At 46.3% G+C, this 576,716-nt stretch overlaps 3 protein-coding genes across 14 annotated transcripts; 1 reads left to right on the forward strand and 2 right to left on the reverse strand.

Annotated features, from left to right (window-relative positions):
* Positions 1-21,207: 21,207 nt before the first annotated feature.
* VPS28 (VPS28 subunit of ESCRT-I) lies at positions 21,208-76,890 on the reverse strand. The gene is made up of 11 exons (XM_073563107.1): positions 76,885-76,890; positions 76,651-76,706; positions 74,949-75,154; positions 48,689-48,717; positions 47,250-47,287; positions 31,308-31,397; positions 29,558-29,663; positions 26,200-26,301; positions 24,230-24,283; positions 23,262-23,353; positions 21,208-23,152 (listed from the first exon to the last, which is right to left on the reverse strand). Exons 1-11 carry the CDS (start codon positions 76,888-76,890, stop codon positions 23,035-23,037), a joined length of 897 nt encoding a protein of 298 aa, XP_073419208.1. The 3' UTR covers positions 21,208-23,034.
* A 32,850-nt stretch (positions 76,891-109,740) lies between these two features.
* RECQL4 (RecQ like helicase 4) lies at positions 109,741-378,723 on the forward strand. 5 transcript variants are annotated; one of them, XM_073563093.1, is made up of 25 exons: positions 109,742-109,892; positions 111,967-112,058; positions 123,898-123,931; positions 129,768-129,829; positions 157,776-157,913; positions 179,838-180,721; positions 180,792-180,891; positions 181,060-181,189; positions 181,288-181,398; positions 189,564-189,701; positions 196,700-196,792; positions 205,328-205,464; positions 205,959-206,042; positions 206,509-206,697; positions 218,186-218,368; positions 238,239-238,422; positions 238,537-238,814; positions 250,990-251,127; positions 254,407-254,581; positions 268,877-269,006; positions 269,111-269,283; positions 314,990-315,206; positions 315,873-316,020; positions 354,644-354,752; positions 378,454-378,723. In XM_073563093.1, exons 2-25 carry the CDS (start codon positions 111,975-111,977, stop codon positions 378,573-378,575), a joined length of 4,041 nt encoding a protein of 1,346 aa, XP_073419194.1. In that variant the 5' UTR covers positions 109,742-109,892; positions 111,967-111,974; the 3' UTR covers positions 378,576-378,723. The 5 variants fall into 5 exon arrangements, with proteins under 5 accessions (XP_073419199.1, XP_073419194.1, XP_073419196.1 ...); XM_073563095.1 differs by having other exon boundaries at positions 315,873-316,014; XM_073563096.1 differs by having other exon boundaries at positions 314,990-315,176.
* Positions 378,724-384,755: 6,032 nt separating this feature from the next.
* LOC141075898 (uncharacterized) lies at positions 384,756-471,881 on the reverse strand. 8 transcript variants are annotated; one of them, XM_073563105.1, is made up of 7 exons: positions 471,696-471,854; positions 430,073-430,206; positions 429,457-429,558; positions 427,801-427,924; positions 423,480-423,875; positions 404,889-404,960; positions 384,756-385,482 (listed from the first exon to the last, which is right to left on the reverse strand). In XM_073563105.1, exons 1-7 carry the CDS (start codon positions 471,844-471,846, stop codon positions 384,845-384,847), a joined length of 1,617 nt encoding a protein of 538 aa, XP_073419206.1. In that variant the 5' UTR covers positions 471,847-471,854; the 3' UTR covers positions 384,756-384,844. The 8 variants fall into 8 exon arrangements, with proteins under 8 accessions (XP_073419206.1, XP_073419207.1, XP_073419202.1 ...); XM_073563101.1 differs by lacking the exon at positions 384,756-385,482 and adding an exon at positions 386,706-395,250 and having other exon boundaries at positions 423,480-423,872; positions 471,696-471,881; XM_073563100.1 differs by lacking the exon at positions 384,756-385,482 and adding an exon at positions 386,706-395,247 and having other exon boundaries at positions 471,696-471,878.
* Positions 471,882-576,716: the final 104,835 nt, after the last annotated feature.

A 576,716-nucleotide genomic window follows, 5' to 3' on the forward strand; every position in this document is an offset into this window, starting at 1 on the left:
GCCAGAGTCACCGGACTACTACCCCTAATATCCCACATCATCCCGTCAGCCAGAGCCACCGGACTACTACCCCTAATATCCCACATCATCCCGTCAGCCAGCACCACCGGACTACTACCCCCAATATCCCACATCGTCCCGTCAGCCAGAGCCACCGGACTACTACCCCCAATATCCCACATCATCCCGTCAGCCAGAGCCACCGGACTACTACCCCCAATATCCCACATCGTCCCGTCAGCCAGAGCCACCGGACTACTACCACTAATATCCCATCAACCGGAGCCACCGGACTACTACCCCTAATATCCCACATCATCCCGTCAACCAGAGCCACCGGACTACTACCACTAATATCCCATCAACCGGAGCCACCGGACTACTACCCCTAATATCCCACATCATCCTGTCAGCCAGAGATACCGGACTACTACCCCTAATATCCCACATCATCCCGTCAGCCAGAGCCACCGGACTACTACCCCTAATATCCCACATCATCCCATCAGCCAGAGCCATCGGACTACTACAAATAATATCCCACATCATCCCGTCAGCCAGAGCCACCGTACTACTACCCCTAATATCCCACATCATCCCGTCAGCCAGAGCCACCAGACTACTACCCCTAATATCCCACATCATCCCGTCAGCCAGAGCCACCGGACTACTACCCCTAATATCCCACATCATCCCATCAGCCAGAGCCATCGGACTACTACAAATAATATCCCACATCATCCCGTCAGCCAGAGCCACCGGACTACTACCCCTAATATCCCACATCATCCCGTCAGCCAGAGCCACCAGACTACTACCCCTAATATCCCACATCATCCCGTCAGCCAGAGCCACCAGACTACTACCCCTAATATCCCACATCATCCCGTCAGCCAGAGCCACCAGACTACTACCCCTAATATCCCACATCATCCCGTCAGCCAGAGCCACCGGACTACTACCCCTAATATCCCACATCATCCCGTCAGCCAGAGCCACCGGACTACTACCCCTAATATCCCACATCATCCCGTCAGCCAGAGCCACCGGACTACTATCCCTAATATCCCACATCATCCCATCAGTCAGAGCCACCAGACTACTACCCCTAATATCCCACATCATCCCGTCAGCCAGAGCCACCGGACTACTACCCCTAATATCCCACATCATCCCGTCAGCCAGAGCCACCGGACTACTACCCCTAATATCCCACATCATCCCGTCAGCCAGAGCCACCGGACTACTATCCCTAATATCCCACATCATCCCATCAGTCAGAGCCACCAGACTACTACCCCTAATATCCCACATCATCCCGTCAGCCAGAGCCACCGGACTACTACCCCTAATATCCCACATCATCCCGTCAGCCAGAGCCACCAGACTACTACCCCTAATATCCCACATCATCCCGTCAGCCAGAGCCACCGGACTACTACCCCTATTATCCCACATCATCCCGTCAACCAGAACCACCGGACTACTACCCCTAATATCCCACATCATCCCGTCAGCCAGAGCCACCGGACTACTACCCCTAATATCCCACATCATCCCGTCAGCCAGCACCACCGGACTACTACCCCTAATATCCCACATCATCCCTTCAGCCAGAGCCACCGGACTACTACCCCTAATATCCCACATCATCCCATCAGCCAGAGCCACCGGACTACTACCACTAATATCCCACATCATCCCGTCAGAGCCACCGGACTGCTACCACTAATATCCCACATCATCCCGTCAGCCAGAGCCACCGGACTACTACCACTAATATCCCACATCATCCCATCAACCGGAGCTACCGGACTACTACCACTAATATCCCATATCATCCCATCAACCGGAGCCACCGGACTACTACCACTAATATCCCACATCATCCCGTCTGCCAGAGCCACCGGACTACTACCACTAATATCCCACATCATCCCATCAACCGGAGCCACCGGACTACTACCACTAATATCCCACATCATCCCGTCAGCCAGAGCCACCGGACTACTACCCCTAATATCCCACATCATCCCGTCAACCAGAACCACCGGACTACTACCCCTAATATCCCACATCATCCCGTCAGCCAGAGCCACCGGACTACTACCCCTAATATCCCACATCATCCCGTCAGCCAGCACCACCGGACTACTACCCCTAATATCCCACATCATCCCTTCAGCCAGAGCCACCGGACTACTACCCCTAATATCCCACATCATCCCATCAGCCAGAGCCACCGGACTACTACCACTAATATCCCACATCATCCCGTCAGAGCCACCGGACTGCTACCACTAATATCCCACATCATCCCGTCAGCCAGAGCCACCGGACTACTACCACTAATATCCCACATCATCCCATCAACCGGAGATACCGGACTACTACCACTAATATCCCATATCATCCCATCAACCGGAGCCACCGGACTACTACCACTAATATCCCACATCATTCCGTCTGCCAGAGCCACCGGACTACTACCACTAATATCCCACATCATCCCATCAACCGGAGCCACCGGACTACTACCACTAATATCCCACATCATCCCGTCAGCCAGAGCCACCGGACTACTACCACTAATATCCCATATCATCCCGTCAACCGGAGCCACCGGACTACTACCACTAATATCCCACATCATCCCGTCAGCCAGAGCCACCGGACTACTACCCCTAATATCCCACATCATCCCATCAGCCAGAGCCACCGGACTACTACCACTAATATCCCACATCATCCCGTCAGCCAGAGCCACCGGACTACTACCACTAATATCCCACATCATCCCGTCAGAGCCACCGGACTGCTACCACTAATATCCCACATCATCCCGTCAGAGCCACCGGACTACTACCACTAATATCCCACATCATCCCATCAACCGGAGCCACCGGACTACTACCACTAATATCCCACATCATCCCGTCAGCCAGAGCCACCGGACTACTACCACTAATATCCCATATCATCCCATCAACCGGAGCCACCGGACTACTACCACTAATATCCCACATCATCCCGTCAGCCAGAGCCACCGGACTACTACCACTAATATCCCACATCATCCCGTCAGAGCCACCGGACTGCTACCACTAATATCCCACATCATCCCGTCAGCCAGAGCCACCGGACTACTACCACTAATATCCCACATCATCCCGTCAGCCAGAGCTACCGGACTACTACCCCTAATATCTCACATCATCCCGTCAGTCAGAGCCACCGGACTACTACCCCTAATATCCCACATCATCCCATCAGCCAGATAAACCGGACTACTACCACTAATATCCCACATCATCCCATCAGCCAGAGCCACCGTACTACTACCCCTAATATCCCACATCATCCCGTCAGCCAGAGTCGCCGGACTACTACCCCTAATATCACACATCATCCCATCAGCCAGAGCCACCGGACTACTACCCCTAATATCCCACATCATCCCGTCAGCCAGATAAACCGGACTACTACCACTAATATCCCACATCATCCCATCAGCCAGAGCCACCGGACTACTACCCCTAATATCCCACATCATCCCGTCAGCCAGAGCTACCAGACTACTACCCCTAGTATCCCACATCATCCCGTCAGCCAGAGCCACCGGACTACTACCACTAATATCCCACATCATCCCGTCAGCCAGAGCTACCAGACTACTACCCCTAATATCCCACATCATCCTGTCAGCCAGAGCCACCGGACTACTACCCCTAATATCCCACATCGCCCTGTCAAAGCCAGTAAAAGTAGAATAGTGAAATTGCACAGAAACATAGTTCACTAAGATCCAAGGTTTTCTACTGATCAGGCTGATATTCTCACTTATCTGCCACCATAAATATCACAGTCATGCTTTTCACCAATGGACAGGCACAAACCTTACGCATTAGTACAGTAGAGAAACCTTCACACATTTTCATGCACCATCAACTTGCAATTTGTCCGGCTGAGTTGCTCATGGATGTACAGCATCTGTATGCAGTATAGTATCATATTTAGTGGGTTGTTATGGGAAAAGCATTACGTGTTATATAGGTATATTCAGGTGAATTATGGGGAAAGTAGCACTTTTAAAAAAACTCACAGCATCAGAGCACAGTAACATCAATAATGCATAAAAGTGTCTGTGAGAAAATATTAAATCCACATGACATTTAATATGTGCACTTTCCTACATTCATGTGTGTCACTTAATGATACTACACGGGAGGGGGGATTCATTTCTGTCATGTATTTACTGCTCCTTTCTGGGGGACAGACGATGGCTGGAGCTTATGTTCCTGGGGATGCCAGATTTCTTCCACCAGGGGAAGAGTCTTGAGGAGATCATTTGCATATTCCCAGTGCCTTCTGGGATAAGTGAAGAGTCTCCGCGAGCTCAACGATCACTGGGTTTTGGCCGTTGCAGCTGAAAAGAGGAAATCGGAAAACCAGGGGAAGAGTCTTGAGGAGATCATTTGCATATTCCCAGTGCCTTCTGGGATAAGTGAAGAGTCTCCGCGAGCTCAACGATCACTGGGTTTTGGCCGTTGCAGCTGAAAAGAGGAAATGGGAAAAACCAGGGGAAGAGTCTTGAGGAGATCATTTGCATATTCCCAGTGCCTTCTGGGATAAGTGAAGAGTCTCCGCGAGCTCAACGATCACTGGGTTTTGGCCGTTGCAGCTGAAAAGAGGAAATCGGAAAAACCAGGGGAAGAGTCTTGAGGAGATCATTTGCATATTCCCAGTGCCTTCTGGGATAAGTGAAGAGTCTCCGCGAGCTCAACGATCACTGGGTTTTCCCTGTTGAGAGGAACAGAGGCCGCTATCTGCAGACCGTATGTAACTTCAAGAGAAATGTGTTGTCTTCCAGGTGCAAAAATTAAAGATGTGTCTGACAGGATATCAGGACTCTTCAGACCTACAGATGACTACCCATTCCTGCTACTACATGTGGGGACAAATGACACCGCAAGAAACGACCTGGAAACCATCTGCAGAGACTATGAAGACTTAGGTAAGAAAGTGAAAGAACTGGGAGCGCAGGTGGTCTTCTCTTCCATCCTCCCAGTGGATGGCCATGGAACAAGGAGGTGGAATAAGATTCTGCAGGTGAACAACTGGCTACGTCGATGGTGCCGTCAGCAACGATTTGGATTTCTGGATCACGGAGTGAACTACTTATACGATGGACTACTTGCTAGAGATGGGGTGCACCTTACGAAGACTGGAAAGCAGGTATTTGGAAGTCGCCTTGCTACACTTGTAAGGAGAGCTTTAAACTAGAACAACATGGGAAGGGAAGCAAAAGACCAGAAAAAGCCATACACCTGACAAATGCTATTGAGAACTCTGCTATTAGAAGTGGAAAGGAAGAACAAAGACAAAAGAATCTAATTAATAAAAATATTGGAGAAAGAGAAACCAATCACAAACTAAAGTGTTTCTATACTAATGCACAAAGCATGAGCAACAAACAAGGAGAATTGGAACTACTAACACAGGAAAAGAAATATGATGTCATTGGAATCACTGAAACTTGGTGGGACAATACACATGATTGGAATACAAGACTAGAAGGATACAACTTATTTGCAAGAAACAGACTTGATAAACGAGGAGGGGGTGTCGCATTGTATGTTCGAAACGCGTATATCTGCACAGAGATTGAAGCTTCAGAGACTGGGAGTTCTGTGGAAACTGTTTGGGTAAGAATAAAAGGACAGAACAATGGAAAGGACACCATTGTAGGCATTTACTACAGGCCGCCTGTGCAAGCCGAATATATAGATGAACTCTTTATGCATCAGATGGCCAAGTTCTCCAAAAAATATGACATAGTTGTCATGGGAGATTTCAACTATCCAGACATTTGTTGGGAATCTCTCTCAGGCAAAACTAACAGGTCAAGGAAATTCTTATCCTCTCTTGCTGACAACTTTATCTTCCAAAAGGTAAGGGAGAAAACAAGGGGAACTGCTACCTTGGATCTAATCCTTATAAACAGGGAGGAAATGGTTGAGGAGGTAAAAGTGGCTGGGACCTTAGGAGGTAGCGACCATGCTATTTTAGAATTTTGGATAACTAGAGGCGGAAGACCTGTGAAGACTCAGACGTCAAGGTTAGATTTCAGAAAGGCAGATTTTAAGGGATTCAGAAAGAGAATTGGAGGGATCCAATGGCTGGATATCCTTAAAGACAAAAATGTCCAGGAAGGATGGGAAATCTTGAAAAATGAAATTCTCAAAGCACAGTTGTTAACAATTCCGAAAAGAGGGAAGAATAGGAAGCATTTAAGGAAACCAGGATGGATGAACACAGAACTTAAGCACATGCTAAAAAGAAAAAAATGTTTATAAAATGGAAAGAGGGAGGCATATCTAAAGAAGAATATAATGCTGTCTGCAGAACCTGCAGGGCACAAATCAGATTATCTAAAGCTGAAAATGAATTGAGGCTTGCAAGAGATGTCAAAAGCAATAATAAAGGATTTTGGGGATATGTCAAAAGTAAAAGAAAAGTCAAAGATGCTATAGGATTTTTACAGGATGAAAATGATGAAATGGTAAGACAGGATGTTGAGAAGGCTGAACTTTTAAATTCCTATTTTGCATCTGTTTTCTCTCAGAAAGGAAATGTAACATCAACTGTTATTCACTGTCCTATTAAGGGAATAGAAGAATTCAGGATATCTATAAACAGAAAGATAGTGAGGAAACACTTAGCTAACCTAAATGAATTCAAGTCTCCAGGTCCAGATGAATTACACCCCAGAGTACTGAAGGAGATAGCAGAAGAAATTTTTGAACCCCTCTCCATAATCTATGAAAATTCTTGGAGAACAGGAGAAGTGCCAGAAGACTGGAGAAGAGCAAATGTTCCTATCTTCAAAAAGGGGAAGAAGGTGGACCCAGGCAACTATAGGCCGGTGAGTCTGACTTCTATACCAGGAAAGATCTTTGAACAAGTTATTAAACAACATGTATGTCAATACCTGGATAAGAATGAAGTGATTAAACAGAGTCAGCATGGGTTTGTAACTAATAAGTCATGTCAGACTAACTTAATTTCCTTCTATGACGGTATCACTGATTGGGTGGATCAAGGAAATGCTGTAGATATAGTATATCTTGACTTCAGCAAAGCATTTGACTAAGTCTCTCATACAATCCTTATTGAAAAAATGACTAAGTATGGAATGGACAAGGCAACTGTTAGGTGGATTCATAACTGGCTTAGTGATCGGACCCAAAGAGTGGTCGTAAATGGCTGCACATCCAGTTGGAAGAATGTCTCAAGTGGGGTACCACAGGGCTCTGTCCTGGGCCCTGTATTGTTCAACATCTTTATCAACGATTTAGATGAAGGAATTGAGGGTAAACTGATTAAATTTGCTGATGACACAAAGCTAGGAGGGACAGCTAATACTAGAGAAGAGAGAGAGGATTCAAAAAGATTTAAATAAACTGGAGAAGTGGGCAGCAACTAACAGAATGGTTTTTAACAGGGAGAAATGCAAAGTACTACATCTGGGCAATAAAAATGAAAAAAGCATATATAGAATGGGAGGAATAGGGCTAAGTGACAGCACATGTGAAAAAGACTTGGGTATACTAATAGATCACAGACTGAATATGAGTCAACAGTGTGATGCAGCAGCAAAAAAGGCAAATGCAATTCTAGGATGTATTAACAGAAGCATACAGTCTAGATCACGTGAAGTCATTATTTCCCTCTACTCCTCTTGTCTGCTGAGGTGTTGTCAAGTGGGAAAACTTGTGCATAGCAACCTATCACAGCTCAGCTACTTTTAACCAGCTCTGGTGAAATGAGAGATGCTTAGTGATTGGTTGCAAGGAAAACTGTTGGTCATAGCAACCAATCACAGCTCAGATTCTTTTGAACAGCTCTGGTGAAATGAAAGATGCTTCGTGGTTGGTTGGTGATACACACACATTGATTTTTATATATAGAGATGGGATATAATAACATCCATATCAGTTATATCAGGTCTCTGTATTGGCAGGTATAGCAGCAAATTAGAAGAGTAAGAAAGAAAAAGGGTATTACCTTAGTGCACAAAACTGAAAGGTGATGACTGTAAAATAAGAGAGATCATAAGTACAACGTTCAATAAAGAAGTGGTAGTATAGACTGCTATACAAGACATATAAGAACAATATATGCCCGAGTCACGAGAATGTGTGTATGGACGTCCGTCGCCAGCGTTTCAGGAGTGTAGTAAGAGGGGGCAGAACTATGCATAGTGTCCAGTTCATACTGCGCATGTGCGGCAAAAATACCAAACGTATTATACAAGTAAAGAAACCAAGACTAAGACAATAACAACCGCATCTGTATAAGAAAGACAGGTCTCGCGTGCGCTGTAAATGACACAATCGGTCATGAATATCAAACGTGTTGTGATGACAACTGAGCGCACTTTGAATCCTCATATCTATACCAATGTACTTTTCCAGAAGCAGGTTTTGCTCTTGAAGAGATACATTGATGACATTTTCATTGTATGGAAAGGAGACTTAGGAGCTTTACAGCTATTTCACACTACTATTAATCATCTTGTTCCTAATCTCAAGTTTACAATGCAGTTTGATTTTAACAAAATTAGTTTTTTGGATACTAATGTTATCATTCAAAAGGTAGTCACACTTAGAGACGCACCAGCGATCCCGACCAGCGATATGACGTGGTCAGGATCGCTGGTGCATCGCTAAGTGGTCGCTAGTGAGCTGCCACTCAGGCAGATCTCACCAGCGACATAGCAGGGGTCGCTACTTGCCTGTCAGACGAGGCGATCCTGACGTCCTCCCGCCCGTGTCCACACGTCGCTCGTCTCCACAGCAGGAAGCCCCAGCAGGAAGCTGACAGCGAGAAACGGCCCATGACGTCCTTGCGCGATCAGCGATAACCAGCGGGGGAACCGTCGGAGGTAAGTATCAGACATAGCGTTATTGCTAGCCATATCGCTGCTACAAAAACCAGTGACGTTATAGCGATATCGCTTAGTGTGACAGGCCCTTAAGTGAGGCACCCTGTCCACTGATCTATTTGTCAAAAATACGGACAGGAACAGCCGTCTTCATTTTTCAAGCTGTTATCCCCTACATGTCAAAAGATCTCTTCCCAAATCTTAATTTTGCCGTGTAAGTAGAAGTTTCTGATACTTCTACTCGCACTATCCGTCTCAATGAGATGAAAAAATTCAAAGATCGAGGTCACCCTGACTCAGTATTGAGACCAACCGTATCTCCCAATCCGAGAAATATTACACCTAGAACGGATTTTGTTAGCACCTTTCACCCATTCTCTAAATGTTTTAATGGTGTAATCATGAAACATTGGCCTGTTTTAAAAGGCTCCTATCCTAATATTCCTGAATCCCCCTCTCATGTTATAGAAAACCTAATAATCTACATAATTTATTGGTTCGAGCTGATATTGGATCAACATCACACAGGGATGCACAAACCTTTCTGAGTACACCTCGTAAGGGAACATACCCATGCCTACATTGTCTTCAGTGTTCCGATCTAATAAAAGGAGAATCATTCTTTCATCCCAGAACTGGGAAAAGGTTTCTCATTAATGGATTTCATACATGCGATGCGTCATATGTTGTGTACTTAAGTGCCCATGCGGTCTCGGGTATGTTGGGGAGACCACCCAGCATATCTGTGACCGCATTTCCCAACACAAATCTACAATCCGTTGATAAAGATTAATGTTGCCAATTGCTGCACATTTTTCTGCTGCCAATCATAATGCGGCTCCAAGTTATAGAATCTGTACCTATATCAAGAAGAGGGGGCAATAGAATTCTGAAATTAAAACGAGAGGCATTCTGGATTTACATGCTTGATACTATGGAGCCTCCTGGCCTCAATCGGGAATAGGAGATATCCTATAAATAAGATTGGCTATGTACTAACCTCCAGGTTTTCATTATAATTTCCAGATATTAATTTCTTACTACATTGATATTTCTGGTTACTAACATATATATATATTTTTCTATTTTGCAGGTCAATTAACTGGTTGACAGGTATACATGGCAGCATTCCACTGCCCTTATTTCTGGTAGCTTTGGTTCTATCTGTATACTGTACCTTATGATTGCATGTAAATTCTCCTTCCCTTTATTATATAGGTTTATACTTCATATCCTATTTTATTTCATACATGTAGATAATCATAATGCATTAGGACTTATTAGAGGACCTTTTACTATTTCATACATGGTTGGCTTACCTGTATTTCATGGTTCATAATGTCAATAGTGTCTCTTTATGAAAGTACACCTTTTTTGTCTACATCTCGACACTAAGTGCACTTTCTGTCTGCGCACGCGCAGCTGTTATGACAACGCGCCTGAGACTGACGGTCTAAACAAGACATTCATAGCACATGTGTGGCTTCTCTATGCACGCGTGGTGCAGCCGTTCGGCTGCTGTGAAAACGCGCTTGAGATTAATACTATGAAAAATGAGGAATAATGAACTCATGGAGATCAACATCCAACACTGCGGAGACACCATCACGTTTCTCAACGCAGTGATTCTAGAGCAATGCATTGAGAAACATGTGATGGTGTCTCCGCAGTGTTGGATGTTGATCTCCATGAGTTCATTCATCCTCATTTTTCACAGTCTTTTACTAGGCATTGCTCCTACTGGCCAGTTTCCTACTCCACACTGATGAGGGGCAATACCCCAAAACAGCTGTCTGTGGATGGATACCATGTTTTGGCATAGGTGGTTTCCTTCATTGGAGACTGCCCTTCCCGTGGTTGTTCCTTCCCGGAGAAAGACCTGACTAGTCATTGCTTGCGTTGAGAAACATGTGATGGTGTCTCCGCAGTGTTGGATGTTGATCTCCATGAGTTCATTCATCCTCATTTTCGCAGTCTTTTTACTAGGCATTGCTCCTACTGGCCAGTTTCCTACTCCACACTGATGAGGGGCAATACCCCAAAACAGCTGTCTGTGGATGGATACCATGTTTTGGCATAGGTGGTTTCCTTCATTGGAGACTGCCCTTCCCGTGGTTGTTCCTTCCCGGGGAAAGACCTGGCTAGTCATTGCTTGCGTTGAGAAACGTGATGGTGTCTCCGCGGCTTGTGTTTTGCATGAGATTACTACTATGACCACGGCACTCACAGCGCATGCGGGTGTTTCGCTTTTCAAGCACGCTCAGTTGTCATATTCATGACCGATTGTGTCATTTACAGCACACGCGAGACCTGTCTTTCTTATACAGATGCGGTTTTTATTGTCTTAGTCTTGGTTACTTTACTTGTATAATACGTTTGGTATCTTTGCCGCACATGCGCAGTATGAACTGGACACTATGCATAGTTCTGCCCCCTCTTACTACACACTCTCCTGAAACGCTGGCGACAGATGTCCATACACACATTCTCGTGACTCGGGCATATATTGTTCTTATATGTCTTGTATAGCGGTCTATACTACCACTTCTTTATTGCACGTTGTACTTATGATCTCTTATTTTACAGTCTTCACCTTTCAGTTTTGTGCACTAAGGTAATACCCTTTTTCTTTCTTCCTCTTTCTAATTTGCTGCTATACCTGCCAATACAGAGACCTGATATAACTGATATGGATGTTATTATATCCCATATATTATACATTTCACTATTTATATAATATTTATCACGAGATTATAAAGGTGGCCGTTGATATCGAGTCTATTAACATTAATATGTATTATGATACAGTTGTGGCCAAAAGTATTGACACCCCTGCAATTCTGTCAGATAATACTCCGTTTCTTCCTGAAAATGATTGCAATCACAAATTCTTTGGTATTATTATCTTCATTTAATTTGTCTTAGGCCGGTTTCACACTAGCGCATTTTCAGCGCGCGCACGGCCGGGGGTAGCTCCGCCCCCGATCCGGCTCTCTGCCCGGCGTGCCCGCCCCTTCCTTGTAGCGCCGCCTCCTAGCGGACAGCGGCGCCTGCGATCGGCGCACCCTATCTTTAGCATAGGGTGCGCCGATCGTGCGCAGGTCGTGCGCTAGTTGCGCTTTGACCTGCGCTGCGCACTTTTGACGGTGCGCCGTGCGCGCCAAAATCGAACTTTTCGGATTTTGGCGCGCACGGCGCACCGTCATAAGTGCGCAGCGCAGGTCAAAGCGCAACTAGCGCACGACCTGCGCACGATCGGCGCACCCTATGCTAAAGATAGGGTGCGCCGATCGCAGGCGCCGCTGTCCGCTAGGAGGCGGCGCTACAAGGAAGGGGCGGGCACGCCGGGCAGAGAGCCGGATCGGGGGAGGAGCTACCCCCGGCCGTGCGCGCGTTGAAAATGCGCTAGTGTGAAACCGGCCTTAAATGAAAAAACACAAAAGAGAATGAAGCAAAACATTGATCATTTCACACAAAACTCCAAAAATGGGCCGGACAAAAGTATTGACACCCTCAGCCTAATACTTGGTTGCACAACCTTTAGCCAAAAAAACTGCGACCAACCGCTTCCGGTAACCATCAATGAGTTTCTTAGGCTGTGTTCACACACAGCGTTTTTTTTTGCGGTTTTCACTCTAAAACCGCTATAGAACGGCTAAAAATAAGCTGCACAGTCATTTCTATGCATTTTGCACTTTGTGTGCACATTGATGCGTTTTTTACCGCGAAAAAACCGCATCGCGGTAAAAAACGCAGCATGCACATTAATTTTGCGTTTTTTTCTGCGGTTTAGGCTTCTCCCATGCTTTTAGAAACCGCTGCGGTAAAAAACGCATCAAAAACGCATCAAAACCGCGCAAAAACCGCCACGGAAAAATAGGTGCGGTTTCTGGGAAGGGATTCAGGTTTTAGTGCAGAAATTTTCTGCAACGTGTGCACATACCCTTACAATGCTCTGCTGGAATTTTAGACCATTCTTCTATGGCAAACTGCTCCAGGTCCCTGATATTAGAAGGGTGCCTTCTCCAAACTGCCATTTTTAGATCTCTCCACAGGTGTTCTATGGGATTCAGGTCTGGACTCATTGCTGGCCACCTTAGAAGTCTCCAGTGCTTTCTCTCAAACCATTTTCTAGTGCTTTTTGAAGTGTGTTTTGGGTCATTGTCCTGCTGGAAGACCCATGACCTCTGAGGGAGACCCAGCTTTCTCACACTGGGCCCTACATTATGCTGCAAAATTTTTTGGTAGTCTTCAGACTTCATAATGCCATGAACACGGTCAAGCAGTCCAGTGCCAGAGGCAGCAAAGCAACCCCAAAACATCAGGGAACCTCCGCCATGTTTGACTGTAGGGACCGTGCTTTTTTCTTTGAATGCCTCTTTTTTTCTCCTGTAAACTCTATGTTGATGCCAAAAAGCTCTACTTTTGTCTCATCTGACCAGAGAACATTTTTCCAAAACGTTTTAGGCTTTTTCAGGTAAGTTTTGGCAAGCTCCAGCCTGGCTTTTTTATGTCTCGGGGTAAGAAGTGGGGTCTTCATGGGTCTCCTACCATACAGTCCCTTTTCATTCAGACGCCGATGGATAGTACGGGTTGACACTGTTGTACCCTCGGACTGCAGGGCAGCTTGAACTTGTTTGGATGTTAGTCGAGGTTCTTTATCCAACATCCACACAATCTTGCGTTGAAATCATCTCTTGTCAATTTTTCTTTTCCGTCCACATCTAGGGAGGTTAGCCACAGTGCCATGGGCTTTACACTTCTTGATGACACTGTGCACGGTAGACACAGGAACATTCAGGTCTTTGGAGATGGACTTGTAGCCTGGAGATTGCTCATGCTTCCTCACAATTTGGTTTCTCAAGTCCTCAGACAGTTCTTTGGTCTTCTTTCTTTTCTCCATGCTCAATGTGGTACACACAAGGACACAGGACAGAGGTTGAGTCAACTTTAATCCATGTCAGCTGGCTGCAAGTGTGATTTAGTTATTGCCAACACCTGTTAGGTGCCACAGGTAAGTTATAGGTGCTGTTAATTACACAAATTAGAGAAGCATCAGATGATTTTTCGAACAGTGCCAATACTTTTGTCCACCCTCTTTTTTATGTTAGGTGTGGAATTATGTTGAATCTATTTTATTGAAAGGAATTGAAAAGATTTTAACATATAACATACAAGACATAAGGTACAAGATACAGTATTATACACGGTTATACACCAAGCCATACCGGATTCGCCAACATTTTGCCCATAACCTGTGAGGGTGTATTACGAATATCAAAGAGAGAGGAATCAGAAAGAAAAGGATAACTCACAAGGAGGGGGGGGGACAGAGGGATGGGTTTCAGACCTCCGAGCCGGCCTCTAAGAAACATTTTCGGTCAATCGAAGTAGTCCAGGCGTCTCCCTGAACACGATCCAGGGCTGCCATGTTCGAATCAAACGGGAATTATCTCCCTCCAATTCAGCCATCAACTCCTCCATACGAAAAATGTCTATAAACTCTGATAACCACTCTGCTATAGTTGGCTTTGTCGTTGTACGCCAGTAGCGTGGGATCACCATCCTTGCTGCAGTAATACAAAACCGGAGAAGGCTCTTCTTTTGTATGGATATGGAACCCGGGAGAATTGATAAAATGGCAATTTGTGGGGAGGGAAGGACACATTTCCCAGAGATCTCCTGGTAGGCCCGAAACACCCCTTCCCAGAAGGGTCGTATAGCAGGGCATTGCCACCATATGTGGTATAGCGTGCCTCTCTCCATTGCACAGCGCCAGCATGTATCATCCAATGTCGGGAAGATGGACTTCAATCTAACGGGGGACAGATACCACCTAGTCAGTATCTTATAATTTTTCTCTTGAGCGCCCCTGGCCGGAGACATTTTATGTGTATAAAGAAAAGCTTTATCAAGGTCCTCCTTCGAGAACTTGCAACCCATCTCATCCTCCCATGCGCAGATGTAACTTGGAACCCCTTCCGATTCCCAAGTGAAGTTCCTTATATAAAAAGGTAATCAAATGTGAGGGTCTTGCATTTGTAAGAGAGCTTCCAACTGCGTCATGGGAGGGCGAGAAGCACGATCGGCCAAACGTCCCCGTATAAACGATCTCAACTGGTTATATTCCAACCAGGAGAGTGACCTACTAGGGAACTTTTCCCGTAAGGCATCCCATGTCGGAAAATTTCCGTCTACTAGTATCTGTCCCAATCGTAAGTCAGAACTCCTATGCCAACCTAAAAATTGGTCTCTGTGACACCCTGGGGGGGGAAGTCCGGATTACCGGTTCAAATTACAGTGGGTTCAAATTACTGATCAGTTTCTGTTTATGTTTAACACGACTCCAGACCCGTAGAACTTCTCGAGTCAAGAAACCTGTTGGTCCCTTATAGTCATTTGCAACCTGCTCAGTACGTCTGATCCACGGGAGATGACGCAATGGGACGCCGAAAGATACCTGTTCCAATTGAACCCATTGTTTAGAATGATGACCGAACTGCCAGTCAAACAGACGTGCAAGTAGGGAAGCTCTGTGATAGAGTTCCAGGTCAGGGAGGCCCGCTCCACCTCTGGGTTTCGGGGCGGTTAGAATAGAATATTTAAGACGAGGTTTAGATGTCTGCCAGGTAAAGCGGATTAACGCAGATCTAATGGTCTGAAAGAATGTCTTCGGCGGCACTATCGGGACCGCCTGGAATAGATATAAAAACCTAGGAAGAATGTCCATTTTAAATGAATTCATCCTGCCAAACCATGAGATGTTCTTCCGTCCGTATTCCCTCAACCGTTTCAGAGTCGACTCCAACAAAGGCACATAATTTAATTTATATAAGTCGGTCGTATCAGTAGGGATTTGAATGCCTAAATATTGAATGGCCCCAGTCTTCCACCGAAAGGGGAAATTTCCCATAAGTCTTGTAAGTTCAGTCTGTCCTAGGGATATATTTAGGGCTTCAGTTTTCTGAAAGTTAATCTTGAAATTACTGACCTCTCCGTATTTTTGGAACTCTTCCATCAATGATGGGAGGGTTATGTGTGGCTGGGATATATACACTAAGAGGTCATCCGCAAAAAGAGAGACTTTATAATGAATATCGTCCACCCATAGACCGTGTACACTAGGGTTCTTCCTGATCGCCACTGCCAAGTGCTCCATAACTATCGCGTATAGAAGGGGCGACAAAGGGCACCCCTGCCTGGTCCCGTTCCCAATGGTCATAGAGCCCGACATTGCTCCATTTACCTTGACCCTGGCCGACGGGCCAGAGTATAGGGCTGCGACCCTATGCAGGAAACGGTTTCCCAGGCCCAGCTGTCGTAGGGCCGAAAACATGAAGCCCCAGTGCACACGGTCGAAGGCCTTCTCCGCATCCATCGACAGTACAACCAACGGTTTACATTTCGATTTAGCATAGACAGTCAAGTTGAGGGTCTTACTTATGCCGTCCCTCGCCTCCCTTCCTCGCACAAACCCCACCTGATCTGAATGTATTACTGAGGGTAAGAGGAGCCAGACGATTTGCCAGTATTTTGGCGTATAATTTTACATCAACATTGATGAGAGATATTGGGCGGTAATTTGTTACTAATTTAGGGTCCCTGCCCGGCTTCGGCAACACCGTAATAAAAGCCTCTAAAGACTGTGGGGCGAACGGGGACTCAGCTGTGATGGAGTTAAATACCCCCGTCATAATAGGGCTAAGTTGTTCCTTAAACAACTTATAGAAATGAGGGGAAAACCCATCCGGTCCCGGGCTTTTACCAGCCGGAGTGTTTTGGATGACTTCAACAATCTCCTCTATCGTAAAGTCCGAATCCAACAGGATAGTTAAATCCGTGGCCAGTGTGGGAAGGGCGGTGTCGTGAATATAAGATTCTATGCATGGATGAGGATCCAAAGGTGACTGAGGGGGACAATCTCCACCAATATTATATAATGTATGATAGTAACGCCTCATTATGTCCAAAATTTCTGTCGGGTTTGACGTCGCTCGACCCCCTTTTTGCTGGAGAGAAGAGATGTATGTAGTCTGGTTACGTGGATGCAAGAACCTGGCCAGTAGACGTCCACATTTGTTAGCTTGACCGTATAATATACTTTTAAAGCGATTTCTGTGGTGTCGGTATTTTTCACTCAGTAGGGACTTCAGATCGTCTCTGTATTTGATCAAGTCAATCAGCGTTTCCGTGTCCTTGTCTGTTTTATGCTTCGTCTCTAACGTCAATACCTTTTCTGTCAAGTCTGTAATCTCTTTACTTTTTATTCGTTTCAAGCGAGATCCATGCTTAATGAGGACCCCTCTAAGAACACATTTAAGGGCCTCCCATTTAACAGGGATGGCAGTGGTGTCATGTGCATGGTCTTGTAAGAAGTCCGCTATGGTAGACTTGATGTCGGCCACGCAAGTATTAACTTTTAAAAGATTATCGTTCAATCTCCACGTCCACTGCCGCAGCCCCGAGTCAGGAGGGCTAATGTCCAGAAACACTGGAGCATGATCCGACCATAGAAAACTCCCGATAGAAGGTCTCGGGTTCCAGGCCAATGCACAGTGGCTAAGGAGAAAGAAATCAATCCTCCCATAAGAGTTGTGCAGTGTGGAAAAGAACGTATAGTCTCTTTCATTGGGATTACAAAGTCTCCAGACGTCAGTGAGTCGCAAATCCTGGAGATCCCTTTTCAGTGAGGATAGCTGACGATATGAAAGATATGACTTCGCTGCCGTGGAGTCTAGAGTCGGGTTAAGAGTCATGTTAAAGTCACCTCCCAGTATGACCACCCCCTCAGCAAACTCAGCCACGATCTTCAGGAAAGATCTAGCAGCTCGTATTTGGTCCCGGCCGGGAGCGTACCAACCCGCTATAGTATATGTGGTTGAAAAAATTTGAATTTTCAAAAGCACGTATCTGCCCTCCGTATCAACCAAGGTGTCCAATATGTTATGCTGGAGAGATTTATGGAGCGCTATAGATACCCCGCGGGAGCGTGAATCCGGGTTAGCACTATGAAACCAGGTAGTGTAGTGTCTGTCGTGAATATTAGGGGTGTCCGACTTTAAAATGTGTCTCTTGCAGGATTACTATATTTACTCTTTTCTTATGCATACCATGTAAAATATGTGACCGCTTCTGCGGAGTATTAAAGCCTCTAGTATTCAAAGAGCCCAATGTTATCTTTTGTACAGTGGTCTTACCCGACATTGTATCTGCAGCGTGAGGTCAAGGATGCAGGCTACGGCTAACAAGATGGATCGGCTTCGGAGTCCTACGCCCGTTGTTGATGAGGGAGGGAGAGCTAGTGAAGGGAGTGGGTATTAACGAAGAAAGTAGACGAGAAGTTAGAAAAAGGAAAAAGAAGACAAAGAAATAGGATTTTTAACTATACGAGTGTAAGTAAGCACACTCCAGGAAAACCTGTTGGAGGTAAAATATAACAGCTGCGTGCCTCGATGGCAACCCAGCGCCTCCGGGGGTTAAGTGTACAGCAAAAAGAGGAGTTGGAGACACCTACTCCCCCGGTTCCCGACCCCGTAATGATTTAACCATCGTATTCCCTTTATAACAGGGACTGAACAGATAGAGAATATACGTATAATATCTAATTATAGGCTAGTGAAGCATACCCCAATTCTTGACTGTTTTCGATATCGACAACACTGATAGTATTATGAATACTTCGCCTTTAAACTCAGAAGCAATATAACCTTCTAGACTGTAAGTTATCCCTCAAAACATAACACCGCAGGGCCATCTGCAATTTAGGACAAGGCATACTATCCAGCCTCGTTGTCTACCGGATGCATGTGCCCTGGACCATTGGGCCGGCCCCTGCGACGACGTTGCTGCTGAGGGTTCTGGCCTCTTTGGAGACCTTCAAGTCTATAGTATGAAGGCAGGGGTGGCCAGTCAGGTATATCCACCTCCGTTAGATCCAAGGCAGCTGAGAACGCCGGAACTCCGCCAGGATGGCTCAAACAATGCACTCTACCTCCCTTCCGAACCCGAAGACAGAATGGAAATCCCCAAGTATAGGGAAGGCCGCGTCGTTGTAGTTCGTCTAAGAGAGGGCGGAGAGCTCTGCATCTCTGTAGTGTCCATCTGGACAAGGCTGCGAAGAGCTGTATACGAGATCCCAAGTGGTTTATGGATTTTGCTTTCCTGGCTGCTCCCATGACCGCATCTTTAAGTTGGTACTTGTGAACCCGGCATATCACATCTCTCGGTGGATCTTGGTCGCCGGGACGCGGGCCCAGGGACCTGTGGGCACGATCCAGTTCCAGTGAGGCATCCTGAGGCCTATCTAGTACCGAGTTAAAAATAACTCTCAAAGTGGTGTTCAACTCTTGGGGGGGTATAGATTCGATTCAGGCAATCCCCTTACTCTTATATTATTTCTGCGTCCCCTATTCTCTGAATCATCCAGCATTTCTGCTAGTTTGCAACTGTCTTGCTTGTACGGCTGTGGCGGCTTCCTGAGCCTCCATTCTTTCGGTTAGGGAGGCTATAAGCTGGTCATGAGATTCCACTTTCTCACCACATTGTTGAATATCATCTCTTAGTACGGAAAGTTCAGCCTTATAGGAGCATTCCAAATGAGCAATGTACTGCTCCATATCTTGCTTCGTCGGGATATCTTTTATCTTATTGTATAATAGACTGAAATCAGCTCCCATGGGTGTCATGGAGCACCCTGTCGTGGAAGAGGATGATCTCCCGTGTTGCAGTGTCAGGAGTGCGTCTGGTCGGCGGGTTGCATTATTTTGTATATCTGATGCTGCGGTGTCCATCATCATGGGGTCTGCTGCTCCTAGTGCTGCAGGGACAGCTGTAGTGGCCATGTCGACGTCTGGGGGGACACTGCCGCCTCTCTGTGACACGGGGGGTTATGCATTCATCCCCCCGGGGTTCTTATCTGATCCGCCGACCTGTGTCTGCGCGGGACCGTCCGCGTGGTGCCCCTGTGATTGACGGGTCTCCTGGGTCCCAGAGGATTTATTTGGAGGAGAGAGCCTCGCTGCCTGCTGGGCCCCCGTGGATGCGCCCCCGTTCCTCCAGGGGGTCCCCTTCCGTCTGCCGTCTCACCAGTTCTCTCTCCTCCCGCCTGCACCTTACTTCCTGGTGGCGGCGGGGCCTGCTGCGCTCCGGTCTCCACACCTGTCATGGCGCCCGCAGCCTTCCTTCTTTCCGCTCCTATAAGGTAGCGGGAGATGCCTCTGGGAGTGCTGTCGGGTGCTGAGGGGCCCGCGGACGTATTCCCCCTGGTCCTCCTAGCCGACATCGGAAGGTGGGGTGAGTATGCTGGGCTCTGTTCGGGTCGGTCACCGGTGCTGGAGCGGGAGCTCTCTTACATGCGTCCTCGCTCGCCATGCCACGCCCCCCAGGTGTGGAATTATATCCAATTTGGCTTTAGGACAATTCTTTTTGTGCTTTTTCATTTAAGACAAATTAAATGAAGATAATAATACTAAAGAATTTGTGTTTGCAATCATTTTCAGGAAGAAACTGAGTATTATCTGACAGAATTGCAGGGGTGTCAATACTTTTGGCCACAACTGTATTCTTATCTTTTAGATATTGATCCTTGGTGATACTTTTCATATATGATGATATCGGATATATTTTGATTTTTGACATATTATCCTGACAATGTTTATTGTCCACGTTTCATGTCTGTTTCATGTGGATAGTTACAGAATCTTTTTTATGTTTAGGTAAATTGTGAACAAGGCCATTAAGGCCGAAACGTTGCCTTTTCTGTCATATAAGCCAAGCGTATGTTTCTGACAGATGAAGTTTAATACATGAACATTTCAATAAACTATTGGCAGGAAATTAGCTCGTCATGGTTTTCCTCTGGATTATTGGATATTTTTCCTTGAAGGCTCTATATGTTGGTCAGCAATCCCCTTTATTGTATTGTTCTGAATATATTTGTCACACTGCACAAAACCTGCGGCATTACACTGGGTAGGACTCCAGACCTGCCAGCCTGAGCGCCAACCACTGAGCCACCATGTTACCAACGCTTTGATAATGATGTATATGTCTGCGCTCCACACTACAGTTCCCTTGGATAACCAGAGAATTTGGGGACTTCTCATGCTGTGGAGTCACCCACAGCTGTCTTACAGACCATGGCACTGAGCGCACATTAAAAAACACTGCATATGATAAGATGGCAGGGACAAGTAAGCTAAACTGCAAAGACCACATATAGGACTGACAAGCCCCGAACAGGAGTCAGTGTAACCTGAGGGTGACGACAAAGAGCAACATATTTATTATATCAACACAGAAGACGAGAGCGGTCATGTGACGTCCGGAGAAGACACAGAGATAGAGACATCAGGTAGGATAGGCTGCTGGTGAGGGGCTGAACGGGTCATGCAGGTGGCAGGTTAACGAGGTCAGACACCACTCTGGCCCATCACCAGGAGAGATGTTGTGAGATCGACCAATGCACCAGCTGTCAGTATGTCAGGCGGCGGGGAGGGGAAGAACACAGTTTAGTATGACTGGTGGCAGAGAGTGAAGGATGACTGGTGTCAGAGTCGAGCTCACATGGGGAGGAGAGGGAAGGGTGACTGGTGATGGACTCGAGCTCACATGGGGAGGAGAGGGAAGGATTACTGGTGATGGACTCGAGCTCACATGGGGAGGAGAGGGAAGGATGAATGGTGACGGACTCGAGGTTGCATGGGAGATGAGGAACAGATGCCATGTGACAGACTTTAGGTCACATGGGAGGAGAGGGAAGGACGACTGGTGACGGACTCGAGGTTGCATGCGCGATAAGGAACGGATACCATGTGACAGATTCTATCGTGAGATCCGACATTACTCGGAGTTAAGAGTGCAGGCAACGGATGAATGCATTATAAGCAGATTCAAGGTCAAACAACATCTGGTGAACTTGGGAAGGATGACTGGTGATGGACTAAAGGTCACAGGGGTGGAGAGAAAGGATGACTACTGAAGGACTCGAGGAGACATGGGAGGAGAGGGAAGAATGACTGGTGACAGACTCAAGGTCATATGGGGAGGAGAGGGAAGGGTGACGAACTCAAGCTCACATGGGGAGGAGAGGGAAGGGTGACTGGTGACGGACTCGAGGTTGCATGGGAGATGAGGAACGGATGCCATGTGACAGACTCTAGGTCACATGGGAGGAGAGGGAAGGGTGACTGGTGACGGACTCGAGGTTGCATGGGAGATGAGGAACGGATGCCAGGTGACAGACTCTAGGTCACATGGGAGGAGAGGGAAGGATGACTGGTGACATTCTCGAGCTCACATGGGGAGAGGGAAGAATGACTGATGACTGACTCGAGGTCACATGGGGAAAGGGAATGATGATCGGTGCCAGACTTGAGGTCACATGGGGAGGAGAGGGAAGGATGACCGATGCCAGACTTGAAGTCACATGGACCTCTTGAGGTTGCATGGGAGATGAGGAACAGATGCCATGTGACAGACTCTAGGTCACATGGGAGGAGAGGAAGGATGACTGGTGATGGTCTCGAGGTTATATTAGGAGTAGAGGGAAGGATGACTGGTGATGGTCTCGAGGTTGCATGGAGAGGAGAGGAAGGATGACTGGTGATTGAGTCAAGGCCACAGGGGAGGAGAAAGAAGGATGACTGGTGATCAATTCGAGGCCACTGTGAGGAGAGGGAAGGGTGACAGGTGATGGACTCAAGGTCGCATTGGGAGAAGAGGGAAGAATTACTGGTGACTGACTCAAGGTCAAAGGGGAGGAGAGGAAAGGATGACTGGTGAGGATGGACTCAAGGTCACAGGTGAAGAGGGGGGAAGGATGACTGAGGATGCTCTCGAGGTCACATTGGAGGAGAGGGAAGGGTGACCAGTGATGAACTTGAGGTCACAGGGAAGGGAAGAAGGCCAGTGCTGTCCCTTTTGGGTCAGGTAGAAAGATGTGATGGGTGAGCTGGCAGGAAGGATGTCTCTTCTCATTCTTGATGGATGCTGGACAGCAGTTTTCTCCATAGTTTGTGTTCGGATAGGCAGTCTCTGTAATCCACATGATGAACATCAGCTATTGGGGGATCCGACATTACTCGGAGTTAAGAGTGCAGGAAACGGTTGAATGCATTATATGCAGATTCGAGGTCAAACAACATCTGGCGAACTTGGGAATCGTCAAGCTCATCTGATGCCGACATGCTGCTTAACTTCTGTAACCTGTAGATGAGAATGTGTCAGAAGAATGGTGGAAGTCCTTAACTGTTAAGTCTGAATACTATGTGCCTCCTTAAGGGATTCACAAGAATACAAATGGCACACAGCTCACCATTGGCTGACTTTTTCTCTGCCCTCAAAGTCTGGTGGCAAGTGGCTCATCCTGTTCATGGTCTCCATAAGCTCTCGGAGGTCGGGCTGGATCTGTCAGGACAGAGAAACTTGTATTCAGCAGATTAGTAGTGCAGCCACAGTTGGCTGTAGATCACAGTATTTCAGTCCTCACATGTATAGTACAGTCTCCCCTGCAGTGGAGTATGGGGGATTATAATCAGGGGTACCTCTCATGGAAGCACACTGTACAGCTGCTATGAAGGTCAGTGTATCAGGTCTGAACCCTCCATAACCAGTGTAAACTGTATCTGTGTCCTCCAATATCGTTGAGTACGATGGGAGTGAGGAGCCACCAGTTCCCTGCTCCACCATCTACCCTGTGATCTTGTCGCTGAGGTGCAATAACATAATGGCATCTCTGAGCCGCTAGCTGTACAAGCACGAAGCAGACTGCCGCATGCTCCTCACCTCATCATGGCTAGGCGAGCACAATATTATTGTTATTTAACAGTTATTCCCAAAATAATAGGTTTCCCCTATGCATGGGTGATCTCCGGGGGAACCAACCGCTAAGCCCCAGTAATCGCCGCGACTCTGGAACACTGACAACAGGGTTTGAGAGCCCCTCCTGAATGCTCGACCTTGCTCCATTCACTGTGTATGGGACTGCAGGACAGAGGTGTGTACAGCACTCCGCTCGCTCCTGAAATCCCTTAGACAATCAATGTCATGACGTACCTGGTGTGGCACGCTTCATACCTGGTGGGGGAGACGAGTCATGTATAGTGAACCAATTACTATGAGAGGCACCACTGGTTACCACAAGGAGCGCACTATGCACTATCACTGCACTAATGGTGTTTGCGAGTGCAACCTGGCAGGAAAGTGTGGTGAGAGGACACTGAAAAGCGAGCCCTCGACCACGACGGGCTGGGCCCTACAATTGGGAGGAGGCTGGGAACATACCTCGTCCATCGCTCGGATCTCTAAACGAAGCTTGTCCATCACAGTTATGAAGAGCTGAAAGAGAAAAGTCAAGCGTCACCACAAAGGAAAGCAGTCCCTCTTTATACCACACACACATATAAATGTGACTATTCTTGACTGGCCCAGCCAGAGCCCTGACCTAAACCAAATGAACTTTTTTGAATTTGCCAAATGGCTGCAATGAAACAAAAAGTGAAAAATTTAAAGGGGTCTGAATACTTTCTATAACCACTGTATACCAAGAGGGGTATATACTGTGTACATCACTATATACCTACAGTGCCTTGAGAAAGTATTTGGCCCCCTGGAACTTTTCAGCCTTTTCCTACATGTCATGCTTCAAACAAAGATACCAAATGTAAATTTTTGGTGAAGAATCAACAACAAGTGGGACACAATTGTGAAGATGAACGAAATTTATTGGTTATTTTAAATTTTTGTGGAAATTCAAAAACTGAAAAGTGGGGCGTGCAATATTATTCAGTCCCTTTACTTTCAGTGCAGCAGACTCACTCCAGAAGTTCATTGTGGATCTCTGAATGATCCAATGTTGTCCTCAATGACTAATGATGATAAATATAATCCACCTGTGTGTAATCAAGTCTCTGTATAAATGCACCTGCTCTGTGATAGTCTCAGGGTTCTGTTTGAAGCACAGAGAGCATCATGAAGACCAAGGAACACCACAGGCAGGTCCGTGATACTGTTGTGGAGAAGTTTAAAGCCGGATTTGGATACAAAATGATTTCCAAAACTTAAACATCCCAAGAAGCAATTTGTAAAAGATCATATTGAAATGGAAGGAGTATCGTACCACTGCAAATCTACCAAGACCCGGCCGTCCCTCTAAACTTTCATCTTAAACAAGGAGAAGACTGATCAGAGATGCAGCCAAGAGGCCCATGATCACTCTGGATGAACTGCAGAGATCTACAGCTGAGGTGGGACAGTCTGTCCACAGGACAACAATCAGTCGTACACTGCACAAATCTGGCCTTTATGGAAGAGTGGCAAGAAGAAAGCCATTTCTCAAAGATATCCATAAAAAGGGTTGTTTAAAGTTTGCAACAAGCCACCTGGGAGACACACCAAACATGTGGAAGAAGGTGTGCTGGTCAGATGAAACCAAAATCGAACTTTTTGGCAACAATGCCAAACGATATGTTTGGCGTAAAAGCAACACAGCTCATCACCCTGAACACACCATCCCCACTGTCAAACATGGTGGTGGCAGCATCATGGTTTGGGCCTGCTTTTCTCCAGCTGGGACAGGAAAGATGGTTAAAACTGATGGGAAGATGGATGGAGCCAAATACAAGACCATTCTGGAAGAAAACCTGTTGGAGTCTGCAAAAGACCTGAGACTGGGACGGAGATGTGTCTTCCAACAAGACAATGATCCCAAACATAAAGCAAAACCTACAATGGAATGGTTCACAAATAAACGTATCCAGGTGTTAGAAAGGCCAAGTCACAGTCCAGACCTGAATCCAATCGAGAATCTGTGGAAAGAGCTGAAAATTGCTGTTCACAAACGATCTCCATCCAAGGAAGAATGGGCAAGGATTTCAGTCACTCGATGTACAAAACTGATAGAGACATAGCCCAAGCGACTGCAGCTGTAATCGCAGCTAAAGGAGGCGCAACAAAGAATTAAAGGGGCCGAATAATATTGCACGCCCCACTTTTCAGTTTTTGAATTTCCACAGAAATGTAAAATAACCAATAAATTTCGTTCAACTTCACAATTGTGTCCCATTTGTTGTTGATTCTTCACCAAAAATTTACATTTGGTATCTTTATGTTTGAAGCATCATATGTGGGAAAAGGCTGAAAAGTTCCAGGGGTTCGAATACTTTCGTGAGGCACTGTATATACTGTACAGGTAGTGACCCCTCTGTATTATTCATGCTCTCGTGGAGGGGCATCAGACCTTGCTGGTCACTCACCGATACGATGTCCGCAATGCAGCGGTTCAGGTTCCCCTTGTCGTCCTTGATAGTGATGGGTCGATCCTCCTTAATTCGCTCCATGGCCAGAGGACAGTCGAGCTGCGGAGAGCAGGACCCTCATAAGGTTATAATAATCTGCCTGTGCCCGACCCCCAGTTCCCTCTGTAAGGATGCCATGATATTATGCACATGCGGATCAACCCATCTGGCCTCGCCTACTGTGTAGGGGGAGGACTTTGTGGGACGAGCTGTAATTTATACAGAACAGTAGAATTCTGGGATTTTATTTTTCCAGGACGGGATGCAATGACAGCAGACATGGTTGCCAGCATTATCTGCATCATGGGGGGGCAATAGGAGCACCAAGGATAGCAGTCCGATTAACTCCTCATAGGCATCGAAGGGGTTAAACGGTAGGAAGCAGAGTCACCTCCGACCCCTGGTGTTACAGTAGGCGGAGAGTCTAATACTGCCCCATTACTCTGCTGTAGGGGGCACTGTACCCACCCCACGGCCTAGTACATCTACTGAAAAGTCACCTAAGCCCCGTGGTGTAACAGCAGGTGGAGATCCTGACACTGCCCCATTACTCTGCTGTAGGGGCACTGTACCTACCCCACGGCCTAGTACCTCTACTGAAGAGTCACCTACGACCCCCAGTGTAACAGCAGGTGGAGATCCTGACACTGCCCCATTACTCTGCTGTAGGGTGCACTGTACCCACGCCACGGTCTAGTACCTCTACTGAAGAGTCACCTACGACACCCGGTGTAACAGCAGGTGGAGATCCTGACACTGCCCCATTACTCTGCTGTAGGGTGCACTGTACCCACGCCACGGTCTAGTACCTCTACTGAAGAGTCACCTACGACACCCGGTGTAACAGCAGGTGGAGATCCTGACACTGCCCCATTACTCTGCTGTAGGGTGCACTGTACCCACCCCACGGCCTAGTACCTCTACTGAAGAGTCACCTACTACCCCCAGTGTAACAGCAGGTGGAGATCCTGACACTGCGCCATTACTCTGCTGTAGGGGCACTGTACCCACCCCACGGCCTAGTACCTCTACTGAAGAGTCACCTACTACCCCCAGTGTAACAGCAGGTGGAGATCCTGACACTGCCCCATTACTCTGCTGTAGGGTGCACTGTACCCACCCCACGGCCTAGTACCTCTACTGAAGAGTCACCTACTACCCCCAGTGTAACAGCAGGTGGAGATCCGGACACTGCCCCATTACTCTGCTGTAGGGTGCACTGTACCCACCCCACGGCCTAGTACCTCTACTGAAGAGTCACCTACTACCCCCAGTGTAACAGCAGGTGGAGATCCTGACACTGCCCCATTACTCTGCTGTAGGGGCACTGTACCCACCCCACGGCCTAGTACCTCTACTGAAGAGTCACCTAAGCCCCCCCGGTGTAACAGCAGGTGGAGATCCTGACACTGCCCCATTACTCTGCTGTAGGGGCACTGTACCTACCCCACGGCCTAGTACCTCTACTGAAGAGTCACCTACGACCCCCAGTGTAACAGCAGGTGGAGATCCTGACACTGCCCCATTACTCTGCTGTAGGGTGCACTGTACCCACGCCACGGTCTAGTACCTCTACTGAAGAGTCACCTACGACACCCGGTGTAACAGCAGGTGGAGATCCTGACACTGCCCCATTACTCTGCTGTAGGGTGCACTGTACCCACGCCACGGTCTAGTACCTCTACTGAAGAGTCACCTACGACACCCGGTGTAACAGCAGGTGGAGATCCTGACACTGCCCCATTACTCCGCTGTAGGGTGCACTGTACCCACCCCACGGCCTAGTACCTCTACTGAAGAGTCACCTACTACCCCCAGTGTAACAGCAGGTGGAGATCCTGACACTGCGCCATTACTCTGCTGTAGGGGCACTGTACCCACCCCACGGCCTAGTACCTGTACTGAAGAGTCACCTACTACCCCCAGTGTAACAGCAGGTGGAGATCCTGACACTGCCCCATTACTCTGCTGTAGGGTGCACTGTACCCACCCCACGGCCTAGTACCTCTACTGAAGAGTCACCTACTACCCCCAGTGTAACAGCAGGTGGAGATCCGGACACTGCCCCATTACTCTGCTGTAGGGTGCACTGTACCCACCCCACGGCCTAGTACCTCTACTGAAGAGTCACCTACTACCCCCAGTGTAACAGCAGGTGGAGATCCTGACACTGTGCCATTACTCTGCTGTAGGGGCACTGTACCCACCCCACAGCCTAGTACATCTACTGAAAAGTCACCTAAGCCCCGTGGTGTAACAGCAGGTGGAGATCCTGACACTGCGCCATTACTCTGCTGTAGGGGCACTGTACCCACCCCACGGCCTAGTACCTCTACTGAAGAGTCACCTACTACCCCCAGTGTAACAGCAGGTGGAGATCCTGACACTGCGCCATTACTCTGCTGTAGGGTGCACTGTACCCACGCCACGGCCTAGTACATCTACTGAAGAGTCACCTACGACACCCGGTGTAACAGCAGGTGGAGATCCTGACACTGCCCCATTACTCTGCTGTAGGGTGCACTGTACCCACCCCACGGCCTAGTACCTCTACTGAAGAGTCACCTACTACCCCCAGTGTAACAGCAGGTGGAGATCCTGACACTGCGCCATTACTCTGCTGTAGGGGCACTGTACCCACCCCACGGCCTAGTACCTCTACTGAAGAGTCACCTACTACCCCCAGTGTAACAGCAGGTGGAGATCCTGACACTGCCCCATTACTCCGCTGTAGGGTGCACTGTACCCACCCCACGGCCTAGTACCTCTACTGAAGAGTCACCTACTACCCCCAGTGTAACAGCAGGTGGAGATCCTGACACTGCACCATTACTCTGCTGTAGGGGCACTGTACCCACCCCACGGCCTAGTACCTCTACTGAAGAGTCACCTACGACCCCCGGTGTAACAGCAGGTGGAGATCCTGACACTGCCCCAGTACTCTGCTGTAGGGGCACTGTACCCACCCCACGGCCTAGTACCTCTACTGAAGAATCACCTACGACCCCCGGTGTAACAGCAGGTGAAGATCCTGACACTGCCCCATTACTCTACTGTAGGGGCACCGTACCCACCCCACGGCCTAGTATCTCTACTGAAGAGTCACCTACGACCCCCGATGTAACAGCAGGTGGAGATCCTGACACTGTGCCATTACTCTGCTGTAGGGGCACTGTACCCACCCCACGGCCTAGTACCAACTACTGAAAAGTCAAATCTATGCTCCAGGAAGAGGTCTACGCATATCCCCAGAGCAAGGCGCACAGGGTTATATGTGTGACCCTCATCAGGTATATGTGTCGTATGTCAGCCTCACCCGGTACTTTCTGCAGAAGTCATCAATGGAGCCGACCTCAGCTCCTTGCACCTGCTTGAAAGCGGCTTTATACTGGACCAAGAGCCGGGAACACGCGGCAGTGTACCTGAAACACACAGGCAGCGTTAGAGAGACCAGGAGGCGACACACATATACGAAAGTATCATGGATGGTTTAATACAGTAAGCGATGACGTATAGAGGACTGGCACTATGGAGGAGGGTGGTGTATAGAGGACAGGTACTATGGAGGAGGGGGATGTATAGATAACAGGTACTATGGAGGAGGGTGAACAACATAGAGGACAGGCACTATGGAGGAAGGTGAACTATATAGAGGACAGGCACTATGGAGAAGGGGGATGTATAGAGGACAGGTACCATGGAGGAGAGGGATGTATAGAGGACAGGTACTATGGAGGAGGGTGGTGTATAGAGGACAGGCAATATGGAGGAGAGTGGTGTATAGAGGAGTTATCATAGAGGAGAGGGATGTATAGAGGACAGGTACTATGGAGGAGGGTGATGTATAGACTACAGGCACTATGGAGGAGGGTGGTGTATAGAGCACAGGCAATATCGAGGAGGGGATGTATAGAGGACAGGTACTATGGAGGAGGGTGAACTATACAGAGGACAGGCAATATAAAGGAGGGGATGTATAGAGGACATGTACTGTGGAGGAGGGTGAACTATATAGAGGACAGGCAATATAGAGGAGGGGATGTATAGAGGACAGGTACTATGGAGGAGGGTGAACTATATATAGGACAGGTACTACGTAGGAAGGTGAACTATAGAGGACAGGCACTATGGAGGAGGGGATGTATAGAGGACAGGTACTATGGAGGAGGGTGAACTATATAGAGGACAGGCACTATAAAGGAGGGGATGTATAGAGGAAAGGTACTATGGAGGAGGGTGAACTATATATAGGACAGGTACTATGGAAGAGGGTGAACTATATAGAGGACACGCAATATAGAGGCGGGGATGTATAGAAGACAGGTACTATGGAGGAAGGTGAACTATACAGAGGACAGGCACTATGGAGGAGGGGATGTATAGAGGACAGGTACTATGGAGGAGGGTGAACTATATAGAGGACAGGCACTATAAAGGAGGGGATGTATAGAGGAAAGGTACTATGGAGGAGGGTGAACTATAGAGGACAGGCACTATGGAAGAGGGTGAACTATATAGAGGACACGCAATATAGAGGCGGGGATGTATAGAAGACAGGTACTATGGAGGAAGGTGAACTATAGAGGACAGGCACTATGGAAGAGGGTGAACTATATAGAGGACAGGTACAATGGAGGAGGGTGATGTATGGAAGACCGGTAACCATGGTGGAAGGGGATGCATAAAGGACAGATATTAGAGGAAGGGGATGTATACAGGACAGGCACTATGAAGGAGGGTGGTGTATAGGGGACAGGTACTATAGAGGAGGGTGATGTATAGAGGACAGGCACTATGGAGGAGGGTGATGTATAGAGGACAGGCACTATGGAGGATAGGTACTATGGAGCAGGGTCAAGTATAGAGGACAGTTACTATAGAGTAGGATCATGTATAGAGAACAGACTGTAGATGAGGATGTGTAGAGGAAAGGTACTATAGAGAAGAATGTCAGGTACAGAGGACATGTACTATGGAGGAGGACCATGTAAAGAGGACAGGTGCTAGAGAGAGATTCACATATGGGTGACAGGTTTTATTGGGACGGGAATATCTTGGATTCTTACTCGCTGGGGGAAACACAGTCTTTGATATATGCCTTCTCCAGTGCCTGCAGAGTCTTCACCACAGCAAATAGTTCGGCCATGTTGTCATACCTGTGGATATACATGTACTGGATGTAGTAGGATAATGCAACTACTCTGCCATGTAATGACTCTAGAGAAACAATCCAGTCTGTTATCCCATAACGTGGATCCAGAGGAATAAAGGACTCCTGAGTAATCAGAGGAGCCTCCTTCTCTTTGGTCTGTCTCATTTCCACGGCTCCAGCTCTGCTAGTTCTTCTACACGGGTGCGTAAACCAATTTATTATCTAGACGCATGCAACATGTAAGATGTGGGCATACAGATGTATCTGAGAGTGCACTTACATATTAGGTGTGCTGTGCCTGTGACAGTACAATCAAGCACAGAACTGCATGCACTGAGGGTATTTACACCGTTGTTGAGGGCAGAGCAAAGTACTGCAGTGCGCAGGGCCTCTCTCACCTTTCCCGGCGCCTGCGCACTGCAGTACTTTGCTATGCCCTCAACAGGGCAGAGAAGTACGCTTGCGCAGGAGTGCGACACAAAGCAAGCAGGAGGACGACACTGCATGAACATGGGAGGCGCTGGACCCAGACATGCGACACCCATCGGACCGGACCGCCCCCCCAGGTGAGTATAATAAAAGTTATTTTTCTCATCTTTCAGGTCAGGGTTGGGGCCTATCATATTATAGAATGCTGTAGATAAGCCCTGAAAGGCAGTGGCCGCATCTTATAGCGGCAAAAAGAGTAGACAGGTTCCCTTTAACCATTTGCTTTTAGCTCAAAGAATTAAAAATATTCCATAAGTCCATCACCTGGGACTGTATGTGAGGCCCCGTGTAGTGACGACTCCATTGGGTCTACAATGCACATCCACACAATGGAGCTATTGGTTGGAAGAACAATGGAATGATAGAGTTCCTTGATTACCAATTTTGGGTTTGGCCTTATGCATAAGATCTAGCCTGCATGTCTTCCTCTGCTTACGGTCACTGAATGGAAGCATTGATTTCGGAGGCTGAACGGACCAGCAAACAAATCTCTAATAAAACACAACAATAATATCGACACAACTGGTGCTTCATGCTCCTCATAGAAGCTAATTTGTCTAGGAGACTTATTGAAAGGAATAACAGACCAGACAGATCTGTGGTTCTCGCCGCTGAACTTACAACCAATTATGGGCGTGTGTGATAATCAGCGTAACCTTATGGTGGCTGTAAAGCTTGGCAAGCTCACACATGAACCATGCGTGGCACATGTACTCAACTTGGCAGTTCAATGGTTTCTGAAAACCTGCCCAGATTTGCCAAAGCTTCTGGTCAAGGTCCTCACGTTGGCTACAGTTGCCGCCGCTATGGCAGTGCTGAAGAAGACAATAAAGCGCTAGATCACCAACTGTTGTGCGATGTGACCACGCACTGGAGCTGGTGCAAGGCCTTGTGAGCAGCACAAGCCAGTGGTTGAGTACCAGCTCCAACACGCCCATCGCTATTCTGGTGAGCATGCGCATATAACAACTGAAGAGTGGGCATGGAAGTCAGACATTTGAGCTGCTCATCAAGACTTTGAGGACTCCACTAAGGTGGTAAGCAGCGATGACACTACAGTCAGCGCAACAATCCCGCTTCTGTGCCTACTTAACAGTCGCTGCTCACAATTAAACATGAAGACTTGCTTGCGGAGCAGGTGGAGATGGAGAAACATGAGACAGGGAGATACTTCCCACCCTAGCCTCATCTCATCTGCTCAGCGCCAACTGGGTAACAATGAAGAAGAGGAATAACAACAGCTGTTGGCAACAGAGGATCGTACCCACACAAACTTCGTCCCGTCTCTCCTACGTGGATGGGCTGAGGAAGAAGAGCGGGAGGAGGAGAGCGATAGAGCCGTCATCATGATGAAGTCAGGGAAATGTTGCCTCTAGAGAGCCTGGCACATATTGCCGACTTTATGGACCGCGGCCTTTCCATTAACCCTTGCGCTATATTTATCTTGGCCAAAAAAAAAGAAAAAAAAAAAAAAGAAGAAAAGCGTATTGGTTGTTCACCCTGATAGACCCATGCTACAAAGAGAACTTTGCATCTCTCCTTCTTAAGGTGGAGAGGTCTACTAAAATGGTGCTATACCAGAAGGCCACTGTGGAAAATATGCTGTAAAAATTCCCATCAGACAATGCTAGCGGCGGGGGGCAAGCTTCCTTGCCCAACGAAGGAGGAGAGGTGAGGGAGACACACAGCAGAGGTAGGGGTACACTGTAAAAGGCCTGGGCCAGTTTCATGACATCCTCCCAGCATCCAGGACCAGATGTTTGGGTATTTTTGACAAGGTGGGAAAAGTTTTTAAAGATCAAGCAATACTTGGCCAAAAAAAATAGTATACTCCCTAATTCGTCTGCGACCGTCAGCTATTAGATTTCAAAGCTGGACTAGCTGACATGAGCTGTCCTTTTATGCCTTCGAGGTGTTGTGCTGCCCTGCCGCTAGCATCTTGTCAGAGCGGATTATTAGAGCCGCCAGGAGGTAGGTGGGAGGTCATAACAGACAGGAACTTTCACCTGTCAACAGAAAATGCAGACAGGCTCACTCTGATAACAATGAACAAAGCCTGGCTTAGACTCGACTTTTCCACACCACCAGATGGAAGTACTTCATAAAGTGGTTTTCATGTTCAATATTTGAATGTGGCCCTCCAGTTGTTGCCTTCAAAAGGTGTAAGTATTATAAGGATGGCCCTCCTTATAATTTTTTTCCCCGGATTTGCACTTTATGCAACAACTTTATGAGTCCACGAGTGCCACACCTATACTTTCTTAATAATTTGAATGAGGCAATACAGATGAAGCCTTCAAGGCTGTATGGATGACCCTGCTTATTATTATTGGTAGGCTTTGCACGGTATTCAAAACTTTTATGAGTTAAGGAGTACCACAACTACACTTTGTTCACAATATTTGAATGAGGTACTACAGTTGGTGCCTTCAAGGGTGAATGGATGACCCTGCTCATATTTTTTGGCAGATTTTGCAGTTAATAAAGACCTTTATCAGTACAGGAGTACCACTACATGACCATTTGAACACAATGTGTCCTCCCTTATGTCTAATACAGGGTGTATCCGAGTCCATTACTTTTGGCAGTTCTTGCTTTCTTTATAAATTACATTTATTTTTTAAATCCTTTTTTTATATTCGTTTATTAAACTCGAAACAAGAAAAGGATGTAATTTACAGCATACATATTTGCTTGTGGTTATGAACATTGTACAGAGCATAAACACTTATTAATATACGGAGAGTACATGCGTAATTCCCCAAGCATATACAAAGAACAACGGCCAATATATTATAAACATGTACATCAATTATATCTCACAGGCCTTTATCATGTCGCTTAGATAATGCAGATCGATTAGAAATTCCTAAACTAAACTACAACTACGTCAACTATTTACCAATTCGCAGCCTACTGTCTTTCACCATAGTGTCTCACATGCAATGTCTCCATTCTACACTGTAAGATGAGAAGAATTCCACTTCTCCCAGATCTTTTCAAATTTACCCGGGCATCCCCTGTTCTGATATAGTGAGCGCTCGTATGGAACAATCGTGTTTACTAGGTCAATCCAGGTTCTGAGAGAGGGACATGAATTACCCATCCACCGTAGTGCCAATACTTTCCGTGCCAGAAACAGTGTCTCACGTAGAAATATCCCAACATGGTGACCCCAAATTTCCTCCTCCCACACCCCGAATAAGCAGACCAGTGGATCAAGAGGGACAGGAGTTTGCACCAGTGATGACAAGAATAGCGTCACCTGTTTCCAGTACTGTAGGGTAGTGGGACATTGCCATATCATGTGAATAAAGTCTGCATCTGGTGAGTGACATCGCAAGCATTCTGATGATTGGAATCGACCCATCTTAAAAAGTCGTATCGGAGTCCAGTATGATTGGTTTATTATATACAACTGTATCATTCTATTATTAACAGATGGTGATGCTCTGATTGGAGACTCCAGGATCTCTTCCCACTCCTCTCCCTGAGTATTAGGGATGAGTCTTTCCCACTTCCCTTTAACAGAACTTATGGCAGACTCCGCTCCCACCGACAGCATGTACGTATATAAAGAGGAGATGAGGCCCTGGGGACCCTGTGAATTAAGTATTCCTATCAAAGGTAGGGATGAAATGGCACGGCCCCCACCTGTACTCCTTATGTGCGACTGAAGAACAGATCTTAGTTGTAAACAGCGGAAAAATTGAGATCTCGGGACATCATGTTTAGCCTGTATCTGCTCAAAAGACATTAAGGTCCCATGATCATACAAGTCTCCTATCAGGGAGACATTATGTTGAATCCAAAAATCAGTGGACGGGTGACTTAGTAATATCAGAAAATAGGCGTTTTTCCATAGGGGCATTTCAGCTATGATATCCCGAAATCCAATCACTTTCTTAATTTGCCTCCATACTAATCGTGCCAGACGGAGCAGGGGCAGTAAACGAGGGACACCAGGCCCCTCCAACTCCAGGAAACCCAGTGGGCAATCAGTTCTTGCAGCGTGAAGCAAGTGACTTTCAGAATTAGGGAAATCATTACCCAACATCCATTTACTGAGAGCTTTAGCCTGTCCTGCCAAATAATATAAGAAGAAATCTGGCAGCGCCGCCCCACCTCCCTTTTTAAGCCTTTGCAGAGTGGACAATTTACGTTTGGGTCTGATTTTCCCACATATAAAAGATATGACCTGGGAATTAAGATTCACAAAAAATACTTGGGTACCATTACGGCACTGTGCTGAAGGGAATAGCTAAGTCTGGGAAGTAATATTTTAATCAGGCTGATGCGTCCGGCCACAGACAGCGGTAATTTGCTCCAGGTTGCAAATTTAACTTTAACCAGTTCCAGCAGTGGGCAGATATTAAGTTGTAAGTCGAGCGTGCTGTTATGGGATATATGGACACCCAGGTATTTAAAGCTAGATACAATAGACAACGAGGAGAGAGCCTCTAGTCGGGGCATGGGAGAGGGGTAACAGGGCAGACTTTTCCCAATTTATATATAAGCCCGAATATTTACAGAATCCATCTATGGCGGCAATCAATTGAGGCAAAGTTTCCTCTGCCTCGTCCATAAATATCACCATATCATCTGCGTATAAACCTATGGTATCTACCCGACCCGCTATATCTATACCCCTAATGCCAGGGAAAGACCTTATACGTATTGCCAATGCCTCAATCGCAATGGTGAAGAGGGCACCCCTGACGGGGCCCCCTGTGTAATGAAAAGGACTCAGATATAGAATTGTTGACAATAATACGAGCTTTAGGTTTCATATATAGTGTTTTAACCCATTTTATAAACTTATCACCGAAGCCATACCTCTGTAGGCATGCGGAGAGGAAAGGCCACTCAAGAGAGTCAATAGCCTTGGCGGCATCTAACAACGCCAGTGCCCATTTGTTGTCTGGCATTAGAGAACTATATTGGACTATTGACTGGACTCTTCTGATATTAATTGAAGTGCTCTTACCAGGCATAAAGCCTGTCTGGTCAGGATGTATAAGGTTCAGTATAATCAACTTTAATCTGGTGGCGAGAATCTTAGTAAAGATTTTATAGTCCACATTTACTAACGATATGGGACGATAGGAGCCACATTCCAAAGGGTCCTTCCCCTCCTTCCTAAGCACTATGATATTGGCCTCGTAAAAGGATTCAGGCATAGATTCCCCCTCCCATATTCCCCGAAATACCTTTTTCAGAAGTGGCGTTAATATGTCTCGGTACTTCCTATACAATTCAATAGGGAACCTGCCCGGCCCAGGGGCCTTCCCAGAGGCCATGTCCGCTATAGCATTCTCTATCTCCTGCACAGTGAATTCAGCGTCCATAAAGGCTCGCTGATCAGGATCTAAGGTAGGGAATGTTACATCCGACAAGTAATCCAAACACTCCAGATTATCAGAGCCACTTTAAGATTCATATAATGACTTATAATAATTACAAAAGCAGCCAAGAATCTCCTCAGTTGAAGACACCAACGAATCATCCGACTTACGAATCTGCAATATTGTATTAGAAGTATTATGTTGGCGCACCAGATAGGCCAAAAGTTTACTTGCTTGGTTTCCCAGTTCAAAATAGGATTGGCGAGCAAAAAATAATTTGCGCTTAGACTTAGTGTCTATGTGCTGGGTGTATAATCGCTGGGCAGCCAACCATTCAATCCTATTGCCATTAGTTTGGTTAGATATGTATGCAGCCTCTGAATCCTTCAATCGCTGTTCCACCACCCCATCCTTTCTTGAGGTTACCCGCTTAATATAAGAGATTGTGGAGGACAAGCAGCCCCTCAGATATGCCTTAAGGGCATCCCAAAATAAATTAATATCCTGAGGTTCCTGATGGGACAAAATGAAACAATGCAATTGATCAAATTTTGTTCTATCGGGAGTTACTATCAATTTCAGCCAGAAAGGGTCCAACTTCCAAGCCATCCTGTTATTTAATTGCCCGTACTTGAGTCGGAGGATGACCGCGCTATGGTCTGAGATCCCTCTACTACCATGCTCCACACTATCCACCCACATCGCCAGACTGCTGGTTCCGAATATGTAATCTATATGCGTTAGGGAGCGCTTAGTGGATGAGTGGCAGTTATACTCTCTCAACTCAGGGTGCCGCACTCTCCACAAATCTAACCACCCACTACCCTCCATAAACAACGACATTTGGGTTGTTGTCGGCGAAGGAGCCCCCCCAGCTACTCAATCATCCAATCTCAATTTATCAAGACAATTGTTCATAACCATATTAAAGTCCCCCATACAGATTAACATCTGCGTGCGGATAATTTAGGGCGAAGCTCATCGCCTTCTGAAGAATGGACATATTAGCCGGGGGTGGATTATAAACACATACAATTACATATTCCCTGGTATTTATCAATGCATATACGAAGACAAAACGACCCTCAGGATCCCTCTGGGTCACCCTGGCTTCCCATCTAACATGTCTGTGTACCAGCAGCGAGACCCCCTTGAGTAACTTGTATGGAATGCGTGAACAGACCATTGTACCCAGGGCTTCTGCACGCACTGGGCTGTATCCCTGGTCAGATGCGTCTCCACCAAGGCCACAATATGAGGGCGGTAATGTCTAATCTGCGAGAAAACTTTGATCTTTTTCCGGGGGGGTTTTTATACCTCTCACATTCCATGTCATAAATATAATTTCAGACCCCATATTTACTCCGCTGGACATGGCCTACATCAATATCCGAGTAAAATTTAGAGACACCACACATAAACTGAAATTGCTGTTGGCTGCGAATTATATCTAGAGAACAAATAAAACCACTACAAAAAAAACATCAAAGTGGAAAAGTAAACAGTACGGGAGCAAAGTCCTGCTCTCCCATCACGAAATAAACATGGAGATACCATCACTGGGCTCAGTGTCCGGTGTTGTTGGTATTCCGGACGCCCGTGGAAAAAGCTCCAATCAGACCGTCAATAATAAAGAAAAAGAAAAAAAGGATTCTGATTAACAGTAAAAAACATTAGGATTCCTTCGCAGCAGACCCTTTGTGGGACCGCAACCACTCAGCTGCCTCCGCCGGATCTGTAAAAATTATAGAAGAACCCTCGTGGACCACCCAAAGCCTGGCCGGATAGATCATTGAGTACACAACATTCCTCTCCTGGAGCCGCTACTTGATTTCCATGAATTGTGCTCGTTGTTTCTGGAGATCCATGGAAAAATCCGGAAAAATTGAGACCGTGGCATTGTTGAACTTGATGGGACTTTTCTGTCGAGCCAGACGTAGGATCACATCTCTGTCCCTGCAGTTGAGGAGACGCGCCAAAAAAGGTCTAGGTGGGGCTTCAGGAGGAAGAGGTCTTGTAGGAATCCTATGAGCCCTTTCCACAGCAAATGTTTGGGAGAATTCGTCTCCCAGAGAAGTTTTGAGCCAATCTTCTAGAAACTGTTCCAGATGTTGACCTTCCGAGCGTTCCGGCAGACCAATAACTCGGTCGTCTGCTTTTTGCCTCCATGCGTTCAACGAGCCCGCCGCTTTCGCAAGCTTGGCTTCCATGGGTGCAATGGTGTCTTCTACCTTGGACACCCTTGTCTCCACCTCCGTAATACACCCTCTCATGGCCTGCATATCTTGCAGAAGACTCCCCACCTTGGTATACACGTCCTCTATTTTCCCCGTCAGTGACGTCCTAGTTAAGGAGATGGCCTGCATCAGTTGCTCAGATGCCTGCTTGAGGGTTAATTCCTCCTGCTTCACCCTCAGAAGGACGGTTTTTACGCTGAGTCTGTGAGGGGTTATTTCTGAGGGACCGGTTAGTATCAGAGTGGTCAGGTCTAGTGAATTCTTTAAATTTTTCCGCTGCTCCTGCCCCCTTGGAGCGGTTCATTCTCAATAGCAATATGACACAGCCGGGTAGCAGAAATGGTGTGTCCAGGGGACCCCCAGGTCCAAGTTATGCACAGCAGTACTATAATATGATAAGCGTCCCAAGGGCGGCACAAAGCAGAAGGGCCACACAGGAGAATGAAACTCGGCTCTGAGGAGTAACCGAGAGGCCCTATGGCTGGGGAGGGATCTGCAGTGCGCTCAGAGACAGCAGCCAGGGATGAGTCTAAAGGACCCTGCAGTAATAACACTGACTAGCTGGGCAATTTAGCAGAGGGGAATGCGGGGCCCAATCTTGCAGAGCACTCACCGCTACTCCCCTTCAAATCCACAGGATATGTGCTCACCGTCCTGTCAGCGCTGCGAGGAGGGAGCCAGTGCCGTGTCTCTCACAGCCAGAGCGCGAACTTCTGAAAATGGCCGCTGCCTCGTGCAGGCACCGCCGGCTGCCCCGGCTTTCACCGCCGTCAGCCCACCGAAATTCGGCCTCCCGCGGGGGTCCCGAGGTGCACCACAGGTCAGGGGGTCCGATACCGGCAAGTCTGCCTCGGTACCACGGGTCCGCTAACAGGATTGATGTCAGAATGTGAGGAGCTCTCCTTGAACGCGTCCTCTCTCCGCCGCTACATAGCCACGCCCCCTTTTTAAATCCTTTTTCAATTTTGCCTTATATACAAGCCACTATCGAGGAAACACCAAGGTTACTTACCGGTAGCCGGTTTTTCCGGAGCCCATGACGGCACACATGAGAGAGGGGATCCGCCCAGTCAGGACAGGAACCCTACTGAAGATAAAAGGGCGGTACCCCTCCCTCGCTTCAGTTGGTTTACAGAGCATGAGAGGCCCCCCGGGTTAGTACACATGGTAAAACTATCACCACATTATATCTAACTAAAGAAACACCCAAACTATAGTGCACACCAAACGAGTGAAAAGGGGGGGGGAATATACAGGTGCCGTCATGGGCTCCGGAAAAACCGGCTACCGGTAAGTAACCTTGGTGTTTTCCCGTCTCCCATGACGGCACACATGAGAGACTTTTGTAGAATAAGACACCTTAGGGAGGGACCACCGCTTGCAGCACCCTTCTACCAAAGGTTAGGTCAGTAGAGGAAGACAGATCAAGTCGGTAGTGTTTAAAAAAGGTGGAAGGTGAGGACCAAGTAGCGGCTTTACAAATTTGCTCAATCGATACCTCAGCCTTCTCTGCCCAGGAGGTAGCCACGGCTCTGGTGGAGTGAGCCTTGATGCCTTCTGGAACCGGAGCGCCACTTGCGGAGTAGGATAACATAATGGCCTCCCTGATCCATCTGGCAATGGTACTTTTAGCTACCCCGTGCCCCTTTCTACTACCCTGAAAGGCTACAAAAAGGGACTGATCTTTCCTCCACTGACTAGTTATTGACATATATTGTATTATGGCTCTTCTTACATCTAATGTATGGAACTTTTGCTCCCCCGGGTTTCTGGGATTGTTACAGAACAACGGCAAGGAGATCTCCTGAGTCCTATGAAACTTTTGGACTACCTTGGGGAGATAGGCCGGGTCTGGTCTTAGAACCACTCGGTCATCCAAGATCTGTGTATAAGGAGGACATATAGACAGAGCTTGTAGGTCGCTGACTCTTCGGGCTGACGTTAAGGCTACCAGTAAGACCGTTTTAAGTTTAAGTAGCTTTGGTGACAGCTCTAGTAGTGGTTCGAAGGGATCTTTGGTTAAAGCTTCCAAAACTAGGTTCAGGTCCCAGGGTGGTATCTTTGGGATAATGACCGGCCTTGACCTGCCACAGGACTTAATGAACCGGGACACCCACCTATTGGCTGCTAAATTGCAGTTATATAGGGCCCCCAAAGCTGAGACTTGGACTTTGAGTGTGTTAGTGGCTAACCCTAGTTGCAGCCTCGACTGTAAGAACTCTAGGATAGGTCCCACTGGAGCTACATCCCCTAAAGGTTCCCCCAGGAAGTCTAGGAACTTTTTCCACGTTCTACCGTAGATTTGGGATGTTATTGGTTTCCTACTTTTCAACAGGGTGGAGACTAACCCTGGAGAGAAACCCTGGCGACTCAGTAGCGCCCTCTCAAATTCCAGGCTGCTAGATGGAAGCCCTTCACCTGAGAGTGGACCACTGGTCCCTGGGAAAGCAGGTCTGGAATCTCTGGTAGTATCCATGGATCTGTCACTGACATGAGCCTCAGAAGGGAGAACCAAGGCCTTCTCGGCCAAAAGGGAGCTATAAGAATTATTCTTGCCCGATCCTCCCTGATTTTCCTGACTACTACTGGGATCATTGTTATCGGGGGGAATGCATAGGCCAGGATGAACTTCCAGGGTATTTGTAGGGCATCTACTGCGAAGGGGTTTTCCCTTGGATTTAGCGAGCAGAACTTCCTGACCTTCCGGTTGTGTGCGGTAGCGAACAGGTCTATTTCTGGTCTGCCCCAGGCCTGAACTATTTGTTGGAAGACTCGGGAGTTTAGGGACCATTCCCCTTGTCTTAGATGCCTGCGACTCAGGAAGTCTGCTTGTATATTTTCTGCCCCCTTTATGTGCAATGCTGTGATGGATAACAGATGTTGTTCTGCTAGCTGGAAGAGTAGATCTGATATTTGCATGAGGCCCCGAGATCTCGTTCCCCCCTGATGATTGATGTAGGCTACTACTGCCTGATTGTCCGTCATGACCCGGGTGTGGCGGCCCTGAAGTAAGGGAAGGAAATGTTTCACGGCTTTTTCCACTGCCCATAGTTCTTTTACATTTGAATTCTGATCGCTTTCTAGTGAGGACCAGGTCCCCTGTATTGTATGGGATCTCAGGTGTGCTCCCCACCCTGTGGCACTCGCGTCTGTCGTAATGATGTCCTCGACTGGTTTTTGCCACGGGACACCAGCTGTTAGATTCTTTTCTACAGTCCACCAGAGCAGGGAATCTCTTACAGCCACTGAGAGACATAGTTTGCCTTCTAAATGCCCTTTTAATTGTTTCTGCGCAGACAGGACTTCCCACTGTAGTTGCCTTAAGTGGTACTGCGCCCATGTTACTGCGGGTATACATGATGTCAGTGAGCCTAAAAGGGACATTGCGTTCCTCAGTGTCATATTTGGCCTTTGTATTGCTGTGCGAGCTAGGCCTCTTATCTTGGTCACTTTCCTCTCTGGTAGGAGGCAGCGTTGTTGCTCGGAGTCCAATATCAACCCTAGGAAGGATTGCTCTTTTACTGGGGTTATCCTTGACTTGGGGATGTTTACTATCCATCCTAGTCCTACTAGAATTGCTATTACTTCCTTCACTTCAAGTGTACAGTGGGATTCCGACCTCCCTATTACCAGAAAGTCGTCTAAGTATGGGACGATCACTATGTCCCTGGATCGCAGAAAGGACATTACTTCGGCCATCACTTTGGTGAATACCCTGGGGGCTGTAGACAGGCCAAACGGAAGGGCTGCGTACTGGTAGTGTCTCACCTGCCCCTGGATATAGAGCGCTACTCTCAAATATCTCTGATACTCCCGATGGATTGGGATGTGATAGTAGGCATCTTTTAAGTCTATCACTGCCATGAGGCAATGCTGGAACAGGATCTTTGTGGCCGTGTTGATTGACTCCATTTTGAAGGAGCAATTGTCTATCCACTGATTGAGTCTCCTCAGGTTGACAATGGTTCCCCAAGAGCCGTCTGGTTTTTGTATTAAGAAGAGGGGGGAGTAGAACCCCCTTCCTTCTTCTTGCGCTGGGACATCCTGTAGGACTTGTTTTTCCACTAGTCCCAAGACTTCCGTCTCCAGGGCCAGCTGTTGCTCTTGGGCTTTCCTTCTGGGTGTTATTATGAAGGTATGCCTGGGCGGTCGGATGAATTTTATTTTTAAGCCGTCCTTGATTATATTTAGGACCCATGTACTGGGGGAGATAATTGCCCAGGCGGAAAGGAAGAGAGAAAGCCTTCCCCCTACCTCCGGCCCAATGTCATTGGGGAGATTTTTTGGAGGAAGTGGAGGGCCCTTTAAACATATAGCCCGATCCTCTTTTTTCTTTAAAGTCCCAGCTTTTTCTATCTCCCGGGGGACGACCCCTGTTAAATCTCCTCCTCCGAAAGGGCTGCTTCTTAGGTTCTCCCGGAAATCGGGGAAAGTTTTTCTTCCTATCCCCCGCATGCTCCAAAATCTATTCTAGTTTTTTCCCGAAGAGGAATTGGCCATCGCATGGAATGGAACATAACTTGTGCTTAGAGGGTAAATCTCCGGGACACCCTTTAAGCCACAGGGCTCGTCTTGCCGCATTTGACAGGCTTGCTGCTCTAGCTGTCAATCTTGCGGAGTCTGCAGAGGAATCGGCCAGGAAAGCTGCTGCTCCGTGCACCAGTGTCAGATTAGCTAGAATTTCGTCTCTAGGAACTCTATCCTTGATCTGGTCCTCTATTTGTTGCAGCCAGACCATGAGGGCACGAGCGGTACAGGTACCGGCTATTGCTGGCTTCAATCCCCCTGCTGAAGCTTCCCAGATGTGCTTCAGAAACCCATCTGCCTTCTTATCAAGCGGGTCTTTCAACACGCCAGAATCTTCTAATGGTAGGGATACCTGCTACAGCCCCATCAATTTTTGGGACTTTTTCCCAGTTTTCTGAGTCCTTCTGGTCAAAGGGGTACCTCCTCTTTGATGTGGAAGGTAAGCCCCCTGACCGCTCTGTCTTTTTCCATTCCCTGTCAATTAGCGCTTTTATTTTATCATTTACAGGGAAGGTACGCTTTCGCTTTTCCTCCAGTCCTCCAAACATTACATCCTCTAATGATTTGGGAGTTTTTTCTTCTTTAAGGCCCATTGTAGCTCTAATGGCCTTGACCAGTTTTTCTACGTCCTCCGTTGGAAAACATGGACGGCCGCCTATATCGCTGTCCGAGGATTCTGAGGACTGCATGGAGGAAGAGGAGGTGGAGGGGGACAAAGATCTATCCCGCCCCTTCTGCTTTGGCGAGGCCTCTGAATCGGAGCTCCTTCTACGGTTTCTTTTCTTTTTAAGGGCCGCCTTTAGGGAACCTTTCACCTCCTGATGTATTAACTCCTTCAGACTAGTCACCAAATCAGGGGTCTCCTCCTGTATAGTCCTGGTAATACAGTCAGCGCAGAGATCTTTCTGCCACTGATCTGCCAGCGGGTTTTTACATAGGGCGCATTCTCTATTTTTGGTTTTGCTGCTGGCCTTCCTCGCCCCCTAGTGATCAAACAGAAAAAATGGAACCCCATTACCATAAGGGTGACATTCACGTAGATCACTCACCACCGCTGTCAATCAGGGGTACCGATCTCGGAGGCTCCTCAGATGCACTCGTGACGTTTCTCCTGGACGTCCCAGAGTCATGCCGATTGCGCTTATGACTGCCGCTCCCACCACTTGAGCGACTGCTTCTGGTATGTTGGCGGCTCGGCCTGGCATCTGGCGAGAGGTCTTGCTGCTGACACTGCTGCTGTCGCTGCTGCTGACGCTGCTCGTCTTGCCCCACTTCCATTCTGAAGCCTTGGGCATGAGTGCGTCTTCTGTGGTCATCCCCCTTATGTAAGGGGGATCCACTGCACTCTCCGCCTCCTCCGGTTACCCCCACAGCCCCTCCCGCCATACCGCCGGGATCTCTCTCCACCGATCGGCGTTCTTCACCATGGGCGCCGCCATCTTGGACTGTCGGCGCCGCCTCCGACGTCACGCGGGCACGCCCCTTCCCCAGCGTGCCCTGCGCGTGACGTCAGAGGAGCGCGACCCGGAAGCGGCTGCTCCCTCAGCGCTCCTGAGCTGCTCCAGAGTAGGGATCACCGGCAGAGGGGGAGAGGGCGGCGCGGCAGCCACGGCAGAGCCCCAGGACCCCCGCCGTGCTGTTCCTGCGCCCGCTCGGACGCGGAGCCCCGGAGGACCCGCGGATGGAGCTTCCTCCATCCCGACGCCCAGCGCTCAGGAGCCCAGCCTGATCTTCTACGCCGGCACGGGAGAGGGGAAGGTAAGTGTGACCTGCTGTCTTCAGCACGGGTCCCTGTCAGGACAGGAAACCCAATTGAAGCGAGGGAGAGGTACCGCCCTTTTATCTTCAGTAGGGTTCCTGTCCTGACTGGGTGGATCCCCTCTCTCATGTGTGCCGTCATGGGAGACGGGAAAAGAATGTTTCTTAACATTTTTTTTTCCTGTAAACTCCCAATTTCTCATGGATTTGGAATGTGTTCTTGTCAGTCCTTAAAGTGGAGTAAAAGTGTTACCCCATTGCAATCATCAGCGATCTGGGGGTCAGAGATGCTTCCAGGTGTCTTCCCCATGTTGTTCTCCTTCCATTCGTCACTTTTCCCATCCATCGGAACATTTTTACTCCCCTCCAGACCACTTTGTAGAGTCTACCGGAAAAAAGCTTGGCTTTACCATTGACTCCCATTATACTTGTTACTCAAAACGAGCATCTGAGTATTCCGAATTGCTCGGTTCAAGCAACAAGCACCTGAGCATTTTAGTGTTGGCTCATTCCTAGTTCTAGCCAGCAATAAGCCCTTTTATGACAATTTTATGGTATGATGCTCCCAAAAATACCCACACACTCTTAGTATGGTATCCCCCCCGTGAATCCTTCCCCCCTATACAGACAGCCTTACCACATAAAATGGGGACATCACAGCACACCACTCAGTATGGGGGCATTCACAGCCTCCCATAACGCCTGCCACTTTGTAAGATGGCCCACATAATTAGTGACCTAAAGAAAAGCACTCCTTCCCTTGCTCCGGTGCGCTGCTGTGCAGTGTCGTTAGTGAGAATCCACGCCACAGGTGTAATGTAGGGTCCATGCCAGTGTCTCACACTCACCAGCGCTCTCGGCTCCCTGAGCCCCAAAACGCTCTGCAAGAGGACAGTGGCCGAGACTCAGAACCCACACAACACGCTCAGGGTACAAGGGCCGAGACTCAGAACCCCTACAACACCTCACAGGGGATAATAGCTGAGACTCAGAACCACCACACCACAACACCTCACAGGGCGATAGGGGCCAAGGCTCAGAACCCCCACACCACAACACTTCACAGGGCGATAGGGGCCAAGACTCAGAACAGGCGCTCATCACCCAGCAGGGGCCACCACCATTCCTATTCATCGGTGTCGGCATCCTGAGGATGTGGACGCAGCTGAAATTGTGAAGACAAGGTAAGGTTTGGCCCAGAACTGAGCGGCTCTGTGCCCCCTATGACTCCTGGGTCCCAGAGCAGCTGCGCAGGTTGCAACCATTGACAGTACATCCTTACGTCTTATTATGCAGTATACCGAAGTATTTGTGCTTGCACCTGCTGCCTGACACAGAGAACTCTTACTAGTGATCAGCGCAGGGTCGTCGGCTAATGCTCGCCCCACTTATTTACACTTCGTGACAATTCACATTACAAGCTCATCATCATCTGGGCTCGGGCCCATCATAAGCCTCATACTGAGGTGCAGAGGGCCACACAGTCTCACATGGTCTTACTTCTCTCTCTCCCGGGCGTTCTTGTACAGCTTCACCTCCTGCAAGAGATCCAGAGAAGAGCATTATACACATCCTGCAGAGGAAAGTGGCCAACACTCAGAACCCCCCACAACACCCACAGGGTACAAGGGCCGAGACTCAGAACCTCTGCAACACCCCGAAGGGGCCACCACATCACTTCACAGGGAGACAGGGGCCGAGACTCAGAACCCCCCTGTGAGGTGTTGTTGTAGGGGTTCTGAGTCTCGGCCCCTGTCCCCCTGTGAGGTTATGTGGCGGCCCCTATGGGGTGTTGAGTCTCGGCCCCTGTCCCTCTGTGATGTGTTGTGGAGGTTCGGAGTCTCGGCCCCTGTCAGGTGATGTGGCAGCCCCTGTGGGGTGCTGTAGGGGTTCTGAGTCTCGGCCCCTGTCCCCCTGTCAGGAGATGTGGCAGCCCCTGTGGGGTGTTGTAGGGGTTCTGAGTCTCGGCCCCTGTCCCCCTGTCAGGTGATGTGGCAGCCCCTGTGGGGTGCTGTAGGGGTTCTGAGTCTTGGCTCCTGTCCCCCTGTGAGGTGTTGTTGTGGGGACAGGGGTCGAGACTCAGAACCCCTACAGCACCCCAGAGGGGCCGCCACATATCCTCACAGGGGCCAAGACTCAGAACCTCCACAACACCTCAGAGGGATAGGGGCCGAGAGACTCAGAACCTCTAAAGCACCCCAGAGTGGCCACAACACCTCACAGGAAGACAGGGGACGAGACTCAGAAACCCTAAAACATCCAGAGGGTGCAAGGACCGAAACTCAGAACCCCTGCAACACCCCACGGGGGGACAGGGGCTGAGACTCAGAACCCCCACAAAAAACACAGGGTACAAGGGCAGAGGCTCAGAACCCTCACAACACCCCACAGGGACCACCACAACACCTCACAAGGGGACAGGGGTCCGAGACTTGGAACCCCCACAACATCCAGCAGGGTACAAGGGCCGAGATTCAGAACCCCTACAACATCCCGCAGGGGCCACCACAACATCTCACAGTGGGACAGGGGTCCGAGACTCAGAACGCCCACAACACCTCACAGGGGGACAGGGGTCCGAGACTTGGAACCCCCACAACACCCTCGCAAGCGCCACCACAACACACACAGGGTATAAGGGCCAAGACTCTTAACCCCCACATCTCACAGGGGGACGGAGGCAGAGAGCCACCGAAGCAATGAATAGGATATTGTGGCAGAGATCCAGAGCCCACATAATACACTGCAGACTACAGAGGCCTAGACCAGCTCACGGCAGTATTCAGCAAGGATATACTCATTAGATCTCTCTCCATGACTCCCTGCCCACAGTAGTTCTGCACTTTACAGATAATAGGCCGCCACCCCAAGTATGGATGCAATTACTAACAAGGCCTCCCAAGTGCAGGACAGGGGCCTGGTATAAGCAGCAAACTTACCTCATATAATTCAGGTTTATTTCCAGGTGCTGAAATGAGAGACACGTCGTTATCAACCCTTAATCACTCAGCAGAATCACCCCACCCAGGAGGGGGGTGGTCACAAGATAAACCTTGCGACAAGTACAAGAGCGCCTTTTCGCAGTTTTGAGAAGCAGGTTATGTCTGAAGTAATGTAAATCCCAAAAGGTATCTGTTGACCTCCCTTATCAGTGTCTGGTGACCTTTCGTAGCCTCCCTCATCAGTGTCTGATGACTGCTCGTAGCCTTCCTCATCAGTATCTGGTGACCACCCATCACCTCGCTCATCAGTATCTGGTGACCACCCATCACCTCGCTCATCAGTATCTGGTGACCGCCCATCACCTCGCTCATCAGTATCTGGTGACCGCCCGTCGCCTCCCTCATGAGTATCCCATTACTGCCCGTCTTCTCCCTCAATATGAATACTACATATCCGGGACATTCGACGAGATTATTTAGCCTGTGTTTTTCCAAAGTCTAACTTTAGAGTAATCCGAGAAGTGGATTCCTGCGCAGCTGGGGCAGCCCGATGCTTTGTGTTTGGTTTTGAATGAACGCCAGCGACAAGCTGAATAAGATACTATGTGCATTTCTATACGAGGTACCCTCTGCGAGATATTATTATTATAGTTTTCTCAGCCAGATGGTAACTCTGAAAGCAGGGGGAGGACTGCCACTAGCCAGACCCTTTAGTCATGTCACAAGCCCAGGGGTATAAGGTACAGTCCCTCAGTCTGCAGTCTCTTCATGCCTGGGAAACTGCTGCAGCCAGACCCCTCAATGCATTGTGATGTCTGGCTCCTCCCACCAGCATGGTTTTGCTTACGATGATCTAAGCAATACGCGAGTTTATTTCTTCTCTTAATCCCCTTTTATTTGTATTCGCTTTGTACATATTTTAATTGTCTCATATTGTAAAATATTTTTATACCTTCTGTAAACACTGCCTATCTTTTGGGAGTAAAATATAAAATTATTAGTTCCGTGTCCATGTTCTATACCGAACTTTTACGTGCCTGAAGTAATTACGCTACTAATTTGGGTTGGCTTCGTACCCCTTTATTAATTTAAATATTGAGAGAGAAATCGGAAGCTGGTGGCAGCGAAGTGTGCTCTGGGCTAGCTGGCAGTGACGGAAGGGGTTTTATAAGCCGATTGTCTGGCTGCGGCCAGAGCCTTTATAATTCACTCGCTGCGGCCTGCCTAATAGCCAGTGGACAACAAGTGGCCCGTCCAGCGACTAAATATCCTAGGTGCAGTTCCCTGACTGACCTGAGGGTAAAGGGGGCGCCGGAGAGCTGCAAGTTCCAAAGCGGAATCGAAAATCCCTGCATAAATCCTAACCCTAAATCCCTGCAGTTCGTGACATATTGTGGCAGCAGTGGGATAACTGCAATAAACGCCTGCGGTAAATTGTTAGGGCAAGACTAGCTTGCTGCTTTTATCACATAGTTGGCAGAGGTGGGATAACTAAGATAAGCCCCCTGCACATGTGATAGCCGTGTGCCGGCCAAAGGTCATACCCCTGATCGCGACAGTCCGGGTCTGCTGGGATTTCTCAGCACTGAGGACACCATTAATCCTGATCGATACCAATCTCCATTTGCTGAAGTGCAGCCCTGAACTTGTAGGACCCTCCACCCTGTGTCACTGCTCTTGCAGACCCTCACTGTACAGCTCTCTAGCCCTTCAGGAACAATCTGCTTCTGTTACAGCTGAAAATTGCACATTTTCCTCCTCAGTCCAGAGACAAGCTGACATTACCTGCCCCTAGTATCCAAGTAGACCAGAGCTGGGAAGAGTGTGGTCTTGGGCCACATCTAGCTCTCTGGTTGTTACAGTTTGGTCCACGGAGCAATATAGCTGGAGGGTTGAAAACAGTGGTCCACGGGCTGCACCATGCCCCTGCCTGTTTCCTGATGTCACCGCTGTCCACATCCTCAGGATGCACACGGCAGTGAATACATCTGTATAGGGGGCCACCAGCTCCTTCTTCCACCAATCAGTGGGAGACAGTAGATATGATGATGGGGTGAACGGGAACAAGGGTTTTTATTTCTTTTATATGTGAATGGGATGTTTGCATGTATATAGGGAGGCTGTGTGAGGGACCACGGCGTATTCAGGAGGCTGTGTAAGGGACCACGGCATATTCAGGAGGCTGTGTGAGGGACCACGGCGTATGCAGGAGGCTGGGTGAGGGACCACGGCGTATGCAGGAGGCTGGGTGAGGGACCACGGCGTATGCAGGAGGCTGGGTGAGGGACCACGGCGTATTCAGGAGGCTGGGTGAGGGACCACGGCGTATTCAGGAGGCTGGGTGAGGGACCACGGCGTATTCAGGAGGCTGGGTGAGGGACCACGGCGTATTCAGGAGGCTGGGTGAGGGACCACGGCGTATTCAGGAGGCTGGGTGAGGGACCACGGCGTATTAAGGAGGCTGGGTGAGGGACCACGGCGTATGCAGGAGGCTGGGTGAGGGACCACGGCGTATGCAGGAGGCTGGGTGAGGGACCACGGCGTATGCAGGAGGCTGGGTGAGGGACCACGGCGTATGCAGGAGGCTGGGTGAGGGACCACGGCGTATGCAGGAGGCTGGGTGAGGGACCACGGCGTATGCAGGAGGCTGGGTGAGGGACCACGGCGTATGCAGGAGGCTGGGTGAGGGACCACGGCGTATTCAGGAGGCTGGGTGAGGGACCACGGCGTATTCAGGAGGCTGGGTGAGGGACCACGGCGTATTCAGGAGGCTGGGTGAGGGACCACGACGTATTCAGGAGGCTGGGTCAGGGACCACATATAGTATACAGAGGGTGTCAGAATACTTAAACGGGTATTTCCAGCTCCAAAATCCTATACCAATATCAGTCCATTGGTTCGGCCTCCACAACAGTAATGTTCTCTCAAGTGGCCCCTCGAGAAAATTAATTACTCATACACACCTGGTGAAGAAGGTCTGTTTTCTTGGCCGCGATTCTTCCGTCAAGACGACTTCTGCACAGACTTCTCCACACGGAAGATGGTTTAGCCGGTGACCAGAAAATGCCCACAGGGAAAATTGCCAATTGCAGCATCACAAAGTTTCAGAGCCATGATATTTGAGGTGCAAGGTGAGGATGTTCACATAATAAGGGAAAAATGTCCACAGACATGAATACCCACAGGTAAACAGTAGAAAGTTATAGGTGAGATGCTCTGCTGGGCAGGGGGATTCTATACAGGTATAGGTGAGATGCTCTGCTGGACAGGGGGATAGTATAGAGTTATAGGTGAGATGCTCTGCAGGGCAGGGGGATAGTATAGAGTTATAGGTGAGATGCTCTGCAGGACAGGGGGATAGTATAGAGCTATAGGTGAGATGCTCTGCGAGGCAGGGGGATAGTATAGAGTTATAGGTGAGATGCTCTGCAGGACCGGGGGATAGTATAGAGTTAAAGGTGAGATGCTCTGCTGGACAGGGGGATAGTATAGAGTTATAGGTGAGATGCTCTGCAGGGCAGGGGGATAGTATAGAGTTATAGGTGAGATGCTCTGCAGGACAGGGGGATAGTATAGAGTTATAGGTGAGATGCTCTGCGAGGCAGGGGGATAGTATAGAGTTATAGGTGAGATGCTCTGCAGGACCGGGGGATAGTATAGAGTTAAAGGTGAGAAGCTCTGCAGGACCGGGGGATAGGATAGAGTTATAGGTGAGATGCTCTGCGGGGCAGGGGGATAGTATAGAGTTATAGGTGAGATGCTCTGCAGGACCGGGGGATAGTATAGAGTTATAGGTGAGATGCTCTGCGGGGCAGGGGGATAGTATAGAGTTATAGGTGAGAAGCTCTACTGCACCGGGGGATAGTATAGAGTTATAGGTGAGATGCTTTGCTGCATCGGGGGATAGTATAGTTATAGGTGAGATGCTCTTATAGGTAGATGTAGAAAAGCCGGTGGCCTGGATGGAATCCTACCAGAAATGCTGAAGTACAGCCCACCAGAAATACAGGCAGCAATGGTTAAACTCTTCAATATTGTGCCGGCTACTTCCACCGTACCTAGAACCAAGGACTCATCACACCCATCCACAAGAATGGGGATAGGTACGACCCTGCCAACTACAGAGGAATATGTGTCAGCAGCAACCTGGGAAAACTGTTCAACAGCATCCTGAACAAGAGGATCCTCAGTTTCCTCACTGAGCACAACGTCAGAAAGAGCCAAGCAGGGTTCATGCCAAACCACCGCACTACCGACCACATCTACACCCTGCACAGCCTCATTCAGAGCCACGTCCACAATACAAAGAAGGGGAAGATATACGTCTGTTTCGTGGACTTTAAAAAGGCCTTTGATTCAGTGTGGCACCCAGGCTTATTCCTGAAACTGCTGGAGAGCGGAATAGGAGGAAAGACCTACACCGAGAACCTCTGCAGTGTGAGTGTGAACGGCAGAAGAACGGCTTATTTCCAGCAGAGCCGGGGAGTCAGACAAGGCTGCAGCCTAAGCCCAACGCTCTTCAACATTTACATCAACGCTACCGCTCTGGAATCTTCCACAGCACCAGGTCTCACCATCCACGACGTGCAGGTGAAATTCCTGCTGCATGCAGATGACCTGCTGCTTCTGTCACCAACCGAGAAAGGCCTCCAAGACAACCTTAAAATCTTAGAGAAATTCAGCTCCACCTGGGCACTTCCGGTCAACCTAAAGAAAACCAACATCATGGTGTTCCAGAAGAGAAAGAGAAAATCAGATCAGCACCCTTCATTTGTCCTCAACAACTGCGCCCTTACAGGAACAGACAAATATACCTACCTGGGTGTCTAGAGATTCACTGGTCAGGGAGCTTCAAACAAGCCATAGAGACCCTGAAAGACAAGGCATGCAAAACCTTCTATGGCATCCGAAGGAAATTCTACCATCTAAAGCCACCAGTGAGGGTCTGGTTAAAAATCTTTGACTATCATCGCCCCAATTCTCCTGTATGGCAGTGAAGTCTGGGGCCCTCACACCTACCCAGACTGGTTAAGGTGGGATTCAAGCCCAACAGAAATATTCCACCTGGAATTCTGCAAGCACCTTCTCCAAGTCCAACGGAGCACCTCCAACAGTGCTTGCCGGGCCGAGCTGGGCAGATTCCCTCTACACCTAACGGTTCTAAAGAGGCCACTGTCATTCCGGGCTCACCTATGTAGGAGCAATCCAAGCTCCCATCACCATAAAGCCCTGACACATGTAGGGGAAACAAAAAAACCAGGATCCTCGGAACAGCCCATTCTAACCCAACCTGACCAGAACACCAATCACAACAACCTGCCGTAATCAGGAAGATGGTGGACGAAGGCCAGGAGAGGTATGTAAGTGACTGGAAGAACGACATCATCAGCTCACAGAAACTGACCATGACCGGAGTCTACAGAGAGACTACAGACTGGCCCCGTATCTGGAGAAACTCCCGGACCCCAGAGACCGCAAGATCCAGAGCCGGTATAGACTCAGTGCCCACAGTCTGGCCATCGAATCCGGCCGACACAGGCAGAGCTACAAGCCCAGGGAGGAAAGACTGTGCCAACACCGTGACCAGGAGGCCCTGAAGGATGAGACCCACTTCCTGCTACACTGCTCCAAATACTCAGCAGTGAGGGACACTCACTTCAGGAGTCTCTCACATCTCTTCCCGGATTTCATCAACATGAAGGAGGAAGAGAAAACATATTTATTCAGTCGCAATGACAGCACCACGAGAGAGGGGATCAGCCCTTCGGGGACAGGAAACCTACAGACATAAAAAGGGCGGCCCTCTCTCCCTCCTCAGTTGGTTTCCTGTCCCTGACAGGGGATCCCTTCAGACATACCTTTAGATCACGGAAGAAGGCCCAGGCCTGGCGGCTGACTCAGGCAGCGGGGGTCCCCTGCCTCGGCCTGACCAGAGCTGTGGAAGCGCTGCACGGCAGGGGAACTGTTGGTGCAGGCGGTGCCAGGTGGAAGTAGCCTCCAGGGGGAGAGCCTACTTCAAGACGCCCAAGAGCCGGTACCGGGTGAGTAGGCCCTGTTTCCTTTCCCCCTCGCCCGGCCCGGGGGGGGGGGGGCGCTGTCCTTTCCCTTGGTGGAGTTGGGGGGTGGGGATGCGCGGGCCTGGGTATGTCCGCACTATTGCCAGGCGTCTACTTCTGCTTCGCGACCCTGACGTCAGGTGTGCGCCTCCGGAGGAACTGGGAGTAGCGCATGTGCATGCGCGTCTCGCCAGCTCCGGTCGGGGATGCGGTCGGGGGGGGGGGGGGGGGGGGGGGGTGCCGGGCGCAGGGAAAGAGGTACTCAGCGGGCCTGATGGACGACACCTGAGAGCCCCAGAGGGGGCGGTACCGTGGCTACATAAGGGCTCAGGTCACAGTGAGAGCTGCTTCTGGCCCTGTGTCATTCCATAATGGCATCGCAGGAGCAGCCAGAGCCTCTGGAGGAGACGCAGCCTCAGTCTTCAGAGAAACCGGAGCAGCGATTTAGTAGCAGCAGCCGCTCTGAGAAACATAGGTCCACCCAGAAAGCGAGACCTGAGAAGCCCACGAGCCGTAAGGGGTTGGCGGCTCCGATGGACCCCCCACAGAACCCGGTAATGCGCTGTTATAAGCCAGGGTAAGTGAGCTACGAGAAAGTTCACCGGGGTGATTATCTGTTCCCCTTATGTTCCCTCTCTCCCATTCTACCAGGGGAAAAAGTGCTCGGGGAAAAACAAGCACAGAGAGTGTGCCGAATGCGGAGTCCCCCTCCTGGATAGTCAGGGAAGGAAGCTCTGTAGACCCTGCTTTCATCGCCTGGTCTCGGAAGAGACAGCTGACTTTACCTCCAGTATAAGGGAGATAGTCAGACAAGAAGTCAGGGGTTCGGTTAGATCCCTTTCTCCGGCAGGGTCTAGAGAAAAATCCCCTAAATCCCCGGTTCTAGTCTCCAATAGTGATTCGCAGGAGCTAAAATCGGATTCATCACCTTTCTCGTCTTCTGAAGCCAGATCGGGCAAGTCCTGTTTTCCACTGGAGCAGGTTAATCATCTGGTAAAGGCGGTAAATACTACAATGGGGATTGAGGTGACCCCAACCGAGAAGTCTGTACAGGACTCTATGTTTCGGGGTTTGGACTGGAAAAATCGAAGGTCATTCCCTCTGATAGATAAAGTCAGTGCCCTTATCACAAGGGAATGGAAAAAACCCGAGAGGAAGGGCTCCCTACCTCAGGCTTTTAAAAGTATCCATTTGATGAAGCAGCTTCATCCTCATGGGACAAAGCACCAAGATTGGACGCGGCTATAGCGAAGGCATGTAAAAAAAGACTTCCCTACCCTTCGAGGATCTTGGTAGCCTAAGGGACCCTCTGGATAGGAAGGCTGATGTGTTCCTTAAATGAACTTGGGAAACAGCAGCTGGAGCCCTACGGCCAACAATTGCGGTCACATGCACTGCCAGGTCCTTAACGGTTTGGTTGGACCAGCTGGAAGAACAGATCAGGGATAAAGTCCCAAGGCAGGACATCCTTTCCTCCCTCTCTACAGCTCAGGGGGCAGCGGCCTTCCTCTCTGATGCGTCGGTGGACTCAGTGAAGTTAGTAGCCAGATCCGCGGCCCTCTCCAATGCCGCTCGCTGGGCCTTGTGGCTTAAATGTTGGCCAGGGGATATGCAGGCCAGATCTAAATTATGTGGTATCCCATGTGAAGGGGTCTACTTGTTTGGCAAAGTTCTGGATGAGCTGTTAGAAAAGGCAGGCGACAGCAAGAAGCGCTTTCCATATTTAGGAAGACCGCCTTACAGAAGACTCCTACAGAAGGTGGTTTGATCGTAGGAGAACATTCAGAGAAAGACCCAGATATGACACCAGAAGAAGAGGTAGGGGGTATATGTTTAATACCCCTCGAGACCGTACTGATCCCAAATGACTGACGGACCAGGTGGGAGGGAGGTTGTTAACCTTCTACCCAGCCTGGTCGCGTATTTCAAACAGTCCTTGGATACGGAGCATCATCAGAGCAGGACTGAGGATCGAGTTCCAGCAGACTCCGTGTGAGAAGTTTATTCTAACTCCCATTCGTTCTTCGTCCACAGAACAGATGGCGTTGGAGGCGGAGATCTAACATCTTCTACAGAAAGGTGTTTTGGTCGAAGTTCCTGAACTACGAAGAGGTAAGGGGTTTTACTCCCCCCCCCTTTCTAGTCAAAAAGCCAGATGGCTCTTATCGTACCATTATTAATCTCAGAAGCCTTAATAAATTCATTAAAATCTACTCTTTCAAAATGGAGTCTGTAAAAACGGCGATTAAACTGCTATTCGGCGGGTGCTTTATGGTAGTCCTAGACCTTAAAAGACGCCTATTATCATGTCCCAATACATGCAGATCATCAGCAATTTTTAAGGGTGGCCATCTCACTGGGTGGAAAAATAAGCCATTTTCAGTATAGAGCACTTCCCTTCGGGGTGGCGGTGGCACCCCGGGTCTTCACAAAGTTAATGGCGGAGGTTATGGCCCATCTGCACGAACAGGACATTCTCGTAATTCCTTATCTGGACGATCTCCTAATTGTGGGGAATTCGGAGCCTCACTGTGCCTCCCAATTAGCGAAGGTAATTTCCAGCCTTCAGAATCTAGGTTGCATCATTAACTTTAAAAAGTCACGACTGCAGCCCCTGAAGGTGCAACAGTTCCTCGGCCTTCCCCTGAAGGTGCAACAGTTCCTCGGCCTTACCCTAGATTCGGATATACAGGAATGTCGGTTACCAGAATCTAAGGTCTTAAAAACCCAACATCAGATACGTAGGGTAATAGATAATCCATCGATTTCCCTTAGAGGGGCTATGTCACTTTTGGGCTCACTTACGGCGTGCATTCCAGCAGTACTCTGGGCCCAACTCCACACAAGAACCCTGCAGTGGGACATCTTACACAACACCCGTCGGTTAGTGGGTTGCTTCGAGAGTAGAGTCACCTTGTCTAACACTACCATTCAGTCCCTACACTGGTGGTCCCCGAGTTCGAATCTGCGTAGAGGTGTTCCTTGGGTAAACCAGATCTCCCGAATTCTAACTACGGATGCTAGCCCCAGGGGCTGGGGGGCTCACATGGGGGATAACTGGGTCCAGGGAGTGTGGTCTCCGTCCGAACAGAGATTCTCCTCTATCCGTAAAGAACTGCTAGCAGTAGATCAGGCGGTAAATGCTTTCCTTATGTCCCTACAGGGTGAACACGTCAGACTATTCTCAGACAACCAGGTAACGGTAGCCTACATTAACCACCAGGGGGAACACGGTCCAGGCCCTTAATGGATGTAGCGAATTGTATTTTCCAGATCGTCGAGCTTCACCTCCTATCCCTCACAGCTCTACATATAAAAGGGAAACAAAATCTAACAGCCAATTTCCTAAGCCGCAACAAGCTCAAACAAGGAGAGTGGACACTAAAAAAGGCAGTTTTAGAGCAGATCGCACACAGGTGGGGCCTTCCAGAGATAGACTTGTTCGCCAGCAGAAGGAACAGTCAACTCCCCTTATTCTGTTCTCTGGATCCCAGAGAAGACCCATTTGCAGTGGACGCTTTCCTGATTCCGTGGAGCTTCGGCCAAGCATATGCCTTTCCCCCGCTGAATCTGATTCCAATGGTGCTAAGGAAGATCAGAGAGGACAGGGCCCACGTTATCTTAGTAGCCCTATTCTGGCCCAGAAGGCCATGGTTTCCTTGGCTGAGGAAGATGTCGGTATCTCAGCCATGGATTCTCCCCGAGCTCCCGGACCTTCTATCCCAGGGTCCAGTTTATCACCCACGAGTTTCCAACTTAAATCTAGCGGTATGGAGTTTGAGGGGGTGCTGCTAAAGAAGAGGGGGTTTTCCCAGGGTCTAGTCAACACCCTCTTAAAAAGTAGGAAAGCCTCCAAAACAAATATCGACGCCAGGGTTTGGAAGAGGTTTTTGGCAGTGTCGGGGGCGGAGGTTGGTCAGAAAATCTGCGTTGATCAGATACTGGAATTCCTTCAGAGGGGGTTGGAGATGGGCCTAGCCACAAATACTCTTAGAGTCCAGGTTTCGGCGCTAGGGGCCTTTTACAACTGCAACTTAGCAAGCAATTACTGGGTGGCGAGATTCATTAAAGCAGCAGCAAGATCCAGACCCATTATTAAAGACAGACTGGTCCCATGGGAACTCAACTTAGTCAGCACTCACAGAGCCTTCCTTTGAGCCTATTGACTCCGCTCCCATAAAAATACTGTAATTTAAAACTGCCCTGTTGGTTGCCCTAACGTCAGCCAGGAGAGTTAGTTATCTGCAAGCCCTCTCTAGGATACCTCCATACACCCAGTCCGCAGAAGATAGGGTCATCTTAAAGCCAGACCCCTTATATCTACCCAAAGTCGCCTCGAAATTCCACAGGCTTCAAGAAACAGTCCTCCCATACTTCTACCCGAACCCCTCTAACCTGACCGAGAAGTTCCATTCCCTTGATGTGAGACGGTGCCTTCATAGTTACATTTCGGCCACGGAGCCATGGAAAAGGGACAATGCCCTGTTTGTATCTTTTCAGGGAGCTAGGAAAGGACTAAAGGGCATGTCACACTAAGAGATATCGCTAGCAATATTGCTATAACTAGTGACGTTATAGCGATATTGCTAGCGATATCTCTGTGTCTGATACTTACCAGCGACCGGCTCCCCCGCTGGTTATCGCTGATCGCGCGAGATCGTTCAGGACTGTTTCTCGTCGGTCACTTCCTGCGGCGCTTCCTGTGGAGAGACGAGCGTCGCGTGGAGCCGGGCGGGAGGACGCAGGATCGCCTGGTGTGACAGGTAAGTAGCGACCCCCGTCCCCAGCGATGTCGCTGGTGAGATCTGCCTATGTGGCAGCTCACTAGCGACCACTTAACGATGTACCAGCGATCCTGACCGCGTCATATCGCTGGTCGGGATCGCTGGTACATCGCTAAGTGTGACAGTACCTTTAGAGTGTCCAAGAACACTCCAGCTAGGTGGATTAGGGAGGCTCTCTCTTTTGCTTACACAGCAGGTGGGCTGGAGATTCCGGAAGGCATAAGAGCGCACTCTACTCGGGCCATGGCAACATCCTGGGCAGAGAGATCGGAAGTATCCATCGAGAACATATGTAAGGCAGCTACATGGTCCTCTCCATCCACGTTTTTTAACCACTATAGATTAGATTTAGGTAGGTCCGCCGACCTCACGTTCGGGAGAAAGGTGCTTGAGGCAGCTATCCCTCCCTAGAGCTCTCCTCATCTCTGTAATTCTCTCGTGGTGCTGTCATGGCGACTGAATAAATGCTCAGCTACTTACCGGTAGCGGTTTTTCAGGAGCCCATGACAGCACCTTCACATTCCCTCCCTCTGCTTTCACGTCTTGGATCAGCACCTTTACTTCTGGTTTAAAATTTGGCACGGGAATAAAGTATACTTAGTTTGACAGTGCATATATGAATTGCTACTAACCAGGGAGGTCCTCTCATGCTCTGTAATCCAACTGAGGCGGGAGAGATGGCCGCCCTTTTTATGTCTGTAGGTTTCCTGTCCCCGAAGGGCGGATCCCCTCTCTCGCGGTGCTGTCATGGGCTCCTGAAAAACACAGCTACCGGTAAGTAGCTGAGCATATCCTGCTGGAGGAAGAAGAGAGAGCAGTGGCGATAGCAGCGCAATATGTGAGTGAATGTCAGACTGCGATTAAGAGAACTATGATATGCCATGGACTTCTATGGCCCCCACCCTGGATCTGCCCCATCCCCCCATCCACTTTGCCTATGCCATGGACTTCTATAGCCCCATCCTGGATCTGCCCCCACCCACCTTTCCTACAGCCCCTACCCAACATCCCTACAGTCCCTATTCCCTTCTGTACACTTGCTTTGGCAAAACTAATGTGTATTTAGTCCTGCCAATAAAGATTCTTTGAATTTGAATATAGGTGAGATGCTCTGCAGGGCAGGGGGATAGTATAGTAATAGGTGAAATGCTCTGCAGGACAGGGGCATAGTAAAGAGTTATAGGTGAGATGCTCTGCTGGGCAGGGGGATAGTATAGAGTTATAGGTGAGATGCTCTGCAGGACCGGGGGATAGTATAGAGTTATAGGTGAGATGCTCTGCTGGGCAGGGGGATAGTATAGAGTTATAGGTGAGATGCTCTGCGGGGCAGGGGGATAGTATAGAGTTATAGGTGAGATGCTCTGCTGGGCAGGGGGATAGTATAGAGTTATTGGTGAGATGCTCTGCAGCACATTGGCTTCGGCTTTTGAGGGCAGGAGTCCTGACAAAGTTCTGTTGGGTCTTGATCTACATTGTCACCCTTTGCTTTGAGAATTGTCTCTGAAGAGCAATGCAGTCTGTGTCTCCAAGTCACCGCTGCGCTGATAGTATGAGATGTAAGACATTCAGACACCAGTAAATCCTCCCTGTGCTGTTCCTCTGGTAGAATACTAGATGAACTCACAATACACGTTTATTGAAAAGAAATTAACACATCTGGGTGTGAAGGGTTAATAGTAAAATCAGAGCTGAAGTTTCACTTCTCCATTTTTCCTGAAGGTTTCATTTCTCCATTTTTGTTGCTGTAAGATACATTTTTGTAATTGGGATGGGCTGTCATGAAACCAGACTGTTTCCATCAGGTGCAAGCTAAGGGAGGTACTACTCTGAAGAATATGCCACTAGGGGGCGGGGTCTGCTCACTGAAGATGGTAGGAGTGTGATTCCAGAGCTCCAGTGACTCCAGACTTACATCGGCTCATATCGGCATTCAGCGGCTTCCTCGACCGCCGTGCAGTGCACCGCCGGCTTCCTAACACCCCCGGGCACATGATGACCCGTGGTAGAACACAGAGAAAGGCTTCTCCTCCGCACCTGCCTGACTTCTTTCTGAAAACTCAGACTGCACATGCAGCAGGGAAAATGGCAGCAGCTTCCCCTCCCCCAGGATCATCTCGTTCCTCCCACGGCTCCCAGGGCTCAGAGAGGTGAGACCTCAGCAGATACACATCACAGTAACTCTGCACCTATGACTAGGGGGGACATGAGGGATTTCCTGGCATCTATACGCACTTCTTTAAGGGAGGACATGCAGGACATGTTAAAGGAGATAAGAGAAGTTAACTCTTTAGGAGTACGTACAGACCACTTAGAAAACAAGATGTCTGAGTATGTTTCTGTTATCAACGCTCTTGTGGATGAGAATCAAGCCATGAAAGGTAGATTGGCAGGGGCATTTGATAAAATACACGATCTGGAGGACAGATCTAGAAGAAATAATCTTTGTACAAGAGGCATCCCAGAGACTATAGGAGATAAAGATCTGGCCCCCTTCCTCCAAAACTATATGCAAGCTGTCCTGCCATCTTTATCCCCAAGGGACCTGTTAGTTGACAGGGTCCACAAGACGCCCAAACCCAAGCACTTGGATTCGTCTCTCCCCAGGGACACTATTCCAAGGATACACCTGTATACTACTAAAGAGACCTGTCTGAGACAAATAAGAAATCCTCCTGAGCTTCCTTCTGAGTTTCAGGCACTGCAAGTTTTCCCAGATCTGTCGGCTGCTACGCTGTCTAAGAGGCGAGAATATGCCCACGTCTGCAGAGCCTTGAGGGAGGTCTCCGTGAAATATCGGTGGGGTTTCAATCCTGTGAGGCTCTTCATCACTCATGACGGAAGTACAGTCGTCTGTTCCTCTCCTAAGCAAGCGGAGAAGCTCACGAGCTGGAAGATCCTTTTTTCACCTTGACAAGCTGACACGGGTCGGAAGGTGGCTTCGGAATAGTCTATGGCTTGACTGTACTGCATGGCATGAGTCTGGATAACTGGGCTCTCCTGCTACGCTTCCTAGTGGGCCTTGGTTCGTGAACTTTTCACTTCCACCCCCCTCGTAGATCCTTGATCTGCGGATCGTCCGAACTGTTCTGGATGTTTATACGAGTGGCTCTCGTATATTTGACTATGTTTTGGTTTCTTATCTTTTTCTTTTTTACTTTTCCTTTCTTTTTTTGTCTGTTCTCTTTTTTATTTTCTTTTTGGCATCCTTTCGGGTCAATACTCTGGCCCGACTGTAAGTATATCTGCTCCCATTTTTTCTTCCAGGTTTTTTCCTCCCAAATACCCAGGCATCTATGTGCTACAATGGACTCTCAGCGTATTTGTAGACGCGTTGGTTCTAACATGATATATGTGACTATATTAAGTGTGCAGTTCCATTCTGCCGGCAGCACTGTGAACTTCTCGTATCAGTATTATGAGTATACAAATCTTATCCTTGAATGTTAGGTGCCTAAATTCCCCTGAAAAACGCTCTATGATGTGGAGGGAGGTGGGAATGTCACGGGCGGATATTGTCTGCCTTCAAGAAACACATCTATTGGAAGCCGATAATTTCAGGCTTCGACACCCTCACTTCCCCCACATGTTTTTAGCTAATGGTCAGACCAAAAAGGCTGGTGTGTGCATTATGGTGAAACGTACAATAGCATTTCAATTGTTATCACAATATGCTGACTCCGTAGGTAGATGCTTGACAGTCACTTCCCGGCTAAATGGAGAGGTGCACACGTTGACAAATGTATATGCTCCCAATGAAGGCCAACACAAATTTTTGAGAACTACCTTTAATGATATCTCTTTAAAAGCAAAGGGTAGCAAGATCATATGTGGTGATTTCAATCTCCCCATGAATGCAGACCTTGACTGCTCTTCAGGAAGGAAGAGAACTAGGAGGGGTTTGAACCTCCTATCCCATGAATTTCACCTGCATGATTTTTGGAGATACTCAAACGCATCGGAAAGAGATTATACGTTTTATTCTCCTAGGCACTCCACATACTCCCGTATCGACTATTTCTTAATAGATAGTGCGACCCTAAGCAGGTGTCTAAATGCCACTATTGGCCTAATCGCCTGGTCTGACCACGCTCCTGTCTCTCTGACCCTTGCTCTTGCCCACCAGGCTGACCCTGCGTTCAGGTGGCGTCTTCATTGCTGCTGAGGGGGGAGGTGGTTGATAAGGTTTCCTCGGAGCTGGAGGGCTACTTTCAAATAAACGATAACGGGGAGGTCTCTGATGAGACCCTTTGGTCTGCTCACAAAGTGGTGGTTAGGGGGTTTCTCCTACAACAAGCTTCATATTTAAAGAAGAAAAGAGAAGCCAGTAGAGAGGCTCTGCTCTCCCGTTTACATTATTTAGATGCTATTAATAAGGCTGCACATACGCCCTCCGTCTCTGAGGAGATCTCCCAAATTAGATTTAAATTAAGGGAAAATTTCCTATACAAATATGCATACAATATGAGGAAACTTAAAACTAACTTATATGCTACCGGGGACAGGGCGGGAGCGCTTCTAGCTCGCAGAGTTCGTAAACGTGAGGTCATGTCACGAATTGACCACATATTGGATGAGCAAGGTAGAGCCCTTAGGAACCCACGACACATAGTGCAAGCCTTTGCTCAATATTACACTGCCCTCTATAATTTAAAAGATGATGCCTCCACCCCTCAACCTGACCAAACATCTATTGATGCATACTTAGATTCTGTTAATTTGCCATGTATTACCACTGACCAATTAAATTATTTAAACGCCCCCTTCGCGGCTGCAGAAATTCAGCAGGCGATTAAACAGACTAAACTTCATAAAGCCCCAGATGGCTTAACGAATGATTATTATAGGACCTTTTCTCAGCAATTAACACAATATCTACAGCGTCTGTTCACACACTGGAGAGGCGCTGGTACTGTGATGGCCCCTAATTTAGAGGCCACTATTTCCACTATACCAAAACCGGGGAAATCACTCACACATCCCGGAGATTTCAGACCCATTGCTTTGTTAAATTCAGATGTCAAACTGTTCACTAAAATCATAGCATCTAGACTGAAACTAATTATACCGACTATAGTGTCACCAGATCAGGTGGGCTTTGTTGCAGGACGGGAGACGAAGGATGGCATACGACGTATGTTGAATTTGATTAAAATATCTGAGCTGTCTGGCCAACCCAGTGCATTCCTGTCACTTGATGCTGAAAAAGCTTTTGACAGGGTGCACTGGGGATATTTAAGAGCAGTCCTGAAGAAATTTGGACAGTCGGGCCCTATATTATCCACAATCTGTGCCATGTACTCGACCCCCTGCGCCAGGGTTTTGACGCCTGGCTTCTTGTCCGGCCCGTTCCAGATCACGAACGGTACGAGACAGGGGTGCCCGCTCTCGTCTGTTATTTTTGCGCTGTGCATGGAGCCGCTTGCCGAGCGCATTAGAATGTCGGCGGGCATTTCTGGGATTAAGGTTGGACAGGTGGAGCACAAAGTCGATCTATACGCCGATGATGTCATTCTATCCTGTGTAAATTTAGAATCTTCGTTTTCTGCGATTATTTGTGAACTTGCGGAATTTAGCAAGGTCTCATACTATAAACTGAACCCCATAAAATCCCTGCTGTTTTCGGTGGCGGCTCCTTGTTCCGTTTAAGTGGATGAGAGATTGTATTCCATATTTGGGTTCTAAGCAGATTGTGGATAGGAACTTTACTAATTTGGAAATACAGCTTAAGAAACAATTGGAGCAGCTTCATGCTGTCCAGACCACCTGGATTGCAAGGATTAATGCCTTTAAGATGATTGTCCTACCTAAAATATTGTACCTACTCCGGTGCATATCAATGATAATCCCTAAAAAAAGAATTCTAAGATTACAAACTATGGCATATAGTTATATTTGGTCATATAAAAAGTCTATGCTCTCCAGGGCCCTAATGTATTTCCCGTATAAAAAAGGGGGACTGGGGGTACCAAACTTGTTAAAGTATCATAAAGCCGCTATAATGACGGGACTGAGAGATTGGTGGCAAGCGGACAGAGACCATAAATGGCTTCAAATAGAAAATTATTATGCTACCGCCAAGTCTACCCGATATATTTTCGAGGCTGAAGCTATTAAAACTACTAAATATTCCCCACTTTTGCCAACTATGAAAGCTGCGCTACATCATTGGAGGACAGTGGTCCCATCTCTTATTAAACTATCACGCCACTCCATATCGTTAAAGGCCCTTGAGATGCATATTCCATACCTTAATCTTCAGTCATGGGTTGCTTCCGGAATTGTGAGTCTGGGAGACCTAGTGGGGAGTGGTGGGTTAATCCCGTTTGACCAACTGGCTGCCGAGTTTCCGGCCACCCGGAGGTGTTTTTACCAATACCTACAAATACGTCATATGTTGCATAATTCACCGGACTCGTTTTTTTTCAATTCACAACTAAATAACACAGTTAACGGTTATTTTCTGCTGCCTGATTCTGGCCCGAGAGGTATCTCATTATTATATAGAGCCCTGAATGACCCGACGGATAATACAAAACTGCCCTATATGATCAGGTGAGAGCGGGACCTGGGATTTCTCTCCGAACCTGTTGACTGGGAGGAAGGATTGTGTGAAGATGTACGGGTCTCTTCATGTGTGAGCCATCTGGAGCAATTGAAAAAGACGCACCTGAGATGGTACCAGTTCCCGGTCCGAACGGCACATTTTGGAGCTGGTGGGTCTGGTGAATGCTGGAGAGGGTGTGGGATGAGGGGTACTCTTGTCATGATCACGTGTGTCTGGTCGCAGATGATGCCGCAAGGCGAACCCATAACACACGTGACCCTGGATACACCGCCTCCAGTGGGGCGAATTTAAATAATAGAACGTGCCGGTGGATACGCCGCCTCCACCTGGCGAATTTAGGAATTACACGTTAACATATACATTTCTGGAAACACCGCCTCCAGTACGGCGAATTTAAATAAGGGGGGAACCTGGGAATCTTTAACAATGGTGGGCCCTGCGATAGGGAATGGGGACATGGAGACCTCCTGCACTCCCCTGAGCCAGTGTCCCTGCACTCCTCACATTCCCTAAACAGGCTCCGCACCTGTCGCCGCTCGCGTGCCTCAAAACCCTGGCTCGCCCTGCGCCTAAACCCTCACTAGGGAATAGGTCGGTGCGGAGACTAATCCCACCACTGCACTAACAACACACATGAGGAAAGAGACAATACAGGGAAAACACCACTTAGCTTTGCTCTGTTGGGTACGCTCCTAGCAACAGAGCCCACCACCTGTGTGCATCTTCTCCTCCACCCTGATCCATCACCATAACTGGATCCGTCACTATCGTGCAGCCTGGGAGCAGAGTCCATCACCACTTGCAGCAGTCCAGTACACAGAGTCCCAAGATGAGTCCAGCCTCTGCCAAGAATCCAAGCATGCTCGAGTCCAGTTCTCAGCAACCAAGTCGAGCATGCTGAGTGCAACTCTCTTCCTAGTCGCCACTCCTCTAAGCCATGCCCGCACTTCCCACCGACACCATAAACTGCGACTCCACCAGGCCATGCCAGTCCTTCCTGCAGACACCATTAGCTGGCACTCGTTCTCTCTGGCTGACTGCGCAGGACTCCTATCCAGCTCCATCCTTCCACCAGGCTCTCCAACAACTCAGCAAGAAATATCACCAGCAGTGAGTGAACACCCTGAGACCCATTTATAGAGTGTCACACCTGAACCATAATTAAGTGCAACCTAACCTAAGGTGCAATACCACTAACCACCACCGGGGACAGTCAAAACACCTTTGAACTTAACCAAAGTAAAAAAAAGTTCACTTTGTGCTTTTAATACTGCCAGATCCAACACTGGATCATGACAACTCTTGAGCATACTTGGTGGTCCTGTCCGGTGCTCCAGCCTTGGTGGAGGGGTGTTGATTTATTGATCTCACAAGTCTTGGGTATCCAGATGACTCTGACCCCAAGCCAGGCCATTTTACACATTGGCCTGAACGAAATTCCTCATATTCTTAGAGGTATGCTGTCACATATTTTGATAGCTGCTAGATGGAAAGATCCCACCCCCCAGAGGTTGCAGGACTAATTGATAGAATTAACACTCACTGCCAGCTTGAACTAGCACTAGCTCACTCGATGACTGCCATAATAAAAAGACAGAGCATTTGGCACGCCTGGATACATAGTAGACACTCCACGGTTGCCCCGCTCCAGCCTGCTTAGCCGTATATAATTAAGATGCCGGATATTAGATATTGGATGTTGTTTGTTTTCTTTCCTTGTTGGAATATATTACTGTACTGCAGAACACTGAGACTTATTATGTGTACTTGCTGTTACACATAGTTCTATTGATGCCACTAATGCCTGTTCCTCCCCTCACCCCTTCCCCTCCCCCCCCTTCCTTTCCTGTTTTTCATTTGTCGTTTCCCACTTTTTGCTCCTTATTTTCTCCTCTCGTTCCCCTAGTTTCATATATATGGTGGTTGTAACTATGGTTGTCATTGTTTTGACTTGTTTTCTTGTTCAACCTCAATAAAAATAATTGAGAAAAAAAAAAAAAAAAAAAAAAGAATATGCCACTATACTACTTTCTATGATTGACATATATGTAGTTTCCGGTTTTCTTGCAATATTATTGGCTTATAAAGTGAAATGATGTTATTGGTAGTTGAGAACTTGGCATAATTAAGCGAAATGTTATAAAAGAAGTGACTAAAATAAAGGGGCTTAGTGATCTGTCTCGATCCTCCCGTACAGAGACCCTGGTCTCCGTGTGGTCATTTGAGTTGCTAGCAACACTCTGTGAAATAATTTGGACATCACTGGCTCAACCGTGAAGGGTTAATTTAGCCCTCTCTAAATAGCTACCCCGACAGCTGGCACCCAACGTGGGGCCCCCAAATAGGGACGCCTCTGCCCCCGGAGGACAGCAAGACAAAGGACCCTCGGAGTGGACACAGGTGCTAGAAAATTGGGACTGATCATCCCCCACAACAACCACGGTAAGGTGGCAGTTATACTGTTCAGACTGACCGTTTTGGTGTGGTTTTCCTGTGCTTGTTGCTGCAAAGAGGATCTGAGGTTTGTCCCCGTGGTGGGGTGATTCTTGGGTGGAATCATATAGAGGTGTAGTCCCGTTGGGGGCCCAGTGCTCGAACCGTACCTCATAAGGGACGGACACCCCGGATTGACCAGTGATTGTGACTCTCTTTATAGTCAAAATATCCTGAAATCCTGATCATTATTAGTATTGGGCGTGGTCATGTGATCGAAGACTGGGTAGGATACGTAACTCAGGTATATATAGATATATATATATATATATATATATATATATATATATAGATATATATATATATATATATATATATATATATATATATATATATAACCAGAGGTGTCCGGAGGGATAGTCTGAGACGCCCTCCTCCTTTCACCGAGTACCGCGAATTTTGGGCAATCCCAGAGGGGGATTATTGACCCTGTGGAACAGACTGATACGGCCGCTACAGATCTGTGCACAACTGAAGTAAGGATATTTAGCTCTAAATTAGAGAATCCGTGGAAGGAAAAGAAGAATTTTGTGGCTTGGCGCATGAATTGTGTGACGAAGGTGTTAGGAAGAACAGAGGAAGTGAATTCTGATTGTTTCTGTTACTGCTATGTTGAAGAAGGAAAAATTGTCTATTGTTATGGCAAGGACTGGATGTTTTGTGGTTCAAGAAAGTGACTGTGGTGTGAGGAAGTGATTGATTAAGAAGGAACTAAGATTGATACTAATGTGTCAGGCAGACAAATAGTTAAAAGTGATGATTTGAAAGAAGAGGTGTCCCTGGCTAGATGACAATTGTACAAGGAGACCGAGAGTCGCAGCCCCCACGTTTTCTTTGTTAAACGCTCACGGTATCTATTATCAGCCACTGCCGCCAGCCTTAGTCCCCGTTATGCCTAATATTGCTAGTGGTTATGAGTATCCACCCCCTTCCATTTACCAGATCCAGAGAAAAAAAAATAAAAAGTTTTCAGAAGACATTAACCCGCTCTGTTCAGCACAGAGAGAGAGAGAAAACACAACAAAAAAAACAAGCTAGCAGCCGTAGCTGCTCCAGCCCCCTCCCATCACCCCCACTGCAGCTGTGAACACACAGCTCCCCCTCAAACTCCAGCTCCCGCGCTCCAATATCTCTTCCAATCATATGACTGGGAACCCTGCTAATTCTCGTCAGCAATTCTGCTTTCAGAGAGATTGTCATTCCCCTGCTGCTTTAATCGGAGTAGATGGCAGACACAATTAATATACTTTTATAAACCCCACAAAACCCTTCCCCGAGGTTTTCAGTTCGTAATCTCTCCCACATGTCCTGTAAATTTACTAGGGGCAGATTGATTATCACAGTTCTGCTCCAGAATACAATTCCAAGATAATGGTCAGATGGTTCTTACGTTATATAATCCCTATGTAGATGAAGACAGAGAGGAAATCTGTATTTTGCATGCCTTTCCCATAGATGCCACAAGGGGCCCAAAACAGTCTCAACCAGTTTGCAAAAAAAACAAATATAAGCAGGTGTCTAGCCATTGTTAGCCTCCTTAAGCATCTGGCAGCACTGAACTGTCGGATTTCGGCCTCGAGACTTCGGTTCCGCCTTGGTCAAGAGATATTCTTGGGTCACTGTCTCCTTCAGGGTGCCAGACACCTCGCAGAAGAAAGAAAAATAGCTGTCAGCTCCCTTCCTTTCCCAAAAAATGAAACTGAACTCCAGCGCTTTCTAGGACTATGCACTTATTGTTGTCAGTGGATACCGGATGCATCCCGCATAATGCAACCCCTTTACAACGCCTTGAAAGACGGTATAATGAACTATAAGGGAAGATGGCAGTGATGAGGATTACCTCCAATATGACTGTTCCCAACTTCTGACTGAAGAAACAGCTACTCCACCAAATGTCAGTGAGAATCCACTCCCAAATCCTGATCTGGTGTTATACACGGATGGTTCAAGATATGCTGATGGGTTTGGTAGATTCCACACCGGATACGCTTTTACCACAGAGGACACTGTAGTGCACGCAGCTGCACTCCCGCCGTCACAGTCAGCACAAGAAGCAGAACTGCATGTACTTTGGCCAAGAACCGACGGGCTAATATATACACAGACTCACGGTATGCATTTGGTATTGCTCACGATTTGGGGGCTCTATGGGCCAATCAAGGGTTTATTACTACTGCCGGAACCCCAGTGAAAAATGCTAAAGCTGTTAAAACCCTCATGGACTCGATCAAATTACCTACTCAGGTGGCTATTATCAAACTTAACGTGCACGGTCCTAGGAACAGTCCACAGAATGTTGGCAATGCATATGCGGATATGCAAGCAAAAGCCGCCGCTCTTTACCCGTTGAACCAACCATACCAACTATGGTGACCACACGCTCTCAGCGTAAACAGTTACAAGAACCTGATGAGAACCTGATGATCTACAAAAGACTGAAGTTTTCTGTCGGACCCCGCGAGACCGCTGAATGACGATGCAGAGAATGTCTCCAAAGGAAGAGGTGAAGCAATGGAAGACTGATGGGACACGTATGGATAATGGTCTCTGGAAAAAGGACCGACTTGTGTGTCTCCCTACCCGGATGTACCCTGCTATTGCCACATGGGCACATGGACCTACACATCGAGGAAAGAATCAGGCCCTTGCACTGGTACAAAAATTCTACTGGGCCCCGGTTCTCCAGTTGGCCAGAAGCATTCGCTGTTACCAACATGACTGCAAAGACCACAGCGAAGAAACTGGTGATGGAAGTTATATGCAGATATGGGGTTCCAGAAGTTGTTGAAAGTGACCAAGGCCCGGCCTTTTCTTCTCATGTGTACCAAGAAGTTCTGACAATGCTTGGATCCACTGTAGCCCTCCAAACTCCGTACCACCCACAAACCAGTGGGAAAGTTGAGAGGTTGAATGGCACACTGAAGGAACAACTGACCAAAATGATGCAGGAGACTACGGCTCCATGGCCAGAGCTCCTACCCATTGTACTATACCACATTCGTACTACCCCTATTGTAAAATATGGCCTGTCCCCATATGAGATATTGTTTGGTGCTAGGCCCCCAGTTGCAAATTTCCAGCCTCAGCAGTTATCAGAAGAAACTGACCGTGCTGTTCAATGTGTTATTCAGCTTAGTAAAAATCTTGCTAACATCCATGTTCTAGTTTTCTTTTCTTTTCCAGATTCAGCAGAAACCGACACCTGTTATAACCTGAAGCCTGGTGATTTGGTAGTCGTGAAAAGGCATGTCAGAAAGCACGGACTAGAACCCTTGTATGACGGTCCCTATCAAGTCCTCCTCATCACCCAACAAGCCAATAGCAAATGAAGGGGGCATAATGTTTTGGTTTTCCGCATTTTTCATATTATTATTCGTAGAAGTTAAAAGTTAAAGTTAGAAGATATTCAAAGACGCAGAGATCAATACGATAAAGACAATGATCGTAATAAGGACAGTTGGTGGTCAGACACCACCTCCTTTCTCAATCCAGCCAATTGATTTAAGGGAATTGGGGGCTGGATAGCTTGCATCTTACAGAGCTTGTTACATATTGCTGCCTGTATCCTTGTTGTATACGTGATACTAAAACTTGTTCTTTGGTGTATTTCTGTATGTATTAGGAAATTCTGCACTAAGACAGCTAATGATGATATCAAAGGCGTCGTTGCCCCTGCTCTTCTCTGCACCGATCTCAAAAGGCTACTTGATGAAGATGTTGAAGCCAAGCACATGGCTACCTACAAAAGATCCCCACCACCGTTATCAAAAATTGTTATTCGTGAACTGCGGTATACAGGGGGGACGGGTGCGCCGCGACAGCCATGACTGGTAACACGGCATTGGTCATGTGAAGACCAGTACCCCCTCAAGCTGTTAGCTTGGGATAGCACCTCTGATGCTGCAAATGTGTTAACAAAATTTATCTAGGGGGGAATGTGAAGGGTTAATACTAAAATCAGAGCTGAAGTTTCACTTCTCCATTTTTCCTGAAGGTTTCGTTTCTCCATTTTTGTTGCTGTAAGATAAATTTTTGTAATTGGCATGGGCTGTCATGAAACCAGACTGTTTCCACCAGGTGCAAGATAAGGGAGGCGGGGGGTGTACTACTCTGAAGAATATGCCACTAGACTACTTTCTATGATGGACATATATGTAGTTTCCGGTTTTCTTGCAATATTATTGGCTTATAAAGTGAAATTATGTTATTGGTAGTTGAGAACTTGGCATAATTAAGCGAAATGTTATAAAAGAAGTGACTAAAATAAAGGGGCTTAGTGATCTGTCTCGATCCTCCCGTACAGAGACCCCCGTCTCCGTGTGGTCATTTGAGTTGCTAGCAACACTCTGTGGAATAATTTGGACATCACTGGCTCAACCGTGAAGGGTTAATTTAGCCCTCCCTAAATAGCTAACCCGACATGGGGAGAGATCTATTAAAGAACATTCTCTAACCAAAGCCCAATTGTCCGGCACCGCAGGAACGCCATTGTCACGGCAGGAACGCCATTGTCACTGGGTTTGTACCAAAAGGAATGACACGATTGCCAACTGGAAACAATGGGGGGGGGGGGGAGCGCTGGACGGCCCATGTGAGATGTCAGCAAGGAGAGCCCGGTGACTTCCATGGGCTCCAGTGACATACAGCACAGCACAGGCAGCAAAGAACTTGCAGAATGGATTTCACCACAGGTCTCTGGGCCCGGCTCACTGCTCCGGGCTCTACAGGTCCGGGTCACAAGTACCTCGTCCCAGAGGACAGATACTGTTCTTACGAGCTGTCAGTCCACGCTCAGTGTGGGGTGTATGGGCTAGAGACCCTGATTCCAATCCATTCTGCGTTTTCTTTCATCCCCTGCCTGCCTACACCTGCAGTATATGTGTATGATACATAACTATGTAGGATCTGGCCACTCTTATTCTCTTGGTAGTCATAAGTGGACAGGAAAGAAAGTGCAGGAGCCAGATTCACTGCCACTGAATCAATAGAAGAGGTGCTGCTCTGGCCCTTCCGGCTCCTCTGCTGGTCAGTGATATCACTATGGAGGCACACCGGTCAGTGGGGGCTCATCTGCTGACCTGGCTGTCTTTCGAGAGCCTGCAAGAACCAGGGCTCATCCCACTGAACGCCCGCACTCGATCCCCACGGGTAGAACACAGGGTGAGGGGAACACACATTGGTAAGACTATCGGTTCACCAACAGAAAAAAAACACAAAGGTGTAACGACTGTGATTGTAGGGATCAGGGCCACGACCAGGCACGGGGGTTTACAGGTGCCGGCTTCTGCTGGATCTCCGTCCTCACTGAAGGAGCAAATCCAGATGATCTTTTTACTCTTAGACCTGTGACGGGGACAAGGGGGCATCCTCTTCGTCTGGAGGAAGGAAGGTTTAAGCATACTCACAGACGCGGATTATTTACTGTAAGAGCAGTGAGACTATGGAACTCTCTGCCATATGATGTTGTACTGAGTGATTCCCTACTAAAATTTAAGAAGGGACTGGATGCCTTTCTTGAAAAGTATAATATTACAGGGTATATACACTAGTTTCCTTAATATTGCGTTGATCCAGGGAGCTAGTCTGATTGCCGTATGTGGAGTCGGGAAGGAGTTTTTTTCCCCAGTGTGAAGCTTACTGATTGCCACATGGGTTTTTTTTTACCTTCCTCTGGATCAACATGTTAGGGCAAGTTAGGATAGGATATGGGTTGAACTAGATGGACTTAAAGTCTTCCTTCAATCTTAATTACTATGTTACTATGTGTTGCAGAGACCCGTCGGGTTCCTGCACTGCGATACATGCTGCATTGCGATACATGCAGTGGCTGTGAGCTGACGTCGGAGGTGCAGCTACAGGGAGCAGCGCATGACAATGGCGCACACTCCGATGTCAGCTGCCGGGCTGTGCGGTGGCTACAAAAGACACTGGGCGACGTGGGAGCAGAGGAAGGGTGAGTAGAATGTTTTTGTTTTTAATTATGCATTAGGGGCAGAATGGGGACACATACACTAGGATTGGGGGCCATGTAAACCAGGATGGGGACATATATCCCATCATTGGGACATATACTGTATACCATGATGCGGACACATTCACCAGGATGATGGGCATACACACCAGGATTGGGGACATTTCACTACATAATGAAGGCGGAAACTCATAAGTCTTTATAAAATTTAGAACACTACTACAGGGGCCCATACTTCTGACCAACGTGTGTGTGTGTGTGTGTGTGTGTGTGGGGGGGGGGGGCAGGTCCAAATTTCACACTGGGGCCCAACGGACTCCAATTACACCACTGCAAAAACATACATTCTCAGCAAGAACACGCGGTGGTACAAGTGGCAGAATCTCACCTCTCTGCTGTGCCTTCTGGGCTTCCAGGACCAACGCTCTCTGCCAGCAGCTCTCTGCGTTTGGTGGGCTCCCACTGAGATGATAATGTATCAGATGTGACCTGCAGTCCCATGTAACTCCACAGATAATCCAGTGATACTTCTGTGAGTACTGATAGCAGTGATGGCTCCTCTGGATCACACTGCTGCTGGTTCTGCATGTGCTGCTGGGAGGCGTAAGGCAGAATCAGTAGAGATGAGAGCAGACTAGATCTATCTATTGCTGAAAATGACAGACTGCTACAAACACAGATCTACATTTTTGCAGTTTTGCACTGGGTCAGCTGTAAATCACAAGTTGATCACATGTAATGTGAACGTCCTCACCGTGCACCTCAAATATCATAGATCTTAAACTTTGTGATGCTGCAATTGGCAATTTTCCGAGAGGCCAATTTTCCGCGTGGGCAATTTTCCTGGGAACCGGTTTAGCTGGACCCACTGGTTCCTGCCAGTTCTAAGCAGATGGCACTGCTGGACATCTTCATGATGTGGCTCATCTGCTGCACTAAGTTTCCTTAGCCAAACACTTCATCTTCATTCCTCACAGTGGCAATTTCTTGGGGTCCTCAATGATGAGAAATTCAGGAAGATACGTACCCGTCATATAATCACATCAGGATGCGTCTGATCGGCTGCAGAATAAATTTGGAGCCCAACAACCGCCTGCAATATCCAGCCAAGATAAGAAGGAGGAGTCCTGGAGGGCGTGATGATCTGATCCCGAAGGCCCTATTTCACACCATCCAGTCTGTCTGGAATCACATGAAGGCACAAAAGGATGTGCACAAACCTCATACACAGAAGATCTGGGGTCAGTTCTCAAGGATGTTTGAAACCACTGCCTGCCGAGAACCTCAATAACCTCTGTACAAGTGACGAGAATTGATTGAAGTGATGGGCGGTCACCAGATAGTGATGGGTGAAGTCACTCCACCACCGTTGCATGACGACCTCCGGCACAGGCTCCCTCCCCCAGCTCCGTTGCCTGACGACCTCCAGCCCAGGATCTCCATCTTGCATGATGACCTACAGCTTAAATTACCCCTTCTCTCGTTGCATGACAACCTCCAGCCCACGGTCCCCCTCGTTGTAGGATGAACACCGGCCAGGCTCCCCCTCCCCCCGTTGTATTACAACCTCCGGCCCAGGCTCTCCCTTCCCCCTGTTGCATGACGACCTCCGGCCCAGGCTCAAACTCTTGAACCCCCCCTTGTTGCATGATGACCTCCGGCCCAGGCTCCACCTTCCATGATGACCTCTGGCCCAGGCCCCCTCTTGTATTACGACCTCCATACCAGGCTCCCCCCCACACTGCATGACGATCTCCAGGAGTCTGTGTATAACCCTTAACCTATACACATTCTCTTCCAGAACCCCTTCTGCACAAAGCTCAGGGTTCTTCATTTTTGGCCAGTAGGTATGGAAGAAATTAACCCAGGAGCTCACCCCACACTCCCCTGCACACAGGTAATGCTGCCCCTGTAACTATGACCTCTGCCCTAAATAGTGACTTATATCCTGAAAACACCCAACATCAGGTCAGGCATCATGGGTGCTCATAAAGAAGTGACAGTTGTAGTCACTGGCTGCAGGCTCCACACGCGAGGGATACTGCCCCCCCCCCACTAGACTGATAATACTATAATTACAAGCAGCTCACCTCCAACTGCCGGCTGAGCTGGAATTCCATGGAACATGATGGGAGAAGTGAAGAATCTGCAAAAAAAAAAAAAAAAAGGGAGAGAAGGTGGAAAAATGATAGTTAGTAATCAGTAATTTGATGTTTCCAAAAAACTCATGAGAACAGCTGGGAGAGAGCGGGATCTGAGACATCACTAGACAAGAAGCAAAGTGCAAAACATTTCCACCAGTAGGAGTCACCTAGATTTATTACCATCATTCTTGTCATACAATGATTCAATGAGAGAACCCAAAACCTAAAGACGGAGGGAATAACTAGGGCTGTTGGTAAGGGTTTAGGAAAAATCAACCAGTAATAATCATTTTATCCCCATGATAGCCCCTGAGAGACGAGAAAAAAGTCCCCTGGTAGAGAGGGAGCACCCCGTAAGATCTTCTATCTGAAGGAAAGATCCCAAGAATATCCCGCTTTATCGGATAGTGAAAGTTCTAGATGTCATTCAATCAAGACAATAGCATCTTTGATTCAGAGCGCCGACAAATAAAGTGTCCAGAAAGTAACTGGAGACACCAGCCCTGATGAGGAAGAGTAGGTAGAGGCTTGGATCTAGTTATCGGCTTCCAGGCCATGAAGGCTTGGTCTTCTTATGTACTCTGCACGTGCTAAACCAACTACTGAAGTATGTAGGAACCGCTACTAAAACACAACAAGTTACCAAAAGCAGAAGTGATCCAAGGAAGCTGGAGGGCCAAACGAGGCCTGGAGTTCAGGAGAGGTCCCAAGGACTACGCTAAGTCAAAATGATCTCACATTAAAACAGGGCCGTGGAGTCGGTAAGCCAAACTCCTACTCCTCAATTTCCATGACTCCCTCATACATGGCTCGAGTTTAAGCGATAAATATACTGTAGTAAAATGGTAACATCACGCTTTTATCCCCTTCATAACTCAGTCTATTTTGACCTTAATGACCTGGCCATTTTTGGCAATTCTGACCAGTGTCCCTTTATGAGGTAATAACTATGGAACGCTTCAACGGATCCCAGCGATTCGGAGTGTGGTTTTTTCGTGACATATTGGGCTTCATGTTAGTGGTAAATTTAGGTCGATAATTTTTGCGTTTGTGAAAAAAACGTAAATTTGGCAAAAATTTCGCAATTTTCATTCTGTTAAACCAGAGACTTATGTGACACAACATAGTTAATACATAACATTTCCCACATGTCTACTTTACATCAGCACAATTTTGGAAACAAAATTTTTTTTTGTTAGGAAGTTATAAGGGTTAAAATTTGACCAGCGATTTCTCATTTTTACAACAAAATTTACAAAACCATTTTTTTAGGGACCACCTCACATTTGAAGTCACTTTGAGGGGTCTATATGGCAGAAAATACCCAAAAGTGACACCATTCTAAAAACTGCACCCCTCAAGGTGTTCAAAACCACATTCAAGAAGATTATTAACCCTTCAGGTGCTTCACAGGAACTAAAGCAAGGTGGAAGGAAGAAATGAATCCTAAAATTTGTTGGGCAATTTCTCCTGAGTACACAGATACCTCATATAAGGTCATAAACCACTGTTTGGGCGCACGGCAGGGCCCGGAAGGGAAGGAGCACCATTTGACTTTTTGAATGGAAAATATGCTGGAATATTTAGCAGTTGCCATGTCGTGTTTCTAGAGCCCCTGTGTGCCTGAACATTGGAGCTCCCCCACAAGTGACCCCATTTTGGAAACTAGACCCCCTAAGGAACTTATCTAGATGCATAGTGAGCTTTGAACCCCCAGGTGCTTCAAAAAGTTTATAACGCAGAGCCGTAAAAATAAAAAAAACATTTTTTTCCCTCAAAAAAAGATCTTTTAGCCCGCTATTTTTTATATTCACAATGGTAACAGGAGAAATTGGACCCCAAACGTTGTTGTCCAGTTTGTCCTGAGTACGCTGGTACCCCATATGTGGGGGGGGGGGGAAAGCACTGTTTGGGCACACATCAGGGCTCGGAAGGGAAGTAGTGACGTTTTGAAATGCCGACTTGATGAAATGGTCTGCGGGCGTCATGTTACGTTTGCAGTGCACCTGATGTGCCTAAACAGTAGAAACCCCCCACAAGTGACCCCATTTTGGAAACTAGACCCACCCAAGGAACTTATCTAGATGTGTGGTGAGCACTTTGAACCCCCAAGTGCTTCACAGAACTTTATAACGCAGAGCCGTGAAAATAAAAAATAATTTTTTCCCCTCAAAAAATGATTATTTAGCCCGCAAATTTTTATTTTCCCAAGGGTAACAGGAGAAATTAGACCCCCAAAGTCGTTGTGAAATTTTTCCTGAGTACGCTGATACCCCATATGATGGGGTAAACCACTTCTTGGGCACACGCTGGGGCTTGGAAGGGAGGGAGCATCGTTTGACTTTTTGAACGCAAAATTGGCTGGATTCAATGATGGCGCAATGTCGCATTTGGAGACCCCCTGATGTGCCTAAACAGTGGAAATCCCCCAATTCTAACTCCAATCCTAACCCCAACACACCCCTATCCCTAGTCACAACCCTAACCCCTACACACCCTTAACCCTAATCCCAACCCTAACCACAGGCCTAACCCCAATCCCAACCCAAACCTTAAACCTAATTCCAACCCTAACCCTAAATCAAACTCTAACCCTAACCGAAAAATAAAAAGTATTTTATTATTTGTCCCTACCTATGGGGGGTGATAAGGGGGAGGGTGATTTACTATTTTGACCTCTGTGATAGATCCTATCACAGTGATCAAAATGAATGAATGGAATCTGCCGTTTGGAAGATGGCGGCGCCAATGATCCAGGACGGCGGGACACCAGGAGCCACAGCGGGACTCGGAGGGTACCGGGGGGTGGGGAGCGGAGGGAAGGGGAGCAGATGATAATGGTGGTGGCAAATTGCCGCCGTCAGTCGGTGTGTATGTGGGGGGTCGTATCGGTGTCTCCAGCCATGCCTGATGCTGTTTCAGCATCGGCCATGGCTGGATTGTAATATTTCAAATTTCATTGATGAAATATTACTATCGCTCTGATTGGCTGTTGAAAGTGAAACAGCCAATCAGAGCGATCGTAGCCACGGGGGTGGGGGGTGAAGCACAAAGTGACCCCGGTCACCCGACCCGCAGAAATGTTATTTACACCATGGCAGAGATTTTCATGACGCCTACATTGGCGTCATGGGTCGGGAAGGGGTTAATGAGCTGCTGCTGGAGGGTAGTCTCCATGTGCTGCATTACCACCATATGTCCAGCCATAAGGCTCTGGACCGACATGGCCTGCAACTAACTGAAGTTACATTGTGAGATGTAGCCTGGACATATGGCCTTACTATGGCCTGGGGTCCAAGGCCTAGCTGCTTATATGTGAAAACACATCTCAGCACACGAGGCTCTACGCCTGGCTTTGGCACAAAGGCATGAGACTAGCATCAGCCCAGAGGCCTAGGCCATCAACACAACATTCCAACGTGCATTCACTTGTGCTGGCTCCATACCGGCTAGAAAAACAGGGGGAGCTGGTAACACCGAGAGCCTACCATGGAGGGAAGCGGCGTCCGGTCAGGAATGTTGCATTACTGCCAATGTTTTCCTCTCCTGTGCCCCACGAGATCCAGGAAAGTCTTAGTTACTCACCGGTTAACGGTATTTTTCGGAGTCCATGACAGCACCACCTGAGAGAGGGGATCCGCCCTTTAGGAACAGGAAACCTACAGATACAAAAAGGGTGGCACCTCTCCCACGCATCAGTTGGATTACAGAGCACAAGAGGACTTCCAAGGTTAATGCATGATTTATGTACAGTATTCTTTACAATTATAACTTTTATCACAAGTGAGCATATACAAGAAAAAAGACGTGCACACCCCAATTAAACTATAAGGGAGGGAATATACGGGTGCTGTCATGGACTCCGAAAAATACCGTTAACCGGTGAGTAACTAAGACTTTATTCGGTCGTCCATGACAGCACCACCTGAGAGATTTACAGAGAGTAATATCAGCTTTAGGGAGGGACTACAGCCTGCAGCACCCTTATACCAAAAGAGAGGTCTGTGGAAGCACCCAGGTCTAGCCTATAATGACTATAAAAGGTGCTCGGAGAGGACCAAGTGGCCGCCTTACATATCTGGTCGATGGAGACTTCTGATCTTTCGGCCCATGAGGTTGCCATTGCCCTGGTGGAATGCGCCCTCAGCTTTCCGGGTGGCGACCTGCCCTTTGATGTGTATGCTATTGCAATCGCCTCTCTAATCCATCTGGCTAGTGTATTTTTTGATGCTCTACAACCTTTTCTGGGGCCTTGATGAGAGATAAATAGGGCATTATCTTTCTTCCAGGGATCGGTGACTGACAGATATTCTATGAGGCCTCTCCTGAGATCCAGGGTGTGTAGTTTCCTTTCTTTTTCGTTAGTTGGATTAGGGAGGAAGGATGGCAGAACTATCTCCTGTGTCCTATGGAAACTAGAAACTACCTTTGGCAAGTACGCTGGATCAGGTCTAAGTATTACCCTATCCTCTTTAAACTGTAAATAAGGAGGACACCTAGATAAGGCCTGAATATCGCTTATTCTGCGAGCTGATGTTAGAGCTACCAGGAAGGCTACCTTGAGGGACAGGTTTTTTAGGGAAGCCGACGAGATAGGTTCGAATGGAGTCTCTGTCATAGCAGTGAGGACTAGGTTCAAGTCCCACGGCATAAACCTATCCTTCATTATTGGCCTGGATCTACCTGCTGCCTTAATGAATCTGCTTATCCAATAATTACCAGCAATGTTACAGCTAAACAGAGCCCCCAAGGCTGACACTTGTACTTTAAGGGTACTGGTAGAGAGCCCCATGTCCAGACCTTTTTGTAGGAACTCTAATATCTGCATTATAGGTGCTGAATCCCCAGCGATTACTTCTGAGTTTTGAAGGAATTTTTTCCAAATTCTAACGTAAATTTTCGTGGTAATGATTTTCCTACTCTTAAGTAGGGTGTTAATTAGGTCTGCGGAGAAACCCTTCTCTTCTAATAATGACCGTTCAAACTCCACGCCGTCAGATGAAGGCCAGCCACCTGAGGATGGAAGACTGGGCCCTGGGACAGGAGATGCGGGATGTCCGGCAGAACCCAAGGATCGGACACCGACATGGTCCTGAGGCATGAGAACCATGCTCTCCTGGGCCAAAATGGAGCGATGACTATAACCCTTGCTCTGTCTTTCCTGATTTTCCTCATCACCAGGGGTAGAAGAGATAGGGGAGGGAAGGCGTAGGCTAGTTTGAAGTCCCAGTTTATCAGGAAGGCATCTACCGCCAGAGGATTTTCTCTGGGATTCAGGGAGCAGAATTGTTTCAATTGCGTGTTGTCTCTGGTGGCGAATAGGTCTACCTCTGGATATCCCCACTTTTGAACAATCAGATTGAATATGGAGGTGTTTAAAGACCATTCCCCTTGCTTTAGCCGATTGCGGCTTAAAAAGTCTGCCGTGATGTTGTCTTTTCCTTTTATATGCAATGCTGTTAAAGATAGGAAGTATTGTTCTGCTAGATGGAACAACCGCTCTGCTACAAACATCAGGGGTCTGGAACGGGTCCCGCCTTGGTGATTGATATATGCCACGGTGACCCGATTGTCGGAGAACACTCGCACGTGATGGCCCTGTAGGTACACAAGGAGCTTTTTAGCTGCCTGTTCTACCGCTGTCAATTCTTTTAGGTTAGATGACATTCTTAACTGATGATGTTGCCATTGGTCCTGGACTAAAATTTCACCCATATGAGCTCCCCAACCGTAAGGACTAGCATCCGTGGCGACTATGCGGGTTACGTTATACTCCCAGGGCACCCCTTTTGATAAGTTATTTTTTTAAAATATTTTTACAATCATTTAATTTTTTTTAAATTAATTCTTACTTTTACCCTGTGTCCCACTATGGGACATCATTTTGTGTAGACTGATCGCTTCTATAGCATGCAGATCTGCATGCTATAGGAGCTGTCATCGCTGCAGCTTCTATACCACTAACCTGAGAGACTTCCTGACATGCACTGCGCATGACAGGAAGTCTCTCAGGCCTGGAGACCTGGATGTCATCATGATGACATCGAGTCTCCATGGCAGCGATCGAGACCCTGTGTCATGACGTGGGGTTTCTGACCCAAAGGCAGAGGAGCTGTCAGAGCTGACATCCCCTCTGCCTGCTTCCGGAATGCTGCGATCATGTTTGATCACAGTGTTTCGGGAGTTAAAGTGCTGGGAGCAGTCCATGACCGCTCCTGTCACTTAGTTCCGGGTATCAGCTGTGAGAATCAGCTGACACCCGGCCGCAATTAGCCGTGCTCCCCCTGTGAGCGCGGCTGATCGTACATGACATACTATACCATCCATGGGCATTAAGGCCCAGGTCACAGTGATGGTATAGTACGTCAAATGTTGTGAAGGGGTTAAAGAGGATGTGTCAAAAATCACAATTCAGTATGTGTGCAATATTAAGTAGAATATCATTAAGTAGAATCATTTTTTAAACTTTAAACTCAATGCCCACACAACCTGTTACATCTCCTCAGTGTCCCTCTTCCTGCTGCCTAAATCCCATATTGCCTAGTACAAGCTGCAGCTGTCAGTCAGGCTGTGGGGGGTGGGGACTGACTGCACTTAAGGTACTGTCACACTTAGCGATGTACATAAAAATCCCCTTAAAACACAATTTTATTAATGATCATAAAAACACACCTTCCCAGTGACGTTGAAAAAATGTCAAAAAATAAACCTAGTATAAGGTGCTGCATAGCCCTACATTAAGGCCTAACTGATACCTTCCTATCCGTGGAGGTTGGCACCCTAATAGTACGATATTGGCGCCCCCACTCAACGAGGACTATCCCTCACTTCCCTAGTGATCCCTAGTATCACAGAGAGGAAAACAATTTCAAGATAGAACAGTAATGAAAAGATCAGAATGCCCTAGGACTTATGCAGACCAAACAGATAATACAACAATAAAACATAACCCACATCATGATATCATGTGACCCACAAAAATAGCAGCTATTCTCACTTGGAGAGATAAACATCCTCAAATACAATCAACAATAAATGAAAAGGTCACTTATGTCTCATGGGGGACCCTCAACGCGTTTCCCCGCCGTAGCGGTTCATCAGGAGGAATAGTCCTATCAAAAATATTGTTGCTGCTTCATGCCTGATACCTTCAATAATAGTGGCACCAGAAGTCTAGGAAACCGGATTTAAATAACCGGTGTGATTGTTTTGCATACCACCCACTATCCGGCAGTCCAATCGGTGTGAAGATGCAAATAACTGAGAGCCAGGTGTGCAGCAAAAAATATCATATACCTGAGAGCCCGCCGCTGCATTCAAAATTCAAAGCGGAAGAAGGGGTCATTAGCGTGCGTTCCACCGTGGGGCGTATCCAATATGGCGCCCATACTTCCGGTCGCGCAACCCCCTCAGCGGGTTGTAGCCTCCGGAACCATCCTGTGCGGGCAGAGCGGAGGGGAATCAAAGATGGCGCCGGCACTTCCGGTCACATGTTTCCCCTTAGCTCCCGGACACGCCCATAGATACCAGCAATGGGCGCATCACCAATGTGGGCCGGACCTTTCGATCACATGCTTTCTCCCTGCTCAATAATGTAAACAAACAGAGCGCATCATATGAAATCGCCAGGAGATCAAGAGTCTGCCCGCAATACAGTGTCCCACAGATTTATCGCAGTAAGGATGACCCCAATAAATCTAGTAGTACCAATGTCCTCATATTCGGCATAATGCTGCACATCAGAAATTCAAGAAATGTAGAAAAATAAAAATGCATATTGCTATGCGATAAATCAAATCAACCATCCAATGTGGTCCATGCCATACAGGCATCATCCAATATGCCAGACATATAGAACCCCTTATCATAACCCCCTATAACAGAAAAAAGGGGGGCAAGTTCAACCAACCAGAGACTCAAAAGATCATAAAAAACAGGCATATGAGATGCATTCATTCATCCCATTAGGGAAAACCGATTGCAGTCTGAACATCCATTCACACTCCCGTCTCAAAATTAAATTGTCCAGATTACCTCCCCTAGCCCTTGGTTTGATTAATTCTATCATATTAAAGGTGATGTCACCCATTCGACCCTGATGTATACCATTGATGTGTCTGGCGACAGGAGTATCACGTTTATTTCTGATATCCCCCAGGTGTTCACCCACCCTCACCCTTAATTCTCTAGTGGTTTTTCCCACATAATCCAATGGGCAGGTACACGTGGCCTTATAGACCAGACCTGTTGATTTACAGTTTCCAAAATCCCTCAGATAAAAGGTCTTACCATTGTGTGAACTCATAAAGGTCTTACATTGAAGCATATATTTGCATTTAGTACAGTCCCCACACTTGAAGAAGCCCAAAGGTTTTCTATCTAACCATGTACCCGTTCCCTTGGGTCTTTGGTAGAGGCTGTGCACAAGCCGATCCCCTATAGATCTCCCTTTTCTATATGTAATAGAGGGTTTAGGTGGTATCAGCCCCTTCAAGTTCGGGTCAGCTAAGAGTATCCCCCAGTGCTTTTTAAGAACATGGTACACCCTGTCTGACTGACCATCATACGTGCCAATAAGTCTGACAACAGTGTCCCTGACAGTATCTTCTTTTTTTGACTGGAGGAGAGAGGGCCTATCCGCTATGAATGCTTCATGCCATGGCCCATTCAGGAAACGTGGGGGATAACCCCTGTTTCTAAATCTATTATATAGGTCATTGGCTTGTTTTCTATAGACACTCAACTCCGTGCAGTTCCTTCGAACCCTAAGGAACTGTCCTTTGGGTATCCCCCTCCTCAAAGGTTCCGGGTGATGGCTTGTCCATCTCAACAGACTATTTGTTGCAGTAGGCTTCCGATAGGTACACGTACTAATCCTTCCATCACCATTCTTTGAAATCGTCAAATCCAGGAAGTTAATACTTGTGGTGTGACACTCTGAGGTAAATCTAAGTCCCACTATATTCCCATTGATATATTCAATGAAACGAAGAAAATCTGACTCAGGGCCAGACCAAAATATCAGAATGTCATCGATATATCTGGCCCATAGATTGATAAACGGAGTCCACCACTCCTCTTCCCCCCAAAAAATATGGGTTTCCTCCCACCAGCCCAGGAAGATATTAGCATACGTGGGGGCACAGGGGCTCCCCATCGCAGTCCCCCTGAGCTGGTGGAAGTACTTACCATCGAAGAGGAAGTAATTCCTGGTGAGAACAAATCCCAACAATGTTTTAATGAAACAATTATGTGTTTGACACTCAACTGCTCTCATTTGTAGAAAATGGGTAACCGCCTTCAAGCCCCACTCATGTGGAATACAACTATACAGTGCCTCCACATCGATAGACGCCAGCAGGGTGTTTTCCTCCAGAACAACACCCTCCAACAGGTTCAACAAATGTGATGTGTCACGTATATAGGACGGTAATGTGGTCACAAATGGTCTTAGGACTTTATCCAAATATACACCACTATTCTGAGTGAGCGAGTCTATTCCAGAAACTATAGGGCGACCTTTAAGTGGTTCAAACCCCTTATGAACCTTTGGTAATGCATAAAAAGTTGCTATTGTGGGGGAATTCGGAAATAAAAATCGAAATTCATTATCCGAAATCACCCTATTCTCTTTAGCTTCACTCAGAATAGATAACTCATTTTTGTATCCAGATGTTGGATTATCCCGTAGGACCTCATATGTGTCCTCATGATTCAGGAGCGCATAGCACATTGCCCTATATTTATTATGATCCAGAAGCACCAGGTTGCCCCCCTTATCCGAGGCTTTAATAATTATTCTGGCATTTTTTTCAAGGCCCTCAAGAGCCAACTCTTCAGAACGGGAAAGATTAGATGGATGACTCTGATTTATACTTGAAATTTTACGGAGATCCTCCTCCACCATCTTGGTAAAAATATCAATACTCAAAACCTCATTATTAGGTGGCATCCTGGTGCTCCTATTACCTTTAATATGATAGAATTAATCAAACCAAGGGCTAGGGGAGGTAATCTGGACAATTTAATTTTGAGACGGGAGTGTGAATGGATGTTCAGACTGCAATCGGTTTTCCCTAATGGGATGAATGAATGCATCTCATATGCCTGTTTTTTATGATCTTTTGAGTCTCTGGTTGGTTGAACTTGCCCCCCTTTTTTCTGTTATAGGGGGTTATGATAAGGGGTTCTATATGTCTGGCATATTGGATGATGCCTGTATGGCATGGACCACATTGGATGGTTGATTTGATTTATCGCATAGCAATATGCATTTTTATTTTTCTACATTTCTTGAATTTCTGATGTGCAGCATTATGCCGAATATGAGGACATTGGTACTACTAGATTTATTGGGGTCATCCTTACTGCGATAAATCTGTGGGACACTGTATTGCGGGCAGACTCTTGATCTCCTGGCGATTTCATATGATGCGCTCTGTTTGTTTACATTATTGAGCAGGGAGAAAGCATGTGATCGAAAGGTCCGGCCCACATTGGTGATGCGCCCATTGCTGGTATCTATGGGCGTGTCCGGGAGCTAAGGGGAAACATGTGACCGGAAGTGCCGGCGCCATCTTTGATTCCCCTCCGCTCTGCCCGCACAGGATGGTTCCGGAGGCTACAACCCGCTGAGGGGGTTGCGCGACCGGAAGTATGGGCGCCATATTGGATACGCCCCACGGTGGAACGCACGCTAATGACCCCTTCTTCCGCTTTGAATTTTGAATGCAGCGGCGGGCTCTCAGGTATATGATATTTTTTGCTGCACACCTGGCTCTCAGTTATTTGCATCTTCACACCGATTGGACTGCCGGATAGTGGGTGGTATGCAAAACAATCACACCGGTTATTTAAATCCGGTTTCCTAGACTTCTGGTGCCACTATTATTGAAGGTATCAGGCATGAAGCAGCAACAATATTTTTGATAGGACTATTCCTCCTGATGAACCGCTACGGCGGGGAAACGCGTTGAGGGTCCCCCATGAGACATGATAAGTGACCTTTTCATTTATTGTTGATTGTATTTGAGGATGTTTATCTCTCCAAGTGAGAATAGCTGCTATTTTTGTGGGTCACATGATATCATGATGTGGGTTATGTTTTATTGTTGTATTATCTGTTTGGTCTGCATAAGTCCTAGGGCATTCTGATCTTTTCATTACTGTTCTATCTTGAAATTGTTTTCCTCTCTGTGATACTAGGGATCACTAGGGAAGTGAGGGATAGTCCTCGTTGAGTGGGGGCGCCAATATCGTACTATTAGGGTGCCAACCTCCACGGATAGGAAGGTATCAGTTAGGCCTTAATGTAGGGCTATGCAGCACCTTATACTAGGTTTATTTTTTGACATTTTTTCAACGTCACTGGGAAGGTGTGTTTTTATGATCATTAATAAAATTGTGTTTTAAGGGGATTTTTATGTACACTAAGTCTTTTTCAATCTCCATTAATTAATTTTTTCACACTTAGCGATGTACCAGCGATCCCGACCAGCGATATGACGCGGTCAGGATCGCTGGTACATCGCTAAGTGGTCGCTAGTGAGCTGCCACACAGGCAGATCTCACCAGCGACATCGCAGGGTCGGGGGTCGCTACTTACCTGTCGCACCAGGCGATCCTGCGTCCTCCCGCCCGGCTCCACGCTCGTCTCTCCACAGGAAACGCCTCAGGAAGCTGACGACGAGAAACAGTCCTGGACGTTCTCGCGCGATCAGCGATAACCAGCGGGGGAGCCGGTCGTAGGTAAGTATCAGACACAGCGATATCGCTATAACATCACTAGTTATAGCGATATTGCTAGCGATATCGCTTAGTGTGACAGGCCCTTTAGAACCATGATCTCTGACACTCATGTCAGATTAGCTGTATACTCTTTACTAAGTAGATGAGAGCCACCAGCAGTGGCGGACTGTGCTGCAAGGGCTCAATGGTAACATTGACTGTGGACAAACTGTTCAGCAATATGAATATATTACATTAGCCTCCTGCACAGATTTACCTATTCTTCTATATAATAATATTAAACTTGGTAGTTTGTTGAATGAATTATGCGATGCTGCTTGTGTCAGTACATGGAGAATTAAATGTATAAATGTATTGTGCCACCTATTGCTCATGTATTAGTCCCCAATCCCCACAATTTTAAGCGTGCCCTGAAAACGCATTTATTCAGACTGGCCTATCGCCTCCACACATTAACCTAATCTATCCCTGTGTGGCACAGCCAAAAGTTTTACCATAACCAGGTTCCCCGCATCATGTTCCCACATGCTTTATGCCTCCATTAGCTCTCTGTGTCTGTACTGTTACACACTTAACATTATGGCTGGTCCATACAATCAGAGCAACTGTTACCACCCACCTTTCGTGTCTCCCTCTTTCCTCATAGACTGTAAGCTTGTGAGCAGGGCCCTCACTCCTCTTGGTATTTGTTATAATCTATGTGATTATTGCTATGCTGTGATGTCTATTGTCTGTACAAATCCCCTCCGAAATGTAAAGTGCTGCGGAATATGTCGGCGCTATAGAAATAAAATGTATTATTATTATTATAAGTTATCTTTGTCTAACCACCACTCTAGGGACTCCCTTGTGTTACGGGATAAGGTTAGCTGACCCTCCAAGTAACCTCCAAGGACTTTTTGATGTAATAAGACCTCGCTCTGTAGTTTCCTTGCATGAAACTGGGCCCACTGGACTGCCGGGATACAGGCTGAAAGAGAGCCTAGAAGGGACATGGCTTTTCTGAGGGACATGGTGGGGTTATTGGAGGCGTTCAGGATCTGATAATGGAGGCGAACAAGCTTGTCCGGAGGCAGACGGCATTCCTGTTTTTCAGAATCCAGGGTTAGGCCCAAAAATTGTTGGACTTTCATTGGCTGCAACCGGGACTTTTTGACGTTCAGCAACCATCCTAACCGTTCTAGGGCAGACATTGCCTTTTGTAGCTGTTGTAAACAATGGTTCGCCGTTTTACCTACAATAAGAAAATCGTCCAGGTAGGGAATCACCAGAATGTTCGATTCACATAGATGGGCCATGACCTCCGCTATCACCTTAGTAAACACTCGGGGAGCGACTGCCACTCCAAAAGGGAGGGCCGCATATTGGAAATGTCGAATTGACCCATCCAACTGAACCGCCACTCTGAGGAACCGCTGATGGCCTGCATGGATGGGTATATGGTAGTATGCGTCTTTTAGATCTAACACCACCATGAAGCAGTTTCGGAACAGCAATTTTATTGCAGACTTAATCGTTTCCATTTTAAAGGGACGTATGACCAAAAACTTGTTGAGGGCCTTAAGGTTAATTATTGTCCTAAAGGAGCTGTCCGGTTTGCGGACCAGGAACAGAGGGGAGTAGAATCCCTTCCCCCATTCTTCCTCTGGAACCTCTATCAGGACTTTCTTAGCGCACAGGTTATGAACCTCGGCTTCCAGGGCAGCTTGTTCTGCAGCAGACGACCTGAGTGGGGTGATTTTAAATTGATCAAGGGGAACCCTAGAAAACTCTAGTCGTAGTCCCACGGCTATTATCCCCAATATCAAGCTGCTATTGGAGATCAGAGACCAGGATGGGTAGAAGGCAGCTAGTCTCCCTCCTACTGGGGCAACTAGTCATTGGGGCGGCTTTTTCGTATCCCGAGCTGGACCTTCCTGGCGCCCTCCCCCAAACATGAATCCTGTACCTCTCCTTTTTTTGTCATCCCATCTGCCCTGATCTCTGGACGGCCTTCTCCGGAAAAACCCTTTCCTGGCAAAGGGACGTCTGTAAGAGGGGTTCGGGAGACTGGGAAATTTCTTTTTGTCATCTCCAGCTTTCTCCAACAATTCGTCCAAGACGGGGCCGAATAGGTACTCCCCCTCGCAGGGAATGGAACAGAGACGGGACCGGGCTTGAATATCTCCTGGCCAGCATTTTAACCAGAGCGCTCTTCGCGCTGCATTAGACAGACCTGCGGCTTTAGCCGCCATTCTTGCAGAGTCTGCAGAAGCATCGGCTAAAAACGCCGCGGCATTTTGAATGATGGGCAAATTTTTCCGAATAGATGATCTTGAAGCTCCATCTCTTAGTTCGGAATCTAGCTGATCTAGCCAGACCATCATAGATCTGGCTGTACAGGTGGCAGCTACCGCTGGTCTTAACGCGCCTGCTGACATCTCCCATGTCCCTTTAAGGAAAGAAACCGCTTTTTTATCTAACGGATCTTTCAGGGAGGCCATATCGTCAAACGGTATGGCGGATTTTTTAGATGCTTTGGCTACTGCTGCATCTAGTTTCGGGGCTTTATCCCATCTGTTTACTACCGGGTTATCAAAGGGGTATCTCCGCTTAAAGGCTGGTGGCATGGAGCCCCTTTTCTCCGGTCTCTTCCATTCTCTATCAATTAGGCTCTGAACCTTTTCGTTCAATGGAAAAGCTTTACGTTTTTTGGGGTCCAACCCCCCGAACATTATGTCCTGTGCTGAGAGTTCCCGTTTTTTTTCCGCTACCCCCATGGTGGACCGTATAGCTTTCACTAATCTGTCCATCTGGTCTAAGGGGAAGCAGAACCGGCTAGAGTCTTCATCCGAGGAAGACGACGAGGAGGCCGAGGAATTGTCCCCCTTCCCAGGGGCGACTGAGGCCTCCGAGCCTGAACCACTAGCCTCTCTTCTCCTAGAAGGTTCTCTTTGAGGTAAAGCTTTCATTTCTGCCCTGATCATGTCTCTCAGGTTTGAAGTGAAGTCAGGTGTCTCTTCCGCTACCTGCATAAACGGGGGAGAGTATAAGGGCCTGACAATCTACCCCTGGACTCCCTGTCCTTAATAACTCCTACCGTCTGCCGTATGCATGGCTGGCATAACTTTTTAGGGTGGCCATCTGGTAGGGGGGAACTACAGAGGGCACATTCCCTGTGTTTCTGTTTTCCCGTAACCTTCTTCCCCTGAAAAAGAACATAAGGGAACACTGCATCAGGGTACATTCACGGAGATCTCTTACCCATGCAGATGAGGCAGGTACCGGATCACGGAGGGAGGCAGGGGGGTCCTTTCTGGAGGAACTTTCGCGGCTCTGGTCGCTAGTTCGTCTGTTTCTTCTGCTGGCTACTCGTATTGGCCTGTTTCTGCGGCCGCTCCTGCGCCTCGTCCTGCTGGACTAAGGGGGCTTCCGACGTATCCATTGCTGGGGCCTTCAGAAGCACCCCAGCGGCGTCCCCATCTGCCTTATATGGCCTCCTATCCGGGTCAGCAGGCAACCTGCCATAGCACCACCCACCCGGCTTTGCGTTCCCTCCCCCATGCTCCGGCCCCCCTTGCGCCGGGTCGCCGCGCGACCCCCGGACCGGCATGCACCCGCGGCGCGCGCCGGAGGTCGGCCGGCACCCGACTTCCGGTATCGGCGCTATCGCTCCGCCCCTTCCGCCGCGTCACTTCCGCCGCTCACAGAGCCCTGCGGGAGCGCGCGCGAAGGAGCCGCGCAGCCCTGCCCGGAGTGCCAGCCCCCCCCCGCGCCCGCCGCCATGAGCCCGGCCAGGGGACAGCACCGACCGGAAGGACCGGGCCTGGGGAAGCGCACCGGGGCATACATACCAGGTGCTGGCTTTGGAGACGGCATCCACCGGACCCCTGCTCCACCTGCTTCGTCCACTGCCGTGGTGACCTACCCGGCCCCACCGTGGCGCTTCCAGGGACGCCGCACTGACCGAGGTAGGAGACCCCCTCGCTACCTGGGTCGGTCAGCCGGCCTGGGTATTCAATGAGGATTCCATGACGGACGATCTGTAGAGAGTCCTGTCCTCTAGGAACAGGAAACCAACTGATGCGTGGGAGAGGTGCCACCCTTTTTGTATCTGTAGGTTTCCTGTTCCTAAAGGGCGGATCCCCTCTCTCAGGTGGTGCTGTCATGGACGACCGAATAAACATTAGCTTGTTGCCCGTCATTCTGCACTTTCGCTTTCGGCCGCGGAACGCACTCCAGCCATATGTCCCGGGGCACTGCTCTGACGTCACAAGAGGCGCGACGGCCATCTCCACCTCATGACTTCCGGAAGTAGAAGTGTTTTACTGGCCGGCATCCGAGCCGAAAGCCCCCCATTGGGAGGAAGCGGCTCTACCCAGGTGCCCGTCCGCTCGACTGGTCTCTGTGGCTGAGGGACTCCCGACCGGGAAGTGTCAGCCCCAGGCTGCTTGACAGGGGGAAGGATTCGACACGCTGCACAATCCCCTTTAGCCCATTGCACAGGCTGGCTGTTGGCTGAGGTGTCAGCGACGGTCAGCTTGACGGGCGAAGGGAAGGTCGAGACCCCCGATCCCTGAGACCGTCTGGTACAGTGATTGATGGCTGAGGGACCTCTTCCGCCAGGTGGAAGGGAAATCCGTGAAACGTCCACAGGCTTCACTTCACTCTAGGAGCAACCTCTCATACAACCGTCCCCTGTTGGGACAGGAAAAACACTGGAGGGTGGAGGCGGGAGTGGAATTTTAAATTCTCTGTAATCTTGTCCCGCAATAGATCAAGGAAGGACTACCTCCATGGTGCTGCCCGGAGGGACGTAATGGAACAAAAGTGTTTACAAATATGAAAAAAAAATAAAAAAATATAAAAGTTCAAATCACCCTCCTTTCGCCCCATTCAAAATAAAACAAAAATGAAAACACACACATATTAGGTATTGCCAAGTTTGGAATCGCCCGATCAATAAAAAAAAGGATTAACCCGATCGCTAAACGGCATAGCGAGAAAAATTCGAAACGCCAGAATTATGTTTTTTTGGTTGCGTGACATTGCATAAAAATATAATAATGGGTGATCAAAAGATTGTATCTGCACCAAAGTGGTATCAATAAAAACGTCAGCTCGGCACGCAAAAAAAAAAAAACCGTAGTTACTTACCGATAACGGTGTTTCTCAGAACCCATGACAGCACCACGGAGAGAGGGGATCCGTCCTTCAGGGACAGGAACCTACAGATAAAAGGTCGGTTCCTCTCCTCCACCCAAGTTGGTTACAGAGCATCAGAGGGTCTCCAGGTTAGTTAATCAAGAGAAATATGTAACATTGTAATATTTCTTATTATCGAGGAACACCGTGCCTATACGAAAACACTCTACGAACATTAAAACGTGCTCACCGCACACGTGACGGGGGGAAATGGCAGGTGCGGAACTGCATAAGGAGCGCGCCTCTGACTGTGGAGCCCATGTAACAAACAACAATAAAATACTGCCAGTGCCCAGTACCCCCCTCACACCAATCCCCTTGGTGATGCACTAATTGGGATGACCCTGCCGGCCAATGGTTCTTAAAGGGGAAGGGTCCTACGTACACACCTACAGGGGGTTAAAGCCAGGTGTCCGTGCCATTAAGTTCCTCTTTCCCTCCCGGCGGACACCTGGAACCTATCGTGATATAGACATGATTGCTCAGCCTGCGGGGGGGGGGGGGGGGGGGGGCTTGGGACACCAAGCATCAAGGTGCACTCAACAGCCATACAAAGCGCCTGCCAGGCAGAACCCCAGTGAGCGTAAACGCGGTGGCCCCCTGGCTAGATCTCTACCCCAATAAGAAAGCGGCACAGCAACTACGATCAGGTTTTACAGACGGCTTTTTTATTCCTTTCAAGTTTACAAGAACGCCAACCCTATCCGAGAACTTAAAATCTGCTCGTGAATTCCCTGAAATCCTAAGACAAAAAATACAAAAGCAGGTGGAATCAGGTAGAATAGCAGGTCCCTTTCAGTCACTGCCCTTCAAAAATATCAGAATATCGCCATTAGGTATTTTCACAAAAAAGGAACCCGGTAAATATCGACTAATCCATCATTTGTCTCATCCAAAGGGCGAATCTGTTAACGACGCCATCTCCCCAGAAGAAGCGTCTGTCACATACGCGTCCTTCAATAAGGCGGTAGAACTAGTCCGGCGCCCTGCTGGCTAAATCCGACATAGAACTGGCATTCCGGTTACTACCGGTGCACCCCGAATGTTACCACCTACTGGGATGCAAAGTGGACCAGCACTATTATTTTGATATGTGCTTACCAATGGGATGTTCCATCTCATGCCACTATTTCGAGTTATTTAGCACCTTTTTGGATTGGGTAGTTCGGTATGAAACAGGCAGCAAATCCCTAATTCACTACCTCGACGACTTTTTGTTCGTCGGCCCCAGTAATTCTAAACTCTGCTCCTACCTACTAGAGAAATTCAAAACTATCTCACGGCAATTCGGTGTACCATTGTCGCCCGAAAAAACAGAAGGACCATGCAATATTTTGCCCTTTTTAGGCATCGAGATAGTCACCAATTCGATGATTTTCCGCTTACCGGTGGATAAAATACAAAAAACACAGCAGATGCTTGAAGGCTTCTGCAAAGTTAACAAGGTAACACTCCAGCAAATGCAGGCATTATTGGGTCTACTGACATTCGCCTGCCGCGTAATGCCGGTCGGCAGGGCTTTCTCGCGCAGATTGTCATTGGCAACTAAGGGCGCTTCTCAGCCCGGCCATAGAATTAGGCTCACTCGTGCGTTACAAGCAGATTTACTAGTATGGCAGACGTTCCTGCAATCGTACAACGGTCACACATGTGTCATGGCGAGAGAGACTGCAAGCAAGGACTTGGGGCTGGCAATAGGGTGGAGCAAAAAAGAGGCAATCTACAAAAACCAATGGTGTAAAGGCGAATGGCCGGAGATATGGGCCGCATCAAGCTGGGGTTGCGACCCAGTCCTAGGGGAGATATTTGCAATAGTGGCGGCTGTTGAGATATGGGCTAATCAGTTTTAAAATAGCAACATTCGTTTCCAAACAAAAAATACGAAGACAGCAAGGTGTCTAAACCACGTCATCTTCATCCCTGCCCATACTTGCTCTATTACGTCGCCTAGCGCTGCTATGCCTACAAAACAATATTTGGTGTAAAGCCACCGTTGTGGCGGAAGTAGACGACAATATGATTAACGCATTGTTATTTTCCAATTGGCAGGCTTTCAGAATCCTGCATCCCAACACGCAAACACTGGGGATTCAGGGTCCACTATCCCTGTGGGACACAGTGGCCAATCACTGACACCCCTAATCCGTGCCTCCGTGTCGCCGGCTACCTGGCAGGTCTATGGTAAGGCTTGGGAGGAGTGGTGCTCATTAATTCAGGGTAGGCCAGTCGATAAATGCGACCGTACACGAGGCTCAGTGACAGCGGAGTTTCTAGTACGGCTGAAGGAAAGCAGGGCGTTGGGGACGTTGGCGCAACGGAAATTATCGGGATTAGCCTTTTTCTTTCAACTAATGAGATGGGCGGATGTAACAAAGTATTTTTTCATTAAGCAAGCCATTAAAGGATGGAAAAGGCCTCAACTGAGCCAAGAATGCCGCCACCCCATATCACTGAGATTATTGCATGACATTATTTCCATATCCCCATCAGTTGCACATCGCAATACGAGGCGGTCCTCATATCTGCAGCCTTTGCACTCGCCTTTTTCGGAGCGCTGCGCATCAGCGAATTACCACGGTCAAAAACGCATCGGAAGGTGGCCTAATCAATGAGGACATAGTTGTATGCAGCGACGCTCTGCGCATTGGGGTGAGGAAATCCAAGTGCGATCCCACTGGTAGGGGCTCATGGGTTCTGGTTAACGCATCAAACGGCCCAGTTTGCCCGCTAAAGATCGTTAAAAGATACGCCGTAATAAAGCACGCAAGTAGATTTTTCTTCACTCATACAGACGGGTCCCCTCTGACAAAGTACCAATTCCAAGCAATTTTTAAGCTATGCTTGGAGAAAACCGGCGCAAATCCAAAATAGTACGGGACACATTCGTTCCGTATCGGGGCAGCCACAGAAGCAGCTAGGGCAGGAGTGTCAGAGGCAGCGAGGTGCAAAGAATGGAGCGTTGGAAATCTGCATGCTTTGTCAGATACACAAGACCTGATTTGCTGAATTAACATATGTTATCTCTTGCAGGAGTTGAAGTTTGGGTTGTAGGACATTCCTATGTCTATTGGGCGGGAAAAAAGGGCCAAACTGCATCCGGGAGGAAGGAATCTTTACCTCCCGGGCCTAGAGGTTAACTGGAGGGGTATCAAAGGCCTCCAATGGAAACAGGTGTTCAAAGAGATGGTTGACATTTCAAGGAGAGCAAAGCGCCCGGTGGTAACGGTGTTACACGCGGGTGGCAATGATCTTGGCAAGCAAAAGGTGGCGGACATGTATAAATGGATGACAACGGATACAGAACAGCTCACCTGTTTATTCACAAATATGATACTGGTGTGGTCAGAGATGATACCACGGGCTGTCTGGCATGGCGCAAGAGATAAAAAAAAAAAAGCCATAGAGCGCACAAGGAGGCAATTTAACGCCCGGATGGGAAAATTTGTGAGAGGAAAAGTCGGTATCGTAATTCGTCACCACCCTATTCACCACCAGCTGTAAGGGGATAACACAAGACTATTAAGACCGGACAGAGGTCACCTAACGGACATTGGCCTCGATATTTTTCTGTCTGATTTACAGGATGGGGTTGAACAGGCATTAATGCTGATGGGTGGGGGTCGGAGTCACGTGTAGGTTATACACAGGATCCTCCGTTGCGGTAGAAGCGGAGGAGGGCAAAGGTTCGTAACCGCTCGTTGGGCCAACACGCCTGTCGAACGCGGACAGGATCTCGGCGCGAGCCGCCCGTTACGAAGTGTAATTGCCTTTCGCTGATTATGTAATTAATAAACTGTGACCGACCTGTTCAACCCATCTAGGATTGTCTGTGTTTCATTACGGGATTCGAGGGAGGGGGGGGGAAGGCACTGGTTACGACACACAGGTCTCCAGTCTAAGCGGGTGCTGTCATGGGTTCTGAGAAACACCGTTATTGGTCAGTAACTACATTTTTCTCTCTCACCCATGACAGCAACATGGTGAGAATTACAGAGACTGGTAGTTTAGGGAGGGACCACAGCCTGAAGGACCCTTCTCCCGAAGGTCAAGTCAGACGTAGAGGCTAAATCTAACCGATAGGGTATAAAAAAAGGTTGAAGGTGATGACCAGGTGGCTACCTTACAGATCTGTTCTATCGATACCCCAGCCCATGAGGTCGCCATTGCTCTCGTGGAATGGGCTCTCAACCCTTCCGGGATGGTATTCCTGCTGTGAGAATCGGCCAGGGCTGTCGCATCTCTTATCCACCTTGCCAGAGTACTCTTGGATGCTTTGAGCCCCTTCCTGGGCCCCTGGAAACACACAAAGAGAACCTTCCTTCCTAAACCCTTTGGTGGCTTCTAAGTATTGAACTAGACATCTTTTCACGTCTAGGGTGTGAAACCTCTCTTCTCCCCTATTCTTAGGATTTGGGCAGAAGGAAGGAAGGACTATTTCTTGGGACCTATGGAAATGCGTCGCTACTTCAAGTAAGTAGGCCGGGTCAGGCTGCAGGATGACTATCTTCCAAAATTTTTGTAAACGGTAGTACTGCAGATAGAGCCTGAACATCGCTCACTCTGAGGGCCGATGTTAGTGCTACCAGTAGAACAGTTTTTAACTATAAGATTTTTAGAGCGGCTGACTCAATAGGCTCGAATGGGGAACCTGTTAACGCAGATAGCACCAGATTCAGATCCCACGATGGTAATTTCCAATTAATTATCGGCCTAGATCTAGCTGTGGCCTTAATGAATCATACTATCCATGGGTTGCCTGACACATCATGGTTATATAGGGCGCCTAAAGCCGCTACCAGTACCTTTAATGTATTGACTGCTAACCCCTGTTCTAGGCCCTTCTGTAAAAATTCAAGAATTTTAGTGACAGGGACCCCATCCTGGACTCTTACCCCGGAGGTGGACAGGAATTTTTTCTAAGTTTTCCCATAAGCTTTTATCGTGACTGGTTTCCTACTTCTTGGTAGTGTAGTAATTAGGTTCTCTGAAAACCCCCTTCCCCTCAGAAGTGCCCTTTCAAATTCCATGCTGTTAAATGGAGGTTCACTGCCCGAGGGTGTGACACCGGCCCTTGAGATAGTAGGTCTGGGAGATCCGGTAGGATCCAAGGGTCGGTGATGGATAGCATTCTCAGCCAGGAGAACCAAGTTCTTTTTGGCCAGAAAGGAGCTATTAATATCATTCTCGCTTTGTCCTCTTTGACTTTCCTTATGACAGCAGGAATGAGGATGATCGGGGGAAATGCATGTGTCAGGTTCTGAGTCCATGGGAGCATAAAGGCGTCCAGGGGCCGAGGATTCCCCCAGGGGTCTAGAGAACAGAATGCTTCCACCTTTTTGTTTTTGAAATCGGCAAACAGATCTATGTCCGGGGTTACCGACATCTTTACAATCTGCCGAAAAATGGACTGCTTTAGGACCCACTCACCCTGTCTTAACTGAGCGTGGCTCAGAAAGTCTGCTTTTTGGTTCTCTGTTCCCCGAACGTGTAATGCGGAGAGGGATAGCAGATTTTCCTCTGCCAGGCTGAGGATTTTGGAGGAGGTATCCATTAGGGCTCGGGACCTGGTTCCCCCCTGATGGTTTATGTAGGCCACCATCACTTGATTGTCCAAAAATATGTGGACGTGATGACCCCGTAGCGAAGGTAAGAAGCGCGATAGTGCTTAACCTACTGCCCAAAATTTCTTCTGGTTTGAGGCTTTTAGTTCCTGACTCCTCCATTCCCCCTGAGCAACCCCCAGCTGTCTGTGTGTGCTCCCCATCCCATGGGACTGGCATCCGTGGTGATAATGTGTGATATTTTTGTTACCCAGGGGATCCCCTTGGATAGGTTGCCGGTATTCGTCCACCAAGCTTGGGAATGAATAGTTCTGGAATCTAGGGCCCTCTAAGTGACCACTTAATGCTAACTGGTTTGCTAATATATCCCATTGCAGATCTTTTGTATGTAGTTGCGCCCACTGGACTGCTGGTAAGTAGGCGGAAACAGACCCCAGCAGTGACATCGCTTTCCTTAGTGTCATGGAGGGGTTTTGAATGGTTCTTGCCACTATCTGTGCAATTTCTCCTTTTTTGTGGCCTGGGAGGCGGCATTCTTGCTTGTTTGAGTCCAACGTGAGCCCTAGGAACTCCTGCACATTGCTGGGTTCCAGCCTTGATTTTTTCAGACTTAGAAGCCAGCCGAGGTTCTGTAGAGTGTCCATCACTCAAATCTCCCAAATATGGGATTATTAAGATGTCCTGCTCCCTTTGGTGGGCCATCATGTCTGCTACTAGTTTTGTGAACATGCGTGGGGCTATAGATACTTCGGACGGCAGGGCTCTGTACTGAAATTCCCTTATCTCGCCCTCTATGGAGTCTGAGGTACTTCTGGGAGTCTTTGTGAACGGGGACGTGATAGTTTTAGATCTCAACGACGCGTACTGTCATGAAGCAGTTCGAGAACAGGATTTTGAAGTGGATTTAATTGATTCCATTTTGAGTTTTTGACATATCCATTTAGTTTCCGTAAATGTATTATTGTTCGGTATGTGACATCCGGTTTGGACACTAGCGGGGAGTAAAACCCTTTGCCCTTCTCTTGAGGAGGAACCTGCTGAAGGACTGCTTTTTCTACTAGATTCAGCACCTTGCATTCTAGGGCTTTCTGTTCTCGCGTAGAGGATCTTAGTTGGGTTACCACATATTTTTGAGGTGGGAGAGAAAGAAAGTTTATCCTCAGGTCTGACTCGATTAGATTCAATATCCAAGGGCTGTTCGAGATTTTCCCCCAGGCCGGATGGAAAAGAGATAATATTCCCCCCACCCTGAGTGAACTGTCATTTTGAGGATTTTTTGTCCTGGGAAGAACTGCTGAAGAGGAACACTCTATTCCTCTTTCTCCCCTCATCCCATCTGTTCTGTTCCCTTGATGGCCTTTCATGAAAAATACTTTTAGCCTCTACGTCTGACTTGACCTTCGGGAGAAGGGCCCTTCAGGCTGTGGTCCCCCCCTAAACTACCAGTCTCTGTAATTCTCACCATGTTGCTGTCATGGGTGAGGGAGAAAAACGTAGTTACTCACCGATAACGGTGTTTCTCAGAAGCCATGACAGCACCCGCTTATTCCCCCCTGCCACGTGTGCGGTGAGCACGTTTTACTGTTCGTAGAGTGTTTTCGTATAAGCACGGTGATCCTCGACTCGATAATAAGCAATATTGTATGTTATAAATTTCTCTTTTAACTAACCTGGAGACCCTCTGATGCTCTGTAACCAACTGGGGTGGAGGAGAGGAACCACCCTTTCATCTGTAGGTTCCTGTCCCTGAAGGGCGGATCCCCTCTCTCCGTGGTGCTGTCATGGGTGAGAGAGAAATAAGCCCTCACCAGACCAGAGATTACAAAAAATGGAGACGCTACAGGTCTTGGAAAAAAACGCAATTTTTTTTTTAGCAAAGTTTGGAATTTTTTTTCACCACTTAGATAAAAGAGAACCTAGACATGTTTGGTGCCTATGAACTCTTAATGATCTGGAGAATCATAATGGCAGGGAAGTTTTAGCATCTAGTGAACCTAGCAAAAAAGCCAAACAAAAAACAAGTCTGGGATTTTTTTTGCAATTTCATAGCACTTGGAATTTTTTTCCCGTTTTCGAGTACATGGCATGGTAAAACCAATTCGTTCAAAAGTACAACTCGTCCCACAAAAAATAAGCCCTCACACGGCCATATTGATTGAAAAATATAAAAGTTATGGCTGTGGGAAGAAGGGAAGCGAAAAACGAAATCGCAAAACTGAAAAAAGCTCCATGGGTTAAAAATGAATGTGACACATGCAATCACAGAAAAATAAAAATATACAATATTTTAGGAAATGTTTAAGAGGTTAGAGTTAGGGCCTGACCAAGAGAGTCTAAGGGTATGTGCACACGGGGCGGATTCTGCTGCAGTTCTGCAGAAGATTTGGCCCTGCGGAACTGCAAGTCATGTACAGTACCATTTAAGGCTATGTAAAACTAAAAACGCTGTGCACATGCTGTGGATTTTTCCGTGCAGATTTGGTGCAGATTTAAAACTGCAGCATGTCACTTCTTTTGTGCAGTTCTGCAGCAGTTTTACACCTGCTCCATTATAGAAATCCGCACGAAAACTGCACTAAATCTGCACTAAATCCGCAGGGAAAATGCAGGTCACTTTACCTGCAGATTAAGCTAAATCTGCGTGGAAAATTCCACAGCAGAATCTGCAACGTGTGCACATACCCTAACTTGTCGTGGTGGCGAATCAAAAAAGTCTTTTGGCTAAAAGAAAAGCTGCTGGGCTATGTATGTGAACTGTTAGGGTCTGTGCACATGTTGCGGATTCAGCCCTGCGGATCCGCAGCAGTTTTCCAAGGGATGTACAGTACCATGCTATCCTATGTTAAACAAAACCGCTGTGTACATGCTGCGGAAAATTCCACGCGGAAACGCAGCGGTTTATTTTCCGCAACATGTCAATTCTATGTGCGGATTCCGCAGCGTTTTTACACCTATTCCATTATAGGAATCAGAAGGTATAAAGAAGCATGCCAAATCCGCAGTAAATCCACTGGCATTTTGACCTGCGGATTCTGCAGATCCGCGCGGAAAAATACGCAAAATGTGCACATACCCTTACTGTGTGATTGGTGAGGACATGGTGCAGAAGTGGATTTTTTTCCTAAAAGTGGGCGGTGGGACTGTAGAAGGTTGGAGGGGAGAAGGCGGAGGTGGAGCGGAGTCTGGGCTGAGCTGCAAAGGAGCTTGAAAATTTTGCTAGTATGGTTCTCTGAAATTCCTAAACACAGTCCTCATAAAGGACACTACAGGAGGAGGGAAGATAATACAGGAGGACACTACAGGAGGACACTACAGGAGGGGGGAAGATAATACAGGAGGACACTACAGGAGGAGGGAAAATAATACAGGAGGACACTACAGGAGGAGGGAAGATAATACAGGAGGACACTACAGGAGGACACTACAGGAGGGGGGAAGATAATACAGGAGGACACTACAGGAGGAGGGAAAATAATACAGGAGGACACTACAGGAGGAGGGAAGATAATACAGGAGGACACTACAGGAGGACACTACAGGAGGGGGGGAAGATAATACAGGAGGACACTACAGGAGGAGGGAAAATAATACAGGAGGACACTACAGGAGGAGGGAAGATAATACAGGAGGACACTACAGGAGGAGGGAAGATAATACAGGAGGACACTACAGGAGGAGGGAAGATAATACAGGAGGACACTACAGGAGGAGGGAAGATAATACAGGAGGACACTACAGGAGGAGGGAAGATAATACAGGAGGACACTACAGGAGGAGGGAGGATAATACAGGAGGACTCTACAGGAGGAGGGAGGATAATACAGGAGGACACTACAGGAGGAGGGAGGATAATACAGGAGGACACTACAGGAGGAGGGAAGATAATACAGGAGGACACTACAGGAGGAGGGAAAATAATACAGGAGGGGGGAAGATAATACAGGAGGACACTACAGGAGGAGGGAAAATAATACAGGAGGACACTACAGGAGGAGGGAAGATAATACAGGAGGACACTACAGGAGGAGGGAAGATAATACAGGAGGACACTACAGGAGGAGGGAAGATAATACAGGAGGACACTACAGGAGGGGGGAAGATAATACAGGAGGACACTACAGGAGGAGGGAAAATAATACAGGAGGACACTACAGGAGGAGGGAAGATAATACAGGAGGACACTACAGGAGGAGGGAAGATAATACAGGAGGACACTACAGGAGGAGGGAAGATAATACAGGAGGACACTACAGGAGGAGGGAAGATAATACAGGAGGACACTACAGGAGGAGGGAAGATAATACAGGAGGACACTACAGGAGGAGGGAAGATAATACAGGAGGACACTACAGGAGGAGGGAAGATAATACAGGAGGACACTACAGGAGGAGGGAGGATAATACAGGAGGACTCTACAGGAGGAGGGAGGATAATACAGGAGGACACTACAGGAGGAGGGAAGATAATACAGGAGGACACTACAGGAGGACACTACAGGAGGGGGGAAGATAATACAGGAGGACACTACAGGAGGAGGGAGGATAATACAGGAGGACACTACAGGAGGAGGGAGGATAATACAGGAGGACACTACAGGAGGAGGGAAGATAATACAGGAGGACACTACAGGAGGAGGGAGGATAATACAGGAGGACACTACAGGAGGAGGGAGGATAATACAGGAGGACACTACAGGAGGAGGGAAGATAATACAGGAGGGCACTACAGGAGGAGGGAAGATAATACAGGAGGGCACTACAGGAGGAGGGAAGATAATACAGGAGGACACTACAGGAGGAGGGAAGATAATACAGGAGGACACTACAGGAGGAGGGAAGATAATACAGGAGGACACTACAGGAGGAGGGAGGATAATACAGGAGGACACTACAGGAGGAGGGAAGATAATACAGGAGGACACTACAGGAGGACACTACAGGAGGGGGGAAGATAATACAGGAGGACACTACAGGAGGAGGGAAGATAATACAGGAGGACACTACAGGAGGAGGGAAGATAATACAGGAGGGCACTACAGGAGGAGGGAAGATAATACAGGAGGACTCTACAGGAGGAGGGAAGATAATACAGGAGGACTCTACAGGAGGAGGGAGGATAATACAGGAGGACACTACAGGAGGAGGGAAGATAATACAGGAGGACACTACAGGAGGAGGAAAGATAATACAGGAGGACACTACAGGAGGAGGGAGGATAATACAGGAGGACACTACAGGAGGAGGGAAGATAATACAGGAGGACACTACAGGAGGAGGGAGGATAATACAGGAGGACACTACAGGAGGAGGGAAGATAATACAGGAGGACACTACAGGAGCAGGGAAGATAATACAGGAGGACACTACAGGAGGAGGGAAGATAATACAGGAGGACACTACAGGAGGAGGGACAATAATACAGGAGGACACTACAGGAGGAGGGAGGATAATACAGGAGGACACTACAGGAGGAGGGAAGATAATACAGGAGGACACTACAGGAGGAGGGAAGATAATACAGGAGGACACTACAGGAGCAGGGAAGATAATACAGGAGGAGGGAAGATAATACAGGAGGACACTACAGGAGCAGGGAAGATAATACAGGAGGACACTACAGGAGGAGGGAAGATAATACACGAGGACACTACAGGAGAAGGGGGGATAATGGAGGAGGACACTACAGGAGGAGGGATGATAATGGACGGGGACACTACAGGAGGAGGGGGGATAAAGGAGGAGGACACTACAGGAGGAGGGGGGATAATGGAGGAGGACACTACAGGAGGAGGTGGGATAATGGTCGGGGACACTACAGGAGGAGGGGGGATAATGGACGGGGACACTACAGGAGAAGGGGGGATAATGGAGGACGACACTACAGGAGGAGGGGGGATAATGGACGGGGACACTACAGGAGGAGGGGGGTAATGGAGGACGACACTACAGGAGGAGGGGGGATAATGGAGGACGACACTACAGGAGGAGGGGGGATAATGGAGGACGACACTACAGGAGGAGGGGGGATAATGGAGGACGACACTACAGGAGGAGGGGGGATAATGGAGGACGACACTACAGGAGGAGGGGGGGATAATGGAGGACGACACTACAGGAGGAGGGGGGATAATGGAGGACGACACTACAGGAGGAGGGGGGATAATGGAGGACGACACTACAGGAGGAGGGGGGGATAATGGAGGACGACACTACAGGAGGAGGGGGGATAATGGAGGACGACACTACAGGAGGAGGGGGGATAATGGAGGACGACACTACAGGAGGAGGGGGGATAATGGAGGACGACACTACAGGAGGAGGGGGGATAATGGAGGACGACACTACAGGAGGAGGGGGGATAATGGAGGACGACACTACAGGAGGAGGGGGGATAATGGAGGACGACACTACAGGAGGAGGGGGGATAATGGAGGACGACACTACAGGAGGAGGGGGGATAATGGAGGACGACACTACAGGAGGAGGGGGGATAATGGAGGACGACACTACAGGAGGAGGGGGGATAATGGAGGACGACACTACAGGAGGAGGGGGGATAATGGAGGACGACACTACAGGAGGAGGGGGGATAATGGAGGACGACACTACAGGAGGAGGGGGGATAATGGAGGACGACACTACAGGAGGAGGGGGGATAATGGAGGACGACACTACAGGAGGAGGGGGGATAATGGAGGACGACACTACAGGAGGAGGGGGGATAATGGAGGACGACACTACAGGAGGAGGGGGGATAATGGAGGACGACACTACAGGAGGAGGGGGGATAATGGAGGACGACACTACAGGAGGAGGGGGGATAATGGAGGACGACACTACAGGAGGAGGGGGGATAATGGAGGACGACACTACAGGAGGAGGGGGGATAATGGAGGACGACACTACAGGAGGAGGGGGGATAATGGAGGAGGACACTACAGGAGGAGGGAGGATAATGGAGGAGGACACTACAGGAGGAGGGAGGATAATACAGGAGGACACTACAGGAGGAGGGAAGATAATACAGGAGGACACTACAGGAGGACACTACAGGAGGGGGGAAGATAATACAGGAGGACACTACAGGAGGAGGGAAAATAATACAGGAGGACACTACAGGAGGAGGGAAGATAATACACGAGGACACTACAGGAGAAGGGATAATGGAGGAGGACACTACAGGAGGAGGGGGGATAATGGACGGGGACACTACAGGAGGAGGGGGGATAATGGAGGAGGACACTACAGGAGGAGGGGGGATAATGGAGGAGGACACTACAGGAGGAGGGGGATAATGGAGGAGGACATTACAGGAGGAGGGGGGATAATGGAGGAGGACATTACAGGAGGAGGGGGGATAATGGAGGAGGACATTACAGGAGGAGGGGGGATAATGGAGGAGGACACTACAGGAGGAGGGGGATAATGGAGGAGGACACTACAGGAGGAGGGGGGATAATGGAGGACACTACAGGAGGAGGACACTACAGGAGGAGTGGGGATAATGGAGGAGGACACTACAGGAGGAGGGGGGATAATGGAGGAGGACATTACAGGAGGAGGGGGGATAATGGAGGAGGACATTACAGGAGGAGGGGGGATAATGGAGGAGGACATTACAGGAGGAGGGGGGATAATGGAGGAGGACACTACAGGAGGAGGAGGGATAATGGAGGAGGACACTACAGGAGGAGGAGGGATAATGGAGGAGGACACTAGAGGAGGAGGGGGGATAATGGAGGAGGACACTACAGGAGGAGGGGGGATAATGGCGGAGGACACTACAGGAGGAGGGGGATAATGGAGGAGGACACTACAGGAGGAGGGGGGATAATGGAGGAGGACATTACAGGAGGAGGGGGGATAATGGAGGAGGACACTACAGGAGGAGGGGGGATAATGGAGGAGGACACTACAGGAGGAGGGGGGATAATGGAGGAGGACATTACAGGAGGAGGGGGGATAATGGAGGAGGACATTACAGGAGGAGGGGGGGATAATGGACGGGGACACTACAGGAGGAGGGGGGATAATGGAGGAGGACACTACAGGAGGAGGGGGATAATGGAGGAGGACACTACAGGAGGAGGGGGGATAATGGAGGACACTACAGGAGGAGGACACTACAGGAGGAGGGGGGATAATGGAGGACACTACAGGAGGAGGACACTACAGGAGGAGGGGGGATAATGGAGGAGGACATTACAGGAGGAGGGGGGATAATGGAGGAGGACACTACAGGAGGAGGGGGGATAATGGAGGAGGCCACTACCGGAGGAGGGGGGATAATGGAGGAGGCCACTACAGGAGGAGGGGGGATAATGGAGGAGGACACTACAGGAGGAGGACACTACAGGAGGAGGACACTACAGGAGGAGGGGGGATAATGGAGGAGGACACTACAAGAGGAGGGGGGATAATGGAGGAGGACACTACAGGAGGAGGAGGGATAATGGAGGAGGACATTACAGGAGGAGGGGGGATAATGGAGGAGGACACTACAGGAGGAGGAGGGATAATGGAGGAGGACATTACAGGAGGAGGAGGGATAATGGAGGAGGACACTACAGGAGGAGGAGGGATAATGGACGGGGACACTACAGGAGGAGGGGGGATAATGGAGGAGGACACTACAGGAGGAGGAGGGATAATGGAGGAGGACACTACAGGAGGAGGAGGGATAATGGACGGGGACACTACAGGAGGAGGGGGGATAATGGAGGAGGACACTACAGGAGGAGGAGGGATAATGGACGGGGACACTACAGGAGGAGGGGGGATAATGGAGGAGGACACTACAGGAGGAGGGGGGGATAATGGAGGAGGACACTACAGGAGGAGGGGGGATAATGGACGGGGACACTACAGGAGGAGGGGGGATAATGGAGGAGGACACTACAGGAGGAGGGGGGGATAATGGAGGAGGACACTACAGGAGGAGGAGGGATAATGGACGGGGACACTACAGGAGGAGGGGGGATAATGGAGGAGGACACTACAGGAGGAGGGGGGGATAATGGAGGAGGACACTACAGGAGGAGGAGGGATAATGGACGGGGACACTACAGGAGGAGGGGGGATAATGGAGGAGGACACTACAGGAGGAGGGGGGATAATGGAGGACACTACAGGAGGAGGGGGGATAATGGAGGAGGACACTACAGGAGGAGGGGGGATAATGGAGGAGGACACTACAGGAGGACACTACAGGAGGAGGGGGGATAATGGAGGAGGACACTACAGGAGGAGGGGGGATAATGGAGGAGGACACTACAAGAGGAGGGGGGATAATGGAGGAGGACACTACAGGAGGAGGAGGGATAATGGAGGAGGACACTACAGGAGGAGGAGGGATAATGGAGGAGGACACTACAGGAGGAGGAGGGATAATGGAGGAGGACACTACAGGAGGAGGAGGGATAATGGACGGGGACACTACAGGAGGAGGGGGGATAATGGAGGAGGACACTACAGGAGGAGGGGGGATAATGGAGGAGGACACTACAGGAGGAGGAGGGATAATGGATGGGGACACTACAGGAGGAGGAGGGATAATGGAGGAGGACACTACAGGAGGAGGGATAATGGAGGAGGACACTACAGGAGGAGGAGGGATAATGGACGGGGACACTACAGGAGGAGGGGGGATAATGGAGGAGGACACTACAGGAGGAGGGGGGATAATGGAGGAGGACATTACAGGAGGAGGGGGGGATAATGGAGGAGGACACTACAGGAGGAGGGGGGATAATGGACGGGGACACTACAGGAGGAGGGGGGATAATGGACGGGGACACTACAGGAGGAGGGGGGATAATGGAGGAGGACACTACAGGAGGAGGGGGGATAATGGAGGAGGACACTACAAGAGGAGGGGGGATAATGGAGGAGGACACTACAGGAGGAGGAGGGATAATGGAGGAGGACATTACAGGAGGAGGAGGGATAATGGAGGAGGACACTACAGGAGGAGGAGGGATAATGGAGGAGGACACTACAGGAGGAGGAGGGATAATGGACGGGGACACTACAGGAGGAGGGGGGATAATGGAGGAGGACACTACAGGAGGAGGGGGGATAATGGAGGAGGACACTACAGGAGGAGGAGGGATAATGGATGGGGACACTACAGGAGGAGGAGGGATAATGGAGGAGGACACTACAGGAGGAGGGATAATGGAGGAGGACACTACAGGAGGAGGAGGGATAATGGACGGGGACACTACAGGAGGAGGGGGGATAATGGAGGAGGACACTACAGGAGGAGGGGGGATAATGGAGGAGGACATTACAGGAGGAGGGGGGGATAATGGAGGAGGACACTACAGGAGGAGGGGGGATAATGGACGGGGACACTACAGGAGGAGGGGGGATAATGGACGGGGACACTACAGGAGGAGGGGGGATAATGGAGGAGGACACTACAGGAGGAGGGGGGATAATGGAGGAGGACACTACAGGAGGAGGGGGGATAATACACGGGGGGGCACGTTATACCGCCGGTCTCGTTACCGCTGCTGACGGCTCCGGTAGTTGCTAGTCCTCTGGTCACTTCCTCATCAGTCGATGTCACGTGACGCTGACGTCACCGCACATCATGATTGGCCTTTACAGAAGAGCCGAGCTGATTGGTCGTCAGTGACGAGAGTGTTGCGCGCGAGGACGTCAGAAACGCGGGAAATCCGAGCGCCGTGAGGTAACTTGGAGAGGGGCCCGGTGACGGCTGACCGGGATATTATACAGGGCCCGGTGACGGCTGACCGGGGGAGGGGGATAGTATACAGGGCCCGGTGACGGCTGACCGGGGGAGGGGGATAGTATACAGGGCCCGGTGACGGCTGACCGGGGGGAGGGGGATATTATAGAGGCCCCGGTGATGGCTGTCCTGGGGAGGGGGATATTATACAGGGCCCGGTGATAGCTGACCGGGGGGGAGGGGGATATTATACAGGGCCCGGTGATGGCTGTCCTGGGGAGGGGGATATTATACAGGGCCCCGTGATAGCTGACCGGGGGAGGGGGATATTATAGAGGCCCCGGTGATGGCTGTCCTGGGGAGGGGGATATTATACAGGGCCCGGTGATAGCTGACCGGGGGGGAGGGGGATATTATACAGGGCCCGGTGACGGCTGACCGGGGGAGGGGGATATTATACAGGGCCCGGTGACGGCCGTCCTGGGGAGGGGGATATTATACAGGGCCCGGTGATAGCTGACCGGGGGAGGGGGATATTATACAGGGCCCGGTGACGGCTGACTGGGGGAGGGGGATATTATACAGGGCCCGGTGACGGTTGACCGGGGGAGGGGGATACTATACAGGGCCCGATGACGGCTGACCGGGGGAGGGGGATATTATACAAGGCCCGGTGACGGCTGACCGGGGGATATTATACAGGGCCCGGTGATAGCTGTCCTGGGGAGGGGGATATTATACGGGGCCTGGTGATAGCTGACCAGGGGAGGGGGATATTATACAGGGCCCTGTGATAGCTGACCGGGGGAGGGGGATATTATACAGGGCCCTGTGATAGCTGACCGGGGGAGGGGGATATTATACAGGGCCCGGTGACGGCCGTCCTGGGGAGGGGGATATTATACAGGGCCCGGTGATAGCTGACCGGGGGAGGGGGATATTATACAGGGCCCGGTGACGGCTGACTGGGGGAGGGGGATATTATACAGGGCCCGGTGACGGTTGACCGGGGGAGGGGGATACTATACAGGGCCCGATGACGGCTGACCGGGGGAGGGGGATATTATACAAGGCCCGGTGACGGCTGACCGGGGGATATTATACAGGGCCCGGTGATAGCTGTCCTGGGGAGGGGGATATTATACGGGGCCTGGTGATAGCTGACCAGGGGAGGGGGATATTATACAGGGCCCTGTGATAGCTGACCGGGGGAGGGGGATATTATACAGGGCCCTGTGATAGCTGACCGGGGGAGGGGGATATTATACAGGGCCCGGTGATAGCTGACCGGGGAGGGGGATATTATACAGGGCCCGGTGATAGCTGACCGGGGGAGGGGGATATTATACAGGGCCCGGTGATAGCTGACCGGGGGAGGGGGATATTATACAGGGCCCGGTGATAGCTGACCGGGGGAGGGGGATATTATACAGGGCCCCGTGATAGCTGACCGGGGGAGGGGGATATTATACAGGGCCCCGTGATAGCTGACCGGGGGAGGGGGATATTATACAGGGCCCCGTGATAGCTGACCGGGGGAGGGGGATATTATACAGGGCCCCGTGATAGCTGACCGGGGGAGGGGGATATTATACAGGGCCCCGTGATAGCTGACCGGGGGAGGGGGATATTATACAGGGCCCCGTGATAGCTGACCGGGGGAGGGGGATATTATACAGGGCCCCGTGATAGCTGACCGGGGGAGGGGGATATTATACAGGGCCCCGTGATAGCTGACCGGGGGAGGGGGATATTATACAGGGCCCCGTGATAGCTGACCGGGGGAGGGGGATATTATACAGGGCCCCGTGATAGCTGACCGGGGGAGGGGGATATTATACAGTGTCCCAGTGACGGCTGATTACCGGGGGAGGGGGATATTATACAGGGCCCCGTGATAGCTGATCGGGGGAGGGGGATATTATACAGTGTCCCAGTGACGGCTGATTACCGGGGGAGGGGGATATTATACAGTGACCCTGTGTTGACTGATGACCAGGGGGAGGGTGTGATATTATACGAGTGATAGCTGATGTTTGGGGGGATTTTCCGTTACCCGCTTTGTCCCCCTCAGGTACCCTTATGGAGCGCTATAATGAGGTGAAGCGTCGGCTGAAGTCCTGGGAGTCTGACTTCATGAGGGAGAAGAGGAGGAAGCCCAGCAAGGTACAGGGCAGATGTGGGGGGGGGGTTGCAGTCCTGGCCCCAGAGCTGTACCCCAGGGGGGCTTTAGGCTGAGGCCGGTTTCATCCTCTCGTCATATCATTGTAGAGGATCTAGCTCCTCTGCGAGGATCTCTGTGCGATGCTCCTCGATGTCGCTGTCAATATTGACAGTGGCACCAGAGGGGTTAAATGCCCATGATCAGTGCTAGTACTAATTGTGGGCGTTGCTGCAGGGTGTCAGCTCTCACATAGAGCGTGAGGCCCCAAGATTGAGGCGCTGTACTTGTACTACAGTTTGCAGGAACGCATGTCGAGAAGGGGTTAATGAATCTAATTTAAACCATACGTGCGTCATCGCCCAGTCCATAGAAGACGATGTCCCCTGTAGGAGAATTGAAATAATAAACAATATTCCTCACCTGTCCGCTAAGAAGAGGGTAATAATCCATTTGTCCCGCGATGAGTCTAGCTCTGCTGCACCTAGATGGCAGGTTGTTTGATGCGACCATACAGCCTGTCATCCAGCAGAGACACTGAGCAGCATCTGCTACCACTGCTCAGTGTCTCGCAGTAAACTCCTATGTCCTGATTAACTTCACCGCGATCCTGAGAAAGTTAACATATTTGTGGTGCCGTCAGAAAGGTCCCGAGAGTTCACAGCCAATGAACTCGTTTCAGCTAACTCGCATCAGAGTGAGCGCCATCTAAAGAGTTATAACGGCGCTGACTTCAGATAGGTGAAGTGAGTTCATTGGCTATGAGCTTCCAGGACCTTTCTGTGGCACCGTGAGTGTGAGAACTTTCTCAAGCTCGCGGTGACGTCAGTGAGGTGACAGGAGTTCACCGCGAGACACTGAGCAAGTGCGCACAGTTGGATGGCAGGCTGTATAATAGCATCATGCAACAATGCAGCCTTCCATCTAGGTGTAGCAGAGCGGGATAAATAGATTGTTTTCTCTGTGGACAGCTGAGGAATATTGTTTTAATTCTGTTACAGGAGACATTGGCTTCAGTGGAATGGACGATTAAGTGAGTATGGTTTAATTTGCATTCAATAAGGGAGTCTGTTTGCTTCTTTCAATTAAAGGACTTTAGTCTGTGTGTGTGTGTGTTTTATAGAGTATAACTATGGGGTTAATAATGGGGTTGTCTTATAGACTCCTGCATTACTAACCTCGGGGCTTAATGTTGCCGGACAATACAAAGGTGACATCACCCTCCCCCAACTGTTGCCCCACTTGCCACCACTACAGGCAAGTGGGAAGAGCGAGGCCAAGTGCCAGAATTAGTGCATCTTTTGGATGTGCAATTTCTGGGGTGGCTGAGAGCTGATAGTTTTTAGTCTGGGAGGGCAATATCCATGTCTCCTTCCTAGGCTATTAACCCCTTCCTGACATCCGACGTACTATCCCATCCACGGTACCCGGGCCCGTATGACCTTGGACGGGATAGTACGTCTACCGCGATCAGCGGCACCCACGTGGTGAGCGCCGCTGATCGCGGCCGGGTGTCAGCTGATTATCACAGCTGACACCCGGCACAATGTGTCAGGGGCGGTCACGGACCGCCCCCAACACGTTAACCCCTTGCACACCGCGATCAAACATGATCGAGGTGTACCGGGGGTTAAAGGGAAGCATCGGCAGGGAGGGGGCTCCCTCCGTGATTCCCTGAGCCCCCCACGGCAGCGCAATGTGCAGGGCTGCTGCGGGGGGCTCCTTTCCTCCAGGCCCCCGAATCCAAGATGGCGACGGGGGCCTGAGGAAGCTGGCTTCCTCAGTGCCTGCAAAGCGCAGGCATGAGGAAGCCTTTTGCAGTGCCTGTGTCAGATCGCTGATCTGTCACAGTGATCTGTGATGTGACAGATCAGCGATCTGTCACAGGACAGTGATGTCCCACCTGGGACTATTTAATAAAGTAAAAAAAAAAATAAAGTGTTAAAATAATTAAAAAAAAATCGCCAAATAAATTAGAAAAAAAAAAAAAAATATTCCCCCAATAAATCCATTTTTTGGAAATAATAAAAAAAACAATAAAAGTACACATATTAGGTATCGCCGCGTCCGTAATGACCCGCCCTATAAAACTGTCCCATTAGTTAACCCCTTTAGCAAACACCTTAAAAAATAAAAATAAAACACGAAGCAAAAAATAATGATTTATTATCATACCGCCAAACAAAAAGTGTAATAACGCGCGATCAAAAAGACACATATATATCCATGGTACCGCTGAAAACGTCATCTTGTCCCGCAAAAAACGAGCCGCCACACAGCATCATCAGCGAAAAAATAAAAAAGTTATAGCTCGCAGAATAAAGCGATACAAAAATAATTATTTTTTATATAAAATAGTTTTCATTGCATAAAACCGACAAAAACATAAAAAAAGACCTAAATGAGGTATCGCTGTAACCGTACTGACCCGAAGAATAAAACCGCTTTATCAATTTTACCGCACGCGGAACGGTGTAAACGCACCCCCCCAAAAGAAATTCATGAAACGCTGGTTTTTGTTCATTCTGCGTCCCAAAAATAGGAATAAAAAGTGATCAAAAAATGCAGGGCTGTGGAGTCTGAGTCGTGGAGTCGGAGTCGGTGCTCATTTTGGTGGAGTCGGTATAAAATGGACCGACTCCGACTCCTAAAATATATAATAAATTGGGTCCAGTAATTCAATGCAGGATGTGCTGAATATTTTTTCATAGGAATTTGGGAAAGTTATGAAATGTCCTATAAATGGCTGTTCTATTCCTGATCTAAGGCTACATTCACACACAGCGTTTTTCCTGTGTTTTTTGAGGATACGTTTTTCAGCTGCAAAAGCAGATCAGCTTTTTAAAAAACTGCATCACCTGAAAGGTTTTTGAGCTCATAGATAATGTTTTCAATAGCAAAAGCAGATTAGAAATTTGCTCTATCTATCCATTTATCCATATCTGTCTATCCATATCGTATCTGTACCAAAAAGAATGAAAACCGGGTAGTACACCAATATATATTCTGTTCTATCTAAATATCTTGATTATTGGATCATAAAAATGATTAAATGTCTGAGGTTCACATTGTACTACAATAAATTTTTCACTTAAATATAAGCAATCTGTGTGGGAGTTGGAGTCGGTGTAAGGGAAATTGAGGAGTCGGAGTTGGAGTCGCAGGTTTGGCTTACCGACTCCACAGCCCTGAAAAAATGTCACGTGCCCGAAAATGGTACCAATAAAAACGTCAACTCGTCCCGCAAAAAATAAGACCTCACATGACTCAGTGGGTCAAAATACGGAAAGATTATAGCCCTCAAAATGTGGTGATGCAAAAACTATTTTACAATAAAAAGCGTCTTTTAGCGTATGACAGCTGCCAAATATACAAACCGCCATAAATAGTAAATCAAACCCCCCGATATCACCCCCTTAGGTAGGGAAAAATAATAAAATTTAAAAAAAAGTATTTATCTCCATTTTCCCGTTAGGGTAAGGCTGTGTGCACACGCTGCGGATTAGGTGCGGATTCATCCGCGTGGATTTTGTAAAATCCGCAGGTGAAACCGCAGGTCAAAAGACCTGCGGTTTTACCTGCGGATTGCTCTGCGGTTTTGTCCTGCGGTTTTTCATCTCCTCAATAGAGGAGATGGCAAACCGCAGGAGAATCCGCAGAAAGAATTGACATGTCAATTCTTTCTGCGGATTGAAAACCGCAGATAATCCGCGCGGAAAATTCTGCACCGTCTGCACTGCGGTTTTTGATTCCCATAGGGAGTCATGGTACTGTACACCGCAGCAGAAACTGCTGCGGGTCCGCAGCAGCCAAAACCGCTGCGGAACCGCAGCAAAATCCGCAGCGTGTGCACACAGCCTTAGGGTTAGGGCTCAGATTAGGGTTAGGGGTGTGTTGGGGTTCGGGTTGGAGTTAGAATTGGGGGTTTCCACTGTTTGGGCACATCAGGTGCTCTCCAAATGCAACATGGCGTCTGATCTCAATTCCAGCCAATTCTGAGTTGAAAAAGTCAAATGGTGCTCCTTCCCTTCCAAGCTCTGCCATGCGCCCAAACAGTGTTTTACCCCCACATGTAGGGTATCAGCCTACTCAGGACAAATTGCAAAACAATTTTTGGGGTCCAATTTCTCCTGTTACCCTTAGGAAAATAAAAAATTGGGGGCAAAAATATCATTTTTGTGGAAAAAAATGATTTTTTTATTTTCACGTCCGAGTGTTATAAACTTCTGTGAAGCACTTGGGGGTTCAAAGTGCTCACCACACATCTAGATAAGTTCCGTGGGGGGTCTAGTGTCCAAAATGGGGTCACTTGTGGGGAGTTTCAATAGTTTAGGTACATCAGGGGCTCTCCAAACGCACATGACACCCGCAGACCATTCCATCAAAGTCTGCATTCCAAAACGTCACTACTTCCCTTCCGAGCCCCGACGTGTGCCCATACAGTAGTTTTCTCCCACATATGGGGTGTCAGCGTACTCAGGCCAAATTGGATAACAACTTTTGGGGGTCCAATTTCTCCTGTTACCCTTGGGAAAATGAAAAAATTGGGGACTAATTGATCATGTTTCTGGAAAAAATACGGTTTTTTTATTTTCATGCCCTGGCATTATAAACTTCAGTGAAACCCTTGGGGGTTCAAAGTGCTCACCTCACATCTAGATAAGTTCCTTAGTGGGTCTAGTTTTCAAAATGGGGTCATTTGTGGGGGGGTTTCCACTGTTTAGGTACATTAGGGGCTCTCCAAAGGCAACATGACACCCGCAGACCATTCCATCAAAGTCTGCATTCCAAAACGTCACTACTTCCCTTCCGAGCCCCGACGTGTGCCCATACAGTAGTTTTCTCCCACATATGGGGTATCAGCATACTCAGGACAAATTGGACAACAACTTTTGGGGTCCAATTTCTCCTGGTACCCTTGGGAAAATAAAAAAATGGTGACTAAAAGATCATGTTTGTGGAAAAAATACGAATTATTTATTTTCACGCCCGGGCATTATAAACTTCTGTGAAGCACTGGGGGGGTCAAAGTGCTCACCACACATCTAGATAAGTTCCTTAGGGGGTCTAGTTTCCAAAATGGTGTCATTTGTGGGGGGTTTCCACTGTTTTGTTACATCAGGAGTTTTCCAAACGCGACATGGTGTCTGATCTCAATTCCAGCCAAAAACGTCAAATGGCGCTGCTTCCCTTCCGAGCTCTGCCATGCGCCCAAATAGTGGTTTACCCCCACATGTGGGGTATCAGCGTACTCAGAACAAATTGCACAATAACTTTTACGGTCCTGTTACCCTTGGAAAAATAAGAATTGAGGGTGAAAAGATCATTTTTGTGGAAAAAATATGATTTTTTAATTGTATGGCTTTATGTTATAAACTTCTGTGAAGCCCATGGGGGTTCAAAGTTCTCACCATACATCTAGATAAGTTCCTTAGGGGGTCTAGTTTCCAAAATGGGGTCATTTGTGGGGGGTTTCCACTGTTTTGGTACATCAGGAGTTTTCCAAACGCGACATGGTGTCCGATCTCAATTCCAGCCAAAAACGTCAAATGGCGCTGCTTCCCTTCCGAGCTTTGCCATGCTCCCAAATAGTGGTTTACCCCCACATGTGGGGTATCAGCGTACTCAGGACAAATTTCACAATAACTTTTAGGGTCCTGTTACCCTTGGGAAAATAAAAATTGGGGTGAAAAGATCATTTTTGTGGAAAAAATATGATTTTTTAATTGTACCGCTGTACGTTATAAACTTCTGTAAAGCCCTTGTGGGTTCAAAGTTCTCACCACATATCTAGATAAGTTCCTTGGGGGGTCTAGTTTCCAAAATGGGGTCACTTGTAGGGGGTTTCCACTGTTTAAGTACATCAGGGACTCTCCAAACGTGACATGGCGTCCAATCTGAATTCCAGCCAATTTTGCATTGAAAAAGTCAAACGGCGCTCCTTCCCTACTGAGGTCTGCCATGCGCCGAAACAGTGGTTCCCCCCCACATATCAGGTATCTGCGTACTCAGGACAAATTGCACAATAACTTTTGCAGTCCAATTTCTCCTGTTACCCTTGGTAAAATAAAAAAAATTGAACCTGAAGTATTTTTTTTATGAAAAAAAGTTAGATGTTCATTTTTTTTTTAAATGTTCAAAAAAATTCCTGACGCACCTAAAGGGTTAATAAACTTCTTGAATGTGGTTTTGAGCACTTTAAGGGGTGCAGTTTTTAGAATGGTGTCACTTTTGGGTATTTTCTATCGTATAGACCCCTCAAAGTGGCTTCAAATGTGATGTGGTCCTAAAAATAAAATGGTGTTGTAAAAATGAGTAATCGCTGGTCAACTTTTAACCCTTATAACTTCCTAAAAAAAAAAAATTTTGGTTCCAAAATTGTGCTGATGTAAAGTAAACATGTGGGAAATGTTAGATATCAAGTTTTTTGTGTGCCGTATCGCTGTGATTTAAGGGCATAAAAATTCAAAGTTGGAAAATTGCGAAATTTTCAAAATTTTCGCCAAATTTCCGTTTTTCTCACAAATAAACGCAAGTTATTTGAATGAAATTTTACCACTAACATGAAGTACAATATGTCACGAGAAAACGATGTCAGAATCACCAGGATCCAAGGAAGCGTTCCAGAGTTATGACCTCATAAAGGTACAGTGGTCAGAATTGTAAAAATTGGCCCGGTCATGAACGTGCAAACCACCCTTGGGGGTGAAGGGGTTAATATTATCAGCCTGCAGGTGTCTGCTTAGCCTTTGTTGGTTATTAATTATTGGGGAACACTGTCATTTTTTGAGTTCCCCATCTTAACCCCTTCACTACCAAGGGTGTTTGCACGTTAACTACCGGGCCAATTTTTACAATTCTGACCACTGTCCCTTTATGAGGTCATAACTCTGAAACGCTTACGTGGATCCCGGTGATTCTGACATTGTTTTCTCGTGACATATTGTACTTCATGTTAGTCGTAAAATTTCATTCATATAACTTGCGTTTATTTATGAGAAAAACGGAAATTTGGCGAAAATTTTGAAAATTCCGCAATTTTCCAACTTTGAATTTTTATGCCCTTAAATCACAGAGATATGGCACACAAAAAAGTTAATAAGTAACATTTGCCACATGTTTACTTTACATCAGCACAATTTTGGAACCAAAATTTTTATTTGTTAGCAAGATATAAGGGTTAAAAGTTGACCAGCGATCTCTCATTTTTGCAACACCATTTTATTTTTACGGACCACATCACATTTGAAGCCACTTTGAGGGGTCTATATGATAGAAAATACCCAAAAGTGACACCATTCTGAAAACTGCACCCCTTAAGGTGCTTAAAACCACATTCAAGGAGTTTATTAACCCTTCAGGTGCGTCACAGGAATTTTTTGAATATTTAAAAAAAATTAACATTTTTTTTCACAAAAAAAATTACTTCAGGTTCAATTTTTTTTATTTTACCAAGTGTAACAGGAGAAATTGGACTGCAAAAATTATTGTGCAATTTGTCCTGAGTACGCTGATACCTGATATGTGGGGGGAACCACTGTTTCGGCGCATGGCAGAGCTCAGAAGGGAAGGAGCGCCGTTTGACTTCTTCAATGCAAAATTGGCTGGAATTCAGATCAGACGCCATGTCACATTTGGAGAGCCCCTGATGTGCCTAAACAGTGGAAACCCTCCACAAGTGACCCCATTTTTTAAACTAGACCCCCTAAGGAACTTATCTAGATATGTGGTGAGAACTTTGAACCCACAAGGGCTTCACAGAAGTTTATAATGTACAGCGGTACAATTAAAAAATCATATTTTTTCCACAAAATGATCTTTTCACCCCCAATTTTTTATTTTCCCAAGGGTAACAGGACCCTAAAAGTTATTGTGCAATTTGTCCTGAGTACGCTGATACCCCATATGTGGGTGTAAATGACTATTTGGGCACATGGCAGAGCTCGGAAGGCAAGCAGCGCCATTTGACTTTTTTGGCTGGAATTGAGATCAGACACCATGTCGCGTTTGGAAAGCCCCTGATGTACCAAAACAGTGGCAACTCCCCACAAATGACCCCATTTTGGAAACTAGACCCCCCAAGGAACTTATCTAGATGTGTGGTGAGAACTTTGAACCCCCAAGTGCTTCACAGAAGTTTATAACGCCCAGGCGTGAAAATAACAAAAAATTTTTTTTCCACAAAAATGATATTTTTGCCCCAAAATTTTTATTTTCCTAAGGGCAACAGGAGAAATAGGACCCCAAAAGTTGTTTTGCAAATTGTTCTGATTAGGCTGATACCCCATATGAGGGGGTAAAACACTGTTTGGGTGCATGGCAGAGCTTGGAAGGGAAGGAGCACCATTTGACTTTTTCAATGCAGAATTGGCTGGAATTGAGATCAGACGCCATGTTGCGTTTGGAGAGCACCTGATGTGCGCAAATAGTGGAAACCCCCAATTCTAACCCTAGCCCTAACCCTAGCCCTAATGGGAAAATAGAAATAAATACATTTTTTTAATTTTATTATTTTTCCCTAACTAAGGGGGTGATAACGGGGGGGTTTGATTTACTATTTATGGCGGTTTTTATGTTTGACAGCTGTCGCACGCTAAAAGACGCTTTTTATTGTAAAAATAGTTTTTGCGTCACCACATATTGAGAGCTATAATTTTTCCATATTTTGACCCACCGAGTCATGTGAGGTCTTATTTTTTGCGGGACGAGTTGACGCTTTTATTGGTATCATGTTCGGGCATGTGACATTTTTTGATCGCTTTTTATTTCGTTTTTTGGGACGCAGAATTTACAAAAACCAGCGTTTCATGAATTTCTTTTGGGTGGTGCGTTTACGCCGTTCCGGGTGCGGTAAAATTTATAAGGCGGTTTTATTCTTCGGGTCAGTACGGTTACAGCGATACCTCATTTAGGTCGTTTTTTATGTTTTGGCGCTTTTATGCAATGAAAACAAATTTATATAAAAAATAATTATTTTTGCATCACTTTATTCTGCGAGCTATAACTTTTTTATTTTTTCGCTGATGATCCAGTATGGTGGCTCGTTTTTTGCAGGACAAGATGACGTTTTCATCGGTACCATGGATATTTACAGTGGGGCAAAAAAGTATTTAGTCAGTCAGCAATAGTGCAAGTTCCACCACTTAAAAAGATGAGAGGCGTCTGTAATTTACATCATAGGTAGACCTCAACTATGGGAGACAAACTGAGAAAAAAAAATCCAGAAAATCACATTGTGTTTTTTTTTTTTTCATTTTATTTGCATATTATGGTGGAAAATAAGTATTTGGTCAGAAACAAGCAATCAAGATTTCTGGCTCTCACAGACCTGTAACTTCTTTAAGAGTCTCCTCTTTCCTCCACTCATTACCTGTAGTAATGGCACCTGTTTAAACTTGTTATCAGTATAAAAAGACACCTGTGCACACCCTCAAACAGTCTGACTCCAAACTCCACTATGGTGAAGACTAAAGAGCTGTCAAAGGACACCAGAAACAAAATTGTAGCCCTGCACCAGGCTGGGAAGACTGAATCTGCAATAGCCAACCAGCTTGGAGTGAAGAAATCATCTGTGGGAGCAATAATTAGAAAATGGAAGACATACAAGACCACTGATAATCTCCCTCGATCTGGTGCTCCACGCAAAATCCCACCCCGTGGGGTCAGAATGATCACAAGAACGGTGAGCAAAAATCCCAGAACCACGCGGGGGGACCTAGTGAATGAACTGCAGAGAGCTGGGACCAATGTAACCAGGCCTACCATAAGTAACACACTACGCCACCATGGACTCAGATCCTGCAGTGCCAGACGTGTCCCACTGCTTAAGCCTGTACATGTCCGGGCCCATCTGAAGTTTGTTAGAGAGCATTTGGATGATCCAGAGGAGTTTTGGGAGAATGTCCTATGGTCTGATGAAACCAAACTGGAACTGTTTGGTAGAAACACAACTTGTCGTGTTTGGAGGAAAAGGAATACTGAGTTGCATCCATCAAACACCATACCTACTGTAAAGCATGGTGGTGGAAACATCAAGCTTTGGGGCTGTTTCTCTGCAAAGGGGCCAGGACGACTGATCCGGGTACATGAAAGAATGAATGGGGCCATGTATCGTGAGATTTTGAGTGCAAACCTCCTTCCATCAGCAATGGCATTGAAGATGAAACGTGGCTGGGTCTTTCAACATGACAATGATCCAAAGCACACCACCAGGGCAACGAAGGAGTGGCTTCGTAAGAAGCATTTCAAGGTCCTGGAGTGGCCTAGCCAGTCTCCAGATCTCAACCCTATAGAAAACCTTTGGAGGGAGTTGAAAGTCCGTGTTGCCAAGCGAAAAGCCAAAAACATCACTGCTCTAGAGGAGATCTGCATGGAGGAATGGGCCAACATACCAACAACAGTGTGTGGCAACCTTGTGAAGACTTACAGAAAACGTTTGACCTCTGTCATTGCCAACAAAGGATATATCACAAAGTATTGAGATGAAATTTTGTTTCTGACCAAATACTTATTTTCCACCATAATATGCAAATAAAAGGAAAAAAAACAGACAATGTGATTTTCTGGATTTTTTTTTTTCTCAGTTTGTCTCCCATAGTTGAGGTCTACCTATGATGTAAATTACAGACGCCTCTCATCTTTTTAAGTGGTTTAACTTGCACTATTGCTGACTGACTAAATACTTTTTTGCCCCACTGTATATGCGTCTTTTTGATCGCGCGTTATTGCACTTTTTTTTCGGCGTTATGATAATAAATCATTATTTTTTGCTTCGTTTTTTTTTAATTTTTTTAAGGGGTTCGCTTAAGGGGTTAACTATTGGGACAGTTTTATAGGGCTGGTCGTTAAGGACGCGGCGATACCTAATATGTGTACTTTTATTGTGTTTTTTTTTTTTATTTCCAAAAAATGAATTTATTGGGAAAATTTTTTTTTTTTTTTTTTTTAATTATTTTTACACTTTATTTTATTTTATTTTTTTTTACTTTATTACAATGTCCCAGGGGGGACATCACTGTCCTGTGACAGATCGCTGATCTGTCACATCACAGATCACTGTGACAGATCAGCGATCTGTCACAGGCACTGCACAGGCTTCCTCATGCCTGCGCTTTGCAGGCACTGAGGAAGCCAGCTTCCTGCAGGCCCCCGGAGGTCCCCGTCGCCATATTGGATCCGGGGACCTGCAGGAAAGGAGTCCCCCGCAGCAGCGCTGCACATTGCGCTGCTGTGGGGGGCACAGGGAAGCACAGAGGGAGCCCCCTCCCTGCCCATGCTTCCCTTTAACCCCAGGTACACCGCGATCGTGTTTGATCGCGGTGTGCAAGGGGTTAACGTGTCGGGGGCGGTCCGTGACCGCCCCTGACACATTGTGCCGGGTGTCAGCTATGATAATTAGCTGACACTCGACCGCGATCAGCGGCGCTCACCACGTGGGCGCCGCTGATCGCGATGACGTAATATTCCGTCCATGGTAATTAGGTCCATGGTCACATGGACGGAATATTACGTCAATTGTAGGTAAGGGGTTAATAACCAGCAAAGGCAATGTATACAGCTGTGTGATATCAATAGCCTGGGAAGCTCCATGGGTATTACCCCTTTCACAGGCTATAAACATCGGCCCCCAGCCGTCAGCAGCCCCTTTCCTGTTTATGAAAGTGCTGAGAATCCCACACTATTATTTTCTCCCCAAAAATTTTTATTTACACGTAAAGTAAAACTCCAGAGGCAAAGTACTGATTTATATAGCTCACTTAGTTGTGTCTCTCACAGAGCAATTCTTTTTTTTTTTTTTCATGGTGGTGCGTATGAGCCCTAATGCTGATTGTCTCCCCTCTGCAGGCGGATGTTGAAGAGTCGTCCGAGGAGACGCAGCGTAAGTAGACGGCGCCTTGTGTGCTGGATGAAGGAATATATATCCCCGGTCTGATCACATGGCAAGGGGACTATATACGACCCATCTTATAATCAGCCGGCACTCAGTGCTGCCGTCTGGTGTTGTCTGGGGTAGATGAATCCACCTGGTGGTGTTATAGATCCACTGTGCAAATCTCCAGGGCCCTGCGGTTATATCTCTGCCACATACCACTGTATGGTTTATAGCGTCCCCCCCCCCCCCCCCCCCCCCAGTGTCTGCCGACTTGCGTCTGTCTCCAACTCCAAACCCCCCCTTCCCCCGGTGTCTGGCGAGGTGCGTCTCAAATGGCCCAAGGCTATATAGGAAAGGGTTTTCTGCAGTAACAGCAGGTGCATTGATGAGTATTAATAAGAGGAGGACTTATTACATATATGTATTAGTTCAGTACGGATTAACAGGAGAGCTCACATGAAGGATCTAGCTGTATAGGAAGAGGGTTCTCTTCAGTAGAGCAGATCCATTGACCCTTTCTAATCCAGGTAAGCTTCCTCCCTGATGTTGGGCTTGCAGGATACTTACTATGGTGGGGCGAAGGTTGATGGCGACTCGTTGTGATTCAGATTCTTTTTTTCTCTTGCAACCTTCCACAACAGCATAGGAGGAGGTCGTCTCCACGCCCTAATGGGGGACAGGAAGCATGAGAGGTTAAAAGGTCCCTCCCTCCTCCCTCTCACCAGTGTCTTTCCTGTCCCCCATGGGGCATGGAGAGGTCTGGTGTGCTGTGTGGCCGGCTGCTATAGCATACCTGTGGATTCAAAGCCGGGCAGTGGTGGTCGGTGGCGCAGCCTCCCCTCCTCCATTCTGCTCCCGTCTGCTCCTGCATTCGGGACCGTTCCTGGCCCTCCTGCGCTCCCCTTTGGGGAGAAAAGTGGGCCAGTGATCCCCGCCGGAGGCCTCCCGCAGCTCTCCGGCGTCTCCTCCTCCCCTGCGTGCTGTGCGAAGACCTGGAAGTGACGTCACGTGCGGGTCACTTCCGGTGTATGTGGAGGGCGCGCTGTCATGGCGGCCCCCATCCTGCTGCAGGTGCGCGGAGCTCGCCAGCACCTGCTGTGCCTGCTCCAGGACCCAGGGAGGAGGAGGGGGAATCAAGCTGAAGCGCTGAGGGTGGAGTTAACCCTTCATTAACCCGCCGGAAGACGCCGACAGGTAAGGCAAATCCCCTGCTGTCATGGATGGTTCTTCCTGCCCTGCATCTGCAGAGCCCAGCGCTGCCCCAGCCACAGTGAGTGTTACCTGGGGTGGGTCCTAGTGGTGCGATCCGGGATAGAGGTCCTTTAAAATACTTCTCCTCTTTCTTATAGGGAGAAAAGTCTGCCCATAAAAGCACAATACCTCCAGCAAATCGGCAAAGTGTGCCATATGCAGTATGAAACTTCCCTCTAATTGGGAGAAAAAGTTATATCAGGCATGCACAGATAAAGTGGTCAGGGCCGAGCACCCGTCATTGACGAGATTCGCAGCTTGGTCACCCGTCAGGTTCAGACCTCTTTAGCCGCCCTGTCCCCCCCTCCACCTCCGCCTCCACCCCCTCCGATTATGGGCTCACCACCTTCAAAAAAACTGAGGATTCAGGTGGAGGTTTCAGAATCCGAGTCGGAGGGATTATTCAACTTGAGCTCTGAAAATTGGGAGCAACCAGAGACCTCTAGAGCACCTGACGTTAGAAGATATCTCCTTTCCACAGAATACGTGGAGGAGTTGATTAGCGCAGTACGCGCCATTATGGGCCTAGAAGATGAACCTGTCACGCAAACAGCACAGGATCGCATGTTTGGGGGATATGAAGGACCTAAACGAGCAGGCTTTCCAGTTCATAAAAGCATAGCGGACATGATCTCCCAGGAATGGGAATACCCTGAGAAACGCTATTCAGCCCCTTCAGAGCTCCGTCATAGATCTCCTCTGGAAGGAGAGGAGTTTAAATGGGACATTCCGAAGGTCGATGTCTAGGTTGTAAAGACGGTTCTACCTTTTGATGATGCGTCTCAGCTTAGAGACCCAATGGACCGTAAAGCTGAAAGCCTCCTGAGGAAAACATGGGAAACCTCTGCGGCCACCTTAAAATCAGGAATTGCGTCCACTTGTGTCTCTAGGTCCCCCTTTCAATGGATTGAGGAGCTAGAGAACCATATTTTGCATGGTACCTCAAGGAGTGACCTCCTTAACTCACGCCCTATCTTGCAGAGAGCTATGGGCTTCCTGGCAGATGCATCAATGGAGATGATCCGTACATCTGCCAGACGTGCCCTCTGGCTTAAGACGTGGAGCGGAGACATTACATCCAAAGTTAAACTATGCTCTTTACCTTTTAAAGGTGAACATGTCTTCGGCCCTGCCTTAGAAGAAATTCTGGAAAAGTCACTGACAAAAAGGTGCTGACAAAAAGGTGCTTCCATAGCAGAGAACCACAAGAAAACGTCTTTTTCGAGCCCCCCAGAATCAGTCATCCCAACCACGAGGGAAGGGTAAGACGGGAAGATGCAGCTACGCTAAAGGGAGAGGCAGGAACATCCTGGTCCCCCAGCAGCAACAGCAGTCCCAAGAAAAACAATGACTCGATCCCGGTGGGGGGGAAGGCTGTCGAGTTTCTTTCCTGCTTGGCAGTTGTTTTCCGACCGCCCCTGGGTCCTCAGTGTGATCAGAGAGGGCCTACTGCTAGAACTCGAATCCTATCCCCCGCAGGGTATAAGAGTCACCTCCCTACCATCTTGGGAGACCCCAGCTCTAAATTCCGGCATTCTGCAGCTTCTACAGTCAAATGCCATCTCTCGGGTCCCTGTGAAGGAGCAAGATAAGAGGGCATTATTCCAGATTGTTCCTAGTAAGAAAGCCCACAGGGGAGTCGAGAATAATAATAAACCTAAAAGGCCTCAACCGACACATTGCATACCACAAATTCAAAATGGAGTCGGTAAAGACCGCCATTCCTCTAATAGGGAAGTCTTACTTTCTGGTAACTATAGATCTGACCGATGCCTATTTCCACATTCCCATCCATCCTTCTCACAGAAAGTATCTGAGGTTCGCGGGCCACCAGGGTCCAGAAATAAGACACTTTCAATACAACGTGCTTCCATTTGGGATATCATCTGCTCCTCGAGTATTCTCCTGGATTATGACGGCGGCTGTGTCCCACATCAGAAGCCAGGGCATATGTATCGTACCCTACCTCGACGAACTATTAATAATAGGAGCCTCCTACCGAACTCTGGAACTGCAGGTGACTCAGACCCTGAGTATTCTCCAGTCGTTAGGATGGATCCCGAACATAAAGAAATCACAGATCCAACCCTCCCAGGAGGTGAAATTCTTAGGAATCCTACTGGATTCAAAAAAACAAATGTCCTTCCTCCCGGAGGAGCACCAGAGATCCATAATATCAAGGATCTCAGAGTTCAGGGAACAGAGATCCCCGACCCTCAGGTCAGCTATGTCCATACTAGGGTCTATGACCTCCTGTATCCAGTCGGTACCTTGTGCACAGGCCCACTCCAGAATGCCCCAGTCCCATATCTTAAACTGGAATCGAGATCACACCTGTCTGAACAAAAAGGTCCAGACCCCAGGGGGGTAGTGAGAGCCTCGCTGGCATGGTGGATGGACCACAAGAACCTGTGCAGGGGAATCAACTGGTCTCAGACTCCTTTAGTCACGGTAACAACAGACGCCAGCAAAAAAGGCTGGGGAGCTGTAGTGTCTCGTCACCCATTCCAGGGGTTATGGAGCCAGAAAGTGAGCGCAATGTCCTCATACTTCAGAGAGCTGAAGGTGGTGGAAGAAGCTCTACTGGCAGCAAGACACCTGGTCCGGGGCCAGCACATCAGTCTACTCAGACAATATAACAACAGTGGCCCATCTCGGGCACCAGGGGGGTACGAGATCCAGCAGCCTGGAGGGCCTCTCAAACCGAATATTTTCCTGGGCCGAAAGGCACCTCCGTTCTTTGACTGCAATTCACCTGAAGGGTACCGCCAATCTTCAGGCAGATTTTCTAAGCAGAAGATGTATCCAGCCTAGCGAGTGGACCCTGAGCAAAATAATCTTTCAGAAACTGGTCGACAGGTGGGGCCTCCCGGAGGTGGACCTATTAGCCTCAGGAGAGAATGCTCAAGTGGAAAACTACTTTTCACTGAACCCCAGGGACAGGTCCCTGGGAGTGGATGCCTTCGCCCACAGGTGGAGGTTCCATCTAGCTTTCGCCTTCCCACCAGTCCCAATCCTTGCCGCAACCCTGAAGAAGATTCGGGACGATCAAACCCCAACCATCCTAGTAGCTCCGTTATGGCCAAAGAGGAGCTGGTACTCTCTGATCACGGAGCTGGTGGTAGACGGACCATTCATCCTACCCATGGAAGACGACCTTCTCTCGCAAGGCCCCCTACATCACCACCCAAACCTTCGGGGAATGAGGTTGGCGGCCTGGCTACTGAAGCCCAGATTCTGAGGACCAGGGGCTTATCAGAGGCGGTAATAAAGACCCTCCAGAAATCCCGAAAACCGGTCACTATCGCTATATATATATAATAAAATATGGAAGAGGTTCTCTTCGTGGTGCCTACCAGACTTGCCTGACCCAGAGAAGCCTAACCTTTCTCGTATCCTGGATTTCTTGCAGTGGGGGCTAGAACTAGGTCTAAAACCTACCATATTGAAAGTACAGGTGTCAGCATTAAGTTCTATGTTCGACTGTGACTTGGCCAACCACAGGTGAATAAGAAGATTCATGACATCAGCCACTGGACTTCAGCCAAAGAAGCTAATAGCGGTCCCAACATGGGACTTGAATGTGGTGCTTACGGGACTCCCTCAATCTCCCTTTGAGCCCTTGTCATCCTGCACTTCTCAGCTCCTCACCTGTAAAGTGGCCTTCCTTGTAGCAATAACTTCAGCAAGGCGAGTAGGAGAGCTCCAGGCGCTCTGTTAGGGAACCTTACCTAACTGTTAGAGATGATTCCATAGTCCTCTCTCTTGACCCATCTTTTCTGCCGAAGGTAGTGTCCGACTTCCATAGGTCACAAAATATAATCCTTCCGTCATTTTGGCAGAACCCAGCAAACCCCAAAGAGGAGGTGTTTCATACGCTGGATGTAAGACGTATAGTTCTCCACTACCTGGAGCGTACCAAACCCTATAGAGTCGACCACAACCTATTTATCCATACCTCTGGCCCAAACAGAGGGAAGAAGGTGGCGAAGAACACCATTGCCAATTGGATTAGATAGGCTATCTCTGGCGCTTACCTGACGCAAAACATCACTTCCCCTGCCGGAATCAAGGCGCATTCAACTCGATCTACCTCTACGTCATGGGCTGAGAGGGCAGGCGCATCTTCAGAGCAGATTTGCAGGGCAGCAACTTGGTCCTCCTTACATACCTTTACTAGACATTATAGATTAGACCTTGTATCCAACAGGGATCTGGTCTTTGGCCGAAAAGTTCTTCAGGCCGTTGTCCCCCCCTAGTGCAGTATAGGTTGTTATGCCTCCTATGCTGTCGTGGAAGGTTGCTAGAGAAAATAGAATAAGACTTACCGGTAATTCGGTTTCTAGAAACCTTCCACGACACCACTATTTCCCTCCCTGTATTCTTGGACAAATTCTGAGAATCTTAAAGGTAACCGGTGCTATGGTAATCAGTTGTAAGTCACTGGTGAGAGGGAGGGACCTTTTAACCTCTCGTGCTTCCTGTCCCCCCATTAGGGCGTGGAGACGACCTCCTCCTATGCTGTCATGGAAGGTTTCTAGAAACCGAATTACCGGTAAGTCTAATTCTATTTTTTTTTTTTTTTTTCCAGATCTCTACAGAGAGTTTCAGATTCTGAAGCAAGAAAGGCTGAGCGGAGCAGTGGTTAACGAGGTTAGTGTTGAGCCTCCATGCTGACATTTGTAGTCCGCCACATTCATGTGATCAGTGTGATCTGCACTAACCCTGATAATGTTTGGGAGGGGGTAGAGGTGGACTACATGTGACTGAGAAATTAATAAAGTGGGGCGAAGAGTAAATTCTCATACACTGATGGTGAGAAATAGAGGTATGTGTATCAGTCAATCAGTCAGCTGCACCAAGGGGGGCACAAGACCCACATCAATATTAGTCTATGGACATTACAGAAGAGCCCGCTGCACACCTGGCCTGTGGCTCACGGCGTGGGAGACACCTCGCCACCCCGCTGCCATGGCGCTCAGGACCCTGCCTCACCCCCCTGTTATCATGGCACCTGAAGCCCCCACCTTAATCGTTGTCATGGGATCGGGAGCCCTCCCCACGGCACCTCTCCTGCTCTCGAGTTTTATAAGTCCAACAACTGATCCAGAGGAAGCAAAACCCCCCTGGGGCTGACACTAATAGTTCCACGTCGGGGGGGGGAAAATTCCTTCCCAACTCCATGCATGGCGATCAGAAGAGTTCCCAGAATGTAATACCCATAACTATATTTTTCAAGAAAGGCGTCCATGTAGTGAATCAACCATTACATCGTTTTGTGGCAGAGAGTTCCATAGTCTCACTGCTCTTACAGTAAAGAGTCTGCTCTGTAATTATGATTGAACCTTCTTTCCTGTCGCACTGTCTGTACGTAAATGGGGAAAGGGGCCCTGAAGCAACCCTAGGACTGGAACCTTAACTATCCCTGCTCCACAGGTGCCTCTAAAGGTGAGGTTTAGGCCACCAGCCTTGCTGTTCACCTGTTAAACACTAAGCTGTTTCCTCCTCTGCCCCAGGAGGCCTGGGACATAAATGCTAGTGTATAAACAGGTAAGACAAACAGGGAAAACAAAAAGCCACTGACCTACAAAACTCTAAGCAAAGGTAGAGGGGAATATAGGGTGGGAATGTGCAAACAAATGGGCAGGGCTGTGGAGTCGGTAAGCCAAACCTGCGACTCCGACTCCTCAATTTCCCTTACACCGACTCCGACTCCAACTCCGACTCCGACTCCCACACATATTGCTTATATTTAAGTGAAAAATTTATTGTAGTACAATGTGAACCTCAGACATTTAATCATTTTTATGATCCAATAATCAAGATATTTAGATAGAACAGAATATATATTGGTGTACTACCCGGTTTTCATTCTTTTTGGTACAGATACGATATGGATAAATGGATAGAGCAGATTTCTAATCTGCTTTTGCTATTGAAAACATTATCTATGAGCTGAAAAACCTTTCAGGTGATGCGGTTTTTTAAAAAGATGATCAGCTTTTGCAGCTGAAAAACGTATCCTCAAAAAACACAGGAAAAACGCTGTGTGTGAATGTAGCCTTAGATCAGGAATAGAACAGCCATTTATAGGACATTTCATAACTTTCCCAAACTCCTATGAAAAAATATTCAGCACATCCTGCATTGAATTACTGTACCCAATTTATTATATATTTTAGGAGTCGGAGTCGGTCCATTTTATACCGACTCCAACTCCGACTCCACCAAAATGAGCACCGACTCCGACTCCACGACTCCGACTCCACAGCCCTGCAAATGGGAACAGGACAATGAGGAAAGCATACACCCAAAAACAGCATGCAACAATTTCCAGCAGCAACAACTATCTCCAACTCAGCACAGCTATCACTGGCAAGGAAGAGAAGGTCTGGCCAAATCTTATAGGGAGAGGAAATGACCAGGTCAGGAACAGCGGATGAAGCTGCAAGTTTCTAACCAGCATAGAAAGGGTCGATAACCTCTACAGCACCAAAGGAAACAAACAGGCTAAATGGAAGACCGGCGATTCACAATATGTAGTGATTTTCTAACCCAGAACTTCCCAGGAGGACGTTACACACTTGTGACAGTACCCCCCCCTCCCCCCCCCCCTTCTAAGAGGGGCCACATGATCCTCGGTGCCGGGTTTATCTGGATTGGCCAAATGGAGGGATTGTATCAACCTGCCGGAATTCACCTCGGAGGCACCCACATCCTCTCCTCCGGATCATACCCCTTCCAATGTTCTATGCAGGGCTGTGGAGTTAGTAAGCCAAACCTCCTACTCCGACTCCTCAATTTCAATGACAACGACTCTGACTCCCTCATACGTGGCTCATGTTTAAGTGATAAATGTACTGTAGTAAAATGGTAACATCAGGCTTTTAATCATTATTATGATACAATTATCAAGCCATTTAGATAGAACATGAAATACATTTATTGGAATACGACTTTAGAACAAAAAAACTTTTGCATATTTAGTTATACACTCTGCAGTAAGTGGGGAAAAAACAGTTTTCAACAAAAACGTACTGAATAACATTTGTGCAGTCTATGAATTTGTTCTGAGAAATAGTATCGCCTCCATCAGACCCTCCCTCATAGATGACCTCAAATCTGACCTAATTATTTTAAGGCCAGAGAACAACTTCTCTACACTAACTTGTGCTGGTGGTAAAGCAGTGACCACATGGGCAACATCTCTAACAATGTCAGGGTGTGAAGGAATTGCCTCGTGCAGTCAGTTTTGATGAACGATTGAACTCTTCTACTTTGAGAGCAAGTGAAACATTTTGCTGAAATATGGTCAATCTGCTGCTATAGGAGACGGAGTGGAATCTTTTTCCCTGTGGCAACTCTTTGCCGGCTCCATGTCGTCCAAATACTTTTCAAAATCAAACTCCTCATCTGATGAGGTTGAAGAAACAGCAGCATCAGCACTGGCAGGACCCGAGTCCTCTTGTGCCTGGCAGTCCTCCTGTAGGCCACTCTTTCTAACTGCTACCTCAGTCAGAGCTTCTTTTCCTTTAGTAAGCTGTTGATCATCCTGCAATATACAATGACTCGGGTCCACATAAACAGCTGCCAGAAGAATTTTCTTTTCTTTTTTTTTTGAAACATCATTTTTATTGATTTTGTAATGAAGTTGCATATTACAAGTAATAAACGTTGCATTGAATTGTAAGGCTGTGTTCACACACAGCGTTTTTTTCGCGGGTTTTTCCCGCGGATTTGCCAAAAAATCCGCAGGAAAAACGCGAAAAATAAGCTTCCCATTCATTTCTATACATTTTCCACTTTTTGTGTACATTGATGCGTTTTTTACCGCGAAAAAAATGCATCGCGGTAAACGCAGCATGCTCATTAATTGCGTGGAAAAAAGCATAAAAACCACGCAAAAATCACGGTAAAAACGCATCGCTAGGTGGTCGCTAGTGAGCTGCCACACAGGCAGATCTCACCAGCGACATCGCAGGGGTCGGGGGTCGCTACTTACCTGTCAGACACGGCGATCCTGCGTCCTCCCGCCCGGCTCCACGCGTCGCTCGTCGGCGCCACAGGAAGCGGCCGACGAGGAATGGTCCAGCAGCTTCTCGCGCGATCAGCGATAACCAGCGGGGGAGCCGGTCGTAGGTATCACATGCAGCGATATCGCTAGCAATATCGCTGCAACGTCACAAAATCGGTGACTTTACAGCGATATTGCTAGCGATATCGCAGTGTGTAACGGGGGCTTAAGGGGGACAGCGGGCACCCCTACCTCGTTCCCTTTTTCAGCTCGAAGGCATCTGAGAAGAAACCCCGGCGTGTATACCCTTGCTTTGGGATTTTGATATAGTACCGCCAAAAACTGTGTAAACGGACCTACCAGATTTATTTTATCCAACACTTGACCCAGCCATGGCCACCTCACATTATCAAACGCTTTTTCTGCGTCCAGTGTGACCATAGCTGGATCCTCTCCCTTATCCAGATGCTTCCCTCTAATCTTGTTTAGCAGTAACATGGTTTTCCTTATATTAGTAACGGCTAATCTTCCCTTCACAAAACCTGTTTGTTGCTTTGATATCAATCTAGGCAGTATCCTAGCCAGCCTGTCTGCCATTATCTTTGAGAGAAGTTTAACAACTTGATTTATTAATGATATCGGTCTATGTTGTGAGTTCATTTTTCCCTTCACCATTGAGGTCTGATGAACTCCCTCCTCTGGTGAAGGAAGATAGTGAGACTGATTACCAAACACCTGGGCAGCTAGATGATGACTGGGTGGCTGGAATTGAGGACTGGATATAAGGCTGCCGACGCCCTTCTTCCTGGCTGGTGATTTTCCTACTGGATTCTTGGAGACCAGTCTGATTCCTGCATCTCAAAGCTAAGTTTTTCTGCTCTGCTTTGTACACTTCAGTTTTGTTTTTGTTTTGCCTTGTTTTTTGGGAGTTCTGCCATCCCCGGCCGGGGGTGAGCTGAATTCCATTTTTGTCTCTGATCTGTTGATCTTTTGCTCTGTCTTCAGAATATACCTGAGTGCTGATATAGTCTTTTGAAGCCTAGCGACTTCAGGCCCTGTTTTTCCTATCAGTCGGTTGGCTCATTTTGATAGGGTTTTTGCGGATGGCAGACAGCAGCTTTCCTATCCTGTCCTATGTAGTTAGCTTGGGCCCCATCATTTGCTCAACCTATCTTTCTATCTGTGTTAGTGTTTTCATCTTGCTTCACCGTCATTATATGTTGGGGGCTGCCTATTTCTTTGGGGTCTGCTCTGGGGCAGTTTAGTTTTTCCCCTTTCTGTCTTTAGGCTATATAGTTCTCCGACTGTGATCGAGGGGTCTAGGGCACCGTAGGAACCCCCCACGGCTACTGCTAGTTGTTGTGGATAGGTTCAGGGGTCTGCAATCCGATAGCTGCCAACCTCTCTGGTTTTTCTGGACTTAGCTTGTATTTTGTTTTTTCCTCCTTCGGTGACTCATCATAACAGGTCTATATCCCGAAGGGTCTTCCAAATCCTTCCCTCCTTTCGGGAGAAGCTTTATGTAGGCCGTATTCATCCCTTCTGACATAGCATCCCCTTGCAAAATGTGATTATGTACCGTATTTTTCGGACCATAAGACGCACTTTTTTCCCCCCAAATTTTGGGGGAAAGTGGGGGGTGCGTCTTATGGTTGCAATATACTCACCTCCGGGGCTCTGCGGTGCGGTGGTGGCAGTGGGCGGGGCTCTGCGGGGCGGGGGTGGCGGCAGGCTGTGCTCCGGTGCAGGGGCGGCGGCTCCGCCGGCATTTCCTCCAAGCCCGGAGGCCCCCGCACATCACATCCCCTGCTGATCTGAACCCGCGCATGCGCCGTCCCCGGACCGGCGGCCTTCTAACCGGCGTCCATGTTCCCGGAGGCCACCGCAACATGGTGGCGGCCAGCAGGGGATGTGCGGGGGGGCCTCCGGGCTTGGAGGAAATGCCGGCGGAGCCGCCGCCCCTGCACCGGAGCACAGCCCGCCGCCACCCCTGCCCTGCAGAGGTGCCCCAGCCTCAGGACAGCTGCCCCAGCCCCACACAGCTGCCCCAGCCTCAGGACAGCTGCCTCAGGACAGCTGCCCCAGCCCCACACAGCTGCCTCAGGACAGCTGCCCCAGCCTCAGGACAGCTGCCCTTGCCCCAGCACAACCAACCTGCCCCAGCACAGAGCCGCCACCGCACGAGCCTGGACCACTGAATGACCCCTGTGACTACTCCTCCACCTGTGCCGGATCCCTTCCCAGGTAAGCGGAGTTCGGACTGTAAGACGGACCCCCATTTGACACATTATTTTTTTCCCTATTTTCCTTCTGAAAATTGGGGTGCGTATTATGGTCCGGTGCGTCTTATAGTCCGAAAAATGCGGTAAATCTTTAAGCGTGGGAACTATTTTCTCACTCAGCGCCTTATAAAATGAACCATTAAAGCCATCGGGCCCTGGAGCCTTATTGGCCCCAGTCCTTTTATTGCCATACTAATTTCTTCCTCCGTGATGCAGCCATTTAAATCCTGTAATTCCTCCTCCATCAGTTTAGGGATATCAACTCTTCCCAGCCATGTCTCCCCCGCTACACTTTGATGATCCTCATCCTTGTATAACCTAGCATAGAATTTGCCCTGCACTCTGTTTATATCTTTGGGATTAGTCGGTCGTTGTCCTTTTTTATCTTTAATTGCCATTATAGATGTACCCACATATCTTCCCCTAGCCAAATTAGCCAGTGTTCTCCCTGCTTTGTCACCATACCTATTTCATTCTACCTCCCAGTGATTCCTATATAATTGCTCACTTTTTTCCACCCATTCTTCAAAATTGTTTTTGGCCCGCATCCATTTATCTTTATCCTCATCCAGTAGTGAGTTCTTAAACTTTGTATAGCTGCTCCTAACTTCGCTGCTTGCTGCTAAGTACTGCTCTTTTATTCGTTTTTTTATTCTCTGCATGTAAGCCATGATGTTTCCCCTTATCACCACCTTCACTGTTTCCCAATATAGTCTCAGGTTAGGTTTGTGCTCCTCATTATACATTGCAAACTCTGTCCACCATTCCCCCATCCGTTTCACAAAATCTTGCTCTTTTGTCTTGTTTTCTGGAAATCGCCATAGTCCGTCCCTTTCTGATGTGTGTCAGCTAAGTCTAGAGATATGACTATGATCAGATATCACCATGTCCTCAATATTGACATCACACATTTTGTGTAGTATCTTATCTGACACAAAGAACATGTCTATTCTCGACCATGTCTTGTGTGCATTAGAGTAATGTGAAAATTACCGATCCATAGGGTGTGACGTTCTCCACGCCTCTTTCAGCTGCCAATTCGATGTCATATCTTCCAAATAACCTTTTTCCCCCTATATCTCTTCCCTTCTCCTGGATTTAATCTTATTAAGCTCCTTTCCTGTCCTCTTCCTCATTAGTCTCCTCCTGTGATTATGTTACCACTATCAGCCAGTAGTTTGTTCCTTAAGGACATAAAACATTTCTTTTGATTTATGTTCGGGGCGTATATATTGTACGGTGTAATACTTTCCTTATTTATCTCTTATTTCAAACGGATTACCCTTCCCTCCTGGTGCATTTTTACGGATGAAACTCTGTGTGCCAATGCTTTATGTATCAGTATTACGACTCCTGCTTTTCTGTCTACCGAGCTAGAACCTTGAACTTCTCCCACCCATAATTTCTTCATTCTGGAAAAGTCTAAGTGTGTCTCCTGAAGCAAGGCTATATCTGCTTTCAATCTTTTCAGGTGGCAAAGTATCATCATCCTTTTATGTGGTGAGCGCAACCCTTTTATATTCCATGTTATTAATCTAACCATTATTAATTGCACAATGGTTTCTTCTGCGAGGACGTGTGAAGCTTCTCCCTCTCAGGTATGGACTGCCAGTCAATGCCATCTGTCAGTAATAAAATAGTACAATAGCAGTGGGCTCATGAACTTAACTTCCCTCCCTCCCTTCCCCCCCCCTCTTCTCATCTCACTTTCTCTCCATACATCAACCTCTTTGTTGACTCCTCTTTTTTCCGCCATTATCCAAACCAAAAGAGAAGCAATTTCCCGCCCGCCTATTATCCCATATTTATCATGTTGTACCTATTTTATATCCATTCTCTCTCAGCACTGACCCTCATGTAACCCTGAAACTCTGAAATCTTAGATCAACATCTATTCCCCTTAATTTATCATATCAATTTCCTAACATTTTAATATTCACAACCATATTATCTTAAAGTCCTTCTCCATCTCTCCTTTTTGATGTCAGAAATACTTTACTCCCACCCCCTTCATCCCCCCAAGCAATATCTCCCAATGTGAACCTAGCATTTGTATGATACTTCCCCCTGGAAGATATCTGAATTTAACACAAAATACTCCCCTCAACATTCAATGAAGATCTTGTCTTCTACCTAGTATACACATCACATCTGGTCGTCATTATCCCAACTTCATATATGTCTTTTTGTTGTGAAAACCTCACAATGTCCATAAACCTGGAAGTCACAAATTCGCCATCAGCCAGTATGATCAACTTGCAGAACAATTAAATCAGCACCCCAAATTCTCCATTCAGTCCAATAGAACCTGTGAAAAGAAAGGAGATATGGGGGGGGGGAGAAATAGAGGGGGGGGGATCTCTCCACCAGCTGTCCTGTAGTTTTCCTTGAACATACATAGTTCCGTCTGATTGACCCGGTTGGGTGAATATACCTGTGAATTTGTACGTTTTGTACACCACCATGTGGTTCACAGATGATATCCCTTATTACTGTACGTCTTCCTATTTTAGGTGATTGGGAGTGTACGTAGTCTTTCTGTAGCTCAACCTGGACCACAAAAATGTCTCCCTTCCATCTTCATATTATCATGTGAGGTATTCCAGTCATACTTTTCACTTATGCTGACCCCAGGATATATCTTGACACAATCTCATAAGCATTTGATCATTTAGTAATTCTGTCTTGGTTGGTTCTTCCTGAACGCCCTTGTCATTGGGGTTCTTTGTTCCTTAGCCATTGTCTCTCTTTCATTATCTCCTTCCAAATGCAAATCCGACCTCAGGCCATATGGATAGGGTCTCCCCTTCTCGTCCTCAGCATCTCCCCCTGTCTCCTCTCCGCCAGATGAAGGTTGCTGCTGGGACATAATTTTCATGGCCTCCTTGGGATCTGTAAATGACCTCATCACACCATCTCTTGTCCTAAAACGCAGCGTTGCTGGGTAGATTAGCTGGAATCTGATGTTGCGTTTAAACAGCAGAGTGCATGCTTCGCTGAATGCCCTTCTTCTCCGTGTCTCCGTGTCACCTCTGTTGAATAGTCTCCCAATAAAAGGACTTTATGTCCCTGAATTATCAGTGGTCGCCTTCTTCCTTTATAAGCCCTGAGTATTTATTCCTTATCTTTAAAGTTCAAGTACTTTGCCACTGCCTGGCGTGGTCTCTGAGCTTCCTTGTTGTTCTGCTTATTCCTGCCCCTCTCAGCCTCGGAGGCCTCTCTAGGGGGCCTATCCTGTGTGCACCTCCACTCTGCAGTTATAGGACAGTCCCAGTTCTTCTGACAATTCCACCTCATAGATATCATTTAGCTGCTGTGTGTTTATTGTCTCTGGGAGGCCTATCATTTTCAGATTGCTTCTGCGGGACCTATTCTCCAGATCCTCTAGTTTATCCACAGTGTAGGAGGCTTGTTTCTTTAAGTCACTGACTTGTTTTTCTAGCTGAATAACTTTGTCCTCCGCCTCAGAAATTCTCTGCTTGCTTCCTGCAGTTTCTGCTCCTGATGAGTCATCTTGCTTTGCAGCTCTTTAGTGGTAGATTGGATCATGTCAGCCACTGCCTGCTTAAAGTCTTCAGCAAGGTATGATGTCATTTCTTTTGCTAGCTGTTTAAAGTTTAATGAGCCATGAGCATGTAGCTGCACTTCCAATGTGCCTCTTGCCTCCACTGTCTCCCCCTGTCTGAAATGTCCTTCTTTCTCTGGGGCTTCCTCCTCCCGTTCTATCTCCTCGTGCTTGCCCTGTTTGTGCCTTTGCTCCTTCCCTGCACCTCTCGTGACAAACCGAACCATGTTGCGGACGGTCCCGGATGGTCTCACGATTATCCCAGTTCCTTTTGTGAGTCAGGGCTCTGTGTAAATGCAGAGTATTTGCGGCGGTCAGCAGGAGCTCCCACACATATGTCTGCACATGGCGGCGCCAGAACAGGAAGTCCAGAATTTTATTTTCTATTAGCAGTGTCTCTTCCATTTCATTGAAGCAGTAATGCCATCTGTGATTAATCCTCCTCTTTGGGACAGGCAAAACCACAAGTTCTAGAAGGATCAACTTTATTCTCATTTGCACAAGGAAAGACTAGAAGCAATGGGATGAAACTGAATGGGAGGAGACACAGATTAGATATTAGAAAAAACTTTTTGACAGAGTGATCAATGAGTGGAACAGGCTGCCACGAGAAGTGGTGAGTTCTCCTTCAATGGAAGTCTTCAAACAGAGGCTGGACAGACATCTGACTGGGATGATTTAGCGAATCCTGCTTTGAGCAGGGGGTTGGACCAGATGGCCCAGGAGGTCCCTTCCAACTCTACGATTCTATGATTCTATGATTCCACTCCTTTATAAAAATGCCAGGAGTTAAATCCTCAGCTTGTAACTTTTTAGTCACCGTAAATGGGTGATGACGCAATTCCTTCAATTCAGCCACCTGTGTCCATTGACCTTTGTTACGTGTTACAGAACCACTCGGCACCCAGAATATGTTGTGCAGTTATATGCATGTATAATAGGTTCTATGTGAGATGCATGTCCCTAATGCATCAGTTCACAGGCTGCGCCCCTGGGCAGAGGGTACACAGTCGCACTCAAAATTGAATGTCACTTGCATCAGAGTCATTAAAGGAATTATTATGATTTTTATTAATTTTTTTTTTTCAATAAATCAAGAAAAGTGAAAAAAACACCGCAAACAGAGATCAGATTCCAAACATGAGTATTACACGGTTACGTTTCGACCTATGCCTAGGTCTTTCTCAAACCATACTCAATAGGAGTGTCAAGGTATATGGAAAGAGGACAATTTTTCAGAGTCCCAAAGTAAGGGCTGTGGCAAGAGAGCGGCTCTTGCCACAGCCCTTACTTTGGGACTCTGAAAAATTGCGGTGTTTTTTCACTTTTCTTGATTTAGTGAGAAAAAAAAAAAAAATTAATAAAAATCATAATTCCTTTAATGACTCTGATGCAAGTGACATTCAATTTTGAGTGCGACTGTCTACCCGTTGACTTTTACCTGTGGTATATCCACGTTCAGTCAGCACCTCCTCCTACAGCACGAGTGCGCGTCTTTATTTTTTCTACCTGGGCAGAGGGGACACTATGTTCTCCTTTTGTCCGCCCTCCCCCCACCTTTGTAATTCCCACAGTAAACATCGGAAGGCTCCGGCCACCTGCGGCTCTTGTAATGTATGTCTGGCCTGCCGCTTTTCTATTGGCCGGCCCTCTGTATCTGTGTGATATGTTCTGTGTCCTGTGAGTAAAGTGTTGTCAGACTGGAAATACATGGAGAAGCAGTGATCCTTTATATGCGCCCATGAACCAAGGAATTCCAGCCAGCGTCATTCATTCAGACTCCAACCAACGCAGAGCGGACCTCCGAAAACACGGGGTGTTACTGAAAGAGGTACCCCAGCTTGGTAGACCCCGTTACACTGGTGGCAGCGGCGGGATATGATACCCCTTATACAGGAGGAAAGGAATGATTGGAAGAGGACTCCATTAAAAGATCTGGTGGAAGCCCTAGGGTTGATCGCCAGCAACAAAACAAAAGCTGATTTGATAGCAGCCATCATGGAACACGACAGTGCAGCGCCCCCCAATGTGAACGTGGAGGAGACCGAATTCCAGAGGGAGGTAAAGAACAGATTGGCGTTCTATGGCCCAAACCCTGCGGTAGAGATCATACGAGAGGTGATGGCTGATGTGCGTACTGATCTGAAGGAAAAGATGGCCGAGCGGACCAGGATAGAGCTAGCCAAGATGGAGATGTCAGAGCGGAGAGAGGAGAGTCAGCGAGCAGGGGGAGCTCTGGCCTTCGACCAGGTACCTTCAACAGTAAGCCACAAAAAAATCCAGTATAATGCCTTCCGACAGTTGGGGGAGGCAGAGGAAGACATTGATGGCTTTCTGTAGGACTTTGAGCGGCAGTGTGCCCTTCATCAAGTGAAGCCGGAGGAACGGGTTCAGATTCTGGCCAGCAAGCTGACAGGCCGGGCAGCGCACGCCTATCGCACGGTACCTGATGAGGACTGTATGGACTATGAGCGGATCAAAGAAGTGATCTTGGCCCGATATGCGCTGACACCAGAGGCATACCGCCAAAAGTTCCGCGGACTTATAAAACGCGTAACCGATACCCACGCTGAATGGGCCTGTAAATTACGGCGGTCACTGCTACAGTGGGTACAAGGGAGCCGAGCAACCACTAAGGAGGACGTCCTCCAGCTCTTCCTGTTAGAACGATTCTTTAATGGACTAACCCCCGAGACACAGGAATGGCGTCGGGACAGGCGGCCAACGACTCTTGAACATCGTGATGCCAGGAGGCCGCAGTTGTCCGGATCAAAGATGGTCACTAAGGGCCCGCCCATGGACCTGGAGGGCCCCAAACCACCGAAGATTGTAGGGGGACCAGCTAGAAACCCGGCCTACCAAAGTCCCCCTGGGGCGCGATCCCACACCTGCCGTCAGCTGGGCCACCTGCAAAGACAATGTCCCAACTGGACTCAGCATACCCAGTGGCCAAAGGCGGGAACAGCTACCTTCAGCTGGGCTGCTGTACACTGCTACCAAGGCGAAGCTGACCCGGCATTGGGGGCTGCGACTAACCAAGGGGTGGAAGAGATGGAGGAAGTGCTAAATGAAGTAGACCCCGTGCAGGCAGCCCGGGCAGATAATCGACAACAGCATCGACAGGTCGTGTGGGTTAATGGGAAACGTATGCAGGGACTAAGATTCCAGAGCAACTTTGACCCTTGTGAAGCCTCATCTCGTCCGGGACCAAGAGAAGACGGACCGGACAGTGGCAGTCCGTGTAGCAGGGGGAGCCATACATCGACTGCCCACTGCCAAGATGCACCTGAACTGGGGAGTCGGGGATGGCCTTGTTGAGGTCGGCTTGATGGAGAATTTGCCTGCAGACGTGTTGCTGGGAAATGACTTGGGGCCCATGTTGTCTGCATTCTCGGTGGCTCCTCTGGCTGAGACATATCCTGTGACCACCCGGAGACAAGCTCGAGCTGCGGAGGCGGAATCACACTCAGAGGAGGCCCAGGTAAGACATCCCAGCCCTACACGTATTCCCATAGCCAGACACATTTCTTGGGCCACCCCAGGTGAATTTAAGAGGGAGTTACTTGAGGATCCTTCATTAGAGGGATATCGTGGGAAAGCACAGGAGGGGTACTGGAAGGGGAACAGTTTGTATGGAAGCAGGGACTCCTCTACCGGATCACAGAGCAGCACCACACAGGGACGAGCGCCACTATAAAACAGCTGGTCGTTCCCAAGAAGTATAGGCAGGAGCTACTGCGAATCTCTCATGACATACCCTTAGCCGGGCACTTCGGCGTCAGTCGCACCAGGCATCGTCTGACACAAAACTTCTTTTGGCCGGGGGTAACCTATGATGTTCGTCAGTACTGCCAGACCTGTGACAGTTGCCAGTGCATTGGCAAGAGGGGGGATCGATGCAAGGCCAAATTACGCCCCCTCCCCATTGTGGAGGAACCATTTAGCCGAGTAGCGGTCGATCTGATAGGGCCGTTAGCCAAACCCAGTCCGTCAGGGAAAAAGTATATATTGACAGTGGTAGATTATGCCACACGGTATCCAGAGGCGGTTGCGTTACCTAACATATTGGCAGAGACCGTGGCGGCCGCCCTGCTCCAGGTGTTCTCACGGGTTGGATTTCCCCGGGAAATTATCTCGGACCAGGGTACCCAGTTTACAGCAGAGGTGACCAACCAACTGTGGAAGCTGTGCGGTGTAAAGTCCATTAGAAGCGCCCCGTACCACCCGCAAACTAATGGGTTGTGTGAACACTTTAACGGGACATTAAAACAGCTCATTGGGACTTCTACCAGGACATACAGGGACTGGGAGAAATTCTTGCCACACCTCCTGTTTGCCTGTCGGGAGGTGCCCTAAGAATCCACGGGGTTCTCCCAGTTCGAGCTGGTATACGGGAGACAGGTAAGGGGACCCCTAGACTTAGTGCTGGAACACTGGGAAGGGCCTCATAGAAGGGGTACCTATTGCACCCTATGTGCTGGAATTCCGGGACCGCCTACAGGAGCTGACTCAGGCTGTACGTGAGAACATGCAGGCGACCCAGCGCGACAGCGCATATAGTACGATCGGAGGGCCAGAGAGCGCACTTTGGAAATAAGACAGAAGGTCCTGGTGTTAGAGCCCACTAAGCAGAATAAGTTTCAAGCTGCATGGCAGGGGCCCTACCAGGTAGTGGGGAAAATAGCCGACACAACCTATAATGTCGCCGATTGTGATGACCCCAGGGTTATCCGCATGTTCCACGTGAATATGCTGAAGCCCTACCGGGAGCTCCCTGAAGAGGTAGTGGCCATCTGTGCACCTGAAGTAGAGGATTTAGCCGGACTTCCCTTGCCGGATGTCTTAGGGGAAAGGACTCAGTCTAAAACATGGGACCAGGTACACTTGGGTGAAGACCTAGGCCCCCGGGAGAGACAGCAGGCGGAGGAGTTGTTGAGGCAGCGACAGAGGATGTTTTCGGGGAGACCAGGGTACACTCGCCTGGCACAACACAAGGTTGAGACCCAGGATCAGACCCCCCCTGCGACAAAACCCCTTCCGCGTCCCTGAGTCTTTACGAGAGAGGATGCGACAAGAGATACAAGAGATGCTGCGTTTAGAGGTCATTGAAGAGTCAGTCCCTGGGCGTCCCCCGTAGTGTTAGTGCCCAAAAAGGATGGGACTACACGGTGTTGTGTAGACTATCGTAAGCTCAATGAGAAAAGTGACGGATGCATACCCCATGCCGCGTGTGGATGAGTTGTTAGACTGGCTGGCAGGAGCAAAGTATTTCACCACCATACCTTGGATCTAATCCTTATAAACAGGGAGGAAATGGTTGAGGAGGTAAAAGTGTCTGGGACCCTAGGAGGTAGCGACCATGCTATTTTAGAATTTTGGATAACTAGAGGCGGAAGACCTGTGAAGACTCAGACGTCAAGATTAGATTTCAGAAAGGCAGATTTTAAGGGATTCAGAAAGAGAATTGGAGGGATCCAATGGCTGGATATCCTTAAGGACAAAAATGTCCAGGAAGGATGGGAAATCTTGAAAAATGAAATTCTCAAAGCACAGTTGTTAACAATTCCGAAAAGAGGGAAGAATAGGAAGCATTTAAGGAAACCAGGATGGATGAACACAGAACTTAAGCACATGCTAAAAAGGAAGAAAAAAATGTTTATAAAATGGAAAGAGGGAGGCATATCTAAAGAAGAATATAATGCTGTCTGCAGAACCTGCAGGGCACAAATCAGATTATCTAAAGCTGAAAATGAATTGAGGCTTGCAAGAGATGTCAAAAGCAAAAATAAAGGATTTTGGGGATATATCAAAAGTAAAAGAAAAGTCAAAGATGCTATAGGATTTTTACAGGATGAAAATGATGAAATGGTAAGACAGGATGTTGAGAAGGCTGAACTTTTAAATTCCTGTTTTGCATCTGTTTTCTCTCAGAAAGGAAATGTAACATCAACTGTTATTCACTGTCCTATTAAGGGAATAGAAGAATCCAGGATATCTATAAACAGACAGTGAGGAAACACTTAGCTAACCTAAATGAATTCAAGTCTCCAGGTCCAGATGCATTACACCCCAGAGTACTGAAGGAGATAGCAGAAGAAATTTTTGAACCCCTCTCCATAATCTTTGAAAATTCTTGGAGAACAGGAGAAGTGCCAGAAGACTGGAGAAGAGCAAATGTTGTTCCTATCTTCAAAAAGGGGAAGAAGGTGGACCCAGGCAACTATAGGCCGGTGAGTCTGACTTCTATACCAGGAAAGATCTTTGAACAAATTATTAAACAACATGTATGTCAATACCTGGATAAGAATGAAGTGATTAAACAGAGTCAGCATGGGTTTGTAACTAATAAGTCATGTCAGACTAACTTAATTTCCTTCTATGATGGAATCACTGATTGGGTGGATCAAGGAAATGCTGTAGATATAGTATATCTTGACTTCAGCAAAGCATTTGACAAAGTCTCTCATACAATCCTTATTGAAAAAATGACTAAGTATGGAATGGACAAGGCAACTGTTAGGTGGATTCATAACTGGCTGAGGCTGGTTTCACATTAGCGCTTTTTAAGCGCATGCACGGCCGGGGGTAGCTCCGCCCCCGAGCCGGCTCTCTGCCCGGCGTGCCCGCCCCTTGCTTGTAGCGCCGCCTCCTAGCGGACAGCGGCGCCTGCGATCGGCGCACCCTATCTTTAGCATAAGGTGCGCAGATCGTGCGCAGGCCGTGCGCTAGTTGCGCTTTGACCTGCGCTGCGCACTTTTGACGGTGCGCCGTGCGCGCCAAAATCCGAACAGTTCGATTTTGGCGCGCACGGCGCACCGTCAAAAGTGCGCAGCGCAGGTCAAAGCGCAACTAGCGCACGGCCTGCGCACGATCTGCGCACCCTATGCTAAAGATAGGGTGCGCCGATCGCAGGCGCCGCTGTCCGCTAGGAGGCGGCGCTACAAGCAAGGGGCGGGCACGCCGGGCAGAGAGCCGGCTCGGGGGCGGAGCTACCCCCGGCCGTGCGTGCGCTTAAAAAGCGCTAATGTGAAACCAGCCTTAGCGATCGGACCCAAAGAGTGGTCGTAAATGGCTTCACATCCAGTTGGAAGAATGTCTCAAGTGGGGTACCACAGGGCTCTGTCCTGGGCCCTGTATTGTTCAACATCTTTATCAACGATTTAGATGAAGGAATTGAGGGTAAACTGATTAAATTTGCTGATGACACAAAGCTAGGAGGGATAGCTAATACTAGAGAAGAGAGAGAGAGGATTCAAAAAGATTTAAATAAACTGGAGAAGTGGGCAGCAACTAATAGAATGGTTTTTAACAGGGAGAAATGCAAAGTACTACATCTGGGCAATAAAAATGAAAAAAGCATATATAGAATGGGAGGAATAGGGCTAAGTGACAGCACATGTGAAAAAGACTTGGGTATACTAATAGATCACAGACTGAATATGAGTCAACAGTGTGATGCAGCAGCAAAAAAGGCAAATGCAATTCTAGGATGTATTAACAGAAGCATACAGTCTAGATCACGTGAAGTCATTATTTCCCTCTACTCCTCTTTGGTCAGACCTCATCTGGAATATTGTGTCCAGTTTTGGGCACCACATTTTAAAAAAGACATCAACAAACTGGAGCAAGTTCAGAAAAGAGCGACCAGAATGGTGACCGGTCTGCAAACCCTGTCTTATGAGGAAAGGTTACAGGATTTGGGAATGTTTAGTTTGCAAAAGAGAAGACTGAGAGGAGACTTAATAGCTGTCTACAAATATCTAAAGGGTTGTCACATTGTAGAAGGATCAACTTTATTCTCATTTGCACAAGGAAAGACTAGAAGCAATGGGATGAAACTGAATGGGAGGAGACACAGATTAGATATTAGAAAAAACTTTTTGACAGAGTGATCAATGAGTGGAACAGGCTGCCACGAGAAGTGGTGAGTTCTCCTTCAATGGAAGTCTTCAAACAGAGGCTGGACAGACATCTGACTGGGATGATTTAGCGAATCCTGCTTTGAGCAGGGGGTTGGACCAGATGGCCCAGGAGGTCCCTTCCAACTCTACGATTCTATGATCTATGCAAAGGCTACTGGCAGATTCCCCTTAGTCCTGACGCTATTCCCAAGTCGGCATTTGTCACCCCGTTCGGCTTATTCCAGTTTTGAGTTATGCCATTCGGGATGAAGAATGCCCCGGCGACCTGCCAAAGACTGGCTTACCGGCTTCTGGATGGTCTCCAGGACTATGCTTGTGCCTACCTGGACGACATCGCCATCTACAGTGCGACATGGGAAGAGCATTAAAATCACCTAGAGACAGTATTGGACAGGATCCACCAGGCCGGAATCACCCTGAACCCAAGCAAGTGTCACGTGGGCAAAGCAGAGGTTCAGTATTTAGGGCATTGGGTGGGAAGTGGGAAACAGCGACCAGAACCAGCCAAGATTGAGGCCATAGCCAAGTGGCCCATCCCACGCACTAAAACCCAGGTCATGGCGTTTCTAGGGACAGCGGGGTATTACAGGAGATTTGTTCCCAATTACAGCAGCATAGCCAAGCCCCTCACTGATCTGACCCGTAAGAACCAACCCCGCCAGGTAACCTGGACCTCAGAGTGTGAGGAAGTCTTCCGCCAACTAAAGGACGCCCTCACCAATACTCCTGTATAGGCCGCACCCTATCCAACTAAACGTTTCCTTGTTTACACAGACGCTTCTATGTTTGGATTGGGGGCAGTACTGAGCCAAGTCGGGCCGGATGGCCAAGAACACCCGGTAGCTTACCGGAGTCGGAAACTACTGCCCCGTAAAGTAAGCTATGCGGCCATTGAGAAGGAGTGCCTGGCGGTAGTATGGGCACTCAAGAAGTCGCAACCATATTTGTATGGACGACAGTTTTCCCTCCTAATGGACCATAATCCACTACTCTGGCTTGGGCTACTTTCACACATCCGTTTTTTTAAATCCGGCATGATGCAGCGAAAATTGTGAAAACCGGATCCGTTTTTTTCACATAGAATGTAATGATCGCCGCATCGTGCCTGAAGGACATGCGGCGCCTCCGGGTTTTGCCGGATACGGCAAACATGCGCCATCTGGCGTCTGCAAAAAACGTTGGCTGCAACGTTTTTTTGCATCGCCGAACCGGCTTTTTCAACAGCGCATGCCCGGGCACTGAGTTTTAACCCCACAAGTGCCCGGCGCGCATCTCTCTCCCCCTCCCCTTCTCTCTCCCTCTCTCTCCATACGCTTTATACCTTTCTTTGGCTGGCTCTCTCGTCCCCCGCTGTCTCTCTGGCTGCTCTCTCGTCCCCCGCTGTCTCTCTGGCTGCTCTCTCGTCCCCCGCTGTCTCTCTGGCTGCTCTCTCGTCCCCCGCTGTCTCTCTTTGGCTGCTCTCACCTCCCGATCTCTCTCCGGCTGACTCTCGTCCCCCGGTGCTGCGGCTCCTTTAAATGTCCTCCAAGCCGCATCAGGCGCCGCATGTACATCCGGTGTCACCGCTGCAGGCCGGATCCGGCGGCCCGGCTTTTCGCCGCACGCCGCCGGACCCCTGACACCGGATGTCTGAAAGAGGCATTAATCGGGTCTCCGGAAACAACGCCAGATTGCTGCGGTGGAGTTTAGCCCTACAACCTCTGGACTTCACCATCCACCACAGACCCGGAAAACAAAACGGTAATGCCAATGGACTGTTGACAAACGGAACTTGTACCAACCCCATAAACTTCGGTCATCCCCAAACTGATCCGTTGAGGATCAGACTGTGTATGCCGATCGCGTCGCTGAAAAGGGGAGCCGTTTTACAGAACCACTCAGCACCCAGAATATGTTGTGCAGTTATATGCATGTATAATAGGTTCCATGTGAGATGCATGTCCCTAATGCATCAGTTCACAGGCTGCGCCCCTGGGCAGAGGGGGACACTATATTCTCCTTTTGTCCGCCCTCCCCCCACCTTTGTAATTCCCACAGTAAACATCGGCAGGCTTCGGCCACCTGCGGCTTTTGTAATGTCTGGCCTGCTGCTTTTCTATTGGCCTGCCCTCTGTATCTGTGTGATATATTCTGTGTCCTGTGAGTAAAGTGTCAGACTGGAAATACATGGAGAAGCAGTGATCTTTTGTATGTGCCCATGTAACAAAGGAATTCCAGCCAGCGTCATTCATTCAGACTCCAGCCAACGCAGAGCGGACCTCCGAAAACACGGGGTGGTACTGAAAGAGGTACCCCAGCTTAGTAGACCCCGTTACAACCTTCATGTAGTGGTACCCGAGGGTTGGCCATATCGGCGAGGAAGGGTTTCAGCTCAAGCAATCGCTCAATCATTAAATAGGTGCTGCCCCACTGAGTGGCTTGATCCACAGTTGCCCCTTTTCCAGCACGTGTCTTCAAGATGGAATCAATTTTAGGGGTTCTGGCAGCAATAGCCAATTTCCTCACTTTGCTAATCAGAGTTCCAGTATGTCCCTCTTGCAGACTATCTCTTATTGGCAGCTGCAACGTGTGCACAACACAGCCCAAGTGATGAATAGAAACGAGGTGTGAAGCAGCTTCAGCAAGATCATCTAATTGTAAAGAATCATTTTGCTGTTCTTCTGTAGTTATATCTGTTTGTTCCTCCGTTATGGGAACAGGACTGTGGCCTTCCATCTCCAACATACTGAATGTGAAACGTTCTTCTAGCTGCTGTTCACCTTCATTATTCTCATTCATCAGTGTAATTATACTTATGTGTGAAGCATTATCAGTTACAACAATAGCAAGAATCTGTTCTCTTTTGTGAGTCAATAATCTTGCAGAACTTTTTCCACTAAGGTCTGGAGAAACTGGCTGCTGTGATGAGCTTTAGTATCTTTTACTGCCAGCGTCTTAGTAACAATTTTTGTGTTGTCACAAACCTCTTGAACGTCTATAGCAAAATAGTTCACTCTGTGACGTGTGCAGGCATCCATTTTGAGAAACGCAAAGCGTCTCGAGAATCTTTTTAAGATCTTCCTTTTGGTTAAGGGCTTCTTCAATCACTAATTTTTTAATACTTTCTCTTCCCAGAGAAACTCCAAGTTTGCAGCCATTTCTCTATTAAGAGCTGTAAAAGCTGGTTGTACAAATAATCACTCGATGAGCTGTCTTTTAAACATCTGCTGTTACAGTAACTTTGTGACTTAAAATATCTTGTAACTGATTTTTGAGGCGCTTTTTCCTCCTCCTTTGCCTGGCGGAAAGTGCTGGGCTCTAGTTTTTTGGTGCTGCTGTGATCTTTTTCAATCACAGCTTTGTAAACTTCAGGATGGCAGCGTTGTAAGTGTCTTTTTGGATTGGAAGCTCTTGAAGGAACATTTTTATAACTGCCTGAGTATGCACTGATGTTGGCATCTGGGTCATTTATACACTGACATACAATGTTTATCTTTAAGTCACTGTGAAATGCTCAAATACAGCTGACTTCATAAGATGCTTAGACATTTTGTAATTATGTAAATTCGCTCTCAAAATGTTGTCCTGTAAAAAAAAAAGGTATATTGAATTTCTTGCAAGAATAGGGAATCATGCACTGTATAACTTAGGATAGAAAGAAAACAATCTTTGCATAAATCAATAGAACAGATGAGAAGTATAAAGTTAGTAAATATGTTAGATAGCTTTAGTCTGAACTTGCAATGTCAGGCTTGTCTCGTGGCACAGCTCACATATTTCTTCACAGTCTATGATGAGGGGAGGAGGGAGGGAGCATGTTTGTGCTGAATCATATTCCAGAACACACACACACACACAATTATATACAGCTCTGGCAAAAATTAGGAGCCCACTGCACAGCTTTACAAAAATCCGCTTCTCTAGATGTCAGACAGCCATTCCATTCCAGTGTCAGTTGAATTTTAACCAGATGACATCTCATGCTACTTAATGTGCTTCTGATTAGGTGATCACCTGAACCAAATCTTATTTAACGAAGGAAAGTTTGAAAAAAAGACCCTGCTGTGGTGTTGGATGGCAAAACAAGTGCTAGTAATATCCCAAAAGTAGTAGGCATGAAAAAATAACTTTTAACCATGCCAAAGGAGTTGAAAAGAAAAGTCTTGAGTGAGGAAAAAAATGGCTCAATTCTGGCTTTACTAACAGAGTGATACAGTAAGCGTCATGTTGCCTCCATCCTTAAAATTTCTAAGACGACAGTCAAGGATCAAGGTCAATCAGCAGAAGTTGGGGACAGCAAAACTACAGTCTGTCAAGAGGGCGAAAACGACTCTCCACTGACCGGGATGACAGTCATCTTATTTGAATGTCATTCAGCAACAGCAGGATGACATGAAGTGACCTACAAAAGGAATGGCAAATGGCAGCTGGGGTGAAGTGCACGGCAAGAATAGTTCGTAACCAGCTCCTAGAGGCAGTGCTCAAGTCATGTAAACTAGGAAAAAAAGCCTTTCATCAATGAGAAGCAAAGGAGAGCCAGGCTGAAGTTGCCAAAGACCATAAGGATTGGACCATGGAGGACTGGAGTAAGGTAATCTTCTCTGATGAGTCTAATTTTCAGTTGTGCCCAACACCTGGTTGTCTAATGGAAAGACAGAGACCTGGAGAGGCATACAAGCCACAGTGTCTTGCACCCACTGTGAAATTTGATGGAGGATCGGTGTTGATCTGGGGATGCTTCAGCAAGGCTGGAATTGGGCAGGTTAATCTTTGCGAACGACGTCTGAATTAAGCTGCTTACAAGGTTATCCTGGAAAAACGGTTGATTTCTTCTGCTCAGGCAATGTTCCCCATCTCTGAGGACTTTTTTTTTTTTCCAGCAGGACAATGCGCCATGGCACACAGCTAGGTCAATCCATGTGTGGATGAAGGACCACCACTTCAAATCCTTGTCATGGACAGCCCAATCTCCACACCTGAACCCCATTGAAAACCTCTGGAATGTAATTAGGAGGAAGATGGATAGTCACAAGCTGTCAAACAAAGAAGAACAGCTTACATGTGTGTACCAGGAGTGGCATAAGGTCACCCAAAATTCGTGTGAGAGACTGGTGGAAAGCAGCCAAGACGCATGAAAGCTGGGATTAACAATCATGGTATTCCACAAAATATTGATTTCTGAACTCTTCCGGAGTTAAAACATTAGTATTGTTTCTAAATGATTATGAACTTTTTTTCTTAGCATTATTTGAGATCTGCAAGCACTGCATTTTTTTTCTTATCTTAAACATTTCTCATTTTCTGAAAAATTTTAATGCTTGGAAATTCGGAGACATGATGTCAGCAGTTTATAAATAAGAGCAATTTACAATTTAGTCAAAACTATACGTATAAAAGAGAAAAATCAGACAAACTGAACATTTTGCAGTGGTCTCTTAATTTTTGCCAGAGCTGTACGTCCTCATTGATCATGTTATGGTATTTCTAAAACTGAGATGTTATAAACCGCTTTTTCCCCTCATAGTGTATATGTCACCAAAGCAGCTAATTTCTCCAAACAGGAGCTAAGAGGAAAAACAAACTAAAACATCAAGCATACAGAGACCGCATATACTGGACTATTGATTTATGCACAGTTTATTGAAAGTTTAGATACGCTTTAGGAAGTACTTGCCTTAATCCTGCTTTCCTGTTCACTCCAGAAGTTCTGAGATGAATGCAGGCATTCCTTCCCTGTATTTATTTTTTCCCCTTATCTGTAGAGGAGGAGCTAAACTACTCATCATGAACATAATCTGCAGCACAGATTCATCTCAGCAAAGTCTACACCTTAGATCAGGAATAGGACAGATATTTATAGGACTTTTCATAACAAGCCTACAGCCTGCAATGATCCTCGGTCTACTGAACCACCGCATGACCTGCTCTACCCTCTCCTACTGTATCCTCACCCATCCCTGTAGACTGTGAGCCCTCGCGGGCAGGGTCCCCTCTCCTTATGTACTTGTGTGTCCCTTGTCTTACACATGTTTATTATACTTGTCTATATTTTCCCCTTTTCTCATGTAAAGCGCCATGGAATAAATGGCGCTATATAAATGCATAATAATAACTTTCCCAAATTCTTATTAAAAAAATATTCCCCACGAACTGCATTGAACTACTGTACCCAATTTATTATATATTTTTGGAGTCGGTCCATTTTATACTGACTCCAAAATGGGCTCTGACTCAGTTTCCGACTCCACAGCCCTGGTTCTATGTTCTGTACAGAGCTGCGAACTTTATGGAAATCAATGATTCTCACTCCCTGAAATTCTGAATTGCCATCGATAATAAGTGTCGGCGATAAAGGGTTCCACAGATGTAAGAAATTTTGTAAGCGAAGACCTGTGCAAAATGAGGGTGCTTAAAGTGAAACTATCACTAATTTTTTTAATTTAACTTAAAAGCATGAGTAAAAATATAATTTTGACAAATCATAAATGCCAAGTGGGATGAATTCCCTTTCTTGGCACGAGCCTCTCACCTAACTGAGATGGCTTCAGCTAAAGTCGCCTCCAGGGGAAACGCCAAGCTGCTCTGCTCTGCAGACGTCACTCTCCCAAGTGACGCATTGTACCAAGGGAAAGTGAGCAGCAGTCTGTGCTCTGTAACACTAGAGCTGCTCAGCTAGGGGTAGGATGCTGGGCTGCTATGTACATTGGTAATTATGCTGCTAGTGATTAGCAATAACCCAGCCGTCCTGCTCTGAAGCTGCTGGGACAGCGAAACAATCCGCTCTGTGTCTGCCGAGCTCCTGTAACTCCATAACGTGCTAGACAGTGATAATACTGTATGTGTCACAGTTACCGCGACAGTGTGGAGCCAGAAGACCACAGCGTCTGATTGCTCCTACTCCTCCGCTGAGAAGAAGCACCACTTCATTTTTAAATGTTTTTTTTCTGGCAGAACAAGGGTAAATCAGCCATGTTGGAAATCCCTATGCTCACAGCTGAGCTCGGTTAGCCACTCCTTTCCCTTACAATCTGGGCTCTGATACAAATCCTTGTCAGAGCTAGTATTTTCTGCATGGCTATCAGTGGGAGAGGAGTACATATGAGAAGGAGAGTTGGAGGAGTTATCAGTGACTGTTGTTTGGTTTGTAAGTGTTTGTAATCCTTTTCTATTTTTATTTATTCCCCTACCTCCACTCCCCGATGCATGCATCTGTTTTGGTTTTTACCAACCACAGTGTTGCGATCACCGTTACGGAATAACGACCACAAAAAGTCCATTTTCCCCTTTAAGGCTGTGTGCCCACGTTGCGTTTTTGCCACGATTTTCGGCGCGAAAACGCTTAAACTCATACTGAACGCACCCCATGCATTCCTTTGGCATTCCGCACATGCTGTGCTAATGCTTCGTTTTCTTCTGCAGCGGAATCGCATCGCGGAAAAAAACGCAGCATGCTCATTCTTTTTGCGGCATCGCCGCAATTCTGCAAAGAATTGCCGAGATTCCGCACCCATAGGAATGCATGAGATCCGCTTACTTCCCGCATGTGGCTATGCCCACCATGCACAAAGTGAGCGGCTCATGTGCGGATGGTACCCATGGCCTGGAGGAGAGAAGACTGTCCTCCAGGCCCTGGGTACCATATCCCTGTAAAAAAGAATAAAAAAAATCGGGTTATATTCACCTTCCGGTGTCCTGCGCAGCCTTCCCGGGCCTCAGCGATGCTCGTGTTCCCAGTAATGCCTTGCGAGTCCTTTGATGACGTCACGTCCCGCGATACTGTAGCGGTCCCTATTCCTCGCGAGACCGCTACAGTAACGCGAGACCTCGTCATGAATGGTCTCGCAAGGCATTACTGGGAACGGGAGCATCGCTGAGGCCCGAGAAGGCTGCGCGGGACGTCGGAAGGTGAGAATATCACGATTTTTTTATTTTTTTTTTTTTAGTATTTTTAACATTCTATCTTTTAATATTGATGCCGCATAGGCAGCCTAAAAAGTAAAAAAGTTGGTCACATTTGTCAATCACTGTTTGACAGGTTGGTCACACTCGTCAATCACTTTCCAAGCGATGCTTCAAATCGCTTGGAAAGTACTTGAATTCTGCACGTGAAAATCGCGGGAAAAACGCAATAACCGCGGAAAAAAGCTTGCGTTTTCTGGGAAGGAGTCCGGTTTCAGGTGTCAGGTTTTAAATGCTACGTGGGCACATAGCCTTAGAGTTTGTACACCCGTTGTGGATTGGCCTGCAGAATTTTCCGCACAGAATCTGCATCCTTTGGCAGAAAACCCAGGGCAAAATGCTTGCGGATTTGATGCGGATTGTCATGCGTTTTTTATTGTGCGGGTTTGCCTTACTTAGTGTATAAAGTAGTCAATGGCTGCAGAAACGCTGCCTTTCCGCACAAAGAATTGACATGCTGCGGAGAAAAACCCGCATGGATTTTTCCGCAGCATGTGCACAGCAAATCTCAAATTCCCATTGACTATCATTGGTATTGTACTACACTGCGGATTTGATGCAATTCCGTGCATCCAAAAACGCTGCGGAAACGCATCAAAATCCTTAACGTGTGCACACAGCCTTCATTTCTCTCTTCTGATATGATCGAGCACCCCCCCGCTTCCAGTACCTTCAGTGTCCCTGGACCCTTCTGCATTCCCCGATCCTGTCCCATCACGTCTTCTCCCTGGAAGAAAATGGCGGGCACATGCGCAGATCGCCTGCTGAGATCGACCCGCAATAATAGGAAATTTTTCCTATTGGTTCATTTTGATCACTGATAGACACACTGTTACGGTAACCCTGTGACAGCTCCACCTCTAATACGAGGGACCTCAGGACCAGGCTTGTTTGGGTTGTGCCACGTGAAAAGCCCGGGCCAGTCTGGATGCATGAACATCAGATGCTGGTTCCCACATCATCTCCACAGGACCATATCCCCTCCAATGTACCAGATACTGAAGCGACTGATGAACAAGACGAGAATCCAAGATCTTTGCAATCTGAAACTCCAGATTTCCATTGACAATGACAGGAGACGGTGGTAGAGGTGAAGGTACTGAAGATGCAACATATTTTTTGAGGAACGAACGATGAAATACATTATGGATCCTAAAGGTATGCGGTAAGGCTAAGTTCACACGTTGCAGAAATTTTCTTCTCAAAAACCTGAATCCCTTCCCAGAAACCGCACCTATTTTTCCGCTTGCATTTTTTGCGCAGTTTTGATGCGTTTTTTTCCGCAGCGGTTTAAAACCGCATGGAAGAGGCCTAAAACGGGGAAAATCCGCAAAATTAATGAGCATGCTGCGTTTTTTACCGCAATGCGTTTTTTTCGCGGTAAAAAAACGCATCAATATGCACAAAAAGTGCAAAATGCATAGAAATGACTGCAGCTTATTTTTAGCGGTTTTATAGCGAAAACCGCAGTAAAAACCGCTAAAAAACCGCTGTGTGAACACAGCCTTAAGCAGCCGCCTCAAGGGAATCAGGAGACTCCTACAGAGCATACACCCTTGCTGTAAGCCCCTCAAAGAACTGACTACGGAGTGCGGGGTCGTTCCACTTGGTATCTGTGTCCCACCACCGAAACTCTGAGCAATATTCGTCTGCTGGCCAGTCTCCTTGCTGAAGTTGGCGCAGTGTGGACTCTGCTAAGGAGACACGATCGGGGTCATCATAAATGAGGCCCAGTGCCTGAAAAAATCCCTCCACCATCTGAAGCGACTGAAAGTCAGACAGGCGAGAGAGGTCCCACGCTTGGGGGTCCCCCTGGAGGAACAAGATTACTATCCCCACACATTGCTTCTCTGTACCTGAGAAAACCGGACGTAACCTGAAGTACAGTTTACAGGCCTCTCTGCCCAGTATACAGTGACAGCCCAGTGGGGGGGGGGGGGCTCTCTGCCCAGTATACAGTGACAGGTGGCCTCTCTGCCCAGTATACAGTGACAGCCCAGCGGGGGGGCCTCTGCCCAGTATACAGTGACAGCCCAGCGGGGGGCCTCTCTGCCCAGTATACAGTGACAGCCCAGCGGGGGGGCCTCTCTGCCCAGTATACAGTGACATTCCAGCGGGGGGGGGCCTCTCTGCCCAGTATACAGTGACAGCCCAGCGGGGGGGGGCCTCTCTGCCCAGTATACAGTGACAGCCCAGCGGGGGGGGCCTCTCTGCCCAGTATACAGTGACAGCCCAGCGGAGGGGGCCTCTCTGCCCAGTATACAGTGACAGCCCAGCGGGAGGGGAGGCCTCTCTGCCCAGTATACAGTGACAGCCCAGCGGGAGGGGAGGCCTCTCTGCCCAGTATACAGTGACAGCCCAGCGGGGGGGGCCTCTCTGCCCAGTATACAGTGACAGCCCAGCGGGGGGGCCTCTGCCCAGTATACAGTGACAGCCCAGTGGGAGGGGAGGCCTCTCTGCCCAGTATACAGTGACAGCCCAGCGGGAGGGGAGGCCTCTCTGCCCAGTATGCAGTGACAGCCCAGCGGGGGGGGCCTCTCTGCCCAGTATGCAGTGACAGCCCAGCGGGGCGGGGCCTCTGCCCAGTATGCAGTGACAGCCCAGTGGGAGGGGAGGCCTCTGCCCAGTATACAGTGACAGCCCAGCGGGGGGGGCCTCTCTGCCCAGTATACAGTGACAGCCCAGCGGGGGGGGGCCTCTCTGCCCAGTATACAGTGACAGGCAGCCCAGCGGGAGGGGAGGCCTCTCTGCCCAGTATACAGTGACAGCCCAGCGGGAGGGGAGACCTTCTCTGCTCCGTGTATACGGACTGCCCGGTGGGGGCCTTCTCTGGTCGGGGATGCTGGCATTTCAGTGTTCTGTATTGTGCTCTCTTCAGGACACAGACTCGTGGGGACGCCATCTTAATCGCGCCAGCGTGACTCCACAGATGTCGGCAGAGGAGCGCGAATCCCTGAAGTCATCAGTCCAGTACTTTGGAATGAAGATTAAAAGCAATTCAGGAGGAGCCTTAAAGGTAAATGCCGAGACTCATCATATACCGGCGTATGTGGTGTTGGGGGGGGGGGGAAACCTGAATATCCATCGAGCAACACGAATATATAGTTGTGGCCAAAAGTATTGACACCCCTGCAATTCTGTCAGATAATACTTAGTTTCTTCCTGAAAATGATTGCAAACACAAATTCTTTGTTATTATTATCTTCATTTAATTTGTCTTAAATGAAGAAACACGAAAAGAATTGTCCTAAAGCCAAATTGGATATAATTCCACACCAAACATAAAAAAGAGGGTGGACAAAAGTATTGGCACTGTTCGAAAAATCATGTGATGCTTCTCTAATTTGTGTAATTAACAGCACCTGTAACTTACCTGTGGCACCTAACAGGTGTTGGCAATAACTAAATCACACTTGCAGCCAGTTGACATGGATTAAAGTTGACTCAACCTCTGTCCTGTGTCCTTGTGTGTACCACATTGAGCATGGAGAAAAGAAAGAAGACCAAAGAACTGTCTGAGGACTTGAGAAACCAAATTGTGAGGAAGCATGAGCAATCTCAAGGCTACAAGTCCATCTCCAAAGACCTGAATGTTCCTGTGTCTACCGTGCGCAGTGTCATCAAGAAGTGTAAAGCCCATGGCGCTGTGGCTAACCTCCCTAGATGTGGACGGAAAAGAACAATTGACAAGAGATTTCAACACAAGATTGTGCGGATGTTGGATAAAGAACCTCGACTAACATCCAAACAAGTTCAAGCTGCCCTGCAGTCCGAGGGTACAACAGTGTCAACCCGTACTATCCATCGGCGTCTGAATGAAAAGGGACTGTATGGTAGGAGACCCAGGAAGACCCCACTTCTTACCCCGAGAAATAAAAAAGCCAGGCTGGAGTTTGCCAAAACTTACCTGAAAAAGCCTAAAACGTTTTGGAAGAATGTTGTCTGGTCAGATGAGACAAAAGTAGAGCTTTTGGGGCAAAGGCATCAACATAGAGTTTACAGGAGAAAAACGGGCATTCAAAGAAAAGAACACGGTCCCTACAGTCAAACATGGCGGAGGTTCCCTGATGTTTTGGGGTTGCTTTGCTGCCTCTGGCACTGGACTGCTTGACTGTGTGCATGGCATTATGAAGTCTGAAGACTACCAACAAATTTTGCAGCATAATGTAGGGCCCAGTGTGAGAAAGCTGGGTCTCCCTCAGAGGTCATGGGTCTTCCAGCAGGACAATGACCCAAAACACACTTCAAAAAGCACTAGAAAATGGTTTGAGAGAAAGCACTGGAGACTTCTAAGGTGGCCAGCAATGAGTCCAGACCTGAATCCCATAGAACACCTGTGGAGAGATCTAAAAATGGCAGTTTGGAGAAGGCACCCTTCTAATATCAGGGACCTGGAGCAGTTTGCCATAGAAGAATGGTCTAAAATTCCAGCAGAGCATTGTAAGAAACTCATTGATGGTTACCGGAAGCGGTTGGTCGCAGTTATTTTGCTTAAAGGTTGTGCAACCAAGTATTAGGCTGAGGGTGCCAATACTTTTGTCTGGCCCATTTTTGGAGTTTTGTGTGAAATGATTAATGTTTTGCTTTTTGCTTCATTCTTTTTTGTGTTTTTTCATTTAAAACAAATGAAGATAATACCAAAGAATTTGTGTTTGCAATCATTTTCAGGAAGAAACTGAGTATTATCTGACAGAATTGCAGGGGTGTCAATACTTTTGGCCACAACTGTATATAAGTGTATGTGCATATATATGTGTGTATATACTGTATGTATGCGTATACACTTATACATATATATATATATATATACATACACTTATCTATAATATAACACGCTAAGCGTCACTCTGTCCGAAGCCTTTATAGACTGCGCAAGCGCGACTCGCCTGCGCAGTCTGGCTCTAGACAGAATGAGGCATCCAGCGGTGAGGAGTGTGTATGGCGCCGGAGATGGCGGTACAGTACACATTGCATACCGCCATCTCTGGCGCCATACTTACCTGACCGGGAGGAGCGTTGCCGCTTCTCTTCAGCCGGAGACCGGGGCAGGAGTGCGGCCAGAATCGCGCATGCGCGTAGCGCGATCCTGCGCCATGTTACTGAAGACAGATTTGCAGTGTGTCTTCAGCAATATGGCGCCGGACAACGCTATGGGCATGCGCGTACTCCGGCGCCAGACTCCTCCCCCGGCCTCCAGCAGAACGTGACAGCGCTGGAACACAGGAAAGAAGGGTGAGTATAAATTTTTTTTTTTTTTTTTGTATGTGTGTAGTTTAATAGGGGAGAGGGGACCATGTGTATCAGGATAAAGGGGGTGAGGGGACCATGCATATTAGGATAAGGGGGGTGAGGGGACCTTGCATACCAAGAAAGGGGGGAGAGGGGACCCTGTATATCAGGATAAGGGGGGTGAGATAACCATGCATATTAGGAAAAGGGGGGTGAAGGGGACCTTGCATACCAAGAAAGGGGGGTGAGGGAACCATGCATATCAGGATAAGGGGGGTGAGGGGACCTTGAATACAAGGATAAGGTGGGTGAGGGGACCTTGCATACCAGGAAGGGGGGGTGAGGGGAGCATGCATACCAGGATTGGAGGGGTGAGGGGACCATGCATAGGAGAGGGGGGTGAGTGGACCTTGCATACCAGGAAGGGAGGATGAGGGGACCATGCATACCAGGATTGGGGGGGGGTGAGGGGACTATGCATACTAGGATTGGGGGGGTGAGGGGACCATGCATACCTGGATTGGGGGGGTGAGGGGACCTTGCATACCAGGGTAAGGGGGGTGAGGGGACCTTGCATACCAGGAAAGGAGGGTGAGGGGACCATGCATGCCAGGATTGGGGGAGTGAGGGGACCATGCATATTAGGGGTGGGGGATAGCATGCATACCAGGATAGGGGGGTGAGAGGACCATGCATACCAGGATGGGGGGGTATGAGAGGACCATTCATACCAGGATAGGGATGAGGAGACCATGAATACCAAGATAGGGATGAGGAGACCATGCATACCAAGATAGGGATGAGGAGACCATGCATACCAAGATAGGGATGAGGAGACCATGCATACCAAGATAGGGATGAGGAGACCATGCATACCAAGATAGGGATGAGGAGACCATGCATACCAAGATAGGGATGAGGAGACCATGCATACCAAGATAGGGATGAGGAGACCATGCATACCAAGATAGGGATGAGGAGACCATGCATACCAAGATAGGGATGAGGAGACCATGCATACCAAGATAGGGATGAGGAGACCATGCATACCAAGATAGGGATGAGGAGACCATGCATACCAAGATAGGGATGAGGAGACCATGCATACCAAGATAGGGATGAGGAGACCATGCATACCAAGATAGGGATGAGGAGACCATGCATACCAAGATAGGGATGAGGAGACCATGCATACCAAGATAGGGATGAGGAGACCATGCATACCAAGATAGGGATGAGGAGACCATGCATACCAAGATTGGGGAGTGAGGGGACCATGCATACCAGGATAGGAGGGGTAAGGGGACCATGCATACCAGGATAGGAGGGGTAAGGGGACCATGCATACCAGGTTTGAGGGGTGAGAGGACCATGCATACCAGGATTTGGGGGGTGAGGGGGCCATGCATACCTGGATTTGGGGGGTGAGGGGACCATGCATACCAGGTTTGAGGGGTGAGGACCATGCATACCTGGATTTGGGGGGTGAGGGGGCCATGCATACCTGGATTTGGGGGGTGAGGGGGCCATGCATACCTGGATTTGGGGGGTGAGGGGGCCATGCATACCTAGATTTGGGGGGTGAGGGGACCATACATACCAGGATAGGGATAAGGGGGTACCATGCATACCAGGATAGGAATGAGGGGGTACCATGCATACCAGGATTGGGTGGTGAGGGGACCATGCATACCAGGATAGGGATAAGGGGTGCAATGCATACCAGGATAGGAGGAGGGCAGCACATACCAGGATGGGAGACCATATACCAATAAAAATGCTCGCCACCCGGGCGTAGAACGGGTTCATAGCTAGTTATATATATTAGTGTTGTTCCATGGATATACAGGTTTCCCCTCTCCTATACCATTTATGTATGTATGTGTGTGTGTATATGGGTATATAATATAATTTTATATGAACTGGGGGGGTGTATTTGCCCCCCAGTTCGTCAGGGATTTATTCTATCCCACTTTCCAGTTCCGGTTTGGAACTTGCAGCTATCTGGTGCCCCCTTACCCTCAAGTCAGTCAGGGAGCTACACCTAGGATAAGTAGTCATCAGAAAGGCTGCCTTGCTGTGTACTGGCTATTGGGCACTCTGCAGTGAGGGCGGTATATATATCCCCAGGCTCAGGCAAGAATTACACCCAGAAACTGCCAGAATCTCCCAAATACCCCAGAACACGCTTTGCTGCTACCAGCTCCTGGTTCTACATAAAAATCATTATTGGGTCAGGAGCCAAACCACTAGGTAGCGTGAATTTAGCACAGAGACGTACTGATAAGTTTATAGTGCAAGGAGAACGGAACTAGTAAATGTTTTAGATTTTACTCGAAAAGAATATGCAGTGTTTACAAAAGTACAAAAGATGGTACAAAGAGACAGCTACAGTATATACAGTCAATTACAAAATAAAGTGGATTAAGATATGAAACTTCATTATCAGTCAATGGCATTCCATGTGGAGGTTGGGAGAAGGAAAACGTCCCAAATCATCAGGTCCAAATGCACAGCCTCTTCTAGCTGATTCCCCCGGACAAGAAGACAACTTACTAGTTGGGCTTTATAGCCTTATACCCTTTGTCCCATGACCTCACTGGGTGGATGGAGCTAGGGAAAGCACTCACCTTTTGATAGTTACTAGAAAACTCATAAGTACCAGAACTCTGACTGCGAGGCTCATAGAGTGGCGGCAGGGCTATAATCTTATTATGAAATTAGCTTTCTATTGCTGCCAAACATGAACTATCTGCCAGCTAGGGGAAGGCAGGAACCCTTTCCTCAGCTCCTGATGCGTGCATAAGTCAAAAAACACCACTGTGGATAGCTTTCAGGATGCAGATTCCAAAAATATATTTGCCCTGCTTCCCTGCTTAATCTGCGTTACTAAATTTGATCTGAAATTAATAAAGAGACATTGGATTGCCATGTGCTTGAGACAGACCGGATTTATCTGGTTAGGGCAATAAACGTGCCTAGCTGCTAGTCTCACATTAGGGTTAGGCCCATTGTCCTATGTCTTCCGAGCAGAAGGAATGTAGCCTAGGCAGGCGGTGCTTGTACTATGCTTATCCCGCTTGCAGTGTGGGCTATGAGCCCGGAGCAGGATCAGTCATGTCCCGTGACCATAAATGGGGTGCTGGTGTCAGGACTGTTGGACTCAAGGAATTTGTTGAACCTGATAAGGGTCACACTCGTTGATCCCAGGAAAACACATGGGCATCCTCTGTATCCACAGGGATGCCAAGGACTATCCCTTCGCCAGAGTGTCGATAAAGACAGTCCGGGGTACTGAGTCCCATGAGGTTGGGGTTGTGAAAGACTTACTACAACCTGTGATAATCGGGTGGGACTTCAGCCTGTTTTTTGACTTTTGGAGAAAGGCGGGGATGCTAAGTAACTCAGACAGATGCCAGTTCAAACCTGATAAATCCCTGTCACAGCCAGAGGTGGAAGAGTTCCTCGTCAGCAGCGATTTTGGATTTCTGGATCACGGAGTGAATTACCTTTACGATGGACTACTTGCTAGAGATGGTGTGCACCTTACGAAGACTGGAAAACATGTATTTGGAAGTCGCCTTGCTACACTTGTAAGGAGAGCTTTAAACTAGAACAACATGGGAAGGGAAGCAAAAGACCAGAAAAAGCCATACACCTGACAAATGCTATTGAGAACTCTGCTATTAGAAGTGGAAAGGAAGAACAAAGACAAAAGAATCTAATTTATACAAATATTGGAGAAAGAGAAACCAATCACAAACTAAAATGTTTCTATACTAATGCACAAAGCATGGGCAACAAACAAGGAGAATTGGAACTACTAACACAGGAAAAGAAATATGATGTCATTGGAATCATTGAAACTTGGTGGGACAATACACATGATTGGAATACAAGACTAGAAGGATACAACTTATTTGCAAGAAACAGACTTGATAAACAAGGAGGAGGTGTTGCATTGTATGTTAGAAACGCGTATATCGCATTGTATGTTAGAAACGCATTTACTACTACAGGCCGCCTGTGCAAGCTGAAGATATGGATGAACTCTTTATGCATCAAATGGCCAAGTTCTCCAAAAAATATGACATAGTTGTCATGGGAGATTTCAACTATCCAGACATTTGTTGGGAATCTCTCTCAGGCAAAACTAACAGGTCAAGGAAATTCTTATCCTCTCTTGCTGACAACTTTATCTTCCAAAAGGTGGGGGAGAAAACAAGGGGAACTGCTACCTTGGATCTAATCCTTATAAACAGGGAGGAAATGGTTGAGGAGGTAAAAGTGGCTGGGACCCTAGGAGGTAGCGACCATGCTATTTTAGAATTTTGGATAACTAGAGGAGGAAGACCTGTGAAGACTCAGACGTCAAGGTTAGATTTCAGAAAGGCAGATTTTAAGGGCTTCAGAAAGAGAATTGGAGGGATCCAATGGTTGGATATCCTTAAAGACAAAAATGTCCAGGAAGGATGGGAAATCTTGAAAAATGAAATTCTCAAAGCACAATTGTTAACAATTCCGAAAAGAGGGAAGAATAGGAAGCAGTTAAGGAAGCCAGGATGGATGAACACAGACCTTAAGCACATGCTAAAAAGGAAGAAAAAAATGTTTATAAAATGGAAAGAGGGAGGCATATCTAAAGAAGAATATAATGCTGTCTGCAGAACCTGCAGGGCACAAATCAGATTATCTAAAGCTGACAATGAATTGAGGCTTGCAAGAGATGTTAAAAGCAATAATAAAGGATTTTGGGGATATGTCAAAAGTAAAAGAAAAGTCAAAGATGCTATAGGATTTTTACAGGATGAAAATGATGAAATGGTAAGACAGGATGTTGAGAAGGCCGAACTTTTAAATTCCTATTTTGCATCTGTTTTCTCTCAGAAAGGAAATGTAACATCAACTGTGCTTCACTGTCCTATTAAGGGAATAGAAGAATCCAGGATATCTATAAACAGAAATATAGTGAGGATGCACTTAGCTAACCTAAATGAATTCAAGTCTCCAGGTCCAGATGCATTACACCCCAGAGTACTGAAGGAGATAGCAGAAGAAATTTTTGAACCCCTCTCCATAATCTTTGAAAATTCTTGGAGAACAGGAGAAGTCCCAGAAGACTGGAGAAGAGCAAATGTTGTTCCTATCTTCAAAAAGGGGAAGAAGGTGGACCCAGGCAACTATAGGCCGGTGAGTCTGACTTCTATACCAGGAAAGATCTTTGAGCAAATTATTAAACAACATGTATGTCAGTACCTGGATAAGAATGAAGTGGTTAAACAGAGTAAGCATGGGTTTGTAACTAATAAGTCATGTCAGACTAACTTAATTTCCTTCTATGACGGAATCACTGATTGGGTGGATCAAGGAAATGCTGTAGATATAGTATATCTTCTCGGAGGGGGGGATAGGGGGGGAAGGGGGGGGGGGTTTTGTTAATAAAAATTTATGATTATATGTGAACAACTGCTTGATGTCATATGATATACTTGTTATCATTTAATAAAAATTTATCTGATTAAAAAAAAAAGATAGTATATCTTGACTTCAGCAAAGCATTTGACAAAGTATCTCATACAATCCTTATTGAAAAAATGACTAAGTATGGAATGGACAAGGCAACTGTTAGGTGGATTCATAACTGGCTTAGTGATCGGACCCAAAGAGTGGTCGTAAATGGCTGCACATCCAGTTGGAAGAATGTCTCAAGTGGGGTACCACAAGGCTCTGTCCTGGGCCCTGTATTTTTCAACATCTTTATCAACGATTTAGATGAAGGAATTGAGGGTAAACAGATTAAAATTGCTGATGACACAAAGCTAGGAGGGATAGCTAATACTAGAGAAGAGAGAGAGGATTCAAAAAGATATAAATAAACTGGAGAAGTGGGCAGCAACTAACAGAATGGTTTTTAACAGGGAAAAATGCAAAGTACTACATCTGGGCAATAAAAATGAAAAAAGCATATACAGAATGGGAGGAATAGGGCTGAGCAACAGCACATGTGAAAAAGACTTGGGTATACTAATAGATCACAGACTGAATGAGTCAACAGTGTGATGCAGCAGCAAAAAAGGCAAGTGCAATTCTAGGATGTATTAACAGAAGCATACAGTCTAGATCACGTGAAGTCATTATTTCCCTCTACTCCTCTTTGGTCAGACCTCATCTGGAATATTGTGTTCAGTTTTGGGCACCACATTTTAAAAAAGACATCAACAAACTGGAGCAAGTTCAGAAAAGAGCGACCAGAATGGTGACCGGTCTGCAAACCCTGTCTTATGAGGAAAGGTTGCAGGATTTGGGAATGTTTAGCTTGCAAAAGAGAAGACTGAGAGGAGACTTAATAGCTGTCTACAAATATCTAAAGGGCTGTCACATTGTAGAAGGATCATTTTTATTCTCATTTGCACAAGGAAAGACTAGAAGCAATGGAATGAAACTGAATGGGAGGAGACACAGATTAGATATTAGTAAAAACTTTTTGACAGTTAGAGTGATCAATGAGTGGAACAAGCTGCCACGAGAAGTGGTGAGTTCTCCTTCAATGGAAGTCTTCAAACAGAGGCTGGACAGACATCTGACTGGAATGATTTAGCGAATCCTGCTTTGAGCAGGGGGTTGGACCAGATGGCCCAGGAGGTCCCTTCCAACTCTACGATTCTATGATTCTCTTGTGTGTCCTGGTGAGACCATGGCCAGTGAGGCCGAGGTTCTTGAACTGGGGGTGTCTGGGGAAAATTTTAGCTCTGCTCAAATGCGGGATCTTAAAAAGGGCATTCGAAAATGTGTCTGTGATAGATGGGGATGATCAAGGGTGAGGGGCTGACACCAGGTTGCCATACTTTGCCGTCACTGGTGAGTTACTGTGTTGGGTGACCACACTTGAGGGTAGGGGAGATAGTGGAACAGCTGTTGGTTCCAGGTCCTTACCAATGAAAGGTTTTAGACATGGCCCATTCACATGTTTTGGGGGGACGTGGGGGTAGAGAAAATGCAGGAGAAGAATGATGCAGAGTTTCTATTGGCTGGGGTGTTACCGGGAGACCCTAAGTTATTTGTAGGTGCAGCCCCACCTGCCAGATAACTGCTCAATCGTCTCTCTTACGAAGTCCCCTAGTTCCGTTACCCGTGATAGTTCCCATTTGAGAAGATTGCCATGGATCTTGTGGGTCTGCTAGTTAAATCTGCACAAGGGCATCAATACATCTTGGTGTTCATGGAATATGCGACCTGGTATCCTGAAGCAGTACCACTAAGAAACACTTCGGCCAAGAGTATCGCCCAGGAACTTGTCCATATTTTTGCATGGACAGGTCTGCCAAAGGAGATTTTGACAGACCAGGGAACCCCTTTCATGAGCAAAGTAATGAGGGAGTTGTGTAAGGTCCTTCAGATTGCCCAGCCGCGAACCTCAGTTAGTCATCCGCAGACAGGCAGCCTAGTAGAGCGCTTCAATAAGACCTTAAAGGCGATGTTCAAGAAGGTCATTGAGAAGAACGGTCGATACTGGGACGATCTGTTAACGTTACTGCTTTTCTCAGAGAAGTTCCTCAAGCCTCTACTGGCTTCCTGCCATTCCATCTCCTTTATGGTTGACATCTCCAAGGAAGCCGAAGTCACGCCACACTGGAGCGTCATAGTAACCCAGTTACAGGAGAAAATGGCGAAAGTAATGCTGATCGTGAAGGAGCATCTTTTCCAGGCATAGGAGACACAGGCAAGGCTGAGGCATCCTAGTGCTTATTCCCTTGACTAGCAAGTTCCTAGCCAAGTGACAAGGCCCATAGGAGGTGGTAGAAAAGCTCAGCGAAGTGAATTACAAGGTACACTAGCCATGTCGAAAAAAGATGCACCAAATGTACCATGTGAATTTGCTCAAGCCATGGCTAGATCGTGAGTCACTGGAAACCCCTTGCCTGAGAGCCTATCCCAGAGCCACAGTGGACGATGTCACTGTTGCAGAGACTTTAATGCCGGCCCAGAGACAACAGTGTTGGTAACTGTTGCATCAGAATCGTGAAATGTTCTCTGAGTTGCCATGGCATACACAGGTGGTGGAGCATGACATGTTGACAGAACCGCATGTAAGGGTGAACCTAAGGCCCTATAGAAATCCCAAAGCATGTCGATCGGTAATGGCAAATGAGGTGAAGAGGATGTTAGACCTCTGGGTAATTGATGAGTTGAAAAGAGGATGGTTGAGTCCCATTGTCCTCGTGCCAAAGGCCGACGGTGAGTGGCAGTTTTGCAAAGACTACCAGGCTGAATGAGGTCTCCAAATGTGATGCGTATCCAATGCCCCGTGTGGACGAACTCTTTGAGAGACTAGGAACCGCGGGGTACATTACAGCCCTCGACTTGATGAAGGGCTACTGGGAGATCCCAATATCCCAAAGTGTCAAAGAAAAGACTGCCTTCTCAACCCCTGATGGGTGTTTCCAGTACACCAGCATGTCCTTTGGACTGCAGGGGGCTCCAGCATCCTTCCAGAGGGCTATGGATCGAGTCCTAGCTCCGCATAAGAAATATGCCGTGGCCTACCTAGATGACATTGACTTGTAAAGTACTGGAGGGGGATATATGTCAATACGCTTAATGGCGTCAGTGATGTGAAACCCAGAGTATTTTCCTCCACTACACTAAGTGCCGTGAGGGGTTAAGTTAATTTTCATAATGGGCTGGCTTTTATGTGGACATCCATAGAGTGGGTGGGATGATGTCAAACTTATCTCCAACCAAGGGTGTGGTCTGGGGCTTAAATAGCTGGCCTCCAGAGGCAGTCCTTCAGCAGGACTGGAGAGGACCTCCAGTGGTTTGTGGCCTGAGGAGGAAAGGCAACCTGTGTTGCTTCAGAGCGGGCTGCTACCCGTGAATGTATTGACTGTGTTGCAGCATTTTGTTTTCTTTGTTTTTTTCCAGTTTTTGCCTGAAAGGCTGTTTTTTACTTTAACTTTGGTTTATACCGCCATATAAAACGCCATTTAAACCAACTGAAAATTTAAAGACGGTGTTCCTGTTTTTCTACCTCTGTGTACTGCTGAGTAAGGCCTGTTTCACATTTCCGTTTTTTGACGTCAGTCAAAATCCGCCACTTTTAGAAAAAAACGGATCCGCCCCTTTTTTTGGCAGATCTGTTTTTTCCCCCATAAACTTACATTAGCGGCGGATTTTGACTGACGGTCATCTATCTGATCCGTTTTTTGACGGATCCGTCAGAATTCTAGTGGCTCCCGGGCGAAGGAGACGGACTCTGAAACGATTTTTCGGAGTGACTGTCCGCTATTTTGTATTGCGCATGCCCATTAGATTTGCTCTGGCAGGGATTTTAACCCTGAATAGTGTTTCGGTAAGGCCATGAAGATGAAGGAAAAAAAAAATCTCTCTCTATATCTCTCTCTATATCTCTCTCTATATCTCTCTCTATATCTCTCTCTATATCTCTCTCTATATCTCTCTCTATATCTCTCTCTATCTCTATCTCTCTCTAGATCTCTAGATCTCTCTCTAGATCTCTCTCTAGATCTCTCTCTAGATCTCTCGATCTCTCTCTCGATCTCTCTCTAGATCTCTCGATCTCTCTCTATCTCTCTCTATCTCTCTCTATCTCTCTCTATCTCTCTCTATCTCTCTCTATCTCTCTCTATCTCTCTCTCTATCTCTCTCTATCTCTCTCTATCTCTCTCTATCTCTCTCTATCTCTCTCTATCTCTCTCTATCTCTCTCTATCTCTCTCTATCTCTCTCTATCTCTCTCTATCTCTCTCTATCTCTCTCTATCTCTCTCTATCTCTCTCTATCTCTCTCTATCTCTCTCTATCTCTCTCTATCTCTCTCTATCTCTCTCTATCTCTCTCTATCTCTCTCTATCTCTCTCTATCTCTCTCTATCTCTCTCTATCTCTCTCTATCTCTCTCTATCTCTCTCTATCTCTCTCTATCTCTCTCTATCTCTCTCTATCTCTCTCTATCTCTCTCTATCTCTCTCTATCTCTCTCTATCTCTCTCTATCTCTCTCTATCTCTCTCTATCTCTCTCTATCTCTCTCTGTCGATCTCGATGTCGATCTCGATGTCGATGTCGATGTCGATGTCGATGTCGATGTCGATCTCGATGTCGATCTCGATGTCGATCTCGATGTCGATCTCGATGTCGATCTCGATGTCGATCTCGATGTCGATCTCGATGTCGATCTCGATGTCGATCTCGATGTCGATCTCGATGTCGATCTCGATGTCGATCTCGATGTCGATCTCGATGTCGATCTCGATGTCGATCTCGATGTCGATCTCGATGTCGATCTCGATGTCGATCTCGATGTCGATCTCGATGTCGATCTCGATGTCGATCTCGATGTCGATCTCGATGTCGATCTCGATGTCGATCTCGATGTCGATCTCGATGTCGATCTCGATGTCGATCTCGATGTCGATCTCGATGTCGATCTCGATGTCGATCTCGATGTCGATCTCGATGTCGATCTCGATGTCGATCTCGATGTCGATCTCGATGTCGATCTCGATGTCGATCTCGATGTCGATCTCGATGTCGATCTCGATGTCGATCTCGATGTCGATCTCGATGTCGATCTCGATGTCGATCTCGATGTCGATCTCGATGTCGATCTCGATGTCGATCTCGATGTCGATCTCGATGTCGATCTCGATGTCGATCTCGATGTCGATCTCGATGTCGATCTCGATGTCGATCTCGATGTCGATCTCGATGTCGATCTCGATGTCGATCTCGATGTCGATCTCGATGTCGATCTCGATGTCGATCTCGATGTCGATCTCGATGTCGATCTCGATGTCGATCTCGATGTCGATCTCGATGTCGATCTCGATGTCGATCTCGATGTCGATCTCGATGTCGATCTCGATGTCGATCTCGATGTCGATCTCGATGTCGATCTCGATGTCGATCTCGATGTCGATCTCGATGTCGATCTCGATGTCGATCTCGATGTCGATCTCGATGTCGATCTCGATGTCGATCTCGATGTCGATCTCGATGTCGATCTCGATGTCGATCTCGATGTCGATCTCGATGTCGATCTCGATGTCGATCTCGATGTCGATCTCGATGTCGATCTCGATGTCGATCTCGATGTCGATCTCGATGTCGATCTCGATGTCGATCTCGATGTCGATCTCGATGTCGATCTCGATGTCGATCTCGATGTCGATCTCGATGTCGATCTCGATGTCGATCTCGATGTCGATCTCGATGTCGATCTCGATGTCGATCTCGATGTCGATCTCGATGTCGATCTCGATGTCGATCTCGATGTCGATCTCGATGTCGATCTCGATGTCGATCTCGATGTCGATCTCGATGTCGATCTCGATGTCGATCTCGATGTCGATCTCGATGTCGATCTCGATGTCGATCTCGATGTCGATCTCGATGTCGATCTCGATGTCGATCTCGATGTCGATCTCGATGTCGATCTCGATGTCGATCTCGATGTCGATCTCGATGTCGATCTCGATGTCGATCTCGATGTCGATCTCGATGTCGATCTCGATGTCGATCTCGATGTCGATCTCGATGTCGATCTCGATGTCGATGTCGATGTCGATCTCGATGTCGATCTCTCTGTCGATGTCGATCTCTCTGTCGATGTCGATCTCTCTGTCGATGTCGATCTCTCTGTCGATGTCGATCTCTCTGTCGATGTCGATCTCTCTGTCGATGTCGATCTCTCTGTCGATGTCGATCTCTCTGTCGATGTCGATCTCTCTGTCGATCTCTCTCTCTCTGTCGATCTCTCTCTCTCTGTCGATCTCTCTCTCTCTGTCGAGATCTCTCTCTCTCTGTCGAGATCTCTCTCTCTCTGTCGAGATCTCTCTCTCTCGATCTCTCTCGATCTCTCTCGATCTCTCGATCTCTCTCGATCTCTCGATCTCTCTCGATCTCTCTCGATCTCTCTCGATCTCTCTCGATCTCTCTCGATCTCTCTCGATCTCTCTCGATCTCTCTCGATCTCTCTCGATCTCTCTCGAGATCTCTCTCTCTCTCTCTGTCGATCTCTCTCTCTCTCTCTGTCGATCTCTCTCTCTGTCGATCTCTCTCTCTGTCGATCTCTCTCTCGATCTCTCTCTCGATCTCTCGATCTCTCTCTCTCTCTCTCTGTCGAGATCTCTCTCTCTCTGTCGATCTCTCTCTCTCTCTGTCGATCTCTCTCTGTCGAGATCTCTCTCTCTCTCTGTCGAGATCTCTCGATCTCGTGATCTCTCGATCTCTCTCTCTGTCGATCTCTCTCTCTGTCGATCTCTCTCTCTCTGTCGATCTCTCTCTCTCTGTCGATCTCTCTCTGTCGATCTCTCTCTGTCGAGATCTCTCTGTCGAGATCTCTCGATCTCGTGATCTCTCGATCTCTCTCTCTGTCGATCTCTCTCTCTGTCGATCTCTCTCTCTCTGTCGATCTCTCTCTCTCTGTCGATCTCTCTCTGTCGATCTCTCTCTGTCGAGATCTCTCTGTCGAGATCTCTCTCTCTCTCTGTCGAGATCTCTCTCTCTCTCTGTCGAGATCTCTCTCTCTCTCTGTCGAGATCTCTCGATCTCGAGATCTCGAGATCTCTGTCGATCTCTCGATCTCTCGATCTCTCGATCTCTCGATCTCTCGATCTCTCGATCTCTCGATCTCTCGATCTCTCGATCTCTCGATCTCTCGATCTCTCGATCTCTCTGTCGATCTCTCTCTCTCTGTCGATCTCTCTCTGTCGATCTCTCTCTGTCGATCTCTCTCTGTCGATCTCTCTCTGTCGATCTCTCTCTCTCTGTCGATCTCTCTCTGTCGATCTCTCTCTCTCTGTCGATCTCTCTCTCTGTCGATCTCTCTCTCTCTGTCGATCTCTCTCTCTGTCGATCTCTCTCTCTGTCGATCTCTCTCTGTCGATCTCTCTCTCTCTGTCGATCTCTCTCTGTCGATCTCTCTCTCTCTGTCGATCTCTCTCTCTCTGTCGATCTCTCTCTCTCTGTCGATCTCTCTCTGTCGATCTCTCTCTGTCGATCTCTCTCTCTCTGTCGATCTCTCTCTGTCGATCTCTCTCTGTCGATCTCTCTCTGTCGATCTCTCTCTGTCGATCTCTCTCTGTCGATCTCTCTCTGTCGATCTCTCTCTCTCTGTCGATCTCTCTCTGTCGATCTCTCTCTCTGTCGATCTCTCTCTCTGTCGATCTCTCTCTGTCGATCTCTCTCTCTGTCGATCTCTCTCTCTCTGTCGATCTCTCTCTGTCGATCTCTCTCTGTCGATCTCTCTCTGTCGATCTCTCTGTCGATCTCTCTCTCTCTGTCGATCTCTCTCTGTCGATCTCTCTCTGTCGATCTCTCTCTGTCGATCTCTCTCTCTCTGTCGATCTCTCTCTGTCGATCTCTCTCTGTCGATCTCTCTCTGTCGATCTCTCTCTGTCGATCTCTCTCTCTCTGTCGATCTCTCTCTGTCGATCTCTCTCTGTCGATCTCTCTCTGTCGATCTCTCTCTCTCTGTCGATCTCTCTCTCTCTGTCGATCTCTCTCTGTCGATCTCTCTCTGTCGATCTCTCTCTGTCGATCTCTCTCTGTCGATCTCTCTCTGTCGATCTCTCTCTGTCGATCTCTCTCTGTCGATCTCTCTCTGTCGATCTCTCTCTGTCGATCTCTCTCTGTCGATCTCTCTCTGTCGATCTCTCTCTGTCGATCTCTCTCTGTCGATCTCTCTCTGTCGATCTCTCTCTGTCGATCTCTCTCTGTCGATCTCTCTCTCTCTCTCTGTCGATCTCTCTCTCTCTCTCTGTCGATCTCTCTCTCTCTCTCTGTCGATCTCTCTCTGTCGATCTCTCGATCTCTCTCTGTCGAGATCTCTCTCTCTCTCTGTCGAGATCTCTCTCTCTCTCTGTCGAGATCTCTCTCTCTCTCTGTCGAGATCTCTCGATCTCTCGATCTCTCGATCTCTCGATCTCTCGATCTCTCGATATCTCTCTCGATCTCTCGATATCTCTCTCGATCTCTCGATATCTCTCTCGATCTCTGTCGAGATCTCTCTCGATCTCTGTCGAGATCTCTCTCGATCTCTGTCGAGATCTCTCTCGATCTCTGTCGAGATCTCTCTCGATCTCTGTCGATATCTCTCTCTCTCTCTGTCGATCTCTCTCGATCTCTCTCTCGATCTCTCGATCTCTCGATCTCTCGATCTCTCGATCTCTCGATATCTCTCTCGATCTCTCGATATCTCTCTCGATCTCTCGATATCTCTCTCGATCTCTCGATATCTCTCTCGATCTCTGTCGATCTCTCTCTCTCTGTCGATCTCTCTCTCTGTCGATCTCTCTCTCTCTGTCGATCTCTCTCTCTGTCGATCTCTCTCTCTGTCGATCTCTCTCTGTCGATCTCTCTCTCTCTGTCGATCTCTCTCTGTCGATCTCTCTCTCTCTGTCGATCTCTCTCTCTCTGTCGATCTCTCTCTGTCGATCTCTCTCTGTCGATCTCTCTCTGTCGATCTCTCTCTGTCGATCTCTCTCTGTCGATCTCTCTCTGTCGATCTCTCTCTCTCTGTCGATCTCTCTCTGTCGATCTCTCTCTCTGTCGATCTCTCTCTCTGTCGATCTCTCTCTGTCGATCTCTCTCTCTGTCGATCTCTCTCTCTCTGTCGATCTCTCTCTGTCGATCTCTCTCTGTCGATCTCTCTCTGTCGATCTCTCTGTCGATCTCTCTCTCTCTGTCGATCTCTCTCTGTCGATCTCTCTCTGTCGATCTCTCTCTGTCGATCTCTCTCTCTCTGTCGATCTCTCTCTCTCTGTCGATCTCTCTCTGTCGATCTCTCTCTGTCGATCTCTCTCTGTCGATCTCTCTCTCTCTGTCGATCTCTCTCTGTCGATCTCTCTCTGTCGATCTCTCTCTGTCGATCTCTCTCTCTCTGTCGATCTCTCTCTGTCGATCTCTCTCTGTCGATCTCTCTCTGTCGATCTCTCTCTGTCGATCTCTCTCTGTCGATCTCTCTCTGTCGATCTCTCTCTGTCGATCTCTCTCTGTCGATCTCTCTCTGTCGATCTCTCTCTGTCGATCTCTCTCTGTCGATCTCTCTCTGTCGATCTCTCTCTGTCGATCTCTCTCTGTCGATCTCTCTCTGTCGATCTCTCTCTCTCTCTCTGTCGATCTCTCTCTCTCTCTCTGTCGATCTCTCTCTCTCTCTCTGTCGATCTCTCTCTGTCGATCTCTCGATCTCTCTCTGTCGAGATCTCTCTCTCTCTCTGTCGAGATCTCTCTCTCTCTCTGTCGAGATCTCTCTCTCTCTCTGTCGAGATCTCTCGATCTCTCGATCTCTCGATCTCTCGATCTCTCGATCTCTCGATATCTCTCTCGATCTCTCGATATCTCTCTCGATCTCTCGATATCTCTCTCGATCTCTGTCGAGATCTCTCTCGATCTCTGTCGAGATCTCTCTCGATCTCTGTCGAGATCTCTCTCGATCTCTGTCGATATCTCTCTCTCTCTCTGTCGATCTCTCTCGATCTCTCTCTCGATCTCTCGATCTCTCGATCTCTCGATCTCTCGATCTCTCGATATCTCTCTCGATCTCTCGATATCTCTCTCGATCTCTCGATATCTCTCTCGATCTCTCGATATCTCTCTCGATCTCTGTCGAGATCTCTCTCGATCTCTGTCGAGATCTCTCTCGATCTCTGTCGAGATCTCTCTCGATCTCTGTCGAGATCTCTCTCGATCTCTGTCGAGATCTCTCTCGATCTCTGTCGAGATCTCTCTCGATCTCTGTCGAGATCTCTCTCGATCTCTGTCGAGATCTCTCTCGATCTCTGTCGAGATCTCTCTCGATCTCTGTCGAGATCTCTCTCGATCTCTGTCGAGATCTCTCTCGATCTCTGTCGAGATCTCTCTCGATCTCTGTCGAGATCTCTCTCGATCTCTGTCGAGATCTCTCTCGATCTCTGTCGAGATCTCTCTCGATCTCTGTCGAGATCTCTCTCGATCTCTGTCGAGATCTCTCTCGATCTCTGTCGAGATCTCTCTCGATCTCTGTCGAGATCTCTCTCGATCTCTGTCGAGATCTCTCTCGATCTCTGTCGAGATCTCTCGATCTGTCGAGATCTCTCGATCTGTCGAGATCTCTCGATCTCTCTCTCTCTGTCGATCTCTCTCGATCTCTCTGTCGATCTCTCTCGATCTCTCTGTCGATCTCTCTCGATCTCTCTGTCGATCTCTCTCGATCTCTCTGTCGATCTCTCTCGATCTCTCTGTCGAGATCTCTCTCTCTCTGTCGAGATCTCTCTCTCTCTGTCGAGATCTCTCTCTCTCTGTCGAGATCTCTCTCTCTCTGTCGAGATCTCTCTCTCTCTGTCGAGATCTCTCTCGATCTCTCGATCTCTCTCGATCTCTCTGTCGATCTCTCTCGATCTCTCTGTCGATCTCTCTCGATCTCTCTGTCGATCTCTCTCGATCTCTCTGTCGAGATCTCTCTCTCTCTGTCGAGATCTCTCTCTCTCTGTCGAGATCTCTCTCTCTCTGTCGAGATCTCTCTCTCTCTGTCGAGATCTCTCTCTCTCTGTCGAGATCTCTCTCTCTCGATCTCTCGATCTCTCTCGATCTCTCGATCTCTCTCGATCTCTCTCGATCTCTCTCGATCTCTCTCGATCTCTCTCGATCTCTCTCGATCTCTCTCGATCTCTCTCGATCTCTCTCGATCTCTCTCGATCTCTCTCGATCTCTCTCGATCTCTCTCTCTCTCTCTGTCGAGATCTCTCTCTCTCTCTCTGTCGAGATCTCTCTCTCTCTCTCTGTCGAGATCTCTCTCTCTCTCTCTGTCGAGATCTCTCTCTCTCTCTCTCTGTCGAGATCTCTCTCTCTCTCTCTCTGTCGAGATCTCTCGATCTGTCGAGATCTCTCTCTGTCGAGATCTCTCGATCTGTCGAGATCTGTCGAGATCTCTCGATCTCTCTCTCTCTCTCTCTGTCGATCTCTCTCTCTCTCTGTCGATCTCTCTCTCTCTCTGTCGATCTCTCTCTCTCTCTGTCGATCTCTCTCTCTCTCTCTGTCGATCTCTCTCTCTCTCTCTGTCGATCTCTCTCTCTGTCGATCTCTCTCTCTGTCGATCTCTCTCTCGATCTCTCTCTCGATCTCTCTCTCGATCTCTCGATCTCTCTCGATCTCTCGATCTCTCTCTCGATCTCTCGATCTCTCTCGATCTCTCGATCTCTCTCTGTCGATCTCTCTCGATCTCTCTCGATCTCTCTCGATCTCTCTCTCTCTCTCTCGATCTCTCTCGATCTCTCTCTCTCTCTGTCGATCTCTCTCGATCTCTCTCTCGATCTCTCTCTCGATCTCTCGATCTCTGTCGATCTCTCGATCTCTCTCTGTCGATCTCTCTGTCGATCTCTCTCTGTCGATCTCTCTCTGTCGATCTCTCTCTGTCGATCTCTCTCTGTCGATCTCTCTCTGTCGATCTCTCTCGATCTCTCTCGATCTCTCTCGATCTCTCTCGATCTCTCGATCTCTCTGTCGATCTCTCGATCTCTCTCGATCTCTCTCGATCTCTCTCTGTCGATCTCTCTCGATCTCTCTCTGTCGATCTCTCTCTCTCTCTGTCGATCTCTCTCTCTCTCTCTGTCGATCTCTCTCTCTGTCGATCTCTCTCTCTCTCTGTCGATCTCTCTCTCTCTCTGTCGATCTCTCTCTCTCTGTCGATCTCTCTCTCTCTCTGTCGATCTCTCTCTCTCTCTCTCTCTCTCTCTCTCTCTCTGTCGATCTCTCTCTGTCGATCTCTCTCTGTCGATCTCTCTCTGTCGATCTCTCTCTGTCGATCTCTCTCTGTCGAGATCTCTCTCTCTCTCTGTCGAGATCTCTCGATCTCGAGATCTCTCTCTCTCTCTGTCGATCTCTCTCTCTCTGTCGATCTCTCTCTCTCTGTCGATCTCTCTCTCTCTCTGTCGATCTCTCTCTCTCTCTGTCGATCTCTCTCTCTCTCTGTCGATCTCTCTCTGTCGAGATCTCTCTCTCTCTCTGTCGAGATCTCTCGATCTCGTGATCTCTCGATCTCTCTCTCTGTCGATCTCTCTCTCTGTCGATCTCTCTCTCTCTGTCGATCTCTCTCTCTCTGTCGATCTCTCTCTGTCGATCTCTCTCTGTCGATCTCTCTCTGTCGAGATCTCTCTGTCGAGATCTCTCTCTCTCTCTGTCGAGATCTCTCTCTCTCTCTGTCGAGATCTCTCTCTCTCTCTGTCGAGATCTCTCTCTCTCTCTGTCGAGATCTCTCGATCTCGAGATCTCGAGATCTCTCTGTCGATCTCTCGATCTCTCGATCTCTCTCTCGATCTCTCTCTCTCTCTCTCTCTCTCTGTCGATCTCTCTCTCTCTCTCTCTCTCTCTGTCGATCTCTCTCTCTCTCTCTCTCTCTCTCTCTGTCGATCTCTCTCTCTCTCTCTCTCTGTCGATCTCTCTCTCTCTCTCTCTCTCTCTCTCTGTCGATCTCTCTCTCTCTCTCTGTCGATCTCTCTCTCTCTCTCTGTCGAGATCTCTCGATCTGTCGAGATCTCTCGATCTGTCGATCTCTCTCTCTCTCTCTCGATCTGTCGATCTCTCTCTCTCTCTCTCGATCTGTCGATCTCTCTCTCTCTCTCTCGATCTGTCGATCTCTCTCTCTCGATCTGTCGATCTCTCTCTCTCTCTCTCTCGATCTGTCGATCTCTCTCTCTCGATCTGTCGATCTCTCTCTCTCTCTCTCTCGATCTGTCGATCTCTCTCTCTCTCTCTCTCTCTCTCGATCTGTCGATCTCTCTCTCTCTCTCTCTCGATCTGTCGATCTCTCTCTCTCTCTCTCTCTCTCGATCTGTCGATCTCTCTCTCTCTCTCTCTCTCTCGATCTGTCGATCTCTCTCTCTCTCTCTCTCTCTCTCGATCTGTCGATCTCTCTCTCTCTCTCTCTCTCTCGATCTGTCGATCTCTCTCTCTCTCTCTCTCGATCTGTCGATCTCTCTCTCTCTCTCTCTCGATCTGTCGATCTCTCTCTCTCTCTCTCTCGATCTGTCGATCTCTCTCTCTCTCTCTCTGTCGATCTCTCTCTCTCTCTCTCTGTCGATCTCTCTCTCTCTCTCTGTCGATCTCTCTCTCTCTCTCTCTCTGTCGAGATCTCTCGATCTCGAGATCTCTCTCTCTCTGTCGAGATCTCTCGATCTCGAGATCTCTCTCTCTCTCTGTCGAGATCTCTCGATCTCGTGATCTCTCGATCTCTCTCTCTGTCGATCTCTCTCTTTCTCTCTCTGTCGATCTCTCTCTCTGTCGATCTCTCGATCTCTCTCTGTCGAGATCTCTCTCTGTCGAGATCTCTCTCTGTCGAGATCTCTCTCTGTCGAGATCTCTCTCTGTCGAGATCTCGAGATCTCGAGATCTCTCGATCTCTCTGTCGATCTCTCTCTCTCTCTCTCTCTCTCTCTGTCGATCTCTCTCTCTCTCTCTGTCGATCTCTCTCTCTCTCTCTCTGTCGATCTCTCTCTCTCTCTCTCTGTCGATCTCTCTCTCTCTCTCTCTCTCTGTCGATGTCGATCTCTCTCTCTCTCTGTCGATGTCGATCTCTCTCTCTCTCTGTCGATGTCGATCTCTCCATCTTATGACACACTGGCCCAATCCCCAATATAGTGACCTGTGCTTTCCTTCTGGTTGCCAGTAGCCGTTTCTGTACTCATTATCCTGCTTCCTCTTCTCATGTGGCTTATTGTGTAGGAGCGCCCTGTATCACTGAAGAAGTCGTATCTAACCCGGACACCCCCCACCGTTACCAGAGTAGAAGGCATCAGGTTGCCTCCTGCTGATTCTCCTGCAATGGATGTTCTTCCTGACTATTCTCCAGGATCTAAGGATGAATTGGCAAATCTTTCCCCAATGACCCAGCCCCACAAACTGCAATTGGCGTTCTCCTCACAAGAGAATCCTGGGAGGAAACTACAGCACCTCCAAGCCAAAGTGGGTCAGCGTCTGGTCACACTAAATCCAGCATGGCTGGAGAGATGTGAGCGGCAACTGGGGAGAGAACAGTGCACGTATGTAGGGAGCGGGGACGGGAAAGGCCAAAAATCCAAACCTCCTAACAGGTCATCACTAGATCGAGCAAGGTCCCCATGCGGTGTCAATCCAGAGCAGGGGATGCTGGTATCACCAAAGCAGACGGCTCCTACCCTGCAAAGAATGGCAGACTGGCAGGACACACAGACTGTGCAAGAGAGGGTCCACAAGATAAAGGAGCCGGCAACCACTGATGAGTCATCCACAAAGAGCTATGTCCCAAATAAGATGAAATCCAGCCCTGAGCCTAGTGAGTTGCCTTCAGGGGCAGCACATCGAGAGTCATCAGAAAGCTGCAAAGCTGAAGACAATGGTAGAACCATGGAAAAGAGACTGAGACACACCCTTACAGATTCAGAGTCTGAGGAACACAAATGTCATGTAAAAGACAGCAAGAGGCCCTCAAAGAAGGTCAAGACTAGTGGAAAATACCTAGACGATCCTCTAATGGTTACCGCCCAAGACACTGAAAACCTTCTGGGTGAAGTGATGGATGAACTGGGAACCATGCACAGTGTCACTAGAAGCACCACAAAGATTCCCGGGTATGTACCCAGAGCCACACTTCTTTCATATCTGCCCTTCTCGCGTCACAATATTGTCATGTCTTCACAGGTCACTGCAAAAACGGTCTGGGAACTATGTACGGATAAATCTGAAGAAGAAGTCTTTTATCAAAGGGTTTGCACTAAATGGACATAGGTTGAGAAAACAGGTAAGATGGGCGCTGGAGGCCCCGCTCTTCTGTCGTGCATCTTTTCCCTTCTATTTTGTTTCTTCTTTTCTCTGCCCCTCGTCCTCCGGTTTGTCCTTTTCTGGTTTGCCGTTTTCTTGCTGATCATCTTACATGGCATGTGGTCACCGGTGAAAGTTTTTCTTTAAGATGTGGAAGCAGAAGTGGCAGAAGAAAGGGGAGCAGTTTGGAGGAGGTGGGAGACCCTTTAGCCGCAATGAGGATAATTGCTTCCGTTGTGGTCAGCTTGGACACTGGGCCTCACAGTGTCCTGGGAGAGGTAAAAGGAGCCGCTGAGATTCCTCAACTCCTTCCACATCTCTGGTTGATTATTACGGTGGACAAGGGACATAAGAATCTTTCTTAATCCTTCCATAGGAGTCCCACTGCCCCGGGAGTCAGACGCCACAGTGGAGGAGGAGGATATCGTGCTGCCAACATTAGAAGAGGTGGCGCTTAAGACGAACACTCAGCTACAACCGGAACCTGGTATCTTGACGTCCTTTGTATTAATATGGAGGAACGGGGACCCCCCGTGCCTTATGTGTGATCATTGCCCCTGTACTGATGTTGGAGACCCTTCACCTCGTCATGTGTAATGTGTGATCACTGCTCCTGTACTGATGTGGAGACCCCTCAACTCGTCATGTGTAATGTGTGATCACTGCTTCTATACTGATGTGGGGACCCCTCACCTCATCGTGTGTAATGTGTGATCACTGCTCCTGTACTGATGTGGGGACCCCTCACCTCGTCGTGTGTAATGTGTGATCACTGCTCCTGTACTGATGTGGGGACCCCTCACCTCGTCGTGTGTAATGTGTGATCACTGCTCCTGTACTGATGTGGGGACCCCTCACCTCGTCGTGTGTAATGTGTGATCACTGCTCCTGTACTGATGTGTGGACCCCTCACCTCGTCATGTGTAATGTGTGATCACTGCTCCTGTACTGATGTTGGAGACCCCTCACCTCATCATGTGTAATGTGTGATCACTGCTCCTGTACTGATGTTGGAGACCCCTCACCTCATCATGTGTAATGTGTGATCACTGCTCTTGTACCGATGTGGGGACCCCTCACCTCGTCATGTGTATTGTGTGATCACTGCTCCTGTACTGATGTGGGGACCCCTCACCTCGTCATGTGTGATCACTGCTCCTGTACTGATGTGGGGACTCCTCACCTCGTCATGTGTAATGTGTGGTCACTGCTCCTGTACTGATGTGGGGACCTGTTATGAATGGGTCACCGAGGAGAAAAAAGCAAAACAAGCTAAGTCACAGAAAACCAGAGAGGTTGGTAACTATGCAGATTGCAGATCCCTGATCCTACCACACAACTAGCAGCAGCCGTGGAGTGTACCTACGATGTTCCTAGACGCTTTGTCACAGCCGGAGGACTAAATAAGCCTGAAGCATGAAAAGGGGAAAACTAACTGCCCCAGAGCAGACCCCAAAGGAATAGATAGCTCCCACACATGTATTGACGGTGAAACAAGATGAAGGCACAAACACAGGCAGGAAAATAGGCTGAGCAAACGATGGGGCCCAAACTAACTAGAAAGGAAAGACACTGTCTGCAACCTGCAAAAAACCCTACAAAAATAATGTCCAACACTTCTGATAGCAAAATTAACCCTGAAGTCACTAGACTTCTCCCACTATATCAGCACTCTGAAATATTCTGAGACAGAGCAAAAAGAGACCAAACTAGTAAGGGACAAAAAGCAAATTGGCAAAATACTTATAAATAAGAGTGGAAATTCAGCACAGCCCCCAGCCGGGGCTGGCTGACCACACAAAAAAACTGAATAGAACCAACAAAATCAAGTGTGAACATTAGCAGAAAAATTTAGCTTTAGATGACTGGAACAGAGCTGAAAACCAAGAGCTGACAAGCCAGAAGGAATCACCAGCAACTGAATAGGGCGTCGGCTGTCTTAGGAGGGGTCACCGAACCCTCATCCACGCCACCAGGCCGATCAGGATGGGCCCGGTGAAAGCACGAACCAATCTATTGGCATGAATATCGGAGGCAGAGACCCAAGAATTATCCTCCTGACCATAACCCTTCCATTTGACCAAATACTGGAGTCTCCGTCTAACCAAACGAGAATCCAATATTTTCTCTACCTCATATTCCACATTGCCTTCAACCAACACAGGGTCAGGAGGTGCTGCCATAGGAACCACTGGCTCAACAAACCTCTTCAACAGAGATTTGTGAAATACGTTATGGATCTTGAACGTAACTGGAAGAGCCAATCGAAACGAAACAGGATTAAGAATTTCCAAAATCTTATAAGGACCAATAAATCTTGGCTTAAATTTAGGAGATGCAACCTTCATAGGAATATTCTTAGACGACAACCAAACCATATCATCCCACTTTAAACCGGGGACCAATTGTCCTATGCCAGTTGGAAAATCGCTGGGCCTTTTTCTGAGAGAGTGACAACTTATCCACCACTTGGTCCCCCATATCTGCTGCATTCTCTTAACCACAGTGTCCACATCTGGGAAGGACGAAGATTCCACTTGCCCTGAAGAGAATCGAGGATGAAACCCAAAATTACAGAAAAAGGGTGACATCAAAGTGGCAGAACCAGCTCTATTGTTCAGTGCGAATTCGGCCAAGGGCAAAAATGAGACCCAATCATCCTGATCAGCAGATATAAAACATCTCAAATAAGACTCCACGGTCTGGTTTGTTCTCTCAGTCTGTCCATTGGTCTGGGGATGAAACGCGGAGGAGAAGGATAACTGAATTCCCAGTTTGGAACAAAAGGCTTTCCAGACTCTGGAAACAAACTGGACTCTGTCGGACACAATGTTCTCAGGAATCCCATGTAACCGAACCACCTGTTGTAAAAACAAGGGCACTAACTCAGCGGAAGATGGCAACTTTGGGAGTGGTACAAGATGGACCATCTTAGAGAATCTATCACAAATCACCCAGATAAGTCATTCTCTGAGACAGGAAGATCAGAAATAAAATCCATTGAGATATGGGTCCATGTCCTCTTGGGCACCGGCAAGGGCATCAGCAACCCACTAGAACGAGAACAGGGTTTAGACCGAGAACAAGTCCCACAGGACTGTACAAAATTTCTGACGTCACGAGATAAGGCAGGCCACCAAAAAGACTGACTCACCAAATCTCTGGTACCAAAAATACCTGGATGACCAGCCAATGCGGAGCAATGAATTTCATACATCACTCTTTCTCCACTGGTCAGGAACATACAATTTTCCCATAGGGCAACGCTCAGGTTTATCCTCCTGAAATTCCTCCAGGGCGCGTCTCAAATCGGGCGAAATGGCAGAAAGAACTACCCCCTCATCTAGGATGGTAGTAGGCTCGGTCACGCTAAGAGAATCGGCAAAGAAACTCCTAGAATGGGCGTCTGCCTTAACATTCTTAGTGCCCGGAAGAAAAGAGACCACAAAATTAAAACGCGTGAAAAACAAGGCCCATCTAGCCTGTCTAGGATTCAAGCGTTTGGCCGACTCCAGATAAATCAAATTCTTGTGATCGGTGAGGACCACAACTTTTGTCTAGCTCCCTCCAACCAATGTCTCCACTCCTCAAATGCCCACTTCATGGCCAACAATTCCCGATTCCCCACGTCATAGTTGCGTTCAGATGGGGAGAACTTTCTATAAAAGAAGGCACAGGGATTCATCTTAGAAGCCACAGGGTCTTTTTGGGACAAAACAGCTCCTGCACCAATCTCAGAAGCATCTACCTTCACCTGAAATGGAAGTGAGACATCAGGTTGCTGTAAAACTGGAGCTGAAGTAAATCTCTGCTTAAGCTCCTGAAATGCTGAGACAGCCTCAGGAGACCAATTCAGCACATCAGCGCCCTTCTTGGTCAGATCAGTCAGTGGTTTGACAATACCAGAAAAATTTACCTATAAATTTACGATAGAAATTAGCAAAACCCAAAAACTTCTGGAGGGCCTTCAAAGAAATGGGCTGAACCCAATCATAAATGGTCTGTACCTTGACCGGGTCCATTTCAATAGTCGATGGAGATGAGATAAATCCCAAAAATGAAATCCTCTGTAGACCAAAGAGGCATTTCGATCCCTTAACAAACAGGGAATTCTCCCTCAAAATCCGGAACACAGTCCGGACGTGTTCCACATGAGAATCCCAATCACTAGAAAAGATCAAAATATCATCCAGATAGGTGATCAAAAACTTATCCACAAAGTCACGGAAAATATCATTCATAAAGGACTGGAAGACAGAAGGGGCATTAGTGAGCCCAAAAGGCATCACCAGGTACTCAAAATGTCCCTCCGGAGTATTAAACGCCGTCTTCCATTCATCCCCGTGCTTGATGCGAATAAGATTATACGCCCCCCCTGAGGTCAAGCTTAGTAAACCAGCAGGCACTCTTAACTCTGGAGAATAAATCAGACATCAGAGGTAACGGGTACTGATATTTAGCAGTCATCTTGTTAAGGGAACGATAATCAATACACGGTCTTAATGAACCATCTTTCTTGGCCACAAAAAAAACCCCAGCACCTAAAGGTGACGAGGATGGTCTAATATGACCCTTCTCCAATGACTCCTTAATATAGGATCGCATAGCATCATGTTCGGGAACAGATAAGTTGAAAAGCCGACCCTTGGGAAATTTACACCCAGTCATCAACTCAAATGCACAGTTATAACTCCTATGAGGAAGCAAAGACGCAGACTTGCTCTCACTAAATACATCAGAAAAATCGGCTAGATAATCAGGAATATCATGAGACTGAGGAGAGGTGGAGAAAACAAGAGCGTCCCTAAGAACACACTGACAACCCCAACTCACCACAGACCCAGATTTCCAATCCAAAACTGGATTATGAGATTGCAACCAAGGAAAACCCAGAACAATAGTATCATGCAAATTATGCAGCACCAAAAATTTACAATTTTCTTGGTGATCTGGGGCAACTCGCATTGTCACTTGGGTCCAAAACTGAGGTTTATTCTCCGCCAAAGGAGTAGCATCAATACCCCTCAAAGGAATAGGCGTCCGCAGAGGCGTCATGGAAAAACCACAACGTTTAGCAAAGTCCAAATCCATCAGATTCAACGCTGCTCCTGAATCCACAAAAACCTTCGTGGAAAACGTGGATAAGGAGCAGATCAGAGTAATTGCCAAAAGAAACTTAGGTTGTATACTGCCCACAGCAAATGTTTGTGCAAAAGGTTTCTCTCGTTTTGGGCAGACAGAAATAGTATGAGAGACGTCTCCACAGAAAAAACACAGCTTATTACACCTTCTAAACTCCTGACGTTGCGCCCTAGACAAAACCCCATCACTTTGCATAGGTTCAGACGTTTGTTCAAAAGGTGGCAGCGCCTCCCGTGTAGTTTTATGTTCACGTAAACTCCGATCAACTTGAATGCTTAATGACATAGAATCATCCAGACCAGAGGGAACTGGAAATCCCACCATAACATCTTTTACGGTCTCTGATAACCCCTTCCGAAAGAGAGCTGCCAATGCATTCCATGTAGTAAGGACCGCCCACTTTTGGAATTTTTGACAGTATAACTCTGCAGAATCCTGACCCTGGTTTAATGCCAACAGGGTTCTCTCAGCTTGATCAACAGCATTAGGTTCATCATACAACAACCCCAAGGCTTGAAAAAATGCATCCATATTAGTCAGAATAGGATTTTCAGGTGTCAGAGAAAAAGCCCAATCCTGGGGATCGCTGCGCAGGAAGGAGATGACAATTTTAACCTGCTGCACAGAGCTCCCCGATGAGTTAGGCTTCAAGGCCAGAAATAATTTACAATTCTTAAAATTCTGAAATTTAGACCTATCCCCAGAAAACACATCAGGAGTAGGGCTCTTAGGTTCAGCAGCATGTGACTGAATAAGGTAGGTGGAAATTCCCTGCACTTCAGCAGCCAGCTGCTCCACACGATCAGACAATTGCTTAATCTCCATTAGGAAAAAGAAAAAAAAAAATCCTCCTACGGCCCCAGAGAAAGAGGAAAAAATATATATATAAAAAAAAAAAAAAAATCCTGACCTTTTTTTTTAACAACTTTTTCCTGCTTTTGAGTACCCTAGAATCTGCGGTATGGCTGGTGATTCTGTTATGAATGGGTCACCGAGGAGAAAAAAGCAAAACAAGCTAAGTCACAGAAAACCAGAGAGGTTGGTAACTATGCAGATCCCTGATCCTACCACACAACTAGCAGCAGCCGTGGAGCGTACCTACGATGTTCCTAGACGCTTCGTCACAGCCGGAGGACTAAATAAGCCTGAAGCATGAAAAGGGGAAAACTAACTGCCCCAGAGCAGACCCCAAAGGAATAGATAGCTCCCACACATGTATTGACGTGAAACAAGATGAAGGCACAAACACGGGCAGGAAAATAGGCTGAGCAAACCATGGGGCCCAAACTAACCAGAAAGGAAAGACACTGTCTGCAACCTGCAAAAAACCCTACAAAAATAATGTCCAACACTTCTGATAGCAGAATTAACCCTGAAGTCACTAGACTTCCACTATATCAGCACTCTGAAATATTCTGAGACAGAGCAAAAAGAGACCAAACCTGTAAGGGACAAAAAGCAAAATACTGATAAATAAGAGTGGAAATTCAGCACAGCCCCCATCCGGGGCTGGCTGACCACACAAAAAACTGAATAGACCAACAAAATCAAGTGTGAACTATAAAAAAAGGGGGAGACAGAAGCGCACAATAGGGTCTTATCCAATGATATAAACGTTTCACAGATATGGATCCACTCACCTGGTTCAGTTGTGTGGAACACAACAACCATAAGCACAAATGGGTAGGATCTGATGAACTGCAGCAATCAGGAATAAAAAGAAAGTTATAATCACTGCTTGGTCCTTGGATTAACTCCTTGTGAACTTTGGACTGGAACAGCGCGATCCTGAAAGCCGGACTTCTCTCCTTCCTATATATGCAAAATCAAGTGTGAACATTAACCGAAAAACTTAGCTTTAGATGACTGGAATAGAGCTGAAAACCAAGAGCTGACAAGCCAGAAGGAATCACCAGCAACTGAATAGGGTGTTGGCTGTCTTAAATCCAATCTGAGACTCCTGAGGTCCAATCGTCATCCTCATTCTCAGGTGGCAATCTCCACCTATCAAATCAGCCTCACTACCTCCTGTTACCACCAGAGGGAGTCTGGAAGGAGAACTCACAACTGGTGAACCAGAGAATGAACTCACAACAGGGACCACTCACCTCGTCATGTGTAATGTGTGATCACTGCTCCTGTACTGATGTGGGACCCTGTTGTGAGTTCATTTTCCCCTTCATTACTGAGGCCCGAGGAACTCCCTCTTCTGGTTAAGAAAGGTAGTGAGCCTGATTGTCAAACACCTGAGGCTGATGATGAGGACTGGCTGAGTGGAGTTACGGATTGGATATAAGGCTGCCGACGCCCTTCTGCCCTGCGGGTGATTTCTCTGTGGGATCCTTGGAGACCAGTCTGAATTCCTGCTCCTCCAAAGCTAAGTTTGCTGCTCGGCCTTTTGCTTTTGTGCTTTGACTTTGTTTTTGCTTTGTTTTTCTGGATTTCTGCCATTCCCTGCTGGGGTGTGCTGAATTCATTTAGCTCTGTCTTCTGAAAATACCTAAGTGCTGATTCAGTTTTTGAAGCCTAGCTGCTTCAGGGCCTTTTTCATATCAGCTGGTTGGCTTATGTCTTTGATAGGGTTTTGGCAGATTGCAGACAGCAGCCTTCCTGTCCTTTCCTATCTAGGTAGTTTTGGGGCCCCGTCTTTGCTCAGTCTATCTTTCTGTCTGTGTTAGTATTTTCATCTTGCTTCACCGTCATTATATGTTGGGGGCTGCCTATTGCTTTGGGGTCTGCTCTGGGGCAGTTTAGATTTCCCCTTTCTTTCTTTAGGCCTATGTATTTCTCCGGCTGTGATCGAGGGGTCTAGGGCATCGTATGAACCCCCCACGGCTACTGCAAGTTGTGTTGATAGGTTCAGGGGTCTGCAATCTGATAGTTGCCAACTTCTCTGGTTTTCTGGACTTAGCTTGTATTTCTGCTTTTGCCTCCTACGGTGACTCATTCATAACAGGACCCCTCACCTCGTCATGTGTGATCACTGCTCCTGTACTGATGTGGAGACCCCTCACCTCGTCATGTGTAATGTGTGGTCACTGCTACTATACTGATGTGGGGACCCCTCACCTCGTCATGTGTGAACACTGCTCCTGTACTGATGTGTGGACCCCTCACCTCGTCATGTGTAATGTGTGGTCACTGCTACTGTACTGATGTGGGGACCCCTCACCTCGTCATGTGTGATCACTGCTCCTGCACCGATGTGGGTACCCCTCACCTCGTCATGTGTGATCATTGCTCCTGTACTGATGTGTGGACCCCTCACCTCGTCATGTGTAATGTGTGATCACTGCTCCTGTACTGATGTGGAGACCCCTCACCTCGTCATGTGTAATGTGTGGTCACTGCTCCCGTACTGATGTGGGGACCTCTCACCTCGTCATGTGTAATGTGTGGTCACTGCTCCTGTACAGATGTGTGGACCCCTCACCTCGTAATGTGTGGTGACTCGTACTGATGTGTTGTCATTTTTGCGGTTTGGTGACATTTCTACTATTTTGGAGCCAGATCTTTCCATTAAGACTCCGGACCCCGGTCCAGAACCTGAGATCTTCTTGAACATTGTGAATCCAGCATTTGTACCATCTCCCCCTCCCCCGGCAATGCTGCCTCTGTATGAGCCGACCGTATCTGGACTCGTGCGTGGTAAGAACTCCACCTTAATAAGGTGGCCTGATGGCTCCTCATTGTCTCTGTCTTTCTCTTCTTATTGGGAGACACAGGAACCGTGGGTGTGTGCTGCTACCTCTAGGAGGTTGACACAATGCCATGAAAAAAATGTTAACTCCGCCTCCGTAGTATACACCCCTCCGACCGGCTGTAGCACAATCAGTTTTGCTTAGTGTCAGATAGGAAGTGTATAGGGGTCTCTCACAGACCCATGCCTGCCTCAATGCGCGTCGTTCCTTTTCAGGTAACCATGGCGGGATACAGAGTAGATCGGCTACATCTGTATTCCCACATTGGGATTATGAGTACGGCGTGTACTGCCACCCTGTATCCTCATAAATCCCATTGACAGGACCCTAGCTGTTGTGAATTCGCTTTCTGGCCTACCTCTGGTTACTTGTGAAGGTAGTGGAGCTGGGTCTATTGACAGAGTGGTCGCGAGTTTTTTTTCCGGGCTCCCTCTGGTGGTTACTGGAGGTAATGGAGTTGATCTAATTAACAGAGGCCTGCCACCTGATAATGAGGAGGACAATTGGAGATCTGGGGTTTCTGACTGGATTTAAGACGGCCGACTCCCTCTATCCCTGCTGGTGATTTTCTCCTGCCTCCTGAGGTCTTAGTTTCCAACTCAGTCCCTGCATTCTCAGATAAGTGTACTTTTGCTATTGTTCACATTTGCTCTGGTTTTGACTATTTCAGTTTTGTGTGGTCAGCCAGCTGTGGCTGTGCTGAATTCCCATCCTTATGTTACTGCTTGTGCCTGTTTGTTTTTGTCCCTTATTAGATTGGCCTCTTTTTGCTCTGTTTTCAGAATATACCCAAGTGCTGATATAGTGGGCGAAGTCTAGTGACTTCAGTGTTTTTTTTATCAGACGTGTTGGGCATTTTTTGCAGGGTTTTTTTGCGTGATTGCAGACAGAGTCTTTCCTTTCCTGTCCTTTCTAGTTAGTGTGGGCCCCATCATTTGCTCAATCTATTTTCCTACCTGCGTTTGTGTTTTCATCTTGTCTCACCGGCAATATATATGTTTGTGGGCTATCTATTCCTTTGGGGTCTGCTCTGGGGCAGTTAGTTTTCCCTTTCTTGCTTTAGGCTTATTCAGTTTTCCGGCTGTGTCGAGGCATCTAGAATCATCGTAGGTACGCTCCACGGCTACTGCTAGTTGTGTGGATAGGATCAGGGGTCTGCAATCCGCTCAGTTACCAACCTCTCTGGTTTTCTGTGGCTTAGCTTCGTCTTGCTTTTCTCCTCGGTGACCCAATCATAACACCTAGCCCTTAACACGGACTCGTGTTCAGGTAATCGTATCTGGTCCTGACCTTCGTCTCCCATCACTCGCCTTACAGAGCCTGATGATCGAGTGAGATGCCCTGCAGAAAAGATTTGGGACAGCAATCTTTTCGTCAGGTAAACTGCTCCCTGTCACGGGCGTAGCTGAAGGCAAGAGGCTGCAGCATTTTTTTATTGAAGGAAAAAATAAGAAAGAGAAGCTCTTTTTCTTGCATTTATGGAAGAATCACTGTTTCCCTGTGCTCCGTGGCTCTGACTTATCTTAAGAGTTAGTACCTGCTTCCAAGCACTGCAGGAATGCAGATTGCGGCGCAGCTTCCAATCCTTCCTCCTGCTCTGGCATTATGCTCCTGGGCTCCAGCGGTCATCAGCACGCGCTTCTGATGTCAGATCCGCCGCCTCCTCAGCATTCATTTCTTTTTCTGGTGCCTGCTGCACCGCTGCCCTTCTTAGCTCCGCCCCTACTGGTCACATGGTGCTGACCTAATCTCAGGTCCTGCGTGCACCCACTGCTCTTGTGAGCTCCGCACCTACTGGTCACATGGTGCTGATGTCATCACAGGCCCTGCTGGCACCACTGCTTGCTGATTTCCGCCCCTACTGGTCACATGGTGCTGACATCATCACAGGTCCTGCTGCACCACTGAAAGAATATTACAGCACAGGTCTTTTTCTTGCACCTGCGCTGTAATATTCTTTCAGTGGTGCAGCAGGCACCAGAAAAACAAATGAACGCTCAGGAGGCAGCGCCAAATTCAAAAGCAGGACATGACTGATGTATGTGAGGCGTCTGGCAGAGGAGGAAAGCCCTGCCCCCCTGACAAATATCAGGTATGTCTGACCAATTTTAAAAACGATTATTTCGGCGGTGGAAGGGATGCTAAATAAAAGAGCCACCTTGACAGAATGCAGCATTAGTGCTGCACAAGGTGGCTCTTTTACTTAAAAACGCCTGCAGGGGGTGACAGGTTCACTTTAACCCCGAGGGTTGGCAACCATCGTTAAATATTTTGTATGTACCTCATGAAATAACAAGTTCCCCTCGGGTCAGTCCTCCCCACTCTGCTCAGAACGCAGCAGACCCACTGTATTATCTGTGTTAAAGAGCAGGTGCAGCCCCCCTGCCTTTCCTGCCAGGGAGCTGGATGAAGCCATCCTGCCTGCCGCCCAGGGGTCAGCCATTGCCGCTGGAGACAGTGAGTGTCCGGGATGGGCCTCTTCCTTATCTAAGTCCGTGGCTAACCTTATCAAGGTATCACGGAACCTGGAACCTGGTAACGGTGCTTGACAGATTGCCACCTCAGACTCCAGTGGACACAGGTGCATCAAAGGAGTCCTTTTTCTGGACCTTCTGGAGGCTGTAAAAGGTTGAGACAGGACCACCAAGCCAGGTCCCCTTCTTACTCCATCTCACCGCCAGAGTTTCTCTGGCTGTCTGCCTCCTCCCGGTCCTCCCCAGAATCATGTGAGGCATTTTTAGAGACACGCTCGGAGGAGGGTTCTGAGTACGGGCCAGAACAGCCTAGGGCGTTAAGGATATGGTCCAGGACCTCATTGCTGCAGTCAATGAGTCCTTAACATTAAGGATGCCACATCGAAGCCTGATGATCAGGCTCTTACATTTAAGCGGCATAGGTCCCCCTCCAGGGTCTTCGCCACCCACAGGGGTTTTGAGGAGATGTTGGCCAGGGAAAGGGTAAACCCAACCAGGCGGTGTCAGAAGGGAAGCCGTTTTGGGATCTCATATCCAGATCTCACTACCAACTGGACCCCCCCCCCTTCGGTGGATCCACCAGTGTCCAGACTCTCTACCAAAACAGTCCCTCCACTCACCAGTGGGGCACCCCTGGAGGATCACGATAGGAGGGTAGAGTCCTTGGCAAGATCCACCTTTAAGGCAGCAGCCGCTATATTGTGTCCAGCCTTCGTCTCAGCTTGGGTAGCTAAGTCTGTTTCAAGATGGGTCAAACAGCTTTAGACAGGGCATATTGGCTGGGGCCCTGTCAGCAGAACTAGTGGAGTTCGCAGACCAAATCTCTCTGGTCGGGAATTCCCGACTTTTTGGTCCATTGTTAGATCAAATCATTAAAGATGCAACTGGGGGCATAAGCTTCCATCTCCCTCAGGCCAGGTCTCATCGATAGATTTTCAAACGAAAGGTCCAATCCTTTTGTCGTGCCCCAGTGGCAGACGCCTATGCTCAGGGCCCACAGAGGTCGCATGATCTTACAGACAGGAAGAAGGTGTCCTTTTGGGCCTCAGCTTCAAGGCACCCTCGCAGTTCCCACAGCGAAGCTACCATGTCGGGCCAGGCAGAGCTTCTTCAGCCTGACGCCTGCTGGGATTACAGCTCCCTTCCCAGTCCTTCTCCCACACTAGGGGGCCGCCTTCTCTTCTGCAGAGATGTCTGGCGGAGTCAGTAATTGATACCTGGGTAAGGGAGGTGGTATCCACAGGATGCAACATGGACTTCAGCGTGCTTCCGCGAGGCCGTTTTTTCTGTCTCAACCACCAACTGCCATGGCCTAAGGCTTTTTTGAGGCAATCAGTTCTCTCCTCAGCGCAGGAGTAATCATCCCTGTTCCCGAGCAGGAACGTTTTATAAGCTTTTACACAAACCGGTTTGTAATACCAAAAAAAAAAAAAAAAAATGGCTCGGTTCGTCCCATACTAGACTTCAAGAAGTCAAACAATTGGGTCCGCCTACGCCACTTCAGGATGGAGTCGATCCGGTCTGTGATTGCCTCTATGGAGGATCAGGAATTCCTATGCTGCATAGATATTTGGGATGCCTACCTGCACGGCCCCATTTTTCAGGGACATCAAAGAATTTTGCGCTCCGCTGCCCAGCAGCAGCATTCCCAGTTGGTGGCCCTACCATTTGGGCTGGCAACAGCCCCAGAATTTTTTCGAAGATTATGGCCGCAATGGTAGCCATATTAAGGGTCAGAGGTATAGTATTAGTCCCATATCTCAACGATATTCTCGTCCAAGCACCCTCTTTCGATCAGGCTCAGGAAAACCTATCTGCGGTTCTAAACACGCTGTCCCGGTTTGGTTGGCTCTTCAGGGAAAAAAATCCCGCCTTACACCAACACAACGCCTAGAGTTCTTAGGGATGCTAATCAACACCCGCTGCTCGAGGGGCTTTCTTCCCGAAAGGAAGTGGATTACTCTCCGGCAGGGAATTTGTTCTCTGCTAGAATCCCAACTCCTATCTTTTTGCGCTGCCATGAGAGTCCTGCGGAGGATGGTGGCAGCCTCAGAGGCAATACCCTTTGCCCTGTTCCGTTCCAGGATACTTCAGAAGGACACCCTCCTTCAGTGGTACAGGTCCGTCTCTTCATTGGATTGCCCCTTCCTCCTTCCCAGTCAGGTCAGGCAGTTCCTCAAGTGGTGACTGACCTCCCCCCCCTCATCTATCTGGGGCGGTCCTTTTTTCCCCCTGTCCACTGGCAGGTGATAACTACGGATGTCAGCCTCCTGGGCTGGGGAGCGGTATTCCATCACCTGGCGGTCCAGGGGTGATGGTCAAGGTGAGAATCCTCACTGTCGATCAACATTCTAGAATCAACCGGCGTCTTTCCAGCACTCCTACACTAGGAAGGATGCCTCAAGGTTCAGCCAGTCCGGATTCAGACGGTCAATGCCACAGAAGTGGCATACATCACTCACCAGGGGGAACCAGGAGTCCCCAGGCGTTGGCAGAGGCATCAAGAACCTTCAGCCGGGCGGAAGCAGCGATTCCGGCAATATCGGCAGTTTGCATTCCCGGTACAGACAACGCGGCCACCGACTTCCTCAGTCGGGAGGGGCTCGCAGCAGGAGAATAGTCCTTACATCAGTACGTATTCCATCAAATCTGCCGGCTATGGGGGACTCAGGATGTGGACCTTCTGGCATCTCGACAGAACAGAAGGGTCTAATAGTTTGTCTCCAGGTGCTGCGATCTTTTGGCGTAGGGGTCGACGTGCTGGTTATTCCCTGGTCCCTCCCCTTCCTCTCCTACCCAGGTTGCTAAAGGGGAGCAGGGCGGAAGGGGTGCCGGTCATATTGGTCGCCCCATACTGGCCCAAGAGGGCCTGGTTCGCAGAAATTATCAATCTTCTCGCAAGCACCCCCTGGAGACTCCTCGACATACTAGAGCTCCTGGCTCAGGGGCCGTTTTACCACCCGAATTCTTGGTTGCTCAATTTGACGACTTGGCCATCTAAACCACAATACTGAGAGCAGCGGGGTTTTTTTCGGACCGAATCATTAATAAAATGATCCAGGCTAGGAAGCCATCTTCTTCAGGGTCTTTTATCGAGCCTGGAAGGCTTATTTTAGCTAGTGTGAGTCTAATCACATCACACCTATACCCTGTTGCCTACCATCTGTCCTAGCCTTCCTCCAGGCAGGATTAGATGCCGGTATTGCCCTAAGTTCCCTGAAAGGCCAAGTATCTGCTCTCTCTATTCTTTTCCAACGGAATTTGGCCTCTCGCCTGCGGGTTAAAACTTTTCTTCAAAAGGTGGCATACAGCTCCTCCTTACAGATCCCCAGTGGATCCATGGGATCTTAACCTGGTCTTGGAAGCCTTGACAAATTCACCCTTGGAGCCCCTCCAGGAAGCTCCCATATCCCTTGTGTCCTGGAAGGTGGTATTTCTCATAGCCATCACCTCCATCAGGCGGGTTTCAGAGTTGGCGGCGCTGTCCTGTCGCCCTACATTTTTTACTATGCACCAAGACAACGTTGTTTTGCCGCTCCTCCTTCCTTCCTCCCTAAGGTGGTATCGTCCTTCCACCTGAGCGAGGACATAATCCTACCGTCATTTTGCCCCAACTCACCCTCTGGAGCGTTGTTTCAATAAGCTGGACCTGGCCAGGGCGATAAGGGTCTACCTGGCCAGGACTGCTCCTTTCAGGGAAACAGACTTGCTCTTTGTCATTCCTAATGGGGTGAGAAGAGGCCTTCCGGCCTCTAAGGCAACAATCGCCTGCTGGATCAGTATGGCAATTCTGGAAGCCTACCGGGTGAAGAACAGGGTGTCCCCTGCTGGGGTCAAGGCTCACTCAACCAGGGTGATGGGCTCCTCCTGGGTGGCACACCATAGGGCATCAGCCATGCAATTGTGCAAGGCAGCCACCTGGTCGTCTGTTAATACCTTTTCAATGTTCTATAAGGTCCATACCTAGGCTTCAGTGGACGCCAGCCTAGGCAGAAGAATTTTTCAGGCGGCAGTGGTGAGTTCTCCGACCTGAAGGAAGTTTGTCTTCTCCTTCCCCAGGGACATGGTTTTGAACGTCCCACGGTTTCTGTGTCCCCTAATGAGACGAAAGAGAAAACAGGATTTTGGTTGCTTACCGTAAAATCTGTTTCTCAGAGTTTTCATTGGGGGACACAGCGCCCTCCCATGGTTTTGTTACTTGTAATGAATATATGATGACTTGCATGGTAATGTCTCCTCCTACTGCTTTTTCACTAACTGATTGTCCTACAGCCTGTCGGAGGGGTATATACTGTGGAGGCGGAGTTAACTTTTTTCATGGCATAGTGTCAACCTCCTAGTGGCAGCAGCATACACCCACGGTTTCTGTGTCCCCCAATGAAGACTCTGAGCAACAGATTTTACGGTAAGCAACCAAAATCCTGTTTTTCCTTCCATGGTCTAATGTTAAGTCTCCTCTTCTTTGATGCAGAGACTCCTCCTGAGGTGTACAGTGCCCTCCGAGAGCTGGGATATGAAACGTTTCGTCCAGGCCAGGAGGAGGCCATCATGAGGATATTGTCAGGTAAACCTTCTTATGATACTTTCCCTTTTATGAAGACACCATGAATGCAGATGGAGAGAGCCAAACCCTAAACCGAGCTATTCCTCATCCTCCCATTCCTTTGGGTTCCTGACTGCGGCGGCTTCCTCCTCCTCTGCTCATCTCCTTTAAGTTCCTAGGTATGGCAGCTTCATCCTCCTCCCCCCCCCCCCCCCCCCCCGCTGGGTTCCTGGCTGCTGCGGCCCTCATCTCCCTTCCCCCCGCCAATCTCTTTGGGTTCCTGGGCTGCTGCTGTTTTCCTCCTCCCCCCTTCTTTGTGGGTTCTTGGTTGCAGCAGCCTCCTCTCCCCTCTCCCCTCCCCCATCTCTGTGGGTTCTCTTGGCTATGTTGGTCTCTCTTCCCTGCCCCAATCTCTGTGGGTTCCTTGCTGCTACGACCTCCTCCTTCTGTCTCTTTGGGTTTCTGGCTGCTGCGGCCTCCTCCTCCCGTCTTTGTGAATTCCTGGCTGTGGCAGCTCATCCCTCTGTTCCTCTCTTCCTGTTGGTTCTTGGTTGTAACGGCCTTCTCCACCTCTCTTCTCTGCGAGTCCCTAGCTGCAGTGGTCTCCTCTTTCCCCTTTTTGTAGTTTCTGGCTGCGATGGCTTCCTTCTTCCCTGCCACAATGGGTTACTGGATGTTGCGGCCTCTTTTTCATTCCTCCTCTTCTGTGGGTTCCTGGGTTTGGCAATGGTTTCCTCACCCCTCCCCCCGTACCTCTGTGGGTTCCTGGACACTTTCTTGTCTGTGTTTTCCAAGATGTAGCCGCCACCTCCTCTTTCCCCTTTTCTGTGGATTTCTGGTAGCTTCCTCTGTGGGTTTCTAGCTAGATGTTGAAGCAGTAATATTCCTCTTGTGTCACTGGGATGGACTACCCCAAAATGTCCTTCGTCCTAATTGGATTTGTTGACCCTGAATGTTTTCTTATTTATTCTACTCATTTATATAGCCCATTATTTTCACAGCGCTTTACAAACATTATTGGCACTGTCCCCATTGGGGCTCACAAACTAGATTACCTGTCAGTATGTCTTTGGAGTGTGGGAGGAAACTGAAGAACCCAGAGGAAACTCATGCAAACTCCTTGCTTATGTTGTCCTTGGTGCGATTTGAATCCAGGACCCCAGCGCTGCAAGGCTTCAGTTTTAATCACCGAGCCACTGTTCTTGTCGGGGTAGCTATTTAGGGAGGGCTAAATTAACCCTTCACGGTTGATCCAGTGATTTCCAAATTAGTTCATAGGGCGTTGCTAGCAACTGGGAATGACCACACGGAGACCGGGGTCTCTGTACGGGAGGATCCATGCAGATCACTAAGCCCCTTTATTTTAGTCACTTCTTTTATAACATTTTGCTTAATTATGCAAAGTTCTCAACTACCAATAACTTCATTTCTCTTTGTAAGCCAATAATATTGCAAGAAAACCGGAATATGTCCCTAGTTACGTGATGTAGAGAATAGAACAATACCACATTCTTTTAGGGTCTCATATCTTGTACAAGCTAGAACAGTCTAGTTTCATAACAGCTGCGAACTTTCATCTAATTACAAAATTTATCTTGTAAACAACACAATGGCGTCGCAAGCACAAAAATGGAGTCTGAAGAACAAGATATCCCGTACATTTGAATACTGTACTTCACATTCTTAATGACAAATTTGAAACACGGACCGTCACATCCGAGCATAAGTGCGAACAGGTGCTTAACCTATTGTCACCAACTCGTATACACTCAAACAGAAAAATAACATGCAAACATGAAAAATGAATTGCATTACTGCATTAGAAGTATGAAAAATTGAGACAGTTTAGCGCATAAAATGGCCAAGTTATGTGTACCTGGAAGCCATGGTAAGTCATTTCTTGTTTTCCAGGACCTTGTTCTTAATGACATCCCGCATAGTCTGACAGAATTAACATGTGGTTTACAGCTGGCTGGTGGTCTTCGGGCTCAGAGCCAGCTGGGAGGATGTTGAAGGAACGACAAGTTCAGTTTTCAGTAACCACCCTGATAGAGCGACAGATGGAGAGTGGCAATTTCCTTTTTATATTACTAGTCAGATAAGTAGTTGTTTGTTAAAGGGGTTGTCTAGGACTAACATTGGTGGCCTATCCTTTAGAAGGGGTTATCAATATCTGATCAGCTGAGGAGCGCACCTGTCATCCCTGCCGATCAGTTTTTTCCAGTGCCCCAGGTGGCATCCCGGGTGGCTGCACCGCGGGACAGCTGGTCGACGCGTGTGCATGATGTTGCCCTCTTGGGCATTGGAGGAGTGCTGGTTGGCGGGCATGCCAGAGCTTTGGAGGACAGCTGATCTGCAGGGATGCCAGATGTCACTCCCACTCGCATTGGAGGACCGCTGATCGGCGGGGATGCTATGTCGCTCCCACACACACCAGAGGACAGCTGGTCGGCGGGGATGCTATGTCGCTCCCACGCACACCAGAGGACAGCTGATCGGCGGGGATGCTATGTCGCGCCCACGCACACCAGTGGACAGCTGATCGGCGGGGATGCTATGTCGCGCCCACACACACCAGAGGACAGCTGATCGGCGGGGATGACAGATGTCACTCCCACTCATACTGGAGGACAGCTGATCGGCGGAGTTGCCAGATGTCCCTCCCACGTGCATCGGAGAACAGCTGATCGGAAGGGATGCTAGATGTCACCCCCATCCACATTGGAGAACAGCTGATCGGAAGGGATACTAGATGTCACCCCCACACGCATCGGAGGACAGCTGATCGGCAGGGATGCCAGCTGTTGCTCCCACACGCATCAGAGGACAGCTGAGCGGCAGGGTTGCAAGCTGTCGCTCCCATGCTCATCAGAGGACAGCTGATCGGCGGGGATGCCAGAAGTCGCTTCCACTTGCTCCAGAGGACAGCTGGTCGGTATGGATGCCAGATGTCACTCCCACTCGCATTGGAGGACAGCTGAACTGCTGGGATGCCAGATGTCACTCTCCCACTGATTATAGTGATGACCTATCTTAAGAATAAGCCACTAATGAATGTCCTGGACAAGTCCTTTACTTCGGTTTCTGATCAGAGCCTACCCCAGATCACCCCCTACCGTGCCCCCCCCCCCTCGTCTTTTTCCCTAGGCTAGACTGCAATAGAAGAGCTGGGGTTTAACTAGGTGAGCAACAAGAGGGGTTTGATTTATCTCTTTATGCAGAAGCCATGCTGTACATTTTTTAGGATTGTAAGCCTCAAACCTCTTAAATTCTCAGCATTTCAAAGGAAATGAGATCTACAGTGAATTGATTCCTAAATTCTTGTACCCCTCTCTGCAGATTCCAGAGTTTCAACTCTGACCTTCTCCAACCTTTTGCGATCTGTATCTCTGCTGGTAATTACTGAGGTGGAGGGGACAGGTTAGGATTCTCTTCTCCTACTTCATGTCCCCTTCTTTCCACATTCTCCCTGTCTCTTCCTCGCTCTCACAACTTCTCAGTCTCTGGTTTCTCTTGATGTTCTGCTATACTCCAGCGTCCAGAAAAAGTTTCTCAAAGCAAAATTACATTTGTGAATCACTATGGGCAAAGCAATGTCACTACTGGGACAATAATAGCCTATATCCCAGCAGATCTGTGGTCATATCTTATTGCTATCCTGTTCAAAATGGTTTACAAAAAGATGGCATCCTCCTCAATCACTATCTTTCCAGCTCTTCTCTAGTGAACCACAGACTCCAGCCAAGAGGCTCTGCCATTGGTGATCGAGAGGAATATCTGTATCCTGTCTGACGGCTGGGCGAATGTAGCACAGCTAAATGCATGGGGCTAGCAGAAGACCGTCCTTGATTCTAACACCCTAGATTTTCAGTTGTGGATGCCTGGATGGTTCTTCAGCAAACTGTCAGTTGGCGCATCCAGCTTGATAGCGATGTTTACAATTGGTTGGTGGGATCTTTCGTAGTGATGGGTGTGCTGACTTCGGATTCATTGATCTGACCTTCTGTCCTTGATATACAGTTAGGTCCATATATATTTGGACAGAGACAACATTTTTCTAATTTTGGTTCTAGACATTACCACAACGAATTTTAAACAAAGCAATTCAGATGCAGTTGAAGTTCAGACTTTCAGCTTTCATTTGAGGGTATCCACTTTAAAATTGGATGAAGGGTTTAGGAGTTTCAGCTCCTTAACATGTGCCACCCTGTTTTAAAGGTACATTAGTAGCGGGAGGAAACACAAGTTGTTCAGTCTTTGACAGGTTCTGTTTCAGATATAGTGAGGACATGATGTTAGACACAGCGTTTAGACAATTGCCGGTGTTTTCTAGAAAGGCAGGCGTGATGTCAGGAGAAGAAGCGTATAATTGGGTGTCGTCCGCATAGAGATGGTACTGGAACCAAATCTACTGATTATTTGACCAATGGGGCAGTATGCAAAGAGAAGAGGAGGGGGGCCTAGGATTGATCCTTGAGGAACCCCAACAGTAAGAGGAAGATGAGAGGAGGAGGAGCCAGCAAAAGATACAGTAAAGGAGCAATCAGAGAGATGGGAGGAGAACCAGGAGAGAACGATGTCCTTGAGGCCAATGGAACGGAGCATAGTGAGGAGGAGCTGATGATCCACAGTGTCGAATGCTGCAGAGAGATCCAAGAGAATTAGCATGGAGTAATGACCATTTGATTTAGCTGTTAGTAGATCATTAGAGACTTTAGTGAGGGCAGTTTCAGTAGAATGTAAAGAGCGGAAACCGGATTGGAGAGGGTCGAAAAGAGTTTTCTGAGAGATAGCGGATAAGACGGGATTGGACCAGGCATTTCAGAAGTTTAGAGATGAAGGGAAGATTAGAAAACAGGTCTATAGTTAGCGGCACAGTTTTGGTCGAGGGATGGTTTTTTAAGTAGTGTATGTATGATGGCATGCTTAAATGAGGCATTTGGCTGGATCTGAGCACACAGTATGGCTCTGAATACCTCAGAATTCATTCGGCTGCTTCTGTCCTGTGTCACATCAATAAACACTAGTGACCCAGTGCCACTGGCAGCCATGCATGCCCAAGCCATCACACTGCCTCCACCGTGTATTAGGGTTATGCTTTGGATCATGAGCTGTACCACGCCTTCACCATACTTTTCTCTTTCCATCATTCTGGTAGAGGTTTATCTTGGTTTCATCTGTCCAAAGAATGTTCTTCCTGAACTGTGCTGGCTTTTTTTAGATGTTTTTTAGCAAAGTCCAGTCTAGCCTTTTTATTCTTGATGCTTATGAGTGGCTTGCACCGTGCAGTGAACCCTCTGCATTTACTTTCGTGCAGTCTTCTCTTTATGGTAGATTTGGATATTGATACTCCTGCCTCCTGGAGAGTGGTGTTCACTTGGTTGGCTGTTGTGAAAGGGTTTCTCTTCACCATGGAGACTATTCTGCGATCATCCACCACTGTTTTCCGTGGGTTCCCAGGTCTTTTTGCATTGATGAGTTCACCAGTGCTTTCTTTCTTTCTCAGGATGTACCAAACTGTAGATTTTGCCACTCCTAATGTTGTAGCAATTTCTCAAATGGGTTTTTTCTGTTTTTGCAGCTTAAGGATGGCTTGTTTCACCTGCATGGAGAGCTCCTTTGACTGCCTGTTTCCTTCACAGCAAAACCTTCCAAATGCACCACACCTCAAATCAACTCCAGGCCTTTTATCTGCTTAATTGAGAATGACATAACGAAGGGATTGCCCACACCTGTCCATGAATTATCCTTGGAGTCAATTGTCCAGTTACTTTTGGTCCCTTTAAAAACAGGGTGGAACATGTTAAGGAGCTGAAACTCCTAAACCCTTCATCCAGTTTTAATGTGGATACCCTCAAATGATAGCTGAAAGTCTGAACTTCAACTGCATCTGAGTTGTTTTGTTTAAAATTCATTGTGGTAATGTCTAGAACCAAAATTAGAAAAATGTTGTCTCTGTCCAAATATATATGGACCTAACTGTACAATCAGTAGCAATCCCGAAAAGAAGGATGAATTTGACGTATTTTAAAGAGACCCGGATGGATGGATGAGCACACAACTTAATCACTTATTAAAAAGGAAAAAAGAAAAAAGTATGCCAAATGGAATGAAGGGGCATATCTAAAGAAGAATATAATGCTGTTCGCAGGGAATGCAGGGCAAGAGTTAGAAGAGCTAAAGCCCCAATAATGAATTGAGGCTTGCAAGGGAGAGCAAAAGTACCCTCAAAATCCTTTTTTGCTATGTCAAAAGCAAAAGAAAAGTCTCAGATGCTATAGTATTTTTACAGGATGAAAAGGGTTAAGTGGTCAAAAATGATGTTGAGAAGCCAACCTTTTAAATTCCAATTTTGCATCTGTGTTCTCTAAGAAAGCAATTATAACATTAACTGATCTTCACGATGCCATTGAAGGAATATAAGAATCCACTCTGTCCATAAACAGAGAGATGGTGTGGAAAAACTTAGTTAATTTACGTGAATTTAAATCTACTGGTCCAGATGAATTGCATCCTATGGTGCTGAAAGGGTTAGCAGTGGAAATTGCAGAACCACTAGCCAGAATCTTTTGAAAAGTCCTAGAAAACAGTCCCAGAAGATTGGAGAAGGGCAAATGTTGTCCCCATCTTCAAAAAAGGAAAGAAGATGGAGCCAGTGAATTACAGGCCAGTGAGCCTTCTATACCAGGAAAGGTCTTTGAGCAAACCACATGAAACAGCTTGTATGCAAGTACTTGGATAAGAATACAGTAATTAACCAAAGCCAACTTGGGTTTGTAGCAAACAAGTCATGCCAGATTAATCTAATTTTCTTTTATGATGGAATCACTGACTGGGTGGATCAGGGAAATGTGGTAGATATAGTATATCTCGACTTCAGCAAAGCATTTGATAAGCAATCGTATACCATGAAAAAAATGTTCGGTTCCAGCTCCTTTAAAAAACAATCTTCTTTATTAAATCACGTTAAAATAAACATGTGATAACATGCTCTCCTTGCAAAAGTGCCATATCACGGACAGAGGCAACGCGTTTAGATCAGAGCGATCTTTGTTAAAGCCATACTGATTTCTGCGTACAATCTTCTTTATAAAGGGAATTCACCAGTGGTGATCCACATTATCAGTGACATATTGGAAAAGGTCCTCAATGTAATAAAAACAACAAATAACAGACATATATAAAAACACCCCAAAGTAATGCAACATTAATTCATTGTGTTCATTCAATCCACCAGGGAATCTAGTGTTTAGATGATAAATCCAAAAAGCCCCTCGTGTGAGGAGACGCCACCTGATGTCTCCTCCCCGAAGAGGCTTAAGGCCCTTTTACATTTAGCGATGCACCAGCGATCCAACCAGCGATCCGACCCGGTCAGGATCGCTGGTGCATCGCTAAATGATCGCTAGTGAGCTTTCATACAGAAAGATCTCACAGCGATGCAGCAGCGACGCAGCGCACGATACTTACCATTCACACACAGCGATCCTGCGTCCTCCCGCCCGCCTCCAGCGTCGCTCGTCGTCACAGCAGGAAGTCTCAGCAGGAAGCGCCCGACGAGAAATGGAGCCGGACATTCTCGCGCGATCAGCGATGGACAGCGGGGGAGCCGGTCGCTGGTAAGTATCACACATAGCGATATCGCTAGCAATATCGCTATAACGTCACAAAACCAGTGACGTTTTAGCGATATTTCTAGCGATATCGCTTAGTGTAAAACCCCCTTAACTGACCTGTTCAATTCCCTGACCTTGAGAATGAGCCGTATTGCAAGCACGGTGTGTGATAGTGTCTGGTTGCTGCTGACACATTACGGTCTGAGTTATTAGTGATATACAGAGGTTCTCGAATGTGTTTTTAGTTTTCTGGACGTGCACCCCACATAAGAAAGCTTGAAAGCTTTACAATCAAATTTATTAACTATATTTGTAGAATTACAGTTAGTATATTGTTTAATATTGAAACTTGCTGAATTATTCAGGTTATAAAAACTTTTAGTAACAAATGCACGTTTGCACGCTTTGCAATTTTGTGTACCACATTTAAAAAAATCCAGCACAACTCAGCCAAGTTTTTTTAGATTTTCTATTTTCTGAGAAAAACATACTAGGAGAAATGTTATTGCCAATTGTTGGTGCTCTCCTACATTCACACCTGAATACTGTAAGATTTTGGCAATTTGTTCATCTTCAGGTAAAATTGGCAAATACTTGTCTATAATCCTTTTATTTTTGTCAATTGCGAGCTATACTGAAAACAAATATAGGGTTTTTTGTCATATCTGTATTGCGACTAATGTTTGGCATAATCAAATCATTGCAATTGATTTATTTTTTTTGTGAACAATTTTTTGGGCTCTTTATTGTCCAATGAGGATACTTGCGATATTTTAGTTTTTTGGACACATGTTCAAACTCTCCTATCAAATCTGTGTCCTCAGTTATCGTGCATCTCCCTCTCCTGTGTTTCCATCACCCCCATTATCAGGGGGGGGGGGTGACTGGCTTTGATCATGGTGTCCTCAGCCCTCTTGGACCTCTCTCTCCTGTGTTTCAGGCCTTTCCTCCCTGGTGATTCTTTCCACTGGCATGGGCAAGTCTCTGTGTTACCAGCTTCCGGCATACATGTATGCTATGAGGTCTCCATGTGTCACACTGGTCATATCCCCGCTGGTCTCTCTGATGGATGATCAGGTATTGTGCTCTCATGCTTTTCACTTCACTGTTCTGTAATGTGCAACATTAAAGGGTAACTCCACTTGTTAGGTGTCAAATGTATCATCTGTGGGTGCAGTTTTGGAGCCAGACTAGGAGCATCCGCTATTGTTGGGTGGTAGTTCTGGGCATTAGACATCACACATCTTGTGGAGACGTGACAAATTTTTATTGTGTCTTCACCCTACCAATGAACTTGATAATAGGGCTTGGCAGTACAGTAGGAGGTATTCAGAGTGGGCCAGGCTGCAAAGTGGGACAGTCATAGGTACGCGGAGGGGGTCGGACACGAGAGTGGGACAATAGGAGATACGCAGAGGGGGCCGAGCTTGACAGTTCGAGGTAAGCGAACGAGACCGACAGTTGTGTATTCTCTCCCTCCCATTAAGAATTTAACGCTCTGGTGGTGGTGGCAGCTTGTCTTACCTGGCAGTGATCAGTCCTCTTTTTTTTTTTTTTCCTTTCCTCCCTAGGTCTCAGGTCTCCCTTCGAAACTCAAGGCTGTTTGTGTTCACTCTAACATGACACGAACGCAGCGTGAAGCTGCAATGGAGAAGGTGACGTCACGTGGCTGAAAACTCTGTACAAGCGAGCACCTTGTGTTTAAGAGGGGGCTGCGGCACTATCTCCTTTCTGCCGTGTATGCAGCCTGCTGTCTGTGTGGTCCTCCTCACATGTCCTTGGGTTCATCTGGCGGGGGGCTTGTACACTATAAGGCCCAGTTTACACATGCGAGAAACTCTTGAGTGTCGCATGTTAATACTCGGCACTGCTGCCGGCACTCGGGAGCGGAGCGTGCGGCTGTAGGTATTTCTAAGCGGCCTCACGCTCCGCTCCTGAGTGCTGGCGGCAGTGCCGGGTATTAAGATGCGAGACTCATCTGAGTTTCTCGCATGTGTGATCCCGGCCTAACCTTGCATTTAGCCCATATCCTCTTGTAACAGCCGCAGAGTGGTTTTGCACCCCTTCATGTGTCCTGTCTCAGTGCCCTCGGCATGCTAATGATTTGTGTTGCTCCTGCAGGTGAAGCAGGGAAAGGTGCACATTGTCCTGCTGTCCCCTGAAGGCTTAGTCGGAGGAGGCCGGTCAGGCTCCAGCTGCCTGCCTTCTGCTGACCAGCTCCCTCCAGTGGCATTTGCCTGCATAGATGAAGCTCATTGTGTATCAGAATGGTCCCACAATTTTCGGCCATGTTATCTTCGCCTCTGCAAGGTGAGTGAACCCCCCCACTCATCATTCTCTTGTCCCGTCCCCATCCTCATCCCCCTTCCCTCAGTCTATATCGGTATATCAGCGCCCCTCTTACTGTAGGGACATGTGGCGGTGTTACAGAACCCCCCAGCACCCTGAATAGGAGATGCATGTATGATAGGTGCAATGTGAGATGCATACCCCTAATGCAGCAACCGACCGGCTGCGACCCCTGGGCAGAGGTAAGCGAGATATCCCACTTCTGACCTCCCCCCACCTTTGTAAATCCCACGGTAAAGGATCGTGGGTCGCCGGCCACCTGCGGCTATTGTAATGTACGTCTGGCGTCTTAATTGGAGCCTGTTATCTACTGACCCGACATATTGATTGTCCTGTCCTCTGTATGTATATATATTCTGAGACCGGTGAGTAAAATGTTGTCACACTAGAAATACGTGGAGAAGCAGTGATCTTTTATATGTTCCCATGTTACAAAGCCTTTCGAGCCAGCGTCCTTCATCCAGAAGTGAGGAAAAGCAGAGTGGACCTCCTGAAACACGGGGTGGTAATGTAAGGCCTCTTTCACACGTCTGTTGTCGGAGGTCAGCTGAAATCCGCCAAAGGTGAAAAAAACTGATCCATCGCCGTTAAGTGATGTAACGGAAGACCGCGGACCACGGATCCGTGGAAGGTGGAAAGCGGCATCATTTAAAGTGACCGCGGCCTTCATCATTGCGATCTCGCGGGCTTCAATCCATCGCCGTGATATCGCGGGCGTCCATGAGATCTGCCATGATCGAGATTGCCGTGATCTCGCGGGCTTCCATGCACACCGCGATCTCGCGGATTTACATGATCGAGATAGCCGATCTTCCATGTCGCGGGCTTCTATGAGATCGGGCTTCCATGTTCCGAGTGAGTCAGGAGAGAGAGAGATTTTAGCGGCTCCCGGAATGGCATTTATGGGTTAAAATGCTTCCCGGAGTTAAGATTCCGGGCATGCGCGGTTCAAAATAACGTCAACGACAAAAAACGTTACAGGGTCTGTCTCATCCGTCCGGGAGTCGCTAAAATCTTGGCGGATCCGTAAAAAAACGGGTGGGACGGACGACCGTCAGTCAAGATCCGCCAATAATGTAAGCCTATGGGGGAAAAAACGGATCCGCCCCTTTTCTGGCGGATCCGTTTTTTAAAAAAATTGGCGGATTTTGACTGAAGGGGAAAAAACGGAAGTGTGGAACAGGCCTAAGAGGTATTACAGCACAGAAGACCCCGTTATACTGGTGGCAGCAGCGGGATATGATACCCCGTCTATAGGAGTAAAGGACTGAATGGAAAACAACTACTAGAAGTTAGAGGAATACATTAAAAGACCTGGTGGAAGCTCAAGGGTTAATCGCCAGCAACAAAACAAAAGCGGATTTGATAGCAGCCATCATGGAACACGACAGTGCAGCGCCTCCCAATGTGAACGTGGAAGAGACTGAATTCCAGAGGGAGGTAAAGAGCAGACTGGCGTTCTATGGCCCAAACCCTGCAGTAGAGATCGTACGAGAGGTGATGGCTGATATGCGTACCGATCTGAAGGAAAAGATGGCAGAGCGGACCAGGATAGAGCTAGCCAAGATGGAGATGGCAGAGCGGACCCAAATAGAGCTTGCCAAGATGGAGATGGCAGAGAGGAGAGACAGCGAGCAGGGGGAGCTCTGGCCTTCGCCCCGTTACCGTCAGCAGTAAGCCACAAAAAAATCCAGTATAATGCCTTCCGACAGTTGGGGAAGGCAGAGGAAGACATTGATGGCTTTCTGCAGGACTTTGAGCGGCAGTGTGCCCTTCATAAAGTGAAGCCGGAGGATTGGGTTCAGGATCTGGCCAGCAAGCTGACAGGCGTCCGCTGCCCGGCCTATCGCACGGTACCTGATGAGAACTGTATGGACTATGAGCGGGTCAAAAAAGTGATCTTGGCCCGGTATGCGCTGACACCAGAGGCATACCGCCAAAAGTTCCGCGGACTTATAAAACAGGTAAGATACCCACGCTGAATGGGCCTGTAAATTACGGCGGTCACTGCTACAGTGGGTACAAGGGAGTCAAGCAACCACTAAGGAGGACGTCCTCCAGCTCTTCTTGTTAGAATGATTCTTTAATGGACTAACCCCCGAGACACAGGAATGGCTTCGGGACAGACTGCCAATGACTCTTGAGGAGGCCGCTCGTCTGGCCGATGAACATGATGCCAGGAGGTCTCAGTTGCCAGGATCAAAGACTGTCACTAGAGGCCCTTCTATGGGTCTGGAGGCCCCTAAACCACAGAAGATTGTTGGGGGACCAGCTAAAACCCCGGCCTACCAGAGTCCCCCTGGGGCGCGATGCTACACCTGCCATCAGCTGGGGCACCTGCAAAGACAATGTCCCAATCGGACTCAGCGTACCCAGTGGCCAAAGGCGGGAACAGCTACCGTCAAACGGGCTGCTGTACACTACTAAGGTGAAGCTGACCCAGCATTGGGGGCTAGGACTAATCCGGGGATGCAAGAGATGGAGGAAGTGCTGCATGAAGTAGACCCTGTGCAGGCAGCCCGGGCAGATAATCGACAACAGCATCGACAGGCGTGTGGGTTAATGGGAAACATATGCAGGGACTAAGATTCTGAAGCAACTTTGACCCTTGTGAAGCCTCATCTCGTCCGGGACCAAGAGAAGACGGGCCGGACAGTGGCCGTCCTTGTAGCCGGTGATGTCATACATCGACTGCCCACTGCCAGGATTCACCTGAACTGGGGAGTCGGGGATGGCCTTGTTGAGATCGGGCTGATGGAGGATTTGCCTGCGGACGTCTTGCTGGGAAATGTCTGCATTCTCGGCCGCCCCTCTGGCTGAGACCTATCCTGTGACCATCCGGAGACCAGCTCGAGCTGCGGAGGCGGAATCACACTCAGAGGAGGCCCAGGTAAGATACCTCAGCCCTACACGTATTCCCATAGCCAGACACATTTCTTGGGCCACCCCAGCGGAGTTTAGAAGGGAGGTACTTGAGGATCCCTCATTACAGGGGTATCGTGGGAAGGCACAGGAGGGGAGAGGAGTACTGGAAGGGGAACAGTTTGTATGGCATCAGGGACTCCTCTACCGGGTTACAGAGCAGCGCCACACAGGGACGAGCCCCACTATAAAACAGCTGGTAGTTCCCAAGAAGTATAGGCAGCAGCTACAGCGAATCTCTCATGACATACCCTTGGCTGGGCACCTCGGCGTCAGTCGCACCAGGCATCATCTGACACAAAACTTCTTTTGGCCGGGGGGTAACCTATGATGTTCGTCAGTACTGCCAGACCTGTGACAGTTACCAGCGCATTGGCAAGAGGGGAGATCACTGCAAGGCCAAATTACACCCCCTCCCCATTGTGGAGGAGCCATTTAGCCGAGTAGCGGTTGATCTAATAGGGCCGTTAGCCAAACCCAGTCCGTCAAGGAAAAAGTATATATTGACAGTGGTAGATTATGCCACACGGTATCCAGAGGCGGTTGCATTACCTAACATATGGCAGAGACTGTGGCGGCTGCCCTGCTCCAGGTTTTCTCACGGGTTGGATTTCCCCGGGATGTGATCTCGGACCAGGGTACCCAGTTTACAGCAGAGGTGACCAACCAAATGTGGAAGCTGTGCGGCGTAAAGTCCATTAGAAGCGCCCTGTACCACCTGCAAACCAATGGGTTGTGTGAACGCTTTAAAGGAACATTAAAACAACACATTGGGACTTTTACCAGGACCTACAGGGACTGGGAGAAATTTTTGCCACACCTCCTGTTTGCCTATCGGGAGGTGCCCCAAGAATCCACGGGGTTGACCCCGTTCGAACTGTTATATGGGAGGCGGATAAGGGGACCCCAAGACTTAGTGCGAGAACACTGGGAAGGGGAGGGAACCATAGAAGGGATACCTATTGTACCCTATGTGCTGGAATTCCGGGACCGCCTACAGGAGTTGACTCAGGCTGTACGTGGGAACATGCAGGCGGCCCAACGGCGCCAGCGCGTGTGGTACGATCGGAGGGCCACAGAACGCACCTTTGAAATAGGACAGAAGGTCCTGGTGTTAGAACCAACTAGGCAGAACAAGTTCAAAGCTGCATGGCAGGGGCCCTACCAGGTAGTGGGGAAAATAGCCGACACCACCTACAATGTCACCGATTGTGACGACCCCAGGGGTATCCACGTGTTCCACGTGAATATGCTGAAGCCCTACCGGGAGCGCCCTGAAGAGGTAGTGGCCATCTGTGCACCCGAAGCAGAGGGTTTAGCAGGACTTCCCTTGCCTGATGTCATAGGGGAGAGAACTCAGTCTAAAACATAGGACCAGGTACACTTGGGAGAAAACCTAGGGCCCCGGGAGAGACAGCAGGCGGAGGCGTTGTTGAGGCAGCGACAGAAGATGTTTTCAGAGAGACCAGGGTACACCCGCCTGGCACAACACAAGGTTGAGACCCAGGATCAGACCCCCCCCCCCCCGAGACAACTCCCCTTTCCGCATCCCTGAGTCTGTACGAGAAGGGATGCGACAAGAGATACAAGAGATGTTGCGTTTAGAGGTCATTGAAGAGTCAGTCCCTGGGCATCCCCCGTAGTGTTAGTACCCAAGAAGGATTGGACTACCTGGTTTTGTGTAGACTATCGCAAGCTAAATGAGAAAATGGTGACGGATGCGTATCCCATGCCGCGTGTGGATGAGTTGTTAGACCGGCTGTCCGGGACGAAGTATTTGACCACCATCGATCTATGCAAAGGCTATTGGCAGATCCCCCTAAGTCCTGACGCTATTTCCAAGTCGGCATTTGTCACCCCGTTCGGCTTATTCCAGTTTCGAGTTATGCCATTAGGGATGAAGAATGCCCCTGCGACCTTCCAGAGGCTGGCTGGCTTCTGGATGGTCTCCAGGACTATGCTTGTGCCTACCTGGATGACATCGCCATCTACAGCGCGACATGGGATGAGCATCTAAATCACCTAGAGAGAGTATTGGACAGGGTCCACAAGGCCGGAATCACCTTGAACCCCAACAAGTGTCACATGGGCAAAGCAGAAGTTCAGTATTTAGACATTGGGTGGGAAGTGGTAAACAGCGACCAGAACCAGCTAAGATTGAGGCCATAGCCAAATGGCCCACCCCACGCACTAAAACCCAGGTCATGGCGTTTCTAGGGACAGCAGGGTATTATAGGAAATTTGTCCCCAATTACAGCAGCATAGCCAAGCCCCTCACTGATCTGACCCGTAAGAACCTTCCCCGCCAGGTAACCTGGACCCCCGAGTGTGAGGAAGCCTTCCGCCAGCTAAAGGAAGGCCTCACAAATACCCCGGTATTGGCCGCACCCGATCCAACTAAACGTTTCCTTGTTCACACAGACGCTTCTATGTTAGGAGATGCATGTATGATAGGTGCAATGTGAGATACATACCCCTAATGCAGCAACCGACCAGCTGCGACCCCCTGGGCAGAGGTAAGCGAGATATCCCACTTCTGACCTCCCCCCACCTTTGTAAATCCCACGGTAAATGATTGGGGGTTGCCGGCCACCTGCGGCTATTGTAATGTACGTCTGGCGTCTTAATTGGAGCCTGTTATCTACTGGCCCGACACATATTTATTGTACTGTCCACGGTATGTATATATATTCTGAGACCGGTGAGTAAAATGTTGCCACACTGGAAATACGTGGAGAAGCAGTGATCTTTTATATGTTCCCATGTTACAAAGCCTTTCGAGCCAGCGTCCTTCATCCAGAAGTGAGGAAAAGCAGAGTGGACCTCCTGAAATACGGGGTGGTAATGTAAGAGTTATTACAGCACAGAAGACCCCGTTACAGGCGGTATATTAGCTCTCTGCTCCTTTTCCCATTCAGAGGTTATGTGGAGCTGAAAATGACTCTAAGGCCGGGATCACACATGCGAGGAACCCCACATGATGCTGCCACCACCACCATGTTTCACGGTTGGAATGTTATTTGTAGTCTTCCAAACTTCTCACTTTTTCCTCCAAATGTAACATAGGTCATTATGCCTAAAAAGTTCAATTTTAGTTTCATCAGAACACAGGACATGACTCCAAAATTTAAGGTCTCTGTTCCTGTGTGCATTTGCAAGCATTAATCTGGCTGTTTGTTTCTTTTGGAGTAATGGCTTCTTTCTGGCAAAGTGGCCGTTCAGCCCATGTTGATGCAGCACTCGTTTCACCGTGGATATTGACACAATCTTACCAGCTTCTACCATCATCTTCACAAGTCTTTAGCCCTTGGGTTGATATGCACATGTCGGACCAAAGCACGTTCATCTCTGGGACACAGAACCCGTCTCCTTCTTGAGCGGTATGATTGCTGGACATTCCCATCTTGGTTGTACTTGTGTATAATTGTTTGTACAGATGAATGAGGCACCTTCAGGTATCCTGAAATATGTACCCAAGGATGAGCCACATTTGTGAAAGTCCACAATTCCTTCCTGTTATCTTGGCTGATTTCTTTAGACTTTCCCATGATGCTACACAAAGAAGCAGTATGTTTCATGTGTACATTAAAATACATCCACAGGTATGTATCTAATTAACCTGAGATGTTGCCAAAAAAATCAGAAGCTTCTAAACACGTGACATCATCATATAGGCATGCAAAACACAAGCTGCGGAGACACCATCACATGTTTCTCAACGCTAGCAATGACTAGCCAGGTCTTTCCCCGGGAAGGAACAACCATGGGAAGGGCAGTCTCCAATGAAGGAAACCACCTATGCCAAAACATGGTATCCATCCACAGACAGCTGTTTCGGGGTATTGCCCCTCATCAGTGTGGAGTAGGAAACTGGCCAGTAGGTACAATGCCTAGTAGAAGACTGTGAAAAATGAGGATGAATGAACTCATGGAGATCAACATCCAACACTGCGGAGACACCATCACATGTTTCTCAACGCAGTGATTCTAGAGCACTGCCCCCATCCCTTATGGGAAATATGTAAAAACATGCAAAACACAAGCTGCGGAGACACCATCACATGTTCCTGGTTGTTCCTTCCCGGGGAAAGACCTGGCTAGTCATTGTTTGCGTTGAGAAACGTGATGGTGTCTCCGCAGTGTTGGATGTTGATCTCCATGAGTTCATTCATCCTCATTTTTCATCATCATATAGGCAGTCCAGAATTGTTTACAGGCATAGTAATCTTAGTGTATGGAAACTCTTGACTTTGCAGTAAGTAATACAAAATGCCTTAAAACATTCTCGCTCACTCTGATTATTCTGGTATTTTGCAAATATTAATAATTATGGTAATCCTAATTGTCCTAAAACGGGAAGGGATTAGTCTGATTTCATGTCAGATATTGAGAAAAACATGCAAATGTGTCTTTTTATATAGTGGATGGTAACTTCTGGTTTCACCTGTAGCAGTAAAAGGAAAACTCTTTGACATCACAGAAACAAGAGATAATTTTCACCTCCTGGTCTCAAATCTGACAAAGCTAATTTTTAGTTATTACAGGGGTTGTGCCACCACAAAAATTACATTTAGCTAAGCAGAAAATGTGGAAATAAATTCTTATGTAATTTACAGTTATTAAAAAATTATGCTCCGTTCAAAAATTAACAAATTTTCCTCTTCTGAAGTATGCTCACTGGCGCCCCCTGGTGGTGGTCCATATCCCAACAAGCTTCCATCTTCTGAAGTATGCTAAATCCATTCCTTGAAGGGTCTAGTTTCCAAAATGGTGTCAATTGTGGGGGGTTTCTACTGTTTAGGCTCATCAGGGGCTCTCAAAATGCGACATGGCATCCACTAATGATTCCAGCAAATTTTACATTCCAGAAGTCAAATGGCGCTCCGTCCTTTCCCAGCTCTGCTGTGCGCCCAAACAGTGGTTTTCCTCCATATATGGGGTATCGGCATGCTCAGAAGAAATTACACTACAATTTTTGGGGTCCATTTTTTCCGGTTACCCTTGGTGTCTAAAGTAATTTTTGGGTGAAAAAAGTGAAATAATGTTATTTTCCTCCCACATTCTAAAAATTTCTGTGAAGTTTTTAGAATGGTAAGTAAAAAAAACCTTCACACTAGACCTTGGAAATCGCGGTCTCAGAGTCTGGAGGAAGAGTGGAGAGGCCACAATCCAAGCTACTGGAGGTCTAGTGTGAAGTCTCCACAATCGGTGATGATTTGGGGAGCCATGTCATCTGTCGGTGTAGGTCCACTGTGTTTTATCAAGACCAAAGACAGCGCAGCTGTTTACCAGGACATGTTAGAGCACTTCATGCTTCCCTCTGCTGACAAGCTTTTTAGAGATGGAAATGTCATTCTCCGGCAGGACTTTGCCCCTGTCCACACTGCCAAAAGTACCAATACCTGGTGTACACACAACAATATCACTGTGCTGGATTGGCACCCTATGGAATCTATGGAGTATTGTCAAGAGGAAGATGAGACACATGCAGACGAGCTGAAGGCTGCTATCAAAGCAACCTGGGCTTCCATAACCCCTCAGCAGTGCCACAGGCTGATCGCCTCCATGCCACGCCGCATTGATGCAGTAATTGATGTAAAAGGAGCCCGATCAAGTATTGAGTGCATTTACTGAACATACATTTCAGTAGGACAACATTTCTAAATTTAAATTAATTTTTTTTCAAGGTGGTGTTATAAAGTATTCTAATTTACTGAGATAATGACTTTTGAGTTTTCATTGGCTGTAAGCCATAATCCTCAACAGTAACAGAAATAAACACATGAAATAGATCACTCTGTGATCTATATAATGAGTTTCACTTTTTGTATTGAAGAACTGAAATAAATAATTTTTTTGATTATTTTATGTGAGAAGCACTGTTGTGAGTTCATTTTTCCCTTCACCATTGAGGTCTGATGAACTCCCTCCTCTAGTGAAGGAAGGTAGTGAGACTGATTACCAAACACCTGGGCAGCTAGATGATGACTGGGTGGCTGGAATTGAGGACTGGATATAAGGCTGCCAACGCCTGTCTTCCTGGCTGGTGATTTTCCTGCTGGATTCTTGGAGACCAGTCTGATTCCTGCATCTCAAAGCTAAGTTTTTCTGCTCTGCTTTGTACTCTTCAGTTTTGTTCTTGTTTTGCCTTGTTTTTTGGGAGTTCTGCCATCCCCGGCCGGGGGTGAGCTGAATTCCATTTTTGTCTCTGATCTGTTGATATTTTGCTCTGTCTTCAGAATATACCTAAGTGCTGATATAGTCTTTTTGAAGCCTAGTGACTTCAGGGCCTGTTTTTCCTATCAGTCGGTTGGCTCATTTTGATAGGGTTTTTGCGGATGGCAGACAGCAGCTTTCCTATCCTGTCCTATGTAGTTAGCTTGGGCCCCATCATTTGCTCAACCTATCTTTCTATCTGTGTTAGTGTTTTCATCTTGCTTCACCGTCATTATATGTTGGGGGCTGCCTATTGCTTTGGGGTCTGCTCTGGGGCAGTTTAGTTTTTCCCCTTTCTGTCTTTATGCTATATAGTTCTCCGGCTGTGATCGAGGGGTCTAGGGCACCGTAGGAACCCCCCACGGCTACTGCTAGTTGTTGTGGATAGGTTCAGGGGTCTGCAATCCGATAGCTGCCAACCTCTCTGGTTTTTCTGGACTTAGCTGGTATTTTGTTTTTTCCTCCTGCGGTGACTCATCATAATAATAATAATAATAATAATATAATAATAATCTTTATATAGCGCCAACATATTCCGCAGCGCTTTACAGTTTAACAGTTTCAAAACACAAGTCATAAGTAACAACGCTAACAATACAATAATTAAATAATAATAATCTTTATTTATATAGCGCCAACTCATCATAACAAAGCACCTTTATTAAGGAATGTGCAAAATTATATATATACAAAAACAAATCAGACAATACCTTGTGAATAGCAAAGCATAATGTGCAAGAGGGTTTCATATTGTCAGGTGACCCTAACCCTAAAGGGATGTATTAATAAGTATGCCAAATATAACGTATATCTATAGGGAAGAGCGACGGAACATTTAAGTAATGAATACAAGAAAACATCTGAGGTCATGTATCAGGTAATCACTGCTGCATGCTGCCCAATCTCCTGCTTCCTTACACAGCTGACATCCGCTACGCCCCAGCCGCACTATATATACGAGCTATCTGAGACCCTTGCACACATGCCGCACTGACTTCGTCACTGCACCCTCTGCTGCCTGAACGTCACTGACAGAGGACGCAGCAGACAGCTGTGAGCAGCGATGGACCCGGGACAGGTGGATATCGCATATACTCACCCCCTCCTGACGTAGTCTCTGCAGCCCGCCTGCTTCTCCACGGTCTCCCTTCCTTCAGCAGTCATGTGGTACTGCTCATTAAAGACATAAATATGCGCATATTCATGGCTTTAATGAGCGGTACCACGTGACCGCTGAAGGAAGGAGCCTGAGACCGTAGGAGAAGCAGGGGGACTGCAGAGATCGCGTCAGGGGGGGGGTCAGTATGATCTGACTCCCCCCTCCCGCGCCGACCCCCTCACGTATATGACTCGCGTATAAGCCGAGAGGAGGGGGGGGAACTTTCAGCCCCAAAAAATGGGCTGAAAATCTCTGCTTATACGTGAGTATATACGGGATATATATATATAATGTGATTTTGCACATTCCTTAATATATGTGATATTCTATTTAGATAATCCTTGACCAAGGCCTAGTCAGGCCGAAATGTTGGTTCTGTTTTTCTTATAATTGTCTTTTATAAACGCCCGATTTCTGTAAAATTACAAGTTTGTGCCGAAGGATTTTTACTTAGCTGATTTGACCTTTTCCTGATGGCACTAATATTTTTGGATTGGGGACTCCCCTTATCTAAATTGAATTGATCTTTAGAATGGTGTCACTCTTGGGTATTTTCTGTCATATAGGTCCCTCAAAGTCACTTCAAATGTGAATTGGTCCCCCCCAAAAAAGAAGTGGTATTGTAACTTTTGTTGGATAAATGAGAAATCGTTGGTCAACTTTTAACCCTTATAACTTCCTAACAAAAGAAAATTTTGTTTAAAAAAATTGTGCTGAAGAAAAATAGATATGTGGTAAATGTTATGTCACACAAAATAGTTAAAATATCTCCCTGATTTAAGGGCATAAGAATTCAAAGTTTGAAAATTGTAAAATTTTAACCAAAGTTCTTTTTTTCACAATCGCAAGTTATATCGAAGATATTTTACCACTATTATGAAGTTCAATATGTCACGAAAAATCAGTCTCAGAATCAGTTGTATATGAAGCATTCCAGAGTTCTAACCTCAAAGTGACAGTGGTCAGAATTGAAAAAAATTGACCTGGTCATTAATGTGCAAACCACCTTGGGGCGGGGGGGGGTGTTAGGTAAAGAGGTTAAGAAATTGCTCATTTCACAACTGAACTTCACACCGTCTGAGACATCTGCAGAGACTTCGAGATAACATGGTTCTACATATTTTCATTCACTCATGCCCCTTTTTTGCTCAGGTTCTTCGGGAGCGCCTTGGCGTCCACTGTATCCTTGGTCTCACCGCAACAGCGACACTCAGCACCGCCCAGGATGTTGCTCGGCACCTGGCAATTCCAGACTGTGGGAACTTAGCAATGCAACTGGCTGCGATTCCTCCAAACCTGCATCTCTCTGTGTCCATGGATCGGGATCGAGACCAGGTAATTACTGTTTGATTCAGGATCTACTCCTTCTCCTCCTTCTCCTTCTCCTCTTTTCGGAGCTGCTAACACGAGAAGAGAGATACGATGTCATAGACATCACTGAAACTTGGAGGGATGATAATTATGATTTGGAATACAAACCTTGAAGGCTATGACTTATTTTTTAGAAACAGGAGTAAGAGAGGAAGTGTTGTATTGTAAGTTAGGAAAGCGTGTATCTCCATAGAGATCCAAGCTTCAAAGAATGGTAGCTCTGTACAAACTGTTTTGGTAAGGGTGTTTAAAGGTTAACTATATTGCATTTAAATCTTGAGGTGTAGCTATATTCACAAGGGGTTAATTAAGGGTGAGGTTTCATAATTAAGGGTTTATAAGAGGCAGATGGTTGGGGCTCAAGTCCTTTTGAAAGTGCATTGAGCAGAAGGCTGGTTTGCTGGTGAAGGGAAAAAAAACTATTTAAATCTTCTGTTTCAGCGAGTGAGCGTGCGGAGTGTGATTAGAGCATAAGTGCAAACGGTGGTAAGTGTGTGACTTGTGATTTAGTGACTTTGGATTTAGGGCGTTTACAAGGGAGGAATTACTGAATTGCTGTTATTTTTTTTTTTTAATACTTTTTATTTTTTCTGTCTGGTGCAATCCCCATTAGGATGTGCTCCACTCTTGCCAAAGCCATCCAGTGTACGTCTTGCCACAGGTATGCAATCCTTGAACAGCCGGTCGAGGGTGCATATTGCTGTGCGAGATGTGAGCACGTTGTGCATTTGGAAGCCCAGATACTGGATCTAAATGTGCAGCTGGCAACACTGAGATCCATAGACAATATGGAAAGGAGTCTTTTGCTCGCTGAGCAGACGCTCAATGGGATAGATGGGGGGGGGGGGGGATACTAGGTTGGAGCTGCAGGACAAGGAAGCAGCTAGCTGGGTGACAGAAGGTGGGGTAGTGGGAAGAGTGGCAGGGGGGCTAGTCCTGATCTGGCACACCCCAATAAGTTTGCTAAGTTGGCATATGAGAGGGGTGTCAGTGCAGGGGTAGCACTGCTGCAGCAAGGCATGTCCTCTGAAAGCCGGAGGAGTGTCTGCTCCAGTAAGGGGGGAAATAGGAGAGCTGGACAGGCCAGACAGGTGCTGGTAGTGGGGGATTCAATTATTAGGGGAACAGATTGTGACAGATTGCCCTAAGACAGGGATCGTCGAACGGTGTGCTGCCTACCTGGCGCTCGAGTCCGACACATCGCTGATCGGGTTGACAGATTACTGGGAGGGGCTGGTGAGGACCCAGCGGTCATGGTGCACATTGGCACAAATGACAAAGTTAGAGGTAGGTGGAAGGTCCTTAAAGATTTCAGGGAATTAGGCCACAAGCTTAAAGCAAGGACCTCCAAGGTGGTATTTTCAGAAATACTTCCTATATCACGTGCCACACCAGAGAGGCAACAGGAGATTAGGGAGGTTAATAAGTGGCTCAGGAATTGGTGTAGGAAGCAGGGTTGGGTTCCTGGAGAACTGGGCTGACTTTTCAGATGGCTACAGGTTCTACGCTAGGGACGGGCTGCACCTCAATGGGGAGGGTGCAGCTGTGCTGGGGGAGAGAATGACTAGAAGGTTTGAGGAGTGTTTAACCTAGGGACGGGGGGGAGGGTGTTCCTTTTATAGGAGGGGAAGACAGTGCAGATAGAGACCTGGGCACAAATAATGAAATTGGGGGTGGGGTTATAACAGTTTAGAATTTCAGAAACAATAGAGGTACAGAGAGATACATAAAGTGCATGTATACTCATGCCAGAAGCCTCGCCAGCAACATGGAGGAATTGGAGTTAATGTTGTTGGAACATAATTCTGACATGGTGGGGATATCTGAGACATGGCCGGACGAGAGCCATGACCGGGCGGTTAATTTACAGGGCTATAGTATGTTCAGAAATGACCGTACAAATAAACGAGGGGGAGGGGTATGTTTATATGTAAAATCATTCTTAAAACCCATCCTGCGTGATAATATATATGACTCTAATGAAAATGTAGAGTCCCTGTGGGTAGAGATAAGGGGAGTGGGGAAAAATAATAAGTTACTGATAGGGGTTTGTTATAAGTCTCCAAAAATAATGGAAGCAACAGAGAATATCCTCATAAAGCAAATAGATGAAGCAGCGACTCAAGGAGAAGTCATTGTTATGGGGGACTTCAGCTACCCCAAAATACATTGGGGAACCGGAACCTGCAGTTCCAGCAAAGGTGATAGGTGTCTGACAACTATGAGAGACAATTACCTTTCACTACTGGTTCAGGACCCAACAAGAGGGGGGGCACTGCTAGACCTAATATTATCCAACAGGCCAGACCGCAGATCAGATATAAGGGTTGGGGGTCACTGGGGGAATAGTGATCACAAGATAATACGTTTTCATGTATCCTGTAATAAGATGTGTAGTAGAGGGGTTACAAGGACACGAAACTTCAGGAAGGCAAATTTCCAACGGATGAGAGATGATCTTGGTGCAATAACTGGGACGATATCCTGAGACATAAAAATACACAAAGACAATGGGAGACGTTTATTATCCTCCTGAATAGGAGCTGTGCACAATATATACCGTATGGGAATAAACCTGTGAGAAATAGGAGGAGACCACTATGGCTAAATAGAGCTGTAAGGGGCACAATAAGGGACAAGAAAGAAAGCAGAGAATTACAGCAAGTAGGTAGTGATGAGGCATTAACTAAATACAGAAAATTAAATACATTCTGTAAAAAGCAAATCAAGACAGCAAAGATTGAGACAGAGAGACTCATTGCCAGAGAAAGTAAAAATAATCCCAAAATATTCTATACTACATAAATAGTAAGAAACTAAGAAATGATAGTGTTGGTCCCCTTAAAAATAATGTGGGTGAAATAGTGGATGAGGATGAGGAAAAAGCCAATATGCTAAATGACTTTTGTTCAACAGTATTTACACAAGAAAATCCCATGACGGATAACATGACCAGTGATAACAATTCTCCATTAAATGTCACCTGCTTAACTGAACAGGAAGTACGGAGACGTCTAAAAATCACTAAGATTGACAAATCCCCGGACCCGGATGGAATACACCCCCGAGGACTGCAGGAATTAAGTACAGTCATAGACCATTATTCTTAATCTTTAAAGATTCCATAATAACAGGGTCTGTACCACAGGACTGGCGTATAGCAAATGTGGGGCCAATATTCAAAAAGGGACAAAAACTGAACTTGGAAATTATAGGCCAATGAGCTTAACCTCTACTGTGGGTAAAATCCTGGAGGGTTTTCTAAGAGATACTATACTGGAGTATCTGAAGAAGAATAACCTCATGACCAATAATCTGATCCGTTTCTATGAAGAGGTACTTTCCGGACTAGACCAAATGCAATGGAAGTGGTGTATATGGCCTTCTCAAAAGCTTTTGATACGGTGCCACACAAAAGGTTGATACATAAAATGAGAACAATGGGGATAGGGGAAAATGTGTAATTGGGTTAAGAGCTGGCTCAGGGATAGGAAACAAAGGGTGGTTATTAATGGAGCACACTCGGTCTAGGTCTCGGTTAGCAGTGGAGTACCGCAGGGGTTAGTATTGGGCCCGCTTCTTTTTAACATTTATTAATGACCTTGTAGGGGACATAGAGAGTAGAATTTCAATATTTGCAGATGACACTAAACTCTGCAGGGTAATCAATACAGAGGAGGACAATTTTATATTACAGGAGGATTTATGTAAACTAGAAGCTTGGGCTGATAAATGGCAAATGAGCTTTAATGGGGATAAATGTAAGGTCATGCACTTGGGTAGAATGAGCAAGATGTATAATTATGTGCTTAATTGTAAAACACTGGGCAAAACTGTCACTGAAAAAGACCTGGGTGTATGGGTGGACGACAAACTCACATTTAGTGGCCAGTGTCAGGCAGCTGCTGCAAAGGCAAATAAAATAATGGGATGCATTAAAAGAGGCATAGATGCTCATGAGGAGAACATAATTTTACCTCTTTACAAGTCACTAGTGCGACCACACTTAGAATATTGTGTACAGTTCTGGTCTCCGTTGTATAAAAAAGACATAGCTGAACTGGAGCGGGTGCAGAGAAGAGCGACCAAGGTTATTAGGGAACTGGGGGGGTCTGCACTACCAAGACAGGTGGTTACACTTGGGGTTATTCTTAGGGGGTGATCTTATTACATTGTATAAATATATACGGGGGCAGTACAAAGACCTTTCTAATGATCTTTTTACTCTTAGACCTGTGACGGGGACAAGGGGGCATCCTCTACGTCGGGAGGAAAGAAGGTTTAAGCATACTCACAGATGCGGATTCTTTACTGTAAGAGCAGTGAGACTATGGAACTCTCTGCCATATGATGTTGTAATGAGTGATTCCCTACTAACATTTAAGAAGGGACTGGATGCCTTTCCTGAAAAGTATAATATTACAGGGTATATACACTAGATTCCTTGATATTGCGTGGATCCAGGGAGCTAGTCTGATTGCCGTATGTGGAGTCGGGAAGGAATTTTTTTCTCACCCATGACAGCACCACGGAGAGAGGGGGTCCGCCCATCAAAGACAGGAACCTACAGATAAAAAGGCGGCACCTCTCCTCCGCCCCCAGTTGGGTTCCTGTCCTTGACGGGTGACCGGTGGATCCTGCAGCAGCGGCGGCAGCAGCTTACCTGAGGAAAGGACCAGGGCCGTCCCGTTCGCGGTTTTGGCAGCGGGGAGGCCCCTGCAGCGGCGGGGTCGGCGCCTGAAGCCGCCACCGCTGTAGCCGAGGGGCTGTACAGGGTGAGCGGGCGGGGGAGGACCGAGCCGCCGCTCTGGAAAGGAGAATGGGGCTGGGGGACGCCGGCACACGCGGGGGCAGCGCAGCGGTACAGAGGTGTACCAAGATGGGGCTGCCCCGGAAATGAAACGATGACTTCCGGGTACCCGCGGTCAGCGCATACACAGTGCGCGCTCCCCGGGGCTCAGCGGTGCAGGCTGGGAGAAGGAAGGTGACGTCATGGCGGGAGATTTAAAAGATCGCAGGAGCTGCTCCTTGCTGGAGCGTCTTGTAAACATGGAGGACAGCGACTAGCACGAGGAGCAGTCAATGCAGCAGCACAGGCAACACCACCATCGCCGGCAAAAAGAAAAGGACGGGCGCGAGGACCGGTCCAGTAGCCACTCCACGCAGCGGAGCAAGTCGACTGCGAGGAGCATGTCTCCTTTCGTGGATCAGCCCTTGAGGGATCCGAATCCACCTCACGAACCGGTACCTGCATCCGCGCACAACGGGGTAAGTGATCTACGTGAATGTCCCCCATTATAATAGACTTCTTTCCCTTAGGGAAAGAAGAAAGAAAAAACAAAGAACAGGGAATGCCCCACCTGTAGCAGACCGCTACCACCAGCTTGGGATAAAAAGCTCTGCGATTCCTGCATACAGGAAGTTCTTTGTGATGAAACCCCGGATTACACCTTGGATCTAAGAGCGGTAATCCATTTGGAATTTCAAAGTGCCCTTTCATCCCTAAAACACAAAGGAAGGGGAAGGAAAAGGGACACAATAGTAGCCTCCCAGTCAGAGGCCTCGACGTCAGGGGAAGTTACATCACATACCTCAGGCACCGACGCGTCATCCTCAGATGAGGAAACAGAAGGTCGTCAATGCTTTCCCCTGGACGAGGTAGACATGCTAGTAAAGGCAGTAAGGTCTACCATGGGGGTAGCAGACCCTCGGCCAGATAGATCAGTCCAGGACATAATGTTCGGGGGACTAGGCCAAAAGAGATGCAGAGTGTTTCCGCTGAACGAGAATGTACAGGACCTGATAAAAAAAGAATGGGAGAGACCAGATAGGAAGAACTCCACGGTTCCCTCTGTGGAAAAAAAAATACCCACTCGATGAGGAGGCGTCCACGTCTTGGGACAAAGCCCCGAAGTTAGACGTGGCGGTCGCCAAAGCCTCCAAAAATTTTGCACTCCCCTTTGAGGATATGGGTACTTTAAGGGACCCATTAGACAAAAAAGCTGATACTTTCCTCAAGGGCACTTGGGAATCAGCAGGAGGAAATCTTATGCCAGCAATAGCGGCAACTTGTACCTCCAGAGCCCTCATGGTGTGGGTGGACCGATTAGAGAAACAACTAAGGGAAGGTACACCCAAGGAGAAGATCCTGAAATCCATTCCAGTGATAAGGGGAGCGGCGGCCTTCTTAGCCGACTCATCGGCTGATTCAGTAAGGCTGTCATCTAAAGCGGCAGCCCTGTCAAACGCAGCCCGAAGAACACTGTGGCTTAAATGTTGGCCTGAGGACCTACAAACTAAGATGAAACTATGTGCCATCCCTTGTGAAGGGAAATTCCTATTCGGAGAGACATTGGATGATATCCTCCAAAAGGCGGGGGATAAAAAGGGATTCCCAAATTTAGGTCCTACAGGTTTTAAAAGGTCCTTTCGGATCAAAAAGTTTTTTCAAAGGAGACCCCCGAGAGAACAGAAATGGGACGACAGAAGGAGAGACAGGGGGTTCTTCTTTGGTAACTCGTCCCGGGACAATAAGCCCTCCAAGTGACTGTTTGCCCAGGGTGGGAGGGAGGCTAAGCTTTTTTCTCCCAGCCTGGAGGAAAATATCGAACAACCCGTGGTTACTAAATCTGATAGGATCAGGGTTAAGAATAGACTTTCTCTCTCCCACCTCAAAAATATATAGTGACCCAACTTAGATCATCAGCGTCAGAACAGGAAGCTCTCGAAAAAGAGGTCCTAAGCCTATTGAACAAAAGAGTCCTCCAGGAGGTTCCCCCACGGGAGAAAGGCAGAGGGTTCTACTCGCCTCGCTTTCTAGTAACCAAACCGGACGGTACGTTCCGGACAATTATAAATTTAAAGAGGCTAAACGATTATGTCAAAAACGAGAAATTCAAAATGGAGTCGAGTCGATCAAGTCGACCATCAAAATTCTCTTTCCACATTGCTTCATGGTAGTATTAGATCTCAGCGAAGCGTACGATCACGTCCCCATCCACAAAGACTCCCGAGAATACCTCAGACTGGCGGTCTCCATAGGAGGCAAAGTAAGGGAGTTTCAGTACAGAGCCTTGCCATTTGGGATTTCGATAGCTCCGCGAATCTTCACGAAATTGGTGGCAGAGATGATGGCTCATCTAAGAGAACAAGATGTTCTAATAGTTCCATATCTGGACGACTTTTTAATAGCGAGCAACTCGGCCCAAAGATGCAGGGAACAGAGGAACAGAGTGATGGCCACTCTACAAAACCACGGCTGGCTCCTGAACCTTAAAAAAATCAAGGCTGGAGCCCAGAAAAGTCCAGGAGTTCCTAGGCCTGACTCTGGACTCAAACACCCAGGAGTATTGCCTACCAGACCACAAAAAAGAGATGATCGCTCAGATGGTAGCAAGAGCGACACAGAACCCTTCCATGACGCTAAGAAAAGCAATGTCACTACTAGGGTCCCTCTCCACCTGCCTGCCAGCGGTCCAGTGGGCGCAGCTACATACGAGATATCTCCAATGGGATGCTTTAGCCAACCAGTCGGTATTAGGAGGTCACTTGGAAGGTTACGTTACACTAAACTCCAAAACTATTCGTTCCCTAGCTTGGTGGGGGAACAGAGACAACCTGTCCAAAGGGATTCCCTGGGTGATAAATATCACACACATAATCACCACGGACGCCAGTCCCAAGGGATGGGGAGCACACATGAGCAACAGGCTGGCTCAGGGGGAATGGGGAGGTCAGGAACTAAAAGCCTCCTCGAACCAAAAGGAACTCGTGGCAGTAGGCTACGCCCTAACACACTTTCTACCGATATTCAGGGGCCATCATGTCCGCATATTTTCGGACAATCGAGTGATGGTGGCCTACATAAATCATCAGGGGGGAACCAGGTCCCGAACACTAATGAACACATCCTCCGAAATATTCACGCTAGCCGAGAAAAACCTACTATCCCTATCGGCACTACACATACGGGGAGCAGAGAACCAGATAGCAGACTTTCTAAGTCGCACCCAGCTACATCAAGGGGAGTGGGTTCTAAAACAGTCCATTTTTCGGAAGATCGTAAAAATATGGGGGACCCCGGACATAGATTTGTTTGCCGACCACAAAAACAAAAAAGTGGAAGCATTTTGTTCCCTAGACCCCAGAGGGAATCCCCGGACCCTGGATGCGTTTATGCTTCCGTGGACACAGGGCCTAATTTATGCCTTCCCGCCGCCCATTCTCATCCCGGCAGTAATAAGAAAAGTCAGAGAAGACAGTGCACGAATCATATTGATAGCCCCGTTTTGGCCAAAAAGAACTTGGTTTTCCTGGCTGAGAATACTGTCAATAACCGACCCCTGGGTTCTACCAGATCTCCCCGACCTTCTGTCCCAAGGTCCTGTGTTACACCCTCGGGCAGTGAACCTCCATATAACAGCATGGAATTTGAAAGGACACTGCTGAGGCGGAAGGGGTTCTCAGAAAACCTGGTTTCCACCCTACAAAAGAGTAGGAAACCGATCACAACCAGGGCCTATGGTAGAACTTGGAGGAAATTTCTATCCAGCTCCGGGGTAAGGGTTCAGGATGGAGTACAAATTGACAGAATTCTCGAATTCTTGCAAAAGGGGTTAGAACAGGGGCTGGCGACTAATACGTTGAAGGTACAGGTAGCGGCGCTAGGCGCCCTTTATAACCAGGATGTGGCAGGCAACCCTTGGGTAGCACGGTTTATGAGGGCCGCAGCCAGATCTAGACTAATAACCACCCAGAAAATACCATCATGGGATCTAAACCTAGTGTTGTCTGTCCTAACAGGGCCCCCATTCGATCCCATCCAGTCAGCACCCTTGAAAACCTTATGATTAAAGACTATACTCTTAGTGGCCCTAACATCCGCTCGCAGAGTGAGCAATATTCAAGCCTGGTCAGCGATACCCCCGTTCACTAAAATTCTGGACGATAGTCATATTAAAACCTGACCCAGCATACCTATCTAAGGTGTCAACACACTTCCATAGGTCACAAGAAGTAGTCCTTCCTTCCTTCTGCCCAAACCCTAGGAATAGGGGAGAGGAAAAATTTCATACCCTAGATGTGAAGAGGTGCCTAGTTCAGTACTTAGGGGCCACCAAGGGATGTAGGAAGGAAGGGTCTCTTTGTGGGTTTCCATGGACCTCGGAAGGGGCTCAAGGCATCCAAGAGTACCCTAGCAAGGTGGATAAGGGATGCGATTGCCCTGGCGTACTCATCCAGTGGGAATACCATCCCGGAGGGTTTAAAAGCCCACTCTACAAGAGCAATGGCGACCTCATGGGCAAAAAGATCAGAGGTATTAATAGAGCAGATCTGTAAGGCGGCCACTTGGTCAACACCTTCTACCTTTTTCAGGCACTATCGCTTAGATCTAGCCTCTATGTCTGACTTGACCTTCGGTAGAAGGGTCCTTCAGGCGGTGGTCCCTCCCTAAGCTACCAATCTCTGAAATTCTCTCCGTGGTGCTGTCATGGGTGAGAGAGAATAGCTTAGTTACTCACCGATAACGGTGTTTCTCGGAACCCATGACAGCACCCGCTTATTCCCCCCCTTCACGTGTGCGGTGAGCACGAGTTAATATGTATAGAGTGGTTTGTTAGACACGGTGCTCCTCTATAATATGCGATATTATGTATATACTTTTGTTGTTGACTAACCTGGAGACCCTCTGATGCTCTGTAACCAACTGGGGGCGGAGGAGAGGTGCCGGCTTTTTATCTGTAGGTTCCTGTCCTTGATGGGCGGACCCCCTCTCTCCGTGGTGCTGTCATGGGTTTCGAGAAACACTGTTATCGGTGAGTAACTAAGCTATTCCCCATTGTGAAGCTTACTGATTGCCACATGGGTTTTTTTTTGCCTTCCTCTGGATCAACATGTTAGGGCAGGTTAGGATAAGGATATGGGGTGAACTAGATGGACTTAGTCTTCCTTCAACCTTAATTACTATGTTACTATGTACAAGGAGGGAAGAACAGAAAGGTCACTATTGTAGGTGTTTACTATAGGCCACCTGGACAGACTGAGGATATGGATGAACTCTTTTTACATCAGATGTCTCTTTTCAAAAACGTATAACATAGTGATCATGGGAGATTTTAACAATCCAGGTATTTTTCTCAAAATCTCTATGGTAAAAGTACTGGGTCAAGAAAATTCTTATCGTCTCTTGCTGACAACTTTAGTAGAAGAGAGAACAAGAGGATCTGCAGTCTTGGACCTAATTTTTACCAACAGGGAGGAAATGGTTGAGGAAGTAAAGGTGGCTGGGAATTTAGGAGGCAGCAATCATGCTATTCTCAAATATTAGATTACAAGAAGGCGAAGACCACCAAGGACTAAAGGCCCTTTTACATTTAGCGATGCACCAGCGATCCGACCAGCGATCCCACCCGGTCAGGATCGCTGGTGCATCGCTAAATGATCGCTAGTGAGCTTTCATACAGAAAGATCTCACAGCGATTCAGCAGCGACGCAGCGCACGATACTTACCATTCACACGCAGCGATCCTGCGTCCTCCCGCCCGCGTCCAGCGTCGCTCGTCGTCACAGCAGGAAGCGCCCGACGAGAAATGGAGCCGGACATTCTCGCGCGATCAGCGATGGACAGCGGGGGAGCCGGTCGCTGGTAAGTATCACACATAGCGATATCGCTAGCAATATCGCTATAACGTCACAAAACCAGTGACGTTTTAGCGATATTGCTAGCGATATCGCTTAGTGTAAAACCCCCTTTAGACTCTAAGGTCGGACTTCAGAAATGCAGATTTTAATGGACTCCAAAATGGGGTAGGAAAAGTCCAATGGCCGGATGTTCTAACGGACAGAAATGTCCAAGAAGGATGGGAGATTTTACTAAATTACATTCTCACTGCACAATTGGTAACAATCCAATAAAGGAAGAATTGGAAGCATTTAAAGAGACCAGGGTGGATGAGCACAGAACCTAATCACTTGTTAAAAAGGGAAAAAAAATGTACATGAAATGGAAAGAGGGGGTATATCTAAAGAATATAATGCTGTCTGCCGGGAATGCAGGGCGAGAGGTAGAAGAGGTAAGCCAGTGATGAAGTGAAGCTTGTAAGGAAGACTAAAAGCAGTAAAAAAGGATTTGGGGATATGTCAAAAGCAAAAAAAAAAAAGTCAGAAATGCTATAGGATTTTTTTTTTCCATAAATGTGTTTATTAAACTTTTCAAAATAAAGTACACAATCCAGAAAGATTATATACATATGAATACACCAGAATATACAGACAGGTAAGATACAACATTGTGAGGGACAAAACAAGCTTGTAATCCTAGACATCTCAAATCAGACACGTCATGTCCATTCACATTTTAGTAACCTTTGGACTAATCATTGAGATTGTGTAGGAAAAAGGCAGATCTAGAGAAATAAAGTCAAGAAGAGGGTAAGAGAAGAGAGAAAGTGGGTAAGAAATGGGGGAAGGGGAGGGGAAACTAAACCAACCTCGGTCCCAGCTACCCTATGAAAATTATGGAAACTCAGTTAACCAGCCCGGAAACTTCGAATTCTCCTTGAATGTCTCCCAGAGGAACCACATTTGTCCCCGCTCGGTCACAGATTCGTCATCTTGAGCCATCAGCGACTCCATTCGGATCACTCTATCCATCTCGGACACCCACTCCACCGCAGACGGAACCCCTGTCGCTCTCCAGTACCGGGGAATAATTGTTCTGGCTGCTACTAAGCAGAACCTCATAATTCCTTTCTTTATGGTTTTTATAGACCCTGGAATCAGTGAAAGAAACGCTATTTGAGAGGATGGCTCACAGCGAACGCCCGTCATCAAGCGAAAGGCTCCAAAAACAGCTTCCCAAAATGGACGTAGAAGACTGCAAGACAACCATATATGAAGCATAGACCCCCTCCTCATTGTCACATCTCCAGCATAAGTTTGAAGTTGCAGGATTTATTTTATGGAGTAGCACAGGACACCTATACCAACGTGTTAATATTTTATAATTTTTCTCTTGTGATCTGCAAGAGATAGAGGTCTTGTGGGTAAGGATAAAGATCTTCAGACGGTCTGTTTCAGAGAGGGTGATCCGCAGATCTCTCTCCCAAGCTGTAATAAACCTGGGGGTGTTAATAGATAACGTTTCCAGGATCAAACTGTAAAGCAAGAAGACTGTGTGGGTAGGACCCTCCGCAGCCAGCATCAAGGACTCAAATCGGGTCGATGTGTTAAAGGAAATACCCGAAAGGAAGTCCTTCAACTGAAGCGAATTCAAGCCAAGATAGCGATTTGCTATGGCAGGTGTCCCCACAGTGGAGAGCCCTGAGAGTCCGTCCGCCACCTGACCCAGTCTCACCCGATCGGCAGATCTCCAGCATAGAAACGCAGTCCTGTCCACTGCTGGAGGGAAAGCAATGTTGTCAAAGAGGGGGCCCAGTCTACTCGGAATGTTACAAAGTCTCAGTCTCCCCTGATTTCTATTCCAAAATCTCAACACTATCTGCGTAAGAGGTGGAAAGTCTGAGATCGGGGGCCTAAAATTGGCACCACACCATGGTATCCAGTATAGAGAGCAAGGAGAGAGGAGTTTTTCTAAAATCACCCACTGTTTATGTAAGTCGCTATATCTCCAGTCAACTATTCTAGTCAGGAGAACGGCATGATAATATCTTTTGAAGCTAGGAAGACCTGTGCCCCCCTGTGTCTTGGGTCTGGTCAAAACCGAGAGCCTAATTTGGGGTCTACGAGCTCCCCACACAAAACTATTAATAGCAGATTGTAACCGATTAAAGAAATAGTCAGGAATTGCTATTGGGACTGTTTGAAAAAGATAAAGAAAGCGGGGGAGAATGTCCATTTTGATGACGTTTATAATGACCAAACCATGACAGCTGAGATCTATTGTATTTTTTAAGATCCGATAGAGTTTTGTGTAAAAGTGGGACATAGTTTAGGGGAAAAAAGATCCACTTCGTTACTGGGGATCCAAACTCTATAAGAATGAAGTCAGCATGGGTTTGTAACTAATAAGTCATGTCAGACTAACTTAATTTCCTTCTATGACGGAATCACTGATTGGGTGGATCAAGGAAATGCTGTAGATATAGTATATCTTGACTTCAGTAAAGCATTTGACAAAGTATCTCATACAATCCTTATTGAAAAAATGTCTAAGTATGGAATGGACAAGGCAACTGTTAGGTGGATTCATAACTGGCTTAGTGATCGGACCCAAAGAGTGGTCGTAAATGGCTGCACATCCAGTTGGAAGAATGTCTCAAGTGGGGTACCACAGGGCTCTGTCCTGGGCCCTGTATTGTTCAACATCTTTATCAACGATTTAGATGAAGGAATTGAGGGTAAACTGATAAAATTTGCTGATGACACAAAGCTAGGAGGGATAGCTAATACTAGAGAGGAGAGAGAGAGGATTCAAAAAGATATAAATAAACTGGAGAAGTGGGCAGCAACTAACAGAATGGTTTTTAACAGGGAAAAATGCAAAGTACTACATCTGGGCAATAAAAATGAAAAAAGCATATACAGAATGGGAGGAATAGGGCTAAGCAACAGCACATGTGAAAAAGACTTGGGCATACTAATAGATCACAGACTGAATATGAGTCAACAGTGTGATGCAGCAGCAAAAAAGGCAAATGCAATTCTAGGATGTATTAACAGAAGCATACAGTCTAGATCACGTGAAGTCATTATTTCCCTCTACTCCTCTTTGGTCAGACCTCATCTGGAATATTGTGTCCAGTTTTGGCCACCACATTTTAAAAAAGACATCAACAAACTGGAGCAAGTTCAGAAAAGAGCGACCAGAATGGTGACCGGTCTGCAAACCCTGTCTTATGAGGAAAGGTTGCAGGATTTGGGAATGTTTAGTTTGCGAAAGAGAAGACTGAGAGGAGACTTAATAGCTGTCTACAAATATCTAAAGGGCTGTCACATTGTAGAAGGATCAACTTTATTCTCATTTGCACAAGGAAAGACTAGAAGCAATGGGATGAAACTGAATGGGAGGAGACACAGATTAGATATTAGAAAAAACTTTTTGACAGAGTGATCAATGAGTGGAACAAACTGCCACGAGAAGTGGTGAGTTCTCCTTCAATGGAAGTCTTCAAACAGAGGCTGGACAGACATCTGACTGGGATGATTTAGCGAATCCTGCTTTGAGCAGGGGGTTGGACCAGATGGCCCAGGAGGTCCCTTCCAACTCTACGCTCTGATTCTATGATTTTATAGCTTTCTCTTTTCATTTAAAAGGGAATGAAGACCGGAGTCTCTGGACCAGGTCATCAGGGAGAGATATATTAAGGGCCTCTGTCTTTGAATAATTAACTTTAAAGTTAGATACTTCTCCAAACCGTTGGAACTCTCTCATCAGCACTGGGACGGCAATGGTCGGGTTAGTGATATAGATCAATAGGTCATCTGCATAGATAGACAATTTAACATGATTCCGACCAACCTGAAGGCCCTTGACATCAGCAGCATTCCTCAGTGAGATTGCAAGATGCTCCATTGCAATAATATAAAGTAAGGGCGAAAGAGGGCACCCCTGACGTGTGCCATTAGCTATTTGTAAGGGGGATGACAAAGTACCATTAACTCTAAGTTGGGCTGTGTGGCCTTGATATAGTGCCAGAATCCTACCCAGCATGTCAGGTCCCAAACCAAGCTGTGTCAAGGCAGATCTCCTAAAGGTCCATCCTAGACTATCAAACGCCTTTTCCACATCAATGGACAATAGACATGCTGGAATTTTATGTTTACACATATGAGAGGCATGGAGCAATGTTTTTACAGTATTATCTCTAGCCTCCCTGCGTTGTAGAAAACCAGCCTGATCCGTGTGAATGGAGCCAGGGAGTAAAGGGCTTAGGCTGGAGTCACACATAGCGACTCACCAGTGATCCTGACAACAATATCAATGTGTCAGGATCGCTGGTGAATCGCTATGTGATCGCTGATGAGCTGTCAAACAGACAGCTTTACCAGCGATCAGCACAGCGACACCCAGCGCCCGGTGTCGCTTTGCACGTTAGTAACCAGCGCGCTGATGCAGGAAGCTGGTAACTAACGTACACATCGGGTATCCAAGGGACGTGCGTCCCTTGGATACCCGATGTGTACATTAGTTACCAGCAGATCGCTGGTCTCCCGCCTGTCACATGCTGCGATGCGTGGTGGCCAGCGGGAGACCAGCGACCAAAAAAAAGTCCTGGCCTTTCCTGCAGCTATCAGCGATACCGGCAGGGGGACCGGTCGCTGATCGCTGTCACACACAGCGATCTCGCTGGTGAGATCGCTGTTGTGTCACAAAAATTGTGACTCAGCAGCGATCTCGCTAGCGAGATCGCTATGTGTGACGGGGCCCTTTAGTGTTTTTGCAATTGCTTTGGTATATACTTTTACATCAACATTAATTAGGGAGATAGGCTGATAATTAGGGCATAATAAGGGGTCCTTTCCTGGCTTGGGAATAACGACAATCGTGGCAGCTGAAGTTTGGGGGGCAAAAGGGCAATTCTCAGAGATAGAGTTGAAGAGTTTCGTCATAAATGGAATTAAATTTGATGCAAATATCTTATAAAAGTTAGCCGGGAATCCATCCGGACCGGGGCTTTTGCCATTTGCCAGAGACCTGACTGTATCCAGTATCTCCTGTTCCGAGAACGGGGTCTCAAGGGCCACTACGTCCTCAGATGGAAGAGGAGGAATCTGAATGCTATTTACATAGTTATCCACTCTTTCCTGGAAGTCGGACACAGCCATGTCTGCCAAAGGTCCTCTAAGGTTGTAAAGGGAGTTATAATAACCCCTAAATGAGTCTGCAATCTCCAAAGAGGAGTGGAGGGATTTACCTGACCCAGACATAATGGTAGGTATATAGGTAGTAGGAATTTGTGGGTGTAAAAATCGTGCTAAGGCCCTACTAGGCTTGTCAGAGTATTCGTATAGGTATCTGCGGAAGCGGTCTCTCTGTCTTGCTGTTGCTATATCTAGCAATAAGCTTAAGTCCGTTCTAGCTTTTCAACAGGTCAGTCATGACTTGTGGATTTTGTGACCTAACAATTAGGAATGGCAGAAGCCCTTTCTCTCTTTAATCGTGCCCCCTGTTGGATGAATACTCCCCGTATAACTCCTTTTAAGGCCTCCCACTGATATGACAAAGCTGTGGGGTCATCTTTGTGAATATTGAAAAAATCTGTGATTGCCATCCTGATTGCCTCCTGACAAGAGGGATTTTTGAGAAGCCCCGGGTGTAAGGACCAAGTCCATTCGTTCGATGTGAGTTCCGGAACCGTCAAGGATAGTAAGACTGGGTCATGGTCCAACCAAATCATCGTGTCAATTTGTGTCGTCGGGTGAAACGAGAGCAGCCCGTGACTAATTAAAAAATAATCTATCCTACTATACAAATCATGTACTGCAGAATAGAAAGTATAGTCACGTGTAGTGGAGTAGATCAGTCTCCAAACGTCAACCAGTCTATATTCCGTCAGCTTAGATTTCAGACTCTCCAACTGGGAGGGGGAGACGGCCGACCTACCCGAACATGAGTCCAGTACTCGATCCAATGTAAAATTTAAGTCTCCTCATACAATTACCGCACCCTCTGCGAATGCCGAGAGGTCGCGTAGGTAAGCTTTACAAGTTCTGATCTGATCCTGGTTAGGGAGATAAAAATTAGCAATGGTAAATACATTTCTGATCATTTTAATCTTTAAAAACAAATATCTTCCTTGCGTATCAGATTTAGAGGCAATTACCTGAGCCTGTAGCGACTTGTGTAAGGCAATACTAACTCCTTTGGATTTTGAGTCTGGGTTGCCGCTATGGAACCAGTATTTATGGTTAAGTGAAGGTATCCGATCTGATCTAAAGTGGGTCTCCTGCAGAAGCAGCACATGAATCCGTTTCTTGTGCATGTGATAAAGAACCTGCAAACGTTTTTCAGGAGTATTAAACCCTCTGATGTTCAAGGAACAAAGGTTCAAGGTGGCCATCGTAAACTAGTACAAGAATCAGTAGTAGGACTAGATGGTGGTAGGAGGGGAAGAGGTGTTGTGTAAAGAAGAGAAAGCACTTAAGAAAAATAATTTAGAAGGAAGTTCTGAGGGAAGAATAGAAGAGAGCAGAATATAATGTATGAAGAAATATAAACAAAAATTTCAGACGGAGCAGAATATTCCATCTTATTAGACCACAGGTAGCTACTCCTATGGGCTAAGAATTAAGCAGAGAAATTCTCTGAAGGAAGTGTCAAAGACACACCCTCTCTCGAATAAAGTAATTAACCACAGCCAGCATAGGTTTGTAGCAAACAAGACATGCCAGATTACCGTATATACTCGTGTATAAGGGTCCCGTCAGACACAGCGATCTCGCTAGAGAGATCGCTGATTTTGTGACACATCAGCGATCTCGCCAGCGAGATCACTGTGTGACGGGGATCAGCGACCGACCCTCCTGCCGGTTATCGCTGATCGTCGTCGAACGTCCCGGGCTATTTTTCCATCGCTGGTCTCCCGCTGCCCAGCGCGCATCGCTGCGTGTGGCAGCGAGAGACCAGCGATCAGCGACGCTGGTTTCTAATGTAAATGTCGGGTATCCAGGAGCAGCACGACTCCTGGATACCCGCTGTTTACCTTGGAAACTGGCGTACACTCTGGTTTCCAAGGTAAACATTGGGTATCCAGGAGTTGCGTGGCTCCTAGATACCCGATGTTTACCTTGGAAACCAGCGTCTCTTTTCCTGATCGCTGGGGCTGTCTATGTGACAGCTCACCAGCGATCAGCCAAACGATGTCCCAACGATCCCATCATGTCAGATCGTTGGTGGGATCGCTGGGACATCGTTTAGTGTAACAGGGGCTTTAGTAGAGTTTTTCAGTACGTTTTTTTTTGTGTGCTGAAAACGCCCCCCTCAGCTTATACACGAGTCAATTGTTCCAGAAAGCAGGCAGGGGAGGGGGAGCAGTGGAGCAGCGGGTCACAGAGGCAGGAGCCGGCGGCTGTGGCTACAACCTGTTCCGCTGCTAAAGAGAAATGAATATTAATTTCTCTTATAGCGAGCACAGTGACAGCTGTAGCTGCAGCCGCTGGCTTCCAGAAGACATCATACTCAACCTCCTGCCTGCCCTGCATCTCGTTGGTCCCGGCGCCATGTGCTGAGCAATCACGCCATCACCGCTCATTAAGATAATGAATATGCACGCATCTCTACTCCCATAGGCTTGGAGGGAACATTCATTAACTTAATGAGTGTTGCCGCGTGATTGCTCAGCACAGGAAGAGCTGCTGGAAGCCAGAACGAGGTGCTGTGAGGGCACGTAGGATTTTTTTTTTTTTTGCATTAGGAAGCATGCATACAAGGACTAGAGGGGGGGAGCCACGCATACCAGGACAGCTACGAGGGGGATCCACGCATACCAGGACAGCTATAGGGGGAGCCACACATACCAGGACAGCTACGGGCGGAGCCACACATTCCAGGACAGCTACGGGGGAGCCACACATACCAGGACAGTGACGGGGTTTAGCCACGCATACCAGGACAAGGATGAGGGGCAATGCATACCCGGTTTATACTAGAGTCAATAAGCTTACCAAGTTTTTCGTGGCAAAATTGAGTGCCTCGGCTTATACTCAGGTCGGCATATACTTGATTATACGCGGTAATCTATTTTCCTATTATGATGGAATCACTGACTGGATGGATCAGGGAAATGCGGTAGATATAGTATATTTCGAGTTCAGCAAAGCATTTGATAAAGAATCGTATACTATCCTTATTGAAAAACTGACCAAGTATGGGATTGACAAGGCTACGGATATGTTGACTCTTAATGAGCTCAGTTAATGTACTCAAATCGTTGCACATCCAATTGAAAACGTTTTTCAAGTGGGGTGGGTACCACAAGGCTCTGTCCTGGCCCCAGTGTTCAACATTTTTATAAATGATCTAGATAAGGGAACTGAAGGTAAACTAATCATATTTGCAGACGATGACAGAGAAAGGACTCAGAAGGATCTAGGTAAGCTTGAACATTGGGCAGCGACTAGTAGAATGGTATTTAACAGTGAGAAATGCAAGATTCTACATCTGGGCAATTAAAATGAAAATTACATTTATAGAATGGGAGGGATAGGACTAAGCAACATATGACTTGGATATACTAATAGATCACAGACTGCACATGAGCACATCAAAAATGTGGTGCAGCACCAAAAAAGTCAAACGTAGTTCTAAGATATATTAAGAGAAGCACAGAGTCTAGATCATGTGTAGTGATTATCCCCCTCTACTCCTCCTTGGTCAGGCCTCATCTGGAACACGGTGTCCAGTTATGGGCACCACATTTTAAAAAATACATTGAAAAACTGGAGCAAGTTCAGAGAAGAGCGACCAGGATGGTGAGCGGACTGCAAAGTATGTCCTACGAGGAGCAGGTAAAGAATCTGGGAATGTTGAGGTTGCAAAAAAGAAGGCTAAGAGGAGAAATAGCGGTCTACAAATATCTGAAGGGCTGTCAGTGTAGAGGGATCATCAATGGAATGACACTTAAAGGGAGAAGGTACAGATTACATATTAGAAAAAAACTTTTTGACAGTGAGTGTGATCGATGAGTGGAATAAGCTGCCACGAGAGATGGCGAGTTCTCCTTCAAAGGAAGTCCTCAAAGGCTGAACAGACATCAGCCTAAGATGGTTTAGTGGCTCCTGCATTGCGCAGGGGGTTGGACACTGACCCTAGAGGTCCCTTCCAACTCCAACATTCTATAATTCCTCTTTCTCTTTCCTCCCCACGCTTTTTCAGGCTCTCGTCAATCTCTTGAAGGAAAATCGATTTGGAAGTTTGGAGTCAATAATTGTCTATTGTACGCGGCGGGAGGAAACCCAGCGGTTGGCGGCCATGCTTCGCACCTGTCTGCAGGGAGTCACTGTGACTAGAACAGATGATGATCGGGGTGATGCCTTCCTGGACAGGAAGAAGATACAAGGTAAGTTATATGGAGCCTCCATAAGTGGCTCAGGGGATGTTCTGGGGAAAGGTGGGTCTGGCTGTCCGGTGTCACATGATGCAGCACTGCAGTGATGGTGAATTTTCTGCACAGCCAAGAAGAAGATTCGGCGGCCCCTGAAGTGGATGGCTGACTCGTACCACGCTGGTTTGTCTTCTGCTGAGCGACGCCGGGTTCAGAACAACTTTATGAGCGGCCAGCTGCGGATTGTTGTGGCCACTGTGGCCTTCGGGATGGGCTTGGACAAGTCTGATGTCCGAGGGATCATTCACTACAATATGCCTAAAAACTTTGAGAGCTATGTCCAAGAGATTGGAAGAGCTGGACGAGATGGCAGAGATGCCCACTGTCACCTGTTTCTGGACACCGAGGTGAATGTTGAGCCCTGTATACACAAACCAGAACTCTTCCGCATGTGCCAAAAGCCACATTTGGTTGTATTTCTTTTTTAGACACTTGTTACATCTCAAATGAGTAGTTGTCTAAGCTGCTCCATAGTCAGCCAACATTTTGGTGTGAAATGTAATCTTAAGTAAGGAACAAATGCACTACAGGGTGCAGCCAGCCATTATAGCAAGATGTTGGCAACACAGGTGCAAAATACTAGATCAACAGACACTCTCCACCTATCCATTCCTGGAGGGGATGACTGCCCAGTATACACTTGCACAATAAAGGCCCGCATAGGGCGCTGTTTACTTAAGGGTACTGCATAGTTTCTGGTTCACAGCCTATTAGTCACGCCCCTACTTTCTGATTAGGTGGACTGGCCAGCACACTCTTAATGCATCCCAGTGTGAACACCCCTCATGTCGTGTTTGGGCTTGGCTGCACCCCGAAAAATATACCGTATTTTTCGGACCATAAGATGCACTTTTTCCCCAAAAAATTTTGGGGGTAAGTGGGGGGGTGCGTCTTATGGTCGCAATGTACTAACCTCCGAGGCTGGTGCGGGTGCCGCGGGGGCTCTGTAGTGCGGTGGTGACAGCGGGCTGTGCTCCGGTGCAGGGGTAGCGGCTCTCTGTGCTCCGGTGCAGGGGCGGTGGCTCCGCCGGCATTTCCTCCAAGCCCGGAGGCCCCCGCACATCCCTTGCTGGCCGCCGCCATGTTGCGGTGGCCTCCGGGAACATGGACGCCGGGAAGATGGCCGCCGGTCCAGGGACGGCGCATGTGCAGGTTCAGATCTCGTCCCGAGATCTCGGGGGACGAGATTCAAATCTCGGCAACGAGATCTCATCCCCCGAGATCTCGGGACGAAATCTGAACCTGCGCATGCGCTGTCCCCGGACCGGCGGCCATCTTCCCGGCATCCATGTTCCCGGAGGCCACCGCAACATGGCGGCGGCCAGCAAGGGATGTGCGGAGGCCTCCGCGCTTGGAGGAAATGCCGGCGGAGCCGCCGCCACTACACCGGAGCACAGAGAGACGCTGCCCCAGCACAGCCCAGCTGCCCCAGCACAGCCCAGCTGCCCCAGCACAGCCCAGCTACCCCAGCACAGCCCAGCTGCCCCAGCACAGCCCAGCTGCCCCAGCACAGCCCAGCTGCCCCAGCCCCAGCACAGTACCGCTGCCCCAGCCCCAGCACAGTACAGCTGCCCTGCCCCAGCACAGCCCACCTGCCACAGCCCAGCCCAGCTGCTCCAGCACAACCAACCTGCCGCCACCGCACGAGCCTGGACCACTGAATGACCCCTGTGACCACTTCTCCACCTGTGCCAGATCCCTTCCCAGGTAAGCTGAATTCGGACTGTAAGACGGACCCCCATTTGACACATTATTTTTTTCCCCTATTTTCCTTCTGAAAATTGGGGTGCGTCTTATAGTCCGAAAAATAGTAGTGCACAAAATACACAAAAATAATGAGGTATTGGTCAATATTTTGGCCAAAATACGGAAGCTTGCAACCCACCTCACGGGTCCCCACACTTGCGAGTCCTAACACTACTAGCAAAGCCACTAAAGAAGACAAAAAGCCTCCAAAAATTCAAAGTAAACAGCAGAAAAAAAGGTTGCACCGCTTGCCTGCCCAGACACTTTTGTTGGTAACATCTTGCTACATGGGCTGGCTGCACTCTGTAGTGTATTTGTTCCAAGATCTGGGCAGGTAAGCTGTACTGCCTTTTTTACTGCTGTTTACCTTTAAGTAAGCCGACCAAGAGATATTGTATAGATGCGCCGAATTTGTCACCTGGCGTTAGCACTGCAATAAATCTGCTTCATCAAGTGTAGTTTAAGATGGTGAAATGTAAGACCCCAAATTACACCCCCCTCAACATTTGAAAGAAGGAAAAGTAGTGCAATTCTGGAAATCACAGGGTGGATGCAATGATGAAAAATGGACATGTCACAACTGGAGTCTGAGCCTCATGCAAAAATCCCAGTACTCTGGCCTCTGCTCCTATCATTAATGGTCCTCTGAGGAGGAATTTGTTACTGAATGCAGTTTTCTTATCACCCATGACAGCACCAACAAGAGAGGGGATCTGCCCTTCAAGGACAGGGAACCTTTAAAATAAAAAGGGCGCCTCCTCCGCATGAGTAGTTTCCTGTCCTTGAGGAGCGGAGCCTTTTATCTGCATGGCGGCATTACAGAAGAAGAAAGAAGAGCCTGGGCCGGTCGGTGGCGGCAGGACACCATTTCTGCTTTGCCCGGTGCTAGCAGTCCTGGAAGCACTGCGGGGGGAGGGAGGCCTGATAGGGTCTCAGCTGGCGCCATCACTGTATGGTAGCTTGCAGCCCTGCGTCCCGGCGCGGTGTCAGAGCTCGGCCAGTAACAGGAAGTCGTGCTCTGATGACGCGGCCGGGACCTTTCACTCGGGAGACAACTTCTGGGGCAGTACTGGAAGCTGCAGGAGACTCCAGTCGGCGGATCCCCTGCAGACATGGTTCTTAAGGGAGGATCGCTGGCCAGGCAGGGCCGGTGCAGTGATGGAAGCACAATAGCCCCCTCCACAACGCCAGCAGCAGCAAAGCCTGCAGCCGCAGCAGCATTGGGAGTCAGAACAGCCGCAGTTACCCCTACACCAGCTTCATCAAGATGGGAGTTCCGGACGTTCCAGCGGGGCAAGCAGGTCCAAGGATTCCAGGTCAAGCAGCACAGCTCTTCCAGGATGGAAGATTCCACAGTCCCTAAGGGAGACCTTTCGGGCAACATCCTGCCTCCTGTTCCGGTACCCTTTAATTTCTCAGAGTGGTGAGTGAGCTACGAGAATGTCATTTTAATAATGCAAATCTTTCTCTCTCCTTCCCTCTCTGGCTTTCTGGTTGGAGCCCCCTAGAAAGAGTATGGAGAAGTCAAAGCATAGGGTCTGTGCTCTATGCGGACAGGATCTGGACAGCGCGTGGCTCAAAAAATTATGCCAGCCATGTATTAATGACACGGTGGCCAGTGAGACCCCTGACTTTTCCTCCACCCTGAGAACTCTCATCAGAGCCGAGGTGGAGAGCTCATTAAACTCCCAGTCCCTCTCGGGAAACATCAAGAAGGGATAGGGCCAAAGAATCCCTTCACTGTCAATATCATCTGCAGAGGGAGTCCTACGGGATACCTTGGAGTCCTCATCGGATAGCGACTCGGGCACAGGTTATTGCTTCCCCCTGGAGGAGGTGGACAATTTAGTTAAGGCAGTGAGGTCCACAATGGGGTTGGAGGACCGGAGGCCTAAAAGATCTATCCAAGACGACATGTTTGTCACTTTGGACAAGAAAAAGCATAGGGTCTTAACCTATGAATGAGACATTGCAGACTCTCATCACTAAAGTGGGGAAAGTTGGGTAGGAAAGGCCCCCTGCCATCCTCCTTCAAAAGAAAATACCCCTTTGAGTATGAGGCCTCCACGTCCTGGAGTAAAGCTCCCCAGTTAGATGTTGCCATATTTAAGGCCTCAAAAAGCTCGTCCCTCCCCTTTGAGGACTCGGAACTATTGAAGGACCCTCTTGATAGGAAGGTTGATAGCTTTCTTAAGGCAACATGGGAGTCATCAGCAAGGACATTGAAACCAGCCATTGCGGCGACTTGCACAGCTAGGTCCCTTATGGTCTAGTTAAGCATGTTGGAGGATCAGCTAAATGATGGTTCATCCAGTGACGCCATTAAAACCATGCTCCCCATGATCAGGAGAGCGGCGGCCTTCTTAACAGATGCGTCAGCCGACTCAGCCAGGCTGGCTGCAAGATCGGCTGCACTATCTAACGCAGGCTGGAGGGCGGTATGGTTGAAAAGCTGCCTAGGGGATGTTCAGGCAAAAGGGAGGCTATGTTCTCTCCCCTGTGAAGGACAATGTTTTTTCTGCCCTGCTTTAGATGACATCTTGGAGAAAGCATCCGATAAGAGAAGGGGATTCCAAAAGTCACCCTTCTTTTCCTTCAGGCAGTTCTTTCCAGGGAAAAGCTATAGCCGGAGAAGAATATCCACGGAACAGAAGAGACGGGACAACTGATCGAAAAAGACCAAGGGGTTCCTGTTCGGTACCTCTTCCCGAAGTGGTTGGACGTCCTCCAAATCACTCTTCCCCAGGTGGGAGGAAGGCTCTCCCTCTTCCTTCCAGCCTGGGAGAAAATATCATCCAGTGCTTGTATTCTCAACCTGGTGGGGCCAGGGATGAGACTGGAGTTTGGGAGGTATCCCCCAGACGGGTTCATCGTTACGGACCAGCGAGCGTCTGTTTCACAGCAGAAAGCACTGGAGTCAGAGGTACTATGCCTCTTGAGGAAGAACGTCCTGCACGATGTACCAGAGGGAGAAGAAGAAAAAGGGTTCTACTCTCCCCTGTTTCTAATAAAAAAGCAGGATGGCTCGTACAGGATGTGGTCTTCAACTTAAAGGGCCTAAACAAGTTCTTGAGGATTCCAAAGTTCAAAATGGAGTCAATAAAATCGACAATCTAGCTGCTCTTCCCAAATTGCTATATGGCCATCCTAGACCTGAAGGACTCGTATTATCATGTGCCAATACATAGTGTTCAGAAAATACCTCCGGGTGGCGGTACCAGTGGAAGGCACCATAAGACCCCTACAGTACAAGGCCCTTCCCTTTGGCCTGGCAGTGGCCCCTCGGGTTTTCACAAAACTGGTAGTGGAGGTTACGGCCCACCTCAGAGAAAGAGACAGATGAATCATCCCATACCTGAACGATTTCCTAGTAGTAGGCCATTCCTTTACCCACTGCGACAATCACGTGAAGAACATGGCCACCATCTTAGAAAGCTTAGGGTGGTATTTGAACCAACAATAGTCAAGATTGTGCCCACAAAGGACACAGATCTTTCTAGAACTTTTACTCGGCTCTTGCCAGCAGGAATGTCATCTGTCAGAGTAAAATAAAAATTGCTAAGTCTCCTTTCCAGGTTGATACAAGATTCAGTGATGTCCCTCAGAAGTGCTATGTCCTTCCTGGGCTCCCTGACCTCATGCATCCTGGTAGTAAAGTAGGCTCAGATCCACTCAAGAGAGTTTGAGGGGTTCGTCCTACAAAGCCAGCATTCGTTGCAGGGTATCTGGAAGGTACACTGATGCTGCCCTGTGAGGTTATACATTCGCCCGCTGGTGGTTGTACATAAAATCCCTTAGGGACAGGGTCCTGTGGTTTCTTCATGTCACCAGGGTAGTTACCACAGACTCCAGTCCAAGGGTGTGGGGAGCACATGTGGACGACCAATCTAGTTCAGGGGACATGGTCAACGGTAGAAAAGGAAGCCTCCTTAAATATATTGGAGCTTCGGGTGGTTGAGAATGCCTTGCTAAGTCTCTTACTGTACCTGCGAAGCCATGATGTGAAGGTATTATCATATTATCAGACAACCAGGTCACTGTGGCTTACCTGAATCATCGGGGGCATGCGATCCCGGGCCCTATTGCATGTAACCAGACGAATTTTCGGCCTTGAGGAAAAGAACAGCTTATCGCTATCTGCACGCCACATCAGGGGAAAGGACAATGTAACTAAAGATTATTTGAGTCACACGTCACTTCTGCAGGGCGAATCGACCCTTAAAAAAACAACAGTATTCAATTGTTTGGTGGACATGTGGGGGGAACCGGAGATCGACCTTTTTGCCACTTGAGAGAACTGCAAACTAAAAAAATGTTGTCCCTGAATCTGAAAGAAAATCTCCAGGCAGTGGACGCCTTCCAAATCAAATGGGGATTTTCCCTGACCTACGCCTTTCCCTCATTCTGTCTGATGGCAGCAGTCCTCATGAAGATCAGGCAAGACTGGGCAAGGGTAATACTTATAGCCCCATTTTGGCCCAAATTGCCCTGGTTCTTTTGACTGAGGAGCATGTCAGTCACGGAGCTGTGGGTCCTTCCAGAGATCCCAGACCTTCTAGCTCAAGGGCCGGTGTATCATCCGCGGGTGACTGGACTGTACTTAGCCTGGAACTTGAGAGGTCAGTGCTAGGAGGGTAAGGGATTCTCTACCAACTTGATCTGTACTTTAATGGCCAGTAGAAAGCCAGTCACTACAACAATTTGTGGTAGAACATGGAAAAAGTTCTTCATCCACGTCATCCAGAAGGAAAGGTGCCCCTTAAAGGCATCCTGAAGTTCCTTCAGAAAGAGCAAGAACAGGTCCTGGCAGTGAGTTCTTTGAAAGTTCAGGTGTCAGCATTAGGGGCCGTTTATAATTATAACCTAGCGGGTAATTGGTGGATGATAAGATTTATTAAGGCCTGTGTTTGATGTAGACCAGTCATGATGACCAGGGTCCCTCCATGGGACTTGAACTTGGTCTTGTATGCTTTAACCTAACCCCCCCCCTTTGAACCGTTAGCTGAAGGGTCCATGAAACTGGTTACATTAAAAACCATACTCCTAGTAGCCCTTACACCAGCGCAGAGAATCAGTGATATGCAAGCCCTTTCAGCAGATGAGGTTTTAAGACTACCCTATCTGCCTGAAGTAGTGTCTAGGTTCCTTAGGTCGCTGGAGATATCTCTTCCTTCCTTCTGTCCTTACCCAAAGAATGATGGGGAAAGGAAATTCCATACCTTAGATGTCAGGAGATGCCTCCTACCCTATTTGAGGGCAACAAAATCTTGGAGGAAGGATAAGGCTCTGTTTAGCTCCTTCCAGGGTTCTAGGAAGGGGACAGAAGCCTCGAAGGGTACCCTATCCTGGTCGATAAGGGAAGCTATCTGTTTGGCCTATGTGAGTGCGGGAAGACCGGTTCCGGACGTTCTGAAGGCCTACTCTACAAGGGCATTGGCAACTTCTTGGGCTGAGAAAGCAGATGTATCCATTGAACAAATCTGCAAGGCAGCTACGTTGTTGTCACCTTCCACCTTCTATAGTCACGAATATTACTTACTGGTAATGTGTTTTTGCAAAACCCATGACAGCACCCTTATATTCCTTCCCGTTACTAAGCCTTCACCCTTTGGTTGGTGGGTTATATAGCTTGCAGCCATCCTTCAAATGGTCCAATATGTTGGCCCCAAAATATAAAGATGCCATCAACAGACCAGAGATCAAGAAGCTCCACTGCTTCCATAATAACATGTATGAACTTAACCTAGAAGGGGTACACCTAGCGGTAAAAGACCTTAACGACATTCTCTATGCCATGGCAGAAATGTCTGATCTGAAAAGAAGCACCAACAAAAGGCTGAGTACACAAAATCCCAACAATTGGTTTGATAAAGAATGTAAGACCATACGGAAGGCCCTAAGAATGGTCTCAAAAAAACAGAGACCCAAACAACCCCACTCTGAGAGAAGCCTACCACACCATACAACGAAATTACAAAGCCATCCTCAGAAAGAAAAAGCAAAACCACATGTCCACCAAACTCCTCCAATTCCAAGATGCCCTTGAAGACAGCAAATTTTGGGAACTGTGGAATCACCTTGGATCCAACCATAAAAGTAACAGCCTCCACATCCAGAGCGGCAACATCTGACTCCAGTACTTCAGAGACCTTTACAAAGACATCCCAAGTGAAGACTTGAACCCGGCACAAAAAAAGCTTGTGAAAAACTGAAAGATATGGAGGAAAAGTTCAAAGATTTCCAAAATCCTCTGGATACACCAATCACACTGAAAGAAATAACAGGATCACATGGATAAAAGGTAAAAAAGCTAGCGGCCCAGATGGGATCCTCCCAGAAATGCTAAAATACTGCCCTCCAGGCTGCGATTACAAAACTAATATCGTACTGCAGGCTGGCTGCTTCCCCAATAACTGGAACCAAGGCCTCATAACCTCTATAAACAAAATCGGGGACAACTACGACCCAGCAAACTACCGGGGATATGTGTCAGCAGCAACCTGGCTAAACTCTTCAACTGCATCCTAAACAAGAGGATCCTCACCGAGCATAATGTCCTCAGCAAGAGCCAAGCAGGTTTCATGCCGAACCACCGCACCACTGACCACATTGACACTCTGCACAGCCTCATCAAGAGCCATGTCCACAATACAAAGAATAGACAGATATACGCCTGTTTTGTGGACTTCAAAAAGGCCTTCGACTCAATGTGGCACGCAGGACTATTCCTAAAACTGCTGGGGAGAGGAATAGGAGGCAAAACATGCAATGTCATTCGAAGTTCCTACACTGAGAACATTTGCATCTTGAGGGTCAACAGAAAGAGGGCGGCCTATTTCCAACAGAGCCAAGGAGTTAGACAGGGCTGTAGCCTCAGTCCAACGCTTTTTAACATCTACTTCAATGAGCTGGCGGTGGCTCTAGAGTCCTCCTCAGCACAAGGACTCACCCTCCATGACAACCAATTTCTGCTGTATGTTGATGACCTCATGCTTGTTATCACCAACCGAGAAATGCCTCCAAGATCATCTGAAAATCCTAGAGACCTTCAGCAGCACGTGGGCACTGGCAATCAACCAGAAGGAAACTACTATCATGGTGTTCCTGAAAAGAAAACAAAAACCTAAAGGCCATCCTACCTTTTATGATGGACAACTGTCCACTTACAGAAACCAACAAGTACACCTATCTGGGCCTAGAACTCAGCCAGTCAGGGAGCTTCAAGCAAGCCATAGAGTTACTGAATGACAAGGCATCCAAAGCCTTCTATGCCATCAGTCTGTACCGTCTGGCTAAAAATCTTTGACTCCATCATTGCCCCAATCCTTCTGTACAGCAGTGAGGTCTGGGGCCCAGTCTCATACCCAAACTGGTCAAAGTGGAACGCTAGGCTGACTGAAATATTCCACCTATAGTTCTGCAAGCATCTTCTCCAAGTCCATTGAAGCACATCAAACCTCCTGCCGAGCAGAGTTGGGCAGATTCCCACTACACCTCACAATCCAGAAGAAGGCGCTGTCATTCAAGGCTCACCTACAAAGTAGTAATCCCAGCTCCTACCATCACAAAGCCTTTCTACACCAGGGAGCCTCCCAACATGAAATACCCAAAGCCATCCTGACCAAGCAATCAACCTACATAGCCTGACAAAAGGCAAAATCCGGAAGATGGTACACAGTCAAAGAGGAATATCTCAGCATCTGGAAGAACTGCATAAACAAATCCCAGAAACTGACGATACACCAGAACCTACAGAGGGAGTCCAAACTGGCCCCATATGTAGAGAAACTAGAAAACCCCAAATAGTGACAGATCCTGAGCCGGTACAGACCGAGCGCCCACAGCCTACTCATCAAATTCGGGCATCACTGACAAAACTACAAGCCCCGAAAGAGCAGACTCTGCCAGCAGTGCCCCCAGGAGGCTGTGGAGGATGAGACCCACTTCCTGCCGAGGTGCCCCAAATACTCCGCAGTGAGGGACACTTACTTCAAGAGACTTTCTGATCTCACAGACTTCACCTCCATGGAGGAGGAAGAGAAACTGCCGATCATACTGGGGAATTAGAAAGAGGACAATATGTCAACAAGACAGCCAGTGGATTGAAAAGTGACCAATGTGCCCTCTCCCAAAAAATGGATGGCAGACCACCCGGTATATAATTAGACAACTCACTGGAGATGGTGAGAGAGACTGAAAGAAGTAATGCAAATAAAATTGTGGATAATAAAATATGACGAGAACAATGTGGCGAAATAAAATAGCCTTTATTATAAAAAATGGCTCAACAACATTAAAAAATAATGCATTAATACATTTAAGACAAAAAAAGCTTGAATATTTTGGATATAAAGGATCACAGAACAATGCATATAATGGATCCAAATAGTACTTACAGTATTATAAATTGTCTATACCCCCAAGGCCTGTAGCAGGTAAGTATATAAATGAAAGGCACCACTGGTTAAAGCCTCAGTAAAGTGCATGTAGTGCTAAACATAATCTATATATATTTGCAAAAATGTAAGAAAAAACACCACTAGTTAAAACCTCAGTAAAGTGCATATAGTGCTGAACATTATAATAATGAGTAATAAATGGTGCAAAAACTTAAATATATTATGCTAAAATGCAAGAAACACCAAGAGTGCAAAAATTGAAAAAGTAACGGTGAAGCAATATCAATAAACAGAATTTGTATATATGACACTTGTGCACACATGTGCTGGAGGTGAATCTCATAATGAAGCTACCGGCGGTAGTAATATACAAATCTAGTTACCTGCAATATCAGGACAAGGGAGGGAAGCGGTGTGCCTATATAACGCTCCCCGACGCGCTTTTCGGATGTCTCCTCTTCCCCCAGTATTATCTATCCCCCCGACGAAGGAAAGTGCAGTGACCATAGCAGCTGAATATGTCAGTGCCTGCCACAAACGAACAGGAGACTGATATGTCATGGACTTCTATACCCCACCCTGGACATGACCCATCCTCTAACAGGAGCCTGATATATCCTGGGCTTCTATATGCCTCCCTACCCCTATTTTTACCAAATGCTTTGGCAATGCTAACATGTACTTAGTCCTGCCAATAAAGCTCATTTGAATTTAATTGAATTATATTGTTTTTCCACTTAAAGTGGGGTTGAGGATAATTGATATAGTCATTAAAGTTGTATAAATGTATATTCATGTGTACACTGACTCGGAGGTCCTCTCGTGCTCTGTAATCCACTGATGCAGAGAGAGGTGCCGCTTCTTTTATCTTAAAGGTTCCCTGTCCTTGAAGGGCGGATCCCCTCTCTCGTTGGTGCTGTCATGGGTTTCGTAAAAACACATTACTGGTAAGTAATATACGTGTTTCTCCACAACTTCTGGCCGCATGTTGCTGGTACTACTGTGAGCAATTGCCTGGCCTAAACCCGATCCCGTGGCAGCAGCGTCTCCGGACTTGTCTCCATCAGGACCAACATTGGTCAGTGATCACATAAGTGCTGCCATCAGAAGATCCTTAGGATTTGTACAATTAGCAGCAGAACATTCCTCAGAAGATCGTTACTAACCACAGTGACCAGCAGCTGAGGCTGGAGGTTCTGGGATTTCTGCTTGAGGAATAAACTCCAGACTGGAGAATCCAGAGTTTGTGATCATGTTGTCTTTATATGCTGATCAGTTACATCTCAATCCTGGGATCTCCAGAACATTACTACTTATTTTTCTTGATATTCAAGGTTAAGGAGTGCATGATGTATGTGAGAGGGAGGCTGGGTGGGGGTTGTTGTGGGGTGCCATTATGTGAGGAGGCTGGGTAGGGTGCGGTTATATGTGAGGGGGAGGTGGGGTGGGTGTTATGGGGTGTAGTTATAGGTCAGAGGGAGGCGTGGTGAGGGTTGTTGTGGGGTGCAGTTATATGTGAAGGGGGGTGGAGGTTGTTGTGGAGTGCATTTACAGGTTAGAGGGAGGCAGGGTGGGGTAGTTGTGGGGTGCTGTTATGAGAGGGGGGCGGGGTGGGGTTGTTGGGTGCAGTTATATGTTAGAGGGAGATGGAGTTGGGTGCGATTATATATGAGAGAGGGGTGAAGGCTGTTGTGGTTTGCGGTTATATGTAAGAGGGAGGTGGGGTGGGTGAAGGTCCGGTTATATGTGAGTGTGAGGCATGCTGGGGGTTGTGGGGTGCCGTTAAATGAGAGGGGGTTGGGGTTGTTGGGTGCAGTTATATGTCGGAGGTGGGGTTGGGTGCCATTATATATGAGAGGGGTGGGGGTTGTGGTTTGCGGTTATATGTGAGAGGGAGGCGGGGAGGGTGAGGGTGCGATTATATGCGAGAGGCGTGCTGAGGGTTGTTTTGAGGTTCGGTTGTATGTGAGAGAGGCAGAGTGGGGGTTGTAATGGGGTGCCGTTATGTGAGAGGAAGGCGGGGTGAGGGTTTTTCTGGGGTACCGTTATGAGAGAGGGCGGGGTGTGGTTGGGTGCGATTATATGTGAGATAGGGGTGGGGTGCGGTTATATGTGAGAGGAAGGCAGGGTGAGTGTTGTGGTGGGGTGTGGTTATATGTGAGAGGGAGGCAGGGTGGGTGTTGTGGTGGGATGCGGTTATGTGTGAGGAGGAGGCAGGGTGGGTGTTGTGGTGAGGTGCGGTTATGTGTGAGAAGGAGGCAGGGTGAGTGTTGTGGTGGGGTGTGGTTATGTGTGATAGGGAGGCGGAGTGGGGATATTTAACGGTTGGTTGTTAAATTTGATGGGTTCTAACACGTCTATCATGGTTTTTCTGCAGTCACAGGATCTGGATGAGCTTCGCCGCCATGTGTTCTCTGACTCAGTGGACTATTATACAGTGAAGAAGCTTGTACAGAGAGTACTCCCTACTTGCAGGTGTCGTGAGTTGCAGAATAAGCGGGCAGTGCTGACCAGGGTAAGGAGACACTTGAGATCTGTGGAGTGAGCGGGGGGCACTGAGCAGGGTGAGCTGACACTTGGGTGAGCTGTGGAGTAGACAGGTGGCACTGAGCGGGGTGAGTTTACACTTGGGGGAGCTGTGGAGTAGACAGGTGGCACTGAACGGGGTGAGTTTACACTTGGGGGAACTGTGAAGTTATCAGGTGGCACTGAGCTGGGTGAGTATACACTTGGGTGAGCTGTGGCGTGAGCGGGGGCACAGCAGAGTGAGCTGACACTTGGGTGAGCTGTGGAGAGAGCAGGGGGCACTGAGCCCGGTGAGGTGACACTTGGGTGAGCTGTGGAGTAAGCATTGGGCACTGAGCAGGGTGAGCTAACACTAGATTGTGTTCTGGAGTAACTGAGGTGCATTGTGCGAGGTGAGCAGACACTTGGGTGTGCTGTGGAGTAAGCGAGGGCACTGAGCAGGGGTGATCTGACACTTGTGTGAGCTGTGGAGTAGACAGGTGGCACTAAGCAGGGTGAGTATACACTTAGGTGTGCTGTGGAGTTAGTGGGGGCACTGAGCAGGGCGAGCTGACACTTGGGTGCATTGTGAAGGAAGCTGTCATGAACTCGCGGTGTTTAGTTGCCCCCAGTTTGTCGGGATTTATTTTATCCCACTTTCCAGTTCTGGTTTGGAACGTGCAGCTCGGGTCAGTCAGGGAAAAACACCTAGGATAAGTAGTTGCCAGAAGGGCCGCCTTGCTGTGTACTGGCTGTTGGGCACGCTGCAGTGAGGGCGGTATGACTATTCCCAGTCTCAGGTGGGAAATACACTTATAAAGCACCGTCCGTCACTGCCAGAGTCTCCTTAAAGCCCAGAACACTTTGCTGCCACCAGCTCCTGATTTTATGATTAATAATGGGTCAGGAGCCAACCCAATCAGTAGTGTTGACTTAGTTCGTAGGTCGTGACAATAAGTTATTAGAGCAAGGAAAACCAAACTAGTAAATATTATAGCTTTTACTCCAAAAAGAAATAGGCAGTGTTTACAAAAAGAAATGTAAATAGGTATTACAAATGATACAGTTACAATATATACAAACGATTATAAAATAAAGATGGTTTAAAGGTTAGCTTACATGTTTCAGTTACTGGCAAGTCATGTGTCGATGGTTGGTGGGGGAAGGGAACCGTCCCAATTCATCTTGTCAACTTGCATAGCCTCTCGTAGCTCGTTCTCCGGGCAAAAGACACCCTCCTAACTCGGCTCCTTGATGTTATACCCTCTGCTCATGACCTCACTGAGTGGACGGAGCTATGGAATGTACTCACCTTTTTAAAAGTTAATAAAACTCTATATGTCATATCTCTGGCTGCCAGGCTCGTAGAGGGGAGGCGGAAGTATTATGTCTAATCACGAAATTAGCTTACATTTAAGACTAAACATCATATCTCTAGATATTGCGGGGAAACATATCCGTTTCTCAGTTCCTAGTGAGCGAGGAGATCCAAAAACGCTGTGGTGAATAGCTCTCATGATGTACACTCACTGGCCACTTTATTAGGTACACCTGTCCAACTGTGTGTTAAGACTTAATTTCTAATCAGCCAATCACATGGCGGCAACTCAGTGCATTTAGGCATGTAGACATGGTCAAGACAATCTCCTGCAGTTCAAACTGAGCATCAGTATGGGGAAGAAAGGTGATTTGAGTGCCTTTGAACGTGGCATGATTGTTGGTGCCAGAAGGGCTGGTCTGAGAATTTCAGAAACTGCTGATCTACTGGGATTTTCACGCACAACCATCTCTAGGGTTTACAGAGAATGGTCCGAAAAAGAAAAAAAATCCAGTGAGCGGCAGTTCTGTGGCCGGAAATGCCATGTTGATGCCAGAGGTCAGAGGAGAATGGGCAGACTGGTTCGAGCTGATAGAAAGGCAACAGTGACTCAAATTGCCACCCGTTACAACCAAGGTAGGCAGAAGAGCATCTCTGAACGCACAGTGCGTCGAACTTTGAGGCAGATGGGCTACAGCAGCAGAAGACCACACTGGGTACCACTCCTCTCAGCTAAGAACAGGAAACTGAGGCTACAATTTGCACAAGCTCATCGAAATTGGACAGTAGAAGATTGGAAAAACGTTGCCTGGTCTGATGAGTCTCGATTTCTGCTGCGACATTCGGATGGTAGGGTCAGAATTTGGCGTAAACAACATGAAAGCATGGATCCATCCTGCCTTGTATCAACGGTTCAGGCTGGTGGTGGTGGTGTCATGGTGTGGGGAATTTTTTCTGGGCACTCTTTGGGCCCCTTGGTACCAATTGAGCATCGTTGCAACGCCACAGCCTACCTGAGTATTGTTGCTGACCATGTCCATCCCTTTATGACCACAATGTACCCAACATCTGATGGCTACTTTCAGCAGGATAATGCGCCATGTCATAAAGCTCGAATCATCTCAGATTGGTTTCTTGAACATGACAATGAGTTTACTGTACTCAAATGGCCTCCTCAGTCACCAGATCTCAATCCAATAGAGCATCTTTGGGATGTGGTGGAACGGGAGATTCGCATCAGGGATGTGCAGCCGACAAATCTGCGCCAACTGTGTGATGCCATCATGTCAATATGGTCCAAAATCTCTGAGGAATGCTTCCAGCACCTTGTTGAATCTCTGCCACGAAGAATTGAGGCAGTTCTGAAGGCAAAAGGGGGTCCAACCCCTTACTAGCATGGTGTACCTAATAAAGTGGCCAGTGAGTGTAGATCCCAATAATATAGGTTTCTTTTGCATAGAATATATTAGCGCAGAATATTCCTATATCTGAGATACACAAAGGAACCATGTGCTTCTAAACAATGGCTGGTTTCAGCAACTAATATTACACCAGCATGTGTAGCAGGAAAGAGGGGGGGGGGGAGAGTGAGATTTACGCAAGCAAACTGAGGGGGCCATGCAGCTGCGTGTCTGCAAGGGGCTTTGTGTGTGTGTTCTACAAACCTAATGGAGGTAGGGCAGCATGCGTGTGTCCCAGTAAAGCACTGGAAAGCTCTGGAAGTATACTCAGAATATGGCATATTTATATTATTGACAGAAGCGTCCAAGTTTTGGGTGAGCTGTAGAGAAAGCAGGTGGCACTGAGCGGGGTAAGCTGTGGGGTAAGCAGGTGGTACTGAACTTGGCGAGTAGACACTTGAGTGAGCTACATTGTGAAGTGATCCCTCTGCTCCTGGTTACCTCGTACTTTCACCAGCAGTGCTCCTGTAGACGGCTGGCATCTTCCATTCACTCGTTTTTTCTCTCTCAGTGTTCAGAGGTGGACGACTCTGAGATGATGGATTTCTTGAAGCAATGTGAAGGAGGCGCTGAGGAGGAGAACGCAACACCTGCTGGAAAGGAGCTAGTAGAGCGCTTGTGCCATGGCCATGAGCGAGCGCTACCAATAGAGGAGACGGTGCAAGCACTGGATGTCCGAGAGGAGAGTGAGTTTATGAAGAATCTTTCATCATGTGTGAGGCCAGAGAATGCCAAATGCTAATATAGCCCCATGTTAGGGGAAAAAGCCATTCAACGTATGCTAATCAGACAAGTTCCCTTGCTCAACATCCATTACTTAATCAGTACGCATAACCTGTGATATTATATTATCAACAAAAGCACTCAGGTCTTCCTTGTGCTTTTTTGAATTTTGTGACTCATAGAATGAATCATAGAATGGTAGGAAGGGACCTCCTGGGTCATCTGGTCAAACCCCCTGCTCAAAGCAGAATTCACTAAATCATCCCAGACAGATATCTGTCCAGCCTCTGTTTGAAGACTTCTATTGAAGGAGAACTCACCACCTCTCGTGGCAGCCTGTTCCACTCATTGATCACTCTGTCAAAAAGATTTTTCTAATATCTAATCTGTGTCTCCTCCCATTCAGTGTCATCCCATTGCTTCCAGTCTTTCCTTGTGCAAATGAGAATAAAGATGATCCTTCTACAATGTGACAGCCCTTGAGATATTGGTAGACAGCTATTAAGTCTCCTCTCAGTCTTCTTTTTTGCAAGCTAAACATTCCTAAATCATGTAACCGTTCCTCATAGGACATGGTTTGCAGATTGGTCACCCTTCTGGGTCGCACTTCTCTGAACTTGCTCCAGTTTATTGATGTGTTTTTTTTAAAATGTGGCGCCCAAAACTGGACACAATATTACAGATGAGGTCTGACCAAAGAGGAGTAGAGGGCAATAATGACTTCACGTGATCTACACTGTATGCTTCTGTTAATACATCCCAGAATTGCATTTACCTTTTTTGCTGCTGCATCACACTGTTGACTCATGTTCAGTTTATGATCTATTAGCAGGGCTGTGGAATCAGAACCCATTTTGGTGGAGTCGGAGTTGGAATCGGTATAAAATGGACCGACTCTGACTCCTAAAATATATAATAAATTGGGTACAGTAGTTCAATGCAGTTTGTGGGGAATATTTTTTTCATAAGAATTTGGGAAAGTTATGAAATGTCCTATAAATGTCTGTCCTATTCCTGATCTAAGATCCAGACTTTTAACTGAGATGAATCTGTGCTGCAGTTTGTGTTTGTGATAAGTATTTTAGCTCCTCCTCTACAGATAAGGTGAAAGAATAACAAACACACAGGGAAGGAATGCCTGCATTCATCTCAGAACTTCTGGAGTGAAAAGGAAAGTAGGATTAAGGTAAGTACTTCTTAAAGCGTATCTAAACTTTCAATAAGCTGTGCATAAATCAATAGTCAAGTATATGCTGTCTCTGCATGCCTGATGTTTTAGTTTGTTTTTCCCATTAGCTCCTGTCTAGAGACATTAGCTGCTCTGATGACTTATATACACTATACATAGAATATAAGGGGAAAAACTGTTTTCTAACATCTCAAATTCAGAAATACAGTAATAGGATTGATGAGGATATATATTTGTGTGTGTGTTCTGGAATATGATTCAGCACAAACATGCTCCCTCCCTCCTCCACTCTTCATAGACTGTGAAGAAATATCATGTGAAGCATTTAGTGAGCTGTACCCTGAGACAAGCCTGACATTTAAAGTTCAGCGTAAAGCCATCCAACAACATATTTTACACACTTTATACTTATCTGTCCTATTGATTTATGCAACAATTGTTTTATTTCTATCCTAAATTATACAGTGCATGATTTCCTATTCTTGCAAGAATTTAAATATACCTTGCTTTTTTACAGGACAAAATTATTTTGAGAGCGAATTTACATAATTACAAAATGTCTAAGAAGCATTTTATGAAGTCAGCTGTATTTGAGCATTTCACAGTGACTCAAGATAAAACATTTTGTGTTTCAATGTATAAGTGACCCAGATGAAAGCAAATGCTGTAATGCCAACATCGGTGCATCCTGAGGCAGTGACAAAAATGCTCCTTCAAGAGCTTCCAATCTAAAAAACATTTACAACACTGCCACCCAGAAGTTTACAAAGCTGTGATTGAAAACGATCACAGCAGAACCAAAAAACAAGAACCCAGCACTTCCTGCAAGGCTAAGGAGGAAGAAAGAGTGTCTCAAACATCAGTTACAAGATATTTTATAAGTGACAAAGTTACTGTAACAATAACAGCAGATGTGTTTAAAAGACAGCTCATCGAGCTTGTTGTGAAGGACTGTGTGCCATTATTATTTGCACGACCAGCTTTTACAGCTCTTAATGGAGAAATGGCTCACAAACTTGGTGTTTCTCTGGAAAGAGAAAGTATTAGAAAATTAGTGATTGAAGAAGCCCTTAACCAAAAGGAAGATCTTAAAAAGACTCTCAAGACGCTTTATATTTCTTAAAATGGATGCCTGCACACGTCAGAGAGAACTATTTTGCTATCAACATTCGATATGTTTGTGACAACACAAAAATTGTTACTAAGATGCTAGCAGTAAAAGATACTAAAGCTCATCACAGCAGCCAGTTTCTCCAGACCTTAGTGGAAAAAGTTCTGCAAGATTATGAATTCAAAAAAGAACAGGTTCTTGCTATTGTAACTGGTAATGCTTCAAACATAAGTACAATTAAACTGGTCAATTAGAATAATGAAGTTGAACAGCAGCTAGAAGAACACTTCACATTCAGTATGTTGGAGATGGAAGGCCACAGTCCTGTTCCCATAACGGAGGAACAAACAGATATAACTACAGAAGAACAGCAAAATGATTCTTTACAAATAGGTCATCTTGTTGAAGCTGCATCACACCTCTTTCCCATGCATCACATGCGCTGTGTTGTCCACACGTTACAGCTGGCAATAAGAGATAGTCTGCAAGAGGGACATGCTGGAACTCTGATTAGCAAAGTGAGGAAATTTGGCTGTTGCTGCCAGAACCCCTAAAATTGATTCCATCTTGAAGACATGTGCTGGAAAAGGGGCAATTGTGGATCAAGCCACTCAGTGGGGCAGCACCTATATAATGATTGAGCGATTGCTTGAGCTGAAACCCTTCCTCGTAGATATGGCCAACCCTCGGGTTACACTACATGGAGGTCAATAGACACAGGTGGCTGAATTGAAAGAATTGCTTCCTCACCCATTTACGGTAACTAAAAAGTTACAAGCTGAGGATTTAACTCCTGGCATTTTTATAAAGGAGTGGAAGAGCTTGTTGATTTGCCTGTCCCAAAGAGGAGGATGATGGGATTGCTGTTGCTGCTTCAATGAAACGGAGAGAGACACTGCTAATGGAAAATTAAATTCTTCTGGCAGCTGTTTAAGTGGACCCGAGTCTCGTATATTGCAGGACGATCAACAGCTTACTAAAGGAAAAGAAGCTCTGATTGAGGTAGCAGTTAGGATGAATGTGCTACAAGACGGCCAAGAGCAAGAGGACTCTGGTCCTGCCAGTGCTGATGCTGCTGTTTCTTCATCCTCATCAGATGAGTTTGTTTTTGACAAGTATTTGGACGACATGTAGTAGGCAAAGCGTTGCCGCAGGGAATAATATTCCACTCCCATAGAAAATAGATTGACCATATTTCCGCAAAATGTTTCACTTGCTCTCAAAGAAGTAGAAGAGTTCAATCGTTCATCAAAACTGACTGCACGAGGCAATTCCTTTACATCCTGAAATTGTTAGAAATGTTACTCATGTGGTTACTGCTTTGCCACCAACCCAAGTTGGCGTGGAGAGGTTGTTCTCTAGCCTTAAAATAATTAGGTCAGATTTGAGGTCATCTATGAGGGAGGGTCTGATGGAGGCGATACTATCTCTCAGAAGAAATTCATATACTGTACAAATGTTATTCAGTACGTTTTTGTTGAAAACTGTTTTTTTTCACTTACTGCATAGTGTATAATTGTAAATATGCAAAAGTTTTTTTGTTCTAAAGTTGTATTCCAATAAATGTATTTCATGTTCTATCTAAATGGCTTGATAATTGTATCATAATAATGATTAAAAGCCTAATGTTACCATTTTACTACAGTACATTTATCACTTAAACATGAGCCACGTATGAGGGAGTCAGAGTCGAAGTCATGGAAATTGAGGAGTCGGAGTAGGTTTGGCTTACCGACTTCACAGCCCTGTGTATTTGTATACCCAAGTCTTTTTTCACATGTGCTGTTGCTTAGCCCTATTCCTCCCATTCTGTATATGCTTTTATCATTTTTATTGCCTAGATGTAGTGCTTTGCATTTTTCCCTCTAAAAACCATTCTGTTATTTGCTGCCCACTGCTCCAGTTTATATCTTTTTGAACCCTCTCTTCTCTAGTAATAGCTATCCCTCCTAGCTTTGTGTCATCAACAAATGTAATCAGTGTACCCTCAATTCCTAAATCTAAATAATTGATAAAGATGTTGAACAATACAGGGCCCAGGACAGAATCCTGTGGTACCCCACTTGAGACATTCCTCCAACTGGATATGCGGCTATTTATGATCACTCTTTGGGTCCGATCACTAAGCCAGTTACGAATCCACCTAACTGTTGCTTTGGCCATTCCATACTTAGTCATTTTTCGAATAAGGATTGTGTGAGATACTTTGTCAAATACTTTGCTGAAGTCAAGATATACTATATCTACAGCATTTCCCTGATCCACCCAGTCAGTGATTGTCATTTCTGAAGGAAACTAAGTTAGTCTGACATGACTTATTGGTTACAAACCCATGCTGACTCTGGTTAATCACTTCATTATTATCCAGCTACTTGCATACATGTTGTTTAATAATTTGTTCAAAGATCTTTCCTGGTATAGAATTCAGACTCCCCAACCTATAGTTCCCTGGGTCCACCTTCCCCTCTTTGAAGCTAGGAACAACATTTGCTTTTCTCCAGTCTTCTGGGACTTCTGCTGTTCCTGAATTTTCGACGATTATGGAGAATTTTTCAAAAATTTCTTCTGCTATCTCCTTCAGTACTCTGGGGTGTAATTCCTCTGGACCTGGAAACTTGAATTAATTTGTTAACTAAGTGTTTCCTCACTATCTTTCTGTTTAAAGATATCCTGGATTCTTCTATTCCTTTAATAGGACAGTGAAGATCAGTTGATGTTACATTTCCTTTTTGAGAGAAAACAGATGCAAAATACAAATGTAAAAGTTTGGCCTTCTCAACATCCTGTCTTACCATTTCATCATTTTCATCCTGTAAAAATCCTATAGCATCTTTGACTTTTCTTTTACTTTTGACATATCCCCAAAATCCTTTTTTATTGCTTTTGGTGTCTCTTGCAAGCCTTAATGCATTGTCAGCTTTAGTAATCTGATTTGTGCCCTGCAGGTTCTGCAGACAGCATTACATTCTTCTTTAGATATGCCTCCCTCTTTCCATTTGATAAACATTTCTTTCTTCCTTTTTAGCATGTGTTTAAATTCTGTATTCATCCATCCTGGTTTCCTTAAATGCTTTGTATTCTTCCCTCTTTTCAGAATTGTTAACGATTGTGCTTTCAGGAACTCATTTTTCAAGATTTCTCATTCTTCCTGGACATTTTTGTCCTTAAGGATATCCAGCCATTGGATCCCTCCGATGCCCTTTCTGAGTCCCTTAACCCCAACCTAACCCTCTCCGTATTAGTACTGCTCTGCAGGAACTGCATTTCTGCCTGCAGTAGTACTCTTATGGCGGCACAATTACCGCGGCCTCACGCTGAGCGCCGCGGTGATCAGTAGCGGGTGTCAGCTGTATGCGACAGCTGAAACCTTGCAGCAACGACCACGATGGGTGCTAGCACTGAACATGGGCATTTAACCCCTCTGATGCCGCTGTTGGGACTGAAAGCAGCATAGAGAACCATCGTGCAGGTAGGGGGCTCTCTGCGCAATTCCACCGAAACAATGCGATTCGTCCGCGTTGTTCCGGTGGTCTCCATGGAGACCCCTGGCCCCAAGATGGCTACGGGGTCCTCCCGAGTCCTGCTGGGAGGTGACTGCTCAGCGCCTGCTGAGAGCAGGACCCGAGAAGCCACCTTCCCTGCCTGTCAGATCGCTGATCTGATACTCAGTAATGATGATATTTTATTTCTATAGCGCCAACATATTCCACAGCACTTTACTTTTCAGAGGGGACTTGTACAGACAATAGACGTTAAAAAAACAAGCAAAAAAACAAACAAAAAAAAAGCAAAAAAAAAAAACCTGAAGTCTGAACTGAGAAAATAAGTTAATGTGTTTTCACAATGTAAGTGCATATTAACACATGACCATTAACCATGTGTTGGTTTTTTAAACAAAAAGCAAAAAACACAAATATCCTAAACTAAAAAGTAAACAATAAACTGGAAATAATGCATAAAGGTAATAATAATAATAATAAGGGTATTTAGTAAACTTAATTTTTATCAAAATAATGTACAAGCCATCCCGCCACGTCATGGCAACCCTTGTGGGACAGTCCCTACTCTAGTATTTAAAACCTTTCCACTTGTCAAGTGAAGTAAATGTGAAGAATGATCGAGGGACTGAACCACCAGTAAAAGCATAGGTCAGACAGGATGGTTTTCCCAGCTCAGAAAGAGGGCGGTCACACCCATATATGCACAGAATGCACAATAAAAAGAACAAAAAAATGTTTAATTTATTGTGCATACTGTGCATATATGGGTGTGACCGCCCTTTTTCTGAGCTGGGATCTATCCAAGGCAGCAGATCCCCTTGTTTTCTCCCCTACCTTTTGGAAGATAAAGTTGTCAGCAAGAGAGGATAAGAATTTCCTTGACCTGTTAGTTTTGCCTGAGAGAGATTCCCAACAAATGTCTGGATAGTTGAAATCTCCCATGACCACTGTAAGGCTGGAGTCACACACAAGAATAAAAAATCGGTCCCATTTTAACGGTACGAAATCGCACAAAGAATTCTTGTCCAGGGGATCCGTCTGTCATCCGATTTTCCGGCGATGAACCGATTTTATTCGCATCTAAGCATCAAATTGACATCCAATGTCAATGCCTGATGCTCTTTCCTGTTGACCTGGAGAAGTCTTGCTATTTAATCGCAAGTCACACGTGTGGTGCGTTTTCAATGCGATTTTTAATCGCATCCATAGACTTGCATTGTCGAATCCGATCTGAAAATCGGTGACAATCACAGCATGCTGCGATTGTCTCGGTCCAAGGAACGGATCCGATAAAAAAACGCATGACGGAAGCAGCACCATAGAATAACATTTGGACGAACGCAGTGCGTTTTTTATTATTATTTTTTTTATTTTTTTTTATCGCATTGCATTCGTCCGATTTAATCGCTAGTGTGACTCCAGCCTAACAACCTTGCCGGCATCACTGCATGGTCTCCCATCCCCCACCTGCCTTACACACCAACTTACTCACTACTCCGGGTCATGCTGCGAGTTCTGTCTTCTGCCGGCTCCATGCTGTGTGCCTCTTGTCTCCTGCCTGCTCTTTGCATGCTTCCTGGCCGTGTGTATAGGGGGGCGGCGCCGGCACTTCCTGGTTCTTATAGAGTCAGTGTGCACCTCCCTAAGGTGTCCCCAGCCAATTGCCAAGAGGCCTCAGGTACTTAAGGCATCCTCGCCCATTGGTGCAATGATTTCTCTCAGTCAGTGCCTTGCTGCTGAGTTGCCAGGTCCTGTCTCTGTTTTCTGCATTCTTTGGGGGCTGCATTCCCAGACCTGTTACTGTGCTGTATGTTTTTTGTGTTCCCGCCTCCCTAAGGCCTGCATACTCAGGCCTGAATCCTTGTCCTGTATTTGTTCCCGTGTACGTCCTTGTCTTTACTGTGTTCTATTCCTGTACCTTATCCCACACCTGACCTTGTCTGAACTGAGTCCTTTACCTGTGTCCGTTTGTATCCCTGTCCGTTGCCTTTACTTTCCTGCTGTGTTTCCTTATGGTCTCTGCATCCTGTGACTTTGCTCTGGCCTCTACCCTGCATCCTGTGACTTTGCTCTGCACCTCTGCTCTGCATCCTGCGACTTGGCTTTGCACTCTGCTCTGCATCCTGCGACTTTGCTCTGCACCTCTGCTCTGCATCCTGCGACTTTGCTCTGCACCTCTGCTCTGCATCCTGCGACTTGGCTCTGCACCTCTGCTCTGCATCCTGCGACTTGGCTCTGCACCTCTGCTCTGCATCCTGCGACTTGGCTCTGCACCTCTGCTCTGCATCCTGCGACTTGGCTCTGCACCTCTGCTCTGCATCCTGCGACTTGGCTCTGTACCTCTGCTCTGCATCCTGCGACTTGGCTCTGCACCTCTGCTCTGCATCCTGCGACTTGGCTCTGCACCTCTGCTCTGCATCCTGCGACTTGGCTCTGCACCTCTGCTCTGCATCCTGCGACTTGGCTCTGCACCTCTGCTCTGCATCCTGCGACTTGGCTCTGCACCTCTGCTCTGCATCCTGCGACTTGGCTCTGCACCTCTGCTCTGCATCCTGCGACTTGGCTCTGCACCTCTGCTCTGCATCCTGCGACTTGGCTCTGCACCTCTGCTCTGCATCCTGCGACTTGGCTCTGCACCTCTGCTTTGCATCCTGCGACTTGGCTCTGCATCCTGCGACTTGGCTCTGCACCTCTGCTCTGCATCCTGCGACTTGGCTCTGCACCTCTGCTCTGCATCCTGCGACTTGGCTCTGCACCTCTGCTCTGCATCCTGCGACTTGGCTCTGCACCTCTGCTCTGCATCCTGTGGCTTTGCTCCACTTTTTTTTGCTCTGCATCCTGCGGTTTTGCCCTCCAACCGCACCGTGCGGTTCTGCCCTCCTGTCTGAATAGGCTCCTATCTGTTTCCATATAACATTCATACTTGTACGTGCTTCTGTCTTCTCTATATCTGTTCCAGCTCATCCAGTCTGCACAGGTCCCTACCGGTTCCCACATACCATTCATTCCACTCTGTGTCCCTGTCCTTCCCAAGTCAGTTCCTGCCCCTTCTGTTTCAGCCGCGCCCGCCTGCCAGTGTTTCAGCCGCGCCCGCCTGCCAGTGTCTCAGCCACGCACGCCTGCCAGAGTACCTGCTGTGCCCGTCTACTCACCAGAGTACCAGCCCTGCACACCTGCCTGTCTGCCAGTCGAGCCTGTCTCCTGCACCTGTCCTAGCGTTCCGTCCCCCAGTGAGATCAGCTGCAACAGCCAGACACTGCCCTGGAGTGGTACCTGGCAGCTACCTGCCGCATGAGCCTGACCTCCCCATCAGAGGCTCCAGTGAACACCAAGGTAGCTGCTTAGTCACACCCCTTCCAGGGTAGTCTGGTTTGTGGCACATTGGGGCCACACCCCCATGCTCGCACCAACCAGTCAGGACGCGAGCGTTACAACCACCGTCATTTTTTTTTTTTTTTAGAACTTGGCCATTTGATGCATAAAGAGTTCATCCATATCTTTAGCTTGTACAGGCGGCCTGTAGTAAATGCCTACAATGGTGTCCTTTCCATTGTTCTGTCCTTGTATTCTTACCCAAACAGTTTCCACAGAACTCCCAGTCTCTGAAGCTTGGATCTCTGTGAAGATATACGCTTTTCTAACATACAAGGCGACACCTCCTCCTCGTTTATCAAGTCTGTTTCTTGCAAATAGGTTGTATCCTTCTAGTTTTGTATTCCAATCATGTGTATCGTCCCACCAAGTTTCAGTGATTCCAATGAGATCATATTTCTTTTCCTGCGTTAGTAGTTCCAATTATCCATGTTTGTTGCCCATGCTTTGTGCATTAGTATAGAAACATTTTAGTTTGTGATTGGTTTCTCTTTCTCCAATATTTTTATTATTTAGATTCTTTTGTCTTTGTTCTTCCTTTCCACTTCTAATAGCAGAGTATGGATTTTTCTGGCTTTTTGCTTCCCTTCCCACATTGTTCTAGTTTAAAGCTCTCCTGATGAGTGTAGCAAGGCGACTTCCAAATACATGTTTTCCAGTCTTCGTAAGGTGCACCCCATCTCTAGCAAGTAGTCCATCGTATAAGTAGTTCACTCCGTGATCCAGAAATCCAAATCGTTGCTGACGGCACCATCGACGTAGCCAGTTGTTCACCTGCAGAATCTTATTCCACCTCCTTGTTCCATGGCCATCCACTGGGAGGATGGAAGAGAAGACCATCTGCGCTCCCAGTTCTTTCACTTTCTTACCTAAGTTTTCAAAGTCTCTGCAGATGGTTTCCAGGTCGTTTCTTGCGGTGTCATTTGTCCCCACATGTAGTAGCAGGAATGGGTGGTCATCTGTAGGTCTAAAGAGTCCTGATATCCTGTCAGACACATCTTTAATTTTTGCACCTGGAAGACAGCACATTTCTCGAGGTTATATCTGGTCTGCAGATAGCGGCCTCTGTTCCTCTGACTCCACCAGTACAAAATTGGGTGGCATAGTTCCATAGTCTCACTGCTCTTACAGTAAAGAATCTGGATCTGTGATGATGTGACCTGTGTTCCTTTAGATGTAGAGGATGCCGCCTTGTCCCTGTCTCAGACTTTGTAAACATACTATCATACAGATCTCTATACTGTCCCCTCATAAATGAGTACACTGTAGTAAGACCACTCTTCAGCCTTGCTTTTTCCAAACGGAGTAAGGCTGTGTTCACACACAGCGTTTTTTTAGCGGTTTTTACCTCGGTTTTCACTATAAGGCTAGTTTCACACTGGCGTTTGAGCGCAGCGACGGCCTGCGCACGGCCGCCGCTAAGCCCCGCCCCCTGTTGCGCCCCCACCGGCGCATGACGCTGCATGCGCCCTGCGTCCCCTATCTTTATCACAGGGGGCGCAGGCCATGCGCAGTATACGTTTGGCGGCGCATGCGCCTTTTTGACGGTGTGCCAACGCAACCAAACTGCAGCAGGTTGCGTTTGGCACAGGTCGGCGCACCGTCAAAAGGACGCATGCACCGCCAAACGCATACTGTGCACGGCCTGCGCCCCCTGTGATAAAGATAGGGGACGCAGGGCACATGCAGCGTCATGCGCCGGTGGGCGGAGCTACCGGTGGGCGCAGCTACCGGCGGGCGGGGCTTAGCGGCGGCCGTGCGCAGGCCGTCGCTGCGCTCATAAACGCTAGTGTGAAACTAGCCTCCAACCGCTAAAAATAAGCTTCCCAGTCATTTCTATGCATTTTGCACTTTTTGTGCACATTGATGTGTTTTTTACCGCGAAAAAACCGCATCGCGGTAAAAATCGCAGCATGCTAATTAATTTTGCAGATTTTTCCGCGGTTTTGGCTTCTTCCATGCGGTTTGAAACGGCTGTGGAAAAAAACGCATAAAAAACGCCGTGGAAAAATAGGTGCGGTTTCTGGGAAGGGATTCAGGTTTTTGAGCAGCAGTTTTCTGCAACGTGTGCACTTAGCCTAACTCTGTGTGGTCACCCATCTCCTGCAATCACCAATTCCCCTAATAATGTTGGTCGCTCTTCACTGTACCCGCCAAGTAGGGGTAAAAATCCCCGCTCTGTTTCTTTTTCTTATGCTGGATTGGGAAATGATAGGAATTAACCTTTTCTGACCAATTCGCTATGTGATTCTTGCATTGAATTTTACTTATTTCTTGTCATATGGTCATATTGTCCTCTAGGTAGTGGGGAACTACTATTATGTGAATTAACCGTTTCTGTACCCCAAGCCATATGTGATACATTCAGTGGGCACTTTTGTAATCCCCACCTCGGATGTGTTATACACATTGAGCATATCTCTGCTTGTGCTGGTATACAGCTTTTTGCATCTGGGGATCATACCCTTTGATTTTGGGATCTTTTTGACCTATATTTAAAAGACAATTGTGTTATTGATGTTATAACCTGTCAGCATTTTTTCTTGTTAATTAAGGTCTATCCATTCATTCCTGTACTATTACTTATAGTTTTCCCACCTGTAGATTATTAGGGGCTATTAGGGCTAGTCTGGGACAGCCGTCGCGGAGTGGGGGCGCCAAATAAACGTATCTTTTAGGGTGCCAACCTCCACTGCCAGAAAGGGTTAGCAGACTATTGTAGGGAATTGGACAGGTTATATCCTTGCTGACTTGTGGTATTGGTACACACTGGGCTGGTGGAATCTTCATATTTATGAATAAAATTTATTTTATTGGGAATATATGTTCACGTACTGCTTTACTCCTCCCAGTGTCTGAGCTCCTTCGTGCAACATCTCCAGCTCTATTATGTCTCCTGCTGCTGGAGAGCCTCCTCCCGGCTATAGGGAAGTGCAGCCAGACTTTGTAGCCACTGGGTCCTGCACTTATTAGCTTCCCTGCCTATCCCTTGCCAACAGGTGGTTTATTATGCAGCTTCTCCCGCCATGCCTTGACGGAACTTGGCTTGTATTACAGGTAGCAACTTGTGCTCTGGCAAGGTGTCGGTTTGCTCCGATTATCCTGTTAGCCACCCGACTTGTCTTCCTGTTCAGTCTGATCTCTCCGCTCCTCTACTCAGTTTTGTATCCTGAACCTGTGCTGCCTGCCCTGACCTTGGACCACCTGACTACGCTACTTTCTTCACCCTCCTGTGCGCCACACTCCTACCTTGACCAATGAGTAGGCTGCTGCTGGTCTTGGCACTGCCCTGGAGTGGCACCTGGTGACTACCGGTGGCCTAAACCTATCCTCACCATCAGAGGCTCTAGTGAAGACCAGTTAGTCACTTAGACACACCTCCAGGATAAGCCCGGCCTGTTTTGCAGTGGGACCACACCCACCAACATCACAGGGTGAAGATTTTATTGTCCCCTGAATGAGGTCTGGTCAGGATGAGAGGACACCACAAGGTCTTAGGGCACAGTCACACATAGCGATGCACCAGCAATCCCGACAACGATACGACCCGGTCAGGATCGCTGGTGCATCGCTAAGTGGTCGCTAGTGAGCTGACAAACAGGCAGAGCTCACTAGCGACATAGCAGCGGTCGTCACTTACCTGTCATACGCGGTGATGAAGACATCCTCGCGCCTGTGTCCACACGTCGCTCTTCGCCACAGCAGGAAGTGGCCGACGAGAAACAGTCCAGGCCGTTCTCGCGCGATCAGGGATAACCAGCGGGGGAGCTGGTCGGAGGGGAGTATCACACATAGCAATATCGCTGCTGCGTCACAAAATCGGTGACGTTATAGCGATATTGCTAGCGATATCGCTTAGTGTGACGGGCCCTTTAGGAGCACAGTCCTTAGTTGATGCAGAAAGACTTGAATCCATGAGAAGCCTTCATTCCTACTCTGAGGGTCATCAGTCGTCATTCAATTCTATCCCAGACTCTTCTGTCTCTCTGAGATGTGAAGTTTCTTTTAATACTAGTAATTTCATGTCCATGATGCTGTGATCAGTGCTGCTAAAATGTTTGTCCTCAGGTAAATCTGTTCCTTTTTTTTTTTTTTTTTTCTTTTGAGTGGTGATGAGAGTTCGTCCTTGTTCTAAGTTTCTGCACCGTTTCATCTACATACAGACCCCTAGTTGGACGTTTGGTGCATATAATTAAGTTCACCCCAGGGAATCTTTATCTTGTCTGTAGTCAGAGGTTTTACATTTTTCTTGTTTATAGGGAAAGGTTCCTGTTGGAGAGGGCAGGGACCTTCTGACAATGATATGTCTTAGTTTTGGGGGCTTCCTAAACACAATTGGGGGTGGGGTCTGGAAATATGGTTTTTAATCCAGCATTTTTTTGTAGTGAAGGTTATGCTTTGTGACGCTCCCCTTAGCACCTCCAGGTTTGGAATGTAGGTGACTTCATGCTAAGGACAATAAAACTTTCATGCACCTTATCTAGAACTGACCAATATTTCCTGCCATGACTGTTTCTCTCCTCCTTGTATTGATGCACTAAAGTGTAATACTTGATACCAGTGGAGTATTGCATTCTTATGTTTCCTGTGACTTCTGGTGTCTGATCCTTTTCCTGGTGTCTGATCCTCTTCTGGGGTCTCCTGAGGCCTCTAGGAACTGCTCCTCCCTTGGTGTCTACTGTGACCTCTGACGTCTGCTCCTCCTCTTCTGGCGTCTGCTCCTCCTCCTCTGGCGTCTTCTCCTTTTCCGGTTTCTCCTGTGACCTTTGGCGACTGCTCCTCTACTGGAGCCTCCTGTGACCCCTGGTGTCTGCTCCTTCTCTGGCGTCTCCTGTGACCTCTGCTGTCTGCTCCTCCTCTAGTGTCTCCTGTGACCTTTGGATTCTGCTCCTCCTCTGGGGACTCCTGTGATCTCTGGTGTCTCCTGTGACCTCTGGTGTCTCCTTCTCTGGGTTCTGCTCCTCCCCTGTTGTCTCCTGTGGCCTCTGGTGTCTGTGCCTCTTTGTATCTAGTCCCTGTTCCACCTTTGTTAGATTGTTTCCTTTTTCTCCATACGTGAATCTGTGATACCTTTTTTCTCTTTTAGGTATTGAGACTCTTCTGTGTTACTTGGAGCTTCATGACTGTCGCTGGCTGGAGCTTCTGCATCCCACTCTGTCTACGTGCCGGGTTACATGTTACAGTGGCCCCCAGCAGCTACGAGGCTTGGCCCACAGGTAATGAAGTCTGCTACTTTCATGTATGACCAGCTGGGGGCGCTCCCTATGGTGTAGTGTTGGCTGCTTTGCCTGTTCCTTACTGCCTTTTTTCTCCCTCACAGCTGCCCTCCTGTTGCTGTCGCTCTTGCTCATGAGCGTCTGTCTGGAGTTGATCTCACACACGTAAGCTCTGTGGAGTTTAATGTGGTTGATCTTGCCAATTCCATGGGCTGGGAAATCATCCCTGTGAAGAGAGCGTTACGAGATCTGCAGTGGAAGTCTTCATCCACAGGGGGTAGGTGTCTTATGAGAGTCATGTGCCCAGCAGACTGGTGGCCCTAGAGCTCATGATCGGTTTTACTAGGTGGCCCATCATTCCCTGATGGTCTCTGCATCATGTCACCATGACTGTTGATGCGGAGCTTGCCCCATTCAATGGATTTCCTTACTGTGGAGGCTGGAGAGGGCTCTGTTCTCAGCCATACAGTGATCTCCGATCTGTAAGAACACGCTGTGTGACACGCATCCTCCATGTCTGAGTAATCTACTGTGCATTAGGGTACCCAATCAGGAGCACTCATGTGGGCTCATGGACATGCTGCAATATCTGTCTGCTGCAACTATGAAGTCATCAGGATGTAACATGGAGGTCACCGTTGATTCACTTCGTTAGCAGTGACTGTGCCATCTGCATAGCTTTTGTGGGCTGCTTTACTCTACTCAATGTCCATGTTACAAGTTGGAGTACAGAACCTCCATCTGTCTCTGGCGCCGGGCTCTGGGTCACCTCTGGCGCCGGGCTCCGGCCGCCTGGTCACAGTTGACAGAAGGTGTGGCGGTGAGACTTTCACATCTCCGGCATTTTGCTGGAGACAAGTGTGGCACGACAAACACTTCCTTTTTGCAACTGCTGTGAAACTTGGTGCACACCAGTAAGTGTAAGCTAAATTTCACATTGCATTATTACCCCCATAGGTTAAAGCATGAGCCGCATCTGCTGACGATGTGAGCAGGGACTTGGGCCATTGGTTTCCCTTCAATGTCTTTCCAGAGGCCATTGTAATCCTGGGTGCACCCTTTATCCTTCCATCGTTCCTTTTCCTGTGGAGAACAAATATTTTGCATTGTTGTGAATTTCTCCCACTCTGGTATAAGGCTCATCACCGATCGTGTCCAGCAATATGAGTCTGACACTTGATTACAAGTAAATGTTCACTTTCCTTTGCATAACTTATGGGAGACTTGCTGTGAGAAAGTTCCTCATCTTCCAGATGGTGCCAAAGTCATTTTACTCCAACAGCGTAACGCGAGTCTGAGTATATATCACCGTAACCAGTTTTCCTTTCTCTGACCGACATGCTTTGGGGAGTTCCACTGGTTCTGCTCTCTTGTGCAGAGTACCTAAGGCTTCTGCATGAACCCAGAATGTAGTTCTCCTGTATCTGTTGGTCTTCTACGTTGATGGTAGTCAATCAGTGACCGGTCTGCAAACCCTGTCTTATGAGGAAAGGTTGCAGGATTTGGGAATGTTTAGTTTGCAAAAGAGAAGACTGAGAGGAGACTTAATAGCTGTCTACAAATATCTAAAGGGCTGTCACATTGTAGAAGGATCAACTTTATTCTCATTTGCACAAGGAAAGACTAGAAGCAATGGGATGAAACTGAATGGGAGGAGACACAGATTAGATATTAGAAAAAACTTTTTGACAGCGTGATCATTGAGTGGAACAGGCTGCCACGAGAAGTGGTGAGTTATTCTTCAATGGAAGTCTTCAAACAGAGGCTGGACAGACATCTGACTGGGATGATTTAGCGAATCCTGCTTTGAGCAGGGGGTTGGACCAGATGGCCCAGGAGGTCCCTTCCAACTCTACGATTCTATGATTCTAATCTGGATTTTGGAATGGTTCTTCCTGTAACTATGTGTAGTATACAATCGTGTGTGTCCTGATACGTCACACTGTCCATGTTACCGTTCGTGTTTGGGTCATATTCTCCACTGGACCCAGATTCTCCAGATTCTTCTTCTCTGAGACAATCATGCGTGATTCATTTTGAACATCTGTGTGGGGTGATGTGACTTGGTTGTGAAAGTGCCACTTGCCACCGTGAAAGTCTCGCTTGAGTCAGATGTTTAGTCCTCTGGCTGATGACCAGTGCATAGACTAAATCTGCTGACTTATCCACTGCATATGCTTCTGCTGTTACGGACATAAGACCAGCATGCATCCCGCATGCATCCCACATGCAAAGGGGTCCAGTTCAGAGCCGTAGAAATCAATTGGCTTGTCTCATTATGTTTCTGCGCCAACGCAGCTTGTGCATTCTCCTGCACTTCATGGCAAAAAAAAAATGGAAAGGAAGGGGTTTGTTCAGTACACCAAGTGCAGGGGCTGTCAAAAGGGCATGCTTCAGTTCTATGAATGCAGTCATGGTCTCTTCAGTATGCTCCAAAAGGTGAGTATATACAGAGAAAAACGGGATCCACTGTGTACAGTACCCCACCGTCCGCAAAAAAAACCGATCTGGTCTGCCTATGCTTTAGAGGTATGGTAAGGCGTTGTATGGCAGTCACCCTGTCTTTTGTCCTACTGTTAGGCAATGTTCGATGTACGATACCCAAGTCCAGTGTTCCCCAACTCCGGTCCTCAAGAGCCACCAACAGGTCATGTTTTCAGGATTTCCTTAGTATTGCAGTATTGCACAGGTGTTTGAATTCTTGCCTGTCCAGGTGATGCAATTATCACCTGGGCAATACTATGGAAATCCTGAAAACGTGACCTGTTGGTGGCTCTTGAGGACCATAGTTAGGGAACACTGTCTTAGTCTGACCGTGGCAATTTCACTTTTGCTGCCTTTTGTGCGTTCTTGTCCAGAAAGGGCTTCTGTAGCTTTCCGAGTCACATTTTTGGAAGCGGAGCACAGCAGCGCGTACTCCACATACTGGACCAGTGTGGACCCAGATGGGAGCTGTAGATCTGCCAAATTGTCCCTGAGTGCTTGACTGAAGATAGTGGGAGAGTTGAGAGACCCTTGTGGCATCCAAGTCTATTGCTGTCCCCTGTCAGTGAGCGGAAAAAGCTACTGTGAGTCAGGTTGGATAGGATGAAGAAAACTGCGAAGCACAAGTCATCTACGGAAAAATGGCTACTCTCTGCTGGAGTCTGCAGCAACATTGTGGCTGGATGTGAACCTCTGGGGTGTAGGGGGGGCTACATCCACATTAACAGTCCTTCGCACCTGTACCATCCTCCAAGCCCCCCTTTACCTCCTGATTTTCTAATGGGTAAATGGGGCTGTTACAGGTTATTGATTTTTTTGGAACGCCCCTTGTTTGAGAAGTGACTCTATGAAGGGAACGATGTCAATTAATACCTTGGGTCTTAAGGGATACTGAGGGTTACGAGGGAGGTCACGGTGTGGATTTACTTCAGTTTGCACTAATTGATTTAATTAATTTGCCCAACCTCAGTAGAATCTGCACTCCACAGTTTTTTTTCAGGCTCTGTTTTCAACATGTATTCTACTTTAAGATTGATATGGTTGTTAAAGGCTTGTTATCTGGGCTCATACAACAAATTCACCATCCTACGTATCTTCCATTGGTACCTGTAAGTATGCACCATCATGAGTACGATAGATGGTTCAGTTTAGATGGCTGGTCCTGTCCTACAAGGCTTATCGGGGATCTGCTGACAGTGGGAAAGACTGGTCTCGAGGTAATAGGACCTATAAGCCCCATTGTAGCATCTGAAACAGAAGGAACCTTCGCTTCCCTGTTACGCCTACAGTTTCCAATGTTTCTGCTGTTTTTGGATGGAAGTTGTTGTTAACCAAAGAAACAGATGCTCCTGTACCACCAAGAGAAGGTACGTTGGAACTGGTTCCCTGGAAGAAAAAAAAGAATTTTGCAAAAAAGCATAAAGTATTTTGTGTTGCACACCAAGAGATCTGTATCAGCTACAATCCTGTGGTGTGCCCCTCTTCTCCGGTGTGCCCCTCTTCTCCGGTGTGCCCCTCTTCTCCGGTGTGCCTGCTCCCTGTAAGTCTTGTTTTTTTTGCAATTCGCTTTTTTCCATCGCAATTGAAACACTTGAAATCATTGTTTTCCCATTGCTGTCCTAAGGGCGCAATCAGACTGCTGTTTAACACAGACGTCGATCGCCTGCAGTGCTCGTGACCGCAGCACAGATATACATGCCGTCAGAGTCGCCAGCCAGTCCGAACACTGCGGTGCGATCATCGTCCATGTTATACGGTCGTCTGGCTGCGGCCGTACCAGAAGACTGTGGGGCAGAAATAGACGTTACTCTTATTTTACAGACCGGTAAGTAGTCGCAATTTGTAGCTGCGCGTCTCTCTCCTATTTTTTCTTTTGTGCGATCTTGAGATTTTTCCCCTGCTGATACAAGTCCTCTAAGATGGCTCTCATGTTTTGTGGTTTCCTTTTGGGTAATTGAGTGGTTAATCTGCTTTTCAACCCTTTGGTTAATAATTCTGGCCTCTCCAGGGTCGGTTAGCCCTTCTCGCCATTCTGATCTTCTATCAGCCAACAGAATCTGATGATATTCTCTGACGCTCATTGCTGAATGTTACTTGTAGCTTTCCAATCTGCCATTTGCAGAGTTTTGCATATTTTGGATATATTGGCCTCCATCGGGTTAGTACATTTTCAGTGTTAAAAATGTAGTCGTCTCCTGTGAATTCTAGGAAACCGCCTCCTCCGCAGGGATGAAAACTGTGTGTAACTGGCACTGTGTAGACACGAGGGTCAGTGGGTGCTCTCGTCCGCTGGCTCGGCTGCCTTTAGAAAGACCGCGTGGGGGGGCAGATCTAGCCAGCTATGTGAGCGGCAGCGGAACCCAGGAGCTCCGGTCAACTTTTTTAAGTCAAGTACTTTTTATTAAGGCATATATACAAAATGTAGTACAGTCTGACAACTCCAGACATGTACGAAAATAACAAAGCAGATTAATATATAGCAGATTAATATATTTTTCTTTAACGTGAATTAGCCCCTTTACCCAATATCCAACCCCTCCTCTCCCTCCCCACTCCCCCCCCAACCCCATTCCATATCCTTCATTGTCAAGCTAATACATCACATCTTGATAAATTTAAACACAGCTTTACATAGGCTCAGCCGCACAAGTACGATTCCTACTGATGCAATTAACCAGCTGCCAATCTAGTCTGCAATAGCTCAGCAGACGCCACACCCGGACCCTCCATCCATCCACCCCACACATTTTCAAATTTTGTATGTGGACCTCTCTTGACATAAATATTCCTTTCCATTAGGACAATAAAGTTTGTTTTATTCACAAACTCTTTCCTCGGTGGTTTCTTATCTAACCAATGCATCGCAATAAGCTTCCTAGCGGCATAAAGCAATCTTGCAATAGCCAATTTCCCACATTCATCCGTGGTAATATCATCCATGCAAGCCAAAAGGCAAGTCAGCGGGTCTCGCACAACATTTACCCCCGTCACTTCTTGGATCAGATTGAGCACTTTCACCCAAAAGGGCTGAAGACGAGAACATGACCACATCATGTGTAGAAGGTCGGCTCCTTCCTCAGAACACCTTGGACATTTTGAGTCTCTTCTCAGACCTGCCTTCATCATCCATAGTGAGGTCCTATATACTCTATAGATTAAATATAGCTGTGACACCCTTCTAGCCTCACTCAGAGAAACCTTGGGAATATATTGTAATATGGACTCCCACTGTGACTCCAGATAAAGGACCCAAATCTATCCATTTTCCCTTCACCATTAACGGATGTTTCAGTAAAAAAGTGTCCAACAGGCCCCTATACATCAAGGTAATGAACCCCCTCGTATCTCTCCGAGGTCCTATGAGATTCAACAAACTATCTGACTGCAAAACTACACGTGACCCCTTGTTCTGTTTATTTAGGGCATGTCTCAGCTGTAGATACTGGAAAAACATCTTCTGGCTCAAAGGAAACTCATTCCTGAGCATTTCAAACGACTTAAAGGGAGTCTGTCACTTCTTTTTTAGGACTATGAGCTGCCGGCACTGAAATCAGGGGCTTATTTACAGCATTCTATAATGCTGTAGATAAGCCCCCGATGTAACTTGAAAGATGAGAAAAAAGAGTTGGATTATACTCACGCCGGGGTTCTGTCCGGTCCGGCACCTCCCATCTTCATACAATGCCGAAATCTTCTTTTCTTCCTGTCGTGGCTCCGGCGCAGGAGCCAGGAAAGGTCAGAGAGGTGCGGCACCTGCACACTGCAGTATTCTGCTCTGCCCTCAACAGGACAGAGCAGTGCGCCACTGTCCTAGAAAGGACATGGCCCGCCCTGTCCCCCTCCTCAAAGTATTTAATATTTTGAAACATTCTCTTGCGTTCCGCCGCTTTCATTGCCATCTGACCCTCTCTAGTCTGCGCCTCCTTCAACCTCCCCTGTGTCTCCAGGGACTGATAATTGATTCGTGCCTCCTCTGCTTCCTCCAATTCTCTAATCAGCATCTGATCCTTCCTGCCAGTTTCTGCCTTTGCCCAGGATATCTCTTTAATGCAAAGCCCTCTAAAATAAGCCTTCATAGCTTCCCAGACCACCAAAACTGATGCCATCCCAGCATTAGTTTTAAAATATTCTCTAATATCGCCCTCTATATGTCCGTCCATGTCAATAAGTTGTAGCCAGAACGGGTTCAACCTCCACATGCATCTCCTAGCAGGCGCAGATCCCACTCCCTCAAGTGTCACACTCATGGGGGAATGATCCGATATTGTTCTAACCACGTATGTTACTTCCCCAACAAGGCCCAACATCTGAGTGTTGCCCAATGCCAGGTCAATCCTTGACAAAGATGCAAAGGAGGACAAGAAACAGGAATACTTATACACACCAGGATGCGAAATCCTCCATAAATCATACAGAGCAGTTTCCTTCAGGACCGCTCCAAATGGTGAACTGTTGCCCTCCGGTTTCAATGGCTCCCATCTGCCCCTGTCCCAGTGTGTTTCTGGAATGTTATTAAAGTCGCCCATAATCAGAAATGGTACCCCCGGGTCTCCTCCACTATTTCTAGATCTCTGTAAAGCAGTTTCCCACAATATGGAATATATATTGAGACCAGCCACATCAAGGAACCATACACCTTACAAAGTAGGCACACAAATCTACCCGTCTGGTCTATAATCACTCTGACACTCAAAAGGTACCCCAGCACATATGAGAATGCTAACCCCTCTGGAATATGTAGAATACGTTGCATGATATCCCGCCTGCACCCATCTCTTTGCTAAAAAGTGTGTTCTCTTAAATCATGTGTTTCCTGCAAGAAAATCACTGACTGCTTGACATCGCACAGAAACTTAAACACAGCTTGCCGCTTCACACCAGACGTCAAACCCCTGACATTCCAACTCACCACTCTCATTCTTCCCGACATTTTCTTTCCTCAGAACATATTTCCCCACTTTTTATCATCCAAGTGCAGCTGAAGCCATAACAGCAATAATCAGAGTGACATTCATTGGATAACGGTCCCCCCCCCCTCACCCCCTTCCCCCCCAAACAGCAAAACACATCCCCCAACACTACCCCCTCCGATCTTTCCATCTACTCCTAACGTGGAGAAGAGAGCGCACTTTATCCAGAACAGTCTCACCCAACAGTCCCGCCACTTATCGCAACCAATTGGGACTTGCACATGACTTGTAGATTGCAGCCAGGTAAATCACCACAGTTTCCAATTCTTCCAAAAAAGGGTCACACGACCAACAGGGATCTATGAGCACGATCCCAAAAACCTAAAAATAAAAATACCAAGAAGGAAAAAAGAGCCATCCGATCACTCCAGAGAATGTAGCAGTAGGAAAGGGGAGCAGCCCCGTCAACCCGCTGAATCCTTTGATTTTGCCTGGCGCAAGTGTTGCTCATTGCTGTCCAGCGATCTGAGTGCCTCCTTATCCTCCGTGAAAATTTGTAATACCCCCTCAGCAACCACTCTCAATTTAGCCGGATACAACATTGAGTAGGTGACGCCCAGCTCCCTCAGCCTCCTCTTGATATTCACAAATTTAGCCCGTTGTTTCTGCACTTCTATGGAAAAGTCAGGAAACATGGAGATCCTGGGGCCGTTTATCTTGAGATCCGGATGTTCTCTGGCGTGCCTAAGAATTGCGTCTCTATCACGATAGTGCAGGGTGTCCAGGGGGGAGGGGATGTGTAGGAACATGATGGGCCCTTTCAATTGCATACATGCGGGACAACTTGACAGAGCCAATAATGTTTAATAGCCATTTTTCAAAAAACTCTGTCGGCGCCGCTGCTTCCGTCTTTTCTGGCACTCCAATCAGCCACACGTTATTGTGCCTAGACCTGTTTTCAAGGTCGTCCGTTTTCGCTTGTATTGCAGAAATGGCAGCACTCATGCGTTTAGAGACCTTATCTGCATTTGCTATATAGTCCTCAGCATTACTGATGCGCTTTTCAGCCTCTCCCATTCTCTCCTTAGTTACATGCATTGAATGCTGCAGTTTAGACATGTCCGCCTGCAGGACCACTAGTTGCGCAGCCACATTGGTGATAGTAGTATGACTGTGATGGACCACCTTAAACACCTCTTTCAGAGTGGGCGCCTCAGGGATCTGAAGCCCGTCTATGCATGTTACAGCGTCTCTCTGTCTCTCCACCGTCCCCTTTGTCACCATCACTTTCTGCTCTGCTCCCTCCTCCCCCTTTAACTTCTGTTCCACATACCGTTCAGTCCTGCTTTGTGTCTCATTAATCACAGCCTGGCTCCGGGTGACATCCACCTGACGTGCAAATTTCCTGAGCTTAGCCGCGGCGTCCCCCACCTCCTCCAGCTCTGCTGACAGCGTTTCCTCCCAGCCGGCGCCATCTTGGATCTCTCTCCTGCTCCCCCGCCGCCTTTCTGGAGCTCTTTCTGCCTGTCATTTCTCCACAGGTATGAGCTTTTGTAGGCACCGCACTGGCTGCAGTTTCCCCTGGTAAATGTGGGTATTTAACCCCGATTTTGAAGGCTGCAATCTCTATAGTGGCTGATATTGAGCGGGAGCTCCTGCCTCAGACGTCCACTCACATCCCGTTCAGCTAGCTTCGGTCAGCTTATCCTGTTACAGTACCCCATCCTGAGCCCTGAGTGGTCCGGACAGTTTTCTTTACTCTCCTGAAGCCTGCGGTGCCGGCAGACAGTGACCGGGAGGTGTACGGCCCGAAATTCCCGAGAAAATGCGAAAAGCGCGGCCTGGAAGAGGGGTGGAGGGGGAGGCTAAAAATGGCGAGGCGTGCAGAGGAGAGACAGCGAGAGACAGCTGAAAAGCTGCAGAGGTATGCACGGTCTCCGGCTACAGGTTCTACCAAACAGCCTCAGCAAGCAAAGACTGGATCAGACAGAGATACAGCCCGGATGGAGTTGGATGGCCCCCAGGGAGTATAAGGGGCAGGTGGAACCATATTATTATTATTATTATTATTATTATTATTATTATTTATTGTTATAGCGCCATTTATTCCATGGCGCTTTACATGTAAGGAGGAGTATACATAAAAACAAGTACAATAATCTTAAACAATACAAGTCATAACTGGTACAGGAGGAGAGAGGACCCTGCCCGCGAGGGCTCACAATCTACAAGGGATGGGTGATAATACAGTAGGCGAGGGTAGAGCTGGTCGTGCAGCGGTTTGGTGGATCGGTGGTTACTGCAGGTTGTAGGCTTGTCGATAGAGGTGGGTCTTCAGGCTCTCTTTGAAGGTTTCGATGGTAGGTGAGAGTCTGATATGTTGTGGTAGAGAGTTCCAGAGTAGGGGTGATGCGCGAGAGAAATCTTGTATGCGATTGTGGGAAGAGGCGATAAGAGGGGAGTAGAGAAGGAGATCTTGTGAGGATCGGAGGTTGCGTGCGGGAAAGTACCGGGAGACGAGGTCACAGATGTATGGAGGAGACAGGTTGTGGATGGCTTTGTATGTCATGGTTAGGGTTTTGTAATGGAGTCTCTGGGCAATTGGGAGCCAGTGAAGGGATTGACAGAGGGGAGAAGCTGGGGAATAGCGGGGGGACAGGTGGATTAGTCGGGCAGCAGAGTTTAGAATAGATTGGAGGGTGCGAGAGTGTTTGAGGGGAGGCCACAGAGCAGGAGGTTGCAATAGTCAAGGCGAGAGATGATGAGGGCATGGACTAGGGTTTTTGCAGATTCTTGGGTGAGGAATGAACGGATTCGTGAAATATTTTTGAGTTGAAGTCGGCAGGAAGAGGAAAGGGCTTGGATATGTGGTTTGAAGGAGAGATCAGCGTCAAGGATTACTCCGAGGCAGCGAGCTTGTGGGACTGGGGAGAGTGGGCAGTCATTTACTGTAATTGATAGGTTCGTAGGGGGGGTCACGTGAGATGGGGGAAAGATGATGAATTCTGTTTTGTCCATGTTGAGTTTCAGAAATCTAGCGGAGAAGGATGAAATAGCGGACAGACATTGAGGGATTCTGTTTAGTAGGGAGGTGATATCTGGTCCAGAGATGTAGATCTGTGTGTCATCAGCGTAAAGATGATACTGAAAGCCATGAGATTCTATGAGCTGTCCCAGGCCAAAGGTGTAAATAGAGAACAGCAGGGGCCCAAGGACTGAACCTTGTGGGACTCCGACAGATAGTGGGCGAGGTGAGGAGGTGGTGTGTGAGTGGGAGACGCTGAATGTCCGGTCTGTTAGGTATGATGAGATCCAGGATAGGGCCAAGTCTGTGATGCCGAGGGATGAGAGGGTCTGTAATAATAGGGAATGTTCCACTGTGTCAAAGGCAGCCGACAGGTCCAGGAGGAGGAGAACAGAGTAGTGTCGCTTGCTCTTGGCGGTTAAGAGGTCATTGGTGACCTTAGTAAGGGCAGTTTCAGTGGAGTGGTGTGACCGGAAGCCAGATTGTAAGCGGTCGAAGAGGGAGCAAGAAGAGAGATGGGAGGACAGTTCAAAGTAGACGTGTTGTTTCAGTAGCTTGGAGGCGTAGGGGAGAAGTGATATAGGGCGATAGCTAGATACAGAGGATGGGTCAAGATAGGGCTTTTTGAGGATAGGTGTGATGGAGGCATGTTTAAAGCTTGAGGGGAAAACACCAGTTGTTAGTGATAGGTTGAAGAGATGGGTTAGGGTTGGGATGAAGACTGTGGTGAGGTTTGGTATGAAGTGGGATGGGATCGGGTCGAGTGCGCAGGTGGTGAGATGTGATCTTGAGAGTAGAGTGGAGAGTCGATCTTCTGTAATGGTGGCGAAGTTGGTTTTGAAGGTGGAGGGCTGGGAAGTCAGGAGGAAGGGCTCTGGGGGTTGTTGACCAAAACTGTCCCTGATGTTATCAATTTTCTGCTTGAAAAATGAGGCAAAGTCTTCAGCTGAGATGAGTGGGGAGGGAGGAGGTGCTGGGGGGCGGAGGAGAGAATTGAAGGTGTTGAATAACTGTTTAGGGTTGTGAGACAGGGAGGATATGAGAGATGAGAAGTAGGTTTGTTTAGCTGTGGCGAGTGTGGTCTTGAAAGTAGTGAGGGACTGTTTGAATGCGATGAAGTGCTCGTTGGAGTGGGATCTTTTCCATCTGCGCTCAGCAGCCCTGGAAGCTCGCCTCAGCTCTTTGGTCAGGCTGGTGTGCCAGGGCTGTCTGTTGATTTTGTGAGTTTTGGTATGTGTAAGTGGGGCAGCGGATTCCAAAGCTACAGCTATTATACAGAGCAGCAGCGTCATCTGCATTGTGTAAGGAACTTATATCTGTGAGAGGGAGGAGGGATTCAGAGAATGAGTGTAGGTCAAGGTGTTTAAGATTCCTGCGAGGGTGTGAAAGTTTGTGGGGTGGGGATTGTAGACATGGAGTGAAGAGGGAAGAGAATGTGAGCAGGTTGTGGTCAGAGAGAGGAAGAGGTGAGTTAGAGAGGTTAGATAGGGAGCAGAGGCGGGTGAAGATGAGGTCCAGTGTGTGGCCATCTTTGTGGGTGGCTGTAGAAGACCATTGAGTGAGGCCGAAGGAGGAAGTGAGATAGAAGTTTAGTGGCAGCTGAGAGGGAAGTGTCAATGGGGATGTTGAAGTCGCCCATGATGATAGTAGGGATGTCCGCGGAAAGGAAATGAAGTAACCAGGTGGTGAAGTGGTCAAAGAAGGTGGTGGCTGGCCCTGGGGGGCGGTAGATGACAGCCAGTTGGAGGTTGGAGGGGGAGTAGATGCGCACAGAGTGCACCTCAAAGGAAGGGAGGGTAACAGAGGGTAGCAGTGGGATTGGGGTGAAGGAGCAGGTACCTGACAGGAGAAAACCAACTCCTCCGCCATGTTTGCTGCTGGGGCGGGGGGTGTGAGAAAGGTGGAAGCCGCCATACGAAAGTGCAGCAGGAGAGGCTGTGTTAGAAGGGGTGAGCCAGGTTTCGGTGATGGCGAGGAAGGAAAGTTTGGTAGTAACAAAAAGATCATGGATGTAGGAAAGCTTGTTGCAGACAGAGCGAGCGTTCCACAGAGCTCCTGTTAGTGGGACTGGGGAAGTGGGGGCTGGGTGAATGGGTATAAGGTTGGAGACAAAGGCTGAGGAACAGATGCAGGATCCTGCACTCTTGGTCACTTTATCACAGACTGCTAATCCTCCCACCCTCACTGATGGCCTGAATGTTGTATCACAGGGCAATGCTGCACTGGCCCTACAAATGAGGGACATTAAAGATAAGCTGAGGAATGTCAGGCAGACTGAATATGAGTCAACAGTGTGATGCAGCAGCAAAAAAGGCAAATGCAATTCTAGGATGTATTAACAGAAGCATACAGTCTAGATCACGTGAATTCATTATTGCCCTCTACTCTTCTTTGGTCAGACCTCATCTGGAATATTGTGTCCAGTTTTGGGCACCACATTTTAAAAAAGACATCAACAAACTGGAGCAAGTTCAGAGAAGAGCGACCATAATGGTGACCGGTCTGCAAACCCTGTCTTATGAGGAAAGGTTGCAGGATTTGGGAATGTTTAGTTTGCAAAAGAGAAGACTGAGAGGAGACTTAATAGCTGTCTACAAATATCTAAAGGGCTGTCACATTGTAGAAGGATCAACTTTATTCTCATTTGCACAAGGAAAGACTAGAAGCAATGGGATGAAACTGAATGGGAGGAGACACAGATTAGATATTAGAAAAAACTTTTTGACAGTGTGATCAATGAGTGGAACAGGCTGCCACGAGAAGTGGTGAGTTCTCCTTCAATGGAAGTCTTCAAACAGAGGCTGGACAGACATCTGACTGGGATGATTTAGCGAATCCTGCTTTGGGCAGGGGGTTGGACCAGATGGCCCAGGAGGTCCCTTCCAACTCTACGATTCTATGATTCTAAGATATTGGATCATTGGGGCTATTGCTGCTAGATGTATGCATGAAATGTTTCCTCATGATGCTCAGCTGCTTGTGTCTCTCTTAAGTAGTTATCATGGCCCGAACTCTTAAAATACTGACATGGAACGTCTGTGGCCTGAATGAACCGACTAAACGTAAAGCAATACTTGATTATGTAAAATCTTCCAAGGCAGAAGTGGTATGTCTGCAGGAAACACATATGACCAAAGATAGACTTCACTCTTTACATCCCTGTGGGTTGGGCAATGCTTTCATACCACTTTCTCCACTTATTCTAGAGGCGTGAGTGTGTTGTTCTGGAAGAATACCAAGTTCTTGGAATCTGATTCTAAAATTGATGTGGATGGTCGGTTTATATGTTTGAGAGGTTGGCTGAATGATATTGAATGCTTGATCGTAGCTCTTTACGTCCCTCCTCCGTATTCTGGAATAGTGCTAAAGGAGAGTCTCCGCTTTGTGGAGAGACATCCGGGGGTCCCGACGGTGATACTGGGAGACTTTAACAACATAATAGATAATTCATTAGATAAATCACAGGGGTCGGGGGGAACACTGGGGGTCGGATACCCTTTGGGAGACTAAAGTTGAGCTGACGGATATATGGCAGCGAGACAATCCAAACGAGATTATACTCTTGCCTGTCTCTCTCCCGCGGCTCGCTATCTAGGATTGCTATGGTACTGGGTAACCCACAGGCAGTGCGGCTGGCCAGGGGAGTAGAATACTTGCCCAGAGCTCTGTCAGACCACTTCCCTGTTATGGCGACCTTTGACTGGGAGGGTGATGGGAGAGGGGAACGTGCACCATGGTCGTTTAATGCATTCTGGATACCTATTATTCAGGCGGATGCCAGGATTCCTGATCTACTAAGAGAAATTTTTGTTAATGAAGGCACAGCCCCAAGAGAAATAGTAAGGTTTTAGACGCGTCCCAATCTAAGGGGTCTATTGATCATGGAAGTGAATAGAGTTAAGATTAAGTCTAGAGCATATGGGGATCTCTGGAATAAAGAGGTTATCTCTGCGGAAATGCAATACTAGGAAACTCTGTCAGATACACATTTTAGTGCATTATAGGATGCGGAAAAACAACTAGCTTAACACAAGCTTTCAAAGGCTGCAGATAAGCGTTATTTTCAGCACTGGGTTCATTTTGGGGAAGGGGAGGGAACTGGGCATTTGCTGGCTACCTTGCTCAGGACCCAATCTGGCTCCACGCTTGTGACGGAGATAAAAAATAAAAATGGGGAACTGGTAAGGTCTTCTGCGGGAATTTTAATTGCTTTTAGAGAGTTCTTTGGGACACTATATGACTCCCGGGTGGGTATTTCTGATGAGATACTTAATAATTTTTTGGGGAGTACTAGATTGCCTGCCTTGTCGGAATTGGACGCTGCCAAGCTGGAGGCCCCAATTAGTCTGGAGGAGGCTCTAGACTCTATGGCAAGAAACAAGGCACCGGGAACTGATGGGTTACCGATGGAGGTACATAAACAATACTCGGATATAATGCTTCCACAGCTGCTGAAGGTATTTGAAGCAGCTGGGGAAGATGGACACTTGCCCTGATCCTTGAAAGAAGCAATCATAGTAGTGATAACCAAGGATGATAAAGATCCTTGTCTTCCAGAGTCGTACCGACCTATCTCTGTTAAATGTCGACGTTAAGATTCTAGCAAAGATCCTGGCGTCTGTTATATTTTAAATCTACAGATGCCATCAAATGGAAAGGATCCTAGAGCTGTTGTGTCCTTGGACACTGCCAAAGCATTTGACAGTGTCGAATGGCCATATCTGTGGGCTATATTAGCTAAGATGGGTTTCTGTAGAAATGTTATTGCCTGGATACAGTTGCTATACTCGAGACCGGAGGCCAGGATCAGAGTTAATGGGGAGATCTCGGATGAATTTAACTTGTATAGAGGCACTAGACAGGGATGCCCCTATCTCCTTTATTATTTGCTCTAGCAATTGAACCCTTAGCGGCGGTAATTCGTGCAACACCTGAAATTACGGGGTTTGAATATGAGTCTATGCATAAAAAGATAGCGTTATACGCTAATATGCTCCTATTCCTTGAAAACTGGCCGTCATCCCTGAAAGTAGCAATGGAAGTCTTCAACTCCTTAGCAAAGATTTCTGGCGTATTTATTAATTGGGAGAAATCTTCATTCATGCCGGTGGGATGGGCCCCCCGAGAAACCCTCGGGACTAGCTGGACGCTTAAATGTAGTCACAAAATTTATATACTTGGGAATTCATATCGGACATAATGTACAAGATTTTGAGCGCTTAAATCTTACCCCGTTGTTTGCTACATTTTGTTCAACTTTATTCAGACGGGGAACTTCGATCTTTTGAAGATCTCAAACAGACATTTTCCTTTCCTAATGCAAGATTATTTCAATATTTACAGCTATGGTATGCTTGTGAAACACATTGACTCACCCCATTGTTGGATAGAATAGTGATGGGAGGAGGATCAAGAGGCATTATATCTATGATATATGCAGAGATGTCAGAAAAGAGAGTGGCAAATCTGGAACTTTTGAAGACTAAATGGCGGGCTGATGTGGGAGACTTCGCAGATGATGAGTGGGAAGATATATTGCAAGAAGTCATGAAAGTTTCGGTTAGTGAGGCGCAGAGAGTGTAACATCTTTTTTTGCTTCACCGGGTATATCGAACCTCTACGCTTGTTGAGAATATAATAATAAATTTTATTTCTATAGCGCTGACATATTCCACAGCACTTTACATTTCAGAGGGGACTTGGACAGACAATATACATTACAGCATAACAATAATCACATAGATTGTAACAAATATCAAGAGGAATGAGGGCCCTGCCCGCAAGCTTACAGTCTATGAGGAAAATGGTAGACACGAAAGGTGGGTGGTAACAATTGCCCTGATTGTATGGACCAGCCATAATGTTAAGTATGTAACAGTACAGACACAGAGGGCTAATGGATGCATAAAGCATGTGGGAACATGATGCGGGGAACCTGGTTATGGTAAAACTTTTGACTGTGCCACCCAGGGTTAGATTAGGTTAATGTGTTGAGGCGGTAGGCCAGTCTGAATAAATGCTTTTTCAGGGCACGCTTAAAATTGTGGGGATTGGGGACTAATCGTATTGACCTGGGAAGTGCATTCCAAAGAATTGGCGCAGCACGTGTAAAGTCTTGGAGACAGGAGTGGGAGGTTCTGGTTATTGAGGATGCTAACCTCAGGTCATCAGCAGAACGGAGGGCACGAGTAGGGTGGTATACTGAAACGAGGGAGGAGATGTAGGGTGGTGCTGAGCCATGGAGAGCTTTGTGGCTGAGGGTAATAAGTTTGTACTGGATTCTGGAGTGGATGGGTAGCCAGTGTAATGACTGGCACAAGGCAGAGGCATCGGTGTAACGATTGGTGAGGAATATGATCCTGGCTGCAGCATTCAAGACAGATTGGAGAGGGGAGAGTTTGGTAAGAGGGAGACCAATTAGAAGAGAGTTACAATAGTCGAGACGAGAATGAATAAGAGAAACAGTAAGAGTTTTTGCGGAGTCAAAAATAAGAAAAGGTCGAATTCTAGAAATGTTTTTGAGGTGCAGATAACAAGAGCGAGCCAGTGATCGGATGTGGGGGGCAAAGGAAAGCTCGGAGTCGAGTATGACCCCAAGACAGCGGGCATGTTGCTGGGGAGTAATGGAACCACACGCGGAAATGGCAATGTCCGGTATAGGTACATTAGTAGAGGGAGGAAACACAAGGAGTTCAGTCTTTGACAGGTTCAGTTACAGATTGTTATGAATGAGTCACTGTAGGAGGCAGACACAAAAATAGCAGCTAAGTCCAGAAAACCGGAGAAGTTGGCAACTATCAGATTGCAGACCCCTGAACCTAACAACACAACTAGCAGTAGCCGTGGGGGGTTCCTACGGTGCCCTAGACCCCTCGATCACAGCCGGAGAAACTAAATAGCCTAAAGACAGAAAAGGAAAACTAAACTGCCCCAGAGCAGACCCCAAAGTAAAAGGCAGCCCCCAACATATAATGACGGTGAAGCAAGATGAAAAAACACACACACAGAAAGATAGGCTGAGCAAACAATGGGGCCCAAACTCACTAAAATAGGACAGGATAGGATAGGAGCTGTCTGCAATCTGCAAAAACCCTGAAAAGACATAAGCCAACAGGCTGATATGGAAAAAGGCCCTGAAGCAGCTAGGCTTCAAAAACTAAATCAGCACTCAGGTATTTTCTGAAGACAGAGATAAAGGAATTCAGATCACCCCAGCAGGGAATGACAGAAATCCAGCAAAAACAAAAACAACGTACAAATGCAAATGGAAGAGCAGAAAACTTAGCTTTTGGAGAGCAGGAATTCAGACTGGTATCCAAGGATCCACAGAGAAATCACCCGCAGAGCAGACGGGCGTGGACAGCCTTATATCCAGTCAGAAACTCCACTCAGCCAATCATCATCATTAGACCCAGATGCCTGATAATCAGGCTCACTATCTTTCTTTACTAGAAGAGGGAGTTCATCGTGCCTCAGTGGTAAAGGGGAAAATGAACTCACAACACAGATATAGTGAGGACATGATGTTAGACACAGCGTTTAGACACTCGCCAGTGTTTTCTAGAAAGGCTGGCGTGATGTCAGGAGAAGAAGCGTATAATTGGGTGTCATCAGCTAGAGATGGTACTGGAAACCAAATCTACTGATTGTTTGACCAATAGGGGCAGTGTACAAGGAGAAGAGGGGGCCTAGAACCGATCCTTGAGGAACCCCAACAGTAAGGGGAAGGTGAGAGGAGGAGGAACCGGCAAAAGATACAGTAAAGGAGCGGTCAGAGAGATAGGAGGAGAACCAGGAGAGAACGGTTTCCTTGAGGCCAATGGAACGGAGCATAGTGAGGAGGAACTGATGATCCACAGTGTTGAATACTGCAGAGAGATCCAAGAGAATTAGCATGGAGTAGTGACCATTAGATTTAGCTGTTAGTAGATCATTAGAGATTTTAGTGAGGGTAGTTTCAGTAGAGTGTAAAGAGCGGAAACCGGATTGGAGAGGGTCGAGAAGAGAGTTATCAAAGAGATAGCGGATAAGACTGGAGTGGACCAGGCGTTCCAGGAGTTTAGAGATGAAGGGAAGATTAGAGACAGGTCTATAGTTAGCGGCACAGTTTTGGTCGAGGGATGGTTTTTTAAGTAGTGGATGTATGATGGCATGCTTAAATGAGGAGGGAAAGATACCCGAAGAGAGAGAGAGGTTAAATATTTTAGTTAGGTGAGGGGTGACAGCAGGGAAAAGGGACTAGAGGAGATGTGACGGAAATGGGTCACTGGTGCAAGTGGTTGGGCGAGAAGATGCAAGGAGCCTGCTTACTTCTTCTGTGACTGGTTCAAAATCAGAGAGTGAGCTAGATGCAGTGAGGGAGGGAGGACAGTGCATGGTATGAGGTGATTGGGAGATAATTTCCTGTCGGATCTGGTCAATTTTTTCTTTGAAGTAATTGGCCAGATCGTCATCTCGGAGCTCCGTGGTTGGGGCCTGTACTCTTGGGTTGAGTAGAGAATGAAAAGTGTCAAAGAGATGTTTAGGGTTATTGGACAGTGAGGTGATGAGGGTGTTGAAATAGGTTTGTTTGGAGAGGTGAAGGGCAGTGTTGTATGTTCTAAGCATAAACTTATAATGGATGAAATCATCGTATAGATTGGATTTTCTCCACAGAAGTTCGGCACACCTGGAGCACCGCTGCAGGAAATGTGTTTGCAGGGTGTGCCAGGGTTGTTGCTGTCTGTGTTGTGGTGTTCTATTTATAGGGGGTGCATATTCATCCAGGCACTTTGAAGTGTTTCATTGTAATGCTTCAATGCAGAATCAGGACATGAGAGGGAGGAGATAGGGGCCAATGAAGACTGCAAGTTCTTCATAAGTTTCTGGGTGTTAATGGCCTGTATGTTTCTTTAAGTATGGACAGTGGGGGTGACCTGAGCAGCCTGGCAGTACTTGATAGAGAATGAAAGAAGATTGTGGTCAGATAGCGGGAGAGGGGAGTTTGCAAAATCATCCACTGCATAAAGCCGAGAGAAGACCAAGTCGAGGGAGTTTCCGTCTTCATGCGTTGGAGAATTAGTAAGCTGCAAAAGGCCAAACGAGGAGGTTAGAGATAAAAGGTGAGTAGCAGATGGGGAGAGGAGAAGAGCAATGGGGATGTTGAAATCTCCCATGATGAGGGTAGGGATGTCACAGGAGAGAAAATGTGGAAGCCAAGTGGCAAAATGATCCAGGAACTGTTGACAAGGGCCGGGAGGACAATACACCACCGCCACTCGCATGGAGAAGGGGATGTAGAGTCTGACGGCATGGACCTCAAAAGAAGGGAAGACTAGTGAGGGTAGTTGAGGGATAACCTGAAAGGTACATTTTGGTGATAGGAGGAGACCAACGCCTCCACCTGCTCTATTGTGTGATTTTGGGGTATGAGAGAAGTGTAGTCCCCCGTATGAAAGAGCAGCAGCAGCGGTAGTGTCTGACTGCTGGATCCAGGTTTCAGTAAGAGCCAGAAGGTTAAGAGAATTAGAAAGGAAAATGTCATGAATGAAGGAGAGTTTGCTACACACTGAGTGAGAATTCCAAAGTGCACAATTAAGAGAGACAGATGGCATGCAGGGGATATTAATAAGATTAGAGGGTTTTGAGTGTAGCAGTTGGGGGGTTTGACTTTCTGTAACATGGGGGACCAGGGTTGGGAGCAATGTCTCCTGCGACTAGGAGAAGGAGTATAAAAAGAGTGAGCAGATGGTTAAGTGATTTGTGAGAGCGTCTCTTATGTTGAATGGTGGGACTGACTGGATCTGTGCAATGTAACAATGTGAAAAGAGTGTGAGTGCTATACATAGGAGAGGAAAGGAGCGAGGGGCCGATATGGATGGAGTGTAGAGAGTTAATGCCAGGGCGGTGGATGTGTGTGAATGCAGCAGCCAGGATATAAATTACACAAATGCATTTGGTATATATTTTTTGCAATACAGATGAAAAGGGAGTAAATGTATATAAATATCTTGCCTGTCTCCTGCCCTGTCTAACTGCCATGTTATAACTGCCTCGTACTTTGATACATGTACTTCGATTACATGTGCATAAATGCTCCCCCAAGCTATGTCTGAATATATAGGAGGCTAAGGCTTAGGGTTATGCTAGAGAGGCTTATTGTTGGAAGTGAGGTATGCCAAATGCGGACTTGATTCACCTGACCTGGAACTGTCCCCGGCTACGTAGATTTTGGGGGGATGTGGCTGATTTACTTATCAGTGTTTATCAATGTCAAATGGTACTGGACCCTAAAATGGCCCTTTTGGGTCAGGTGGTGAATCTGCCACTTTCAGAGGGACACCTGTTATGATTAGGTCACCGAGGAGGATAGCTGGGGAATAAGCTAGGCAACCGGAAAACCAGAAAGATTGGTAACTTAGCAGATTGCAGACCCCTAAACCTAACAACACAACTAGAATTAGCCGTGGTACTTACCTTCGATGCTCTAGACGCCTCGGAACAGCCAAAGAGTTAACTAAGCCTAAAGCAAGAAAGGGGAAAGCTAAACTGCCCCGGAGTAGAACCCCAAAGGAATAGATAGCCCCCAAACATATATTGCCGGTGAGACAAGATGAGGCACAAACACAGGCAGAAAATAGAGTAAGCAAATGATGGGGCCCAAACTGTCTAGATAGAACAGGACAGGAAAGATGCTGTCTGCAATCACGCAAAACCCTAAAAAATCCAACATGTCTGATATGCAAAAATACTGAGGCCACACGACCTCTCCCCCACTAGATCAGCATTCTGGTGTGAACTGCAGGGCTGTGGAGTCGGTAAGCCACAGTTGCGACTCCGACTCCTGGATTTTATCAGGCTCCGACTCCGGCTCCGGCTCCGACTCCTTCATAAATGGCCAATTCATAACAACAAATTTACTGTTGTAAAATATTAAACATCGTGCTTATTCAGTTTCTCACCATCATATAAGTAATCAGAGCACTTAGAGCAAAAACTACACTTATTAGAATACAATTAGAATATAGCAAATAACTTTTATAAACTTTTATAAACTGTAAGTAAATATGCAATAAACACTTTTATGCAGTTAATAAAAAGAAATCTATAAATTTGTCCTCAGAAAAAGTATTGCCTCTGTCAGATCCTCCTTCATGGATGCCCTCAAATCTGATCTAATTATTTTGAGAGCAGAGAACAACCTCTCTACACTAACTTGTGTTGGTGGCAAAGCAGTAACCACTCGGGCAACATCTCTGACAATGTCAGGATACAGAGGAATCGCGTGTTGCACTGTTATTTTTGATGAACGGTCAAATTTCTCAATTTCTTTTAGTGCACATGAAAAATTCTGCTGAAATGTACTGGCTGTGTTCCTTGATGGGGATGACTCTTCTATGCGGGAACGCTTTGCACGGTCCTTGTGATCCAAATATTTTTCGAAATTAAATTCTTCAACAGTTGATGATGAGGGTGAAGATGTGGCAGGACGACCAAATTCTTCTTGTTCCTCCTGACTGTTCTGCAACCCTTTCATCCTTACTGCTATTTCAAACAGAGCTTCTTTTCCTTTACTTAGCTGTTGATCATCTAGAAGAATCCGATGCATTGGGTCTACATAAACAGCTGCCAAAAGAATGTTATTTTGTAATAGTAGCTCCTCTCTCCGTTTCATTGATGTAGCAATGCCACTTGCAATTAACCCTCCTCTTTGGGACAGGCGAAACATCAGGTTCTTCCACTCCTTTAAGAAAATACCTGGAGTTAAGTCCTCTGCTTGTAATTTTTTAGTCACTGTAAATGGGTGCTCTAGCAATTTTTTCAGCTCAGTCACCTGATTCCACTGACTTTCATTTAGCGTCAGTTGAGGGTTAGCCATGTCTACAAGAAAGGTTTTCAGTTCAACCAAGCGCTGAATCATTAAGTAAGTACTGCCCCATCGTGTGGCTTGGTCAATAATTGCCCCTTTTCCAGCACGTCTCTTCAAAATTGAGTCAACTTTAGGGGTTCTGGCAACAGTGGCAAGGTGAGAAAATTGGCTAATCAGTGCATCAGCATGTCCTTCTTGCAGACTGTCTCTTATAGCCAGCTGTAGCGTATGCACAACACAGCGCATGTGATGAATGAAAGAACATATTGACACAGTTTCAACAAGATCATCTAAACTATCATGTTGCTGTTCATCTGAAGCAACTTCAGTTTGCTCCTCAGTTACAATACTGTGTTCCTCTATTTCAAACATTTCTGTGTCTGTGGACCCAGAATGTTCTTCTAGCTGCTGGTCACCATCATTACTCTCATTCATTAGCTTAATAGTACTTATATTTGAAGCATTGTCAGTTACGACAGAAAGAACTTGCTCTTTTTTAAGTTCATAGTCTTGCAGAACCTTTTCCACCAAGACCTGGAGAAACTCACTGGTGTGATGAGCTTTGGTGTCTTTTACTGCCAATGTCTTGGTAACTATTTCATTTTTGTCACAAACAAATCGGACATTGATGGCAAAATAGTTCACTCTGTGACGTGTGCAGGCATCCATTTTAAGAAACAGAAAGCGTCCCTTGAGATTTTTTTTAAGTTCTTCCTTTTGTTTAAAAGCTTCTTCGATTTACTAATTTTCTAATACTCTCTCTCTCCAGAGAAATACCAAGCATGCGGGCCATTTCCCCATTCAGACACATAAAAGCTGGTCGTGAAAATAATGAAATGGGCACACTATCCTTTACAACAAGCTCTATGATCTGTTTTTTAAATGTATCTACTGTCATTGTCACAGTAACTTTGTCACTGACAAAATATCTTGCAACTGATGGCTGCAAAGTTCTCTGCTCCTTTGTTTGGCTGGAAGAGCTGGGCACTGGTTCATTGGTTTGGATGCAGTCTTTCTCATCCACTGCTTTCAGTACTTCTGGATGAAAGCGCTGTAAATGTCTCTTTAGATTAGAAGCTCTGGTAGGAGCATTTTTATCTTTGCCTGAATATGCACTCATCTTGGCTTCACAGCATTTGTTTTCGTCTGGATCATTTGTCATACACTGACAGACATAATGTTTTCTATCTTGAGTGATGGTGAAATGTTCAAATACAGCTGATTTAATGTGATGCTTCTTTGACATTCTCAGGTTTTTAATTCTGCATTCACAATCCAAATGACAATTGTTTTTCCTAAAAACAATTGTACAAAATTATTGCCAGGTCGTACAACTGATATAGTGGTCAGTAATACTGTTGTTATTCCTCATGTACTCACAGTTAACTGATGCAAAGTTTGTTGAAAGGATAATACTTCTTACAGTCTTCCTCTTCTGAGTAGCAGGCAGCTGTGAGATGCTTTGGAAGACGCACACCTAGTATGATCTAGTCTAGAGGAGGAGCTTTACTACTAAGAATTTGCAACACATTTTCACTTTCAGTTTCATACATTGTAAGTAGGGGGGTTGGGGCAGCATGAGGTTAACCAAGTATAAGATTAGATAAGGGCAGTGGAGAACAGTGACACACAAGAAGTAAGAAATGTCTCTATCTCCAGCAGAACTGCTTATCACTGTTATTCATAGTTTGATAGAACATATATATTTGAGTAACATTTATAAAATTCATATGAAAGTTCAATTATGAAATATTAATACATTTTTTTTAAAGCTGGAGTCGGTACATTTCTACCGACTCCGACTCCAACCAAAACTAACTCCGACTCCGAGTCCACAGCCCTGGTGAACTGGAAGCAAAGCAAAAGCTACTGATATAACAGGGGATTAGCAATACTGAACAGACTGACATAAGCTGTGACATATGGAGCGGGGTCCAGCACCGATCCCAACAAAAAAAAATGCTGAACCCACACAGCAAAGCAGAAAGCAGAGAAAGGCAAAAACTGGATCAAATGCAAAAAGATTCCAGCAAACAAATAACTTATCTGAACGATGCAGGACCAAGCAGGGGACAAGCAGACTTCAAAATGCACAGGAAGAAAACCAAATCACCAGCAACAACTAAGTGAAGCTTGCTCACTTAAATCTTCCCAGTCTGTAACACCTGACCTCCACTCATCCTCTTCAGGTGATTGACTTCTGTCAACCCGACCAGCTCCACTACCCGCAGCAACTCAGAAGTCAGGTCCAGAGTGTTCACAACAGTACCCCCCCTTGAGGAGGGGTCACCGAACCCTCATCCAAGCCACCAGGCCGATCAGAATGGGCCCGGTGACAGGCGCGAACCAATCTCGGCATGAATGTCAGAAGCAGACACCCAAGAATTATCCTCCTGACCATAACCTCTCCACTTGACCAAGTACTGGAGTCTCCGTCTAGCCAGATGAGAATCCAGTATCTTCTCTACCTCATACTCCAGATTACCCTTAACCAATACAGGATCAGGGGGCGCAGCCATAGGAACTACTGGCTCCACAAACCTTTTCAACAAAGATTTATGAAAAACGTTGTGAATCTTAAACGTTCCTGGAAGAGCCAAACGGAAAGAAACGGGATTAAGGATTTCCAAAATCTTATAAGGTCCAATGAACCTTGGCTTGAATTTTGGAGACGCAACTTTCATAGGAATATTTTTTGAGGACAACCAAACCATGTCACCCACTTTAAACCGGAGACCAATGGTCCTATGCCGGTTGGCAAACCGTTGGGCATTTTCCTGAGAGTGAGACAACTTATCCATTACTTGATCCCAAATCTGCTGCATTCTCTCTACCACAGAATCCACACTTGGGCAGGCCGAAAACCTCCACCTGCCCTGAAGAAAATCGAGGACGAAACCCAAAGTTGCAGAAAAAAGGAGACCTCAAAGTGGCAGAAATTCGGCCAAGGGCAAAAATGAGACCCAGTCATCTTAATCAGCAGATGTAAAACATCTCAAATAGGTTTCCAAAGTCTGGTTTGTTCTCTGTCTGCCCATTGGTCTTAGGGTGAAATGCAGAGGAGAAAGACAACTGAATTTCCAGTTTAGAACAAAAAGCTCTCCAAAATCTGGAAACAAACTGGACTCCTCTGTCTGACACAATGTTCTCAGGAATATCGTGCAAACGAACCACCTGTTGTAAAAACAAGGGCACCAACTCAGAAGAAGATGGCAACTTTGGGAGTGGTACAAGATGGACCATCTTAGAAAATCTATCACAGATCACCCAGATAACAGTCATTCTCTGAGTGACTGGGAGATCAGAAATAAAATCCATTGATATATGGGTCCATGGCCTCCTGGGCACCGGCAGGGGCATTAACAAACCACTAGAACGAGAACAGGGTTTGGACCGAGAACAAGTCTCTCAGGACTGCACAAAATTCCTGACATCACGAGATAAGGCAGGCCACCAAAAAGACCGACTCACCAAATCTCTGGTGCCAAAAATACCAGGATGACCAGCTAACGTGGAGCAATGAATTTCAGACATTACTCTTCTCCTCTACTGGTCAGGGACATACAATTTCCCCATAGGGCATCGTTCAGGTTTGTCCTCCTGAAATTCCACCATGGCAAGTCTCAAATCGGGTGAAATGGCGGAAAGAACCACACCCTCATTTAGAATGATAGTAGGCTCGCTCACATCAAGAGAATCCGCAAAGAAACTCCTAGAGAGCGTCCGCCTTAACATTCTTAGTGCCCGGAAGAAAGGAGACCACAAAATTAAAATGCGTGAAAAACAAGTCCCACCTAGCCTGTCTAGGATTCAATTGCTTGGCTGATTCGAGATAGATCAAAGTTCTTTGGTTGGAGGGAGCCAGACATCAAGATGTGGTCCTCACCAACCACATGTCTCCACTCTTCATATGCACACTTCATGGCCAACAATTCCGATTCCCCACATCATAGTTAAGTTCAGATGGGGAAAATTTTTGCAGAAAGAAGACAGAGATTCATCTTAGAGGTTACCGGATCTCTTTGAGACAAAACGGCTCCTGCACCAATCTCAGAAGCATCTATCTCCACCTGAAATGGGAGTGAAACATCAGATTGCTGTAAGACCGGAGCAGCAATGAATCTTCGCTTAAGCTCCTGAAACGTTGAGACTGCCTCTGGAGACCAATTCACCACATCAGAGCCCTTTTTGGTCAAATCCGTCAGTGGTTTAACAATACCAGAAAAATTATTTATGAATTTACGGTAGAAATTAGCAAAACCCAAAAACTTCTGCATTTTCTCTCAAAATCCGGAACACAGTCTGAACATGTTCCACATGAGAATCCCAATCACTGGAAAAAAATCAAAATATCGTCCACGTAAATGATCAAAAATTTATCCACAAAGTCCCGGAAAATATCGTTCATGAAAGATTGGAAGACGGAAGGGGCATTAGTGAGCCCAAAAGGCATCACCAGGTACTCAAAATGTCCCTCCGGAGTATTAAACGCCGTCTTCCATTCATCCCCATGCTTTATGCGAATAAGATTATACGCCCCCCTGAGGCACTTTTAACTCTGGAAAATAAATCAGAAATCAGGGATAACAGATAAAGATATTTAACAGTGATTTTATTAAGGAGAAAGATAGTCAATACATGGCCTTAATGAGCCATCTTTCTTGGCCACAAAAAAAACAGCACCTAAAGGTGAAGAGGATGATCTGATATGACCCTTCTCCAATGACTCCTTGATATAAGAGCGCATAACATCATGTTCAGGTACAGATAAGTTGAAAAGCCGACCCTTGGGAAATTTACAACCAGGCACTAACTCGATCGCGCAATCATAACATATCATGAGGTGACAAAGATGCGGACTTACTCTCACTAAACACACCAGAAAACTCAGCCAAATAGTCAGGAACATCATGAGACTGGGGAGAGGTGGAGAAAACAGGAGTGTCACTAAGAACACATTGACAACCCCAACTCACCACAGACACAGATTTCCAATCCAAAACAGGATTATGGGTCTGCAACCAAGGAAAACCCAGTACAATAATGTCATGTAAATTATGCAACACCAAAAATTAACAATTCTCTTGGTGATCCGAGGCGACCCGCATTACCACCTGGGTCCAAAATTGGGGTTTATTCTCCGCCAAGGGGGTAGCATCAATACCCCTTAAAGGAATAGGAGTCCGCAGGGGTACCATGGGAAAACCACAACGTTTGGCAAAGTCAAAATCCATCAGATTCAGGGCTGCTCCTGAATCAACAATAGCCTTAGCAGAAAATGAAGACAAGGAGCAGATCAAGGAAACCACCAGAAGGAATTTAGGCTGTACACTGCCCACCGCAAATGAGTGAGCAAAACGTTTTTCCCGCTTAGGACAGACAGAAATGGGATGAGAGGCGTCCCCACAAAAGAAGCATAACTTATTACACCTTCTAAACTCCTGACGTTGCGCCCTAGACAAAACCCTATCACATTGCATGGGCTCAGAAGTTTGTTCGAAAGGCAGCACCGCCTCTCTCATAGTTTTACATTCACGTAAACGTCGATCAATTTGAATGACTAATGACATAGTCGTTAAGACCAGAGGGGACAGGAAATCCCACCTTAACGTCTTTTACGGTTTCTGCCAGACCTTTCCGAAAAAGAGCTGCTAGGACGTCATCGTTCCATTTAGTAAGGACCACCCACTTTCAGAATTTTTGACAATGTAACTCTGCCGCATCCTGACCCTGGTTCAATGCCAATAAGGTTTTCTCAGCTTGAGCAATAGCATTAGGTTCATCATACAACAACCCCAGGGCCTGAAAAAACGCATCTACATTAGCCAGAATAGGATCTCCAGGTGTCAGAGAAAAGGTCCAATCCTGGGGATCACCGCGCAGGAGGGAGATGACAATTTTAACCTGCTGCACAGAGCTCCCTGATGAGTTAGGTTTCAAGGCAAGAAATAGTTTACAATTCTTAAAATTCAAAAATTTAGACCGATCCCCAGAAAACACATCAGGAGTAGGAACCTTTGGTTCAGCAGCAGATGATTGAGCGAGACAGGCAGAAATTCCCCGCACTTCAGCAGCGAGCTGCTCCACACGATCAGACAATTGCTTAGTCTCCATTAAAGAAAAAATCCTCCTACAGCCCCCAGAGAAAAAGAGGAAAGAAAATATAAAAATTTTTTTTTTTACAATTTTTGCCTTCTTTAGAGTACCCTAGAATCTACAGTTTAGGCTGATGATTCTGTTATGATTAGGTCACCGATGAGGATAGCCGGGGAGTAAGCTAGGCAACCAGAAAGCCAGAATGGTTGGTGTTATGATCGAGTCACCGTAGGAGGCAGACACAAAAATAGAAGCTACGTCCAGAAAACCGGAGAAGTTGGCAACTATCAGATTGCAGACCCCTGAACCTATCAACACAACTAGCAGTAGCCGTGGGGGGTTCCTACGGTGCCCTAGACCCCTAGATCACAGCCGGAGAGCTAAATAGCCTAAAGACAGAAAAGGAAATCTAAACTGCCCCAGAGCAGACCCCAAAGTAAAAGGCAGCCCCCAACATATAATGACGGTGAAGCAAGATGAAAAAACACTCACACAGACAGAAAGATAGGCTGAGCAAACGATGGGGCCCAAGCTCACTAAAATAGGACAGGATAGGAGAGCTACTGTCTGCAATCTGCAAAAACCCTATGAAATACATAAGCCAACAGGCTGATATGGAAAAAGGCCCTGAAGCAGCTAGGCTTCAAAAACTAAATCAGCACTCAGGTATTTTCTGAAGACAGAGCTAAAGGAATTCAGCTCACCCCAGCAGGGAATGGCAGAAATCCAGCAAAACAAAAGTCAAAGCACAAATGCAAAAGGCAGAGCAGAAAACTTCGCTTTAGGAGAGCAGGAATTCAGACTGGTATCCAAGGATCCCACAGAGAAATCACCCGCAGGGCAGAAGGGCGTCGACAGCCTTATATCCAGTCAGTGACTCCACTCAGCCAGTCATCATCATTAGTCTCAGATGTTTGATAATCAGGCTCACTACCTTTCTTAACCAGCAGGGGGCGTTCATCGGGCCTGAGTGGTGAAGGGGAAAATGAACTCACAACAGGTTGGTAACTAAGCGGATGCAGACCCCTGATCCTATCCACACAACTAACAGTAGCCGTGGGACGTACCTACGATGCCCTAGACGCTTCAGCACAGCCAAATAGTTAACTAAGCCTAAAGCAAGAAAGGGGAAAGCTAAACTGCCCCGGAGTAGAACCCCAAAGGAATAGATAGCCCCCAAACATATATATTGCCGGTTAGACAAGATGAGGCACAAACACAGGCAGTAAATAGAGTAAGCTAATGATGGGGCCCAAACTGTCTAGATCAGGGGTCTCAAACTCAATTTACCCCGGGGGCCGCTGGAGGTAGAATCTGGGTGAGGCTGGGCCACATCAGGTTTTCCACAAGAAAAGCTCTTACAAAAACATTCCAAATGTCTTTATTTTTTCATCTTATTTTGTGTTAAAAAATAAAAATTAACAAAATCATAAGAAAAAAAAATAAATCGGTAATAAATAAATAAAATGAAAATGATAATACAGCATATATAGAAGACTGAAGAAACCACATATAGTTGCTGACTAGAGAAATGTCATTATTATTCAGATGTCTGTATTTATAGTTCTTTTTAACTTTCTGAACATGAATGGAACATTGCACATAAACTGTTTTGAACATGGCTTCTTCTGCCTTCTTGCTCCTAGAGATCTGGCAGCGCTTACTGTTCCATAGCCGAGCCACATTTGGCTTAAGGGAGGAAGCAGTTGAGACCCTCAGTAGGGCTTGAAGATGGTCATCAGTAAGTCTGGACCTGAACTTGAACTTATTGAAGTTCAAGGTAGAGGAGAGCTTTTCACACAAGTATGTGCTCCCAAAAAGACACTTGGTCCGCTTGAACATTCTGGAAAGCTCAGGGAAGCTGGGGGGCAATTCTCTCAAAAAATGCCCGAGCTTGTCTGCTTTTCCACTCACCTCCCTGAACTTGGCTTTGAGTTCAGAGCTGCACTGCAGGTCAATGAGCTCCATTTGAAGAACAGGAGGGGCATCTTGCACATCAAAGAAGATGGGGTCCGCAAAAATTTGAAATGTGGCTCTGTGCGTCTTGAAGTCTACAAATCTGTGATCAAATTCCTCCTGTAGCTTCAAAATGACATCCATATACTCCTCACCACTGAATGGCGTGCCTGCTTCCATGAGTGCCTTGCCTGATGGAAAATGGCCAAGGTTTGTCTGAGAAAGCTGGGCTTTCCATAAGATAAGTTTTGTAGAGAATGCTCTCACGTTGTCATAAGCAGCACTGACAAGTTGCCCCTGGCCTTGTAACTTCTGGTTCAGTACATTAAGCTCATGTGTGATATCAATAAAAAAAAGCTAAGTCCATGAGCCATTTTGGATCACTTAGCTCAGGAACAGCAGCCCCATCTTTCTCCATGAAGGCTTTCACTTCCGCTCTCAACTCAAAAAATCTCTTCAATATGTTTCCCCTGCTGAGCCAACATACCTCAAGTGCCACCAGTCCATTTTTCCTCCGTCATTGATGGCGCTCCATCAGTTGTTATTCCAACAAACCTCCTCCAAGGTAAGCCGGCATTCTCAATGGCATCACAGAGCTGGTGAAATATCTCCTGAGCGGTGGTCTGGCCATGCATTGGAATCACTGTGAGCAACTCCTCTATGACTTCACAAATGTCATCAACGCCACGGACATAGATTGCGAGCTGGGCCGTGTCGGTGATGTCTGTGGTCTCATCATGAGCGACTGACTATACACTGAAACATTTTGCTTTCTCACACACTTGATCATAAATGTCACTTGACAGGTCAGAAATGCGCTCTGCTATGGTGTTAGCAGAAAGGCTGATGTTGCTAAACTGACCTTTCTTTTCTGGACAGACAATACTTGCAGCCTGTAATATGCACTTTTTTGCAAATTCACCTTCTTTGAATGGCTTTCCTGCTTTAGTAATCATCTCACTAACCAAGTAGCTAGCTTCGACTGCTGCAGCATTCTCTTTGGTTGCTTTCTTAAAGAAATCTTGTTGCCTCAGTAGATCTCTTTTAAGATTAGCAACCCGGTTGGCGCTTTCATCTCCCTGGTATTTTACAGACTCATCAGCATGCCTAGTTATGTAATAACGTTTCAAATTGTATTCTTTGTGCACTGCAACTTTCTCTGTGCAAATAAGACACGTCAAGATGCCCCTGTGCTCAACAAAGAAATATTGCACTTCCCACTTTTCCTGAAATTGTCTGTGCTCATCACCAACCTTTCTCTTCACTCCAGGCTTTGAAAAATACATCTTTGGGGCTGTGTAATAGATAATTCCACTTGGTGTCACTGTTTCAGTGTTAGCCGATGCATTTTTTCCGCTTTTTTTTCCGGTCCCGCGGAGCAGCAATTTCGGCAGCCGCCTCCGCTTCTGAGTCTGGGGTAATGACGCAAGTTCGCAATAAGGCAGGCTGATGTCCCGCCTTCGAGAGCAATATACCATACCGCAGCGCCCCACCGCTCATTCTGAACCCGGCGCACCTGAGTCTGTGGCGCTGTCCGGTCCCTGCTCGGCTGCTCCATGTGTTGAGTGTGACTCATGCGCCGTGCCTGCTGACAGCAGGCTGCTGTGACTGTCTAGCCATCATCATACTCACCTCCTCCTGCTGCAGCTCCGATGGTCCAGCGCTGACATCTTCCTGTATGAGCGCGCAGTCACACGTCACGTGGTACCGCTCATTAAGCTCATGAATATGGGCGCCACGCCTATGAGTGGAGTGGCGTCCATATTCATGACCTTAATGAGCGGTACTACTTGTGACTGGGATTTCACATGCGAGACTCGGCCGCGTTTCTCGCATGTGTGATCCCAGCTGAGGTGAGGGCCGCAAACTATTGTCCCGAGGGCCCATGAGGTGAGGGCCACAAACTATTGTCCCAAGGGCCGCGAGTTTGAGACCCCTGGTTTAGAAAGGACAGGAAAGATACTGTCTGCAATCACGCAAAAACCCTAAAAAATCCAGCACGTCTGATATGCAAAAATACTGAGGCCACACGACCTTTCCCCCATTAGATCAGCATACTGGTGTGAACTGGAAGCAAAGCAAAAGATACTGATATAACGGGATTAGCAATACTGAACAGACTGACATAAGCTGTGACATATAGAGCGGAGTCCAGCACTGGTCCCAGCAGGGAACAATGCTGAACCCACACAGCAAAGCAGAAAGCAGAGAAAGGCAAAAACTGGATCAAATGCAAAAAGATTCCAGCAAACAAATAACTTATCTGAACTATGCAGGACCAAGCAGGGGATAATCAGACTTCAAACTGCACAGGAAGAAAACCAAATCACCAGCAACAACTGAGGGAAGCTTGCTCACTTAAATCTTCCCAGTCTGTAACACCTGACCTCCACTCATCCTCTTCAGGTGATTGACTCCTGTCAACACGACCAGCTCCACTACCCGCAGCAACCACCAGAGGGAGCCCAAACTCAGAAGTCAGGTCAAGAGTGTTCACAACAGACACCAGTTGGCAATCTCACGTATACTATATCAAGCTCGTAAGAAAGTAGTGGCTCACTGGAGGGGATCCTCTGTACCTACTATCACGGAGGTCACTAACGCAGTTAATACTATTGATATGGAAAAGTTTGTATAGCAAAAGCGGCGGACAATTAAGAAGTGGGAAGATATGTGGGCGCCCTGGTTGGATACTCTCGGGTTGGCACCTTCTCCATTAACCTGGCTGAGAACGCTGAAGAGGATATAATGAGATCCATAGAATATGACTGACGTACACCCAGTGGGTGGGTCTGAAAATAAGGCAAGTATTCTAGATGGTACTTTTCATAACATGATAGGCTTTCAGCATTACATTATGATGAATGTTGTTGCAGAGGTGGCTCTTGAGGTTACGCTAACAGCCCGGGGTTTGGAACGGACACTATAGACATTAAGGAACCAATTCCAAATCCTCCTTCCTTTTTGGGATTTTTACAGATTGTGCAGTGAGATTTTCATTTAGCAAAATCCCCCATCCTTCTTGGACATTTCTATCCTTTAGAACATCCGGCCATTGGACTTTTCCTACCTTCTTTCTGAGTCCATTAAAATCTGCCTTTCTGAAGTTCAACCTTAGAGTCTGCGTGCTTGCTGATCTTCCTTCTATTGTAATCCAAAAGTTGAGGATAGCATGATCGCTGCCTCCTAAATTCCCAGCCACCTTTACTTCCTCAACCATTTCCTCCCTGTTGGTAAGAATTGGATCGATGGTGGCATATCCACTTGAACTCTCTACCTTTTGAAAGCTAAAAGTGTCAGTGAGGGAAGATAAGAATTTTCTGGACCCAGTACTTTTGCCTAAAGGTACTGTCACACTTAGCGATGCACCAGCAATCCCGACCAACGATATGACGCGGTCAGGATCGCTGGTGCATCGCTAAGTGGTCGCTAGTGAGCTGCCACACAGGCAGATCTCACCAGCAACATCGCTGGGGACGGGGGTTGCTACTTACCTGTCACACTAGGCGATCCTGCGTCCTCCCACCCGGCTCCACGCTCGTCGCTCGTCTCTCCACAGGAAGCGCCGCAGGAAGCTGACGACGAGAAGCGGTCAAGCCTGTTTTCGCGCGATCAGTGATAATCAGCGGGGGAGCGGTCGGAGGTAAGTATCACACACAGCGATATCGGTAGCAATATCGCTATAACGTCACAAGTTTTAGCGATATTGCTAGAGATATCGCTTAGTGTGACAGGCCCTTAAGAGAGGTTCCCAACAAATATCTGGATAGTTAAAATCTCCCATGATCACACTCGTACTTTTTTGAGAACAGACATCTGATGTAAAGAGTCCATCGATATCGTCAGTCTGTCAGGTGGTCTATAGTAAACAAGATTAGCTGTGGCAAAGAATGCTTAATACCACATGTACAACCCTCAGGGGTTAAATGTCAGCTTGGAGGATTCCCATTCAAAATAAAACATAACCTTCAATAATTCATTAAAACCTGAGATATCACATAAACAACACATAAACAGACATAATAGTGCTCGTGCGTATCAGTGCTCATTTAAAAAATGGTTCGGTCTCAACATTACTCATGGACATAGACGCCCCGGCGTATTTTTCAGAGGTCCCCTGCCGGGTATCCGGGTCCATATAGCAGCACAAGACAGTGTGTGGAAAAGGAGGTTAAAGGGTTACAGGTGTGCAGTTTTCCCTATCCTCCCTGTCGTGCCAAGGTATTACTCCTGCCCTTACAAGGACAGGCCCCAAATGGACCCTATAGTGTCACCTCCAGTCGTCAGAAGGGGTATTTGCTACCTACGCGTTTCCTCCCCAATAACAGGGATTCATCAGGGGAGTTATACAAATAGATATAAGGGGGGTTTAAATATATTTGTCCATAAAGAAAAATTGAAGGCCCTGCAATGGCTGGGTGCCTCAACTAGCAGAGTGACTGTCCATATCACTGCCAAAAAGTAAGTCACATGGATAGATGGTGTGGTTTCCTTAAATAGACCATCCTACACACCCCCCGGAGTTTAGCCTCACCTGAGGTAGTCAGATCAATGGCCAGTAGGGAAAGTATATGCAAGAAACCCATTTATTGGTATAATGAGGTCAGTGAACCCGCCCCTATGTTCTTATATTTACTAAGAATCTGCCCAAGCTCAAAAATTGACCAACACAGCAATCACTTTTCAATTCAAAGCATAAATTATCATGCCTCGATATATTTCTCAGAATAGGGCACTATTGTATAAGGCCAAAGTTATAAATTAATCCTGATATACAGATATGATGTCCCTCACAATGGGGTATTTGTGTCAGATTAATCCCCTGGGGCATAGATGCCGCTTGCATCGCAGTAAATTCACACAATAAGAATTCTAGGGTGAAGGTGATCGCGGATACCGCGATATATCATCTCTATGAAGTAAGCGCCGCTACAGTTGCGGTAAACCCGCTTAGTAAGGTCACTCAGCAGTGGTCACACCAAGCTCACATGGTGAGGACTCCAAACGGAGGACAGTTGCTGATACCGCAAAGTGTCACCCTTCGGAGGTGAACGCTGCTACAAACGCAGCAAGTTCACACAGTGAGATTTTCAGCTGGAGGGTGATTGCAAAATACCGCGATATCTCATCTCCGGGTAAATTAGGCATCGCCGTATATGTGATATCTCATGTTTTAATGAATTATTAAAGGTTATGTTGTATTTTGAATGGGAATCCTCCAAGCCAATAACAGGTCTATAGTAAACGCCTACAGTAGTGTCCTTTCTTTTCTTCTCGTATTCTTACCCAAACAGTTTTTGCAGAGCTACCAGTCTCTGAAGCTTGGATTTCTGTGGAGATATGTTTTCTTAACATAGAATGCAACACTTCCTCGCTTCTTGTTAATTCTGTTTCTAATAAAGAAGTTATAGCCTTCAAGGTTTGTATTCCAAGGCTGTGTATCATCCCACCAAGTTTTAGTAATGCCTATGACATCAAATCTTTCTTCCTGTGTTAGCAGCTCCAGTTCTCCTTTTTGCTTCCCATGATCTGCATTTGTATAGACAAATTTTAGTTTGTAGTCATTTTCTCTTGCTCCTCTATTTTCATTCAGAATTTGTTGTTTTTGTTCTTCCTTTCCACTTCTAATAGCAGGGTTCTCAAAAGAATTCATTACCTCCATATTCCTTCCTGGCCGTATGTTTCCCATCCCATACTGCTCTAGTTTAAAGTTCTCCTGATAAGTGTTGCAAGGCGTCTTCCAAATATGTGTTTTCCTGTTTTAGTCAGGTGCAACCCATCTCTAGCAAGGAGTCCATCATACAGGTAATTCACTCCATGGTCAAGAAATCCAAAATGGCACCATCGATGTAGCCAGTTGTTCACCTGTAGAATTCTGTTCAATCTCCTTTCTCCATGTCCATCTACTGGGAGGATGGATGAGAAGACGACCTGTGCTTCCATTTCCTTCACTTTCCGGCCTAGGTCTTCAAAGTATTGGCATATAGTATGTAGGTCCTTTTTTTTTTCTGATTGATTTGTTCCTCTGTTGCACGAGGTGGAGGCCCTCCTCTGTAGAGAGGTTAAGGCAGTTTGGCTTGTTTAGCTTAAAAAAACACCTCAGATGAGATCTCATTCACATGTATAAATACAGTTGTGCTCAAAAGTTTACATACCCCTGCAGAATTTTTGCTTTCTTGGCCTTTTTTCAGAGAATATGAATGATGACACCAAAACTTTTTCTCCACTAATGGTTAGTGGTTGGGTGAAGCCATTTATTGTCAAATTACTGTATTATCTCTTTGTAAATCATAATGACCACCCAAAACATCCAAATGACCCTGATCAAAAGTTCACATACCCCATTTCGTAATACCGTGTATTGCCTTCTCTAACATAGTAACATAGTTAGCAAGGCCGAAAAAAGACATTAGTCCATCCAGTTCAGCCTATAAAATTCTGTCAGAATAAATCCCCAGATCTACGTCCTTCTAAAGAACCTAACAATAACTGTAAGGTACAATATTGTTATGCTCCAGGAAGACATCCAGGCCTCTCTTGAACCCTTTGACTGAGTTCGCCATCACCACCTCCTCAAGCAGGGAATTCCAGATTCTCACTGCTCTAACAGTAAAGAATCCTCTTCTATGTTGGTGGAAAAACCTTTTCTCCTCCAGACGCAGAGAATGCCCCCTTGTCACCATCACCTTCCTTGGTATAAACAGATCCTCGGAGAGATATTTGTATTGTCCCCTCATATACTTATACATGGTTATTAGATCGCCCCTCAGTCGTCTTTTATTCTAGACTAAATAATCCTAATTTTGCTAATCTCTCTGGGTATTGTAGTTCCCCCATCCCCTTTATTAATTTTGTTGCCCTCCTTTGTACCCGCTCTAGTTCCATTATATCCTTCCTGAGCACCGGTGCCCAAAACTGTACACAGTACTCCATGTGCGGTCTAACCAGAGATTTGTACAGAGGCAGTATAATGCTCTCATCATGTGTATCCAGACCTCTTTTAATGCACCCCATGATCCGGTTTGCCTTGGCAGCCGCTGCCTGGCACTGGCTGCACCAGGTAAGTTTATCATTAACTAGGATCCCCAAGTCCTTCTCCAGGTCAGATTTACCCAGTGGTTTCCCGTTCAGTGTGTAATGGTGATATTGATTCCTTCTTCCCATGTGTATAACCTTACATTTCTCCTTCGTCTCATTGGGGGACACAGAGACTGTGGGTGTGTGCTTCTGCCGTCTGGAGGCCGACACTAAGTGTACAAAAAAAGAGTTAGCTCCTCCTCCGCCGCATACACCCTCGCCCCTAGGCCGGGCGTAACTCAGTTTTTGCTTAGTGTCTGATGGAGGCACACGCAGTCTGGAGTTCCAGACTAGATTTTTTTTTTTTTTTTTCCCTTCCCTTTTTTCTATGAAGATAAGATAGGGGCGACGGATCCTATAGAGAGGATCCGATCTCCCCAAATCACCAACGGGCGACCACGTGTGAGTAACCCTCCACGTGTCCTCTCCCGCACCGAGGGACACATCTGGGACTTTTTTCCAGACATCTATTTTTTAACGAAAGAGGGGCAACGCGTCCTGATTAGAGGACTCGGTTTCCCCACAACTTCATCAGGCGCGTGTGAGCAGAACCAGTGGTCAGCCTCCACGTTGTTCCTCTCCTACAACAGCAGTGTATGGAGGCCCCGTCCACCCCTTGGTTGTGAGTCCAGGGGGCTGAATCGGAGGCGCAGGTGAGAGCGCGCCCAGGAGCGGGGGATCCGGTACAGGGGGAAGAGGCCGTGAGTAAAACCGACAGAGCCCCCCCCCCTTGCACGGCGGATGGTCCTGCTCACCTTTTAATATATGGGGGATCCGCTCCTGGAGCGCACCGCAAGTTGGCGCTGGTGAGTAGCGGTAGCTAGGGCGTTGCACCCGGGCTCCGCACGCCGCGTGTATCGGAGCCGCTGCAAACGCGCGAAGCCGCGCGCCGACTTCCGGTGGTAGCCGGAAGTCCCGCCCGCTGACTTCCGGTGGTAGCCGGAAATCCCGCCCGCTGACGCGGCGGTGGCGGCGGCGAATGCGGAGACGCGCGATATAGGTTCCGGAGAGACTTCCGCCCTAACACCTCGCATCCACGCAGGGGTACTGCGGACAGGAGCCGGTGGGTGAGTGTAACTCCGTTTGGAGAACCACGCTGCTTGTCAGGGAAGAGGTTACCCTCCTCCTCCTTCTACTCTGCCTTCAGCCTGTGCAGCTTGATACCAGGCCAATGCCAGAATGGGAGACCTGCTGGAAATCCCTGGTCCCATCTGTGTAAAATATTGTGAAGCCTGTGAGTCGGAGCGCGCCCAGGAGCCCCCCACTGTTTCTGAACCCAGGGGTCAGGACCCCCCGGAATGGGCGGTGTCCTTATCGCAGTCTATGCTGTCCCTTACAAGGGCAATTGAATCCCTTCAGGGCTCGGGCAGGAACAGGGAGGGGGGTCTGCCAGCGGAAGAGAGCTCGTCCTCGTCTCAGGACCCTCCAACCATTAGAGGTCGCTCCAGTACCAGGCAAGCTCATATCAAGAGGGTTCGTTCCCCGTCGGCCGGACCCTCCGGGGCTTCGGCGGCGGGTATTAGGGCATCCCGTTCCCCGTCACTGAGCTCTGGGAGCGATCAGGATGAAGGAGAGGAGGAAGAGGCCTGGAATCTAGAAAGTCTGGGGTTCCAGGATTCGGTGGACACTCATTGAGGCAGTCAACCAGACATTAGAGATCGAGGACGATGTGCCCACAGTCTCAGGTCACAAGGTCTCTTTTAAGAAATCCAGGCGACCACATAGAAGATTTGCCACGCATCCGGAGTTTGAGGAGCTAGTCCAGAAACATAGAGATCACCCGGATAAGCGTTTTGCTATGCAAAAAGTGCTGCAGGCAAAGTATCCGTTTCCCCCTGAGCTCCATAAGGCTTGGGTAGAGTCGCCAGTAGTGGACCCTCCGGTATCACGTTTAGCATCAAGATCGCTATTGTCGATACCCAGTGTTTCCTCTATAAAGGACCCAACTGATCGCCTCATGGACGGGCTTGCCCGCTTGGTATATGAGGCAGCAGGGTCGGCTCTGGCCCCCTCCTTTGCGGCGACTTGGGTGGCTAAGGCCATGGTTTCGTGGGGGGACGCTCTGTATAAGGCCCTCCAGGACAGGGATCTCCCCGCGGAGGTCTTAGAGGTGGCAAATCAGATGTCAGGAGCAAGTGATTATCTTGTCAGCGCCTCACTGGACGCGGCCGAGTGCTCGGCGGTGGCGGCGGCGAATGCGATCGCCATTAGGCGTGCATTATGGCTGAGACTGTGGAAAGCGGATTCTATCTCTAAAAAATCCTTAACCTCATTGCCGTTTCAGGGCAATCGACTGTTCGGTGAGAAGCTGGATAGGCTTATCTCAGAAGCCACAGGGGGGAAAAGTAGTTTCCTTCCGCAGCAGAGAAGTTGCCCGGCATTCAGGCAAACGCAAAGGCGTTTTCGACCCTTTCGTAGCCCCTGGGGGGGGACTTCGGCCAGGGCGTACTCCTCCGCAAACGATGGCCAAACTAGGGAAAAACAAGTCTCTTACAGGGCCAATCCGCTGGGTAGAGGCCGAGGCCATTTACCCAGAGCGAAGGGGGCCAAGCCCCAAAAGCCTCCAGCTAAATGACTGGAGGCACTCCGTACCTACGGACGACAGAGTGGGCGGACGCTTACTAAGGTTCAGCCACGTTTGGGTCGCAGTGACACGCGACACTTGGGTGGCAGAACTTGTATCGTCCGGGTACAAGATAGAGTTTGTCGGACGGCCACCTCAGCGATTCTTCCGTTCGCGACTTTCCAAAACAGATTCGCAGGCGGAGAGTTTGTTACAGGCTGTAACATCGCTACAGCACAAAGGGGTCATCGCCCCAGTGCCGCAGGGCGAAGAGTCGCAGGGGTTTTACTCCAATCTTTTTTCGGTCCCCAAAAAAGACGGGACTGTGAGGCCGGTTCTGGATCTAAAGATCCTAAACAGATTCATCAGGGTCAGGCGATTCCGGATGGAATCCCTCCGCTCGGTCATTGCAGCCATGGATCCAGGGGAATTCCTGGCCTCAATCGATGTGCAGGATGCATATCTGCATATTCCGATATTCCCCCCACACCAGAGGTTCCTGCGATTTGCGATCGGAGGACGTCACTTCCAATTCGTGGCTCTGCCCTTCGGTCTGGCCACTGCCCCCAGAGTCTTTACAAAGATAATGGCGGTGGTTATGGCCATCCTGCATGCACGGGGCATAACGGTGTTACCTTACCTGGACGACCTTTTGGTAAAGGGGCCGTCGTTTCAGGAGTGCCAGGACAATGTCAGTATTACTCTGGATACCCTGGCCCGTCTGGGCTGGCTGATCAATTGGAGCAAGTCGTCTTTGGTTCCAGCCCAAAAAATCGTGTTCCTGGGCATGATTTTCGACACCTCCCGGGGGCTGGTGATCCTCCCTCAGGACAAGGCGCAAAAAATCAAGCAAGGGATACGGAACCTTCTACAGCCGGGCTCCAGATCCATCCGGTATGGCATGAGTGTTTTGGGCAGAATGGTGGCGGCGATAGAAGCAATCCCGTTTGCCCAGTTCCATCTCCGTCCGCTTCAGCATGCGCTCTTGACAGCATGGGACCGGAGGCTGCTGTCTCTCAGTCATCGGTGCAAGTTGTCTCCGCTGGTACGGGGTTCACTCCGGTGGTGGACTCGCGACTCGTCTCTGGTCCAGGGGAAACCCTTTCCCCCGGAACAATGGTTGGTGGTGACGACCGATGCAAGCCTGCAAGGTTGGGGAGCAGTTTTCCAGAGTCACATAGCCCAGGGGCGGTGGTCCGTTCAGGAGATAGTTCTCCCGATCAACATTCTGGAGATACGGGCAATACGATTGGCCCTACAACATTTCCAGTGTTTCCTGAGACACCGGCCGGTGCGCATCCAGACGGACAATGCTACAGCAGTAGCATATGTCAACCATCAAGGGGGCACGCGCAGCCAGGCAGCCATGCGCGAGGTCGGACTGGTACTACGTTGGGCGGAGAAGAACCGCGTGGTAATTTCAGCGGTGCACATTCCAGGAGTCGAAAACTGGGCGGCAGATTTTCTCAGCCGACAGGGGGTCGCGGCAGGGGAATGGTCCCTGCACCCCGAGATCTTTCAGCAGATCTGCCAACGGTGGGGGACACCAGACGTGGACCTTATGGCATCCAGAGAGAATGCCAAAGTACAAAGGTTTGTCGCTCGATCCCTCGATCCGCAGGCAATCGCAGCAGACGCGCTGGTGCTCCCGTGGAGCCAGTTTCGTCTCCCGTACTTGTTCCCCCCGCTGCCGCTGCTTCCAAGAGTTATCAGGAAAATAAGGAGAGAGAAGGTTCCAGCAATTCTGCTGGCCCCAGACTGGCCCCGGCGGGCCTGGTACGCAGATCTGGTCCAACTAGTGGTGGACGTACCCTGGCGTCTTCCAGATCGGCCGGACTTACTGTCCCAAGGGCCGATCTGCCATCCGAACTTAGGGGCCCTGTGTTTGACGGCGTGGCCATTGAATCTTGGCTGTTAACACAGGCAGGATTCAGACGCGATGTGGCGGCCACGATGGTGAGTGCCCGAAAGCCTTCCTCGGCGAGGGTGTATCATCGAACTTGGGAAGTTTTCTTCCGTTGGTGTAGGGATCGTGAAGTGGCTCCTCTGGTTTTTTCGATCCCCAACGTACTGGCTTTTCTACAGGCAGGGCTGGACGCAGGGTTGGCCCCGAGTTCCCTCAGAACGCAAATCTCGGCCCTGTCGGTACTTTTCCAACGAAAAGTCGCTTCCAGGTTAGGACGTTTATGCAGGGGGTCGCACATTTAGTACCCCCCTATAAGGCGCCGACGGAATCATGGGACCTGAACTTGGTGCTCAGAGCCCTTCAGGAGGCCCCTTTCGAACCATTGCAAGAGGTCTCCTTACCTTACCTGTCCAGAAAGGTCGTTTTTCTAGTAGCCATAACGTCTATTAGGCGGGTTTCGGAATTGGCGGCCTTATCTTGTAAACCACCGTTCCTAACCTTTTATAAGGATAAGGTAGTTTTAAGGCCAGCTCCCCCCTTCTTGCCGAAGGTTGTGTCTGCATTTCATATCAACGAAGACATCGTTTTACCCTCGTTTTGCCCGGCACCGGTGCACAGGGTGGAGAAGGCTTTGCACACCCTGGATCTGATAAGAGCTCTTAGGAGGTATGTGACAAGGACGGCGCCATTCCGCCAGACAGACGCTCTATTCGTGGTTCCAGAGGGACGGCGGAAGGGGCTCGCTGCGTCCAGAGCGACTTTGGCCAGATGGGTTCGCCTGACGGTCCAAAAAGCTTATCAAATCAGTGGCACGCCGGTTCCGGCAGGGATCAAGGCTCACTCGGCACGGGCAGTGGGTGCCTCATGGGCACTACGACACCAGGCTTCAGCGGAGCAGGTATGCAAAGCAGCTACCTGGTCCAGTTTACATACGTTTGTCAAACATTATAACGTACATACCCAGGCATCCTCGGATGCAAGCCTGGGAAGAAAGATTCTCCAGGCAGCAGTTGCGCACCTCTAATCAGGGGCGCAAATTAGCAGGGATTGGGTGAGCTAAGATCCCGCCCAGAGGACTGCTTTAGGACGTCCCACAGTCTGTGTCCCCCAATGAGACGAAGGAGAAACATGGATTTTTGTGAGTACTCACCGTAAAATCCTTTTCTCCGAGACGCTCATTGGGGGACACAGCACCCACCCTATCAGCCAGTTGGCATTTACTTATTTTGAGTTTTACAAATCCTTGTACAAGGTTTAGGGTGGCCCCCTTTTTCAGACATATAGTTTCTTGCCTGAGTTTAAGGCGCGTTCTCCTACTGCTTATGCACTAAACTGAGTTACGCCCGGCCTAGGGGCGAGGGTGTATGCGGCGGAGGAGGAGCTAACTCTTTTTTTGTACACTTAGTGTCGGCCTCCAGACGGCAGAAGCACACACCCACAGTCTCTGTGTCCCCCAATGAGCGTCTCGGAGAAAAGGATTTTACGGTGAGTACTCACAAAAATCCATGTTTATCATTGTTACACCCCATCTGCCACCTTTCGGCGCAAGTTTCCTCCTTATCCAGATCCATCTCTAGCAGAATACTATCTTCTCTTGTATTGACTGCTTTACATAGTTTTGCATCATCTGCAAATATCGATATTTTACTGTGTAAACCTTCTACCAGATCGTTAATAAATATGTTGAAGTGAAGAGGTCCCAACACCGACCCCTGCGGTCCCCACTGGTCACAGCGACCCAGTTAGAGAATATACCATTTATAACCCCCCTCTGCTTTCTATCACTAAGCCAGTTACTTACCCATTTACACACATTTTCCCCCAGACCCAGCATTCTCATTCTGTATACCTACCTCTTGTGTGGCACGGTATCAAGCGCTTTGGAAAAATCAAGATATACCACATCCAATGACTCACCTTGGTCCAGTCTATAGCTTATCTCTTCATAAAAACTGATTAGATTGGTTTGACAGGAGCGATTCCCATGCTGATATGGCGTTACACAGTTATTCTCATTGAGATAATCCAGAATAACATCCCTGAGAAACCCTTCACATATCTCACCAACAATAGAGGTTAGACTTACTGGCCTATAATTTCCACGTTCACTTTTAGAGCCCTTTTTGAATATTGGTACCACATTTGCTATGCGCCAGTCCTGTGGAACAGACCCCGTCGCTATAGAGTCTCTAAATATAACAAATAATGGTTTGTCTATTACATTACTTAGTTCTCTTAGTACTTATGGGTGTATGCCATCCGGACCCGGAGATTTATCTATTTTAATCTTATTTAACTGGTTTTGCACCTCTTCTTGATTACATCAATGACAGCTTGAAGTCTTTTGTCATAATTGTGGATGAGGTTCTTTATTTTCTCAGATGGTAAAGCTGCCCACTCTTCTTGGCAAAAAGCCTCCAGTGAATTCCTGGGCTGTCTAGCATGAGCTGTGTGCTTGAGATCTCCCCAGAGTGGCTCAATAATACTGAGGTCAGGAGACTGAGATGGCCACTCGAGAACCTTCAATTTGTTCTGCTGTAGCCAATGACAGGTTGACTGGGCCTTGCGTTTTGGATCGTTGTCATATTGGAACGTCCAAGTAGGTCCCATGCGCAGCTTCCCGGCTGATGATTGCATATTTGCCTCCAGTATTTGCTGATGTGCTGCATTCATCTTTCCTTCAACTTTGACCAAATTTCCTGTGCCTTTGTAGCGCACACATCCCCAAAACATCAGCGATCCACTTCCTTGCTTTACAGTAGGAATGGTGTTCTTTTCATCATAGACCATGTTGACCTCTCTCCAAATGTAACATTTTATGGTTGTGGCCAGAAAGTTCAATTTTGTTTTTATAGAGCCCCTGATTGTCCATTTCTTAATCATAGTTTGAACACTGCTGACTGGTATTATCAATTCCTTGGATATCTTTTTGTATCCCTTTCCTGTTTTATACAGTTCAACTACCTTTTCTCATAGATCCGTTGACCATTCTTTTGCTTTCCCCATGACTCACAATCCAGACACGTCAGTGACTGGATGAAAGATGCACGAGTCTGTCTGGATCTCAGAAACTCACTCTGCTTTTTATAACACATACTGATTACAAGCAAACAGGTCACAGGTGAGGATGTTGCGTTTAGTAGCCAGTCAGACCCATTTGTATCAACTTCTGTGCATGTTATCAGGCCAAAATCACCAGGGTATGTGAACTTTTGATCAGTGTCATTTGGATGTTTTGGGTTGTCATTATGATTTAAAAAAAGAAAACACAGTAGTCTGACAATAAATGTCTTCACCCAACCACTAACCATGAGTGGAGAAAAAGTTTGGTGGCGTTCATATTCTATGAAAAAAGGCAAAGCAAAAATTCTGCCGTGGTATGTAAACTTTTGAGCACAACTGTATATGTGTGTTCAACACAAAGGACGGCACATTCATTCCATAGACCATACTGAGGACCAGGGGGCACTCATTACAGGTGGAAGAAGGTGATTCTGGAAGCTATATATAAAAGGGTTCTCTCCAGTTAGAGCAGTCAGACTGTGGAATGCCGACCACAAGAGGTAGTAATGGCCGACACTAGAACAGCTTTTATAATGAGCCAGATGATTTATTCAGTACTTAACATTGTGGGTTATAGATCATTTAACGACATAAATGTTTAATTGGTGGAGAATGGTTAAACATGATGGATCGTGTTTTTTTTTTTTTTTTTTTTTTCTTCATTCTATGTAACTATGATCTGATCATTTGTACTCACTCTATATCATGTCGGTGCCCAAGAAGGGAACATTTATTTACAGGATGCTTTTTATAAATCAGTACACGTGTTGAGTTTTTATTTTTCATGCTTGCCTTCTGGGATCTGTTATGTCCTGCATAAGGTGAAACCTGTAGTCTGGGTGTCTCTTCCCTATCCACTGGCACCATCCTCCTGGTGACCTCTGTCACTCCATTAAGGACTGCTCCTGCTCTAGAGTTGCCTATCTTCTTGGTTTTGCAGATTAGATCAGTTTTTCACTGGCTGCAGGGCTGTACAATTGGACTGTGAAGACTGCTGCATAGATCCTAGCGTCTAGCACATTCTGTGTAACACTATGTCATTGTTTTTTTCTCAGGATTTCGTGGTACTGGTAGGAGTGGAGTGCTAGTGGAGTTCAGTAAACTTTCTTTCCACTTTCGTTCTTACGGTGATCTCACAAACGAGGAGCTGGAAGAAGTTTGTGATTTCCTTCACCAGAAAGTGACATCCCGGGAAGCGACTGCGTTGAAGCAGCTAAAGTCCTGCTACAGAGTGTTTCATAGGTGCGTCCCTCACAGCCGGACATACATAAGGTGCCTTCATCACTTCTCCCTCCACATAAACATGCACACAGAGCTTAGGGGGGCATAAGGTAACTGGGTCTCTGAAAACTGCAGAAATGTTCCCCTCCCTCTACTCTCTCTTTTCTCATCTCTCCCCCATGACTGTCCTCTGTTCAACTCTTGCCCACATCCTGCCTCATTCCAACTGTGCCCCCTTTGTCTCATTATTCTCACGTTCTACCTCCTCTCATCTGACTTGTTCATCTTGCTTTCGCTTTCCCATCTTGATTGTCTCCTGTGCATCTCATCTTCCATCCTTGACTGTCTCTTGTACGTCTTGCCTGTCATTTGTTTCGTATTCCCTCCTGGACTGTCTCCTGTTTGCCACACCGCTCCTTAATCCTGCCTCATCTTCCCCCACCTGTCCCTTATTACCCTGCCTTTCATCCCCTCTTCTTCCCATGCTGCTCTTATCTCCTTCACAGTCTGTACCTCATATGTCTTGTCTTTTTTCTGTCTTGACTGTCTCCTGTTTACCCTGACTTCCCCACATACGTCCTCATTGTCTTTCTTTCATCTCGCTCCTGCTTTGTCCTACCTATTCTGGATGCATGGCATGGCAGCACATAGATGTGAGCAGAGCCTGATGTGTGGGCTTTCTTGCACCTGGAATGAAATATTTCCTTCATGTATCAGTGTTGCATACAGAAGCAGTGGCGTATGTGCTGAGAAGGTGGACCCTGAGCGCAGTGCACAGCTGAAAACTCTCATTCTCCGCTACTTCGAGGGAACGGATCCTCTAGACGAGCCTGAAGAGGACGACTCTGCAGACGGTCAGGTGAAGGTGTGTGCAGAGAAGAACCATGCTATCACTTTGTAATGACGTTGTCCGTCTGGAGGACGGAAATCTGTCTCCTTGCTATCTCTAAGGCCCGGGTGGCTCAGATTGCTCTTCTTGACGATGCGCTGATTCACAGAAGGGACATTGGTTGAGCCTGCAGTGAATGTGGAGATGCCCCGGGTGTGAGGCTTTCCAATGAGGCAGCATCATGGTGAGACATCTGCTACTTTTCTGTTTGTTCTCCATCGCTCATCTTATCAAGCAAACACGGTCTGCTCGGTTTGTGGAGGACTTCACTGCCAAGCGGGAGGGGGTTCCATGAGGGCATTAATCATGTGATGTTTATAATCGGGTATTGGAGTCTGAGTGTCTCCATTTTATTCCGATTCCTCCAAAATGGGACACTGACTCCACAGCCCTGCTTTGAGGGGGCATGGGTATATGTTCAGCGCTGTATACTGTTTGCTAATGGGATGCATGTGTTGGTGTATAGTGTGTGTGTGGAGCTTGGAGATTATCTTTGGGTGACTCAGAACTATGATATACTGCATCTATGTAACAAGTTTGGTTCGTTTATCTATGTAGTAAGAAAGATTCTGATATGGTATCTATGTATTTAAATTGGTCCTGTTCCTGTATATATGTAGTCAGCTTTGTTCTTTCACGTATGTATCTAGTAAACTTGGTTTTGTCCCATTCTCAATGATTGTGCTGTTACTAACAGCTTGATGATGTATAGCACAATGAATTCTTCAATATTAAGTGATCTCCTCCCAAAATGAATTCTAAGCTGCAATGATATGGAAGGAGCAGAACTAGACAAAAATAAAAAAAAAATAAAAACTTACTGTCAAGATCACATGAACCATTTTTCAGGGGTTCCTGGTACACTTCCAGAACTTTCTGCTGCCTACTGACACACACGCTGCTCTTCCCCCCCATTAGGTTGTACTGGTACACACACAAGCTGCAATCCTCTCTGCCTTTGTGGTATTCCAGCCCCAACCCTCCCCCTCTCCTTCTCTCCCTGCTAGCACTGTGTAATTCTATCTCCCTCTTTCCCCCTCTCTCAGGAATGTGTCTGTGATCAGAAATCGAAAGTAAGAGGTTAAGAGCACGTGTTCCCTTTGTCCTAGTACAGTGTTCATTTAAGATAAAAAAAAAAAAATACGGGCGCAGAATACTCATAGAAGCACGAACTTTATATTTCTGGAAACTGCAGGGCTAGAGCTTTCCACAGGTGGGTTGTGAGACCTTGGCAATCAGCAGGAGCGAGAAACTGATTTCGACCCGACCTAATTACACATCCACTCGGTGTAGACTTAATAGAAAGCTAATCTCAGAAAAAGAATAATAGTAGTCCCGTCGTCACTCTACGAGGTTTCCATCCAGAGATATGGAATTAATAAGGTTTTAGTAGCATCTGAAAAGGGGAGTGCATTCCATAGCTCCGCCCACTCAGTGAAGTCATGGGACAGAGGGTATAAGATTATAAAGCCCATTTAGGAATGGTTCTTTCTGCCAGGGGAGCCAGCTAGGAGAGGCTGTGCATTTTGACCTGATGATTTGGGAAGGCTCCCCTTCACCACCACCATATGGCGTACCATTGAATGAGATAACTGTAAGTTCTTTCATCTTTAATCCATGGTTATTTTGTAATTGATTGTATATAATGTATCAGTCTCTCGTTTGTAACATCTTTTATATTTCTGTAAACACTGCCAATCCTTTTTGAAGTAAAACTATTAAATTTTACTACCTTTGTTTTCCTTGTTCTAAAAGTATCGCCACGTCCTCTGGAGCTAAATTTACGCTACTGTTTGGTGGGCTCCTGACCCGATATTCATATAACAATCAGGAGCTGGTGGCAGCGAAGTGTTCTGGGTTTTTGGGGAGACTCTGGCAGTGACGGACGGAGGTTATTTATGTGTATTACCCTACCTAGACTTGGGGATATTCATCACCCTCCCTGCAGAGTGCCTAATAGCCAGTACATGGCAAGGCGGCCCTTCTGGCGACTACTTGTCCTAGGTGTAGTTCACTAACCTGAGGGTAAGGGGGGCGCCAGAGAGCTGCAGGTTCCAACCTGGAACTGGAAAGTGGGATATATAAATATCTCCCTTGTAATTCTTGACAATTACTAATTTGAATGTGTTGGGTTTTATATGGTTTTACCATGGCCACTTGTAATCATTGTTTATGACCACTTTCATATTATGTGATCGTTTCTATGGGTCCCTGATCATTAGGGTGGGATAGTTATATCTATGTATGACTCGATTTTCTACCAGTATTTACATTCTGAGGTTTACTATACAGATGGGTGTCCTGGGGTTGTAATATTTATGCAGCAGTGATATTTTAGACTACCACATACTTACATTTGCTGTCTAATTGTGGTAGTTTGCATATTACAATACAGATTAACAGAACGCTGGATACAGCACCATCTATTACTAGTCCCTTTTATCTTCGGGCTCACAGTTTGTCTGAGTCTGTGATCAGACCTTTCTATCTGTCACTTTTATGTGACTGCCATTACTATTTTCTATTACTTGTACTCAATCATTATTTTTTTTTATAGTGTTCTGCTCCTTCCTTATCGCTGTAGGTTACTAGCTCAATAATATATGTAGGGTTGTGCATGTGTGAGCGATCCCAGAATGCAGTCACTCGCCATCGTTGTGTAACCCCTTTGTGACTGGGCCAATTTTGCCCTTAATGACCGGCCCAATGTTTTAAATCTGACCAGTGTCGCTTTATGTGAAAATAAATCTAGAGCTTTAACATGTTCTAATGATTCAGAGAATATTTTCTTGGACACATAGTAATTTATCTTACTGGTAAATTTAAGTCAATATGTTTTGCATTTATTTGTGAAAATGTAGACCTTTTGACAAATTAAAAAAAAAACAGCAATTTTTAAACTTTCAATCTTTTATATCCTTAAACCAGTTAGTCCTGCCGTATAGACTAGTTAGTAAATCACATTTCTCATGTGTCAATTTTTGCATCCACATCATTTTTCAAATGTCATTTTTTTGTAAGGAATTAGAAGGGTTTAAGAGTTTAGCAGTGATTTTCTAATTTTTTCAAGGAATTTATAAAACCTGTGTCACGGGTTTACCGTGACAGAGAGGAGCCAGAAGACCGCAGCGTCTAATTTCTCCTACTCCCGCCCTGTTTAGAAGCACATCCACATCATTTTTCAAATGTCATTTTTTTGTAAGGAATTAGAAGGGTTTAAGAGTTTAGCAGTGATTTTCTAATTTTTTTCAAGGAATTTATAAAACCTGTGTCACGGGTTTACCGTGACAGAGAGGAGCCAGAAGACAGCAGCGTCTAATTTCTCCTACTCCTGCCCTGTTTAGAAGCACTTTACCTTCATTTTAACCAGTGCAGGTTTCTTTTAGCAGTGCAGAGATTAATCTGCTCAGTTGAGAGCTCTTGGAAGCTTTCCTACATTAAGGCTCTCAGCTGTTCACTGTTAGCCACTCCCCTCTCCATATATTCTGGGCCTTTGCAAGCACTTATTGCCAGAGCAAACTTATGCTGCATGGTTAGATGGTGATTTGTGTTTGTTGTTTGAGAAAGCGTTTTGTGTATTTATCTGAGACTATTGCTATATTGTGTGTGCAAATTCCCCTCCTTTTCCTACTTTGGTTTTACCCCATCCGCCACACCCCAGTGTTTACCTCTGCTATATGTGTGAGTATGTTTGTATGTTTGGTATTTTTCTTTACCCCTGTTCATATTACCTTGATAGTCTGGTTGGTGTATTACGGTACACTGACTCCCCTCTTTCTTGGATGGGGTATGGGTACGACTGAGGGTGGTTTCAGGATCTAAGGCAAAGGTAAATGGCATCAGCGTCTTCACCATCAGAAGTAATCCGAGGAACATGGCGAGCTAGGGCTCCCCCTAGCGTTGGAGACAGGGAAGGAGCCCCTGGACCTGGGACACCTGAGTCGTGATGATCGGTTTCTTTAGGGACCTAGTCAGATTTCAGTGGACTTTGAGGTGCCGATATATTAGAAACTCCCCCAAAATGAGACCATTTTAAAAACTGCACCCCTCAAATACTTCAAAACTGCTGTCAGGAAAGATATCTAGTGATATGGGAACACTAAAATGCTCAGGTGCCCGTTACTCGAGTCGAGCAAATCGTAATGCTCGGGTACACGACACGAGTAAAAAGTATAACAGAAGTCAATGGGAAATGCTAGCATTTTTTGGGAACTTCACCCGGAGGGGTCTAAAAATAGCTATACACTATGGAAACTGTGTTGAAATGGGGGAGACACCTTGAAGCATCTCTAACAACATTGTCCCTAGCAGCGATCTGGAATTCAAGAGTATTACGTCACTTTTACGGACGGACAATGAAACATACAAACCCAAAGATAAAATGTTAAGAAACCTTCTTTCTAGGTTAATGACTTGTATACAAGTCAAAATAAGAGAAGAGAAATGCTCCTCCACACTTTGGGCTATGTTCACACGTAGTGTCTTCATTGCGTTTTTTGCATTGCTTTCAGTCGTGAAATAAAATTACATTTCCTGTAGAGAGGTTATCATTTTACTATCGTGTGTGAGACATGATCAGACACATCCTATTTATTTTATGAAGGAGGGACTCTGAAAGTAACATTTTTTTTCCGGGGCCATCAGTATTTGTAGAGAGCCATCATCAGGTGTCCCCCACTATCTTTAGAGGGCCGGCAGATGTCTTGTGAAAAAGCACATAATTCTACTTTTTCCTGTAAATAGAATGAGGCCTACAAATAAAAGAACACCGTAGTTACAGTCAAGTATGGTGGAGCTTCAAAGATATTTTAGGGTTGTTTTCCTGTCTCTGGCCCAGGGTGCCTTTACTGTTGTTCAAGGCATCATGAATTATGAAGATTCCCAAACTACATTGCGACCCAAAGGATTTTGGGTCGCAGTGTAGTTCCTGGGGTCTGAAAGCTGGGTTTGCATCCTAGGTCATGGGTCTTCCAGCAGGACAATGACCCCAAACATACTTCAAAGAGCCCACAGAAATAAAGCACTGGAGAGTTGAGAAGTGGTAATTCCAGTTGCGTAAAGTGTCTCACCGCTACCTCTTACATACAGATCCTACACAGAAACTGTGAATGGACACAGTAAATCAGTTAATTTTGCCTGCTTTGATGAATTTCAGAGTACAGATCACCATAAGAAGAAGAATCTGTCAATGAGTACGTGAAAAAAAAACAGCAGTGAGGCTTAGGATTTTTAAGGCAATAATCCCTGATTAGATGCCTGTCGTATGCTATACCTACGGCAACACCTCACCGCAGATGAATTGCAAATAAGAGCATTATTACTATAACAGAATAGAATCTAATTGAAATAGCCCTGAAAAAAAGCGTTTAGTTTAATGTAGCAGCTTCAAAGACTGTCAGGGTATGTGCACACGGTGCAGATTCTGCTGCGGATCCGCAGCATTTCTGCAGCTGCGGGTCCGCAGCAGATTTAGGTGCGTTGTACAGTACCATTGTTTTCAATGGTAAACTGGAAAGCGCTGTGCACATGCTCCAGATTTTTCCGCGGTTTACAATCCGGAGCATGTCAATTCTTTTGTCCAGAAACGCTGCGGTTTCACACCTCATCCATTATGAGTTGTAAAACCGCAGAGCAAAACCGCAGATAAACCGCAGGACCGCAGGATTTATCTGCGGTTTTCATTACAAAATCTGCAGAGCCAAAAAACTCCATCTGCACATAGCCTTAGTTCATCAACCCTGTTGGGGAATATAGTGGAGCTTTTTGCATCTACTCAGCCTGATATGGAGATCAGGATCTTCTGCACTTACTGTACAAAGTCTCTTGTCCCAGCTGTGAGAACTCCCTATGTGACGACCACATGACAGCACATAACAAGGCACTGGATCATATACTAATAGCTCTTTTGGTTTCTCAACTAGAAGGTTGGGCCTCAGAAAAGCATTTTTCCCATTACTAAGAAGTTAGTCTCCTTAAAGCGAATGCACTTGAGTGCAAGGGATCCAAAAAATTAGGAAGCACTCCAATACCCCTTTGAAGAGACGTAGTGGAGGGCCTCAGAAAATTTTTTTTTCCCATTATCAATGAACGGGGGAATCCTAGGCTGGTAATAAAACATTTCCCCCTGAGGGTTATACATATACATATAAAAAAGTGCTTGTGATAGCCCTGTAAAAATTGTTAATGTGGGCATCATAATCATCCTTTAAAAATTGTGTATCTATGGTAGCATGAAATCCTGAAGTGTATACCCATGTTTAGATGGGAAGGGGTACATGCGAATAGACCAGAAAAAACACGGATTTGAGTTTTTCGTTCTGCTGCTGTCACCGGTGGTGTACAGAAGTCTGGGCCAATCCAGCCCTTGTTCATTTTGATAAGTCTGCCTGTCAGCATTTTCGGTTGAAAGGTGGATGTGCCTATTGGTTAGAATATTCCCGGCGTACTAAAAACCCTGTTCTGACAAAACGCTTGCAGCAGGGCAAGCCAGGATATCCAAGTCGTAGAGAGACAGTTCATACTAGATGTCTAGCTTGGAAACCCAATAGTGCTAAGGCACAGAGGAATGACTGTGGACGCTGGTATGGTCGGCAAGTTAGTTCGTCAGCATCTTCCAAAACTTTTTGCTCGTTATCAGAGTACCCAGCCCATCAGGGCCTTGGGTGTTGGTTGGGTCTGAGAAAACTGTGCCAGAGCTTTGATAGTGTTCTCCTGTTTCTGCTGCATCTGGTGTGTCTCCCTAGTCTCCACTCCTTGGTTGTCCAAGGAAATATGACCTCTGCCGCCAACGATGTCAGATGGGAATTTTTTTAAATAATTCAACTAGTGCAGCCTTGTACTGCAACATCTCTTATTAGACCTCTCCGACACTGGAAGGAGATATGTATATTTCTCCTTGTAGTGTGGGTCTAGAAGAGTAACCAACCAGTAGTAAGTGTTGGCCAAAATGCATACAACGTGAGGGTCACGAGAAAGGCAGCAGAACATAAACTCAGCCATGTGTGCCAGACTGTCAACAGCCAAGAGGGTGACTGTCCATGTTATCCTCCTTGTCTTCAGGCCATCCACGCTGAACAGACTGGATGAAGGTGGTGTGGGTACTACTGTCTATAGTGCAGGCAACCAGCTCCTGTTCCTTCTTCTCATTATCACTCAGTCTGTGTTGAGAAGATGAAATGAGGCTGGGCTGTGTAGCATTACCCAGTTTAGTTTCTTGCTCCATCTCAACTTATTCTGCCTGCAAAGCCGCCTCTTAATTGTGAGCAGCAAATGTTTCAGTAGACAGAGAAGTGGGATGGTGACGTTGATTATGGTGTCATTATCGCTCACCATCTTGGTAGAGTCCTCAAAGTTTTGGAGAACCGCACAGATGTCAGACATCCATGCCCACTCATCAGCTCTTATGTGCGGAGGCTGACCAGAATACAGATGTGCATGGTGTAGTTGCTATACAACTACTGCCCTCTGTTGCTTACAAAGCCTTGCCAACCTATGTAACGTTGAGTTCCAAAGCGTGATGACATTGCACACAAGTCGGTGAGCTGAAAGTTGCAAACGCTGCTGCGGCACTGCCAGGGTGGTGGCAGCTGTAGCTGTCTTGCGGAAATGGGCACATAGGCAGCGTATTTTCACATGTAGCTGAGGCAGATCTGGGTAAGTTTTGCGAAACCATTGAACCACTAAGTTGAGCACGTGGACCAGGCATGGTATGTGTGCAAGGTTGCCACGCGTCAGAGCTGCCACCAGGCTAAGGCCATTGTCACACACCACCATGCCTGTTTGTAGGTTCAGGGGTGATATCCACAGATCAGTCTGGTCTGTTAGACCTTTCAACAATTCCACTGTGGTGTGCGGTTTGTCACCTTAGCAGAATAGTTTCAGTAGAGCTTGTTGCCGCTTGGCCTTGCAGTGCTTCCAGCTTGCGACTGATGACATTTGTGAGATGGAGGGTGAGGAGGAGGTGCAGGAACTGTTGTAGAAGGTGAGGGCAACCCTGATTAAAACAGAACCCGCAATCCTCGGTGTCTGTAGCACGTGTTCTGTCCCAGGGTGTGATTGGGTCCCGGCTTCCTAATGTTCACCCAGGGAAATGTATCGTCCCTGGTGACAAGCACTTGTCCGTGGTTACGTGGATCTGCCCACTCACATCGTTGTTCATTGCCTGGCTGATGTTTTGAGACACATTCTTGTGTAAGGCGTGGATGGCACATCGGGAGAAATGGTGGCGGCTGGTGACAGAGTACTAAGGGACGACAGCCGCCATGAGGTCTCCACAAACCTAAACTGCAACATTTTCAGGGCAAGCAGTCTGGAAATGTGTCTGTTTAGAATTGTAGCCTGTGAGTGAGTGGGTGGCTGCATATTTAGGCTTGTTTTCTAAGGACCCTGTGTGACGTTCGTCTGCGAGTCTGGGCTCCAGTAAGACAGCACCCCGAGCAACCCCGATACCCTTTACCCCTATACAGGGATCTGGATTTACAGCAGAGCCCAGGAGGTAGCTGTCTGAATAAGAGCAGCGGACCAGAGCAGTACGGTCACCAGAAAGGTTAAAAAACGGCACCAAAAGCGTAGTCAGGAATCCAAGTCTAAACCAGGCGGGCAGCAGAGGTACAAAAACGGCAGACAGTAGCAGAGTCAAATCCAGGCCAAGGTCAGAGTCATAAACCGGGAGTGAGGCAGAGGTACAAAATTGTTAGGCAGTCGTAGCGTCAAAAACAAGGCCAAGGTCAGAGTCGTAAACCAGGAGGGCGGCAGAGGTACAAAATCGTTAGGCAGGAGCAGAGTCAGAAATCCAGGCAAAGGTCAGAATCAAAGATGGCAAATAACAAACTAGCACACTGTGGAAACCAAGACTATATCTGGCGGCCTGCAAGACCCAGCCCCAAGGTAATTGAGGGATCAGATCATCCCTCACAGGTTCACGGTCTGATGACGTCATTAGGACAGCCCCCAGGACCAGATGGTGATGCGCCAACCCCTTCATGACCAACAGAGGAGTGCAGCCTGCGGCCGCCAGATGCCTGCGGAGGAGCCTCCTCCCTGTTAGCAGTACCCATGGGCAGACCACGGTGCCTCCCAGTGGCCGAGGCAGGAACAGCTGTCCCCGAGTTTGACCGAGACATGACAGTATGGCGCCTCCCAGAGGCCGAGACCAGAATAGCAGAGCTCGGGTCTGACGGCAACGTGCCAGTCTGGTGCCTCCTAGTGGCCGAAGCAGGAACAGCAGTCCCTGTATCCGATGGCGATGTGACAGTACCCCCCCTTCTAAGAGGGGCCTCCGGACCCTCAAAACCAGGTTTGTTAGGGTGAAGGAGGTGATATTTTCTAATCAAACCTTTGGCGTGGATGTCACTAGCGGGAACCCAGGACCTCTCCTCCGGGCCGTAGCCCTTCCAGTGCACCAGGTACTGCACGGAACCTCTCACTAAGCGGGAGTCAAGAACACCCTGGACTTCGTATTCCAAGGTGCCACTGACCCAAACTGGAGGAGGAGGGGACTGGACAGGATGGACTGGAGAGCGGTACAACTTGAGAGATTTGTGGAAAACGTTGGGCAATTTGAAAGACTGAGGGAGTTTTAAACGAAAAGCTACTGGGTTAATCACTTCCAATATTTCATATGGACCAATGAATCTGGGACCCATTTTGGCAGACGGCACTTTAAGCTTGATATTCTTGGTGGAAAGCCAGACCTTGTCCCCAACTCCCAGGTGCGGTCCCTTGGATCGCCGTCTATTTGCAGCCAAAGCTTGTCTAACCTGGGACACCTTCAAGTTTGTGTTTACTTCCGACCAGATAGTCTTTAACCGATGTATAGATTTTTCTACCCCCGGGAGCTCCGACAACATGGCCGAAAATGAACCAAAGCGTGGGTGCAGTCCGTGATTGCAGTAGAAAGGGGTAGTTTTGATGGACTCCTGGTATTGGTCGTTCAGGGCGAACTCAGCTAATGGCAGATGTTCCACCCAGTCGGATTGATGCTCTGATACGTAACAGCGGAGATACTGCTCCAGAGCCTGGTTGGTGCGTTCCGTTTGACCATTGGTCTCGGGGTGATAGGCAGAGGAGAAGGACAATTCAACGCCCATGCGTTTGCAGAACGCCCTCCAGAACTTGGAAACGAACTGGGTACCCCTGTCGGACACGATATTCACCGGAGCGCCGTGCAATCGTATAACGTGAACAATGAAGAGCTTACTCAAAGTTTCAGAATTAGGTAAACCAGACAGGGGAACAAGATGACATTGCTTACTGAACCTATCCACCACCACCCTGATACACGTCTTCCCTTCTGAGGGCGGCAGGTCAGTAATGAAGTCCATGGAGATGTGGGTCCATGGACTCTCAGGGATGGGCAAGGACTGGAGCCAGCCGGCAGGGCGATTATGGGGGGACTTGGAGCGGGCACAGATTTCACAAGCTAACACATAATCTTTAAAATCCTTAACCACCGTTGGCCACCAAAAATTCCTAGTCACCAGTCTGGTGGTATTATTGACGCAAGGATGGCCTGCCAGAACAGAGTCGTGCGACTTTCAGAACTTGCAGGCGAAACGTGGCCGGAACGAACAATTTTTTGGGGGACGTCATGTCAGGGGCTTGTTCTGGGGACCTACGGATCGCCTCCAGAAGGTCCAAAGACACAGCCGAAACAACAATCCCATTGGCCAATATTGGAACTGGTTCAGAGTCCTCGGCTTGTGAGGGGCAAAAATTGCGAGAGAGGGCATCAGCCCTTACGTTTTTAGTACCTGGGCGAAAGGTGATTACAAAGTCAAATCTCGAGAAAAACAAGGCCCACCTTGCCTGTCTAGAATTCAGTCTTTTGGCTGACTCCAGGTAGGTCAAGTTCTTGTGATCTGTGATCACTGTAATTTTATGTTTAGCACCTTTGAGGAAGTGACGCCATTCCTCGAAGGCCCATTTTATGGCCAACAATTCCCGATTCCCTATATCATAACTCCTCTCCGTAGGAGAGAACTTTCGGGAAAAGAAAGCACATGGACGAAGTTGCGTAAGGGATGCTGTGCCCTGTGAAAGCACTGTCCCTACTCTAACCGCAGAGGCATCCACTTCTACCACAAACGGCCGGTCTAGGTCAGGCTGGATTAGTAGCGGGTTAGCCACAAAACACTCCTTTAAAGTAGAAAGTGCCTGAGGTTTCCAAATAGCCACGTCTGCCCCCTTCCGGGTCAAATCAGTGAGTGGTTTGGCAATCTCTGAGAAACCCTTGATAAATTTGCGGTAGTAATTGGCAAACCCTAAGAATCGCTGCAGCGCTTTTAGCGATTTGGGTTGTACCCATGCTTTAATGGGTTGGATCTTGGCAGGATCCATGCGGAAACCTTTGCCTGAGACCATGTACCCCAGAAACTGTACCTCCTCAGCAAAACAAAACACATTTCTCTAGTTTAGCAAATAAAGAATGTTCTCGCAGTCTTTGGAGCACAGAACAGACGTGTTGAGCGTGTGTCACAGGGTCAGCTGAGTAAATCAGGATGTCATCCAAATACACGACTACATACACCCCACAAATGTCTCTGAAAATATCATTCACAAAATTTTGAAACACAGTAGGTGCGTTACTGAGTCCGAACGGCATTACGAAGTACTCAAAGTGGCCAAGGGGGGTGTTAAACGCGGTTTTACACTCATCTCCCTCTCTTATGCGGACTAGATTATATGCCCCCCGGAGGCCAAGTTTAGTAAACCAATGGGCTCCCATAAGCAGATTAAAAAGATCAGGCATGAGCTGAAGCGGACACTGGTTCTTTACAGTGATTGCGTTTAATTCCCGGTAATCAATGCAAGGTCTGAGACCCCCAACTTTCTTTTCCACAAAGAAGAACCAAGCCCCAACTGGTGAAGTGGACGGTCTAATAAAGCCTTTTCGTAAGCTGTCCGCTATGTAGTCATTCATGGCCTGACGCTCTGGACCGGAGAGATTAAATATTCTCCCCTTTGGGAGACGGGCATCCGGAATCAAGTCTATAGGGCAATCATATTCTCTGAGGGGGTAATTTCTCAGATTCCACTTCAGAAAAGACATCCTCATAGTCCCTGAAAGCATAAGGTAGGACGGGGGTTTTAACATTAACCTGGTTCACTGCTAGCGATATGCAGTTATCCTGACAGTATGGACTCCAGCGCACAATATCACCAAGGTGCCAGTCAATCACAGGAGTGTGCTTGTGTAACCATGGCATACCCAAAACAACTGCGTCTGATAAATCATCAATCACAAAAAATGACATATGTTCAGCATGTAATGCCCCCACTGACATTGCAATTCCTGGAGTAACGAATTCTACTTCACCCTGAACAATAGATGTGCCATTGATAGCAGTGGTTTTAATAGGGGCATTAAGCCTCAGTAGTGGTACACCCAGATTCCTGGCAACCAAAGAATCCATGAAATTTCCCTCAGAGCCACTATCCACATAAGCCTTCACACACAGAGATTTCTTACAAAATGAGAGACGGGTAACAAAACTTTAGCCGCATTTGCGGGCAATACCTGAGCCCCGGGCAGGTTTGACCAGAGCTGCCCAGGGGCCGATGTGCCAGGACTGTGGATCTCTGACGTCCGGCGTTTTCCCTGAAGTCTCCAGACTGCAGCATGCTTGAGTAGGAGGATGAGTGCTCCTCCAGGCTGTGCACTGAAGCAGGTAACAGGTGTTAGGTCAAAGAATCAATTCAGGCAGGAGAAGGGAGAAGGGAAAAAAACTATTCAGGGACACTGCTTTTATACAGTCATATGTTAAAGTTTGGGCACCCCTATTAATGTTAACCTTTTCTCTTTATAACAATTTTGGTTTTTGCAACAGCTATTTCAGTTTCATATATCTAATAACTGATGGACTCAGTTATATTTCTGGATTCAAATGAGGTTTATTGTACTAACAGAAAATGTGCAATGTGCATTTTAACCCCTTCGCACCCGAGCCTATTTTTGCCTTCGTGACCGGGCCAATTTTTTCAATTCTGACCAGTGTCACTTTGAGGTCATAACTCTAGAACGCTTCAATGGATCCTACTGATTCTGACATTGTTTTCTCATGACATATTGTACTTCATGATGGTGGTAAAAAAAATTTTAAATATGATCTGCGCTTATTTGTTAAAAAAATCAAAATTTGGCGAAAATTTTTCAATTTTCAAACTTTTAATTTTTATGCCCTTAAATCAGAGTGTGATATCGCACAAAATAGTTAATAAATAACATTTCCCACATGTCTACTTTACATCTGCACAATTTTGTAAACATAATTTTTTTTTTTTTTAGGAAGTTATAAGGGTTAAAAGTTGACCAGCGATTTCTCATTTTTACAACAAAATTTGCAACACCATTTTTTTTAGGGACCACCTCACATTTGAAGTGAGTTTGGGGGGTGAATATGACAGAAAATACCCAAAAGTGACACCATTCTAAAAACTGCACCTCTCAATGTACTCAAAACTACATTCAAGAAGTTTATTAAGCCTTCAGATGCTTCACATGAATGAATGGAATATGGAAGGAAAAAATAAACATTTAACTTTTTTCACAAACATTTTACTTCAAAACCATTTTTTTTTATTTTCACAAGAGTAAAAAGAGAAAATGAACCACACAATTTTTTGTGCAATTTCTCCCGAATACGCCAATACCCCGTATGTGGGGCTAAACCACTGTTTCAGCACACGGCAGAGCTCAGAACGGAAGGAGCGCCGATTGACTTTTTCAATGCAGAATTGGCTGGAATTGAGATAGGATGCCATGTCGCATTTGAAGAGCCCCTGATGTACCTAAACAGTGGAAACCCCCCACAAGTGACCCCATTTTGGAAACTAGACCCCTTAAAGAACTTATCTAGATGTGTCGTGAACACTTTGAACCCCCAAGTGCTTCACAGAAGTTTATAACGTAGAGCCATGAAAATAAAAAATCATTTTTTTTCCATAAAATGATCTTTTAGCCCCCAATTTCTTATTTTCACAAGGGTAACAGGAGAAATTGGACCCCAAAAGTTGTTGTCCAATTTGTTCTGAGTACACTGGTACCCCATATGTGGAAGAAAACTACTATTTGGGCACACGGTGGGGCTCGGAAGGGAAGTAGTGATGTTCTGGAATGCAGACTTTGATGGAATGGTCTGCGGGTGTCATGTCGCGTTTGCAGAGCCCCTGATGTACCTAAACATTTGGAAACCCCCCACAAGTGACCCCATTTTGGAAATTAGACCCCCCCCAAGGGACTTATCTAGATGTGCGGTGAGCACTTTGAACCCCCAAGTGTTTCACTAAAGTTTATAATGTAGAGCCGTGAAAATAAAAAAAATCATTTTTTTTCCACAAAAATTACTTTTAGCCTCCAATTTTTATTTTCCTAAGGGTAACAGGAGAAATTGGACCCTAAGAGTTGTTGTCCAATTTGTCCTGAGTACGCTGGTACCCCATATGTGGGAGAAAATTACTGTTTGGGCACACGGTGAAGCTCGGAAGGGAAGTAGTGACGTTCTGAAATGCAGACTTTGATGGAATGGTCTGCGGGCGTCATATTGCATTTACAGAGCCCCTGATGTACCTAAACAGTGGAAACCCCCAATTCTAATTCCAACCCTAACCCCAACACACCCCTAACCCTAATCTCAGCCCTAACCATAACCCTAACCACAAACCTAACACCAACACACCCGTAACCTTAATCCCAGCCCTAACCCTAGCCCTAACCTGTGTACCTGCTTTTTTTTTCTTTACTTTTTTTTCTTTTTGTGACAAGATCGATGCCCTGCGATCTGACTCATAGTAACGCCACTTCTCCTCTGATCTCACACTGACAGATGATCAGAGGTGAAGCAGCGTTACTATGTGACAAGATCGCTGCCTGGCACATAATAACGCGACTTCTCTGATCTCACAATGACAGATGATCAGAGGAGAAGCAGCGTTACTGTGTGACAAGATCGCTGCCTGGCACAGCTGTGCCAGGCAGCGATCAGCTGTGCCAGGCAGCGATCTAGTCACACAGTAACGCTGCTTCACCTCTGATCATCTGTCAGTGTGAGATCAGAGGAGAAGCCGCGTTACAATGAATGAGATAGCCGGGAAACAAGCAGCTTTCCCAGCGATCGCTCCCATTGGCTGCTGTGACGCTGACGTCATCAGGACCTGAACCAATCAGGTCTCGATGACGTCAGGGGTCCCAGCATGCATTGTGCACCGGGATCCCCGCTTTATAAGGTATGTGGGGGTCCCGCTGGGCACAAAACCGCCGACAGATAAACGTCGGCGCTGCACAAAGCCCAGCAAGCGCCAACGTTTATCTACAGTGGGCGGTCGGGAAGCGGTTAACAAAATTTGACCGGTGCAAAAGTATGGGCACCTCAACATAAAAGTGACATTAATATTTCGTAGATCCTCCTTTTGCAAAAATAACAGCCTCTAGTCGCTTCCTGGATGAAGGTATTTGTGACCATTCCTGTTTACAAAACAATTCCAGTTCAGTTAAGTTTGATGGTCGCCGAGCATGGACAGCCCGCTTCAAATCATCCCACAGATGTTCAATGATATTCAGGTCTGGGGACTGGGATGGCCATTCCAGAACATTGTAATTGTTCCTCTGCATGAATGCCTGAGTAGATTTGGAGCGGTGTTTTGCATCATTGTCTTGCTGAAATATCCATCCCCTGCATAACTTCAACTTCGTCACTGATTCTTGCACATTATTGTCAAGAATCTGCTGATACTGAGTTGAATCCATGCAACCCTCAACTTTAACAAGATTCCCGGTGCCGGCATTGCCCACACAGCCCCAAAGCATGATGGAACCTCCACCAAATTTTACTGTGGGTAGCAAGTGTTTTTCTTGGAATGCTGTGTTTTTTAGCCTCCATGCATAACGCCTTTTTGTAAGACCAAACAACTCAATCTTTGTTTCATCAGTCCACAGGACCTTCTTCCAAAATGTAACTGGCTTGTCCAAATGTGCTTTTGCAGACCTCAGGCGACTCTGTTTGTGGCGTGCTTGCAGAAACTGCTTCTTTCGCATCACTCTCCCATACAGCTTCTCCTTGTGCAGAGTGCGCTGTATTGTTGACCGATGCACAGTGACACCATCTGCAGCAAGATGATGCTGCCGGTCTTTGGAGGTGGTCTGTGGATTGTCCTGGACTGTTCTCACCATTCTTCTTCTCTGCCTTTCTGATATTTTTCTTGGCCTGCCACTTCTGGGCTTACAAGAACTGTACCTGTGTTCTTCCATTTCCTTACTATGTTCCTCACAGTGGAAACTGACAGGTTAAATCTCTGAGACAACTTTTTGTATCCTTCCCCTGAAAAGCTATGTTGAATAATCTTTGTTTTCAGATCATTTGAGAGTTGTTTTGAGGAGCCCATGATGCCACTCTTCATAGGACAATCAAATAGGAGAACTACTTGCAAGTGGCCACCTTAAATACCTTTTCTCATAATTTGATACACCTGGCTATGAAGTTCAAAGCTCAATGAGGTTACAAAACCAATTTAGTGCTTCAGGAACTCAGTAAAAAGTAGTTAGGAGTGTTGAAATCAAGAAAATAAGGGTGCCCATACTTTTGCACCGGTCAAATTTTGTTAAAATGCAGATTGCACATTTTCTGTTAGTACAATAAACCTCATTTGAATCCAGAAATATAACTAGTCCATAAGTTATTAGATATAGGAAACTGAAATAGCTGTTGCAAAAACCAAAATTGTTATAAAGAAAAAAGGTTAACATTAATAGGGGTGCCCAAACTTTAACATATGACTGTATATGTTGGATATATACAAAAACGTTTTTTTGGGCCAGATATAATGTGACGTCCGTCTGCGAGTCTGGGCTGCAGTAAGACAGCACCCCAAGCAACCCCGATACCCTTTACCCCTATACAGGTATCTGGATTTACAGCAGAGCCCAGGAGGTAGCTGTCTGAATAAGAGCAGCGGACCAGAGCAGTACGGTCGCCAGAGAGGGGTTAAAAAACGGGACCAAAAGCGTAGTCAGGAATCCAAGTCTAAACCAGGCGGGCAGCAGAGGTGCAAAAACGGCAGACAGTAGCAGAGTCAAATCCAGGCCAAGGTCAGAGTCATAAACCGGGAGTGAGGCAGAGGTACAAAATCGTTAGGCAGTCGCAGCGTCAAAAACCAGGCTAAGGTCAGAGTCTTAAACCAGGAGGGCGGCAGAGGTACAAAATCGTTAGGCAGGAGCAGAGTCAGAAATCCAGGCAAAGGTCAGAATCAAAGATAGCAAATAACAAACTAGCACACTGGGGAAACCAAGACTATATCTGGCGGCCTGCAAGACCAGCCCCAAGGTATTTGAGGGATCAGATCATCCCTCACAGGTTCAGGGTCTGATGACGTCATTAGGACCGCCCCCAGGGCCAGGCCAGATGGTGATGCACCAACCCCTTCATGACCGACAGAGGAGTGCAGCCTGCGGCCTCCAGATGCCTGCGGAGGAGCCTCCTCCCTGTTAGCAGTACCCACGGGCAGACCACTGCGCCTCCCAGTGGCCGAGGCAGGAACAGCCGTCCCTGAGTTTGACCGAGACATGACAGTCCGGTGCCTCCCAGAGGCCGAGGCCGGAATAGCAGAGCTCGGGTCTGACGGCGACGTGCCAGTCTGGTGCCTCCTTTTTTAATCAGATAGTCTTTATTCACATTTTCGTTATTACAAACAAGTGAAAAACAACTGTATCACCATCCATCACCCCCAACACCCCACACCCCCAGCCCGGTCCACAAAAGAAATAAGAAAATTATACGCAAAAAGCACAAATCTTATGAAAATATAAAATACATGCACATAGACACAGTGGATAACAATGTCGACCAACATCAGCTATTAGACGAATAGGTTTGCTGCAGGCAGACCCGGGGTAACCAGCCCAAATTTGCTCAAAAGTATTCGGTCGTCCCCTTTTCTCTATAGAGTATATAGTTTAATTTATTGATATATTCTGTCCGAGATGGCACCTTGTCTGAAATCCAATGGTATGCTATCAGCTTCCTAGCAGCATAAAGCATTCTGGCAACAGCGGTTTGAAGGTATTCATCTCCCCCCACATCCTCCACATAACCCAAGACACAGACAACGGGATCTCGCGGGATATCCTGTCGTCACATGGATCAAATTAAGGACCAGAATCCAAAATACTTGCAGGCATGGGCACGTCCACAACATATGTAAGATATCAGCATTCTCGAGCGTACATTTAGGGCACTGCGAATCCATCCTCAACCCCATATCAAATAACCATTTAGGGGTTCTATAAACTCTATAAAGAATATACAATTGGGACAAACGATTGGGTTCGCTAAGAGACAGCCTGGGGACCATCTGCAGAATAGATTCCCATTGATCCCCTGAAATGGCGCCCAACTGTTGCTCCCACTTCACCAGCGCTCCTATCGGATGCTTCACCAAAACCACTGTAAGAAGTCCACCGTACACAAACGAGATTAAACCCCTAGTGGATGCCTGCAGCCCGAGCCTGCTGACAATAGCATCCTGGTGTATAGATATACTATTCATTTGGTCCTGCACTGTGTAGGCATGCCGTAACTGCAGATACTGGAAGAACATAGAGTCTTGGAGCGGAAAATCCCGTCTCAGTGTATCAAAGGACTTAAAAACCCCATCCTCCACTAATTGCGACAGCCACCAGATACCTATTCGCCTCCATTGCGCAAAACCTTTAAGCGACCTCATTTGCGGCAAATACAGGTTATCCCAAATAGGGGAGTATTTTGTGAAACCCGTGATTCCTCTTAACTGTTTAATTTTATCCCACACTTTAATCATGAGAAGGACCGTAGGATATCTAGACGCCCAAGCTCTAAATCTGCCCGCTTCCAAATTGGATAACAGCGACCCCTGACCCACAAGAGACCGGAAAATCAACTGGCCCCCCCGCTGTCTCCGCTGGGAAGCCCTCCATTCCCCCCGCCATGTGCTGACATTGAGAGGAGAGAAAGTAGAGCCACGGATTGGGCAGCGCCAGCCCCCACCTCCTCTTTAGATTTTTGTAAATGTTCCAATTTGATCCTTGCACCCTTTTTTAACCAAATAAGTTCTCTAAATATCGCATTAATTTTGTAAAACTTATTTTGAGGGAGCCAGACTGGGGAGTTGTGAAGAACATACAGAAGCTGCGGCATGATCACCATTTTCAGTAAGTTCACTCTCCCCACCACAGAAAGATGCAACTTAGCCCAGGCCTTAACCTTCCCCTTAATCCTGGCCATCAGTGGCGAGAGATTCAAATATTCAAAATCCATTAGTTTATTGGATATCATAATACCCAGATATTTGAAAGTCGTTACAACCGGCACCTGTGTGACGTTGATTGGGATCGGATCTAAAGGGAGAACCGCAGATTTTTCCCAGTTAATAACTAGTCCCGAGACAGCGCCAAAAGAATTAAGGAGCAGCATCACATTATGTAATGATCTATCAGGGTCAGCCAAGAACATAAGCAAGTCATCAGCATACAGTGCTACCTTCTCCTCCTGTCCTCCATATCTGAACACCTCGATGCCCTTATATCTTATTCTGGAGGCCAGAGGCTCTATCGCTAAAGCAAAGAGTAGCGGGGACAGAGGGCAGCCCTGCCTCGTACCTCTATAAAGAGGAAAAGGGTCAGACAGTGATCCATTTGCTCGTATTCGGAATATAGGAGCCTGATCCAGCTAATAAAACCTGGACCAAACCCCATACAGCGAAGTGTAGCCCAGTGGTAGGTCCACTCTACACTGTCAAATGCCTTGGCGGCATCCAGAGACAGGACCACCCTCCCCCCCCGCATTATCTGCCCTCACCTGCATGTTCAAGTACAGTCGCCTAATATTTATGGCCGTAGACTTACGAGGCATGAAACCCGTCTGATCCGAATGTACCAACGATTCCACCACCTTCGAAAGTCGAGTGGCCAAAACCTTCGCCAGGAGCTTAATGTCCACCGTCAGGAGGGAAATGGGTCTGTATGATGCTGGGAGTGTCGGGTCTTTGTCCTTTTTTGGCAGCACAGTAATAATAGCTTCCCGCATAGAAGATGGGAGAGCTCCAGAACTGAGACTATCATTGAATACAGCCAGCAAGGTAGGGAGTAGTACAGATTTATACTTTTTGTACACCTCAACCGGTAAGCCATCCACCCCCGGCGCCTTACCATTGGACATAGATCCCAAAGCCTCTTCAAGCTCCCCCAGGTCCAGCGGCTCATCAAGCATACGTCTCGCCTCGTCAGTTAGACATGGGAGTTTAGCGGGCCCCAAAATGTTTTTAAGGTCTTCAGTCGAGGCCCTGGTGTGTGAGGAGTTTAACTCGGTATAAAAAGTCTCCAAAATTCTCAAAATACCCGGTGTGTCATTGAAAAGTTGCCCACCCACATCCCGAAGGCCGGCTATAAACGAGGACCCCCGCTGTGCTGAAGTTATAACCGAGAGCAAATGACCAACACTCTCTGCATTTTCAAAATATTGAACTGACTGAAACATACGTTTTCGTTTCGCAGTTTCTAGCGTCATTTTAGTCACCTTCAACTGTGCCTCTTTTAGCCTTTTCTGAGTGGCTAGAGTGAATCGCATGGCGAGAGCCTTTTCCGCATCCTCCAGCTCATGAAGTATAATCTGAGATTCTGCTCTGGAATTGGATTTAAGCTTTGAAATCTCACGTACAGTGGGGCAAAAAAGTATTTAGTCAGTCAGCAATAGTGCAAGTTCCACCACTTAAAAAGATGAGAGGCGTCTGTAATTTACATCATAGGTAGACCTCAACTATGGGAGACAAACTGAGAAAAAAAAATCCAGAAAATCACATTGTCTGTTTTTTTTTCATTTTATTTGCATATTATGGTGGAAAATAAGTATTTGGTCAGAAACAAAATTTCATCTCAATACTTTGTGATATATCCTTTGTTGGCAATGACAGAGGTCAAACGTTTTCTGTAAGTCTTCACAAGGTTGCCACACACTGTTGTTGGTATGTTGGCCTATTCCTCCATGCAGATCTCCTCTAGAGCAGTGATGTTTTTGGCTTTTCGCTTGGCAACACGGACTTTCAACTCCCTCCAAAGGTTTTCTATAGGGTTGAGATCTGGAGACTGGCTAGGCCACTCCAGGACCTTGAAATGCTTCTTACGGAGCCACTCCTTTGTTGCCCTGGCGGTGTGCTTTGGATCATTGTCATGTTGAAAGACCCAGCCACGTTTCATCATCAATGCCCTTGCTGATGGAAGGAGGTTTGCACTCAAAATCTCACGATACATGGCCCCATTCATTCTTTCATGTACCCGGATCAGTCGTCCTGGCCCCTTTGCAGAGAAACAGCCCCAAAGCATGATGTTTCCACCACCATGCTTTACAGTAGGTATGGTGTTTGATGGATGCAACTCAGTATTCTTTTTCCTCCAAACACGACAAGTTGCGTTTCTACCAAACAGTTCCAGTTTGGTTTCATCAGACCATAGGACATTCTCCCAAAACTCCTCTGGATCATCCAAATGCTCTCTAGCAAACTTCAGACGGGCCCGGACATGTACAGGCTTAAGCAGTGGGACACGTCTGGCACTGCAGGATCTGAGTCCATGGTGGCGTAGTGTGTTACTTATGGTAGGCCTTGTTACATTGGTCCCAGCTCTCTGCAGTTCATTCACTAGGTCCCCCCGCGTGGTTCTGGGATTTTTGCTCACCGTTCTTGTGATCATTCTGACCCCACGGGGTGGGATTTTGCGTGGAGCACCAGATCGAGGGAGATTATCAGTGGTCTTGTATGTCTTCCTTTTTCTAATTATTGCTCCCACAGTTGATTTCTTCACTCCAAGCTGGTTGGCTATTGCAGATTCAGTCTTCCCAGCCTGGTGCAGGGCTACAATTTTGTTTCTGGTGTCCTTTGACAGCTCTTTGGTCTTCACCATAGTGGAGTTTGGAGTCAGACTGTTTGAGGGTGTGCACAGGTGTCTTTTTATACTGATAACAAGTTTAAACAGGTGCCATTACTACAGGTAATGAGTGGAGGAAAGAGGAGACTCTTAAAGAAGACGTTACAGGTCTGTGAGAGCCAGAAATCTTGATTGCTTGTTTCTGACCAAATACTTATTTTCCACCATAATATGCAAATAAAAGGAAAAAAAACAGACAATGTGATTTTTCTGGATTTTTTTTTCTCAGTTTGTCTCCCATAGTTGAGGTCTACCTATGATGTAAATTACAGACGCCTCTCATCTTTTTAAGTGGTGGAACTTGCACTATTGCTGACTGACTAAATACTTTTTTGCCCCACTGTATATACATGCCCCGCAGGTATGCCTTCAGAGTCTCCCAAACAGTCAAACTAGATGCTGAACCCAAATTAAACCTGAGATGTTCCTGTATCTCAAAGCTAAAGCTATCATTCTTATCCACTAGCTGCAGCCAATACGGATTAAGTCGCCATAACGGTTTAGTTTTCAATCTATTAACCCCCCCCTTGATTGTAATGGACATGGGCGAGTGATCCGACACTGTTCTCGGCAAATAATTAACGTCCAAAATTTTTCTCAGCATCAAATAATCACCCATAGCCAAATCAATGCGTGACATTGAGACAAAGGTAGAGGAGAAGCATGAATATTGGTAGACATCAGGATTACGATTTCTCCATAAGTCAGTCAGGGCTAGCTCATGCAACAAAACTCCGAAAGGTGTACGATTACCTCCCGGTTTCAGGGGTGCATGATTACCTCTATCCCAGTGGGAGTCCAAAACATTATTAAAGTCCCCCACCACCATATAAGGGACCCCCGGAAAGTCCCTCAACATGGTATGAATTTTATATATAACTTTGCTACTATATGGCGGGGGGATGTATATAGAAATGAGTATCATTATCTCAGCAAAGAGTTTGCAGAATAGAAAGACAAATTGCCCCTCCGTGTCCACCACCACCTGATTGCATGTAAACTGGGCACCTGTACAGACCAGTATGCTAACTCCCCGGGAGTATTGAGAGTACGTAGAATGATACCCATGTTGTATCCACCTCTTATTTAATATACCAAGTGTCTCAGGAGTAAGATGCGTCTCTTGTAAGCATACAACAGTTGGCTTCTGATCCATTATAAAGGAAAATATGGCCTGTCTTTTTACTGGGGACTTTAGTCCTCTAATATTCCAGCTAAGTATTTTAACGTCACCCATTCTCAAGTCGATATACAGTCGGTGCCAATATCCACCGTATCATAGTAGAGCTTACATTGTTGTGCACAAAAGTTACATAGGACCCGACAAACCCCTAGAAACCCCCCTCCCCAGAACTCTCCCCAACATGTCCCCTGGCAGTGCCAAGGGTATTTCAAACAAGGGCGATGTTATTCCTTTCCACATCAGTCAACGGGCGTTTCACTTCCTAACTGCTGCCCACACATAACAGGATGAGCCCCCACAGCACATGGCAACCATCTATAGCAAAACGACAACATGTCGAGCAGTTTCCTGCAACAGAACCGAAAGTCAAGACACCAGACAGCGCAAAAGTGTCCAAAGTAGCAAATACATCATCAGCCGCATTCCCGGTCTTCCTCATCCTTCCTCAGCTGCTGTTCATTCAGATCCAGCCAGTCCATAGCATCTTTAGCATCCAGAAAAAAGTGAATTTTGTTCCGGGCCTCTACCCGCAGCTTGGCCTGGAATATCATAGAATATCGGATACCTATGGCCCTTAGACGTTTTTTGATGTCCATAAATTTAGCTCTCATTCTTTGAACTTCTGGCGAGAAGTCAGGGTAAAAAGAAACTCTGGAGCCATCAATAGAAAGGTCAGGATGTTCCCTTGAGTATCTAAGGATATTATCCCTGTCCCTGTAGAGGAGAATTTTAGCCAAGATAGGCCTCGGTTGGTAACCAGGAGGAGGGCGGGTAGGAACCCTGTGAGCACGTTCCACAGCATATAGATGAGTTAGATTATCAGTTCCTATTTTCTCCTTAATCCAGGCTTCGATAAAAACAGTAGGATTTTTGCCTTCATAATGTTCAGGCATGCCAACAATGCGGACGTTGTTCCGTCTAGACCTGTTCTCTAGGTCATCAGTTTTGGCCCACACAGCAACCATTTCTCTTTTAAGTTCTTTATGATGCTGCGCTGTCTTAGACACAGTACCCTCCACAACTCCGACTCGTTTCTCAAGTTGCCCGGTTCTGTCTTTAACGGTGTGGAGTTCATGCCTCACATTTTGCATGGATTCTTGTAAATAACCCAGCTGAGTGAGCACAGAAGAAATAGCAGACCCACACTGCATAACTGCCATCAGCACATCTTTGATAGTAGGTTCAGTTGGCATTTGCAGCTGCAGTGCTTGGATCTGGCTTTTGTTTTGCTCCACTAGTTCTCTGCAGCTGGCTGCAGCGTCCTGCTTCTCCCGACCTCCAGAGCCTGTGGCCTCCTCCTCTCCCCTCTCTCCCACCTCCGGATCCATACCTCCATCTGCAGACTCTAGCTCTTCATCTGTCTCCTGGAGGGACTCGCGCTCTGCCTCCTCCACTCTGGCAAAGCGTCTCAGCTGGGCTGCCACCTCCCTGTTCCTGGCCTCACTGTCTGCAGCTGCTTCCTCCAGAGCACACACTGTGGTAGAAGTGCCATCTTGGGACCCAAGCCCCAGCTCATTAGTCACTCTTCTCTGTCCTTTTCTTGGCATTATTTAGGGCTAGAGGCTGAATGTCTCTGTCCAGCGGCACCCGCAGGTCTCAGGAATGCACACAGATTAGTTACTGACCGTGCTGTGGGGATATAATGGCAGTAATCAGTAGCTGTGTGTGGGAGCTCAGCAGACCCACGTCCTCCTCACATGCTGCTAGGCCACGCCCGCAGTCTGGTGCCTCCTAGTGGCTGAAGCAGGAACAGCAGTCCCTGTATCCGATGGCGATTTGGCACCCTGGTGTTTGGCCCAAGTAGTCTGGGGCTTTGCATGTGCCTGAGCATGCTAGTGGTGGTGAAGCTGGTAGTTCTGCTGCCCCTGCTTATGCTGGCATGGCAGATGTTGCCAATGGCCTTTTTTGAGTTAAGTGGACTGTCTTTTAAAAAAAACAAAAAACACCAGTCTTTTGATTTGACAACTTCACTTGTATTGGTGCTCTGGGGATCAGTTGCCCACCTTGTGTCTCTGACCACCCAACTGCCTCTTCCTGCCTTTTGTGGTGCTGTGGATCCATCCCCCTTGGTGCTGCTGTCCTCACCTTGCATGCCACCTTCCCAGGTTGGGTCAGTGACTTCATCGTCCACCTCATTTTCCACTTACGCACTCTGGTGCTCCTCTTGATTTGCTGACGTAACAATACCACTTGCTAGTAATTCTCTCATCCTCATCCAGCTTTTGCTACTGTAATTGCATTTCCCACTGTCTCCTTCTTGTGAGCGTGGCTGCCCAAATATTTGAGCTTCGATACATGCAATCTCCTCATGTCCCGTTGAAACGGGCAGGGTGAGAGGCCAGAATCTATAAATGTAAACATGAACAGCTCTTTGGAATGTCAAGTGTGGGTTCACTTGTCTCCGGACATTCGGCATGGTGGGAGCAAGGAGGAGCAGGGTGAGCATTATGTAGTCCAGGATCACGGCTACTGAGACTGGACCATGTGGAAGAGAGGGAAGTGCTGGCAAAGTGACTGGCAGCATTATCTGCAATCCATCTAACAACCTTTTCACACCGGCTGGCTTCAAGAGTCATCTGAGTCATCTGCGCCCTCCTACAAAGTGGGACAAGAAGCTGTATCGACGTGATTTGTGTATTTGTTGAGCTCCTGCTGCAGACACAGTTTCACCTTGTCCACGGCCTCGGCCTCTGTGTTCACACTCAGCATCTCGTCCAATTCCCTGTCCCTTACCTTGCCCATGTGGAGACACATCATTGTATCTTAATTAACCAGAGGTCTATTTTTAGCAAGCCAGGAAGAATAAACTCATCTATATGTTGACTTTTGAATTTGTGTTTCTTTATGGTTTTTGCTTATGTAAGCCTGTAAGTTGACAATTTGTGGTAACACATTGTGCTCTTATCCTGGGTGACTAGTGATGTTTGCTGATATGCTATTTACACATTGTCCAGGCCAGCTAGTTTGTTGACTTTAGAACAGAGGAGGAAAATCTCTGCAAATGGATTACACAATCAAATAATGAGACTTGATCTGTCACCATTAAAAAGGTTACATGTCTCTGTAAGGCCTTTCACACTTCAGTTTTTTGTGTCCGTTAAAATCCACCAAAAAGGCGGAAAAGCGGATCCGTTCCTAACTGATGTGAACGGATGCCACAGGATCCGTTTGACGGATCCATAGAATGAAGAATTTTAAAGGAACCGCTGGCCGAGAGAGAGAGAGAATTTTCGTCCCTGACTTCCTTTCTCCGGGCATGCGCACTGGAAAATGCGGAACCAACAACAAAAAAAACGTTGCAAGGTCCGTCCAGGCATGCCGGCGGACTCAAAAAGTTTGGCGGATCCACAAAAAAACGGATCCAACTGATGGCCATCCGTCAAGATCCGCCAGTAATGCAACTCAATGGGGAAAAAAACGGATCCGCAAAAAAAAATGGCGGATCCGTTTTTTTTCAAAACCTGGCGGATTTTGACTGATGGTCAAAAACGGAAGTGTAAAAGAGGCCTAAGGGTACCGTTACACTTAGCGATGCACCAGCGATCCCGACAATGATATGGATCGCTGGTGCATCGCTAAATGGTCGCTAGTGAGCTGCCACACAGGCAGATCTCACCAGCGACATCGCAGCGGTCGGGGGTCGCCACTTACCTGTCAGACGCAGCGATCCTGAGGTCCTCCCGCCAGCCTCCACGCTTCGCTCGTCGGCGCCACAGGAAGCCCAGCAGGAAGTGGCCGACGAGAAATGATCCATGACCTTCTCGCGCGACCAGCGATGAGCAGCGGGGGAGCGGGTCGGAGGTAAGTATCAGACATAGCGATATCGCTAGCAATATCACTGCTACGTCACTGCTACGTCACAAAATCGGTGACGTTACAGCAATATTGCTAGCGATATCGCTATGTGTAACGGGGGCTTAAGAGAGAGACAGCAATTCATCCAAGACATCCAAACATCATAAGGACCAGAGACAGGACAGCAGCCAAGACATCATAGTTTCATTACGAGGGACACAGGTTTATCATTCTACAGAATGCCAGCTTAGGGAACCATGGCCCCGGCTGGAAGAATACAGATCTGCTCCATTGAACATCGCTGAACCATGGATATGTTTGAGAAAACCAGTTTGGGACCATCCAGTCACCTGGAACTATGGATACGTTTGAGGACCCAGGTTGGGGCCATCTGGTTACCTAGCCACGTACTTCAATGGACTATCCTCTAACTAAGCTTGTTGTTGCCTCCTCTCTGTGTGCGTTCCACAGGTGTGGGATAGTCAACACTGGAAGCTCTGAAGTCACAGCTGCTCTTATCCTGGCGAGTCAGCGGAAGTGTGAGATTCTGTAATGTGCACAATTGTGGGTATTTTGCTGGGAATGTTCTACATGTTATTTTCCCGTTTTGTGGTTCAATAAAACACTGTTTTACCCTCATCCTGTGTTGTCTGAGTAGCGTTGCGCCCACGTTAATAGATCGGTTTCCCCTGCTATGCGTAATGTGTATAGAGCCTCTAGCGGCAATGATACGTCAAAATCATAATATCTCAGGGGTGGAAGTCAAGAATAAGGTATTTAAGATTTCATTATTTGCTGATGATGTTTTCCTGACCCCCTCACTAAACTTCATATAACACTCCCCAACCTCAGTCACTTTGAAAGAGTATGGACAGCTGTCGGGATATAAATTAAATACCTCTATAACAGAGACCTTACCCTTGAACATTCCCTCTAATAGCCTTGACTATTTAAAAACAAATGTTAAATTTAGATGGAAAACCGAGGCTATTAAATACTTGGGGGTTAATTTTTCCTTTTCCTATAACAATTTACCGTATTTTTTTTTCTTTAGAAGATGCTCCAAATTATAAGACGCACCCCAAATTTTGAGGAGAAAAATAGGAAAAAACTTTTTTTTTTTTTTTTTTTAAATGGTGGTGCTGCTTATAATCCAGGCGTCTTATTGCTTACCGGGGGTGGTGGGAAGTGGGGTCCCAGGGTTGCTGCTGGAAGAGGAAGGAGTGACACGTTGCTGCTAGGATGAGGGGGTGTTTTGATGTGCGGGTGTCCGATGCTGCCGCTGTGCTATGTTCCCAGTGTTGCCGGGTGGTGTCACCGCGCTCTGTACCGGGTGCTTGCCGCCGTGCTCTGTCCCGTGTTGCGTTGGGGGCTTTGCCGTTCCATCCATGCTTGCTTGCCCTGTGCAGTGGATTGCTTCCGGGAAAATGGCCGTCGCACAAGCGCAGATGGAGATATCGGCACTGAAATCTGAGGGCCACTTCTGGGAAGGACATTGAATCCCCAATGCTGGCAGAATATATGGGAAAAGGCATCCAAATCCTCTATCTGCACCCTTTATAAGGAAAACCAATATAAAATTTTGATGTTTTGGTATCACACTCCCGAGCTCCTTCATAGACTGAACCACCAGCTCCCAAATATTTGGTGGCGTTGTTGTTCAGCACCGGGTTCTCAGTTCCATATTTTCTGGTCTTGCCCTTGGCTGGCTGGATTTTGGGAAAGGTGAAAACCTTAATACAAAAGGTTCTATATGTGGAGGTTGAGCTGGACTGTGCTATATACCTACCAAATGTTTCCCCTAGAGGGATGGGGAAGAATTCGACCAGACTGCTGTTGCATCTGTTGACAGCAGCTACATGTTTGCTTGCCCTTCATTGGAGACAGACTACTCCCCTCTCTTATCAGATGGCTTTGGATAGAATAGCCAACATCCACAGGATGGAGCACATGACAGCCTTATTGAATGTGAGCTTGGACAGATTTGAGACCGTCAGGGCTTCCTTGGACTATTTTGGGGCCCAAAACAACAGGAGCATGTTGGTTTTTGAACAGGTTTCTATTTCCCTTCCCTATGTGTTGGTCTCATCTTATTTAGTCTTGTGGTTTTATAAAACTTGCAATATGAGTAGGAGGATTTAGTCATCTTAACTTGGCATCATTTAGAACTGCTGTTGGACTTGGTCTTTTTCTGTTCTTTTGCACAATGTTTTGGTTGCACTGGGTCAAATGTCTTGTCTCCCAAGAGTTAATTTTAATTGTACTCCATTCTTTCTAACCCTCTAATTTGTAAGCCAAATTGTGATTGTTTTGTCTCATTTCTGATTGTAACATTTTGTAAAATTTAATAAAAATTACAGTTTAGACAGGGTCACAGGTGTCGTACTTGAGGGAGATATATGTCCCAAAGATTGCGGCTAGCAGACTGGGGCGCCCGCTGAACCTCTGTATTTCCACAGCCCATGTTTCATTACTTACAATATATACCTGTTGAGAAAGTGTTGGAGACAGTATTACAATGTCAGCAAAATATGCCCACTACAGATGGACATATAAGACTGCAGAATCCAATATAGCAATGTGTTTTTTAACCAAATGATTTTTTATTTTTGGGAGTTTTGAGGCTCCACTCTAGCGCGATAAATGCCATATAAAATATCACTGCTGGGAGAAAATTACAGTATTACAATGCCTTGCAAATTTTCCCACTTCAGATGGACATATGAGCAGGGCCGCCATCAGGGCATTACTGCCCTTACTGGCGTAGGGGGCCCGGATCGGGCCCCCCTCTGCTCACTGGGCTTCAGGGGCAGGAGGATTCTTCTGGTTCAGTTAAATCTATTGCCGTGCGGGCCCACAGGGCAGTTAGATGTCGCCAGCAGTTAGAAGCCGCCAGCTGACGTTGCCGCTCATGTCACCGGCACATGTCACATATGATGCCGCTGTCGTGCCGGTAAGTCCGCGTCTCACGTGTATGGGGGAGGATGGAGACAGATTTTTTTTTTTTTTTTTTTTAAGGCAGGATCATGGGGGAGGATGCAGACAGATGGGGCAGGATCATGGGACACAGGGCAGGATGGAGACAGATGGGGCAGCCACAGCATCACGGAACACGTTGGGCAGGATCATGGGACACACAGGGGCAGATGGAGGTAGATGGGGCAGCTGCAGCATCATGGGACAGATGGCAGGATCATGAGACAGATGAGGTAGGATGGAGACAGATGAGGCGAGATCATGGGACTGAACCGTGGGACAGATGAAGCAGGATGGAGACAGATGAGACAGGATCATGGGGCAGAATGGAGAAAGATAAGGCAGGATCATGGGACAGGTGGAGCAGTATCATGGGACACATGAGGCAGGGATGGAGAACATATGGCTGGAGCCAGAAATGAGACACACAGGGGCAGAGATTGGGAATGGTATTACTGTAAGGGCTAATTAAGGGATATTATTACTGCAGTGATGTATATTATTTTTGAAGATACCGTTTTCAATGCGGGGGGGGGGGGGGGGTCCTGGTACTGTGCAGGGTGACACTGTTGCTTTTTTTTTCTTCAACTTCTACATTACACCAGATGGGAAAACATTAAGAAATATGCTCTGCAAGCGGTGCTCTAGATAAGTCTGTTATCTGCAGAGTCGAGTCCTGGTTGGAAGAAGTGATGGAGGCCTGAGCTGGAAGAAGAAGAAAAGCAAAGATGAAGGACTTCAACTAGAGACATCACTGGTTAGTCAGTTTTACCTGTACATTATATAGTATATGCAGAGCTCCTGTGTATAATGTCACTGTTGATCACTGTATTACCTGTACACTGGCACTATATACAAACCTCCTGTGTATGTCACCGGTGATCACTGTATTACCTGTACACTATGCACTATATACAGAGCTCCTGTGTATAATGGCACTTAGGTCAATATTATTATTGTGGCTTTTTATTAATGATCAGTATAATAGTATTCAGTCACTATGTAGTGGTAATATGCGGTCTGGTCACGGTGTGATGTTATTTGTTCCTTGTATGTGGTATCATTCACTGAGGTGGTGATATGTGATCTGGTCACAGTGTGGCGGTATTTTGCCCCCTGTATGTGGTATTATTTGGTCACTATGTGGTGGTAATATGTGGTCTGGTCATGGTGTGACGGTATTTGTCCCCTGTATGTGGTATTATTGGTCATTTTAAAAAATGTATGTGACACATTCCCTTAAAGAATAATAAATATACCTAAAAAGGTTATTGGATATTAAAAAAAAAAAGTTTGAGTGAATAGGGCCAAGCCAAGAGAGTCTACCTTGTCGTGGTAATGCCACGAACATATGTGATCTGATGTTCGATAGGAACTGTTAATGTGTGATTGGTGAGGACATGGTGTAGAATTGGAGTTTTTCCCGTTCTCACATGACAGCACCACCTGAGCTGGTATCCGCCCATCAAGGACAGGAAGCCTGAATAAAAAGGCGGTACCTCTACTCTGCATCAGTTGGTTTCCTGTCCTTGAGTGAACAGAATGGAAAGAGCGGTACGTGGTCTTACCAGGAAATTGTCAAGGATGTGATGCCTTCTTTGTGGAGATCTCGATTCACCGGCCAGGAGGTCGGTGCAGCGCCGTGCAGGCAGGGACCTATTCAGGAAAGGTCCCTGGCTGACATGAGGTCCCGGGTCTGTGCCTGCCGGGGTTTCGGGAGCACCCCGGGCGGTGTGCGCCAGAACATGCTTCTGGGGGCTGTGCATCCGTGAGGTGTGTAACTGGAACATCCGTTGCATCTTGCTGATGAGCGCGCCGGAAAACATGGCCGCCGGGTCTGCGCACACACAGGATGCTGGTGGGGATATACGGCGTATCATGTTGTCTCAGCCCACCTGGGACTGACAGCCATCCGGGACTGCATACGAAGAGCGAGCCGAGGCTCCCTGATCACAGCTTGCCAGATTTGAAAGGAAGGTGCCCTGAGGGGTGGTAGCGGAGGAGGTGTGGCTGGGCCCTCCCTATTAAAGGGAGAGTAACCAAGATGGTGGCAGCTTGCAGCAATGGATCCTCAGGAGAAACCGCAGCAGCAGACACCACCACCATAGCAAGCCCCACAGCAACATTAGCGGCAGCAGTACCTCCAGGGACGCAGCAGTAGCAGTTGGGCAAGTGGAGGCAAGACCTGCCAGAGGACGAAGGCAGGTCGTGAGTCCACCACCTCAAGAGGAGAACATTCATGTGACCCAACTCTGCCTTCTCTACCCTTCAGAGAGTGGTAAGCAGCATCAGACTTGAGCACCTTGGGCCCACCAGACGAAATCATTCTTGGGGCCCACTATTTAGCTATATAGAAATAAATACAAGACCACCAATTGTGCGGTAAAGCGCGCTAATAATAGGGTATAATATAAGGTAGTACATGTTTAAATTATGTAGTAGGTGTTAGGGTAGGAGAGGGAGGACTGTGAGCTTGCATCACATCCAAATGAAAAACCACCCTGGGCTGAGTTCATTAATCCACAGATGGGTGCATGAATTCGCTGGTGAGCACAGCAGATATCCAAAAAGAGAAGAAAGTTTGTTTGGCACACCAGCATAAATGAAAAAACTTTATTAGGCTATTATGTCATATTTAAAATGCAGAAAAACACCTGACGCGTTTCTGGTGCACAAAGGCACCCTTAGTCATAGGTAAATCAAAACAAGATGGAGAGAAAAATATATACAGGTTACAAACCAATCACAAAGCTTGCAATTAATTGCAAAGAGTGGCAACACATGAAAGGAAGAGTGAGCGGTTCCTTGCAACGATACAGATCACTCCAGGATTGAAGTTCCCAAGGGAAAACAAAAAAAACAAACAAACATACAGTCAAACATATAATTGGTCGATATTAGACAGATCATACTTGAATTTTATACAACTGGAGAATTTAATTATACATAGAAAAAAATTTCCTACAATAATATAAATGGATATATCTAAAACTAATTAAATAACTCCAAAATGATCTCCAAAGGAAAATGACTTTTCAGCGCAGAAATTAATGGTTCCATGCAAAGGGTGTGAATGAGTGTCTAAGAACAATATATAGAATTAGTCAGAATCAAAAGGAATTTTTTACACATCCAAAATAATTTATAGATACGCAGGAATAAATGGTTCCATGCAAGAGTTGTGAATGAGTGCCTACGAACAATATATGGAATTAGTGACAATCAAATTTGTTCCTGCATATCTATAAATTATAGTGACTAATTCTGTATATTGTTCGTATTGCCACTCTTTGTAATTAATTGCAAGCTTTGTGATTGGTTTTAACCTCTGACTAAGGGTGCCTTTGTGCTCCAGAAACGCGTCGGGTGTTTTTCTGCATTTTAAATATGGCATATAATAAAGTTTTTTCATTTATGCTGGTGTGCCGAACGAACTTTCTTCTCTTTTAGGTGTTAGGGTAACCCCCCCTCGTAGAATATAAAGTAGCCCCCTCATAGGGTACAATGCAGCCCCCTCATAGTTTATAAAGTAACCCCCTCATATAGTATAATGTAGCCCCTTCACAATATAATACAGCCCTCAAATAGCATAATGTAGCCCCCCCCCCCATAGAATATAATGCGGCCAGCTTCATAGAGTATAATGCAGCCCCCCCATACGGTATAATGTAGCGTGAATATTAATTTCCCTTTAGCAGCGGGAACAGGCTTCGGCTTCCTGTCACCCGCTGCTGCTCCGCTTACACCGGGGGGCCCCCATAGCAGCTTCGTGTTGTGCTGCTATTAGCGACACCCCACTGGCTGGGGCCCCTGGAGCATCGGGGGCCCTAGGCAGCTGCCGGCCCTGTATGCCAACAGGCGTCAGTGCCTGGGACCACCAGAGAATCGTCCGGTGGTCTCTGTGAGTGTTCAGCATATTAAATAGGTCCCCCTTTTCTCTGTGTCCTTACTAGGGAAGCTCCATGAAGTGTAGCGCCAAGGGAAATAACAGAATGTGCACTGTGCACGAGTACTGTCATGACTCATTTTTGTAGTCATGACAGCTCTGGTTATGCTTTAATTTGAATGTGGTTTTTACTTTTGGGCCAGCAAGGGTTAATGTCAGTTACCTTGCTGGCAGCTGGTATGTTGCTGGGTGGTGACCACTCCGACCATCCTTTAAATAGCCACATGACGCATCAGCTGAGACTGTTGGTAATAGTTTTCTATGTAGACCACTCTTGAAGTTGCCGCTCTCTGTTGTCAGCACTGAGTCTGCTACTTCTGTGGAGTTCGGGGTCATGTTTCTGTATTCTCTGTGGTGTGGAGCTTGGCAGCGGAACCTGGAACTAAGTTACTTGTGTATTTACCTTGTCTGTCTCGTGATTGTCACAATCCCCTGTGTTTGTACCATCTGCAGTGGTGATGCTAGCGTCCTTGTTGGCCACTGCACTAGTCAGGGTATTGTGAGGTGACAGGGACCAGGCATGAGACGGCGGCGAGGGGAAGGACCTGCATAGAGCGTTAGGGGAGCCTAGACATATGCATAGGTTGTTGTTTATGAGGTGCCCTATCCCTTGTTCCCTATTGTTAGGACCTTCCTCTCCCATTTACCATCCCATTGTATGTGTGTGTTGTGCTGTCCACTGGATCGACCCCTGTTGGGTCTTGACAAGTACCTTATTCAGTACATAAACAAAATAGCTGTGTTCCCACTGCATTCATAAGACCTCGGAGGAAAGCTACGGGTTCCGTTACAAATTTGAAATCCATTATAAGATCTGAGGTCCAGGACACATTGAAACAGCTAATAGGTCAGGAAAAGGAGACAGTCAGCAGGATTTTGTTCGGGTGATAATGGAGGATTAGGACATATCGGGCTACTTTCTGCTCCTCTTCCTCCTCAGTGCCATGGGGGGGGGGTAGACCATATTTCCTGGCGGAAAACACCGATAGGCTGGTGAAGGCCATTGGGTCAACCATGGGCATTAAAGATTCTAAAAGCCCTAGGACGGTTCAGGACAATGTTTGGGGGTTTAGAACAGAAGAAGAGGTGCTCATTCCCAATCAGTGAGAAAATTAAAGCACTCATTGACAAGTAATGGAAAAGACCAAATAGGAAGGGTCCATACTTTCAGCGTCAAAAGAAGGTACGCCTTTGACGAAGAGGAAGCGTGATTATGGAAGTAGGTACTAGGCTTCATATACAAGCAGGTGTTGATAGAGGTGCCAGTACATGAGAGGGCAAGGGTTTTAGTCTCCCCTATTTCTAGTAAAGAAACCAGATGGGAGCTTCAGGACAAAAATCAACGTGAAGGGTCTGACCAAATTTCTGATATCCATGGCCTTCAAGATGGAGTCCATAAAATCAACCATCCAGTTAATGATCCCAGGTTGTTACATGAGCGTACTGAGCTTAAAGGACGCGTACTACTATGTTCCTATCCGGGCAGATGATCAGCAGTACCTGAGAGTAGCCATGTACATAGACCAACAAATCAGGCACTTTCAGTATAAGGCGTTACCCTTCGGGCTTTCCATGGCTTTGAGTGTATTCACAAAGGTCATTTTAGAGGTTACAGTGCATCTTTGAGAACAGAACATCCTAATAATTCCATACCTGGACGATTTCCTGGTGGTAGGCTGATTAAGAGAAGACTGAAATCACCAACTTATGCAAGTCAAATCCAGTCTGACCCTACTAGGATGGATGCTGAATCTAGAGAAATCAAATCCGGATAAACAGAGCATTCAGTCCTTCTTGTGGCTTATTTTGGACTCCAGGGAACCGATAAGTCATCTGCCGGAGGAGATGACCAAAGTTATAACCCTGATATCGGCAGCAGTAACCAGGCAGGTTATGACTCTGAGGAAGGCAATGTCTCTACTGGGGACAATGACATCCTGTATTCCGGCACTGCGGTGGGCCCAGTTACACTCCAGGTACCTGCAGCAGGATGTAATAAAAGGAGAAAAGAAGCTCAACAGCTAGTTAGATGGAAAGATCCCACTTTCCCGAGTGGTTATATGCTCTATGGCCTGGTGGCTGATTTTGGAGAATCTATCACAGGGAACTCCTTGGTCCTATGAGATCTTGGATGTAATTACAACAGACGCAAGCTCGGAAAGGTTGGAGGGCACATCTTCAAGATTGCGTAGTCCAGGGAGTTTGGTTGGAGACAAAGTCATCACTGATCAAACATGAAAGAGTTACTAGCATTAAAAGATGTAGTGATGAGGCTCCTTCCCCAGCTGAAGGGACGTCATGCTCAGATCTTGTTGGACAATCAGACAATGGTTGCTTACATCAACCATCAAAGGGGCACAAGATCCTGCTCCTTGATGTTGGCAGCAGAAGGGATCCTGCAGTTCGTGGAATACCATCAGTTAACCCTAAAAGCACTGCACATAAGAGGGGAAGAAAACGAAAGGGCATACTTCCTTAGTCAAAACACACTAAAACAGGGGGAATATTCCAAAAAATAGTGGATACATGGAGGCAGTCGGAGATAGATTTGTTCGCCAACAAGCAAAAAAAGAAAACAAAGATTCTGCTCTCTAGATCCGAGGGAAAGTCCATATGCAGTAGACTTTCTACACATTCTCTAGCACTACGACCTGTCCTATGCCTTTCCACCGTTAGTGTTGATTCCCACAGTGCTGAGGAAAATACAGGACAAAAGAGCAAAAGATTTTTTGATTGATCACCTGAAATGATGTTTAGAATAGGTCTTAGAAATGATTGTGGATGCCCAAGGTGCTTCCAACAGGAAGCTGGAATGTTGCACATGTTATGGTCATGTCGAGTCTGCACTCATATTGGGAGGCAGTTTCGGGCTATACAGTCAGCCTATGGGTGACTAGTAGGCCTCTCACCTGCATACTGGGATATGCAGATGATCTGTATACTGTAGAGACCGGGAAACTTGCCATAGCTTGATTACTATACATGGCTAGAAAACTGATTGCTGAAAACTGGATTTCTGCAACTCTCCCCCGACTGGCAGAGTTTATTAATCAAGTTGAGTACCTCATATCATTGGAAAAAGGGGTATACCTCAAAAGGGATAGAAGTAAATGTTTTGATGAATGATGGGGTCCTTGGCTTGGAGGTAACCAGCGATCAGCCTTAATAGGATCTTGTTAGATGTCTATCACTTGCTATGGAATCACTACGCATTGTGTTTACAAATGCCAATCGGCTGTGTGCCTTTCGGCTTGACTGGTCTTGAACGTCCTGATTTATTCTGTTTTTTATAGTAGTATATCTATAATATGGTATTCTGAATAACAAATGTTGGGGGGAGGTGTTGAGGGTGTGGGGGAGGGGGGTTAAACACCCTGGTTGAGAGTATTATTTGTATATATGTAACTGTTATAAAATTTAGTAAAAAAATTTACTTTGGGGGGGGGGGGGGGAGAAAACGTCCATGCGTACACTGATGTATCTTTCTACATGAATACAGATCATAATTCGCCTTGATCTTTTATCAGCCCATGAGTTACACCCACAGCCCCTCACCACCTTGCTGACCTCACGTGGGCCGGGGATGTTCGCAGCTCTTCAGGATTTTATAAGATTCCCAACAGTAACAATATCTTCCCTCCTGACTATCGCAGAAGTTCGAGATCGCCAACATATTTCTTTATCAGAATTTTACCTTTCCATAGATAATAAACATGACATGGCTGGTGTCAGCGATCTGACCACTATTGATTTGGGGCTTGTAGGCACATATCACAATTATGGAAAAATATTCATATTCTTCCCCGATTAGACCTGAAGTTGAAAATGTATGGCCCATCACTATCAGATCTATACGTACGCCAATATTCATAACTTTCTTTTGGAGACCGTGTGGGGGAAGTTTTTCACCATAGCAGCTTTATACTGGAAAGACAATGGATGACACAATAGGCACCCTATCTTAATTATCTGTCTAATCTATAAATCTCTATCTCACTCACAATAGACATTCTCTTTGGCACAGCAGGGGTTTACTGCTACAAAAGAAGTTTGAGCCTGGAGATTTCTCTGTTTTAGTTAGGATCCTACACTACACTATATGTTAACTGTAATTCTACATAAAGAGGTTTATAATGTCAGCTCTTTTCCCTACTGGAAAAGAGAGGGCGCAAGGGTGGGTGAATCCCTTCTCGCTAGAGTGGCTTTCGGGGGTGTTAATGTATTCTATGACAGGGTCACATGCTTTTCTCCATATTAATGTCTATGGATATAGATGAGAAGCCCCCGGAGGTGAAAGTGGGTGCACATACGTTTCTCCATATTAATGTCTATGGATATAGATGAGAAGCCCCTGGTGGTGAATGTGGGGTGCACATACGTTTCTCCATATTAATGTCTATGGATATAGATGAGAAGCCCCCGGAGGTAAAAGTGGGTGCACATGCGTTTCTCCATATTAATGTCTATGGATATAGATGAGAAGCCCCTGGTGGTGAATGTGGGGGGCACATACGTTTCTCCATATTAATGTCTATGAATATAAATGAGAACAGAGAAGCCCCCAGAGTTGGATGTGGTGGGGCACATACTTTTCTCCATGTAGTGTATGTTATGTGGCCAGTGGTTTATAACTTGCTTCCGTCTTCTAAAACACGTCTAGGCTGGTGGCATCGGTGAGAAGCAGGGGAGGTTGTTACATCAGCAGGGTTGCGTTATGGGTGTCGGAACATGACGCCGGGTTTCTTTCTCTCGTTAGGTGGAAGACTGGACGTCGCAGGTCTGCAGTGATGTTCGTCTTTTCCTCTCGATTCACCAGGATGAATGCTTTTCTGGACGATCAGTTGCCCGTGTCTTCCATGGGATAAGTAAGTGACTTTACTACTAGTTCTGTATCAGCTGTATAAGCCATTAACACCCAGAAACTTCTGAAGAACTTGCAGTCTTCATTGGCCCCTATCTCCTCCCTCTCATGTCCTGATTCTGCATTGAAGCATTACAATGAAACACTTCAAACTGCCCTGGATGAATTTGCACCCCCTATAAATAGAACACCACAACGCAGACGGCGACAACCCTGGCACACGGTGCAAACACGTTAACTGCAGCGGTGCTCCAGGTGCGCCGAACGTCTGTGGAGAAAATCCAATCTACACGAAGATTTCATCCATTTTAAGTTTATGCTTAGAACATACAACACTGCCCTTCACCTCTCCAAACAAACCTATTTCAACACCCTCATCATCTCACTGTCCAATAACCCGAAACGTCTCTTTGACACTTTTCATTCCCTACTCAATCCAAGAGTACAGGCCCCAACCACGGAGCTCCGAGCTGACGATCTGGCCAATTACTTCAAAGAAAAAATTGACCAGATCCGACAGGAAATTATCTCCAAATCCCCTCATACCATGCACTGTCCTCCCTCCCCCACTGCATCTAACTCACTCTCTGATTTTGAACCAGTCACAGAAGAAGAAGTAAGCAGGCTCCTTGCTTCTTCTCGCCCAACTACTTGCACCAGTGACCCATTTCCGTCACATCTCCTCCAGTCCCTTTCCCCTGCTGTCACCCCTCACCTAACTAAAATATTTAACCTCTCTCTCTCTCTTCTGGTATTTTTCCCTCCTCATTTAAGCATGCCATCATACATCCACTACTTAAAAAACCATCCCTCGACCAAAACTGTGCCGCTAACTATAGACCTGTCTCTAATCTTCCCTTCATCTCTAAACTCCTGGAACGCCTGGTCCACTCCCGTCTTATCCGCTATCTCTCAGAAAACTCTGTTCTCGACCCTCTCCAATCCGGTTTCCGCTCTTTACACTCCACTGAAACTGCCCTCACTAAAGTCTCTAATGATCTGCTAACAGCTAAAACAAATGGTCATTACTCCATGCTAATTCTCTTGGATCTCTCTGCAGCATTCGACACTGTGGATCATCAGCTCCTCCTCACTATGCTCCATTCCATTGGCCTCAAGGACACCGTTCTCTCCTGGTTCTCCTCCTATCTCTCCGACCGCTCCTTTACTGTATCTTTTGCCGGTTCCTCCTCCTCCTCCTCACCTTCCCTTTACTGTTGGGGTTCCTCAAGGATCGGTTCTAGGCCCCCTCTTCTCCTTGTACACTGCCCCTATTGGTCAAACAATCAGTAGATTTGGTTTCCAGTACCATCTCTATGCTGATGACACCCAATTATACGCTTCTTCTCCTGACATCACGCCAGCCTTTCTAGAAAACACTGGCGATTGTCTAAACGCTGTGTCTAATATCATGTCCTCACTATATCTGAAACTGAACCTGTCAAAGACTGAACTCCTTGTGTTTCCTCCCGCTACTAATGTACCTACACCCGACATTGCCATTTCCGTCTGTGGTTCCACTATTACTCCCCAGCAACATGCCCGCTGTCTTGGGGTCATACTTGATTCCGAGCTTTCCTTTGCCCCCCACATTCGATCACTGGCTCGCTCTTGTCATCTGCACCTCAAAAACATTTCTAGAATTCGACCTTTTCTTACTTTTGACTCTGCAAAAACTCTTACTGTTTCTCTTATTCATTCTCGTCTCGACTATTGTAACTCTCTTCTAATCGGTCTCCCTCTTACAAAACTCTCCCCTCTCCAATCTGTCTTGAATGCTGCAGCCAGGATCATATTCCTCACCAATCGTTACACCGATGCCTCTACCTTGTGCCAGTCATTACACTGGCTACCCATCCACTCCAGAATTCAGTATAAACTTATTACCCTCACCCACAAAGCCCTCCATGGCTCAGCACCACCCTACATCTCCTCCCTTGTTTCAGTATACCACCCTACCCGCGCCCTCCGTTCTGCTGATGACCTGAGGTTAGTATCCTCAATAGTCAGAACCTCCCACTCCCGTCTCCAAGACTTTACACGTGCCGCGCCAATTCTTTGGAATGCACTTCCTAGGTCAATACGATTAGTCCCCAATCCCCACAATTTTAAGCGTGTCCTGAAAACGCATTTATTCAGACTGGCCTATCGCCTCAACACATTAACCTAACCTATCCCTGTGTGGCAGAGCCAAAAGTTTTACCATAACCAGGTTCCCAGCATCATGTTCCCACATGCTTTATGCATCCATTAGCCCTCTGTGTCTGTACTGTTACACACTTAACATTATGGCTGGTCCATACAATCAGGGCAACTGTTACCACCCACCTTTCGTGTCTACCTCTTTCCTCATAGACTGTAAGCTTGCGAGCAGGGCCCTCACTCCTCTTGGTATCTGTTATAATCTACTGTATGTGATTATTGTTATGCTGTAATGTCTATTGTCTGTACAAATCCCCTCTGAAATGTAAAGTGCTGCGGAATATGTCGGCGCTATAAAAATAAAATTTATTATTATTATGATTATCAGCTGCCTAGGAGAACCTGGCACAAATCTTGCATGATGGTCTCCGATGCAATGTTTCAGTATTCAGTCCGACCTTGTTAGCTTACAGACAATTGTCCAGACTGATACAGTACATAGCAATGAACAGGACACTGCTCAACACTGAAATTACAAACCTCAGGAAGGAAAATAGATGGAATTATGGAAAAGGAGCTGTTCTCCTCATGACGCCTCCCCGGCCACATGTTCCTCCTACTACCGTGAGCAGCCTGCATGGCATAATACTGCTCTCGAAGCAGCAGTGTCTTCGGACTTTACCTCCATTGATCACATCGTGGACATTGTTGGTCGGTGATTACACAAGAGCTGCCGGCAGCGGATCCTGATGATCTCCTTCCTCAGAATATTAATAATCTCCGTGATGGCAGCTGAGGCTGTAGGTGCCGAGATTTCTGCACATGGCTCACTCCAGACTGTTGAGCAGTGTATTTAAGATCTAAGGCTCATTGTCCTGAGAACATGATGTACCGGCACTCAGACACAGCTTCGTTATAAGATCGAGTCACCGTAGCATGGGTGTAGTAGATCATCCCGAGCTGCACTACATCTGCTGTACAGTAGACTGCCTCTCAACTTGCAACCTTTCCTTATGTGCAGTGTAATGTCCGTGCTGAGCAGATCTGCAAATTGTGGCTCACTTTAGATCTTCCCTTTTATTGTGGCTTCTGGGAAACTAAAGCTAAAACTATAGAAGTGGGTGCATTGTCTCTGGACAGGGACATAAGATGTAGGGTCCCGGAAGGGTAGGGGTATGTCTGAGCTGTACTAGTCATAGGTTTCAGTGAGGAGTCCTGCTCCTTCCGTGAATACCTAATAGAGTTATTATTTATTTCTCGGGCACCATTGATTCCCGGTGCTGTATATGTGAGGAGGTTACATAAAAGATACAAACCTAAAATACGCTGAGAGCAAACTAACCATGATGGAACGGCACAGAAAGGAGCTTTACCCCTTACTTAGAATATACAAAGTGTATTGAACACGCTCTGTGCAGAGTGAGGTGTGCTGTCCCTATCACTTAGCTCCTAGCTTGAGAGCGAGGTGGCCATGCTCTGACCTGTGCAGGGAGGAGGAAGAGATGCGCTTTACCCCTTACATAGAATATACAAAGTGTAGTGAACACGCTCTGTGCAGAGTGAGGTGTGCTGTCCCTATCACTTAGCTCCTAGCTTGAGAGCGAGGTGGCCATGCTCTGACCTGTGCAGGGAGGAGGAAGAGATGCGCTTTACCCCTTACATAGAATATACAAAGTGTAGTGAACACGCTCTGTGTAGAGTGAGGTGTGCTGTCCCTATCACTTAGCTCCTAGCTTGAGAGCGAGGTGGCCATGCTCTGACCTGTGCAGGGAGGAGGAAGAGATGAGCTTTACCCCTTACATAGAATATACAAAGTGTAGTGAACATGCTCTGTGTAGAGTGAGGTGTGCTGTCCCTATCACTTAACTCCTAGCTAGAGAGCGTAGTGGCCATGCTCTGTGACCTGTGCAGGAAGGAGGAGGAGATGAGCTTTACCCCTTACATAGAATATACAAAGTGTAGTGAACACGCTCTGTGTAGAGTGAGGTGTGCTGTCCCTATCACTTAACTCCTAGCTAGAGAGCGTAGTGGCCATGCTCTGTGACCTGTGCAGGAAGGAGGAGGAGATGAGCTTTACCCCTTACATAGAATATACAAAGTGTAGTGAACATGCTCTGTGTAGAGTGAGGTGTGCTGTCCCTATCACTTAACTCCTAGCTAGAGAGCGTAGTGGCCATACTCTGTGACCTGTGCAGGAAGGAGGAGGAGATGAGCTTTACCCCTTACATAGAATATACAAAGTGTAGTGAACATGCTCTGTGTAGAGTGAGGTGTGCTGTCCCTATCACTTAGCTCCTAGCTAGAGAGCGTAGTGGCCATGCTCTGTGACCTGTGCAGGAAGGAGGAGGAGATGAGCTTTACCCCTTACATAGAATATACAAAGTGTAGTGAACACGCTCTGTGTAGAGTGAGGTGTGCTGTCCCTATCACTTAACTCCTAGCTAGAGAGCGTAGTGGCCATACTCTGTGACCTGTGCAGGAAGGAGGAGGAGATGAGCTTTACCCCTTACATAGAATATACAAAGTGTAGTGAACATGCTCTGTGTAGAGTGAGGTGTGCTGTCCCTATCACTTAGCTCCTAGCTAGAGAGCGTAGTGGCCATGCTCTGTGACCTGTGCAGGAAGGAGGAGGAGATGAGCTTTACCCCTTACATAGAATATACAAAGTGTAGTGAACACGCTCTGTGTAGAGTGAGGTGTGCTGTCCCTATCACTTAGCTCCTAGCTAGAGAGTGAGGTGGCCATGCTCTGAGACCTGTGCAGGGAGGAGGAGAAGAGCTTTACCCTTTACTTACATAGAATATACAGTGGGGGAAATAATTATTTGATCCCTTGCTGATTTTGTAAGTTTGCCCACTGACACAGACATGAACAGTCTATAATTTTAAGGGTAGGTTAATTTTAGCACTGAGAGAGAATATCAAAAATAAAGTCCAGAAAATCACATTGTATAAATTTTATATAAATTTATTTGCATTTTGCAGTGAGAAATAAGTATTTGATCCCTGTGACAAAACCCTTGTTGGCAAGCACAGCAGTCAGGCGTGTTTTGTAGTTGATGAGGTTTGCATACGTCAGGAGGAATTTTGCTCCACTCCTGTTTGCAGGTCATTTCTAAATTAAGATTTTGAGGCTATCGATTGGCAACTCGGAGCTTCCACTCCCTCCACATGTTTTCTATGGGCTTAAGGTCTGGAGACTGGCTATGCCACTCTGACTTTAACCCCTTTCTGACATTTGACGAACTATCCCGCTCACGGGACCTGGGCCCTTATGACTGTGGACGGGATAGTACGTCACCGCGATCAGCTGTGCTCACAGGGGAAGCGCAGCTGATCGCGGCCGGACACCCGACACTATGTGCCAGGGGCGGTCACGGGCATAGTAACCCCTGGCACACTGCAATCAAACATGATCGCAGTGTACCGGGGGCATAGGAAAGAATCACGCAGGGAGGGGGCTCCCTGCGTGCTTCCCTGAGACCCTTGGAGCAGTGCGATGTGCTCGCGTTGTTTCGGGGGGGATCGGGGTCGTGCAGGGAGGCGGCTTTCTCAGTGCCTGCTGAGAGAGCCTCCTGCAGTGCCTGTCAGTGCTGATCTGACACTTTATAGTAATGTCCCACACTGGGACAATATAATAAAGCAAAAAAAGTGCAAAAATTTTTTTTTTTTTTTTAAATATCCTAAATAAATAATAAAAAATATTCCTTAATAAAATCTTTTATTTGTAAATTAAAAAAACAATAGAAGTATAAACTTAGCATCGCTGCGTCTGTAACGACCCGCCCCATAAAACTGTCCCACTAGTCAATTCCTTCAGTGAACCCCTTCAAAAAGAAAAAAGGCAAAAAACAATGCTTTATCATAATACCTCCGATCAAAAAGTGCAATAACGCGCAATCAAAAAGACGAATATAAATAAACATGGTACCACTAAAAACGTCACCTTGTCCCGCAAAAAACGAGCCACCACACAGCGTCATCAGCGAAAAAATAAAAGTTATAACTCGCAGAATAAAGTAATGCAAAAATAATAATTTTTTATATATAATTGTTTTTATTGAAGCACAAAAAGTCCCAACATAATATTTCCAAGGACAAAAACCTCACAATACAATTGAACCACAGCACAGCACAAGAGTAAGTATATGAACCACCACCACAGAGTATAGTCCATAAAATCAATTTTATTATTCCATCAAAAATTAAAAAGTGATACAACACTGCTGAACACCAATATGAACAGGAGCACAATATAATATTGTGGACAGAATAAGTCAGCTCGCATGAAACCTTAGACTTGAACTAGCCACCATTTTACAGAAAGTGCCATATGCTAATAGATGGATCAGACTGTGTAAAGAATAGACAAAGTGCTGTATGCTATATGTATGCTATGTATACAATTCAAGTGCTGATTATAGTTCATTAAGGACATAAATTTAGGGTACGCAGTGTGGTCATATAGCAGGATAAACTGACTTGGGGTATCTATATTAAAAAAAAAAAAAAAAAAAAAAAAATTTCAAAGTTTCCACAAAAATAAGTTAAACCAGAAAAAGTACACCCTATTAATATCCAAATATACCATAGAATAGAGGAAAAAGTGCAATGTGCCTTTTTTATTTTCACGCCCAGGCATTATAAACTTATGTAAAGCCCTTGGGGGTTCAAAGTTCTCACCACACATCTACATAAGTTCCTTGGGGGGTATAGTTTCCAAAATGGTGTCATTTGTGGGGGGTTTCTGCTGTTTAGGCACATCAGGGGCTCTCCAAATGCAATATGGCGTCAAGCCAATTCTGCGTTGAAAAAGTCAAACGGTGCTCCTTCCCTTCCGAGCTCTGCCATACGCCCAAACAATGGTTTACCCCCAAATATGGGGTATCAGCGTACTCCAGACAAATTGCACAATAACTTTTGGGGTCCTGTTTCCCTTGGGAAAATAAAAATTGGGGGTGAAAGGATCATTTTTGTGGAAAAAATATGATTAATTGTGCGTCTGTACATTATAAACTTCTGTGAAGCCCTTGGGGGTTCAATGTTCTCACCACATATCTAGATAAGTTCCTTGGGGGGGTCTGGTTTCCACAATGGGGTCACTTGTGGAGGGTTTCCACTGTTTAGGCGCATCAGGGACTCTCCAAACGTGACATGGTATCCAATCTCAATTTCAGCCAATTTTGCGTTGAAAAGGTAAAACGGCGCTCCTTCTCTTCCGAGCTCTGCCATGCGCCGAAACAGTGGTTCCCCCCCACATATCAGGTATCAGCGTACTCAGGACAAACTGCACAATAACTTTTGCAGTCCAATTTCTCCTGTTACCCTTGGTAAAATAAAAAAAAATTGGACCTGAAATAATTTTTTGTGGAAAAAAGTTAAATGTTAATTTTTTTTTTAAACATTCAAAAAATTCCTGTGAGGCACCTGAAGGGTTAATAAACTTCTTGAAAGTAGTTTTGAGCACCTTGAGGGGTGCAGTTTTTAGAATGGTGTCACTTTTGTGTATTTTCTATCATATAGACCCCTCAAAGTGACTTCAAATGTGATGTGGTCCGTAAAAAAAATGGTATTGAAAAATGAGAAATCGCCGGTCAACTTTTAACACTTATAACTTCCTAACAAAAAAAAATTTGGTTCAAAAATTGTGCTGATGTACAGTAGACATGTGGGAAATGTTACTTATCAAGTTTTTTGTGTGCTGTATCTCTGTGATTTAAGGGCATGAAAATTCAAAGTTGGAAAATTGCGAAATTTTCTAAATTTGCCAAATTTCCGTTTTTTTCACAAATAACTGCAAGTTATATGAACTTTATACCAGGCTACTTGCGCTCCCGTAGGTGTGGGATCCAAGGCTTCTTATTATCCAATAAAGGTTTTAATATTTCTCAAGAAAAAGCACATACAACGCGTTTCGACAGTATAAAATGTCTTCCTCAGGTATATTGTGATAAGTGTTCCAAAATTGTGGCTAGCTTTATATGAAGTAGTGTTATGCTAAGTAGGGTGCGGACCACTGAAATGGGCTCCTAACACCCCCAGTATAGAGCTGCTAGACAAGTGAGAAGTCTACAAGGGGACATAATGGTAGTAAAAGCAAATGCATTATATAAAAAACATGAGAAAATTAGATTATATCAGATACTATATAAAATATGTTAATGAATATCATAAAATGACAATATAATTATATAGCGAGTTTATCTATGGGGCTCTTCGAGTCATCGCCAATCGCCCAACGTGATTATGTTCACCATCTGATCCTATACCGTCGCTTTCTAGACTATCTGATCATCATTTGGAGGGGAAGTCAGGAGAAAGCAGAGCAGGTCATCAGTGGGGAATAACATTCTCCGCTAAGTAATGAAAAACTAGACTTCCTAGGTTTGGAATTGTCTCATAAGAATAAGGAAATTATTAGTAAAAAAAAAAAAAACCTGACAGTAATGGCTTCCTACATTATAACAGTGCACATAATAAAAAGTGTTTTATTTACCCAAGGGTGAGAATTCTCAATGAAATGCTTACTCTGTGGATATTTGCCGAATTGCTGGAATTGCTATCTTTTCCCTGAGGAAGCCACAATTGTGGCGATACGTGTGGGAACCTATCCCACACCATCTTTCTCCCTGCTGCCAGGGCCCTGATGCAGACTCTAGGATCCACACTCACTCTGAGTGCGACCGTTTTTCTACATGGATTTCAGATTACATCGAGGTCAAGCACCCGGGATCCTTGGTTGTTGGTCTTCTGCCTGCCGTACATCACCAGCACGTTCACGATTTAATTACAGAAGTGCATGAGACCATGGCGATGAGGAGAAATACCGCTGCAATCAGAAAAGTAGCTCGCAGATATCGGAGTCTCTACATTAAACACTAAACCATCTCAGCAAATCCAAATTCTCATGATTATAATTCCAGCAATTCGGCAAATATCCACAGAGTAAGCATTTCATTGAGAATTCTCGCCCTTGGGTATTATAAAAAGTGGAAAACCAATATTCCCTTCAAAAATAACACAAATACAGATGACTACATTGAAGAGTCCAAAATTTTAATTAAAAAATTTTATGACTAAAAATATCCGTAAAAATTGAGTGCCTATGAAACAATTTTGAAAAAAAAAAAACGCAGGACGAATGTTTATTTAAACGAAAAGATGAAATATATAAAAACAATGGAATTAAGAGAAATAATAGATGGCACATAACGGCATACAATCGGAACAATAATGATATCAGGAGGATACTCAATAAATATTGGTATCTATTGAAAAAAGATGGATATCTGAAAAGAATTCTACCAGAAAAACCTAATATCACGTTCCGTAGGGCACAAACTATAAGTGGCCCCCAGCCACTTAAAACAATTATCACCGGGGGGACAGAAAATTAATCTCGCAAAAAAAGGATAAAATGAACAACAACAACAAAAAAACTGGTGCTTTGTGATGTAATTAAAAAAGGTGCCGTTGCTGTAAAATCCTAGATCACAATGCGACTGGGATTCACTGTAACAGCACGGGAGAATGTTTCCCAATTACACAGACATTATCCTGCGACAGCCAATTTGTGGTATATGTCATTACATGTGCCTGTGGTGTTCAATACGTGGGACGTACTACACAGTCCCTGAGGACACGTATGAATGGCCACAGGCACAATGCAAAAAATGGCTTCATGAAACAGAGTTTCTCTCGACACTTATGTTTGAAGCACAACAAATAATTCAACATAAAAGTTACACCAGTTGAGCAAATTCCAGAGAGCGGCTCTAGCCGCACCAATAAACTAAATCGCAAAGAATCCTATTGGATTTCTAAAATGGGGACTTAACATCCGGACGGATTAAATGAGGTCATTGAGGGATTATAAAAAAAAGTGTTTTCCATAACTCTAATTAGCACTGCTTTTATAATCTACTAGAGGGTGGCCCAATTCTAACACATCGGGTATTCTAGAATATGTATGTAGTTTATTTATGAAGTTTTAATAATAATGCAATAATGCACCCCCCAATCCTGATATGCATGGTCCTCTCACCCCCCCCCAATCCTGATATACATGGTCCCCTCTCCCCCCATCCTGGTATTCATGGTCCCCTCACCCCCCCAATCCAGATATGCATGGTCCTCACCCCCCTATTCTGATATACATGGTCCCCCCCCTATCCTGGTTTGCATGGTCCCCTCACCCCCCAAATCCTGATATACATGGTCCCCTCACCCCCCAATCCTGACATACATGGTACCCCTCCCCCCCATCCTGGTATTCATGGTCCCCCTCACCCCCCAATCCTGATATGCATGGTCCCCTCACCACCCCAATCCTGATATACATGGTCCTCTCACCCCCCCAATCCTGATATACATGGTCCTCTCACCCCCCAATCCTGATATACATGGTACCCCTCCCCCCATCCTGGTATTCATGGTCCCCTCACCCCCCCCATCCTGGTATGCATGGTCCCCTCACCCCCCCTATCCTGGTATACATGGTCACCTTCACCCCCCTATCCTGGTATGCATGGTCACCCTCACCCCCCTATCCTGGTATGCATGGTCACCCTCACCCCCCTATCCTGGTATGCATGGTCACCCTCACCCCCCTATCCTGGTATGCATGGTCACCCTAACCCCCCTATCCTGGTATGCATGGTCACCCTCACCCCCCTATCCTGGTATGCATGGTCACCCTCACCCCCCTATCCTGGTATGCATGGTCACCCTCACCCCCCTTTTCTGGTGTGTATGGTCCCCCTCACCCCCCTTTCCTGGTGTGTATGGTCCCCCTCACCCCCCTTTCCTGGTAAACATGGTCCCCTCACCCCCCTTTCCTGGTGTGTATGGTCCCTCTCACCCCCTTTTCCTGGTGTGTATTGTCCCGTCACCCCCCTTTCCTGGCATGCATGGTCTCTGTTAAAATAAAAAAGTTATATACTCACCTTCCGACAGCGTCCGATCTCCACTCCACACACCCGGCCTCGCGGTCCCAGTAATGCTTTGCGCGAAACACCGCTGATGACGTCGCGCACTCACGAGAGTGACGTCACCTCCGCTCTAAGGCGCAAGGCATTACTGGGACCGCGAGCCCGGGTGCGTGGAGTGGAGATCGGACACTGTCGGAAGGTGAGTATAACCTTATTTTTATTTTAATTCTATTTTTTACAGATTAAGCGCTGCGCCCGACTGCGCCTGATTGGTGGTCACGGCCACCAGTCAGCGCCACGGGATTTCGGTTACAGACAGCCACACGATAAGACGATTATATATAATTGATGTGTTTTAAATGTATTTTAATCACATATAACCATTTAAATTCGCTATATAATTATATTGTGATTTTATATTCATTAACATATTTTATATATTATCTGATATAATCTAATTTTCTCATGTTTTTTATATAATGTATTTGCTTTTACTACCATTATGTCCCCTTGTAGACTTCTCACTTGTCTAGCAGCTCTATACTGGGGGTGTTAGGAGCCCATTTCAGTGGTCCGCACCCTACTTAGCATAACACTACTTCATATAAAGCTAGCCACAATTTTGGAACACTTATCACAATAACCTGAGGAAGACATTTTATACTGTCGTAACGCGTTGTATGTGCTTTTTCTTGAGAAATATTAAAAACCTTTTTTGGCTAATAAGAAGCCTTGGATCCCACACCTACGGGAGCGCAAATAGCCTGGTATAAAGTTTATTGGATAACATTCTTATGGTTACTTGGTATGAGTGCCAGGGATTTGCAGCATACCGACCACAGAAGAAATCCTCCTCTGAACACCTAATGGTCCTAAGTGACCTATATGCAAAATATCAAAATTTATAAAAGGTGAGTGACCCCTATATTCACCGTCGATCTAATTATACATTTACATTTAGATCGGTGCGCTTTCTTTCCTACCCTTTTACCAGAAATGTTATATGAATAAAATTTTACCACTAACATGAAGTACAATATGTCACGAGAAAACAATGTCAGAATCACCGGGATCCATGGAAGCTCCAGAGTTATGACCTCATAAAGGGACAGTGGTCAGAATTGTAAAAATTGGCCCGGTCATTAACATGCAAACCACCCTTGGGGGTAAAGGGGTTAAAGGGAATCTATCACCTCATTTTTGGCCTATGAGGTGCGGCCACTGCCATCAGGGGCTTATCTACAGCATTCTGTAATGCATTCTGTAATGCTGTAGATAAGCCCCCGATGTAACCTGAAAGATAAGAAAAACGAGTTAGATTATACTCACCCCAGGGTCCAGTCCGATGGATGTCGCGGTGCGGTCCGGTCCGGCGCCTCCCATCTTCTAGAGATGACTTCCTCCTCCTTACTTCTGCTGCGGCTCCTGCGCAGGCGTACATTATTTGCCCTGTTGAGGGCAAAGTACTGCAGTGCACAGGCGCCGGACCTCTCTGAACTTTCCTGGTGCCTGCGCACTGCAGTACTCTGCTCTGCCCTCAATAGGGAAGAGTAAGTACGCCTGCGCAGGAGCCGCAGCAGAATTAAGAAGGACATCATCTCTAGCAGATGGGAGGCGCCGGACCGTGACACCCATCGGACCGGACCCCGGGGTGAGTGTAAATCTCTTATTTTTTTTTTTTTCTTTCAGGTTACATCGGGGGCTTATTTACAGCATTACAGAATGCTGTAGATAAGCCCCTGATGGCGGTGCCGCATCTCATAGGCCAAAAATGAGGTGACAGATTCCCTTTAATGTGCTTCGTTTTGAGCCACTCATTTGTTGCCTTGGCCTTATGTTTTGCGCCATTGTCTTGCTGGAAAACCCAGCCACAACCCATTTTTAATGTCCTGGCAGAGGGAAGGAGGTTGTCACTAAGGATTTTACAGTACATGGTTCCATCCATTCTCCCATTGATGCGGTGAAGTAGTCCTGAGCCCTTAGCAGCGAAACACCCCCAAAACATAATGTTTCCACCTCCATGCTTGACAGTGGGGATGGTGTTCTTTGGGTCATAATCAAGCATTTCTCTTCCTCCAAACACGGCAAGTTGAGTTAATGCCAAAGAGTTCAAATTTGGTCTCATCTCACCACAGCACCTTCTCCCAATCACTCACAGAATCATCCAGGTGTTCATTGGCAAACTTCAGAAGGACCTGCGCATGTGCCTTCTTGAGCAGGGGGACCTTGCGGGCACTGCAGGATTGTAAACCTCTATGGCGTAATGTGTTACCAATGGTTTTCTTGGTGACTATGATCCCAGCTGCCTTGAGATCATTAACAAGTTCCCCCCCAGTTTTAGGCTGATCTCTCACCTTCCTCATGATCAAGGATATCCCACGAGGTGAGACTTTGCATGGTGCCCTGGGTCGATTTCAATTGAATCCTTTTGTATTTCTTCCATTTTCTTACTATTGAACAAGCGGCTTCTCACCCAGCATCTTACTTATGGTTTGTAGCCCATTACATCTTTGTACAGCTCAATGATCTTGTCCCTGACATCCTTGTAAAGCTCTTTAGTCTTGCCCATGTTGTAAGGGTTAGAGTCTGACTAACTGAGTCTGTGGACAGAAGTCTTTTATAAAGGTGACTATGTAAGACAGCTGTCTTTTATGCAGGTAATGAGTTGATTAGGAGGGTCTACCTGGTCTGTAGGAGCCAGAACGCTTAATGATTGGTAGGGGATCAAATACTTATTTCTCACTGCAAAATGCAAATAAATTTATATAATTTATACAATGTGATTTTCTGGATTTTATTTTTGATATTCTATCTCTCAATGTTAAAATTAACCGACCCTTAAAATTATAGACTGTTCATGTCTTTGTCAGTGGGCAAACTCACAAAATCAGCAAGGGATCAAATACTGATTTCCCCTACTGTACAAAGTGTAGTGAACATGCTCTGTGCAGAGTGAGATGTGCATGTAGGTGTGCTGTCCCTATCGCTTAGCTCCTAGGTAGAGAGCATAGTGGCCATGCTCTGTGACCTGTGCAGGGAGGAGATGAGCTTTACCCCTTACATAGAATATACAAAGTGTAGTGAACATTGTTGTGAACTCATTTTCTGGTTTACCTCTGGCTTCTGGTGAGGGTGGTGAAGCTGGCTGTGTTGACAGAGCAGTCATGAGTTCTCCATCCCGGCTCCCTCTGGTGGTGACAGCAGGTAATGAAGCTGATCTATATGGCAGAGACCTGCCACCTGAGGAGGAGGACTGTGATTGGACATCAGGAGTCTCTAACTGGATTTAAGACAGCCGACTCCCTAATTTTGTGCTGGTGATTTTTTTCTGCCCTGAGGTTCTGGTTTCCAGTTTTGTTCCTGCCTCCTCAAGCTAAGTGTGCTCTGCTATTTTTTCACATAAGATTTGGTCTGGTTTACTCAGTTTTTGTGGTCAGCCAGCCCCTACTGGGGCTGTGCTGAATTTCCATTCTTATGTCTCTGTTTATGCCAGTTTGCTTTTTGTCCCTGATCAGATTGGTCTCTTTTTGCTCTGTCTTCAGAATATACCAGAGTGCTGATATAGGGAATTGAAGTCTAGCGACTTCAGGGTTTTTGTTATCAGAAAGTGTTGGACATTTTTTAGCAGGGTTTTGTGCGTGATTGCAGACAGCATCTTTACTTTCCTGGCCTTTCTAGTTAGTGTGGGCCCCATCGTTTGCTCAGCCTATTTTTCTATCTGTGTTTGTGTTTTCATCTTGTCTCACCGTCAATACGTTTGGGGGCTGTCTATTGCTTTGGGGTCTGCTCTGGGGCAGTTTAGATTTCCCCTTTTCTTGCTTTAGGCTTATTTAGTTCTCCGGCTGTGACGAGGCGTCTAGGATCATCGTAGGTACGCTCCACGGCTACTGCTAGTTGTGTGGATAGGATCAGGGGTCTGCAATATGCGTAGTTACCAACCTCTCTAGTTTTCTGGGGCTTAGCTTGAGCTTTACTCCTTACATAGAATATACAAAGTGTAGTGAACATGCTCTGTGCAGAGTGAGATGTGCAGGTAGGTGTGCTGTCCCTATCGCTTAGCTCCTAGGCAGAGAGCGTAGTGGCCATGCTCTGTGACCTGTGCAGGGAGGAGGAGATGAGCTTTACCCCTTACATAGAATATACAAAGTGTAGTGAACATGCTCTGTGCAGAGTGAGATGTGCAGGTTGGTGGTGTGCTGTCCCTATCACTTGGCTCCTAGGCAGAGAGCGTAGTGGCCATTCTCTGTGACCTGTGCAGGGAGGAGATGAGCTTTCTCTTTCATCTCATTGGGGGACACAGAAACCGTGGGTGTGTGCTGCTGTCACTAGGTTGTCATGCATGAAAAAAATGTTAACTCTGCCTCCGCAGTATACACCCCTCAGACAGGCTGTAGGACAATCAGTTTTGCTTAGTGTCAGCAGGAGGTGGACAGGGGTCTCTCGCAGACCCATACCTACCTCAATGTGCGTCGTTCCTTTTCAGGTAACCATGGAGGGATACAGAGTAGAGCTGCTACATCTGTACTCCCACACTGGTATTATGAGTACGGCGTGTACTGCCACCCCATATCCTCATGAATCCCACGGGCAGGACCCTATCTCCTAACACAGGACTCGTGTTCAGGTGGCAGCTCCTGGTCCTGACCTTCGTCTCCCATCACTCGCCCTCCAGAGCCTGATGATCAAGTGAGACGCCCTGCAGAAAAGGTTTGGGACAGCAATCTTTTCACGTAGATAACCGACCCTTGTTACGGTGTGAACTGGAGGTAAGAGGCGTTGTATGATCCGCTTACCAGCCGCTCTGGCTAAATGTGACCGCTGTAATCACTCGGGCTTACAGCCCATGACTCTATTCTTATTTTAAGAGCCAACACTTTCAAGCACGTGGTGCAGCGCGGTTCCAGCCTCCTCCCGTGGCGGCGTTATGGCCCTGGGCTCCAGCAGGAGCCAAGCAGGGCCGACGCTAGAGTCCGACTTCCAGCAGGCTCCGCCCCCGGCTTCCTCTTCCTGTACCAGCGCCATCTTGGTGCTCCAGGAGGCCAGAGCAGGGCCCTGCCTACCGCTTCCGGGCAGGGATTTCATAAGGCCTCTAGGCAGGGCTGTTCACCTCACTCTCACCCTCATCAGCCTTCGGGCGGCAGCTGCGGCGGGCACACAGGTCGTGGGTATGTGAGTACTGCACTACAGGTTGCTCCCTCCGCTTTCTACCCCTGACGGTCAGCACCAGGTAAAACCTGTCATCATGCCCAAGGGAGAGCAGTCCCGCTCCTCCCCCTCATCCGCTTCAGTGACCTTGGTCTAATATTTTGTATGTACCAAATGCAATGTCAGGCCTACTTTAGGTCAGTCCTCGCCACTCTGCTCAGATTGCAGCAGACCTATGGGGTCACCTACGACAGAGAGCAGGTGCAGCCCCCCCCCCCCCCCCGTTCTGCCTGTCAGAGCTCCCATATTACCCCTGGAGCAGGTGGAAGCACCTTGCCTGCCACCCAGGGGCCATCCATCGCCACGGGAGACAGCGAGTGTCCAGGATGGGCCTCTTCCTTATCCAAGTCCGTTGCTGTCCTTACCAGGGTATCACAGACCTTGGTAACAGCGCTTAACAGATTGCCACTTTAGACTCCTGTGGACACAGGAGCATCAAAGGAGCCTCATTTTGGGCCTTCTAGAGGCCGTAAAAGGTTTAGACAGGACCATCGACCCAGGTCCCCTTCTCACTCCATCTCACCGCCAGAATTCCTCTGGCTGTCTGCCTCCTCCCGGTTCTCATCTCCAGAATCAGGCGAGGCATTATCGGAGATACACTCAGAGGAGGGTTCTGAGTACAGGCCAGAACAGTCCCAGGTCAAGGATATGGTTCAGGGCCTCATTACTGCAGTCAATGAGACCTTTTAACATTGGGGACACCCCATCAAAACCTAATGATCAGGCTTTTTCATTTAAGCGTCATAAGTCCCCCTCTAGGGTTTTCGCCTCCCACAAGGATTTTGAGGAAGTGTTGGCCAGGGAAAGGGAAAACCCAACCAGTCGATTTCAGAGAGAGTCGTTTTGGGATTCTATATCCCTTCCCTCCAGATCTCACCGCCAACTGGACCGCCTCCCCTTCGGTGAATCCACCAGTGTCCAGACTTGCTACCAATACAGTCCTCTCACTTGCCAGTGGGGCAGCCCTAAAAGATCCCAATGATAGGATAGAATCCGAGCTACATGAAAGAGAAAGACCATGCATATATGTAGGATCACACACAAAATACCAATTTCTTTGAAAAAATACATGTTTATTGTTTACAAAAAAACACACAAAAACACCACACTTGATTAAAAAACATAAAAAACAATAAATTGGGATAAGCATGGTCACCGAAGCAATTATATAGAAGATGGTCAATACTGTATAACCACTGGCTGCAAATACTCCAATTATTACGTTCAGCTGAAATCATATAGTCAGGCTGCTAATATGGCTCATTTTTCATCAATAGACATACAAAAAGCAGACGACCGGGCAATAATAGAGCAGTTCATAATTTCCTCATAAATATTCCGGATAAAAATATCCTGTACCCATAACAGTTATCAACTCCAAAACTTGATTTTAGTATGATAGCAGGCTCCCCCTAGGTGAAGCTCCCATCAAAATGCATTCACATATGTCTCAAGTTGGCGAAACACTAGTTACTGCAAAAAAGGAACTGGGAGTACAGAAGCGGACAAATGAGTTAATACATCACCGCAAGTCAGACAGTCAGGGAGAAGGGGGTCACAGTCGCCCCGTCATCTAAGCTCTATTCCTGCAGCATAGGTGGTTAAGAATGGAGACCCACGCGTTCCGACACCTATAGTGTCTTTCTCAAGGTGTATGTGTCTGGTTTCATTGTGTACCAGTATTTAAGACCAAATAATTACCATTAAATTCATACCAGCTGGTGGCCTGCGGCGCAGAGATATAGGAGACAGAGCGGCGATGAATGGTCACTAGCCCGGAAGTGTATGCTGCTCCGGGTCAGTTAATGTCAGCGCCTGCGCAGTAGGATGAACCAGATGGAGTAGCCTTTGACCTATGGCGCGTCAGCCGGGAATGCCCGCTGTCTTAAGTTCCCATGTATCGCGGTATCCTGACACAGACCAACTCACTTAGGGCTGGAGGACAATGCGCCTGCGAGCCCACACAAAGAAATAACTGTGACGTATAGAACGTCACCAAGGAGTTGCACTTGCGCTCAGTTGCAATAGCGATCATGTGGAATAAAATACAAAAGCAGACTCATTGTATCAAATTTGTATTCTTGATGCTCTTCTGTGTCTTATATATAGCGCATGTATTGAAAACATACACGAATACCATAAATGATTTAGAAGGTCATACAAGACACATATACAGAAAGCGTATATGCACTGTAGCTTTACCCAGAAAACAGAGGGTTAGATAATGACAGCGCCTGCGCAGTAAGGATGAACCAGATAGAATAGCTATGACGTATGGCGCGCCAGCCGGGAGTGCCCACTATCTAAGCTCCCATGTATCACGGTATCCTGACACAAACCAACCCACTTAGGGCTGGAGGACAATGCGCCTGCGAGCCCACACAAAGAAATGACTGACGTATATAACGTCACCAGGGAGTTGCGCTCAGCTGCAATAGCGATCATGTGGAATGAAATACAAAAGCAGACTCATTGCATCAAATTTGTATTCTTGATGCGCTCCTGTGTCTTATATATAGCGCATGTATTGAAAACATACACTAATACCATAAATGATTTAAGAGAAGGTCATACAAGACACATATGCAGAAAGTGTATATGCACTGTAGCTTTACCCAGAAAACAAAGGGTTAGTGTTGCCAGAGACTACTAGAAAGCTAAAGACCCCCCATACACAGTTGTCATTATATCGGAGCTACCGATCCTGAGATAAAGCCAGGTTGCCCAGGAAATGAGTCCCAGCCCGGCATTTAAACCTCATGATATTAATGATACATGTCAAACTACTGAATGCATGCGCAAAGCCAAACAACCACCGAGTGAACCTCATGGAAGTTATAGAGCCATACTTTGCACAAATTATCATAAATGGGCCCTTCACATGAAGTTGCAATTCAATGTATAGCATTTCATAAAGAAAGTAATCAACCTATAATATATAAATAAAAGTACAGAAAGCTTATTACGCACGTGGAAAGATATATAAGGCTTACATAGCCCATAAGGTGAGCCCCAAGGAGTATTGGAGTATTTGCAGCCAGTGGTTTTACAATATTGACCATCATCTATATAATTGCTTCGGTGACCATGCTTGTCCCAATTTATTGTTTTTAATGGTTTTTAATCAAGTGTGGTGTTTTTGTGTGTTTTTTTGTAAACAATAAAAAATTTTTTCAAAGAAAAAAGTAACGTGGTAGCCGTCCGGCGGACGGTCTGGCCAAAGGCTTGGCAGGCTGATTTGTCGTCAAAGAAATCACTGACCAATCTGCCATTTCAGGGCACCTGGCTCTTTGGGTCAATGCTAGATCAAATCATTAAGGATGTAACAGGGGTACACGCTTCCTTCTTCTCCAGGCCAAGCCTCGTCAATATGTTTTCAAATGTAGGGCTCAGCCCTTTTAGCCCTTTCGCCTTACCCCAGTGACAGGCACTTATGCTCAGGGCCCACAGAGGTCGCAAGCACCGAGAGATAGGAGGAAGGTATCCTTTCAAGCCACCCCTTCATGGCAGTCCCGCAGTTCCAACAACAGAACTACCAGATCAGGGCCGGGCAGAGCCACTTCAGCCTGATGCCAGCAGGGAGTCCAACTCCCTTTCTAGTACCTCTCCCTGACTAGGAGGCCGCCTTCTCTTCAGAGATGTCTGGCAGCGTTCAGTAGAGGATATCTGGGTAAAGGAGGTAGTATCGACAGGATGCAAGATGGACTTCAACGTGCTCCCGCGAGATCGCTTCTTTCTATCGGAACCAAAAGACGCTGCTAGGGCTCTAGGTTTTTCTGCGGCAATCGACTCTCCTCAACGCAGGAGTAATCGTCCCCGTTCCCGAGCAGGAACGTTTTGCCGGCTTTGACGCAAACCTGTTTGTGATACCAAAAGAGGATGGTTCAGTTCGTCCCATAGTAGACCTCAAAAGGCTAAACAGATGGGTCCGCTTACGCCATTTCAGGATGGAATCGATTCAGTCGGTAATTACATCTATGGAGGATCAGGAATTCCTATGTTCCATAGACATCCGGGACGCCTACCTACACGTCTCCATTTTTCAGGGACATCAGGGGTTTCTGCGTTTTACTGTCCAAAAGAAGCATTTCCAGGTTGTTGCCCTGTCATTTGCGCTGGCAACAGCCCCCAGAATTTTCACAAAGATTGTGGCAGCGATGGTAGCTATATTAAGAGGCAGAGACATAATATTGGTGCCATATCCGACGATATTCTCGTCAAGGTGCCCTCCTTCGCTCAGGCCCAGGAAAATCTAGCGGTAGTTTTAAACACTCTGTCCCGGTTTGGTTGGATCATAAACAGGGAGAAATCTCACCTAAGGCAAACACAATACTTAGAAATCTTAGGAATGGTAATCAACGCCCGCACCTCGAGGGTCTTTCTCCCAGAAAGAAAGTGGATTACCCTCCAGCAGGGAATTCGCTCTCTGTTGAAATTCCAGCTTCTATCCTTTTGTGCTGCCATGAGAATCCTGGGAAGGATGGTGACAGCTTCAGAGGCAATACCCTTTTCCCCCTGTCCACTGGCAGGTAGTGACTACAGATGCCAGTCCCCTGGGCTGGGGTGCGGTATTCCGTCACCTGACGGACCAGGGATGATGGTCGAGGCAAGAATCCTCACTATCAATCAACATTCTAAAACTGAGGGCGGTCTTCCTAGCACTTCTACATTGGGAAAGATACCTCAACAACCAGCCAGTCCGGATTCAAACGGACAATGCTGCGGCGGTGGCATACATCAATCACCAAGGGGGAACCAGAAGTTCCCGGGCACTGGCTGAGGTATCCAGAATCTTCAACTGGGCTGAAACCGCAATTCTGGCAATTTTTGGCAGTTTTCATTCCCACAGAAAACACGGCCGCCGACCTCAGTCGGGAGGGGCTTGCGGCAGGAGAATGGTTCTTACACCAGGACAGTTCCGTCGGTTATGCCAGCTATGGGGGACTCCAGACGTGGACCTCCTGTCATCAAGACAGAACAGAAGGGTCCAACAGTTTGTCCCAAGATACCGTGATCCTCTAGCAATAGTGGTCGACATGCTGGTCATTCCCTGGACACAGTTCAGACTCCCTTACCTGTTCCTTCCCCTTCCTCTCCTGCCCAAACTGCTAAAGATCAAGGCGGAAGGGGTGACAGTCTTATTGGTCACCCCGTACTGGCCCAGGAGGGCCTGGTTCGCAGAAATTATCAATCTTCTCGCAGGCACCCCCTGGAGACTCCCCGACAGACCAGATCTTCTGGCTCAGGGACCATTTTACCACCCAAATTCACAGTTGCTCAATTGGACGGCATGGCCGTTGAAACCACAATACTGAGAGCAGTGGGATTTTTGGACCATTTTGGAGTCATTAATAAAATGATCCAGGCTAAGAGGCCATCCTCTTCCAGGGTCTATTATCAAGCCTGGAAGGCCTACTTTGGCTGGTGTGTGTCTAATCACATCACACCTATGCTCTGTTCCCTGCCATCTGTCCTAGCTTTTCTCCAGGCAGGGTTAGGCTAGTTTCACACTAGCGTATCTACACGCAGCGCACAGAGCCGCTAAGCCCTGCCCCCTCCGGTCATCTCCCTACTATCGCACGCGGCTGCATGCGATCTGCGCACCTTATCTTTAGTATAGGGTGCGCAGACAGTGCGCTGGCCGTGCGCTAGTAGGATTTTGCGTGCGCTGTGCACTTTTGAAGGTGCGCCAAAAGCAGCATGTTGCATTTTGGTGCTCTCGGCGCACCTTCAAAAGTGCGCAGCGCACGCAAAAATCCTAGCGCACGGCCAGCGCACAGTCTGAGCACCCAATGCTAAAGATAGGGTGCGCAGATCGCATGCAGCCTTGTGCGATAGTAGGGAGATGACCGGAGGGGGCGCGGCAAGGGGTGGGGTTTCGGCGCCGTGCGCTGCGTGTAGATACGCTAGTGTGAAACTAGCCTTAGATGGCGGTCTGGCCCTAAGTTCCTTGAAAGGCCAGGTATCTGCTCTCTCTATTATTTATCAAAGAGATTTGGCCTCCCGCTTACAAGTTAGGACCTTTCTGCACATACGGCCCCTCCTTACAGATCCCCTGTGACTCCAGGGGATCTTAACTTGGTCCTGGAAGCCTTGACAGGTTAACTCTTCGAACCCCTCCAGGAAGCTCCCATGTCTTTGTTGTCCTGGAAGGTGGTATTTCTCGTAGCCATCACCTCTATTAGGCAGGTTTCAGAATTAGCGGCATTGTCCTGTCGCCCTCCATTCCTAATTATGCACCAGGACAGGGTTGTTTCGCGGCCTCCTCCTAACTTTCTTCCCAAGGTGATATCGGCCTTCCACCTGAACGAGGATATAATCCTTCCGTCATTTTGTCCCACCCCAACCCATCCTCTTGAGCGTTCTTTGAATAAGCTAGACCTGGTCAGGGCGATAAGGGTCTATCTGGCCAGGACTGCTCCCTTCAGGAAGGCGGACTCGCTCTTTGTTATCCCCAATGGGGTGAGAAGAGGCCTGCCTGGCCTCTAAAGCAACAATTGCCCGCTGGATCAGAATGGCAATTCTGGAAGCCTACCGGGTGAAGGACAGGGTGTCCCCTGCTGGGGGTCAAGGCACATTCAACCGGGCGGTGGGCGCCGCCTGGGCGGTACACAACAGGGCATCAGCCATGCAGTTGTGTAATGCTGCCACATGGTCATCCGTGCATACCTTTTCAGGGTTCTATAAGGTCTATACCTATGCTTCAGCGGACATCAGCCTAGGCAGAAGAATCTTGCAGACGGCAGTGGTGAGTTCTCCGACCTGAAGGAAGTTTCTGTCTTCTCCCTCCCCAGGGACTGCTTTTGAACGTCCCACGGTTTCTGTGTCCCCCAATCAGACGAAACAGAAAACAGGATTTTGGTTGCTTACCGTAAAATCTGTTTCTCAGAGTCTTCATTGGGGGACACAGCGCCCTCCCATGATTTTGTTACTTGTAATGAATATATGATGACTTGCATGATAATGTCTCCTCCTACTGCTTTTTCACTAACTGATTGTCCTACAGCCTGTCGGAGGGGTGTATACTGCAGAGGCGGAGTTAACATTTTTTTCATGCATAGTGTCAACCTCCTAGTGACAGCAGCACACACCCACGGTTTCTGTGTCCCCCAATGAAGACTCTGAGAAACAGATTTTACGGTAAGCAACCAAAATCCTGTTTTACCCCTTACATAAAATATACAAAGTGTAGTGAACATGCTCTGTGCAGGAAGGTGTGCTGTCCCTGTCACTTGGTTCCTAGGCAGAGAGCGTAGTGGCCATGCTCTGTGACCTTTGCAGAGATTACACTGCAGGGAATAAAGCTGAGCTCTCGTAGATAGTGTGGTCACAGACCATCTGGGGTGGTAGAGCTATATGGTGACCACAGATTATTTGCAATGCAGAGGGACACATAGGATGGACTATTAATATTGTTTTTGTCTCTTAGGCAGCCCATGTTATCCTGCTCAGGTTTATGGTAGAGATCGACGGTTTTGGAGGAAGTATCTCCATCTGGATTTTAACAAAGTCATGCAGTTGTGTAAAGAGGAGATTCTCAGACTGAAGTAACTGCTGTGGCGGCTGATCGGATCTGTCCGGGTCAATGGCGGATCACACTTGCACGAGGCAGTGGAGCTCTGGGACTGTGTACAGTTTTATAATAACCTGTGAAAACTTTATATTTATTTCTGTTTCTAATAAATTGGGAAACCGCTGACTTCTCTCCACTTTCTCAGTAACACTTTAATCCTCCATAAGTAAGTTTTCTTTGGGGTACTGATCTATGGGCTCTTGCCACCATCTGGTCCGGTATCTACAGTGGCTTGCAAAAGTATTCCTCCCATTCCACTTGACATTTTATGTGTTTTGCTACTTGACAATCAGGAATTTCAGGTTTGTTTGTTTTGTTTTTTTGAGGGTTTGCATCATTTCATATTAAAGTACATGCCTATAATTATGAACATTTGGGTTTCTTTTTATTGTGAAGCAAAGAACAAATAGGACTAAATAACTGAAAACTTCAGTGTGCATAACTATTCAACCCCCTAAAGTCAGTATTTTGTAGAGCCTCCTTTTGCAGCAATTATAGCTGTAAGTCACCTTGGATAAATCTGAGCTTTCCACATCTTGCCACTGAGATTTTTTCCCTTTCCTAAAGGCAAAACTGCTCCACATACTTCATATTAGATGTTTCTTCTGGTGAACAGCAACCTTTAAGCTGGACCACGGATTCTCCAATGGATTAATGTCTGGACTGTGCTTCTGACACTCCAGAACATTTACACTTTTCCCCTTACACCACTCGAGTGTTTTAGCAGTACAGTCATGGCCAAAAGTTTAGAGAATGACACAAATATTAATTTTTACAAAGTCTACTGCTTCATTTTTTCTAATGGCAATTTGCATATACTCCAGAATGTTATAAAGAGTGATCAGCTTAACAGCAATTACTTTCAAAGTCAATATTTGCCTAGCAAATTAACTTTATCCCCCAAAACACATTTCAACATCCATGCAGTCCTGCCTTAAAAGGACCAGCTAACATCGTTTCAGTGATTGATCTCCAGCCCTGTCCTCATCAACACCCACACCTGTGTTAATGGAGCAATCTGTCATGATTAAGTAAGGCCGGTTTCACATTAGCGCATTTTATGCGCGCGCACGGCCGGGGGTAGCTCCGCCCCCGAGCCGGCTCTCTGCCCGGCGTGCCCGCCCCTTGCCTGTAGCGCCGCCTCCTAGCGGACAGCGGCGCCTGCGATCGGCGCACCCTATCTTTAGCATAGGGTGCGCAGGTCGTGCGCTAGTTGCGCTTTGACCTGCGCTGCGCACTTATGACGGTGCGCCGTGCGCGCCAAAATCCGAAAAGTTCGATTTTGGTGCGCACGGCGCACCGTCATAAGTGCGCAGCGCAGGTCAAAGCGCAACTAGCGCACGACCTGCGCACGATCGGCGCATCCTATGCTAAAGATAGGGTGCGCCGATCGCAGGCGCCGCTGTCCGCTAGGAGGCGGCGCTACAGGCAAGGGGCGGGCACGCCGGGCAGAGAGCCGGATCGGGGGCGGAGCTACCCCCGGCCGTGCGCGCGCTGAAAATGCGCTAATGTGAAACCGGCCTTAGAATGACACCACTGGACACTTTAAAAGGAGGCTGGTGCTTGGCATCAGTTTCTCTTCTGTTAACCATGGTTATCTCTAAAGAAACATGTGCAGTCATCATTGCACTGCACAAAAATGGCCTAACAGGGAAGAGTATCGCAGCTAGAAAGATTGCACCTCAGTCAACAATCTATCACATCATCAAGAACTTCAAGGAGAGAGGTTCCCTTGTTGCCAAAAAGGCTCCAGGGCGCCCAAGAAAGACCAGCAAGCGCCAGGACCGTCTCTTAAAAGTGTTTCAGCTGCAGGATCGGGCTACCAGCAGTGCAGAGCTTGCTCAGGAATGGCAGCGGTGTGAGTGCATCTGCATGCACTGTGAGGCGGAGACTCTTGGAGCAAGGCCTGGTCTCAAGGAGGGCAGCAATGAAGCCACTTCTCTCCAGAAAAAACATCATGGACAGACTGATATTCTGCAAGAGGTACAGGGAGTGGACTGCTGAGGACTGGGGTAAAGTCATTTTCTCTGATGAATCCCCTTTTCGATTGTTTGGGACATCTGGAAAATGGCTTATTCGGAGAAGACCAGGTGAGCGCTACCACCAGTCTTGTCTCCTGCCAACTGTCAAGCATCCTGAAACCATTCATGTGTGGGGTTGCTTCTCAGCCAAGGGAATGGGCTCTCAGTCTTGCCTAAAAACACAGCCATGAATAAAGAATGGTACCAGAATGTCCTCCAAGAGCAACTTCTCCCAACTGTCCAAGAGCAGTTTGGCGATCAACAATGCCTTTTTCAACATGATGGAGCACCTTGCCATAAAGCAAAGGTGATAAATAAATGGCTCAGGGAACAAAACAGAGATTTTGGGACCATGGCCTGGAAACTCCCCAGATCTTAATCCCATTGAGAACTTGTGGTCAATCATCCAGAGACTGGTGGACAAACAAAAACCTTCAAATTCAGACAAAATAAAAGCAGTCCATTCTTGCAAAATCAATGCTATCAGTCCGGATTTGATCCAGAAGTTGATTGAGAGCATGCCAGGGAGAATTGCTGAGGTCCTGAAGAAGAAGGGTCAACACTGCAAATATTGACTTGCTGCATTAACTCATTCTAGTTGTCAATATAACCTTTTGTTACTCATAGTATGATTGCAATTATATTTCTGTATGTGATAAAAGCATCTGACAAACACACATAAAAACCAGAGGGCAGCAGATCATGTGAAAATATAATATTTGTGTCATTCTCTAAACTTTTGGCCATGACTATGCTTTGGGTCAATATCTTGTTGCAAGGTGCAGCTCTGTCCTTGTCTCAAATTACTGACAAACTGGTTTTTCTCAAAAATATCTTTTGTTTTCGCACCATCCATCTTCCTCAACTCTGACCATTTTTCCTGTTCCTGCTGCTGAAAAACATCTCCACAGAATGATGTGGTCACCACTATCTTGGTGAGAGGAACTGAGTTGATTTTGGTCTCTGTTGACGGATCGCACAGGGGAAGGGGGTGTCTTTGGTACACTAATAGATCACAGACTGAACATGAGTCAACAGTGTGATGCAGCAGCAAAAAAAGGCAAATGCAATTCTAGGATGTATTAACAGAAGCATACAGTCTAGATCATGTGCAGTCATTATTGCCCTCTACTTCTCTTTGGTAAGACCTCATCTGGAATACTGTGGCCAGTTTTGGGCACCACATTTTAAAAAAGACATCAACAAACTGGAGCAAGTTCAGAGAAGAGTGACCAGAATGGTGACCGGTCTGCAAACCATGTCCTATGAAGAGCGGTTACAGGATTTGGGAATGTTTAGCTTGCAAAAAAGAAGATTGAGACTTAATAGCTGTCTACAACTATCTCAAAGGCTGTCACATTGTAGAAGGATCATCTTTATTCTCATTTGCACAAGGAAAGACTAGAAGCAATGGGATGAAACTGAATGGGAGGAGACAGATTAGATATTAGAAAAAACTTTTTGACAAGGTGATCAATGAGTGGAACAGGCTGCCCTGAGAGGTGGTGAGTTCTCCTTCCATGGAAGTCTTCACATAGAGGCTGGACAGACATCTTCTGGGATGATTTAGTAAATCCTGCTTTGAGCAGGGGGTTGGACCAGATGACCCAGGAGGTCCCTTCCAACTCTATAGACCATTCTATAATTCTATGACTTCGCTCACCTTGGCGGAGTGGAGAGAAGAACCTAGCAGGGTCGGCTCTCTGGCACCACCACTTGCCCCAGGTCAGTCAGGGAACTGCAGAGTGTGATTGTCCTGATATATTGGTGGCAAGCGGAATGCTGTCCCTGACAAATTTGTGATCTGTAATGATAGTCCCTGTCAAATTTGGTCACTTTCATCTGCAGCACCGAGCTTCTTTGGCCAACCACTACTGCTACGGTTCTCAATGCCCATTTCTTCTTTAAAATGGTTTGAACAGCACATCTTGAAACTTCATTCTGCTTTTAAATCTTTGGTAGAGACGTTGCTGTAACAGTAAGGCCACGTGCACACGTTGAGCATTTGTTTTTTTTTTTAAGGAAGGCCACGTGCACATGTGGAGCATTTGGTCAGTATTTTACTTCAGTATTTGTAAGCTTAAACCAGGAGTGGTTGAAAAATGGAGACGTGGTGATGTGTTTCCATTATACTTTTCCTCCAGCTGCTCCAGCTCCTGGCTTTGGCCTACAAATACTGATGTAAAAACTCACCAAAACTCATGAGTGCATGTGGCCTTAAACTAACATAGCCTAATGCTGTGCTCAGTCTAGCTGTGATGTGGTGTGAAACGGTCTTTCACAATCTCACCTTTTGTAGTGGATTTACACCTACACAATGGTTTCTGTTCCACCAAATGACTGTTTTTTTACCCTACTAATGAAAATGATCATACACCTGACTATAAACTTACAAGGGCACTTCTATACACATTAGGCCACGGTCATATGTTCAGTATTCGATCAGTATTTCTAAGCAAAAACCAAGAGTGGGTGATACAGAATGTGGTGAAGTGTTTCTACAATGCTCAAAAAAATAAAGGTAACACTAAAATACCACATCTTAGATATCGCTGAATGAAATATTCCAGTTGCAAATTTTTATTGTTCTGAACATATTCCACTATGCAGTTATCAATGAAAATCAAAATGAATATCCCATGGAGGTCTGGGTTTGGAATGATACTCAAAATCAAAGTGGAAAATCAAATTACAGGCTGATCCAACTTCAGTGGAAATGCCTCATGACAAGGAAATGATGCTCAGTACTCTGTATGGCCTCCCTACAACATCTGGGCATGCTCCTGATGAGGCGGTGGATGGTCTCCTGAGGGATCTCCTCCCAGACCTGGACTAAAGCATCCCGCCAACTCCTGGACAGTCTGTGGTGCAATGTGATGTTGGATGGAGCAAGACATGATGTCCCAGATGTGCTCAATTGGATTCAGGTCTGGGGAATGGGCAGGCTAGTCCATAGCTTCAATGCTTTCATCTTGCAGGAACTGCTGACACACTCCAGCCACATGAGGTCTGGCGTTGTCCTGCATTAGGAGGAACCCAGGGCCACTTGCACCAGCATATGGTCTCACAATGGGTCTGAGGATCTCATCTCGGTACCTAATGGCAGTCAGGCTACCTCTGGTGAGCACATGGAGGGCTGTGCGGCCGTCCAAAGAAATGCCACCCCACACCATTACTGACCCACTGCCAAACTGGTCATGCTGAAGGATGTTGCAGGCAGATCGCTCTCCAAGGCATCTCCAGACTGTCACATGTGCACAGTGTGAACCTGTCATCTGTGAAGAACACAGGGCGCCAGTGGCAAATTTGCCAATCCAGGTGTTCTGTGGCAAATGCCAAGCGTCCTGCACAGTGTTGGGCTGTGAGCACAACCCCCATCTGTGGACGTCGGGCACTCAGACCATCTTCATGGAGTCTGTTTCTAACGGTTTGTGCAGACACATGCACATTTGTGGCCTGCTGGATGTCATTTTGAAGAGCTCTGGCAGTGCTCCTTCTGTTCCTCCTTGCACAAAGGCGGAGGTAGTGGTCCTGCTGGGTTGTTGCCCTCCTACGTCCCCCTCCACGTCTCCTAGGAGCGCCTCTGGACACTACGCTGACCGACACAGCAAACCTTGCCACAGCTCGCATTGATGTGCCATTCTGGATGAGCTGCACTACCTGAGCCACTTGTGTGTTGGTTGTAGAGTCCGTCTCATGCTACCACGAGTGTGAAAGCACAATCAACATTCAAAAGTGACCAAAACATCAGCCAGAAAGTATTAGTACTGAGATGTGGTCCCCACCTGCAGAACCACTCCTTTATTGAGGGTGTCTTGATAATTGCCAATAATTTCCATCTGTTATCTATTCCATTTGCACAACAGCATGTGAAATTGATTGTCAATTAGTGTTGCTTCCTAAGTGGACAGTTTGATTTCACAGAAGTTTGATTTACTTAGAGTTATAACAACAGAATATAAGTGTTCCCTTTATTTTTTTAAGAAGTGTACATTCCTCTGATTGTTCTATTCCTGATTTTGGCTTACAAACACCGATGTAAATACTGACCAAATACTGAAAGTGTGAGCATGGTGTAATGTGTGTGGATGTGCCCTTCAACTAGATTTAGAAATTAACATTCCATTCAGCACAAACTGATGTGACCACAGCATTTATTACAGAATATTAGTCTTCTACAGCAGCCCGTCCATGACACTAGTGACTATCTAATTCCTTTCTCTTATCTAGGAATCACAAGACTCTATGACACTTTCAATCTTTTCTTTTGCAGCGTAATGAGTCTTTTGATGAGTGACAAGTCTGGATAGGTCAGGAAACTCTTTCTGACACTGAGGGCACAAATATTTCTGTTCATGGGGCTGAAGTCTATGATGCCGATGGCCTCTCTGATGTCTGAAGAGATTAGAGCTCTGCGTGAAATCTTTCCCACACTCACACACATAGGGCCTCTCGCGAGTATGGACTCTATGGTGCATTATCAGGTGAGATCTACAGTTAAAGCTCTTTTCACATCGCAGACACTGAAACGGCTTCTTTGGTGAAGTGCTAGTTTCATATGTGCCCCAGTATGATTTGGAGATTATCAAAGAGTGTGGGCTTTTTAAATTCTGATCACCGTTTGCAGAGGCTTGGTTAGACATGTAGACATGGTCCTTTGTCACATCACATTGCTTTCTGATTTTGTGTGTTCCCATTCCATTTGATGACCTTGGAGACTTTCCATGTTTTCTGCACATGACCTGGAGTACTTGCTCCCCACAGGAAGGCTTCGAAATGGCATCCATATTGTCAGCATTGCTTTGTGGTTGGACGATAGTGGGAGATGGTTCCTGCTTGATCTGAATAATGGATAGGTTTTGTACTGAAACAGAAAAAAATCATAAAAATAAAAAAGTGACATTCTACTTTAAAACAAAACAATATGTAGATTCAATGTTTTAAGCTAAAGGTCAGGAGTGAACTTCTTGGCCTCCATTACTTTTGTATCACCTTCCCTTAAGCCTGGAAAATTAAAGCATGAGAAACAAGAAACCAAATGATAACTACTGTCATGTCCCACGTTTACATTTTAAAAATTGATGTCTGTTCTACATGGCTTATCACTCGCTTTGTACTGATGACACCACAAGGGGTTAATCAATATATTCAAAAATAAAGAGGTTAATATCTACTATTACAAAAGTCTAAAGTCTTTTGTGTGAGAGGCTGAATGCTGTCGTGCTCTATAAGAAACAGCACCTTTTGTCCGTAGCTTGGTCCCGATATTGCAGCTTTGTCGCATTAAACTGAATATCAAACACAACATAGGACACTGACTGACTGATGGAAAAAAACATATTTCCCTTTCATCTGCAGAGGTTAAACCATGAAGACTCCACTTGTGATATTAGAACAATACAATGGACAAACTACAGAATATGGAGCAGTTCACATAAGAAACACATCTATCATAATCCCACTGTAAATGACAAAGTTTTCCTTCTAGCACAAGAGTTGAATCAGCTGCTCCTAGACAACCTCAGTTTATTTAATCTCAGAACATTTGAAATATTTTTGTTGGACTTAAAAAAGTGAAAAAATATAATGCTTCAATGGTCAATTAACTCTTAACTCTCATAGCCTTTAACAATTCTGGATAGAACATTGGCTTCAAATGTGTGGATTTTTCAGCTCTTACTCAAGCCTTGACAATTTTGCAAACTCTCCGCAATAGAGACCATGATTGATCTCCAACATGAGGTCGAGGAGTTCACACGGAAGCTCTATCTAATTCAATGACAATATAAAGTTCCCGTGATTAGTTTTTGATGCAGCATCTTACATTTTCAGCAATCTAGATGGAATTTATAGAAATCTCATGCTCACTGTGCTTTATTTTTATGCAGCTTAAACTGACCGGTGCAAGTTTCAAATCCGCAATGTCAGTTTTTCTTGTAACGACGCTGAGTTTTATATGCAAATTTTCCCTAGAATTGCATTAGATGTGAAAAATAAAACAGGTAAAAAATACACATGCATTTTAGTGAATTTCTGTTGTAATTAGCACATGATTGTATTAGTAATGATTAAACCAAATACCAGGGATAAAAAACAAAGCAACTTTATTTAAAAACATGAGCAAAAAGAGACAACATCATCAAAAATGTATGTTAAAAAACACAAGAGACTTTAACATTTACCTAATAGATGTAGAAAATCTGCAACAACAAAAACTCACTAAATCCTCATTCTGGAAACAGACTAAAAGCAGTTATTCAGTTTGAATCCTTTGTTGGATGCATATATATTAGCTCTGACTAACTATCCCACTTGTTATATATTTAGTCTTTTTATGTGAACTTATCTGACAAGTGTGCAGTTCACACAGATACACTTGCCATAATACCCAGAGAAGTAGGATCTTTCTCCTGCATGAGTGTTTTGATCAGGACTAGCGTCTTTGATCATCTATTCCAAATCAGAATGTGTTGAGCAGCTGTTGCTAATTTATAACTAACCAGCTCCCACAATCCCTTTCTCCTAGTCCTGTAGTGTGGTGTATAAGTTTAGATTCATTGTAAATGGAAAAAGCATGTGAGGGGTCGCACGCATTCAGTAAAGCATTGCATTAGCTAAGCATCAAACAAAAGCAGTTATTCTATGGCAGTTAGTCAGGCCCGGAGTCAAGTAACCCACACTTTGCATTTCCTTTTATCCATGTGCTTTATTTCTATCCTCCTGTGTTCCCTTGCCATCCACACTCACCACCCCATCCATCACGACTTATACACATCAGCCCCTCTATACTTTCCTCTCCCATGTACAGCTCCCATGCACTTCTCACCTTCCTGAAAAACCTCAGCCCATCTTGCCCATACACATTGCACAGAAAAACTTCTTACAATTCCAATAACTACTTGCTCTTTATCTTCCTACTCCTACTGATTTCGGGGGACATCTCCCCCAACCTCAACCCCTGCTCCACCTCATATCGAAACCATACTAGTCTTATTAATATTATTTGCAATCCCTCATCTCCCTCTTTCAATTGTGCCCTCTGGAATCCAAGGTCTGTAACAAGCTTCCTTTCCTGCACAATTACTTTCTGAACAACTCAAACTGTTGGACCTCACTGAAACCTGGATCCAGGACTCTGACACTGTCTCAGCTGCTGCCATTTCCCATGGTGGCTTACAATTCTCCCATTCCCCAAGACCCACAAACAGACTTGGTGGTGGAGTCGGCATACTCCTGTACTCACAATGCACTTTCCGGGTCATCCCCCAAGTTCCATTACTCTCATTCCCTTTTTTGAGGTCCACAACATCAGGCTTTTCCATCCCAGCTCCCTCAGTGTAGCGGTCATATACCGGCCCCCAGGCTCACCCACCCACTTCCTTGACCATTTCTCAGCCTGGCTGCCACACTTCATGTCCTCAGAACTCCCAACCCTTATCCTGGGAGCCTTCTACATCCCCATTAACAGCCCCACTTCCACATCTGCATCCCAGCTTCCATCACTAACCACTCGACTGCTCACAGCTCTCAAACTCTGAGACACAAAAAGACGGTAACACCCTTGACCTGGTCTTTGTCTGGCTCTGTTCAATCTCCTACCTTAACTCACCACTTCCTCTCTGACCACAACATTCTCTCCTTCATGCTCACAAATACTCGCCCACCCGAGCACACTCCTACCTACCACACATTCAGAAACTTACAAGCCATTAACCCGCAGACACTTGCAGACTCCCTACACTCATCACTGTCCCCAATCTCCTCTTTTTCCTGTCCTGATCTGGCTGTAGATCACTACAATGACACACAGAAGCACCCTTGACCAAGTAGCGCCCCTCACCCTCAGAACCTCCAAACAGTAAAACAGCTCTGGCTCACATCGCAAACGCAACTTCTCCAGCGATGCTCTAGGAGTGCTGAACGCTTATGGAGGAAAACCTGCACACCTGAAAACTTCATCCACTTCAAATTTATGTTAAGAACCTATAACTGCCTTTCACCTCACCAAACAGACCTACTTCACCACCCTGATCTCTTCACTATCCAACAACCCCAAGAAACTGACACCTTTCACTCCCTTCCTCAGGCCAAAAGCACAAGCCCCTATCACAGACATTTGTGCTGATGACCTGGCCTCCCACTTTATGGAGAAAATAGACAATATCCGCCAGGAAATCCGCTCCCAACCACTTAGTGCTGTGACTCCCATCCCTCCCTGCATTTCCCCTGGCTCACTCTCCACATTTGATCCCATCACAGAAGTAGTCTCCAGACTACTCTCTTCTTGTCCGACTACATGCACTACCAACCCCATTCCCTCACGTCTCCTCCAGTCGTCACAACTCATCTAACTACAATATTTAATCTCTCACTCTCCTTGGGCATTTTCCCATCCTCCTTCAAACACTATCGTTACTCCATTATTAAAGAAACTCACTCTCGACCCATCCTGCAAAACCAACTACAGACCAGTCTCCAATCTCCCCTTCATCTCGAAAAACTCTTGGAGCGCCAAGTCTACTCCCGCCTTACCCGTAACCTCTTCACTCACTCCTAGACCCTTCAGTCTGGCTTCCGCCCCCTACATTCGACTGAAACTGCACTCATCAAAGTTACCAATGATCTTCTGACAGCAAAATGTAACAATGAACACTATCTGTTCATTCTTCTCGACCTTTCTGCAGCTTTCGACACAGTTGACCACCCTCTCCTACTCTCTAGGCTCCAGTCACTAGGCATTAAGACCACTGCTCTCTCCTGGTTCTCTTCCTATCTTTCTGACCGCTCCTTCAGTGTTTTATTCGCTGCCTCCACTTCATCTCTTCCTCTCACTGTTGGGGTACCTCAGGGCTCAGTCCTTGGCCCCCTTCTCTCTCTACACGGCCCCAACTGGACAGACTATCAGCAGATTTGGCTTTCAGTACCATCTTTACACTGATGACAAACAACTATACACATCATCCCCTGACCTTACCCCCGCTGTACTACAGAACGCCAGTGACTGTCTGCAGTCTCCAACATCATGTCCGCTCGCTATCTGAAACTCAACCTCTCCAAAACTGAACTTCTGCTCCCGCTATCTACTAACCTCCCCAAATCTGACATTTCCCTTTCCATGAGTTGCCTAACCCTAACCCCCTGGCAGAGGCGCGCTTGCCTGGGTATTATGTTTGGCACAAATCTGTCCACATCCCATATACAATCTCTTGCCGCTTACATCTAAAGAACATCTCTAGAGTTCATCCTTTTCTCACCATGGAAACAAAAACCCTTACTGTCACCTTGATCCACTCCCGCCTGGACTCCTGCAATGCTCTATTAATTGACCTCCCCGTTACTCGACTTTCCCCTCTCCAGTCCATACTTAATGCAGCAGCAAGGGTCATCCATCTGGCTAATCGGTACTCGGACGCGTCCGCTCTTCGCCAATCGTTACATTGGCTGTCCATTTATTATAGGATCCAATTCAAAGTACTTGTTTTCACCCACAAAGCTCTCCACAGTGCAGCAGCCCCCTACATCTCCCTCATTTCTATCGGCCTAACTGACCGATGCGCTCTGCAAACGACTTTCGATTAACCTCCGCACTAATCCATACCTCCCATTCCCGACTCCAAGACTTCTCCCGCGCTGCACCAATCCTCTGGAATGCTCTACCCCTATAAATTAGGACTATCCACAATTTGCATAGTTTTAGGCGCTCCCTCAAAACACATTTGTTCAGAGTGGCCTAGCACGTTCAATAATCAGTCATTTTATGTGTAACTGTGCAAGTGTAGCCCATTCACTATCCCCATCTATTCCCCACTCTCTCAAGATGGCTGGACCATCATTATAAATACACACCTGTACTTTGTATCTCCACCTCATTGTAGATTGTAAGCTCTCACAAGCAGGGTTGTCTAATTTTGCTTTAATTATTGTATTGTTAACGTTGTTACTTATGACTTGTGTTTTTAACCCCTTCCTTACCGATGATGGAATAGTACGTCATCGGTAAGGATCTCCTGCTTTGAGGTGGGCTCCGGCGGTGAGCCCACCTCAAAGCCGTGACATGTCAGCTGTTATAAACAGCTGACATGTGCCCGCAATAGGTGCGAGCGGAATCGCCATCCTCCCACGCCTATTAACTAGTTAAATCCCGCTGTCAAAGCTGACAGCGGGCATTTAGATAGCATTTCCGGCCGCCGTGCCGGAAGTGAGCTCATTGCCGACCCCCGTCACGTGATCGGGGGTCGGCGACATGTTGCCCTGACAACCAGAGGTCTCAGAGACCTCTATAGTTGTTGCAGGCATATCGCACTGCAGTAAATCTGCTACATATGGGCAATCTGCTCATCGCCCATATGTAGCAGCCCATCGAGTTGTGCATGCTTCAAGCCTCCTATGGAGGCTATTGAAGCATGCCAAAAGTAAAAAAAAAAAAAAAAAATATTAAAAAAGTTCAAATCACCCCCCTTTCGCCCCAATCAAAATAAAATTAAAAAAAAAAAATAAAAAATCACACACACATATTGGGTATCGCCGCATTCAGAATCACCCCATCAAAAAAAAAGCATTAACCTGATCGCTAAAAGGCGTAGCGAGAAAAAAATTCAAAATGCCAGAATTACGTTTTTTGGTCGCCGCGACATTGCATTAAAATGCAATAACGGGCAATTAAAAGAACACATTTGCAGAAAAGTGGTATCATTAAAAACGTCAGCTCGGCACGCAAAAAATAAGCCTTCATCCAACCCCAGATCACAAAAATGGAGACGCTACGGGTCTCAGAAAATTGCGCAATTTTTTTCATTATTTTTTTTTAAGCAAACTTTGGAATTTTTTTCACCACTTAGATAAAAGAGGACATAGACATGTTTGGTGTCTATGAACTCATAATGACCTGAAGAATCATAATGGCAGGGCAGTGTTAGCATTTAGTGAACTTAGTAAAAAGGACAAAACAAAAAACAAGTGTGGGATTGCACTTTTTTGCAATTTCATCGCACTTCGAATTTTTTTTCCGTTTTCGAGTACACAACATGGTAAAGCCAATGGTGTCATTTAAAAGTACAACTTGTCCAGCAAAAAATAAGCCCTCACATGGCCATATTGACGGAAATATAAAAAAAAGTTATGGCTCTGGAAAGAAGGGGAGCAAAAAACGAAAAAAGCTCCGGGAGTTAAGGGGTTAAACTGTAAAGCGCTGCAGAATATGTTGGCGCTATATAAATAAAGATTATTATTATTTGGTGAACGAGAAGCCAAGAACTTCTCCCACAGTCAGTATAATCATAAGGCCTCCCAACTTCAAGGATTATCAGTAGTGGCATCAATTTCCACAGACCCACTCAGTAGTTAGATAAATCATTTCCACTGAACCTCATAGAATCATAAGACAACAGACAAAAATAATTACAGTAAAACATACAATATTTTGCACAGGGATACAATAGATTTATTCACACTCCACTCTTATGTAGTTGAAGTCATAAGGATTTCAAGGACCAGGTAAAGCATGTCAGCACTCAAACATGGTGGCGCCACAAAGTGTCTGAAGCTGAAATGCGGCATGGTGGGTTTAGTATTAATAGGACAAACAAAATTCAGAGCAAAGGATCACAGTTCAGCGAATGTTTATTCTCCACATTTACAGCAAAGTTCAGGGCATTTTCTGTAATTTGAACTTTCCAGATCCTTCTCTTGAGCTTGAGAAGAATTTCTGTTTTGCTGACTCATACATTTGGGATATACGGTAGGTTACTGGAATATGTACAATGCCTACAAGTAGTATTCAACCCCCTGCAGATTTAGCAGGTTTACACATTCGGAATTAACTTGGCATTGTGACATTTGGACTGTAGATCAGCCTGGAAGTGTGAAATGCACTGCAGCAAAAAAGAATGTTATTTCTTTGTTTAATTTTTTTTTAAATTGTTAAAAGTTTATTCAGAGGGTCATTTATTATTCAACCCCTCAAACCACCAGGATTCTGTTTGGTTCCCCTAAAGTATTAAGAAGTATTTCAGGCACAAAGAACAATGAGCTTCACATGTTTGGATTAATTATCTCTTTTTCCAGCCTTTTCTGACTATTTAAGACCCTCCCCAAACTTGTGAACAGCACTCATACATGGTCAACATGGGAAAGACAAAGGAGCATTCCAAGGCCATCAGAGACAAGATCGTGGAGGGTCACAAGGCTGGCAAGGGGTACAAAACCCTTTCCAAGGAGTTGGGCCTACCTGTCTCCACTGTTGGGAGCATCATCCAGAAGTGGAAGGCTTATGGAACTACTGTTAGCCTTCCACGGCCTGGACAGCCTTTGAAAGTTTCCTCCCGTGCCGAGGCCAGGCTTGTCCGAAGAGTCAAGGCTAACCCAAGGACAACAAGGAAGGAGCTCCGGGAAGATCTCATGGCAGTGGGGACATTGGTTTCAGTCAATACCATAAGTAACGTACTCCACCGCAATGGTCTCCGTTCCAGACGAGCCCGTAATGTACCTTTACTTTCAAAGCGTCATGTCAAGGCTCGTCTACAGTTTGCTCATGATCACTTGGAGGACTCTGAGACAGACTGGTTCAAGGTTCTCTGGTCTGATGAGACCAAGATCGAGATCTTTGGTGCCAACCACACACGTGACGTTTGGAGACTGGATGGCACTGCATACGACCCCAAGAATACCATCCCTACAGTCAAGCATGGTGGTGGCAGCATCATGCTGTGGGGCTGTTTCTCAGCCAAGGGGCCTGGCCATCTGGTCCGCATCCATGGGAAGATGGATAGCACGGCCTACCTGGAGATTTTGGCCAAGAACCTCCGCTCCTCCATCAAGGATCTTAAGATGGGTCGTCATTTCATCTTCCAACAAGACAACGACCCAAAGCACACAGCCAAGAAAACCAAGGCCTGGTTCAAGAGGGAAAAAATCAAGGTGTTGCAGTGGCCTAGTCAGTCTCCTGACCTTAACCCAATTGAAAACTTGTGGAATGAGCTCAAGATTAAAGTCCACATGAGACACCCAAAGAACCTAGATAACTTGGAGAAGATCTGCATGGAGGAGCGGGCCAAGATAACTCCAGAGACCTGTGCCGGCCTGATCAGGTCTTATAAAAGACGATTATTAGCTGTAATTGCAAACAAGGGTTATTCCACAAAATATTAAACCTAGGGGTTGAATAATAATTGACCCACACTTTTATGTTTAAAATTTATTAAAATTTAACTGAGCAACATAACTTTTTGGTTTGTAAGATTTATGCATCTGTTAATAAATCCTGCTCTTGTGTGAAGTTTGAAGGCTCTAACTTATTTGCATCTTATCAAACCTGCTAAATCTGCAGGGGGTTGAATACTACTTGTAGGCACTGTAAATATGAGCTATGAAGCCTACACCAAAAAGGTAGCACAAGCAATGTGTACAGGATAAAACCGTAATTGGGCCAGTGCAAGAATGTCAAAGTACACCAACATTCTGATAACACTTTGTGCTCATTTAGTTTGAAGTTCATGTAGACATCTGCAAACAGGAAGTTTCAAGCTTCCAGAAAAAAAATAAAGAACTGTGTCCATCAGGTACAACCAAAAACAGAATCCTTAACTCCCCACTACAGGATAACTCAGAAGAACAGATTTTAGTAAAACCATATAACATACAAATCTGATAACAAAATACAGAGAAGTTATCTTGTTTTCAAAATTTTGAAACAAAACACAGAAAATATTTCCTAGCTGCAATGACTTCTATTATCACTTAAAGGACATTCACATTTTATATATAATTTCATGCTTTAATCAATGTCATCAGTACATTCTTTACTGGGCTAATATTTAAGTTGTGGTGGTCATTAGCAGAGGGCTGCACACTTTTCAGCTGTGTGGGCACTCACTGGCTTCTCCGACATGAAGTCTACGATGTCTGAGTAAAGAGGAGTTGACTTTGAAGCTTTTTCCACAACGATTACAAGTGTAAGGCCTTTCTTCAGTGTGCGTCTTCTGATGGATGTACAGATACGAGCTCTGACTAAAACTCTTACCACATTTGCTACATACAAATGGCTTTTCCCCCATGTGAACTCTCTGATGTCTGACAAGCGTGGAGTTCACACGGAAACACTTGCCACAATATCCACAGGCGTAGGGTCTTTCTCCTGTATGGGTTCTTTGGTGAATAAGAAGGTAAGAACTCTGAGTGAATGTTTTCCCACAGTCAGTACAAACATAAGGCCTCTCCCCTCTATGGGCTCTCTGATGTCTAAACAGGCTAGAACTCTGAGTAAAGGTCTTTCCACACTCACACACATAAGGTCTCTCTCGAGTATGCACTCGTTGATGCATAATAAGGTGGGATCGGCAGTGGAAGCTTTTCTCACATCTCACACATTGGAAATGCTTATGTGTTGGACGGTTCTTCACAGATTTCCTGAGCAGGATTTTCACTTGTTCACTGAAGTTCTCAATCCTTATATTATGTTTAGTATTGATGCTACCATGGGCCATGTGGAAAGTCCGGTTATCAAGTCCACGTGCATCTTCTTGTTTGACTGTCTGCTGTCCACACAGAATCTCAGCAGAGTCCACAGCCCTACTTTGTGTTTGAAGGTCAGGGAGGTAACCTTCCTGCTTGATATGAATAATGGGTATGTTTTCTACTGAAATACAGAAAAAAATGAAAAATAAAAAAACTGAAGTTCCCCTAATTCACAATAATATAAGGTGTAACATATAGGAGCAGCATTGGTCAATTGGACAAGAGATGGGAATCAGCAACTATCACCCTGTGTATTAAAATAAGAGGCAACTGCTGGAAATTTGTGGGTATTATCTAAACTAAAACTGCTCAATGTGTTTGTACTTGCTAAGCATAGGACACAAAGAAAATAACGAGGGTACTATAAAGCACTTATTAGGAAAAGCGGTTCTGAATATCTGAGGATTCAAGCAGTAAGTGTTGTTTCAATGGATGCGGATCCTTGGGGTTTAGACAACAGAAAACATATAGCAGCTTTGCTCACCGTAGTCATTTCTTCCTAATCTGAAAAATGGATAGAAAAACCCCTCAAAAATCTGAGTCCAGAATGTCTGTATTTTGTACCCTCCCTCCAGACTGATGTGTTTTAGAGAAAGCATGTCTTTTTGGCTGCAGGAAGTCATGTCTTTGGCAGAGAAAGATTGGCTGGGTTAATATATCAGGCCTTTATATCCGATTGAAAAACCTAATAATTCATTTTTGGAATGCTAAATCCTGTTCTCAACATAGAAGAAAATCTTGCTATTTCTCATAATGGCACTTCTCTCCAATCACAACTGTGTATACAACTAATATTACACGTCATACCCACAGAAGAGCACAGGAAGAGTGTGTATCTTGTGTGAGCTGACCGATGCAGGTCCAATGTACTGAAGGGTCTAGATCAGTGTTACTTGGCCAGTGCAACAACCATCACGTGCCACAGGCACACCCTACCACCCAAGCTAGGTGACAGTATGGCAGGGTCCCAAAAGCAGTCATTATTGTGCAAGGCACAGAGGGATTATTCACTTGGGAATCTTATAGCTTGCGCAAAGACCCCATGCCAAATGATGATCTCCTGGGTCTGGACTGCCACTTCTTGCAATGTAAATCTGAATCATTATACTCAGGAAACAGGGATTTTTGTGATACTCACCATAAAATCTTTTTCTCCTTCGCCTCATTGGGGGACACAGGACAGTGGGTGTATGCTACTGCCGCCAGGGGGCTGACCCTGAGTGAATGAAAAAAAAGGTTAGCTCCTCCGCAGTATACACCCTCGCCCTGATTGCTGGAGAGACCAGTTTGGTGCAAAAACAGTAGGAGATTAAAAAAAACAGCAAAAATCAACCTTAATACAGATAGCATGTCTAGAAGACCCACCTATTATCATAAATACATATTAACAAACAAAAAGGGAGCCAATTGGCTAACAGGGTGGGTGCTGTGTCCCCCAATGAGTGTCTTGGAGAAAAGGATTTTACGGTGAGTACCACAAAAATCCCTGTTTCTCCTTCGCCTCATTGGGGGACACAGGACTGTGGGACGTCTTTAAGCAGTCTGTTATGAATGGGTCACCGAGGAGGAAAACTAAACAAACTAAGTCACAGAAAACCAGAGACCAGGTTGGTAACTATGCAGATAGCAGACCCCTGATCCTAACCACACAACTAGCAGCAGCCGTGGAGCGTTCCTACGATGAATCAAGACGCCTCGTCACAGCCGGAGGACCAAATAAGCCTAAAGCAAGAAAAGGGAAAAACTAACTGCCCCAGAGCAGACCCCAAAGGAATAGACAGCCCCCACACATGTATTGACGGTGAAACGATGAAAACACAAACACAGGCAGGAAAATAGGCTGAGCAAACGATGGGGCCCAAACTAACTAGAAAGGACAGGAAAGGAAAGACACTGTCTGCAATCTGCCCAAAAAACACTACAAAAATAAAGTCCAACACTTTTGATAACAAAATTAACCCTGAAGTCACTAGACTTCTCCCACTATATCAGCACTCTGAAATATTCTGAGACAGAGCAAAAAAGAGGCCAATCTAATAAGGGTTAAAAAGCAAATTGGCAAATACAGATAAATAAGAGTGGAAATTCAGCACAGCCCCAGCCGGGGCTGGCTGACCACACAAAAAAACTGAATAGACCAACAAAATCAAGTGTGAACATTAGCACAAACACTTAGCTTGAGATGACTGGAACAGAGCTGAAAACCAAGACCTGAAAAGCCAGAAGGAATCACCAGCACCAGAATAGGGCGTCAGCTGTCTTAAATCCAGTCTGAGATTCCAGAGATCCAATCGTTATCATCATCAGGTGGCAGATCTCTACTAATTAAATCAACCTCACTACCTCCTGTTACCACCAGAGGGAGCCCAGAAGGAGAACTCACAACTGGTAGACCAGAAAATTCACAACAGCAGTCCCTGGGTGGGAAGTCGACTCACCGGTCCAAGCTATACGCACCTCCTGTCAAAGGGTGCACCACCGCTGCTTGGAGAATCCTTCTACCCAGGCTCGCGTCTGCTGAAGCCGGAGTATGGATACTGTACTGCTTGCAGAATGTGTGAAGACTGGTTGCCACTTTGCAAACCTGCTTCGCCAAAGCCTTGTGCTGAAGAGTCCAAGAGGCGCCCACCGCCCGAGCGTAGTGTACAATGATCCCCGCTGGAACAGGTGGACCTCTGATGCGGTAAAACTCCTGAATAGCAAAAAGAATCCACCTGGCTATGGTCAATCCTTAGGCAGCGAGTCCCTTCCTGCGACCCTCGGGGAGTACGAACTGCGTCTGTCTAGCGAAAGGATGCCGTCCGTGACACGTACCTCCTGAGAGCTCTCACCAGATCCCACGTATGTAGCGCCTTTTCCACACGGTGTACTGGTGCTGGGCAGAACAAGGGCAAGACAACATCCTCAATAAAGTGGGATGAGGAAACGACCTTTGGCAGAAAAGGAGGAGCCGGCCTGAGAACCACCTTATCCTTGTGGAAAATCAGATACCAGGCTCAGTAGGATAGAGCCGCCAGCCACGAGGCCCGCCTAATTGATGCTATAGCCATGAAGAACAGCACCTTCCAGGAAAGGTATGCCAAAGAGACACCCTGTAGTGATTCAAATGGAGCTTCCTGCAGAACACCTAGGACCAGGTTAAGACACCAGGCGTCCAGAGGGGTCCTATAGGGAGGTACCAAGCGGGAGACCCCTGGATGAGGGTCTTTACTTGCAGATTGGTAGCAATCCTATGCTGAAACAGGGGGGATAAGGCCGAAATCTGTCTCCTGAGGGAACTTGGATCTAACCCTGAGTCTAGGCCAGACTGGAGAAAAGTTACAATGTTGGGAATGGAGAATCTAAGTGGAGGATAACCGCAGTCCCTACACCATGAGAAAGAAAAACCTTCCAGGCGTGGTGGTAATACGTGCTGAGGCGGGCTCCCGGGCACCAACCATTGCAGCAACCACCTTCCGTCCAAACCCTAACCCTGGGTCAAGATCCAAGATTCAATGTGTAAGCTGTCAAACACAGAGACTCTGAGTTCTGGTGGTAGATCGGGCCCTGGGAAAGTAGGTCTGGGCGCTCTGGCAGCCGCCAGGTGATGTCGACGAGTAGCTACACTAGATCTACGTACCATCCCTCATGGCAAACCGGATGGTGCGGGAGACCGGCTGGCGAAGTGCCCGGGCTCCCTGCCGGAGTGCTAGGGCCTTTTCCCGAGGGAGAATTTCCAACCCTCAGAAAGTGTCCAAGATCATCCTTAGAAAGGAAATCTTGTGAGTTGGAATAGGGGAAGACTTCTTCAAATTCACCAGCCACTAAGAAGTCTATCCAGCATGATGCAGATGCTCTCTTCACAAGTCTGAAAAGATGAGCCGTTGACCAGGAGGTAGTCTGTTGTGAATTCTCTTTCTGGGCTCCCTCTGGTGGTTACTGGAGGTAGTGGAGCTGGTCAGATTGACAGAAGCTTGCCACCTGATAATGATGACGATTGGAGATCTGGGGTTTCTGACAGCTGACTTCCTTCAATCCCTGCTGGTGATTTTCTTCCTGTGCCTTCTGAGGTCTGATGTATCCTGCTCTGTTCCTGCATGGTTCAGCTAAGTGTTCATTTGCATTTGATCTGGTTTTGTCTATCTCTGCTTTGTGCAGGTCAGCTTGTTCTGTCCCCTGTTGTGTTGGTCTCTTTTTGCTTTCAGTATATGCCGGGGTGCTGATGTAGTGGGGGCGTGGTCGTGTGACTTCAGTGTTTTTTGTGTATCAGACGTGTTGGATTCTTCAAGATTTTTGCGTGGTTGCGGACGGTGTCTTTCTTTTCCTGTCCTGTCTGGTCAGTTTGGGCCCCATCTTTTGCTCAGTCTGTTTTTCTGCCTGCATTTGTTTTCGTCTTGTCTCACCGACGGTGTATGTTTGGGGGCTGTCTATTCCTTTGTGGTCTGCTCCGGGGCAGTTTGGCTTTCACCTTTCTTGCTTTGGGCTGGGTTGGTTCTTCGGCTGTGACGAGGCGTCTAGGGCATCGTGGGTGCGCTCCGCGGCTACTGCTAGTTGTGTGGATGGGATCGGGGGTCTGCGGTCCACTTGGTTGCCGACCTCTCTGGTTGTCTGGTAGCTTAGCCTGGTCTTGCTATCCTCCTCGGTGACCCATTAATAACAGTCGTCCAGATAAGGCAAGATGACTATGCCCCGGGCAATGCAGAATGGACACGACGGTCACCATGACCCTTGTGAATACCCTGGGAGCAGTGGCTAGCCCGAAAGGTAAGGCTGTGAACTGGTAATGCAGGTTGCTGACGGCAAACTGTAAGAACCTTTGATGTGAGGAAAAAATGGGGATGTGCTGATAGGCGTCTTGGATGTCGATAGAGGCCAAATATTCTCCCCTTTTCCATGGCAGACATGACCGAGCGGAGTGTCTATCCGGAAATGTCTGATCTTGACAAAACTTGTTTAGAAGTTTTTGGTCCAGAATGGGCCTTATGGTTCCCCTCTTTTTTGGGTACCACCAACAGGTTGGAGTAGAAACCCTGAAATCTCTATTTCCGGTACAGGGATAACCACTCCGCTGCGCCTGAGAGATTCGAGGACTTCGAATAAGGTGCGTGCCCGGGTTTCTGATTTGGGAGGACGAGACAGGAAAAATCATTTGGGGGTGGCTGATAAATACTATCCTGTACCGTGAAGACACCAGGAACTGGCGGTGTTGGCCGCCGCGACCCGCCCGGGTCACGAAAGAACCGAAAACGTGTTTAAAGCTGGTGATGGAATAGCTGCTTAATCCCGTCGTGGGAGAAAGTTGGCTTTCCCCCCTGTGGTGTCGGAGATAAGCTCATCTAGCTTCTCACCAAACAATCTGCCACTCTGATATGGCAAAGAAGTTAGGGATTTCTTGGAAGTTGAGTAGGCTCGCCATGTTCTCAACCATAGGGCTCCCCTGATGGAAAACGCATTTGCGGCAGCCAGTGATGCGCAATTAGCTGCATCAAGGATGCGTTAATCAAATAGCCTCCTCCTAGGACTATTATAATAAAAATTTTATTTCTATAGCGCCGACATATTCCGCAGCACTTTACATTTCAGAGGGGATTTGTACAGACAATAGACATTACAGCATAACAATAATCACATAGATTATAACAAATACCAAGAGGAATGAGGGCCCTGCTCGCAAGCTTACAGTCTATGAGGAAAGAGGGAGACACGAAAGGTGGGTGGTAACAGTTGCCCTGATTGTATGGACCAGCCATAATGTTAAGTACAGACACAGAGGGCTAATGGATGCATAAAGCATGTGGGAACAAGATGCGGGGAACCTGGTTATGGTAAAACTTTTGGCTGTGCCACACAGGGATAGAATAGGTTAATGTGTGGAGGTGATAGGCCAGTCTGAATAAATGCGTTTTCAGGGCACGCTTAAAACTGTGGGGATTGGGGACTAATCGTATTGACCTGGGAAGTGCATTCCAAAGAATTGGCACAGCACGTGTAAAGTCTTGGAGACGGGAGTGGGAGGTTCTGATTATTGAGGATGCTAACCTCAGGTCAGCAGAACGGAGGGCGCGGGTAGGGTGGTATACTGAAACGAGGGAGGAGATGTAGGGTGGTGCTGAGCCATGGAGGGCTTTGTGGGTGAGGGTAATAAGTTTATACTGAATTCTGGAGTGGATGGGTAGCCAGTGTAATGACTGGCACAAGGTAGAGAAATCGGTGTAACGATTGGTGAGGAATATGATCCTGGCTGCAGCATTCAAGACAGATTGGAGAGGGGAAGAGTTTGGTAAGAGGGAGACCGATTAGAAGAGAGTTACAATAGTCGAGACGAGAATGAATAAGAGAAACAGTAAGAGTTTTTGCAGAGTCAAAAGTAAGAAAAGGTCGAATTCTAGAAATGTTTTTGAGGTGCAGATGACAAGAGCAAGCCAGTGATCGAATGTGGGGGGCAAAGGAAAGCTCGGAGTCAAGTATGACCCCAAGATAGTGGGCATGTTGCTGGGGAGTAATAGTGGAACCACACACAGAAATGGCAATGTCGGGTATAGGTACATTAGTAGAGGGAGGAAACACAAGGAGTTCAGTCTTTGACAGGTTCAGTTTCAGATATAGTGAGGACATGATGTCAGACACAGCGTTTAGACAATCGCCGGTGTTTTCTAGAAAGGCTGGCGTGATGTCAGGAGAAGCGTATAATTGGGTGTCATCAGCATAGAGATGGTACTGGAAACCAAATCTACTGATTGTTTGACCAATAGGGGCAGTGTACAAGGAGAAGAGGAGGGGGCCTAGAACCGATCTTTGAGGAACCCCAACAGTAAAGGGAAGGTGAGGAGGAGGAGGAGGAACCGGCAAAAGATACAGTAAAAGAGCGGTCAGAGAGATAGGAGGAGAACCAGGAGAGAACGGTGTCCTTGAGGCCAATGGAACGGAGCATAGTGAGGAGGAGCTGATGATCCACAGTGTCGAATGCTGCAGAGAGAACCAAGAGAATTAGCATGGAGAAATGACCATTTGATTTAGCTGTTAGTAGATCACTAGAGACTTTAGTGAGGGCAGTTTCAGTAGAGTGTAAAGAGCGGAAACCGGATTGGAGAGGGTCGAGAAGAGAGTTATCAAAGAGATAGCGGATAAGACGGAAGTGGACCAGGCGTTCCAGGAGTTTAGAGATGAAGGGAAGATTGGAGACAGGTCTATAGTTAGCGGCACAGTTTTGGTCGAGAGATGGTTTTTTTAAGTAGTGGATGTATGATGGCATGCTTAAATGAGGGAAAGATACCAGAAGAGAGAGAGAGAGGATAAATATTTTAGTTAGGTGAGGGGTGACAGTGACTATTGGACTCGCGATCTCAGCTGCCTCTGATGGTAGGTCCAGGCTCTGCAAAGCTGTATTTAATGACTGACCAGGAATCATGGCCTTGTTTACCCAAGTTGCCGTGAAAGAGGGAGAGCTGATCCTGAGGCCTCAAACACTGAGCGAGCCAGGCTCTCTATTGACAGTCAGTGGAATCCTTATTAGCAGAACCGTTAGGCAGGGATTATAGGGTGTTAGATGCCAACCGTGATACGGGTGGATCTACCGATGGGGGCTCTGCCCACTTTTTACGGAGTTTCGAGGCAAACGGATAACTTCATCCGGTGCCCTCTGTCCTGCGAAGAGTTTGTTTGGTCGCTCCCTGTGTCATTGCACTATGTCCTCAAACTCTGGGTGAGTGGCAAATACTCTATGAGGCCGTTTGACCCATTTGAATGACAGCTTATGACCTAAGGTCAAGTGGATTCATCGTCAATTCCCAGGGTTTGGTTGGCGGCCTTAATGAGACTGTCAACTGATTCCTGGTAACCTGGTGCATCCAAATTGAGGGGCCCCTCGGAATCGTAATCCGAGTTTGCTCGCTGTCACCCCCTAGAGAAGGGGAGCGAGAAGCAGAGCTGATAGATGCTGAGGCACCAGTCAGGATGGGTGACGCTGTGTGGGTTCGTTTCACCCCTGGCATCTGTCTAGAGTGAGAGCGGCCCCTGCAGGCCGGAGGCTACCTGTAAGGTCGAGGATTTCTCCAAGACAGGTGAGCCGCTGTCCCTGCCCCTATCTGGGGCCTGAAGGGACTCAATTGTGCCATATACTGCGACAAAAACAGAGCCCATTCTGGGGGCTTGGTCGCAGGGGAGGGCTCCTGGGCGCGTTAAGGATCGCAGGCTTTGCAAAACTGATTGCTCTGTGCCTGCGGTCCTCTGGACCGGCTGGCTGACGTGGCCTGGGGCAGTGACGCCATTAGTATAGCTGCCCGGCTGGAGGGGGGTGGTAGCACTTACCCACAGTCCTGCACCCCTGAGCGTCCTGAAGTGCAGCAGGAGGGGTCTGGGCCGCTCCTAACTTCAAAATTTGTGCCTTGCGAGTGGGCGGGCCCGACCGGAGTAGGCGTGCCTGGGGATGAGGAGATCCAGGATGAGGAGAGGGACCGTCTGCCTCCTTCCACCACCGCAGTACTTGCATTGGTGGTGCAGTGGGGGCCGCACGGACTGTACTTGTGCCTCTGTACAGCCTAGGGTTTCAATACCTCAGGGTGGTCAAGGCTATGCCCGGCATCATGTCCCACGCTGCGGGAGAGGATACGTGGAGGCGACACTCGCACGTGCTCGCCCGTTGATGGTTTGGAGAGATCAGACCCTTTCAATAGGGTCCGTCGCCCCTGTCTCATCTTCATGGAAAGTAAAAGAAGCAAAAAAAAGTCTGGGAAAAAGACCAGACGTGTGCCTCCTACGGACACTAAGCATGAACTGGTCTCGACGGCAATCAGGGCGAGGGTGTATACTGTGGAGGAGGAGCTAACCTTTTTTTCATTCACTTAGTGTCAGCCTCCTGGCGGCAGTAGCTTACACCCACAGTCCTGTGTCCCCCAATGAGGCGAAGGAGAAAATTATGTAAGCAGCAGAGCATTTAATGTTCCTTCAATTTACAGATCATAAGGCCAGTTTCACCCATGTGGCATTCACAGTACAAGCGAGGACTGTCATGTCTGGTGGGGCTGCAGATCTCCTTAGCCAACTTAACAGCATCCTACAGAACTTTGAAGCTGGTGGTCAGGAGGCCTGCGGCCATCCAGACATTGCAGTCTGTACTGAGACCATGAATGAATGTTGCATGTGTTAAACAGACTTAAACGTCATCTAAGAACTCAAAGGAATGATGCTCCTTTTAAATATATATGTTGGTTGATTCTATTTTGCTTATGGAAGAAAAGTTCCATCTACCTTAGTAGAAAATGCAGATTCCAGTGCCCTCAATACCGGTTTCATCCTCACATCACTAGCACAATACAGTAGTTCTTTGTTGGCTCCATGTACCAGAACCACCATGCACATACGTAACAACATTAGTGTGGAAAGTATTTTTGATACCAGCAGATTTCTGCTGCCACCATACCTCCCTACTACGAAGGACTGTTGCTTAGCATTACAAAGGAGAATGACCATCAGAACAATGGTCATAATTACTTTGGTGCCACCATAACACCAAAAACGTGAGCTCAATTTCAGCAGTTACATTAGTCTTAGCTCAGTTTCAGCTTAGACTGACGCAGGGGGCCTCCACCACGGAGCAGATGTCCTGTTTTCATTGACCAACTGCTTTGTACATGAAAAGTTTCATTCAGATTTCTCCATTACCGTTGCTTCGACTATAGCTGACCACGTATGGTGACCATTGAGCCTACGCTCCCTTTTTCAGAGGTTTACATTGTATGAATTTACAAAATCTATATGTGAGAGAAAATCGTAGTTACTTACCGATAACGGTATTTCTCTGATCCCATGACGGCACCACGGAGAGAGAGGGATCCGCCCTCAGGGGCAGGAAACCTACAGATGAAAAAGGCGGTACCTCTCTCCCACATCAGTTGGTTTACAGAGCATTACACAGAACTTTCAGCTGCTACTCTAATGGTTATAAAAATCAAATTAAACAAATTAAGCTTAATAGAGGCACCGTGTGGCTAAGTACTAAAGCTAACTAACTCACTCTAATGTGCACACCTGTGTGTGAAAGGGAGGGGATGTACGAGTGCCGTCATGGGATCAGAATAACTCCTTTTGGATAAAGTATTTTAACTCAGGCTTACTGTGCGCTGATGGACCAGGATAAAAATCACCACATGAGAAGTTTAACCATTTATTCCCAACGCGTTTCAAAGTGTAAAACCACTTCTTCCTCAGGGGATGACATGTAGTGAATAGATACAGCCTTCTCCGGTTAAATACATACAATATTTGAATCTAGGCGCCAAAAATCACATGTGATGAAAGGACAGATGTCAAAGTTCAAGGGTTAATAAAGCGTGAAATACATTTACAATTGTTCTTATTACTTAACAATTAAACCTTCACAATTACAATGTGAAACGTGTTAATAAAGGGCTGTATCTATTCACTACATGTCATCCCCTGAGGAAGAAGTGGTTTTACACTTTGAAACGCGTTGGGAATAAATGGTTAAACTTCTCATGTGGTGATTTTTATCCTGGTCCAGCAGCGCACAGTAAGCCTGAGTTAAAATACTTTATCCAAAAGGAGTTATATTGGCGGTCACGGTTGTGAACCTTCGGGCGTGCAGCAGGCTGACAATGATTTACATGCTTTTATCTCTTCTGGAAAAGGTGAGTAGATTCCATCTGAATTTATTCCATTTTCCACCCAGATAAGACCCTATTGCGCTTTTTCTTTCCTTAGTTTTATTCTGTCATGGGATCAGAGAAATACCGTTATCGTTAAGTAACTACGATTTTCTTGTTCCCCCATGACGGCACCACGGAGAGAATTACAAAGATTGTACATCTAGGGAGGGACCACCGCCTCCAGAACCCTTTTCCCAAAGGTGAGATCTGAAGAGGAGGTTAAGTCTAGACAGTAATGTTTGAAAAATGTAGAGGGGGAAGACCAAGTGGCCGCTCTACATATCTTGTCTATTGAAGCGCCGGCTTTCTCCGTCCAGGATGACGCCACTGCCCTGGTTGAGTGGGCTCTTAAGTCCTCCGGGATGGCCGCCCTGCAAGAGGAGTAGGATAGGGTGATGGCCTCTCTTATCCACCTCGCCAGTGTGGCCTTTGATGCTTTTTGACCCTTCCGAGGACCCTGAAAACAGACAAAGAGCCCTATCCTTCCTAAACTCCCTCGTGGTTGTCAAATATTGGACCAGGCATCTTTTTACATCTAAAGTGTGTAATACCTCTTCTGTTTTGTTTTTTGGGATTGGGACAGAAGGAGGGTAGGGCGATTTCCTGGGTCCTATGAAACTGTGAAGACACCTTGGGGAGATATGCTGGGTCGGTTCTAAGAATTACTCGGTCATCCAGAGCTTGCGTGATAGAGTAATTGTATCCCGGGGGGGGGGGGATGCGTAGGGTGATCGGCCTAGATCTACTTGAGGCTCTAATGAATCTCATAACCCATCTATTTTTGGCCAGGTCATGGTTATACAAAGCTCCCAAGGCTGCCACCTGTACTTTTAAGGTGCTGGTAGCTAACCCCTTTTCCAACCCCCTCTGCAGGAATTCCAGAATCTTGTCTACAGGGACGCCCGTTGGGTTGGTGCCTGACACTGACAAGAATTTTTTCCACACTTTGCCATATGCTCTAGTGGTTACTGGCTTTCTGCTTTGTAGTAGCATGGTTACCAAGTTTGACGAGAAGCCCTTGCTAATTAGGAGCTCCCTCTCAAAAGCCAAGCCGTCATGTGTAGGTTTGTTTATGTGGGGGTGATACACTGGTCCCTGGGATAGCAGGTTTGAAGTTTCTGGTAGAACCCAAGGATCCGTTACAGACATTCTACTCAGCCAGGAGAACCATATTCTCCGTGGCCAGAAGGGCGCTATTACCACTACCGTCGCCTTATCCCCCCGTATTTTCCTCAGTACTAAGGGGATGAGAGATATTGGGGGGGAAGGCGTAGGCCAGATGATAATCCCAGGGTATCGTAAAAGCGTCTAGAGCTACTGGGCCCTCCCGGGGATCGATTGAGCAGAAGGTTTCCAACTTCTGGTTCTGACTGTTCGCAAATAAGTCTATTTCTGGCCGGCCCCAGAGTTTCACGACCTGGCTTAGTTCCCACTCCCCTTGTTTTAGACGTGTCCTGCTTAAAAAGTCTGCCGTTCGATTTTCTGCACCTTTTATGTGAAGGGCTGTCAGGGATTCTAGATTGGGTTCTGCCAGGTGGAAGATGGATTTTGTTACCTCCATCAGTGGTCAAGATCTGGTGCCCCCCTGGTGGTTTAGATATGCTACCACTACCTGGTTGTCTGAGAAGACCCTTGTGTGATGTGAACGAAGTGAATCTAGAAAATGAATGAGAGCTAGTTTTACTGCCAGCAGCTCCTTCATATTTGAGGAAGCAGACTTTCTTTCCTGGTCCCAGGGCCCTTGTGCAACCTGGTTGTCTAGATGTGCACCCCACCCCCAGGGGCTTGCGTCCGTAGTTAGGATCTTTGTCGCAGGCCATGCCCAAGGATCCCCCTTGGCTAGGTTTGCTGGAACTGTCCGCCACGTTAAGGACTGTTTTATCTCTGGTGAGATGTTTAACTGCATGTCTAAATTCCCGTGTGGGGAACCGTCTGCGTCTAATATTTCCCACTGTAAAGGGGGTTTTACACTAAGCGATATCGCTAGCAATATCGCTAAAACGTCACTGGTTTTGTGACGTTATAGCGATATTGCTAGCGATATCGCTATGTGTGATACTTACCAGCGACCGGCTCCCCCGCTGTCCATCGCTGATCGCGCGAGAATGTCCGGCTCCATTTCTCGTCGGGCGCTTCCTGCTGAGACTTCCTGCTGTGACGACGAGCGACGCTGGACGCGGGCGGGAGGACGCCAGGATCGCTGTGTGTGAATGGTAAGTATCGTGCGCTGCGTCGCTGCTGCATCGCTGTGAGATCTTTCTGTATGAAAGCTCACTAGCGATCATTTAGCGATGCACCAGCGATCCTGACCGGGTGGGATCGCTGGTCGGATCGCTGGTGCATCGCTAAATGTAAAAGGGCCTTAAGTCTCAAGTATGGCTCTGTGCCCACTGAACTGCTGGCATGCAGGCTGTCATTGATCCTAATAGTGACATTGCTTTTCTCAGGGTAGTGTTCGGGGAAGCTATCATTTGTGACGCCATTTGTGTCATTTTTTTGAACCTTCGCCTGCGGAAGATAACATTTCTGTTCGATTGAGTCCAGTGTTATCCCCAAGTAATCTTGTACCTGACTCGGTACAAGTCTGAACTTGGGCAAGTTCAGCATCCACCCTAGACTCAGTAGAGACCTCATGACCATGTCCAACTGTTGTTTGCAGTGGTGAAAGGTGACCCCTATTAGAGATCGTCCAGGTATGGGACTATCAGAATGTTTAGCTCTCTTATGTGGGCCATTACCTCTGATATTACCTTTGAGGTATTTAATGTGGTCTCTGTGAATAGGCACATGGTAGTATGCGTCTCTTAAGTCTAATACGGCCATGAAGCAAGCTGGGGGAAGCATTTTTGTACAAGATTTTATTGTCTCCATTTTGAAGTGCTGAATGTCTAGGAATTTGTTCAGCCTTTTTAGATTTATGATCGCCCTGTACGATCCGTCTGGCTTCTTGCGAAGGAAGAGAGGGGAGTAGAAGCCTTTGCCCCTGTCTTGGTAGGAGACTTCTTGTAACACGTTTTTCTCCCTTAGATTCGCGATTTCTTGTTGCAGAGCCAGCTGCTCGTGTGATGTCCTTTGGGGCGTTATCACGAAAGAGTTGTTTGGGAGGGTAATGAATTTTAGCCTCAGACCTTCCTTTATTATGTTTAATATCCATGAACTCGCGGATATTTTTTCCCAGGCCTGGAGAAAGTAGTATAATCTTCTCCCGACCCGGGGAGTACCTTCATTGTGGCTTTTTGTTATCAGGTGATTTGTTAAACATAAAGCCCTTGTTTTTATTTCTCCTATCCTCCCATCCTTCTTTGTTCCCTTTTGGGGGCTTCCGTCGCATGAACCTTCTGTTCCGAAAAGGCCGTTTGTATGCCTGACTAGGGAACACGGGAAAAGATTTTTTCTTGTCCCCTGCCTTGTCCAGGATGTTGTCTAGCGTTGGGCCAAATAAAAATTCCCCCTCGCGCGGGATTGCACACAATTTGTTTTTTGTCTGTAAGTCTCCCGGCCAGCATTTCAGCCATAAGGAGAGTCTTGCAGCCTTCGAGAAGGCGGCTGTTCTGGCCGCCAGCCTGGTCGAGTCTACCGATGCATCCGCCAGGAAGGCTGCTGCCCCCTTCATTACAGAAACTGACCTCTGCAGTGTATCTCTTGGGACTTTTCCCTTTATTTGTGAATCTAAGTGGTGCAGCCAGACCATTAGGGCGCATGCCGTGCATGTGGCTGCTATGGCTGGCTTTAGCCCCCCTGCTGCCGCCTCCCACACATTTTTTAGAAAAGCTTCTGCTTTTTTGTCCATTGGGTCCTTCAGGGTGTGTCTTCGAAGGGCAGGGCAAATTTTTTAGAAGCTTTTGCAACGGCTACGTCTAATTTAGGGGCTTTACTCCATAGGGAGCAGGCCGGGTCGTTAAAGGGGTATTTCCTCTTGGGTGTTGAGGACTTTTTTGTCTGGCTTTTTCCACTCTCGTTTAATTAGGGAGTGGATTTTCTCATTGATAGGAAAAGCTCTCCGTTTTTTTTTTGTTCCAGCCCACCGAACATCAGATCTTGGGCTGTTTTCTTAGGCCGTTCATCTACTAGCCCCATAGTTGTCCTCACAGCTTTTACCAGGGTGTCTGTTTCTTCAATGGGGAAGCAGCTACGTCCCCCTTCTGAGGATGATGAAGAGGACTGGGAGGATGATGAGTTACTTGAGTCAGATAGTTCGCTTTCTGACTCTCTAACACTGGACTCTGGCGATCTATGCCTGGACCTACGTTTCTTCTTTGAGGCTCTAGCGCCCTTAAGGGCGTCTTCGACCTGGGTCCTTATTAGTGTTTTGAGATCTGAAGCAAATTCCTCCTGTATTGTCTGCTCTACGCATGCCGCACAGAGCTTTTTCTCCCACGTAGGGAGTAGCTCCTCCGTGCATATGGCACATACCATGTGCTTGGATTTTGTCGTGCATTTACGCCCCTGAAACAGAAAAATTAACAATCGCATATTAGCGAGCGGGCATTCACGGAGATCACTCACCCTCCTTGTGGAACGAGAGATACCGTCTCAGGTGTAGAGATTATTTCCACCACTGAATCCAAGTCTGGCTGTGCTGCCATGGTGGAGCTTTGGCTGCGCTGCGATCTTGCGTGACCACTGCTGCTGCGCTGCTGGGAAGAGTTGCGCTAGCGCTGTGAATGCTGGCGCTGTTCCTGCGTTTGCCGCAGCCCCTGCCTCGGGGATCGCCGCGTCTCCTCTTTCTGCTTTTAGCTCATGCTGACACTCCTTTCCCCTTTAGTGGGGTTTAAAATATGAGCGCTTTTTTTTTTTCCTTTGAATTTGGCGACGCCTCTACCCAGCGGTCCCTGCGCCCCCGGAAGTGGCCGCCCGCGCATGCGCACTGCGGATTACCCAGTAGTGCACTGCGGCCCCACTTTAATGGCACTGTACTTGTGCGCGCGCCGCCAGCATCCCGCGCCCGGAGCCAGCAATCTGTACCCGCCTGTAAAGGACTCATCTCCTGCGGCTCCCGGTGGCTGCCGTCACCCTCCACCGCTCTGCGGTCCCGCACCTTGCGCCCCCTGGTGGTCACCGCCACTCCCTCCGGGTTGCTCCGAGGTGCAGCCGAGGCCCTGTGTATTGCGGCTCCCGATGGCCGCCGCCATCCTCCACAGCCTGTTCCAGGCCCGGCACTCGGCGGGGGGCCCTCCTGTAGTGACAGCCGCCATTGCTCGTAGGAGGCAACCCCCTTTTTTTTTTGTTTTCCTTTTCCTGGGATTGGCAAACTTGCTCCACTCTTCACTGCCTCTCCCCACTCACCCTCAAGGCCCGCCGACCCCGGTGGTGGTGCTTCGGGGGAAGCCCGCAGGGGGCCTCGATCCAGCCGAGGCCGGGAGCCCCGCTGCCTATTACCGGACTGGCTCGGTCCCCGGCATCCCACGTCGACTGCAGGTATGTGCTGTAGGTTCTCCCTCAGGGACAGAAAACCAACTGATGTGGGAGAGAGGTACCGCCTTTTTCATCTGTAGGTTTCCTGTCCCTGAGGGCGGATCCCTCTCTCTCCGTGGTGCCGTCATGGGGGAAAGAGAAATATTTTATTTTAAACAAAAGCTATGAGAAAAAAATTGGGCACTCAAGATTATTTTACAAGTAAAATATAAAAACAGGAAAAAAATACTTATGCTGGGCATTTGTACTAACTCGCCTCAAAATGTCGCTAATATCTACAGCCTGTCCTGTGAAAACAAGTCTCACGAAAAACAGAAGTCCAGTGACACTCGCCTCATTCATACTGACCAATAGCATAAACTTTACAAGTCAATTCGCAATAAGTGCCTAAATTAAAGAAAAAAAAAAATGTAGTTATTGAGAATTTCTTCCATTGTCCAAACTTCAAAGGTTGATAGTTAATTTTATGGAAACCCAAAGTGCAGTAATAACACCTACAACTGATGCTTAGACGACACTATAAAACACGGAAGGTTTGGTGTTCTTTGCGGAGGTTGGAGTAGCTGTAACTTGCTCGCTGTACAGTCTCTGGTTCATTCTTGTTATGTAACCCTATAGTACAGATTTTCCAATCACTGAATAATCAGCCATCACAGAACCAGCCCTGTCAGCAGGATTGTGCGCAGTAACCTGCACACGGCGTCAGGTCGGCGCTGTTAAAACTGGGTTGATGAAATCCATCTTGTGGCTGTTTCTTAACCTTTATTTTCAGTTTTGTGTTAATGATATGCCCGCGTCCTAAGGCGGGGTTAATGTGCTGCTCTGATTATACATTCATAATGTAGCCTGCTGACAGGTCACTGATCCCTCACTGACCCGCCCCTAGTTTGCATAATGAATACCATCACATACCGAATAAAAAAATTTTTAAAAAACGCTTCTGCAGGCAGGTGTCGGCCGTGGCACCTTCGCTGCAGCATAATCGTATGGTTACTGTGCACTTAATCCTTTTTGCAGATTTACCTGATTGAGGAAAATAGAAGTTATTTTGAAAATGGCGCCTGCGCAGTAGCAGCTGTTGGCGATCTCCGAGAGCTGCTACTGCTCAGGCACGGGCAGCGCCATCTTGGAATTTTTTTTCTTCTCCAGTAAGATGGTGCCTCCGGCGCCTGCGCAACAGCAGCTATCTGATCTCTATACAAACAGATAACTGCTACTGCGCAGGCGCCCTGGGCGCCATTTTGAAAGTGACTTTTTTTTTTTTTTGACTCGCTCAAGTAAATCTGCAAAAGGGATTAAGTGTGCAGCAGGGGTGGGATTCAAATTTTTAACAACCCACACCCATTTAAAGCCACACCCATTTACACACCTTTCCCTCAAACATATACAAGTAGGAGCGCAGTCAAACAGTTGTAAAAAAAAATAAACTGGAATGAGATCAGAACAGTACACATTCTGGCCAGCGGCTCTCCTGACCCGAGTGTGACAGCTGCATATATTTCCATGCAGCTATCTCACTTGACTGACCGGCTGGCCAGGCTGTGCACTACATTCTACAGTATAATGGCCCCATATACTGCTCCATACTATATAATGGCCCCACATGATGCTGCATACAGTATCATGGCCCCATATACTGCTCCATACTGTATAATGGTCCCATATACTACTCCATACTGTATAATGGCTCCACATGTTGCTGCATACAGTATAATGGCCCCATATAATGCTCCATACTGTATAATGGCCCCATATACTGCTTCATACAGTATAATGGCTCCACATGATGCTCCATACAGTATAATGGCCCCATATACTGCTTCATACAGTATAATGGCTCCACATGATGCTCCATAAAGTATAACGGCCCCATATACTGCCCCATACTGTATAATGGCTCCACATGGGCTCATTCTCATCCTCCCCCCCCGTCCCCCTGGGCTCATTCTCATCCTCCTCCCCCCCTTGTATGCATGGCTGGGCTCACCTGAGTCCTCCCCTGGTCCCTGCATGTAAATCCAGGCAGCACATGTATCCTCCTCCTGTATGAGCGGTCCTGCTGTACGCCTATGGGAGGGGAGTAGCGTCCATATTCATTATTGTAATGAGCGGTACCACATGACTGCTCACACTGGAAGACTAGAGGATACCAGCGTACGGAGCTGCAGGGACCGCTGGAGGAGGTATGAGGTCTTCAGGAGGAGGGGAGGAGGAGGAGGGACCGACCCCGGACTTATATTGAAAAAAAAACAAACAAAAAAGACTTGCCCCTCTGCCACCCGGCCTAGCCAGCCCCTGGTGGCAGTCCCGGATCGCGGCTCCGAGTCTCCCCAGTTCGGGGAACCGGCTGCTTTTTTAACAAGCGGTTCCATTGAACCGTGGGGAACTGGCTGAATCCCACCACTGGTGTGCAGTAACCATGCGATTATGCCGCAGCGCAGGTGCCATGGCCGACGCCTTTCTGCAGAAGCGTTTTTTTTTTATTCATTCACTGATGGAATTCATTATGCAAATTAGGGGGCGGGTCAGTGACCTGTCAGCAGGCTACATTATGAATATATAATCAGGGCACCACATTAACCCTGCCTTAGGAAACTGAAAATAAAGATTAAGAAACAGACAAAAGACGGATTTCATCAACCAAGGTATCATTTTATTCAGTATAACAGCGCCGACCTGACACTGTGTGAAGATTACTGTGCAAAATCCTGCTGACAGGTTCCCTTTAAAACAGAAAGTGCTGCGCTTATCTCCATTAATCCCATACACACTAAATGAGCGGAATTCATTCAATCTTGACCCCATCAAGGAGAACAGGAGTAGAAGACCATTTATTCTATTGATTAGTGAGGTCCTAACAATAAGACATTTTATAGAGAACTGTGCTACACTATATGGCCATATTTATTAGGAAACTGCCATATCCACCTGCAGGGGATTTTTTGTCCTCCAGAGACATTACTATGAGCCCCTACGTAAATATATCCTGTCATGCTCTTAGAAGGCTCTCTACAAGATTTTGGAGTTGTCTCTGGGAATTTTCGTCCCTTCATCCCAGGGGAAGAGTCTTGAGGAGATCATTTGCATATTCCCAGTGCCTTCTGGGATAAGTGAAGAGTCTCCGCGAGCTCTACGATCACTGGGTTTTGGCCGTTGCAGCTGAAAAGAGGAAATCGGAAAACCAGGGGAAGAGTCTTGAGGAGATCATTTGCATATTCCCAGTGCCTTCTGGGATAAGTGAAGAGTCTCCGCGAGCTCTACGATCACTGGGTTTTGGCCGTTGCAGCTGAAAAGAGGAAATCGGAAAACCAGGGGAAGAGTCTTGAGGAGATCATTTGCATATTCCCAGTGCCTTCTGGGATAAGTGAAGAGTCTCCGCGAGCTCTACGATCACTGGGTTTTGGCCGTTGCAGCTGAAAAGAGGAAATCGGAAAACCAGGGGAAGAGTCTTGAGGAGATCATTTGCATATTCCCAGTGCCTTCTGGGATAAGTGAAGAGTCTCCGCGAGCTCTACGATCACTGGGTTTTGGCCGTTGCAGCTGAAAAGAGGAAATCAGAAAACCAGGGGAAGAGTCTTGAGGAGATCATTTGCATATTCCCAGTGCCTTCTGGGATAAGTGAAGAGTCTCCGCGAGCGCTACGATCACTGGGTTTTGGCCTATCGGCGTGCGAATTTTGGCTCATCTTTCATCGTTTTTAAGAAATCTCAAGATGGAAGAGGCCAGGAGCCATTTGGTGAGCTGCATTTCTTGCTACATGTTCACAGACTTACCAGTGGAAAAGCCAAATTTCACATGCCACAAATGCAAGCTTGTGTCCCTGTTGGAGGAAAAGTTGCAAAATCTCAAAGAGAGGTTGGCTACGTTGAAGATCATTAAGGAAGGTGAAGAGTTCTTGGACAGAGCAGAATTATCTCTTCATGTTACAGAAAGAGAAGAAATTCGAAGTGCACCTGAAGAAACAGAGGAATGGAGACATGTGACCCAGAGAAGCAGGAGGATCAGGAGGCAGTCAGCACCCATACTGCTCAGAAACCAGTACCAGGCTCTCACGCAGGAAAACGATGAAGAAATACATCAGGATAAGACTTTGCCAACAAACAGCAACCTTGTACGCCTTCAGAGTCCTCCTGGATGGAGAAAGAAAAATGTTGTGAAGAAGAAACGGAGAGTGGTGGTCATGGGGGATTCCCTGATGAGAGGAACAGAGGCCGCTATCTGCAGACCGGATATAACTTCAAGAGAAATGTGCTGTCTTCCAGGTGCAAAAATTAAAGATGTGTCTGACAGGATATCAGGACTCTTCAGACCTACAGATGACTACCCATTCCTGCTACTACATGTGGGGACAAATGACACCGCAAGAAACGACCTGGAAACCATCTGCAGAGACTTTGAAGACTTAGGCAAGAAAGTGAAAGAACTGGGAGCGCAGGTGGTCTTCTCTTCCATCCTCCCAGTGGATGGCCATGGAACAAGGAGGTGGAATAAGATTCTGCAGGTGAACAACTGGCTACGTCGATGGTGCCGTCAGCAACGATTTGGATTTCTGGATCACGGAGTGAACTACTTATACGATGGACTACATGCTAGAGATGGGGTGCACCTTATGAAGACTGGAAAGCATGTATTTGGAAGTCGCCTTGCTACACTTGTAAGGAGAGCTTTAAACTAGAACAACATGGGAAGGGAAGCAAAAGACCAGAAAAAGCCATACACCTGACAAATGCTATTGAGAACTCTGCTAATAGAAGTGGAAAGGAAGAACAAAGACGAAAGAATCTAATTAATAAAAATATTGGAGAAAGAGAAACCAATCACAAACTAAAATGTTTCTATACTAATGCACAAAGCATGGGCAACAAACAAGGAGAATTGGAACTACTAACACAGGAAAAGAAATATGATGTCATTGGAATCACTGAAACTTGGTGGGATGATACACATGATTGGAATACAAGACTAGAAGGATACAACTTATTTGCAAGAAACAGACTTGATAAACGAGGAGGAGGTGTTGCATTGTATGTTAGAAACGCGTATATCTGCACAGAGATTGAAGCTTCAGAGACTGGGAGTTCTGTGGAAACTGTTTGGGTAAGAATACAAGGACAGAACAATGGAAAGGACACCATTGTAGGCATTTACTACAGGCCGCCTGTGCAAGCTGAAGATATGGATGAACTCTTTATGCATCAAATGGCCAAGTTCTCCAAAAAATATAACATAGTTGTCATGGGAGATTTCAACTATCCAGACATTTGTTGGGAATCTCTCTCAGGCAAAACTAACAGGTCAAGGAAATTCTTATCCTCTCTTGCTGACAACTTTATCTTCCAAAAGGTAGGGGAGAAAACAAGGGGAACTGCTACCTTGGATCTAATCCTTATAAACAGGGAGGAAATGGTTGAGGAGGTAAAAGTGACTGGAACCCTAGGAGGTAGCGACCATGCTATTTTAGAATTTTGGATAACTAGAGGCGGAAGACCTGTGAAGACTCAGACGTCAAGGTTAGATTTCAGAAAGGCAGATTTTAAGGGATTCAGAAAGATAATTGGAGGGATCCAATGGCTGGATATCCTTAAAGACAAAAATGTCCAGGAAGGATGGGAAATCTTGAAAAATGAAATTCTCAAAGCACAGTTGTTAACAATTCCGAAAAGAGGGAAGAATAGGAAGCATTTAAGGAAACCAGGATGGGTGAACACAGAACTTAAGCACATGCTAAAAAGGAAGAAAAAAATGTTTATAAAATGGAAAGAGGGAGGCATATCTAAAGAAGAATATAATGCTGTCTGCAGAATCTGCAGGGCACAAATCAGATTAGCTAAAGCTGAAAATGAATTGAGGCTTGCAAGAGATGTCAAAAGCAATAATAAAGGATTTTGGGGATATGTCAAAAGTAAAAGAAAAGTCAAAGATGCTATAGGATTTTTACAGGATGAAAATGATGAAATGGTAAGACAGGATGTTGAGAAGGCTGAACTTTTAAATTCCTATTTTGCATCTGTTTTCTCTCAGAAAGGAAATGTAACACCAACTGTTATTCACTGTCCTATTAAGGGAATAGAAGAATGCAGGATATCTATAAACAGAAAGATAGTGAGGAAACACTTAGCTAACCTAAATGAATTCAAGTCTCCAGGTCCAGATGAATTACACCCCAGAGTACTGAAGGAGATAGCAGAAGAAATTTCTGAACCACTCTCCATAATCTTTGAAAATTCTTGGAGAACAGGAGAAGTGCCAGAAGACTGGAGAAGAGCAAATGTTGTTCCTATCTTCAAAAAGGGGAAGAAGGTGGACCCAGGCAACTATAGGCCGGTGAGTCTGACTTCTATACCAGGAAAGATCTTTGAACAAATTATTAAACAACATGTAAGTCAATACCTGGATAAGAATGAAGTGATCAAACAGAGTCAGCATGGGTTTGTAACTAATAAGTCATGTCAGACTAACTTAATTTCCTTCTATGACGGTATCACTGATTGGGTGGATCAAGGAAATGCTGTAGATATAGTATATCTTGACTTCAGCAAAGCATTTGACAAAGTCTCTCATACAATCCTTATTGAAAAAATGACTAAGTATGGAATGGACAAGGCAACTGTTAGGTGGATTCATAACTGGCTTAGTGATCGGACCCAAAGAGTGGTCGTAAATGGCTGCACATCCAGTTGGAAGAATGTCTCAAGTGGGGTACCACAGGGCTCTGTCCTGGGCCCTGTACTGTTCAACATCTTTATCAACGATTTAGATGAAGGAATTGAGGGTAAACTGATTAAATTTGCTGATGACACAAAGCTAGGAGGGATAGCTAATACTAGAGAAGAGAGAGAGAGGATTCAAAAAGATTTAAATAAACTGGAGAAGTGGGCAGTAACTAACAGAATGGTTTTTAACAGGGAGAAATGCAAAGTACTACATCTGGGCAATAAAAATGAAAAAAGCATATATAGAATGGGAGGAATAGGGCTAAGTGACAGCACATGTGAAAAAGACTTGGGTATACTAATAGATCACAGACTGAATATGAGTCAACAGTGTGATGCAGCAGCAAAAAAGGCAAATGCAGTTCTAGGATGTATTAACAGAAGCATACAGTCTAGATCACGTGAAGTCATTATTTCCCTCTACTCCTCTTTGGTCAGACCTCATCTGGAATATTGTGTCCAGTTTTGGGCACCACATTTTAAAAAAGACATCAACAAACTGGAGCAAGTTCAGAAAAGAGCGACCAGAATGGTGACCGGTCTGCAAACCCTGTCTTATGAGGAAAGGTTGCAGGATTTGGGAATGTTTAGTTTGCAAAAGAGAAGACTGAGAGGAGACTTAATTGCTGTCTACAAATATCTAAAGGGCTGTCACATTGTAGAAGGATCAACTTTATTCTCATTTGCACAAGGAAAGACTAGAAGCAATGGGATGAAACTGAATGGGAGGAGACACAGATTAGATATTAGAAAAAACTTTTTGACAGTTAGAGTGATCAATGAGTGGAACAAGCTGCCACGAGAAGTGGTGAGTTCTCCTTCAATGGAAGTCTTCAAACAGAGGCTGGACAGACATCTGACTGGGATGATTTAGCGAATCCTGCTTTGAGCAGGGGGTTGGACCAGATGGCCCAGGAGGTCCCTTCCAACTCTACGATTCTATGATTCATCCAGGACAGCATTTGTGAGGTGGGGGAGGCCGGGCTTATAATATCTGTTCCTGTGGTGAGGAATAGGGTTGGAGTCCAGGTTCTGTGCATATTCTTCCACCAAACTCCCCTAACCATGTCTGTATGGACCTTGTGAACTGGGCAGTCAAAGGGGAATAGAAAAGAGATTCTCTCAAATTCTTCTCACAAAGCTGAAGCTACAATTGTCCACAATGTTTTGTGCTAAAGAGTAATATTTCTCATCACTGGAGCTGAGAGTCCGAGGCCGCCCCCCCCGATAATAACAGCACATAGCATGATCCTCCTCCACCATCTGTACAGCGGGGACAATACAGTCAGGGAGAAACATCCTCATGGAATTGCCTGTTTGTTAGGAAATCTCCACATAGAATCAGGCTGTCTAGCAGCCGCTACGGCGACAAACTAAATCTCCGAGCACATCCAAATACTTGGAGATCACCCGAGCATGCTCGGGACACCTCGAGTGACGAGTATGCTCGGGACACCTCGAGTGACGAGTATGCTCGGGACACCTCGAGTGACGAGTATGCTCGGGACACCTCGAGTGACGAGTATGCTCGGGACACCTCGAGTGACGAGTATGCTCGGGACACCTCGAGTGACGAGTATGCTCGGGACACCTCGAGTGACGAGTATGCTCGGGACACCTCGAGTGACGAGTATGCTCGGGACACCTCGAGTGACGAGTATGCTCGGGACACCTCGAGTGACGAGTATGCTCGGGACACCTCGAGTGACGAGTATGCTCGGGACACCTCGAGTGACGAGTATGCTCGGGACACCTCGAGTGACGAGTATGCTCGGGACACCTCGAGTGACGAGTATGCTCGGGACACCTCGAGTGACGAGTATGCTCGGGACACCTCGAGTGACGAGTATGCTCGGGACACCTCGAGTGACGAGTATGCTCGGGACACCTCGAGTGACGAGTATGCTCGGGACACCTCGAGTGACGAGTATGCTCGGGACACCTCGAGTGACGAGTATGCTCGGGACACCTCGAGTGACGAGTATGCTCGGGACACCTCGAGTGACGAGTATGCTCGGGACACCTCGAGTGACGAGTATGCTCGGGAAACCTCGAGTGACGAGTATGCTCGGGAAACCTCGAGTGACGAGTATGCTCGGGAAACCTCGAGTGACGAGTATGCTCGGGAAACCTCGAGTGACGAGTATGCTCGGGAAACCTCGAGTGACGAGTATGCTCGGGAAATTTCGAGTGACGAGTATGCTCGGGAAATCTTGAGTGACGAGTATGCTCGGGAAATCTCGAGTGACTAGTATGCTCGGGAAACATCGAGTGATGAGTATGCTCGCTCATCACTAACTGTAAGGTTTGTATGTGTTGCTCAGCCACAGAATCTGATGGCACAAAGCTCCCAGAAGCACCATTTTTTTTGCAGATGTTCATACCCGAGCAGGCTTGAACTTGTGGTGTCTACTTCATAATATTATCACTCAGGTGATGGGGGAGAATAATTAGGAGGAAACAAATGTCATGGATGGACTTGTTACCTCAGTGGCCCCTATTACAGGACCGCGCTGGTATTGGTGAGCTCCTCACCACCGACCGATCTATTTTGTTAATAAAGGCAAATGGCAGACCTTGCCACCAGGACAAAAGCTCATTACTAATGTTTACCTGAGTATATTTTTTATCTTAAAGAGAACCTGACAGCTTATCCATGCCGCTCGACCCACATTTCATTTCAGACCATGTCGCTTTCCATATACATGCCTGTCAGTGACCAGCCGCGGCTTTTACACTTTTTATACGTAACTAGGCAGCGTGAAACAAAACTGGCTGACATCATGCGGCTACAGACGGATACAGGCTCCTTACATCGCCATACAGTTACGGAGATATGGACCTTTTTATTTAGTGGCACTTTTTCTATTCCAAGCAAATGCTGCTGACCGTATACTCTGCCTCATCCTTCGGAGTCGCATATCTCTGGGATTAGCGGAAGTTTTTAAAAAGACAAACACATTGAATACTCCGGGAATGGGACAATGAGCAAAGACTGGGGACTATTCATCTCCTCACAGGAACTCATTAAGTGATATCTTCCACTGAAAGGAAAGAAATTTAGAATTTTTCACACTGTTCACTGGGATTATAATTAACTATACATATATATGTTGCAGCATTTAATCAGAGTATGCAGAGGTCACTCTGAACTGAGGAGAGAAGCTGTGAATCAGCGATCCGGTGTTATCTACTGTATATAGATATAGATGTGATACCGTGCCACACACGAGGTTGGTACACAGAATGAGAATGTGTGTAAATATGGGTAAGTAAAGGTACTGTCACACTAAGCGATATCGCTAGCAATATCGCTATAACTTGTGACGTTATAGCGATATCGCTGTGTCTGATACTTACCTACGACCCGCTCCCCCGCTGCTGATCGCGCGAGAACGTCCTGGACCGCTTCTCGTCGTCAGCTTCCTGCGGCGCTTCCTGTGGAGAGACGAGCGTGGAGCCAGGCGGGAGGATGTCAGGATCGCCTAGTGTGACAGGTAAGTAGCGACCCCCGACCCCTGCGATGTCGCTGGTGAGATCTGCCTGTGTGGCAGCTCACTATAGACCACTTAGCGATGCACCAGCGATCCTGACCGCGTCATATTGCTGGTAGGGATTGCTGGCACATCGCTAAGTGTGACAGTACCTTTACTGGCCGAGTGATAGAAAGCAGAGGGGAGTTATAAATGGTATATTCGTTAACTGGGTCGCTATGACCAGTGGGGGAGATGTGACACTACCTATTGAGAGTGGTGGATCCTGCTATCTACTGTATATAGGTGTTATCAGTCATTGTATAGGAGGTGAGCGACATGACCTATTGTGTAAGTTGGACCCTATTATGTTCACTGCATTTAGAGGTTGTTATCAGTTATTGTACAGGAGGAGGAGGTGAGCTGTGACATCACTTATTGTGAATGGGGGATCCTGTGTCACCTACTGTATATACAAGTGTTATATCAGTCATTGTGGAGGCAGGAAGAAGAGGTGAGCTGTGACATCGACCTATTGTGAATGGTGGAACATCTCCAAGCTCCTCAATGTGTCACAGCAGGTAAAATGTTCTGTTCGTTGTTCCAAGTTTCAGTCTGTAAACATAGCGCTGATGTGACGCCAAAAAGCTCCAGTTTTCTCTCATCTGCCAAAACGATGTTCTCCTAGAAGCTTTGAGGCTCCTTAATATCCATTGTGACAAATTCCAGCCTCGCTTTTTTAGGATTTGCTTTTATCAGTGGTTTCCTTCTCTTCCATGAATTCCACTTCGGCCCTGACAGCGCTGGACAATGTGATCGGACACCGATGGACCTTGAACTTCACCTCTAATCTCTTTGGAAGTTGTTCAGGCTCTTTGGTTACCATTCATAATATCAGTCTCTACAATCATCGATTTTGTCTTTATGGCTGCGTCCAGGGAGGTCGTCTACAGCCCCCATGACCTTAAACTCCTGAATATTATATTATGCACAATGCAGTAACTTGACATTCGGCTGTGTGGAGACGTCTTAGAGCCCTTACCTGTAACATGTTTGTCTATCATTTTTTTTCTCATCTCCCGAGACAACTCTCTCCTCGGCTTCTTTGCCCCATATTCAGTGTGGTACGCACCGCGATATCAAACAGCACAGTGACTACTTTTCACCATACAAATAGACGACAGACAAATTTCAAGCTTTAAGACACCCATAATGCTAATTACAGGACACACTTTTGTTTCACAGGTTCCGATGGTCAAACTGTTTTCAACTTATGCTTGTTACACAATCATGTTTTTTACAGGCCATTTTCATGTGCTTTCCTACATTGTTCTGTTGCACCACAATTCACAAGCAAAGTATGATTCTCATTACGGATATTCAGGAGATTTAAATTGAAAATTATTTTTGTCAGTTTCCAGTTATTTCTGTGACCAGTGAGGGGTTTTCTTACTTTAACAGAAGGGAAAACAATTTTCTACATGTCTGTAGACTACTTGTATACACCGGTGACTAGTCACCCCAAACCCAGCCTCCCACGTGTCACACAGTGGCACTCAATCTCACAATGAGAAAAGACTGTTTAAAAAAAATCTCACTAAAAAAGCCAAAACCTCAGCTGGCGTGCACCAGGGTGAAAAATCCAAATAATACTGGCACCAAGTCAATGCTAGTGAGCGCCCAAGCAGTGGATACCCACAGACTGTGGCACAAATTCTCACATTAAACAAAGTCCCAGAAAAAAGTGTATTAATTAGCGATGACCGTCTTCTCTGGTTCGGAGTCTGATCTCCTAAACCACGCGCCCACTATTCAGACTGGCTGGCTTACACCGCGCCATCTGTGGACTGGACTTCATATTCAGACTCTTGTAGACTGTCATTGAGAGTCTTATAGGATTCCATTGGGAAAGTGACTTCTGGTCCCCACAGAAGAGGCAGTGCAAAGAGCCAATAATTTGGTGAGAACAGAATCAAAACGACACTGGACCCAGAGAAGACGGCTGTCAGTCATTATTGAACACATGAACATTACATCTTTTGCGGCACCACTTCACACTGCCTACAAGACTACAAAGAAAGGAGCGGCCACTGCTGCACGACCCACCTGCAAAGTCATCAGTGGAGCTACCGGCATAGGCCTGCCCATAGCTGCTGACACTCGGGGCATCCAGGAACATGGGAACATAGGCATCCTTGCTGGGATTGGGACACGTCCTTTGGAAGGCACTGAGGGCAGCTGATGAATGGGTACCATACACACTGGTATGATCTGAAGACTCAGGGAAGGAATTGCCGCCATCTTTCAGGGGGTTGAGGAAAGTATCGTAGTTGTTGGATTCGGACACTGGACCCCTGGAAGGATCTGCTAGGACATTAGTGTAGAGATCGGATTCTTCATTCCTGCCACTGTCCAGTACATCATGTGGGGGAGTTTCCTTCCTCGCCCTGTCTTCTCTCTCCGGTCCTAGCACAGCCTCCGCCTTTACATTAAACGACCCTGCTAAAATAATAAAACGCTCTAACCATATGCACCGCAAGAGTCATCATTCAGGACGGCAGCTACATACCCTCTAAACCCAGAGCCAGAGGCTGGCACTTACACCATGAAAGAAGCAGAGAGCGGAAAAGGGGGCATCAACGTACCACCAGCCCCATCCATCTAACTCACACTCAGCAGTAACACGTTGTGTACAAGACCCCAGACATCCTTGCTACCTGACCACCATGGATAACAGGAGTGGTTGTGGTGAGCAGTGACTAATCCCCGATGATGTCACGCAGGAAAACGATGAAGAAATACATCAGGATAAGACTTTACCCACAAACAACAACCTTGTACGCCCTCAGAGTCCTCCTGGATGGAGAAAGAAAAATGTTGTGAAGAAGAAACGGAGAGTGGTGGTCATGGGGGATTCCCTGCTGAGAGGAACAGAGGCCGCTATCTGCAGACCGGATATAACTACAAGAGAAATGTGCTGTCTTCCAGGTGCAAAAATTAAAGATGTGTCTGACAGGATATCAGGACTCTTCAGACCTACAGATGACTACCCATTCCTGCTACTACATGTGGGGACAAATGACACCGCAAGAAACGACCTGGAAACCATCTGCAGAGACTTTGAAGACTTAGGCAAGAAAGTGAAAGAACTGGGAGCGCAGGTGGTCTTCTCTTCCATCCTCCCAGTGGATGGCCATGGAACAAGGAGGTGGAATAAGATTCTGCAGGTGAACAACTGGCTACGTCGATGGTGCCGTCAGCAACGATTTGGATTTCTGGATCACGGAGTGAACTACTTATACGATGGACTACTTGCTAGAGATGGGGTGCACCTTACGAAGACTGGAAAGCATGTATTTGGAAGTCGCCTTGCTACACTTGTAAGGAGAGCTTTAAACTAGAACAACATGGGAAGGGAAGCAAAAGACCAGAAAAAGCCATACACCTGACAAATGCTATTGAGAACTCTGCTATTAGAAGTGGAAAGGAAGAACAAAGACGAAAGAATCTAATTAATAAAAATATTGGAGAAAGAGAAACCAATCACAAACTAAAATGTTTCTATACTAATGCACAAAGCATGGGCAACAAACAAGGAGAATTGGAACTACTAACACAGGAACAGAAATATGATGTAATTGGAATCACTGAAACTTGGTGGGACAATACACATGATTGGAATACAAGACTAGAAGGATACAACTTATTTGCAAGAAACAGACTTGATAAACGAGGAGGGGGTGTCGCATTGTATGTTCGAAACGCGTATATCTGCACAGAGATTGAAGCTTCAGAGACTGGGAGTTCTGTGGAAACTGTTTGGGTAAGAATACAAGGACAGAACAATGGAAAGGACACCATTGTAGGCATTTACTACAGGCCGCCTGTGCAAGCCGAAGATATAGATGAACTCTTTATGCATCAGATGGCCAAGTTCTCCAAAAAATATGACTTAGTTGTCATGGGAGATTTCAACTATCCAGACATTTGTTGGGAATCTCTCTCGGGCAAAACTAACAGGTCAAGGAAATTCTTATCCTCTCTTGCTGACAACTTTATCTTCCAAAAGGTAAGGGAGAAAACAAGGGGAACTGCTACCTTGGATCTAATCCTTATAAACAGGGAGGAAATGGTTGAGGAGGTAAAAGTGGCTGGGACCCTAGGAGGTAGCGACCATGCTATTTTAGAATTTTGGATTACTAGAGGTGGAAGACCTGTGAAGACTCAGACGTCAAGGTTAGATTTCAGAAAGGCAGATTTTAAGGGATTCAGAAAGAGAATTGGAGGGATCCAATGGCTGGATATCCTTAAAGACAAAAATGTCCAGGAAGGATGGGAAATCTTGAAAAATGAAATTCTCAAAGCACAGTTGTTAACAATTCCGAAAAGAGGGAAGAATAGGAAGCATTTAAGGATACCAGGATGGATGAACACAGAACTTAAGCACATGCTAAAAAGGAAGAAAAAAATGTTTATAAAATGGAAAGAGGGAGGCATATCTAAAGAAGAATATAATGCTGTCTGCAGAACCTGCAGGGCACAAATCAGATTAGCTAAAGCTGAAAATGAACTGAGGCTTGCAAGAGATGTCAAAAGCAATAATAAAGGATTTTGGGGATATGTCAAAAGTAAAAGAAAAGTCAAAGATGCTATAGGATTTTTACAGGATGAAAATGATGAAATGGTAAGACAGGATGTTGAGAAGGCTGAACTTTTAAATTCCTATTTTGCATCTGTTTTCTCTCAGAAAGGAAATGCAACATCAACTGTTATTCACTCTCCTATTAAGGGAATAGAAGAATCCAGGATATCTATAAACAGAAAGATAGTGAGGAAACACTTAGCTAACCTAAATGAATTCAAATCTCCAGGTCCAGATGAATTACACCCCAGAGTACTGAAGGAGATAGCAGAAGAAATTTTTGAACCCCTCTCCATAATCTTTGAAAATTCTTGGAGAACAGGAGAAGTGCCAGAAGACTGGAGAAGAGCAAATGTTGTTCCTATCTTCAAAAAGGGGAAGAAGGTGGACCCAGGCAACTATAGGCCGGTGAGTCTGACTTCTATACCAGGAAAGATCTTTGAACAAATTATTAAACAACATGTATGTCAATACCTGGATAAGAATGAAGTGATTAAACAGAGTCAGCATGGGTTTCTAACTAATAAGTCATGTCAGACTAACTTAATTTCCTTCTATGACGGTATCACTGATTGGGTGGATCAAGGAAATGCTGTAGATATAGTATATCTTGACTTCAGCAAAGCATTTGACAAAGTCTCTCATACAATCCTTATTGATAAAATGACTAAGTATGGAATGGACAAGGCAACTGTTAGGTGGATTCATAACTGGCTTAGTGATCGGACCCAAAGAGTGGTCGTAAATGGCTGCACATCCAGTTGGAAGAATGTCTCAAGTGGGGTACCACAGGGCTCTGTCCTGGGCCCTGTATTGTTCAACATCTTTATCAACGATTTAGATGAAGGAATTGAGGGTAAACTGATTAAATTTGCTGATGACACAAAGCTAGGAGGGATAGCTAATACTAGAGAAGAGAGAGAGAGGATTCAAAAAGATTTAAATAAACTGGAGAAGTGGGCAGCAACTAACAGAATGGTTTTTAACAGGGAGAAATGCAAAGTACTACATCTGGGCAATAAAAATGAAAAAAGCATATATAGAATGGGAGGAATAGGGCTAAGTGACAGCACATGTGAAAAAGACTTGGGTATACTAATAGATCACAGACTGAATATGAGTCAACAGTGTGATGCAGCAGCAAAAAAGGCAAATGCAATTCTAGGATGTATTAACAGAAGCATACAGTCTAGATCACGTGAAGTCATTATTTCCCTCTACTCCTCTTTGGTCAGACCTCATCTGGAATATTGTGTCCAGTTTTGGGCACCACATTTTAAAAAAGACATCAACAAGCTGGAGCAAGTTCAGAAAAGAGCGACCAGAATGGTGACCGGTCTGCAAACCCTGTCTTATGAGGAAAGGTTGCAGGATTTGGGAATGTTTAGTTTGCAAAAGAGAAGACTGAGAGGAGACTTAATAGCTGTCTACAAATATCTAAAGGGCTGTCACATTGTAGAAGGATCAACTTTATTCTCATTTGCACAAGGAAAGACTAGAAGCAATGGGATGAAACTGAATGGGAAGAGACACAGATTAGATATTAGAAAAAACTTTTTGACAGTTAGAGTGATCAATGAGTGGAACAGGCTGCCACGAGAAGTGGTGAGTTCTCCTTCAATGGAAGTCTTCAAACAGAGGCTGGACAGACATCTGACTGGGATGATTTAGCGAATCCTGCTTTGAGCAGGGGGTTGGACCAGATGGCCCAGGAGGTCCCTTCCAACTCGACGATTCTATGATTCTATGATTCTATGATTCTATGTCATCAGTGCACTCCATTACCGAGGCTCTGCAGGGTCTGCTCGTTCTCGCTTAGAAGGTCGCTGTACAGATCGCGCTGCTCTTTCTCCAGATGCGTCCAGTCCTCATCTGACAAGTTCACAGCTTGTTCATGAGATGTAGGGCCCTGAAACCAAGAGCAGAAAATAAGCAACAGCCAATCATCAGCACAGTCACACAACCTCATTACTGGCCCTGCCTGGAAACAATCAGCAAACAGGATGTACAACGCTGCACTGCTGTGAACTGGCTGAGGAACAAATCTGATCAAATACTCGTCAATGGGAAAGGAGACCCTTAGCATCCCCAGTTAAGGAGGCATCAATGGAGGGGGCCCCCCTGGGCCGTCCCAGCATCAATGGAGGGCCCCCTTAGTCCAGGCTGTCCCAGCATTCCCCTTCCCCAAGGCTGTCCCAGAATCAACGTAGGGCCCCCTCCCCCCTGGGCCGTCCCAGCATCAATGGAGGGGTCCCCACTGGGAAGTTCCAGCATCAATGGAGGGCCCGGGCTGTCCTAGCTGCCAGTCATAATTGGATTTAATATACATTATGTTGAATATAATTAATTCAGCCAGTCATCAGCAATCTGTTAACAATTTTCCATTCATAAAAAGGAGGCGCATGGCAATAAACCCGATCATGGCATCTATCATGAGAATCATATCCAAGAAAACAGCTGCAAGCAAAAGGAAGGGAATCTTGTGATGTAGTAGCTTGTCGCAGTAATCGCCTCCATGAAACGTCTTCTGTACTGAAGATTTACATAGGGTTGAGGGGCCTGGCAGCGCGTCCTTCCTGGACGTGTCATCAGCTCTCCCAACATTTCGGGGGTGCCTTGCAGCCTCCCCAGCTCAGGACACGCAGTTATGGTGTGCTTTTGACCAGAATGATCTCTGTTCTTCTAGTGATTGACACATGAACAGAGGGTTTCAAGCCCTTGGGTTTCCTTTCGCCTCCTCCAGGTTAGCTCCTTGTGGTTTTACTAGGACACCAGCTGCCAGAGGGAGAATACTCGATCCCAAATGTTCTCCAATGTAGACAGCCTGTGTGACCAGGTGTAGCTCGGGTCTTCTGAGATTTTGTTGCCTCAGGGCACTGTTCACAGTAATCAATCCTTCTGGAGATCAGATCTGCCAGTAACCAGGCTTTGTGTGCCTTTATATGGTGGATCCGGCTGTGCCCATCTCAGTGTCACCTGCAGCCCTTCTGTTGATCAGCCCTTGTTGAAGTTATTAACACAGAGGTTCACTCAGTGAAGTCTCTGTGGCATCAATTTAGATACATAATTGTGACTTAGATACTCACTTTTAATTTTTTTTCAATTATGTGCAAAAATTAAGGTAATGCTGTAGGGTTCACTTACTTTTGCTTGCAACTGTAAGCTTCAGGCTTCTGCCAAGATATATGTATGGAGACACTGGCCGCTGAAAATGATGCATTTTGGGACATCAACAAGCGTAAGGTACAATCATCACCGATCTGCAGGGTTAGTCATTAATGTATAAAGAGATAATGAGTTGACCTATAACCATAACCGAATGGGACCCCAAGGGAATGTAAATATCTGTCCGTTGTGTCTGCATGAAATCCCACCCTGTCGTCACAGTTACGCCTCAAACATTGGTGACCCTATAATGACGATGTCATTGGATGCACTGACCTCGTTCAGCAAGTGCAGAATTCCTAGAACCAGCTTCATGATTTGACTTTGCTGATCTACAGACAAATGCACAGCCGTGCGCCCCACAGTTGGCAAATCCTCCTGAAAAAAGACGGTTCACAATCATCACTATAGAGAACAATATCCCCCAACTCCGAGGAAAATGCTACTCAAAGTAAGAGGCCCCGCACCAGGAGCCAACCCAACACGTGGTCGCGGCTGACCCAGCGTGTAGTAGGCACCAAGTGTCTTGGTCTCTGACCAAATGTGACAGAGCTTGGTGCCTGAGAAATATGACCTCCAAACCCGGCAGAAATCGACAGTTCTCACATCGTCAACAGAGACGTTACAATATAGGCATGAGCTCCAGAGTTCACTAATCCGGACCATAGAGGAGCAGGTGGCTCCAGAAACTCATCACATCAACCCATGGGCTTAGCCCAATAACCTGAGATGTGGCTAAACCTTCAGGAAGCCTATGTATCTTCATCCAACGGGTGCAACACAACATGAGCTGCAACATGGACCTGGTGGCGCCTCTCTAGAGGTAAATAACTGGCTAATACCAGAATCCAGTAGAAGAAACAACTCTGTAGCTTCAGATGTGGACGCTCACCTCTGTGAGGAGAAGATGCATGATCGCCAGGGCATGCCGAACCACCCTCTGGGACAGTGGCTTCACAGACGAAGATTCAACCTCCGAAAATTGGTCAGAATGGAGGGAAAGAGCGGCCATCAGGTAATCCGAAGCTGCAAGAGAAGAGACCTGTAAGAGTATAATCCTATATAATAATCGTCTAATTCTGTCTGTCTGTAACGGAAATCTCGCGGCGCTGATTGGTCGCGCCCATTCAAACGACGCACGCCTCCGTCGGGAGATCTACAGCGCAGAGAGAGAGCGAGATTCTAGAATACCCGATGCATTAGAATCGGGCCACCATCTAGTCAGTAATAATACTGAACAATCCTGTCGGACCTAGCAGCCATAATACTTAAGTCATGTTGGACCTAGCAGCCATAATATTTCACAGTCCTGTCGGACCTAGGAGCCATAATAATGAGCAGCCCTGTCGGACCTAGCAGCCATAATGTTGAACAGCCCTGTCGGACCTAGCAGCCATAATACTGAACAGCCCTGTCGGACCTAGCAAGCATAATACTGAACAGCCCTGTCGGACCTAGCAAGCATAATACTGAACAGCCCTGTCGGACCTAGCAAGCATAATACTGAACAGTCCTGTCGGACCTAGCTGCCATAATACTGAGCAGTCCTGTCGGACCTAGCTGCCATAATAATGAGCAGTCCTGTCGGACCTAGCTGCCATAATAATGAGCAGTCCTGTCGGACCTAGCTGCCATAATAATGAGCAGTCCTGTCGGACCTAGCTGCCATAATATTAAACAGTCCTGTTGGACCCAGCAGCCATAATAATGAGCAGTCCTGTCGGACCTAGCTGCCATAATATTAAACAGTCCTGTTGGACCCAGCAGCCATAATAATGAGCAGTCCTGTCGGACCTAGCTGCCATAATATTAAACAGTCCTGTCGGACCTAGCAGCCATAATAATGAGCAGTCCTGTCGGACCTAGCAGCCATAATATTAAACAGTCCTGTCGGACCTAGCAGCCATAATAATGAGCAGTCCTGTCGGACCTAGCAGCCACAATATTAAACAGTCCTGTTGGACCTAGCAGCCATAATAATGAGCAGTCCTGTCGGACCTAGCAGCCATAATACTGAGCAGTCCTGTTGGACCTAGCAGCCATAATATTAAACAGTCCTGTTGGACCCAGCAGCCATAATACTGAGCAGTCCTGTCGGACCTAGCAGCCATAATATTAAACAGTCCTGTCGGACCCAGCAGCCATAATACTGAGCAGTCCTGTCGGACCTAGCAGCCATAATATTAAACAGTCCTGTCGGACCCAGCAGCCATAATACTGAGCAGTCCTGTCGGACCTAGCAGCCATAATATTAAACAGTCCTGTCGGACCCAGCAGCCATAATACTGAGCAGTCCTGTCGGACCTAGCAGCCATAATATTAAACAGTCCTGTCGGACCCAGCAGCCATAATAATGAGCAGTCCTGTCGGACCTAGCAGCCATAATAATGAGCAGTCCTGTCGGACCTAGCAGACATAATAATGAGCAGTCTTGTCGGACCTAGCAGCCATAATAATGAGCAGTCCCGTCAGACCTAGCAGCCATAATACTGAACAGCCCTGTCGGACCTAGCAGCCATAATGATGAACAGCCCTGTCAGACCTAGTAGCCATAATACTGAACAGCCCTGTCAGACCTAGTAGCCATAATACTGAACAGCCTTGTTAGACCTAGCAAGCATAATACTGAACAGCCCTGTCAGACCTAGCAAGCATAATACTGAACAGCCCTGTCAGAACTAGCAGCCATAATACTGAACAGGCCTGTTGGATCTAGCAAGCATAATACTGAAGAGCCCTGTTGGACCTAGCAGCCATAATACTGAACAGCCCTGTTGAACCTAGCAAAAATAATATGGAACAGTCCTGTTGGACCTAGCAGCCATAATACTGAACAACCATGTTGGACCTAGCAGCCATAATACTGAACAGTCCTATTGGACCTAGCAGCCATAATACTGAACAGCCATGAAGGACCTAGCAGCCATAATACTGAACAGCCATGTTGGACCTAGCAGCCATAATACTGAACAGTCCTATTGGACCTAGCAGCTATAATACTGAACAGCCATGAAGGACCTAGCAGCCATAATACTGAACAGTCTTACTGGAACTAGCAGCCATCATACTGAACAGTCTTGTTGGACCTAGCAGCCATAAAACTGAACAGTCCTGTTGGACCTAACAGCCATATAACTGAACAGTCCTGTTGGACCTAGCAGCCATCTTGGACAAACTTTAAGCCAACTGATCCTGCAGCTGATGAGATGCAGTTCTGGGAGCTCCAGCCAGATTGGAAACATGAAATGACCTTGGCGCCATTAGCCGGTATGGTTGGCATAATCAAGGCCGGGCAATATGGTAGTAAATAAATGGTGTTTTATGGTAGAAAGTAGTGTCTGTCATAGTGACCTGAACAATAGAGTTTTGAGTATGTGAAGAGTTTTATGAGGCTAAAAACAGTGATTAATGACAGTAGCTAAAAGGAACATGGAGAGATAAGGATCTTAATGTAGTTTGGGGAAATACTCATTAATGTTGTCATATTTTGCCAGTGTATGTTTTGTTCTAAAATACACATCTCTCTCTGCAGTATGAGGATATCACGTATGTGCCCTTTGCTGAAATGTGTAGCTTTTCTTTGTATAACCATGGCTAAAAAGCCCCTGATACTGTTGTTTGGGGCCACACCATCACCAGATATCAGAGCGTTGCTTTGCTGGTCTAAGGCTAGGTTCACATTAGCGTACAGGGGCTCTGCGGAGGGCTGCCCACTTCCTCCCTGAAGCTCCGCCCACTTCCACACTTCTGTTTAGGTCCGCCTACTTCTGCACGCGTCCTTCGTACCTATCTAACATTGAAAATATACAAAAAAGTTTCGTGTCTGCTCCACTCCTCCTGGAGCGCGCGGATACCGCTGTGCGGCAAGTTTTCAGAACTTACAATAAATAAGTCCAGCGCTGTAAGTCTATAAAATCCATTTTCTTTTATTCCATAACTTCAAGTAGCATAAAAACAATGATGTCATAGTCCAGACATTAAAAACAAATGTGTTTCAATGCAAAACCCTGCGTCTTCATCACTGACAAGGATCTAATGGCAGACTGAACATTTTGCGCTAGTTCACAGCTCAATCCCACCCACCAGATCCGCCTCCTGATAGGGACAGCTGTGTGGAGAAACCTGATAGACGATTAACCCCTTACAGGCTGGGATCATATATTACATCAGCTAGGTATTTCTCTATTCATTTCTCTATTCATGCTAATAGATGAGATTCTAATATTGATGCCATGCGGGACCCTGGTGTTTAGTTGGTAAATCCACCATGTTTCCCGGCTTATCAGTTTTCTTTTCATATCGCCACCTCTGGCTGGAATTTTGACATTTTCTATACCTGACACCTCAAAAGCGGACACATCACCCCATGACTATAAATAAAGTGTTGCTGAACTTTTATTAGTGATTTTACTGGTAGCATCTGAGAGGTGACGTCTTATCCCGATTGATACATAGTTGTAAAAACCACTCCATTTTTATTACCTTCATAATTAGATCTATGATATTTGTTTCTTTCTCCTGTTTCTTTCAGCATCTCTGCTCTTTGTTACTGATTATGTCCTCAGCCCTATCTAGCATCCACTTAGAGTAACCCCTTGCTGTCAGTCTGACACGTGTCTCATCTTTTACTTTTTCAAATGTTTCATGTAAAGATGAATTCCTTTTGAACCTATACAGCTCTCCAAGGGGGACGTTCTTAATGACATTCTTTTGGTGACAGGACTGTGCCAATAGGGTGGAGTTTGTGGCTGTACTTTTACGGTCGGGGGACACAATGATTTTTTTTGTGGAAACCAAACTGAGCGTCACATCCAGAAAGTTAATGGAGCGGATTCCAATTGAATGGGGAAATCTCAGATTCATTCCATTGTCATTACAATGTTGAATAAATTCTGACGCGGATTCCACCGTCCCGTCTCACACCAGGAGGAGGTCATCCATATAATGACCCATCCACCAGATGTGAGCGGAAAGGGGATCCGCACCGGAAAAAACACAGTCCTGCTCCCAGGCTGCCAAATAACAATTTGCAAGCGACGGCGAGAAACTTGCACCCATCGGTGCTCCACGAACCTGCAAATAAAAATTTTTACTGATTGAAAAATAGTTGTACTTAAGTAAAAACTCTACCCCATCACTATAAACGCTTGAATTTTTTATAGTTACCGGTACTAAATTTATTCAAGTGATTGGATAGAATCCTTAAAGACAGCGAAGGATACAGGCCCTCAACGTCACAAGCAATGAACATACAATTTTAAGACAGTTTCAAATAGATGAAATAAGAGGTTTAGAGTCTCTTATGTATCCTGGGATTTGTCGTACTAGAGGCTGCAGGTACATATCTATCCAGGCACTTAATTTTTCTCCTACACTCCCTATCCCGGCCACAGTCGGCCGTAGGATTGGAATAGGGCATTCAACATATAAATCTTCTGATAGTTTCGGGCTGATTGCTCCTAATGCTACACCTTCCAACAGGAGAGTTAATTTATAAATAATAATCTTTATTTTTATATAGCGCTAACATATTCCGCAGCGCTTTACAGTTTGCACACATCATCATCACTGTCCCCGATGGACAGTTTCACACTAACGTTTGGCAGAGCTGCAAAGGGCTGCATTGTTCCTCCGTGAAGCTCCGCCCACTGCCGCACCGCCTACGTTCAGCTCCGCCTCCGTCAGCATGCGGCCTGCGTACCTATCTTTAACATCGGGTACACAGGCCGTGCGGATGTATGAAGATGCGTTTTCATGCATCTTTTTGACGATGCAACGACCGCAACAAAATTCAACACGTTGTGTTCGATACAGGTTGCCGCAATGTCAAAACGACGCAAGCGGACGCATCCGCACTGCCTGTGTACCCAATGTTAAAGATAGGTACGCAGGCCGCATGCAGATGTAGGCGGAGCTGACCGGAGGAACTACGCAGCCCTCCGCAGCTCTGCCGAACGGAAATGTGAAGCGGGCCTCATCTTCTCCTGGCCAGCATTTTCCTTCAGGCTAATCAGATCCCGTTCAACAATTTCCTGGAATGTGTCCAAGATCCGGGGTCTTGATTTTATTGGATAGTAAAAAGGCTTTTTCACACAGAAATGTCTGTTAAGATCTTCATCCTGAGTCAGGGATTCTGCACCCAGTGCTTAAAGATTTTGCAGACAAGATACTTCTTCAAACGTGGGAATTGAAGACAATGGTGGAGTTTGATCACTGATAGTGGAAATTTCTATATCATTTTCACAGGTCTCACCCAGAAAATGACATTTCAGTGTCAAATTCCTGACAAATGTATTTAAGTCCAGGAGTGTATGGTATACATCTAGCTCTTTGGTTGGAGAAAAGGAGAGCCCTTTGGAGAGAATTTTTTGCTGCATTTCAGACACAATACAACTGGAAAGGTTTATAACGGTGTTTTCCCTGCTTTTTCCTCGGGGAATACCTTCCTGTGTCTCTTCCCAGCTCTCCTCCTCCTCCTCAGTTTTTTGAGGCTAAATGTTGTAAATCAGTTCTCTGTGATGGAATTTGCTGATTCTCCATATGATGTGATGTAGATCCACTTAATCTTCTTTCAAAAGGACCTAATGAATCATCCGTATCATTGTCCTCAGAGTTCTCACGTGAAGTATCCATGTGGGAAAATACCACTCTGCGTTGTCGGCCATTAGATTTATCTCCACTCTGTTTGAGGATTGATTTTTCACTTCTCCTCCGACGTGGACTAAACCAGGAATACACCTCATTGCAGCTGTAGTCATTGCAGTCTCTTTGATATTTGGATTTTTTAATATTAGTGATCTGGTCTTCCAACTCTGCCAGGTTGGTTTTAATATTATCAGACCATTGATGACATTTTTCAAGAGACTTGTACTGCTGTAATGCATTTCTGGTTTCTTGGATCTCAAGTTTAATGACCGATATAGCAAGGATTCCTCCTCTTCTATAATGAGGTCCATCAGTTTAAAAGAGCATTCGCTGAGGGTATTAAACCATTTGTTCTCAAACTCCTCGGAAAATTGAGTGGTGGCCGATTTTTTAATTCTCAATCCCCTAGGGATCATGTCCTGATCGAGATGAGATTTTAGCGTGGTGCATTCCCACCGGAGCTCCTTTACCCTCTGTTTTTCTCACAGTTTCATAAGTATGTCTAGTTTTTGGGTGTCAGGAGTAGATTCAGATCTACCGTTAGAAAAAATAGCAGATGCTCTTAGATTTCTAGCATCATAATGGTCATCATCCAGTTCAGAGGTGGTAGCATCTGTCCCATCCGAAACCTCTTGGACTTGTGACATTTTCTCTTTTGTAAGAAGTATGGAAAATTAATGTATGCAGATTGGATTTATTTGCTCCCAAAATAATCAGATTTCTCTGATGGGAGATGGACTTCTGGAGGGGGAGCTAGACTTCACAAAACACTCAAAATATACAAAAAAGTTTAGTGTCTGCTCCCCTCCTCCTGGAGCGCGCGGATCCTGCTGTGCGGCAAGTTTTCAGAACTTTGGAAAAATAAGTCCAGCGCTCTAAGTCCATAAAATCCTTTTTCTTTTATTCCATCACTTCCAATAGCATAAAAACAATTACGTCAACGTCTAGACATTAAAAACAAAGGTGTATCAAGGCAAAACCGTGCGTCTTCATCACTGACAAGGAGCTAATGGCAGACTGAACATTTTGCTTAGTTCACAGTTCAAGCCCACCCACCAGATCCTGATAGGGACAGCTGTGCAGGGAAACCTGATAGACAATTAACCCCTTCCAGGCTGGGATCATATATGACATCAGCTAGGTATTTCACTATTCATAATAATAGATCAGACTCCAATATTGATGCCATGCCAGACCCTGGTGTTTAGTGGAGAAGTCCACCATGTTTCCCAGCTTATCAGTTTTCTTTTAATATCGCCACCTCTGCCTTAATTGTTTTTATGCTACTTCAAGTTATGGAATAAAAGAAAATGGATTTTATGGACTTACAGTGCTGGGCTTATTTTTTCTATCTTTAACATTGGGTAGGACATGTGAATGTATGCGGATGCGTTGTTTTGACGTGCCCGCCAACCGCATGGGAACGCAACAAGTTGCGTTTTGCACAGATGGCGGGTGCGTCTAAACGACGCATCCACATACATCCGCATGTCCTACCCAATGTTAAAGATAGGTACGCATGCACAAGTAGGCGGCGCTTCAGGGCGGAAGTACGCAGCCCTCCGCAGAGCCCCGGTACGCTAATGTGAAACCAGACAAAGAAACTGGCGCGTGTCTGTGTGCTTGAACTCACGACCTTCTGTGAAACTACTTTGCTACTGTGTTCTCTTAATAAACTTCAGGGTCATTCCATGGTAGCTTACGCTACAACACAACATAGTAACTTACGTTACAAAGATGATGGTAACTTACCTTCAGATGAAATAAACTTATGGTAAAGTAACGCAAGTTACCAACGGCTTGTAACGTAAGTTACTATATTGTGTTGTAACGCAAGTTACCTACATTTCTTGTCATAAAAACTGTTGCATTTAACTTGAGAGGTTAAAATAAATTTGCTAACGTTACTTGGACTATGGTGGTTTAATACGGAAAAAAAAAAAAAACAGTGCTTCTCCCCTGTATACCAGAACAGAAAATTTGGCAGTCTCATGATGGACAATTGCCTTTCATATTTTTGTAACGTAAGTTTCCAAGTAATAACACTGTATTTTGTATTTAATATTATTGTTGAAAAATCAAACGGTGTTGAAATCTATTTAGAATAGTTTAATGTACAATATGCATTCACTCATTTTTGTGCCTGTCTTCAAAGAACAGTCTGTAGCCAGTTTTTGGCTTGTGAATGTAACGTAAGTTACCATAGAATGACCCTTCAGCCTCTGCTTCAAGGAGATTTTTCTACTGTGTCTTCTCAGCTCTTCCAGCTATCAGTAAGGACTTTCTCACAAGACCGACACGGAAATTGACAGGAATCTGGAATGTAAGTGCAGAAGGGAGACACAACCCTCCCCATCATATCGGAGACGGGATGCGCCTGCACACCTCGTCACATTTGCGACAGTACGCAGCTCCAGAGACCAGAACCCCCCTCTCCGTCACATCAGAGACCAGACGCCCCTCCACCCTCCGTTGCATCGGAGACCGTTCGCCCCGTCACATTGAAGCCCGAACGCACAACCTCACCCCCATCACACTGGAGATCTGACCCGCCACCTCCCAGAGACCGGCTCACCCTAATCATATTAGAGACTGCAACCCCCACTCTAAGCATCGGAGACTGAACACCCCCATCAAATCGGAGGCCGGATCCTCCCATGGAGTCAGATACATGTTGTCACAACAATGTAAGCGACCCCATCCCCGGGTACATCATCGGCTCCAATATTACTGGGCTATTAGTGTCCCACCTCCGGGTTAATAGTGCCCCCCCCTCCGGGGTATTAGTGTCCCCCCTCCCCCGGGGTATTAGTGCCCTTACCCTCCGGGGTATAAGCCGGCCGACCTTAGCCTGAACGGTGACCTGTGCAAACCTACTGGCGTCTCGCACAGGGCTCAGTCCGCCAGACACAAGGGGGGGGGGGGGGGGGGGAGTGCTGCAGGGACCGGCGTCTCGCACAGGGCTCAGTCCGCCAGACACAAGGGGGGGGGGAGTGCTGCAGGGACTGGCGTCTCGCACAGGGCTCAGTCCGCCAGACACAAGGGGGGGGGGGGGGGGGGGGGGGAGTGCTGCAGGGACCGGCGTCTCGCACAGGGCTCAGTCCGCCAGACACAAGGGGGGGGGGGGGGAGTGCTGCAGGGACCGGCGTCTCGCACAGGGCTCAGTCCGCCAGACACAAGGGGGGGGGGAGTGCTGCAGGGACCGGCGTCTCGCACAGGGCTCAGTCCGCCAGACACAAGGGGGGGGGGGGGGGGGGAGTGCTGCAGGGACTGGCGTCTCGCACAGGGCTCAGTCTGCCAGACACAAGGGGGGGGGGGGGGGGGGAGTGCTGCAGGGACCGGCGTCTCGCACAGGGCTCAGTCCGCCAGACACAAGGGGGGGGGGGGGGGGGGGGGAGTGCTGCGGGGACCGGCGTCTCGCACAGGGCTCAGTCCGCCAGACACAAGGGGGGGGGGGAATGCTGCAGGGACCGGCGTCTCGCACAGGGCTCAGTCCGCCAGACACAAGGGGGGGGGGGGGGAGTGCTGCAGGGACCGGCGTCTCGCACAGGGCTCAGTCCGCCAGACACAAGGGGGGGGGGGGGGGGGGAGTGCTGCAGGGACCGGCGTCTCGCACAGGGCTCAGTCCGCCAGACACAAGGGGGGGGGGAGTGCTGCAGGGACTGGCGTCTCGCACAGGGCTCAGTCCGCCAGACACAAGGGGGGGGGGGGGGGGGGGAGTGCTGCGGGGACCGGCGTCTCGCACAGGGCTCAGTCCGCCAGACACAAGGGGGGGGGGGAATGCTGCAGGGACCGGCGTCTCGCACAGGGCTCAGTCCGCCAGACACAAGGGGGGGGGGGGGGGGGGGGGGGGGGAGTGCTGCAGGGACCGGCGTCTCGCACAGGGCTCAGTCCGCCAGACACAAGGGGGGGGGGGGGGGGAGTGCTGCAGGGACCGGCGTCTCGCACAGGGCTCAGTCCGCCAGACACAAGGGGGGGGGGGAGTGCTGCAGGGACTGGCGTCTCGCACAGGGCTCAGTCCGCCAGACACAAGGGGGGGGGGGGGGGGGGGGGGAGTGCTGCAGGGACCGGCGTCTCGCACAGGGCTCAGTCCGCCAGACACAAGGGGGGGGGGGGGAGTGCTGCAGGGACCGGCGTCTCGCACAGGGCTCAGTCCGCCAGACACAAGGGGGGGGGGGAGTGCTGCAGGGACCGGCGTCTCGCACAGGGCTCAGTCCGCCAGACACAAGGGGGGGGGGGGGGGGGGGAGTGCTGCAGGGACTGGCGTCTCGCACAGGGCTCAGTCTGCCAGACACAAGGGGGGGGGGGGGGGGGGGGGAGTGCTGCAGGGACCGGCGTCTCGCACAGGGCTCAGTCCGCCAGACACAAGGGGGGGGGGGGGGGGGAGTGCTGCGGGGACCGGCGTCTCGCACAGGGCTCAGTCCGCCAGACACAAGGGGGGGGGGGAATGCTGCAGGGACCGGCGTCTCGCACAGGGCTCAGTCCGCCAGACACAAGGGGGGGGGGGGGGGGGGGGGGGGGAGTGCTGCAGGGACCGGCGTCTCGCACAGGGCTCAGTCCGCCAGACACAAGGGGGGGGGGGGGGGGGGGAGTGCTGCAGGGACCGGCGTCTCGCACAGGGCTCAGTCCGCCAGACACAAGGGGGGGGGGAGTGCTGCAGGGACCGGCGTCTCGCACAGGGCTCAGTCCGCCAGACACAAGGGGGGGGGGGGGGGGGGGGGGGGGGGGAGTGCTGCGGGGACCGGCGTCTCGCACAGGGCTCAGTCCACCAGACACAAGGGGGGGGGGGGAATGCTGCAGGGACTGGCGTCTCGCACAGGGCTCAGTCCGCCAGACACAAGGGGGGGGGGGGGGGGGGGGGAGTGCTGCAGGGACCGGCGTCTCGCACAGGGCTCAGTCCGCCAGACACAAGGGGGGGGGGGGGGGAGGGGGGGGGAGTGCTGCAGGGACCGGCGTCTCGCACAGGGCTCAGTCCGCCAGACACAAGGGGGGGGAGTGCTGCAGGGACTGGCGTCTCGCACAGGGCTCAGTCCGCCAGACACAAGGGGGGGGGGGGGGGGGGGAGTGCTGCAGGGACTGGCGTCTCGCACAGGGCTCAGTCCGCCAGACACAAGGGGGGGGGGGGGGAGTGCTGCAGGGACCGGCGTCTCGCACAGGGAGCCATCTGGCAGACACAAGAGGGGGTGCTGGGACCGGAATCTCGCATGGGGCGCCGTCCGTCCGACAAAAGGGGTCACACAGGGCGCCGTCCACTAGACACAAGAGGGGGTGCTGCAGGGTCCAACATCTCGTACAGGGCGCTGTCCGTCAGACACAAGGGGGTCTGCATGGACCAGGGTGCCATCCACCAGACAGAAGGGGGAGGTGGGGGGGTGGTGCTGCAGGGACCCTGCAACTTACACAGGGCGCCATCCGTCAGACACGTGTGTGTATATACACAGTATATACGTGTGTGTGTATATACAGTACATACGTGTATATATATAGGTGTGAGTGTATATGTACAATATATACGTGTGTATGTATATACATAGAATCGTAGAGTTGGAAGGGACCTACTGGGTCATTTGGTCCAACCCCCTGCTCACAACAGGATTCGCTAAATCATCACAGACAGATATCTGTCCAGCCTCTATGTGAAGACTTCTATTGAAGGAGAACTCACCACCTCTCCTGGCAGCCTGTTCCCTGTCAAAACTTTTTTCTAATATCTAATCTGTGTCTCCTCCCATTGTTTCATCCCATTGCTTCTAGCCTTTCCTTGTGCAAATGAGAATAAGGTTGATCCTTCTACAGTGTGACAGCCCTTTAGATATTTGTAGACAGCTATTAAGTCTCCTCTCAGTCTTCTCTTTTGTAGCTAAACATTCCTAAATCCTGTAACCGTTCCTCATAGGACATAGTTTGCAGACCGGTCACCATTCTAGTTGAACTCCTCTGAACTTGCTACAGTTTGTTGATGTCATTTTTTAAAATAAGGTGCCCAAAACTGGACACCGTATTCCAGATGAGGTCTGACCAAAGAAGAGTAGAAGGAAATAATGACTTCACGTGATCTAGACTGTATGCTTCTGTTAATATATCCCAGAATTGCAATTGCCCTTTTTGCTGCTACATCTCACTGTTGACTCATGTTCAGTTTATGATCTATTAGTATACCCAAGTCTTTTTCACATGTGCTGTTGCTTAGCCCTATTCCTCCCACTCTGTATATACTTTTTATTACCCAGATGTAGTACTTTGCATTTTTCCCTGTTAAAAACTAAACTGTTATTTGCTCCAGTTTACTTATATCTTTTTGAATCTTCTCTCTCTTCTCTAGTATTGGCTATCCCTCCTAGCTTTGTGTCATCAGCAAAGTTAATCAGTGTACCCTCAATTCCTTCATCTAAATAACTGATAAAGATGTTGAACAATACAGGGCCCAGGACAGAGCCCTGTGGTACCCCACTTGAGATATTCTTCCAACTGGATGTGCAGCCATTTATGACCACTGTTTGGGGCCGATCACTAAGACAGTTATGAATCCACCTAACAGTTGCCTTGTCCATTCCATACTTAGTCATTTTTTCAATAAGAATTGTGTGAGATACTTTGACAAATGCATTGCTGAAGTCATGATATACTATATCTACAGCATTTCCCTGATCCACCCAATCAGTGATTCTGTCATAGAAGGAGATTAAGTTAGTCTGACATGACTTATTAGTTACAGACCTATGCTGTGTGTGTGTATGTGTGTATATATATATATGTACAGCTCTGGCAAAAATTAAGAGAACACTGCACAGTTTTATAAAAATCAGCTTCTCTACACGCCTGACAGCCATTCCATTCCAGTGTCAGTTGAATTCCAACCAGAGTACACTTCGCCCGAGCTGGTATTTGCCATTCCTTTTGTAGGTCACTTGATGTCATCCTGCGGATGCTGAGTGACATTCAAAAAAGAAGCCCGGCTGGAAGTGCTGCTGGAAGCATGCGGAGCATGAGGAAGAGAGGAACCGACCGCAGCGCGGGTGAGTGAACTGACACGCCGGAGACCCTGCCTGTCAGAACAGGAATCCGGCGTGGTGCTAACCGTACCCCCCCTTTATGTCCCCACCTCTTCAGGACATTGAGGAATTTCCGGAGAATCAGAGCATGAATGCTCTCCTTCAGCTCACAGGATCTCTCTTCGGGACCAAATCCCTTCCAGTCAACAAGGAAGAAGGTCTTGCCTCTCATCTTCTTCATGGCCAAGATGTTCTCCACTTCAAAAACATCATCTGAGACAGTTGGCGTGGTGTTATGAATAGGTCACCAAAGGAGGATGGCCGGAATAGGCTAGGCCACCAGGAAACCAGAAAGGTTGTTAACTTAGCGGATTGCAGACCCCTAATCCTACCAACACAACTAGCAGTAGCCGTGGGGCGTACTTACGATGCCCTAATCGCCTCGGCACAGCCGGAGAGTTAACTAAGCCTAAAGCAAGAAAGGTGAAATCTAAACTGCCCTGGAGTAGAACCCTAAAGGAATAGGCAGCCCCCAAACATATTGTCGATGAAACAAGATGAGGCACAAACACAGGCAGAAAATAGACTGAGCAAATGATGGGGCCCAAACTGTCTAGATAGGATAGAACAGGAGAGACACTGTCTGTAATCACGCAAAAACCCTAAAAAATCCAACACGTCTAATGTGCAAAAAACACTGAGGTCTCAAGACCTCTCCCCCACTATATCAGCATTCTGGTGTGAACTGGCAGCAAAGCAAAAGAGACTAATACAATAAGGGACTGAACAAACTGACACAAGCTGTAACATATGGAGCGGGGTCCAGCACTGCCCCAGCAGGGAGCACGCTGAACCCTCACAGCAAAGCAGAAAAGGCAAAACCAAATCAGATGCAAATGAACAACTTATGTGAAAAATGCAGGACCAGGCAGTAGACAGCATTTCTCAAAATGCACAGGAAGAAACCAAATCATCATCAGCAACTGAGGGAAGCTTGTTCACTTAAATCCTCCCAGTCAGTAACCCCTGACTTCCAATCATCGTCTTCAGCTGGCAGATTTCTATCAACCCGACCAGCTCCACTACCCGCAGTAATCACCAGAGGGAGCCCCCAATCAGACTTCAGATCAAGAGAGTTCACAACAGCGTGGGCATGGTACTGGTGTCCTTGAAGAAGGGACTCAGGATGACCGGTTTCAGCAGAGACACATGGAAGGAATTCAGAATCCGTAAAGAAGGAGGCAGCTTCAATTTATAGGAGACCTCTTTGATCTGCTTCAACACTTCGAAAGGCTCGATAAACCGAGGACCCAACTTGTAAGAAAGAACCTTCGGCCGGACATACCTGGACGAGAGCCATACCTTGTCACCAGGGCGGAAGCACAGAGGATCCAGACGCCTTTTGTCTGCATGTCTCTTCATACGGGCAGAGGATGCTTCTAAAGTGGCTTTGGAGTCCTCCCACAACGTCTCAAAATCCTTGGAGAGGACATCTGCGCAGGGACATCAGAAGGAATCGTCCCCGGGAGGGGAACTTCGGGTTACCGATCGAACACAATGTAGAACGGAGATTCTCCGGAGGCTTACCCAACGTGATGGTTGTACGAGAACTCAGCCCAGGAAAGCAATTTCACCCAATCATTAGGGTGGGCATTGACGAAGTTTTGCAGGCAATTGCCCAGGACCTGGTTGACACGCTCCACTTGCCCACTGGACTGGGAGTGATAGGCCGATGAGAAATCCAAGGCGATATCCAGATGTTTACAGAGAGCTCGCCAGAATCTGGAAGTGAACTGCGAACCTCGAATGGACATAATTTGACAAGGAAATCCATGCAGACGGAAAATATGCTTGATGAAGCTGTCAGCCAGTTCAGGAGCGGATGGAAGAGCAGACAACGGAGTAAAGTGTGCCATTTTGGAGAAGCGATCCACGACTACCCAGATGACGGTGCAACCCTCGAATACTGGCAAATCAGTAATGAACTCCATAGCTATGTGTTGCTATGGACCAGATGGCACGGTTAACTGTTATAAATTCCCTGGCTCAGACTTCTGAGCCGAAGCTCCCCCTGCTCCCTCCGGTGGTTACTGGAAGTAGTGGAGCTGTAGTAACACCAGAAGCACCAAAAAAATAACCCCTAAAATTTAGCTTTTAATTCAATGACTAAAAACATTAGTGAAGATGACTAAAAGAAGGAGTAGTAGAGGACAAAAAATGAAGGGAAAAAAACTGTTTTAGTTCTCTTCAGTAATCACATAATGGGCCACCGGCTAAATTGCCCTAGTCAGCCCTAGTTTCACCCTTCCTAACCGCGGAGGTTGGCACCCTAGTTGTAGACGATATGGCGCCCCCGCTCAACGTCGGTATCCCTAATAACCCCTACGTCTCCCTACATATACAAAAAGGGACACAAAAAAGGAACACACACACACTTATAGTACCGAAAAAATATATAAAGAGACATGAATAGTCTCATAGATAATACTAAATTGCTATGAACTTATCTCGTAGTATTTCTAATAGTATGAGAACCCCAAAAGGAACTTATCTCGGAGTCTAAAAAATGATAGATGGGGTTAATATCCGGCAGCTTAGGGAAGGACTTATCTCGTAGTCACAAAAATGCTAATAAGCTGCAAATGGCAGACCCAATTACCAGATAGCAAAATTAAAAAACGGCTACAAGAAAATTCAATGAAAAGCACAAACTAATATATTTGTCCGGAACCCCGGACACACATTGGAAAATAGTACAAAAATTGTACATTAGAGGCAGTGAAAAAAGCAGCCTATATAGCACATGCGGCAGCCATTACCTTGCAAGTGAGGGTAAAAATCACCCTAATTCACAGGAATACAATAAAAAATAAGGCTACCATGTTCATCTCTGATTATACAGCGTGGTACACCAATATTCAAGTAGCAATGCATACAGAGTCACATAGCATAATTGCTAAATAGATAGTACCACCGAGGGATCTGCCAAAAATAATGTACAACATTATACTTATCAGCCACTTGGTGCATATGGAAACCCGACGCGTTTCCCCCTCTTAATCCGCTGAGGGTTCATCAGGGGTCAAAAAGTGGGGTCTCATTACCCCTGGCCGAGAGAGCAATACAGTGTGCGGCTTTACGCCAAGAGCGTTCACCGCCATTGTTTAAAGATTCCGCGCCGATATAGAACGCCCACTTCCGGTTACCACAATCCAAGATGGAGGTCTAAACCGGAAGGGATCATATTGAGGACGGACAATACTCAAAAATGCGGTGCAGCAGCCACCCGGATGACGTAGACGCCGCGCACCTTACTAAAAAGCACTGATAGAAACAGGAATTCACAAAATGGTGCCTGAAACAAAATGATTAAATAGGGTAATACGTCCTTCTCAATAGAAATGCCATATCTCGCAGATAATATGCGGCCGATCAATTCAACAGCTTCATTGTTCAGAACACCCAAAACTTCAAGAAAATAGATGACAACAGTCCTCAAAGGCATGGAGTGGAATAATTGTATCCCTAAATAGAATAAATGAAAATATAATGAAAAAATACCAATAGCAATAATATACCGACCAAATTATCAAAAACACTATAAAGAGCTGGCTGGGAAAATGTGAAACACACTGATTATAGATAACTACTAAAATTTAGCTGTTCATTAAGGCCTTTTGGACTCTGTGATTCAAGCCAAAAAATCCAGCGTGTCTCACGCTGTAGGATTCTATTATCCCAGTCTCCCTGTCTGACTGCGGGCTGCACTCTCTCTATGACACGAAAATTAATATGTTTATCATCACCTCCATGCACCATATTGACATGACGGGCTAAAGGGGTATCTCTTTTGTGTCTAATGTCCCCCAAATGTTCGCCTATGCGGACACGTAATTCACGCTTTGTTTTGCCAACATAGTCAAGGGGGCAAGTACAAGTACACAGATAAACAACTCCAGTGGTTTTACAGTTTGCAAAGCTTTTCATTTCATAAATCCTCTTTGTATAGGCACTACAGAAAGTATGGGATACACAGATATATTTGCAAAAGCTGCAGTGTCCACACCTAAAAGTCCCTATTGCTCTATTCCGCAGCCACGTTTCCTCTCTCTTCTGAGAGAAGGAAAGAGAGAGGAAACGTGGCTGCGGAATGAAAAATGAACACTGTATTGCTCTCTCGGCCAGGGGTAATGAGACCCCACTTTTTGACCCCTGATGAACCCTCAGCGGATTAAGAGGGGGAAACGCGTCGGGTTTCCATATGCACCAAGTGGCTGATAAGTATAATGTTGTACATTATTTTTGGCAGATCCCTCGGTGGTACTATCTATTTAGCAATTATGCTATGTGACTCTGTATGCATTGCTACTTGAATATTGGTGTACCACGCTGTATAATCAGAGATGAATATGGTAGCCTTATTTTTTATTGTATTCCTGTGAATTAGGGTGATTTTTACCCTCACTTGCAAGGTAATGGCTGCCGCATGTGCTATGTAGGCTGCTTTTTTCACTGCCTCTAATGTACAATTTTTGTACTATTTTCCAATGTGTGTCCGGGGTTCCGGACAAATATATTAGTTTGTGCTTTTCATTGAATTTTCTTGTAGCCGTTTTATAATTTTGCTATCTGGTAATTGGGTCTGCCATTTGCAGCTTATTAGCATTTTTGTGACTACGAGATAAGTCCTTCCCTAAGCTGCCGGATATTAACCCCATCTATCATTTTTTAGACTCCGAGATAAGTTCCTTTTGGGGTTCTCATACTATTAGAAATACTACGAGATAAGTTCATAGCAATTTAGTATTATCTATGAGACTATTCATGTCTCTTTATATATTTTTTCGGTACTATAAGTGTGTGTGTGTTCCTTTTTTGTGTCCCTTTTTGTATATGTAGGGAGACGTAGGGGTTATTAGGGATACCGACGTTGAGCGGGGGGAGCCATATCGTCTACAACTAGGGTGCCAACCTCCGCGGTTAGGAAGGGTGAAACTAGGGCTGACTAGGGCAATTTAGCCGGTGGCCCATTATGTGATTACTGAAGAGAACTAAAACAGTTTTTTTCCCTTCATTTTTTGTCCTCTACTACTCCTTCTTTTAGTCATTTTCACTAATGTTTTTAGTCATTGAATTAAAAGCTAAATGTTAGGGGTTATTTTTGTTGGTGCTTCTGGTGTTACTACTGAATATATAATCCCATTGATTAGTTTTGAGGTCTGTTTTTGACAAGTAGTGGAGCTGGCCAGATTGACAGAAGTCTGCCACCTGATGATGATGATGACGATTGGAGATCTGGGGTTACTGATTGGAGTATTTAAGTCTGCAAACTTCCTGCAATCCCTGCTGGTGATTGCTTTCTTGTGCATTTAGAGGTCTGATGTCTCCTACCCTGTTCCTGTATTGTTCATCTAAGTGGTTCACTTTTGATCCTTTGCATCTAATCTGTTTTTGTCTTTCTCTGCTTGTTGTGCGGGTTCAGCTTGCTCCTCTGGGGGCTGTGCTTGGCCACCGCTCCATATGTTACAACCAGTGTCAGTTTGTTCAGTCCCCTGTTGTATTGGTCTATTTTGCTTTGCTCCCAGTTCATACCGGAGTGCTGATATAGTGGGGGCGAAGTCGTGTGACTTCAGTGTTTTTTTGTACATCAGACGTATTGGATTTTTCAGGGTTTTTGCGTGATTGCAGACAGTGTCTTTCCTTTCCTATCTAGTCAGCTTGGGCCCCATCGTTTGCTCAGTATATTTTTCTGCCTGCGTTTGTGGTTCATCTGGTCTCACCGACAATATGTTTGGGGGCTATCTATTCCTTTTGGGGTCTGCTCCGGGGCAGTTTAGATTTCACCTTTCTTGCTTTAGGCTTAGTTAGCTCTCCGGCTGTGCCGAGGCGTCTAGGGCATCGTAGGTACGCTCCATGGCTACTGCTAGTTGTGTGGATAGGATCAGGGGTCTGCAATCCACTTAGTTACCAACCTCTCTGGTTTTCTGGTGGCTTAGCCTGTTCCTGCCATCCTCCTCAGTGACCAATTTGTGAAGTATGGTATTCAGATGTACGGGATACCTTGTTCTTCAGACTCCATTTTTGTGCTTGCGACGCCATTGTGTTGTTTACAAGATAAATTTTGTAAGTAGGTGAAAGTTCGCAGCTGTTATGAAACTAGACTGTTCTAGCTTGTACAAGATATGAGACCCTAAAAGAATGTGCTATTGTTCTATTCTCTACATCACGTAACTAGGGTCATATTCCAGTTTTCTTGCAATATTATTGGCTTACAAAGGGAAATGAAGTTATTGGTAGTTGAGAACTTTGCATAATTAAGCAAAATACTATAAAAAGTGACTAAAATAAAGGGGCTCGGTGATCTGCCTGGATCCTCCCATATAGAGACCCCCGTCTCCGTGTGGTCATTCACAGTTGCTAGCAACGCCCTGTGAATTAATTTGGAAATCACTGGATCAACCTTGAAGGGTTAATTTAGCCCTCCCTAAATAGCTCCCTCAACAGCTTGGCGCCCAACGGGGGCCCCCGAATAGGGACGCCTCTGCCCCCGGAGGACAGCAGACAAAGGACCCTCAGAGCGGACACAGGTGCTGGAAAATTGGGACTGATCATCCCCCACGACAACTACGGTAAGTTGGCAGTTATACTGTTCAGACTGACCGTTGGTGTGGTTTTCCTGTGCTTGTTGCTGCAAAGAGGATCTGAGGTTTGTCCCCGTGGTGGGGTGATTCATGGGTGGAATCATATAGAGGTGCAGTCCCGTTGGGGGCCCAGTGCTCGAACCGTACCTAAGGGACTGACACCCCGGATTGACCAGTGATTGTGGCTCTCTCTCTATAGTCAAAATATCCTGAAATCCTGAATTCACTATTAGAGTCAGGCGTGGTGAAGTGATCGAAGACTGGGTAGGATACGTAACTCAGGTATATATATATATATATATAAATAAATACACACACACACATATATATATATATATATATATATATATATATATATATTATACACACATACATACATATACACATATGCATACACATACATATATAACCAGAGGTGTCCGGAGGGATAGTCTGAGACGCCCTCCTCCTTTCACTGAGTACCGCAAATTTTGGGCTTCCCAGAGGTGGTTGACCCGGTGGAACAAACTGAGACGGCCACTCCAGTATTGTGCACAACTGAAGTAAGGATATTTAGCTCTAAATGAGAGAATCCGTGGAAGGAAAAGAAGAATTTTGTGGCTTGGCACATGAATTGTGTGACGAAGGTGTTAGGAAGAACAGAGGAAGTGAATTGTCTATTATGACTGGGACGGGATGTATTGTGGTTCAAGAAAGTGATTGTGGTGTGTGGTGTGAGGAAGTGATTGATTAAGAAGGAACTAAGATTGATACTAATGTGTCAGGCAGACAAATAGTTAAAAGTGATGATTTGAAAGAAGAGGTCTCCCTGCTAGATGACAATTGTACAAGGAGACCGAGAGTCGCAGCCCCCACCTTTTCTTTGTTAAACGCTCCCGGTATCTATTATCAGCCACCGCTGCCAGCCTCAGTCCCCGCTATGCCTAATATTGCTAGTGGTTATGAGTATCCAGAGAGGAAAAAAAAAAAGTTTTCAGAAGAATTTAACCCGTCTGTTGAGCAGAGAGAGGGGAAAAAAAAACAAACAAACTAGTAGCTGCTCCAGCCCCCACCATCGCGCTCAGCGCGGCTGCGAGCACACAGTTTGTCCCTTATCAATGTGCCCTTCAGCCAATACAGCAAACTCTGGCCACCCCCTCAGACTTCAGCTCCTAATCCTATGACTGAGAACCTTACTCCCCAGCCCCTCCCTGCCAATGCTGGCGCTGTGCCAGACTCGGACACTTTCAGAGAGATTGGCATACAGGCTGCTGTTTTAATCGGGGTAGATGGCAGACCCAATTAATACACTTTTATAAACCGCATAAAACCCTTCCCCGAGGTTACTGTTCAGTTCGTAATCTCTCCCACATGTCCAGTAAATTTACTAGGAGCAGATTTATTATCACACTTACGCTCAAGAATACAATTCCAAGATGATGGTCAGATGGCTCTTATGTTATATAATCCCTATGTAGATGAAGACAGTGAGGAAATCTGTATTTTGAATGCCTTTCCCACAGATGCCACAAGGGGCCCAAAACAGTCCCAACCAATTTGCAAAAAATATGAGCAGGTGTCTTTTGCCATTGTTAGCCTCCTTAAGTATCTGGCAGCACTGAACTGTCGGGTTTCGGCCTCGAGACTTCAGTTCCGCCTTGGTCAAGTGATATTCTTGGGTCACTGTCTCCTTCAGGGTGCCAGACACCTCGCAGAAGAAAGAAAAATAGCTGTCAGCTCCCTTCCTTTCCCAAAAGATGAAACTGAACTCCAGCGTTTTCTTATACACTTATTGTTGTCAGTGGATACCGGATGCATCCCGCATAATGCAACCCCTTTACAACGCCTTGAAAGACGGTATAATGAACTATAAGGAAAGATGGCAGTGATGAGGATTACCTCCAATATGACTGTTCCCAACTTCTGACTGAAGAAACAGCTACTCCACCAAATGTCAGTGAGAATCCACTCCCAAATCCTGATCTGGTGTTATACACGGATGGTTCAAGATATGCTGACGAGTTTGGTAGATTACACACGGGATATGCTGTTACCACAGAGGACACTGTAGAGCACGCAGCTGCACTCCCGCCGTCACAGTCAGCACAAGACGCAAAACTCCTGGCTCTGTCTACTGCATGTACTTTGGCCAAGAACAGACGGGCTAATATATACACGGACTCACGGTATGCATTTGGTACTGCCCCATCCCCCCCCATCCACTTTCCCTATGCCATGGACTTCTATAGCCCCATCCTGGATCTGCCCCCATCCACCTTTCCTACAGCTCCTTCCCAACATCCCTACAGTCCCTATCCCTATTGCCTTCTGTACACCTGCTTTGGCAAAACTAATGTGTATTTAGTCCTGCCCATAAAGCTTCTCTGAATTTGAATATACAGTATATAAGTGTGTGTATAGTGTGGGTATATACAGTATATAAGTGTGAGTATAGTGTGAGTATATACAGTATATAAGTGTGAGTATAGTGTGGGTATATACAGTGTATAAGTGTGACTATAGTGTGTGTATATACAGTATATAAGTGTGTGTATAGTGTGGGTATATACAGTGTATAAGTGTGTGTATAGTGTGTGTATATACAGTATATAAGTGTGTGTATAGTGTGGGTATATACAGTATATAAGTGTGTGTATAGTGTGTGTATATACAGTATATAAGTGTGTGTATAGTGTGTGTATATACAGTATATAAGTGTGAGTATAGTGTGAGTATATACAGTGTATAAGTGTGTGTATAGTGTGAGTATATACAGTGTATAAGTGTGTGTATAGTGTGAGTATATACAGTATATAAGTGTGTGTATAGTGTGGGTATATACAGTATATAAGTGTGTGTATAGTGTGAGTATATACAGTATATAAGTGTGAGTATAGTGTGAGTATATACAGTATATAAGTGTGAGTATAGTGTGGGTATATACAGTATATAAGTGTGAGTATAGTGTGGGTATATACAGTATATAAGTGTGAGTATAGTGTGGGTATATACAGTATATAAGTGTGTGTATAGTGTGGGTATATACAGTATATAAGTGTGTGTATAGTGTGGGTATATACAGTATATAAGTGTGTGTATAGTGTGGGTATATACAGTATATAAGTGTGTGTATAGTGTGGGTATATACAGTATATAAGTGTGAGTATAGTGTGGGTATATACAGTATATAATTGTGTGTATAGTGTGTATATACAGTATATAAGTGTGTGTATAGTGTGTATATACAGTATATAAGTGTGTGTATAGTGTGGGTATATACAGTATATAAGTGTGAGTATAGTGTGGGTATATACAGTGTATAAGTGTGTGTATAGTGTGGGTATATACAGTATATAAGTGTGAGTATAGTGTGGGTATATACAGTGTATAAGTGTGTGTATAGTGTGAGTATATACAGTGTATAAGTGTGTGTGTATAGTGTGAGTATATACAGTATATAAGTGTGTGTATAGTGTGGGTATATACAGTATATAAGTGAGTATAGTGTGAGTATATACAGTATATAAGTGTGTGTATAGTGTGAGTATATACAGTATATAAGTGTGAGTATAGTGTGGGTATATACAGTATATAAGTGTGAGTATAGTGTGGGTATATACAGTATATAAGTGTGAGTATAGTGTGAGTATATACAGTATATAAGTGTGTGTATAGTGTGGGTATATACAGTATATAAGTGTGTGTACAGTGTGGGTATATACAGTATATAAGTGTGTGTATAGTGTGGCTATATACAGTATATAAGTGTGTATAGTGTGGGTATATACAGTATATAAGTGTGAGTATACTGTGGGTATATACAGTATATAATTGTGTGTATAGTGTGTATATACAGTATATAAGTGTGTGTATAGTGTGTGTATATACAGTATATAAGTGTGTGTACAGTGTGGGTATATACAGTATATAAGTGTGTGTATAGTGTGGGTATATACAGTATATAAGTGAGTATAGTGTGGGTATATACAGTATATAAGTGTGAGTATACTGTGGGTATATACAGTATATAATTGTGTGTATAGTGTGTATATACAGTATATAAGTGTGTGTATAGTGTGTGTATATACAGTATATAAGTGTGTGTATAGTGTGGGTATATACAGTATATAAGTGTGAGTATAGTGTGGGTATATACAGTGTATAAGTGTGTGTATAGTGTGGGTATATACAGTATATAAGTGTGAGTATAGTGTGGGTATATACAGTGTATAAGTGTGTGTATAGTGTGAGTATATACAGTGTATAAGTGTGTGTGTATAGTGTGAGTATATACAGTATATAAGTGTGTGTATAGTGTGGGTATATACAGTATATAAGTGAGTATAGTGTGAGTATATACAGTATATAAGTGTGTGTATAGTGTGAGTATATACAGTATATAAGTGTGAGTATAGTGTGGGTATATACAGTATATAAGTGTGAGTATAGTGTGGGTATATACAGTATATAAGTGTGTGTATAGTGTGGGTATATACAGTATATAAGTGTGTGTATAGTGTGGGTATATACAGTGTATAAGTGTGTGTATAGTGTGGGTATATACAGTATATAAGTGTGAGTATAGTGTGGGTATATACAGTATATAAGTGTGAGTATAGTGTGTATATACAGTATATAAGTGTGTGTATAGTGTGTATATACAGTATATAAGTGTGTGTATAGTGTGGGTATATACAGTATATAAGTGTGAGTATAGTGTGGGTATATACAGTGTATAAGTGTGTGTATAGTGTGGGTATATACAGTGTATAAGTGTGTGTATAGTGTGGGTATATACAGTATATAAGTGTGAGTATAGTGTGGGTATATACAGTGTATAAGTGTGTGTATAGTGTGGGTATATACAGTATATAAGTGTGAGTATAGTGTGGGTATATACAGTATATAAGTGTGAGTATAGTGTGAGTATATACAGTATATAAGTGTGAGTATAGTGTGAGTATATACAGTATATAAGTGTGTGTATAGTGTGTATATACAGTATATAAGTGTGTGTATATTGTGGGTATATACAGTATATAAGTGTGTGTATAGTGTGGGTATATACAGTATATAAGTGTGAGTATAGTGTGGGTATATACAGTATATAAGTGTGTGTATAGTGTGGGTATATACAGTATATAAGTGTGTGTATAGTGTGGGTATATACAGTATATAAGTGTGTGTATAGTGTGGGTATATACAGTATATAAGTGTGTGTATAGTGTGGGTATATACAGTATATAAGTGTGAGTATAGTGTGGGTATATACAGTGTATAAGTGTGTATAGTGTGGGTATATACCGTGTATAAGTGTGAGTATAGTGTGGGTATATACAGTGTATAAGTGTGTGTATAGTGTGAGTATATACAGTGTATAAGTGTGTGTATAGTGTGGGTATATACAGTATATAAGTGTGAGTATAGTGGGGGTATATACAGTATATAAGTGTGTGTATAGTGAGGGTATATACAGTATATAAGTGTGAGTATAGTGTGTGTATATACAGTATATAAGTGTGTGTATAGTGTGAGTATATACAGTGTATAAGTGTGTGTATAGTGTGAGTATATACAGTATATAAGTGTGTGTATAGTGTGGGTATATACAGTATATAAGTGTGAGTATAGTGTGAGTATAGTGTGAGTATATAAGTGTGAGTATAGTGTGAGTATATACAGTATATAAGTGTGAGTATAGTGTGAGTATATACAGTATATAAGTGTGTGTATAGTGTGAGTATATACAGTATATAAGTGTGTGTATAGTGTGGGTATATACAGTATATAAGTGTGAGTATAGTGTGGGTATATACAGTGTATAAGTGTGAGTATAGTGTGGGTATATACAGTGTATAAGTGTGTGTATAGTGTGGGTATATACAGTATATAAGTGTGTGTATAGTGTGGGTATATACAGTATATAAGTGTGAGTATAGTGTGAGTATATACAGTATATAAGTGTGTGTATAGTGTGGGTATATACAGTATATAAGTGTGTGTATAGTGTGGGTATATACAGTATATAAGTGTGAGTATAGTGTGAGTATATACAGTATATAAGTGTGAGTATAGTGTGAGTATATACAGTATATAAGTGTGTGTATAGTGTGGGTATATACAGTATATAAGTGTGTGTATAGTGTGTATATACAGTATATAAGTGTGTGTATAGTGTGTATATACAGTATATAAGTGTGTGTATAGTGTGGGTATATACAGTATATAAGTGTGAGTATAGTGTGGGTATATACAGTGTATAAGTGTGTGTATAGTGTGGGTATATACAGTGTATAAGTGTGTGTATAGTGTGGGTATATACAGTATATAAGTGTGAGTATAGTGTGGGTATATACAGTATATAAGTGTGAGTATATACAGTATATAAGTGTGAGTATAGTGTGAGTATATACAGTATATAAGTGTGTGTATAGTGTGTATATACAGTATATAAGTGTGTGTATATTGTGGGTATATACAGTATATAAGTGTGTGTATAGTGTGGGTATATACAGTATATAAGTGTGAGTATAGTGTGGGTATATACAGTGTATAAGTGTGTATAGTGTGGGTATATACAGTATATAAGTGTGTGTATAGTGTGGGTATATACAGTATATAAGTGTGTGTATAGTGTGTATATACAGTATATAAGTGTGTGTATATTGTGGGTATATACAGTATATAAGTGTGTGTATAGTGTGGGTATATACAGTATATAAGTGTGAGTATAGTGTGGGTATATACAGTGTATAAGTGTGTATAGTGTGGGTATATACAGTGTATAAGTGTGTATAGTGTGGGTATATACCGTGTATAAGTGTGAGTATAGTGTGGGTATATACCGTGTATAAGTGTGAGTATAGTGTGGGTATATACAGTGTATAAGTGTGTGTATAGTGTGAGTATATACAGTGTATAAGTGTGTGTATAGTGTGGGTATATACAGTATATAAGTGTGAGTATAGTGGGGGTATATACAGTATATAAGTGTGTGTATAGTGAGGGTATATACAGTATATAAGTGTGTGTATAGTGTGTGTATATACAGTATATAAGTGTGTGTATAGTGTGTGTATATACAGTATATAAGTGTGAGTATAGTGTGAGTATATACAGTGTATAAGTGTGTGTATAGTGTGAGTATATACAGTGTATAAGTGTGTGTATAGTGTGAGTATATACAGTGTATAAGTGTGTGTATAGTGTGGGTATATACAGTATATAAGTGTGAGTATAGTGTGAGTATATACAGTATATAAGTGTGAGTATAGTGTGAGTATATACAGTATATAAGTGTGAGTATAGTGTGAGTATATACAGTATATAAGTGTGTGTATAGTGTGAGTATATACAGTATATAAGTGTGTGTATAGTGTGGGTATATACAGTATATAAGTGTGAGTATAGTGTGGGTATATACAGTATATAAGTGTGAGTATAGTGTGAGTATATACAGTATATAAGTGTGTGTATAGTGTGGGTATATACAGTATATAAGTGTGTGTATAGTGTGGGTATATACAGTGTATAAGTGTGTGTATAGTGTGGGTATATACAGTGTATAAGTGTGAGTATAGTGTGGGTATATACAGTATATAAGTGTGAGTATAGTGTGAGTATATACAGTATATAAGTGTGTGTATAGTGTGTATATACAGTATATAAGTGTGAGTATAGTGTGAGTATATACAGTATATAAGTGTGAGTATAGTGTGAGTATATACAGTATATAAGTGTGTGTATATTGTGGGTATATACAGTATATAAGTGTGTGTATAGTGTGGGTATATACAGTATATAAGTGTGAGTATATACAGTGTATAAGTGTGTGTATAGTGTGGGTATATACAGTGTATAAGTGTGAGTATAGTGTGGGTATATACAGTGTATAAGTGTGTGTATAGTGTGAGTATATACAGTATATAAGTGTGTGTATAGTGTGGGTATATACAGTATATAAGTGTGAGTATAGTGGGGGTATATACAGTATATAAGTGTGAGTAAAGTGTGTGTATATACAGTATATAAGTGTGAGTATAGTGAGGGTATATACAGTATATAAGTGTGAGTAAAGTGTGGGTATATACAGTATATAAGTGTGTGTATAGTGTGTGTATATACAGTATATAAGTGTGAGTATAGTGTGTGTATATACAGTGTATAAGTGTGTGTATAGTGTGGGTATATACAGTATATAAGTGTGTGTATAGTGAGTATATACAGTATATAAGTGTGTGTATAGTGTGTGTATATACAGTGTATAAGTGTGAGTATAGTGTGTGTATATACAGTATATAAGTGTGTGTATAGTGTGTGTATATACAGTGTATAAGTGTGAGTATAGTGTGTGTATATACAGTATATAAGTGTGAGTATAGTGTGGGTATATACAGTATATAAGTGTGTGTATAGTGTGTATATATACAGTATATAAGTGTGTGTATAGTGTGTGTATATACAGTATATAAGTGTGTGTATAGTGTGGGTATATACAGTATATAAGTGTGAGTATAGTGTGTATATACAGTATATAAGTGTGAGTATAGTGTGTGTATATACAGTATATAAGTGTGTGTATAGTGTGTATATACAGTATATAAGTGTGTGTATAGTGTGGGTATAGTGGGTATATACAGTATATAAGTGTGAGTATAGTGTGTATATACAGTATATAAGTGTGTGTATAGTGTGGGTATATACAGTATATAAGTGTGAGTATAGTGTGTATATACAGTATATAAGTGTGTGTATAGTGTGTGTATATACAGTGTATAAGTGTGTGTATAGTGTGTGTATATACAGTATATAAGTGTGTGTATAGTGTGGGTATATACAGTATATAAGTGTGAGTATAGTGTGTATATACAGTATATAAGTGTGAGTATAGTGTGTATATACAGTATATAAGTGTGTGTAGTGTGTGTATATACAGTATATAAGTGTGTGTATAAGTGTGAGTATAGTGGGCATATACAGTATATAAGTGTGAGTATAAGTGTGAGTATAGTGTGTGTATATACAGTATATAAGTGTGTGTATAAGTGTGAGTATAGTGTGGGTATATACAGTATATAAGTGTGTGTATAGTGTGGGTATATACAGTATATAAGTGTGAGTATAGTGTGTATATACAGTATATAAGTGTGTGTATAGTGTGTGTATATACAGTATATAAGTGTGAGTATAGTGTGTGTATATACAGTGTATAAGTGTGTGTATAGTGAGGGTATATACAGTATATAAGTGTGTGTATAGTGTGTATATACAGTATATAAGTGTGTGTATAGTGTGTGTATATACAGTATATAAGTGTGAGTATAGTGTGTGTATATACAGTGTATAAGTGTGTGTATAGTGAGGGTATATACAGTATATAAGTGTGTGTATAGTGTGTATATACAGTATATAAGTGTGTGTATAGTGTGGGTATATACAGTATATAAGTGTGAGTATAGTGTGTGTATATACAGTATATAAGTGTGTGTATAGTGTGGGTATATACAGTGTATAAGTGTGTGTATAGTGTGAGTATATACAGTATATAAGTGTGTGTATAGTGTGGGTATATACAGTATATAAGTGTGTGTATAGTGTGGGTATATACAGTATATAAGTGTGTGTATAGTGGGTATATACAGTATATAAGTGTGAGTATAGTGGGTATATACAGTATATAAGTGTGTGTATAGTGGGTATATACAGTATATAAGTGTGTGTATAGTGTGGGTATATACAGTATATAAGTGTGAGTATAGTGTGAGTATATACAGTATATAAGTGTGAGTATAGTGTGGGTATATACAGTATATAAGTGTGTGTATAGTGTGGGTATATACAGTATATAAGTGTGTGTATAGTGTGGGTATATACAGTATATAAGTGTGTGTATAGTGTGGGTATATAGAGTATGTGTGAGTATAGTGTGTATATACAGTACATAAGTGTGTGTATAGTGGGTATATACAGTATGTGTGTGTATAGTGGGTATATACAGTATATAAGTGTGTGTATAGTGTGGGTATATACAGTATATAAGTGTGTGTATAAGTGTGAGTATAGTGGGTATATACAGTATATAAGTGTGTGTATAAGTGTGAGTATAGTGGGTATATACAGTATATAAGTGTGTGTATAAGTGTGTGTATAGTGTGTATATACAGTATATAAGTGGGTGTATAGTGTGTGTATATACAGTATATAAGTGTGTGTATAGTGTGTGTATATACAGTATATAAGTGTGAGTATAGTGTGTGTATATACAGTATATAAGTGTGTGTATAAGTGTGAGTATAGTGGGTATATACAGTATATAAGTGTGTGTATAAGTGTGTGTATAGTGTGTATATACAGTATATAAGTGGGTGTATAGTGTGTGTATATACAGTATATAAGTGTGTGTATAGTGTGTGTATATACAGTATATAAGTGTGAGTATAGTGTGTGTATATACAGTATATAAGTGTGAGTATAGTGTGTGTATATACAGTATATAAGTGTGTGTATAGTGTGTGTATATACAGTATATAAGTGTGTGTATAAGTGTGAGTATAGTGGGTATATACAGTATATAAGTGTGTGTATAAGTGTGAGTATAGTGGGTATATACAGTATATAAGTGTGTGTATAAGTGTGTGTATAGTGTGTATATACAGTATATAAGTGGGTGTATAGTGTGTGTATATACAGTATATAAGTGTGTGTATAGTGTGTGTATATACAGTATATAAGTGTGTGTATAGTGTGGGTATATACAGTATATAAGTGTGAGTATAGTGTGTATATACAGTATATAAGTGTGAGTATTGTGTGTGTATATACAGTATATAAGTGTGTGTATAGTGTGTGTATATACAGTATATAAGTGTGTGTATAAGTGTGAGTATAGTGGGTATATACAGTATATAAGTGTGAGTATAGTGTGTGTATATACAGTATATAAGTGTGTGTATAAGTGTGAGTATAGTGTGGGTATATACAGTATATAAGTGTGTGTATAGTGTGGGTATATACAGTATATAAGTGTGTGTATAGTGTGGGTATATACAGTATATAAGTGTGTGTATAGTGTGTATATACAGTATATAAGTGTGTGTATAGTGAGGGTATATACAGTATATAAGTGTGTGTATAGTGAGGGTATATACAGTATATAAGTGTGTGTATAGTGTGTGTATATACAGTATATAAGTGTGAGTATAGTGTGTGTATATACAGTATATAAGTGTGTGTATAAGTGTGAGTATAGTGTGTGTATATACAGTATATAAGTGTGTGTATAAGTGTGAGTATAGTGTGTGTATATACAGTATATAAGTGTGTGTATAAGTGTGAGTATAGTGTGTGTATATACAGTATATAAGTGTGAGTATAGTGTGTGTATATACAGTATATAAGTGTGAGTATAGTGTGTGTATATACAGTATATAAGTGTGAGTATAGTGTGTGTATATACAGTATATAAGTGTGAGTATAGTGTGTATATACAGTATATAAGTGTGAGTATAGTGTGTGTATATACAGTATATAAGTGTGAGTATAGTGTGTGTATATACAGTATATAAGTGTGTGTATAGTGTGTGTATATACAGTATATAAGTGTGTGTATAGTGAGGGTATATACAGTATATAAGTGTGTGTATAGTGAGGGTATATACAGTATATAAGTGTGTGTATAGTGTGTGTATATACAGTATATAAGTGTGAGTATAGTGTGTGTATATACAGTATATAAGTGTGTGTATAAGTGTGAGTATAGTGTGTGTATATACAGTATATAAGTGTGTGCATAAGTGTGAGTATAGTGTGGGTATATACAGTATATAAGTGTGTGTATAGTGTGTATATACAGTATATAAGTGTGTGTATAGTGAGGGTATATACAGTATATAAGTGTGTGTATAGTGTGTGTATATACAGTATATAAGTGTGAGTATAGTGTGTGTATATACAGTATATAAGTGTGAGTATAGTGTGTGTATATACAGTATATAAGTGTGAGTATAGTGTGTGTATATACAGTATATAAGTGTGTGTATAATTGTGAGTATAGTGTGGGTATATACAGTATATAAGTGTGTGTATAGTGTGTATATACAGTATATAAGTGTGTGTATAGTGAGGGTATATACAGTATATAAGTGTGTGTATAGTGTGTGTATATACAGTATATAAGTGTGAGTATAGTGTGTGTATATACAGTATATAAGTGTGAGTATAGTGTGTGTATATACAGTATATAAGTGTGAGTATAGTGTGTGTATATACAGTATATAAGTGTGTGTATAAGTGAGTATAGTGTGTGTATATACAGTATATAAGTGTGTGTATAGTGTGTATATACAGTATATAAGTGTGTGTATAGTGAGGGTATATACAGTATATAAGTGTGTGTATAGTGTGTGTATATACAGTATATAAGTGTGAGTATAGTGTGTGTATATACAGTATATAAGTGTGAGTATAAGTGTGAGTATAGTGTGTGTATATACAGTATATAAATGTGTGTATAAGTGTGAGTATAGTGTGTGTATATACAGTATATAAGTTTGAGTATAGTGTGTGTATATACAGTATATAAGTGTGAGTATAGTGTGTGTATATACAGTATATAAGTGTGAGTATAGTGTGTGTATATACAGTATATAAGTGTGTGTATAAGTGTGAGTATAGTGTGGGTATATACAGTATATAAGTGTGTGTATAGTGTGGGTATATACAGTATATAAGTGTGTGTATAGTGTGTGTATATACAGTATATAAGTGTGAGTATAGTGTGTGTATATACAGTGTATAAGTGTGTGTATAGTGTGGGTATATACAGTATATAAGTGTGTGTATAGTGTGTATATACAGTATATAAGTGTGTGTATAGTGAGGGTATATACAGTATATAAGTGTGAGTATAGTGTGTGTATATACAGTATATAAGTGTGAGTATAGTGTGTGTATATACAGTGTATAAGTGTGTGTATAGTGAGGGTATATACAGTGCCTACAAGTAGTATTCAACCCCCCTGCAGATTTAGCAGGTTTACACATTCGGAATTAACTTGGCATTGTGACATTTGGACTGTAGATCAGCCTGGAAGTGTGAAATGCACTGCAGCAAAAAAGAATGTTATTTCTTTGTTTAATTTTTTTTTAAATTGTGAAAAGTTTATTCAGAGGGTCATTTATTATTCAACCCCTCAAACCACCAGAATTCTGTTTGGTTCCCCTAAAGTATTAAGAAGTATTTCAGGCACAAAGAACAATGAGCTTCACATGTTTGGATTAATTAGCTCTTTTTCCAGCCTTTTCTGACTATTTAAGACCCTCCCCAAACTTGTGAACAGCACTCATACATGGTCAACATGGGAAAGACAAAAGGAGCATTCCAAGGCCATCAGAGACAAGATCGTGGAGGGTCACAAGGCTGGCAAGGGGTACAAAACCCTTTCCAAGGAGTTGGGCCTACCTGTCTCCACTGTTGGGAGCATCATCCGGAAGTGGAAGGCTTATGGAACTACTGTTAGCCTTCCACGGCCTGGACAGCCTTTGGAAGTTTCCTCCCGTGCCGAGGCCAGGCTTGTCCGAAGAGTCAAGGCTAACCCAAGGACAACAAGGAAGGAGCTCCGGGAAGATCTCATGGCAGTGGGGACATTGGTTTCAGTCAATACCATAAGTAACGTACTCCACCGCAATGGTCTCCGTTCCAGACGAGCCCGTAAGGTACCTTTACTTTCAAAGCGTCATGTCAAGGCTCGTCTACAGTTTGCTCATGATCACTTGGAGGACTCTGAGACAGACTGGTTCAAGGTTCTCTGGTCTGATGAGACCAAGATCGAGATCTTTGATGCCAACCACACACGTGACGTTTGGAGACTGGATGGCACTGCATACGACCCCAAGAATACCATCCCTACAGTCAAGCATGGTGGTGGCAGCATCATGCTGTGGGGCTGTTTCTCAGCCAAGGGGCCTGGCCATCTGGTCCGCATCCATGGGAAGATGGATAGCACGGCCTACCTGGAGATTTTGGCCAAGAACCTCTGCTCCTCCATCAAGGATCTTAAGATGGGTCGTCATTTCATCTTCCAACAAGACAACGACCCAAAGCACACAGCCAAGAAAACCAAGGCCTGGTTCAAGAGGGAAAAAATCAAGGTGTTGGAGTGGCCTAGTCAGTCTCCTGACCTTAACCCAATTGAAACCTTGTGGAAGGAGCTCAAGATTAAAGTCCACATGAGACACCCAAAGAACCTAGATAACTTGGAGAAGATCTGCATGGAGGAGTGGGCCAAGATAACTCCAGAGACCTGTGCCGGCCTGATCAGGTCTTATAAAAGACGATTATTAGCTGTAATTGCAAACAAGGGTTATTCCACAAAATATTAAACCTAAGGGTTGAATAATAATTGACCCACACTTTTATGTTTAAAATTTATTAAAATTTAACTGAGCAACATAACTTTTTGGTTTGTAAGATTTATGCATCTGTTAATAAATCCTGCTCTTGTGTGAAGTTTGAAGGCTCTAACTTATTTGCATCTTATCAAACCTGCTAAATCTGCAGGGGGTTGAATACTACTTGTAGGCACTGTACAGTATATAAGTGTGTGTATAGTGTGTATATACAGTATATAAGTGTGTGTATAGTGTGGGTATATACAGTATATAAGTGTGAGTATAGTGTGGGTATATACAGTATATAAGTGTGTGTATAGTGAGGGTATATACAGTATATAAGTGTGTGTATAGTGTGGGTATATACAGTATATAAGTGTCAGTATAGTGTGTGTATATACAGTATATAAGTGTGTGTATAGTGTGGGTATATACAGTGTATAAGTGTGTGTATAGTGTGAGTATATACAGTATATAAGTGTGTGTATAGTGTGGGTATATACAGTATATAAGTGTGGGTATATACAGTATATAAGTGTGTGTATAGTGGGTATATACAGTATGTGTGTGTATAGTGGGTATATACAGTATATAAGTGTGTGTATAGTGTGGGTATATACAGTATATAAGTGTGAGTATAGTGTGAGTATATACAGTATATAAGTGTGGGTATAGTGGGTATATGCAGTATATAAGTGTGAGTATAGTGTGGGTATACACAGTATAAGTGTGAGTATAGTGTGTGTATATACAGTATATAAGTGTGAGTATAGTGTGTGTATATACAGTATAAGTGTGAGTATAGTGTGGGTATATACAGTATATAAGTGTGAGTATAGTGTGGGTATATACAGTATATAAGTGTGTGTATAGTGTGGGTATATACAGTATATAAGTGTGTGTATAGTGTGGGTATATACAGTATATAAGTGTGTGTATAGTGTGGGTATATACAGTATATAAGTGTGTGTATAGTGTGTGTATATACAGTATATAAGTGTGTGTATAGTGTGGGTATATACAGTATATAAGTGTGAGTATAGTGAGGGTATATACAGTATATAAGTGTGTGTATAGTGAGGGTATATACAGTATATAAGTGTGTGTATAGTGTGGGTATATACAGTATATAAGTGTGAGTATAGTGTGTGTATATACAGTATATAAGTGTGTGTATAGTGTGGGTATATACAGTGTATAAGTGTGTGTATAGTGTGAGTATATACAGTATATAAGTGTGTGTATAGTGTGGGTATATACAGTATATAAGTGTGTGTATAGTGTGGGTATATACAGTATATAAGTGTGTGTATAGTGGGTATATACAGTATGTGTGTGTATAGTGGGTATATACAGTATATAAGTGTGTGTATGGTGTGGGTATATACAGTATATAAGTGTGAGTATAGTGTGAGTATATACAGTATATAAGTGTGGGTATAGTGGGTATATACAGTATATAAGTGTGAGTATAGTGTGGGTATATACAGTATAAGTGTGAGTATAGTGTGAGTATATACAGTATATAAGTGTGAGTATAGTGTGGGTATATACAGTATGTGTGTGTATAGTGTGTATATACAGTATATAAGTGTGAGTATAGTGTGTGTATATACAGTATATAAGTGTGAGTATAGTGTGGGTATATACAGTATATAAGTGTGTGTATAGTGTGGGTATATACAGTATGTGTGTGTATAGTGTGGGTATATACAGTATATAAGTGTGAGTATAGTGTGGGTATATACAGTATATAAGTGTGTGTATAGTGTGGGTATATACAGTATGTGTGTGTATAGTGTGTGTATATACAGTATATAAGTGTGAGTATAGTGTGTGTATATACAGTATATAAGTGTGAGTATAGTGAGGGTATATACAGTATATAAGTGTGTGTATAGTGTGGGTATATACAGTATGTGTGTGTATAGTGTGGGTATATACAGTATATAAGTGTGTGTATAGTGTGGGTATATACAGTATATAAGTGTGTGTATAGTGTGGGTATATACAGTATATAAGTGTGAGTATAGTGTGGGTATATACAGTATATAAGTGTGAGTATAGTGTGTGTATATACAGTATAAGTGTGAGTATAGTGTGGGTATATACAGTATATAAGTGTGAGTATAGTGTGGGTATATACAGTATATAAGTGTGTGTATAGTGGGTATATACAGTATGTGTGTGTATAGTGGGTATATACAGTATGTGTGTGTATAGTGTGTATATACAGTATATAAGTGTGTGTATAGTGTGGGTATATACAGTATATAAGTGTGTGTATAGTGTGGGTATATACAGTATATAAGTGTGAGTATAGTGTGAGTATATACAGTATATAAGTGTGAGTATAGTGTGTGTATATACAGTATATAAGTGTGAGTATAGTGTGGGTATATACAGTATATAAGTGTGAGTATAGTGTGGGTATATACAGTATGTGTGTGTATAGTGTGTATATACAGTATATAAGTGTGAGTATAGTGTGTGTATATACAGTATATAAGTGTGAGTATAGTGTGGGTATATACAGTATATAAGTGTGTGTATAGTGTGGGTATATACAGTATGTGTGTGTATAGTGTGGGTATATACAGTATATAAGTGTGAGTATAGTGTGGGTATATACAGTATATAAGTGTGTGTATAGTGTGGGTATATACAGTATGTGTGTGTATAGTGTGTGTATATACAGTATATAAGTGTGAGTATAGTGTGTGTATATACAGTATATAAGTGTGAGTATAGTGAGGGTATATACAGTATATAAGTGTGTGTATAGTGTGGGTATATACAGTATGTGTGTGTATAGTGTGGGTATATACAGTATATAAGTGTGTGTATAGTGTGGGTATATACAGTATATAAGTGTGTGTATAGTGTGGGTATATACAGTATATAAGTGTGAGTATAGTGTGAGTATATACAGTATATAAGTGTGAGTATAGTGTGTGTATATACAGTATAAGTGTGAGTATAGTGTGGGTATATACAGTATATAAGTGTGAGTATAGTGTGGGTATATACAGTATATAAGTGTGTGTATAGTGTGGGTATATACAGTATATAAGTGTGAGTATAGTGTGGGTATATACAGTATGTGTGTGTATAGTGTGTATATACAGTATATAAGTGTGAGTATAGTGTGTGTATATACAGTATATAAGTGTGAGTATAGTGTGGGTATATACAGTATATAAGTGTGTGTATAGTGTGGGTATATACAGTATGTGTGTGTATAGTGTGGGTATATACAGTATATAAGTGTGAGTATAGTGTGGGTATATACAGTATATAAGTGTGTGTATAGTGTGGGTATATACAGTATGTGTGTGTATAGTGTGTGTATATACAGTATATAAGTGTGAGTATAGTGTGTGTATATACAGTATATAAGTGTGAGTATAGTGAGGGTATATACAGTATATAAGTGTGTGTATAGTGTGGGTATATACAGTATGTGTGTGTATAGTGTGGGTATATACAGTATATAAGTGTGTGTATAGTGTGGGTATATACAGTATATAAGTGTGTGTATAGTGTGGGTATATACAGTATATAAGTGTGTGTATAGTGTGGGTATATACAGTATATAAGTGTGAGTATAGTGTGAGTATATACAGTATATAAGTGTGAGTATAGTGTGTGTATATACAGTATAAGTGTGAGTATAGTGTGTGTATATACAGTATATAAGTGTGAGTATAGTGAGGGTATATACAGTATATAAGTGTGTGTATAGTGTGGGTATATACAGAATGTGTGTGTATAGTGTGGGTATATACAGTATATAAGTGTGAGTATAGTGTGGGTATATACAGTATATAAGTGTGTGTATAGTGTGGGTATATACAGTATATAAGTGTGTGTATAGTGTGGGTATATACAGTATATGTGTGAGTATAGTGTGAGTATATACAGTATATAAGTGTGAGTATAGTGTGTGTATATACAGTATAAGTGTGAGTATAGTGTGGGTATATACAGTATATAAGTGTGAGTATAGTGTGGGTATATACAGTATATAAGTGTGTGTATAGTGTGGGTATATACAGTATATAAGTGTGTGTATAGTGTGGGTATATACAGTATATAAGTGTGTGTATAGTGTGTGTATATACAGTATATAAGTGTGAGTATAGTGTGGGTATATACAGTATATAAGTGTGTGTATAGTGTGGGTATATACAGTATATAAGTGTGAGTATAGTGTGGGTATATACAGTATGTGTGTGTATAGTGTGTATATACAGTATATAAGTGTGAGTATAGTGTGTGTATATACAGTATATAAGTGTGAGTATAGTGAGGGTATATACAGTATATAAGTGTGTGTATAGTGTGGGTATATACAGTATGTGTGTGTATAGTGTGGGTATATACAGTATATAAGTGTGTGTATAGTGTGTGTATATACAGTATATAAGTGTGAGTATAGTGGGTGTATATACAGTATATAAGTGTGAGTATAGTGTGTGTATATACAGTATATAAGTGTGAGTATAGTGTGGGTATATACAGTATATAAGTGTGAGTATAGTGAGGGTATATACAGTATATAAGTGTGTGTATAGTGTGGGTATATACAGTATGTGTGTGTATAGTGTGGGTATATACAGTATATAAGTGTGAGTATAGTGTGTGTATATACAGTATATAAGTGTGAGTATAGTGTGTGTATATACAGTATATAAGTGTGAGTATAGTGAGGGTATATACAGTATGTGTGTGTATAGTGTGGGTATATACAGTATGTGTGTGTATAGTGTGTGTATATACAGTATATAAGTGTGAGTATAGTGTGTGTATATACAGTATATAAGTGTGAGTATAGTGAGGGTATATACAGTATATAAGTGTGTGTATAGTGTGGGTATATACAGTATGTGTGTGTATAGTGTGGGTATATACAGTATATAAGTGTGTGTATAGTGTGGGTATATACAGTATATAAGTGTGTGTATAGTGTGGGTATATACAGTATATAAGTGTGAGTATAGTGTGGGTATATACAGTATATAAGTGTGAGTATAGTGTGTGTATATACAGTATATAAGTGTGAGTATAGTGTGGGTATATACAGTATATAAGTGTGTGTATAGTGGGTATATACAGTATGTGTGTATAGTGGGTATATACAGTATATAAGTGTGTGTATAGTGTGGGTATATACAGTATATAAGTGTGAGTATAGTGTGAGTATATACAGTATATAAGTGTGGGTATAGTGGGTATATACAGTATATAAGTGTGAGTATAGTGTGGGTATATACAGTATAAGTGTGAGTATAGTGTGAGTATATACAGTATATAAGTGTGAGTATAGTGTGTGTATATACAGTATAAGTGTGAGTATAGTGTGGGTATATACAGTATATAAGTGTGTGTATAGTGTGGGTATATACAGTATATAAGTGTGTGTATAGTGTGGGTATATACAGTATATAAGTTTGTGTATAGTGTGGGTATATACAGTATATAAGTGTGTGTATAGTGTGTGTATATACAGTATATAAGTGTGAGTATAGTGTGGGTATATACAGTATATAAGTGTGTGTATAGTGTGGGTATATACAGTATATAAGTGTGAGTATAGTGTGGGTATATACAGTATGTGTGTGTATAGTGTGTATATACAGTATATAAGTGTGAGTATAGTGTGTGTATATACAGTATATAAGTGTGAGTATAGTGTGGGTATATACAGTATATAAGTGTGTGTATAGTGTGGGTATATACAGTATGTGTGTGTATAGTGTGGGTATATACAGTATATAAGTGTGAGTATAGTGTGGGTATATACAGTATATAAGTGTGTGTATAGTGTGGGTATATACAGTATGTGTGTGTATAGTGTGTGTATATACAGTATATAAATGTGAGTATAGTGTGTGTATATACAGTATATAAGTGTGTGTATAGTGTGGGTATATACAGTATGTGTGTGTATAGTGTGGGTATATACAGTATATAAGTGTGTGTATAGTGTGGGTATATACAGTATATAAGTGTGAGTATAGTGTGAGTATATACAGTATATAAGTGTGAGTATAGTGTGTGTATATACAGTATAAGTGTGAGTATAGTGTGGGTATATACAGTATATAAGTGTGAGTATAGTGTGGGTATATACAGTATATAAGTGTGTGTATAGTGTGGGTATATACAGTATGTGTGTGTATAGTGTGGGTATATACAGTATATAAGTGTGAGTATAGTGTGTGTATATACAGTATATAAGTGTGAGTATAGTGTGGGTATATACAGTATATAAGTGTGAGTATAGTGTGGGTATATACAGTATATAAGTGTGTGTATAGTGTGTGTATATACAGTATATAAGTGTGTGTATAGTGTGTGTATATACAGTATATAAGTGTGTGTATAGTGGGTATATACAGTATATAAGTGTGAGTATAGTGTGGGTATATACAGTATATAAGTGTGTGTATAGTGAGGGTATATACAGTATATAAGTGTGAGTATAGTGTGTGTATATACAGTATATAAGTGTGTGTATAGTGTGGGTATATACAGTGTATAAGTGTATGTATAGTGTGGGTATATACAGTGTATAAGTGTATGTATAGTGTGTGTATATACAGTATATAAGTGTGTGTATAGTGTGTGTATATACAGTGTATAAGTGAGTGTATAGTGTGGGTATATACAGTGTATAAGTGTATGTATAGTGTGTGTATATACAGTATATAAGTGTGTGTATAGTGTGGGTATATACAGTATATAAGTGTGTGTATAGTGTGAGTATATACAGTATATAAGTTTGTGTATAGTGTGGGTATATACAGTATATAAGTGTGTGTATAGTGTGGGTATATACAGTATGTGTGTGTATAGTGGGTATATACAGTATGTGTGAGTATAGTGTGGGTATATACAGTATATAAGTGTGTGTATAGTGTGGGTATATACAGTATATAAGTGTGTGTATAGTGTGTGTATATACAGTATATAAGTGTGTGTATAGTGTGGGTATATACAGTATATAAGTGTGTGTATAGTGTGGGTATATACAGTATGTGTGAGTATAGTGTGGGTATATACAGTATATAAGTGTGTGTATAGTGTGGGTATATACAGTATATAAGTGTGTGTATAGTGTGGGTATATACAGTATATAAGTGTGTGTATAGTGTGTGTATAGTGGGTATATACAGTATATAAGTGTGTGTATAGTGTGGGTATATACAGTATATAAGTGTGTGTATAGTGTGGGTATATACAGTATATAAGTGTGAGTATAGTGTGGGTATATACAGTATGTGTGTGTATAGTGGGTATATACAGTATATAAGTGTGTGTATAGTGGGTATATACAGTATATAAGTGTGTGTATAGTGTGTGTATAGTGGGTATATACAGTATATAAGTGTGTGTATAGTGTGTGTATAGTGGGTATATACAGTATATAAGTGTGTGTATAGTGTGTGTATAGTGGGTATATACAGTATATAAGTGTGTGTATAGTGTGTGTATAGTGGGTATATACAGTATATAAGTGTGTGTATAGTGTGGGTATATACAGTATATAAGTGTGTGTATAGTGTGGGTATATACAGTATATAAGTGTGAGTATAGTGTGGGTATATACAGTATGTGTGTGTATAGTGGGTATATACAGTATATAAGTGTGTGTATAGTGGGTATATACAGTATATAAGTGTGTGTATAGTGTGTGTATAGTGGGTATATACAGTATATAAGTGTGTGTATAGTGTGTGTATAGTGGGTATATACAGTATATAAGTGTGTGTATAGTGTGTGTATAGTGGGTATATACAGTATGTGTTTGCACACAGCATAAATGTCACCTCTACGTGGACATGTCGGTCCCGTTATTACTCACAGCTGACGCCTGTTCCGGTCTCTCCGTGGTTCCGCCACAGTCCGCAGATGCGGCACCTCTGAAACCAAAAGTCTGTGGCTACAGCCGGAAACAGGAAATCATCCATAACTCCGCCCACAGTGATGCAATCTACAGCCGGCAATAGGAACATAGAAAATATTGCGTGACCTCGCAGGACCAGACACGAGCTGTGATTGGCTGTTGCCCCACAGATCATGCTCTCTCATTGGAGGAAGTTTAGACGCTTGAATACTAATGTCAGCAGGAAGTTTGACGTCAGGGTCACGTTGAGTGGGTTCTCACGAGACTGCCTCTTTCTGCTGTCAGCGGAACTGCAGCGGAGCCTGGGTGCGGGGTGACGGCGGTCACTGCCGCGGAGCCTGGGTGCGGGGTGACGGCGGTCACTGCCGCGGAGCCTGGGTGCGGTGTGACGGCGGTCACTGCCGCGGAGCCTGGGTGCGGGGTGACGGCGGTCACTGCCGCGGAGCCTGGGTGCGGGGTGACGGCGGTCACTGCCGCGGAGCCTGGGTGCGGGGTGACGGCGGTCACTGCCGCGGAGCCTGGGTGCGGGGTGACGGCGGTAACTTCCGTGGAGCTTGGGTGCGGGGTGACGTCGGTCACTGCCGCGGAGCCTGGGTGCGGGGTGATGGCGGTAACTTCCGTGGAGCTTGGGTGCGGGGTGACGTCGGTCACTTCCGCGGAGCCTGGGTGCGGGGTGACGGCGGTCACTGCCGCGGAGCCTGGGTGCGGGGTGACGGCGGTAACTTCCGCGGAGCTTGGGTGCGGGGTGATGGCGGTAACTTCCGTGGAGCCTGGGTGCGGGGTGACGTCGGTCACTTCCGCGGAGCCTGGGTGCGGGGTGACGGCGGTCACTGCCGCGGAGCCTGGGTGCGGGGTGACGGCGGTCACTGCCGCGGAGCCTGGGTGCGGGGTGACGGCGGTCACTGCCGCGGAGCCTGGGTGCGGGGTGACGGCGGTCACTGCCGCGGAGCCTGGGTGCGGGGTGACGGCGGTCACTGCCGCGGAGCCTGGGTGCGGGGTGACGGCGGTCACTGCCGCGGAGCCTGGGTGCGGGGTGACGGCGGTCACTGCCGCGGAGCCTGGGTGCGGGGTGACGGCGGTCACTGCCGCGGAGCCTGGGTGCGGGGTGACGGCGGTCACTGCCGCGGAGCCTGGGTGCGGGGTGACGGCGGTCACTGCCGCGGAGCCTGGGTGCGGGGTGACGGCGGTCACTGCCGCGGAGCCTGGGTGCGGGGTGACGGCGGTCACTGCCGCGGAGCCTGGGTGCGGGGTGACGGCGGTCACTGCCGGGTTTGAGCGCCTGTCTCACATTAGACTGTCCAGTCAACTGTGACGGGCATCTTCCTATTGCTGAGGTCCGTCAGGGGTTTTGCCAGGATACTATAGTGTGGGACGAACCTCCTATAGTACCCGGTGTTCCCCAAGAAGGACATCACCTGCTTCTTGGGAGCGGGCTAGGATGCTATGGCATCCACTTTACAAGGTTTTGGTGACCTAGGTAGAGAACCTCGCTCATGTCCAGCTGGCATACCTGCCCATTGGATCCGCCCAAGCACCTGCGCCAGATGTTCTAGGTGATCCTCCCAGGTGGGACTGAAGATAACAATAAAATCCAGGTACACAGCCGCGTACCCTTCAAGTCCTTTGAGCAGTGTGTTGCCCATCCGCTGAAAAGTGGCAGGGGCATTCTTCATGCTGAACGCATCACTGTGGACTCGAATAGTCCAAAAGGGGTAATAAAGGCAGAGTGTTCCGTGCCTCATGGGTCTGGAAATTGACATCCAGTACCTGCAGGCCTTGCACTGATATGTATAGAGCGATGTACACTCCCCTGCCTACCTAACACTGCAACCTATATACTCCGGAATCAGTCCTTAGGACTGTTGGTTTAGCTGGATTTGAGTAGTATTATTATTATTTATTGTTATAGCGCCATTTATTCCATGGCGCTTTACATGTGAGGAGGGGTATACATAAAAACAAGTACAATAATCTTAAACAATACAAGTCATAACTGGTACAGGAGGAGAGAGGACCCTGCCCGCGAGGGCTCACAATCTTCAAGGGATGGGTGGTAATACAGTAGGCGAGGGTAGAGCTGGTCGTGCAGCGGTTTGGTCGATCGGTGGTTACTGCAGGTTATAGGCTTGTCGGAAGAGGTGGGTCTTCAGGCTCTTTTTGAAGGTTTCGATGGTAGGTGAGAATCTGATATGATGTGGTAGAGAGTTCCAGAGTAGGGGTGATGCGCGAGAGAAATCTTGTATGCGATTGTGGGAAGAGGAGATAAGAGGGGAGTAGAGAAGGAGATCTTGTGAGGATCGGAGGTTGCGTGCAGGAAAGTACCGGGAGACGAGGTCACAGATGTATGGAGGAGACAAGTTGTGGATGGCTTTGTATGTCATGGTTAGGGTTTTGTAATGGAGTCTCTGGGCAATTGGGAGCCAGTGAAGGGATTGACAGAGGGGAGAAGCTGGGGAATAGCGGGGGGACAGGTGGATTAGTCGGGCAGCAGAGTTTAGAATAGATTGGAGGGGTGCGAGAGTGTTTGAGGGGAGGCCACAGAGCATGAGGTTGCAGTAGTCAAGGCGAGAGATGATGAGGGCATGGACTAGGGTTTTTGCAGATTCTTGGGTGAGGAATGAACGGATGCGTGAAATATTTTTGAGTTGAAGTCGGCATGAAGTGGAAAGGGTTTGGATATGTGGTTTGAAGGAGAGATCAGCGTCAAGGATTACTCCGAGGCAGCGAGCTTGTGGGACTGGGGATAGTGGGCAGTCATTTACTGTAATTGATAGGTTCGTAGGGGGGGTCGCGTGAGATGGGGGAAAGATGATGAATTCTGTTTTGTCCATGTTGAGTTTCAGATATCTAGTGGAGAAGAAGGATGAAATAGTGGACTGACATTGAGGGATTCTGGTTAGTAGGGTAGTATAGGGTAGACCCCATACTGACTAATAAATCCACAAATCTGACCCTATCTCGGCAGCAGCTTTCCCTGCACGATCTCAATCCAGAGCTGAATGCGTAGAACAGGGCGACATCTGGTCGCTTATACCCCTGATAATGCTGTGTGGCCAGCCAGTCATTGCAAGAACACAACAAAGATTCCTGTGGCATTACAGTGCCTGGCAGACAATCCCTGCACGTTGATTGGGTCTGACCGCCAAAAATGCAAGGTGGAGACCTGAGTTCCCACCGAGTAATCCCAGAAATGCTCAGTGCTCACCGAGTACACTGATTACAGTGATACTCGGACGAGTATTGGTGAGCATGTTTGCTGATCACTATTTACTACACATGGTGACATCCTATTTTGGGTCCCCATCATTGACCTAGTAACTAAAATACAGAAAGTGCAATATTGATGGATAATTCATGCAGCACAAGCACATGACTTTTGCAGCAGCAAAGTGATATATCCATCAGGCGTGAGAATGTTAACTACATTATAAATATAGCCTCTGAATAATAACTACAGCATAATGCAGTGTAAATGGTCATCAAAATAATGAAGATGCAGAAAATTCATTACTGATGGCTGACTCCCAATTCTGAGGCGCACATTTGTGCCTGAACATAGTAAGATATCGGTCAAGCATTTTAAAAGCAAAGGCACACAATCCATCCTTCAGGAGCTGAAAACTGCCCCCTAAAGTCAGATAAGCGATTTCCCATAGGCTAACATGGACATGGAACTTGGTTGCTGGTCAGAGCAGGGTAACGGCTCTCGGTGTACTGCTCCTTAGAGAAAGGTACCGATCGCTCATGTAATATGTCCCTGGAAATCTGACGGTCCAACCTATGAATCGCATGTTTCGGATTGTAGACCTACGATCGGACCTACGATTCTGGAGGAATCAGGGTTAATGCGAGAAAGGAAAATCCCATTAATTTCAGACATAGAAAAAAAATCCAAAAATTCCACGTTAAGGCTGGTTTCACACTTGCGTTTTTTTGCGCTGCGTTTTTGCGCATACATGCGTCCTTTCCCCCTATCTTTAACATGGGTGCGCATGGTCTAGCGTTTGCACGCGTTCGTACGCGTTTTATGTGTGCATGCGTTTTTTTGTAGTGTGCGCCGGACGCTACCTATTACATTTTTGGTCCGTCCGACCTGTCTCAACAAAACGCATGCGCACAGAATGCGCAAAACACACATTACAGTCTATGGGAACGCAGATGTGCGCATGGACATGCGCACGTCTGCGTTTTAAGAGTAAAAATGTCTAAAAAATGGTTAAAACACGTGCAAAAAAGCAGCAGACGCATACAAAACGCATGATGCGTTTTTTGTATGCGTTTGCACTGCGCAAAAACGCAGCGCAAAAAAAAACGCTAGTGTGATACTAGCCTAAGGCAGTGGAAAAGCTGCATGGTGTGTCTTGAAGTCAAGATGATTAGCTAAAAACATCTCTGTTCATTTGCAGGTGGCTCCCCAGGGGTTGAGAACTGCACCCCCCCAATGTCAGGTAACTGATTTCCCATAGCCTAAAATGTAGTTAGAACATGCAAAACATGTAATGCACACAACAGTGAAATCCAACCCTTGTTAACCCTACTCACATATCTGTTGGTGACTAGTACCACTGTGGAGAGATTGTCAAGGTGAAAATATATTTTCTTATATAACTTTTATACTGTGAAACAATAAGTTTTTCCTAATTGCTTGCTAATGCAAATGTAACTGTATTAAAGATGGCTGCCAGTGTTCACTTTCACTTAAATTCAGTGTCTAAAGAGTTAAGTTTCATTTCTCCTAAAAAAGATAACTCAGGAATGTGAAGAAGAAGTAACCATCGGGAGACGTTTTGACGAATCAGAGAGAGACTGGACACTAGATGTATACTGCATAAACCCCGCCTAATGCACGCCTTCCCCTAACACTCAATATAGTATTGTGTATTTGTAAATAAAGCCAGTTGTTGTACTGCTCCTGACAGGTGTGGATGCGGGACATTAGCTAAGACTGAATCAGCTGCGTGTCTGAGTCATTCTTAATTGGTACCAGATGTTTTGCGCTCGCACAATGATTTGGAATGACTGGTGAATGAGGATTTATTGTCGTTTACGACCCCGACAAGATCATGTCTGATAGTTGTATTTAAGAAAATGACATTGTGAATACATTAAAAAAAATCTTTCATGTAAGTAATGACTTTTTAATTGTATCAGTTTTAATTTAATACACATGAAGGACCAAACCTGTCATATTTTACAATATATATTCATCATAACAAAGATATGACCAATAGTACACAGGAAATGACTGCTGCACATTAACCCCTTAATGTCCATTGAATCATAGAATGGTAGAGTTGGAAGGGACCTCCTGGGCCATCTGGTCCAACCCCCTGCTCAAAGCAGGATTCACTAAATCATCCCAGACAAATGTCTGCCCAGCCTCTGTTTGAAGACTTCTATTGAAGGAGAACTCGCCACCTCGTGTGGCCGCCTGTTCCACTCATTGATCACTCTGTCGAAAAGTTTTTTCTAACATCTAATGTGTCTCCTCCCATTCAGTTTCATCCCATTGCTTCTAGTCTTTCCTTGTGCAAATGAGAATAAAGATGATCCTTCTACAATGTGACAGCCCTTGAGATATTTGTAGACAGTTATTAAGTCTCCTCTCAGTCTTCTGTTCTGCAAGCTAAACATTCCCACATCCTGCAACCTTTCCTCATAAGACAGGGTTTGCAGACCGGTCACCATTCTGGTTGCTCTTTTCTGAACTTGCTCCAGTTTGTTGATGTCTTTTTTAAAATGTGGTGCCCAAAACTGGACACAGTATTCCAGAAGAGGTCTGACCAAAGGGTTAGAGGGCAATAATGATTTCACGTGATCTAGTCTGTATGCTTCTGTTAATACATCCTAGAATTGCCTTTTTTGCAGCTGCATCACACTGTTGACTCATATTCAGTCTGTGATCTATTAGTATATCCAAGTCTTTTTCACATGTGCTGTTGCTTAGCCCTATTCCTCCCATTCTGTATATGCTTTTTTTATTGCCCAGATGTAGTACTTTGCATTTTTCCCTCTTAAAAACCATTCTGTTAGTTGCTACCCACTGCTCCAGTTTATATCTTTTTGAATCTTCTCTCTCTTCTCTATATTAGCTATCCCTCCTAGCTTTGTGTCATCGGCAAATTTAATCAGTTTACCCTCAATTCCTTCATTTAAATCATTGATAAAGATGTTGAACAATACAGGGCCCAGGACAGAGCCCTGTACAGTCATGGCCAAAAGTTTAGAGAATGACATAAATATTAATTTTTACAAAGTCTACTTCATTTTTTCTAATGGCAATTTGCATATACTCCAGAATGTTATAAAGAGTGATCAGCTTAACAGCAATTACTTGCATAGTCAATATTTGCCTAGAAAATTAACTTTATCCCCCAAAACACATTTCAACAACATTGCAGCCCTGCCTTAAAGGGACCAGCTAACATCGTTTCAGTGATTGCTCCATTAACACAGGTGTGGGTGTTGATGAGGACAGGACTGGAGATCAATCTGTCATGATTAAGTAAGAATGACACCACTGGACACTTTAAAATGAGGCTGGTGCTTGGCATCATTGTTTCTCTTCTGTTAACCATGGTTATCTCTAAAGAAACACGTGCAGTCATCATTGCACTGCACTAAAATGGCCTAACAGGGAAGAGTATCGCAGCTAGAAAGATTGCACCTCAGTCAACAATCTATCGCATCATCAAGAACTTCAAGGAGAGAGGTTCCCTTGTTGCCAAAAAGGCTCCAGGGCGCCCAAGAAAGATCAGCAAGCGCCAGGACCGTCTCTTAAAAGTGTTTCAGCTGTGGGATTGGGCTACCAGCAGTGCAGAGCTTGCTCAGGAATGGCAGCAGGCAGGTGTGAGTGCATCTGCACGCACTGTGAGGCGGAGACTCTTGGAGCAAGGCCTGGTCTCAAGGAGGGCAGCAAAGAAGCCACTTCTCTCCAGAAAAAACATCATGGACAGACTGATATTCTGCAAGAGGTACAGGGAGTGGACTGCTGAGGACTGGGGTAAAGTCATTTTCTCTGATGAATCCCCTTTTCGATTGTTTGGGACATCTGGAGAACGGCTTATTCGGAGAAGACCAGGTGAGTGCTACCACCAGTCTTGTCTCATGCCAACTATCCTGAAACCATTCATGTGTGGGGTTGCTTCTCAGCCAAGGGAATGGGCTCTCTCTCAGTCTTGCCTAAAAACACAGCCATGAATAAAGAATGGTACCAGAATGTCCTCCAAGAGCAACTTCTCCCAACCGTCCAAGAGCAGTTTGGCGATCAACAATGCCTTTTTCAACATGATGGAGCACCTTGCCATAAAGCAAAGGTGATAACTAAATGGCTCAGGGAACAAAACATAGAGATTTTGGGACCATGGCCCCAGATCTTAATCCCATTGAGAACTTGTGGTCAATCATCAAGAGACGGGTGGACAAACAAAAACCTTCAAATTCAGGCAAAATAAAAGCATTGATTTTGCAAGAATGGACTGCTATCAGTCAGGATTTGATCCAGAAATTGATTGAGAGCATGCCAGGGAGAATTGCTGAGGTCCTGAAGAAGAAGGATCAACACTGCAAATATTGACTTGCTGCATTAACTCATTCTGTCAATATAACCTTTGTTACTCATAATATGATTGCAATTATATTTCTGTATGTGATAAAAACATCTGACAAACACACATAAAAACCAGAGGGCAGCAGATCATGTGAAAATATAATATTTGTGTCATTCTCTAAACTTTTGGCCATGACTGTAGTACCCCACTTGAGACATTCTTCCAACTGGATGTGCAGCTATTTACGACCACTCTTTGGGTCCGATCACTAAGCCAGTTATGAATCCACCTAACAGTTGCCTTGTCCATTCTATACTTAGTCATTTTTTCAATAAGGATTGTGTGAGATACTTTGTCAAATGCTTTGCTGAAGTTAAGATATACTATATCTACAGCATTTCCCTGATCCACCCAATCAGTGATTCCGTCATAGAAGGAAATTAAGTTAGTCTGACATGACTTATTAGTTACAAACCCATGCTGACTCTGTTTAATCACTTCATTCTTATCCAGGTACTGACATACATGTTGTTTAATAATTTGTTCAAAGATCTTTCCTGGTATAGAAGTCAGACTCACCGGCCTATAGTTGCCTGGGTCCACCTTCCCCTTTTTGAAGATAGGAACAACATTTGCTCTTTTCCAGTCTTCTGGGACTTCTGTTGTCCACGAGTTTTCAAAGATTTTGGAGAGGGGTTCAAAAATTTCTTCTGCTATCTCCTTCAATACTCGGGTGTAATTCATCTGGACCTGGAGACTTGAATTCATTTAGGTTAGCAAAGTGTTTCCTCACTATATTTCTGTTTATAGATATCCTGGATTCTTCTATTCCCTTAATAGGACAGTGAAGAATAGTTGATGTTACATTTCCTTTCTGACAGAAAACAGATGCAAAATAGGAATTTAAAAGTTCGGCCTTCTCAACATCCTGTCTTACCATTTCATCATTTTCATCCTGTAAAAATCCTATAGCATCTGATTTTTCTTTTACTTTTGACATATCCCCAAAATCCTTTATTATTGCTTTTGACGTCTCTTGCAAGCCTCAATTCATTGTCAGCTTTAGTAATCTGATTCGTGCCCTGCAGTTTCTGCAGACAGAATTATCTTCTTTAGATATGCCTCCCTCTTTCCATTTTATAAACATTTCTTTCTTCCTTTTTAGCATGTGCTTAAGTTCTGTGTTCATCCTGTAGTGAAACCTCCACCAGGGGGAGCTGGTGAGGGAAGAGAGGTTACACATAAAGAGCAGCAACCCTGAGCAACAGCACAGGTGCCACAGGTAACGAGAGAGAATAGTCAGACGAACCGAGTCAGAAACTAGCAGGAGCAGACGTACCAGAAGGAGCAGCAATACACGTAGTCAAAATACCAAGCCGAAAGCCAGAACATGAGCACGGGGTCCAAAACGTGAGACAAAATACGTGATCGATGTACAAGCCGGGGAGTCAGATGCCAGAGAGGGAACGTAACAGCAGAGACGAATACCAAGAGACGGGGTCAGAAATCAGTCCGGGTCATACACGTGAATATCAGTCAAAGGCAGGTGGAACACCAAGGTACAAGGGTCAGAGGCTCTAAACTGGAAGCTTGAGCTATCACTAACACTAGTCAGCAGGCTGTGAGAGACTGAAATAGCCCAGCTAGCTCCAGAACGAGGCTGAGATTAACTCCCGCATGACCAGTCCGGAGTGAAGACACCAGAACATAAACTCCGGACTGGACCATGACAGTACCCCCCTCTCAATGGGGGGCCACTGGACCCCCAGGCTTCCCTGGATGACGAGTGTGAAAGGCCCAGACCAACCGATCCTCATGGACCGAACGCGCCGGCACCCACGACCGATTCTCAGGACCGTATCCTTTGCAATGGACCAAGTACTGAAGTGAACGACGGAGCATACGAGAATCCACCACCTGTTCCACCTCGTACTCGGTCTGACCATCTACCATAACAGGCGGTGGGTGCGAGGGAGACTCATCAGAGGAAGGCACCGACGGCTTCAGAAGCGCTTTATGGAACACATTAGGAATCCGTAATGACCGAGGCAAATGCAGGCGAAAGGCCACAGGATTAATCACCTCTAAAATCTCATACGGACCAATAAACTTGGGACCCAACTTAGCAGAGGGAATTCTCAGCCTTATGTTTTTGGTGGATAACCATACCTTATCCCCCACCTGATAAGTCGGCCCCACCGAGGGCTGTTTATCCGCAAAAAATGTATATTTGCCCTGAGCCTCCCCAATGTTTCTCTGAACCTCCCTCCAACCGAAAAAAGGCCGAATCAGCCCCTGGACAATCCGAATCTAGTCTGGAGAATTCACCAAAATGAGGGTGAAACCCATAGTTGCAGAAGAAAGGAGAAGTACCAGTAGACTGATTGACACGACTATTGAAGGCGAATTCCGCTATAGGTATCATACAGCACCAATCATCCTGTCTGGATGTGACAAGACACCGCAGGATCTGCTCCAAAGACTGATTGGTCCTTTCAGTCTGACCATTGGTCTCGGGATGGTAGGCCGATGAAAAGGTCAGACTGATGCCCAGCCTTTTACAAAAAGCTCTCCAGAATTTTGCCACGAATTGCACCCCTCTATCAGACACCACACTGACAGGCACACCATGCAACCGAATCACATGCTCAATGAATAGCTTAGAGTCTCAGCATTAGGAAGGCCCGTTAAGGGTACAAAATGTGCTTGTTTAATGAACCTATCCACAACTACCCAGATCACGGTTTTGCCATTAGAGGGTGGGAGATTGGTGATAAAATCCATGGACAGGTGAGTCCACGGTCTATCTGGAATTAGCAGTGGCACCAATTCGCCGGCCGGTTGTGGGAGGCTTTAGCGCGGGCACAAGTTTCACAGGAGGACACAAAACCAGTGACGTCAGAAATCAACGAGGGCCACCAGAACAGCCTAGTGATGGCTTTACGAGTGGCCGAGATTTCTGGATGCCCACTCAGAGACTGAATAGCCCAGCTAGCTCCAGAACGAGGCTGAGGAGATTAACTCCCGCATGACCAGTCCGGAGTGAAGACAGCAGAAAAACTCTGGACTGGACCATGACACATCCATTCTGGTTTCCTTAACCCTCCGTCAGGAACAATGGATCTGACAGGCGCAGCTCTTCTACTTTCATTTCTCCCTTCTCACCAGATTTTCAGAAAACCCCCTCCCTCTAGATAGTCTCCTGGCTCTTGCTGCTGTGTGAAACCTGATACCACAGTTGGTCTGCAGAGCTTCAGGAAGGAAGATATAGCTGTGCTGGCTTCTCAGACTCATTGGTCCCGAACACATCACACTTTATAAGGTTGGTATGTAATGTTTTTAGTCATTACTATTATTTATTTAGCTTGTTTTATGAATAGATAAAGGTTTGTGGATATTTCATATAAATAAGGCAGATTTTCTTACAAATGAAAGTGTGCTTCTCAGGCACATTGTTCCCTAATGCATATTCTCTCTCTTGCTTCAGATTATCTTCTGAAATGGAGAAGAAAATGTATGACCTTTCAAAACCCCATCATGTTGAGGAAGTGGGAAACATGCTGTTAGATGATGATGCAGACCCCACAATGAATGAGGATTTTGAAGAAAGTGAGATTGATTCTCATGATGAGGTGGAAGTCTGTGAACTAAATTCTGAAACAGAGCAAGATGGTGACAGTGATGAGGAGGAAGAAGATATAGAATCTTATTATATGGGAAAAGTTAAAAAAAAAAACAAATGGAACAAGAATCCACCCATAAAAAAAGTATGGAACCTCAAACATTATCACTCACCTTCCTGCAGTTATGGGAACAGCACGTAATGCAAAAAATACAGCTGAATGCTGGAATACTTTTTTCACAGATGACATTCTGGACTCTATTGTCATATACACTAATCAATATATAGACAATATAAAGCACAAGTTCATCTGTGACAGAATCCTGAAGCCCACGGATGAAATCGAACTGCGTGCATTTTTTGGATTATTATACCTTGCAGGAGCTTATAGGGCAAATCGGCAAAGTTTGGAGGAACTTTGGGGTATAGAAAGTGATGGAATTGAAAAATTTAGCCTTGTTATGTCTCTAAAAAGATTCAAGATTCTAATTCGTTGCCTTCGGTTTGATGACAGAACTACCCGAACCGAACGTAAAACATATGACCGGCTTGCTCCAATTCGCGATGTATTCCAAAAATTTGTGGAAAACTGTAAGATAAACTATCGCCCTGGGGCAAATGTCACAATTGACGAAATGCTCCCTGGTTTTCGTGGCAGATGCGCATTTCGTCAATACATACCATCAAAACCTAGCAAATACGGAATAAAAATGTATGCCCTTGTTGATGCCAGTAAGACCTACACATACATTGAAATTTATGCTGGAAAACAGCCAGATGGTCCTTACTGTGTCAGCAACAAGCCCACTGATGTTGTGAAAATGTCTGAGCCCTTATTTGGATCAGGTCGCAATATAACTGCTGATAATTGGTTTTCAAATTGTGATCTTATTGATTATCTAAAAACGCAGAAGCTTTCATATGTCGGAACTGTAAGAAAAAATAAAAAAAAATTGCCGCCACAGCTTGTTACTGTGACAGGGAGAAAGCAGTACAGCAGTATGTTTGCATTCCATGATGGAAAGGTTTTGGTTTCCTATGTACCACGCGAAAAAAAAAAGTACTTCTCTCAACGCTTCATAATGATGATGCCATCGATCCTAAATCTGAAGCACAACAAAAACCAGAGATTATTACATTTTATAATGAAACCAAAGGGGATGTTGATACAGCTGATCAGATGTGCTCAACTTTCAGCATCAGCAGAAACACCAAGCGCTGGCCAATGGTCATATTTTTTGCTATGCTAAATTTGGTGGTATAAATTCACAAATCATTTACCTTGAAAACCAGCTTGAACCACTCCGTAGACGATTGTACCTGAAAAAATTGGCCCATAAACTAATGCTTGGAGAGCTACGCAGGAGAAGTATGAAAACCATCGGTATCCCCTCTGGCCTTCAAGTTAGGCTCAAAAGATTCCACCCAGATATTGATACTGAAAATCCAACACCTGTACCATCTCCCAAAAGAAGGAGATGCACCACCTGCACCATGGAAAGCGGGAACAGAAGGCTTTCTAATTATGAATGTCTCAAATGTCATCATGCAATCTGCCTGACACATGCAAAAATGTATTGCAATCCTTGCTCTTTGCTTTGCAAATGTGTTTTTTTCTGGGGAACCTTCAGAATCTAATTCAGATTAATTCTGTGTGTAATATTATTCTAGGTGCCTAGAAAATGTTTTTGTGCCAACATTTTCTCTTTTTAATAACCGTTACTTGATATCATTGGGGGCTATTTGGTGGGAGTTTTGAAATTTGTGTATATCTAAATTATTACTTTTATGTTGAGTAAATGGGTTTGTTTTGCACCTGATAATGTGTAGTCTCTTTTATTACATCCCTGTGAAGGTTTCTGATCACGTTTAGATCACTGAAATTGAGAAAATTAGATATTCTAGGCATTTTTGTAGCCTGCGCTTGACAGGCACATTGTTCCATTACGAGTTAGTGCGAATATTGTTCCTGACGGAGGGTTAAATGCTTCCTATTCTTCCCTCTTTTCGGAATTGTTAACGATTGTGCTTTGAGAATTTCATTTTTCAAGATTTCCCATCCTTCCTGGACATTTTTGTCCTTAAGGATATCCAGCCATTGGATCCCTCCAATTCTCTTTCTGAATTCCTTTAAAATCTGCCTTTCTGAAATCTAACCTTGACGTCTGAGTCTTCACAGGTCTTCCTCTAGTTATCCAAAATTCTAAAATAGCATGGTCGCTACCTCCTAGGGTCCCAGCCACTTTTACCTCCTCAACCATTTCCTCCCTGTTTATAAGGATTAGATCCAAGGTAGCAGTTCCCATTGACGTGCACAGTCCGTCATGGCAGGAGGTAACTTCCCGCACCATGACGGACTGTGCACGTCATGCCTTTGAACTGTCACTGCGTGTAAACATTCAGTTTCAGTTCAGTGCTGACAGCTGCCTATGACAGCTTTCAGGCACGGCAAGGGGTGCAGGGACCCTTGCAGTCGGTCCCTGCACCCCAAGCACTGTGATTGATACAAAAAGGGTGGGGGAACAAGAGGCGCAATAGTGCCCTATCACTAGTGACACTACGATGTGAGTGGTGTAATGCAGTTCCACTCACCTATTCCAGTTGTGTGACCCACAACTGGCTTGAAGACATAACAGTATCAGCTGCTGCAGGACCTCCACCAACCACTCCAAAGTGGAAAAACTGCCAGAGAATATGGGAAGCAAGATGTGCCACAGTCCGCTCTGCTGAATCCACAAAATCACCTGGGATGCAAGGGATATCCCTGAGGAAGGTGCCAGGAAGGGCGCCGAAACGCGTAGGAAGGAATAAAGAAGTACTTTGTTACTACATCTTGCATCCCAGGTGATTTTGTGGATTCAGCAGCGCGGACTGTGGCACATCTTGCTTCCCATATTCTCTGGAAGCACTGTGATTGGTCAGTCAATCTGACCAACCAAACAGATGGGGCAGGAGAGGCTAAAATGTCAGCATCTCCTGCCCTATGATCAGTGCAGGAGCTCAGCGCTGCAGTGGCTGAGCGTCCTGCACTGACAGCTGGGAGCAGCGCCCCCAGCTGTTAACCCGCAGAGTGCCACGATCGCAGCGTTCAGATGGGGAGGCACAGGGTAGGGGGCTCTCTCTGCCTCATGTCAGCGTCCCTGCGATGTAATCGTGGGGCCCGACCTGTGTCATGACAACCTCCGGGTCATTTACCTACGGAAAGCTGGTAAGACCTTGCTCACAGCATAGTGTTACCAGCTTTCAGCATTGGTATAATGCATTACAATGCTGGAGTAAAGTATTATACCTGAAAGTGAAAGTAAAAGTCCCATGAAGGAACAAGGTAAAAAAAAAAAATTTTTAAAATATGTAAAAAAAATTAAAAAATAATAAAAATTCCCTAAAAATTACATATTTTTATGTAAAAAAAATACACGTTTGGTATCGCCACGTCCGTAAAAATCCCATCTATAAAAGTGTCACCCTAGTTAACCCCTTCAGTGAACGCCGTAAAAAAAAAAAGCAAATTATACTTTTTCCAAGCGGTATCATCATACCGCTTGGAAAAAGTGCAATAAAGCTCGATCAAAAAGATGGATATAACTAAACATGGTACCACTGAAAACGTCATCTTGTCCCGCAAAAACCAAGCCATGATACAGCTCCATCAGCGGGAAAATAAAAAAGTTATAGCTCGCAGAATAAAGTGATGCAAAAATAATTAATTTTTCTATAAAAGTTTTTGTGTTAAAAACACCAAAACATAAAAAAACTATATAAATGAGGTATCGCTGTAATCGTACTGACCCAAAGAATAAAGCTGCCATGCTAATTTTACCACACGCGGAACGGAGGGGGAAAAAAACATTCCTAAATTGCTGGGTTTTGTTCATTCAAGAAATGAACAGAACCATCAGAATAGAAAGCGATCAAAAAACGTTATGTGCCCACAAATGGTACCAATAAAAATGTCAGCTCTTCCCGCAAAAATCAAGCCCGCACATGACTCTTGTCGGCTGAAATAGGGAAAAATTAGAGCTCATTAAAGATCATTTTTGTTGAAAAAAATATGAATTTTTAATTTTCACAGCTCTGCGCTATAAGTGCTCACCACACATCTAGATAAGCTCCATGGGGGTCTAGTTTCCAAAATAGGGTCACTTGTGGGGGGTTTCTACTGTTTTGGCACATCAGGGGCTCTTTAAACGCAATATGACGCCCGCAGAAGAATTCCATCAAAGTCTGCATTCCAAAACGGCGCTCCTTCCCTTCTGAGCTCTGCCATGCGCCCAAACAGTGGATCCACCCCACATATGGGGTATCGGCGTACTCAGGACAAATTGCACAACAACTGTTGGGGTCCTATTTCTCCTGTTACCCTTGTGAAAATAAAAATTTGGGGGCAAAAAGATCATTTTTGTGGAAAAAAAAATGATTTTTTTTATTTTCACGGCTCTACGTTATAACCTTCTGTGAAGCATTTGGGGGTTCAAAGTGCTCACCACACATCTAGATAAGCTCCTTTGGGGGTCTAGTTTCCAAAATGGGGTCACTTGTGGGGGGTTTCCACTGTTTAGGCACATCAGGGGCTCTCCAAATGTGACATGGCGTCCGATCTCAATTCCAGCCAAAAAAGTCAAATGGCGCTCGTTCCCTTCCGAGCTCTGCCATGCTCCCAAATAGTAATTTTCCCCCACAAATGGGGTATCAGCGTACTCGGGACAAATTTTACAATAACTTTTGGGGTCCTGTTACCCTTGGAAAAATTAAAAATTGGGGGTGAAAAGAATTTTTGTTGAAAAAATGATTTTTTAATTTTACGTCTCTACGTTATAACCTTCTGTGAAGCCCTTGGGGGTTCAAAGTGCTGAATACACATTTAGATAAGTTCCTTGGGGGTCTAGTTTCCAAAATGGGGTCACTTAGGGGGGATTTCCACTGTTTAGGTACATCAGGGGCTCTCCAAACGCGACATGGCGTCTGCTTTCGATTCCAGCCAATTTGACATTCAAAATCTCAAATGATGCTCCTTCCCTTCTGAGCACTGCCGTGCGCCTAAAGATTGGTCTTCCTCCACACATGGGGTATCGGTGTACTCAGGAGAAATTGGACAACAAATATTGTGGTTCATTTTCTCCTGACACCCTTGAAAAAATACAAAAAATTGTGTCAAAACAAAAATTTTGGGGAAAAAAAGTTAAATGTTAATTTTTTTCTTTCCACATTGCTTCAATTCTTGTGAAGTACCTAAAGGGTTAATAAACCTCTTGAATGTGGTTTTGAACACCTTGAGGGGTGCAGTTTTTAGAATGTTGTCACTTTTGGGTATTTTCTGTTATATTGACCCCCCAAACTCACTTCAAATGTGAGGTGGTCCCTAAAAGAATGGTTTTGTAAATTTTGTTGGAAAAATGAGAAATCGCTGGGCAACTTTTAACTCTTATAACTTCCTAACAAAAAAAAAATGTTGGTTCCAAAATTGTGCTGATGTGAAGTAAATATATGGGAAATGTTATTTATTAACTATTTTTTGTAACATATCTCTGATTTAAGGGCATAAAAATTAAAAGTTTGAAAATTGCAACATTTTAAAAATTTTCCCCATATTTCCATTTTTTTTCATAAAAAAACGCAAGTGATATCGAAGAAATTTAACCACTAACATGAAGTACAATATGTCACGAAAAAACAATCTCAGAATCAGCAAGATCTGTTGAAGCGTTCCAGAGTTATAACCACATAAAGTGACAGTGGTCCGATTTCAAAATTAAGGCCTGGTCTTTAACCTACAAAATGGCTTGGTCGTTAAGGGGTTAAAGGGAATGTGCCATCAAAAAAAACGTTTTTTTCTTCAAAATCAGATCTAAATAATCTTATTGCTATCAGTGCAATGTTTGCTGTCTGAAAACATAGCAAGATTAGAAATATAACTTAAAAAAAAATCTTGAGATTTAACACTAGGATTTATCTTCCTGTCTAGACAGGAATCTGCTATAGTTAAACTTACTGAGATTACGGTAGCTGTAAAATATGCACAGTATCTAGTGACATCACTATTTCCCTCCCCTTTTGGATGTTTACAACACCAAATCGAGGAGTGTGAATAATAAATACAGGAATCGGAGTGCATTGCCATTTTGTTTGGGACTGCACTGTGATCTGGCTGTGAAACTGTTGCAGAGGAGCAGTGAAGACAGTGGATCAGCCAGTACCAGACAAGCAGTGAGGACGATATGGAGTATTGTGGACCCCAGAGCATCCTAGAGTGGAAGATCAGTGAAGAGTGTAAGAGCAGCGTAGTGGAGGCAGCAGTGAGGACAGGAGGGGGGTGACATCTTCCACTTTCTGCATAACAGGCCTTGGATGTTCAGGCTGTACACACCGGAGTAGCTGCAGGAGAGAGCTACTGGAGACCGACTAGCTGCTGTTTGAAAAAGACCCTAGCAGCTGCTGCATGCTGTTTACAAAACACCCGACCATCTGCTGCCCCTGGTCTTTGCAAAACATCCGAGGAGCTGCTCCCTGCTCTTGCAAAACACATGACAAGCTGCTTAAAACACCCGGCCACACCTACAGCTGTGAATTGAGCACAGAGGCGTGCCCATTTCACAGCTGTTACTGTTGCAATGATAGAGATAGGATCGTCATCCGACTGCTGTCTCTTATGCCCAGGGACTGCCTTAAATGAGCATGGAAAGTGTCGTTCAGCAGCCAGAAAGGTAAAATGGCAGCCCCCAGCGGCTGCTTTAAAACAGTAAAAAAAAAACAAACAAAACCATAAACACCACTGAGTCAAGTTTAGGTGACAATATCTTTTTATACACTCGCCCTGTATTGTCCTATACCCTGCTTGTCCCTGTGTCCACGCTTTGCACACTTGTGCTGTGCACATTCCCTGTTGCTAGACACACGTGTCTCCTGTGAGCCAGCCACCTGGTTCCAGCAGTCGTGGTACCTCACCCCCTTGGCCTTGCCCCTGACACTCCCTGTATAGGAGGTGGCCCTCACTAGGTCAGCTCGTCCTAGGTGGGTTGATGCCATGACCCAGAGGGTCCACCCCAGAAGTCGTCACAGTATAATCAGGCCATGGACCCTGCTGATACCATAGCGGCCTCCGCCCAAAAGGAACAGGTGTTCCTACGGGAAAACCAGACTAGGATCATGTCCTTTTTTAAATCTATGGAGTCCCGTTTGTCGGCGTTACAGTCCTCTGACACTGGAATTGCTTCCCAGTTGGCCAGCCTCTAACAAGAGCTCACTCAGCAATGCGACACCCAGGCCCATATCCTTAACTATGTGGTGTCGTCAGATAACCGGTTCTGTTGTGAGTTCATTTTCCCCTTTACCACTGAGGCCCGATGAACTCCCTCTTCTAGTAAAGAAAGATAGTGAGCCTGATTATCAGGCATCTGGGTCTAATGATGATGATTGGCTGAGTGGAGTTTCTGACTGGATATAAGGCTGTCCACGCCCTCTGCTCTGCGGGTGATTTCTCTGTGGGATCCTTGGATACCAGTCTGAATTCCTGCTCTCCAAAAGCTAAGTTTTCTGCTCTGCCGTTTGCATTTGTACGTTGTCTTTGTTTTGCTGGATTTCTGTCATTCCCTGCTGGGGTGATCTGAATTCCTTTAGCTCTGTCTTCAGAAAATTCCTGAGTGCTGATATAGTTTTTGAAGCCTAGCTGCTTCAGGGCCTTTTTCCATATCTGCCTGTTGGCTATTGTCTTTTTAGGGTTTTTTGCAGATTGCAGACAGCAGCTGTCCTATCCTGTCCTATTTTTAGTTAGCTTGGGCCCCATTGTTTGCTCAGCCTATCTTTCTATCTGTGTGTGTTTTTTCATCTTGCTTCACCGTCATTATATGTTGGGGGCTGCCTTTTACTTTGGGGTCTGCTCTGGGGCAGTTTAGATTTCCTTTTTCTGTCTTTAGGCTATTTAGTTTCTCCGGCTGTGATCGAGGGGTCTAGGGCACCGTAGGAACCCCCCACGGCTACTGCTAGTTGTGTTGTTAGGTTTAGGGGGGTCTGCAATCTGATAGTTGCCAACTTCTCCGGTTTTCTGGACTTAGCTGCTATTTTTGTGTCTGCCTCCTACGGTGACTCATTCATAACAGAATCACCCGCCGAACCGCAGATCCTAGGGTACTCAATAGCAGGAAAGAATTGTAAAAAAAAAAAAAGTGTGTATATTTTTTCCTCTATATCTCTGAGGCCGTAGGGGGATTTTTTTTCTCTCAATGGAGATAAAGCAATTGTCTGATCGTGTGGAGCAGCTCGCTGCAGAAGTGCGGGGAATTTCCGCCTACCTTGCTCATTCACATACTGCTGAACCAAAGATTCCCACACCTGATGTATTTTTTGGGGATCGGTCTAAATTTTTGAATTTCAAAAATAATTGTAAATTATTTTTTGCCTTGAAGCCTAACTCGTCAGGGAGCTCCGCGCAGCAGGTTAAAATTGTCATCTCTCTGCTGCGTGGCGATCCCCAGGATTGGGCGTTTTCTTTGAAACCTGATGATCCTATTCTGACTAATGTGAACGCATTTTTTCAAGCCTTGGGGTTGTTGTATGACGAACCTAATGCCATTGATCAGGCTGAAAAGACTCTGCTGGCATTGAACCAGGGTCAAGATTCTGCAGAATCGTACTGTCAAAAATTCAGAAAGTGGGCGGTACTTACTACCTGGAATGATAATGCCTTGGCTGCTCTCTTTCGGAAGGGTTTGTCAGAAGCCGTAAAAGATACTATGGTGGGATTTCCTTTTCCCTCTGGTCTTGACGATTCTATGTCATTAGCCATTCAGATTGATCGGCGTTTGCGCGAACGCAAAACTGCACGAGTAGTGTTGCCACTTGTTGAACAAATGTCTGAACCTATGCAATGTGATAGAGTTTTGTCCAGAGAGCAGCGTCAGGAGTTCAGAAGGCGTAATAAGTTGTGTTTTTTCTGTGGAGATGCCTCGCATGTTATTTCTGTCTGTCCTAAACGAGAGAAACGCTTTGCACGCACGTTTTCTGTTGGTGGTGTTCAACCTAAGTTTCTTCTGGCTATTACTCTGATCGCACCTGTCCACATTTTCCGCCAAGGCTTTTGTGGATTCTGGAGCAGCTCTAAACCTAATGGACTTGGATTTTGCTAAACGTTGTGGATTTCCGATGACACCTCTGCAGACACCTATTCCTTTGAGGGGGATAGATGCTACTCCTTTGGCAAAAAATAAACCTCAGTTTTGGACCCAGGTGGTAATGCGGGTCGCCCCAGACCATCAAGAAAATTTGGTGTTGCATAATCTGCATGATACCATTGTTCTGGGGTTTCCCTGGTTGCAAATTCATAATCCAGTTTTGGATTGGAAATCTGTTATGATTGAGTGACCGTAGGAGGCAGACACAAAAATAGAAGCTACGTCCAGAAAACCAGAGGAGCTGGCAACTATCCGATTGCAGACCCCTGAACCTATCAACACAACTAGCAGTAGCCGTGGGGGTTCCTACGGTGCCCTAGACCCCTCGAACACAGCCGGAGAATTATATAGCCTAAAGATAGAAAGGGAAATCTAAACTGCCCCAGAGCAGACCCCAAAGCAAAAGGCAGCCCCCAACATATAATGACGGTGAAGCAAGATGAAAAACACTGACACAGATAGAAAGATAGGCTGAGCAAACGTTGGGGCCCAATCTAATCTAAAAAGGAAAGGAAAGGAAAGCTGCTGTCTGCAATCGGCAAAAAACCCTATCAAAAACATAGGCCAGCAAGCTGAAATGTAAAAAGACCCTGAAGCAACTAAGCTTCAAAACTAAATCAGCACTCTGGTATTTTCAGGAGACAGAGCTAAGGAGTTCAGCTCACCCCAGCAGGGGATGGCTGAAATCCAGAAAAAACAAAGCAAGGCACAAATGCAAAAAGCAAGGAAGAAAACTTAGCTTTAGCAGAGCGGGAATTCAGACTGGACTCCAAGGATACCACAGAGAAATCACCCGCAGGGAGAATGGGCGTATGCAGCCTTATATCCAGTCTGTGACTCCACTCAGCCAGTCATCATCATTAATCTCAGGTGTCTGATAATCAGACTCACTACCTCTCCTTACAAGAAGAGGGAGTTCCTCGGGCCTCAGTGATGCAGGGGAAAATGAACTCACAACAGAAATCTGTGTCTGTGGTGAGTTGGGGTTGTCGGTGTGCCTTTAGTGAGGCTCCGGTGTTTTCCACCTCTCCTCAGTCGCATGATGTTCCTGATTATTTGGCGGACTTTTATGATGTATTTAGTGAGAATGAGTCTGCGTCTCTGCCTCCTCATAGAAGTTATGACTGTGCAATTGAACTGAGCCCGGGGTGTAAATTCCCCAAGGGTCGGCTCTTCAATTTATCTGTACCCGAGCACGAGGCTATGCGATCCTATATTAAGGAGGCGTTAGAGAAGGGTCATATTAGACCATCCTCGTCACCCTTAGGTGCCGGTTTTTTTTTTGTAGCCAAAAAAGATGGATCATTAAGACCTTTTATTGATTATCGTTCCCTCAACAAAATTACTGTTAAATATCAGTATCCGTTACCCCTGATTTCGGATCTATTCTCTAGAGTTAAAGGTGCTTGTTGGTTTACCAAGCTTGACCTCAGGGGGGCGTATAATCTTATTCGCATTAAGCATGGGGATGAATGGAAGACGGCGTTTAATACTCCGGAGGGACATTTTGAGTACCTGGTGATGCCTTTTGGGCTCACTAATGCCCCTTCTGTCTTCCAGTGCTTCATGAACGATATTTTCCGAGATTTTGTCGATACATTTTTGATTATCTATCTGGATGATATTTTGATCTTCTCCAAGGATTGGGATTCTCATGTGGAACATATTCGGACTGTGTTCCGGATCTTGAGGGAGATTTCCCTGTATGTCAAAGGATCTAAATGCCTTTTTGGAGTACAGAGGATTTCTTTTTTGGGATTTATTTTGTCTCCGTCAACTATTGAAATGGACCCGGCCAAGGTACAGGCCATTCACGATTGGGTTCAGCCCACTGCTTTGAAGGCCCTTCAGAAGTTTTTGGGTTTTGCTAACTTTTATCGGAAATTTATAGCAAAATTTTCTAGTATTGCCAAGCCATTGACTGATTTGACTAAGAAGGGTGCTGATGTGTTAAATTGGTCTCCAGAGGCTGTTTCTTCCTTTCAGGAGCTGAAGTGAAGATTCACCTCCGCCCCGGTTTTGCGGCAACCTGATGTCTCACTTCCGTTCCAGGTAGAAGTGGATGCTTCTGAGATTGGTGCAGGAGCTGTTTTGTCCCAAAAGGATCCTGTAACATCTAAAATGAATCCCTGTGCTTTCTTTTCCCGAAAGTTCTCTCCATCTGAACGTAACTATGATGTGGGGAATCAGGAATTGTTGGCCATGAAATGGGCATTTGAGGAGTGGAGACATTGGTTGGAGGGAGCTAAGCATCAAGTCGTGGTCCTCACTGACCACAAGAATTTGATTTACCTAGAGTCGGCTAAGCGCTTGAACCCTAGACAGGCTAGGTGGGCCTTGTTTTTTACACGTTTTGATTTTGTGGTTTCTTTTCTTCCTGGAACTAAGAATGTCAAGGCAGACGCCCTCTCTAGGAGCTTCTTTGCTGATTCTCCTGTGGCGACCAAACCTGCTACCATCTTAGGCGAAGGGGTAGTTCTTTCTGACATCTCGCCCGATTTGAGACGTGCTCTGGAAGAGTTCCAGGAGGACAAACCTGAGCGTTGTCCCAGTGGGAAGTTGTATGTTCCTGACCAGTGGAAGAGGAGAGTGAAGTCTGAAGTTCATTGCTCTGCTTTGGCTGGTCATCCAGGTATTTTTGGTACTAGAGATTTGGTTAGTCGGTCTTTTTGGTGGCCCTCCTTGTCTTGTGATGTCAGGAATTTTATGCAGTCCTGTGGGACTTGCTCCCGGTCTAAATCGTGTTCTCGCTCTAGTGGGTTGTTGATGCCTTTGCCTGTCCCCAAGAGGCCATGGACCCATATTTCAATGGATTTTATCTCTGATATGCCTGTCTCTCAGAGAATGACTGTTATTTGGGTGATTTGTGATAGATTCTCTAAGATGGTCCATCTTGTACCACTCCCTAAGTTGCCGTCTTCCTCTGAGTTGGTACCCCTGTTTTTGCAACAGGTGGTTCGCTTGCACGGGATTCCTGAGAACATTGTATCTGACAGAGGAGTTCAGTTTGTGTCTAGATTTTGGAGAACTTTCTGTTCCAAGCTGGGAATTCAGTTGTCCTTCTCCTCTGCTTTTCACCCTCAGACCAATGGACAGACAGAGAGAACAAACCAGACCTTGGAGTCATATTTGAGATGTTTTATTTCCGCTGATCAGGATGATTGGGTTTCATTTTTGCCCTTGGCTGAATTTGCTTTAAATAATAGAGCTAGTTCTGCCACTTTGATGTCACCTTTTTTTTGTAACTTTGGGTTTCATCCTCGATTTTCTTCAGGGCAGGTGGAGCCCTCTGCCTGCCCAGGTGTTGACACTGTGGTGGAGAGAATGCACCAGATCTGGGACCAAGTGGTGGATAAGTTATCTCTCTCCCAGGAAAAGGCCCAGCGGTTTTCCAACCGTCATAGGACCATTGGTCCCCAGTTTAAGGTTGGTGATATGGTGTGGTTATCATCAAAAAATATTGCTATGAAGGTGGCTTCTCCTAAGTTTAAGCCTAGATTTATTGGACCTTACAAGATTTTGGAGATTATTAATCAGGTCTATTTTCGTTTGGCTCTTCCTGTCACATTTAAAATCCATAATGTGTTCCATAAGTCTTTGTTGAAGAGGTTTGTTGAACCTGTTGTTCCTGGGGTGGCACCTCCAGACCCTGTATTGGTTGAAGGTAACATGGAATATGAGGTAGAGAAAGTACTGGATTCCCGTCTGGCTAGACGGAGACTCCAGTATTTGGTTAAGTGGAAGGGTTATGGTCAGGAGGATAATTCCTGGGTCTCTGCCTCTGATATTCATGCCAAAAGATTGGTGTGTGCCTTTCATCGGGCTCACCCTGATCGCCCTGGTGGCATGGTTGAGGGTTCGGTGACCCCTCCTCAAGGGGGAGGTACTGTTGTGAGTTCATTTTCCCCTTTACCACTGAGGCCCGATGAACTCCCTCTTCTAGTAAAGAAAGATAGTGAGCCTGATTATCAGGCATCTGGGTCTAATGATGATGATTGGCTGAGTGGAGTTTCTGACTGGATATAAGGCTGTCCACTCCCTCCTGCTCTGCGGGTGATTTCTCTGTGGGATCCTTGGATACCAGTCTGAATTCCTGCTCTCCAAAAGCTAAGTTTTCTGCTCTGCCGTTTGCATTTGTACGTTGTCTTTGTTTTGCTGGATTTCTGTCATTCCCTGCTGGGGTGATCTGAATTCCTTTAGCTCTGTCTTCAGAAAATTCCTGAGTGCTGATATAGTTTTTGAAGCCTAGCTGCTTCAGGGCCTTTTTCCATATCTGCCTGTTGGCTATTGTCTTTTTAGGGTTTCTGCAGATTGCAGACAGCAGCTGTCCTATCCTGTCCTATTTTTAGTTAGCTTGGGCCCCATTGTTTGCTCAGCCTATCTTTCTATCTGTGTGTGTGTTTTTTCATCTTGCTTCACCGTCATTATATGTTGGGGGCTGCCTTTTACTTTGGGGTCTGCTCTGGGGCAGTTTAGATTTCCTTTTTCTGTCTTTAGGCTATTTAGTTTCTCCGGCTGTGATCGAGGGGTCTAGGGCCCCGTAGGAACCCCCCACGGCTACTGCTAGTTGTGTTGTTAAGTTCAGGGGTCTGCAATCTGATAGTTGCCAACTTCTCCAGTTTTCTGGACTTAGCTGCTATTTTTGTGTCTGCCTCCTACGGTGACTCATAGATGTCTGTCCAGCCTCTGTTTGAAGACTTCCATTGAAGGAGAACTCACCACTTCTCGTGGCAGCCTGTTCCACTCATTGATCACTCTAACTGTCAAAAAGTTTTTTCTAATATCTAATCTGTGTCTCTTCCCATTCAGTTTCATCCCATTGCTTCTAGTCTTTCCTTGTGCAAATGAGAATAAAGTTGATCCTTCTACAATGTGACAGCCCTTTAGATATTTGTAGACAGCTATTAAGTCTCCTCTCAGTCTTCTCTTTTGCAAACTAAACATTCCCAAATCCTGCAACCTTTCCTCATAAGACAGGGTTTGCAGACCGGTCACCATTCTGGTCGCTCTTTTCTGAACTTGCTCCAGTTTGTTGATGTCTTTTTTAAAATGTGGTGCCCAAAACTGGACACAATATTCCAGATGAGGTCTGACCAAAGAGGAGTAGAGGGAAATAATGACTTCACGTGATCTAGACTGTATGCTTCTGTTAATACATCCTAGAATTGCATTTGCCTTTTTTGCTGCTGCATCACACTGTTGACTCATATTCAGTCTGTGATCTATTAGTATACCCAAGTCTTTTTCACATGTGCTGTCACTTAGCCCTATTCCTCCCATTCTATATATGCTTTTTTCATTTTTATTGCCCAGATGTAGTACTTTGCATTTCTCCCTGTTAAAAACCATTCTGTTAGTTGCTGCCCACTTCTCCAGTTTATTTAAATCTTTTTGAGTCCTCTCTCTCTCTTTTCTAGTATTAGCTATCCCTCCTAGCTTTGTGTCATCAGCAAATTTAATCAGTTTACCCTCAATTCCTTCATCTAAATCGTTGATAAAGATGTTGAACAATACAGGGCCCAGGACAGAGCCCTGTGGTACCCCACTTGAGACATTCTTCCAACTGGATGTGCAGCCATTTACGACCACTCTTTGGGTCCGATCACTAAGCCAGTTATGAATCCACCTAACAGTTGCCTTGTCCATTCCATACTTAGTCATTTTTTCAATAAGGATTGTATGAGAGACTTTGTCAAATGCTTTGCTGAAGTCAAGATATACTATATCTACAGCATTTCCTTGATCCACCCAATCAGTGATACCGTCATAGAAGGAAATTAAGTTAGTCTGACATGACTTATTAGTTAGAAACCCATGCTGACTCTGTTTAATCACTTCATTCTTATCCAGGTATTGACATACATGTTGTTTAATAATTTGTTCAAAGATCTTTCCTGGTATAGAAGTCAGACTCACCGGCCTATAGTTGCCTGGGTCCACCTTCTTCCCCTTTTTGAAGATAGGAACAACATTTGCTCTTCTCCAGTCTTCTGGCACTTCTCCTGTTCTCCAAGAATTTTCAAAGATTATGGAGAGGGGTTCAAAAATTTCTTCTGCTATCTCCTTCAGTACTCTGGGGTGTAATTCATCTGGACCTGGAGACTTGAATTCATTTAGGTTAGCTAAGTGTTTCCTCACTATCTTTCTGTTTATAGATATCCTGGATTCTTCTATTCCCTTAATAGGACAGTGAATAACAGTTGATGTTGCATTTCCTTTCTGAGAGAAAACAGATGCAAAATAGGAATTTAAAAGTTCAGCCTTCTCAACATCCTGTCTTACCATTTCATCATTTTCATCCTGTAAAAATCCTATAGCATCTTTGACTTTTCTTTTACTTTTGACATATCCCCAAAATCCTTTATTATTGCTTTTGACATCTCTTGCAAGCCTCAGTTCATTTTCAGCTTTAGCTAATCTGATTTGTGCCCTGCAGGTTCTGCAGACAGCATTATATTCTTCTTTAGATATGCCTCCCTCTTTCCATTTTATAAACATTTTTTTCTTCCTTTTTAGCATGTGCTTAAGTTCTGTGTTCATCCATCCTGGTTTCCTTAAATGCTTCCTATTCTTCCCTCTTTTCGGAATTGTTAACAACTGTGCTTTGAGAATTTCATTTTTCAAGATTTCCCATCCTTCCTGGACATTTTTGTCTTTAAGGATATCCAGCCATTGGATCCCTCCAATTCTCTTTCTGAATCCCTTAAAATCTGCCTTTCTGAAATCTAACCTTGACGTCTGAGTCTTCACAGGTCTTCCACCTCTAGTAATCCAAAATTCTAAAATAGCATGGTCGCTACCTCCTAGGGTCCCAGCCACTTTTACCTCCTCAACCATTTCCTCCCTGTTTATAAGGATTAGATCCAAGGTAGCAGTTCCCCTTGTTTTCTCCCTTACCTTTTGGAAGATAAAGTTGTCAGCAAGAGAGGATAAGAATTTCCTTGACCTGTTAGTTTTGCCTGAGAGAGATTCCCAACAAATGTCTGGATAGTTGAAATCTCCCATGACAACTATGTCATATTTTTTGGAGAACTTGGCCATCTGATGCATAAAGAGTTCATCTATATCTTCGGCTTGCACAGGCGGCCTGTAGTAAATGCCTACAATGGTGTCCTTTCCATTGTTCTGTCCTTGTATTCTTACCCAAACAGTTTCCACAGAACTCCCAGTCTCTGAAGCTTCAATCTCTGTGCAGATATACGCGTTTCGAACATACAATGCGACACCCCCTCCTCGTTTATCAAGTCTGTTTCTTGCAAATAAGTTGTATCCTTCTAGTCTTGTATTCCAATCATGTGTATTGTCCCACCAAGTTTCAGTGATTCCAATTACATCATATTTCTGTTCCTGTGTTAGTAGTTCCAATTCTCCTTGTTTGTTGCCCATGCTTTGTGCATTAGTATAGAAACATTTTAGTTTGTGATTGGTTTCTCTTTCTCCAATATTTTTATTAATTAGATTCTTTCGTCTTTGTTCTTCCTTTCCACTTCTAATAGCAGAGTTCTCAATAGCATTTGTCAGGTGTATGGCTTTTTCTGGTCTTTTGCTTCCCTTCCCATGTTGTTCTATTTTAAAGCTCTCCTTACAAGTGTAGCAAGGCGACTTCCAAATACATGCTTTCCAGTCTTCGTAAGGTGCACCCCATCTCTAGCAAGTAGTCCATCGTATAAGTAGTTCACTCCGTGATCCAGAAATCCAAATCGTTGCTGACGGCACCATCGACGTAGCCAGTTGTTCACCTGCAGAATCTTATTCCACCTCCTTGTTCCATGGCCATCCACTGGGAGGATGGAAGAGAAGACCACCTGCGCTCCCAGTTCTTTCACTTTCTTGCCTAAGTCTTCAAAGTCTCTGCAGATGATTTCCAGGTCGTTTCTTGCGGTGTCATTTGTCCCCACATGTAGTAGCAGGAATGGGTAGTCATCTGTAGGTCTGAAGAGTCCTGATATCCTGTCAGACACATCTTTAATTTTTGCACCTGGAAGACAGCACATTTCTCTTGAAGTTATATCTGGTCTGCAGATAGCGGCCTCTGTTCCTCTCATCAGGGAATCCCCCATGACCACCACTCTCCGTTTCTTCTTCACAACATTTTTCTTTCTCCATCCAGGAGGACTCTGAGGGCGTACAAGGTTGCTGTTTGTTGGCAAAGTCTTATCCTGATGTATTTCTTCATCGTTTTCCTGCGTGAGAGCCTGGTACTGGTTCCTGAGCAGTATGGGTGCTGACTGCCTCCTGATCCTCCTGCTTCTCTGGGTCACATGTCTCCATTCCTCTGTTTCTTCAGGTGCACTTCGAATTTCTTCTCTTTCTGTAACATGAAGAGATAATTGTGCTCTGTCCAAGAACTCTTCACCTTCCTTAATGATCTTCAACGTAGCTAACCTCTCTTCGAGATTTTGCAACTTTTCCTCCAACAGGGACACAAGCTGCATTTGTGGCATGTGAAGTTTGGCTTTTCCACTGGTAAATCTGTGAACATGTAGCAAGAAATGCAGCTCACCAAATGGCTCCTGGCCTCTTCCATCTTGAGATTTCTTAAAAACGATGAAAGATGAGCCAATTGGCGCGCGGTTTTTCCAATTTCCTCTTTTCAGCTGCAACGGCCAAAACCCAGTGATCGTTGAGCTCGCGGAGACTCTTCACTTATCCCAGAAGGCACTGGGAATATGCAAATGATCTCCTCAAGACTCTTCTCCTGGTTTTCAGATTTCCTCTTTTCAGCTGCAACGGCCAAAACCCAGTGATCGTTGAGCTCGCGGAGACTCTTCACTTATCCCAGAAGACACTGGGAATATGCAAATGATCTCCTCAAGACTCTTCTCCTGGTTTTCAGATTTCCTCTTTTCAGCTGCAACGGCCAAAACCCAGTGACCGTTGAGCTCGCGGAGACTCTTCACTTATCCCAGAAGGCACTGGGAATATGCAAATGATCTCCTCAAGACTCTTCTCCTGGTTTTCAGATTTCCTCTTTTCAGCTGCAACGGCCAAAACCCAGTGATCGTTGAGCTCGCGGAGACTCTTCACTTATCCCAGAAGGCACTGGGAATATGCAAATGATCTCCTCAAGACTCTTCTCCTGGTTTTCAGATTTCCTCTTTTCAGCTGCAACGGCCAAAACCCAGTGACCGTTGAGCTCGCGGAGACTCTTCACTTATCCCAGAAGGCACTGGGAATATGCAAATGATCTCCTCAAGACTCTTCTCCTGGTTTTCAGATTTCCTCTTTTCAGCTGCAACGGCCAAAACCCAGTGATCGTTGAGCTCGCGGAGACTCTTCACTTATCCCAGAAGGCACTGGGAATATGCAAATGATCTCCTCAAGACTCTTCCCCTGGTTTTCCGATTTCCTCTTTTCAGCTGCAACGGCCAAAACCCAGTGATCGTTGAGCTCGCGGAGACTCTTCACTTATCCCAGAAGGCACTGGGAATATGCAAATGATCTCCTCAAGACTCTTCTCCTGGTTTTCAGATTTCCTCTTTTCAGCTGCAACGGCCAAAACCCAGTGATCGTTGAGCTCGCGGAGACTCTTCACTTATCCCAGAAGGCACTAGGAATATGCAAATGATCTCCTCAAGACTCTTCTCCTGGTTTTCAGATTTCCTCTTTTCAGCTGCAACGGCCAAAACCCAGTGATCGTTGAGCTCGCGGAGACTCTTCACTTATCCCAGAAGGCACTGGGAATATGCAAATGATCTCCTCAAGACTCTTCTCCTGGTTTTCAGATTTCCTCTTTTCAGCTGCAACGGCCAAAACCCAGTGATCGTTGAGCTCGCGGAGACTCTTCACTTATCCCAGAAGGCACTGGGAATATACAAATGATCTCCTCAAGACTCTTCCCCTGGTTTTCCGATTTCCTCTTTTCAGCTGCAACGGCCAAAACCCAGTGATCGTTGAGCTCGCGGAAACTCTTCACTTATCCCAGAAGGCACTGGGAATATGCAAATGATCTCCTCAAGACTCTTCTCCTGGTTTTCAGATTTCCTCTTTTCAGCTGCAACGGCCAAAACCCAGTGATCGTTGAGCTCGCGGAGACTCTTCACTTATCCCAGAAGGCACTGGGAATATGCAAATGATCTCCTCAAGACTCTTCCCCTGGTTTTCCGATTTCCTCTTTTCAGCTGCAACCGCCAAAACCCAGTGATCGTTGAGCTCGCGGAGACTCTTCACTTATCCCAGAAGGCACTGGGAATATGCAAATGATCTCCTCAAGACTCTTCCCCTGGACTCATTCATAACACGGTTCCTTTCCCTACAATCTGTTGCCTCCGCTTCTGTCCAAGCCTCAGCCCCGCACCTGTTGCCCCGTTTATGCAAACCACCCCGATATAGTGGTGACCCCAAGTTTTGTCGGGGATTTTTGAACCAATGTCGGTTACATTTTGAGCTCTTGCCACAGCACTATCCCACCAATCGTGCTAAAATAGCTTTTATAGTTTCCCACTTAGAGGGGGAGGCTTTAGCATGGGTGAATCTCCTCAGGAAGCATAATGACCCACTCGTATCTCAGCTTTCCACCTTTTTGGACACCTTCCGCAAGGTGTTTGATGAGCCAGGTCGTCTGGCTTCCACCACCGAGTCCCTCTTTAACCTCGATCAGGGTACTTCATCGGTTGGACAATATGCCATCTATTTTTGCACCTTGTCCTCTGAACTCGGTTGGAACAATGAGGCCTCGCAGGGGCCTTCTGATGTGGCCTGTCCAGTCGGATTAAAGACGAACTGTCAGGTCTGGATACCCCTACCTCTGTAGAGGATCTGATCTCTCTGGCGACACGCATTGACGTGCGCTTTCAAGAGCGTACCCGTGAGGCAGCTAGAGAGATCTCCCCGCCTCTCTCCGGCTACTGGCAGTCCTCTCCATTCGCGTCCTGTGCTTTCTTCTGCGGGCCCCGCTCCTGAGCCTATGCTTGTGGACCATTTCAAGATGGCCGAACGGCGTCGCAAGGAGAGGCTTGCACATTGACTCTGTTTCTACTATGGGAGTCCTCATCTCCTTCGCTCCTGTTCTGAGAAGTTGGGAAACTTCCCATGTAGGAGTGGTAGGAGAAGCCTCCCTAGGTGTAAGTGATTCCTCTCCTCCCCTGATCGTGTCTGTATTGTTTAATTTGAACTCTAACCGTTATTCTGAGGAGGCTTATATAGACTCAGGCATGTCAGGGAACTTTATTAGGCTCGAGGTGGTTAAAAAATACCAGATTCCTGTCCGATCCCTGGAGACTCCTCGGATGATTGCTTCAGCGATGATAAACTCTTGCAGGAGACCGTTACCCATATCACCAAAGAAATCAAGATGCAGATTGGAGCCCTGCACCGAGAGAAGATCTTCCAAGTTTTGTTGACTGTCTCACTGGATTCTTCTTCGTCTCCCTTGGTTACGGACTCATGAGCCCACCCTGGACTGGTGTTCGGGGGATATACTCTGTAGGGAACCATCCTGTCAGAAGAAGTGCCTGCTCTCCGTCCATCCGATGAACTCTGCCTGTCCGTCCTCTGCACCTACAGGTCTGCCGTCGGCTTACTGGTCTTTTGCAGACGTCTTCGACAAAAAGGAGGCCGAGACTCTCCACATCAACCATACGACTGTCCGATTAACTTCGTTCCTGGCTCTTCTGCACCCAGGGGTAGAATATACCCGCTGTCTCCTGCCGAAACCCAAGCTATGTCGGAGTATATCCAGGAGAATCTATCCATATCCATAGGTCTCATCCGTAAGTCCTCCACCCACAGGAGCATGATTTTTCTTTGTCAAAAAGGACGGCTCCCTCCTTCCTTGCATAGACTACCGAGGGCTGAACGACATTACGGTCAAGAACAAGTACCCACTGCCACTGATCTTGGAGCTCTTTGACTGGCTAAGAGGTGCACGAATTTTCACCAAGCAGGATCTTCGTGGAGCCTACAACTTGATCCGTATTCGTTCTGGTGACGAGTGGAAGACCGCCTTTAACACCCAAGACGGTCACTACGAATACTTGGTAATGCCCTTTGGTCTCTGCAACGCCCCAGCGATTTTCCAGGAGTTCGTGAATGATGTCTTCTGGGATATGCTATACTCCTGCGTGGTAGTCTACCTGGATGATATCCTTGTTTTTTTCCATATCTGTCTGCTCACAGAAAGAACGTGCATCAAGTACTCTTGCGCTTGAGGGAGAACCGTCTTTATGCCAAGCTTGAGAAATGTGTCTTCGAAAAGACGTCTGTGCCATTGTTGGGGTACATTATCTAGACTCTGGCCTACGCATTTATCTGGTGAAAGTGTCCACCGTTCTCGACTGGCCACGGTCCCATGGGATGAAGGCAATCCAACGCTTTCTTGGCTTTGCGAACTACTACTGGCAGTTCATCCCCATTTCTCCTCATTGGTTCACCCTATCTCAGTCCTAACTCTAATGCTTGGCCTTCCGAGGCAGAAGACACCTTCCAATCTTTGAAGCAAGCCTTCTCCTCTGCTCCAGCGCTTCACCGTCCTGAGGTTATTAAACCTTTCACTCTGGAGGTGGACACATCCTCTGCCGGCGCAGTCCTTTTGCAGAATTCTTCTTCAGGATGCCTAGTCACCTGTGGCTTCTTTTCTAAAGTATTCTCCCCGACTGAACAGAATTACTCCATTGGTGACAAAGAACTTTTGGCCATTAAGCTGGCCTTGGAGGAATGGAGATACTTAATAGAAGGTGCCATACATCCGTTCAAAATCTTCACGGACCATAAGAACCTGGCGTACCTCCAGTCTGCACAAAGGCTCAATCTCCGGCAAGCCAGGTGGTCTTTGTTCTTCGCCCACTTTGACCTTGAACTCCATTTTCGGCCCGGCGATAAAAACGTTAAAGCGGATGCGTTATCGAGATCCTTCTAGTCGACTGATACTGAAGAGGAACCTTCTCATATCATCGACCCGTCCAAGATAATTACTGCGGCTCCTGTCAAGTTGACCACGCTACCTCCAGGAAGAACCTTTGTGACTGAGAACAACCGTAAACGAGTGTTAGACTGGGGACATTCGTCCAAGATTGCTGGCCACGTTGGTGTCAAGAAGACTCTTTCCTTGATTTCCCGCTACTATTGGCCATCCCTTGCCAAAGAAGTAAAAGACTTTGTGGCCTCCTGTCCTTCCTCCACCCAGAACAAGGTACCCAGACAACCACCTTCCGGCCAACTGCTTCCTCTTCTTGTACCTTCGGCTTCATGGCAGCAAATTGCCATGAACTTTATCACCGATTTGCCTTGCTCCTCCGGTTCTACTGTGATCCTGGTGGTTGTAGACCAATTCTCAAAGATGGCCCATTTCATTTCTCTTACCGGTCTACCCTCTGCTGCTGAATTGGCGAAGATTTTCATCACTTACATCTTCAGAATTTACGTCTTCCCTCTGCACATCATGTCTGACAGAGGGGTTCAATTCACCTCACGGTTCTGGAGAGCTCTTTGTGGACTCATGAAAGTGACACTGGACTTTTCTTCCGCCTATCACCCCCAAACCAATGGGCAGGTGGAACGTACCAACTAAATCCTTACGTCTTATCTCTGGCACTTTTCAAATGCTCATCAAAACGACTGGGTCAGTTTACTTTCTAGGGCTGAGTTCGCCTACAGTAACCACTCCAGTGAATCGTCCACCAAGTCTCCATTCTTCAACGTCTTCGGACAGCATCTGTTGTGAGCTCATTTTTGGGTTTGCCTCTGGCTTCTGGTGAGGGTTATGGAGCTGGCTGTGCTGACAGAGGAGTAGTGAGTTCTCTATCTGGACTCCCTCTGTTGGTGAAGGGAGGTAATGAAGCTGATCTAAATGGCAGAGACCGGCCACCTGAGGAAGAGGACTGCGATTGGACATCAGGAGTTTCTGATTGGATTTAAGGCAGCCGACGCCCTAGTTTCTTGCTGGTGATTTTTCCTGACTGTTGCTCCTGGTTTCCAGTTTGGTTCCTGCTTTCCTAAAGCTAAGTTTTCTCTGCTATTGTTCATATGAGTTTTTGTCTGGTTTACTTAGTTTTTGTGTTCAGCCAGCCCTGGCTGGGACTGGGCTGAATTCCCATTTTGTCTCTGATCAGTTGATCTCTTTTGCTCTGTCTTCAGAATATACCTGAGTGCTGATATAGTGATTTGAAGTCTAGCGACTTCAGGGCCTTTTTCTATCAGACGTGTTGGACATTCTTTTTGGCAGGGTTTTTTGCGTGATTGCAGACAGCAGCTTTTCTTTCCTGTCCTTTCTAGTTAGCGAGGGCCCCATCATTTGCTCAGCCTATGTTTCTACCTGTGTCTGTGTTTTCATCTTGTTTCACCGATAATACATGTTGGGGGCTGTCTATTGCTTTGGGGTCTGCTCTGGGGCAGTTTAGATTTTCCCTTTCTTTCTTTAGGCTTATTTAGCTCTCCGGCCGTGACGAGGCGTCTAGGACCACCGTAGGCACGCTCCACGGCTACTGCTAGTTGTTGTGGATAGGGTCAGGGGTCTGCAATCCGCTAGTTACCAACCTCTCCGGTTTTCTGGGCTTAGCTTGCTTTTTGTTTTTTCCTCCTCGGTGACTCATTTATAACAGAATCACCAGCCATACCGCAGATTCTAGGGTACTCAAAAGCAGGAGAGAATTGTAAAAAAAAAAAAAAAAAAAAAAAAAGGTGTCAGAATTTTTTTTTTATTATATATGTATATTTTCTCCTATTTTTCTCTGGGGCCGTAGGAGGATTCTTTTTTTTCTTTTTTCTCCTTGATGGAGATTAAGCAATTGTCTGATCGTGTGGAGCAGTTCGCTGCTGCAGTGCAGGGAATTTCCGCCTGTCTCGCTCATTCACATGCTGTTGAACCAAGGATCCCTGCTCCTGATGTGTTTTCTGGGGATCTGTCTAAATTTTTGAATTTTAAGAATAATTGCAAATTATTTCTTGCCTTGAAGCCTAACTCATCGGGGAGCTCTGTGCAGCAGGTTAATATTGTCATCTCCTTGCTGCGCGGCGATCCCCAGGAATGGGCGTTTTCTTTGACACCTGAAGATCCTGTTTTGACTAATGTGGATGCATTTTTTCAAGCCTTGGGGTTGTTATATGATGAACCTAATGCTATTGATGAAGCTGAGAGAGCCCTATTGGCATTGAACCAGGGTCAGGATCCTGCAGAGTTATACTGTCAAAAAATCTGAAAGTGGGCTGTCCTTACTACATGGAATGATAGTGCATTGGCAGCTCTCTTTCGGAAGGGTTTGTCTGAGACTTTAAAAGATACTATGGTGGGATTTCCTGTTCCCTCTGGTCTTGACGATTCTATGTCATTAGCCATTCAAGTTGATCAGCATTTTCGTGAACGCAAGACTACACGGGAGGCGCTGCTACATTTTGAACAAATGTCTGAACCTATGCAATGTGATGGAGTTTTGTCTAGGGCGCAACGTCAGTTTAGAAGGCGTAATAAGCTGTGTTTTTTTGTGGAAATGCCTCTCATGTTATTTCTGTCTGCACTAAACGAGACTAACTTAATTTCCTTCTATGACGGTATCACTGATTGGTTGGATCAAGGAAATGCTGTAGATATAGTATATCTTGACTTCAGCAAAGCATTTGACAAAGTCTCTCATACAATCCTTATTGAAAAAATGATTAAGTATGGAATGGACAAGGCAACTGTTAGGTGGATTCATAACTGGCTTAGTGATCGGACCCAAAGAGTGGTCGTAAATGGCTGCACATCCAGTTGGAAGAATGTCTCAAGTGGGGTACCACAGGGCTCTGTCCTGGGCCCTGTATTGTTCAACATCTTTATCAACGATTTAGATGAAGGAATTGAGGGTAAACTGATTAAATTTGCTGATGACACAAAGCTAGGAGGGATAGCTAATACTAGAGAAGAGAGAGAGAGGATTCAAAAAGATTTAAATAAACTGGAGAAGTGGGCAGCAACTAACAGAATGGTTTTTAACAGGGAGAAATGCAAAGTACTACATCTGGGCAATAAAAATGGAAAAAGCATATATAGAATGGGAGGAATAGGGCTAAGTGACAGCACATGTGAAAAAGACTTGGGTATACTAATAGATCACAGACTGAATATGAGTCAACAGTGTGATGCAGCAGCAAAAAAGGCAAATGCAATTCTAGGATGTATTAACAGAAGCATACAGTCTAGATCACGTGAAGTCATTATTTCCCTCTACTCCTCTTTGGTCAGACCTCATCTGGAATATTGTGTCCAGTTTTGGGCACCACATTTTAAAAAAGACATCACAAACTGGAGCAAGTTCAGAAAAGAGCGACCAGAATGGTGACCGGTCTGCAAACCCTGTCTTATGAGGAAAGGTTGCAGGATTTGGGAATGTTTAGTTTGCAAAAGAGAAGACTGAGAGGAGACTTAATAGCTGTCTACAAATATCTAAAGGGCTGTCACATTGTAGAAGGATCAACTTTATTCTCATTTGCACAAGGAAAGACTAGAAGCAATGGGATGAAACTGAATGGGAGGAGACACAGATTAGATATTAGAAAAAACTTTTTGACAGTTAGAGTGATCAATGAGTGGAACAGGCTGCCACGAGAAGTGGTGAGTTCTCCTTCAATGGAAGTCTTCAAACAGAGGCTGGACAGACATCTGACTGGGATGATTTAGCGAATCCTGCTTTGAGCAGGGGGTTGGACCAGATGGCCCAGGAGGTCCCTTCCAACTCTACGATTCTATGATTCTATGATTCTATGATTCTATGATTCTATGAACATTTTGCACACACATTTGCTGTGCGTGGAGTACAACCTAAGTTTCTTTTGGCAATTACTCTGATCTGCTCCTTATCCACATTTTCCGCGAAGGCTTTTGTGGATTTGTGAAGGGTTAATACTAAAATCAGAGCTGAAGTTTCGTTTTATCCATTCTCTGAAGGTTTCGTTTCTTCATTTTTGTTGCTGTAAGATAAATTTTTGTAATTGGCAAGGGCTGTCATGAAACCAGACTGTTCCCATCAGGTGCAAAGATAAGGGAGGCGGGAGTGTAAAACTCTGAAGAATATGCCATTATACTACTTTCTATGATGGACATATATGTAGTTTCCAGTTTTCTTGCAATATTATTGGCTTATAAAGTGAAATGATGCTATTGGTACTTGAGAACCTTGCATAATTAAGCAAAAGATTATAAAAGATGTGACTAAAATAAAGGGGCTTAGTGATCTGCCTCGATCCTCCCATACAGAGACCCCAGTCTCCGTGTGGTCATTTGAGTTGCTAGCAACACTGTGGAATAATTTGGAAATCACTGGCTCAACCGTGAGGGGTTAATTTAGCCCTCCCTAAATAGCTACCTCGACAGTGGTGCCCAACGTGGGGCCCCCAAACAGGGATGCCTCTGCCCCCAGAGGACAACAACACAAAGGACCCTCGGAGCGGACACAGGTGCTGGAAAATTGGGACTGATCACCCCCCACGGCAACCACGGTAAGTTGGCAGTTATACTGTTCAGACTGACCGATGGTGTGGTTTTCCTGTGCTTGTTGCTGCAAAGAGGATCTGAGGTTTGTCCCCTGGCGGGGTGAGTCATGGGTGGAATCATATAGAGGTGTAGGCCCGTTGGGGGCCCAGTGCTCAAACCGTACCTCATAAGGGACGGACACCCCGGATTGACCAGTGATTGTGGCTCTCTTTATAGTCAAAATATCCTGAAATTCCCAATCATTATTAGTAATTGGGCGTGGTGAAGTGATCGAAGACTGGGTAGGATACGTAACTCAGGTATATATAGATAGATAGATGTCATAGGAGCTGATGTATCAGGAACGAAGGAGTAGGAGAACAGAGAGGAGTTGTGGGTTGGAAGAGGAGCCCTGCTTATAGGTTCTCAGCGCAAGGCCGGGGCCCGGTCCCCGAGGTTGTATGGACACTTATGGTTCTGCAGCAGACACCGGTGGAGTAGTTGGCTGTACACGCACTACTCCCATCTAAGATTTGGGGCACAACAGCAACTGAATAGAGAGCTAGGACTCCGGAGAAGGGAGTCCCCTAGAGAGGCTACAGCTGTCTGTCATACAAGTAGAGTTGTTAGGAACATCTAACAGGAGGAACTTCAGAGTACCACGGTACTGGAGCTCTTCACATCTTAAGACGCAATAGAGGAGTCGTTCAGGAGAGGTACATGTTGGTGGAGTGTTGGAGAGGAGAATCCTGACTTGCCCGGGAGGTTGATTGAGTGTCTGCCCCAGAGGGCATGGCACAGAAGCAGGCACCAGTGTGTACCACGAACTGTGAGTAAAGCTTTGGAACTGCAAGCCCTGGTGTCTTCCATTCATTTGTGCGCCAACACCGTCAGCCCTGCTACATCTGGGTACCAATGTTCCTTACACCGCCTGCGCCTATACACTGCCCTGGGGTTACAGTTTCACCTATGGGGAGCTACACCATCTATGCTGCAACACACCATCAGCCCCAGAGGATCTGCACGCAGCGTTGGCTTAACATCTTGCTTGCCAAACACCACAGGTGGCGTCACGAACTACCACATAAACTACCGTATTTTTCGCTTTATAAGACGCTCCGGATTATAAGACGCACCACAATTTTTGAGGAGAAAAATAAGAAAAAAATATTTTTAATAAAATGGTGGTGCCTCTTATAATCCTTGCATCTTATTGCTTACCGGGGTTGGTGGCTGCGGTGTAGAGGGGTCCCAGGCTCGCTGCTGGAGGAGGCAGGCGTGGAGTGATGCTGCAGGCCGCATTCAGGGATGAGGGGGGGCTCCGATGTGTGCTGTTGCTGCTGCAGAGTCTTGTGCTGGTGTCAGGTTTCTCCACTTGTCCGGCGGTTGGAGGCCGGTGCTGCGGGTGCTCCGGTGCGGCGTTGTGTGCCCATCGATGCCCGGGGCTCTGCCGACATTGTTCGACAATCCAGAGCCCCAGCATTTCCTCGGTTCCCTGTATATGTGCGCTGAAGTGCCGGTAAAAAAAAATGGCCGCCGGCGCGTGCGCAGATGGGATCTCGGGACCAGTTCTCGAGAGATGAGATCTGAAATCTCATCTCTCGAGAGCTGGGTCCCAAGATCCCATCTGCGCACGCGCGGCGGCCATTTTTTTGCAGGCACCACCGCGCGCACACAGGGAACCCAGGGAAAATGGCCGCCGGCGCGTGCGCAGATGGGATCTCGGGACCCACCTCTCGAGAGATGAGATTTCAAATCTCATCTCTCGAGAACTGGGTCCCGAGATCCCATCTGCGCACGCGCCGGCGGCCATCTTTTTACCGACACAGGGAACTGAGGAAATGCCGGGGCTCTGGCCTGTCGCACAATGTTGGCAGAGCCCCGGGCATCGACGGGCACACAACGCGGCACCGGACACACCCGCAGCAGCGGCCAGCAACCGCCGGACGCCCCCGATCACAGCCTAGGTAAGGCATGTCCGCTTTGTAAGACGCACCCCTGTTTTCCCCCCAAATTTTGGGGAAAAAAAGTGCGTCTTACAAAGCGGAAAATACGGTATATCAAAAACCACCATTGATTTGGGCACCCAGGGCCACGGACCGGGTCACCGCCGCTGTGACACATCCCCACTGACACCGGCCCGGTACCGAGTACCCCACAGCCCTGGGAGGGCGACCCAATTTTGGCGTCACGAACAGGATGACGAGGCCCGATGCCATCGGGTTCTGTGTGCCTGAAATTTGTGAGACTTTGAACTTTTGAAAATGTGCAAAAGACCTAATTTAACCCCTTAAGCCCCAAGGGTGGTTTGCACGTTCATGACGGGGCCAATTTTTACAATTCTGACCACTGTCCCTTTATGAGGTAATAACTCTGAAATGCTTGCATGGATCCCGGTGATTCTGACTTTGTTTTATCGTGACATATTGTACTTCATGATATTGGTAAAATTTCATTTAAATAACTTGCATTTATTTGTGAAAAAAATGGAAATTTGGCGAAAATTTTGAAAATTTCGCAATTTTCTAACTTTGAATTTTTATGCCCTTAAATCACAGAGATACGGCACACAAAAAACTTGATTAGTAACATTTCCCACATGTTTACTTTACATCAGCACAATTTTGGAACCAAAATTTTTTTTTTTTAGGAAGTTATAAGGGTTAAAAATTGACCAGTGATTTCTCATTTTTGCAACACCATTTTATTTTTACGGACCACATCACATTTGAAGCCAATTTGAGGGGTCTATATGATAGAAAATACCCAAAAGTGACACCATTCTAAAAACTGCACCCCTTAAGGTGCTCAAAACCACATTCAAGAAGTTTATTAACCCTTTAGGTGCGTCACAGGAATTTTTTGAACATTTAACTTTTTTTCACAAAAAAAACTTCAGGTTCAATTTTTTTTATTTTACCAAGGGTAACAGGAGAAATTGGACTGCAAAATTTATTGTGCAATTTGTCCTAAGTACGCTGATACCTGATATGTGGGGGGGAACCACTGTTTCGGCGCATGGCTGAGCTCAGAAGGGAAGGAGCGCCGTTTGACTTTTTCAATGCAAAATTGCCTGGAATTCAGATCGGACGCCATGTCACATTTGGAGAGCCCCTGATGTACCTAAACAGTGGAAACCCCCCACAAGTGACCCCATTTTGGAAACTAGACCCCCAAGGAACTTATCTAGATGTGTAACCCTGAGAGAGTGACAACTTATCCACCACTTGGTCCCTTATCTGCTGCATTCTCTTAACCACCGTGTCCACACCTGGGCAGGACGATGATTCCACTTGCCCTGAAGAGAATCGAGTGTGAAACCCAAAATTACAGAAAAAGGGTGACATCAAAGTGGCAGAACTAGCTCTATTGTTCAGTGCGAATTCAGCCAAGGGCAAAAATGAGACCCAATCATCCTGATCAGCAGATATAAAACATCTCAAATAAGACTCCTAGGTCTGGTTTGTTCTCTCAGTCTGTCCATTGGTCTGGGGATGAAACACAGAGGAGAAGGATAACTGAATTCCCAGATTGGAACAAAAGGCTTTCTAGAATCTGGAAACAAACTGGACTCCTCTGTCGGACACAATGTTCTCAGGAATCCCATGTAACTGAACCACCTGTTGTAAAAACAAGGGCACCAACTCAGCAGAAGATGGCAACTTTGGCAGTGGTACAAGATGGACCATCTTCGAAAATCTATCACAAATCACCCAGATAACAGTCATTCTCTGAGAGACAGGAAGATCAGAAATAAAATCCATTGAGATATGGGTCCATGGCCTCTTGGGCACCGGCAAGGGCATCAGCAACCAACTAGAACGAGAACAGGGTATAGACCGAGAACAAGTCCCACAGGACTGTACAAAATTCCTAACGTCACGAGATAAGGCAGGCCACCAAAAGGACCGACTCACCAAATCTCTGGTACCAAAAATACCTGGATGACCAGCCAATGCGGAGCAATGAATTTCAGACATCACTCTCTTTCTCCACTGGTAAGGAACATACATTTTTCCCATAGGGCAACGCTCAGGTTTATCCTCATGAAATTCCTCCAGGGCGCGTCTCAAATTGGGCGAAATGGCAGAAAGAACTACCCCCTCACCTAGGATGGTAGTAGGCTCGGTCACACTAAGAGAATCGGCAAAGAAACTCCTAGAAAGGGCGTCTGCCTTAACATTCTTAGTGCCCGGAAGAAAAGAGACCACAAAATTAAAACGCGTGAAAAACAAGGCCCATCTAGCCTGTCTAGGATTCAAGCATTTGGCCGACTCCAGATAAATCAAATTCTTGTGATCGGTGAGGACTACAACTTGATGTCTAGCTCTCTCCAACCAATGTCTCCACTCCTCAAATGCCCACTTCATGGCCAACAATTCCCGATTCCCCACGTCATAGTTGCGTTCAGATGGGGAGAACTTTCGAGAAAAGAAGGCACAGGGATTCATCTTAGAAGTCACAGGGTCTTTTTGGGACAAAACAGCTCGTGCACCAATCTCAGAAGCATCTACCTCCACCTGAAATGGAAGTGAGACATCAGGTTGCCGTAAAACTGAAGCTGAAGTAAATCTCTGCTTAAGCTCCTGAAATGCTGATAGCCTCAGGAGACCAATTCAGCACATTAGCGCTCTTCTTGGTCAGATCAGTCAGTGGATTGACAATACCAGAAAAATTACCTATAAATTTACGATAGAAATTAGCAAAACCCAAAAACTTCTGGAGAGCCTTCAAAGAAGTAGGCTGAACCCAATCATAAATGGCCTGTACCTTGGCCGGGTCCATTTCAATAGTCGATGGAGATAAGATAAATCCCAAAAATGAGATCCTCTGTACACCAAAGAGGCATTTCGATCCCTTAACAGGGAATTCTCCCTCAAAATCCGGAACACAGTCCGTACGTGTTCCATATGAGAATCCCAATCACTAGAAAAGATCAAAATATCATCCAGATAGATGATCAAGAACTTATCCACAAAGTCACGGAAAATATCATTCATATAGACTGGAAGACAGAAGGGGCATTAGTGAGCCCAAAAGGCATCACCAGGTACTCAAAATGTCCCTCCGGAGTATTAAATGCCGTCTTCCATTCATCCCCGTGCTTGATGCGAATAAGATTATACCCCCCCTGAGGTCAAGCTTAGTAAACCAGCAGGCACTCTTAACTCTGGAGAATAAATCAGACATCAGAGGTAACGGGTACTGATATTTAACCGTCATCTTATTAAGGGAAAGATAATCAATACACGGTCTTAATGAACCATCTTTCTTGGCCACAAAAAAAACCAGCACCTAAAGATGACGAGGATGGTCTAATATGACCCTTCTCCAATGACTCCTTAATATAGGATCGCATAGCATCATGTTCGGGTACTGATAAGTTGAAAAGCCGACCCTTGGGAAATTTACACCCAGGCATCAACTCAATTGCACAGTCATAACTCCTATGAGGAGGCAAAGACGCAGACTTGCTCTCACTAAATACATCAGAAAAATCGGCTAGATAATCAGGAATATCATGAGACTGAGGAGAGGTGGAGAAAACAGGAGCGTCCGTAAGAACACACTGACAACCCCAACTCACAACAGACCCATATTTCCAATCCAAAACTGGATTATGAGTTTGCAACCAAGGAAAACCCAGAACAATAGTATCGTGCAAATTTTGCTGCACCAAAAATTTACAATTTTCTTGGTGGTCTGGGGCAACCCGCATCGTCACCTGGGTCTAAAACTGAGGTTTATTCTCCGCCAAAGGAGTAGCATCAATACCCCTCAAAGGAATAGGCGTCCGCAGAGGCGTCATGGAAAAACCACAACGTTTAGCAAAGTCCAAATCCATCAGATTCAACGCTGCTCCTGAATCCACAAAAGCCTTCGTCGAAAATGTGGATAAGGAGCAGGTCAGAGTAATTGCCAAAAGAAACTTAGGTTGTATACTGCCCACAGCAAATGTGTGTGCAAAACATTTCTCTCGTTTTGGGCAGACAGAAATAATATGAGAGACGTCTCCACAGAAAAAACACAGCTTATTACGCCTTCGAAACTCCTGACGTTGCGCCCTAGACAAAACTCTATCACATTGCATAGGTTCAGACATTTGTCCAAAAGGTGGCAACTCCTCTAGTGTAGTTTTGCGTTCACGTAAATGCCGATCAATTTGAATGGCTAATGACATAGAATCGTCAAGACCAGAAGGAACAGGAAATCCCACCATAGTATCTTTTACGGTTTCTGACAAACCCTTCCGAAAGAGAGCTGCCAAGGCACCATCATTCCACTTACGGACGACTGACGGGGGTCCCGCTGTCACCAAAACGCGACGGACAGCGGACCCTGTGTCACCACTATGTCACAATCCCACCACTGACACCGGTGTATCAGCGGACGGAGGGACGTGACACAATGCCGGAACACGGCTATCACAGGCCCAGTGGGGGCTTATCTTAGTTATCCCACCACTGGCACCGTGTGACCAAAAATTATCCAGCAAGCTAATCTCGCTCTACAATTTGATGCAGGGGGTATTTTGGGTGCCCCACCACTGCTATCAATCTTCAAAGTACTGCAGGGATTTATGTACATCCCACTTTCTCAGTTCCACATTGGAACTCGCAGCTCTCCGGCGCCCCCTTACCTTCAGGTCAGTCAGGGAACTGCACCTAGGATAATTAGTCGCCGGACGGGCTGCCTGTTGTGAACCGGCAATTAGGCTTCTGCAGTAAGGGAATTATCAATGCTGTGGCCGCAGCCCCTCATTCAGCAATATAAGACCCTTCTGTACTGCCAGCAAGCCGCAATAGCCGTACACAACGTGCTGCCACCAGTCACGGTTACTTAATTCACAGTGTTAAATTAAGAGGGTCCGTGGCAAACCCCTTGAATTAGTAGCGATTATCTAACAAAGGCGTATAGTTCGATTCTTAGAACATGGAGACAGGCTAAATATTAAATCATTTATTTTCCGAAAGAGGACAGTGGTTACAGATAAAAGTTGCTATAAAATTGAGACATAAAATATGTACAGTACAGATATAAAATAAAGGGATTAAAAACAGAGGTACACTCACGGTTGATCATGGCTCTTTAGGCAAACCCATGCGGTGGAGAAAGAAGGCGGAGCCACACATCTCCACTCATCTGGAGTTCTTGTCAGCACGAGGATTAGAGCTCTTCTGAGCTGGTTTTGCCAAGGGAATGCCTTATAGGCTCTGCTTTGTGACATCACGGAGAGGTGCATTCTGGGTTAATCCCACCTCTCCCTTTTGGATTTAGAATTACACTAGAAAACTTATACTAATCATAACTCCGTGGGGGCAGCCCGCAGACACATATAGGGCATCATTGGTTGTGATTTGTTGAGTACAATAATTCAAGACCAAATATGCAGTAGTTCTGATACACCGTTTAGCTGGAACACATATCTCAGGTTCTGAAAGGATTAGGCTTCGCAAGAACCACGGCAGCGACGCTGTGACCGCCCGGATTACAAAAATATGATTTTTATATCTCTAGGGTATATGGTTTTCGCAGGGCAATCTCTCATAGTTTTATTCAAACCTCTTTGTTTCAAACAAAGAACCATCCCGCACTTTTTTTTCTTTCAGCTCTGGCGAGGAGCCAAATGGTATGACAAGAAGTGTCCTAGCTAATTAACATTCCTGATCCTACAGAGGAAGTAACCGGGATCAGATTTCAGTGCTAGCTGCTTCAGGGTACAATTATAACCGAGGAAGGGGGGGGGATTCCTAGGCACATATCTCAATATTTAAAACAAAACAACATCTTTTACAGGAAAAAAACCTCATACTTCTCAGACATTGTATATCACACCAGGTAGTAAGGACCGCCCAATTTTGGAATTTTTGACAGTATAACTCTGCAGAATCCTGACCCTGGTTGAATGCCAGCAGGGTCTTTTCAGCCTGATCAATAGCATTAGGTTCATCATACAACAACCCCAAGGCTTGAAAAAATGCATCCACATTAGTCAGAATAGGATCTTCAGGTGTCAAAGAAAACGCCCAATCCTTGGGATCGCCGGGCAGCAAAGAGATGACAATTTTAACCTGTTGCGCAGAGCTCCCCGATGAATTAGGCTTCAAGGCAAGAAATAATTTACAATTATTCTTAAAATTCAAAAATTTAGACCGATCCCCAAAAAACACATCAGGAGTAGGGATCCTTGGTTCAGCAGCATGTGAATGAGCGAGATAGGCGGAAATTCCCCGCACTTCAGCAGTGAGCTGCGCCACACGATCAGACAATTGCTTAATCTCCATTAAAAAAATAAAGAAAAAATCCTCCTACGGCCCCAGAGAAAAAGAGGAAAAAATATACATATAAAAGAAAAAAAAAATTCTGACACTTTTTTTTTCTTTTTACAATTCTTTCCTGCTTTTGAGTACCCTAGAATCTGCGGTATGGCTGGTGATTCTGTCAAGAATGGGTCACCGAGGAGAAAAAGGCAAAACAAGCTAAGCCACAGAAAACCAGAGTGGTTGGTAACTATGCAGATTGCAGATCCCTGATCTTACCACAAAACTAGCAGTAGCCGTGGAGCGTGCCTACGAAGAAACCTAGACGCCTCGTCATGGCCGGAGGACTACATAAGCCTTAAGCAAGAAAAGGGAAAACTAACTGCCCCAGATCAGACCCCAAAGGAATAGATAGCCCCCACACATGTATTGACGGTGAAACAAGATGAAGGCACAAACACAGGCAGGAAAATAGGCTGAGCAAATGATGGGGCCCAAACTAACTAGACATGAAAGGGAAAACACTGTCTGCAACCTGCAAAAAACCCTACAAAAATAATGTTCAACACTTCTGATAGCAAAACTAACCCTGAAGTCATAACATAGTAACATAGTTTTGAAGGCTGAAGGAAGACTTTATGTCCATCTAGTTCAGCCTATTTTTAGTGCAGCTGTTCTGCATTGTTGATCCTGGGGAAGGCAAAAAACCCACAGAGTAGCAGCCAATTTTCTCCATAGGGAAAAAAATTCCTTCCCCTAAGTGGGGTCAACCATCTACCTATAATATTCTGTTATTCGTAACCTTCTATACTGTTATTCACAAGAAAAGCATCCATTCCTTTCTTAAATTCATTCAGTGAGTTGGCCATCACCACTTCCTCAGGAAGAGAATTCCAGAGCCTCACTGCTCTTACCGTGAAGAACCCTCTTCTATGCTGGTGCAGAAATTGTCTTTCCTCCAAACAAAGAGAATGCCCCCTTGTTCTTGTCACAGTCCTTGGTACAAACAGTTCATTGGAGAGATCTCTGTATTGCCCTCTGATATACTTGTACATATATATTAAGTCTCCCTAAGTCTTCTCTTTTCTAGAGTAAATAGACCTAATTTTGATAACCTTTCTGGGTATTGTAGTGAACCAACTCCATTTATCATTTTAGTAGCCCGCATTTGAACCCTTTCATGTTCAGTAATGTCTTTCTTGAGCACCGGCGTCCAAAATTGCACACAATACTCTAAGTGTGGTCTGACGAGTGATTTGTACAGAGGGAGTGATTTGTACAGAATTATGTTTTCATCTCGTGTCCCCAGACCTCTTCTAATGCATCCCATGACCCTATGTGCTTTGGTGGCAGCTGCCTGACACTGGGCACTCCAATTTAGCTTCTTATTGACTAAGATGCCTAAGTCTTTTTCCATGTCTGATTTCCCCAGCAGTTTCCCATTTAGTAAGTAATTATAGCATCTGTTTCTCCTTCCCATGTGCATAACCTTACACTTATCTGTGTTAAACCTCATTTGCCATTTTTCAGCCCAATTCTCCAATTTACTCAAATCTGTCTGTAGTTGCAAACTGTCCTCCTTTGTGTTAACTACCTTACATAGTTTTGTATCATCTGCAAATACTGATATTTTACTGTGTAAGCCATCCATCCACTAGATCATTAATAAATATATTAAATAGTAGGGGGCCCAATACAGAACCCTGTGGTACCCCACTAGTAACCCTGGCCCAATCTGAGTATGCACCATTAATAACCACTCTTTGTTTTCTATCACTAAGCCAGCTACCTACCCATCTACACACATTTTCCCCTAGCCCAAGCTTTCTCATCTTACTTACCAATCTTTTATGTGGGACAGTGTCAAATGCTTTAGAGAAGTCTAGATAAATGACATCCAATGATTCTCCTTGGTCCATTTGAGAGCTTAAATCCTCATAGAAGCTGATCAGGTTAGTTTGACAGGAGCGATCATTCATAAATCCATGTTGATATGGAGTTAAACATTTATTAACATTGAGATAATCCATAATGGTATCCCTCAGAAACCCTTCAAAAATTTTACCCACAACAGATGTTAAGCTTACCGGCCTATAGTTTCCAGGTTCCCTTTTACACCCCTTTTTGAATATTGGTACCACTAGACAAGTCACTAGACTTCTCCCACTATATCAGCACTCTGAAATATTCTGAGACAGAGCAAAAAGAGACAGAACTAGTAAGGGACAAAAAGCCAATTGGCAAAATACTGATAAATAAGAGTGGAAATTCAGCTCAGCCCCCAGCTGGGGCTGGCCAACCACACAAAAAACTGAATAGACCAACAAAATCAAGTGTAAACATTAGCAGAAAAACTTAGCTTTAGATGACTGGAACAGAGCTGAAAACCAAGAGCTGACAAGCCAGAAGGAATCACCAGCAACTGAATAGGGCGTCGGCTGTCTTAAATCCAATCTGAGAATCCTGAGATCCAATCGTCATCCTCATTCTCAGGTGGCAGATCTCCACCGATCAAACCAGCCGCACCACCTCCCGACACCACCAGAGGGAGTCCAGAAGGGGAACCAGAGAATGAACTCACAACACAAGGGATAGGTGTAGGGTGTGCTAGGGTGACAGGTTCATGATTGGCGCCCGATGCGGAATCGGCATAGGAAACGTTAGGAGAGTTAGGGACACTGACTCGGGAGTGCAGGAGGTCTCCATGTCCCCTTTCCCTATCACAGGGCCCACAGTTGTAACTGTTTCCCCTTTCCCCGTGTCTTGTTGTTTTAGTTACCGGCCTGCCGGCCGTGTCACACAGAAGAGTATCACATGCCGCGTCTTGTTTTTAGCTACCGGCCTGCGGGTCGCGTCACACAGGACGGGTCATCATGACATCAGCCTTGTTCCCTGCTGGGACCTGTGCTGGACTCTGTTCCATATGCCACAGTTTATGTCAGTCTTTTCAGTATTTCTAATCCCCTGTTAGAGTCATATAGAATTGTAGAGTTGGAAGGGACCTCCTGGGCCATCTGGTCCAATCCCCTGCTCAAAGCAGGATTCGCTAAATCATCCCAGTCAGATGTCTGTCCAGCTTCTGTTTGAAGACTTCCATTGAAGGAGAACTCACCACTTCTCGTTGCAGCCTGTTCCACTCATTGATCACTCTAACTGTCAAAAAGTTTTTTCTAATATCTAATCTGTGTCTCCTCCCATTCAGTTTCATCCCATTACTTCTAGTCTTTCCTTGTGCAAACGAGAATAAAGATGATCCTTCTACAATGTGACAGCCCTTTAGATATTTGTAGACAGCTATTAAGTCTCCTCTCAGTCGTCTCTTTTGCAAACTAAACATTCCCAAATCCTGCAACCTTTCCTCATAAGACAGGGTTTGCAGACCGGTCACCATTCTGGTTGCTCTTTTCTGAACTTGCTCCAGTTTGTTGATGTCTTTTTTAAAATGTGGTGCCCAAAACTGGACACAGTATTCCAGATCAGGTCTGACCAATGAGGAGTAGAGGGCAATAATGACTTCACGTGATCTAGACTGTATGCTTCTGTTAATACATCCTAGAATTGCATTTGCCTTTTTTGCTGCTGCGTCACACTGTTGACTCATATTCAGTCTGTGATCTATTAGTATACCCAAGTCTTTTTCACATGTGCTGTTGCTTAGCCCTATTCCTCCCATTCTGTATATGCTTTTTTCATTTTTATTGCCCAGATGTAGCACTTTGCATTTTTCCCTGTTAAAAACCATTCTGTTAGTCGCTGCCCACTGCTCCAGTTTATTTATATCTTTTTGAATCCTCTCTCTCTCTTCTCTAGTATTAGCTATCCCTCCTAGCTTTGTGTCATCAGCAAATTTAATTAGTTTACCCTCAATTCCTTCATCTAAATCTTTGATAAAGATGTTGAACAATACAGGGCCCAGGACAGAGCCCTGTGGTACCCCAGTCGAGACATTCTTCCAACTGGATGTGCAGCCATTTACGACCACTCTTTGGGTCCGATCACTAAGCCAGTTATGAATCCACCTAACAGTTGCCTTGTCCATTCCATATTTAGTCATTTTTTCAATAAGGATTGTATGAGATACTTTGTCAAATGCTTTGCTGAAGTCAAGATATACTATATCTACAGCATTTCCTTGATCCACCCAATCAGTGATTCCATCATAGAAGGAAATTAAGTTAGTCTGACATGACTTATTAGTTACAAACCCATGCTGACTCTGTTTAATCACTTCATTCTTATTCAGGTACTGACATACATGTTGTTTAATAATTTGTTCAAAGATCTTTCCTGGTATAGAAGTAAGACTCACCGGCCTATAGTTGCCTGGGTCCACCTTCTTCCCCTTTTTGAAGATAGGAACAACATTTGCTCTTCTCCAGTCTTCTGGGACTTCTCCTGTTGTCCACGAGTTTTCAAAGATTATGGAGAGGGGTTCAAAAATTTCTTCTGCTATCTCCTTCAGTACTCTGGGGTGTAATTCATCTGGACCTGGAGACTTGAATTCATTTAGGTTAGCTAAGTGTTTCCTCACTATCTTTCTGTTTCTAGATATCCTGGATTCTTCTATTCCCTTAATAGGACAGTGAAGAACAGTTGATGTTACATTTCCTTTCTGAGAGAAAACAGATGCAAAATAGGAATTTAAAAGTTCGGCCTTCTCAACATCCTGTCTTACCATTTCATCATTTTCATCCTGTAAAAATCCTATAGCATCTTTGACTTTTCTTTTACTTTTGACATATCCCCAAAATCCTTTATTATTGCTTTTGACATCTCTTGCAAGCCTCACTACATTGTCAGCTTTAGTAATCTGATTTGTGCCCTGCAGGTTCTGCAGACAGCATTATATTTTTCTTTAGATATGCCTCCCTCTTTCCATTTTATAATCATTTCTTTCTTCGTTTTTAGCATGTGCTTAAGTTCTGTGTTCATCCATCCTGGTTTCCTTAAATGCTTCCTATTCTTCCCTCTTTTCGGAATTGTTAACAATTGTGCTTTGAGGATTTCATTTTTCAAGACTTCCCATCCTTCCTGGACATTTTTGTCTTTAAGGATATTCAGCCATTGGATGCCTCCAATTCTATTTCTGAATCCCTTAAAATCTGCCTTTCTGAAATCTAACCTTGAGTCTTGACAGGTCTTCCTCCTCTAGTTATCCAAAATTCTAAAATAGCACGATTGCTACCTCCTAGGGTCCCAGCCACTTTTACCTCCTCAACCATTTCCTCCCTGTTTATAAGGATTAGATCCAAGGTAGCAGTTCCCTTGTTTTCTCCCCTACCTTTTGGAAGATAAAGTTGTCAGCAAGAGAGGATAAGAATTTCCCTGACCTGTTAGTTTTGCCTGAGAGAGATTCCCAACAAATGTCTGGATAGTTGAAATCTCCCATGACAACTATGTCACATTTTTTGGAGAACTTGGCCATTTGATGCATAAAGAGTTCATCCATATCTTCAGCTTGCACAGGCGGCCTGTAGTAAATGCCTACAATGGTGTCCTTTCCATTGTTCTGTTCTTGTATTCTTACCCAAACAGTTTCTACAGAACTCCCAGTCTCTGAAGCTTCAATCTCTGTGCAGATATACGCGTTTCTAACATACAATGCGACACCCCCTCCTCGTTTATCAAGTCTGTTTCTTGCAAATAAGTTGCATCCTTCTAGTCTTGTTTTCCAATCATGTGTATCGTCCCACCAAGTTTCAGTGATTCCAATGACATCATATTTCTTTTCCTGCGTTAGTAGTTCCAATTCTCCTTGTTTGTTGCCCATGCTTTGTGCATTAGTATAGAAACATTTTAGTTTGTGATTGGTTTCTCTTTCTCCAATATTTTTATTAATTAGATTCTTTTGTCTTTGCTCTTCCTTTCCACTTCTAATAGCAGAGTTCTCAATAGCATTTGTCAGGTGTATGGCTTTTTCTGTTTTTTTGCTTCCCTTCCCACGTTGTTCTAGTTTAAAGCTCTCCTTACAAGTGTAGCAAGGCGACTTCCAAATACTTGTTTTTCAGTCTTCGTAAGGTGCACCCCATCTCTAGCAAGTAGTCCATCGTATAGGTAATTCACTCCGTGATCCATAAATCCAAATCGTTGCTGACGGCACCATCGACGTAGCCAGTCATTCACCTGCAGAATCTTATTCCACCTCCTTGTTCCATGGCCATCCACTGGGAGGATGGAAGAGAAGACCACCTGCGTTCTTTCACTTTCTTGCCTAAGTTTTCAAAGTCTCTGCAGATGGTTTCCAGGTCGTTTCTTGCGGTGTCATTTGTCCCCACATGTAGTAGCAGGAATGGGTAGTCATCTGTAGGTCTGAAGAGTCCTGATATCCTGTCAGACACATCTTTAATTTTTGCACCTGGAAGAGAGCACATTTCTCTTGAAGTTATATCTGGTCTGCAGATAGCGGCCTCTGTTCCTCTCATCAGGGAATCCCCCATGACCACCACTCTCTGTTTCTTCTTCACAACATTTTTCTTTCTCCACCCAGGAGGACTCTGAAGGTGTACAAGGTTGCTGTTTGTGGGCAAAGTCTTATCCTGATGTATTTCTTCATCATTTTCCTGCGTGAGAGCCTGGTACTGGTTCCTGAGAAGTATGGGTGCTGACTGCCTCCTGATCCTCCTGCTTCTCTGGGTCACATGTTTCCATTCCTCTGTTTCTTCAGGTGCACTTCGAATTTCTTCTCTTTCTGTAACATGAAGAGATAATTCTGCTCTGTCTAAGAACTCTTCACCTTCCTCAATGATCTTCAGCGTAGCTAACCTCTCTTCAAAATTTTGCAACTTTTCCTCCAACAGGGACACAAGCTTGCATTTGTGGCATGTGAAATTTGGCTTTTCCACTGGTAAGTCTGTGAACTTGTAGCAAGAAATGCAGCTCACCAAATGGCTCCTGGCCTCTTCCATATTGAGATTTCTTAAAAACGATGAAAGATGAGCCAAAATTTGCGCACCTATCAGCGCGCGGTTTTCCGGTTTCCTCTTTTCAGCTGCAATGGCCAAAACCCAGTGATCGTTGAGCTCGCAGAGACTCTTCACTTATCCCAGAAGGCACTGGGAATATGCAAATGATCTCCTCAGGACTCTTCCCCTGGTTTTCCGATTTCCTCTTTTCAGCTGCAAAGGCCAAAACCCAGTGATCGTTGAGCTCGCGGAGACTCTTCACTTATCCCAGAAGGCACTGGGAATATGCAAATGATCTCCTCAGGACTCTTTCCCTGGTTTTCCGATTTCCTCTTTTCAGCTGCAACGGCCAAAACCCAGTGATCGTTGAGCTCGCGGAGACTCTTCACTTATCCCAGAAGGCACTGGGAATATGCAAATGATCTCCTCAGGACTCTTCCCCTGGTTTTCCGATTTCCTCTTTTCAGCTGCAAAGGCCAAAACCCAGTGATCGTTGTATCAGTATCTTTTGTTTTGCGTCCAATTCACACCAGAGTTCTGATTTAGTGGGGGAGAGGTCGTGTAGCCTCAGTATTTTTGCATATCAGACGTGTTGGATTTTTTCTTAGGGTTTTTTGCATGATTGCAGGCAGTATCCTTTCCTGTCCTGTTCTATCTAGACTAGTGTGGAGCATTCCGATACTGCAAATATCGGGTATCGGCCGATATTCACTGTATCGGAATTCCGATACCGAGTACCGATATTTTTTCAATATCGGATACCAGAATCGGAAGTCCCCATAATGCAATGAGCCACTATTGTGGCTGTGATTGGCTGCTGAAATGATGTCATCATGATGCGCGGTCTGTGCGCATCATGATGCGCGGTCTGTGCCGACTGCGGGAGGCCTGTACGGGCCTGCCGGGGGCCTGTGCCGGCTGTCGGGGGTCTGTACGGGCCTGCTGGGGGCTTGTGCCGGCTGCCGGGGGTCTGTACGGGCCTGCCGGGGCTTGTTCCGGCTGCCGGGGGTCTGTACGGGCCTGCCGGGGGCTTGTGCCGGCTGCCGGGGTTCTGTACGGGCCTGCCGGGGGCCTGTGCCGGCTGCCGGGGGTCTGTACGGGCCTGCCGGGGGGCTTGTGCCGGCTGCCGGGGTTCTGTACGGGCCTGCTGCCGGGGGTCTGTACGGGCCTGCCGGGGGCTTGTGCCGGCTGCTGGGGGTCTGTACGGGCCTGCCGGGGGCTTGTGCTGGCTGCCGGGGGTCTGTACGGGCCTGCCGGGGGCTTGTGCCGGCTGCCGGGGGTCTGTACGGGCCTGCAGGGGGTTTGTGCCGGCTGCCGGGGGTCTGTGCGGGCCTGCTGGGGGTCTTGTGTGTGTGCAGGCATCGTCCGATTGGACTACAAGTCCTATCGGGCGATGCCTGCTACAATGACAGCGATTGACACATTAGCCAATGATGGGACAGTAGTAGTCCCATCATCCGGCTAATGTGTTGAATGTAAAAAAAAAATATATATATATATATATATATAGAGTTGAGCGACTTTTGTTTTTTTAGGGTCGAGTTTCGTTTCGTGAAACCCGACTTTTCCAAAAGTCGTGTCGAGCAAGATCGGCCGACTATAGGGAAAAGTCGGGGTCGTCCCGAAACCCGAAACCCAATGTAAGTCAATGGGGAATAAAAGTCGGCAGTGAGAGGAGGACAGGAAACACACCTACAGTGCCCATTTGAATGCCAAAAGCATCAATTCTTCTTACTTAAGCTTGTCAACCTTAATTAACTTCATAATACAAGTTACGCACTGAAAAATGGGGGTTATTTGGCTAAAGTTGTGGGGGGGTAGGGCTGGCTCCAGGTTTTCATGTGCCCTGGGCGAAAGAGCGCCCCTTTAACACATACTTCTCTTCCATCCTACCAGTGGATGGCCATGGAACAAGGAGGTGGAATAAGATTCTGCAGGTGAACAACTGGCTACGTCGATGGTGCCGTCAGCAACGATTTGGATTTATGGATCACGGAGTGAATTACTTTTACGATGGACTACTTGCTAGAGATGGGGTGCACCTTACGAAGACTGGAAAACATGTATTTGGAAGTCGCCTTGCTACACTTGTAAGGAGAGCTTTAAACTAGAACAACATGGGAAGGGAAGCAAAAGACCAGAAAAAGCCATACACCTGACAAATGCTATTGAGAACTCTGCTATTAGAAGTGGAAAGGAAGAACAAAGACAAAAGAATCTAAATAATAAAAATATTGGAGAAAGAGAAACCAATCACAAACTAAAATGTTTCTATACTAATGCACAAAGCATGGGCAACAAACAAGGAGAATTGGAACTACTAACACAGGAAAAGAAATATGATGTCATTGGAATCACTGAAACTTGGTGGGACAATACACATGATTGGAATACAAGACTAGAAGGATACAACTTATTTGCAAGAAACAGACTTGATAAACGAGGAGGGGGTGTCGCATTGTATGTTAGAAACGCGTATATCTGCACAGAGATTGAAGCTTCAGAGACTGGGAGTACTGTGGAAACTGTTTGGGTAAGAATACAAGGACAGAACAATGGAAAGGACACCATTGTAGGCATTTACTACAGGCCGCCTGTGCAAGCTGAAGATATGGATGAACTCTTTATGCATCAAATGGCCAAGTTCTCCAAAAAATATGACATAGTTGTCATGGGAGATTTCAACTATCCAGACATTTGTTGGGAATCTCTCTCAGGCAAAACTAACAGGTCAAGGAAATTCTTATCCTCTCTTGCTGACAACTTTATCTTCCAAAAGGTAGGGGAGAAAACAAGGGGAACTGCTACCTTTGATCTAATCCTTACAAACAGAGAGGAAATGGTTGAGGAGGTAAAAGTGGCTGGGACCCTAGGAGGCAGCGACCATGCTATTTTAGAATTTTGGATAACTAGAGGAGGAAGACATGTGAAGACTCAGACGTCAAGGTTAGATTTCAGAAAGGCAGATTTGAAGGGATTCAGAAAGAGAATTGAAGGGATCCAATGGCTGGATATCCTTAAAGACAAAAATGTCCAGGAAGGATGGGAAATCTTGAAAAATGAAATTCTCAAAGCACAGTTGTTAACAATTCCGAAAAGAGGGAAGAATAGGAAGCATTTAAGGAAACCAGGATGGATGAACACAGAACTTAAGCACATGCTAAAAAGGAAGAAAAAAATGTTTATAAAATGGAAAGAGGGAGGCATATCTAAAGAAGAATATAATGCTGTCTGCAGAACCTGCAGAGAACAAATCAGATTAGCTAAAGCTGACAATGAATTGAGGCTTGCAAGAGATGTCAAAAGCAATAATAAAGGATTTTGGGGATATGTCAAAAGTAAAAGAAAAGTCAAAGATGCTATAGGATTTTTACAGGATGAAAATGATGAAATGGTAAGACAGGATGTTGAGAAGGCCGAACTTTTAAATTCCTATTTTGCATCTGTTTTCTCTCAGAAAGGAAATGTAACATCAACTGTTCTTCACTGTCCTATTAAGGGAATAGAAGAATCCAGGATATCTAGAAACAGAAAGATAGTGAGGAAACACTTAGCTAACCTAAATGAATTCAAGTCACCAGGTCCAGATGAATTACACCCCAGAGTACTGAAGGAGATAGCAGAAGAAATTTCTGAACCCCTCTCCATAATCTTTGAAAATTCTTGGAGAACAGGAGAAGTCCCAGAAGACTGGAGAAGAGCAAATGTTGTTCCTATCTTCAAAAAGGGGAAGAAGGTGGACCCAGGCAACTATAGGCCGGTGAGTCTGACTTCTATACCAGGAAAGATCTTTGAACAAATTATTAAACAACATGTACAGTATGTCAGTACCTAGATAAGAATGAAGTGATTAAACAGAGTCAGCATAGGTTTGTAACTAATAAGTCATGTCAGACTAACTTAATTTCCTTCTATGATGGAATCACTGATTGGGTGGATCAAGGAAATGCTGTAGATATAGTATATCTTGACTTCAGCAAATCATTTGACAAAGTATCTCATACAATCCTTATTGAAAAAATGTCTAAGTATGGAATGGACAAGGCAACTGTTAGGTGGATTCATAACTGGCTTAGTGATCGGACCCAAAGAGTGGTCGTAAATGGCTGCACATCCAGTTGGAAGAATGTCTCAAGTGGGGTACCACAGGGCTCTGTCCTGGGCCCTGTATTGTTCAACATCTTTATCAATGATTTAGATGAAGGAATTGAGGGTAAACTGATTAAATTTGCTGATGACACAAAGCTAGGAGGGATAGCTAATACTAGAGAAGAGAGAGAGAGGATTCAAAAAGATATAAATAAATTGGAGAAGTGGGCAGCAACAAACCGAATGGTTTTTAACAGGGAAAAATGCAAATTACTACATCTGGGCAATAAAAATGAAAAAAGCATATACAGAATGGGAGGAATAGGGCTAAGCAACAGCACATGTGAAAAAGACTTGGGCATACTAATAGATCACAGACTGAATATGAGTCAACAGTGTGATGCAGCAGCAAAAAAGGCAAATGCAATTCTAGGATGTATTAACAGAAGCATACAGTCTAGATCACGTGAAGTCATTATTTCCCTCTACTCCTCTTTGGTCAGACCTCATCTGGAATATTGTGTCCAGTTTTGGGCACCACATTTTAAAAAAGACATCAACAAACTGGAGCAAGTTCAGAAAAGAGCAACCAGAATGGTGACCGGTCTGCAAACCCTGTCTTATGAGGAAAGGTTGCAGGATTTGGGAATGTTTAGTTTGCAGAAGAGAAGACTGAGAGGAGACTTAATAGCTGTCTACAAATATCTAAAGGGCTGTCACATTGTAGAAGGATCAACTTTATTCTTATTTGCACAAGGAAAGACTAGAAGCAATGGGATGAATCTGAATGGGAGGAGACACAGATTAGATATTAGAAAAAACTTTTTGACAGTTAGAGTGATCAATGAGTGGAACAAGCTGCCACGAGAAGTGGTGAGTTCTCCTTCAATGGAAGTCTTCAAACAGAGGCTGGACAGACATCTGACTGGGATGATTTAGCGAATCCTGCTTTGAGCAGGGGGTTGGACCAGATGGCCCAGGAGGTCCCTTCCAACTCTACGATTCTATGATTCTATGATTCTACCACAACTCATCATGCTCCGATACGGCAGAGAAATAGCGGTATAGTACAATGAAAAATACTTCACTTTTTACATCTCATGACAAGGCCCATTTATTTCTCCATACAGAATCAATGGTCCCATATAATGTTTGAAACAGTATATGATGAGCTCCACATAAAGCTACAGTATATGTTGGTCCCCATGGATGAAGCTCCACTGTCTTATGGGCCCAAATAATGCTCCAAACATAATGGACCCCATTTCTAATGCTCTAGTGTATAATGGGCCCTGAAAATGCTGCTCCAGTGTCTGATGTCCACCTTTGGAATGTTCCAGTGTATGGTGGGCCCCATCTATCATTCTCCAGAGTATAGTGCTCCCCAAAAATTGCTGTCCCAACATTGAAAACAATGAAATAAGTCTCCTCGCTAGGGAATCCCTGTACTAGTCTGGACTCCTCGTCGTTCCCATCTTCCATCTCACTGCACAGTATTTCAACCTTGCAAGTGCTGTGATCCTGAGCAAGCAGGGGGGGCCCACTCGTTGGCGACGGCACTGGCACAGGACCCCTGATAGTACGGTGGTGTGTCTGATGGAGGGTGGGCCGAACCTGCACTTTCATCTGCAGCTTCCTCTTTGTCACCGTGTAAGATGGAACTGTATATGGGAAGGGTAACCTGAGTTTCATCAGGGTCAGATTCAGGCCGTGTAGCGTGCGAGGGGAATGTAGTGGTCTGGGTCAATGTACCAGCAGATTCATCGAGCAGTGGCTGGGCATCAGTGCACTTGTGTCGCCCCCAGGAGTACGGTCGCCACAGTGGCAATACCTTCTTCCTAGCGAGTGTGATGTCATGCTTGGGAGCAACGAAGGATCTCTCTAGCAGGTTAACTGATTGGGCGGCGTTATTCCCACGAGTCATGACCCTCCAAACAGCGTTCATGAAGGCAAAGTGTTTGTTTTACGTGGGCAGTATGGTTGCAAAGCTGAACCTTAAAGGAATGTCCAGAAGGGCACCACCAGGAGTGGAGCCTACGGTTTAATTCGACTCCACCTGGGAAACCTCAACCATGCCAGCTACAGAAAAGATGCACACATTGCAAGCTTAATTCCGTTAACGAACGAGACTCCGTCATGCCCTGCGGTCCAAGTCCGGCTTACTAGAGTACACATGAGGCTCTGGCACATGAGATTGGCCAATAACTGGTGTGTCATGCCCTTACATGTCCGTGGCTGCATGTGCGCTACACTGAAAAGGCCAGCGTTTGTCGCTTACAGGTGCAGATAACCCGCTGAACAACGTTAGTGATGGGGATCTGTGATTACAATTATTACCCGCGAACGATGATTTCCCAGTAAGTGCAGGTCAACCGCAGTTCCGGAATTAGGCCTAACCGTCATTCCTGAAAAAATGAAAAACTTACGTGTGCAAACCACAGGTGCTGTAGCTTGCTTAACAGCTCGCCAGCCGTTCTCAGGCCCAGTATGGATTACACGTGATTGCACAAAGGTGAGAAAGGGTACCGTATCCCCGGATAACATGTATGGATAGCATAGTGTACACATTCAAAATATATGTCTATACATCAGGAGGCAGGCTCAGACGGTGTTAGGCCCAGTATGGATTGCACGTGATTGCACAAAGGTGAGAAAGGGTACCGTATCCCCGGATAACATGTATGGATAGCATAGTGTACACATTCAAAATATATGTCTATACATCAGGAGGCAGGCTCAGACGGTGTCAGGCACAGTATGGATTTGACGGCGCAGACTACACAGCGGAGGAGCAGGGAGAGGTAAAGATTGCAAATGCTGGGGCCCTGCCCAAGCAAAGGGGGCCCATTCGTGGGCGTCGGTACTGGCACTGGGCCCCTCATAGTACGGCGGTGTGTCTGACGGCGGGTGTGAACCACCACCGTCAGAGACACTTGATTGCACTATGAGGGACCCTGTGCCAGTGCCCGCGCCCAAGAGTCGGCCTACCCACCTGTCCAGGGCAACGGCACTCGCACGGTGTCGTGCGCTAGGTGGTGACCCCGGCCATGGGGGGGGGAGGCAGCACAGTTAGGGAGTTTTAGAAAGTGGCATATGTTGATGTTGGACATTCAGCTGATGCAAAAGGCGAAATAGGTCAAGTCCCAGGAAGAGGTGGACCAAAGAAAGCCATTTTTCTGTCACCCTATGTATCATCAGGGGAAGGTGGGACAAAATCCTTGGAAACCCATGCATGGTTCATTTTAATGAAGGTTAGATCATCCACATTTTGGGTTGACAGACGGGTTCTTTTTTCTGTCAGGATTGATCCAGCTGCACTGAAGACTCTTTCCGATAGCACACTTGCAGCTGGGCAAGCGAGCTCCTGTAAGGCATATTGTGCCAATTCAGGCCAGGTGTCCAGTTTAGCGGCCCAATAGTCAAAGGGGAATGACCTGTGTGGGAGAACATCGATATGGGAGGAAAAGTAGTTTGTAACCATAGTTGACAACTGCTGTCTCCTGTCACTTTCCATCGATGCAGTATTACCAGTTGTGTGAGCGGTACTTGAAAAATCAGTCCACAACATTGTCATGAAACCCCTGTCTCCAACGCCACTTCTGCTGTGTGCACCACGAACACCTCTGCCAAGCTGCCCCTGGCCCGTACGGCTCGTGTGAGAACCATCACCGCTGCTGTGTGCTGGGAATGCCTCAAGCAACCGATTTACCAGAGTTGCTTGTTTATTAGCCAATATTAGGTCAAGGTTCTCCTGTGGCATGATGTTTTGTAATTTGCCTTTATAGCGTGGATCCAGGATGCTGGCCAACCAGTAGTCGTCATCGTTCATCATTTTGGCAATGCGGGGGTCCCTTTTTAGGATCTGCAAGGCATAATCTGACATGTGGGCCAATGTTCCCGGTGTCAATGATGCACTGCGAGTGCTGGTTGGAGGAGCACTTTCTGGCAAATCCACATCCCTCCAGTCACGCACAAACCCTGTACCAGACCTTGCCGCGCCAACATTTTCACTTGCCCCACGAGATGCATCCTCCTCCCCTAAGTAATCATCCCCATCATCATCCTCCTCCTCCTCTTCTTCCTCCACCTCGTCCAGGAGAGGTCCCTGAGCAAACAATGGCTGAATGTCATCAAGGATTCCCTTCTCGTCAACATTGGCTGCAGACGCCTGCTCCTTAAGGTGCGTCAAAGTTTGCATGAGCAGACGCATAAGTGGGATGCTCATGCTTAGGATGGCGTCGTCTGCGCTTACCAGCCGTGTGCATTCCTCAAAACACTGAAGGACTTTACAGAGGTCTTTCAGCTTCGACCACTGCACACCTGTCAACTCCATGTCTGCTCTCAAAGTGCCTGGCCGTGTATCCTCCCACAAATACATTATGGCCTGCCTCTGCTCGCACAGCCGCTCAACCATGTGCAGGGTGGAGTTCCACCTTGTTGCAATGTCGATAATGAGGCGGTGGTTGGGAAGGTGGAGCAATCGCTGCAGCTTCTGCATACGAATGGAGTGTACAGGCGACCGGCGGATGTGCGCGCACAGTCTTCGCACCTTCTGGAGCAGGGCTGTTAACTCCAGATAATTATTGAGGAAGCACTGCACCACCAGGTTCAAGGTGTGAGCCAAGCAAGGTATGTGGCTGAGTTTTGAAAGGGCTATGGCTGCCACAAAATTTACGGCCGTTATCACTAACTACCTTGCCTGCCTCAAGATGTACACTGCCCAGCCATGACTCAGTTTGTCGCTGAAAGTACTCGGCCAGTACCTCGGCGGTGTGTCTGTCGTCCAAACACATCATCTGCAACACAGCCTGCTGACGCTTTCCACTAGCTGCTCGATAGGGGGACACCTTGTGTGCAATAGTGGCAACTGCAGATGGAGTGCTTGTACCACTGTGCTCTGTGGACGAGCTTTCGCTTCTGGAGGAGGAGGAGGAGGAGGGTCGAACGCCTACAGCCAACTGTTTCCTATACCGTGGGCTAGGCAGCACTGTCCCACCACCGCTGTCCCCTGTCGACCCTGCATCCACCACATTAACCCAGTGCGCAGTGATGGACACGTAATGGCCCTGGCCATGCCGACTGGACCATGCATCAGTTGTGAGGTGCACCTTTCCACTCACTGACTGCTTGAGTGCATGGACAATGCGGTCTTTCACATGATGGTGGAGGGCTGGGATGGCTTTGCGAGAGAAGAAGTGGCGACTGGGTAGGTCATAGTGTGGTACTGCATAGGCCATGAGTTCGCGGAAAGCTGCGCTTTCCACAAACCGATAGGGCATCATCTCAAACGAGATTAGTTTGGCAATGTGGGCGTTCAAACCCAGGGTACGCGGATGAGAGACTGAGTACTTTCTTGACCTACTCATAGTGTCTGGGAGGGTGAGCTGGACTGGAGAGCTGCATAACGTGGAAGTAGCGGTGGACAGGGCAGACTGAGAGAGGGTTGATGATGGTGATGGAGTTCGTCTTCTTTCTGATGGCCTAGATTCAGTATTTCGTTGATATAACAGTGGGATTCCCTGACTGCTGTGGCCTTGCAACGACATCTCAACATTTGCTGCTGTGCTGACCGGTGGGCTTACAGTGGGGGAAACAATGTAGCATTGCTGACTACCTACTTTGTGATCAGTTGCACATGTGGTACTTGAGGTTTGGTGTTGTGTCCACGCTTGCAAGTGGATGGTGGTTAAATGTCTAAGCATGCAACTGGTATTCAAATTTTTCAGATTTTTCCCTCGGCTAAAGGTCTTTGTGCACTTCTTACAGATAACCTTGGCCTGATCATGAGGATTTTGTTCAAAAAAGTGCCACACTGCACTCTTCCTACTTTGGCAGACATTTTGCGGCCTAGCATGCTGTGACATTTTGACCCTCTGGACAAGCTGTCCAGCATCTCTTTTGATTTTTGGAACCTGTCTTTGGAGTGCTCTGTGCCTGCCAGATAACAGCTGTTGCGATGTCGATGTCTGCTGTGGATGCTCCTCATCTGAGCTATTGGAAGCAGCACCCTCTTCCCCCAATGGATGCCAATCTGGGTCAACAACTGGGTCATCCATCACCTCCTCTTCAATGTCATGTGCACCTTCCTCTGTGTCACCGTGTATGGTGGTATAGTGTGCGGGAAGGGGCACCTGAGAGTCTCATCAGGGTCAGAATCTGGCTCTGTACACTGCGAGGACAATGTAGTGCTCTGAGTGAATGTACCAGCAGAATCATCTATCAGTGGTTGTGCATCAGTGCACTCCATGTCAGATTCATCTTGGCCTGGGTAATTCACCATTTCACTTGATAATCCAGGCATGGTATGTGAAAACAGCTCCATGGAGTAATCAGTAGTATGGCCTGCGTCATCCTTCAATCTTGGTTGGGGTGAAGGACACAAGGAAAGGTGTGGTTCATGAACATGAGCCTCCAATGACGACTCAGTGCTTTTACTTTTTACAACTTCAGAAGAGGAGGCGATAGAGCTGGAGGCTGAGTCAGCAATGTAAGCCAAAACTTTTTCCTGCAGCTCTGGCTTTAAAAGCGGTTTGCCAACTCCTAGAAAAGTAAGCCTTCGAGGCCTTGTGGAGCCAGACGATGACGCAGGCTCAACACCTCCTGCATTCGGTCCTATTTTGCTTTTGCCACTAGCATCAGATCCACCACCAACACCATCATTACCAGCTGCCAACCCCCGCCCAATTCCACGGCCTCTTCCACCAGCCTTCCTCATTTTTGGTAGAAATGTAGACAAAATCCAACAAACTATATAGTAATGTAAAACAAGGTACAAGGAGTCTATAGGACAGGGGAGATTTTGAATTTCTGCACACACTTGTGGACACTGGACACTTATGGATTGTGTGAGGCCCACTGAATATCAGAGCGCTATGTCACAGGCTCGATGGCACAGGTGTGAAAAAAGTGACTACAGGATCAGGGAGATTTTGAATTTCTGCACACACTTGTGGACACTGGACACTTATGGATTGTGTGAGGCCCACTGAATATCAGAGCGCTATGTCACAGGCTCGATGGCACAGGTGTGAAAAAAGTGACTACAGGATAAGGGAGATTTTGAATTTCTGCACACACTTGTGGACACTGGACACTTATGGATTGTGTGAGGCCCACTGAATATCACAGCGCTATGTCACAGGCTCGATGGCACAGGTGTGAAAAAAGTGACTACAGGATAAGGGAGATTTTGAATTTCTGCACACACTTGTGGACACTGGACACTTATGGATTGTGTGAGGCCCACTGAATATCAGAGCGCTATGTCACAGGCTCGATGGCACAGGTGTGAAAAAAGTGACTACAGGATCACGGAGATTTTGAATTTCTGCACACACTTGTGAACACTGGACACTTATGGATTGTGTGAGGCCCACTGAATATCAGAGCGCTATGTCACAGGCTCGATGGCACAGGTGTGAAAAAAGTGACTACAGGATAAGGGAGATTTTGAATTTCTGCACACACTTGTGGACACTGGACACTTATGGATTGTGTGAGGCCCACTGAATATCAGAGCGCTATGTCACAGGCTCGATGGCACAGGTGTGAAAAAAGTGACTACAGGATCACGGAGATTTTGAATTTCTGCACACACTTGTGGACACTGGACACTTATGGATTGTGTGAGGCCCACCGAATATCAGAGCGCTATGTCACAGGCTCGATGGCACAGGTGTGAAAAAAGTGACTACAGGATCACGGAGATTTTGAATTTCTGCACACACTTGTGGACACTGGACACTTATGGATTGTGTGAGGCCCACTGAATATCAGAGCGCTATGTCACAGGCTCGATGGCACAGGTGTGAAAAAAGTGACTACAGGATCACGGAGATTTTGAATTTCTGCACACACTAGTGGACACTGGACACTTTTGGATTGTGTGAGGCCCACTGAATATCACAGCGCTATGTCACATGCAGAAATTGGCTAGTGTATCACAAACTACAAGGTGTATATAGAATTGGGCAGAATAGGAATCTCCCTAGAGTGTAGGTCTGTAAGAACGGAACAAGTCCTCCACTTATCCTTCCACAGTGACACACAGATAGCTTCACTGTGGCCGTGATAACAGCCGTTACACGGTACTGAGAGGAGCGTGCACGTACACGGCTGTCCGGTGTACGTAAAATTGTCAAGCTCCGTGTTTTTTAAGTATACGGACTGACACGCTGTCTCTCTATAGTTTTGAATGTGATCAAACAGCAAATATATTTAACTGTTTGAAAGCTAGACAAAACTAGAAGGTGCAGGTCTGTAAGAACGGAACATGTCCTCGACTTATTCTCACAGAGTGACACACAGATAGCTTCACTGTGGCTGTGATAACAGCCGTTACACGGTACTGTGTGAGGAGTGTGCACCGCTGTATGGTGTGAAAAAATGCACGCTCAGTACCTCAGCAGGACAAAAAAAAAATTGGGATTGCTTTTAAAAAAGCAGTTTGCAGAGCAGTGGGTAAACAGCAATGCAGTCGTCAGGTAGCCTTAGAAGGCAGCCTAACAACCAACACTGCTGATCCACCAAAATATAGCCTCCCCTTGCACTGCACACACAGTGACTGGTGTGTTGTATAGGCAAAATCGCTAGCAGCAGAAGCAGTTTTTTTTTCTTCTTCCCTGCCTAACGCTCTCCCTACGGAATCAGCAGCTGCAACATCTCCCTATGCTAAGATCGGCAGAAGTAAGATGGCGGTCGGCGTGCACGCCCTTTCATACCCCCTGTGACGTGCACCAAAGCAAGCCAATCACTTGCATGCCCTTCTGAAAGATGGTGGTGACCCCTGCCTATGTCATCACGTTGCCCACAGTGTCCGTGGATCCTGATTGGCTGAAAAAGAGCGCAAAACAAACTTTTGAAACGCGACTTTGGCGCGTAAGTCGCTGACCTCGTGGCTGACCTCATCCTAGGGTCGGGTTTCGTTTCATGAAACCCGACTTTGCCAAAAGTCGGCGACTTTTGAAATTTTTCGACCCGTTTCGCTCAACTCTATATATATATATACACATACTACATACATACTACATATATACTACATTCATACAACATACATACATATATACTACATTCATACAAAATACATACATAGTACATACTACATACATACATGCAACATATATACTACATATATACTACATTCATACTACATACATACTACATATATACTACATTCATACAACATACATTGTACATACATACTACATACTACATACATACAACATGCTACAGACATACAACATACATACATACATTCATACAATACATACATACTACATTCATACAACATACATACATAGTACATGCTACATACATACTACATACATACAACATGCTACAGACATACAACATACATACTACATACATACAACATTCATGCAACATACATACATACTACATACATACTACATATATACTACATTCATACTACATACATACATACTACATACATACTACATTCATACAACATACATACTACATAAATACTACATTCATACAACATACATACATACATACTACATACATACTTCATACTTGTATATACTATATTCATACAACATACATTCATAGTACATACTACATACATACAACATGCTACAGATATACAACATACATACTACATACATACTACATACAATACATTAATACATTCATACAATACATACATATAGACATACAGTACATATAACACAGAGTACATACTCACCAATACTTGTCACATTGTTCCCCGAAGTCAGTGTCATCTATGAAAAAAAATGAAAATAACAAACAAGCCATATACTCCCTGATCCACAGAAATCAACGAGGGTCCCACACCGATTTCCCGTGAAGAACAGCAGCATCAGCTGAGGCGACCGCTCTCTACGGGGCTCCAGGAATCCAATGACGGGAGGTAGGTATCCTTCCGCACTGTATTCCTTGGCCACTGTAAAAAAAATAGTTCCTGGTCTCACTTTATGGCAAAAGCTGCGTGGGAACTTTTTCACACAGCAATGCCAAAAGTGAGACTAGGGACTATTTTTTTTTACAGTGGCGGAGGAATACAGTGCGGAAGGATACCTACCTCCCGTCATTGAATTCCTGGAGCCCCGTAGAGAGCGGTCGCATCAGCTGATGCTGCTGTTCTCCACAGAAGATCGGCGTAGGACCCTAGTGGATTTCTGCGGATCAGGGAGTATATGGTTTGCTTGTTATTTTCATTTTTTTTCATAGATGACACTGGCTTCGGGGATCAAAGTGACAAGTATTGGTGAGTATGTACTCTATGTTATATGTACTGTATGTCTATATGTATGTATTATATGAATGTATGAATGTATTGTATGTAGTATATATGTTCTATGTCTGTAGCATGTTGTATGTATATTGTATGTATGTAGTAAGTATGTAGTATGTATGTATGTATGTTGTATGAATGTAGTATGTATGTATGTTGAATGAATGTAGTATATATGAAGTATGTACTATGTATGTATGTTGAATGAATGTAGTATATATGTAGTATGTATGTAGTATGTATGTATGTTGAATGAATGTAGTATGTATGTATGTTGTATGAATTTTGTATATATGTAGTATGTATGCTGTATGAATGTAGTATATATGTAGTATGTATGTTGTATGAATGTAGTATATACGAAGTATGTATGTAGTATGTATGTATGTTGTATGAATGTATGTATGTAGTATGTATGAATGTTGTATATATGTAGTATGTATGTAGTATGTATGGTTTTTTTTTACATTCAACACATTAGCCGGATGATGGGACTACTACTGTCCCATCACTGGCTAATGTGTCAATCACTGTCATTGTAGCAGGCATCGCCCGATGGGACTTGTAGTCCCATCGGACGATGCCTGCACACACACAAGACCCCCAGCAGGCCCGCACAGACCCCCGGCAGCCGGCACAAGCCCCTGGCAGGCCCATACAGACCCCCATTAGCCGGCACAAGCCCCCGGCAGGCCCGTACAGACCCCCGGCAGCCGACACAGGCCCCCGGCAGGCCCATACAGACCCCCCGCAGCTGGCACAAGCCCCCAGCAGGCCCGTACAGACCCCCGGCAGGCCCGCACAGACCCCGTCCGCACACACAGACACGCACAGTGTCCGCCCACGCACCGCCCACACTCTTCCCCCCTCCCGAACTGGATATGCAAGTAAAGAAAGGGGTTTTTTCATTCCGATATTTCTGTCCCATTGATTTGAATGGGACTTCCGGGATCGGAATCGGCGATACCCGATACTTTTGGAAATCGGCCGATCCAATCCGATCCGATATTTTTCAATATCGGGTGGTATCACTCAATACTAATCTAGACAGTTTGGGCCCTATCATTTGCTTACTCTATTTTCTGCCTGTGTTTTGTGCCTCACCTTGTCTCACCGGCAATATATGTTCGGGGGCTATCTATTCCTTTGGGGTTCTACTCCGGGGCAGTTTAGCTTTCCCCTTTCTCTCTTTAGGCTTAGTTAATTCTTTGGCTGTGCCGAGGCGTCTAGGGCATCGTAGGTACGTCTCACGGCTAATTCTAGTTGTGTTGTCAGTTTAGGAGTCTGCAATCCGCTAAGTTACCAACCTCTCTGGTTATTTGGTTGCCTAGCCTATTCCCCTGCTATCCTCCTTGGTTACCTAATCATAACAGTCTCCCTCGACTCTCCCATCTAGATCAATTTAACGTGCACACGGAGTTTTTTATTCCACAGTAGCCTTCTCACACTGGCTTTGTACCCATTCTATGGAATATCTTACAAGAACAACCAAATCCCAATTACTATGGAGCTTCACAATTTACAGGCGTTTTATAACCCCGATTGCATGTAAACAACTTCCAACTTACAGGAGCCTACAAACTCCAACTGGAATTGTCCACAATCCCAGTCTCCATTGAATTCCTAGAATAACATTAATACTAGATTAACAAGGTGACCGAATATAATGAAAATTATTAAATGTTCTTACCTGTATTCAGATACAGACGATTCCCAGAGATTCTTGGACTATACTAAATCCATCACTTCCCCTCAGTCTGGGACAACTGATAATGCCTCTGTTGATGCCTAATGTTAAGACGGAGGACTTACTTAAGGAGTTCCAGACTCCCCCGTGCACGGTTTAAAGTCCTCACCGCTGAGGGAGAGATGTTGGATTTCCAAGCCAACGCACCAAATGTCAGTGGAATTTTAGTCTTCCAATTAGAAATCGTCCAGACCTGAATATGTAAGATGATTTATTCTTTATTGATCATGCTGGCATGGAGAGAGAATGACGGCCTCACCAGATGTGAGCAGTCACCTGTCTGACCCAATACAGATTCTTTGAGTTTAAATAGAACAACAATAAGCGTTCAAAATGCAAAGTTTGCAAAATAGTACATATGTTGGAATATGCTTCACTGTCAGCAATCCTTATCTACATTACCAGAGTAGAGAAAGTGATGATTCCTTTTATTTGTATGTTAAATTAGGAAAGCCAGCTAGCTAAAGATGAGCGACTTTGCCTTTTTTAGGGTCGAGTCGGGTTTCATGAAACCCGACTTTCGCAAAAGTCGGGTCGAACGAAATTGGCCGACTATAGGAAAAAGTCGGGGTCCGACTGAAACACGAAACCCAATGCAAGTCAATGGGGAAGCAAAGTCAGCAGGGAGTGGAGGACAGTAAACACACCTACAGTGCCCATTTCAATGCCAAAGACATCAATTCTTATTACTGAAGCTTGTCAACCTTAATTTACTTCATAATAATAGTTATGCATTGAAAACTGGGGGTTATTTGGCTAAAGATGTGGGGGGGTAGGGCTGGCTCCAGGTTTTCATGTGCCCTGGGCCAAAGAGTGTCAGTGTTCCCCTTTAACACATACCACAACTCATGATGCTCCGATACGGCACAGAAATATAGGTATAGTACAATGACAAGTACTTCACTGCTTACATGGCTTGACATGACTGATTTATTTTAAATTCTACAATAGCTCAAAAAAAGGACAGTATATTACTCCATACAGTATTATGGCCAACATATTGTGTGCCATACAGAATAATGAGCCCCATATATTTCTCCATACAGAATAATTGGTCACATATAATGTTCCATACAGTATATGATGAGCTCCACATAATGCTACAGTATATGATGGTCCCTATGGACGATGCTCCAGCGTATGATGGGCCCTAATAATGCTCCATGTACAATGGGCTCCATTTCTAATGCTCCAGTGTCTAATCGGCCCTGTAAATGCTGCTCCAGTGTCTGATGTCCCCCTTTTGCAATGCTCCAGTATATGATGGGCTTCATGGATGATGCTCCAGCGTATGATGGGCCCTAATAATGCTCCATGTACAATGGGCTCCATTGCTAATGCTCCAGTGTATAATGGGCCCCGTAAATGCTGCTCCAGTGTCTGATGTCCCCCATTTGCAATGCTCCAGTATATGATGGGCTTCATTTTTAATGAACCGAGGCATGGTATGTGAAAAGAGGTCCATGGAGTTATCTGAAGTGTGTGCTGCCGCAGCCTTGCCTTTTGGTGTGGGTGAAGGACACAAGGAAAGGGGTTTCTCCTGACCAGAAGCCTGCACTGACTACTCAGTGCTTGCTTTTTTTGAAACTTCAGAATAGGAGGAGATAGAGCTGGAGGATGTTTCAGCAATGTAAGCCAAAAACAGTTCCTGATGCTCTGGCTTTAAAAGCAGTCTACCTACTCACAGAAAAGGGAGCTTTACAGGCCTTCCAGAGCTACACCATGACGCAGGCTCAACACCTCCTGCCCTAGTTAGTATTGTGTTTTTGGCACTACCAGCAGATGCACCACCACCACCATCAAAAACAGGTGGTCCCCCATGCCCACGCCCGTGTCCTCTTCCACCATACTTCCTCATGTTTTGAAAAATGGACCCAAAATACCAGCAGATATATGGTACTGTATCAGAAGCGTACAGCTCTATACAGTCTATGGATAGCAGTAAATCTCCATATACATTTTATGAGTCATACACAGACGCTCACAGGCTCAGTATGGATTACACAATAAAATAAAAAGTTGCAAAAGGGAGCAGTATCACCAGGTACAAGGTATATATATAGTATAGTGTAAACATTCTGAATCTCTGTATATATTTCAGGAGGCAGACACAAACGCTCTCAGGCCCAGTATGGATTACACAAGAATATGAAAAGCTGTAAATGGGTAATGTAACACAAGCGGACAGCTGTATACAGTGTTGGGGTAATCTTAAATCTCCAAATATATTTCCGGACTAACAGACAGACGTTCACAGGCTCATTATGGATTACACCTGAATCTAAATAGCAAAAAAGGTTACTGTATCAGAAGCGTACTCCTGTATACAGTGTTGGCCAAATTTGAAATCTCGGTATATATTTCCGGAGTCACCCTCAGACGCTCACTCAATCTGGGTTTGACCATAATAAAAAATGTTGTTAAAAAGGTACTGGATAACAAGATAGCAAGTATATATATTATAGGGTACAACTGAAATCTCCATATACATAGTCCTGTAGTCACTCTCACTAAACACTAAATGTCAACCAAAGGTACTGTATAACAAGATACAAGCTGTATCGAGTATAGGGTAAAAATTGGTATCTCCGATTCACCGTATATATAGAAGGCGTAAACCACACACGCTCACTCACTATGGATGATACCTTACTAAAAAATTTTGAACAAAGGTACTGTATCAACACATACCAGGTGTATCCAGTCTAGGGGTAATTGTAAATTTCCGTCTACACTTCCGGAGTCAGACACAGACACTCACAGGCTCATTATGTATTACACCAGAATTTAAAAAGTAGAAAAAGGGAAAGGTATTCGAGGCGTACACCAGTATACAGTGTTGTGGTGCTTTTAAATCTTCCTATATATTTCAATCTCAGTAAGCCAGTCCAGACTCTCCGCTACTGGAAAGTACATGGATAAAAGTACAGACGGAAAGTCGAGTGTTTGCAGAAATTTGGGAATTAGTCATCGCGTGAAAACCTCCTGGTAGATGTTGCAGAGGCGATGCAGACCCTCAATTACTCTGTCTGTGGAGACAGCAAAAACGTTTCTTTGTGAAGAAAGGATTGCTTTATCGCAGTAGCGTGGATCACATCACCGTTACTTGTCTCCATCAAATTGTGATCACAGGGAGAGATGTAGACATGGTCCTCACTGCCTATCAAGATATGTCTGGTCATTTTGGAGGGCAAATGACAGAAGCCACAGGCCGTAGACGATTCTATTGGATTGGCATGAGAGGAGACATTGTAAAATGGTGGCAGGAATGTCACACGTCTGTGACTATCACAACTGTGAAAGGTGATCATAAAGCACCACTGCATCTGCTTGTAAGTTGACGTCCATTACAAATGGTAGCCACTGATCATCTGAAGGTAGAGGCTAGCAGGACAGGCCATAGCTACATCTTAACCATCATCGATCAACACACCAAATTTCTAGTGGCCGTCCCTGTGAAGGATTTACTTGCCCAGACTAGACAGCGGTGGAGCACGGAGAGGTAAGTATTGCAACTTGCAAGTGCTGTGGCCATGACCAAGCAGAGGGGACACACTCGTGGGTGACGGTACTGACACAGGGCCCCTCATAGTATGCTGGTGTGTCTGACGGTGAGTGGGCCCCTCCACCGTCAGAGACAATGTATTGTACTATGAGGGGCCCTGTGCCAGTGCAGTTGGCCATCAGTGGGCCCATCCACCTGTTCAGAGCAACGGCACTTGCCTGGGTGCGCCAGGTGTTGACCCCAGCCCTTGGGGGGGGAGGGCAGCCCAGTTATGGAGGTTTAAAAAATGGCATATGTTGATGTGTAGGCTGGACATTCAGCAGCTGTAAATGGCAGAATTGGGCAAGTCCGAGGAAGAGGAGAACAAAAGCGAGGCAGTTTTCTGGCAACCTATGTGTCATCAGGGGAAGGTGGGACAAAATCCTTTGAAACCCATGCATGGTTCATTTTAATGAAGGTTAGATCATCAACATTTTGGGTCAACAGACGGGTCCTTTTTTCTGTCAGGATTGATCCAGCAGCACTGAAGACTCTTTCAGATAACACACTAGCAGCAGGGCAAGCGAGCTCCTGTAAGGCATATTGTGCCAATTCAGGCCAGGTGTCCATTTTAGAGGCCCAATAGTCAAAGGGGAATGACCTGTGAGGGAGAACATTGATATGGGAGGAAAAGTAGTTTGTAACCATAGTTGACAACTGCTGTCTCCTGTCACTTTTAATAGATGCAGTATTAGCAGTCGTGTGAGCGGTACTTGAGAAGTTAGTCCACAACATGGTCATGAAACCTCTGCCTCCAACGCCACTTCGGCTGTGTGCACCACGAACACCTCTTCCATTGTGCCCTCTACGGTTCGTGGGAGAAACAGCACCGCTGCTGTGTGCTGGGAAAGCCTCAAACAAATGGTTTACCAGAGTTGCTTGTTTGTTAACCAATATTATCTCTAGGTTCTCCTGTGGCATGATGTTGTGTAATTTGCCTTTGTAGCGGGGATCGAGGATGCTGACCAGCCAGTAGTCATCATCCTTCATCATTTTGGCAATGCGGGGGTCCCTTTGTGGATCCGCAAGGCATAATCGCACATGTGGGCCAATGTTCCAGGTATCAATAATGCATTGCCACTGCTGGGTGGAGGAGCACTTTCTGGCAAATCCAAATCCTTACAGTTACGCACAAACCCTGTACCTGATCTTGGAACGCCAACATTTTCTCTTGCCCCCTGAGAAGCATCCTCCTGCCCAAATTAATCATCCCCCTCATCCTCCTCCTCCTCCTCTTCTTTCTCCACCTCATCCAGGACAGTTCCCTGACCAGACAATGGCTGACTGGCAGCCAAGGCTTCCCTCCTCCTCCTCCTGCTCCTCCTCCGCTGCAGATGCCTGTTCCTTAATGTGCGTCAAACTTTGCATGAGCAGACGCATAAGTGGGATGCTCATGCTTATGATGGCGACATCAGCGCTTACCAGCCCTGTGCATTCCTCAAAACACTGAAGGACTTTACAGGAGTCTTTCAGCTTTGACCACTGCACACCCGACAATTCCATGTCTGCCCTCAAACTGCCTGCCTGTGTATCCTCCCACAAATGCATTACAGCCTGCCTCTGTTCGCACAGCCTCACAACCATGTGCAGGGTGAAGTTCCACCTTGTTGCAACGTCTATAATTAGGCTGTGCTTTGGGAGGTGGAGCAATCGCTGCAGCTTCTGCATACGACTGGAGTGTACAGGCGAGCGACGGATGTGCAAACACAGTCTTCGCACCTTATGGAGCAGGGATGTTAACTCTGGATAATTATTAAGGAAGCACTGCACCATCAGGTTCAAAGTGTGAGCCAGGCAAGGTATGTGTGTGTGTTTTGCAAGGCTTATGGCTGCCACAAAATTACGGCCGTTATCACTGACTACCTTGCCTGGCTCAAGATGTAGACAGCCCAGCCATGACTCAGTTCATTGCTGCAAGTAGTCGGCCAGTACCTCCGCGGTGTGTCTGTTGTTGCCCAAAGACATCGTCTTTAACTCAGCCTGCTGACGCTTACCACTGGCTGTTCGGTAGAGGGACACCTCGTGTGCAACACTGCCAGCTGCGGATGGAGTGCTCGTGCGACTGCGCTCTGTGGACGAGCTTTTGCTTATGGAGGAGGAGGAGGGTCAAAAGCCTACAGGCAACTGTTTTCTATACCATGGACTAGGCAGCCCTTTCCACCGCCGCTGTCCCCTGTGGAGCCTGCATCCACCACATTAACCCAGTGCGCAGTGATGGACACGTAACGGCCCTGGCCATGCCTACTGGACCATGCATCTGTTGTGAGGTGCACCTTTCCACTCACTGATTGCTTGAGTGCATGGACAATGCAGTCTTTCACATGCAGGTGGAGGGCTGGGATGGCTTTTCGAGAAAAGAAGTGCCGACTGGGTAGGTCATATCATGGGACTGCGTAGGCCATGAGCTTGCGGAAAGCTTTGCTTTCAACTAAACGGTAGGGCATCATCTCTAATGAGATTAGTTTGGCAATGTAGGCATTCAAACACAGTGTACGCAGATGAGAGGATGAGTACATTCTTGTCCTACTCAGAGTGTCTGGTATGGTGAGCTGGACTGGAGAGCTGCATATGGGGAAACTAGCAGTGGAACGGACGGAGTGAGAGGGGGTTGGTGATGGTATTGGTGGTGATGGCCTAGATTCTGTGTTTCGGTGCAAAACCATTGTGATTCCCTCAGTGCTTTGGCCTTGCCACGACACCTCAACATTTAGTGCTGGTGGTGTGCTTAACGTTGGCGGTGGTCTTACAGTGGTGGAAGCGATGGAGCGTTGCTGTCTACGTTCAGTCGGAGCAGGTGCACATGTGCTACCTGAGGTTTTGTAGTCCATCCACGCTTGCAAGTGCATGTTGGTTAGATGTCTAAGCATGAAACTGGTATTCAAATTTCTGAGTTGTTTACCTTGGCTTAAGGTCCTTCCGCACTTCCTACAGGTAACCTTTGCCTCATCAGTAGGATTTTGGACAAAGAAGTACCACACTGCACTCTTCCTACTATGGTATACATTTTCTGGCCTTGCACGCTGTGCTAAGTTGACCGTCTGGCCAAGCTGTCCTGCAACTCTTTTATTTTTTGGTCCACGTTTTTGGACAGCTACGGGCCTGCCAGATAACCGCTGCTGCGATGTCAATGCCTGCTGCGGATCCTTCTCCTTATCTGAACTATTGCCAGCGCCAACCTCCTCCCCCAATGGATGCCAATCCGGGTCAAGAACTGGGTCATCCGTCACATCCTCTTCAAAGTCATCTGCACCTTCCTCTTTACCTTCCTCTGTGTCACTGTGTAAGGTGGTATAGTATGCGGGAAGGGGCACCTGAATTTCATCAGGGTCAGAATGTGGCTCAGTAGAGTGCGAGGGCAATGTAGTGCTCTGGGTCAATGTACCAGCAGAATCATCTAGCAGTGGCTGTGCATCAGAGCACTCCATGTCAGATTCATCTTGGACTAGGGAATTCAGGATTTGACTGGATAACCCAGGCATGGTATGTGAAAAGAGCTCCATAGAGTAATCTGAAGTGTCGGCTGCTGCATCCTTAACTTTTAGTGGGGGTGAAGGACACAAGGAAAGGTGTTTTTCCTGACCAGAACCCTGCACTGACGACTCCGTGCTTGCAGGTTTCGAACGTTCAGAAGAGGAGGCAATAGAGCTGGTGGCTGTTTCGGCAATGTACGCCAAATCCTGTTCCTGATGCTCCGACTTAGCGGTTTTCCTACTCCAAAAAAAGGCAACCTTACAGGCCTTCTTGGGCCAGACGATGACGCAGGCTCAACACCTCCTGCCTTAGCTGCTATTGTGCTTTTGCCAGAACCAGCCGATGCACCACCACCATCAGTACCAGCTGCGCCCCCCTGCCCACGTCCGCGGCCTCTTCCACCATACTTCCTCATGTTTGGGAAAATGTACCCAAAATACCAGCAGAGAGATGGTACTATATGAGGAGCATCCAGATGTGTAAGGTGTATTAAAAAAATTAAATCTACGTATATATTTTGTTAGTCACAGACGCTCTCCCAGTATGTATTCCTTTTGGAAGTGCATTGAGCAGCAAGGTGGTGTGCTGGTGAAAGGGAAAAAAAAACAAAAAAAAAAAAAAAAACTCTTTTAAATCTTCTACCTGAGCGAGTGTGAACGAGCTGAGTGTGACCTGAGCGTAAGTGCGAACTGTGGTAAGTGTGTGACTTGAGATTCTGTGAAGAGGTGTTTGGAAAACCTATAACAAATACCTGTTGCTGAGTGCTTTCTACCTGTTCAATTTTTGGGGGGCTTGTTTAACCTATTTTTTCTCTCTGCAGGGTTAATCTCTTATTTTACTATCTGTTTTAAGGGTTAACTATATTGCATTTAAATCTTGAGGTGTAACTATATTCACAAGGGGTTAATTAAGGGTGGGAGTTCATACAGTAATTAAGGGTTTATAAGGGGCAGCTGATTGGGGCTCAACTCCTTTTGGAAGTGCATTGAGCAGCAAGGTGGTGTGCTGGTGAAAGGGAAAAAAAAACAACTCTTTTAAATCTTCTACCTGAGCGAGTGTGAACGAGCTGAGTGTGACCTGAGCGTAAGTGCGAACTGTGGTAAGTGTGTGACTTGAGATTCAGTGACTTTGGATTCAGGGAGTTTCCAAGGGAGGTATTACTGAATTGCTGTTATATTATATTAATACTTTTTTTTTTTTTTTTTTTTTATTTATTTTTGCTTATCTTATTGTCTGGTGCAATCCCCATTAGGATGTGCTCCACTATTGCCAATGCCATCCAGTGCACGTCATGCCGCATGTATGAAATCCTTGAACAGCCGGTTGAGGGTGCATACTGCTGTGCAAGATGTGAGCACGTTGTGCATTTGGAAGCCCAGATACTGGATCTAAATGTGCAGCTGGCAACACTGAGATCCATAGACAATATGGAAAGGAGTCTTCTGCTCACTGAGCAGACGCTCAATGGGATAGATGAGGGGGGATGCTAGGTTGGAGCTGCAGGACAATGAAGCAGCTAGCTGGGTGACAGTTAGAAGGTGGGGTAGAGGGAAGAGCACCAGGGAGGCTAGTCCTGATCTGGCACACCCCAATAAGTTTGCTAAGTTGGCAGATGAGGGGAGTGTTAGTGCAGGAGTAGCACTGCTGCAGCAAGGCATGTCCTCTGAAAGCTGGAGGAGTGTCTGCTCCATTAAGGGGGGAAATAGGAGAGCAGGGCAGGCCAGACAGGTTCTGGTAGTGGGAGACTCAATTATTAGGGGAACAGATAGGGCAATCTGTCACAAAGACAGAGATCGTCGAACGGTGTGCTGCCTACCTGGCGCTCAACTCCGACACATCGCTGATCGGGTTGACAGATTACTGGGAGGGGCTGGTGAGGATCCAGTGGTCATGGTGCACATTGGCACAAATGACAAAGTTAGAGGTAGGTGGAAGGTCCTTAAAGATGATTTCAGGGAATTAGGCTGTAAGCTTAAAGCAAGGACCTCCAAGGTGGTATTTTCGGAAATACTTCCTGTACCACGTGTCACGCCAGAGAGGCAACGGGAGATTAGGGAGGTTAATAAGTGGCTCAGGAATTGGTGTAGGAAGGAGGGGTTTGGGTTCCTGCAGAACTGGGCCGACTTCTCAGTTGGCTACAGGTTCTACGCTAGGGACGGGCTGCACCTCAATGGGGAGGGTGCAGCTGTGCTGGGGGAGAAAATGGCTAGAAGGTTGGAGGAGTGTTTAAACTAGGGACGGGGGGGAGGGTATTCCTTTTATAGGAGGGGAAGACAGTGCAGCTAGAGACCTGGGCACAAATAATGACATTGGGGGTGGGGGTGGCATGGGGGGTGGGGTTAGAACAGTTAATAATTTAAGAAAGAATAGAGGTACAGAGAGATACATAAAGTGCATGTATACTAATGCCAGAAGTCTCGCCAACAAGATGGAGGAATTGGAGTTAATGTTGTTGGAGCATAATTATGACATGGTGGGGATATCTGAGACATGGCTGGACGAGAGCCATGACTGGGCGGTTAATTTACAGGGCTATAGTCTGTTCAGAAATGACCGAACAAATAAGCGAGGGGGAGGCGTGTGTTTATATGTAAAATCATCTTTAAAACCCATCCTTCGTGATAATATATATGAATCTAATGAAAATGTAGAGTCCCTGTGAGTAGAGATAAGGGGAGGGGGGAAAAATAATAAATTACTGATAGGGGTTTGTTATAAGTCTCCAAAAATAATGGAAGCAACAGAGAATATCCTCATAAAGCAAATAGATGAAGCTGCGACTCAAGGAGAAGTCATTATTATGGGGGACTTCAACTACCCTGAAATACATTGGGGAACAGAAACCTGCAGTTCCAGCAAAGGTAATAGGTTTTGGACTACTATGAGAGACAATTACCTTTCACAACTGGTTCAGGACCCAACAAGAGGGGGGGCACTGCTAGACCTAATATTAACCAACAGGCCGGACCGCATATCAAATATAAGGGTTGGGGGTCACTTGGGTAACAGTGATCACAAATTAATAAGTTTTCATGTATCCTTTAATAAGAAGTGTAGTAGAGGGGTTACAAGGACACTAAACTTCAGGAAAGCAAATTTCCAAAGGATGAGAGATGATCTTGGTGGAATTAACTGGGACGATATCCTGAGACATAAAAATACACAAAGAAAATGGGAGACGTTTATTAGCATCCTGAATAGGACCTGTGCACAATATATACCATATGGGAATAAACATGCGAGAAATAGGAAGAAACCACTATGGCTAAATAGAGCTGTAAGGGGCGCAATAAGGGACAAAAATAAAGCATTTAGCGAATTAAAGCAAGTAGGTAGTGATGAAGCATTAACTAAATACAGAAGATTAAATAAATTCTGTAAAAAGCAAATCAAGACAGCAAAGATTGAGACAGAGAGACTCATTGCCAGAGAAAGTAAAAATAATCCCAAAATATTCTTTAACTACATAAATAGTAAGAAACTAAAAAATGATAGTGTTGGCCCCCTTAAAATTAGTCTGGGTGAAATGGTGGATGAGGATGAGGAAAAAGCCAATATGCTAAATGACTTTTTTTCAACAGTGTTTACACAAGAATATCCAATGACGGATAACATGATCAGGGATAAAAATTCTCTGTTAAATGTCACCTGCTTAACCCAGCAGGAAGTACGGCGGCGTCTAAAAATCACTAAAATTGACAAATCCCCGGGCCCGGATGGGATACACCCCCGAGTACTGCAGGAATTAAGCACAGTCATAGATAGACCATTATTTTTAATCTTTAAAGATTCCATAATAACAGGGTCTGTACCACAGGACTGGCGTATAGCAAATGTGGTGCCAATATTCAAAAAGGGGACAAAAACTGAACTTGGAAATTATAGGCCAGTAAGTTTAACCTCAACTGTGGGTAAAATCCTGGAGGGTTTTCTAAAAGATACTATACTGGAGTATCTGGAGAAGAATAACCTCATGACCCAATATCAACATGGGTTTACAAGGGACCGTTCCTGTCAGACTAATCTGATAAGCTTTTATGAAGAGGTAAGTTCCGGACTGGACCAAGGGAATGCAGTGGATGTGGTGTACATGGACTTTTCAAAAGCTTTTGATACGGTGCCACACAAAAGGTTGATACATAAAATGAGAACAATGGGGATAGGGGAAAATATGTGTAGGTGGGTTAAGAGCTGGCTCAGGGATAGGAAACAAAGGGTGGTTATTAATGGAGCACACTCAGACTGGGTCACGGTTAGCAGTGGGTACCACAGGGGTCAGTTTTGGGCCTGCTTCTTTTTAACATATTTATTAATGACCTTGTAGGGGGCATAGAGAGTAGAATTTCAATATTTGCAGATGACACTAAACTCTGCAGGGTAATCAATACAGAGGAGGACAATTTTATATTACAGGAGGATTTATGTAAACTAGAAGCTTGGGCTGATAAATGGCAAATGAGCTTTAATGGGGATAAATGTAAGGTCATGCACTTGGGTAGAACGAACAAGATGTGTAATTATGTGCTTAATTGTAAAACACTGGGCAAAACAGTCACTGAAAAAGACCTGGGTGTATGGGTGGACGACAAACTCACATTTAGTGGCCAGTGTCAGGCAGCTGCTGCAAAGGCAAATAAAATAATGGGATGCATTAAAAGAGGCATAGATGCTCATGAGGAGAACATAATTTTACCTCTATATAAGTCACTAGTGCGACCACACTTAGAATACTGTGTACAGTTCTGGTCTCCGGTGTATAAGAAAGACATAGCTGAACTGGAGCGGGTGCAGAGAAGAGCGACCAAGGTTATTAGGGAACTAGGGGGTCTGCAATACCAAGACAGGTTATTACATTTGGGGTTATTTAGTTTGGAGAATCGAAGGCTTAGGGGTGATCTTATTACAATGTATAAATATATGCGGGGACAATACCAAGAGCTTTCTAATGATCTTTTTACTCTTAGACCTGTGAAGGGGACAAGGGGGCATCCTCTACGTCTGGAGGAAAGAAGGTTTAAGCATACTCACAGATGCAGATTCTTTACTGTAAGAGCAGTGAGACTATGGAACTCTCTGCCATATGATGTTGTAATGAGTGATTCCCTACTAAAATTTAAGAATGGACTGAATACCTTTCTTGAAAAGTATAATATTACAGGGTATATACACTAGTTTCCTTAATATTGCGTTGATCCAGGGAGCAAGTCTGTTTGCCGTATGTGGAGTCAGGAAGGAATTTTTTTTCCCCAATGTGAAGCTTACTTGTTGCCACATGGGTTTTTTTTGCCTTCCTCTGGATCAACATGTTAGGGCAAGATAGGATAGGATATGGGTTGAACTAGATGGACTTAAAGTCTCCCTTCAACCTTAATAACTATGTAATACAACAAGCAGATATACGTTACTGTATCAGAAGTGTACAGCTGTATACATTTTTTGTGGAACTAACAATCTCCTTATATGTATTTACGGAGTGTCACACACACATGCTGACTCTGTATAGATGTGACTGTAATGCAAACAGCAGATATACAATACTGTTTGAGAATTGGCCAGCTCAATACGGTGTAGGTGTGGAAAAAAGGAAAATCTCCTCTGTTTGTTTTTCCAGAGTCACACACAGATAGCTTGTATTTGTCCGTGATACCAGCCAGTACACGGTAGTGTGTGAGTAGCGTACACCGCTATATGATGTCTGTATGGAAAATTGTAAATCTCTGTCTATGTTTATATGGAGTGACACACACTGTCTCTGTATAGTTTGGACCATGATCAAACAGCAGATATACAAAACTGAAAAGCGGTCAGCTGTATAGGGTGTAGGTCTGGAAAAATGGAAAATCTCCTCGGTTTGTTTTTCCAGAGTCACACACAGATAGCTTGTATTTATCCGTGATACCAGCTGGTACACGGTAGTGTGTGAGTAGCGTACACCGCTATACGGTGTCTGTATGGAAAATTGTAAATCTCCGTCTATGTTTATACGGAGTGACACGCTGTCTCTGTATAGTTTGGACCATGATCAAACAGCAGATATACAAAACTGTTTGAAAAGCAGACAGCTGTATAGGGTGTAGGTCTGGAGAAATGGAAAATCTCCTCGGTTTGTTTTTTCAGAGTCACACACAGATAGCTTGTATTTATCCGTGATACCAGCTGGTACACGGTAGTGTGTAAGTAGCGTACACCGCTATATGGTGTCTGTATGGAAAATTGTAAATCTCCGTCTATGTTTATACGGAGTGACACACGCTCTCTCTGTATAGTTTGGACCGTGATCAAAGAGTAGATATCCAAAACTGTTTGAAAAGCGGACAGCTGTATAGGGTGTAGGTCTGGAAAAATGGAAAATCTCCTCGGTTTGTTTTTCCAGAGTCACACACAGATAGTCTACTGCAACCTCATGCTCTGCGGCCTCCCCTCAAACACTCTCGCACCCCTCCAATCTATTCTAAACTCTGCTGCCCGACTAATCCACCTGTCCCCCCGCTATTCCCCAGCTTCTCCCCTCTGTCAATCCCTTCACTGGCTCCCAATTGCCCAGAGACTCCATTACAAAACCCTAACCATGACATACAAAGCCATCCACAACTTGTCTCCTCCATACATCTGTGACCTCGTCTCCCGGTACTTTCCTGCACGCAACCTCCGATCCTCACAAGATCTCCTTCTCTACTCCCCTCTTATCTCCTCTTCCCACAATCGCATACAAGATTTCTCTCGCGCATCACCCCTACTCTGGAACTCTCTACCACAACATATCAGACTCTCACCTACCATCGAAACCTTCAAAAAGAGCCTGAAGACCCACCTCTTCCGACAAGCCTATAACCTGCAGTAACCACCGATCGACCAAACCGCTGCACGACCAGCTCTACCCTCGCCTACTGTATTATCACCCATCCCTTGAAGATTGTGAGCCCTCGCGGGCAGGGTCCTCTCTCCTCCTGTACCAGTTATGACTTGTATTGTTTAAGATTATTGTACTTGTTTTTATGTATACCCCCCTCACATGTAAAGCGCCATGGAATAAATGGCGCTATAACAATAAATAATAATAATAATAATAATAATAATAATAGCGTATATTTATCCGGGATACCAGCTGGTACACGGTAGTGTGTGAGTAGCGTATACCGCTATGTGGTGTCTGTATGGAAAATTGCAAATCTCCATCTATGTTTATACAGAGTGACACACACTGTCTCTGTATAGTTTGGACCGTGATCAAACAGCAGATATACAAAACTGTTTGAAAAGCAGACAGCTGTATAGGGTGTAGGTCTGGAAAAATGGAAAATATCCTCGGTTTGTTTTTCTAGAGTCACACACAGATAGCTTGAATTTATCCGTGATACCAGCCGGTACACGGTAGAGTGTGAGTAGAGTATACCGCTATACGGTGTCTGTATGGAAAATTGTAAATCTCCGTCTATGTTTATATGGAGTGACACACACTGTCTCTGTATAGTTTGGACCATGATCAAACAGCAGATATACAAAGCTGTTTGAAAAGCAATCAGCTGTATAGGGTGTAGGTCTGGAAAAATGGAAAATCTCCTCGGTTTGTTTTTCCAGAGTCACACACAGATAGCTTGTATTTATCCGTGATACCAGCCGGTACACGGTAGTGTGTGAGTAGCGTATACCGCTATACGGTGTCTGTATGGAAAATTGTAAATCTCCGTCTATGTTTATATGGAGTGACACACACTGTCTCTGTATAGTTTGGACCGTAATCAAACAGCAGATATACAAAGCTGTTTGAAAAGCAATCAGCTGTATAGGGTGTAGGTCTGGAAAAATGGAAAATCTCCTCGGTTTGTTTTTCCAGAGTCACACACAGAGAGCTTATATTTATCCGTGATACCAGCCGGTACATGGTAGTGTGTGAGGAGCGTCACCGCTATACGGTGTGTGAAAAAATGAACACTCGGTAACTGAGCAGAACAAAATAATAAAAGTTGGAGTGCTTTGTAAAAAGCAGTTTGAACAGCAGTGTGCACACACCAATGCAGCTATCAGGTAGCCTGAAAAGGCAGCCTAATCACCACCAGCGCCGCTGCACACAACAAAAATCCTCCCCTTTCACTGCACACTAACTGTACAGGGAAAAGTGCCAGCAGCAGAAGCTATTTTTTTTCTTCTTCCCTGCCTAACGCTCTCCCTAGTCAGAATCAGCAGCAGCACCTCTCCCTATTCTAAGATCGGCAGAAGTAAGATGATGGTCGGCGGTCACGGCCTTTTATAGCCCCTGTGACGCCACACAAAGCCAGCCAGTCACTTCAATGCCCTTCTCTAAGAAGGTGGTGGCCGCTGCCGATGTCATCGCGTTGCCCACAGTGTGCGTCCTCCATCATTGGCTGAAAAAGGTGCTGGAAGCATTATTTGAAACGCGACTGGCGCTCGGGTCACCGACCTCATGGCCGACCTCACGCTGTGGTCGGGTTTCGTTTCATGAAACCCGACTTTGGCGAAAGTCGGCGATTTTTGAATTTGCCCAACCAGTTTCGCTGAACTCTACAGCTAGCATTCACAAAACTTGCACCCATGTGTTCACAATATGTCAATTGAAAAGAGTTTCTAAGTCAAGGCACAGAAATGGCGTATATATATATACATATATATACACATATGCACACAAAAGAAAGGACTTTATTACAATTATTATAGCAGAAGGGAGGAGGGGTGGGCAGGGAGGTGTGTGATGCAGGCCGGGAGGCTTGTCACTCATCTCCCTGTGCTTCTATGCTGTATAGCCGGGGGCGGGGACAGTGTGCTATAGTCATGGGAAGTCCAGCTCTTTTTGGTGATCCGGCTCTGCTCACCATAAAGAGCCGGCTCTTTCAGCTCTTTAAAGGGAATCTGTCACCGGAAGTTTGCGACCTATGTAAATGGCCTGTGTCCAGTCCGATGGGTGGTGTTTTTTCTTTTTTCCTCCACCCCATCTGTGGCCCTCGTCCGCGATCTTTTCTGGAATTCTAGTAGTTCTATTCCATAGTTAGGGTTAGGGTTAAAATCATTACTGCGCATGTGTGGCGCCCCTGAGGGTTCAGTCACCACAGAGGTACTGCACCTCCTCCTGAGGTGTGGTACCCCACCATTCAGGTAAGGTGGAGATGCCTGACCACACTCCAACACCTGCATCCCACACAACATATTAGTGTAGCAAAGCACCTTTGGTGGCTCCCAGCTTGGAACACGAAGAGTGCTGGGAGGTGGGTGGAGCTTAGTCTGCACAAGAGAGCGGGAGATTATTAGGACTAGGTCAGTCTGACTCAGTGAGTCTGAGAGAGAAGATCCCCTGAGTGGGATGGATGGATTGAAGGAAGTGCTGCAGCAGACCTCAGTGACCTGGGTCTGCTGGCACAGGAAAGAGACATTAAGAAACCCTAATTCTCCATAAGAAAGATTGATTTGTACGGAACGTAAGGAGAAGAAGTGAACTAAGGATTAGGGTTAGAGTAGAGCCCTTCCTCAAGTTCTAAGCGCATGGCCGGGGTCCGGTCCCCGAGATTGTATGGATACTAATGGTCCTGCGACAGACACCGGAGGAAAAGAAGTTGTCACCACTTTATTCCCACACAAGACTTGGGGGCACAACAGCAGCGAGAGTGAGCCGGGACTTAGTAGCAAGGAGTCCCCGAAGCAGGCTACAGCTGTCTGCCGTACAAGTAGAGTTCTAAGAACATCTGAAAGGAGGAACTCCAGTGTAACTCAGTACTGTGAGTACTTCACTACGAGCACTAAGGAGGGAGACTTCAGAAAAGGCACATATGTTGGCGGAGTGGTGGAACGGAGTACTTCATCTTGCCTGGAGGCTGGCTGAGCCCCTGACCTGGAGGACACGGCACTGAGACGGGCACCTATATGCACAACAGACTGTGAGTAAAGCTTTGGAACTACATGCCCTGGTGTCCTCCACTTATTCCTGCGCCAACACACTCAGCACTGCTACATCGCTGTGCCTGACACCGCACCATCTACGTCTCCTCCCTCTCTTCACCTACACTGCCCTGGGACTACTGCCCTACCTGTGGAGGGCCACAACATCATTGCTGCACCACACCATCTGTCCCAGAGGATCTGTCTGCAGCGTCGGCTTAACATCTTCATTGCCGAACACCACAGGTGGCGTCACGAATCATTCACTAATAAACTTTATTCATCATCCACACACTAAACATCCCCCTTTTACAATGGACGCCCATGGCCTCGGACCGGGTCATAGCTACCGTGACATCTCCCATTGAACTTCACGGGCCCGGTACTGAGTACCCCGCTGCCCTGGGTGAGGGCGATCCATTACTTGGCGTCACGAACAGGATGACGAAGCCCGGTGCCACCGGGTTCTGTGTGCCGAAGATTTATTGGACTTAATTGCTGAGAATGTGCAAAATAACCAAAATTATAGACTGTAAAATGGACTCTCAAAATGGCCGCCGGCACGGTGAAGAAGGGTGTGACAACATGGGTGGTCCTAAGAAAAGAGAGCGAACTGTCCTGGGCCTCCCCTGCCTAAACTTCTATGCCACAGCAACATGGCCCACCCCCAGAGAGGTTCGTATACTGGCCTGGTATGGAGGAGTAGGAAGAAGATGCCGCCCCCAGAAGGAGGAGCGAGGCCCTGTGGCGGGAAAGGAGCCCGGGAAGGAGAGAGAATGTCAGGACACCATGATGGAAGAAGGATGGAGGCCAGGAGAAAGCGATGGAGAAAAACAACTGTCCCCCAGGCAGCACCTGCGGAACATATGACCGCTGCGATACCCTTTGCAGTGCCCGCCACCACCTCCAAGCTGATACTGCCATTGGATGCGGCCTGCAAAGAGGAGATACATGCGGGCCCCGGAGCAGCCTGTGAGGCGGGGGTTGTATCCCTGCCCGGACCCGGCACGGCCGCACAGGTCTCCATCGGAGGCCTCGGCAGACACCAATTCCGTGCTAGCTCAGATCCAGCTGCCGCCCGCTTGCCAAGCAGCTCCGGAGGTTGCAGCTGCCACCGTTCGCCACCTTGTACCCACACCGGAGCCAGAACATCACCAGGAGGTACCAGATATGATCACCGCCCCTGACATGATCCTGGTGCTGGGAACTGTACCTGTAGACCGAAATGGTCCAGTGCTTGCTCAGGTCTTAAGTGGCAGCACCCAAGTTTCACCAGCGGTCAGACCAAAAGCCAGGGCAGCAGAGATACCACCTGAAGCTGAGGTACAACATCCAATGGTTCAAGTTGCTACCGCTGCTGTACCCCAGGCAACAGTTCCATCAGCTGCCACCTCATCTGCACAGGCAGCCACCAACCTAGCTCCTTGGGAGAAAGAATGTCTGCAATTTGTAGACCATCAACAGGAAGAGGAAAATCAGAAGTTCTTCCCTGGAAGCAGCAAAAGAAACCAGCTTCCACCACCCCAGGAGGAGACCTCTACTAAAGACATTCCCCAAATCATTAACTGTTACCCAGGAGGGTATTAGCACCGTTGTGCCTTCTTGTTTATTATGTTTTTCTTTTTTATTCTAGTTTTTGCCTAGTTGCGTTGGCAGCATTCTTACTGAACTGCAGAGATCATGGATGTGACATAAGCGGCCGTGCCCGCTGATGCCCCTTCAGCGGCGGCGCCAGCCGCAGCGTCTCCTCACCTGCACACTGCTGTCCACGCGCACGCCCGCTCTGCCTTCCGCCCTGCTGCGTGCACTCGCGCCGGCCTTAGGTCGCGGGTGCTCATCCTCCCGCTCTCTTCCTCTGGTGGGGGGCTTCGCTGAGGGGCGGGGCTGCAGGACGTACTTCCTGGCTCCAGGATATTTCAGGCGTCCTCCCTATGAGGAGGGCGCCTGGTGATCGTGTGGTACTCCTGCACCTTTCTGGCCGCTACAGTTCCACTGTAGTCCTCACTTCACGTATTTTCCTTGTCACCCGTCAGCTCCGCTTCTGTTCCTGTTCCTGTACCATCCTCCTTGCCTGCTTGCCCTGCTCTGTCTGTGCATTTTCCCAGTGTCTTCCCTGTCTGTCAGCTGTGTTAGACCCTCTCCGCCTGTCTCTCCGTACCCGTCCCTGCTGCTCCTATTGTTCCTCCTTCCCGCCCAAGAACCCCTGCTCTACTTCCTAAGTTCCGTCTGTCTCCCATAGCCTTACTGTCCTTCGAGCCGTCCCTCTTGGTTCTGGCTGTCGCGCCTCTGTCCCCTGTGGTCCTGCCCCAAACGATCCCTGTATAGGGGTCGGTCTTCACCTGGCATGCTCGCCCCAGGGGCTCCAGATCCACGATCCAAAGGGTCCACTCTCGGACGTAGCCTGCTCCTAATCGTCACAGTATCACCAGGCCATGGACCCCGCCGGTGCCGCGGCTGCTACACAGGAGGAGTTGCTTTTCTTACGAGAGAATCAGACCTGGATAATGTCCTTCATGAAATCCATGGACACCCGACTCTCCGCCCTGCAAACCACTGACCCAGGGCATGCTCCCTTCTTAGCCAGCCTCCAGCAGGAGCTCGCGCAGCAGCGCGATGCCCAATCTCATATTTTGGGATATATGGCATCCGTTGACGACCGACTGCTTGCTTTGCAGTCCTCTGCGGCCACTTTGACCCAAGCCCGGGACGCTGTTTCATCTCCACCCCCCCGCCTGGGAAAGTCTCCCAGGAATAGCGGGGACCCTAAGTTATGTAGGGGCTTTTTAAACCAGTGCAGACTGCACTTCGCGCTTCTGCCCTAACAATGCCCCACAGATCGCGCCAAAGTGGCGTTTATTGTGTCCCATCTCAAGGGAGAGGCGCTGGCTTGGGTGGTAGAGGGATGATCCCGTGGTTTCCAGTACCCAGAATTTTTTGGAGACGTTCCACAAGGTATTTGATGAACCCGGGCACCTAGCTTCCACTACAGAGGCCCTTTTTAACCTTCGCCAGGGATCCCTCACGGTAGGGCAACACGCCATCCGCTTTCGGACACTGTCTTTGGAGCTGGGGTGGAATAATGAAGCTCTTGTGGGTGCCTTCTGGAGAGGCCTTTCTAGTAAAATCAAGGACGAGCTTGCCGGGCGAGACACTCCCACCACCCTGGAGGACCTCATCTTTCTGGCTACTCGTATTGATCTGCATTTTATAGAACGCGCCAGAGAGTCGGCCAGAGAGAAAAGGCCCTTTAGGTTGTATCAAGCTCCTATTCCACATTCTTCCGCACCTCCAATTAGCTCCGCTCCCAAGCCCATGCAGATAGATCGTATCAAGCTGTCCGAGCAACGGCGCAGGGAGAGGATGACAAATGGACTCTGTTTGTACTGCGGTGGAGCCAATCACTTTGTACGCACCTGTCCTGAGAAACCGGGAAATGCCTCCACCTGGCAAGGTAAGAGAGGACCTCCTAGGTGATCATAACTCCTCTCTACCACTTACCCTTTCAGCTCTGATTATTACAGGTCGGGGGCGTGGATCTGTGGAGGCGTATGTGGACTCGGGCGCAGCAGGCAATTTCATTTGCCAAGAAGAGGTTGACAAACTCCAGATTCCGGTGGTCTTCCTAAGAAACCCATGTGCAATCACCTCCGTCGATGGCAAACCTCTACCCGAACTCATCACCACGGTTACCGCCGAAGTTGACCTGCAAATTGGTGCACTCCACCTCAAGAGAATAGCCTTTTATGTCCTGCCTCAATTGGCCCATGCTGTTCTCCTAGGGCTAGCCTGGCTCAGGCTGCATGAGCCAGTTGTCGACTGGCGCTCAGGAGAGATCTTGCGTTGGGGGCACTCCTGTCATGAACACTGTCTGCGGGCCCTAGTTCGTCCTCATTTTCTGCCTAGGCCAGTCGATCTCCCAGGCCTTCCTGCACCATATCATGCATATGCCGATGTTTTCAGCAAGAAGGAAGCGGAGTCTCTGCCACCACATTGGTCCTATGACTGCCCTATCGACCTGATTCCCGGAGCTGTTCCTCCCATAGGAAGAACGTATCCTCTCTCCCCAGCAGAGACCACGGCTATGACGGTATACATACAAGAAAACCTGGCCAAGGGGTTTATTCGGAAATCCTCATCTCCCGCTGGTGCGGGTTTTTTCTTTGTCCGGAAAAAGGATGGATCACTGCGACCATGCATTGATTACCGGGGCCTGAACAACATCACTGTTAAGAATCGGTATCCGCTCCCGCTGATTCCAGAACTCTTCGACCGGTTGAGAGGGGCTCGGATCTTCATGAGTTGGATCTGCGGGGAGCCTACAATCTGATCCAGATCCGCGCAGGGGATGAGTGGAAGACGGCCTTCAATACCCGTGATGGGCATTATGAGTATCTAGTCATGCCATTCGGTCTCTGCAATGCTCCTGCTGTGTTTCAGTAATTCGTTAACGAGGTGTTCCGGGATCTACTCTACTCCTGCGTGGTGGTATACTTAGAGGATTTTCTCATCTTCTCGCCCGATCTGTCCTCTCATCGGATGAGCGTACGCATGGTCCTGCATCGCCTTCGAGAGAATCAGCTCTACGCCAAAATTGAAAAATACCTCTTTGAGCAACCGTCGTTACCCTTCTTGGGATATATCGTCACAGATTCCGGCCTGAAGATGGATCCAGAGAAACTCTCTGCGGTACTCAAGTGGCCTCGTCCCGTTGGTGTAAAAGCAATCCAGCGTTTCCTCGGATTCGCTAACTATTACCGACAATTTGTGCCTCATTTTTCTACAGTTGCCAAACCCATCACGGCCCTGACCCGTAAAGGAACAAAGTCAAACAGCTGGTCCCCCGAAGCTGAAGATGCCTTCCTTACTCTGAAACGTTCTTTTGCATCAGCACCAATCTTACATCGCCTGGTGGCCAGCAGGCCCTTCGTCTTAGAGGTGGATGCCTCCTCCACCGGGGCTGGAGCGGTTCTGTCCCAGCAGGCCTCATCTGGACGTCTGGTGTCTTGCGGGTTTTTTTCAAAAACCTTTTCGCCTGCGGAGTGCAATTACTCCATTGGAGACCGGGAATTGCTAGCCATTAAGATGGCCTTGGTGGAGAGGCGATATTTACTCGAGGGGGCAGTGCACCCCTTCACTATCTTCACGGACCACAAGAATTTGGCCTACCTGCAGTCCGCCCAAAGACTCAATTCCTGGTAAGCCAGATGGGCTCTGTATTTTTCCCGTTTTGATTTTAAGCTTCACTTCCGACCTGGCGATAAGAACATCAAAGCGGATGCACTTTCCAGGTCTTTGCAGTCGCCAGAGAGGGATGAAGATCCTTCGTATATTATTGAGTCTGCTAAAGTTATCACCGTGGCTCCTGTGAATTTCTCTACTCCACCAGGCAAAACCTTCGTTCCTCAAGACAAACGTTCGGAGGTGCTGCGCTGGGGGCATTCCTCCAAAGTTGCTGGGCACGTTGGCACTAAGAAGACCTTCTTGCTGCTTTCCCGTTATTACTGGTGGTCCGCCCTTCACCAGGATGGGATGGACTATGTAGCCTCGTGCACGACCTGTGCCCAGAACAAGGTTGCAAGGACTCTGCCCTCCGGACTTCATCACCCATTACCAGTTCCAGAAACTCCTTGGCAGCAAATTGCTATGGATTTTGTGACTGATCTCCCCCGCTCAGCTGGATGTACCACCATCTTAGTCGTAGCAGATCGCTTCTCCAAGATGGCCCATTTCATTCCCTTACCCGGACTGCCGTCAGCCCCAAGGTTGGTCGAGATTTTCATCCACCAGACCTTCAGGCTGCATGGTCTTCCTCAGCGGATCGTGTCGGATCGAGGGGTCCAGTTTACCTCTCGATTCTGGAGGGCTCTCTGTCGACTTATGGGTACATCGCTCGATTTTTCCTCTGCATATCATCCTCAGACCAACGGGCATGTGGAGTGAATTAATCAAGTGTTGACTACCTTCTTACGTCACTTTTCCAACACCCATCAAGACAATTGGGTCTCTCTCCTACCCTGGGCTGAATTTGCGCATAATAATCATCCCAGCGAATCAACCGCCAAATCACCATTTTTTGTGGTAACAGGTCAGAATCCTGGTATTCCGCTGCCCTTTTCCACGTCATCAGGAGTTCCTGCAGCAGATACTCTTGCCAAGGGATTTTCGCAAATTTGGAAGGAGACCAGGGAGGCGCTCAAGAATGCCAGTGCCCGAATTAAGAAACATGCAAACAAGAGACGTAAGGATGTTCCTCCATAACATCCTGGTAACAAAGTCTGGATTTCAACCAAACATATCCTCCTGAAAGTCCCTTCTTACAAGTTAAGTCCCCGATACATCGGGCCTTTTGACGTGATTGGACACATTAATTAAGTGGCTTATAAACTGAGGTTGCCTGCTTCGCTCCGGGTTCCGAACGCCTTCCATGTCTCGCTCCTGAAACCTGTGGTTCTGAATCGGTTCCAACCAGTTTCCACTGCCTCTCCTTCACCAATTGGCTTGGATGACGTCTTTGAAGTAAAAGACATTTTGGCCATGAAAAAAGTCAGGGGAAAAACTCTTTTTCTTATCGATTGGAGGGGTTTTGGTCCCGAGGAGAGGTCCTGGGAGCCTCGAGAGAATGTCAATGCCCCCTTATCATGAAAAGATTTCTGGCCAACCTCAGAAGGGGAGGACATAAGGAGGGGGGTAGTGTGACATCGGTGGCCGTGCCCGCCGATGCCCCTTCAGTGGCGGCGCCCGCCGCAGCGTCTCCTCACCTGCACGCTGCTGTCCATGCGCACACCCATTCTGCCTTCCGCCCTGCTGCGGGCACTCGCGCCGGCCTTAGGTCGCGGGCGCGCGTCCTCCCACTCTCTTCCTCTGGTGGGGGGCTTCGCTGAGGCGCGGGGCTGCAGGATGTACTTCCTGGCTCCAGGATATTTCAGGAGTCCTCCCTATGAGGAGGGCGCCTGGTGATCGTGTGGTACTCCTGCACCTTTCAGGCCGCTACAGTTCCACTGTAGTCCTCACTTCACGTATTTTCCTTGTCACCCGTCAGCTCCGCTTCTGTCCCTGTTCCTGTACCGTCCTCCTTGCCTGCTTGCCCCGCTCTGTCTGTGCATTTTCCCAGTGTCTTCCCTGTCTGTCGGCTGTGTTAGACCCTCTCCGCCTGTCTCTCCGTACCCGTCCCTGCTGCTCCTATTGTTCCTCCTTCCCGCCCAAGAACCCCTGCTCTACTTCCTAAGTTCCGTCTGTCTCCCATAGCCTTACTGTCCTTCGAGCCGTTTCTCTTGGTTCTGGCTGTCGCGCCTCTGTCCCCTGAGGTCCTTCCCCCAAACGATCCCTGTATAGGGGTTGGTCTTCACCTGGCATGCTCGCCCCAGGGGCTCCAGATCCGCGATCCAAAGGGTCCACTCTCGGACGTAGCCTGCTCCTAATCGTCACAGTATCACCAGGCCATGGACCCCGCCGGTGCCGCGGCTGCTACACAGAGGGAGTTGCTTTTCTTACGAGAGAATCAGACCTGGATAATGTCCTTCATGAAATCCAAGGACATTGCAAGAAATCCCGGCTGGAAGCGGTGTCCAGCACTTTCAAGAATTATTGATGTTGTAGTGTGAAGTATTATATAATGTGCCTTATAAAAATGTTGATCGCAATAGAACAGATTTTATATAAAAATTGGTTGATAGTAATATCTAAGTATTTGATTAGGAGTGAATATTTTGACTAAATGGTAGTACTTTAATAAAGATTTGAATACAGGTGACGAACCAGGCATCAGCGGTTGTCACTCAAGGTCTAAAGGAAGGAGAGTATAGAAAATGTGAAAGACAAAAGAAGAAGAATATGTGTAGATGATAATACTTGAACTGGTACCATAGCACTTTAAATTAGGTAATATAGCTTTTAATATATATTAAGTATAGATAGCTAGTTAAATTGTTTGCAACGCTCAAGAATCAGTGCCTCCCAAATTGGGAAGTTTAGATAAGTACTGTTTATTAAGCATTTCAAAAATTTTTGTATGTTCCTTATTTTGTAACATCTTTGTTTCAATTGCAGCCTGCGGATGTGCTGTGTTTAACGGGGGGGTATGTGGCGCCCCTGAGGGTTCAGTAGCCACAGAGGTACTGCACCTCCCCCTGAGGCGTGGTACCCCACCATTCAGGTAAGGTGGAGACTCCTGACCACACTCCAACACCTGCATCCCACACAACATAGTAGTGTAGCAAAGCACCTTTGGTGGCTCCCTGCTTGGAACACGAAGAGTGCTGGGAGGTGGGTGGAGCTTAGTCTGCACAAGAGAGCGGGAGATTATTAGCACTAGGTCAGTCTGACTCAGTTAGTCTGAGAGAGAAGATCCCCTGAGTGGGATGGATTGAAGGAAGTGCTGCAGCAGACCTCAGTGACCTGGGTCTACTGGCACCGGAAAGAGACATTAAGAAACCCTAATTCTCCATAAGAAAGATTGATTTGTACGGAATGTAAGGAGAAGAAGTGAACTAAGGATTAGGATTAGAGTAGAACCCTTCCTCAAGTTCTAAGCACATGGCCGGTTTCCGGTCCCCGAGGTTGTATGGATACTAATGGTCCTGCAACAGACACCGGAGGAATAGAAGTTGTCACCACTTTATTCCCACACAAGACTTGGGGGCACAACAGCAACGAGAGTGAGCCGGGACTTAGTAGCAAGGAGTCCCCGAAGCAGGCTACAGCTGTCTGCCGTACAAGTAAAGTTCTAAGAACATATGAAAGGAAGAACTCCAGTGTAACTCAGTACTGTGAGTACTTCACTACGAGCGCTAAGGAGGGAGACGTTCAGAAAAGACACATATGTTGGCGGAGTGGTGGAACGGAGTACTTCATCTTGCCTGGAGGTTGGCTGAGCCCCTGACCTGGAGGACACGGCACTGAGGCGGGCACCTATATGCACAACAGACTGTGAGTAAAGCTTTGGAACTACATGCCCTGTGTCCTCCACTTATTCCTGCGCCAACACACTCAGCACTGCTACATCACTGTGCCTGACACCGCACCATCTACGTCTCCTCCCTCTCTTCACCTACACTGCCCTGGGACTACTGCCCTACCTGTGGAATGCCACAACATCATAGCTGCACCACACCATCTGTCCCAGAGGATCTGTCTGCAGCGTCGGCTTAACATCTTCATTGCCGAACACCACAGGTGGCGTCACAAATCATTCACTAATAAACTTTAATCATCATCCACACACTCAACATCCAGGGGTGAACCTAGCCTATCTGCTGCCTGAGGCGAACAGCAAAATGACGCCCCCCCCGCACACAAAGTAAATTTTCATGTCTATCCTGCAAAACTGAGTACAATAGTGGACATTTTGATTTAGATAAATAGAAAAAAAAGGTGTCCAAACACAAGGATGTCAGCGCCATCACACGCACATGCAAGAACAACATGTAAGTATCTAGAACAAGGGTCAATAATAGCAATGGTAGGCCTGGCACAGGGCCGGACTGGGACAAAAATGCAGCCCTGCCACACAAATCCCACCAGCCCACAAACTATAGCACTCATCACCCCGATCAGTGAATTTTTGCTATACTTTGTCATCCCCTCATCACTCTCTTTAAGGAGTTATTTGAAGAGCCACAGGAGAATGGCACCACAGTGCGTATGACTGACAACAGCTCCATTTACATGGTGCTCTTCAAATCTACGTTTCCCAGGATCATGGGGGTCCCAGAGGTCTGATCCACAACAAACAAAGTCATCCCCTATCCCCACATAATGCTCCATACAGTATTATGGGCCCCATATATTACTGCATACAGTATATTGGGCCCCAAATATTATTTCACACAGTATAATGGCCCCATATATGACTTCATACAGTATAATGGGCCCAATATGTTACTTCATACAGTATAATGGGCCCCATATATTACTTCATACAGCATAATAGGCACCATATATTACTTAATGCAGTATAATGGGCCCCATATATTACTGCATACAGCATAATAGGCCCCATATATGACTCCATACAGCATAATGGGCCCATATATTACTTCATACAGTATAATGGGCCCCAAATATGACTTCATACAGTATAATGGGCCCCATATATTACTTCATACAGAATAATAGGCACCATATATTACTTCGTACAGCATAATGGGCCCCATATATTAGTGCATACAGTATAATGGGCTCCATATATTACTTCATACAGTATAATGGACCCCATATATTACTTCATAAAGTATAATGGGCCCCATATATTACTTCATACAGCATAATAGGCACCATATATTACTTCATACAGCATAATGGGCACCATATATTACTGCATACAGTATAATGGGCCCCATATATTACTTCATACAGTATAATGGGCCCCATATATTACTTCATACAGCATAATGGGCACCATATATTACTTCATACAGTATAATGGGCCCCATATATTACTTCATACAGTATAATGGGCACCATATATTACTTCATACAGTATAATGGGCACCATATATTATTTCATACAGCATAATGGGCACCATATATTACTTAATACAGTATAATGGGCACTATATATTACTGTATACAGTGTAATGGGCCCCAAATATTTCATACAGCATAATGGGCCCCATATATTACTTCTTACAGTATAATGGGCCCCATATATTACTCCATCCAGTATAATGGGCCCCAAATATTATTTCATACAGCATAATGGGCCCCATATATTACTTCATACAGTATAATGGACACCACATATTACTTCATACAGCATAATGGGCACCATATATTACTTCGTACAGCATAATGGACACCATATATTACTGCATACAGTATAATGGGCACCATATATTACTTCATACAGTATAATAGGCACCATATATTACTTCATACAGCATAATGGGTACCATATATTACTTCATACAGCGTAATGGGCCCCATATAATTCTTCTACCCAAACCCCGCTGTTCTGGTCTCCTCAGTGTATTCTGATCCTCCGCAGTGCTTGGCACAGGGACATCATTAACTTTACCTATATAATTGTCCACTTGGACTGATAGTAATAGTGATTTGTTTGTACCCTGTTGTCTGGCGCTGGCCCACTTTATGGGGGTGCTCAGGGCATATGATTATACACCAGTAAAAAGTATGAGAGGCTCAATGTGACCAGTGCCACCTAGTTTCCTACCCCTCTTATTCGACTGGTACTGTGGGCACACTGACTTGTACTGAGGAAAAGAAAGAAAGAAGAGAGAGAAAAAGAAAACAGTGAGAGAAAGAAAGAAAGAACAGAGAGAGAAAGAAAGAGAGGAAAGAAAGAAGAGAGAGAAAGAGGGGAAAGAAATAACAGAGAAAGAAAGAAGAAGGAAAGAAACAGAGAGAGAAAGAAAGATTCTATAAAGATACTACAGCAGCCCGGCTCACACTGTAGTGCCCACCAGAGCCTGCCGATGCAGGACATATCATGATCCGCTCAGATGGCCGGCATCCCGAGTCCACGGCGATCCTGCTGTCTGCGCTGTTGGGGGAGAATACAGTGATGGATCTGAAGCATTCCCTGAAGTGCCTCCGTAGTTCCATCACAATCTCCTCCCGAAATTACCTCATTTCCAGTCAGCTTCTAGCACGTCACTTCCGGGGGAACGTCACGTGCGAATTATAAAGTGCTCCTCGGGGCTCCGCCGTGTACTTCTGTGTCCGCGGGAAAAGTAAGCTCCCAGCCGGGGCAGTATCGCTCTCAATATCAGGACTGTCCCGCTGGGAGGTATGAATGCTCCCCACCATACACCTTGTACACGTATGGCTTCGCATACATCATACACACACGATTCTGCTTTTTATGCCTCATACACACACGGCTCCATTCTGTACACCTTGTACACACATGGCTCCACTCCATAAACCTCGTACACATGCAGCTGTACTCTGTACACACATGGCCACGCTCTGAAAACCTTGTACACAAATGGCTCTACTCCATAAACCTTGTACACATGCGGCTTTGCTCCATACACCTCGTACACACGCGGATTCCGCTCCAGACACCTCACACACACGCGACTCTGCTCCTCCTTACACGTGCGGCTCGGCTCCTTACACATGCAGCTCCGCTCTGTACACCTCACACACGCGCTGCTCCGCTCCGAACACATGGCTCCTCTCCGTGTACACACACGGCTCTGCTTCTTACACCTCTCACACACGTGGCTCTGCTCCGTACACCGCACACACACACAGCTCCGCTCCGTACACCTTGTACACACACACGGCTCCGCTCCATTGTTAGGTGTTGGGTTCCTACCACTGCACAGCAGGAATCCAAAGCCTTGCACCCAGTTGTCTCCCATTCTTCTTCAGCCACAGTGGAGCCTGCTCAGCAGATTCATCGGTCCCGGCGCACTGCCCAGGCCAACTCCGTGGGTTTGCTTGCTGCCGCCACCTCTAGCACAGCTATGACAATGCATGCAGCTCAGCAGCGAGATTCTCCAGGGACTAAGTATTCATGTCGGGCCACTGAGCATGCCCGTGGAGTGATCTCCCATTGGAGATCGAGGGTCACGTGCTCAGGTCCTGCTCGTGTTCGAATTGGCCCATCTGAGAAGCCAGGAACGTCCCGGACGCCAGTGGCTATAAAAGGTTTGCATGGCCGCTCGCCCATGCGCTAGGATAGACTGTATTTACAGACTATGTGGAGTGAGTGATGTATGCACGTATGAATTTTTCTGGTGAATGACTCATTAATAGAGTTGAGCGAAACGGGTTGAAAAATTTCAAAAGTCGCCGACTTTTGGCAAAGTCGGGTTTCATGAAACGAAACCCGACCCTAGGATGAGGTCGGCCACGAGGTCGGCGACTTAAGCGCCAAAGTCGCATTTCAAAAGTTTTTTTTGCGCACTTTTTCAGCCAATCAGGATCCACGGACACTGTGGGCAACGTGATGACATAGGCAGGGGTCACCACCATCTTTCAGAAGGACATGCAAGTGATTGGCTTGCTTTGGTGGGCGTCACAGGGGGTATAAAAGGGCGTGCACACCGACCGCCATGTTACTCATGCTGATCTCAGAATAGGGAGAGTTGCTGCTGCTGCTGATTTTGTAGGGAGAGCGTTAGGCAGGGAAGAAGACACCAAAAACTGCTTCTGCTGCTAGCGATTTTGCCTGTACAACACACCAGTCACTGTGTGTGCAGTGCAAGTGGAGGCTATATTTTGCTGGATCAGGGGTGTTGGTTGTTAGGCTGCCTTCTAAGGCTTCCTGACGGCTGCATTGCTGTTTACCCACGGCTCTGCAAACTGCTTTTTTAAAAGCAATCCCAATTTTTTTTTTGGTCCTGGTGAGGTACTGAGCGTGCATTTTTTCACACCATACAGCGGTGCACACTCCTCACACAGTACCGTGTAATGGCTGTTATCACGGACACAGTGAAGCTATCTGTGTGTCACTCTGTAAGAATAAGTCGAGGACATGTTCCGTTCTTACAGACCTGCACCTTCTAGTTTTGTCTAGTTTTCAAACAGTTAAATATATTTGCTGTTTGATCACATTCAAAACTATAGAGAGACAGCGTGTGTCAGTCCGTATACTTAAAAAACACGGAGCTTGACAATTTTACGTACACCGGACAGCTGTGTACGTGCACGCTCCTCTCTCAGTACCGTGTAACGGCTGTTATCACGGCCACAGTGAAGCTATCTGTGTGTCGCTCTGTAAGGATAAGTCGAGGACTTGTTCCGTTCTTACAGACCTACACTCTAGGGAGATTCCTATTCTGCCCAATTCTATATACACCTTGTAGTTTGTCATACACTAGCCAATTTCTGCCTGTGACATAGCGCTGTGATATTCAGTGGGCCTCACACAATCCAAAAGTGTCCAGTGTCCACAAGTGTGTGCAGAAATTCAAAATCTCCATTATCCTCTAGTGACATTTTTCACACCTGCGACATCGAGCCTGTCACATAGCGCTGTGATATTCAGTGGGCCTCACACAATCCAAAAGTGTCCAGTGTCGACAAGTGTGTGCAGAAATTCAAAATCTCCGTTATCCTCTAGTGACATTTTTCACACCTGCGACATCGAGCCTGTCACATAGCGCTGTGATATTCAGTGGGCCTCACACAATCCAAAAGTGTCCAGTGTCCACAAGTGTGTGCAGAAATTCAAAATCTCCGTTATCCTCTAGTGACATTTTTCACACCTGCGACATCGAGCCTGTGACATAGCGCTGTGATATTCAGTGGGCCTCACACAATCCAAAAGTGTCCAGTGTCCACAAATGTGTGCAGAAATTCAAAATCTCCGTTATCCTCTAGTGACATTTTTCACACCTGCGACATCGAGCCTGTGACATAGCGCTGTGATATTCAGTGGGCCTCACACAATCCAAAAGTGTCCAGTGTCCACAAGTGTGTGCAGAAATTCAAAATCTCCGTTATCCTCTAGTGACATTTTTCACACCTGCGACATCGAGCCGGTGAAATAGCGCTGTGATATTCAGTGGGCCTCACACAATCCAAAAGTGTCCAGTGTCCACAAGTGTGTGCAGAAATTCAAAATCTCCGTTATCCTCTAGTGACATTTTTCACACCTGCGACATCGAGCCTGTGACATAGCGCTGTGATATTCAGTGGGCCTCACACAATCCAAAAGTGTCCAGTGTCCACAACTGTGTGCAGAAATTCAAAATCTCCGTTATCCTCTAGTGACATTTTTCACACCTGCGACATCGAGCCTGTGACATAGCGCTGTGATATTCAGTGGGCCTCACACAATCCAAAAGTGTCCAGTGTCCACAAGTGTGTGCAGAAATTCAAAATCTCCCCTGACCTATAGACATCTTGTACTTGTTTTACATTACTATATAGTTTGTTGGATTTTGTCTACATTTCTACCAAAAATGAGGAAGGCTGGTGGAAGAGGCCGTGGAATTGGGTGGGGGTTGGCAGCTGGTAATGATGGTGTTGGTGGTGGATCTGATGGTAGTGGCAAAAGCAAAATAGGACTGAATGCAGGAGGTGTTGAGCCTGCGTCACCGTCTGGCTCCACAAGGCCTCGAAGGCTTAGTTTTCTAGGAGTTGGCAAACCGCTTTTAAAGCCAGAGCTTCAGGAAAAAGTTTTGTCTTACATTGCTGACTTAGCCTCCAGCTCTATCGCCTCCTCTTCTGAAGTTGTAAAAAATAAAAGCACTGAGTCGTCATTGGAGGCTCATGTTCATGAACCACACGTTTCCTTGTGTCCTTCACCCCAACCAAGATTGAAGGATGACGCAGGCCATACTACTGATTACTCCATGGAGCTGTTTTCACATACCATGCCTGGATTATCAAGTGAAATGGTGAATTACCCAGGCCAAGATGAATCTGACATGGAGTGCACTGATGCACAGCCACTGATAGATGATTATGCTGGTACATTCACTCAGAGCACTACATTGTCCTCGCAGTGTACAGAGCCAGATTCTGACCCTGATGAGACTCACGGTGACACAGAGGAAGGTGCACATGACATTGAAGAGGAGGTGATGGATGACCCAGTTGTTGACCCAGATTGGCATCCATTGGGGGAAGAGGGTGCTGCTTCCAATAGCTCAGATGAGGAGACATCGACATCGCAACAGCTGTTATCTGGCAGGCCCGGAGCACTCCAAAGACAGGTTCCAAAAATCAAAAGAGTTGCTGGACAGCTTGTCCAGAGGGTCAAAATGTCACAGCGTGCTAGGCAGCAAAATGTCTGCCAAAGTAGGAAGAGTGCAGTGTGGCACTTTTTTGAACAAAATCCTCATGATCAGGCCAAGGTTATCTGTAAGAAGTGCGCAAAGACCTTTAGCCGAGGGAAAAATCTGAAAAATTTGAATACCAGTTGCATGCTTAGACATTTAACCAGCATGCACTTGCAAGCGTGGACACAACACCAAACCTCAAGTACCACATGTGCAACTGATCACAAAGAAGGTAGTCAGCAACGCTACATTGTTTCCCCCACTGTAAGCCCACCGGTTAGCACAGCAGCAAATGTTGAGGTGTCGTTGCAAGGCCACAGCAGTCAGGGAATCCCACTGTTATATCAATGAAAGACTGAATCTAGGCCATCAGAAAGAACACCAACTCCATCGCCATCATCAACCCTCTCTCAGTCCGCCCTGTCCACCGCTACTTCCACCATATGCAGCTCTCAAGTCCAGCTCACCCTCCCAGACACTATGAGTAGGTCAAGAAAGTACTCAGTCTCTCATCCGCGTACACTGGGTTTGAACGCCCACATTGCCAAACTAATCTCGTTAGAGATGATGCCCTATCGGTTGGTGGAAAGCGCAGCTTTCCGCGAACTCATGGCCTATGCGGTACCATGCTATGACCTACCCAGTCGCCACTTCTTCTCTCGCAAAGCCATCCCAGCCCTCCACCATCATGTGAAAGACCGCATTGTCCATGCACTCAAGCAGTCAGTGAGTGGAAAGGTGCACCTCACAACTGATGCATGGTCCAGCCGGCATGGCCAGGGCCATTACGTGTCCATCACTGCGCACTGGGTTAATGTGGTGGATGCAGGGTCCACAGGGGACAGCGGTGGTGGGACAGTGCTGCCTAGCCCACGGTATAGGAAACAGTTGGCTGTATGCGTTCGACCCTCCTCTTCCAGAAGTGAAAGCTCGTCCACAGAGCGCAGTCGCACGAGCACTCCATCTGCAGCTGCCACTGTTGCACACGAGGTGTCCTCCTATCGAGCAGCTAGTGGAAAGCGTCAGCAGGCTGTGTTGCAGATGATGTGTTTGGGCGACAGACACACCGCCGAGATGCTGGCCGAGTACTTTCAGCGACAAACTGAGTCATGGCTGGGCAGTGTACATCTTGAGGCATGCAAGGTAGTTAGTGATAACGGCCGTTATTTTGTGGCAGCCATAGCCCTTTCAAAACTCAGCCACATACCTTGCTTGGCTCACACCCTTGAACCTGGTGGTGCAGTGCTTCCTCAATAATTATCTGGAGTTAACAGCCCTGCTCCAGAAGGTGCGAAGACTGTGCGCGCACATCCGCCGGTCGCCTGTACACTCCATTCGTATGCAGAAGCTGCAGCGATTGCTCCACCTTCCCAACCACCGCCTCATTATCGACATTGCAACAAGGTGGAACTCCACCCTGCACATGGTTGAGCAGCTGTGCGAGCAGAGGCAGGCCATAATGCATTTGTGGGAGGATACACGGCCAGGCACTTTGAGAGCAGACATGGAGTTGACAGGTGTGCAGTGGTCGAAGCTGAAAGACCTCTGTAAAGTCCTTCAGTGTTTTGAGGAATGCACACGGCTGGTAAGCGCAGACGACGCCATCCTAAGCATGAACATCCCACTTATGCGTCTGCTCATGCAAACTTTGACGCACCTTAAGGAGCAGGCGTCTGCAACCAATGTTGGTGAGGAGGAAGAGGTGGAGGGAATCCTTGATGGCATTCAGCCATTGTCTGCTCAGGGAACTCTCCTGGACGAGGTGGAGGAAGAAGAGGAGGAGGATGATGATGGGGATGATTACTTAGGGGAGGAGGATGCATCTCGTGGGGCAAGTAAAAATGTTGGCGTGGCAAGGTCTGGTACAGGGTTTGTGTGTGACTGGAGGGATGTGGATTTGCCAGAAAGTGCTCCTCCACCCAGCACTCGCAGTGCATCATTGACACCGGGAACATTGGCCCACATGTCAGATTATGCCTTGCAGATCCTAAAAAGGGACCCCCGCATTGCCAAAATGATGAACGATGACGACTACTGGTTGGCCAGCATCCTGGATCCACGCTATAAAGGCAAATTACAAAACATCATGCCACAGGAGAACCTTGACCTAATATTGGCTACTAAACAAGCAACTCTGGTTAACCGGTTGGTTGAGGCATTCCCAGCACACAGCAGCGGTGATGGTTCTCACACGAGTCGTACGGGCCGGGGGCAGCTTGGCAGAGGTGTTCATGGTGCACACAGCAGAAGTGGCGTTGGAGACAGGGGCTTCATGACAATGTTGTGGACTGATTTTTCACGGACCGCTCACACAACTGTTAATACAGCATCGATGGAAAGTGACCGGAGACAGCAGTTGTCAACTATGGTTAACAACTACTTTTCCTCCCATATCGATGTTCTCCCGCACAGGTAATTCCCCTTTGACTATTGGGCCGCTAAACTGGACACCTGGCCTGAATTGGCACAATATGCCTTACAGGAGCTCGCTTGCCCAGCTGCAAGTGTGCTATCGGAAAGAGTCTTCAGTGCAGCTGGATCAATCCTGACAGAAAAAAGGACCCATCTGTCAACCCAAAAAGTGGATGATCTAACCTTCATTAAAATGAACCATGCATGGGTTTCCAAGGATTTTGTCCCACCTTCCCTTGATGACACATAGGTTGCCTGAAAAATGGCTTGCTTTGGTCCTCCTCCTATTCCGCGAACTTGACCTATTTCGCCTTCTGCAGCAGCTGAATGACCCACATCTACATATGCCACTTTGTAAACCTCCCTAAGTGGGCGCCCCCCCCATGGCCGGGGTCACCACCTAGCGCACAAAACCGTGAGAGTGCCGTTGCCATGGACAGGTGGGTAGGCCGACTCTTGGGCGCAGGCACTGGCATAGGGTCCCTCATAGTGCAATCAAGTGTCTCTGACAGTGGTGGTGCACACCCGCCGTCAGACACACCGCCATACTATGAGGGGCCCAGTGCCAGTACCGACGCCCACGAGTGTGCCCCCCTTGCTTGGGCAGGGCCCCAGCATTTGCAATGTTTACCTCTCCCTGCTCCTCCGCTGTGTAGTCTGGGCTGTCAAATCCTTCACTGGGACTGCCACTACAAATTGATTGAAATGAAAGATGATGGTTAAGATGTAGCTATGCCCTGTCCTGCTGGCCGGGCTCTAGCTCCAGATGATCAGTGGCTTCCATTTCTTATGTACGTCGACTCACAATTACATGCAGTGGTGGTTTATCATCAGCTTTCACAGTTTTCCTACTCACAAACGTGTGACATTCCAGCGCACATTTCAAAATGTGCCCTCTCATGCCAATCAAATAGAATCGCCTATGGCCTGTGGCTTCTGTCTTTTGCACTCCAAAGTTACGTGACAGATCAT

The sequence above is a fragment of the Dendrobates tinctorius genome, unplaced genomic scaffold (genome assembly GCF_039654945.1).
Source record: "Dendrobates tinctorius isolate UK_male_01 unplaced genomic scaffold, ASM3965494v1 ptg000378l, whole genome shotgun sequence".
Classification (NCBI taxonomy): domain Eukaryota; kingdom Metazoa; phylum Chordata; class Amphibia; order Anura; family Dendrobatidae; genus Dendrobates; species Dendrobates tinctorius.

Bases quoted from the DNA above. Each gene is read 5' to 3' on its own strand.
- VPS28 (XM_073563107.1), bottom strand. The intron at 47,288-48,688 runs GTAAGTTTGCTG...GATCTCTTGCAG, and splicing joins ATAAACCTGAATTATATGAG to GAGGTGAAGCTGTACAAGAA. The intron at 23,354-24,229 runs GTATGTTCCCAG...CTGTCCTGACAG, and splicing joins AGATCCGAGCGATGGACGAG to ATCCAGCCCGACCTCCGAGA.
- RECQL4 (XM_073563093.1), top strand. From the start codon at position 111,975: ATGGAGCGCTATAATGAGGTGAAGCGTCGGCTGAAGTCCTGGGAGTCT. The intron at 129,830-157,775 runs GTTAGTGTTGAG...TGCTCTCTTCAG, and splicing joins GCGGAGCAGTGGTTAACGAG to GACACAGACTCGTGGGGACG. The intron at 206,043-206,508 runs GTGACGTCACGT...TTGCTCCTGCAG, and splicing joins GTGAAGCTGCAATGGAGAAG to GTGAAGCAGGGAAAGGTGCA.
- LOC141075898 (XM_073563099.1), bottom strand. From the start codon at position 471,846: ATGTTCCTATTGCCGGCTGTAGATTGCATCACTGTGGGCGGAGTTATG. The intron at 423,876-427,800 runs GTAATGGAGTGC...TTATTATTTTAG, and splicing joins GCAGACCCTGCAGAGCCTCG to CAGGGTCGTTTAATGTAAAG. The intron at 404,961-423,479 runs GTGGGTCGTGCA...TTTCATCTGTAG, and splicing joins CTCCACTGATGACTTTGCAG to GTTTCCTGCCCCTGAGGGCG.